General features: G+C 37.0%; 1 protein-coding gene and 2 pseudogenes across 3 annotated transcripts; 2 read left to right on the top strand and 1 right to left on the bottom strand.

Annotated features, from left to right (window-relative positions):
• The first annotated feature begins 33,306 nt into the window (after window positions 1-33,306).
• Window positions 33,307-33,402, top strand: LOC122218800 (annotated as a pseudogene).
• A 30,389-nt stretch (window positions 33,403-63,791) lies between these two features.
• Window positions 63,792-483,322, bottom strand: PCDH7 (protocadherin 7). Of its 3 annotated transcripts, XM_042936675.1 has the most exons (3): window positions 479,063-483,322; window positions 294,611-294,827; window positions 63,792-68,210 (listed from the first exon to the last, which is right to left on the bottom strand). In XM_042936675.1, exons 1-3 carry the CDS (start codon window positions 482,252-482,254, stop codon window positions 67,834-67,836), a joined length of 3,786 nt encoding a protein of 1,261 aa, XP_042792609.1. In that variant the 5' UTR covers window positions 482,255-483,322; the 3' UTR covers window positions 63,792-67,833. The 3 variants fall into 3 exon arrangements, with proteins under 3 accessions (XP_042792609.1, XP_042792610.1, XP_042792611.1); XM_042936676.1 differs by lacking the exons at window positions 63,792-68,210; window positions 294,611-294,827 and adding an exon at window positions 418,731-418,893; XM_042936677.1 differs by lacking the exons at window positions 63,792-68,210; window positions 294,611-294,827 and adding an exon at window positions 472,538-472,800.
• LOC122217226 lies at window positions 401,001-401,686 on the top strand (annotated as a pseudogene).
• Window positions 483,323-540,368: the final 57,046 nt, after the last annotated feature.

Consider the following 540,368-nt stretch of genomic DNA (forward strand, 5'->3'; position numbering starts at 1 on the left):
CATGAGCATGGGAGGGGCAGAGAAGGAGGGAGAGAGAATCACAAGCAGACTCTGTGCCGTCAGCTAAGAGCCCAATGCAGGGCTTAATCCCATGAACCCTGCGATCATGACCTGAGCCAAAACCAAGAGTTGGACCCTCAACCAAATGAACCAACCAGGCACCCCACCCAGCCTCTCTTTTTTATACACAAACACAAACATACATATACATATGCATATAGGCATGTACATATATGATAATCACCTAACAAAAATGGATGATGCTAATGATGATAAAAAAGAATGATTTCAACTAGGATGACTGGTTATTTAAAACATGTATTCATGGACTTCTTCTTCTAGAATCTTATAATTTTAGTGTCCATTCTAAGTTAACTTTACAAGTATAGTGTCCAATTCAAACTAAATATTCACTAATCTCTCTTTGGAGATATGGAGAAAAAACGTTTAAAATGTACTGTCTTTTACACAAATGCTTTATTTTTTTTCTTCAAATTAATCTCCAGGTACTGAAATAATATGTAAATGCATTAGTCTTTAAAAATAAAAATAGTGGAAATAAATCTGTTCTCCTTTGTCTCTTGCTAGTAATCCCAGACTTCTCCCCATTCCCTACCACTACCCTTGTTTGACATGAGTTAAATATTCTTCCTGAGGTTTTTCTCTGCATTTACACACATATCTATGTGTCTACAGATGCATGCTTACTATTTTGGCTTGTGATAGATAGAAAGATGATGATAGATAGATACATAGAAAGTGTTTATATGTATAATTTTTACATAACATTAATAATATCCCTGTTATGTATTTTTCTGAAATTTATTATTTTTACACACTATTTCTTGGAAAGGCTCTATGCTTGTACATACTGATGTACATCTTTTTTTAAGATACCACACATAATATTCCACAGTAGGAAATATTGCAGTGAATGTGCTTAAAGGAGAAATTTAGAATATTTCAAGGACTTCCTTTAGAATAAAAATCAGAAAAATTTTTCTTCTTGAAACTCTCTGAAAAAGTCCCTTATTAGTGAAGTAAGCATTAACAATTCCTTTACCAGTAAGTTGAGCCCTTATATTCCCTAATTATGTCTCAAGGGTTTAATAACCTGGCAGACAGAGGAAAATCAGTTTCATGCTTATTCAATAAATTCTTTAACAGACAAGAACAAAGAGGGGGCATTCAAAAGTGAGTATCTGAGGACTATAGACAAGAGTCCATGTTTTATAAGGTTCTGGTCATCCCTCCCCCTTCCCTCCCACCTTGTACTTTCTCAGGTTCTACCCTTATTTGCTTGAAAGCTCTAGGTGCTGGGTTTTCCATTGCAGATTGGCTTGTTCCCATTGTATGAGGGGGTGGTCTATGGCCATATTTAGGTTATTTTGTCAAATTCCTAAGGGAAACCTGAGGGGGAGTAGGTGGGGTCTGTTACATTCTTAAGAGGAACCTTAGCCTGAAGGGGTTTGCTGTGGTCAGATGCTCCCAGCATTGTTCCAAAGTAGGTGTCTTTCCCCACCCAGCATGCTCTGGCCCTAATATTTCCCTCTCTGCCTACTGAATCCTATCTTCTCCTATCATAAAGGTACATTACACAAAATAATTTCAGATCTGTTTTTTAGGGATAACTTTTCACAACTTAAAATGTTGGGTGACAGAAATCTGAGACCAGGCTTATTTTTTTTATTACTAAATGTTTGTTGACATACAACGTTCTATTAGTTTCAGGTATACAACATGATGATTTAACATTTGTAAACAATGAGAAAAGATCACCACTTTAAGTGTAGTTATCACCCATCACCATGGTTATCTTCTGCTGTATTCATAGTCCTGGGCCACACAACATCACCCATAAAGCACTAAATGAAGAAACCAGTAGATAACGCAAAACATTCACTAAACTTGATATTTCAAGAGACTTATGAAACCAGAGTGACAAAAGTTTTGTCCTGAGAAAATAGCCCAGAAGCCTAGAATGGGGGTCGGATTTGGATAGGTCAAAATGTAGCAAAGTCATCTTAATCAAGAGTTTCAAATTTCTAGCTGAATTTATATCTCAGGATACTGGTTTAGTAACAGAATATTCCTCAACCAATCAAATAAAAAGAAATACAAAGAATGAAAAGCAATGTTAAATAGAAGTTAAAAGGGGCACGTGGGTGGCTCAGTCGGTTAAGCGACTGACTGGCTCAGGTCATGATCTCACGGTTCATAAGTTTGAGCCCCTCATTGGGCTCTGTGCTAATAACTCAAAGCCTAGAGTCTGCTTTGGATTCTGTCTCTTCCTCTCTGCCCCTCCCCCCCTCAAAAATAAGTAAACATTAAAAATAATATATAAATAGAAGTAAAAAAAAATAAAAAAGAGAGATTATTTGGAACATAAATATAAAGCCCTAGATAAATTATAGACCAGATATCATCACTTTTGCTCCCAAAATATGGTGGATAACCCATAATTTAAGAAGATTTTACATCACAAGGGCATCTCAAATATATTTGCCTCAGTGTATAAGTTGTAAATGACACAAACTGGGGAAAAAAAATTAGTTATCTCAGGCAATCCTGTGACAGTGTCACAACACACACATTCAATATAGTTGACATTACATATGGGTAACATGCCTGGTATGTGGTAGATAAAAAGAATAACGGCAAGAGATATTGAATGCTTACTATGTGTTAGGCAACACACTAAGCATTGTGCACAGATTTACTCATTTAATCATCTATGACAACACCCACATGAAAAGATGCTACTAACCCCAATTGAGATGAGAAAATTGTAGCATAGAGGGAAAAACAAAAGAGAAGACAAAGAGAAGAAATAAAGCTAGAGAACCAGAAAATATCTGGACCTAGTTTCAAAGACACATATATTTTTTGGCTCTCCTTCCAAGGTTGCTGCATTCCAAGATGGTTGTCCTTCCAAACTGCTCATAAAATACATCACATCATAAAAATTGGATTAATTTAGTCTCCAAAGACTCTACATAAAGGTGTTTACTGAAAAATGAGACAACTATTGATTTTTGGAAATAACTACTAGCAATTAAATATCCGGATAACGGAAGGAGTAACCAATGATTGATATCAATGTTTTTCAAAACATTCATGAGGATCACTGTGCTTTGTCCAAAGTCTATGCTGCTTTTTGCTGATGAGCACGAAGCTGAGCTCTTCACATTTTTTTCTAATAATATCTAAACTCAGTTTAAAGGGAAAATGACCTAAACCAGAAATATAAGAGCTTCTTAAATGCTGGCATGTTGTAATCTGATATTTATGCTAGATGTACAACTGGACTTCTCTGAAATTAAGGCTTTATATTTAGAAGGAGAAAAAAAGCTTATTTGAAATATTTCCCAATATTCCTCGCTAACAATCACTTTTCTGCCTTTCCTTGTCTTTTACATTTTGTGCAAAGAAAGGCTATAGTTGCACATTCCATTAAAAAAAAGTCACTTTAGGGGTGCGTGGGTGGCTTAGTTGGTTGAGTGACCAACATGGCTCAAGCCATGATCCCAGGGACATGGAACCCAGCCCCACATCGAGCTCTGTGCTGCCTGTGGAGCCTACTTAAGATTCTATCCCTCTGCCTCTCTCCCCTGCTCACCTTCTCTCTCTGTCTCAAAAAAAAAAAAAAAAAAAAAAAAAAAGTCAGTTGAAATCAATAATGGATATTTTACCAATGTAAAGTTTTTGTGAATAATGCAAATATTAGCAAATACCGTAAATTACAAATAGGCATTTAACAATATTTTTGCCAGTAAATTATTCTAAATTCACTAATAGTTCAAAGATATGTTTCTCTATGTCTCTGTGCAATTTGAAAACAACTTTAAGTATAGAAACTCTGCAATCAAAAGACATTAGAAGAAAAACTTGTGTTTGGGGAAAATGAGAATTTTAGACTAAAACATTTGGAAAATTGATTATTTCATTGTGGTGTAAAAATAATTCACGTTTAGGGTGTGATTTTACATTACTCCTTTCTTTCTTCTTAGATTTCTTACTCTAACTTTGGAAGTTCTGTCATGTGCTTTCCTTTTTTATTTTTAAAACTTGCTGCTAGAACATTCTTACTCATAGGAGTGTCCAAATAGCAAGGCAACTATATTATTGTCCAATCATGAAGATACTTAAGTTATTTTGATTTCCGGTATTTTTTTCATTTATAAACAAAATAATTAAAGCCTATTAAAAATAGCTTAAGGTGGCATCTTTACACTTGCTTGAATAAACAATGCTTCATTATTTTGTACATGTCCTATAAAACTTTACTTGATCTTCTTTTTTTTCTTTTTACTCTACATACAAAAGTAAAAATTATTTTATAGATAAGATTAATAGGGTCAGGAGTTGTTTTTTTGTTTTTTGTTTTCCACTGTGGATATCATGTTAATTGCAACTGAGCCCACCTTCTTGTATTTTGTCTAATTAATATTCATTAATGTATGTTCCTCTTGGCTGGTTAGAAGTGACCCTTGTCATAAGTTACTCTCTAAATATTTTTCATTATCTTATTCTACAATGTAGAATAAGTTGAGATCCAAGATTTTCCTCTCTTTTGACTTTCATGAGTAGTGTTAATCAAAGATATACTTCTTTTAGTTTGAGCAACAAATCTCAGAGAATAATTCATTTTTTTCTAAGATATCCCATAAAGTGTCCTGACAGGCAGTAAATTCATGAATAGTCACAAAATAAGAGAGAGTTTCTATGACTCATATTCAGTCACAAGGGAACAGTTTTCCATTTACCCACTTTGTTATATAGTACACATATTGGAAACTCATTTTTACTTAATGTAATGTAAACTGGTCTCACTAGGAAGAAAGTATCTTTACTCAGACAACTCTGCAATCTCGTCTGTCTTCCTAGACAAGCTAATCTGATTGTAATCATGTTACTTATCTTTTAATTTCTTTTGAAGCTGACATACATCAGAAGTGGCATTCAGCTGGGAATCACACAGGTAAAATTGATTTTTAACATGTTTAAATGTTTCAGGGCCTGGGCATGTGTTTTTAGATATGCAATCTTAAACCACCCTGAGTGGGAGTCCAACAGGGAAACTGCAGGCATAAACTTCCTGGCGAAATAGAACAAGACTGTAATAATGCAAACATAATTGTAAGTAAGGTCCTGGTGATTCTGATCTCATTGATTTTTTTTTTTCAAAGCAAATTGAACATAGATAATGATTAACAAATGCTTACACATTTTATTATATAACTGAGTAGCTACAGTTCCAACAATGACTGACTGCCTAATGTTTTAAATAAGTAAGTAAATATTAGGAAAACAACAATAGTATCTTTTACTTCTAAACTGGATTCATGAGAGATATTAATAAGAACAACATTTAATAGCCAGTCTGTTTCAAAACGAGACACACAAACTTAAAATTTTACTAGGATAACCTCTGATCAAACAGCAAAAACTAGAAACCATTGGAAATAATAACAATTTTATTTAATTCATGGTCTTGAACAAACTACCTGTTCTGAGAAAGACCTGAGAAGGTTTCAGTTTCAGGATGTTGAACTCAATAATCTCCCAAAGTTCCTTTGTTAGGAATTGAGTGCTGAGAACATGTACCATGGTGAGTCAGACCCATGAGGAGAGGTCCAGTGAATAGATAATGGGAGAATAGCCAGCCATGCAATTAGAAAGCCAGATCCAGAACCATAATGACAATCATCTGGTGGTAGAAATCACAGCAGATGGCTGAACTTAGGGATGGTGATCAATCACAGCATTGTTTGTGGTAACTAAACGTTGGAAATAACTAACTTCCCATCATTAGAGGAGTAGATGAATAGAATGTGGAACATTAATGGGACAATTATAAAAAATTATATATAATGTATATTATATGTAAAAATTATATATATATATATATATATATATATGAGAGAGAGAGAAAAAGAAACATACATATACATACACACACAGAATAGGAGAGACAGAGAGAGAGAGAGAGAGAGAGAGAGAGGCTTCAAGGGCAAAATAAAAAGTGAAAAAAGCAAATCGCATTAACATCCATACTTTTTAAATCCCACTCTCCAAACTAAAATTGCTGCAAATAAAAATACCTGTATGTAAACGTATAAAAGCAAGCTAGAAGTATATGCACTGACCTCCTGATGGTATTTGCTTCTGGAAATATGGTCAGGGCTTTTTTTAAAAGAAAATAGGATTATAAAAATTGTTATATTATTCTTTGTGGTTTTCTGTGTTTGTACATGTATTTAGGTAATGAAAAAAGAAATGAAAGAAAACATAAGGTACAGTGACATCACCAACATGGCAATGTAGGTTGTTTCTGACTCTGCTCCCTTTCACAAGAAGAAAATTAACAACTATGCAAGAACAAGACACCACTGAGAGAAGCCTAGACCATAGGGGTGAGGCTGAAGTATCTCCCTGCACCATAGACACCAAAATAGAAGGCATTACAAGAGTAAGAGAAGTAGCTACACATTGATTACATTGCCTTTCACCCAGGCCAGCACTTAACCATGTGGAGCGGTCTTTCCTGAGCCTCTGACTCCTTTAATGGAAAAAGAGAATCCAGGAAGAACAGCTACCGCCACAACCATGCACCCCCACCCCCGCCCCTCTACCCACGTTGTGGGTCACTTCTTGGGAGTCCCTACTCTGATCTCACCTTACAAGGATTGCAGGAGAATCTGCATGGCTCACCCATGGGAAGCTGACTGTGATGGAGATGGGAGGAGGGGCTTGCAAAACTAGCACACAGATTTGAGCAGATTGAGTTTATACCTGTAGTACCCAAATGGTAATCCCAACCAGTGGTTTTGCTCATCTGTAGAACCAAGCTGCTGGCACACTTTGAACAGGGAACTCAGTGGGGTACAGATCTTCTTGATTCACACCCTCAAATGAGGAGTTTTTCCAGCCTCAGAGCCTGTTTTGCCCATGATTTGGCAAGAGACTGGGTCACACACAGCCCCATCCACTGTGGAGAATGTCTGCCGGACACATCTTAACAGAAGGGCTGGCAAGGACATTTGGAAGCTATGTGTTTCAGCAATACTTGAGCTGAGATGAGAGGCAGGCAAGTAGAGCTGATCACCTCCAGGTACAAAGCCAGTTCTGGGGATGGACAATTCTTATGCCATGCATAGGGAAGGGGATTAATTGATAGCCAGGACTGTGGGTAGCTCTCAGTTCCTCCCTACTGGAGAACCTGTTTGCAAAATTGAGAGTTGCCTGGAGTGACCCTTCCTCTTCCCACCTAGTAAAGGCAGATGAGACATAGCTCCACCAACCTACTGTGGCTTCTGGTCCCATCTGACCAAAGAAGACTGGAAGCTGTGCATCTGAGGAATGCTTGAGCTGAGACCATGGCAAGTGAGCCAGTAATTTGGAGAGCAAAGTCAGTGTGTGGCCAGGAAACCTGGGGTAAGGGTAGGCTTGAAGTAAGACAACACAGAGTTTTACTGACCTTATAGCTGCTTCTCTTACTGTACGTGGGCAGGAACACAAATTTATAGCCCTACTAACTCATGAATACAGCCTCCAGTCAAACCAACCAGGAAATATAACCAGAGTACACAGGAAATTGCATAGCCCATCCAACAGCACTGCTTACAATGGCATTTGAACAGAGAACAGAATTCATAGATTCCCCCAACTGCCAAGCAAAACTGGTGGTCTCACCTAACCAGGAAATTCAGTACACACTTTTGCTTGGTTCAGGTCATTAAGCAACAAGGTGTACAAACCCTGTGTCCTATTGTGATGCACTTGCAGGGCAGAGAAGCTCATTTATGCCCCCATTTACAACTGAATATAATATCTAGTCTTGACCATCTAGTAAACCTGACCAGAGAATGAGGGTAACCACAGAGCCCATCCTGCAGCTTCACTTTGGTAGGAAATCACTTCAGTAGTTCTATCCATCTGTTTTCAGCTAGTGGCATATCCCTCTCTCCCCTTTTATCAGTGTTCAATTGTCTCATCCCCAAAACAGACCATAATAGTAGGCCCCACCTGCCCAAGGAGATTTTGAGCATACACACCCAGAGACCCAAACTGAGCTGACCAAAGAAGATCTGTCTCCACCAAAGGAAACATGCAAAATCTGAAAGAGGAACCTGATTACTCAAATGCACAGATACCAAGGTAAGGATTCAAAAATCATGAAAAACCAGGTAAATATGACACCATCAAAGGAAACCAATAAAGCTCCAATAACTGATCTTAAAGAAATAGACATCTATGAGTTGTCAAATAATTCAGAATAACTCTCTTAAAGAAGTTTAACGAACTACAAGAAAACACAAACAACTAAATGAAATTAGGAAAACAATGCATGGACAAATGAGATCGACAAGGCAATAGAAACCATCAAAACAAAACAAAACAGAAATCTTAGTGGTGAAAATACAATAACTAAACTGAAATTTCAAGGGACAGTTTCAAAGCAGACTGGATCATACAGAAGAAAGAATCAGCAACCTAGAGGATAGGACATTACAAATTATCCAGTCAGAGGAACAAAATGACAACAAAATGAAAGGGTGAGGAAAACCTAGAGACATATAGGACATAATAAAAAGAGACAATATTCACATTATAGAAAAATAAGAAGAGAAAGAGAAAGGGGCAGAAACTATATTGAAAGCCATGATGGCAGAAAACTTCCTAAATTTGGGGAGAGAAATGGACATATAGATCCATGAAGCCCAGAGGACTCCAAATAGGTTAAACCCAAATAGGGCTAAAATGAAACACATTATAATTACATTGTCAAAAGTCAAAGACAAAAAAAGGATTCTAAAGGCAGTAAGATTAAAAAAAAAAAAAGTTACATACAAGGGAACACCCATAACACTATAGGCAGATGTCTCAAAGGAAACATTCTAGGCCAGGAGAGAATGGGAGTACATATTCAAAATATTGAAAGAGAAAGATTGTCAATTGGGAATACTATACCCAGTAAAGAAGTCCTTCAGAAATAAAGGAGGAATAAAGATTTTCCTGAGCAAAATAAGCTGAAGGAATTCGTTACCAGTCTACTTGCCTTACAAGAAATGATGAAGGGAGTTGTTTGAGTGGAAGTAACAGAACATTAATTAACATGATAAAAACATAAAAAGGTAGTATAAAATTCATTGATAATGGTAAATGTATATTCAAAATTAGATTCTATAATTTGGTAATCATGGTGCATAATTCATTTACAACTCTGTAAGTTAAAAACATGAACATAGTAAATTAGTAAAAATAACCATAATTATAATAATACATTATTAGGTGTATAATATAAAAATATTTAAATTGTAATAGCAATAACAAATATGAGAAAATAAATTTTAGACATTTTTTTGGAATTCTATTGAAATCACATTGTAGTCCACTTGAAATAAGGAATTATAATGTTAATATAAATTTCATAGTAATCACAAGAGAAAAGTCTATAGGAATTACATAAAAGAATATGATAAAGAAGTCAAAGAATACCAAAAAAATATCAAAACATGAAAAAGAACAGCAAGATAAGAGACAAGAAACAATGGATTTATAAAACAACCAGAAAACAGTTAAAATGGCAATAGTAGGTCCTTACCTGTCAATAATTACTTTAAACCTAGATGCATTAAATTCTCCAGTCAAGACAGAGAAAGCCTGAATAAATTAAAATCCAAAAAACAAAGGACACACACACACACACACACACACACACACACCAAGATCCAACCAAACTTGCCTACAAGAGACTTTAGTCTTAAAGACACAAGAGGGCTGAAAGTCAATGAATGGAAGTCACTTCAAGCAAATAGTAACCAACAAAGGCAGGAGTAGCTGTACTTAGACAAAATAGAGTTTAAACTAAAAATGGTAAAAAGAGACAAAAAAAGATCCTTCCATAATGATAAAGGGGTCAATCCATCAAGAAGATATAGCAACTGTAAATACTTACGTACCCAATGTCAGAGTACCTTAGCATACAAAGCAAAAACTAACAGATCTAGTAGGATAAATAAATACTAATACAGTAATATTTGGGGACTTAAATACCCCACTTCAAAAATGGAAGAACCATTAAAGAAATAGCAGATCTGAACAACATTAGAGACCAAATGGACCTAACAGACATATACAGAACACTCTACCTAACAGCAGCAGAAATTTCATTTTTCTCAAGAGTATGCAGAACACTTTCTAAGATAAATCACATGTTAGGCCTCAAAACAAGTCTCAACAAACTCAATAAGATTAAAATCATACCAAGTATCTTCTCTGACCACAATGGCATGAAACTAGAAAGCAAAAACAGAAAAAAACAAGCAAACAAAAAAAAAAAGAAAAACTGGAAAATTCAGAACACATGGAAATGAAACAACACTCTACTGAACAACCAATGGATCAAAGAATAAATTAAAATAAAAAAAATAAAACAGCACCTTGGAATAAACAAAGATGGAAACACAACAAACCAGAATTTATGAGATGGAGCAAAACATTTTTGAGGGGGAAGTTCAAGGCAATAAATACATCAAGAAGCAAGAAAGGTCAGGGGCACCTGTGTGTCTCAGTTGGTTAAGCATGAGACTTCAGCTCAGGTCACGATCTCACAGATCGTGGGTTTGAGCCCCACATCAGGCTCTGTGCTGACAGCTCAGAGCCTGGAGCCTGCTTCCAATTCTGTGCCTCCCGTTCCCTCTATCCCTCCCTTGCTCACGCTCTGTCTCTCTGTCTTTCAAAAATAAATAAACATTAAAATAAATTTAAAAAAAAGAAGCAAGAAAGATCTTAAATAAACAACCTAACTTTTTACTTTAAGGAACTAGGAGAAAAAATACAAACTGAACCAAAAGATAGCAGAAGAAAGTTAACATAATAAAGATTAGAGTGGAAATAAATGACATAGAGAACAGAAAACAATAGAAAAGATTAAACTAAGAGTTGGTTCTTTGAATACATAAACAAAACTGACAAACACTTAGCTAGACTACCAAGTTAAAAAAAAAAAAAAAGAAAAGAAAAAGAGAAAAAAAGACCCAAATGAACAAACTTGTAAATGAAAAAGGAAGATATTCCAATTGATGATCCAGAAATTCAAAGGATCTTAAAAGGCTAGTATAAACTACATGCCAGCACTGAACAACCTAGAAGAAACAAACAAACAAAAAAACCTTTAGAAACATACTGTTTACCAAGACTGAATCAGGAAAAAATAGAAAATCTGAACAGACCAATGAAAAATAAGTATGTTTAAATCAGCAGACAAAAAAATCTCCCAATGAAGAAAAGCCCAGGATCAGATGGTTTCACTGATGAACTTCCAAACATTTAAAGAAGAACATCAATCCTTCTCAAACCCTTCCATAAAAAGAAAGAGGAGGGAACACTCCCAAACTCATTTGGCAAGACCAGAATGTCGTAATTACAAAACTGAAAAAGAAAACTACAGGCCAAATTCCTGATGAATATAGATGAAAAAAATTAACAAAATACTAGCAAACTGAAATCAGCAGCACATTAATGGATCATTCATCATGATCATATAGGATCAATCCCTGAGATGCAAGGACGGTTTAATATATAGAAACCAATCTGTATTAAAATTCATGTTAATAGAATTAAATAAAAGAATCATATAATCATCTCAATAGATACAAAAAATTTGACAAAATTCAACATCCATTCATGATAAAAAGTCTTTTTTTTCAAATTTTTAAATTCTAGTTACTTAACATATACTGGAATATTGGTTTCAGGAGTAGAATTTAGTGATTGATCACTTACTAACACCCAGTGCTCATCCTGACAAGTGTCTTCCTTATTACTCATCACCCATTTAGCCCATCCCCCACCTTCCCTCCAGCAACCCTCAGTTTGTTCTATATCATTAAGAGTCTCATGGTTTGCTTCCCTTGCTCTTTTTTCCCTTCCCATATGTTCATTTGTTTTGTTCTTAAATTCCACATATGGATGAAAACATATATTTGCCTATCACTGACTGAATTATTTTGTTTAGCATAATATACTGTAGCTACATCCATATCATTGCAAATGGTAAGTTTTCATTCTTTGTGATGGCTGAATAATATTCCATTGTATATATATATACAACTTCTTTATCCATTCATCAGTAGATGAACATTTGGGCTCTTTCCATAGTTTAGCTATTGTTGCTAATGCCGCTATAAACATTAGGGTACTTATACCCTTTCAAATCTGTATTTTTGCATCCTTTGGGTAAATACCTAGTAGTGCAATTGCTGGGTCATAGAGTAGTTCTATTTTTAACTTTTGGAGGAAGATCCATACTGTTTTCCAGAATGCCTGTCCAAGTTTGCATCTCCATTAACATTGTAAAAGGGTTCTCCTTTTCCACATCCTCACCCAAACCTGTTGTTTTCTCTGTTGTTAATTTTAGTGATTCTGACAGGTGTGAGGGGGTATCTCATTGTGGTTTTGATTTGTATTTCCCTAATGATGAGTATGTTGAGCATCATTTCATGTGTCTGTTAGCCATTTGGATGTCTTCTTTGGAAAAATGTCTGTTCATGTCTTCTGCCCATTTCATAACTGGATTATTTATTTTTTGGGTGTTGAGTTTGTTAAGTTCTTTATAGATTTTGGATAGTAACCTTTTATTCGATATGTCACTTGCAAATATCTTCTCCCATTCCACAGGCTGTCTTTTAGTTTTGTTGTTTCCTTCACTGTGCAGAAACTTTTTATCTTGATGAAGTCCCAATATTTCATTTTTGCTTTTGTTTCTCTTGACTCCAGAGATGTGTCTAGTAAGAAGTTGCTACAGCCAAGGTCAAAGAGGTTGCTGCCTGTATTCCCCTCTAAGATTTTAATGGTTTCTTGTCTCACAAAGAGGCCTTTCATCCATTTTGAATTTATTTTTGTATATGGGTGTAAGAAAGTGGTCCAATTACATTCTTCTGCATGTTGCTGCCCACATTTTCCAACACCATTTGTTGAAGAGACTAAAGTAAGTGACATAAGTGAAATAAGTCAGACGGAGAAAGACAAATATATTATTTCACTTATATGTGGAAGCTAAAAAAATAATAATAAATAAATAAACACACACTCAAAAACCAGAAACAGACCCATAAATGCAGAGAACAAACTGATGGTTGCCAGAGAGGAGGGAGGTGAAAGGATGGGCAAAATAGGTGAAAGGGGGTGGGAGATACAGGCTTTCTATTAGGGAATAAATAAATCATGGGAATAAAATCACGGCATAGGGAATGTAGCCAGGGGTACTGTAATAGTGCTGTATGGTGACAGGTGGTAGCAACACTTGGGGCGAGCATAGAATACCACGTAGAGCTATTGAATCGTTATGTTGTATACCTGAAATTAATGTAATACCGTGAGTCAACAATGCTTTGTAAAAACAGTAAAAAAAAATCAAAAAGTATTCTTCCATATCTCGTCCCATACCCCAAAATTAAGTTGAGATGAGTCAGAGACTGAAATATCACAGCTAAAATCACAGATCTCCAGGAGATAAAAAGTAGAGGAGAATATCTTTGGAATCTTAAAATAGTTGACAATGTTGTAGCCTAGACAACAAAGGTACTCGAAATAAATAAATAAATGATAAATTGGGCTTCATCAAAATTAAAAATTTCTGCTTATCAAAAAGCACTGTTAAGACTACTAAGCCACAAACTCATAAGAAATATAATTCCAAAAAAAAAACCTGTATCCAGCATTTTAAAAAATAACTCTCACACATTAGCAGTGAAATGTCAAACAATCCAGGAAAAATGGCCTAACTACTTGAACAGACATTTGAAATAGAAGATGTGCAAGTGTCTTGAAAAGATCCTCAACGTTGTTAAACAGTAAAATAACAATTAAAGCAACAATGAGATATCATTACATTCTCTTTATCTCAAATTAAAAAGTCTGACAATACCGAATGCTGGCAGGATGTGGAGCAAATGGAAAACTCCTATATTAGTGCCAGGGCCATAGAGTGGCACGCTTTGGAGCCCAGTTCTGATAATGTTATCAATTCCTGAAAAAGGTAAATAAATATCTCCCCTAACTGGGCAACAGAGAAAGGATATACGGTTTTGTCTTATAATCACGAGATACCGTTAGTAATAAACATTTTGTTGACTGGAAGAACTCAAAAATCGCTTCTTGGAGAATGGGAATTGACTATAGATGCACAAAAAGCTTGGAAATGATGATGAAAAGGTTTTGTATCTTTCTCTGCATGGTGGTTGCGTTGCCATATAAATTTCACAAACTCAGTCAAATGAACACTTAAAACAGGTGCATTTAGTTTTTATGTAAAGCATACTTCAATGGACAAAACAAAGTAAAAGTAAAATTGCAACCAATCTAATCAACAAGCATGACTATCACATAGTGTAGTACAGAACTTTTGGGAAAGTGTGCTAGAGATTCTACTGTGAAACAAATTCCCACAGGCAGTGAGGGAAAAACTTCCATGACCAGCAAAGAGTTTGAAATGAGTATTAAAAAATACTTTGATTCCATCTTTAAAAATTATGCTTACGTTTGCCTTGGCGAAGGAGAGTAAGTATGCGGAAGACTTCATGAAAAATAGAATATTGTTGACATGTAAAGCATGTAAATATTTAAAATAGATCTAAACTGTAGAAAACATTTGCTTCCTGGCTAGTATATAAGAGTCTGAACCAGCATTTATCAACTCTATGTTTACGGGATTAATCTTAGAAAAATGAGCACAGTTTCTAAAGAGTCATTGCAACACAGTTTCCAACACTGCATTGTTAGCATGGGAAGTTAGCCAATATTTAAAAAATCCCCTTGGCTCTAAATTTATCATTATGTAATCGTAACTGAAAAGAAAGTAAGAGGTCATCTAACCTTTTTTTCTAAGCAGAACCGGTGGGGTAGTATTCAAAATAAGTAGATAATTCTTTGGATTTTTGTTCCAAATCCTCCTTTTGCTGGGAGTAACAGTCACCTGTTGTGATACCCTCCAGGCTAATGTCCTTGTATTGTAATAAGTACATTTATTTAGCTTTTGCAAACATTAAGTAAAAACAGGTGATGCATAGCATTGGCAAGCAGAACATGGTTGTTTAATTAAAGAACAATTCTTTGCTTTGCTTCATCTAAAGGCGTATGATCTGATTGTAGCAATGTTCCTTTTCAGAGAAAATAAAAATAATATGGGACAACTGTTGGCATCAGTCAGAAGGTATAAACCTCATAATCCCTGGGTACTCATTCAACAAATATGCACACAGTGCCTATTTTTCCTAATATGGTGCTTGGCACTATGGAGGAAGCCTACAAAATAATACAGTGTCTGTAATCTCAAGGAACTCAATGTGAAGGATCCCGATGCCTGTTGGAGTTTGGAGATGTCCGTTAGTTACTCTCTTTCTCTGCAGGTTCTCCAAAGCAGATCCTGGGCAAAAGGGAGTTAGAAGAGAATAAAAATATCAAGTTTATTTATACTACTCAAAATGCAGATGCCCCAGTAAAGGTGGACGAAAGGACAGCACTGTGATGTATAAACAAAGAAAGGTGGACACTATTTACTACTCTTCTAGCTTTTCCTGTGTCCCCTATCCCTCCCCCAATAATTCACCACTGATTTCTCTCCACTTGCCCACATTTAGGCTGACTCTGACAAAACAGATCCTTATCCAATACAACAGGAAAGACGGTTTTATCCTTAGGGATTAATATGCATTTTATCTCCGTGTCTGAATGTCTCAAGATAAACCTAGTGTTACACAGCAGCTTCTCCCACTGTGACAGGCTCTTAGTGGCCCTAACTAGTCCTGGAATCCATCAGCAATCTGACACCTACAATCTCTTTCATTAACATGTCGAAGCCCTTGGGTCCTGCTAGTGGCATCTATTGTGTTATTTTGCAGTCACTGAAATTTACAGCCAAATTCTCAATCAAATGAGTAGAAAGATTTTAGGGGGTGCCCAACACCTCATTTGGTATGACTTTCTTAATTTGTGTCTAGTTAGAAAAAGAACAGAAATTATGACACAGAGCTCCAGAGAAACCTTTAAAGTGTGAATTAAAAAGTTTCTTTGAAACCCTGGACACATGAAATGGAAATGAATTAAACTGATATCATTTTATTTCATTAATGAACAAATATTTAAAGAGCTTGGTTTGTCATCTGAAAGGCTGACGATTTGAGAGCTCCTTCAATAAAGAGTTGTGATCCACCTGCTTATGGAATTATATTTTAAGCATATCGGTTCTTTTGCAGGATCCTGGTGAAAATCACAAGTACATTAAAATAAGGTCAGAGGTCAAACAACTTTAAAATATTTTAGGTTACCTTACGGGCATATGGATTAATTAGATTAGCATAAATATTGAAGCCCACGTTAATATGTGGAGGGAAGATGACCTAGGAAAAAGGAAGCTGAAATTTTCTAAATACTTCACAGACATGATTATGCAATAACACAGGTTCTAGTAAGTGAGGGAACCAACAGACCTAGATAATAATTCCCTCACTTGTAGCAAGATGCCCTTTGCTTCTAGTATTATCATTGCCAACTCTTAACCAAAACACAGAATTTGATGGTAAATGTATAAACTTTCGTAGACACACCAACACAAACACACACACGCGCAATAGGAATTACTGTTTTTGGCAATCATTCATCTTGCATTTTATATTCTGTGATTAATGTCTATGGAAAGAATAGATACTTGTAAACCGTGTATACTTAGGGCTTCCAAAAAAGAAGAAGAAAGGGTATCAAAGGTTAAGAAACAAGTGTTAAAATGAAGTCACGCTTTTCGATTCCAGGGGTTAAGCTATTTTGGTCAAATAGAGTAGTTACTACAAAGAGCAGACACATCGTGGCTTCCCTGTTAGCAATGGCTAAATATTATTACTTTGCTATTTCAATAGCAAACTTCAGGACTTTGGAGCCAGCAGGCTCTCCTCAAGGACTTGCTGATGTGTAGCAAAAATATTTTAGTGTGAAAAAAAAAAAAAAACTACTCCCTAGTGCTCTTGTTTGCAAACTGCTGAATTTCTAGATAACTCTGTGTTCGAGGACTATTTTTGATAGTGCAGATCTGGTGCTGAAATGCCTCTTAAGAATCAATGTTTCTTTTATTTTCTTTCTTTTTCTTTTTCTTTCTTTTTTACTCACAGCATGACAGACCCAGTGGAAACCCAAAGCTGCTTGAGTAGCAATTTTTTATTTTGTACAGTAATTTGTTGTGTTGAACCCAGACCTCTCTGTTTCATGCTTACACAACAGTAAAAAGCAGTCAAGTGAAATGCAAATTATTATGAAACTCAAATACTCTGCTTAACAGCTTTCAACTTAGTAGACCCAATTGCCAAAAGAATGTAAAGCAAAGCTTTAACACTGCTGTTAATTACGCTTCCTTGCCAGAAACACTTTTGCCATTACCTAGAAACTGTAAAGAATTGTTTTATTTCATCCAGAAATTTCTGTGTGATTTGATTAATGTGTATTTGTGTTTTCTCTTCATCCTCTTTAACTTCACATAAAATCTAGCAATGAATCAAATCCTTTTCTTTAATGTTTCTGTTGAGATGTACACAAAACTGAAGTCCATTTAATTTCCATGATAAAGTCTAGTTAAAGTAAAACTGAATTTATTTTTCAATTGTTGTAATTTATATAGATTAAATGAACGTTTATTTTTGTGTTCCCTACTCCTGGGAATATGCTCTTGCATATCGAATTTAATCGATTTATGCTAGTAAACTTCTAACACACCAGAATTTAAATACATTTCTGAAAGTAAAATTAATATTATGGATAATTGAGACTGTTATACAATCTTGTGCTTACCCTATGGCCTTACAAAAACTTTCACTATTTATGGATGGGGTGCCATATTTCATCTTATGTTCTAGTATTGAAAAGATGAACAAGACATTTTGTTTCCTTTGTGGAATTCAATATCTACTAAAGGAATACACATTTAAGCAAATAATTACAATACAAATACTAAGTATTATGAGCGGTTTTCATGAAATCAATATATTTTGTTCTACCATCGTGTACATAAGACTCATCCACCATGTGACTGTTTTTATTTCTCTGGGTAACAGGCCCAAAGAAGTCAGGAGTCTGGTGAATGAACTTTTGTTTAGATATTTTCCTATCCTGTTAAGTGAAGCATTTAATTACTCCATTCACCACCATTCTACCACTCCATTATTGTCACATGGAAAGCCAGAGTATCTCTTTCCTCACCAAAGACATTAAGATTGAGACCTCTGGAGCTGTCCTGCCTTTAGTAAATCGCACAGACCCTCATGTTGACCGTATAAACAAAACTCCATTGGAATTCTAGCTGAAATACTCAGTTACAATTGGATAACTGAAAAATTTCCACTTCATTTTTCAATATGAGAACACATGTCACCCTTCATACGCTAACGTGACATCACTGACCTGCCATCTGCCTTGAGAATTTTTCCTAGTGGTGAGAGTAGACTTTCTCTGACCCATATACACCTGGTCTCTTTTTGACAAAGAGCACGCATTTGGAGACAGCTGGCCAAAGTTAGGGGCATGCTGTGTGCCTATGAAACAGAGCACAGTTAACTGGCCCACATGGGGACTGAACCTTGGCCTCATTAGTAATATACTGTAATCAGTTGAACTCAATAGTCACTAACAACTCTATTGAAAATCAACAATATGGTCAGCTATCCACTATGACCATGGTCTTTCTTAAGTGTGTTGGACCAGACACTCTTTATACAAATATTAAATTTTCTCTTCTGTTCTCTCTCATTTCTTGTGAGAGAAAGTCTTGCTGCTTACCTTTTCCTCTAATAATGTTTTTCTCCTTCAGCTTGCTTTATGATGCCCATACTTCTCTGGGACCTTCTCTATTGCAACCACACATACTGTGTAGGAGCAATCAGTAGTCATGACCTGAAGTACGCTAATGTCACATAGTTTCAAAGAATGGGTCTTAGGCGATATAAATCATTCAAAGAGAGGTAGACTTTGAAACGAAAATTTTCTTACCAAGGAATACTTGGACAATTATTTCACTAAATTAATTTGACCCTTCAGGTATTGTGAGGCTGAGGTGGTTGTGGTGAGAAATACCAATGATTTTCTACAATTGCATAGCCACTTACTTACAACTTTAGATTCATGGACTTCAGAGCTGGACAAAAATCTCCAGAGTACATGTAGCCCACTGAAATGCAAAGAGACTAAATAATTTCTCAATATTACCAAAGCTGGGTAATGACAGAGTTGAGTTTTTAGTTAAAGCATGACCGAAGCTATTGTAACAAAAGACCAATAGAGTTGAGTTTGTTTTTCTCTTCCAAAACGGACTAGGAAAACAATGGATATTATTGGACAAGTAGCAGTTTCTGGTACAGTAGAATTCTAATGGGTTGATTAAAAGTTAGGAATCCGTATAGGATCATAGCCTAACAATTTGGGCAACATGTCGTATTGTTAAAAATACTACATTACTAAAATTTCATATCAGAAAACCACCTTTGTGGTCCCCTTAGATGACCTTTTCTCATATCTTTTGTGATCTCTTCATATAAAGATGAAAAAAGTGAAAATTTTAATGTATACCTAGTATACTAAAGATAGAGTAAGTATTCAAGAGTCTAATGCCTAATTGAGAAAATTAAATGGTGATAAAGACTCATTGACATGATTCTTAAACCTTTATTGAATCAAAATTACGGTATTATGACATTTAATCCACGGAAAGGAATTTGCGTATTTATTTCAAAATTAACTTATACCACTGAATAGCATTCAAAAGGACTTTATATGTTTTATTGGACAAGATCTAGTGCCTTGAATATTTGAAACAATTTACTCAAGTAAATTTTTAAATAAATGGTTGAATAAAAAACAAGTGAATGAATGAACCATTTCCCCAAGAACAATTTTGATTATGTCATAACCATAATGGTCTGTACAGATTAAATATTTTAAAACTGCTTGATGAATTAAATTTGTAAGCTCTTCATGAGATGATTACTGATTGATTTTTGTCTCTTAGATAATTAAAAACATCATTCATCCTCTTTGACTTTAAGGATTAAGAATTTGGCAATCAGAATATGTGTGAACCTACACTAGGTTCAAAGCTTGCCTGGTCTCTTTAAATGCCCCTATTTTTCATATCAGAACATTAGAAGGTGAGTGATATAAATGTCCTTCTAAACATATCAGTGAAATATCCTAAGACACCTGCTATCTTTACATTCAGGAATATCAGAAGGATCCGGTAGCTTTTTTGTCCTCTGGTTCTATACTTACATAACACAATGTCATACATTTGCTGCGTTTTCTCAAGTGTCCCCAAGCCATCTCTTTCCCTTCCCTTCCCTTCCTTTATGTTTCCTTTTGTCCCCCTTGAGTTTCCTGTCATCTGTCTCCCCGGCTTATAAAAACATATCTCAAAGATTTTCCAATAATATGCTCTAAGAGGTCTTTTGAAGGGTTCTCACACTCTTTCTTAGTTCTTGGTTGGGAGTTGAAAAATTAAAAAAGGCCACTGGAAAGAGTGGGATGTACTGTACGGTTGGCCTGACTATAAGCTGGAGTACTCTCTGTTTCCTTTTCTCTTTGAAAAGTTCTGGCTTAGAGCCACCACCCATTCTTTTGCTTCATGCTTCCAGACCAGCTGACTAGCTGGTACCACACCCTTAGGGACAAGGAATTCTTCCCTTTGTAGGGGTTAGCTGCCGTTGCTTGGTCATTTCATCCAGTATGATAACTTCTCTGCTTCCCATAAATACAATCTACTTTTAGAAGGACTGTGCTTAGTGTGTTCAAGCTGGTGACAACCATTTGACATCATATGCAGAGGTTTCAAAATACAGAATTGATTTTTGAAAACGCATACCATGTCACATAGTGGCAGAAAATATGAAGATATAGAACAGATGATTTTATTGTAATATTTTGACATCTAATAACTTATTCCCTCTCCTTTACCAATTCCATTTTAAGAGCATTTCCAACGTCTGGTTATAATAAAGTACCTTTTCATTAGTGTTTGTTTCTACTAGCTATAAGCTAATGACATTAGTACTTCTGTCTCTTGAGTTTATATTTTAAAGCAATTTTAGAACTCTAGGGTTATTTTGCTTTCTATTTTGTTAACTGGCTGCAAATTTCAGCATCTAAGTGAATAAACTAGAGAGTGATGGCACTTTTATGGGTCTGTTCTTTGACGTATATTTAAAGCATACGAATTGAAATTCAGTTTATTAGGAAGGCATGCATAATAGCATCAACATTTTTTTCATATTAAGCAATTTTTCAAGGCTCTATGAAATGTCTATATGAGTTTTCTCTGAAGCCAGATTAGCCAAGATAGAACCAATCAAATTCCACAAGTTAAATTTAAGAATATAGAGACTCAGAAATTTGCAAAAAATAGTGAAACTCACTTTTCTGAAATGTAAAGGAACAAGAAAAGGAAAACAGAGAAAAAAAAGAAGGACAGGATACTAGTTCCTTGAAATATTTGAAAAGCTTTGCTGTGGAGGGATGTCTTATTTTGAAAGCCAAAGAGTAGACCAAGGAGTATTAAACAAAAATCATGGGAAAATTGATTATATTTTATTACATGGGCTTTCAATAAGACTTGCTGAGCAAGGAATCACTGCCTTGTGAGGTTGTGAGAATCCCATCAGGGCCAGTCCTGAGACTAACTGACAGAATGCCATTGCATCGAGGGTTATGGTGAACAAGGTTAACTGTATGCTCCTCCCCCCGCCCCCAAAAAGCAGTGGCCACATAAAGAAGTTTAATTTGACATTCATCCCAAGATTATATCTGCTGTTTATTAAATTCTCTTCCCATCTGGTTTGAAATCCTCCTTTTTAGTAATCTCTTTAAAAAAAAGCTAGAATATAAGGACATTGTGTCCCAAAAATCCTCATCAAAATAAACGTAAATAACCTAGGTATGCCCTTCTAGACCTATCCTGTTATCATATCAGAATACCTTAGGTTATCAGAGCAACTTGTTGACATAGATACAGGCGATTTTCAATGGGGATTCTGCTGAGTACACAGCAGCAAGCACTAGGAATAAGAAATAAACCCCATGGATGAGAACACAGACCTGGAGAGATGTTGTTAACAGAAAGAGGAGAAGATTGGCTAAAAAGGAAACAGACATTCGCGTTTGCCTGTTTTCCCCAGGACATCAAAGGGTCCTTGTTTATTAACTCCCACATGAATTCATTCTTTTATCAAGTGTATGTTAAGCCCCTAGAATGTGCCAGACACTCTTCCAGGAAATGTATGAGCATGATAGGAAATGCTTCTGCCCATGAGGTGCTCATAGTCTACTAGCGAATTCCTAAGAATGTAATCTAAAGGGAAACAATGAAGTGCTATCCAGAGAATCCAAAGAAAAAGTATCTCATCAAACTCTTAAAAAAGGACAAAGACAAAAAACAAAACTATATAAATATATTTACTGAAGTGTGTCTTATCTTGCTTTACCAAAAAACTTGGCAGACAGATAACAATTTTCAGTATTAAACTATATTTATTGATCTTAGCAAATAGTATCTGAAACAGCATTATCTTTCCATACTATTTGAATAGGTAATTTATTCTGAGTCGATAAATTTTGAAAACTACATAAAATAATTAGTGTAGAATTAAAAGTATCTCTCATCTCTGTCCCATGTTCACTCATTTCCTTGCTACCTCTCCTAAAAGTACAGTGACCATTATTAACAATTCTTGTGTTTATGCAGACTATTAGTATAAAATTCTATATATTTATGCAAAATATAGAGTAATCATGCTATTCTGTATTTAGTTTTTCCCCACATAATGTTTCTAGTAATCCTTCTATATTAGCACATAAAGAGCTTTCTGATTCATTTTTATAGTTGTATAGTATTCCATTCTGTGACTGAACCACATTTATCTAAATAGTCCTAATTTGGTAGACATCTATTTTCTTTTCTTTTTTTTAAATTTTTTTGTAATGTTTATTTATTTTTGAGAGAGACAGAGATAAAGTGCAAGTAGGGGAGGGCAGAGAGAAAGGGAGACACAGAATCTGAGGCAGGCTCCAGGATCTGAGCTGTTAGCACAGAGCCCGACCCCGACGTGGGGCTCGAACTCACAGACCGTGAGATCATGACCTGAGTCGAAGTCGGGCACTTAACCAACTGAGCCACCCAGGCACCCCCTACATCTATTTTATTTTCCATCATTAGTTATGACAAATATTGTTCAATAAATAACATTTTCATGCATCATTTCTCTGGTGCAGTGCTATCTGTAGAATGTATTCTTAAAAATAGAATTGTTTGATTAAAGTGGATATGTAAAGGCAGTTTTGATTAATTTTGCTAATATGACCTCCACAAAATCTGTACCATTTATCCTCCTATATTTAGCATATAAAAATTATCTCTTTATTTAACAGATTATATCGATACACTTTTGGATTTTTGCCAATATAAAAGGGAAAAATGTTATCTAGATGTGATTTAGTTTGGATTCTTACGTAGTCAAAACAGTTTGCAGAGTCTTTATTCCAGAAAGGTGCTTTGGTATAAACAAAATCTGGGTTCACAGTTGTCTCCACTATCATGGAGGTTGCTTCTGTCTTCATTGTTTGAAGTTTGCTCTAGGAAAATAAGGCTAACCTCAGCTTTTCCCCTTGAAGAGATTCTGCCTTTAAATTGTTTATTTTATTCTGATGCATCTTGATGTTGACCATTTCTGGACAATTTTTTGTCACACTTGACCTAAAAACATAGTTTTTATACTCTGACTATATAGTCTTAAATTTTTATTTTATTTTTCTTGAAATGTATTGTTTTACCTTCAAATAGACTTTTACACTTTAAATACTCTTAATGAAACAGTATTTTTTCTGGCTTTCTTCACTGGGTACCACACATGTGTTTGTATGTTGGGCCTCCTGTGTTCATCTCCTATAGTTACTATCTTTTTTAAAAATGTTTAATGTTTATTTATTTTTGAGAGACAGAGATAGAGTGCGAGTGGGGGAAGGGCAGAGAGAGAAGGAGACACAGAACCCCAAGCAGGCTCCAGGCTCTGAGCTGTCAGCACAAAGCCTGCCGTGGTGCCCAAACCCACTGACCACAAGATCATGACCTGAGCTGAAGTCAGACGCTTAACCGACTGAGCCGCCCAGTCACCCCATAAATGTTTGTTTTTTTATTTTGAGAGAGTTGGGGGAAGGGCAGACAGAAAGAGGGAGACAGAGAATCCCAAGTGACACTGGGCTTGATCCCACTACCAAGAGATCATGACCTGAGATGAAATCAAGAGTTGGAGGCTTAACCGACTGAGCCACCCACATACCCCTTCTCTGATGATTTTCTTCTCTCTCTTTCTTACCACTTTTCTTGTTTCTACTCTTTTTACCTATATTGTGATTGTCCTTCCTGCTTCTAAATCCTTCTGCATTTTATTTTGATAATGATGTTGTTTATTTCTTCTCTTCCATTCTGATTTCAGCATTTTTGTTCCATCTCATTACCTCTCATCACTTTCCTGAGGCTTTTCATCTCTGCTGCTTGGTTTTCCTTCAAAGAGATGATCAAGGAGGCTTCATTCTTTTCTTAAAAGTTCCTGGTATAATGTTAGTTTATAATTTCCATCTGCTTTCTCAAAATAAGAAATTCTGGGTGCACTTGTTTTGTCTTTTTAAAAATTCTGCATCTATTTTTCGAACTGCTTATTATATCTTGGCTTTGATGCTGTGCTTGCTACTTTTCTTATCACCCCTCATTGAACAGTTTGCCTTTTCTGTGACTGGCCCCCTTTCAGAAGGATTACATGGGGTTTATGGTAAGTAGGACACCAGGGTCACCTTGCAGGCTTCACAAAACAAAGCTCTTTTCCCTTTGATTTGTGACGGAATCATCTTGCAAATGCAACTTTGTTAAACTCTGTGTAGCTCTCTGCATCCTCTTTTCCTATTATTTAGCGCCCAGAAGCTTCTTCCTGTTGGCCCTCCTCACCCCAATTTCCACTTCTCTTATTGTCTACAAGAGATTCCGTTTTTTCACTTCATGATGATCCCCTTGCTTTCAGGAAATGTGTTTTACTGGTCTTGTCTGAGATCAGTCACCAATTGGCCCTTTCCCTACTCTTTATTTTTTTTAGTTCGCTTTACTTCCTCCAGTTCCATTTTTTTGCCCTATTTTAGATGTTTTTAGTAGGACTTGTTCTTATTTTAAAGCCTGTGAATTGTATCTTTCTTCTAGTTTTTCTTAAAATAATTTTTTTCTTGTTCTTTTGAGTTCCTGGAAGGGAAGGAAATAGATGATAATTTACACAGTTACACTCTTTCTGGTGGTTATTCCGTTTCAAAAAGAAATAACTCTGGAATATTGGGAAGAGGGAAGAAATGGATTTTGTCTACTGGATCTTAAGTCTTCAAAGTGGTAGTAAGCACTGATTCAGATACCAGACTTTTTTTTTTCTTTTTTCAACTTTGTTACAACCAAATATAGAGGAACCTAGTTCTTGAGGAGTTACGAGCGTTTTTTGACAGAGACATTAAATGAAAACCCTATAGTTTTCCTCAATAAAGTGTTTGCTTTTCTTTGTCACCATAAAATAGACAGATGCTATTAAAGCCAAATGTTAGCAAGTTTAATTGTTGACACTTTTAACTTGATTGCAATGTATTTTGAAAACTCATACAACTTGAAATTAAGTTTTCAACAAGATTCCACCATCCTTCTTTTTTTCTGTTTCACTAATTGCACCTGCAATCAACCAATTGCTTGCTCAAGAGGTTAATTATTTACACCTGCATTTTTGCACCTGCAATTTTGGTGACCTTTTGAAGTTAATACGCATGCCTTTATTCACATTTCTAACTTGCTAAGCTAAGTAGTAATTTTTTGCTTTAACTGCTCAAAGACATTTTCAGTGCTTCCAAGGTAAATATGGAGGCAAGCAATAGATAAGCTGACAGCGATTTAATAAAAAAGTTTTTTTTTTATTGCAATATGAACAAATAATGATATTTTCCAAGGAAACAAGACTTACAAATAAATAAAAGAAACAAAAGAAACTTAGGGATCAAGTTTTAAGTGTTAGATACACTATAATGTGAAAATAAAGCTCTTTTGAAAAACAATAGCATAACTCATAAGTCTTCTACATTGTCTGTTTTTTTGTCTTTACATGTGTTGTGGAAGGTTCAAAAGTTACACTGAAAAGATGCTCTTTATGCAGCCTGAATAGTCACCTCCATAAGAGAAATTAATTATTGGGGCTCCTGGACCCTTGAGATTTTTATCTTTTGCCAAATGATGTCTAAGTTCAGGTCCTGGTAATTTGAAATTAAGTCAAACAGACAAACCACTTAACCTGAGATGAAAATTAATGGTTGGAAATGAATTAACTCCTTAAATATTTAATTACTTATAGATATAAAAGTCAGTGGTCAGGATCAAAGGTAAACTTTTGACACACTATTGCTCAGCAGAGTTTTTCATGGCTAAAATCTTTGATTTATCTTTAGGAAATATTTATAAGAAAGTAAATTAAAAAAATAAGTGAAATGGTTTGTTCTGAGACTGCTTGAAGCTTTCAGTCTCTGTTCTATCTCAAAAATTTTTAATGTGCTGTTTAATAGATGATAAAATCCAACCAACACAAACCCAAGAAAACTATTAGCTTGTTGAGACCTTGAGAACTTTAGAAATAATAAACCAACTCAAACTGACCACAGTTATATTGCCAACTGTGAGGCCGGATAGATTTGTTTGTACATTTCCTGTCCTGTTACTCTCATTTATGAAGATGAATTTGCAAAGGAGAGAGGGGAAGACGGATTTTTTTACACGTTGTTCTATTATCCTTCCTGTTCCAGGATTTGCCAGGTCTATGGCCCCTGACCAAGAACTGTGTTTACTAAATTACACTTAGGTGGTTTGCTATTGTTCAAGTTGAAGGGACTCATAAGAAATTGCACCTGAGAAATGCAGCCCTGTGTTTGCTGTAAGGATGTTAGTGAAACCACGATTCACTGGGTTATACATTATTCTTTTTATCAGAACCTTGGGGAAATGCCTTTGGATGTTTCCAGAGTATCTGGGTTTCCTGTGAATCAGGAGTTCATGTTTGTCTTCTGGAGAATATGAATGTCTTGACTTGATAGATTTTCCTTTTCCTCTTGGTTGCCAAGAAGCTTAAAGCCAATATCGTGATCAACCTTTAAGAGATTGGTATGCTTGACATGTATTTTGTATTCATCATCTAGTTCCCTGTGTGTATTTTTCCTTTTTGCTCTTTATTTTCCTTATTTGTTTATGGGAAGTGGAGGGATATAACAATTACCTCAAGAAACCAGGTATGTATTCAAAATTGAATATGCAAAGCCTTCATCTCCAATAGAACCTGTTTTAGAAGAACTTGGATTAAAGAAGTATTAACTGTAATTTATTACCACTCTAATATTTATTAACAATTTCTAACATTTTCAGAGCCAAATGAAAAAATAAGAATTAGGAAGTTAGTGTGAAGGGAGATGATGTTTCTTTGTAAACATTATGCTATGTTGTATAGAGTTAAATTGTGTGTTGTGTGTATGTGTGTGTATGTGTGTGTGTGTTGTGTGTGTGTGTAGCCCTATGTGACAGGCATAATATTTGCTCACACACCACTTGCCTGCTAACAGAGACCTGATTTTCTTAAGGCATCTGGAGAAATCCCTTGATCTTGGAGACAGTAGGCCTAAAACCTCTTGTTTAGGGAGTGGTTACCACCCTTTATCATGAAAGGGATGAAGGAAAATTCTGCTAAGGGTCTTTGTGCAAAAGTAATTTCACGAAGAGGAAAATCGCATGAGAAATTGACTTATTGCACTCTTCTTTAGAACTAGGTCTTGATATCTGGAGCTTCAGCATCCTTCTTGTAACCATGAAGGAATAAATTTAAAACTAAAAGACCAAAAATATGAGAACCATAGAGAGTAGAAAGAAGGAAAAATCCTAGGTTCTGCTTGATATGACTGCATAGTTGAACCAGCACTATCAACTTTTTACTTCTAAACTTGGGTAGACAAAGGTTAGGAAATGTTTGTAAGTCTAGCCAATTTCTCCTAGTGATTGATAACAGAAAGAAGGATAATCTCGTCTACAGTCACGATGCAGAAGCTTAATCAAACTTCCTGTATGGTTAGTAGTCGGACAACTTTCTTTCTATGACTTTATTGTTAATGATCACAGAAGGTATCTGATTATCAGAAAACTTAAGCCAACAGGTAGTTTTACTTTCCTAACTGTGTTTACAGTTTTTGAATTGAATATATATATATAAAATGAATATACATATAAATTTTAGCTGTCAGTAATGAACTGCATTAGCTATCTTCCCAAAATTGGGGGGTTTTGTTTGTTTTTTTAGAGAGAGCACATGCAGGGGAGAGGGGCAGAGAGAGAGAGAGAGAGAGAGAGAGAGAGAGAGAGAGACTCAAGCAGGCTCGAGCGCAGAGACTGACATGGGGTTCAATTCCACAACTCTAGTATCCTGACCGGAGCCAAAATCAAGAGTCAGATGCTCAACCACCTGAGCCACCCAGGCACCCCTCAAAATTGATGTTTTTATTGAAATATGACTGACATACAATATCCTATTACTTTTATGTGAACATCATTGTGATGTGCACACATTGTATAATGTGTACAATATTTCTATACATTAAAAAATGATCCCCAAGATCAGTCTTGTTATCATGTGTCCCAAATTTAATATTTTGGATGTGGATATCCTTTGTGTTTTGAGGTAGAGTTATCCAATTTAAACTGGTGTGAAATCCAGAAACAGTGCAAACAGCGAAAGCTATTAGTGGAAGGAATATGAAATAAAATGCAGATTTGTGAACACAAATATGACCTTAAGGGATGAAACAGAAAAAGAAGTCAGAGAAGTGATATACCATAGATAATATTTAGGAAACATTTATCATTTGTCTAACATTATGCCAAAAAACTTGCATTTATAATTACATTTAAGGCTTGCAACCACCCTACTGAGTAAATTATATTAATATACCATTTTACAAGCAGGAAGACTGAGCCTTGGAGGAAGACAGTAACTTACAATTACTCAGCTACCAATTAAGGCTAGGATTGACTCACGTCTTAGCATAATTATAAAGTCTATAGTACCATTAATATTACAGTCCCTCCCAGTTAAATATATTAGTACAGTAATGTATATTCTGTATAGATCACATCTGTGTTTTTGTCTAGCCTACATTTGTATATTCATCTATGCCCTAAATTCTATTCTCCCACTAATGCTTTAGAGATTTTAGAACTAAAGTCAAATGTTATAATTTGAGTATTCATGCAATACAAAATTTTACCATTGTACATATCATCCAAACTGCTTTCGGCAACCATTTTCATTTCTGTTCCTCAATTAATGTTAATCACAGTGATTATGCTAATCTAGGTTGTATACAGTATACAAGAAATAACAAGGGGAACCATTTTAGACTAAACAGCCAAAACAAGATCCACAGTAGACACAAATACTTGAATTGTAAATAATTTGAATTAGGTCATATGCTGAATAAACAGCAAACTTATTTAAATATTGAAGAACAGACAGAATTTTCTATTTAGAATGGTACCCCATGGTATTTACCTCTTGGTATTTGTGCTTTCCCATTATTTCTGTTCTCGGATACTTTCACATTATTCTGAAACAATATGTCTACCTAAAAAAACCACAATAAACTGCCACTAAACTGGCATTTGAGTTGATTTCTACCAAAATTACTCTGTGGACTCTTCATAATATAACACAGGATGATGGTGCACACCATACACATAACCTTTGGGAAGCTAAAATGTTATCCCTCTAGCAGTGCTTGTTAGCAAGAGGCAGCTGTGAAAAAATTTGGAATGTGAGGAAAACATGTTTCCTTGTATACACATATCAAAATATTCTCCCGTGTTTAGAACCAATTGGAAAAAGCTAATGAAACTTCTACAATAATTAAAAAAAAAACATGTTACTATATATCAGAGTTGATATTATCCAATCTGTTCCCACACAGACATGTTAACCTTCATAAAGCCATCCAGCTAAAACGTAACATCTACATAGACCAGGAACTTTAGGTTGATTATAAAGGAGTATTTCCTTGTGCAATATGATAGTGTGACAAAACAAATAAATAAGCCAATGTTTATTTAAAGATTTGAAAATGTGTACATTATTGGCTTTTTTCATTAAATTTGATTTAACAATTTGCTTAAAATATTATATGATAAAATTCAAATAGAGATTTATAAATTTATAAGATACAAATACATAATATACACTTATAAAATATAAATGTTGTCATATCTATTTTTATATATTATAGCTATAATGCATAAATATTATTTATGTTGGTTACCAAATGTTTTGAACTCCTTAAACTTTGTGCCCAAAGTAAGTGCCCCACTCACTTCAACTACTCCCAGTCCTACTTTTTATGAAACTGTTCTGATTTTATAGTCCAAGATTCAAAGAAAAATAAGGGCATACCCGGTGTACATTCTCTATAAAGCTGATACATGAGGACATATTGTGGTCTTTCTTTTGGAGAATTGCAGAAGATGAAACCATAATAGGGTGCCTGGGTGGCTCAGTCCGTTAAGTGTTTGACTTTTTGGGTTCAGCTCAGGTCATGATCTCACGGTTTGTGAGTTTGAGCCCCACGTCAGGCTCTGTGCTGACAACTTGGAGCCTCCTTGGGATTCTCTTTCTCTCTCTCTCTCTCTCTCTCTCTGCCCTTCCCCCATTCATGCTCACTTTCTCTCAAAATAGATAAACTTTTAAAATATTGAAAAAATGAAAATAAATCATAAGAAACAATTACCTGCATGAAAGTTTTTCTTAGATGGAATAGGAGTGAGGGAGAAAGTTTTTCTTAGATGGAACAGGATTGAGGTGGGGAGGAAAATTGCCTTATTTTCGTGAGTTTAGAAACATCATGCAGATGAAGGTGTATAGCTATTTCATACTGCTCATTTACAAAAAGCTAAGATATTTTTTTAAAATAAAGTAGAAGGTATTTGGCTACCAGAGAGTGAAGATTTAAGCAAATGTATTAGAACTATTACATCCAATATGTGTTGTCTTCTTTACAACGGTCGTGATATTTATTGACTAATTCCAGCGAAGGACCCATCAGCACTTTGAAATTTATTCCTGTGACTTGTTCTCAGAACTAGATTATGAGCCATAAGAATGAAGCAAGTCTTGTTAATTTAGAGGCACCACACATTTTGTCTTAAAATAATTTTGTCAATTTTAAGTGCCTAACACTTACATGAGACGAATTTCTACTATTACTAGAAACCAAGCCTACTTGCTAAGAATGGCCACCTGCCAAGATTAATTGAATTTAAATGATTTGAGCAAGCTTCAAAGGATATTCCAAAAAGAGAAATTAGAAAATATCTTAATATATATAGATTTTGAGATAAGAAAACAAGTGCTAATTCACACTTGTTTATCAATAGGTTTGGCCAAAACTAAGTTGAATTATTTTATCATCATACCTTACATATTATTTATAGCTGATATCCATCAGCGGGCTATAGATTAGTAGTTATGCTGGTTTGCTACAGTAAAATCATAAAGTCAAATACACACACATATTATATATAATATAAATATACAATTATATATACAATTTATATATATACATATATATATATAATATAATGTGTGTGTGAGAAGGAGAGTCAATAATAGCCTTGAAAGCCCCAAACATTTCCTCTCGTTAAGTTCAAATCAGCATGAAGTTGTAGATACATTTCCCATCTTATTCCTTAGAATAAGTTGCAGTTTCTTCAAGTTGAACACTAAAGGAAGTAGTTGGATTATATTCAGGAGCCATATTTTCAAAAATACATATATCTAAATACTAGAAACCCACTCAGTATGGTGATTAGTTCACACTGTGGGACATATGTAGGAACCGAGGCCAAGTAATGGAAAAGCAATTTTCCATTCTAGTTCTTCACAATTCTGAGACATTTATTTATTGAGTCGAATGTTGGGGAATATATCCTACACCATTTAAAAGGATGTTTTTCTCTGGGACACATGGGTGGCTCAGTTGGTTGAACATCCAACTCTTGACTTCGGTTCCAGTCATGATCTCACAGTTCCTGGGTTCTAGCCCTGCTATGGGCTCTGCACTGATGTGCAGAGTCTGCTTGGGATTCTCTCTGTCTCCCTCTCTCTGCCCCTCCCCTGCTTGCTCTCTCTCTCTCTCTCTCTCTCTCTCTCTCAAAATAAATAAATAATCTTTAAAATAAATAAATACATAATGAATAAAATAATTTTTGTCTCTATCTCTTGTGTTTATTAGTGTGTTCCATTTATAATTTAATTTTGTAAGTAAAAGGCAACTGTGATGCAACTTGACTGTATTTAATTGAAGACAGATGACTTTTTTTAGAGATACCTGGTAATTATACTAGAATTTATTCCTTTTTAAAGAAGAAAAATGGTTGTTTTGTTTGAATCGTTATTTTTGTTTAGAAATAGTGTTCTAGGCCCATTCTACTGGGAGAAAAGTTAAGTTGAGCTAGGATTAGTTACATATTTGTATGTTAGAAAACCTGGCTTAAAACAGTTGGTCTACCCACAAGTTTGAAGACCTAGGTGAAATGGGCCAATCCCTAAAAAAAACATAATTTGCCAAAGAAGATACAGATAATTGAAACAGGCATATACCTATTAAAGAAATTGAATCAACAATTAATAACCTTATGAAAATAGAAAGAACAAGGCCAGGTGGGTTCACTGGTGAATACTACCAAGCATTAAAGGATGAAATTTTGCCAATTCTCCACAATTTCTTTCAGAGGATAAAAGCAGAAGACATGCCTCCTAACTCCTTCTGAGGCCAACATTACCCTGCTGCAAAAACCGTGCAATCAGAAAAAAACTACAGCTCTCTCATGAACATAGATGCAGAATCTTTAGTGAAATATTAAACAATTGAAACCCACCATGTATAAAAATAATTACATACTAAGACCAAGTGGAATGTCCACCAGGCACACAAAGCTTGTTCGGCATTCATAATCAGTTAATGTTATTTGTCACATCAACAGCTAGAAGAGAAAAATTGCATGGTCAAAGCACTAGATGCAAAAAAAAAAAAAAAAAAAAAAGGATTTGATGAAATCTAGTACCCATTCATGATAAATATTCTCAGTAAGCTAGAAAAAGGGGGGATTTCCCTGAACTTGGTAAAGAATATCTAGTGCTCGCTTCTGCAGCACATATACTAAAATTGGAATGATTCACATGGCCCCTGCACAAAGGTGATACGCAAATTTGTGAAGAGTTTCATTTTTTTTTTGGCTAACAGACCCATGAAAAAATGCTCAGCATCACTCATTATCAGGGAAATACAACTCAAAACCCCAGTGAGATACCATCTCACACCTGCCAGAATGGCTAAAAGGATCAACTCAGGAAACAATAGATGTCAGTGACAATGCAGAGAAAGGGGAACGCTTTTGCACTGTTGGTGGGAATGCAAATTGATGCAGTCACTCTGGAAAACAGTATGGAGGGTCTTCAAAACATCCAAAAGAGAGCTACCCTATGACCCAGCACATGCACTACTAGATATTTATCCAAAGGATGTAAAAATGCTGATTCAAAAGGGAACATGCACCTCAATGTTTATAGCAGTGCTATCAATAACAGCCAAATTATGGAAAGAGCCCAAATGCCCATAGACTGATGAATGTATAAAGAAGTGGTACGTGTGTGTGTATGTATATGTGTATATATATATATATATATATATATATATATATATATATCTGCCATCAAGCAAAATGAAATTGTGCCATTTGCAATAATGTGGATGGAACTAGAGTATATTATGCTAAGTGAAATAAGTCAGTCAGAGAAAGACATATGCCATATGATTTCTCTCATATACAGAGTTTAAGAAACAAAATAGATGAACATAGGGGAAGGGAATGAAAACTAAAATAAGATAAAAACAGAGGGGGACACACCATAAGAGACTCTTAACTATAGAGAACAAACTGAGGGCTACTGGCGTTAGGTGGGGGGGGGGGGTGGGCTACATAGGGGATGGGCATTAAGGAGGGCACTTGTTGTGATGAGCCCTGGGTGTTATAGGTAAGTGATAAATCACTAAATTCTACTCTTGAAACCAGTACTACACTCTAATTTAAGTAAAATATTGTGGGGGGGAAAAACCCCAAAAACAAAGAATATCTAAAGATACTTATAGCTACCATCATACTTCATGATGAAAAACTTAAAGTTTTCCCACAAGATGAGGTAGAAGACAAAGATGTGCCCTCTCATCACTCCTTGTAAATATCATACTAGATATTCTAGTCAATGCAATAAAACAAGAAAAAGAAATAAAAGGTGTCTTGAATAGGAAGGAAAAATATAAACTGGCTTAGTGTGAAGATGATATGTGATCATCTATGTAGAAAATCTGAAAAACACACAAAACTCCTGAAACTAGAAAGCAATTATTAGCAAGTTTACAGAAGAAAAATTCATATACTAAAGTCAATCACATTTCTAGATAGCAGCAAGAAATGAGTAGAATTTAAAATAAAAGCATAATAGCATTTAAATTAGATTTGAAAATATGAAATACTGAGGTGTAAGTCTAACAAAACGGGTACAAGACCTTTATGAACAAAAGTACAAAAATCAATGATAAATGAAGCCAAAGAAAACCTAACTAAATGGAGAGATATTCCATGTTTATAGATGGGAAAACTCAATAGTTTCAAGATGTCACTTCCTCCCCAATTGGTCTATACATTCAATGCAATCCCAATCAAATCCTGGAAGGTTATTTTGTGGATATTGACAAACTGATTCTAAAGTTTATATGAAGAGGCTAAAGACCCAAATTAGACAACACAATACTGAAGGAGAAGAACGAAATTGGAAGATTGACATTACCCACCTGCGAGGCTTGTAAAGCTACAGAAATCAAAACAGTGAGGTACTGGTGAAAGATTAGGCAAATGATTCAATGCAAAAGAATAGCAGCTCAGAAATAGACCATCGTTAATATAGTCAAATAATCACTGACAAAGGAGAAAGGGCAATGACATTGAACAAACACTGGAACAAATGGACATCTATACACAAAAATTAATCTACACACAGACCTTATACCTTTCACAAAAGGTAACTCAAAGTGGATCACAGACCTAAATGTAAAACACAAAACTATGCAACTTCTAGAAAATAACATAGGAGTAAACCTAGATGACCTTGAGTAATGCAATGACTTTTTAGATACAGCACTGAAGATACAAACCATGAAAGAAATAATGGGTAAGCTGAACGTCATTAAAATTAAAAGCAGTTCTGAGAAAGACAAAGTCAAGAGGGCTGTGAACCTAAAACTGCTCTATTTTTTTTTAATCAAAGGCTCAGGAAGCAGAATGAAAATTCTTAATAAAAAATGAAAAAAATATGAATGCACAATAAATAAAAGAAGAAAAGAAACCCTTGTTCTACCACTTTTTAGTTGAGACACTCAGTAATTAGATAACATTCTAAATTTTTGCATACTCATCTGGTAAATAAAACAGTGTAAAATTAAAATGAAATTAGTATGTATTTGTTAGAGTGCATTTTTGAAGCATTAAAGTCACTATTTTCATTTAAAATCAATAATGGATAAAGAAATTGTGGTTTATATACACAATGGAATACTATGTGGCAATGAGAAAGAACGAAATATGGCCCTTTGTAGCAACGTGGATGGAACTGGAGAGTGTGATGCTAAGTGAAATAAGCCATACAGAGAAAGACAGATACCATATGGTTTCACTCTTATGTGGGTCCTGAGAAACTTAACAGAAACCCATGGGGGAGGGGAAGGGAAAAAAAAAAAAAAGAGGTTAGAGTGGGAGAGAGCCAAAGTATAAGAGACTCTTAAAAACTGAGAACAAACTGAGGGTTGATGGGGGGTGGGAGGGAGGGGAGGGTGGGTGATGGGTATTGAGGAGGGCACCTTTTGGGATGAGCACTGGGTGTTGTATGGAAACCAATTTGACAATAAAATTCATATATTGAAAAAAAAATCAATATACATACAATATGTTGTATATATATGTATATATATATATATATATATATATATATATATATATTTTAAAAGTCTTTAAACGTTCTTTGTAAATAATTTATTGTAATATAAGAAAAACACATATATGTGTAATTTTTAAAGTTTATTTTTAAGTTTGGGCGCCTGGGTGCCTCAGTCGGTTAAGCGTCTGACATCAGCTCGGGTCATGATCTCACCCTTTGTGAGTTTGAGCCCTGCGTTGCGCTCTATGCTGACAGCTCGGAGCCTGGAGCCTGCTTCAGATTCCATGTCTCCCTCTCTCTCTGTCTCTCCCCTGCTCCCGCTCTGTGTCTCTATCTCAAGAAAATAAATAAACATTTAAAAAAAGTTTAAAGTTTTTTTTTTTAAGTTTATTTATTTATTTATTTAGAGAGACAGTGTGTGTCAGAGTATGCACGTGTGGAAAAGGGACAGAGAGAGGGACACAGAGAATCCCAAGCAGGCTCTACAATGACAGCATGGAGCCCCATGCAGGCTCAATCCCACAAACCATGAGATCATGACCTGAGCTAAAATCCAGAGTCAGATACTTAATTGGCTGAACTGCCCAGGTGTCCCTTATACGTGTAATTTTTCATCCTTCAAAAATTTCACTGGATACGTGGAATGTATCTGCATTGTAGTTAGCATATAATCCGAGGTACATGAACACGAACACACAAAAATGAAGTCAGGAAATCTAGCATGTATTTCGCCTTACAAATTACTTTCTCCCTGATATTTTTATTTTTATTTTTCTTCCTCTCTTCCTTTCCACATATATTCTGTCCTGTGCAATATTTTATGGAGCTGAATCCAGAACGGAAGAGCTACAATTTATTAGTAATTATTGATTGTTTTAATGGTAGACAAAGGCCTACGTCTGCCACAAGTTCCAGTTCTGACTACTCACTTTGGCAATTTGGGCATTGTTTACCAGTTGTATTTACAAGTAAAGGATATAATACAATTATTCAACGTTCAAGGGCTCTGCCAGCTTATCAGTCAATTAAGCACTAGTAAGTTCCATACTCACCACACACTCACGTGGACGCTGTGAGGAAAGATAAAGTCTCTGTTGATGATAGTCTCTATTTTCAGGTGCTTTTAATATTTCTTGTGTAAAAGGGTCCTTTCTGACCTACAGTTTTCCCGTATTTAATACCTGTAAATGCTTTTAATTCCCACTCCAAATACCTAGAATTGTTTCTATGATCTGGTGAAATTCTGACTCTCCAGATTGGTCTCTAGAAGTCAAGTCTGTACTTGAGGACTTGACCTCTGGGGCAGCAGGCACGTGACGCAAGTGGAGCCCATCAGAAGCCCTTTCTCTGGGATTTAGAATTGAGAATAAGAGACCCCAGTCTCAGCGGGAGTTAGTCTCTTAAACAGAAGACATGTTAAGACACACTATGAGCCACATGACTCCCTACGGACTAAGCAGCAGAAAAGCTAATGTACCCTGACTGCAAGGAAAGAAGGAAACATGTGTCTAGGAAGGAAGGAAAGAGGGGTTATGGGGGAGAGACAGGGAGGGACAGAGGGAATTTCCCAATTTCAGAAGGCTCCAATTTTCTTTTGCAGTACCTACCCTGCCTTCCCTTGAGTTCTAAAAAACATACCTATGACCTTGGAACAAATCCTCCTTTGTGGCTGAATCTAGCTCAAGTACATTTTTACTATTTGCAACAAAAATATTCTAACTTATGTGAATAGCTATCTTTGAGTTTATCATTTTTATCAAGTAAGTGAATGTGTCCAAAATATGGAAGACACTTAAGTAAATGATTAAAAACATGTGTCTACTCATATATCAGCTCTCATCAATATCCAGATATGTCTGGGATTAAGGGGCACATTCCAGTCCATAACCCTTGGGGAGCATGGCACATTCTCCAAACTGATTCTGGGTTAGAGATATCAGGGTCAGGAGGCTTCTTGGGGCTATAGATATGCTGGGTGATTTTTATAAAACTCAAGATTATTGGTCTGTTTATAAGCATTTCTTGAACTTTCTTGCCCCTTCAGGGTATGTCTAATATAATAAATCAAAAACAATCCCTTGTTCCATGAACAGAGTTGGGGGAATGTCTTTTTATTAAATTCCAATCCTGGGTGAGCTAAGAAAAAACTTCAGATCAAAATTAAAAGCTGAATAAGTTTCATAAGCTTTGTTATTAGCTATTTTATCAATTGGAAATCTAAAAAATGCTGCATTCCTGACATACCCCATGCACATCTGGTCTCTAATAATCAGAGAGATCGACAGTAGTGTTAAGATATTTTGAAGGATGCCTGACAAAAAGGCAAAGTTAAATTGACGTCTGGTTGCTCAACCTAAGTAGCTAAATCTAGAGAGGAAAATAAATTCCTCTAGGAAATGCCACCTATTTGAAGGCAGAGCACTTCAAAAGTCCTGAGGAAAGGATAGGGGTTTTTAATATAGAGGTTGATTGAAAATGTAAGAACTCATAAGTGTTTCTAAGAGGGGTAAGAATGAATAAATTTACACAGAAATCATTTGTAATCAGGGTAGAGGCCTCGTGAATGGAGTGCTGGCTCACCCAGAAGCCTTGGAGATTCTAGCCATTAGTTTGAAACTAGGGATCACCTGTTCGGCCTTTATGGTGACTTCATCTCAAACATGTCAGTATCAAGAGAGGAAAGAACAAAGTGGCTTCACCAAAGTGATGACAGAGGAAGGAGATTGGATTCTGAACCTTCATTATGGCTTCTATTCACCCTTTCTGGAAGAATCAGGAGCAGGAAGCAAAGAGTCGGTATTCTATGAACTTGTAAACCTCTTTGTTAATTTTGTTATTACCTTTATTTTTCTCATGTGAAGAATATTTGTGGCTTCTTCAGAGAAAAAGGTCTCCACAGTTGTGTTCAAGCATGGGTGCTGTGGCTCGGGAGGTTGAATTCTTCAATGAGGGAATTCAGCTAAAATTCAAAGGACGACATATCTAGATGGGAGGAGAGAAGAACAAGGTGAATCCCTACAACTGAAAGATAAGAGTTTGGAGCCTGTACTAATCAAAGAGCAACCATAATTAAGAGAAACCCATGTGTACTGGAGGAAAGTGGATATTAAGACCAGAAAACTGTAATATGTGCCCTTCTATTCCTTTAAATCAACACCTAGCATAGTCTCTGGAACTTACTGGCATCTGGCCAATTTGGTTGAACAAATGCAGGAAGATATGTACTAATTATCAAGGTAATACCAATCTGAAGTGATAAATTATGCTTGGAAATTCAGGAAAGATTTTATAAAATCATAACGAGTAATTTACCAGAGGAATTGTTATGAGTAACGTATACTCCAGAAAGAGTAGAGAACATAATAAAACCATGCATATTCTTTATCTCTTCCCATTTTAAAATGACATCATGGCACGTTAACAGTTAACTCTCTCACTTTGTCTCAAACTTAACCATTTGCTATTACTATGGTCCAGACATAATGGTCCTCAACAAAATGTGTTTCTTTTCTTAATTTTTTTTTTTTTTTTACCATTTATTTATTTTTAAGAGGGCGAGGGGCAGAGAGAGGGAGACACAGAATTTGAAGCAGGCTCCAGGCTCTGAGCTGTCAGCACAGAGCCCAATGCGGGGCTCGAACTCAGGAGCCATGAGATCATGACCTGAGCCGAAGACGGACTCTTAATCGAATGAGCCACCCAGGAGCCCCCTAAATTTGTTAAATTTAACAAATGGACCAATTCCTTTCTTGCTTCAAGATCTCAAGCCATTATATCCCCCATCTCCTTCCTTTTCCCCTCTCACCCTTACCTGATCAGATTAATCTCTGATTGACTGCCATTGTGTTTCCCTGCCTTCTTAAAGCAGGCTAGGTTTTTACTGTTGTTGTTTGTTGTACATCACCCTCTATTTCCTTTCTTGCTCTATCTCTTAACATTATTGCAAAAACACCCCCACCTACACACACACATTTGATGGCTGCAAATTTTACAAAAACAGGGATTACATTAGCTTTGTTCACCTTTGTATCTCCTGTGCATCTAGCATGACACATGGGACACGGGAGGACGCAATATACACGTGTTATATGAGTTAATGAATGAAAAATGTTATTAACTGAACACAAATTGAAAGTTTTAAAATTTTTGGAGAAATGGCAGACAAATGAGTATCAACTCAGCTCCTGTACAACCCCCAAAAGCATCACATTCCTCATCAATAGTCCTTTCCTTAACTCTTTTCCTGCCTTTTTACTGTAACTTCAGATCTTCCTGTCATTCAGTGTACTCCAAATTAACGTACCCTTGCAATAGCTTCCTGGTCATACCTTTCTCTATATAATGTGCTATCGGTCCTTAAGTTGTTTAATATAAGAAAGTTATTACAGGGTACATGTGATAATCCTTTATGTGAACTAGAAATCACATACACAAAGAAGGAAATACAAAGGAAATATTCTCTACTCACCTTGCAGACTACTTCAAATTTATTTCGATTTAAGGGACTCCATGAAACATAAAAGCTGTGTTTTTCAGCTCTATGTGGATATACTGCAGTGTATGAAATATTTGGCTTAGTTCAGTGTCTGAATCCAAAAATATCTCCTTATGTTATGGCTGCTGCCATCTCTTACAAAATTAGCCGAGCCATGGAGATAAGAATGTTCTCATGTTTCACACAAGACGTGCACGCCATATATACATACACATGGGGGAATCAGGGGAGAGAGGAGCAGACAAAAACAGAGGCTTTCCTAACATGGAGCACAAAAGTAATTCTAATCGTAAATATTCCACTGTTGATCTTCAGAGCAGTGGGACCCAGTCACAGGATCCTATAGAAATTTACCCAGTGTGGGCCACCTGGGTGGCTCAGTCAAGCGATCAACTCTAGGTTTCGCCTCAGGTCATGATCTCCTGGTTTGTGAGTTGATGTCCTGCATCGGGTTCTGCAATGACAGTGTGGAGCCTGTTTAGGATTCTCTCTCTCTCCCTCTCTCTCTGCCCCTCCTCACCTCTCTTCCCCCCCCCCCCCCAAAATAAATAAATAAACCTCAAACACTTGTTTTCAAAAAGAAATCTACCCAGTGCTAATTAAATTGATTTATCCTTAGGAAAAGTATTTTTAAAAAAGTGCCTCTATCAAATATCCAAGTTGAGACTATGTATTAACATTTTTGGCTTTTTTAATCATTAAAATATCAAACATTTCACTTTGCAGAATATCTTTAGTTCTGTGAGAAAATAGGGTTTGGGAAACTCAGTTTTTGAAGGCATCAAGAGAGGATATATATATATATATATATATATATATATATATATATACCATGTAGTTAGAGACCCCTTTCAATTTAATCTAATTGCCTCAGCTATTAAGAAGGGCTTGTGTACTCTTAGGAGTAATCCTATAGAACATTAAAAAGCCCCTAAAATCAGATATGTTTAGTTTATTTACAACTCAAGGGCTGCTAGAAAAATGCCAACAACCTGTGGTTTTACCTGGAAAAGTAACTCAGGGAAGAGACCAGAGGACATCTGGGAAACTGTCTTCTCTGTTTCCCAGATATCAATACTCATTCTGCAACTAAGAGAGAAATTAAGACAACAGACTTTAGTTCAGGAATTTGAATTAAATAGCTCTATTTGCATGCATAATATATTGGACTATTTAAGGTGGCAAAAGATTAGAGAACAGGAAGATATGTAAATACAATGAGCTTACAATTTCATCCTAGTAAAATAATTCTTAAATCCCTAATTCATGCCAATCTATGAAATCCTGGATAAATTTTCACTTGTTGCAAAATGTTCCACAAAGGTTGCTTATAGAATTGTATTCTGAGAACAGGTTACATATCAATTTTTAAGAGAAACAAGACATCTATTTCTATAATGTCAACGAGACAAATATTCTAGGCTGGATATCCTCCTGGGACAGGAAAAGAAAAAAAAAAAACACCTACCTATAGGAAATTAAATCTTGTAAGGCAGACACGTGTATCCAATCACCAAAATGTAATGCAATTTCAGTATTTTAACAAAAAATATGTATACTGTAATATAGGAACTCAGATGAAAGAGCAATTAATTCTTCACCACCAAGGCTAGTTTCAGAGAGATGCCTCTTGAATTGGGCTGTGAGAAAAAGGAAAGATACTTTTAAAAAGTAGTTTGTAAAATACATAATGTTTATTCCCAGAAGATGTCCAGAGTTTATTTAGGCCCTTCAAATCATATTCTTGTCAATTCCTTGTATACAAGGGAATTCATTCATTCATTCATTCATTCATTCGTTTACTTATATATTTATTGGATATAAGTGACATATAACAGAGATTAGAGGTTGAGTCAATTGAAATACATACAAGAGAAAGAAGACAAAGAGAAATAAATGGTTGTAGAGCCACGGTGATAAAATGATAGTGACTACAATTAATCGGTACTCATCTGATGCCAGATGCCTCTACATTCTCTACAACCTGCAATGCATCCGCAAAGTAGATACAATCTGCATTTTGTGGAGGAGAAAAGTGACTTTTCAATGGGTTGAATAACTTGTCTCAGGTCCCCCTGCCGGTGAGTAGAAGAGCTGAAGAGCTGGACTTCACACCGGTGTTTGTCACCTCCTGTCATTACCCTCAGGTAGAAGACAGGGTCTGCTGTGTGTACTGCCGTGTCGTCCGGGCTTTAATGTCCATGGAAAGAAACCAAGGGTTATGAGCAGTATCACAGAAAATTTTAGTAGGTTGAGTCCAATGAGAAATATGTGACAGCTCCACAATTAGGATATGTTCAAGACATTCTGAAAACTGCAGTGTCTAGAAGGTCCAATTTCTTATGGTTAAAGATATTTCTCCTAGCCCCATGTCCTAATTTTATAGTTAAATGCATACATAGTGACAGAGAAGAGAGGATCAGATGTATTCCAGTGGCATGACATGATACTGTTCCTCATTTCATCTCATATAAAACACACACACACACACACACATTCACACACAGAGTTAGACTTTTATATTAAATTTAAGAAGCAAGATAGCAAAGTAGGCTCTAATTCAAGGCTTCAGTATTAACTCTTCCTTTGTCGTGTTAGAAAACTGCACTACGCTTAACAAGTTGTGGCTTGACTTCATTACTTTCATACACTTCATTAGTTTAGAGAAATTTAAGAGGAAATAATCTGTGCATGTATTATAGTTCGACGGAAAAGATCTCAATCTCTTGAGCTGAAAATCTATTCATAAGATTTTACTGCCCTTATATTTAATGAGGAAGAAATCAAATTACTTTTATTTCTGAGAGGAAAAATCTCAGATGATGTATTTGGATATCTAATTAAAATGCTTATGTACCTTGCCTAATTAAAACTAGATACTTATTCAAAATAACAGGACATCTAATGTGTCTATTTATAAATTACTCAAATGAAATGCCTGGAAACGAGGAGAAGCAGAGTAACTGAACTCTGTTCATGTATTAACCTTCTAGCCTCTCCACCCACTGCCTTTTCACAGGAAAACACTGTGTGAAACAAGCCCTGTTCTGAGCAAGCCTTTAAAAGGATCTGCAATGGTGGTATAGCATAAAGCAAAAATATCTAAAACTAAGAATTTGATTTTCCCCCCAATGTTGTGACCACAACACAGAAATACATCGGTCATGCTGGGATTAGAAGATGGCTTTTTTTTCTTTCTTTTCTTTCTTTCTTTCTTTCTTTTTTTTTTTTTTTTTTTTTTTTTTTGTAAGGACTTGAAGGATCTCATGAATGCAAAATGGACCCAAAGAGCCTGTTTATTCTCTATTTGCTTAAATGTCTTTAATCATAGAAAGAGCCTCTATCTTAGGAGACAGAAACTATTTGTAAAAACCCTGAACAAATCTTGGATGAGCATCTGGGGCATGCTATAACATTTCTGAATAGTTAAATGAATGGGTTAGGATAATGGAATTTTGCCTGGAATATATAAGAACTCAAACTTGGTTTTATGACTGTTAACAAGAACTTTCCCAGAGCTTAGATCAAAATCCATTAAGTTGCAATCTGCTGTATTCATTGTCTTTACAAACTCTCAGAGATGATTCATGTTTATCTCCTCTTTTTTTTTAATATTAAAAGTTACAATTTTAGAGCCAATCAAAAAAGAGAGAAGGTATTGTACTTAACTGCAATAATTTTGTATGTCTCCCATGGATATTATAGATGTCTATAGATGTTTGTGAGAAAATTGTATTCTCTACAAAATAATAGGACAAAGTTTAAAATAGAGAAGTTATTTTGTGAATTTGCTCTTCTAAAACAAGCTAAAATTTCTGAACATATTCACAGGGAAAATTTGAAGACCATTCCTTAGGATGAAGATTTCATTAGAGAATAGACTATTAAGAATATTTCCAATAATGTTTTCTGTAAGTTACTTAAAAGGCTGTCTTCCTCCATTTCTCCTTTACTCCCTCCCATTCTCCCTCCTTCCCTCTCTGTCTACCTTTCTTCCTTTATTTGTTACATATGATTGGGCATCAACTATGTTCCATGAACTGGGTTAGTTTCCAGTGACATTATCCTAAATAGTATAGACAAGTTATCTATCCTCTGGAAACTTGAACTCAAGGTGAGAAGTCTGTCCATTTTGTTGGTCTGAATGGCCAACTGAATCCATCTTGGAGACTACAGAAATAAAAATTACACCTCCCTCTTCAAATTAGTGAACATTTTGGTTAGTAAGTGAACATCACCCATGACCAAATTTAATTCCATTTATAAATCATGACATCATTTCTATTTCACCTCAAAGATCGTTTATCCACCAGTAGGCCAATACCAGATTCCCTCCCGGGTTTTCTTTAGGAGTCAGAAAAAAGAAGAAGAAGAAGAAGAAGAAGAAGAAGAAGAAAAGAAGAAGAAGAAGAAGAAGAAGAAGAAGAAGAAGAAGAAGAAAAGAAGAAGAAGAAGAAGAAGAAGAAAAGAAGAAGAAGAAGAAGAAGAAGAAGAAGAAGAAAAGAAGAAGAAGAAGAAGAAGAAGAAAAGAAGAAGAAGAAGAAGAAGAAGAAGAAGAAGAAGAAGAAAAGAAGAAGAAGAAGAAGAAGAAGAAGAAGAAGAAGAAGAAGAAAAGAAGAAGAAGAAGAAGAAGAAGAAAAGAAGAAGAAGAAGAAGAAGAAGAAGAAGAAGAAGAAGAAGAACCTTTGAAAGAACATAACAACAATTTAATTAGCTTAAATTTGCTTCAGATTTTCTTATGTTTAAGTGGGATCCTTATAATTCCAAAGTTGACCATCTGACATACATATCTAACATCTGAACATTCATATTGATTGACTTGGGCTTATTTTCTTGCAAACCCTATATCTTGAATCCTTTTTAATCTCAGCTCTGAAGTTTGAGCTATGTCAATTATAAACAAACAGACATAGAAATTATAGTTCACAGAAATTCAATGGTCTTAAGTAGGCCAAGAACTGTGCTTACAGAATCTCCAGAATTATTTAAGTCTCCTTGCAAAGATTCCATGAAGCTGTGCACTCTATTCACCTGGGACACCTTCTGAAGTTACTTTCTCTCTAGCCCTCGAAGTGTTACTAGATTATTCAAGATACTGAGATGTCTCAGATTTATAGAAGACATTTTCTGAAGGAGACATTCATCCAGAACATTAGAAAGCCTCTACTCCACTTTCTGAGAGGGTATGTACAAATAGCCAACTATTCTATATCTGAAGGACTAGAATAAAAGTGACTTCATTTGTCAATGAGGTGATTGAGCATAGTGGTGATGGGCATAGACTCTAAATCCCATGGCCTTATTTTGAATTTGTAATTCACTGTTGGGTGACCTTGGGTAACTTGCTGAAACTTTCTTTGTCTTGGTTTCTCTACCTGAAAAGATGATGATCATTACTTTTCTCATAGAGTTGTTGTCAAGGTGAAATAACTTAAAGTTAGTAAAGCTCTTGAAACAGAGTCAGACATACAGTAAGTTGTGTGTATGTGCATGTGTGTGTATACCTGTATGTGTATGTATGTATACACTCAATTACTTTATGCTAATTTTAAAATTAGCAATCATTGAATTGAACGGAAAGATCCATGAATAATCAAATGATCACATGTCTAAACCTCGGCTTTCTTTTATTACAGACAGATATATCTTCTGAATAAATGGAAACTTTAAGAAAAACAGCCTAAATATAATGATGAAAGCAATGTGCCAGTGGCACAAAAATAGATACATAGATCGATGGAACAGAATAGAGAGCCCAGAAATAAACCAATGTTTACATAGTCGATTAATGGACAAAAAAGGAGGTAAGAATATAAATGGGGAAGAGAGAGTTTCTTCTGGTGCTGGAAGCCGAGCTATCCCAGGCTGATGGCAAGGCCCAGGCTGTGGATGGATTGGTGACTATAAGGCGGCCTACCGACAGGGAAGCTTCTTGTACTCCTGCTTTTAGGTAATTTGGCGTTAATAAAACTACCTGGGGTATTGGCTGTTGGGGAATGGCCCTCGACAGGCCCCCTGGGAAAAGAACCATTAGGGAAGAAAATAAGTTTCCGCAAGAAATTGTGCAGCCCTACATTTAGCCCTTGGCATCCCCTATGGAGACTCCTTTACTTGCAGGAAGGATAGTCTCATACGTTTGCCAGCAAAGGAGACCAACTAAGGAGAGGCATGGATTTGAGAGCCCCGCTCCGGCAACTAAGGAGTGTATCTCTGGGCACAGGTGACTTCAACCCCTAGGCCCACTTGGCCCCCCGGAGGCATTCCAGATAATGACTGAACCTAGTCGGTTTCAGTACAGAATGGTTCATTAATTCCTAGGTGCATTGTCTCTCTGAGAATGTGTGAGGCATGTGTTTCTAAGGTCCTTTCGGCCCCTTCCTGGCACCTTGGAATGAGGCAAACACATTGTTCTTCTGGCCTCATGTGGTTAGGAGGTCATGTCCCTGTAACTGTTCCACTTGAGGTGTTGAGAAATGGAGGGCCTTTCATGAGAACAGCAAAGCAAATGCTTTATAGACTATAGATAATTATAGATAAAGGCAGGTGCATAATGGAATAATGTAAGAAATTAATCAATAATCAAAGGGTATGCAGGAACATTACGAGAAAATCGTCATGTTACTTCTTAAAGGTTGATTACACATAGGAACATTTTCAAAATTAGGTAATGTTATGGGGCGCCTGGGTGGCTCAGTCGGTTGAGCGCCCGACTTCGGCTCAGGTCATGATCTCACAGTTCGTGAGTTCGAGCTCCGCGTCGGGCTCTATGCTGACAGCTAAAACCTGGAGCCTGCTTCGGATTCTGCATCTCCCCCTCTCTCTGCCCCTTCCCCGCTCATGCTCTGTCTCTCTCTGTCTCTCAAAAATGAATAAACATTAAAAAAATTATAAAAAAAAATTAAGTAATGTTAGAAAAACTTAGATGACATATGCTACTAGGAAATCATTAGCATATGTAATGCTACGTTTGCTACAATAAAGCGGCCAGATCAACGCACTCCTGTTGTCTGTGCCCATTTTTTGTTTGTTTCAGTTTTTTTTAGTTTTTTATTTTAGATTTTTTTAATCATAGTTTTGTATGTTAGTTGTTTTATTTTAATTTTGTTTCATTTTCACTTTTTCGCCGACACCAATCATCCTTCGGGAACCCCTGGACCTGCTGGACCTGGACTCCAGCATTCTGGTACAGAATTCTGGTACAGAATTTCCGGCATTCTGTCAAGAAAACTGGACAGCTACATGCAAAAGAATAAAACTGGGACACTTCCTTATACCGTATACAAAGAATAAATTCAAAATGGACTAAAGACCTAAATGTGAGAAATGAGGGACACTAGGGTGGCTCAGTCATTTAAGTGTCTGACTTGAGCTCAGATCATGATCTTGTGGTCCTTGAGTTTGAGCCCCACATCCAGCTTTGTGCTGACAGTTCAGAGCCTGGAGCCTGCTTCAAATTCTGTGTCTACCTCTCTCTCTACCCCTTCCTTGCTCATGCTCTGTCTCTCTCTCAAAAATAAATAAACATTTTAAAAAATTTTAAATGTGAGAACCGAATCATAAAACTCCTAGAAGAAACCATAGGCGGTAGTCTTCTGCACATTGGCCTTTGCAACATTTTCTAGATATGTCTTCCGAGGCAAGGAAAAGAAAAGAAAAATATACATTATCAGGACTACATCAAAGTACAAAGCTTTTGCACAGTGAACAAAGCCATCAACAAAATGAAAAGACAACCTATTGAATGGGAGGAAATATTTGTAAATCCGATAAGGGATTCATATACAAAATATGTAAAGAACTGACACAACTTAACACCAAACCAAACCAAGAAAATAGTCTGATTAAAAATGGGCAGATGAAAAGAAAATGGACAGAGGACCTGAATAAACAGATTTCCCAAAGAAGACATACAAATGGCCAACAGATATATGAGAAGATGCCCACTATCCCCAACTAATTATCAAGGAAATTCAAATCAAAACCACAATGACATGTCACCTTACACCTGTCAGAATGACTAGACTGAAAAAGACAAGAAATATAACAAGTTTCAATGAGGATATGGAGAAAAAGGAACCCTCATGAACGGTTGGTGGGTATGTAAATTGGTGCACCCACTGTGAAAAACTGTATGGAGTTTCCTCAAAATATTAAAAGTAGAAATACCATATGATGCAATAATTTTGACTACCGAATATTTACCAAAGAAAACAAAACACTATTTCAAAAAGATATATGTTTCCTTATATTTACCACAGCATTCTTTACAATACCTCAGATAGGAAAGCAACACGTGTCCATTAATAAACGAATAGAAAACCATGTGGTATCTATGCAGTGGAATATTACTCAGGCATAAAAAAGAACAAAATGTTGTCATTTGCAACAACATGGATAAGCCTAGAGGGTATTAGCACATGCTAAGTGAAAAAAGTCAGACAGAGGGTGACAAACACCATGTGATTTCACCTATAGGTGGAATCTAAAAACTAAAACAAATGAACAAACAAAAAATCAGAAACAGACCCATCAATACAGACAACGGACTGATGTTTACCAGAGCGGAGGAGGGTGAGGGGATGAAAAAAAATGGGTGAAGGGAAGTGGGAGATACAGGCTTCCAGTTATCCAATGAATAAGACACAGGAATAAAAGCTACAGCATAGGAAATATCATTGGTATTGGGATAGTGTTTGTATGGTGAAATTTGGTAGCTACACTTGGGTGAACATAGCGCAATGTATAGAGTTGTCTGATCACTATGTTGTGCACCTGAAACCAATGTAAAATTGTGTGTCATCTATACTTCAATAATAAAAAATAATAATAAAATAAGTCGAAGACGTTTAGCACTAAGTGCAAATAGCCAAGAACAACAGATAAGCCATATGAGAACTCCAGTGGAAAAGTAATGAAAAACTCTCCTTTGCAGATCACTTATTGTATTGGCAATAATCGACAGTTCCCACCATGCAGCTCTTCCTGGGAAAACATTTTGAGGATAAAAATTGCTTCTGTTTTATTTTTTTTTTCCAAATGCAGATCAGAGGTGTATTATTCGCTTAGCTATTATCCTAGTTAGCTCTATGTGGAGAAAATCTTTACAAATGTCATCTCTTTACTGGACACTCTTATGACATAGAAGCAGCTAAGCAAAATTCACACACAAAAAATGGGGGCTTCTGGGTGGTTGGTTGGGTGTCTGACTCTTGATTTCGGCTCAGATCATGATCTCACGGTTTCATGAGTTCAAGACCCACGTCGGGCTCTGCACTGACAATGTGGAGCTTGGTTGGGTTTCTTTCTCACCCTCTCTCTGCCCTTCCCCCTTCTCTCTCTCTTAAAATAAATAAATAAACTTAAAAAAAAAAACTTTAAAAAGTTCAAGAGGAGACTACTAGAATAAGGATTTATCTCTGCTTCTCCCCCAGCTCTGAGATGTAAGTAAAATTACCTCTAAACCTAAATTCATTAAAAGATGTAAGAAAGGTAGATTCAAAAAGAATAGAGCTATGTGGTCTTTTTACATGTTTATAAGCAATGTTGGCTTTTTTCCCTTTCAATAACTTGCTAAGAGTTCAAATTATTTCAGGGGATAGAATTGTTTACTAGAATCTATTCATGGATTTTATTACCAGATAGTCACATCTATAGGATTTTTAATAGACTAGGTAAGTAGCTAATGTGATCAAAGTGAACAAAATATCCTCTGACTTTAAATTCTGTTATGTTTGTTGCCTAGGCAGTGTAGGTTGTTGCTCTTTGATTTACTTGTATTTCTTGTGCATGGATTTACCATTTAAAATGATAAATCATTTAAAGGTCTTCAGTTTGGGGGCACCTGGGTGCTCAGTTGGTTAAGTATCTGACTCTCGATTTCTACTCAGGTCAGGATCTCACGGTTGTGAGATCAAGCTCAGAGTAGGGCTCTGTGCTGAGTGTGGAGACTGCTTGGGATTCTCTCCCCCCCCCTCTTTGCCCCACCCCAGGTCTCACGTGTGCTCTTTCTCTCTCTCTATCAAAACAAAAAAAAAAAAATGAAACAAAACAAAACAAAACAAAATCTTAGTTTCTTCATCAAATAAGAAAAGATAGCAAAATGTGAAAGAAAGTAACATTTCCTCTCATCATAACTATCTGATGCTCCCATTGACTCAAAGGAATACAGAGAGAAGAGAATGACTTTTTAAAACAGGTAGTAAATGGTTCCAAATGTCCTTGATTTATTGTGTTTAATAAGTGTCATTTAAATTGTTGGACCTAGCACTCTCTGTTGAATTGAAAAAAAAAACAGTAAAATATTATCTATACAAAATTATCAGCAGTACAGATAGTGTTTTTAAATACAAGCATCATTTGTAGCAACTAGCATTTTTACCTCAATGGCTGTATGTCATTTCCTCTTAAAATAAAATACATTTCCAAACTATTTGTAGAAAATGTAATATAAGTAATTCTGGAGTCTAAAGTTTCACACAAACTCACAACTTCTCAAATATTTTGCTTTTTGTTAATTACCAAAATTGACTAGAACATTCAAGACTAAATTAAAAGCATGTACTGATACAAAGTGTTTTTTTTTTAACCTGCCTCAGCAAGGGAAGGATAAAGGAAGGAATGAGAGAGGGAACACAGGGAGAGGAGCAAGAGTAAGAGTGGAAGGAGGAAAGAAGAAATAAAAGGATGAAAGAAAGAAGGAAAGAGGGAGAGAGAGATCACAATGGAGGGAAGGATGAAAGTAGGAAGGCAGGAAGGAAAAAAAGAAGGGTGTGGAGGGCTCAGAGAGGGGGGATCCAGGGAAGAAGAAAACAGAAAGAAAGGGAGATGGGGAGAGAGAGAAGTTCTAAGAATTCTCTTAAATGTATGCATATAAAATTGACTCTGGGTAAATTGACTCTGGATCAGAACACAAATAACCTCCTGCATTCTTTTTGTTCTTAAATGGCATACTGGATTAGGAAAAAGGTCTCTATATTTTCACACAAAAATTCTACATTGTTGTATACCATGCCAGATGCCACAAAACATGTGTTTCTCAATATCAACACTCCAGCCTAGAATTTTTTCATATTAAAAAGCAAATGAACCTCTAGAGAAGTAGTCTTCAACGAGGGGCAACTTTGACCCCCCTACTCTGGAGGGTGGACATGGGGGCATTTTGCTATGTCTGGAGACATTTATTTTTTTTTTATTAAATGACTGAGGAGGAGGTGCCCCTGGCATTTAGTGAGTGGAAGCCAAGGATGGACCCAAACACCCTAAAATGCTGAGGGCAGCCCCTCACAACACAAATTTATCTAGGCCAAAGTGTTAATAGTGTCACTGTTGAGAAATTTTGCTGAGAAACTCTTGTCCTGTCCTCAATGTGTATGCTAGCTTAATTAAGGAAAATGCTCTCTGCACAAGACACAATTATTGAAACAGATTTGAAAGTCTGCATCGGAAAATGATGCAGGATGATGGTTAAGCATATAAAATATGGACTTGGAAGTCATTCTGATACGGTTTAGGAGTCCTAGATCTTCCACTTAATAGCCAATTTAACGTGCCTGAGACTCAGTTTCCCCATCTGAAAATGGAGGCTCATAAAAGCTAATTTTTATATTTACTTAGATGTAATTACTGGATGATATGATATTCAGGGCCTGGAATATGGATAGTTGATATATTATCATGGCTTGTATTGTTGTTGTTCTTATTGTTACCAATGTGAAAGCATGAAATTAAGCACACATTAAGAAATTTCTAGGCTTCCCACCAGTTTCCCTCCCATCCACCAAGTTAACTAAAATTAAGATCACTTACATCACAGCTAATGAAATGGAAAGCTAAACAGATCTACTTTTCATCACAAGCACAAGGACCTGCCATCATCTCACTCCTTCCGAGTTCTTCACATATTTATAGACTTCTATTGTTTGACTAACACAGGTTCTTCTTTACTATAAACTTCTTAGTCATTGCCTAGGTTTTAAAAAATAGTATAGCTAAGCATGCAGGTGGCTATTTATCTTGAGCAACTCACAACACTGTTAATGTCATCTTATATATGTAGAAACTGAGATGCATAGAAACAGTAAAAAGAGCAGGCAGAGGGTGTGTGTGTTTGTGTGTTACGAATTGTTATATATAAAACTCAGAACATAGAATTCAGTAATGGTTCTAAAGAAAGGTATTATGATCCCCCCCCCTTTTTTTCTGGCTCTTTGCATTACTACAAATCGTAGTACCTTTTCAGAAACAATGAATAAAGAGCTCTATTAATCAGCAACCAGTCACTCAAAACTAGTTCATTAGGGAATGTTGAGACTGTTGAAATAAGCTGAATGATTTGGCAAAAAATGTGTTGTTACTTCCAAGAATATTATTCCATAATGACATGTAATGTCACTCTTGAAAACCTTTATATTATTGGAACATAATTTTCCCTATTAAAAGAAGACTTCAAAAACAAAGACCAGACATTAAGATAAGTGTTTTCCAAATATGGGGAGTGTTGGGATTTTATCAGTCTTGGGAATCTTAAGTGGCACCATTCTCTCAGCATTTGTGTGACAAGAAATCTCGAGAATTTGCCTAAAAACCTTTAAATTCTCTATCTCTATCTCTATCTCTATCTCTATCTCTATCTCTGTGTAACAAGATCTTTGGGATGGGATGTAAATAAATGCAAGAAGTAAATATTCCAGCAAGGTAGTGAAACAAAAAGATAATCCCTCTGGTCAAATAATTCCTTGTGGGCTTTTATTTCTTTATGAAGAGGAAGAAGAAGAAGAAGAAGAAGAAGAAGAAGAAGAAGAAGAAGAAGAAGAAGACGTCTCTGGATTCAAGAAAGAAAATGGGCAAATGGGCAAATATATCTCATCCATAAATCAGTTCATTCTGCTGTGATGAAGAGTGGGATGTGGGGCAAGAAGCCAGGAGTATTTTTGTGAAACTCTCTTCTGTAGGAAATGACAAATGAAGAAATGCTATTTATCTTTCAGGTTAAAGTTTCAAGGAACAGAGAGATGATTCTGAGATGGATAATCGGAGAAAGTGGTCAGGAATCTAAGCTTAATCTACATATGGTACCATGGGCAGGATTCGGACAGGGTTTGGGGAAACACACTTTTGGGGATGGGGGAAAATGACCTAGATGCTGAAATATACAAGGCAAGTTTGGAAATATTGAATACACCTAACTACGGCACAAAGTGGCTGTGAAGAGATCAGGGTTGATACAACTGGAGAGGTAGAAAGATAAAACAGTCTGAAGAGAACATTGAGAATATGCATCTGTTTTCTGTGTTTTCAAGTATTTGATTTTTTTTTTTTTTTCAATCGATGTCATTAGGCACATAGTGCAGGTGTTAGGATTAAAGTGTTCAATAAAAGGCAGGTGGTAAGTAAACTCTTATAGGGCTCTTTGGAAACAACTCTGGTATTCTAGAATGCAGACATGGAATAAACTTTAGGGCACCATAATCAGAATCAATAAGTCGAAACCATTTTCTGACCTTGGGTCCTCCTCTCACTTGGAAAGAGAATCAAATTGGCCCAACATGAGTCATCTGCCCAACATGTGACCACAAGAAAATGAAGACCTTTAGCTGTAGGCAACTGGCAAAGAAATATTGAAGTTATTTTAGTAAAATAAGATAGAAGGGATGCTTGATTGATGAGAAGAGCAGATATCCACCATTGTTGATGTATCAAAACAATGTTAAAAAAAACTAAATCATATACAATGTGGATGTTAAAAAAAAAAAAAAAAGGAAGACGTAGGGAACTTACAAGACTGCCCCTCCTCATTGTACCCTGGGAATACTGAATGGTAGTAGGAACAGCCCCTGATTTCTGTTTTCTACCGTTAGCCTTTAGTATTGCTATTTCCTATGCTTGGAATATTTATTTTCCTCTTATTGTCTGTGTAACTACTCTTCATCCTTCCATGTTAACCTTTATAAACCTTCTTTATAAGTCTCACCATTTGCCCCAGCCAGAGAAATTTATTATTATTTTTTTATATCCTAAGAACAATATGCATTTTTCTACTGTGGTATTTATAATTGCATTTAGTGTTACCAATGTTCCAGTAACAGTCTTCTTGAATTCATGGGGTATATCTTATTCAACTCTGTATCTTCAGCATTAAGCGTAGTTGAAAATATTTCTTGGAATATATGATATCTGACATGATGTCTGTAGCCTCCTTCTGCCACTAAAAGCAGCAGATTTAGGGATTCCCTCATGGTTAGGTTATCACGTTTTGTTTCATCTCTTACTGGACTCATCAGACTGCGGCAAGATGACCTGAAAGCAGCCAATAAGATGACCATCACCCTATGAACTTAATCATTTTGTCTAACTGAGTCAGACCATAAAAGAACTGAGACCAAAGAATGTTAATTGAATTAAATTCATGTTTAAACATGCACGTGTGGGCACACCTGGGTGGCTCAGTCAGCTGAGCATCAGACTCCAGGATCGTGGGATCGAGTCCCGCATCGGGCTCCATGCTGAGCGTGGGACCTACTTGAGATTCTCTCTCTCCCTCTACCCATCTCCCTGGCTTGCTGTCTCTCTGTCTCTAAAATAAATTTTAAGAAAAGAAAAGAAAAGAAAAGAAAAGAAAAGAAAAGAAAAGAAAAGAAGAAAAGAAAGGAAAGGAAAGGAAAGGAAAGGAAAGGAAAAGAAAAGAAAAGAAAAGAAAAGAAAAGAAAAGAAAAGAAAAGAAAAGAAAAAAGAAAATACCCACATGTGGCTAGTGGCTACCATATTGGGAAAAGCCTGTCTAATAACAGCTAACTATTGATCACAACAGCAGGAATGACAGTGGAGGCAGAGATGGGCCAAGTCACAGCTGTAGCCAGGAAGAGATGAAGAGACTCATGGAAGTCAGGATATGAACAGACTGTTGAAAGTAGATGATATAGTGAATAACCTTTCAGTTCCTTGAGGGGCAGTGTTTCAGCTGCTGAGAAAGACCCTGAACATTTTTCTCACAACCACTGAAACAATGTTCAAATGCCTCATTCTTTGAAACATAAAAACAATACAAAATGCAATTAATTAATAATAAAATACTCTGGGGGGTGCCTGGGTGGCTCAGTCAGTTAAGCATCCAACTCCTGGTTTCAACTCAAGTCATGATCTCATGGTTCTTTGGATAGAGGCCCTCATTGCGCTCTGTGCTAACAGCACAGAGCCTGCTTAGGATTTTCTCTCTCTCTCTCCCTCTGTCCCTCCCCTGTTTGTTCTATGTCCCTCTCTTTCAATATAAATAAACATTTAAAAAATAATGAACATAAAATACTCAGGGTTGTGTGTGTGTGTGTGTGTGTGTGTGTGTGTGTGTTGTTTTCTTTTGTTGTGTGGTGGTTTTGTTGTTTTTAAGGAAGGGAGACAGAGAGCAACATTTTGGGGATTCATCCCCTTCTTACCACCATCCCCATTACACTTGCCTCTTACCCTTTCACTTGCCACCCCAAACGCCTGCGTATCTATTCCTTTCTATTTCCCCATCTTGATCCTCTTTGAATTATTCAAATCTTCCTGCTGTCTCAGACCCCCTGGTCTTCAGACACAGTTAACTTTGCCTAAAACCTCCATCCTCATTCCTAATCTTGGATGCCTTTTTAACTGGCTATTCCTACCACTTAAAGTCCATAATTATCTAAACACTTCTATTTTCCCATCATTAAATACACCAAGCACTCAGTACTGTGTGGTTCTTTCTGTCACAATGTGTTTTTCCTCTGGGTGCCTCCCACCTATATTATATAACTCTATAAGAGAAGGAACCAGCCATATCTTGCCAATCACTATTCCCCAGATATCTAGCATATCTCTGTTTGATATATGCTATGTTTGATATATCTCATATATCTCTGTTAAGTAATTATATCCACATTTCCTGGAGGAAATGCACAGTGTTAAAAAGGTTAGAGGGGAAAAGAATTTGTGAGCAACTTTTCTCAAGAACATGATACATTTTAAGAAATTTCACTCCGAATTAAAGTATCTTTATGCATTTGAAAAAAAGGAGAAACACCTTTGAAAGCCAGAATGGAAATGACCATTTTAACATGCAACTTTTTCAGAAGTTGTTTACCTGCCCGACTGGAGAAGACTGAGAAGTGGCATCACATCTTTGAGAAGATGTGATTGAGATACACTTTCTGATTTGAATCTTAGCCTAGAAATTACCACTGTGCCAGATATGATTATGACCACGACTTGCATACTGGTTAAAATTGAATCAGGTTACAGCTTAAAAAAAAAAAAAAAAAAGAGAGAGACCTAATGGGAACATCTAGACATCCCTGGATTGAAGTTGACCATGGTGTGAGTGAAATAAATATGTTCCATCTGATTTCTCTATGCTGGTTATTTTAAATCTTTTTTTAAAAAAATGTTTATTTATTTATTTTGAGAGAGACAGACAGCGTGCAAGCAGGGAAGTGGCAGAGAGAGAGGGAGAGAGAGAGTCCCAAGCAGGCTCCAAGCTGTCAATGCAGATCCCAGCATGGGTCTTGATCTGAGGAACTGCAAGATCATGACCTGAGCCAAAATCAAAAGTGGGATGCTTAACCAACTGAGCCACCTGTGTCCCCTATGCTGGTTATTTTAAATCTTTGTGAAAGGAGTGATACTCTGGGAGTTCTTTGTCATGGAACTGTGGGAGAGTCAGTATGCAGAGATCAAGGCCTTCTATTCATGAGTCCAATGAAAACATGGAATGCAAATGCCATTTCCAATTTACTTCTAATAATTTGGCTCCAGCCCACTACACTGAATCATTTTTTTAAATATCTGTGACACAGGTTGAAACTAAACCCCAGTATATCCTTCTGTTGACATCTCTTCCTGCCCTTCTCGAAAAGTTAAAATATAAACTGGTGCCTTCATCTCCAATGAAACACCAAAGCGATGTACGATTCTTTGTCAGTGTTGGATCTGATTACAATAGAGTGAAGGTTATTTTTCCACCTGTGACACTGTCATTATAATCGTCTGACTTACATTTATAGTCAAGTGGGAGTGTTTCTCTGATGACTTAGAGACTTTAAACCCGAGGATAACAAAATGCTGGCTGTGAAGTACATATAAATCCTAAACAGAGAGAAAAAATCAAATCATCTGTTACACTATTTGTTTTCATCCAATAAAAGATGGAGAAAAATAGAAAAAAAAAAAAATGAGCCTGGAGTATGCCAGGCAATTTAAGGAAAGATGTCAACAGGCAGGATACTAAACATCTCTCTGCATCCCGGTAATTGACATGGCAGGAGCATAGCTCAAGTATTACAAAACAAGATGACTCAGTGAAGGATGAGTTTCTTTGGTAAGAGCTATAATACTGGTCCTGTTCATCCTCTTTGCCAATAACATCTATAGCCTTGAAGCAAGTGTTCCAATATCGTAGCATTCTCAATTGCCCTTTGTATTTCTTAAGCCATCTATGGACTGATAGCCCCTGTCCATGTGGCTGAGAATTTATCACTTCTCTTCTTTAGTTATGTTCCCAAATTATTTTTTAGTCAATGAGAATGTCCAGTATTTCTTAGATTGGCAACTATTTTTATAGCAGTTTTTTCAATAGCTTCATTTCGAGAGGTTTAACAAAATCAACTACCCTTGACGACCGTAGTCAAAATTTACCGTAATTCCCAGATGGATGGTCACAGACAGTCATATTGGAGAACTCACATTGAAATAATCTAATTTGCACACCGAAGCATCCATCCATGTTTTCTCTGGTGATGAAATACTGAATAATAGGTTCACTGTAGTTGTCAGGTTTTTTTTTTTTTTTTTTTTTTTCTGTGTGGTTATATATTATTCTCTTCAAAATCTAAACTTCACATTTAATTTACAGGCTTAGCAGAGTTAAGATTTAGGCTTTACATGAAGATTATTTCCTTTGCATTGTAACAATAATCTCTGAAGTTATGTAGCATATCATATTTACTTTACTGTCATAAGAAATACCTAATGTCAAATATCACACTGGACCGATTATATACATTTTTTACATACAATTTTCTTTGAGAGCATTATCAGGTGAAAAGTGTCCAATGTTTTACAGTTAAATTGTTTCATTTATTACTTTTAAGTTTCTTCACTCAACTGCCCATAATTTTAGAATATTTCAAAATATTCTCTTTTTTTATATTGTTAAATTGTAAAAAGAAGTCACCCATTTCATGAATTCTATGACATTCATCACAGTATTTCTTCTTTTTATTTCATGTATATTCGGCTCTAAATGTGACATTTTATACTACTTTTTACTGAACGTAATATAATGAGCTCTTATTTGTGGCATTTAAGTGGAAGTATGTTTAAAGTTTTTGATCCAAAGAAAAAAACAAATCTCCTAAATGTAAACCAAACTGGGACCTTCCAGAAAAAGACACACTGTAAAATTTTTTTTAATGAAGTGGATGATGATGATTCCTGCATGGAGAAGATTATGAGCTCTTTTCAAGTTGCCTGAGGACTTTATGCGCATTGACCTGCATCTCTTACAAAGTCCACCTTTTGTGATCTAGGGGTGAGATTTTTACATTGCTGGTCAGGAATATCCCTGATAACTAGGGTAACCACATAATCTAATATTGAGGGTAATTGTTGTTAGTGACTTTACTGGACAAAGACGTAAACCAGCACTGTCCTGGTCAAACAGGGACATACTGAAGTAAGGTATAAGAAGAAGAATTTTAGTAATGGACTCTCAAATTGGTATCAATTGAGGTAGTTTTTGATATATAACAAGGTCAGCAAACTATAACTCACTGGTCATGTCCAGCCTACTGTTTGCTTCTGTATGTCTGCTCGGCTAATTAACAATGGTATTTACGCATTTAAATAACTGAAAAAAGTCTGGGATGCCTGGCTCAGCTGGCTGAGCATTCGACTTTGACTCAGGTCATGATCTCCCTGTTTGTGGGTTTGAGTGCCATGTCGGGCTCTGGGCTCACAGCCCAGAGCCTGGAGCCTGCTTTCCATTCTGTGTCTCCCTCTCTCTGCTCCTCCCCCATTCATGCTCTCTCTGTCTCTCAAAAATAAATAAACATGAAAAAAATTTTAATAAATAAATACTTGAAATGTTTTTTTTCTTTTTCATCATATAAATACCTACACAATATCTTTGATTTTGCTTCTTGAATTGCAAAACCTAAAATAGTTGCCATCTAGCCCTCTACAGAAAAAGTTTGCCAACGTTTGTATATGCTTATATCTTTTAGTCTAATCATTCATATTGTTTAATACTTTGCTTCTTATCCAAATCTGTTTTGATGTTTCTCACAACTGAATAAAATATAGACTCCCGTAAAGAAAAAAGACAAAAAGATCCCTCTGAACTCCAGAGAATGCAATTGTCCCCACAAACATGGATAAATATTGATTTACATGGTAAATATTTTATTCTATTAAATTCCTCTTAAACTAAGAATTATCACTGAAAACTATACTGAAAGATAACTTTGATCCTCATTTGGTAATACTCAAATCTGTAAAAATTATCATAGAATACTTGGATCTCTAAAACTCTATAGTCTCTCAGTGAATCATAAACTCCAGCTTAAGAAATACTAATCTAGTATATTCCAGTTGTACTGTAGCTTCTGGACATGTATTCGAATAGTTGTTTCTATCTTAAAGTTGGGTTTAAAACAAAGCAAATGACCTGGCCATCTTATAATCTTATTTCTTTATTTTTTCCAGTTATTATTTTTTTTGCCCTCCTTTCCTTTCCATAAAGGTATTATAAATGGTTTAAATACACAGTAAAATTTTTATAACAATCCATAAAAACTGTAATAAAAATGGTCTGTGTAATATTCTATAAAACACACTTAGAAGAAAACCTGACATTATCTAATCAAGTTACTACTAATTTACCAAGTCTGAGATATTGTAATGTAATTTCAATTAAATTACCAAAATAAAACATCTTGTTTTTATCTTTTCCTTTAGATTGCTTATTCAGGTGTTTCTTTAGTGAACTCTTTTTTTTTTTATTTTTTTTAATTAGGCATATTGATTAACATTTTAATTTTTCAAAGCCCATATTAATTTCTAAGATCATATCTGACATTTATTTGTTGACCTCATACATCTTTCTTATGACCTTTCTGGTAATGGATTACTTGAATCATAACTTTTAATGGAAAAAATAAAACTGAACATCACAAGTGAACTATAATTTTTGTTCAGCATCACCTGAGAGGGTTGGGGGCAAATTTTACATTTATGAATGATTAAGCATCTTCTACATCCTCCCACAGGAGTTTCATTAAATAGGCAAAATTATTTCTGTGCAGGTCACACTTATTAAATTCAACCAATGAATAAAATTTCCATTTAGCAGCCGCACAACAGGAAAAAATAAAGTTAGTGTTAAAGGAGAGCATAAATGTTTAGCATTCCACATTTTACATTCATATCTTTTCCTCACTCCCTGCAGCTTGGAAAATTTATATTATCTTTGTTAATCACCTTCCTCCATGCAGTTTATAAACAAGTATTAGAGTAGGGATGAAGATAAGAGAAAGTAAACAAATGGAAGTTCAGTCTCTATTCACTCTACCTTCTAAGAGCTCAAGTAGTGATATTGTAAATTTCCATTAAAATAAAGCCGATTGGGTTGCAAATCCTCTAGTCCTTTGTGAGCAACCTGCCACCCTACCACCTCCAGGGAAAATTAGGTTTACTTTTGAGAGGAGAAAAACAAAGCAAATAACTTAAAGTATGGCAAAGAGCTTTAAGGTGGGGACACACAAACACACACACACCCCAAGGTAACGTATAAAAAGAGAAAAGGGAGAAGACAAAAACTAATAAATAAATTTCTTTGTGAAATCAGCCTGTTTATTTTTAAAAAAAAAATTTTTTTAACGTTTATTTATTTTTGAGACAGAGAGAGGACAGAGTATGAACGGGGGAGGGTCAGAGAGAGGGAGACACAGAATCGGAAGCAGGCTCCAGGCTCTGAGCTGTCAGCACAGAGCCCGACGCGGGGCTCGAACTCACGGACCGCGAGATCATGACCTGAGCCGAAGTGGCCGCTTAACCGACTGAGCCACCCAGGCGCCCCAGAAATCAGCCTGTTTAAAACCGAAGTAAATCTGAGAATTCTACAATTCTCTGATTGCTTTTGGTAAGGCTGACTGTCGGTTGTGATCATTCATATCCTCACACCTAGGCTATTTATCCAGCCAGTGTCCATCAAAACCTCTTGGCCTGATAGATTAGGCCAGGGGTATTCAGCAGGAAGAAATTAGGCTATGCTGTTTTTAAGATTTACAATTTGCTGTCAGAAATCCCATACAAATTACAATTACTGCTGGGTATGTTGTGCAATGTCAAGTGAAGATAATTACCTGCCAATCTACATAATTAGCGCCCCCATCCCCCAAATTCCCACTTTACAAATGCCTATTTTATTCAGGTAAATGAGGAGAATTCTTTTCTTTGTCATCCTTCTAACTCATGCAAAATGTTTTGATTGGTACCTAAGCAAGCAGGGGGAAAATGTTAGTCTCCGCAGAACTTTACGTTGAAACTTTTTTCAACCTGAGAACAATTGTTAAAGAGTAAAATCCTTCATATATGGCTCATCTAATAGCTTTCTTTCACCTTATACTGCAGGTGTTACGGGAATTTTGAGATGAATCCTATAAAGCATTTGTAAACCATAATGTGTTCTATAAATGCAAGATAATGTTGTGCTAAGTCAAGCTTCTAAGTAACCAGATGAAACTCTTCCAAAGAGCCAGAGATAGTAGAATAATGAGACTTAAGCCTTGGAAGCAATGCACATAACTTTCGTTGGCCTGCTTCTCGGGTCTACCTTCTTTCTAGATGTATCACTGTATTTTTACATTTTTGAGATTTTAAAAAGAATATATTTTTAACCTAAGAATGCAGTTTTAGGGCAAAGAGAAATATATATTGGTCAAATCTAAATAGAAAATGTTAAGCAGGAAAACACGGTGATTTCATTTTATTACTGTTCCACTGACTTCTGCACTGATGTTTGGTTCTCACCATTAGGAATGCAGAAAGCCCCATGAATGCATATATCATCGGGTCACCTCATTACAACTCGCAGCAGACTTTCTCAACATGCTTCACTCTCAATTCCTTCTTCAGAGAAGGAAGGCTGCCAGCCACAATCAATTTACAAAGATATCTTTGACTAAAGAAAGAATATGCCATTCTATATAAAGTATGTTGGATTTTCATCCAAGCAAGGGGGAAAAAAATGGTAGAGAAACTTCCATGCAAGGATCTTGAGAATGACTATTTTCCCACACAGGTAGGTGTTGGCAGTGCGGTGGTGAGATGGGACAAAAATACCATGGAATCTATTAGCATACGTAGAAAGTATTTTCTTTCCCTTTTAAGTCTCTGAGTTGGATTAGAGAAGAGAATTTGCCTGTTTGAATAGACACCAACTAAATCAAGAAGATAACCATTATAGTTAGGGGTATAATCTGATCGCAAAAAGTAAACATAAGAGTTAGATAGATAGATAGATAGATAGATAGATATAGTAGTTGATTGAAAAAAATATACAAAGCTGAGGAAGCTTAACTAAAGAAAAAAATGAGTAAGATAAAAATTCTATTTTTTGCTTCCAGTTTTTTCTCTACATATCACATAATGTAAGACTCTTTAAGTCTCTCATGTATTTGTACTCACCACTGTTTTAGATTAAAACCAAACATTTCCTGAACGGATACATTTGACTTAGAATGTTTTACCTTAAATGTGAAATTTCTCTAGATAACGCCTGAAAAGATCAATCTTCATATTAATGATGAGTTCTTCTACTGTCCACTTAACGTGTAAAAAGCTAGCTAGGTAACTGTCTTAGGGATTATTTTGATGAAACTGAAGAATCCAAGTTCTATTCCGTTATAAAGTGAAGTGATATGACAGCTACGCATGGTGTCCTCTAAATCAACAATTACTGCAGCATTATCTTCTTTACTCCATCTTAATTTAGCAGAACTCAAACCATTTTAAATCAACCTGGTACATGCATCCATTCACTTCTCGTCCAATCAAACTGGAATTACCTGTCAACAGAGAAGTACACTTACGAGTGTGAAACCATTTGACCATGTTATATTTTAATTTGCAGAGACAAAAATGACAAGCAATTTATTTACATAAAACTGTACAAAAGCAAATTAAATTATGTAAAGTATTTCATAAATAGTTGGACGAGTGTTTAATACATTTCGTCATGTTTAGCATAGTTGCGTGCATAGTGACTTATAATAAACGATGATAAATTGTTCTCTGCTTCACTATCAACATCCAAGTAGCAGAACAATAGTCAATGATTAACATTACAAACAGATCGTACCACACTGAATGCAAGTGCTTTAAAATGTAGGAAAAGTTGTCTGAAAGTAAACCCTAGGTAGCTGAAAAAACGATGCCTCCCTCCAGATGTTACTTATACCTCTGCCTGAGTCCCAACTAACCAGCTTTAGAATATTCAGGATCATCTTCACTTTTTTTTCCCTCCTAAGGACACATTGTATATTTATCATTGATACAATATACCTAAAATTACTTGGTCTTTGGATTTCTCAGTCCTGTTTTTAGGATAGCTTGACTCTTGGCGGCTTCTTTGGGTCTCTGTGTTATTTTATTTTCTTATAAGACAGCTTCCTAGGGTAGCCTTTCAGCCAGACCTCTTCAGTACCTTCTTAGTTTTTCTTTCCATAAAAATAATGCCTCCCTTGTTTTCTGAAACTCAGGCAGCAGGCCAGTCAGAAACCATACGGAAATGATATCTGGAGGTTCAGAATGAGCATTAGATTTGAGACTGAAGCTATGGACATACACTTAAATTTTAATATACATAAATTTATAGAGTTACTCATTAATTTATAAATGTGTCCTAATGTATAATGCATGCAAAGTTCACTTGAGATTCTTGTGTACAGAAAACAAGTATGGTTGATATACTGTCCAACCGAAATGAAACAGCAGCTAAAAGAAAAATAACAACGAAAAGGAAATAAAGAACAGAAATTCGAAATCAATATTTGACCTTGCAGAATGGACTGATTTCACCCCTGATAATATCTCTCTGTGTTACTATTACAACAAATGCTTTAGCCTTCTAGTCAGAATTAAGCAGCCCATATTAATTAATGCCTTAGTTTTGTTTTATGAATGAACGGTATTTAAGACTGGTCCATTATCTGAGTTTGTCAGAAGGCAAATTTTTAATATATTATTTATTATGTTCAGAAAATAAACATGGATAAATATACAAGATCAAAAAAGTCGGGAATAGCCCATTTTCCCTCATTGTCCAAACCCAACAACCGTTTTTTTACCATAACGACAGGTATAAAAGGCACAGTTGCTTATTTTGCATTCACTCATTTATTTTTTTTGTGTGTCTTTTTATTGATTTTTTTCAAAAGCACTCTATATATGGAGTGGCACCAGATTTAACCTATTCAAAATAAAAGTCATACAAACACAAAATATATTTCTGTGTCATGCCAGCTCATTATATAATAAACATGTTATGAGAGCTAATTCTACTAGAATTACTGCGAATACTTACAGTACACAGAATTTTATTCTTTCACACCCATTTTAGTTCTAAAGAGAGGATCACGAGTTAAATGACAGTGACATGGCTGTCTTGAGCATGGTGCAAATGTCATTGGGGGATGTGGATCCAATTAATCCGAAGGTCCAGTATGACCCGTATTAGCTTTATAGACGACAGAAGGGTTTCAAAATAGAGTGAAATGAGCTATCTAATGGTTTCAAGTGTCTCATGAAAGAAAGAAAAAAATGCATTAAAAAAAGTTTGTTGAACACCTGTGTTATGCAATTGAGTATTTGCTTTGTAACGTGCAAGAAAAAATATGTATACATTTCATAAGTATCTTTAGAAGTATTTTGTCTTAATAGGTACTTACAGATTATACAAGGCAGAACTGCTTTAATGCAGTTTCCTAACAAAGTACTAGAATTGCATCTTTCCATCATGTAAATAATAATCAAACATAAACATGTTCAATTATTGATATTTTAGTCCAACGTTTTTGTTTCAATTACATATCTTCTTTCATCCTAACTATTATACATAAACTAACATCCAAATGAAAACTCCATTTAAGAAAGAGCAGAAGGAAATGACCCCCCAAAAGTAGCCCACCAAACAGAGAAGTGGTTTTTAAAGATAAACGTTTTGATGACTTAATAGTGAGTTCACAACCTCTAGTCCAGGCTGCTTCACCTTATAGTCTAAGAAATTCTGTAAAGAATAAAACTATCCAAAGCTACACTATTTCTACAGTTTGCTAGAGAGCCATCAGCCTATGTCTTAACCAGGTTGCAAACATTCAGTTTTGGGAACATTTGCTCTCTTCACCTGTTATCCCCTATTCCGTCCCTGGATTGTCACTTTTGTCTGAATGTCCCAGCTCAGTCTCCAATTATGTTAAATCATCTTCTATAGAACAAATGACTCAAAATCTATATATTCTGGTTTGGATTTTTTTTTTTTTACACTGAAAAAAACTGTATATTTTCCCACATTGAGATGTACGTACAAGGAAACATATCATTGCCCAGAACTCCTTTCTTTCGTGTTCAGTCTGGATTTGTTTTAACTCATATTAAATAATGTCCAAAATCACACTTGTGACAAATCAATTAGGGTGTCACCTTGTTTCAATGTTGTGAGTCTTAAAAGAGTGCCATATTGCACAAGATCCAGAATTAATGCACTTGTGTTGTCTGAAAGAGTGTGTTAAACACATGAAAAACTACAATTGGTATTTTGAAATGTAAAGAATAAGACCAGGAAGCACAACCTGGATTCTAAAATGGTTAACAGTGAGTTTAACTTAAAAGACTGTATGCCCGCATATCCTTCTTTCTCTACCTTCCCACAAATATGATTTTTAAAAGTGGACTCTTCCCTGCTAATATTCTTTTTTGAAACTAAACTCGAACCTAAACTAATCACCTACTCTAATACCAAAAATACATCACTTTAGTTTTTCATTTTCTGAGCTTTCAAAGAAAATCCATTTTACAAGAGAATGCCTGTTTCTCGGGTATGGAGACAACATAAAATAAGCTAGTGTTGGAGTATTTCTGTGGGCACATGGGTTCGGTTGCTTTTGTTTCTTAATGAATTTCCATGTCGAGACCAAATCTACCTCATGATTTCCCTGATTTGCCGTGTGATCTTTGGCCTTTTAATGACAATTAATGACAATTGTTCCAGTTCATTGGTAATAGTGGTGCCGTTCGGGAAAAAAAAAAAAAAAAAATATATATATATATATATATATAATTTTTACAAGTTATAATTAGTGTAATTGACTTGTAATTGGCCAAGATTGTGTCCATACAAAAAATATTCAATGGACGTATGGGGTTGAAGTTGATACTCCTGACTTGAAAAGAACAACCTATGCCAATTTGGGACTGCAATCTCCAGCGGGGTATTGTCTAGTTGTCAGTCTCTGTTATTAGAATATGACACCTGTGAGATTCTCAATATGCCTCTTACGGAGTCCCTCTTTATAAGAACTGTACCTCTACAGGGACTCTATCATTTTGGGGGGATTGCCTTTCATGGTGATTAATCATATCCTGATGGTATGTCTGAAATACATCTTACCTGATCTGTTTTTGGTTTTGGTGTTGTTGTTGTTGTCGTTGTCGTTATTATTAGTATTATTTTATTTTCATGTTTATTTTTTTGACCAGCCGGATGGCATTCGAACTAAATCAAAGTGACAAAATCATGCTTCAGCTTAGGGATAATGAGAGTGTGTTGTGTTCTGCTAATCAGGCTTGTTACCATGAAAGAAAACTTGCAACCATCTTTTTTTTTTTTTTCCTCCTTGGAGGGGGATGGGGAAGAGGGATAGCAGGTGTTGGGAATAATCGGTGAAGGGGTTAGACATGCAAGTAACAAGGATGGTTTCTACATTGTACATTACAATCAGGCTAACAGTATCACTAAAGGCCTGATCTGGAGGCAGAAGTGGCAGGCAAAGCTTTGTCTCTTTGGTAGCCCCCTCTTTTTGATTAAACGGTTTTTCTTTGTAAGGTTTTTTTTTGCCCCTTATTCTCCTTCTCATACATGAAAAGAACTTTGTCATTCTCCTTTCGAGCCTACAGGTAAACTTCTCTTCTAGTGAGAGTATTGACAGGAGATGGCTTGTATTCCCCTGTTTTTGTAAGGGGAATATCCTCGGGGTTGGCTTCCTCATTTTTGCTGAAACTAGCTGCACTGAAGGTCTCATAGGACGAGGTCAACTTTTTGTTCAGGAGGTTTCTGTTGCGGTCACCCATGATGGCGGCCTCGCCATTGGCCAGCTTTTCCTGGCTTCCTCGTTCATCAACAGGCATGAAAGTGGAGAGTTTGGGCTGGCTCTTCTTCCTCTCTGGAGAAGTACGGACTGGCATCCAGCAGGAGTCTGAGTGGCCATATTCGTCACACTCACGGGTACACTTCCCAGTCAGGGCTACATCTGGAAGAGGTCTTGAATCTGAAATTCAAGGAGAAGAAAATGTTAAAGTTGGCCACCCTGCAACTGGCTTTCCTGATATGTATGAAATTGGAAGGGGGGGACATATATATATATATATATATATATATATATATATATGTATATATAGATGTATATATAGATGTATATATATATACATCTATATATACACACATATATATATAATATATATAATTTTTCATATTATTTTCCTTTTTTCAACACCTCGTACTTCATCATTACCATAGAGCCGTTTTGATTTCATATCCATTAAAGATAAGGTTTTGCGAAAAGAACAAATACTATGGAAAGAAAGGCATGAACAAACTAATACATTTAAGTCTGTAGGATAGATAGGTACACATGCATTTGTTACAGAACAGGGACATGTGTATATTCTCAAGTAGAAATAAAGTGCATATGTGTATTTGTATGGGTATAAATGTTTCCACACGCAAAAGAAATGTTATTAAACCTAAATAGATAATTTGCTCTATTTATAAATTATCCCAGAAATCGTGTACTTTTGCCAATTGGATATTATCCTGCTAATACATTATTCATGGAATGCAAATAGGCAAAACCTTATATTTAAAATACATTCTAAAACATCAGGGTGACTCAGAAAGCAGAAGCTAAATTGACAGCACATTATTTGGTAAAAAGTAAAAAAAAAAAAAAAAAAAAGCAAAGTACAAGTAGGTTATGGATGTGAACATATTAGCAACATCATCACCTACCCCGCCCTAGCCCACACCCACCTCCCACCCACCATGTCACATGACCTAATATGTGCTGTAGGATAATCCCGTAAGTGTTCACAGAAGAAAACATTTGCCAGTGTGTTTGCTGAATAGAAATATTAGGTGAATTGCAGCGTATTGGGTAAATGCAGTCAAGCTCCTAAAGTTTTGATGAAATAGCATGTATACCTAATGAATGTTAATGCCTCATAGAACTGGAAATGTCTTCTAGTACTGTAAAGCAAAGTCATATCTAGAGAGTTCTTAGGGATCAGGATTAGAGATGGAAATTGAGAATTATCTGAATATGTAAGCAAAATCATTAATATGTGTCTGTCTTTGGAGAATAGGTATGCATTTTCTTACTCTTGACATTTTTTAACAGACTATTTTCCTTTGAAAAAGAGAGAGAGAGAGAGAGAGAGAGAGAAACTGCTCTACCTCAACAGATTCTAAATGAATTGCTTCTAGGGTATTATTTAGTATAAATTTTAGTTTATTTTATTGTCAAACAAAAGAACATAATATGACTGTGCTCCAATTTATATCATACGGCATCATGTTTTCTTTCTTTCTTTCCTTCTTTCTGTCTTTCAACAAGGCTTTGCACTTAAAAGACTGACCTCTGCAAATAATAATAATCTCAACCTCTGCAAATACATTCACATCAATGGAATCAGTGAAATTTGCTTCTACATAACCTTGCGTAGATTTGGTTTAAAATAGACAAAGGGGTTATTTACACTATCCCCGATATATTTATACCGTCTGCTTCTGTCTCCACACACCATCCTCTATAATTTAACATTACATTCCTATCTGGGCTATCATTTGTATAGGCTATTTCAGAAGTTTTACCCTGCCAAATCTCCTAAATCAAAGCAGTCCAATGCATGCCATTTTTTTCCCCTGCAGTGATGGATAACTGAAATATTGACATTTGTCAGCCCATTGATTTTTGAGCCACTATGGCCTGAGATTTTTATGCTGTGTGCTGAGAGTTCAATGAGGAAATGCCAGTGCTTTTCCCAGAAAATCTACAGTGACTTTAATCTTTCCAAAAGGTAAAATGCAAAGATAATTATTTATTGTAGTTGCACATGCTGTGCTATTTGACTTCTAAGGGGGAAGACCCTACTAATTGTATCATCAAAAGATAAAGCACTTTCTTATTCATTTTCTTATGCCAAAAATTCCCTCTGTGTCTCTCAAACACATATTTTAGATGCATTTAGAAAATCAAACTATTGGCAATTTTAGGAATGATTTTTGTAATGTAGTTAGTTTAAATGAACAAAATGTGAGGTCTTTGGGAATATTTCCATCTTGGGATGTTTTGTTTATTTGAAGCTGACTTAAATGCCTTAAGCAGTAAAAATCCTTATAAAAACGACAAGTGTAAGATCAGACCTATTTTATTCTAAATATTCCTTTTTTTTTTTGTCATCGCTTTAACAAGTTCAAATTTTTCTTTTTCTTGTATGATAGTGCCTCTCAAAAAAACAAGAAAGTGATCAGGAATAAAGCTACTAAAATAGGAAAAATCTCTTTGAATGTGGTCATCATTCCCTGTAAAAATGACCCAGAATGCTCTCCAAACATCTAAGTTTACTTAAGTCTCACACAACGTGTCAGTTTACTTGCACAGTGACTTAGACGTCCTCTGCTTTGGGGGGATTAATTCGTGTTTTCAGTTTTAAATTTGTGGCACTTTGTTTTTCTTTTGCTTGAGATACATTTAGAGACAGCTCGGAGTGCTGTGTAATATGCAAACAATTCTTCTTACCTGTTGTTTTACACGTGTACCTGAATGCCCTGTAGTTGATAAGAAATTATATTTATTTAGATTGACTCAATTTCTCATCAAGTAGAAACGAGATACTCTTCAATTTCTTCCCTCAGCCTTTACTTCATAGTCTGGATTATTTCCTGTGAAAATCGATTTCCTCTTATTGCTTTTACCAAAGGCAACTTGTCTTCTCTGCCATCAGCCGCCTGTGGGCTGTCACGTCTCTATCCAAGAGGCATGACTTTTAATAAGGATCTCCCGTCACTTCCAAAGTCAGACACTTGATTGGGGACCACAGTGGAAGTTGACAAGCCTAATTGGCTGAGACATGTTGCAGTGTTTGTCATCACATTTAGAAAATAATCGAGAGAGGCTATAAGAGATTCATCACAAGCAATCAAAACTTCCAGTCTTGATGAGTCAAATGAATCCTCAAAAGCAATGCCAATGGTTAACAAATGCAATTTGTCTTATGATGCTATTTATTAAGGGAAGGCATGAGTGGAATCGTGTTTTCCTGTGTCTCTATATTTTCTTATTTTCATTATGCAAGTCTACTTTTTTTTTTACACAAAAGTTATATAGGGTCTTCAAGAATCATTGAAGGTACTTCTTCTCCCTTTCATAAAACGTACACTCTTAAAATGTCCTGCTTTGTGGAGTTACAGAGGCACACCTTACACAGCCAGTAACCATCTTTCAGTCTTTCATCGAAGGATGTGGTTTTGATATCTAAGAACATTATTTCACTCTTTGGTTTAGTACTACGTCTTTTAATTTGAACCTGAGTGAAGACGGGAAGTAGTTTATCACAACTCTTGTCAGTTGGCGTTGAGTAAATCAATAAAAAGTAAAATATTCTGTATCAAATTAAATGGTATTCACTATCAGCATTTTCCACCACAAAATCGGTTCCTTAGAGCCCCCCTCCACACCCCTGCTTAATCATATCAAATCTTGCAAAGAGTGGATGTAGGAATGATATTCATCAGATCCTATGGCTGCTTTAGCATTGCCTGTGGCATTCCAGTTATGCTATTTACTAGAACCATCACATCAGCTTGGAGAGTTAACGGCCTTTCTTAGGCATTACGTTCATTTGCTTCTTGCAAGTCCAGCTTTAAGCCATCCTAATAGCTGACAATTTATAGCATAGAAAGTACTTTCCCACGCCCACTCTTTTTACTTATCACCTCAGCCCAAGAGCAAGGAGGGTGGCAGCAGTGAGGGGCCCAGTCTCGGGAACAGCGAAGGCCAAAGAATAAGTGTTTTGACTTTCACTTTAGTGTCGCTCATAACACCATAATGCTCCTTCTTAAAATGTAACAGCTGGGTCGTTAGAGGTCAACTGCGGCTACCCATGGCCATAAGGAAAAGCTAGAGTCTCCAAAGGAAGAGGAAAAAAAAAAAGTGTCTGAGCAGCTCAGGACATAGGTTCCACAAAGTCCCCAATCTTACTACTTCATGACAAAAATGGTGAGACCTCCCTAAAACCATACATCTCTTAAAGTAGAAGAAATCATAATGAATTTAAGGACTCGAGCTCTTTCTCAGAAAAGAAGTGCAGGCGTCCTTACTGGGCTCGGTAGATGAGCCGGCATGGGAAAATGCTGGTACAGTGATCTCAACGATAAGTGACCGACAGACGGTATGTGGAATCATCAGAAAGAGCAAGGAAACCCCAGATTTATGCAGGCATTTCATGTTTTCTGACGCTGTCCTATACAGTTCAGAAACCATTACAGGCATCTTTATTACTGAAGAGAACTGTATTGTTCAGACTTCTTGAAGACAGATCTGCACCAGTAGGGATTTTCGTATGCTGAGTTATACATTCTGTCAGAATCCTGGGCACCCCCTTTACTTCAGGCCCTTGGCTTGGGGCTGAAGATACCAGGATATTTTCTGCTCCTAAGAGAAGGCATGAACATGTTGCATTTATAGTTTTAAAATATTTCCAATGAGGTTTTCTTTTAAGCTCAGTTATTTAAAGCTATCTGCATCGTTTGCTTATTTGTTCGATACACAAATTACTTAACTCTCTGATCCTGTGATAAATGAGCTGTTAGTCAAGGTGTTGATGTTCATACCATTCCTACAATTTTTTTTAACTCAAACACTAGAATATTATTAAAATTACTTGAGAAAATTCTGCAAATGAAAAATTGTGTCATTCTCTCCTTTTGGGGAGGGGAAAAACACATAGAGGCACCTTTTGCTTTTCTTTCTTCTTAAAGTGTTTTCTTTTTATACTTCCTGATTTCCTGTTATACAAAGACTTCTTTTTCTAGAGTCACATCTAAATTCTGGTGGAGTTTACTGGACAATGAAAAGGTTTTACAAAAGGATGAACAACAAAAAGTAAGACAATTGGTAATGGTTTTCCAACAAATATTTTAACATTACCTTTATTTTTGTAATCCAAAAGAAAATGTCTCTTTTACTCAAATGATTGAACAAAGGGCTTTATTTTAAAATAGTTGTAAGAAAATGATTCACTTTTGTTTTATATAATACAACTGAGAACATAATTAAATAAACACTTTACTGGAAAATTATTACTGCAGTCAACCAAGAATACGTGTCAAGGGATGAAATCCACAAAGCTCACATGGACTTTGACTTGGCTTTTTAATGTAAATAAACTAAAGATCCCTACCTTTTATCTGTTTGGGGAATTTGGGAAAACTGAAAAGGTAAGCACATAAATAGATAATGGAGAGGGTAGGAACCATTGATGCGGGCAAGCAGTTTGTAATCCTTTAAATGTCTGAATGCTGTCTGGAAGAAGGGGAGATTTACAGTTACCTAAGTGTCACCTAGGGGTACAAAAAAGGGCTTAAGATTTTTAAATAGTGTTCTAATTTGTCACAAAATCACTTGATCCAAGCAAATTAGAAGAGGATATAAGGATGGCCCATCCACCCAACGTTAACTTCAGTCTTACCTATGGACTCCTAAGCATATCCCGATTGGGACAACGAGTTTGTGAAAAGAACAAATTTTTTTTGTCTCAGCATTGTTGAGTGCGATTCTGGGTACAGCAGGCAGAAGCTGTATGACTTCGGATGTAATTTCTCTGAGCCTCAAGATCCTTGTATTTGAGTTAATAATACCTACTCCCTTACCTATTGCAGGGATAAAAGAATAAATGTAGAGAATGCCTATGGTCTCTGGTGCAGTGTAGATGTTCAGTAAACCGTGGGTCATAGCCCCTTTAGATAATTAAGGAGGTATATATATATATATATATATATATATATATACACACACATAAGGAGGTATATATATATACACACACACATACATAAGAATATATATATATATATATATATATATATATATATATATATATATATAAAATCTCTCTAGTCTTCCATAAGTGAAAAGTATATTATTTAGGGAAATAGGAGGTAGGCTCCTTGGATTCAAAATCTTAATTTTGTCACTTTAAGGAGTATGTAATCGTGAACAAGTCACTTGATTTTTTTCTCAAGTTATTTACTTTGAGAGAGACAGAGAGAATGAGTAGGGGAGGGACGGAGAGAGTGGGGGAGAGAATCCCAAGCAGGCTCCATGCTGCCAGCACAGAGCCCGATATGGTGCTCTATCCCACAAACTGTGAGATCGTGACCTGATCCAAAAATCAAGAATAGAATGCTTAACTGACTGAGGCATCCCGACGCCCTACAAGTAACTTGATTTATTTAAATTACCTCATCTATATAACAAGTATAAGAATAAATTAACTTCTTAGGATTATGGTGAGCATTAAGTGTGTTAATATAGGTAAAATATTTGTAATAATTCTTGAACACACAATAAACCCTCAATAAATATTAGCTACTTCAGGCACACCATCCCTCATGCACAATTCTGTCCTCAAAAGAGCTTTGAAAACCAAAGTTTTGTTTTGTTTTCTTTTCCCATAAATTTACACCCCGGACATTCAATCTAAGGCTATTCTTCATCTTTATCTTATGTGGTATAAATATTTATGTTTTGCTCTAGAAATAGTGTGTTTCATTAAGAGCACTGTCTAGGTCTTAGATTTTTTAAGTAATATATGATGCATGCATGATAATACCTTTTTTAGCATATGGAGGACTCTGAGTTTTCAGATGTATTTGGTTAAAAGGTTTTCAGAAAACATTTTGTGGAATTAATACCAACCATCAATCAAAAGGGCATGTATTTTGAGTTACTTTTCCTGTTGTTCTAATGTGTTTATGCTTATAGAGTCTGCGGTATACTAGACTTACCATCTGTTTAGGAAAATACACAGGTTGCCATATCCTGGATACTCTACGTCAGGTGCTTATTTATTAAGACTTTTCCAGAGAACACGTATTCCGTACGTGTCATGATATTTGCTCCAAACGAAAAAGGAAATGCTCTATTATTTGCAGTTACCTTTCCAATCTACCCAGAACAATCTCACAATTAATACTTTTTATCTGAAAGAGATTTGCCCCTTAAGTACTGGGTTGTTACTTGCTACATTGCTTTGCCTGTATGAGTTGTAACATAAGAAGGTGCTCTGAAGAGAGGCCAAAAATTGGCAATAAACTAACCTAAGACTAAGAGGTTGAAATTTAGGAAGGACAATAAATGTAGCAGGGCAAACACCTCAGATTCAGTGCACCCTTCATACACCGGAAATAACGCAACAAAAAGCCATTCAGCAAATAAGCTCTGTAGATCTCATGATGCCTGTACATGACGGTTGTGAATTGTGGCACAAGGCCAGGAATTAATCTCCTATACACATTACTTTGGAATGTGACATCACTGATCTTATGTCAAGATCTGTACCTCTCGAAGACAGGCCAGTTTAGATGATTGGAATGTGGCAGAAGTGAAACCGTGTTATTTCCACACTAAGTTTCAAGAAGTCTAGCAACAACATCTATTGCATTTGCCCGTGGAACCCTGCCATCCCTACCCCAAGAGAACACACAATCTAGCTTCTTTGAAGATGAAACACTGTTAGAGAAAGAGACTCCCTCATAACTGAGCCATGCACAAGTAGCAGGGGAGCCACAGAAATGTGAGAAGTAATATACCTTTGTCGTTTGAAGCCCCTACATTATGCTTGTTTGTTTTTGCTTTTCTGGGAGGGGGAAGAGTTTATCAATACAGTGATGGATCACGGAGATAATGATCATGGGTGTATTTTTATAGGATCTGTTATATATAAACAACAGCGAGATCTGGAAATAACATATGCTACTTATTTTATGTCTTCTTATCATGAGTCACAAACTGACCAATATTACTGAAAGTACAACTCTTGCAAAGAACATTTTCAAAGACGTATGCACATTTTAATTAACAAGTTCAAGCTGAGGGCTACTAGAGAAAGCTCTGGAAATTCTGGGTATGCAATTATAGGATTCCACTGCACTTTCTACCTAGGAGTGTTCTAGTTCAAGCTGACATGCCAAGACAATATTAAAATGTTTAAACATGTTTGAAAGCATCAGCAACTTTTCTCTGTACCTTAGGCTAAACTCAGTTAAACAGCAATTGAATGTATCTCAAGAAGCATTTACTGCCCTGAGGCTTAGACCACTGTCATTCTGAATGTGGCATTATCATATACAGAGGAGACAGCACACACCATGTCTCAAGCAGTCTTGCTGAATCAACTCAAACAAGAATCTGCTGGTTGACACATGAAAACTGCACTACAGCAGAAAAATCTACGGTGACTGCTTGGGAGTGATCAATTTATGCGCATCAGAAATGTGATTTCACTTTGATTTCTCTCTTTATACACGAAAATTACAGGAGGTGCAGGTTACACTGAGTGGAAGGAGAAGAAGGAAAGAACTGGAAATGAGAAGATGCTCCGATATTGATCAAAAGAGTTCATAAAACTGGGGGCATTTATTTCACAAGTTAGCAATTCATTATTCCACTAAAGGCCAATTCTGGTTTTTCAACCACTCGTGCTTATTTTCTACCGCAAAAGTCCTATCTTTCATAAGTTTTTTTCTTATGTTAGAAGTTATTTGTTTTGGGTGTCAAAGTCTTTAATAATCTGATAAAAACTACAAGTATTGCCCCCCCCCAGATGGAGATATATATACCACACAAAATTGCATAAGGTTTCCGTGGGGTTCAAGGTAACCAAGTTAGGATCACAATATACTTGCAGCCTCCTGGTGGATGGGAGAAAGATGGAATATTTTTTATACTTGACATTTTTTCCCCTTTGAGTTTGATTCAAAAGTTAAGAAATATTTCACAATCTGACATGCATCTTCAAAAAATAGAAATTATATGCAGTAAATAAATTATCATTCAAATACTGATGGAAAGATTTAAAACAAACAAAAACAAATTATGAAACAGATTTTGAAGAAAAAAATAACTTAGGTTTGACCATATTATTATTTGAGTTTGGTCACATAAACGTTCCAATCCGAAAGCCCCAATAATCTATAAGGCTTTATGTAAATAGGAAATTAAAGTTTGGGGATAGATTTAACAGATTGCTCATCACCATTTGGAAAATGCATTCTTTCCTAAATGTGATATCCAACATTTGCTTCAAATTGGGGTCTTGGATTGCCAGCGACCAGATCTCCATTCACTTACTAGAAGATGGGAGGTGGATTGTTGTTATTGTGAAAACTTACACAAAAATAATGATAATCCAGATGAAGTTTTCTTTTTTTAAAGTTAATGAAAGGTATTAGCCACTTTATAGTGGTTTTCCTGTTGCTAACACTAAAAGTGTTGCAAACATCAACTTTGAGTCACTTCCAGTAAGTCTCAAATCTTCAGTTTTCTTGTTGACCATAAAGTTGTAGAATATATACCCTACAATAAATATTAATATTACCTTTAGGAATGTATGTTTACTCTAAAACTAGTACATGAAGTCTCGATTAACCGTTAGAATATTATCTTTGGATTGTGTTCTTAAAGGCAGTGTTCAGTTTATCTTTGCCTCCCCACATAACATAATTCTGTACAAATAAAGAGGATAAAAAAATTGAAAAAAAAATCAATTAATATATATTATTTTCTCCAACTTTCTTTCCTCCAACATAAGCCACAATAAAGCATTTAAAAAAATAAGCAAGAAGTTTACAAACAGTTCCTGTACTAAGGATCTGGTATTAAATACCTATATACTGAATGCAAATGTGTTCAATATTAAAACAATTAATTCAATATGTGGGGACGTCTTAAGTAAGAAGAACATCACTACAGTGGCTATGATGAGATAGAAGATATTTCTAAGTATTGTTTTCTATGCATTATTTTGTGTGAAGTCCAGAGTAAAATAAACTATATTAAAGCTCAAATCATGTAGGAAGGAGAACTGTAATGTAATTGTGATTACTCTTTGCACGAGGGCAAATTGCAGCAATTTAGATTTATGGAAGCAATATAATTATTTTTTTTTAATGTGGCAAAAAAGCACAATGCCCATGCATTTTCTTCTTCAACGTAGTGATCTTCAGAAACTATGCAATTATTCTAATGATATGGCCATTTTCAAATATACTCTCAAACTCTTTGTTTGAGATTACCTATTGAAATATTTCATAAGTTGTACAGAAAAGCTTATCTGATTGGAAGTACTTCTGTAATAACAGCTGCGTTGTAACAGAATCCCATTAGTTATTGTGATTTGGGACAAAGACGAGAAGTTCCCCCTTTGTGTTTCTTACTCTCAGGAAGTTTTCATGAAAACTTTGTTTTGCAGTGCTGTTGAGAGATGAGGTCTGGGAAGCTTTTAGTGAGTGGGAGCTGAGAAACCATTTATGGGGAGAGTTTTAAAACTGCTGGAATTCTGGCTCCTTACTCTGGTCAATAAGTTGATCAGTTGAAACTAGGCAATCACAATTAGGACTGAAAGCGTGAAGAGCGTGGGAGTGCAGGGCAGGTAAATAAAAGGAAAAGGAAGGAAAGAAATGTTCTCTGATGATTAGCAAACAGGACTCAAAGAGCAGCTAAAGTGGGGGAAATCAATGAAGTAACACTGGATCAGTCTGCTTGATTGATTTTTGCTGCTCATTGAAATGTTTTCCTTTATTTACTTCCTATTTCTTCAGAGAGTGGCAAAGTCTCACTATTGAACCTCCCTTGGAGCCTCTGATTGGCAGAGAAGCGAGCTCTGGGTATCCTCTCTTGCTTACATTATACTTTCTCATGCTGCATGGATCCAGAGGCACTTCTAATGCTCCATGTGACTCTGCAGAAGCCATCTTGCATATCCTCTCCCTTTTGGTGGTGGGCAGAACAATGGCTCCCTGCAAGGACGCTACCTCATAACCCCCAGAACCTGTGAACATGTTAGGTTACCTGGGATAGGGAGATTAAGGTTTCAGATGGTGTTGAGGTTGCCAACATACTGACCTCAAAATAGGGAGATTTTTAGGGGGTTAGGCTACAAACCAAGGAACGAGGGAAGGCTCTGGAAAAGGCAAGGCAACAGATTCTCTTCAGCCTCCATAAAGGAAAGTAGCCCTTGTGAGACTAATTTCAGCCCAGGAAGACCCATGCCAGACTTCTGACCTACAGAACTTTAAGATAATACATTTTTGTTTTTCTAAGACACTAAATTTGTAGCACTTTGTTACCATTTCGAGAGGAACTAAATACACACTCCCATCAATTTTCTGGTTAGAGTAGGGACAGCATAGACTTGATGAATTTGATCCTTTCTACCCATATTCCATCCATGAAAGGAAATAGAGTAGAACACTTTTGATTTGCAATGTTTTCATTGAGTCATGTTTATCTAATTTTTGAGCATCTGCTCAAGAATTTTTATGTTGCACTTTTGAAAATTTCACTGTATCATAGTATATCATTGTCTAAGTGATTTGTATATGACAAATCAACAAAGTGCAATTTCTTTTTTGTCCAGTAAAGTACTAACAACTCACTTTTCTGAACAATCACCTCCTCCTGCTCCCTCCCATCCCTCCAGTGATAACCCTCTCTGAGATCCTTACCATAGAAATCACTTTAAGCCATTCTATATTTGGGAGGTGTGATTCCCAAAAATAGAAAGAGAGAAGGGCGGGGGGGGGGGAGGGTGGGGAAAGAGAGAGAGATAAAGAGACAGAGAGAGGAAGAGAGAGAGAGGGAGAGAGAAAACTGGGCATTACACAACATGTAAAAAGTAGAGCCAGGAACTGGAACATGGCCCTAAAGAGAGCTTTGTCAGATATATGGGGATTTTGTGACTTCCTGATATCTACTACTTGAGTATCATTTTTGTGTTGGTGTTTGTTTTGTTTTGTTTTAAAATACTTTTTATTTATTTATTTATTTATTTATTTATTTATTTATTTATTTTGAGAGACTGAGAGAGTGCACCCAAGAGAGGGGCAGGGGCAGAGACAGGGAGAAAGAGAGAATCCCAAGCAGGCTCTGAACTGTCGGTGTGGAGCCCGATGCTGGGCTTGAACTCACAAACCGTGAGATCATGATCTGAGCCAGAATCAAGAGTCAGTCACTTAACCAACCGAGCCACCCAGGCACCTCTGTTTTTGTTTTTATTTAGCCTGTTTTGCTCCTAGGAGTTAGCAGTAGCATGTCTACTAAGAAAACACCTGTGTCATTATTTGAAGGACATTAAGTAGAGTAGCAATTCTCTCTCTAGAAGAAAACCTCCTTCTGTAAATTTCAGTATAAATTTCAAATTCCAAGTGTTTGCACAGAAGCCCCTTCAGCTTCTCTATCCTGTCTACCTGTCATCCTTAATCTCTTTCCATTCTTACTTGCTTTCTTTGGCCACTTCAACAGACCTAATGCAGTCGTCATTTCCAGAAAGCCCGTTGCTCTTCTATTTGCTCATGATCTCAACGTGTTGCCTCTTATACTAGTCCTTGCCTTGTCCCACCAAACCCTTCAAAATCCAGTTCCAAAATATCTCCTTTGAGATTTCTTCTAACCAAACTAGTAGTGATTTCTCTTGATTTCTTCTTCATGTAATTGGCCAACCAGAAAAGGTGGTGATTTTTGTTTGTTTGGTATTTGCAGATCTGAGTAAATTTCTCAACTATTCATTTTCCTTATCCCCTTTTAGGACCTGTTTCTCCCATTGGGATTTATTTTCTAACAGAACGATGTAGTTGACTGAAATAATCCATGAATATATGTTATAGAACAAAATGCGGCCTTCACGCTCAGCCTAGGGCAGGGTGGTGGGTTTAGTGGAGACAGTAGTGGGTGCTAAGAATAAGTCTAATTGGAAAATCCTGTATTTAGTGGTCACAAGGTTATACCTATGAACAAATGTGTTAAGCTTCTTTGCTTATGGATAGTGGCTCTTTTAGAGTTGTTTAGTTTTGTTCGTGACCTCTGGTTGGCAGTTATACAAATCTTCCAATAATAAACTTGGGAAATAAAATTTATTTTTGGCTTAGACACAGCTGACATCATAAATGAATATATTCAGAACAAGTCATCATGAAGGAAAGGTATTCTATGTGATAGCAAAAGTGACAAGCAGAAAGTTCTCTTCTCCCATTTTTGTAACGTGGGTATATTTTAACAGGAGCTATTGTGGGCAGTGTACCAGTTCATTTCAACTTAATAAATTTTATTTGCCTTTTCGTAGCAATGTGATGGGCACAAGTTAAAATCATGGTAATTTCGATTTTAGGTAAGTGCTCTTCAAACTGAAGACCATAACTTACGAGTTGGTGGTTGAACTCATTTAGGGAATCATCGTCAGTGCATACCGTGTTCACTTTATTTTGTGAAGATTTTGTCGTAGTTTGTAACATGAGCACATGTATTTATATGTGTGTACTTGGTTCCTCTACAAAAAGGAGTTTTTATTTTAGATCACACTGAAAAAGATTGAAAGTTTCTAATTTAAATCATATCACATGGGAATCTGTGCATTCTCACCTACTTCTGAGTCAGCTATATATTATATGATATCTAACACAAAATATAATGTTAGCATGCACACAATGTCATATGAATTTTAAATTGTACTTTTAACTGTCATTTCAGGTGATACTTCAGAGACTAAAGTTTTATCCTTATTAAAAAAGAATTCAGATAATTCAAAAAATAAGAGTTACGTCTTCAATAATCACTTCAAAAAAGTCTAATGTAAATAGTTTTTTTTTTTTTTACCTTGAGACATTCTGAATTTACAGTTAATTCCCTAGATTCCAATTTTCTAGAATTGTGTGTAATTGTGATGAGCTTTCTCGTAATCCACTTAAATCCTCTGATAGACTTTGATTTATTTCAGTCAGCAAAATGGCAACAGACCCTTTGGAAGAGGAGGACTTACTATGACTTCTTAAAGTCATATAGACATTAAGATGTAGGACACATTTAAGCTGTCTAATTGTGCGGCTGGTCTCATGCCTAAGTATTAATCTGTCACAATGTCAAATTACATACATTTGGGATTTTTTTTTAGTAAAATGTGTCTACACTTAACAAACTCATAGTGTAAAAAATTCAAGAATGCAATTAGAATGTCATGTCTTCTGCAGATGACTTAAGAAAGGCATGAATCGAAGCTTAATAGTCCATCATAATTTCATAATTTCAGCCACTTATCCCCACCATCTGCTATGTATGCTCTTGATTTAAGTCTCTCTCTCTCTCTCTCCCTCTCTCTCTTTTTTCCCCCCAGTGTCTTCAGTGTTGTTTTGCCAGCAGTGGGCATCACTTAGGAAAGCAGGTTTCATGGTGCAAACAGATTTTCCCATGTGTTCAATGAGTTAGCTTCACTGGCTATTCGGTAGATCTCAGGCAGAGAAGACTGGCTGGAGGGAATTAATTTTAGAAAGTCTTTGTGTACTGGCCAGTGTCTTGTACAAATGAATCTTTCTCCATAGCAAACAAAAAAGATAAAACTACAAGTATTAGAACAATAAAAATAATTACTAAAACATATGTTTTGGGAGTTTCCTTTAAATGAATCACTTAAAAATTATGTGTGCTGTTGCGAACCATGTGACTGTATTCTGTAAGTACTTAAGTGAATCATTTGATGGGAACCTTGCTAATTCATCAGCCTTCAGTGTTCTGCAAAAAGCCAAGAACTGGTAGAATTAGGACTTGTTATGGCAGGACACGGGAACTCACTGGAAATTCCACAATGGAGAGAAAGTAAAGACGGGGTTTACTGCACAAAACTGGCGTAAAGGTTATGGGTTCATGAAGATGCTAGGTCCCACTACTGGGATAACATACCCTGCAGAAGTGTATTCATTCATTCAAAAACTATTGACACATCACACACTATTCTGAAACTTTACATATATTACTACCTCATTCAGTTCTCACAGCAACCCTGTGGAAAAGGTTGTGTATTACCCCCATGTTGCAGGTGAGGAAACTAAGGTACAGAGAAGTTAAATGCGTTACCCGAGAGTCTGCATCTAGTGAGTAATACCAGTATGATTGCAATGTGGTTGCAAACCCAGGCCGTCTGACCTCAGAGCTGTGCACTTACCCACTGTACCATATTACCGCTCAGTAATTACACACCAATGTACTAGAAACTCATGTCATGAGTTAGAAAAAAAAATCAGCTTTGTCCAAGCTGAATTAAAACAGAAAAGCACTCTCTGTGTAGAAGAAGAGAGTGAGAAAAAGCAGTGTCCCTGGATGTCCAATTTAGCAGTAATCTCAAGTCTTAACTTGAATTAAGGGGAACAGTTAGTTTGGACAGGTAGAAGGGTAAAAATTTGAGAAGTGTGGGTGGGCGTAGGCTCCAGGGCCAGAATGACATTGGGACAGACTGTTTTCCTTTGGGCTTTTCTCTCACAGCTGTCCCTCAGTGGTCTTTAAGATGAAGAGTTTTATATCCAAGTCGAAACACAGAGACTAAATGACTGTGTTGGAAAAAGCCTCAAACTTCTATTATTAAAACCATATTCAGCTAAGAAAAAGTTCCATCTTCACAATATAGGTCTATTTTGAATTCTGCACCGTAGAAAGACACCTCAATTATGAGGTTTTCGATCACTGCCATTCCAGAGACAGAAAAGCCATGTTTGGAAACCACACTGTGCTGGGCTGAACTTCTGAAAACAGGAGATGGCAAACCACTTCTTGGTGAATTGAATGTGAGAGGTGGAAATAAATGCTTTCAGAATAGAAAAAAAAAAAAAAAAGAAAAAAGAAGAAGAAGTGTGGACAGTTATTTCTGGCAAACAAGGCATCAAAGAGATTATATAGGCCATATTAATCACAATTGGATGGGTTAAACTGGGAAAGAGATACTGGCTGTACTAATTTCTTAAGAGAAAGTGAATACAAGGCAATACTTGAGCCATACGTATCCAACTGGATTCCTTGTACTATTCGGGGAATTGATTAATATCCACATTTTTAGTTTGCTTACGAATATATAACTGCAACTCATGAAGCTGAGATTTGATCCGTTGAAATGGGGAAAAGCCGTGTATATTAGAAAAGAATGTGGTAAAAAAGAAATGGGGACTTTAAGGACACTTCTATACCTTGTACTTTTTCTTAATTGTATGCTGAAACTGAAAAACCAAGCAATCATGCAGCGTGTAAACCTTTATTTTCATTCGGTGAAGACCTTTACTTTCACTTTTCTTCATTGAATAGAACCAATGAATCAGAGTGATTAACACATGGGATGTGAGTGAAGCAAGTCTATGCTCTGTCACTTGCCGGCAATGTGACCTTGAGCAAGTTGCTTAATTCTGAGTTTACCCATTGGGTTGTTTTGATAATTAAATTTTCTAATGCATACTGAATGCCTGGTGTAATGATCTCTATATAAAAGGACTTAATACATTTTTCTACCGGTATCGCTACTATTGGTCTAACTACTTATTCCAGTTTCTTTTCCACACATACATTTAAATGACAGAATACTCATTCTAAATTATTGAAAATTATTATTTTTCCTCAATATCCTCTCTTCTGGGCAGAAACTAAAAATTCAAAACCTTAAATTTTTAGAATATTTACCAATTAAGTACAGGAAAACAATGGTGTTCACCCTTGAATGCTGATAGATTCATGTCTTTGTATTACAAATTATAGTGCCAAATACATGTCTTTTAAATGGAGCCCCGATAATTTTAAAAATTATTTAAGTTAATAAGTATTAAAATGTATATTATAAGCAGCTTAGAAGAAGAAATGCAAAGTAATTTAATTTCAAAGATTAGGTGTACATAAGTTAATGATTTTTTTGACAGCATTGTATTTTATAATTACTAGCTTTTCAAAGTTAACTGAAACTTAATCTATTGTGACTTGCAGATATATAATAATAAAGGCCATAAATAATAATTAGTACTCTGTCATTTACCTAACTAGCTATAATCTCTCATTTCCCCTAAAGAAACAATTTTCACGTAATTACTATTTTGTACAAAATAACATTTTTTTTAATGGCTTAAATCCTTGTTTTCATAAGGGTACATGAGAAAATGGTAAAATTGAGGAATTTAAAAAGAACATGTACCTTCCACACAATATAATATCTAGCCTATTACTTGGGTGGACTTGAAAAGCATTACAAATAATTTAATCTCAAGACTCTTTAAACAGATTAGAAAGTATAAAAGGTGTAGAATCCCAGTTAATGTGCATTAAATTATCTTCAAAAAGAGGGGGAAAAAGTTAAGAAACAGCTTCCTGCTTTGCATGTTAACTAGCCTAAATAATGCAGAGCTTAAGTGCAAAAGCAAGAGAGTTTAAAAGGGAAAACAAATATCTTGAGACAACTTGTCTTTTAAAGTAACTGTCAAGGAGAACTTGCTTCTCTGAATAAAAGAGAGCAATGACTTAGGGATTCATTTATCCTTTAGGGTGTATTAAGGAGTGTCATTTAACTCTTAAAAATGTTGTCCAGTCAAAATAAGGACTAATTATCAGCTCATGATATGCCTATATGGCTTCCAAAGGACACACAGGGATTTGTCATGATTAAATGCATTTCAAATTGCAGTCAGGTTGAGGATTCAGAATAAGTTGATCTGAGAAGTATGACCAGTCATACATTATTCATGAATATGGGAAACCAGTAAAATAGAAAATGCTGCTTACGGTGTGTCCAGATAGTTAGGGCTAAATATTCCAAAATAGTCAACATCAGACTGGAGTTTGCTTCCTTAAAAACAAAACAAAGTAAAACAAAACAAAATAAAACAAAACAAAATGCCTTTCAGACAACTAGTGAAGCAGATGTAATAATGATCATATTGATTATTTACCAACCCAGGGTTACCAACCAAGAAGGAGAAGCCCTATACACTCTTTTTTTTTCTTCTGGGAAAGATATAATTAAATCTGCTATCATTTTGTTTTCCCTTTTTTTCTTCTACCAATGGAAGTTTTTATAGATGAATCACCAAGCTACGATCATTATGCTAGATTAGATTATTTTAAACTAAGTTGGAGTAATTTTTATGAAAGGTATGTTTTCCCCTCCCCTGACACTTGTTATAAAATATTCAATGTGTGGGGGCGCTTGGGTGGCTCAGTCGGTTGAGCGTCCGACTTCGGCTCAGGTCATGATCTCACAGCTCGTGAGTTCAAGCCCCGCGTCGGGCTCTGTGCTGACAGCTCAGAGCCTGGAGCCTGCTTCTGCTTCTGTGTCTCCCTCTCTCTCCGCCCCTAACCCACTCACATTCTGTCTCTGTCTCTCTCAAAAATAAATAAACATTAAAAAAATAAAAATAAATTAAAAAAATATTCAATGTCATTTCTATTTGGAGTTTGGAAGTGTTTTTCTCTCTATATGGAAAGCTAACAACAAACACAAATTCTCAAGTACTAATTACATGTTCTTGATTGTATTGAAAAAGATAGAGGGACACAATAAGACCAGGAGATAAAATATCTCAAATGGCTAAGCATCCACAGAATATTACATCGCTGTTTGCTCCAAACCGAGATGTCAGTATTAAATAAATTATTCCTAAATGAATTATTCTTAAATTTTTAAGCAATTGTTAACATGACAGCCCTTCTAATTTGTTCCTTTACATTTAAGGAAGCAAGTCATAGCCACTGATATGATAGTTCCATCCCACTCTTCCTTCCTTCCTAGTGCCATTCTGGTATGTTAAAAAAATAATCTGCTAATTCATATATGCTGCCTTCTCTCCTCAAAATTTGTCTTGAATGAACATTTTATTCAACCTGAATTGAGCTTGGTTAAAAGGTGTTTTTTCAGGACACCTGCGTGGCTCAGTCGGTTGGGCGTCCGAGTTCACTCAGGTCATGATCTCACGGCTTGTGAGTTCCAACCCCACGTGGGTCTCTGTGCGGACAACAGCTCAGAGCCTGGAGCCTGCTTTAGATTCTGTGTTCCTTTCTTGCTCTGCCCCTCCCCCGCTCGTGCTCTGTCTTTCTCTCTCTCTCAAGAATAAATAAACAATAATTTTTTTAAAGGTCCTTTTTTCTTCTTATAGCACCTGGACATGAAAATAAAGCCAAAAGGTACAAAGGACATGGCAGTCCAAAGACATCTCTTTGCCTTAACATGGTCTTGTGAGTAGTGACCATTTGTGGATTAGACTTAGCACACCAACATTCATTAAGGTAAATAGCTAATAGTAATAATAACATTATGAATGGTAGGTATTTATACATGCAGAGTAGAAGGAGAGCTGTGGACACACGAAGGCCATATAAGTGTAAGCTATCGTCCTCACCATAATCATCATCATAGGAACTGATTATTTAGTTTCTGGCATATTTTAGGGCATCCTTCCTACTGAATGAGAAGAGAAAGATGTGTCCATTTCCCAGATGGTTAAAAGTAAAAACAGCTGCTAAGTGATTTGTCTGGAAAGAAAATATCTAGAAAGTGAAAGAGGTATAAAGAAATTAGTTAAACTAGGGATCATGGAATAAACATACCTGCTTCCTTGTCTTACCACTTATTCTATGAGCTTATACAAGCTTATTTACCTTGCTTAGCCATCTGCCTTCCTACTTACTTGTAAGTACTTACTTCCTACTTACTTCTTCCTACATAAGAAGTTGTCAATAAATGCATGTTTAAGAAAGGAAAAATGAGGAAATAAGGGAAGAAACACTGAATCCTCATTTTGTCTTGTCATCTTTCTGTTATTCCTAACTAGTTTTCAGTGAACACATGGTAAATATAACACAGAGATTGAAAAAACACAAAGAAAGAAAAAAAATAGAATAAAAAGGAGACTGAATAAAGGAAAATCAAAGAAAAGTTAGGAAAGAAAAGACAGAAGCAATTAGAAAAGGAAAAAAAAATGACGGTACACATGGAAGGAGGGAAGAAGGGAGAAAGGAAGAAGAGTAAGGGGACGGGAAGAAAGGATGAGAAAAGGAAAAAAGGAAAAGAGCAGTGTATGAGATAAGGAAGAAGGAAATGGAAGGCAGATAACAGGAAAAATAAAGATAATGAGTCTCAACCTGATGTGTGACTTGTGGAAGAATTTATATTTATCATTAACTTTATATAGATTTCCAGCTCTGTTTTAAAGTATACTGTGAATATTCATTATCAACATTGACTCGTAATGGTCACTGATCTATGACAAATTAATCTAGGTTAGATACATTAGAAGCTGTGTTAGAGCCGGAACCCCCCTTCCTTCCTACGTGTATGGGCAGGCTGTAGCATAAGGCTGAAACAGAATTTTAAAAATGACTCCACAGGATATTAGTACATTGGCATGAAAAATAACAGAGAGTGAGTGAGTTGATCAATCATTTTCCATTATGAGGCAAGAAAATATACAAAAGCCTCTGAGATGAATCTAAAGCTGGAACCTGGTAGACAAGTTAATGAAAAACTATGGGCCCGGCAAGAAACCAAACAAACTAACTAAAAACAAAAAAACAAACAAACAAAACTGTTCTAGGGGGAAAAAAGTGTAGCTCAATGACGCAGAACACTTGAACATTTTGGAATTCCTACCTTCAAAAAGCTTTTAGTAGCCCTTTCACCATTCAAAACGAAGCATAAGCTAACAGGAACTGTCTGTTAAATAAGTATTGAGATTTATATATGTTTTCTTTTATTTCTCTTAGCTTGATTCTTGAGTATCCAGTCTAATGTAGTTTTTTGGATGTCTTAACTAGGTATTTTGTTTTGTTTTTTACTGTGTTAAAGAACATATACTTTAAGGTCTTTCTAATTTTAGTGTTTTAAGTATTTTACGTACATATCACTGTTGGTCAGAAGGTCTTCATGTGGTCCTTCTTTATCTTTAGTTCTTGTTCATTTGCACAATCAGTTCCAAATTATGGCTTTCAGTTGAGGGCAGAACATCCCCAAACAGATTTTAAATTAGATACTACTCAGGTTGATGATATCCTGTTGTTGTTTTTTTTTTTTCTTGTCTTTTCGTTTTTAGGGGTTACTAACCATTAAACCTGTTTCAGTATAAAATCCTTTTTAAACTAGAAATATGATGGATTAGCTTCCCAGGAAGGAAAAACTTCCAAATGACTTGGCTAGGCAGAGGCATATATTTTAGAACAACATTAAAAAATGTTATTTGAGAATTGTTTAATGTTCCAAAAGAAGTACAACTAATGACCTAAAATTAGTAGAGGATTTAGAATGTTCCCAGTGGCTGATTTCAATTCCCTTTCAAAGCAAATCTGAGTGCTATAATGACAGCAGAGCTCTTATCATAATTTACACAAGCTTTGCTACTTTCTTGCAATGCTAGACATGGATTTAAAACAGAATGATGAGTTTTATAAGTTTTGAGGGGTCATCTGATGTAAATGCAGAACTTTGCAGTAATTTATTCAACAAATAGTTTCTTGGTGTTCCCTACCAATGGATTGTGGGGTTATTTTAAACATGGATCCTGTCTTCCCGGTACAGAGAATCTAGGAAAGTAAGGCAAGCGTATAAGTAACTTTCATCCTTTTAGAAAGCCATGACTTTCAAAAAGAAGTACAATAAGTGATGTGAAATGTAAAGGAAGAATAAAATTTAGCTTTTGTCGTGGAGCCTATTAGAAATGGCAATGCTGGTCCACAAAGTCCCGACCCACCCTTCCCAACGGAGGCTGACCTCCACTTCAACATCCTTCCAAACATCATTACCCAGCATTGGATGAAAGATGAAACCTTTTTTTCCATCCCTGAATATGGTTAAAGGGAATTTATTTCTTGTAAATTTCAGCCAATTATCTCCATCTGTCATTCTATTCTATAGAGAGACAGATATAGCCTCATCCAAACTGGAAAATTTGTGTTTTTAGCAATATCATAATGATGCTAATATACTAGCAGGAAAAAAAAAACATATTGGCTTGATAAATGTCCTTCCTAGAAAATCACTTGGCACATTTTAGATACACGGTGAATAATTGTGGAATAAATGAATTACTGAATGCTAAAATATTAACTATGTCTCAGCATCATAATACGTATCGCTCTGTCAAATGCTTCAAATATGTACAAGAATCTTGAATGTTATGCAATGCAAAGTTCAGTGCCTTTAATGGAACCAGAGGAAATGGGACTGGAGCTCACATCCAGCACCCATTGGTGAATTGAGTCAGAACCTGGCAGCATGTGAGTGTTCAACCCCAGTAAATTCATTTACTGAATTTTATTCAAGACAGATTCCAAGGTACCTTTAACTTTTTCCTAGTTTCTTAAGATTTTAAAACACAATCTAGTAAACATTAGGTACAAGTTAGGGATTTTTAACCAGAATGCTCTATGACTATGGTTATCAATGGTACTCACACTTACCTTGGTTTACGTATTTTACAACTGTGTTAACGCTCATTTCCCCCCCCCTTTTATCCTACATAGCCTTCTCTATTCAATTTGCATTTGAAATTTATTGAGAGAAAAGAGTAACCGGCAAGGTTTTTCCAGGGATGACAAAGTCATCAAGACATGTTTGGAGTTCCTAAACCAGTCTCATAAATTGCTTCAGCAAACCATGGCGCCAATGCTGTTGAAATGCCACATAAGGGCTTAAGATGCGAACTTTGTCCCCCTCAGTCCTCTCACATGTATAGTAATGACATCAATGCAGCCTTGCTAAAGCTTTTGATATGTTGGTAGGCTTTCATGATGTTATAAATTTCTATGAAACACGAAATGCTCATAAAGTAATGTTTTGGTTATTACCTATAACAGCCACAAAAGTTTGTGGACAGTGTTTATGGAGCTTTTTATAACAAAACCCACTTTGGATAAACTAAATATGTCTCATGCTTTTCCAGAGAATTACTGTGTCAGATACAACAATGCCTGCAGGGACTCAACACAGATGGAAAGATGCAAGAGATTTTGAGCACAAGGCAGATTTTTCTAGTGTCAGAGGCCCTTACTTACAAAGAGGGTTTAGACCTCGTAAGATCATTCCTCTTTCCTCCACTGACCAGGCCTAGTCTTATACAAACCTTTTAAACTGCATTTAGAGAGGGATTTTTATATCTTCTGTAGCTCCCAGGAACAAGAAAATGAAGAGTTGTCACATCATTATTTTTTCCAGGTTCTTTATAAATAATATTATTTTGGGGAAGAGAAAGAGAGAGAAGCCATTATACCATACCTAAGGCATCTGGATACAATGGAGGTTTTTCTTATGAATTTTGCAAGAAAAGAATAAATGTGAATTCAATGGTGATAACAGACCGAATTCTCTGAGCTGGCAAAATGTATATTTTAAACTGATTTTCTGTTGTGTGAGATCCAATTACTTTTGTTAAACTGCTTTAAAATTCAATATCACTTCCTCCTATCCATGGTTATTAGAAGGAAAGAAAGCATAGAATATGTATTTTTCAAGGATTCTTTTCCTAGTTATGCAAGTCATAATAAAGAATCCATTATTTTATAGTGACGTAATCATTTATCGTAAAATTTAAGAAAACAAGAATCCTACAGTTTTCGATGCAGTGAATGAATATACCTTATATGACATGAGAAACATTTAAAAACAAAATCCTTCAGATAATCGTGCTAGTCCTAGAAAACTAACAAATGAGCTGAAAATAAAGAATTAATATTAAATAGCTGCACATATTTCGCAACAAAACTGTGAAGCTATCATGTCAATCATCTTACCAAACTACTTTTTCTTTCTCAACTGAATATCTTAAAGGGAATAATAAATTAGCCATAACAATAACATAGTAAAATTTCAGAGGATTGATAATAATACTCAGCACTTTTTAAAAAATCATTAGCTACTAGAAAAGCCATCAAATTATACTGTTTGTTCATAAGCTTCTGTGTGTCCTTTGTTCAATACGATCCATTCTGTTAAATTCAAGCTAAACATGACAACTTAATTTGTGATGTGCTCTTTATTTTGTAGTGTATCATACCGTGTATGGTGTTTCTCCTATTTGTAGATTTTTCAGTAAGTGAAAGTGGGGGAGGGAAAGAAAGGGGTCAGAACTGACAGGAAAACTGAATCAGCGCATCCCCTGCCAATGAAGTCATGAAAAACCGCACTGTTCTTACAGTGGCAATAATGAATATAAATAGACAAAGGCGTTGAATAGCTACTGGGAGTAAAAGAATGAAGCCTCCATTTCAAGAAAGAACCTTTTTCTGCCATCACAGATAGCTTTGTGGACTGGCTACATTAGGATGCCATATAACAATTTCATGTTTTAAGAGAAGTCTTTGAAAGACAGCTCTCACATATTTTTATTTAAAGAATCTGATGAATAATAGGAACATTGCTTGTTGTAATAGTTGTACATGTTCAAGTCTCTCTCTCTCTCTCTCCTCCCTCTTTTTCTCCCTATTTCTTCCTCTCATTTTAGCCAGGGGTGAGTGTGTGTGTGTGTGTGTGTGTGTGTGTGTGTGTGTGTATGTGTGTGTGCATGTTGGAGGTTGAATTTGAGATGAACGCTGATAAAGTCGATCCAATACTTTTATGCTTTAATTGTGAAATTTCACGGAAGGCCTAAAAACAAGCCTGATTTTGTACTATCAGAAATGGAGTGCATGTTGAATACAGATTTTGGATGATTTATAAGCCAATATCTGTATTATGATAATTTTACCTAGAAGGCAGTATCTCAGTAGATTCTGGATATTTTAAATGATAGCAATATACTGATTTACCATTTATCCACGGACGCCACACAAATATGTAATAACTCATCAATTACATGTCAGAAGTAGTAGTGTATCTGTAATTATATCAGGTAATTTCTGTTGACTAGAAACATTTTTAGTTGATAAATGAAGACAGAATAATATGAAAATGGTAGGCGTATGTCGTAAAAATTGCTTAACTTGAAAATTTCTAAAATTGTCTATAAACTAACTGACAACATATTAAGAGTATGGCATATTGTTACTAAGAGTTACTTTGTGCTGTTGCAAAATTTCTCATAGCCATGTAGTCAAACTCAACAGGTAAAATGTCCTGTTTTATTTCCCAAAACATATTAAAGATAATTCTAGAAACTACACAGATTAAACTAAACACATTATAAAATTACTTTATTAAAGTAAACCTATTATAAGCTTATTATAAATGTATTAATATGTAATATATTATATGATACCATATGCAGTATGATGCCATATGTGGATAATTTACAGGATTGGCAATATGAAATGCTTACTTTTTAGCTCCCACATGTCACAAAAAATTAAAAAGTTAATTTATGTAGAAGAGGAAGAATCAATATATAACATGTTCCTTGGGATGAGGATTTATCCTGGTGAAGTAAATTTCTAAGATATAATATGCAAGCATCACTACAATTAAAATACAACAAAATATATTTAACCTTAATAATACAAATATTCTGATTGCCTCTTAATAGAAACTCAAATGGAAAGATTCCTTCAATTTGCCACTTGACTTTGCCGAAGTAGAGTTGATTTATTCTGAAAAATGAATATGTATTATATATATACATATTATATATATACATATATACATATTATATATATTATTATATATTATATTATATATATAATATATACATCATATATATAATATGTGTATATTATACATATTATATATAAGATGTATATATGCATGTATATATATAGTTGTCAAATAGTCTATATAAAATTAGAGCTTATAGAAGTTATATCATACATTTTAGACAACAACAGACATGCTAATGAAATACCGGACCAAAAAAAGGCAGTCATAATTTGAAAAAAAAATTTGATCTAAGAGAATCCAAAAATTTTCCGAAAAACCATTTTTAAATAAGGACAAAAGAAGGTTAATTTTAATATTAAATACCATTTTGCTTGCAATGCTAGACCTATTTGCTTAAAAAATAAATAAGAAGAATAAAAAGAGAGCATAAAGGAAAACCTGAACAAAATAAATCCGCTTTCATCTAAACAGGATCTGAGCAATTATACTGAAATTCATGTAGTGTAAAGAATAGCAGTCCTAGACAGTAAATCTGACTATTATCCCAAATAGCATAATTATCTTCTCTCTACTAAATACTCTATGATCTTTTCAAAAGGATGGGCAGAGGGACTAATTCTCTGTAGTTATGCAAATCCCGCCTAGAAAGAACACTATCCATAATAGCCATAGGTCAGTTTATTTCAAGATAATATACCAGGTGCCCACATTGTCAAAATACCTGCATTATAATTCCATTCCAGTTGCTGTTTTTAATTATGAGGCTCTTCTCAACAGGAAACAGTCCCACAGAGAACTGAAACAATTTATTTTAAATACTGTAAACAACAGAGAGTCTCTGCTTCATGGATTTGAGATTCCTGTTCATCCTGAGAGCTCACAGCATGGTAGGCCGACTGAACATACAATATTGATAAAGATAGATTCTCATTTGAAAATGTGTTGCCTCATGAAAGACCTTAAGCAGAGATTCAGATGGCTTTTATTCTCAGTCGTAATTACTAAATATATTTTCTTTGCTCTCCTAATAATAGTTTTTATGGAAATGCAGACCATTGTACCAATCCGATACACCAGTTCTACCTCTGTGGCACATAAAGTCCAAGGAAAATCTCTGGACATGGAAGATTTCTGGACGCAAGCCTTCAAAACCATGAGTAACTAATTTTGACAATAATGAAATGTCTAAGTTTCCCATTATCACATATTAGCACCGAAACCTATCTGCTTAGGTAAAGATATATATAAAGTCACCAAACCTAATCAGTTTAGTCAACTGGGGGAAATTTTCCATTACTGCTTGAAGGATTTAAAGAAACTTAAAACAACAACAACAACAACAACAACAACAACAACAAAAAAAACAGGGGTGCCTGTGTGACTCAGTCGGTTGAGCATCTGACTTCGGCCCAGGTCATGATCTCGCGGTTCGTGGGTTCAGGCCCCGCATGGGGCTCCGTGCGGACAGCTCAGAGCGTGGAGCCTGCTTCTGATTCTGTATTTCCCTCTCTCTCTGCCCCTCCCCCACATGCGCTCTGTCTCTTTCTGCCTCTCAGAAAAAAAAAAAAAAAAAAAAAAACTAAAAAAATTAAACAAAACAAACCACCACCAACAAAAAAAAAAAAAACAAAAAACAAAAAACTCAGTTAATTAGCATCTGTCCCCATTGTGGACTTACAGAATTTATAATCATAGTATTTACCCAATGCTTATTACGTGCCAGTCATCGTTTTAAATGTTTAATTATTAACCCCATTTAATTTTTCATCCTCATTTTAGAGATGAGTCGCTAAAAGGTTAAGTCACTCGCCCAAATCACTCGCCTAGTAAGAGCCCTACCCTGGACTTGAACTCAGTCTATCTCCTGAGACCACAGCACACAAGAACTACAGTTGAAGCCAATAGTCACAGCATAAGAGAAAAGCATAAAAACTATAACTCTTTGCGGGAATGTTGACAAGGATACAGAGAGAGGGGAACACTTTTGCCCTACTGGTAGGACAGAAAACTGGTGTAGCCACTCTGGAGAAGAGTATGGAGGTTTCTCAAAAAATTAAAAATAGAAATGCCCTATTCCCCAGCAATTGCACTGCTAGGTATTTATCCAAAGGATACAAAAGTGCTGATTTGAAAGGGCGCATGCACCCCCAATGTTTATAGCAGTACTATCAACAATAGCATATATATATATATGTAATTCAGTGATCAAACAAAATGAAATCTTGCCATTTGTAACAGAACTAGAATGTATTATGCTAAGTGAAATAAGTCGGTCAGAGAAAGACAAATATATGATGTAACTCTTCTGTGGAATTTAAGAAACAAAAGAGATGAACACAGGGGAAGGGAAGGAAAAATAAGATTAAAACAGAAAGGGAGGCAAACCATAAGAGACTCTTAACTACAGAGAAGAAACTGAGGGTTGCTGGAGGGGTGTTGGCTGAGGGGACGGGCTAAATGAGCATTGGACATTAGGAGGGCACTTGCTGGGATGAGCACTGGGGGTATGTCAGTGATGAATCACTAAATTCTACTCCTGAAACCATTATTACACTATATGTTAGCTAACTTCGATTTAAATAAAATTTTAAAAGTAAATAAAGAAAATAGTAAATTGCTAAAAAATATACTGCAAATTACAAATTATGCTTTAGTCCACACATAAGGTACATTGAGAATATTTGTAACCTCTAAGAATAATTTAATTTTCTAGAATAAATATAAACCATATGTTTTAGGACTGCCTTTTTATGAAATCACAAATATACTAAAACTAAACCTCAGCCACAGTAGAGTAGACTTTATAGAAATTCTATGATATCTGTAATGCAAGTCTCAATATCAAATTCTGTTGATAAATGCAGACTTAAATTTAACAATGACTTTAAACATATCATGGTAACATTTCCTACGTCAATGTAAACTTGACCCTTGGATGTTATAAATTGCTTTTGGTGTTCTAAGCTTTAAGATTTGTTCTCTCATATCCAGAACTCAGAACAACAAATTTCCCTACACAATATCTGTTGTGGTATTCACTTTGTTTATACAAAGTATAGCAAGCTAGTTACACTAGCTAGTATGACAAGCTAGTTTTATATCTTTTGGCTTACTCAGTAAAACCCATTTTATATCTAACCAAGCTTTACATCTTTTAGTTTTCATAATTGAACAAATAAAAGCTTTGCAACTGCTTTTCAGGAAAAGATGAGAAAGCGTAAGGGTTTCTAGCAAGTCATTAACACAATCCAAAACTTGTAAGATACCTATCAGACATATGATTAGCCTTTTCTTCTCTTTCCACTAAATAGCTTAACTGAATAAATACCTTCTATACTCCGTATTTCTTGTTCAATTTTCCAACATGAAGCATGGTAAACTTCAGAGGCAGTAGAGAGTCACTAATTGAACTTAATCTTGGTCACACATAAATATCTGGCATCAGTTTTCTTGGCAGGGAAATACTAAATAATTAACAGCAAACGATGGGTTTCATAAGTGGTTATTTGCATGGGGAGGAAGTATATTGTGGATTGTAGAAGTGTTTTCACTTTTGAGCCAGAGAGTCTGTGTTGGAATCATAGTTCCACCAATAGGATATGTGGCCTTGGAATATTTTTAATACTTTTGTCTCAGTTTCCTCAGCTGCAAACTGTGCTAAAAATAGTATATAGCTCCCATGGTTGCTGTAAATATTAAACAAAGTAAATAATACACAGCACAAATTTAGAACAGACCCAGGTAGCTAGGCATGTTTTGTACATTCAGTAAATAATGCTACTCTTATAGTGATTGTTCTATACATACTTTCCATTTCTAATTAATAATATTGAGACTTTGACTGGACATACCTTTTTGGCACTGGTCAGATTATCCTGAGACTAAAAATTTGAGAACGGTTATCAATGAACACAAGGTAAGAATGTAATGGAATCTGCCTGATTTATAGAGAAATGGGTTTATGGGTATCAGGTAAAACACTGAATAGACAAATGGCAGTATCTGTGTGAAATGGCAGAGTGCTCATATTTGTATTTAGTAACACGTATGTAAGCAAAACAACAACCACACACGTCTTCCTTAGTTTAAACTAAGGAACTATCAATTTGGTTAGGATTGCCAGAGATAAGCCCCTGAAATTGTTATGCTGTGAAAAGCACACAAGAGTAAACATACATTTTTCCTGTCTTCTGCATACAAAAAAAAAAAATAAAATAAATATATATAACATCTGTTCATGATAAAAACTGTCTACAAAGTGGGAGGGAGCATTCTTCAATATAATGAAGGTCACTCGTGACCTACCCAAGCTAATATCATACTGAAGGACAAATACTAAAAACTTTTCCTTTAACATCAGTAACAAAGAAGGATATCCACTCTCACTACTTTAATTCAATAAAGTACTGGTGGTTATAGCCATAGCAATAAGACAAGAAGGAAAATAAATAAAAGACATCCAAACTGGTACAGAAGAAGTAAAACTCTCTATTTGCAGAAAACATAAAATTATATACTGAAAACACTTAAAACTCTACCAAAATACCATTAAAACCAATACATGAATTCAGTAAGGTTGGAGGATACAAAGTCAATATACAGAAACCTGTCACATTTGTATACACCAATAGCAAAGTAGCAGAAAGAGAAATTAAGAAAACAGTCCCATTTATAATTGTACCAAAAAGGATAAAATACCTAGGAATAAATTTAATAAAGAAGGTGAAAGACCTATACTCAGCAAACTATAAAACACTGATGAAAGAATTAAAGAATGCCACAAACAAATGAAAAGATATTCCATGCTCATGAATTGGACAATTAATTACTATGCTTATAATGTCCAATTATTCAAAGCAATTTACAGATTTAATGCAATCCTTATCGAAATACCAATGGCATTTGTCAATGGCATAGAACCAATAATCCTAAAATTTGTATGGAACAACAAAAGGCACTGAATAGCCAAAGAAATACAGGAAAGAATGACAGAGCTGGAGGTATCACAATCCCAGATTTAAGTTATAGTACAAAGCTATAGTAATCAAAAGAGTATGATACTGACACAAAGATAGACACACAGATCAATGGAACATGATAGCTCAAAATTAAATACACACTCATATAGTCAAATTAGAAGAACCATGACAAAAAGAGGCAAGAATATACAGTGGGAAATAGAGTCTCTTCAATAAATGTTGGGAAAACTAGACAGTCATATGCAAAGGAATGAAACCGGACCATTTTCTTACATCATACACAAAAATAAACTCAAAATAAAGACCTTAATGTGAGCCCTGAAACCATAAAATTCCTAAAAGAAAACAGAGGCAGTAATCTCGTGGGCATTGACCTGAGCAATGTAGTTATGGAAAAGTCTCCTCAGGCACAGGAAATGAAAGAAAAAATAAGCTTTTGACAATATGACAAAATAAAAAGCTGTTGCACAGCAAAGAAAATCAGCAAAACAAAAAGACAATCCAGTGAGAGGAAGAAAATATGTGCAAATAATAGATCCAATAAAAGGTTAATATCCCAACTGGATAAAGAACATATAAAAGTCAACACCAAGAAAACAAATTATGTGATTAGAAAATGGACAGAGGAACTGAAGAAACATTTTTCCAAGGAGACATACAGATGGCCAACAGACATATATTAAAAAAAATATCTGCATTGTTAATTATTAAGGAAACACATATCAAAACCACAGGGAGATGTCACCTTACACTTGTCAGAATGGCTAGTAACAAAAAAGACAAGAAACAAGTATGGGTGAGGATGTGGATGAAAGGGAGCCACCTGTACATTTCTGGTGGGAATGTAAATTGGTGCAAACATTGTGGGCAACAGTATGGAGGTTCCTCAAAATATTAAAAATAGAAATGCCATTCTATCCAGTAATTCCACTACTGGGTATTATCCAACGAAAACAAAACACTGATCCAAAAAGATATAGACACCCTTATGTTTATCGCGGCGTTATTTACAACAGCCAAGATGTGGAAGCAACCTGAGCGTCTACTCCTAGATGAATGGATAAAGAAGAAGTGGTGTATAATGCAATGGAATATTGCTCAGCCATAAGACAGAATGAGACATCTTGCCATCTGTGACAACATGGATGGACCCAAAGGGTATTTAAGTGAAATAGTTCAAAGAAAGACAAATACCATGGGATTTCATTTATATGTGGAATGTAAAAAACAAAACAAAACAAAACAGTAGCAAAACAAAAGCACAACAGCAACAAATCAGGAAACAAAACACAGGAATGCAGAGAACAAAATGGTGATTGGCAAAGAAGAGGAGAGTAGGGAACGGGCAAAATGGGTGAAGGGGATCGGGAGGCACAGGCTTCCAGTTATGGGATGAACAAGTCCCACAATAAAAGATAGAGCCTAGGGAATATACTCAATGGGGTTATAAAACACTGCATGGTGACAGATGGTAGCTGCACTACCATATAATGTATAGAGTTATGGAATCACTATGTTTTACACCTAAAGCTAATGTAACATTGTGTGTTAACCATACTTCGATTAACAAAAAAGATAAGGGAGGGATGCCTGGCTGGTTCAGTTGGTTGAGCATCTGAGCATCCAACTCTTGATTTCCTCTCAGGTCATGATTTCACAGTTCATGTGTTCGAGCCCCACATCAGGCTCCTTGCTGGCAGTGAGAAGCCGGCTTGAGATTCTCTCTCCCTTTCTCTCTGACCCTCCCCTGCATGTGCTCTCTCTCTCCTAAACTAAACAAACTTAAAAACAAATGCTCATAAGCATGTGAAGAAACGACAACTCTGTACCCTGTTGGTGGGAATATAAGTTGGTAGAGCAACCGAAAAACGGAATGGATGTTCACATTAAAATTATGGTCCAACAATTCGATTTCCAATATATCCAAAGGAAATGAAATCACCGTCTCAAAGAGAGATCTGCATGCCTGTGTTCATTGCAGCATTATTTACAATAGGCATACATGGAAATCACTTAAGTTCTAATTGACAGATGAATGAATAAATAAATATTTATTTCTAATATTTCAAATATTCTAATTGACAGATGAATGAATAAATAAATAATGTTATATATACACATAGAACACTATTCAGCCATTTCCAAAGAAGGAAATACTGTTATTTGCAACAACATAGATGAAACTTGAAGGCATTGTGCTATGTGAAATAAGTCTGATGGAGAAAGACAAATATTGTACGATCTCATGTGTATAAATGGAGCCTAAAAAATGAACTTATATAAATGATCCTAAAAAAAAACCAACAGAGAACAAATTGGTGGGTGCCAGAGAAGAGGGTGTTGGGGTTGGAGGAAATGGGTGAATGTGGTCAAAAGGTACAAATTTCCAGTCATAAGGTTAATAAGTTATGCGGATGTACTGTACTGTTTGGTGACTATCGTTTATAATACATTTGAAATTTGCTTAAAGAAAGATGCTAAAAGAAAAAATATATATAACTCTGCAAGGTGATGGATATTAGGTAAGCTTATTACAGTAAAAATTTCACATCATACATATATCAGTTGATTATGTTGTACACCTTGAACATATGCAACATTAATATAGCAATTATATCTCAGTAAAATTGGAAAAGAATAAATGCCAATTATGGAAATGAGAAAATTTATTTTTTTAATTTATTCATTCATTCATACATTAATTCATTCATTTAAATCTAGAGGTAGAAATCAGTTGGTATTCATTGCAGTATTTCTACCTTTAAAAAAATAAATTTCCATCAGGTAACACTTTAACAAATTTGACTTATCCTGTCATATGCTTGAACAATTTGTCTGTTTTGTGGCTCATTGTTTTTTGCATTGTTTTGTTTTATGCGGAAAAAGATTGAGACTGACAAACTTACGTCAATAAAAGTGGTTAAAGATACTTCCAAAGTAGATTTACCAATGATTCCCTTAGTATGGTCTTCATGTTAAATTACTAAAGTAGCCATGATTCTCTGACCTCACCTGTTTCCATCCCTATTTTGCAACATGACTTTGCAACTTCTCCCATCACATGGTGGTCTATTTTCCCACACTTTAAATCAGGTCTGACTTTGGAACTTGCTTTGGCCAATGAACAGGGTGAGAGCAATACTCTTCTGGTGTTCCTGGATGTTCCTGCTCTTGATTTATTTTTGCATTGCCACAAAAGGAAGCCTGAGCTAGCCTGTTGGGACAGAGTTGCCCTGTTGTCCTAGCAGAAAAAAAATGAGAGTCCAGCCAAGGTCGGCAAAGCAACCCCCAGACAACCCACAGTGGACCACAGGAGCAGACCGGGTCCCACCAAGAATAGATCATCATGACCCAGATGAGGAGAACCACCCAAATGCTAATCAATGCTGATTATCTTAAGCCACCGAATCTTGGGTTGGTTTGTTGTACAGCAATGGAAAATACCGACTGAGTCTTCTCCGCAGTTTATTCTTTCCCATGAAGTGACTGATGCGTACAATGCCCAACATGCAATTGTGAGAAAAGTGAATGAATCAATCGGTATTTACTAATACATTATATCTACAACGTATTGCAATTATTTTGTGCCAGGAATGTTTCAAACATTTTGCATAAGCTATCTCAGTTAATTTCCTCCCCAATAAATATAGCAATTGTGAGCCCTTTCTGGCTATGAGGCAGGGGTCTATAGAATCACAAAAAAATAGGGTTTGTCTCTTCTTGTGTAATTTTCATTGTGGATGGTGGAGACACATGTGGCACAAACACTGAATCACTGAATTAGCAGTTAACCTAGTTAAGAGGATTATTCAATTACTTGGCACCCTTTCCTGCTCCTCTCTCTCATATAATTAGTGTATTTTTTTACTGGATGCCTTATGTTACAGTCTACTGTGGTTGTAGCTCCATATTTAGAACATCTGTATATATCAACTTAATTCTACATTTTCCTCATTATTAACTTTTCTCAGAAGTCTCTATTACCCCAAATTCAATATGTAAAAAATGAAAGCATAGTTTTTAACAGTATAGGACATAGGAGTGCAGTGAATATTTACTGATTTTGTATTATAAACATGGCCATGGTCTATTTCAGCCTTTCAGATTAAGATAATTTTAAGAAATGTTTTCCTTTAGCTGTCATCAGTAATACAGAAAGTTCCTTTTTTTATAGTTTTATTTGGAAATAGACTAAAAAATGAAATAATATATATATGTATATATATATATATACACTTTTTTTATGTTAGACCTTTACCTAAAGTGCTGGTTCATTTTGCTAGCATAAAAATTTGTGATTTTTTTGGTTATCCCTTAAGTGAATTTAATAGCAGCTACTAATATAAATTCTTTGTTAAGCTCTTCCATGCAAAGGCATTTTACATATATTTAATTATAAATACATATAAAATTCCTATGAGAAAGGTAATTGCATGCCCATTTTAAGGAATATAAATTCCCTATTCAAGTTAACATAGAAAAAAAAAAAAAAACCTAGAAAGCCTTTAATTTTACTGACTTCAAAGACTATATTTTTCCCACTAGATTATAAACTGCTTTTATTTCTCCCAACTAAGAACTGTGAACTTTTAAAAATATATATTGATATGGAATCTATTACCCCAAAGCCCAAAGTAAAACTGAAGCAAAGAAAAAGATTAAAAACTCTAGTCCCAGACGCCTAGCTCAGTGGTACCTGACTCAGAGGAATATTATGCTGACATCTCTTATCATTTTGACTGATGTCCTGTTTCTGTCTCAGAAGAAAAGAACATTTTCCTTCCCCTGTCATCGGTGCAAGCTAAAGCAGGCAGGAGATTGCTTTTGACTCATTCTAATTATCAAAACTGCTTCCTCACTCTCATTACATGGCTTTGGTCTCTCTGCTGAACTACATTGGTTCAGCGATTTTGTACACCAGTTAGTGGGTCTCCTATCATATATATTTGTATTGCTCTTCCCCGATTCATTGTGAACTATGAAAAAAAATGCAAATGAAAAATGCATCTCTATTGCCACTTAGCCTCCAATTTACATTCTATCCCCCATGTATTCACATCATTACCTGTAGACTTTAGGGCTTCTCTATAAAACAAAAAATTGGGTTATTTTATCAGATATACAAAAACTGCTCTGAGAATATATGGAGATTTTTGGTACAGTTAACTTTTTCAATGAGGAATATGATAGAAGCACAGTTTGCGAACCATAAAGAAAAAGGAACTATAGACAATAAGCACATGGTATTAGCTTTGTGTGCTATAACTAGCTATCTTAAGAAAATAATTATCCAAAAGTCCTGAGAAATTATAAGTCCAAGTAGGATGAAGAAGTTGAAGCAGTAATGGTTAGAAAACCTTAATAGATTACTAGGAAAAGGATGGAATGGACATCCTTAGCTGAACGCCTTAATCCAGTGACTGATGTCAAGGCCGAAACCCATGCTCTTTCATAAATGACACTGTGTGCCACTTCTGAAAAGGGAATACTATTCTAAGTGGAGCGTATTTCTGAATCAGTAGGATACACCTACATAAGGTCCCTTAAACACGAGGGGGCCATTTCAACCACTATTTCTCTCTCTCTCTCTCTCTCTCTCTCTCTCTCTTTCTTGTTACAAATAATTTCATGATAATGGATGTGAAACAAATAGTCAAACTCTGGCTTTCTGGGGCCAGGAAGTTTGATTAACAATGTTAAATAGGAAGGATCATAGCATTCATGTTTTAGCCCAAAGGCAGATCCACTTTTAGCACAGAACCCAATCAGGAAGTGGCTCTTCTGTCCAAAGCAGCAGAGTATAAAACCTCCTTTTCATCACCCGAGGACACAGGGAAGTCTCACTTCATCAAACTCAGAAGGCGCCACGCATACCGCAAGAGCAGCTCTCTATTCTTTCTGTGACATGTACCTGGTGGCTAGGACACTGCAGAGAGTAAAGGAAGACCAGCGGATCCTTCACAGAAGCACTATAAAGGTTCTGCATTTTCCGGGAATTTTTTGCACACTCACTGACAAAAGTTCTGAACATTTCTGCAAATAACGTTAAGGGTTCAACTCCAAAAAGCCACTTGCCAGCACAGAACAAGACGGGGGAAGGTGGAACAAGAGGGGAATCGAAAGAACCTCAGGAAGAAAAGGATTCAAAAGCGGACTGGCACACGGACGAGTGCCTTAAACGTGGGCGCTCAAGTTTTTTGTTTGTTTGCTTGGAATAGTTTCTGCCTTAACATAACATTCTATACTCATATGGCTATGTATCATTTAAAGTTTTATTTTTTTAATTTTTTTAAATTTAATGTTTATTTATTTTTGAGAGAGAGAGCACAAGTGGTGGAGGGCCAGAGAGAGGGGGAGACACAGAATCTGAAGCAGGCTCCAGGCTCTGAGCTGTCGGCACACAGTCCGACGTCCGGCTCGAACCCTGAGCTGTGAGATCAGACCTGAACCAAAGTCTGGCGCTTAACCGACTGAGCCACCCAGGCACCCCAACATATCATTAAGTTTTAAAAACAGACAGCCCAGTCTTGTGCTTAAATCCATAGAATGAGCTCTATAATTCTCTGTTAATACTCTTTATAGCCCTGGGTTTAACACAAACACTCGCACGCACCTCCAGGTAGTGTTAGCAAAAGAATTCTGGAATAGTGAACCCCCCTTTGTTTTCATTGCAGTTAAGGTTGCTCTTCTACAGAATGACCAGGACTCTAAGACCAGCTCCTCCAGAGAAGAAAGTCCTAACGGGAATATTCCAGCCAGTCAGTTTCGCATTCTTCTGCCCAATTGCTCTCCTTCCTATTTGAGTGGTTTCTAGGAAATTCTGCTGGCATATCTCTGACTTACATCCAGGCAGAATTTAACATAGGCATCCTCGATTTTGTGAATCATCCACATACACTATTTTAAATACAGTATTTTTACTACAGCCATTCATACGAACCAGATCTAAGATATAACTTTGTTGTGGCAAACCTCATAATGTAATCGTTATAAAACTGGGTTGTCAGCTTTATATTAAAAGTGTCCTTTATACACAAAGCCATACATGAATTATCACAAATTACTCCGCTAGAGCGCACAGTTCCATGCAAAGCTAGGTTTCGACTGGACTTCTTTTCACAAAAACTTCACTTGCCTTCTCACTTTATATTTGAAAGTAGACACCACCCTTTGGGCCAAAGTAAGCCTCTTTTCCATTTTACTAAGTACATATAAACTGCTATCTTTGAAATATTATATACAAATTTGCATGTATCTCTCAAGGAACTCTGGTGTCTTTTTATGAAAGAGCTTGTCTCACCTTCTCACCACCTACCCCGGCCAAGTTTTACCAACCCAGCTCTGCATACAACTCTGACTTCCCTTTAAGTTGGCTCCCTTCTTGTTTGAGCTGGCACTCATCGATCAATACGCTTATACTTCAGCTGTTCGAGCAGCAGCTAACCAAGCAGCCACAACAAACACAATTCTGGCAGGCTCCTAATGTGTGTCTCTGCCTGTAATTCAGATGCTGTTTGCAAAGAGTTTACATGTAGACCACGTCGCTCTTAGAAAGCGCAGTGCTAGGATTTAAACAGAAAGCTTATTAGGCACAGTCCTGCGAATTAAATCATTATAAGCAGTTGCTCAAAATAGTTTGGGAAGGCAGAGTGCATGGTGATGTATTTTTACACATAAAGACTAACATTTTCTTGGACAAGATCACCGCCATAGCAAATGATAACGTTCTGGCGAGAAGCACTGAGTATTGATTCAATTAAATGCTGTATCCTTTACCTATAAGAACAAACTGATTTCTTCCCAACTTCGATCACGGAAGTCGAGGACATAAGATGTGTGTATGAGACAAGTAGATTTTTTTTTCACTTGCTATAAATGTATTTGGTGGAAAGTAAAATTTGGTGCGATTAGGGGTGAATGCATCTTCTGTAAACCTCATGTACAGTTCACCTTGGAGAAAACTCTCTGAGAACGTTCAGTATAGAGTCACTATTCTGGGTCTGCTGAAGGGGGTAGAAAAATACACAGAATTTGATGTTTGCACCGTAAGAGCTTACAATACACCAGATAACACAAATATTGTGAAACTATAAATGCCCAAAGCACTATGCTAGAGTAGCCCATATCTGAGAAGAATTCCACCTGAAGAGTTGACATTTAATCTGGATTTTGAAATAATTGGCTTTGCCTACTAAGGAGTGGATGAGGGATGAGGAAAGCACTCCAGTGAACAGAACAGCCAGAGTCAATGCATGCAGGCATGAAATGATATCATGCATTTGAGGTCCTTAAACCAGTCCAGAATGGATGGTCCAGATTATAGGAAGGGATAGGTTTACCAAAGAGTAAAGGTTCTTTACTTCTATGCTAGTGTTATCACAAATGCTGCAATCAAAATGGTAAACCGTGAATGTTTCTAAATATGTGGTCTGTGGTATGATAGAATATATTTGGGAAGAACGTTCTCACTTCATAGAGAAGAGGTTGGAACCGCTAAGAGGAAACTCTAGTAACTCAGGTAAGAGAGTGTTGGCAGCACAGCTGGAAAGGAACGGGAGATTGGAAAAAAAAAAAAAACATTTTAAAGATAGAAATTGGGAACAGAAAGAGTAAAGTAGAATAAAGAGTCAAAGAAGACTTTCAGTCAGTTTAAAAAAATTTAATGTTTATTTATTTTTGAGAGAGAGAGAGACAGAGACAGAGACAGAGCTTGAGCGGGAGAGGGGCAGAGAGAGAAAGGGAGACACAGAATCCGAAGCGGGCTCCAGGCTCTGAGCTGTCAGCACAGAGCCCAACGCGAGACTCAAACCCACAAGCTGTGAGATCTTCACCCGAGCTGAAGTCAGAGGCTTAACCGACTGAGCCACCCATGCACCCCAAACAGTGTTTTTCTTTTTAAAGTGAAGGAATGGTAACATGTTAATGGTATTTAACTGGCACAGAATTGGAAGGACTATACAAAGTTTTCTCCAAAATAAAAAGGAAAATATCCTTTCACGTTATCTAAACTTTCTAATTATAGGAGCATCATAAAATATATGAGAAAACAGATGTGTAAATAACATGATATCTTTCAAGCAGTGTAACTATCGAAATGTAAAGGACACTGATCTAGCAATTAGTCAGATGCCTACGGAGGACACCTTTATTACAGCTAATGTTAAATGTTTCGCCGTGAAGATAGTACTGTGGACCTTATATATTTTTTTCCCGTCTGCCACATGATGACACTAATGTAAACATCAAATTAAAAAAACAAACACGGTTCCGCAAACATTAACAACCCTTCAGTGATTATACATTATACAAATTAAATCATATTTATATCAGATAATTCTATGTAATACAGAATGGACACATAGTGTGTATTATTGAATGTGACTAATCTAGATCTCATGACGACTAAATTATGTCTCCAAAGGTAGACTGTTATTATTCCTCCTAATATATAAAATCCCCCTCCCACAAAAGCACAGGAAATGGAAATCATATCTTCAAATTATGTATAAAGATACACATGTATCTTTGTGCATGATACTTGACTGTCATTCTAATATCCCTTTCACAAGCTCTTTTCATTTTTCTTTTGATTACAAAACCTTTTCCTCAGCGTTCCACTTTTAGAATAAATCTTCAACATCATGAACACTGATGCTCCCAGGAATGCTGCCTTTTTCTGTTAATCTCAATAGCTCCAGAGAGGCTAGCAAAATAAAGCATTTCATTTCTACATTTTGCACTTGACTTGGCTTAGACTGATACCAGGTGACATTATTACTCTGGGTTTCAGATGTTGTTTAGGGAAGAGGAGAGTAAAATAAAGGATAAAATTATCATTTCAAAAGTGGCTACATTTGGGGCTACGATACCTACCAGTTTTCATTTAAAGCAGCAACTCTTAAGAATGAGGTCTATTGCTAGAATTCTCAATGTCTTGTTCCATTTTTAAATGACTCTCTGTGACTGGCAGATACGAAAACATTAATAGGGCTTGAGAAATGCTCCACAGGGGGTAATATTTAAGTTATTAGGGTCAGAGCCAAGAGAAGTTTTTCATGCATAAAAAGATGAGTTTGTTACCACAAAGTATTCCTACCATGTCCTTTCATTTGTAATATAGAATTATGGCTGGTCCATCCATATTTTACTGGGAGAGTGCACAGATGCGATGTGCACACACAGGGACCATCTCATATATCTTTGAATCGTTCAATATGCTTTGCAGTGCCTTGCGTTTATAAAAAAGTATGCTCAATGCATTTATGTAGTATGCTCAGTTTTTTAAATATTTCACGTGAAGGTGAGATTTAAAGGTCAATGCTTACTTCTGCTAAGATTAGACTTTTCATACTTAGGAATAATAGCCCAACATGCAGAAATTCAACACTCACATATTGCTAGGAATCTAAATGATAATAAAGAGTAGTAGGCTTTCTAGAACCTCTAAATATATAAGGTCTAAGGAACCTGCACTTAAACTAACTTGACAGTTGTTAATTGCTTTTCCCAGGTATACTGACTACAAAGGGAAAGAAAAAAAATGGTTTTAGTTGTGTCACACACACACACACACACACACACACAAACACACACACTCCCTCCAAATCTTCTTACTAAAATGCATGAATACCTAAATTATACTTACAAGTATAATTTAAAGTGATGCCTAGAATAAGTTCTCTAAAAAATCTTTTTTTAAAAAAAATACCGTGTTTTAGATATAGCAGTTCAAAACCCAGTACATAATTAAATACATATGATGGATTTTACTGAGTGCTTAATGCATGTAAAATTTCCTTTGACAATTCAAATTTAAACTCACTTTAGTTCTTATAAATCTTGCAAGAGTATAATTGACTTAACATTTTTTTTTCCCAAACAGCTAACACATTACTTTCATTTCTATCTGGATTTTCATACAAATGAGAATAAGAAATAGAAAAAAAAAAAAAAAGCTACCTGGTAATAATCAGCAGAGAAGCAGCTTGGGAAAACCAAATGCATTTTTTTCGTCTCCTGTGCAGCCTTTTGTATAAGGTTTTGGTGATTTTGAATATGATTCATTACAACCAACCCAGTAAATAGGATAAAATTAATTTTAGAGTTGCAAATATTCTGATAGGAATCTGTAGAGAATGCTCCAGGCAAAAATTAACAATTTTTCTCTGGAGATTATGAAACCAATTTTCCACATGCCAAAGATATAAGTAAATGCATGCGCAGGACTATCTAGATAAAAGACCTTTTTTTTCTGTAACTTTACGTACAAACAATTTATATTAGGCCACGTTCTATTTCCCTGACTCATCCACTCACGACTTGTCCAGAAAATTGGAACTGAAATGAAAGGAGCAGGGTAGAGGGAACCAGGAATCTGGGATTCAGTTCTGTTACTTCTCATAAACTTGAATTAGCCCATGTTAATTTCTCTACAACTCAGTTTCTGTCAGATGCATGGATAAATTGAAGTATTCCTGAAGTATCCAGGAACTCTAAAATTCTGCTTCTGGCTCCCAATACCAACCATGTGAGAAAGGACCAACGTCTTGTCTAATTATAACCTGTTTTCTATCAGCATTTCCCCAGTAGTTATATTTCAGAAATAAAGAGTGAACGTATCATATACTCAAGTAATAAGAATCATATGAGAGCACATTTCATCTGGGATTGATTATCCCATTTCAGTCTAACTGAAGTTCTTTGCCCACAGAAATCCTTAGCCTTTTATTTACATTTTTGTTTGACACTCACTTAACTCACCTTCCACTCCTTCTGTCCAAACCTGTTTCAGCCCACTGATCTCCTTATTGCACTCTATATCAGCCACACTGTTCTTCTTTGACAAATCTACCTATCAAAAACTACTTTCAACCCTCAGCTACAATTTTTATGTTCTCCTTGGGGCCTTTTCTGAACTAAAGAAATCTGAGCTATTATTTGATTAAGCTTCAAACTATGATATGTATGAATTTGTGTGGCAATTGTGGTGGTGTTATGATACATCCACAGCAAAATGGTGAGAATCATAGGCACACATGTTTTCCTTCCTTCCTTCCTTCCTTCCTTCCTTCCTTCCTTCCTTCCTTCCTTTTACCATTGACCTTGACCTCACCATGGCATAGGCACAGCATTAAACACTGTTAGTGTAAAGAAGAATACATCGCATTCCCTTCCCACAAAAAAGACACGCAAATGTACCTAAATTATCACAACACATGACTACAAATGCTAACAGAGACATGTGCCTGACCTTTTCATATTTGGGGTTATCGGTCAGTTTTGTGAGAAAAAGCATGGACTTAGGAATGTAAAAGACCCATCTACCCTACTCACTAGCTATTTAGTCTTGAAGAAGTTTCTTAGCTTCTTTTTTTTTAACTATTATTTTTAACATTTATTTTTAAGAGACGGAGAGAGACAGAGCATGAGCAAGGGAGGGGCAGAGAGAGAGATGGAGACACAGAATCCGAAGCAGGCTCCAGGCTCTGAGCTCCGAGTTGTCAGCACAGAACCTGATGCGGGGCTTGAACTCACAAACCGCGAGTTCATGTGAGTTCATGACCTGAGCTGAAGTCAGACGCTTAACCGAATGAGCCACCCCAGAGTCCCAAAGTTTCTTAGCTTCTTAGGTGCTCAACCTCCCCACACATGAAATAAGGAAAATAATATACTCCTCCTCAGATTTTCATAGGAATCAAACAGATCTTGAGGGCAAAGCCTTTCATCCATTATCAATCACTTTCCCTAACATGTACCTTGCATGTAGTAGACACCTAATAAATAATTTAAAATTTACTACTTAGGATGAGTATATGTCTGCCCAAGTTTCCTTCTGAGTGTCTGATCTGCCTATCGGACCAGGGCAAACCGCTTTAGGCAGATTCCCTCTGCAGACACGTGCTGCTTGTGTAAAAGAAATCCACTTTACCCAGAGAGCAGATTGAGTTAAACTCAGACCCAGAGTACAGGGTAATAGTAACCTCACCGTTGCCTCTTTAGGCTGCATGCCTAATGCGGTATCCTTGCCTGTAATGGAGTAGACCAGCATTACCAAGACTGTATCTATGGCAAATGAAATAATTACCTTTCCCTCTGTGTTACAGACTGAACTGTGTTCTCCCCCAATTCATATACTGCAGCTCTAACTCCCAATGTGACTGTACCTGGAGGTGTTTCCTTTAAAGAGATCATTAAGAGTTAAATGAGTCAAAAAGATTGGGTCTAGGGTGCCTGAGTGGCTTAGTTGGTTAAGCCTCCGACTTCAGCTCAGGTCATGATCTTACAGTTCATGAGTTTGAGCCCCGCGTCAGGCTCTGTGCTGACAGCTCAGAGCCTGGAGCCTGCTTCAGAGTCTGTGTCTCCCTCTCTCTCTGCCCCTCCCCCACTCATGCCCTCTCCCTCTCAAAAGTAAATAAACATTAAAAAAGGAATAAAAGAAAATATTTATTAAAAAAGGGTCTAATCAATAGGGCTGATATTCTTCTAAGAAGGGAAAGAGATGCCTGGAGTGTAGGTCATGTGAGGACATGGGAGAAGGCGGCCATCTGCAAGCGAAAGAAAGAGGCCTCAGGAGAAACCAAATCTTCCAATGGCTTGGTCTGGGACTTCCAGCCTCCAGAACCGTGAGAAAATAAATTTCTGTTGTTTAAACCACTCGGTCTGCGGTATTTTGTACTGGCAGCCCCAGCAAATTAATACACTCCGTTAAAATGCTAGCCAAATATGGGTCAAGTATTTTTGAGGTAGGACAGACGGCTAGAAGTGAGGTTAACTGTCAAAATAACTAAGGCAGGAGACAGAACCAATATTTATATTCTGTGTTTAGCATCTACCTGTGCAATAACTTGGCCACAGTCGTCAAGTTAAAGGGACCAAACTGATGTGAACCTGAGTAGTCTGGTATCAGACCCCAGGCTAAGGCTACAACACCACTCCACGTACCATTTCTTGCAACGTGAGCTTTGGGGGTCTGTAAAAATTGGTTAACCATTCTGATTCGTTGCAAACTGAGTGAAATAACATTTACACTGCAGGGTTATTAGGACGATTAGAAATAATGTATATAAACTGGTAAACACGAGATGCTCCATATAGGATAATTATTATGTTGTGGTGTTTTCTATTTAAATGTTTATTTTTGAGAGAGACAGAGAGACAGAGCACGATCAGGGGAGGGGCAGAGAGAGAGAGAGACAGACAGACAGAATCCGAAGCAGGCTCCAGGCTCTGAGCCGTCAGCACAGAGCTTGACGCGGGGCTTGAACTCACAAACTGTGAGATCATGACCTGAGCTGAGGTCGGACACTTAGCCAACTGAGCCACCCAGGCGCCCCTGTTGTGGTGTTTTCTAAACGCTGAGGCAAGTTGTACTACAAATACATTTCACAAGCATCACCTATGATTAAGCCTGACTTTTGCCAGTGGTCAGCTATGAGAACTAGAAACTAAAACAGGGATGATAATGGAGCTTAACTATGGGAACAGGAACACTAACTGGGATCTCTGGTCTGCCTAGGTGGGCACTGACCAAACTGTGTAGGGGAATTGGCAGCTGCTGTAAGATAAATCCAAGATCTTGATTCCATTTTTATTCACTCTGGGTGAATGGATAAAGAAAAAGTTTAGGGTTGCCTTGATAGAAGTATAGGAAGGGATTCCTGGGTGGCTTTGTCCATTAAATGTCCAAGTCTTGATTTCGGCTCAGGTCATGATCTCATGATCTCATGATCTCAGGGACTGAGCCCTGCATCAGGCTCTGCGCTGACAGCATAGAGCCTGCTTGGGATTTTCTCTCTCCCTCTCTCTCGCTGGCCCTCCCCTGCGTGGACTCTCTCTCTCTCAAAAAAGCTTTGAAAAAAAAGTATATGAAGAATTTGGGGTTACGGTGCTACTCTCACTATAGCACTGTGAGATTCTATTAGGATAATCCATGGACTAGAAGACATTTTCCAGACAATCATTCATTTGGATTAAAAATTGTATTATCTTGAAACATAAAGTTCCCTAGTAAGAAAAAAAAAATTATGGTGCCCCCCACCTTCAGTGGAAAATTTTGTCTCCGTTTAAATGAAATCTCCTATTTCATAATTAAGAAAAGATCAGGTACTTATAGTGAGCATTTGAAAGGGAAAAAATATGAAGGTCACAGAACCTAGCCTGCATTTGAACTAGGCCAGCACTTTTTTTGGTGATACTTTTATTATATTTGTTAGATATAGTAGATACCAACTTGAATTAAAATTCATTAAGCCACACTAGGGAAATTATACAAAAAAGACCGCTTATATATTATTTGGGGGGGGGAAAGCCATATCCACACAAACAGCTCATAGGCATTACTTGAGAAAACAAGCTTGTTTTTTTGTGTGTTTAGTTTTTTGAAGATAGAAATATTTCACTGTGTGGTAGTCTAAAACTTTGGCAGGCACATGCCATCTATTGGTTACAATTTAGTGGATGTCAGAATAAGAGACTTAGGGAAAATTTGCTTTATCTAAAACCAAAGTTATATAATGGTGGTCTAAAATTCTCTCTCTCTCTCTCTCTCTCTCTCTCTCTCTCTCTCTCTCTCTCTCTCTTTCTCTCTTTCCCTCTGTAATGGAAAAGCACATTCATAGACACATCGACAGAAAAACCTATCGACAGAAAAAAAGATAAAGGAATGTACTTAGTGTTTTATTAATATTCTCACAGTGATTGATTGTAGACCTTTAGAGGAAATATATGAATATAATTTTTAGCAGGGAGGGCTTGCACAATAAACTCACTAACAAATTTTATGGCCCAACAGACAGCAAGGATCACAGAATCTACTTAGCTGGATTGCTCTTTTCCTCACATTGACAAATATCTGTTTGAAACAAACAACATGTCTCTGCTTATGTTTTACATTGAGAAAAGGTTTTCCTTGTCTATATGTCATTTTATGCTTGAAAACATGAGATCTGATTACTCTTCCACCATCACCTAAACTTTTGCAGGCATGAAATGATCTGTTTTTAAACTCTAGATAGAGATTTAGCTCACCCTCCCGAGGCTATAAATCCCACAGGTTGTTTATATGCTACAAAAAGAAATTCTAAATCTGCTACCCTTTCATTTAACTGAGAATGTCTACTGTTACCCTGCATTATGGGACAAGGTGAAAAGGAGGTTCTCCTCTAGGTCTTTTTTATATCTCTCAATTACTTCCTATTTATTTTCCTACAGAGGAAGTGACCCAACTTGCTATTTTCATTTAAGCTTGATCACATCCCTTTCTATATTTGAAAGGTGACTCAAATCTTGGAAAAAGGTAAATATAAAATGGATTTTCTTGAGTATGTAAGCTAGATATATTCTAAATACCAGAAATATTTCCATGTGCCTGCCCCAAACTTCTCATGGCAGCAGCCCAATTTTATATAATGCAAATAATTGAGAATATTTTGGGGCCTAGAAAGCATCTTTTGCATGCATGATTGGCCTGTGTTGCATGCTATGTATGTATTCTTAGAGAAGTTACATAATGTTATATTTGAGTACTTATTTGGGGTCTGAAATGTTAGGCAGGTTATTTCCATACAATAGTCTTCTATTTACCCTAGGTCACCAGCACCACGTACAATGCAACATCCGAAAATGGGAGGCAACATGGCAAGACTGCTTCCAACTTAATGAAGTGAGGATTTAAAATATCTTGCTTAAATCTCACAGGGGTGCCTGGGTGGCTCAATAGGTTAAGCATCCAACTTTGGCTCAGGTCATGACCTTGTGGTTCGTGGGTATGGGCCCCACGTCAGGCTCTGTGCTGACAGCTCAGAGCCTGGAGCCTGTTTCAGATTCTGTGTTTCCCTCTCTCTCTGACCCTCCCCCGTTCATGCTGTCTCTCCCTGTCTCAAAAATAAATAAACGTTAAAAAAAAACGTTTAAAGCTAAGAAAGCAACGATATATTGGTAAATGATCAAGTATGAAGCAATCATTCTATAATAATCATCAGGAGAAACACCATACAGAGCAAGATTACAAACTAACAGCAAAGTTCCTAAACACTATAATAGTGTACAGACTTTCTTAATTTTTTTCTGTTTTAAACACATTATTTCTCTTGCAAAAAATCTCAGTTGACTGGTTCACTCCCAAGCCTCAATCCACCAGTACTTGGCTCTTTGTCAAGACTAGGCTTTTTTCACCTTTAGAAGAGTGAGGCATGTTTTTGTTTGTTTGTTTGTTTTTATATTAAAAAATAAGTGTGTTTATTTATTTGGGGGTGGGGAGCAAAGAGAGAGAGGCAGAGAGAGAATCCCAAGCAGAGTCCACACTGTCAGTGCAAGAGCCTGATGTGAGGCTTGAACCCACGAACCATGAGATCATGACCTGAGCTGAAACCAAGAGTCAGACAATCTAGTGAGTCTCCCAGGTGCCCCCTTTTTTGATATTTTTAATAAATGTGTATAGTGAAATCACTTTTAGAAAATCAGAATGAGTGACTTCTTCTAATGCTCTGTCACCTTACAGAAGCCTAGACAAAAGATACCAACAGAAGTCATTTGGAAGACAGAACAAGTATAGAACAAGGGGAGCTATTCTCATTCCCTTTGGCTCATATCCTTAATCATCCTCAGATTCAATACTCAGGGGTAAAGGTGAGGGTAGCAGGTAGGGACTCACTAGACCAAAGAAATGTAATTTAAACTGGGGACAAAATCTACCATGGGACTAATCCTTATAACCATAATTAATAGCCGAAGATAAAAGGAAAGAAAATGGCATCCAGGGATATTTAAAGCTAAGGTTTCAACCATAAAAATACCCTGCCTATTAGATCTATAATTCAGTTCTCTCTTATATCTTTGGCTTTCATACAGGTGAAGGTCTTTCTTGTGTCTGAAAATATGGAACCACTGGATTTGACTCTTCACCTCATAGCTACAGGTTCACTAAAAAGATCACTCGTTTGGCTGTCAATATTTAAGCCCAAGGATCTTGTTTTTCAAGTCATGGAAGAATTATACGGCACATTGATGCTTGATTCTAACCCTGAAGAACTTGTCCCTAAGGCATAATGTTTTTGGTAAAATTGATCACGAAGCTGAGCTTGACTTTTTGGAGGATTTAAAGGAAAATGTGCATTGGCTGCAGACAGTGTTTTGGAGGACCAGCCTTCAGCTGAACCCTACATCGGTAGTTGTTGTTGTTTACGTGTTCCCTGTAGGTGGTATTTGGATGAAGGGCCCGAATTTCGCTAATGCTCTCGGCACAGTTCCGTTTGCCTCTAACAGACTCTGTGAAACCGCCCCCAGTCCCACTGCTGGATGGGACTGGCTGATTGGCTTCTGTTTATCAGAAATGCTTTCTGTTCTCTCAGTATGCCCTGTTTGTGATTCTGCGGTAGAAAGTAAAACATTCTTACCGAGGAAAATACACGTTCCTCCTCATAATCCGGGGTGAAGATTTTTCAGTCTTTAACGCATGTTTTGCCAATTTTGTAGCCTTTCATTGATTTGTTTCAACATGTACTTACATAATAGCTGGCGAACCGACGGTCCTGCAGCTATCTTTGTTTTCAATGCAAAATCTAAATGGACTGGTTCGTCTTTATATCAGGATGCCTGGAAGGCTTCTATGCTAGCGATCACTGTAGCTATCTGCACAGATTCAAATATTTGGTTCTGCAGATCAGATTCGTTTTGATGACTTTATTTACCGAGAATGTTCTACAAAGTGGAACTATCGTCTCCTTTTCGCTTCAGCAACGGTAGTTTACAAATGGTTTTCACATCCAGTATTTCACGCAATCTTTTTGAGAGCATTAAAGAGGCAGGTATTATGATCACTATTTTGAGGATGTGGAAATTGTGCAGGGGGAAGTTACGAATGTCCCCCCAAGTAGGGCAAATATGAGCCTCGAATTCATACCTTCTAAAACCATGACCACTATAAATGAGAAAAAGAGAGAAATGGGAAAATCATTTAAACTTCTAGCTATTAGGTGAAGATAGACTCAAATGACAACTAACGGAAATTTATAAACAGCTTCCCTATAATCTGATGATCTTTTGTTCACAATGGGAACTCCCATATATTGTCTCATTTAATCCTCCCAGCGTTGGAAGGAAGAAGGGACTCTTTGGTTTACATTGTTGCCCTTCAAAGACTTAGAAGTGTAATTTACTCAAGACCACACAGTTATTAAGGATTACAGGAGGAGCCAAAGATGAATCACAATGGAGTGGACGTATCTGTTGTGATGCTTTTAAGAAAAGCCTATGTTTGACGTTTAGAGTAAATGATTTCTCTTCCAACTATTATATACACAGAAATGTCACTATACCTGGCAATTTCATTTCTATAACTTGCAAACAAATCTGGATAAGACAAAAATGTTTGCCATGTTGCTCAGGAAAATCCCAGCTAACATTCTACCACTTCAAGAGAGGAGCTCAGAGATGAATGATTTTAAGGAGCAGAAAGAACTGGAATGAAGCCTGTAATCATTTTCTTCACACAACATTTCACCGAGCATCTTTAAAAAAAAATGAAAGTGATACAAAAAAATAGAACACACCTTTTGACTGTTACTCCCAGTAAGAGGGAAGCAAGTATTGCCATCATGGACACGCTCATAAATTGTAATGAAATGAATATAATGCAAATGGAGTTTCCTGATAGTTTTTAGTTGTCACAAAGTCACTACTCTAGGGGGTTGAAACTAATCCCTTGTTGTTTATAACAAAAGCCCATTCCACCCTGTTTGAAAATCAGGTAATGTCTGTGGGAAATAAGAATACCGCATCCAAATGCCCGTCACTGAGCAACAAATCCCCACTGTACTCTATTCTTTGGCAGAAAGATAGAGAAGCAAGCATTTAAAAGAGAAGTGGGACAGTCTGGTTCAGACAAAGCTTTGAGATGGACACGTGCATGCATGTATATGCACACACGCACACACATACACACATTTGTACAAAAGGAGGACAAGATACTTTTCCCCCTATAAAGGCAAAATTGGGTAGGGCAATTGAACTAGTCTCTGATGGAAAGAGGAAGTTGCTTCCACCCATTACCATTTCCATTAGGTCACAGAAATAGAAAAAAAAAATAGCTCGAGTGGGAATCTGGAACATTATCTGTGTAGATGGTTGGACACTTGCAGAGGTATGGAAAGATCAGCGGAATTGGAATTAAACAGTCGGGTTCCTCTCTGGGTCTCTAGTTTACTCAACTCATTTATAAAATGAAGTGTGCATAATCAGAGGCTCTTAAATTGTGTCTGTGGGCTGGCTGGATTAGCTGGAGTTCCTGGAAATGTATGCAGAATTATGTGCAAAACTGTGACTCTAGATAAACATGTACTTTTCTAGTGAGAAGGTCTTTAGCTCTCATAATAGTCACAAAATGTCTCATAACTCAAATCAGTGAAGAACTATTAAACTACATGATGTGTAAGGGCCCCTTAAGTAGTGATGTTCTATGATTTTAATGTTTTAATGTTTTTTTTAATTATTTTAATGATTTAATGTTTTATGTTTTGAAGAAATAGAACCGAATCTCTCTGGAGAACAGAGATGTTACCACTGCTGACAGATTAGAATCTGATCCAAAGCATATTTTGTTTGCAGTTTTTCTAATTAATTTCTTCTGTCTTCAAGGTCTATCCCTACAAAATTCTTTTAATTTCATTTATTATTACATCCTTATATCCAGCAAAGATAAAGATCTGATGTTTGCCTTCTTATATTTATTTGGAAAAGGATAATCTCATTTCTTAGAGATATAAAAATATGTATATTTTAGAATACGTATCTATGGAAAATATTTGTACATTACTTTTTTTTTTATTCATAAAGAAACCTTATTGCACATCAACATTGTACCAAGCACTTCTGAGAACATGGAATTAGGCAGTTTCTCATAATGTGAAGTATGCAGAAAATCTGAACACGTGCATGAGGAAAGAATAGTAACTCCATCAGGCAAGAGATTACTGAAACGACCACCGGAATGGAAATCATAGTACTTCAGATTGAGCCTGATTATAATTTCACAATTCAACCATTATAAATACTTCTAATTTTTCATTTCCTTTAATCATGCGAGCATTTAGCTACACTCTTTAATTATATACATCCAGAATCTCACTCTCTGTGTTGCTAAATTGTGAAATTCTTCTTGAGTTAAGTGGAAACTTTATTCACGAATGTGTAAGTGGAATTATATATATATATATACATATATATAATATAAACATGTATGCTGTAAGTATTAGATATAATATAAATATATTATATATTATAACCTGGTTGAGTAAACTTCCCTTCAATAACTGTGAGAATCAATGGGAGTTTAACTGGGATATAAAGTTATCTTTTTCATCAAGCCCATTTTTACCTTTTCATTTTAGCAATATTTAATACTAGGATTCATGCAAAACAGACCATCAACCAATTACTGATTAATAAAAGTTTGAAAAATCACTGTGAATCCACATATTAAATCACGTAACAAAAATAAACTTTTCTACATATCTTTTATCTGTTTTCATATAATTAATCTCATAAAGTTGAATTCAAGTTACTTTTTAATTAAAAAAATATTTTTTGTGTTTCTTTTTCTCTGTGCTTTTCTGTATAATCCATAAATAGTTGGACTCTATGAGCATATAAATGAAAGCCAGTTAGAGACTTGACTTTTTTTTTTTTAGGTAGGTAATAAGTAAATTATGCTAAATATGCACACCTTCAATATACTTTAAGTTATGCATTTGATATTCTTTATTGATATTCTTAATATGTTCAAATGCATCTATCAGTGAATGTGGCATTTCGTTATTTCCCATGGGTGGGTCATAACCCATCAGGAAGCTCAGGAAGTTGCCTTCAGACTTTAGTGACAGGATGTAACAATGGCATGTCCAGAATTTTTTTTTCTAGAAAATAAAAGTTTAAAAAATGATCGACGCTAGAAATGAAAAGTTGAAAATTACTACGCATAATCTCACTGAAAATATTCATTATATTATGAGATAGACTCTAATAATGCTACTTGTCAAGTGTATTTTAAAAGATGTTTTTAACTGAACAAGCTTTGTATTCTTAAATATATTGATATGCCACAAACTTTGTGGAGGCATAAAAATGGATCTAGACAACACTTTTCATAGATACTCTGAAAAGGAGACAAAAGCTTTAAATTTTCATTTAAGCATTAATCAATGGATATGGAACAGAAAATTGTAAAGAATGAAATGTAAAAAAAAAAAGTAGGCTTCTCATCTATTTGTCAACCTCGAAGACTACAAAACAGTCTTCTCATATTTGTATACATTCTAGAAGAAACAAAACAAAGCTTCTTTCTTTGCATCCTGAGAGTATATATCCACTTTAGTGTGACTGTAAATATTCTTCCTGTTTGAATTACTTATTTAACTATTTCTTAGCATTTACATTAAAGACACCTTTCAGGAATTCCTTCTTCCCCTTCCCTCATAAAGTTTTTCAGAACAATGCATACATTAAATGCTTGCACGCATCAAGGACCCTCCTCTCATTAGGCACATTTGGCATAAGTGCAATGACCTGAATCAACTGTGAACTGGCAGTTTCCTCCTCCGGGCCAGTTCTCAGCCTGCCCTTGGCGTTTAGCCACTAAAATCAAAGGAGAGAAAGGGTGATGACTCATGGTTTGCATATGTACATGACATCTGAGTCAGGTGTTTCTTAATCACATCTTTAGGGGTAATTATTAGGTCAAATGTAATTTGACAAGCAGCTCTAAAATCTCACTAAGTTATCTTGCGCCTGCAGAAGAAAATTAGCTCACTTTACTCAACAAAAAATGTATGAAAGCTAAAATGCTGAGCTCATTAACATAGCCGATTTTAGGATCTTTCCTTATTGTAAGACCCTGATAGTTCGTTGATGGTTCTCTGAATATAATGTTACTTCTCCATTAGCTAAAATTACTATTCAAAGAGCATCATTAGGTAGAATTATGGGGAAAAATGAAAATTGTTATAGGGAGCTTCTGTAAATTGCTTTAAAGAGATTCTCAAGTAAGAAAACATCTCCAAATATGTCACTATTCTAAATTTAACCTTAATATTTCCATACTGGGAGTTGAAAAATGTGAAAACACAGTTGTGATCTAAGCCGTTTTTTGCTATTTCATACACAACATTCAATAAGCACCTACCAGTACAGAGATTAATTTATAATCTTACTCAACTTCACATGCAAGTAATGCCAAGAAAAGGGAAAATTAAGAAAAAAAACTTTTCTTGGCATTTCATGTTTTGGTAAAGTAGCCAAAAAAATCCTTAAATTGTTAAAATAGCAGGGTGGCCTTTAAAAGACATGTATGTTTTTTCTGTATTTATTACAAATTCTTGTTCTGTTCCTAAAAGGCATTATAATATGTTCCAAATAAAGTATAACATTTTTACAATTTAAATTATAAACATAGCGTTTTGAGGACATAGTCCAACCATAATTACTAGCATAATTTTGCCAACTTTTGCCAACAACATGAGGTCACTATAGTGTGGTCATTTTCAGTGCAAGAGGTGATGAATGACCAGGAACTCATTTATCTAAAGCAAACAAGTGGTGCTCTTAGCGGTTTTCGGGCTGAGTCAGAATTACAAGATAACATGCCTGAAATAGTTCAAAAAATGCACCATATTAGGAAGTAAAGTTAGAACACTTAAAGTGTAAGGTATTTGGGGGTGTTCCAGGTGATAGGGTATCGTGTCACTAAAATACGTATTGGAGCATAAAACCATATTTTCATATTCTAATTGCAAACATTTAAGGCACTTGAAGCTTTCATTACACTCTACTAAGTAGGTGAAAAGAATTATGATTAATTATTTTCAAAAGTTGACTTTGTCATAAGTAGATCACATTGAAAAGATGACAGACGTGGGTACCAAGGTTCTAAGGGAGCAGATGCGCTTTTTTCTTTAACTCTCTTTCTCAAATGTGCATTTAAAGGATTCAGCGGTGGGGACGCCTGGGTGGCTCAGTCGGTTAAGCGGCCGACTTCGGCTCAGGTCATGATCTCACGGTCTGTGAGTTCGAGCCCCGTGTCAGGCTCTGTGCTGAGAGCTCAGAGCCTGGAGCCTGTTTCAGATTCTGTGTCTCCCTCTCTCTCTGCCCCTCCCCTGTTCACACTCTGTCTCTCTCTGTCTCAAAAATAAATAAACGTTAAAAAAAAATTAAAAAAAAAAAAAAGGATTCAGCGGTGATGTTTTATGCCAAATTGCAACGTTAAAATATTCTTTATATTGCTAATTTTGGAAATTACCCCTGATATCCTTGACTCATGTATTTTTTAAACTAGCAACAGGTGACATTATAAAGACCATTAACTAATGACTCTTGACCTCAAGACACCTAGAGAGAAAAGGTATAAACATGAAACCCAACAAAATTATGTCAAGTATGAGATAGAGAGAAAGTCTCAGGGAAAATCAAGAGAAAGCCCCTCAGCTTTCTTGAAGTGGGTGTTTTATAAATACGAACTCACCTAAATAACTACACTGCTTTTTCTGTTGCTTGTGATCTGTTGATAGAAAGGTATTAACAGAAATTCTTAAAGTCATATTCATCTCTCAAAATTACAAAGAATATGTGCTTTTCTGTTAAATCTCTTTACGTGGATAATAATAGGCCATTGCTCCAATGGATGTTCTGTCCAAGCTTGAATACAAACAACCTCGTTATGAGTACATAGGAGTGGCCTGCTATGGACCTAAAAGCATGTACATTATAAGGATGCAATGATTCTTTTCATGTACAATATAGCGAAGTGATTATGAACACAGGATCTGAAGAAAGAGGGATGAGTTCAAATCAATTTACTAACTGAATGACTTTGGCATTTTGCCTAAAACTTCTGCCTCAATTTCCTTAACAGAAACAACTGGGATCCCAATGGCATCCACTCCTTAGAATTGTTATAAAAATTACATGAGTTAATAAATATAGCGAGCTTAAAACAGTGCGTTTATTAGACCATCATTCCAGTCCCTCTATTAATTAATTATTGAGCACCTACTATATGTTAATAATAATTGTGTCTTGGGGAGCCTGGGTGGCTCAGTTGGTTAAGCATCTGACTTCAGCTCCGGTCATGATCTCACAGTTCATGAGTTCGAGCCCCCGTCAGGCTCTGTGCTGCCAGCTCAGAGCCTGGAGCCTGCTTCGGATTCTGTGTCTCCCTCTCTCTCTTCCCCTCCCCCCTCATTCTCTCTCTCTCTGTTTCAAAAATAAATAAAATATTAAATATATAATAATAATAATAATAATAATAATAATGTGTCTTAACAGCAATTTATGATGCTCCAGGAATCTGAAGAGAAATACAGAAATTTCCAGGGTAAAAAAAAATTCATGTAATAGTTTGAATGAAAAAGAATGATAAGGAATTCTGAATTCATCAACTTTTTAGTCTCTTTCACATTGACTTTCAACTTTTCTCAATGGGTATGGTTAAGGGAATCAGGGTCCTCTCGTTAACATCTGTACATCTACAATTATTTCTCCCGCTGTGTTTGTCGCGGTTTCTATCTGCCATTCTATGATGCTACTTCTCACTACTCTAGGTCATTTGACATCAATAATTATCTATCCCTGGATGCCAGGACACTTCCCTAAAAACAGATGTAGGCTCATCCTACAAAGGGAAACTCTTTCTATATAGAAAAATATGTGTTTTTTCTAAGAATACCATATCCAAATATAAAGTGCAGAATTGTGTCTGAATTTTACCTTAAGGACAACTATCATTCATCGATCTTTTTTTTATATAAATCTTCCCATTAAATACCACACACCCATCATTCTATTGTCCTTCCAAAACATAATGACTGACAGGGAGCACGATGAATTCGGAGACAGAATAAAGGTGCAGCCACCACACGTGGTAAAAAAGATTTTGATCCAGCCATGGCTAGGAGTTGACCTACTGATTTAGAAATTATCTGAACAGGGCGACTACCTACCGCACATTTATTTACAACCAGCATCGCAAACCATGCCGTGTAATTAATCACACTCTGCACTAGCAGTAAGGAAGTCTGCTCCCCACAATGCAGTGAACAGTTATTTGCTTCTCTCACGCTTGGCGTTTCTGCAACCCTATTGTGATTTTGTTTCCAGAAAGACTTCTGTCCCTGCTGTTTGGGGGAATGTATCTGTAATGTCTTGATCCAAGAATTTCATATTCAACAGATGGTATTCTTGGCTATATATTCATTGTGCTTTCTCTGAGCAGAGCTGAGTGCTTAATATTGCTTGTTTCTGCCAATCATCTCTTAGCCTACAAATAAATCTTGATCAAATATGCATTATTCCTTGTGCTTTTGCTCTGACCCTTCTGGAATTCTGATCTCTAGCATAAACTGGGAAGATAGCAAGCATATTATTGTATGGTCCTGTTAAAAGATGTGCCCAAGATTATATGTTTACATGCGCAGATAACTAAAAATATATGCATACATACAGAGACAGAAACATGTACCTATGAATATTCCTACAAAGATTATTTTTTTTTCTGAAAGTTAAATGTTCTCTACACTATTTGTCTAGATGCACACAATACAATATACACACATACCCGTTTTCAAATCTTGAAAACCAAAGATGTTTACTTTGCATGATGATGTACTTAGGATTAAGGATCTCTTCTTAGCCTACAAATCCCTGTGTGTATACACAATATGTCCATGTATATAATGGGCTGAAGTAATGGTGCACAAAAATGCAAAGATATACACATATACATTGTAAGAGAAAAAGGAACTTCTTAAAAGTACCTGTGTGAGATCACCATCTGAAAAGTCTTTTGAAATGCTCCAGGTCAAGAATGAGTGTTTTGCAGCAATTTTAGTTTTCTTACTTAAAACCAATAAAAGCAATTCTCCTCTGTATTCTTCCTACATAAGTCTGGATGTTAAGAGACAAATGGAAGGAAAAGTGATGGGGACAGTATGGGCTTCACAGAAAGCAGGAACTCAAATCTCATTCATTTTTCTGCCCCATCTAACAAACTTCCACAAGGCTACAAGAGGAAGATTCTATTTTTCCAAACAAAGCAAAACCAAGAGTGAACTAGATGAACTGATTCAAAGCCTTCAGTTTCCTGGTGCTTTCCTCTCTGCCAAAATCCACTATTTCATTTTTTTTTTCCTTTACAACTTTTTTTTTTTTTTTTTTTTTTTTTACTTTCTGGCATTCTTCAAAGAGTGACTTCCTGTTAGGCATTAAATCTGCCATCAACAGATTTGACATGGTCATTTGTAGACAAACGCTTGTGATTTCTTAGGGAAGAGGAAAAGAAGGAAAAACAGAATCAGATATGTAGACTTGTCACAATACATTTTTGATTTTCTAATCAATTTTAGCAGTAGCCAAATCAAGACACTAGCTTAATACCTGTGGCCATCAATTGCATAATTAGAAAAGTTGGTGAAAACGCCCTACACTTGTTGACATGAATCCCAGTGATTATACTCAACCACAGTGTTAACTGCTCTATAACAAAGCACGATGACAATATATTTAACTAATTTCACATCCCCAGCTCTTGATGCAGGGAAATTAAATCCCTGTCCCTAAATTAAATGGATCTACTATATTATTTCTCAATTTTTAAATATTTCCCAGCAATCTGCCTGTTTATTCATTATTGGAAACCAAATGCAGGCTTCTTTTGTATTTAATGTTTTATGTATCCACGATATAGGCAGCTCGGCCACAGTCTTGATATATTCATGTCAGAAAGTGTAGTATTAGGTATTTCCTAATAATCTGAATCAAAACGATATATCAAATCTTTACATAGAATTCCTGGATAATTTTAATTCTTTGAATATAACAAATACAATGAATAGAGTAAACGGCCAAACTATTGGCTCAGCACAGTATATGTAATAAACGATAATAGGTGTTTTGCATTTACTGTTTTTTAGTTTCCACTTAAAATTTTTATTTACAAAAATTTTAATGATTACTTACTTTTGAGAGAGAGAGAGACAGGACAGAGCGCAAGTGAGGGAGGAGCAGAGAGAGAGGGACACACAATTGGAAACAGACTCTGAGGTGTCAGCACAGACCCCTCTGGGGGCTCCAACTCAGGAACAAAAGTCGTGACCTGAGCTGAAGTCAGATGCTTAACTAACTGACCCACCCAGGCACCCCCACTTAAAATTTTTAAAGAAAAATATTTACGACATGAGACATTTCCTATTTATTATTTCAGCATCTCTGAGTAAGGCTGGGGAAGACAATGTTACCAGCAAAAGATGTATTAATTCCTTCTGTCCTACTTAATAAATTAAAGGTAGTCACAGTTTGACACAGCCAACTTCCTTGATCAGGTCAAGGGCTTAGAGATTCTACCCCGCCCTGCCCCACTGCTGAGAAATGAGCATATTGAAGACAGGTTGGAGTGCTCTTAGAGACACTGCAGTCTCTCTCCTTAATCCTGCTGGAACATTTACAGCATCGCGGGATGTCTCCTTTGAATGTCAAGATTAAGAACGTAATCCTTTAAAATTTGGCTCAGACACACACAAAAGGGAAGTTAGGTTTTTCACTTTTTAAAAAGGATGGCAAAAGGATATGCTATAGGTAAGTTTCAAGGAAAAGATAATTTTGAAAGCAAAACAATCCAGGTAGTACGTAGTAAGGATACAAATAACAACTGAAAACATCTTTCTGAATATTGATTATAACAAGTTATATAGATCATACCTATCTTGTACAAAAGATATCACAAGGTAAAGAATAATTTCTAAATACCAACAATATATTCCGATTATAATGTTCTACTGAAACTTCCCCTTAAGCTAGTGTTCATTGTTTTTACAACTCTATGATTGTTGACAATATTAATTTTTTAGCACGGGAAATTTGTTGCAAGATTGGACCATGTTCAGTCTAGAAATAATGTGGACTCATTTAAGACGGCATCTCTAGTCCAAGACTTTCAAAGGCAGTTCAGTTAGTTTTACCTACCACTCTATGTCTGTTCTCCCAGTTTCCATAAATTCATTTTCAATTAGAAATAAGAGGAAAGAAAAAAAGTAAGTTCTTAATTTTTTTATATATAAATAAGAAGTTGGGGAATGGGAAAAATTAACCTTGGTAACATTCTTGAGATAAGCTCACATAATCTCAGCTATCTTGGCCAAAAATCATATAAGGAAACTCAAAATAATAATGTTGCAATATTGAAAGAGACAGCAATATGAGTCATGGTAGAGATGTGTCACTGGGACTTTTGGTGAGGTGTTAAGCAAAACTTAAGGGCCATAGTAAGAAAATGTTGTATAATGCTTCCAATTCTATCACATTTCCACTTATAACATAGTATACCAAAATATCAAAATGCAAATATGCATATCAATCTTTTCAGTATTAATTGGGTAGAAAATCTAAGAAAATAATATCGAGGAAAACCTAAGAAAGTCTAAAAGATAATCTAAAAAAATCTAAGAAAATAATAATTTATAAGATATAAATGCTTAATAGATTAGTTTTTTTGATATGTCGTTGATTAGAGTTTAATAATTTTATAAAGAATGTTACATATTATGAAGTCTGTTTACTATTTAGAAAACATACCAAAATGGAATTTGAAAGCTGCTTTTTCCTCTGGAAATCTGTAGTATGAATGGCTAGTTTAATATCAGAATTCCTCTTCAGGTTCTTCTTTTTTATTCCCAAATACTGCATATTATGCATCATTGTATTTCAGATTGGTACTATTGCTAAGGTCTGTGGCAGGTTTACTCTATTTTATAGCTTTCTCCACCTCTGCCAATAAACTTTGTTAAAGATGAACTTCTTTTATCTTTTATTCTTTTTTTTTTTTATTTTTTTATTGAGATATAACTGACATACCACACTATTAGTTTTAGGTGTACAGTATAATGAGTTGATATATGTATTCCTTGAGAAATGATCACCATAATAAATTTAGTTAACATCCATCAGCCTGCATAGTTCCAAAGAGGTAACTTTTTAAGACAGGCATAAAAGAGGAGAGCCTGGGTGGCTCAGTCGGTTAAAGGTCAGACTTTGTCTTAGTCATGAAATCCCGGTTCACGGGTTTGAGCCCTGCGACTGACTCTTGGCTAACAGCTCAGAGCCTGGAGCCTGCTTCAGATTTTGTGTCTTTCTCACTCTGCCCATCCCCCGCTCACGCTCTGTCTCTCTTTCTCTCTCTCTCTCTCTCTCTCTCTCTCTCTCTCTCTCAAAAATAAACCAAAAAATTTAAAATATATATATAGGGATAAATGAATGGAAGAAGAATTTTGCTTGTTTTCTAAAGAACAGTCTTGTTTCGGGGCGCCTGGGTGGCGCAGTCGGTTGGGCGTCCGACTTCAGCCAGGTCACAATCTCGCGGTCCGTGAGTTCGAGCCCCGCGTCAGGCTCTGGGCTGATGGCTCAGAGCCTGGAGCCTGTTTCTGATTTTGTGTCTCCCTCTCTCTCTGCCCCTCCCCCGTTCATGCTCTGTCTCTCTCTGTCCCAAAAATAAATAAATGTTGAAAAAAAAAATTAAAAAAAAAAAAAAGAACAGTCTTGTTTCGATTATCAACAGCTAGCCATTTAACTCATACTGAGTCCCAGTGTCTTTAATTTAATAAAATGATTAAATAATATGACTTTTAGTAGTACATTCTGAACTCACACTGTCTTCTCACACTGTTTTTTGTAAATTACTGTAAAGATATAATGATGTCTTCATCATACAAATTGCACATACCAGTGTTTTTAAAAATCAAATTAACTAATCAAGGGTGGACCAAAGACGAAGTATTCTAGTGAGATACAACTTTCTAAGCAAGGTAAAAAATATCAGCAGATTTGTGGGAAAAAAAAATGTAAAACCGGATGATACTTTACAACTCAAACATTGAATAGTATTTTTTAAAGTAGATGAGGATTGGGGCGCCTGGGTGGCTCAGTCGGTTAAGCGTCCGACTTCCGCTCAGGTCATGATCTCGCGGTCTGTGAGTTCGAGCCCCGCGTCAGGCTCTGTGCTGACAGCTCAGATCCTGGAGACTGTTTCAGATTCTGTGTCTCCCTCTCTTTCTGGCCCTCCCCCGTTCATGCTCTGTCTCTCTCTGTCTCAAAAATAAATAAATGTTAAAAAAATTAAAAAAAAATAAAGTAGATGAGGATTTATCCATTTATAAGTAAATGTTTCCACATAATTATAGGATTTTTGGAAGGTACTATGAAGGATTTAGTAGCTAAGTTAGGCCTATGTGGAAGGATGCAGCCTCTACACTATAAAGCATTGACTTACGTGGCAAGATGCAATCAGGAGGTTGATTATCTGTAGGGCAAGAAAGCACATGGCACTTCCTTTTTTCTAAATGTTTTGTTTTACTTTTGAGAAAGAGAGACACCATGCATGCGCACGAGCAGGAGAGGGGCAGAGAGAGAGGGAGACACAGGATCAGAAGCAGGCTCCACACTGTCAGCACAAAGCCCTGCGTGGGCCTTGAACTCAGGAACCATGATATCATGACCTGAGCTGAAGTCTGACGCTTAACTGATTGAGCCACCCAGGCGCCCCAAGGACATGGCCCTTCCTACAGTGTTTACTCTTGTAACTGATATTTTCTTTGTACCAGATTATTTCTCCCCATTATTTTGTATACTTTTTATAATTATTCTTCCAATGTGTACCATACTCTCCTCTGTTTCTGAGTTCACTCATTTTAGCCGTAGTAGAATATCACATCGCATGAATCCACCCAAGTGCACTGATCTAAATTTCTGATGATGGACATTCATTCGGGTTGTTTCCAAAGCCGCGTTGCACAGATCTGGGCATGTCTCAATGCATTTAATGCTTAGGAGATTTGCCAGGGTCTATCTAGGATAAGAGTTAGTGTATTTTAGGTATGCATATCTTCAGTTTTACTAGCTATTGTCAAGTTTTTCTCCAATGTGAGTCTCTAAACTTGTACCTCAAACTGTTGTTTGTCAGACAAATAGTACATGAGAATTTCTACTTCTCCACGTCTTACTGTGCTCTTGGTATTTCCTAGATAGTAGTCTTCTTTAGAACGTGATGGTTGTGAAACAGCATTTAAATACAGTTTCAGTCAACCTTTACTTGATCGCTAGTGACACTGAGCATCTTTTCATGTTTATTGGCCATTTAGATATCTTCTCACACCAACTGCTGTTTTTTTTTTTATGTTTCAAAACTTAAACATCCCAAGTTTGAACATCTCTTTTCATATTCGATGGCATTTTTTTTTTTCACTTAGTTTATGGAGAAATTCAGTTGCATTGAAATTTCTAATATCAATGAAGTCAAATTTATTAAAAACGCTCTGTAGTTTGTGCTTTTAGTATCTTCCGTAGAAATATATTCTCATTCTGGGGTCATAATGTTTTCCTGTGTGATCCAGAAGTTCACATGTTCATCTTTAAACGGTAAATCTTTAATCTACTAACAATCTATTTTGTGCATTCTATGAGGAAGAGTTCTAATTTTTTTTTTCCAATTTCCCCAGGATCAATATTAATTAGAGTCAGTAGATCATTGTTTTCCACTGATATCGAATATAGACATACATCAAAAATACTGAAGTTTCGGTTCCAGACCACCACAATAAAGTGACTCAAATGGATGTTTTTGGTTTCTCAGTGCACACAAAAGTTATATTTATACTATACTGCAGTTTATTAAGTGTGAAATAGCATTATGTCTACAAAGACTCCAACATGCATACCTTCATTACAAAATACTTTATTGCTAAAAAATGCTAACCCTCATCTGAGCTTTCAGAGTCATAATCTCCCCCTTGGTGGAGGGTCTTGCCTTGATGTTGATGGCTGCTGACTGTTCAGGGTGATGGCTGCTGAAGGTTGGGGTTACTGTGGCAGTTTCTTAGAGCAACACAACTATGAAATCTGTCACATCAATTGGCTCTTCCTTTCATGAAAAATTTCTCTGTAGCATACTGTTTGGTAGCATTTTACCCATGGTAGAATTTTTTTCATAATTGGACTCAGTCCTCTCAAATCCTGTCCCTGATTTATCAACTAAGTTTATATAATATTCTAAATATTTTTTTTTTGGTCATTCTCACAGTCTTTACAACATCTTCATCAGGTGTAGATTCATTTCAAGAAACTACTTTCTTGGCTCATCCATAGGAAGCAACTCCTCATCCTTTCAATTTCATAATGAGATGGCAACAATTCAGTCACTTCAGCAGGCTCCACTTCTAATTCTAATTCTTTACAGATTTTTATGACATCTGCAGTTACTTCCTCCACTGAAGTCTTGAATTCCTCAAAGTCATCCGTGAGGGTTGGAATCACCTTCTTCCAAACTCGTGTTTGATAATTTGATCTCTTTCCATGAATCATGAATGTTTTTAATGGCATCTAAAATAGTGAATTATTTCCAGAGGGTTTTCAATTTACTTTGCCCAGATCTATCAGACACATCACTATCTATAGCAGCTAGAGCTATGACATTTGTTTCTTAAATTAGAACACTTGAAAGTTAAAATGACTCCTTGATCCATGGGTGGCAGAATGGATACCGTGTTAGTATATGAGCATGAAAACAATAATCCTATTGTACATTTCCATCAGAGTAGATGGCTAGATTCATTGTCAATGAGCAATCATATTTTGAAAGGAATCTATTTTTCCTGAGGAGTAGGTTTCAACAGTGGGCTTAAAATATGCAGTAAACTGTGATGTAACAATGCGCTGTCCTCTAGGTTGTCGTCCATTTAAAGAGCACAGGCAGGCTAGATTTAGCATCATTCTTAAGGTCCCTAGGATTTTCATAATGGTAGATGAACTTTGGCTTCAACCTAAAGTCACCAACTTAGCCCCAAAGAAGAGAGCCAGTCCGTCCTTTGAAGTTTTGAAGCCAGGCACTGACTTCTTTCTAGCTAGGAAAGTCCTAGATGGCATCTTCTAATGTATGACTGGTTTGTCCACAGCCAGTTTTTTACAGCCACCTTCCTGAATGATCTTGGTTAGATCTTGTGCAACTTCTACATAAGCACTTGCTACTTCATCTTGCACTTTTATATTATGGAAGATGGCTTCTTTCTTCAAACCTCATGAACAAATTTCTGCCAGCTTCAAACTTTTCTTCTGCAGCTTTCTCATCTTTCTCAGCTTTCGTGGAATTGAAGAGAGTTAGGGCCTTGCTCTGGATTAGGCTTCGGCTTAAGAGAATGTTGGGACTGGTTTGATCTTCTATCCACTCCCTTAAAGCTTTCTCTGTATCAGCAAAAGGGCTGCTTTGCTTTGTTATCAATTGTGTATTCACTAGGGTAGCACTTTTAATTTCCTTCAAGAACTTTTCTTTTGCATTCACAATTTGATGAACTGTTTGGTATAGAGGGCCTAGCTTTCAACTTATCTTGGTTTTTGACAGCCCTTTCTTACTAAGCTTAATCATTTCTAACTTTTGATTTAAAGCAAGAGACCTGCGACACTTTCTTTCACTTGAACACCTAGAGACCACTGTAGAGTTATTAATTGGCCTAATTTCAAAATTGTTGCATCTCAGGGAATAGGGAGGTCTAATGAGAGGGACAGAGATTGAGGAATGTCCAGTTGGTGGAAGTCAGAATACATACATAATCGATTAAGTTTGCTATCTTATATAGGTGTGGTTCCTCCTATCACTAAATTTGTCTTTAAAATTTGTCTTGGCAACTCTTGGACCTTTTAATACCAACTAAATTGTGGATTGGCTTGTTAAATTGTCTGAAAAATACATACAAGTTTTTTTTTTTTATTTCTTTAAATAAAAAAAAAATTCTCCAAGAAGAATTGGCTTGTGCATGGCAGATACTCAAAGCTGACTGTATTGTAGAATCTTTCATTAGTTCCACATAAGGTCTCTTGCTGGATCCTGTCTTTCTACAGCTACCATGACATGAGTGACACATCATTTCCCTTCTGCTTCTGTATGTGGCCTTATCCCTTAGTTTTCCAGGGTGGTACAGACTCTTACTGTAACATTCCACCATTACGAGCCTTGTTGAACAGAAGTAAAAACAGGTACAAGTCAGTTCTCTCCCCTTTATGGACCACATCTAATTCTTGGGAAATATTTACTGATAAACTCTGGGAAGCAGGAAGTTCCTACATCAGCCCCCTCATTTTCATTTTTCCATCAAAGCAGCTTTTCAGCTCTTCTCTCTTGTTCTGTAAATTTCTGTCTAGGACTCAGCCAGTGGACCAAGTGCCTTCTACCTATCAGAGTCATATATCAAATTATCCAAAGAAGATCATTAAAGGCTTTCTTTAGGGGCATCTTGGCATATAGAATATGCTTTCCTTATCAATCCCACCTTACAGGGCAGATGAGGAGCACATATGTTATCAGGTCTCACCAGAGCAAGCTTGTAACCAAGTCTTTACCACTCCACAATTCCCCTTCAACCCTTTTTCATAAACATGTCATGGCGAGGGATATTCATAGACAAGCAATAAATCATTTCGAGTGTTTCCTTTCAAAATTTACAATTGATTTGGCTGGGGCTCTCTTTGGTATCTGATACCTGTTGTCTCTTCAACTCATTCTAAAGTTCCAATTTAACAGTCTTTGCAAAAGTTTTGTGTACTTGTCATTAGATTTATTTATATATATACATGCATATATACCCCGACTATATGTTACCAGATTAATCTGTATATAGATATAGATAAACATATAGTATTTCCAATCTTTATTTTTTTCTTCTCTTTTTTTTTTCTTTTTGCACTAAAGACCTCTAATAAGATTTGCTGAAGCAGTGATAATGAATAATTTTCAAGTTTTAAAAGAATTATTCTAATGTTTCATCACTAAATATAGCATTTCATAAGGATTACAGAAATTCTTTTTTATTCCAAGTTTGCTAAAACTTTGTTTGACACAAATGAGAGTTGTCTCACCATCTCTTGATATGATCATTATGTTTTTTCCTTCTCTAATCTCTTAACATGGTGAATTACATTAATAGATAATCTGTGTAATAATGTTGCATACTAGATCACCCTTAATGTTTTAGATCATCATAGAATAATAGCTCTAATATTATTAAATGTGTTGAAATGCTGATAAAGTGAAATTGAGGCTTTGTCCTTTGGCACATGACTAGTTTGAGAATATAAGAATAAAATGTACCTTTACTCAGTATTCATCTGTTTGCATAAAATGTAGGTATCTTTATAAACATAAAGATATATAAACCAATTTAGGTATAAAAATGTCAATGACAGCAATATATTTTAGATAGAGCTATTGCTTCAAATTAATGTCTTATTTATGTTTTAAGAAAGCAGAAAGAAATACGTTTCTGTCCTTAGAACATCTCTGCAAGGAAGAAGTGCATTTTTATAGTTTTTTTTTTTTTTTTCAACGTTTTTTATTTATTTTTGGGACAGAGAGAGACAGAGCATGAACGGGGGAGGGGCAGAGAGAGAGGGAGACACAGAATCGGAAACAGGCTCCAGGCTCCGAGCCATCAGCCCAGAGCCTGACGCGGGGCTCGAACTCACGGACCGCGAGATCGTGACCTGGCTGAAGTCGGACGCTTAACCGACTGCGCCACCCAGGCGCCCCAGAAGTGCATTTTTAAAAGTGTTTGTTTTAAAAAGTAATAGGCCACAAGAGGCAATTAGATAAAATATGAATTAAAAGAATCTTTTTTGATAAAGGATGCACCACAGAAGGTTAACATGTTGTACCCTGGATGTAGAATCAATTGACATAATTTAATACATATTGAGAGAGTTTGACATACACTTGTTGATGAGTGCGCCGTAGCTGGTCCCTTGGACATCCTGTGTCACAACAGATACATTCTATTCCATTCTAGGAGCTTCCCGAAGAGCATGGCTTTCAGACTTCAGCTTACACAGAAGCAAGCAAAATAACTGCCTCACTAGCATAAAATACACCTGCCAAGTATTATTTGCATGCCACTTAACCTTATGGAGATTTTGAGAGATACAAATATTCCCATGAAGTCAAAACACACACTGGAACCTGCACACCTGATTTCACACTTACACGTCGACGTCAGGACTTGCTGGAGTATGTTATACCCCTTTACGTTTAAAGCTATTTGAACTTTGCTCCTGGGATATATGGGAGTGAATTGGAAAAACAAAACAAAACAAAACAACAACAACAACAACAGCATCAACCAAAACTTCATAGAGAAAGTAGAATTCTGAAGCTGTAGCTAATTAAAGGAATGATTAAAGGAAGGAAGGAATGGAAGGAGGAAGGAAGAAACGAAGGGAGGAAGGAAGGATGGCAGGAAGGGAGGAAGGAAACTTTGGATTTCAAAAGCTATTGACAAGTCATATTCCTCATTGAATTTAATTTAGTTACAGACGCCACCACCCATGAGACACAATGGGGCACGTATCTGCACAGCCCAAGGCTGACCTTTGCTCACTGTTGTGAAAGACCTACCATTACCTGAAGAGGACCAGAGTTGGCCACCTGCCCTGAGATTCTCCAGGCATAATCCTGATCTCTGGTTCACAACCTTGGTGCCTAACTAAGTTGCCTTGTGAATCTTTAAAAGGGTACACATAACTCATACAAAAGGACTCAGGATCTTCATTTAGGTTATACATGTTTTTCTTTGGTTTGTGAAGGAAGAATCTATCCAGGCAGAAACAAAGACTGTAAGAAACGAGAGTAAGAAACATACATGCCCAAAGTCCAAGCTGACCAGTAGCAGAAGCAGCTGTGGGATCTCAGCCACTTTCTCCTTTTATTTACTCTTAATCTCTAGCTGTTTCTATCCCAGCACATTGCTAATCTATAAACAGCACTATAGCATCACTATAATTAGTATCATACCATGTAAAAGGAGCACTTCCAGGCAAATGCAAAGGTCTTACTCATGATTATAGAACAGAACTGAGTAAATCAAACGAAGGGAACAAGAATAAAAAAAAGCTTGTTGATGGCAACGTATTGTTATAAAGGGATGTACCTAACAAATACGATGCCTTCACTTTTATCCACATCTGTCTCTGTTTGTAAGAAAGGGTGAGGTCCAAACAGTCATATAATTTCTTTTACACAGGCTCCCTTTCAAAGTCTTTTTTGGTCAAGCCTTAATAAGTACTCTGCAGATGAGAAGGACGCGGTTGATTACACGCTAGAGTAGGAGGAGAAGACGAAAGGCTACTAATGTTTCCTCCTGATTCCTGTTAATTTTCCTGGTACAAATGATGAGCAATGCATCAGTAGGAATAAATCTCATATGTAACATGGCATGGTTTAGGCTCCTCAAATAGATGAAACTTTTAACCAAACCACTTTTGCATAGTGTAGTAAGGCATAAGAATTATACGTTGGTCTTTTCAGCCACACCAAAAAGCAGTTTGCACTCATTGCCATTAATACCATTTTTAAAAATAGTGATCTAAATATATGAGGATGCTATATTTTCATTCATTCAACTCATCACCTACTGTCCTAGGCCCTCAGAAAACAATCATGGGCTAAATGGACAAGTTACTGCCTCCATATTTTGCAATCAAGTGTGGATATTGGGGAGGCAACATGGCAGAGGGTGGAATAAATGCTGAAGTAAGGAGATAAATAGAAATATTTATATAATGGGGGTGATATGTTTGAGGATGGCTGTGACTTTGGGATTGGAGACTGGAGCTAATTTAAAATAGATAGTCCGGGTGGTGATCTTTGGGCTAGGATCTTAAAGACAAAACAGCCTTGTGCGTCTTGGGGGAAAAGAATGTGGGCAGTAGGAAAAAGAAGTGCAAAGGGCCTGGGGTGTTGAGCTTAATGTGTGTGAGGAATAGATGGAAAGGCAGGTTGGATGGAATACACACAGCCCAGGCCAGGGTAAGAGAAGGTGCTCTCAGGAGTATTCAGGTAGTTGAATATTTATAAAACCTGGCTAGGAATTTAGATTTTTTAAAAATTTTTTTAGTGTTTATTTATTTTTGAAAGAGAGAGAGAGAGAGAGAGAAAGAGAGAGATAGTATGAGTGAGGGAAAAGCAGAGAGAGGAGACACAGAATCCAAAGCAGGCCCCAGGCTCCGAGCTGTCAACACAGAGCCCAGTGCGGGGCTCAAACTCACAAACCGCGAGATCATGATCTGAGCGGAAGTCGGACGCTCAACAGACACAGCCACCCAGGCGCCCCAGGAATTCAGATTTTATTCTCAAAGAGATGGATTGGAAAAATTTTATACAAAGAATTTAATACAGATGCTAAAAAAGATTACAATTTACATATAGTTACCTAAAACGAATACTATATTTTGTTTTATAAATTTATATATGCAAACGGTGACACCATCCCTTCCATGTAACTGTTGTATATCATTGGTAACTATTGACTTTGATATGAGATGGGACAGAGGTCAGAGACAGTATTATTTTACTATGTATAGCAGATGTGCTTTTTCTTAGGTTATCATATTCAGAGGCATCATGTAGAGCCAGCCATAATCTTGCTCTACAATCTTTCACTTGGCCATTGAGTTGCTTATCACTTATCTCTTCAAATGCTCTGTTCTCCTTGAAATTAAGAGGTTCGCTTCAGACTGAGTAAACAGTGATGAAGCTATTGGGCTAATAGTATATCGGATGAATTCTTCAGTTCTTTTTAATGATTGACACATTATATCTTTCCTTGATCCAAGATATCTGTACAATGTAGAAGGTACTAGATGTCAGTGGGTCGACTATGTTACAACCCGTTTGGTTTGTCTGTGCTATAAATCAGCGCCCACCGATGGTGCTAAAATTCAACTAAGATCTTGCACTTCTCTACTCAAATATTCGCAAAGGGTGTAGGACTATCAAATAAAGCACAATCCCTTAACCACAGCACTCAGACCTTCCATCCGGACCAATTACACGCTTCTATACTTGCTTTCATTTACAAATATTTACTCTATCTGCTTTGTCAATTTTTCTTACATTCTCCCTATCCACCCTAATATTTACCTTCCTTTCAGGATCCAGCCCAAATGTCGGTTTTTCCTAATTCTCTGAAGTAGATTTAGTTGATACATGCATTTTACTCCGACTACATTCTGTGAACACTCCACCTGAACAATTTATGACATCATCTTGTAATTATCTGTTTTCACTTCCATACCCCACAGTAAAGAATTATTCCCTCCTGGACAGCTATTACATTTTCTTCACTTTTTTTCCCTATTTTTTAAAGTTTATATTTAAATTATAACATACAGTATATTAGTTTCAGGTGTGCAATTTAATGAGCCAATACTTGGAACACCCAGTGCTCATCACAAGTGCACTCCTTAATCCCTATCACCTTATCAACTCATCCCCCACCCACCTCTCCTCTGGAAACCATCAGTTTGTTCTCCATAGTTAAGAGTCTGTTTCTCGCTTTGCCTCTCTCTTTCTTTCCCCCATGATCAAAATAAAAAGCTTCTGCGCAGTGACAGAAACAGTAAACAAAACTCAAAGACAACTTACAGAATGGAAGAAGATATCTGCAAATGACATATCTCCTACCTGGTGGTATCAAAAATCAATACGTTATAAAACTCAACACCCCCCAAAAAACAAATAATCCAGATAAAAATGGGCAGAAGACATGAACAAACGTTTTTCCAAAGAAGACATTCAATTGGCCAATAGGCACATGAAAAGATGCTCAACATCACTCATCACTCATCACTCATTTCCCACTCACAGGGAAATACAAATGAAAACTACAATGAGTTACCACCCCACACTAGTCAGAATGGCTGAAATTAACAACCCAAAAAACAATAGATGTTGATGAGAATGTGAAGAAAGGGGAAACCGGTTACACTGTTGGTGGGAATGTAAACTGGTGCAGCCACTCTGGAGAATAGCATGGAGGTTCCTCAAAAAGTTAAAAATAGAACTACCCTGTGATCCAGCGATTGCATTACTGGGTATTTGCTCAAAGAATACCAAAATAGTAACTCGAAGTGATACATGGAACCCATTGTACATAGCAGCATTATCAATAGTAGCCAAATTATGGAAAGAGCCCAAATGTCCACCAACTGATGAATGAATAAAAAAGTTGTGGTATATCACACACACACACACACACACACACACACATATATATATATATATATATATATATATATATATATATATAATGGAGTATTACTCAACTATAAAAAAGAATGAATCTTGCCATTTGCAATGACATAGATGAAACAAGAAAGTTTTGTGCTACGTGAAATCAGTCAGAGAAATATGATTTCACTCATACATGGAATTTAAGAAACAAAACAAACATTTACTTTTCTTCTGAATGTATTGTTAGTGCTATACCAGTGAGTAACCCATTGCAGGAACGTAATGTGCTGAAAAGATGACCGAATGAACAGATGAATGCTCGCCAGCTATTATCCCCTTCTTATATTTGATTCATTCTCCTAATGTAATCCGTGTAATGCAATTAAGATAAAATGACTTGGGAAATGGCTTCAGATTTTAGGCCTTTCTGGTCTTCACTCATGCCTTTCCTTGTGTGGCCTCCTTCCACTAACAACACTACCTGTTAAATCTTACACCTCGTCCAAAACCCTTCGGCAATGATTACGCCTCCATCAAGCCTTTCCTGGCTCCCAGTTCCAGGGCCATCCCTCTCTCTTCTGTATTCCTTCACACATTGTCAGCGCTTCCTTTGTGTTTTCTTATCTTTTCCTCCATTGCGTCTGTTTACGTTGAATTTTCGTTATTTGTGCACGAGTATGTATGCTTGCGTGCAATTCCAAGCTTTTTAATGCGATCATATGTAATTTTCTTTACACCACTCTCTTCCATGCACAGAAGCACATATTTTGGGGCGGTGCAGTCGCAAAGTTCAGCAAAGAATAATCGATGTCATTACAAATTTTATCCTGTTTGCACTTTTTTCCAAATAGATTTCACATATCATTTCTGCCAGCAAAAGCCTTCACCGAATAGGGATTGTATTTGTCCAAAGGACATTCTTTGAATTTTATACCAGTGTTTTTTTTTTTTTTTTTATTTTTTTTTTCAACGTTTTTTATTTATTTTTGGGACAGAGAGAGACAGAGCATGAACGGGGAGGGGCAGAGAGAGAGGGAGACACAGAATCGGAAACAGGCTCCAGGCTCCGAGCCATCAGCCCAGAGCCTGACGCGGGGCTCGAACTCACGGACCACGAGATCGTGACCTGGCTGAAGTCGGACGCTTAACGGACTGCGCCACCCAGGCGCCCCCCAGTTTTGTTTTTAATCGAGAGGTGTGCTAATGTGCATCCATAGGTGTGTCTTCCAAAGAAAAGAAGCTTTGTTACATTTCCAAACTTAGACAAACCGAGATAGTAAAAGTGAGTCACCGCTCTGACACTAGTTTAGAATGAAAAGTAGTTATTTATATGAGCTAATCTAAAAGTAATAACAAGAAAGTGTTCTTCCTCTTTTTGGAATACACGGGACTACAGATATCCTGTTATTGGCATCCACTATTTAATTACAGAATCTGCTTAACACTGCGGGGGAAAAAAAAAAAAAAAAAAAAAAACCTTCCTAAACTCTGCATTATTGTGTATTTTTAAAAGAACAAAGGGAAAAAAGAACAGCTCACTTAATATTACAATCTTAAGTGAGAGGTGAGGGATTCATGCCTGGGAGGGTGATGGAAAAATGTTCTTACAAAATCGGAGCAAAGACTCTTTAGATGAACTGAAGTGGGTGAGATAAATGCAATGAATTGAGCCCTGTCTGCAGACTTACCCCATTATTTTCTCACTAATGAATTGATTTGTCAGACGTCAAAAGCCGAAAGAATAGAACTAAAATTTACCTGCATTTGCTAAAACTTCCACTCTTTTCTGTAATTCTAAACTGTCATACGGATAGTGTGCCCTAGTAAAAAGATGTGTTCAACACTCACTCACTGCTCAGTGTCTGGAAGTTTGCCTCTGAGAAAAACACAAAACACTTTCTACCATTTTGTTTTCCTGGTGAATAATTGACTTTCTCTCATATGTATACAAACGATCTTGTTTGTAAATAAACAGACACATACGTACACAGTAGGCATGGTAGAATGTAAAACGTAGCTTCAGAGAGATGATGAATTTCCAGCTTTGGGGAGGATAGCAGCCTCATCGTGAATTAATACTATGCAATTTCTCTCTATATTTTTCCTCCACCAGAGACATTTAAAAAGGAATCTATTAAAGACTATTCTACCTGTGAATGAGCTTTGAATTACCTTTGCTTCTGTCAAAGCCCATTTATCAACCTGACAGTGTGAGTCTCTAAAAGCAAATAAGGGCAAGAAGGGGCCCTGCACTCTTGCCTTGGCAGAATTAAGCTTCTTTTCCACAAGGGAAAGGCATCCTAGAGACAGCTTTAGTATTTTACACAAACTCAGCAAAATACTACATAACGTCTTCTTTTAGAGAGCTCTATATAAATTGTGTCTGATAGGATTCTGAATCGTCCTACCTTGCAAGAGTGCTTTCACAATACATATATTTGCTCATCTCTGTGAATCTAACATACTCAGTTTTAAAATGCAAAGGTCAGAAGAAAAATAAGTAAAACTTACTCTGTTTTCTACATGGTAACTTCTGATTATGATCATCAAAATATCTTTTGATATTTTTATGCATGTTCTTCTAACCTTTGTAGGGAAACTCAAAATGACATGATTTGATATCGTTCGAGAAGTATTTTCTACAGGCTATAGTGATTTTAAGTATCTGACTGGGCCAATGGAAGCCTAAGTTTAACACAGTGATCGTTTTGTTAATAAAAAATGGTTTGCTTGAGGAAATGCTTACATATAAACATTCAATATCCACACACAGATGTCTGTGTTTTATTAGCCAATGTCCTTGAGAACATATCTATGTAACTCGAGCAACTCCCTTTTCACTAATGGAGTGGAACATTGTAGAGAGAATTCTATTAAACAAAAAGTCAGTCTTATTATTGGATCTTGCTGGATCAATGATGCTAAAAACATTACCCAACCAGTTTGAAAAGTATTCGTTGTCAGATGTCTGCCTAAATAATTATGACCATGTTGTTTAAATGAAATAACTCAAAAATTATACTGTTAAATGATTTTGTGAGTTGGCCCACGGATAAATCATACTACAGGTCAAATGAACTCTTGAGAACACCCAGAGGGGAAATTGGTGGCAGATAAAAAGCATTCATTCTTACACATGTGTTCATATTTCACACTTTTCCTAGAAGTCTCTTTGTATCATTTTTGTCTTCGATGAAAAGGAAAATTCACTGCAGGCTTGGGCCACCTTTGCCTTTTAAATTAAAGTCTGACTAGAGCAGCTCAGTTTCAGACTGAAAACCAGATCAGTTATGTTAAACATTTCAATAATACAGTCTGGTGTTGGGGCTGTGAAAGACTATTGTATAATGTTTCAGTTTTTAAGATGGCCAAACCTCAGAAATTCAGCTAAGGGCCGATTTGTTGAGACCACTCTCAAGGAAAATACACAAAATGGGGTACCTGGGTGGTTCAGTCAGTTAAGCTTCTGACTCTTGATTTCAGTTCAAGTCATGATCTCACGGTGTTGTGAGATCGAGCCCAACATGGGGCTCTGTGCTGTCAGCACAACTTGGGATTCTCTGTCTCTTCCTCTCTTTCTGCCCCTCCCCCAGTTGCACAAGTGCTCACACTCTCTCTTGAAATAAACAAACTTAAAAAAAAAAAGAAAATACACAAAATGGTTGAGGGAGGTCAAAAGTTGCACACTTCTAATTATAAATTAAATAACTTATGGGGGTGTAATGTACTGTATGATGACTATATTAATAATACTGTATTGCATATTTGAAAGATGTTAAGTGAATAATCTTAAAAGTCCTCATCACAAGGAAAAAAATCTGTAACTGTGTTTGGTGATGGATGTTAATTAGCCGTATTGTGGTGATCATTTTACGATATATCCAAATATCTAATCACTGTGTTGTACACCTGAAACTCATAGGTCATTTATACATCAAAAAAGAGAAAAAAAAATGACAGAAAAACAAATATCCAACCCCGCCAAATAACTAAAGCTATCTCATTGATGAATATAAAGAGTTAACATAAATATAACCATGATAAAAATAATAGAAACAAAATTATGCTTATTTGACAGGCGGCCCAATGAGAATAATTTCCTTGCCTTTTATTCGTATAATGTTTTCAATTTTTAAGAAAACTTTGTATAATTACAACTAAATTTTATTATCATTTGCTCAGCAAACTATGCCAAAACTAAAGGTTCTTCTAAAAGAATTCAAATCTTTAAAGTATCTTCTTAAAGGATATATTTTGCAATATATATATATATATTTTTTTGTTTTGTTTTGTTTTGTTTTCCTTATACATTTTTAATGATATGTAAGGTGATGTACATTTCTTCTGAGATTTCTCTGCCACTTTTTGGTTTAAAAATTCTTCCAATTATCCATGAGAATACCCTAAATTCCAAGAGAAGGAAAGATGTTTTCACCAAGGAACTTGCGGCCTGAGGTACCATGGAGACTTTACTCATTTCACCACATTTAATGAATAGGGGGAAGTTTTGAAGGTCAGGTTGGACAAAAGGAAGCAAGTCCTGCATTGATAAGTGTTTCTGAGTCAGAAGGGCTCCTTTTGCAACAATTGGCAGTTGGTTGCCTTATGGTTAAAGTAAACACCTTTTTAAAAGAACTTCCATTTATCCCTAACAATTAAGACACAGAGGAGGAAACAGTAGAATATTCTAAAAAGCATTTCTATTGTCTATCAGTTCAGCATTCATCACAGCCATAACAGCTATTTCAATATGTGACAACACACTATATTAAGAAGTTACACGTATTTAACAAAGAAGTCATCTTTTCTGTTGCCCCAACATTTCTAGGACTAAGTCAAGGGAGTATCTGGCACCATATTTTAAAACAAATGTTATGCTCTGAATTATAGGCCTTATGTCTGTTCTGGAAATAGTTGCATGGCCAGTGTAATTATGGCTTATATGAGTCATGGAGGCTGCTCTAGGCACTGTTCATCCTATTTATACTCTAGCCTTGGGACATATATTCAAAAGTTAAGGAAACAATGACAAAGAACTATGTCAGGTCGAGTTCAATGGCCACAGCCTGCTTTCTTATAACTACAACTAAACTTAAGGATCCCAACAGACAGGTTAGGGAGAACTCTTGCCTCCCTGGAAGTCCTCAGTAGTTATGAAGGGACATGCAGGTAGGTCACAGATTCGTCTGAGGTATGACCTTGCTGGGCTATTATAGAGAATTGGATCCTACTGAAAAATTTGGCCATAGCAATTTTCTCTACAGCAGAATAATTCACTTCACAAGAGAAGTGTCAGATTATTGAATTCTTTGTGCTGAAATGTGCTTTGTGCCAGGCTGTATATATTGGACCCTACAAGCCAAACACAGTTTCTATACATTCTGTCTGCCTTCAGCTTATAAGTCATCTTGCTCTGTGAAAATTTTATACAGCAACAATGTGTTAGTAGAATGTCACTTAGTATTTTTTTTATTTTTTCTTCAGTTAGCAAAGGAAAGCAAGAAAGCCAAAATTATGAGAATTGTAGTTTCAAAAATAGAAAAAAAAAATAAGTTCCATTTGCCCATAAGACAAAACTACCAATACATTTGACATGTCCTGTCTCCATATTTAACCTTTCTATAAGTAAGTGTACGTGGCCTGTACCAAACTGTAAGCTCATGGACAGAAAAGACTATTATATTTTTAACTTTTTAACTTTTTATTTTTTATAAGGTTTATTTATTCCTAAGCAGACTCAGTGCTGTCAGCAGAGAGCCCAATGCAAGCCTGCATTTCACAAATCCTGAGCTCATGACCTGAGCTGAAATCAAGTCAGACATTTAACCAACTGAGCCACCCAGGTGCCCAGAAGAGACTATTATTAAAACTGTCATGAACAGTTAGATCATTAAAGAGTTTATAACACATACTGAAGAGCTTTTTGGGGGCATAAGAGAGACTGTGAGCCTTAAAATATTGTTTCTTCCAGAATGGAAGAGTATTTTTGCTGTTCTTATTATTTCATTGTATGTATTATTTATTTCCAACAACTTAATATCTCTTGCTGTGGACAATCTTCTATTCTATCTTAGAATGGACTTATCAAGATTCCCTACAGATCTTAAAAGGAAGAAGCTTGTTTGTTCTATTGAATTTTTTAAAAAAGGCATTGTAAGCTCATCAAAGAATGAATTAACCTGGTGAGGTAATGAAAGCTTAGCAAACAATATTTTACTCCACGCTCATTTCATATGCTTATATACCTTTCTGGTCCCCTGATAGTGTTTCATTTGTGGTCTGGTCACTATCTCTCTGTCACTGCCCATGTCCCTCCAGCTAGTATTTGCTAACACTATGGAAAGTACTATACACCTTCAACAAGCTCATGGTGACCCTACTAACACCATCCTCATTTTTCAGAGAAAGAAATGGAGTCTCAACAATCAAAAAGTCCTGCCTCACAAGGCAGGTATACGGCAGAGCCCAGACTCAAATCCTGGTTCTTTCCATCCCAATTATGCACATTTGTATCCCAGTGATGCCCTTTCTCTGAATCAGACCCCCAGAGTCCTGTCTGTCAAACTGAAGTCGATCTTAGACATTACTGGAAAAGTGATTCTCAAACCTTGTTGTGCATCTCAGTCACTGTGGAGTAAGTCAAAACCACAGATTCTTGGGCACTGGTCCTGAATTCAGATTCCTCTGGACTGCGGTGGACCTATGGTGTTTGACTCAATGCACAGTGGATTTGGAAAGCATGAATCTCCTCCAGGTCTTTATTTATAGATAATGTAACTGATACTAGTGTCTGTGATGATAAGAAAAGAGCCCAGGCTTCTATTCCTCGTATCAATCCTCTATTCCACTGTGAGCGGCAATAGTCCCTATGCTTATTGACTGTTCTAGGGATTGCGTAGTTACTATTTTATTTCTAGTCATTTTTCTTTAGGAGATTGTGAATGAAATTAATGCATTTATTGGGAGATGCCTGCCTAAAATTTTCATACAACGCTGTGCTTTTTTTGCTCTTACTTTTTAAAAAAAGAAACAGAGGGAGCGATTGAACCTTGGTGAAAAAGTGAATCCCACAGATGGTGCCCTCCATATGGGAAAGCATATTTGGGATGTTAAGTCTGGTGTCAGCGGCCTGACCAGAACATATTAAACTCCATCTTAAATCAAATTTTATGTCAAAGCACCTTGAAAGAGCAACACCATAGTCAAATTCCAAAGGGGGAGTGTACAGAACAGGTTAATAGAGGCCATTAGAAGGTGTTTGAGATGCTGTTAGATTTTGAGAGCTCAGCTTTAGTGAGTGGAAATGGCTAATAATGATACCCAAACTAGTTTCCTGCTACAATTCTCCTTCTGTTTATATTCCTATATTAAATATGAAGAGAAAAGTTAAAGGAATGTGAATTTTCTGAAGGCTCTTTAGTGTTTGGGCAAAGGAAACCAGACTGTAGGTCTTTTTCTTTGGGGGGGGGCATATATGAATACATTTTCCTTATGGAAAACATCATTAATATTACATTGTAGGACTCATCATATTAAACGACATTCAAGACAGACTGGTTCTAAGCCCTTCCTTTAACATGGAAGAAAGGGAACATGTCCTTCTAATTATTTGCAGGTGTTATCTCCTAAGTTGGATGGTGAATCTTAAGAAAAAATAGCCTTCTTTCACATTGCACTGTCGTATTACAACCCCATCAGTGGTACCTTACCTGCATTAGATGTAAATGTTCTTTGAATGAATGATGTGGCTGATGTAGAACTCGATAGTGGCCACTGGTTAGCATGATTTTTCTGGGGACAGGAGGAACACTAACATATGAGATACAGCTTCCAAAAATGCCTAAAGAAAACTGTGGCGCTGCTAACTACCTCTAAGTCTTAATTACCTTCTATCACGAATCTCCCACGTTCACCTCGATTATCAGCAGAACGCTGTTTTTAACCCTGCAATTGTGTTGCACAATTAAAAGTGTCCTGAGATAAAGTAATTTTTGTGTTCCCCATTTCAATAGATTTAAGAGCCATAGGAGATTTCTGTTAATATTAGGATGAATCCTAGTGGGGAATAATAACTGTTAATTATACCTCGATAGAACACTTTTCAATGTTCTTAACCGTTAAAAAGCCAAAGAAACAGAAACAGAGAAGGTAAGGTAAATTGTGTGTGGTTACAATGACAGACCTTCAAAGGCCTGCTACGCTGTATCCATGGATTCATTTAATAATCATTTATTACATCCCTATTGTAGGCATGACTTTGCTTCTAATGCCGCATACTGTCTAACGTCCTAAGCCACACATTATGTGTCACGCTGTCTCTCCCACTGCTAGACTGCTTGCTCTGTGATTGGAGATGCATGCATTTTACCTTGAATGTGATCTCTTAGCAACAGGTAAGCGAAGGGAAAGAAAGTTGGAAATTGCAGCCCTGATTCGAAACTACAAAGTGAAGACAATTTTCCGTAAAGTCCATTTAATTTAAAATCTCTTTTCTGCCTCTCAGACAGCCTTACCACTAAGCACTGCTGTTAAAGTACTGCTCATTCCACCTCACCAAGAATTGCTCTCCTGGTTGTTATAATGACTCAAAGCCAAGTACACTAGACTGAAGCTGCCACATGGATCTTATATTTATTGCCACTATGCAGGGGAAAGGATAAGAATAAGTCAGATGTCTAGCATTCGTGCATCACCAGAGGAAAATAACATACCAGGTTTACACAACATCCTTCCGAGGGGTGTCCTACTTCCTCACGAAAGCACCATGGGGTGATAAAATACATGCCCACACTATTTAACAAATGAAATTCTAAATTAAAAAATCTTTGACGACCGTATTCAAAATCAGACTTAAGTCACCTTGAGAACTGTAATCAAAAGGTAATGATCTTAATGAATGACAATGTGAGTTCACAATATACTGGTTGGGGAAAGCTATGAAATAATACGGAAACTGACTCTAATTGTGTTAGTATCAGTGTCTGTGTGGGTTTTTTTTTTATGGATTTAATTGTATCCCCAAAAAACATATGGAGAAACCCTAACCACTCCTCCCCTTACAGGATGTGAATTTATTTGGAAATTAGGTCTTTGTGGACGCCCTTAAGAGGAGGTCCTACTGGAGGAGGATGGGCCTTTTGTTCTTTCAATCATTTTTTTAAGCTTATTTATTTATTTTGAGAAAGACAGAGAGAACAAGTAGCAGAAGGACAGAGAGAGGGATAGAGAGAGAATCCCAAGCAGGCTGTGCACTGTCAGTGTGGAGCCCAACATGGGGCTTGAACCCACAAACCATGAGCTCATGACCTGAACTGAAACCAAGAGTTGGACGCTTAATGGACTGAGCAACCCAGGTACCCCAGGATGAGACCTTAATCCAATATGACTGGTGTCCTTATAAGAAAAGGGAAAACAAGGCAAAGACTGGCACACAGGAGAAACATGGGAGATGTGGCTGGTGTCAGAGGCAGAGTTAAGCAGTGCATCTGTAAGCCAAAGAGGGTCAAGGATTTCCACCTTCAGTAGAAGCTACCAAGACACAAGGAAGTCTTCTACTTAGAGGATTTGGAGGTATTGGGGCCCTGCTAACACCTTGATTTTGGACTTCTAGCACCCAGAATGTGAAAGAATAAATTTCTGTTGTTTGAAGCCACCCAGTTTGTGGTACTTTATGGCAACCCTTAGAAACTAACACAGTCTTTATATGTATACACCAAGACATGTATCCTCACCACCCCCCACCCCTGCCCCAGAGCATCCTTAACACCCTCATACCTACAGAGCAAAGGGAGACTACAAGGATATGTGTCAACATTTGAAAAGTTGGTATTTCTGTGTGGAAAGGTGACTTTTTAAACACATATTGTTTCCAAATTGTCTATACGAAATATATAATTCTGTTGTGATAAAGTAAGAAGTAACAAATAACCATAGAAGGGCTTCTCTTCTACACGGACAAGTGGATAGAAGCATGACTTCATGTGATTTTCTTCTATTGATAATTGACATTTCTTTGTTCCTAAAATTACAATTTTTCATTTTGAAACAGTACCAATACTTACTACATGGCCTAAACTATACTGTTGGGTCTTTTTACCTGCTGTTTGATACACAGTGTACTAGAGTAGTCATGTAAAACCAAACCAAAAAAAAACACATAAATTGCTTTGATCTTTCAATACATTTTTATAGACTTTGTGTCAGTACAGTATCAATCTTGAAAGTCATACATACTGTGCAGCTGGAACTGGGTTGAATCTTCTCCCCAATTACTACCAGCTCTTTGATTTGAGGCCAATTTCTAAGTCTTTCTGAATCTCAATTTCTTCATCTATAAAATGTAGACATTTATAAAAAAATCAGACAAACAAACAAACAAACAAACAATCTTGCATTCCCTGAGATGTTATGATATATAAGAGAGATAGCATATGGGAACTACTTAGTTCAGTGTCTCACACATACATGCTCACTCAATAGTAGATATCATTATACTCTACAGACTGGGACAGACAAGTTAAATAATGAACATATTACTTTAAATAGCTATCCCCTTGTCATGAAGGAGATAGCATCATTCTTTAAAATCAGTTACCCGTCACTTGGAATGGAAGCACGGCCACGTAATTTGTCCTTTCCCTTTTAGCAGTTACTTAACCTGAGAATAAATCTGCTCTACTCTGAAATGAAAAACAAACAAACAAACAAACAAACATACCTATCTCATTTGAATAGTTTTGGAATAATATTAATAATGCTAATAGCTACTATTATATTTTGAGTCTTTATGGTGTGTTAGGCCCTAGATTAAACACGGTACGCGTAGTAGCATATTCAATTCTTGCAAAATCTTTGTGAATTGCTTTGAAGAATCGATCCTAAGGGGTTAAGTGTAGGAGAGCCACATAAATCTGGTGGAGTAATTAGTTGGTATTAGAAAACAGATAATTGTCTTCCTGCTTGTATTATACTACCTTTTAAGTGTCTAAATAAACTTTTTGAAAGAAAAGGTAAATATATATATTTTTTCCTGCCATTACAGTAATCTAAATCTATCACAGCTGTGATAGATGCTTTGAATAAGTGAATACATGAATGAGTGAGAAAACTAATAAGTGAATAATAACCTGTTTGGTGGTATTCTGAATTTTCAGTTATGTTTAAGATTTGTAGACTTAACACAGTCTTTCTTTTCAAACTGCATTTTAATCTTTATTCTCTCAGTGTCTTTTTAGGCATTCATTAAGGATTAATTCAACAAATATGCACATATATAATTATACACAAATATATATTCTGTATATGAACATGCTACACACAGTAGTGTGTTATAACTAACATATAAGTTATACGCACAATACATGCAGTTATGTTATTTTCTACAAAATAACAACAACAAAGCTTGATGGTTCCCTCGATGTTTTCAAAACTATGAAAACATGATTTAAAAAAAATTGTTTAAAAGCCTCTCCTGCCCTTCATACCAATCGAAAGTGCACCCACAATAAATCAGTTTTCATGGGACATACACACAGAAACACAAAATTACATTTTGTATGGGCCTGTGGCATTTTGACAAAATAGTCCTGAAAAGGATATAAAGAAAGAGTATGAGAAGAGAATCATGAATGTAGAAAGAAATTGTTTTTATTGATTTTCATTGGCAGTACAGTTCATAACATGAGGACTAAATTTATGAAATCACTTGATTTGGCAGTGAGAAGCAGGATACCTTTACACCTCTGAAGGTTGGTTCTCATATCCTTGTGATTATTAATTTCTGATATTCAGGCCTGTGTCTGATGTCCAAATGATAAGATCCAGGATAAAATAAAGGAAAATAGATATTTTAAATGAATAAGAAACTATTATTTTTAGAAACATCCTGTACCAAGATCTTAGAATCTATAGTGGGTCTTTTATATATTATGTAATTTTTTTGCACACAATGCTACCCTGTTACAAAAATAAAAATTTGACTTGGGAACACAGAGATAAAATGCAATATCCTTAGTGCATTCAGATTTATCCTATTGCTCTAGGATACACTCCATTGAAAAAAATGTTATAAATCATACAGTTATAATAGATGGTTATCATACTGCCAATGGCTTTTGGTTTTCTGATAACTTTACAAAAGCCAAATTTCAGATACCATCTTTAATAAGGCAAATAAAACTTACACAAACTATATGAGAATCTGAAACAATTTGTAAGGATTGTTTCTTTGGATGTTAAACAGTTGCAGAATCCACTGTTACTCTCCCTTGTGTATGGTTCTATTTCCATTTGCTTTCTGACACATTATTAAATGCAATCATAAAGCAGAGCATTTCCTGGAGCAGAAGAGAAGCAGAGGGAAATTATGTTACTCAGAATATCCTAAATTCAATAAACAAACTCTCTGTGTATATGCACAACCAATTTAACTATGTTGACTCAATTGGTCAATCAATTCTGATTTAAAGCAAAGGTCAGCTCAGTCAAACCAGCAATCAATTCAAAGATAATCAGTAAAAACTTTCACTTTCAATCTGTGTGCTTTGAATATTACAGGTGAAGCAATTACTGCAGGAAAGATGAAAAAAAAAAACATCAATTATGTAATGCTGAGTTTAATATTAGTGAGTTTTAGGTTTCTTTAATAAAATTTTCTTTTTTACTTTCTTTCCTCAGGGTATATATATATATATATATATAATATTTATTTTTACTGTGATATTATATATATTTTACTGCAAAAGAAATAAATTAATATTCAAGTGCAAAGGAATATATTTTTCCTTGAGAAAAATCTAGATAAATTTTATAATGAAAGAAAACAAGTATGATTTTATACTCTTTTTTTAAATGTTTATTTACTTTTGAGAGAGAAAAACAGAGTATGAGTGGAGGAAGGGCAGAGAGAGAGAGGAGACACAGAATCCAAAGAAGGCTCCAGGCTTTGAGCTGTCTGCACAGAGCCCACTGCGGGGCTCCAACCCATGAGCCGTGAGATCATGACCGGAGCCGAAGTCGGATGCTTAACTGACTGAGTCACCTAGGTACCCCAGGATTTTATATTTTCTAATAGTTACTGTCTTGGACAAAGAAAGATAGGATCTTTTAGAAAAAAAAAGTAACCCACTGGAATAAAATTAAAAAAAAAACTAGAATCTTTGGATTTTGCTTCATCATATCACTATCTGAACATTGTTATACATTATGATTTTAAAAATAATCAAACAAGGAAGTGAAAAAGATTTCATAGACCACGCACTGGTCAGAGACAAACCTAACGCACCTGTTCTCACCAGACAGCTTCTGCTAAAATAGATTTTAACATGAAATCACAGATATTCAATCTAGAGGACACCACAAATGCAGAAAACACAAACTTGTAAGAAAACACAAAAACTGTAATTTAAAGCTTTCTTGTAAACTATGCATGTCTTAGAATTTTATATTCCATAGAAACCAACCTGACAATAAATGGATGTCAGTGGAGAGCAAACACCTGCTCTTTCAAAGAGAAGTTTGCATTGTGACATGGTTACTGCCCAGGTTCAGAAAGGTCTGGACAGAAACCAAGATTTCCTCTTATAAGTGTCATAAACTTGAGGGACATACTTAACAACCTGCTTTGTGTTTTTGAGAATCATGAAAACTTTCCCTAAATTTGTAGTGATCTTTAAGCAGAGTAATGTGCTTATTTCAGAGAAGGTTGAAAAATAAGCATTCATTGAAGGATGGCTATTATTGTTATGGAGACATTATGTAAGTTAGATAAAGCAACGATCCATCAACATGATGGAGGGTCCTTGTTCTTCTATGAAAACCATAATGAAAAATTACTAATTTAAAAATATTGTAATCAGATTGCAGGAAGAAATTACACATTAACCTTCAAATACACTGAGATTGAATATTTTTAGGTTTTGGAGATGATATGACATGCTTGGCCCTTGGGGAGTATTTAAAACTTAAGGCATATGGACAGTATTAAAAATATGCACAGAATTAGCCTAAGTAGATGGCAAGGACCTGGTAAAACGAGCTTTGGCAGATATCCAATAGCAAATCATAAAAACTGCCCTCTCAAGGGACTTTAATTAAATGTTTGGCCACTAAGGGCCATCCAAACAATATGGCATTACACAAGACAAAACCATTTAAGAGCCTAATAGTACTGGGAGCTCTTTGGAGATTCGAGAAGTACGGGTTTCTTTGAAAATTAAATGTTAGCAAAAGTATAATTAAGTGACCTTAAATAAATTAACTCTCTGTGGGTGGGCTCTTGGTTATTTACATATTAAAGGAAATCATTTGTTATCATAGGAAGATATCTAGTCCCATAACCAAGATCGGTGATTATGCATCCGCAAAAAGTCTGCATTTTATCTGTATATATGAACAAAGGTAAATTGAACTTACTACCAGATGCAGCTGACTTATTCTGGATACAATTTAGCCAAACTAGTATGAACCTTAGTGTAAAGATAAAAACTCCTCTTAATGGAAATTAATGCAATCCCTACATTGTTTTTTCCAATATGCCTGACCAAGCACATACACGGTTATGACCACAGAAAGGCAGGCTGTTTCTAGCTTTCATTGTGCCTGAAGCTTTCTTCAGGCTTTCTCACTTTCTAATTTATTTTGCCTTACTATTGTTCAATCACTTCAATTTGTAGAAGAAACCTAGTGTAGATGATCTCGAAGGTTTTATCCAGCTTGATATGTTATATATGTAAGAAAATAAGAGTTTCAAAAATGCAGAACATTTCACTTATGTGTCTATAAATCCATGAGGATTGTATTATTTTATGATATATTCAAAACTGTGTAATTTGTATTATTTGGGGGGCAAAGAAAACAGCATTAAAATGGCATGGAGCTTGATCATTAGAAGAAAAACATTTACATAAGTAATAATGGAGATTATAAATAAATATGACAAGTATTCTCATTTTATACAATTCTGTCATGTTCTTAATGGGTGTTGAAATAAGGCTGAGGACAACATCCAAAATGAGTTTTGGGTAAAATGTTATTGGGTAAAAAAAGTAATTTGACTTATATTCTTTTAAGAACATGCTGCTTAAGAAGTTTTGAAAATCATACAGATGCTCACTGTCGTCAGTGAGTCATGGAACACTTGTTCTCAGAAGGAGGATTTCTATCAGAATTGACTGTCATTTCAAGTCAATTCCAATATAAATGACCATAGACTTCTAAAATAAAAACAAATGCAAGCAAATGCAAAAATGATCTGAAGGAATAATGGTATGATGTATAAAATCAAGACAAATATCACAGTTATGGAGAGTGAATTCCAAGAGAGAAATTTGAATTGTTCTTATTTTCTGTAGAAGGGGAGAAGAAGCTGCTTCCCTTTCAATCAGCTCTTGTACTAGGGCCTACGTTTTTTGCCCAGTAAAAATGGAACAAAAGTTTTCAGTCTGCAGCCAGTTATATACACATGGCAGTGACTGTAGACCGTCGGTGGTTTCACAATTCTGTGCATCACTGCCTCTGTGGATTCTTCTGCTTGGCTTTGCTTCTTCTATTGTTCCCCTTTGAAATGACTGCCTCTAGAGCCCTCTACTCAAAGACTCTATCATTATCTGAAGCACATTTGTCTATATGAGAGAGTATTTATTAGGCTTGCTGCTAGATTGCCAGCACAGTTGGTGTCAAAGCCTGCCAGGCAATTAACTTCATTCAGTAATTTTCAAAAATATGACCTAGATTATAAGAAGGTCTTTTACCTCCTTAATTAAATCACTTGTCAGATTATATTTATTGTCCTCAGGAAGGTCATTAAAATAAAAGCAATAAAAATTTAGAAAATCATCTTTGTCACTAAATGTCATATATATATCATTCACTTCTCAAGTAAATGCATCCTGCCTAACTAGATGATTATTATCCACTTCTAAGTTGGATCTGTAAGTTTTTGGTTACGCTGATGGACGGCATAGATAAATAAATGCTTGACCAAATAAAATGATATGACTTATGCAACCATCAATAATATTTAAGATGGATTCCAAAGAGCCTTACTGTTGGGAATACTCTATTCAATAGAATAGATTAGAAGAAAGAATATAGTAGTAACTCTAAGCAAGAATGTGTATTATGTAATTTCTAAGTGCAGAAAAATGTCTGTCTGGAATTAATGAGTAGAAATGTTTTATGTTTGTTTTTGTTTCCTGTATGTGTGTCAGAGGGGAGGGGGTTGCTGGCTGTCATAGCAAGTCAAAATTCCCCCTCGTGCTCCTATACCAGAATGTTCAATGCTGCAAATTCTTGTTTGCTAACAGATTCTTGTTCATAATCTTATTGCTTTCAGTTGTCAAAGGCCATTTCAACTTAATTAGGTATTTAAATCCTGAGAATCTCCTATGAGTATCTACTAGAAGATTTCTGTCTTCTTCTTTGACTCCTATCATGCTTTCTATGATTCTTAGGACATTTAGAAAATGTAATTTTGTGGGGGCGGAGGCACATCTCCCTTTTGAGAGTGTAAACACCCTTCTGACTGTGTTCATAGAGTTCACCATTCTGATTGTGTTTTGTGTATTCAGTACGTGCTAAATAGATGCTTCCTGAATGCCTGGAGAAAGGATTGGTAGCAGTGATGGGTATATATAGAAATGAACTTACAAATGTGACTTTTTCATAAAATAATTCTTCTACACCAAGCAAAATGTTTACTTGATGGATTTTTTTTTCTGATTGTCTTAGCTCTTTCAGAGCATGTAGTGATACTTTGGTAGTTGAATTCAGTGACAGAATCAAATTCCTACAGCACTAAACGGCATGGGGCCTTCGCATCAGAGGTGAAGGTGTATCATCGCCTTCAGAGCTGAACTCACAGACACATCAGCCGTTTTATTTTCTTCTCTAATCGCGAATACGGAAAAGTTAATATATGTCTATGAGTAGAAAGTCATGCAATTAACCCCTGAATGCCTGGGTTGTTCCCTCTGAATCGGTACTGTGAAAAATAACAATGTTGATTAATATTTGGGTGTGTTTTTATGAGTGGACTTCACTGGAGGCCAAACATTTTTTTTTTTTTCTCTTGGAAACACGAAATTTTCTAAAACTAAGCAAATTCTTAATATATAAATAGGGAAATTGAGATTGTATTTGATAAACACATACATATCTATAAGGTTTGCCTCATTTGGTTATTTAGTTAGTGGACAGAAACTTAAGAAAATGTCAGAGACATTGAATAGAAAGCACCGAATGATTGCAAAAATACAGGTGACATCTGGATTCTGGGCATAAAACGCACATCTCCTCTTTATACTGGAGCTCAGCTATGTTCCAAGTGGGTAGAGCATCTCCAGAAAGAGTCCTAAATGATCAATGATATTAACAGTTAAGTGGCAATCTAATTTTCCTTTATAAACAAGATCTATAAACAGCAAAGACACTAGATGCCTGGCTTCTACTCCTGAAACAAATACTACACTGCACGTTAACTAACTTGAATTTAAATAAATAAATGTTATTTAAAAATTTTTTTATGTTTATTTATGAGAGAGAGAGAGAGAGAGAGAGAGAGAGAGAGAGAGAGCACGAGCAGGGGAGGGTCAGAGAGAGAGGGAGATACAGAATCTGATGTAGGCTCCAGGCTCTGAGCTGTCAACACAGAGCCTGATGCGGGGCTTGAACTCACTAACCCTGATATCATGACCTGAGCCAAAGTCGGACACTTAACTGACTGAGCCACCCAGGTACCCCTAAATAAATATTTTTTTAAAAAAATTGGATGTTCTCTCTATCTCAGATTCATATACCTTAAAAATAATGTGAAATTTGCAATTAACTGATTAAACACATCCTTTTGATTATGATTTCATTAGTTCATTTCTAAGACACATTCTTATCTTCAAAGGAAAAACATTTTAACTACAACTGACTTAGTTCTAAATGTGAGAATTATATTACAATGCTGTGCCAGTAATTTTTATAGTGTTTCCTCTTTGACAAAGATGAGGAGGTGTCTCCTGTGAGAGTCCTTAAAGAAGATTATATTAATGTCATAAAGGCTCAACTCTAGAACCTAGTTATGGAGACTTTTGTGTACTGAGGCGAATGAAATAGTTGTCATTTGAGATTTTTTTAAAATGTGCTACTGTTCAAAGCGATTACAGCTCATAATTAGATCTTTAAAAACCTATTATCACCCAGAGATTTTTTAGGCTTCAAAATATATTACTCTACATGGGAGATCTTAAAAACTAGTATTGTAAATTTTGAATTTATTATGACCATTAGGATACATTTAATTTCTCTGAAATTCAAAAACTTTGACAAAGAAAATGCTTTATAAACCTGAAAATATTGTGATTAAAAACAAAAATAACACTTCTTTTTCAGTGGGAGGAACGTATAAAAACAATATTTTACTTGAAGATGAATCACATATAAGAAATAAAAATATCAGTTAAAGAGAGTAGCATCAAAGGTGTTTGTGATATTAAAACTAGGGGGTTTCCATGTCAAACCCAGATCTGCTACTGTGAAACATAAATGTTTTGTTATTCATAAATTCCTATGATACCTAAGGGCAAACCATGTAGAGACAATGCCACACGATAATAGTAAGAAACAAAGCCAAAATAAGACATTGACAGCAGTCAGAAAATAACATAAAATGGGTTCGACAGAACTAAAATTATGGCAGGTTGATACAAACATTTGATAAATACCCTATACTCCACATTTTAAAAAAAGAATAGAAAATTGTTAAATAATAAACCTAACAGAGAAAATATTCAAACAAATTGCCGATGTAAAGAGAAATCTGCAGTTAAATTAGCTTTATTGGAATCAACAAAAAGCACTGAGGATGTATCAGACCAGATGCACCCATCTGGTACCTTTAACCATTCTGCTTTGCCCATATAATGGCAACATGAAGAGGAAATAGAATCTTTAGTCCTGTTGATCTAATGGCATTCAGATTACTTCCTTTTTGTCAATAAAGCTTCATTTTTCAGTTACTTTCTTATCTCCTTACACAGAACAGAGGTGCTGAACACTTTCAAACTATGTTAGAAGCATTGGACCTCAGTATTTATAAAGCAGGACACTCCTTACAAAGTTGATGTAGTTTAAACTAGGGGTATCTCTCACTCTTGCAATTTTCTACCCATTTTCACCTTGCTTCTGGTAACCCTAAGATGTTAAATTCTCTGTAGCTATTTTCATTTTACATGTTGCTCCCAAGAAATTCTGTTTTGATTGTTGGATCAAAGATTGTTCTAGGGTCCAGGTGTTCTACCTGTTCCAAGTGAATACTTTTTATTACTACTGAGAGTCATTCCAAATAACCAGGAAATTTTAGTTGAATAACTTATTATTTTTTTAAAATTATAGTTTGCTTAATGGTGGTGGGGAGGAAATCAACAAAATTATAAAATGTATCTACCAACGCCTAGGAAATGGAATTTAGCTAAAGGGACAGAAATTTACCTATGGGGACACCTACACATGATAAGGTATGGAACAATAATAGTTGGTAGGTGACAAATGGCAAGTGAGTTAAAATACAGAGTGTTATAAAATTACACTAAAAAAGAGAGTGCAGTGGCATGAAAAATAAAACTAGGAAAATCTCACCAGAAGATGAAGAAGTCAAACTGGGTTTTGGGATATACAAAGGATCCAAGAAGGATGATGTAGGATGGAGACACATCAGGAAGAAATGCATGGAAGGATAAGAAAAGTTACCTTTGGAGAACAGGAAAGAGTTTGGAAAGATAGGCTGGGAAAATCTGAATGACTATGTTGCCAGATGGGAATTGTACAGGACCAATGATCGAAGGTCTTTAGTAGGGTTCATGCTAGCAAAATGGCGATTGGTAAGCTGAGTTGTGGAAGTAGGAAGTGGGGAGCTAGTGAGGCTGGCTGGGGGGACTCTGAAGTAATGTGGCATTGAGGAGCATGAGGATACAATGGAACGTGTCACTTCCTTTTGGCTCTTGCAAACCATATCTAATTTTTAGCATCGATAAAGCAAACCATAAATTGCCCACAGAAAACATATCCTATCTATTGCCAAGAGAGAGATTTGGAAAATGATTTCTCAAAAAAGAAAAAAAAAAAGCCGTGAGAGCTCTGGTAAAAGTGCAACTCGATTCCTGAACAGTAGCAATCAAAACTAGTATTTGACTACTTAAAAGGAAAGAAAAAAAGTTGAGAAGAGGAAAAAAAGTCATTACATAAAAAAAAAAAAAAAATTATGAAAAATAGATCTTTATTCTGAAGGGACATGGCTTCCTTATATTATTTTCATCTTGTCTTTTCTTTAGAAGAGTCTGAAATCCAATCTAACATGAGGGATTAGCCCTCATGTTAAGCCGAAGAGTCAGATGCTAGCATCAGCAGCAGCTCAGCCTGCTCGACAATGCTTAGAGTGTGTCAGAAACAAAGGTGCTATTGTAATTGCGCTGCACACGGATTGTTCAGAATCGCTCACGCTTGTGATTTTCTGGTTCCTGGTCACTTATATATTTTTGTTTCTTGAAGAGCCTTTTATATTTGAGAGAGTGATTTGAGGCAAAAAGTGGACAGTCGGGACCCTACAGCCTTCAGGAAAAAGAATATGTATATTTTAAGTGTTTCAATAACAAAATGTTTTTTAGATTGAATGCATTGCGTTGTTATCGACCATCTCTCAATGAAGGTAAAAACCAACCAACCAACCAACCAACAAACAAGAAACCCTGCTGCGTTTTAAACCCCAAGTCAAGAGTCTGTAAGTTCTTGATGTTCAGGAGTACAGTGATAAATTCCTTTGTGTAGTCCTGAAATGTTTAGTGGTGAGGACGATATTATTACTGAAAGCCTGATGTTACCGAGAGTAGAAGGAATTCTCTATCAGTTTGACAAAAGCTCAAAACATTGGTCCTGGGGTCACGGTGAGGAAAAGACACTACTGGTAAGCCAACGTTGATAAGTGAGTGGCCTGAGAGCCCTTTCCCTCCTAGACCGATTCAACATTTCTCCAATGTCTTAAACACAAAAAAATGGCAGTTATATTCAATGCTAAGACACACCATTCCATTAACCTCCTATTAGGATATAAAGCAATAACCTTCACACTTAGTTTAGATACTTGCTGAATTAACAATCGTCTCTTTATAGGGAACCATAGAAAATAGTTTATTAGAATGCCACTGATAACCAAATTAATGTCATCATATTCAAATACAAGCTTCACAAAACTAGGGGTCATCTATTTTCTGTTGAAAATACATTAAACAGATGAAATTTCATGAACTAAATATCCAAGCGCCCCCCCCCCACACACACACCAATACTATAGTTTTAAAATGATCAAATCTGCTCCTATTTAAGACAGTGTGTAAGACTCTCCTTCAGAAGATTGTATTCCTAATGAGGTGTCAACAAAAGACTGCTGTTTTTATGCGGTGAAGGTCTATGTCCTGCAGCTGAGCAGGAAAAACATGTGATTTCGTGCTGTTTCATTGTACTTGTTGGGAATTAAATTTAAAACAAAGGGCATTATTTAAGAGCTTTAATGCCTAGATTAAGAAATGGAATCACACTCTAATGTAATTCTAGGATGGCATCTTAACAATATGAGAAAAAAATTGGGAAGAGACCACATATATAATCCAAGGATTATTACACTATGGCTAGAAATTAGATTACTCATCTCTAACTTCAATACGCTCCAGCAAGGTACTCTATTCATACAGCTTTGGGGCTCTGTTTTCGGTATCTATGGTTCATTCACTACCTCATCAAAGAGTGATTATTTAATTCTTAGGTCCCAAACTCCTGGAGTACTAGTAACTGGGGATGCATAGACTCATGAGACGCAATCCTCAAGAAGCCCATAGTTCAGTGGGAGGGGCAGTCATGTAAACAAATCATTATAATAGAGTCAGACATGCTAACAAACAAACAAGAAACCCTGCTGCGTTGTGAACTCCCCAAGTCAAGAGTCTGTAAGTTCTTGATGTTCAAGAGTACAGTGATAAATTCCTTTGTGTTCACACAAAGGTGCTTGTACAATGGGGCTCTGATGACAGACAAGGCATATTTGCTTGGAGATTCAAGAAGGCCTTAAATAGAAAGTGGCGTGGGAGCCATATTTTGAAGAAAGAATTGGAGTTTCCAAGGGAGGTTCAATAAAAATCAAGGAAAGACAATGGTAAAGAGTTATGTGAACTAAGTGACGGAGATTCAGGTGCTAGTCACAAAAAAAATACCCAGCTTGAAATGCAATAATATGGTGGAGGAAGATGATGTGAAGGCAGAAGACTTAGCTATAAATGCAAGACAGTGAAATGGCTCTGGAAAATTCGTGTAGACCCATTTTCATTCTTCATAAAATACAGGTTAAAAATACAGATTCGCAGCATTCTTGAGAAAAGTGTATGAATCTGTTCCGTGTGTTCTGAAGCACCTCACAATTGTTACTTGTCTAATTATACTTAATTTTGTCTTGGGAGTGTAGATAGAAGCAGTGGTCACTTAATTATGAAGATGGGCTTCTCAGAAACAGCAAGGCCAAGAGGCAAATTTCACAATTCCCTTTAATATAAATATTATTTCAGTAAAACACGAGGGTCACAAAGTAATGTCTCTTCATATTACATTATTGTCATTAATGTCCATGAAGCTAATTAAATCTCGAACAAGGGCATTCATGATAAAGCATGGATCATATTTAGAAGACATCATTTACAGCCAAGTAGCACTTGAGCAGATTATGTCTCTGCAATCTCATTTGGTGCAGATATTTTCATTTCCCCAAACTTTTCTTTGATTTATGACCTCATATCATGGCAAGTACAATTATTATTATATCATATGAAAATTATTTTTCATACTTACCCCTATCCCGTATATGACGATACAGTCAGTATAACGAATAATAATATTGTAGTCTATCTAGCAGAGAGCAAGAGTGACAGAATCAACATCGAATTCCAAAATAGAATTCTATTCCAAAATAGAATTTCTATAAGGTGTATCTTGAAATTGATGTGCAACGAATCTGACACCAACCCAGCATTTGGCAAGCCTGCCCGAGGGTGCTTTTCTCTGTGTCTATGTTGCTGAAACATATTCTTGAAGCCAAACAAGAGATAGAACAAGAGAACTTCAAAAGGAAGTATTGAGTACCTACTGTCACACCAGAGGTGGTCCATAACTGTAAGTATAGACTTATTGACCTATGTAGTAGTCATTTGCTTTTCATTTTTGTTTTTATTTTTGTTTTTGCCGCCAGCAACCATTTCCCCTATTTTTGAAGGCAAATACACTGTCTTGTTTTGGAAACTATCCCCTTTCAGGGCTTAGCTCATGCTGTTTCTGTGGGGCTAGTTCCATCCCTAGTTCTAAAGCGGACACATGATTCAGTCCTAAACCACTCAGAATATCCCTTTCTGCCGTTCACGTGATTGGTAACTGTATATCCATCTGACCCTATTGGAGAGAGTGAGACTGTGGTGGGATGGCTGACAGTGACTGTATTTTAATTACAGAAGGAAAGATCTGTCTGAGGATGGAAACAGATCAAAAGATGGAGAGAGTCAAGCAGGACCCTGCTGACCGTATCTGACTTTGTGTCCAGCTGAGAGAAGTCAAATTCCAAACTTTTCAGCTACCTAAGGTGACCAAGTTCCCCGTGATTGAAGCTAATTTACGTCAAGTTTTCTGTCACTTACAATGCAATTAACAGATATAATCAATATTGACCCTTTAGGGTTTTTTCCCTGTTAGGGAGCAAGAACAAAATGCAAGCTTGTTCTTTTTTGTTTTTTTGTTTTGTTTTGTTTTGTTTTGTTTTGTTTTTGTTTTTTTGTTTTTCCTTGACTGTGGCTTCCCTGGCTACCCTTCATTATCGGAGTTCCTCTCGCATATCCACACCTGGTCCCTCCTCGCTAGAAGCCTGTTTACCACCATCTCCCAACTGCTCTGTCACATGCTGTCAGTGACCATGTAGGGAACGAGTTATGCTTATCCATAAGTAAATGGTCTTTCTTGTGACCTGACACTCATAGTTACTCCATTCTCATTTTAGCTGGCTTCTCTTGAAGCCCCTTTCAAGTGACAATAGAAAACTCGGCTTGTAAATTATACCCACGGCATGCTTTTCTATTTCTAGTTTATGGACGAATGACACCAGGTCATCATAATTGTCTTTTTTCCTCACTAGTACCTTTATTTTCAAAGGGTATTTTGTCCTTTTATATCACGGAGCTCTGTTAGGACAACATTCTGATATGACGTTTTTACTAGATCCTTTGGAAGAAAAGCTTCCACTGCACTGGGTTAAGTGCATTTCCTTTGTTGGATGTCAACAGAAGTCTTACATAAGGAAGTAAAGCTTATCCCTTTTTTCTCAACAGCACCGGTGGGATGCTTTCTTCTGAAAAACTGAGTGTCTGGCATATGAAAAAATCAACTTTGTGTAGTAAAAGCTTGAGGCCTCTGACAATTTTTGTGGGCATCCCATACAAGTTCACTGGGTTGGAATTAACAGGTCTTTTCCTTGCATAAATGAACAGAAACTCTACAAAGTAATTCTCTGCTAATCAGAGAAAATTAGTCTTAGATTCTACTGACATGGAAAGATTCTAACTGGCATCAAGCCTAAGGACTAGTAATAATTATATTACTATGGATTAAAAAGTGTCATATGTCTATCCCTTCAGAAGATGTAATCTTTATTAAAAAAAGAATAACTGTGTTTTACCCAATATTGAAACACTTTGATTATCAGTATGCTTTTGGACTTAATAAACATACACCTTCCTGTCTGGATACTGCTGACAGCCATAGTTAAAAAATCTAGAAACATCTTCCATTAATCTCCCTATTTTCAAAATTCCTGAGATATTCTTTTACCTGACACTAAATAGTGTTTAGTAATTAACAACAGTTTTTTTATACATCTATTTTTAAAAACTATTTATGAATACCCATTACTGCACCAATATTGAACTGAATAGTACAAATACAATTATGTGAAAGGAAAAAATGGGGTCGCTTTCCTTACGGAAGGTATATTCTAACAAATGCTCACACAGATAATTGCTTGAAGTTTAGAGGCATTTAAATACTATGCAACTATATTTTTTATTGTAAAAATACACAGCCAAACCCCAAGCCACCTATGCAGGTGAACCTTGAAAATGTTAACCGGAACAGTGAAAGTCTCTTTTAGGTGTGTTAATCGTATCTCAAAACACCTTAGTGGGAGGAGTTCATCTGAATGCTTTTTTAGTGAGATAAAATAAATGATGCTTCCCGTCACATTAGGCATAATGGAATAGTGCTATTCAAGCATCAGAGTAAATCATCAGAGAGATGGGTAGAAGCAGAAAAAAAAAAAAGCCTTATTTTCCTTTCTTTCAAAGTGTTGAAGATCCCTGAGACTTTAGAAACCCTGGAAGAAAATGCAAAACAAATGTGCATTTGTGGTGTCATTTCTTTACAAGATTCTTCTAAAATATACAGACTGCTGAAATGTAAAACATGGAACAGATTCAAACACTGAAATATTCAAAATATTAAAATTAAATAAAATAATTAAAATGTTAATTGAAGAAGTCACCACACATTGAAGAAGTCAAACAGAGTTTCTATCAAATGAGAACCAACCATTTTTCTCAATCTCTCAGGCTGGCTGTGAATGCAGAAATAAATACCAGCCTCAAGGAGAGAAATAATCAAAATGGATGAAGTGTGGGAAAAGACATCTGACATACTTGCCTTTGCAAATATGAGACATTCAATTAAATAAGGCTGTGTAGAACTCGATAAAGCAACATTGTTTTCAAAATGTAGAAATGATGAACTCATAAAAGAAGGTCTGAAATCAATCAGCCATCCAATCAATCAATACATTAACTGAGCAGTCTCTCTCCTCACTTGTACGGTATTTCTCTTTCGATATGGATGAGTGCATTTTGAGAAGTAAATTTTGAGCAGGGAGAAATGACAACTGTTTGACTCGTTTGGAGCGATAGTAATTAGATAATCGGGGAAAGGCAGAGACAGTGGCTCCTATTACAGTGAGCATTGTCAGAAAGATGCAGCTGTATATGCCTTACTGTTTGTAATCCCGGGGGTTGGGGGCAGGGGGAAAGTAAGCAATGACCAAGTTTTGAGAGCACTGGCTTGAATTTCTAAGCTTATAAATTGGCAATCATGTTAAAGGGTAGTGCACAAATGCAGGGGAAATTGGCTTTTGAACATTTGTCCTCCACAACAGCTGAGGAGAAATCCATGTGAAGTTATTCATTAGTTTAATCTTCAAGAACACTTCAAGTCCAAGTCATCTGATTTTGAAAACTACTGTGATGTAATATTTGTATAATAGAGAAAAAAAGAAAGTTTCGATGCTTTAAAGACTAAGCCCATCTTTTTTAATTGTACGTATTTTAGTTAACTTTAGACCATTACAATTTAACTGCCCACATACTTTCAAAATCTAGTATAGATCAGCATTGTTGTGGACAGAAAGTTACAGCAGCAGCTGTGATCCTTTCATTCCTTTTTTTTATCTCTTTGTAAGAATTATTAAATAAACAATCTAGGTCTGTGCTTATAAATTTGTTGGATTTATAATGTATAAATTTATAGCTATTTCTGTGCAAAGCTAAAAGTTATGTAAGAACTTTCCCCTCTTATATACCATTTGCAGAGGAAATATTTTATTGTTTAATTTTTTTTAAAAAAATTAATGTTATTATTTATTTATTTATTTTGAGAGAGAGCGGGGGGAGGGGCAGAGAGAAACAGAGAGAGAGAATCCCAAACAGGTTCCGTGTTGTCAGCCTAGAGCCCAATGAAGGCCTGATCCCACGAACTGCAAGATCATGACCTGAGCTGACATTCAAGACTCAGACACTGAACCGAGCCACCCAGGTGCCCCTAAAAGGAAATACTTTGATGTGATGGATACAAGTACCATCTAAACAAAAATAATTACAAAATGATTAACTTGTTTTGCTTTGGATTACTTAATTCAAAAGGGTTTGCCTCTTGAATAATTAAATCTTAGTCACTTTAGAAGATTGCCACATAAACATATGTGTGTGTGTACATATATGCGCGATTATATAGCTATAGTATATAGCGATATGTACTTCTGGAAATGTCTTCAGAACTTGAGGATGTTTAAGTGTATGCCTAACCAATTAAAAGCATTGTGTAATAGCTTGAAAAAATTAATTAAACATTTTTAATCATCAGAGACCAACTGCACTTTACACAAACTATAAGCTTGATGATCTGAGCATAGCAGGTGCAGTGGAGAACGTTTTGAAATATATAGCACTAATGAAATGAGCTTAATATTATACATATATAACTCATATAATCCTCATAACACCCAAGGATGAGGCGTCGTGTGTCTATATTCATATTCTCTCAACAAGGGTGCTACTATTTAAACCCAAGAAGTCTGACTCCAGATTCTAGCATGGTATGCACACACATTATGAAAAAGTAAGTCATTTACAAGCTGTATCTTACTGGAAAAGTGAAAAAAAAATCAATGTTAAGTGGGAATGGTCCAAAAGTACCTGACGAAGCAAGCCTGCTTACACTGAACTGTTTATTCTAGCAAACCCTCAAATTTCCTAACCGAAACTTAACTACTGACCTATATCAATTTTACAAATAAAATACATAAAAAAGGTGCTCAGAAACACTTTTTTGATTAGCTGACAGCTAACATTTAAATAGTCTTAGCTATCTTGATAAGTAGAACAATTTACAAAGTGTTGCTGATATAAACCAGTCAAAAGGGTGTAACTTACCAAAATACATGTCAACCTATGATATGTAATAATGGATAGATGACTGGGGTGGCTCTAGATGACAGGATTGTGTCTGGTGTAGAGACTACAACATTGCATTTCGGATAGAAATAGATTAAAATCAGTCATCAGGTATTGCAAGGGGTCCTATCAATAAAAGATACAAATTATAAACTATATAAAACAGGTGACAGTGCCCTCTTGAGGACGCTATTGAAATCTGACACCAGCTACCTATCCAAGAATTGTCCAAATAAATTGATATTCTTTTCTATATCGTGGAATCACTGCCTTTCATTTTTACAATTTTAAGATTATACAGTGCAAGGAAAGAAGTGTTCACACTGACTGTTCAAACTCTTCCCCAAAAGGCAGACTTTTTAATACTCACTATCAAATTTAATGCCAGGATACAGATGGTGAGGTTTGGTTTCCATAACTGTAGGAACCCATATTGCAATAATTGAACATATAGAGAGCATCATGCATTGGTACTGAGGATGAGGATTTCAAGCCAAACTGTTTCACTAAACATCCACACTAAACTATAGCATCAGGAATTGTACTCAACCAAAGATTCTAAACATGGCGTCATTTGCACCTGCTTGCCATTCGGCCTATCGTGCCGTGATTCCGAACAGAAAGAACGTGATAGCCAGCCCGAATGTTTTATGAAACTCTGATTTAGTTCTTTGGTCTAGATCCTCTATGTTTCCTACAGAAGTGAGGGTGCCCTCTGCTCTTCATATTATCACCTGGACCACACATACACACACACACACACACACACACACACACACACATACACACTCACACTACAGTTCCTCCTTAAATCTGTCAACATAAAAGATTTCCAATCAAAAATCGGAGTAATCTAAAAGAAAACTGCAAAGAAAAAAAAGAAGATAAAAGATAAAAATCAGTCTCCGTTGTATGAGAAGGACAGAGATTCAGAGATTCCACTTGGGAAAAAGTGTCGGAAATTAAGAAAGCAAGAAAACAGACTCTAGAGTTCAAATGATTTTCTTCCTTAAAGTCACCGGGATTCCACTGGGTCACTTGTGCCAGAACAAATTCATAAAGTGCCTGGAAATTACAAGTCAGTCATTTGTAGGCTGGCTTACTTCCTGAAAAATCTAGATCTTTATCCAGATTTCTTCTATGGAAGATATATGAAAGAGGTGAAAGCTAAAATAATATGCCCAGGAGGGAGTCTCCAAACCTTGGTAGCTGGATATCAAACCTGAGGCAAAGAAGCACGAGGCCAAAAAGCCACTGCATTTTCTTTGTTCATTTGAATTTCAGCTCTGGAAAACTGCTCTAAGCTCATTTAAAAAAAAAAAAAAAGCCAATAAATTATCTTGGAGATTCTTTTATCATCACTTGTTAAAACAGCAAAATTATATTAGTAAGAACACTAACATATTTTTGTTTTCACCATTTAGTGTTAGGAATTACTCAGTAGTTTACAAACATGGTAATAACTTATCATCTTGAGCACAATAAATGATTATTATCTTTTAAAATCCAAATAAAGACATAACATTGAGAGTCTGTGGGCCCCCAGCATGAAGAAACATAGAAATATCAATCTGCAGAATAGGAAACCAGTATCTTGTTAGTTTTTTTTTTTTTTCCAGTTTGTTAAATATGTTTGGGCTGCTGCTAATTAAATTAAGAAAGAAAATGAGAAAGGAGGAAGCATGATAGATATTTCTCACAGTATTCCTATTTTTTGCGGAAATATGAGGTGTGAAATTACAGCACATTGATGTAAAAAAAAGTGCAGTTCTCAAATATTTCTCAGTAGAGTTATACCTTTTGGCTTTTCTCTGCACAACCTTGAACAAAAACTCTGGAATCCACTTTGCTAATGCTGAGAACACCTGGCCTTCTGTACAACATGCTCATTTCTTGCCACCCCTAAAATGTGGAATCTGCCATATTCCATGAAACTTCTCATTGTTTTGTCTCAATGACAGGCCCACTATTATTATTTACTTATTTATTTCTTTAAGTAGGCAGAAATTGTCGATTAACAAAACTGCTACTTTCAGGTATGGGGTTCATTTGAAACTGCCTCTTCTTTCCTTTCTAATCAGTAGATATCTGTAAAAACTGTGAACTCCATCCCACAATCGCCATTTTCCCGTGTTTCGTACACTATTTAGCTCCTTACACTTTGACCTTTGCCTTATCGTGCCAAAAATGTTCCTTTGGAATTTTACAAGGTGTACTTTACAAATTCAGTAGCCTTCTCAGGTCTCATCCACTCTTAATCTCCTGAAAACTTTGAGAGAGGTGAAAAATCCTTGGCCTTCAGGACATCGTGTTGTGTCAGGTCTTACCTCCACCCCTCCCCCATATACACTCGAAGCGTCATCCTTCTCTGTAATATTTCTTCTGCTCTCCTCTAGAAGAGTTGTTCCACGGCTTAAAACATCACTTGCATAAGGAGGGTTTGCGTACCTGTATTTCTAAAGGTATCTGTCTTAGATTTTAATTTTTTTATTCCCCATCCTCTCTCTATTCTCCTGATCATCTGCATATACTTAAAATATGCTTAAATACCTCCAATATTATAGCAAAAGTAAAATACATCAAATGCCTCCATAAATCATTCCTCTATTTTCTGTTCTTTAAATGTTTTAACGGCCATCAAATCACCAAGAATTTTCTTGGGAACTTCCCTTTAATTTGTCTTTCTTAAATTCGCTATCGTATTTCATACATTTTATTTCTTTACTACCTTTCTCATATGTAAGTTCCTCTTACATTGTTACTGCTACCTGTTTCATACTCTTCATATCTTTCTTATAGAAATATTGTGATACCTTCTACAGAGCCTTCCTCCTGTCTTTCCTCACTCCACTTTATTCTGTGTATTGCTGTCAGATTAGTCTTTCTAAAGCTGAGAAATGTACAACAACCTGCCACTGCATATAAGTTAAAGTCCAGTTGTCTTAAGCTGACATATGAGACCTTGTATAATCTGGCCCCATTTTACCTTTCCAATAGTTTGTGTGTCCTGTGATCACTCAATTGTAATATTCCTTGACAGAAGTTTGGTTGGCTTTTTTTCCCACCTTTGTCCACCTTTCCAAGCTATTCCTGCCAATTGCAATGCCCTTCTCAATGTTCATGTATCCAAATTCTGTTTTTCTTTTCCTGCATGTGAATGGCATTTACTCGATGAAAACGTGTTTAACCCTCAGCCATAAAAGACAATGCAAGTTATACTACTCTAAGCTTTGTGTGCTGTTTTCTCTCTGCATTATTTTATTGAAAGCAATCTCTTTTTTTCTATTGTCCACAACTGAATGTTATCTGTGCTCTTCTTATGGTAGTTATTATACTTTGCTGAACATCACATTTATTTTTGTGTCATTTTCTCCCCCCAAAGAGTAAAATCCTTAAACTTAACAGCCATATATTTGCCTTCTGCAATGCTTAGTTTAGTGCTCCGAAGAAAATAGACTTGGGTTAATTTACAAGTGTCTGTTTACTTGAAACAAACTGCATAAACTATTCATAACTAGGATACATACATACATATATGCGTGTATATATATACATACATATACATATATATACATATATATACATACATATACACATATATATACATATATATATATATATGCACACCTATATATACATATATGTGATGGTTTTGATGATTTACTGAAACACTATTCACCAAAAAAAGTCAAGTACCCTCCACGTTAATGTAATTAACAATCATCAATGCAACATGCAAAGATCCAAAGGAAATTAGACACTTCTGCTGGGAAAAGTCTCTGGAATGAGAATATCTGACTTATTGCTGTTACTGTAATAATTTGATGACTACCAGGGAAAACATTACTAGGCTTTGCTATCTTCTGTTCTTACCTAAAAACAGAGAAGAAAGAAATGGCAATTGCTCAAATATATGAGTATAAATGGAGACTTGAAACACTTACGTATATTCAATGATAGGAATAACTGAGTGCTCTACATTTCTACATTATTGAGAGAGGTTGCACACTCAGCTGATGGAAACCTCGGAGCCCTAACTCACTAAACACTCTGTCGGTCAGCAACACTAGTATCTAGTTGCAGCGAGAATGCTGCCTGGATGCACATGGTCACCTTTTTGATTAACTTTCTTATATTCCCATTGCTACCATTTGTCCTCTGTTGCACATAACTCTCTTGAAGGAAAAAACAAATAGTTCCGTGAAAAGAAAGCTCATTTTATTCTTGGTTTGGTTTTAGGCCCTTTAGCTAGCTTTTATTTATTTCTTAGAAATATTTAAAAAGTGCTTTCATAAAGCAGAATTACCTGTTAAAAATAGCTCAGATCTCTCCATGGCATTTCTACATCTTCAACATGAGGAACCATATTGATTGGGCTAAAAAGCCACAGAAGCAAACTGGAAGTGCTTGTTGAGGGGAAATTTTCCTGCCCTAATGAAAATGCAAGTAACTAACAAAGTAATGCCAACTGAAACAATGGTCCGCTTGGGGGCAATTCCCTTCTTTGTAGGACTGCTCAATGCAAGACTTTAGTTGGAGAGCAATGCTATGCTTCTTCAGGGCTCTTCCTAGAATTGCATGGCTTTGCCAGCACTCAAGACTCCATGCTTTGATTTTCATTAGCGAGGTTAAAATTTGTAGCTGTGATAATTAACGGTGACTGGATTTCAACGTGTTAAACAAGGAGCTTCCTCTTAAAATGGACTGAGCAGAAGAAAGGGAGGTGAAGAAAAATAAAGTACCAGCATCTGGATATTAAGTCAATGTTCTGCTAGAACATTTTCATCCCTCCTGGAGCATACCCAGAGGAATAACCAAACAAACCATTACAATAGTAGGTAGAGAGTACCACACACTAGATAATCCCCTTGTAAAGAAGCAAATTTCAGAAGAAAATGTATATTTCATCTTATTTCAATAGGATTTGGTTGTAGCGTTTCATCCTAACAGTCATATAAATGGATGAACAAACACAAAACAAAATCCCTATGGAGTTACTGTTCTAAACTTGTTTAGCATTACGGAATTTTAAAGTTTAATCATGAATATTACAATGCAAGCCCTGATAAATGGAAGCTTATACTACCAAAAATCTCTTGAACTGTTCCTTTATCAGAATGTCATGAAATTTTTCCTGGCCTCTCTCCTCAACTCTATCCCAGTGTGCTTTTCTGGTCTAGGGATGTTCTTATCACATATGTTATTTGAATGATGCCTCAGGAAAAATACTTTTTAATTTTTTTTTAACGTTTATTTATTTTTGACACAGAGAGAGACAGAGCATGAACCGGGGAGGGTCAGAGAGAGGGAGACACAGAATTGAAACAGGCTCCAGGCTCTGAGCTGTTAGCACAGAGCCCGACGCGGGGCTCGAACTCACAGACCGCGAGATCATGACCTGAGCCGAAGTCGGCCGCTTAACCAACTGAGCCACCCAGGCGCCCCGAAAAACACTTTTTAAAACTAAGTGACATATGATGTAGTTTTTCTTAATTTGACTTTTTGTTTCCAAACTGAAAAGTATACAAGAAGCGATTTACCGGGGCAATTTCGGTCTTTAATGACAGTATTTTAGCTTAAATGATCCAGAATATGAGAACATTACTAAATTTTGAGGATGATTGATCCTGCAGTGGTGAAACCTACCTGATGAATTGATAAAGGACTACACTTTTGCCTTGTTTTGATTTAGCCAACCTAACCTAAACTCAAGAAGCATTTCCATTTTCTGACTGATAGTGGATATGCTCTATGCACTCAAGTCCATTCTTTCAATTAATTCAATATGCCAAAGTGATTTAAGTCATGGTATATGTACAAATTTTAAGTGAATCTATTTTTATAGCAAAAAAAAAAAATTAAATGCATTCTTTCTTTTTTATGAATGTCATACACAATTACTTCAGTGAAAAAAAGAGACAAAAGTTTGCCTCCGTTTACATGAAGTTCTACAACACAATAGGTAGGTACAACTCAGGAGACAGTAATATAACTCACAACAGTGATTGCTGAGATGAGTCAGGGACCGGTGGGGTGGGAGGGAGGCTGGAGGAGAGACTGCAAAAAGGCAGTGGGAGATTTCCTGAGATGATGGAAATATTCTATAACTTGATTCGCATGGAGGTTGTAAGGGTATATGTTTATAAGAACTCACCAAAATATACAACGAAAAAAAACCTTCACTGTATGTTAGTTATACCAATTATATCTTAAAAAGGCTGATTTATTTTAAAAACAGACACCCAGCTCTAGCCATTTGTTTTCCTGACACTGAAGGCAGAACCACATAACACCAGAACACTTTGGAAGCTCTGCTTATATCAAGCCAATGATTTTTAAACTGAGTGCAGATTCTAGGTTAGGGGAGCATGACCTCAGTCTCAGCCCCTCGCAGTTCTGTCTGTTGGTTAGGCATTAATGTATGTACTTATCTTGCTTTGACAATAATCATTGGACTGTCACTTCTAATTTACTCTCCCTTCTTAAAAGGAAATGTGGCTGATTTTTTTTTTTTTTTTTTAGCTATGAAGTGTGCTTATATACACACACACTCTGTTCCAGAGATTAGAATAAGGGTCAGAAAATGGGAGGCATTAGGAGGTAAATTTGGGTCTGTAGCGAAGACGCATCAGAGCTATAAACTGTGGACAACAGATTGTCCTCCTTTAAGACATGTTCCTTCTTCTGGAGGAGGAAGAGTCTTCAAGAGGCCTTCAGCCTTTTGAATGGTCTTAGGTTCACATCCCCATGACAGAGGAAGTAGTCATGAAGAACACTCAAAGAGCCTCATACTTTCACAAAATATAGTGACCTCTAAAATATTAAAGGCAAATGCTAAATTGACTCTATGACTTTGCTGTTTCAAATCACAGAGTACAATAGCAAGTATCTTGTGATTTTTAGGGTCAAGGATGCACAGGGAAATGGAATCACAACTCTGAGGTGTTACTACTCATGATAGTTAACATTTCCTTTGCACTTATGAATAGGTGCTGTTCTAAGTACTCGGGGTACATTATCTTTACAAAAGCTGTATGTAGTGATTTACTATGGTCATTCCTGTGTAACACACAAGAAGTCTGTAACTCAAAAAAATTACGTAGCTTATCCTGGCTTTAGCAGTAGATCTGAGGCTGAGCTGGAATTTTAAAATGCATAGGCCCTAGAATCCTGAATAAGAGTACACACAGGGACACTGTTAGTTATAGCAAAGAAGTGGGAATAATTCTAATCTCCATCAGTAGAAGACCTGATAAGTAAACTCTCATATAGACCTTTAATGATATACTACATACAACTGAAAATCAATTAACCACAGCTATCCATGATAACATGGATTAATCTCATAAGCAAAATTTCTGGTAAGGAAATCAAGTCACAGAAGAATATATAAAGCACATAACATCTATATGCAATTCATTAATGGAAAATGTAAAACAGTATGTTTTTTTTGAAATATGTATTTGTTAAAATTATAATGAAAATGTCAACAAACTCTATTTATTTTCCATGTTATTTCTTATTGCATCTCAAATAGAGTTTCAACTACTTTTGCGTTCATTTTGCTTATACTGATGCTTTTCATCACTAAGGAAGAAGTAATATTCATTATTTTCATCTCATATTTTGTAATTCAAATAGTATATTTTAATGAATGTTTAGGTTTATAATGAGTAATGTAAGTAGTAATTACACTAAAGTTTTAACAAACTATCAAAAATTAAGCATATAGGACCATGGTTTAAAAAGGTATGTTTCAAGTTCCTTTGCTAGTAATAAATATCTATAAAGCCCGATATAGAATGATTTACTAGACCTCAGTTTGCTCTAAATTTGTCCCCAGGGTCAAGTAGTTTGGCTAAATCCTTGAGAACACCCTTCTTTTCCATATCTTTTAATTTAGTCTCGACAACTAGATCTCTGCTTCGACCAGATTTCTATAATTGCAGGCCAGGCTTGCTCTCAGAAGTCTTGGCCTGGGCCCCAACCATCTGCTCCCAGACACGATTGAATCCATTTACTTGCTTGCCTGAGTTCTGAATATAACTTGTTGCTATCTTCCTTTGTGAATGGAATCAGATCATCAGCTAGGAAACCCATGTACTCATCATCTACCTGTCTGATTGGGCCATTGTCTTCTTCCATCAATATACCATCATGATATTACAGTTCATCTGAATTTCCACCATTGAAAGTAAAATCCACACTGCACATGCTGGCCACATGGCCCAGAAGTGGTAGGAAAAGTAACAACTACCTACATATTCTCTGGAGAGCGCTATTTAGCATTTCTTCCAGAAACAAAGCAATAGGTAAGAGAGAATGATTGCATTCAGTATGAGAAAGCAGAAATATTCCCAAATGATGTCAGCTATAGCTTTTTTTTAAAAAAAAAAGCATTTCTTCAGTCATTTCATTGAGCAGCATTTAGAGACTCTTGGATGTTTTAATCATTAAAAAATACAGAGATGAATAACACATGGCCCATCATGGAACTTGGCTAGAAATGCCATAGAAATATGGAACCAGAGCAGTAGGACCAGGGGAACCCAGTTCTAGGAGATCTCATGATATCTAACTTGAATCATGAATAATATCAACAGTGTCAATAAAATTAGCAAATAATTGCTGTCCCATTACTATTTGCCAATAATTCAGTGAAATTATTTCTAACTATTATTTAATTTAATTCCCAAAAGATTGTTAGGTTACCCTGTTATTCCCAATATACAGGCAAAGAAACTGAGTTTCAGAGAGATCAGGTAAGAGGTTGCAAGGATAGAGAACAGGGCATAGAATGGGGCTGAGTTGGGCTTGCGAAATGCAGAAAATGACACAAGATAATTAAGGACTAACTAAAGTTAATTCAAAATGAAAGAGATCAAAAGTAAAGATAGCCATAAATATGGAATTTTATTTTTTTAATGTTTATTTTTGAGAGAGAGAGAGAGAGAGAGAGAGAGAGAATCTGAAAGAGGCTCCAGGCTCTGAGCTTTCCTCTGAGCTGTAAGCACAGAGCCAGACGCGGGGCTTGAACCTCCAAGCACAAGATCATGATCTGAGCCAAAGTCGGACGTGTAACAAACAGAATGAGCCACGCAGGCGCCCCAAGATGGAATTTTAAAGGTTTAATTTAGAGTTGTTACTGCAGTAGAGTGTTCTGCATGTGATTCATTATGGAGAAATATTTTTAATGAAAGAATGAGTATTACAGGGTTTGCTCCCTAACTCAATTTTCTTCTTTGTAATTTAACAAATTTAATATATATTAAAATATTAGTTTCAAAGTCTTTTGGAGATGGAATCTACTATTATTGCACATTTTAAGTACTATTATTTCTCAGCTTCCATATTAAGTGAAAAAGACCAAATAGTATGGAGGAAAATTCTGATTAAGCAACTGTTTTAATTAAAACTATATGATGCAAAAGGCATTTGTAATACCTTATAAATTGTCTTATCTTAGTGCTTCCTAAGGTTTTGTTCAACTTCAAGGAATGAAAAGCATATGAATCCAGAGAGCATTTTCCCTAACAGGAAAAAAAATCAAAGATGAAAGTCCACTTACAATTTTTATGCATGTATGCCAAAGAGACACTTCCCATTATCATAAACATTTTACTAAATATGTCCCAAATAGTTACACATAAACATTTTAAGATCATTCGTATGCCAAAAAGAAAAACCCTTCCACATCCTGAAGGAACTTTAAAGAAAATATATTTTAAAATAATAAACTGCCTCCCATTTTCCTCTATTACATGATTATCTGATGTCAGATACTTGTCACTTAGTTGTAGACTAATTACATGGCGGCACCATCATCTGGAGAATTATATTCTAACGCCATGCTTACCTACAAGTAATTTGCATGCCACCTGCTCTTTGGCTCTGTGGATGACATCAGCCACTGCAGAAACGGAGAGGGAAGGTGTTATTAAGAAGCATAGATGTTCTCTGAGGTCATATTGAATTGATGCTACAGAATAAGCTAAGGACAAGCACATCTCTTACTGGAAGGGATGCCATCACCATGTTTTCTGCCACAAGAGACACGGATTCCTAAAGAACCTCATCGATCACTTAAGGAAAAGTGACTTGAATTCTAATTTTCTTCTCCAAGTATCTGCTTTGAAATATCAGAAAAGCTGCTGATTCTCTATGCCCCAGTCTCCCTGTCTGAGTTGAGGATGTGATCTCCCACACTGGAAGGGTGTAATTAATTAAGGTATAAGCATTTTTCAACCTGTGGATGAAGGTAACAGGTGCAAATTACCATTTGAAAGAGTGATTCATGTCACTAAGACTAAATGCTGACTAGGGAGGCTTAAATCAACCCTATTTGAAGTTCTATTATTTTTTCAATGCTGACAGAGAATTCATACTTACATACAGCACTGCACAGATAAGATAGGCTCCCTGCCCTCTGGGTCTGCCATTTCAGTGAAACAGATGGCGAGATTACAGAATGAATGTGGAAGCAATGGGCAGGGAAATGACGATAGATTTTTACAACCCTAAAAAAGTTCCCGAATAGCATTACCAGTAGGTAAATGAGACTTAGATAATGGCAATTTCTAAATTCAGATGTTTCTCTGAATTTCTGAAAAGGCATTGAGCAGCAAGGCTCTGGTGGTCCTCAGTCTAAAAATGTGTTTTTAAAATAAGCATCACACTCATGCTGATATTTAGAATCCAAGGTGAAAGTCAAATGTTGAAATGTTTTAATGCACACAATTGTTGTTTACATCATAATTGGTGTTAACATATATTACTAATGGTGAGCAATTATTTCCCTTTTTAATTAAGCAACTTTGCTGTGTCCCTGAAGTTGATTATGAGGGGAGGTAATTTTCTGTGAAGAGAAGCATTTTAATGCAGTGCCTTTGAAGCCCAGGTCCAGTTCAGTGTGGAGTGGGGGAACAGATGGATAGGAGGGAAGGGAAGGTGATGGAACATTATGGGAAATTGGGCTAATGGGAATGTGGGGCAACTGATGAAAAAGAATGGAATATTCTCTTAAACAGTAAAGATGTCATGGACAAAAAAAGGAAAGTACATGCAATAGTCTTCTAAGAGGAAGACTTGAAAACCCAACTGAAGTCAGACTTTGAAGAGAGAAAAATTGATCACGATGAATATGATCAGGGCAAGACAGTTGAGTTGAGTTTTGGCTGAATGGGATCAATCTAGATAGGTTCGGAAATAAAAGAACCAGAACTACAGAAAAGCTGACAACTGAAGAGGAGAGGGAATGTAAAAAAGGAGGTGAGAGCTTTAGGAAGCATAGGCAGTGGGAACAAAGGATTGGGTAAAAAAAAAATGTAAAAACAAACGGCAGACATTAATGCCTGCAACTGTTACACTGGCTAGGCACATAAGGGGCAATGTGTGAGTCAAAAGAATTGTAGACAGCTTAATATCTTGTATTGAGTTTTTGAAGCCGATGTGGATTCCAGCTGTGTAACCTCACGAAATTGGAGTTAGCACACAGAAGCAAATTCTACAGCAAAAATAATCCTCTCTGCCACGTCTCCCCATCCCTTGTTCCTTTTTTACTATGTAGTTCTTTTCTTTTAAGTTTATTTATTTTGAGGGGGGGGGGAAGTACACGTGCATGTGGGGGAGGAGCAGAGAGAAGGAGAGACAGATTCTCAAGAAGGGTCCATGCTGTCAGCACAGAGCCCGATGTGGGGCTTGAACTCACAAACGATGAGATCATGACCAGAGCGGAGATCAAGAGTCAGCTGCTTAAAAGACTGAACCACCCAGGTGCCCCATATATTTTTTATTTTTAAACAAAATATACTGAAATACTACTTTTATTATCAAGGTAAAGATATTTCTTTCTCAGCACTGTTGTAAAAGACATTTTATAACTGTAAGCAGTATATTATTAGGTTGCTGCAGACGGTCTGATAATGTCTGCTCAAATGCCTGCTATTTGAGTTATCGCTTGTGAGGCCCATCACCAAAGGACTCATACAAACACCTTTCTATTGGCTTTACATAGCATCAAATTAAAAAATAAATAAATAAGAGGAACTTTAAACTTAAATATCATTATTATTTCGCATTTAATGTTTACACTGCATTTTTGGGAACCCACCTTTTGAAAAAAAAAGATAATATCACTTTAAAATCATTTGTTCTGTAAACATTTTCTGAATGCCTACACACACACTAAGTATTGAATTAACCATGTTTCCTATCCAAAGGTAGCCTTCAAGAGAAGACAAGAGAGAGGAATTTCAAAGGAAAATAATAAACATTATTAACCTAAAATCTATTTGCTATTTGTTACTGTCTATTAAATAGACTCTAACATAAAACGCTATTTTACAGCAAAACTCAGATCTTTCGATCTCATATAAAAAGCAGGTTCAACATTTAAATTTTAGTTTTAAAATAACTCATGTTGACTTGACAACATGTGTAAAGATTGAATGTTCAAAATGAGAGATGTATTATTTCCTAAATCCAATCGCATTCATATGTTGCTCAAGGTTCATTTGCTTTTTGAAAGAGAATATGGGCCATTTGAGAACTCGCCAGATACATGGTATTATATATAATATACACATGCATAATTCTATAATTAGAAGCCAAGCCTTTTAAGAGGAGTGTACATCTGATAAAAAGTTTCTCTGATCTTCAGAAGTTGTTTATATTAAGTTGATACAGATAATCACAGAAAAATAATTTTACTGAGGCAGATACAGTACAACTTTTTTAAAACTTAATTGAGAATGAAACAAGTAACTACATTTTATCTTGACTCTTTCTGAGGTTGAGCAACAAAACTAGTTAGCCCTATACAGATACTATACTCTGCTTATGTGTAATTAAAATAATCATGAAAATGTCATAAAAATAATTAAATACTTAGTAGAAGAAAGTCATGCCACAATCATGAAAGTCTTCTAGTATGTATCTGAGGAAACAATCTCTTCTTCTTTGTAAATAATTTTGAAGGAAGCTGGAACATAATATTATGTTTCCAAGGAGATATATGACCATGTTTTCAAATGCCTTGTTAATTTCTTTACACTAAGAAAGGAAGAAATATTTCAGAAGAATGAAGCCTCTTGAATATTTGAAATAATATTTTTAAAATAATTACAGATATATTCTGTATTCTATCAGATGTGAAACGTTTTTATTAGTGGAATTGGAAGGCCAACGAGTAAGAGATTGAAATGTTGTAATCTGGCTTCAAGTTTGTTCACATCTGGTAGTAACTTATCTTTCCAGACTTCACTTACCTTACGCTTATAGGCACAGTCTATACCTCAGGCAAACTAGACCTTTTGTGATATCCCAAAGATCCCAGTCCTACCATTTGGAATGTTCTTTTTTCTAGGGTTCTCAAACTTTGGATACTGAGAATTTGGGCCTGGCATTTCTTTGTTGTCGAGGGGGCTGTCTTGTGAATTACGGGAAGTTTAGTAACATTCTTGACCTGGACTCATTAAATGCCAGTTGCATTTCCCCCCAGTTGTCACAAACAAACATATCTCCAGACACTGCCAAATATCCCTTGGGGAAAGGGAGAATATGGATCAAAATTGGGCTCTAATAGGAATTACTGTTTAATCCCTTGGTATCTAACTTGATTAAATCTTAACTATTCGCCTTCTAGATCAAGATCGAATATGATCTTCACCTTCACATCCTCTTATACTAACCTTTTTCTAACAATCCCAGTCTTCCTTATATTAGAAGTACTTATGTACAAATCTTATCTATATCATTAGAACAAAACCTGGCTAAATGTTGGGATCATGCATTTTCTTCCTTGGTACCTCTAAAAAAGCTTTCTTGGAACAATGCCCTATACCTTTTAACTGCTCAGAATTTGTTGAGCATTTATTCTATAGCAGTCAATAGTACTATCACTAACATATTCTGAGCCTTTATGTCACTGTCTGTACTACAGATTTTTGAAAAAGCAAAACATGGTTGGGGCACCCAGGTGGCTCATTAGGTTAAAATGTCTGACTTGGGCTCAGGTCATATCTCACAGTTTGTGAGATAGAGCCCCACATAGGGCTCGTTGCTGTCAGCCCAGAGCCTGCTTTGGATCCTCTGTCCCCCTTGCTCTCAGCGCCTCTCTCTCTCTCTCTCTCTCTCTCTCTCTCTCAAAAATAAATAAATGAAACTTTAAAAAAGGAAAAAAGAAAAACGTGATTAATATTAACCAATCTGAAGAACGGTACAAATTTTATTCCTATTTATTTATTTATTTATTTATTTTTCCTTAAAACTGGTAAGTCATTGCTGCTGAATTCAGTAATGGTAATGCTGTCTTTTTTTCTCTGCAGATAAAGTTCATTACTAAACAAATTAGCTTTTCAATTACTGCTGCTAAGCCATAAGTAATTGGAATTCACTGAAAATTTCATAGTCTTTTTTTTCCAGTTGTTCTTTTCTAAGCACCAACAATTTAAAATAAGATGAAGTTAGGCTGCTCATGATTAAAAATACATATATGAATAAAAAAATGAAACGTGACTCTCAGCCTGGAGACAAACAATTTAGATAACAAATTTCAACTTTTTTTTCCTATTTTTCTCCCTTTTTTCTTTCTAAGTCTATGGCTAAGCCTTGTTAGTGTTTGCGTAAGATTCTTTTTTTTTAAATTTTTTAAATGTTATTTATTTTTGAGAGAGACAGAGACAGAATGCGAGTGGGTTGGGGCAGAGAGAGAGGGAGGCACAGAATCTGAAGCAGGCTCCAGGCTCCGAGCTGTCAGCACAGACCCTGATGCAGGGCTCGAACTCACTAGCTGTGAGGTCATGACCTGAGCCAAAGTCAGATGCTCAACCGAATGAGCCACCCAGGAACCCCTTGGGTAAGATTCTTAAAGCAGAACTTTGGTTTGTTACATGTAGTAGAGCAAATAACTAAATGTCTGGCTCTATCATATGAGAGAAAGCATAATGTTTTAGGGCTAAGCACTAACTAATTGCTGAAATAAGATCTGAAAGGGAAGACAAACAGAATGAGTGAAGTTTTGAATCACATGTAAAATTAATGGCTAGGGAAGTCTTTAAAAAACAAAGTGAGTGAACTGGTAGAGGGATGTCATCAGCCCCCTCCCTCTACTAACATTGACGGGTGTGAAGGATGAGTCCTCCTGGGTTCTGTAGCTCCAGGTGGGGGCCCCAAGGAAGACAAAGCAATTTGAAGATACAGCGAAGAATTTCTGAGATAATGGGACAAATCTGGAGTTTAACAGAACAAGTGAGTGCGGTCAGGAGTCTTGCCCCAAAACACCCCACCACAACCACGCCCAAGGCAGACTCAGTTCATCTTCACAGTCCTAGCCTTGGGTACTAAATTCACAGTGTGCAGCCCAGTTTGGCTTCTTTGGGAGAGTTGATTCATTCATGATTAGACAGCTAGGCATTTTGTCAAGAGCTAGTAGAACCTACCTCCAATAATAGTACTTTTGTTTGCACTGTTTGGTTTGATTTGGTTTGGGAACTACTTTTGCATTAGCCTTTGTTTCTTTTTCTTTATTCTCTTAAACAAACCTGGATACCAAAGTCTGACCTACACCAAGATGTGTCCCTGAAGGACTAAGTTCTTGTGCTTGAATCCCAGCCCAGTCGTTATTTGATATCAGACCTATCTGTCTTCGTGGGGTTTCCAAATTTTGCCCAGGTTCCCCATCCCAGCACTATCTTGACTTGTTGGAATTCTGGACCACTTCATCTGGAATATAATATAAATTGAGAGTGGCATATCTGAATTCAAATTTCTCCGTAAATGTCCTTGCTAGAGCTAGGAGCCAAGGCCCACGCTACACCAAGATGCTACTCTGTTCTCCCAGGAATGCTGGAGTAGTGCGCCTGCAAGAGCCCCAGTTATGCCTGCAGATATCATGTTCGCACACACCGCTCAGCTCCGAATTCACCCTAATCAAAGGACCTTGCTATAGATTTCATCGGCTCCTGTCTGTGGAGACTTCTCTAGATGTCTGGATACCTAGGACATTTCTGACCCTGTTTTCATATTTGAGACATGCTGTCTTCAGAAGCCTACCATTTGTACTTTATGATTAGTTAATAGCATGTTAATTAAAATAGACATAGCATTTCCACCACCACCGCTCCCCCCCCCCCAAAAAAAAATAGACTCACAGGCTTTTACTGTGGGTAGAGTTGTTTTTTCCTGGTCACAAAAACACCAGTGATTAAAAGCAAAATGAATTAGCCAGGCCTTCAAAATCAAAGATATATTTAATATTTGCTACATTTCAGAGGGTAGAAGATAAAATTTTGTAATCATCTATGAAAATTACTGCCACCTGTACCAAATTACAACATTTCTGCAGACTTGCTTAATTAGCTGTTCTGGGCATAGTCAATTATCAAAATAAATCAAAGCCACACAGCCAGTTTGGGGTTGCTTCTGATCACTGGGGTAGTTATGTTTTGTGACATAAGGATTTTTTCTATTTTTTCCACACCCATTACACTTCCCAAATCTTCAGATTATTCTAGAATAAGCTGCCTTAGCTTCTTTTTTGCAAGATTAGCACATTTCTCAATGTTATTCATCTCATGTCTTATTTATTACAAAGAACTGTGGTTTAAATAAGGCTGACATTTAAACATGCTAGTTAATAACTTTGTTATTAATCCTAAATTTGGGGTAATTTTGAAATGAAATATTTATTTTCCTCTCTTCTGTTTTAAAGGAGATTTTCACATTTAAATAATGAAATTTGAATGCGATGTACTGCATGAGCATCGAAACAAAGAAATAAACAGGGCCTTTAAAGACTAAAACTCTTACTCTAAGAATACTCCTATGCATAACACTACATATCATATCAAGTTTTATATATTCTAATATACTCACCATGTTAGTGGACATTAGGTTAAGCTACTCCAAGTTAGTATCACGCAAAAATAATTTGGCTGGACTAAGGATATTTTCTAGAGTACTTCTCTTATACTTTTAAAGAAAAAATATTAAGACTAGAAGTTATAAAACGCATAAAGTAACCATGGCCATTAATAAATCATCTAAATATAAAAAGAGTTGCCATACCTAAAATTCAATTGGGTAATATAATTTCCACAGGAAATTCAAGCATTTCTACAGTTAAATTGAATCAAGTTGATGAAATACCAATAAAGAATAATCAGGATTGATGAAAAGCAGATTTGGTCACAATGTGAAATGTTACATACAGTAATGGAGCTTGCAGTCAGAGCTATGCTTACCTTAATAACACATTTTAATGAATGAATGAATGAATATATATATATATATATATGAATATTACCATTTATAAATGAACACATATATACATTCATACATGTAAATGTAAACCTAGGGAATTTTGGGTAGAATTTTTAAAAAGAATAATGTAGAATACAATAAAGAATGGTGTAGAATACCATTTCAACACTCAAACTACCAAGGTGTTTGATCAAGTGCAAAGCAAAATTTACTTCACACAGAATATAATGCCTATTTGTGAGACGGCTCCAAAGAAACTCAGCTGGCAATTTAAAGAGTCCTTGGGGGGATTAATTTAGTTACTTCAAGACTTAGCAAAGAGGTACTGAGAGCTGAATCTAGAAAAGATAGATGTTTCTTAATGGTCCGCAAAGCTGGGGCTGGGCGTCCATAAGGCAAATCATGCAAGTCCGTGTGACTTGAATAGAGGATTTTCCTGCAATCCTTACATTAGATCAGCCTTTCAAAAAGCTTAGAAATAGATGTTAGCTGCTTACTCTCAGTTTTATTTAATATTTAGTAATTTGAAGCTCTTGTGAGAAAGCGATCAAGCAGATTACTTTTATGAGTTAACCAAATGACAGATCAACCTAACCCAATCAGCTCTGGGACATCACTGAATGTATTTCTTTCAGCGTTGTGGGCAAGTGATGGCGAGCCAGGAAGCGAGATCACAGATCCACAGGTGTGTGTGGATGTGTGTGTGTGTGTGTGTGTGTGTGTGTGTGTGCATGTGTGTGTTCTACTTTTTATTCCCCCCCAAAAAAGCCAACTAATGCAGCATATTTTTATGGTGAAAATAAGAAGGTGTTACAAGTATCAGTAATGTGTAGAAACGTTTTAATTCTGTGGGATGCCAAGGTGGCAGAATGTTGTGTCCCAAAGAAAGAAAACGAGGCAGGCAGAACGGCACGTATGCTAATACATATTTGCTCACAGACAACATACACTTACAGCTTTAAAGGGAATACATAAAAATTATGCTGCAGACAATGTCTTTATACAAATTTATCATAGCATCTGTCAGCTCCATAATATGTTCATAAAACGAGGAACACGTGTCTTAACAGCATGCTCACTTTGGTATGCCCACTGCTGTTATCTCAACTTCTCTGGCTGCTGATCTGGCTGTTGTCTCTCGGATCATAGCCTCAGGAATTCTTGGGACTGCACTTCCACATCAACATGAGAAGTTTAAATTTAAACATATCAGAGGTACAATTTGGATAAAAGTAGAGGGGAAGAAAACTGTGATGGGCAAGAGAATTCAAATAAAATGTCTACCATTGGGGGAAACTCAGGAATAATCCCCTCCCTGGCTAGACATAAAGGGAAAAGAATACGGAAGGCTAATGAGATATGAATACAAGTCTAATCCTAGCAAATATTTGGGTACGGCAAAGTCAATGCTATTTGGAGTTTCAGTAATGGCAGCGGACGGCATGTCACGGAACAGAGCTTGAGAAATTCATGTCTACTGGTTACTATACTTGTATGAAATCCTAGAAACATGTATGCCTCATAAGTGGTTGTCGAAGACTATCTGTAGCTTACCTGTTAAACACCATTACTTTTTTTTTGGTCTGTATGGCCTGGAAACTTTTAGCGTTTTTCCCAAAGATTTTAGCATATAAAAGATTTTTGGGGCCGCCTGGGCGGTTCAGTCAGTTAAGCGTCTGACTTCAGCTCAGGTCCTGATCTCGGGGCTCATGAGTTCAAGCCCCGTGTTGGGCTCTGTGCTGACAGCTCAGAGCCTAGAGCCTGCTTCAGATTCTGTGTCTCCCTCTCTCTGCCTTCCCCCACTCATGCTCTGTTTCTCTCTGACTCTTAAAAATGAATAAATGTTAAAAAATTTTAAAAAAGATTTTTGCAATATTCATATTTTCAGTGGACACCATGACATGTGTATTGTTTTACTTTACAAAGACTGACTTTCCAGAGGCCCTTGGGTGGCTCAGTCAGTTAAGCATCCGACTTTGGCTCAGGGTTCCTGAGTCCGAGCCCTGCATCGGGCTCTTTGCTCCCAGCACAGAGCCTGCTTTGGTTCGTCTGTCTCCCTCTCTCTTTGCCCTTCCCTTGCTCGCATGCCCTCTCTCTCTCTCACAAATAAATAAACATTAAGAAATAAAAATTAAATAAAGACAGAGCTTCCCAAAATCGAACTGTAATTAAAATTCATTGGGCTTACAATCTATGATATAATGGGGAAACTGTATCTAGGTTTACTTAGGAAAGAATGAGTTAAAAAATACAGAGAAACAAGTCACTCTCCTAATGTTGTTTATACACTGATAGTAAATTTCATTTAGCCGCTCACAGCTGAAAACTAAGGGCAGATGCTATGCAAGATGTTAAACACAATGTGTCCTGTATGTGAGGCATTTTCTCTGAAAATTCCTGTGATATTTATGTTATTCTTTTCCTTTCCTTGGTTACCTCTTGAGAGAAAAATGAGGTGGAATTGTGTATTCCATTAAGCCGCCCTCCCGAAAGGAACAAGATATTATCAGCATTATAAATAACTTTTTAGCAAAATTGTTTATTATATAGCTTGAGATTTAAAATCACAGAACGCTAAAGTAACTACTAGAATTTTCTTCTCTTTTCTTTTTTTTTTCTTTTTTTCATTTATTTGAGAGAAACAGAGCCGGCACAAGGGAGGAAGGGGCAGAGAGAGAGGGAGAGAGAATCCCAAGTAGGCTCGAGTTCACAAAACCATGAGATTGTGACCTGAGCCGAAACCAAAAGTCAGGCCCTCATCCAACTGAGCCACCCAGGTGTCCCCTTATCAGAATTTTCTTAATAATTATTAAGTAAGGAAGAATAAATGTTCTTTCTCTGAGTAGTACTGCTATAGTGTATAGTCTCAGGACTTAAATGCTTTTAAGAGAGTCAAGAAAGTAAGAAATAAGTGCGGTAAGATGGAAAGGGTACCCATATTTTACTCAGACAGGTTTGGATTCTGGTACTGACTCTGACGTTTATTGATGTCATGATCTTGGACGATACAATTCTCCTGAGCCTCAGATTTTGTTTCTTAAATAATAAGAATAATTTAAAAAGCTACAATTTATTGAGGAGCGCCTAATATGTTTCAGGCACTCTATTAGATCCTGTGTATAAAAGACTCTGAGGTTTTTTTCAATAATCCTGTTAAATAGGTATTATTATCCTATTTTTTTTTAACAGAGTTAGAAACGGAAGCTATGGCATAAAAGAAAACTATAAGATAAACTATCTACCTTTCAGGGCTTTTTTTCAAACATTAAAGGAAATTATGTAGTAGTAGTGTTGCTCTCCCCGCAAAAAATGCATGCTCTGCCAATATTACTTTCCACAATTCTCCAACCCATTTCAATTTTCTGCAGTTTATCTTCCCTAAACCATAGAACTCTCTTCACCCATCCACATTGCAGAAATTATCATTTCAAAGTTTTAATGCTCTTCTTACTGACAAGCATCAATCCAGGCTTCTGTCCAAATGGACATCAAGGTCCACAAAGCCACCGACAGGGCTTCTCTTAAGCCATGCCTCATTACATTCTGTGACCTTGGTTTCTATGACATTATCCTTGCCGGGTTTAGAACTCTCTTTCATATGTCTCTGAGCAGTGCTTCTGTCTCTAACTCCTGCTAAATCCCATATGTGATTCCTAGAGCTTTGCTTTGGATTCACAGTCTTTTGTTCCTGTAATCTAAGCCAGAGAAATCCTGTAGCATGTATTTTACACATAATAATTCTTCTGTAATTCAAAAAAAAAAAAGGAGAAGAAGAAAAGAAGAAGAAGAAGAAGAAGAAGAAGAAGAAGAAGAAGAAGAAGAAGAAGAAGAAGAAAGAAGGAGAGAAGGATGGAAGGAAGGAGGGAAGGGAGGGAGGGAGGAAAAAATTGACCCTTATGTGAAAGCAGTCAAGCAAGAGAATGCATAATTATGCCAGAACTCCTTTGTGCTTATATTGTTTTAGTTTCTTTCTGGCACACACACATATTTCACTTACTCCAAACAATAGGTCTATAAATTAGGAATTCTCCCCAGTTTTATTTAATAGTAATCTTAGGCTGAGAAAAAGAAATGTCAAAATATATTGTTAATTTACGAGAGAGCTGGAATTTGATCCCGGTCTGACTGTCGAAGCATTATTCTTTTTGCCGGTTCCCTCACAAGTGGGAAGGTTAGACGTTAGGATAAGAATAGGGACAATGAAACATATAATACATGCAAAAGCCTCATCTGAGTACCATGGTCTGTTTTCACAACCTTCAGAGGATTTTTTTTAAACCATTTTTACTGTTTATTTATTTTTGACAGAGAGAGAGAGAGAGAGAGAGAGAGAGGCAGAGTATGAGCAGGGGAGGGGCAGAGAGAGAGGGAGACACAGAATCCGAAGCAGGCTCCAGGCTCTGAGGCATCAGCACAGAGCCCGACGTGGGGCTTGAACTCACAGACCTCAGGATCATGACCTGAGCTGAAGTCAGACGCTCAACCCGCTGAGCCACCCAGGCGCCCCCACAACCTTCAGAGCATTTTGAACCATGGCCAGCTTCCATGCAAACAGTGATTCTGGCCTTGGCGATAATCAAGTCTAAATATGAGAGTCAGACTCTGCTGCTTCCAGCCACATCAGCCTGTTCAGTTCATTCTCTCGTGTTAGACCTAGATCTCATCACCAAGGCCACAGTTTCCTGAAATTCAGAAGAGTCATACTAATATTTCCTAAATCTTGTGACAACATGCATTGCCAACAGTCTCCAGTTTCCTGTTTCTCGTTTGCTTCGCCTCACTAATTGCAGCTACTTGTTCTAAGCGAAGATGTTTGACATTATTTCCTTGATTATTTTACTTCCATTTCCCTGTGACCTCAGACTTACATTTTCTCTTGAATGTTTTTCCTGTCTCTTCCCAATCCCTTTCTTCTTAAATCCTGATTGAGTATCTTCTTTTTCCTTAACACATTCATCATATCTACTGTGCACTACCCCTTCCTTGTATATTATTTCTATTACGACATGTAAGCTTTTTGAAAGGCAGGGTCCAAGCTTGATTCCACACTGTATTTCTCTCATGGCGTAACATGATCGCTTATGCCTAACAGCTCGTAATCAATTCTCATCAAAAGAGATAAATTAAATATTTACAACTGACATTCTATGGAAAAATTAAGCCTACAAACAGAGGCTTACTTACTTCTCAAGCTGATAAGCTGTAGATCAGTCTCCAGCTGAAATAACTGGGTTGAAATCACTTTAAACGGCTAGGTGGTCTACCTTTGATCAAAGACTGTGTTGTTATGAAATAAACATACAAGAAACATACAAAATATTCACTCATGCATGATTCTTAATGTATTCTTCTACTTTCCCACCATGTTTCAGAAAATGTTTTGCTTCATTACCTAAATAGATTTAATTATACAGTAAGCAAAATTATGTACAATAAAACTAAACACTAGGAATTTTAGAGCTTATAGGGTGAATTTTCAAAGTCATTACATACTCTACCATTAGAAATAATCAGACATCAACTGTGCAAAATCACAAAATCTCTGCAGTGCCAAGAATACCTTTAACAGTAAACCTAGGAGTTATTTTCCACGTGGAATACATGAGATTTGTAAAAATTATTGTTAATATCCAAAGGGCACCTGACACAATCAGCTCTAAGAAGAGTCCGTTGCTACAGACAAGCAAAGACTCATTACTGTGAATAAGAAGCCTTCCCAATTTAAATGCGGGTTTCATAAAAGGCAACTCAAAGGGAATGTTGTGTATTTCACATCTATACAGGAATAATTCCCCCCAGAACATCAATTACACAAAATAATTTGTTTCCCAATCCAAGGCACATGAACTTTAAATTTTTAAAACAACTAAAGATATATTTCACTGAAAGTTAAAGTTGTTTTGCTATTTAAATGTTGGGTTTTTTTTTGGTTTTTTATGTTTCTTTATCTATTTTGAGAAGGGGAGGGACAGAGGGAGAAGGCACAGCGCACAGCCTGATAACGGAGCTCAAAACCACACATCCTGAGCTCATGACCTGAGCCGACCAGAGCCTGAGGCTTAACCCACTGAGCCACTCAGGCGCCCCGAAGTTGTTTCCTTTTTATTTTGTGTTTCTTTATTTCCTAAAGAAAGTGAATAACTTTCTCAGAGAATTTTCTTCTGTGATAGCAACTAGTTAGAAGCTGATCCAATCTTTTTTTTTTTTTTGTCTTTTTTTTGCCCCCTCTTCCAGGGCTCCAGACTAGATGATATATCTCCGCCTCCCTTGAAATTAGACAGGGCGCATGGCTGACTGGCTAAAGCGATGCGAGGCCTAGGGATGCGTGCCATTTCTGGAACCGACCCATTCAAAACATAAGCGTAGGGGCTGCTTCTCTTCGCTTTTCTTAGCTCCTTGAAGAATAAAAAAGACTCTGAGTTCTCTGAGGAGGTGGGGACTACATGACGGAAAGAACCTTGGTCTCTAAACCCAAAGGAAAACCACTCCCAGGACATCAGCAATTATTATGTAAACAACAACAAAAAAAATCAATCTGCATTGGGTTAAATCCTTAAATTCTGGGGCTGTTTCATCCAACAGTTAACCTATGATGACTAACAAAACATCGGAAATGCTTTTCCAAAGCATTTCCTTTTATTTGATTAGGATTTTTTTTTTTTTTTTCCGAGTCCATTTTGATTAGAGATCATTCCCCTGAAGAATGTCTGGAAGGGGGTTGGGGAAATTACAGGTTTTTGGTGGAGCTGTAATGGATCTAGTGTATGTTAGTCATGCATTTCCCTGGAGGGTGCATCGGTCCACTTAGGAAAACAATTGAAAGTGTCTTAATGAATTAGAAGCTATGACAGCTAATTCTCTGGGCCTTATGCCATTGGAGACCCCTTGTTCATGCCCATCACTTGTCAGACAAAACTGGCAAATTTGCATTGAGTTTTTTTGTTTGTTTGTTTTTGTTTTAGTTTTTGTTTTCTTCAGCTTTCCCAAGCATGGTGTCGTCAGTACACCTTGATTAAATACGTTTGAAATATTTGTTGTTCCCTACATTTCTCAGAATCCTTTTCCAATGAGTGATTTTCTTTTCCCACGGAGCAAAGACAAAGCACGCTTCCAAGGAACGCAAATATCATCCTTGAATTCTATCATTCAGAACGCAAAGGGAAGGAGGGGGAGGAAAATAAAACCATTTGGATGAGAATATTTGCACCCTATCAGTGGGTGAAAACCAATACGAATCCTAGTCGAACATGGATTGCACAGTGGGAGTATATACAGCCGTGCATCACCCAAACAAATGGTTCGCGCGGCCGTGAGCGATCGTAAGGACACCTGGATTACATTTGTATGAAGGCTGACAGAATCCCACTGTTCATTTACTAAACCAAGACTGCTGGGGTCTCCTAGCTTGTGCCACTTCATAGCAAAACACTTAGCTTCTGATTCCCCACGTCTCCTGCCATCTTGAAGTATTTCTCCGCGCAATGATTGTTTTCTTTGTTCTGAAAGGTAGCACTCGATGCTGGAGAGAGCCTTAGGTGTTTTAACAACTGCAGGGCCTCCCGGGTTGACTGGGAAACTATGAAAGGGAGTTTGATTTGCCCGTAAGTTTTTAGAGGCTACCTTAACATCCATAGACTTTGTGGTCCCTGAGCGGCAGGATCTGCAACAAGAGATTCCATTCATTCTGATATGTGTGTGGACCTTCTGAGGAATGTCTCTGTTTACGTTGACATGCGGTCAGCTTTTACAATGTTGAAATAAAAACGTCGATTAGAAATGAACTTGCTTCTCGTTTTCTGTCCACGGGATGCACGGTATTAAGGGGGCTTTGGGGCCATTTATAGAGTTTTTACATGTAGATAACATTTGCCTTTCTTCTTCGTAAATGAACACCAAGCTACAGTTATCTCTGATTGTAATAACAGGTTATGCCAGATTGTTCACCAAATTGTTTTCAAGATGAACAATTTCCTTCTGGTTATAAATGCGATCTGTTCTCACTATTGAAACATCAAACACCACTGGAAGTATTTTCAAAAGTGAAAATTACCAGAAATCCAGCTCCCCAAAGCGAGCTACTAGTAAAATTTAGTACGTAGCCTTCCAGAATTCCTCCTGAGACTCCTCTAATTTGCCTTCCCTCTTGCTGCACATCCAGCTTCTTCTTTCCTTCTCTCCCCAGAACTTCAAGCTCCCTGTTCCTAGAACATCACTCCAGGTGCTTTTCTTGCAGGCACTTATCAAAGCTTTACTCTTAACTTATGTTGTGGTATGTGTGTGTGTGTCTGTAAAATTCATGTTCCATTCAGATAACTACGCCCTCTACAAGAGCAGAAGCCCTCATTTTATCCTCTGGCACAGAACACATTGTCTTATACAAAGCAGAATTCAATAAACAGCTTTATGGACTAAATCACTGAAATGAAATTAGTCATGCTTTTAAAATATTACTTTAGGGGCGCCTGGATAGCTCAGTCGGTTAAGCATCCGACATCAGCTCAGGTCATGAGCTCACAGTCCGTGAGTTCGAGCCCCACATCAGGCGCTGTGCTGACAGCTCAGAGCCTGGAGCCTGTTTCAGATTCTGTGTCTCCCTCTCTCTCTGCCCCTCCTCTGCTCATGCTCTGTCTAGAGAGCATAGACATATGTGGGTTCTCACATATATAAGTAAACCTACAGTAAGCCATTTACCACAGGCTTTATTGTTCTTTTCCAGGCTTTCACCAAGTTACTGTCTGAAAAATAAATTAAAAAAATTTTTTAAATTAAAATATTATTTTAGAGAACAAGAGAAAGCCCTAGTGGGGGAGAGGGACAGAGGGAGAGAGAGAGAGCCCCAAGTCATGATTTTTGAATTGTTTTAAAACTTATGTCGGGGCACCTGGGTGGCTCTGGAGGTTATGTGCTGGGCTCTTGATTTCGTCTCAGGTCATGATCTCACAGTTCTTGGGATCAAGCCCTGCATGGGACTCTGTGCTGACTGAGTGGAGCCTGCTTGGGATTCTCCCTCTCTCTCTCTCTCTCTCTGCCCCTACCCTAGTTGCATTCTCTCTCTTTCTCAAAATAAATAAAGTTTTAAAAAAACCTTCTTCTTATGTCAATAAATACAATTCCATAAAATTTTATGATTGTATATTTCATTTATGGATATATTGTGATTTATTTAATAATGCTCTCCCATATATACATATTTTTTTCTCAGTTGCTAACAACTGGAAACCAATATCTATGCTCTTGAATACTTATCTTCTTCTTAGGATACGTGACTCAAACTGGAGTGTTGTGTTAATAGTCACATATATCTACTTGTGATACATATTTTTGAATTGACTCATTAAAGGTTGTACAGACTTAATACATTTTTACCAACTATAAATGAAAGTGCCTATTTCTCTTTAGTTTGGCCATAACTGGGTACTATATCTATATTTGTACCTTTGTTAGATAGGAAAAAAAATCAAGACTGAAGATATTCAAGTATTTTCCTACACTTGGGGGCATTTTCTGAGGCGTGTGTGTATGTATGTGTTATGGAATATATTAGCCTCAAAATATATCCTTGTCTTTTTATAAATTGGATAGGAGATATAAGAAAACCATGGAGAGACAAGTTGAGAAAACAAATCCACAAGGAAACAAGTGCCTCAACTCATGTCAGGTAATATACATGAGACACTAAGTTCTCAGTGGATCTGGAACCTTCTTGTAAGAGTACTGAGTGGTTGCACATATTGGCTCAAATTTCTAATTCTACCAAAACATACTTAACTTTTAAAACCTCTAGCTCAAATCTTATGGCCATGCAGAATACAATGGGCACAGTTTCAAGACTTTGCCTTTATATTTGTGAGACTGCAAAGCAACAGAAGAGAAAACTAGATATCATCTCTAGGTCCTAGATTGAAAGCTGCTAGGTCGAGTCATGGTATGGAGACGGGTGGACAGTGAGACTGTCACTGAAAGATACGAGGTAAAATGTTGGTCGTAAGGGGAAAAAAATGTCGAGCAGAATCAAAAACGTTACCTTGAACAAACTTAGTTCACCTATACTTGTGATTTGATCTAGGTTCAGTGATCTTTGTTTTCTAAACAGAATCTTTTTTTTTTTTTTTTTCACAAATTACATTGGCAAGTATTTTTCCTTTTATTGATTCAGCTGAACTAAAAATAAACTGAAATGACTGATGATACAAGAAGAAACCAAGTCAGGCTAAATATATCAGCATTTTGCAGAAGAAAATTTTCATTATTCTGTCAATCACCACATGCTGATAATCTTCTTTTCCAGGCTTTCACCAAGTTAATTAAGATTTCCAAATATTCACAAATGCCAAAGGTTTAAAAAACAAAGTTTCATGCTTTGATGTTACAAATCTGGGAATTATTACAACTGTCTAATTTCTAATTAAAACAAGGCTAAACTGGCTTTAAGTTACTCAGGTAAATGAAAAGTTCTATCGCTGTAACATTATTGGGGAGAAACTTCATTGTAGTTATTGTGGGTGAAAGATAAAGTCTCTAGTATTAGGAATTAAACTTTTTTACTGCCATGATTACAAGCTTCTTCTGTAGAGATGAACATTGAACCTATATTCAAGGACAAAAGGAAAGTAAATTCAACTCTAGAAGAGTTCTTATTTGTTCCCTCTTTGATCTAGGTATTACTTTAATTTTTTCTGTTCTATATTGTTTTTACCACAGCAATTAATGCAACAGATTACACTATATTTGTTGTATAATTGTTGCTTGATGGTGATGGTGGATGATGAAGATGTATGTGCATAGTGTTGTGTTTTGATGAATCCATGTGTGTGTGTGTGTGTGTGTGTGTGTGTGTGTGTACATGAGTTCACACTAGGGTGTCCGGTGACATTCATTACATAGACATCCTTCCCCACATCTAATAGAGTCAATCAATCAATCAATCCATGTGTGTCCATATACATAGGTATTACATGTACGTATTTGTTAAGTGAATCCTTGTACCATAAGCTTCAGAAAATCAAAGATGTTCTCCTTAATTTCTTCCATTCTGGACAACTTCATTCAGTCAATAAGTGATTCTTCATGCCTGCTATGCAGTAGGTCCTGGGAACTGTTTATATGTCCCTGTATATATGGGACCTGTGAATATATGAATGAGCACAGCTAATAAGGTCCCTACCCTCATTGAGCTTACATCATAGCCTTTACAATCCCATGTACACAATGTATTTAAATAATTTAAAAATAATAACTGTCACAATTAAAATTTTCATTAGCCACATAAATAATTTCTCATGGTAAATATAATTCAAAAGGTAGAATGAAAAGTAGAATTTTGGAGGATAGCAAGATCTAAATTATCCCTAGAAGGAGCAGGGGCACAATAACTTTTTTCTTGGTAGCTTTTACAGTTTGTTCTCCAGCTGGCCCTGCTCCCTTATACTTTATGTCCACATTTCTAACCACTTTTATTAGATGGGTTCTCACATATATAAGTAAACCTACAAGCCATGTATGGTATAGAAGAGCTCCATGTTGTAAACCAAAGGAATATAAAACACACACACACATACACACACACACACACAGTCCCCATACACCACAAAACAAACCTTATACTCAACTATCTGCATTGAGACACTGCATTGGGATAGTTCATGTAAGAGTTTTTTCATCTAAATTATCCCATATATTGATTCCAATAATTTCTTAACATTTATTTGTATTTTTGAGAGAGACAAAGCATCAGTGGGAGAGTGGCAGAGACAGAGAGAGAGAGAGAGAGAGAGAGAGAGAGAGAGACTGAATCTGAAGCAGGCTCCAGGCTCTGAGCTGTCAGCACAGAGCCCAATGTGGGGCGCGAACCCACAAACTGCGAGATCATGACTTGAACCAAAGTCAGACTCTTAACTGACTCGGCCACCCAAGTGAGCCTTGATTCTAAGATTTTTTAAATTTGATTTTATACAGAGACCACAAAGTAATAATTTCCTCTACAAATTCTCCCACCTTATTATAATACACTTCATGATAGTTGCTCACTTCCTACCCAAGCCGCTGCACTGTATGCATCCAAGGGGACCTGTGGCCTACATAAGTGGCACCCCCTGGAGTTGTTCAATGCACAACCTATAGCTGAAACCTAGGTTCAAGTGATGGCCACTGCTCTTGGGCCCCAATTCAGTAATGGTGTTCTATCCGCAAAATCTGTCTTTTCAGTTACTTGTTTCGCAAGCTCCTATAGTAAATCATATGCGTATAAAAATACCAGGGGTCAGTTTTTAGAAAGAATTATTTAAAAACACCCAAAAGAATGTTTCAAAACCCACTTCTTATTTCAAGCACTCTCACTATAAAGTGGCTTTAAAGATCCATATTACCTTTGCAACATAATATTCATGAATGTGTAGATATTGCATTACCAATTATAGATATACAAGTATATATTTTCACTGGGTCATTTGGGAATTTAAACACGTTTTGAATATTAACTTGAAACTATAAGAAGATCTTGAACATTAGGCTCTACTAGGTGTTGCTTTAATATCCTTGGACATTTGAAAACCACTTCATTACATTTTTGTAATAATTGGTTGGAATTGGCACATGCAATGCTGGCCTGGAGTAGTTTAATTGCACAAAATATAGTGGATTATATTACACCCACCATCCCAGATCCATTCTTTCTATTGCCATAAACTATGTATCTTGGTAACCAAAACCACACCACAGAATTAATCTAGGAAAATTAATGAATGCACATATGAACAAAATTAATATATTTTATTATACAACGCATTTAAATTAAATTTTGATGTTTTATGTAGTAACTGAAGCCTATTCTTACACATGTGATCCATAATTCTATTGACTATTTCTAGAGATCCTCCTATGGGTAAGGAATTATGCTGGGTAGCTTTAGAAAGGCAAAGATAAAACACTTTTAAGTCACTACTTTTAAGGATTTATAATATGGGGGGAGGGCTAGTTTTACAAAAATCCCATGTATTAATAGTTTTACCTTACCAGAAAAGAATGTGGTAAGTGATATAATACAGACATAGAGGAAGGTTTATGTGGGAGCTGAGAGACAGATTCTGGGCAGTGTGAGGTTTTAGAAGAATTAATGGAAGAGGGTGAAATTTATACCAGGTCTTTATGGATGCACAAGGATTTTCTACGTCAAGCTTGAAATATGTGTTGTCCTATATGCATTTCCATGACAATTCTTTTTTTTTTAACATTTACTTATTTTTGAGAGACAGAGGGAGACAGAACACAAGCAGGGGAGGGGTATAAAGAGAGGGAGACACAGAATACCTGTTTGGGATTCTAGACTCTGAGCTGTCAGAACAGAGCCCAAGGTGGCACTCGAGTCCATGAACTTTGAGATCACGACCTGAACCAAAGTTGGATGCTTAATGGACTGAGCCACCTAGGTACCTCCATGTCAATTCTTCATCGATAGGGACAAAGTATTGCATGGTTTGTGTTATGTGTTTCCGTTTGATAGGCAGATCACTTATTATGCCAATAAAATCTATAAAACACTTTGAACAGCATCACCTGGGTATTCACAGTACACTTCTCTAAGATTGTATCACACAACTGTCATGGATTTGGTATTTCATCATAAAGGGAAGATGTGAGTCCAGAAGAGCCAGATTGTATTTGTTTGCACAAGAAAGCAACTGGTAGTTTGCTGAGTTTATGCATTCTGATTTTCTGGCATTAGAAGACAGGGCATGAAGCAGAGCTGTTGCCGTTATGAGAAAGAACAGACAAGACATCTAAAAGAACTTTCTCCATGCACATCGGGAGAGTCAGCCATCAGTGTGTATTCAGGTACACAAAGGACCTAATGGTGCCAAGGTACTGTCATCAATGACATGGCAAAATATGTCTTCATTAGAAAGGAAGTGGGTCAAATTTCAAAATATGTATTGTTTTTTTTATTCATTCAATAAATATCAATTGCCTTAAATGGGCCATACAATACAATTTATCTCCTCTCATTTGCCTACCTGTTAGCATTGGGCACATAAAGAAACACACACAAGGGGCGCCTGGGTGGCTCAGTCTGTTGAGTGTCTGACTTCAACTCAGATCATGAGGTCATGATTTGTGGGTTCGAGCGTCACATCAGATTTTGTGCTGACAACGTGGAACCTGTTTGGGATTCTTTGCCTCCCTCTCTCTCTTCCCCTCCCCTGATCGTGGTCTCATCTTCTCTCTCTCTCTCTCTCTCTCTCTCTCAAAAATAGATAAATGTTAAACACACACACACACACACACACACACACACACATACACACACACACACACACAAATAAGCAACTATTAATCACGTAGGGATAAATCCTGTGTTGGAAGTTAAAATAGGGTAACAGGATGGAAAATGAACCAGGGCCAGAGAAGCTTCTTTATAGTGGCATTTACTCACCAACTAAACCATGTATCAGTTTTGTCTAATAGGACATTTTCCTGTGAGATCATTCAAGGAAAGTATATGACTGTCTTTTTAAGGAATGTGTTACATATCTCAAATTTTACAAACTTTCTGTGCATCATGGGGAAGGGATAGAAAAAAATGTATTCTCACTTAATATTTTGGCTCTAAATTTTTAAAGATAAATTGAATGTGGGATTGCAAAAGAAATGTGTGATTCTTCACCTGGGTTATATGCTATTATAGCTTCCCTTCCCTTCCCCTTCTGTCAGCTAGCGCCTCCCTACCTCTCTCCCACCCCATTTCTATTCTTTTATCTTTGGGTATATTCTTCTTTTTTTCCCATTATTTTCCTCTCTAAAACTTCACTAGGTGTAATTCAAGCTGCTTAAAATAGATTTGATATAGAAATACGAAAATTCAAAGTACATTCGTAGAAAGACTTTTTGGGAATTGGTACAGAAATGATTTCAGGTAGCTTCTGAATAAAAGTCAAGTATATACTACTAATTTTTTGAAGTTTATTTATTTATTTTGAGAGAGAGAGAGAGAGGGAGGGAGAGAATCCCAAGCAGGCTCTGCGCTGTCATCTAGGAGCCCAAGAGGGGCTCGATCTCACCAACTGTGAGATCATGACTTGAGCTAAAATCAAGCGTTGAGCTTTCCTGATTGAGCCACCCAGGCGCCTCAAGAGTCAAGTATATATCACTACGAAATGTCCCTGTTTTATGATTCACAAATTCAATTTACCTAGATGTATTTTACTCTTTAATAGTAAATCCAAACAATTTTGTAATTATGCTTTATTATTCTTTTATTTTCTTGCTGTTTCTCCCCTCGCTCCCCCACGAGATGTTTGTTCTAAAATTTAAATAGGCCACTTCCTCTTTTCTACAACAATACACGTTTCTGTGTCAAAGAGGATTTCAAATGGATTTAAACTTTATTATATATTTTAGCCCTGAAAACAAACTTACCATCCCCCAAATCATAATTTAAAGGATCCATTTTTTTTAGAATTTCTTATAAGTTTTCTTTGCTCTATTACTCCTTTACAAGTCTTGGTTTAGAGTCCTGCAATAATTTGTTGCAAATCATAGCCTAAACTGGAAAAACTCAGAAAAGAAGTTGTTCCACTTAAAAGAGTTCATAACGACATGAAAGCCAATGTAACAGAATGAAATTTTATGTGACAGGAACGTTTTTTTATTTAAATATTATTAAAAAAATATTTTTTTGTTTGTTTATTATGAGAGAGACAGAGAGTGAGAGTGGGGGAGGGGCAGAGCGAGGTGAAGAATCTCAAGCTGTGAGCCCAGACCCTGATGTAGGGCTCAAAGCCATGTAACTGTGATATCATGACCTGAGCTGAAATCAAGAGTCAGACAATCAACCGACCAAGCCACACAGGTGCCCCAGGAACATTTTTCAAATCTCATTTATTCTATATGTAACTTTTTAAATTCCAAAATTATTTGATCTTTTTTCTGCAGGACAGGGTCTTCCCTTACCATATACCCATGGTAGTTATAAAAAACAAATAACCTACACGTGAAATTTATGTGCCAAATAAGCCATAATACCTTTCTGTGTGTTTTTAGTGTCTTTCCCCAGTGAAAGATCATGCACGAATTAAGAGAAAGAAGGGAATTAAGAGAAAGAAGAAAGCCTGACAAAAGACTATGTTTTCCAGCTTTTAATCCACTTTTTGAAACTCCAAATAAAAACTTTGAGGTTAAAGTGTAAACTACATTTCCCACCAAGATGGTTGGGTGATGGTTGAAATTTTGCTACTTCACTTCATGCACAAATAAATTATAGGCTATTTTCAGTAAGTGTCTATATAATTAAAATATTTAACTAAAGGCCAAGGATGTCACAATAAAAATAATACTTCCTTTGTATGAATTTAAATGACAGTATCGTTGGAGAAGTGGACCTCAAGAAATAATTACATAGTAGGGATATTACCTTCAAACATTTAGAAAACATGTTCCATTTTTTCCACATAATCTTTATAAATTTCCTTCACTAGAATAGTTTCAATTATTGATTTTAGGTAAACGAATCATGCTTATAATTTGAAATGTAGTTATTTGATAGCTAATTGCTTTCAAGTTGAGAGTTGACTAAACTGTACCTGATTATTCATTTTTTTTTAAAGTTTCAAACAATCCATTTATGCCCTAGTCTTCTCTGTGGTTATCATTTCATGGTTCCCACCTCCATCTGCTATAGAGTTACTGATTGAAAATGTAACCCAACATTAGAAAATGTCTTTTTTGAGCAGAAGGGAGAGGAGAGGAAAGAAGAAGAGGAGGGAAAGGGTCCTAAAGCTTAGGACTCTATTAAAAGTATCAGTTATTAGCTTGTAATTCAAGACACTTCACCATACACTTTCATTTTTGGAAAGGAGCCAAATATTAGGAATAAAGGATCCCTGTTGAATTTTACAAACAGACCAAGTTCCAAGAATAGTGTCCATATTTCAACTGACATACTGAATGAAAAAGCAATTTGATACAATTTCTCATAACACACGGTTCTTTAATACTTTCTTACAAAATGGATTAATGCATTTTTATCTTCCTATTTTATTTCCTCGATGAAGAATCCATCAATATCTTCCACACTTGCTTCAAAACTGTGACCTTATGGTTGCCCTTGTCTACAGAACCTGCCATCTGCTATTTACCTTGACTTATCTTGACCCCAATGGTTAAGAGAAAGATATGATATATTTTGTAAGAACCTACAAAAAAGATAATGGGCTCAATATTCGTGTAGCCCAGGAGAGGAAAGACGTCAGCTAGATAGATATAGAGAAAAAAATTTTTTTCCATATATTTATCAGGGAAAGAGAAGGAGATCAGCATTTATTTTCTCTCGTGTCCATAATTTATTTATTTACAAATTACTCTAAAAGTCGGAATTATCATCCTAATCTTTTCATTTTTTAAATACAATGAGAAAAACGAGGCTCAAAAGTATCAAATTATTTTTGCCCCCATTTTCATTATTTTTCCTATAGATGAAAGTGTCATTAAATATGCTTCTAAGCTTCTTTGTTTTGAAACTGTTACGTCTGTTTAAAGCATGTGACAAGAGTGAAAATTAGACAAGTTCTGATATGGTCAAATTTTCTTCCAGAGTGCTTAGGAATATTGCTTTACACTTAGTGAAATGCAAATATGTTTTTAATATGAAACCACAAGTTCTTAGAGCACTTCTAAAAATGTACTTTGACTTCTAACTCACTGTATCAAACAGTAGGGATAATCAAGTGAAGTTCAAATTGATTCTTATTGATAAACCTTCCATAGCCTTAAATATTCCAAATTATTTAGAGCTGTTGCAATCATTAATTGCAATATTGATTTAATTTACTTAGTTTAACTTTAAAAAATAGAGAAGAAAAGGGTAAAGATTTACAGAAAGGACAACACAAACAAATAAATTAAAAAAAAAAAAAAGAAAAGAAAAACATTAGGTTGGGACAAAAGAGGGTTTGCACAAATGTTCCTTACATTTGAACCTGTGATTTTCCTGAAGTTTCTAACTCTTAATACAGTCCCATTGTAGAAATATCGGTTTGAGAAGTCAGGAAAAAATGCTTATATGGTGTTCATCCAGGCATGAATTTCAAACCCCTCACAGCTTTATAAATGTGAATGTGGATGGCTTTTGCTTTCAATACATTTTTCTCAATACAATAAGGAGGACAATATTCCAAGTTTGAGGTTTATACCACAAGGCGTTTTTGAATTTTGCAGGCAAAAGAGTCTTATGGTTCAGTAGGGAACACATTTCCCCCCTCCTCCTTTCTAGCATATAATTCAAAAATGGCAAAGCTAGCTTTATCTAAGCTCCTAAAAATATTCACCTGTGGCCTTATGTCAATAAAAAAGTTTTACCTCCTAAGAATTGCTCTCTGGAGTTTTACTGGGAAATTCATCTTTACCTCAAAAGTCAATGAATATCAACTATTCAGCTCTGCCTTTGCCATTTGCAGCAATATACTTCAGGCAAAACTAAAGGTGGGCTTTGTTTGAGCTCAGAGAACATCTTTATGGCTAGTTGTTAGGGAAGTCAGTCCAAAACAAATTTTCTGCTAATATCCTAACACATATTTGCTATGTAGACCAGGGATGGAGTTGGTGACTATACAGGAAAGCACTTCCCAATAATAATATAATTTATAACAATTAGTGACAAATCTCAAATCCTCAAAATATATCTAATGTTAGTGATGGAATTTTGCTCAATTACAAGTTGTCAAAACTCGCTACCACGTGGACAGTGGTTTTCTGCGATGTCTCCGGCCAGGGCTTTGTGCAGAATTTGTGTTTTCTTTATACTTACAAAAATATAGCGTGTGTGTGTGTGTGTGTGTGTGCGCGTGTGTGTGAGTGTGCACGCACACGCGTGTGCCTGTGCGCCTTTAAACTTCATTTGAATCAGTTACTTGATTTCAACAAAAATAAAAATATTTCTCTATTGACATTGCACACAGCTGCTTCACAGTTTCTACTAATTGGAGTGAGGTTTCCAACATCAAAATTGGAAACAAGTGGAATCAATGGCCTAAAAGAAATGTTGTCTTGTTAAAGTATGGTATGTTTGACCATTTACCGCTTAAGTAAAGCTGATCTGCTATTTTATTATTTTATTTTATTTTATTTTATTTTATTTTATTTTATTTTATTTTATTTTATTTTATTTTATTTTATTTTATTAATTTTTAAAATGATTTTTTTTAACGTTTCTTTATTTTTGAGACAGGGAGAGACAGAGCATGAACGGGGGAGGGTCAGAGAGAGGGAGACACAGAATCTGAAACAGGCTCCAGGCTCTGAGCTGTCAGCACAGAGCCCGACGCGGGGCTCAAACTCACGGACCGTGAGATCATGACCTGAGCCAAAGTCGGCCACTTAACTGACTGAGCCACCCAGGCGCCCCATTTTATTAGTTTTTAAATTTGAGAGGGTGAAAGCAAGCAGGGTAGAGGCAGAGAGAGAGGGGAGAGAAAGAATCCCAAGCAAGCTCTACCGTATTAGTGCAGAGCCTGATGAGGGACTCAAACACAAACCATAAGATCATGACTTGAGCTGAAATCAAGACCTGGACGCTTAACTGAGTCACCCACGTGTCCCATGATCTGCCATTTTAAATCTATACGATATGAGACATGGCACAACATTTCAATGTAAATGCTATTTATATTTTAATTACAAGAAGGAATGTCATAGAAAACCGATTCCTTTACAATGCCTCTCACTTATATGTCAATGATTTTCTAAAATACCTCTTTATTTTGATCATTAAAGCACTAAGATGGAACTGTGTCATAAATGGAAAATAATTTAGTGTATTGCTTGATGCAATGTAAAATGTGGCACAGTAGGTAATGGCCAATAGACTTATCTAAAATTATATAACTCTCCAAACTTGAGAATGTGGTGGAAAGAAGTTAACAGCTGTCGTTGAAAATAGAAGAAATAAGAACCATGTTAGCGGAAGGGAATCTTTTTCCTTAAAATTACTTTGTGAAAGGATTTCCCTTAATAGAAACTTTACTGAACTGCAGAAAATAAAGAGAAGGATGGGCCAAATAACATGACAATCCATGGGTGTAGGAGTTACAGTAATAAAACGTCGTCCATGCGGTTGTAGGAAAGAGGACAAGTAGGTTAAATTGGAGCTTCAAAGGATATTTTACAGCTGTTATTCTTTAAGAGGAAACCCTGTAAATTAACAAGGGAAAGTCCGGAAGGAAAAGAATTTTCACATATTGCCCTGGAAATCTAGCTTACACTGTAAGAAAACCCACCCTGAGGTTTAATTTATGGATTTATAAAACAAACACTTGGACATGATTTGTGAGAATGTGACTTTTAAAAGTAAGTCATCTGGGTTAACCAAGTTAAAATCAGTCTGTGTTTTATGAAACATGAGGTCATTTCCTAAATTCATCACTTGAGTTCTACATTCTTCCCCAAAAGCTAAAATTCCAATCGCCTTCTTTGTTTAAGTAACACACTGACCCAAACAAAACAGAAGGACCCACGAATGAATACATCTCAACGTCTGAAAAAAACCTAATAGTGTGAAGAAGATGTTGGCACCTCTCTGGAATTCGATTTCATTTTTTTTTTCTTTCTAATGCATTTGACTAATGCACCTTTTCTGCTCTCCAGCTGCTGCGCGGAGTGCCTGCCTTCTGTCTTAATATCTCCTCACCTGCCGTCTCCCACAGGTCATTTTCTGGCTGTTTCTGTTTATTGTCAACTTTTCATGACATTCCTCTTCCCCCGCCCCATAACGCCCCCCCCTGTCACACCGCAGACGAAGTAGTGTGCCAAAGTTGCAACAGGACAAGTTTCTTTTACAATGAGGTTTCAAGGTAAAGCATGTTCAGGCAGTAAAAGAGAAGAAAGCTGATTCTGTAATTCACTTTTCAGAGAAGCTTCAAGGGTAATCATGATGAGGTTGCCTTTGAATCCTGAGGTCATATACTAAAGCTATTACAAATGATTTAATAAATACATATTTAATTATTGAATCACTTTAAGTGCACTATTTAATTTCCTTACCACAGATGGCATGCAATTACTAGATTTACTCAGGTTTCTCTAAGTAATTTCCATTAGCATATATTTTTGCTCTTTTCCTTATTCCCTGAAGTTGAAAAACTCGTTAGACAATTATGTTAAAGTGTGCCCACATATTAAAACATAGAAACAAGACAACAGCGAAAGCACATAAAAGTGTACCCTCTAGAAACCGCATCAAAACACCTGAAACACTTTATCACATTTTTAGGAAAATGCAAAAATTAAATCTGAACTTAAGTGTCTAAATTTTATATTCGAATTTCATCACGTATTCTTGCGTACGGTGATCATTTTTGCAAGGCAGGCAACTGGCAAGACTGCTTCTACATCAAATTTTCAGGAGGAAAATGAAAGAAGAGAGGAATTAAGAGGTATCACCAAAATGACAAGTCAGTTGTGCAACGCTTTCGTTAATACCCAGTAATGCATGTATTGTTTTTGTACCAGCAGGTCGTCTGTTTGATAGGCACCAGTTAACTTAGTCTCCACAAAAGCGCATGACAGTGTTACAGTGACTATCTCCATTCCACACACAGGAAACTGAGGCACCGAGAGAGGAAGCAGTTTTCTAAATCTCTCAGCTAGGAATGGAGGAGAGTAGAAGGACAGGAATGGGGTCCAAGCAGACTCTACTTCCAATGCTGTGACCACTCTGTTCTCCTAGTGCCCCACCTCTAAGCTAATATTTCAGACCTTCCCAAACTATGTTCTGGTAGCTTTCCCTACACGATTAGCAGGGCCTATTTATTATATCTGCTTTCAAAAGAAATCTGCAAACAATACTAGGCTACTAAAAAGCTATGTGTACTTGGGCATTTTGTACCCATTCCATAAGGTTTTGTTACTGACGAATAAGTCAGATTCACCTTGTACACGAATGCAACTTTGAAACTATTCTTATATCTACCTGGATCTCATCTCAATTAAAAGAATAAATTAGGGGCACCTGGAAGGCTCAGTCCATTAAGCGTCCGACTTCAGCGCAGGTCATGATTTCATGGTTTGTGGGTTCCAGCCCCACATGGGACTCTGTGCTGACAGAGCTGAGCCTGCTTGGGATTCTCTCTCTCTCCCTTTCTCTCTGCCCCCCCCCCCCCACTTGTTCTCTCTCAAAATAAATAAATAAACTTGTAAGAATAAAAAAAATTAAAAATTAAAAAAAAAATTAAACTAAGACCGTGCCTAAACAGCTGTCTCTCTTTTGCCCCCGCCCCCACCCCCCAGACTCAGCTAAGGTTTGTTGTTGTTCAATTACAATAGCTGCCATTAACCCCGGTCTTTCATATGATCCCGCCCTCATCACTGACACTTTTTTCTTGCTAAAATTAGGTTATTCATTTCTGTTGTATTTGTCCTTCAAAAATTTGTTAGCCTCAAGTATCTTTTGAAAATGGGCAAAAAATTCTCCGAATAAATGGAGTGACATGTGTTACCACTAAACTTTACAGGGGTCTGCTATCTTATTGATCTTGATCCTAAATAAATACCAATTAATGATATTTAATGTAATGGCTCTAAGCACATGATTGGTCCCTAACAATAATAACCTAACATTTATTAGGCCTTTTTTTTGTGCCAGACGTTGATACCTGCATACTGTACATGTCATCTAATTTAATTCTCATGACAACTATATGAGATGGGTGTCACCATTTTGCAGATTAAGAATGAGGCTCCAGATGAACTTGACCATGAAGCTTCACTAGAGCCTAGGGAATTAGATTCCAACTTGACCTGTTCACCTTTACGCTATACCAGAGCCATGCACTAGAACATTCTGCAGTGATGAATGTGTGCTACAAAATTACTGGCTAGTGGGGCTGAGGAAATGAATTTTTAATCGGATTTAATTCATTTAAAAATAATAGCAGCATGGGGGCTCGTGTTTACCATACTGAACAGTGCTGCCACACTGTTTGTTGTTTTATTTTATACAAATATATACACTGGGCCTGTTTCTGCATCTACTAGTAAAATGGTTAAAGTTCTTCATCTGATTCGCAACAAAACAATGTTAAAAAACATAGTGAGGAAACACTTATGTCTTTGAAATCATGCTATGCTGATAACCCAACAGACTGTGTTACTAGTGAGGAAATCCTTAAAAATCATCGCTTCCCTAACTTTTTTTACATATAAAACTTATTTTGACCCTGATGTTTCCCTTCCTTTTCAAAGCGGATCCCTTCTTGAAGAAAGGGCGGAGATATAATCGTGGAGGAAGTTTCCTTATGGATTTACGGAAAGGTGGCAATCACTCTCCCGCAAAAGTGTCTTTGCTTATGACACCTTCCTTCCTGTGCATTTTCTCTGTTCCTTCCACATCACTTTCACTGTTAAACCCTGTGACTGGGGAGAGGTTCAGAGCAAATAAACGCAAAAGAGTGTGGCTTCCAGCTTCCCCAATCTTCTCGTTATAAATAGCCCAAGCAACACTTAGTTCCTCATTAAGAAAAATTTCAACAACAGATAAAACAACTAACATCTGCAGAGCAGTTTTACTGAGTACTTTAACAAGATAAATCATCTCAGAGTCAAGAAACCCTGCAATCTGTAGGCCAAATATGAAATGGGAGTCAAACTCAGAAATCTGAGTTGCCCAATCTTCACAAAAATACCATTTCACACAGCACACCGCGAAGTTACCAGTGACGATTTCAGGGATTTTTGTTTTGTTTTGCTTTTTTGTGTTTCAGTTTGACCCCTTCTTACACTAGGTCATCCTGTGTGCTCCGAAGCTAGACTGTCTGATCTTAATTGTTTCAGCCATTTAAGGGCATGACCTTGGCCAATTAATTAATCACTTGGAGCTTCTGTTTTTTAATCTTAAAAAAAAAATGATACAGGCCTTAACTCAGAAAACTGCTAAAAATATTGAGTAGAAAGTATAGTAGAAAGTATATCCAACAGAGCCTTATATATAGTAAATGCTCCACAAATATTGGATATCGCTATTACTGTTATTATTCTTATTAGTTAATTTCACTCCTTGTTAACTGCCTATACCTCATGGTCTAGGTAAAAAAAAAAAAAAAATATTCTGCCTTGCATTGGGAATTAGTTATCACATGCATGTATGACTTCTGTTTATTTTAGGCCAGAGTTCTGTCATTCATTATTTATATACTACAAAACTTAGTATAATGCAGCACATAGGTTGTGACCAATTGCACACAGAATGAAATTAAATGTGTACAATGTGCCATTTTTTTAATTGATGGAAGAAATTTTCCCCAGCCGTTAGATAATAGGAAATGTGATCTCAGTAATTCTGAAATAAATCGTTAAGGTTAAAAAAGAAGCTCTCCTTATTCAAACCATAGTAGGATTTATATATTCACCCTTCTGGGTCTTGAACGATTTTGAGAAGAATGATATTATTTTGCCTATACAACCCAAAATGCTAGTGCTGAACAAAAAAAGAGGAAAAAAAGAAAGAGATAGGGGGGTAGGGAGAGGGAGGGAGGGAGGAAGGAAGGAGAAAGAAGGAAGAGAAGGGAAGGAAAGGAAACCTACTTCATTTAATGTTAATTAAAGTGAAAAAATTGGCTTAACATAGTTTATGGCAGTAAGAAAATGAAGGTGAGAATGAACAAAAAAACAATTGCAATTTCTAAAGAAAAAAATTAGCATTTTTGGTGGTGAAATGTTTATAGTGTGGAAGCTTCTTTCAGGTACTGTTCTCCCTTTAGACAAAAACGTTTCTCAGTGAGGCAGATACTACTATTTAAGATTCACTTTGCACATGTTCATTGTCCTTATAAGTAAAATCTTTCAGCTGGAAAGTTTTCCAAGAAGAAAAAGAATCTAAAAGTAACACATTTAAATGAAAGTATGCTTCTGGTGGGGAGGTCAGGAGGTGATGCAGAGGCTTAACACACGTAAATACTGGGTATGTATTGTAAAAGACATTTTAAACAAGCATGATTTATTTCTTCTAGAACCACTATGACTTTCCAAAATGTTACACGTGAATGAATAATATGAAAATAGTTATTACTTCTAAAAGGGTGCATTTATCTATGGAAGTGTTATAGTTTAAGATAAAGTCATCTACTCAGAACTAAAGTTTAGACTAATTAAAATATATAAATTACTTTTCTTGTGACCTCAAGGAGAGAGACACGGGCTGGCATCAGCACAACCTGTGGTCTCAGCAGGAGAATTATGATTATAAATGGAACAGAGCTTCAGATATTACAGGAATACTCATGTCAAAATATTTGGGGCTACAACTATAGACAGAATCAATATAACAGACACAAGCATCATTCACCCCCTTGATTTTTCTATTAAGCTGAGCTCAGAATACCTCAAGGAGTAATTATTTCATGCCAAAATTGCAATAAAATTTGCATTAATTAGCAGAACATAGTGTCATTTAAAGAAATATTCTACTTCAATAAAATTTTGTTATTGGCTTAAGTAGTGTATATTCTAGTTTTCTTGGATTGTATCTCTGTTTCTATTCCAGTCATGCATCAGAAACTATTTTTTTTAGCATCATTGCAAACCTTCGCCTCTATCCTCAAGACCTATCTAAATAAAGCTTATTACTGGAGCAAGCTTATTTATGCCAATTTACTTAAAAAAAAACAGGTCTACATTAAATATTGGAGCATTTTCAAAGAGGCAGTGAAATTGGGTGGCTTTTAATGATATTAAACCATGCGCATTGTTTCTAGTAGGAATAATGTGTCTGATTTGGAACTGTGTGAGTATGTTTTGCTGGTGAAATGCACCTGGTGCCTGGGTGCTTATCACCTTTCTTTCCTGCGACGTGAAGAAACCCCCTGCATTAAATTTAGACCCAAATTATGTCTGTTCTCTGTACCTGTATAGATTAAATAAAGACCACCCTATTTATTTTTTCAGTTAATATATATATATATTTTTAATTTAATTTAATTTTTTTAAATTTACATCCAAATTAGTGAGCATATAGTGAAACAGTGATTTCAGGAGTAGATTCCTTAATGCCCCTTGCCCATTGAGCCCATCCCCCCTCCCACACCCCCTCCAGTAACCCTCTGTTTATTCTCCATATTTAAAAATCTCTTCTGTTTTGTCCCATTCCCTGTTTTTATATTATTTTTGCTTCCCTTCCCTTGTGTTCATCTGTTCTGTGTCTTAAAGTCCTCATATGAGTGAAGTCATATGATATTTGTCTTTCTCTGACTAATTTTCAGTTAATATTTTAAAAAGTATGTGTATTTTTCAGTATGTTGGTTATTTTCTGTCAGGTGACAAAAAGTCAGATGAACAAAAGTTTCAGGAGTGGGGGAGGAGTGATTTGCTATGGTTGTTGATAATAGCAAAGCAGCGTGCTCTAAATATTACAGGAAGCTTTACTCTATCACATTGGATCAGCATACTTGATTTTTATTTTTGAAATTTATAATTACTTTAAGTAGTACAATCTAAATGATGCTTTTGTTGTTTTATTGTTGTGTACAACTGGTTAATTATACTTCAATATCACACTTGCTAAGAAAATAATTACTGTGTTGATCATAGAAGCAGGGGGAAATATTTCTGTTCCTAACATCAAATATGAACGTATTACTGGATTTTCCCCTTCACTTATGTAACTATTCTCCACAATAAAAATACTAACAAAAAGTACTATTCTAAACAGCTTCTCTACAATCAAAAGACTCACTCTTTCTTCACTTCATGATGTACGACTGCTTTTTAACTTCCTTTAAAAATGTAAATCCAGGGGTGCCTGGGTGGCTCAGTAGTTAAGGGTCCCACTTCGGCTCAGGTCATGGTCACCATCTTGCAGTTCATGAGTTCGATCCCCGCATCTGGCTCTGTGCTGACAGCTGGAAGCCTGGAGCCTGTTTCGGATTCTGTGTCTCCCTCTCTCTCTGCCCCTCCCCCGCTCGCGCTCTGTCTCCCTCTGTCTCAGGAATGAATAAACATTAAAAAATTTTTTTTTGTAAATCTAAACTGATAAATACATGTGTCAACTGTGTTTGAATAGAAATGTGAGTACATAATATATTTGAGATATATATATATGATGATCATCAAACACATTAGGTTGGTATCTGTATACATAAAGCATCATACAATTTGAGGTATATATATATATATATATATATATATATATATAGGGTGCTTTCAATGAATCAGACCTAAAATAATTATACATTGACTATATGTATACATTGACTATATATTTATGTATATATATATATACATATAAGTAAAACCTTGGATTGGAAGTAATTTATTCTGTGACTGTTTTGCAAGACGAGCAAGCATTTCTAATAAACTGTAATTGACAAATGGGTGAGGTCTTGCAATGTGAGTAGGATGTGACACCAAATGTCACATGATCACAACTAAGCCAATGGCTCTTGAAATTCACTTTGATGGGGCACCTGGGTGGTTCAGTCGGTTAAGCGTCCGACTTCGGCTCAGGTCATGATCTCTCAGTTCATGAGTTCAAGCCCCACGTCGGGCTCTGTGCTGACAGCTCAGAGCCTGGAGCCTGTTTCAGATTCTGTGTCTCCCTCTCTCCCTCTGACCCTCCCCCATTCATGCTCTGTCTCTCTCTGTCTCAAAAATAAATAAACGTTAAAAAAAAATTAAAAAAAAAGAAATTCACTTTGATATACAAGTGCTTTGGAATACAACCATGTTTTTGGAATGAATTGTGTTTGCAAACCAAAGTTTTACTGTATATGTGTATGTATAAAATATGTTCTTGTTAATCTTAATATGTACATACAAGTATATGTTAAATGTTTTGGTATGAAAAATTAAACTAATATTTAAACCAACTTTAAAATATATTCTAAAGAAAAGATCTATAAATATATAATATTTATCTTATTATTTCATTTTTATAATAAAAATATATTCCTTGACGTTACTTAATTTAATATTTTTTAATGCTTATCTATTCATTTTGAGAAAGAGACAGTGAGAGACAGAGAGGATGCACGAGCAGAAGAGAGGCAGAGGGGGAGAGAGAGAGAGAGAGAGAGAGAGAGAATGCCAAGCCAGCTACTTGCTGTTAGCATGAAGGCCTATATAGGACTCGAACCTATGAACGGTGACATCATGACCTGATCTGATACCAAAGTTGGATGCTCAACCAACAGAGCCACCCAGGTGTCCATTAATATTTTTCAATGAGGGCATATGAATCAAGCTGTGGGATATTTCATGGACTTTTTTTTCTATCCACAGGCTTTTTTTATAAGTGGTTTTATATCTAGTCAGTTTGTCTTTACTGTAATTCTTGCTATGGTTGTTGATAATAGTAGCTTATATTGGGTTTAACGTAATTATTAGACACACATTTTTACCATCAAAGTGCTTTTGTCCACACTACCACCGCTCACACCCCTAGCTTTACCATCAGATTACTTTCTGAAGTTTCGCCCTCTTCATAAAAGTGTGTATACGTGTGTGTACATGGATCCCAAAATACCTAAAATCCACCATCACAGTATAAACACTAGTTAAGACCAAAGACAGTAACAGCGCTTCCATTTTGTTACCATTTTGCTGGATATAATGAAGAATCATCTTTTTATGATACACTCTTCTTACGCCAAATTCTGTTTTATGGATTTTATGTAGATGGCCTTTGTGCTGTTCCTTTTGTTTTGTGTCACATGTTTAAAAAATTTTTTTAATGTTTATTTTTGAGAGAGAGACACAGAGCGTGAGCGGGGAGGGGCAGAGAAATAGGGAGACACAGAAGCCCAAGGAGGCTCCAGGCTCTGAGCTGTCAGCACAGAGCCCGACGCAGGGCTCGAACCCAGAAACCATGAGATCATGTCCTGAGTCATAGTTGAACACTTAACCAACGGAGCCACCCAGGTACCCCTCACATGTTTTGTCTGGGAGGATGGGAAGAGGGAGGCGAGGGGAGTGGGAAGACAGAAAGGAATAAACATAAGGTGAAAAGTATTAGAAGAAAGCAACGAATGGCTGTATATTGCCATTTTATCTAACTCATACTTATTTTAGCCTTTTCCTCTTTTTCCCTGCAAAAACCAAAGTGAAGAATTAAGTCGTAGACGATGCTGGCCAAGTTGAAGTCTTCAGTAAATAATTTTCCAGGAGCATAGATGTTTTAACTTCCTATTTTGGTGAAATACAAACATCAACTGGTTGGTTTGATACTATCGTGTTTACGATACAAGATGTTAGGGGCATTGTAAGTGAAGGCCAGTGCAGTCAGATATGAACTAGATATCTGTCTATATTTGAGGACCCTCATAGAAAGTACCCTTGTTCCATATCGAGACTCCCCTTTCAGTATGAAAAATGCGTTCCTCCAGCTTGAACACCCACTAAGCTTTATTTTCTAAGTGTTAACATTGACAGCAGAAATCTACTGCTGTCTTCTGGAATTCCATAAACTCTGTGCCCACTTCAGCCTTCTCCATTGCAAAGTGAGTCCAGATGGGACCATGAAGTTTTTGCAGCAAGCTGTACAGCACATAATTTTGTTCAATAAAGTTATTATGCCACACACAGCTGTATGCTGCCATATAAATGAGCACATGTGCAATCGAATTCTTGTATTATAAGTTTTATAAGACTAAAATTGAGATTATACAGCCAGACACAATAATTTATTTGAAACATCAACATGTGCGTTGCTCTAGGGTTACACAAATGGGGCCATTCCTTTTCTGAGAGAAAACGTTTGTCTTTTAATATTCAGTATTAACGCAAATGTTTTCCTCAGAATTATAATCTAAATTAGGTGCTTTAAAATGCATCAATATATCATTAACTTCTTACTTTAACATATTAGATCTATAGAAGAATCAATTCTCCCTAACAATGGTGAGAGAACCTAATCACTCTCTAAATTTACTTTTAATTAGCATCATCTGCATTAATTGGTGTAGCTGAGAGCAAAACATTACAGTGCTTTGCTATTTCATATTTGAAATGTAATACATCTTTTGGTCTCATGTCTCTCCAAAAGAACCTTAGCCATTTTTTTTCTGCAGCCCCTTAGTAAATATTTTCAGATGTACTGCTCGAGAATTTTTTTTTAGGAAACTAACTACGTGAGGCTATATTAAGGATGTACTATTCAAATAAATTACTGAGTAACGATTTGGTCTTGATTTCCTGTGCATGTTTGAGAATATCCTTAAAAACATGTTTGTCTCTCTCGTCCATCCTTTCCTCCAAATTCACGAACTCTTGGCTACATTTTGGGGTGATGCAAAGGAAATGGTATGTAATCACCAAGCAGCCAAGAAAGAAGAAAGGAACCTACCATTTAAATGTCTGCTATTGCCAGCCACTGTGCTGTTTTTGTACACATTATATTTTTACAATAATTGTGAAAGACAGGCACTATTTCCATTGTCCTGATAGGAAGAAAAATGAAAACAAAAACGAAAAACACACAAACAAAAAACAAATAAAAACTTAGAGCCCTGAGAAATTGACTTCCCAAAGGTAACAGAACTAGTGTTCACAACCAGGAAGGGTTATAGATGTTCTAGGTCACAGCCATGGTTCCGGTCCTCTGACCCCTGGTCCAAGGCTCTTTTCCTCTATATCACACATTCCGTTGGTGTTCCAGCCCCCCCCCCCCCCATCGAGCCTCATCCTTTGTAGAGAAAAACTACAAACAAATTAAGAACAAACTTTTTGATCCAATGAAAGACCACAAATTGGTCTAATCAAGATCAGTTATGACATTTGACCAGAGACATATATATATATAATATATATGTGTGTGTGTGTGTGTGTAGTAACAACAGCTTCCTTACCAATTAAATATTTTCAAAAGTACCCTTTTTGGTCTAGCCTAATTCTCCTCTCATATATCTGATCTCATTTAATGATACCACTTTCCACTTGGTTGCCTATAATAGAAATGTTAGCTGTTCCTAAATCCTCTATCTTCCTTATCCCCAAATCCAATCAATTCCTCAATGGGGGTTCAACTCTGGAAATACATCTTTCAGGCAGTTATCTTCAAATATTAGGAATCCTCAGATTCCCTGGGGAACTTGTTAAAACACAAATTGCTGGATGTAATGGAGATGTTTAGTACCTTGTTTCTGGTGCTGATATCACAGGTATGTATGCATATGTCTAAGCTTAATAAGATGGATACATTGAACGTGTACAATTTTTGTGTATATCAATTATAGCTAAAAAGATAGGTTGCTGGACCCCACATCAGAAATTAGATTCAATAGATATAGGATGGGACGCCAGAAAATTGGCATTTTTGGTAAGTTGCCAGGCAATGTCCATTCTTCTGATCTGAGCACCACATTTTGAGAAGCACTGTTCTAGAACATCCTTTCACACCCTGTCCATGGCTATCACATCATACTCTCGTCATGTCTTGGGCAGACAACCATGAAAAACCATCATCATCTTTCCCGTCCCCATCTCCTGTCTAGCCTGTACAATTTCATTTCTTTTTACCCTGTACAGTTTTAATAAGCAAAAACACGATCTGATAGTTAGCCAACTAATTTACATCTCTTTAATCTTTCCAATGGTGTGCCACTTCCCAGAAAGCAAGATTATCCCCTCATTTTATAGTTTTCATCTATCATGCTCTTCTGTTTGTCCAGGCTGTTTCCCTTGCATAAATTGCTTACCTTATTTTCAATCTGTCCAACTCCTACTTAACTTTCAAAGTCTATTTGAAAGGTCATATTTCTTGAGAAATATATCCATGCTCCCCTATAAAGTTCATAATGCTTTATTCTGATTTCCTATCGTGCTTAGTACTAGCTCAACTTAATTGCTCGTTTTATTGTGTTTGATGACTACTTTTGGTCCCTGTAGTTTTTGTTTTGTTTTGTTTTGTTTTGTTTTGTTTTTTTTAATGTGCCTAATTTTCCACTAAAAAAATACATTTTAAATATCTTTGAGTACTTTATGATTACTTCTGTCTCTCATCACTCAATAAAAGTAAGAAGAAAATGCAGAGCATTTGTTTGGCCTGCTGACTCTCCTTATTAAGTGTTCTTTAAAAATGTCTTGATTACAAATATATCATTTAGCATATATTATCACCTCCAACACTCTGTGTTAATGCAGAACTGTACTGAGGAAAGAGTTCAACATTATCTGCGTGATTTTAGAAAAACAACTTGTGTAGGCATGTGTCTCTGTGACACAAATATCTAAATCAATAGATGGTTATTTTTGTGTAATTTAAGTCACTGTTTAAATATATACAAATTTTATCTTGATCAGTGCCTCAAGATTTGGCCTGTCTTCACCCTCAGTTTCAAGATTCTTACCTGATACATGAATATTTTGAATATACAACCGTCCACATTTGTACTTTGGATAATATAGACATAGTCTGAACTCTAAATCTATTAAAATCTCTCCCACATCTCCTCTACTAAATGCATTTTAAAACGTAATTAAAGCTTCATCTAACCAGGGATTGAAATTATTAGGGACTAAATTTATAGGAAAAAGCATTTCTTTCTATAGCACGACTTATTAATATCACTTTTATAATTTTAAAAAATATTTATAAAATGATAAAAATAATGAAATGTTACAAAGAATTACAAAATAAATTTATTTGCCTTTCTCAATCATTTAATTTTATTATATCTATCTTTAGCTGGTACGTTTTCCAATAAAAATTATCTACATGGAAATAATATACATATAAAGCTTTCAAAAATAAAGTTTCTGAAAAATTACTCCTTTAATTGCTTTGGTTTGAAGAAAAATAAAAAAAAAAAAGGAAGAAAGAAAATGCCCAGCATGCGTTTATATCATCATGTTTAAGGTTCACTAATTTTATTGTTATACATCTGTGGCAATTAGCAGCCATTTTAGCTATGTCCAATAGATAGGGTAAATTAAAGTTTTTAAATCCAGTTTCATTACTGAAATGATTCATTAAATCATTTTCATTACTGAAAGAAAAGAAGAAAACGATTTAAATATTGCAAGTCAGAGTATATCTTCAGAGATGGGTTTACATTAAAATAATGAATTTAAAATCTTTGAAAAAGTCTTTGTTTTGTTTAAAACTACAACCAGCCAGGGGCACCTGGGTGGCTCAGGTGGTTAAGCATCTGACTCCGACTCAGGTCATGACCTCACGGTTTGTGGGTTCACGCCCCGCGTCAGGCTCTGTGCTGACAGCTCGGAGCCTGGAGCCTGCTTGGGATTCTGTGCCTCCCTCTCTCTCTGCCCCTTCCCTGCTCATGCTCTGTCTCTCTGTGTCTCTCCGTCTCTTAAAAATAAAATAAAATAAAATTAAATTAAATTAAAATAAAATATAATATAATAAAAATAAAACTGCAATCAGCCAAATTCTAACCCTTAATCACTATACTCATCACTTAGAATTAAGCTTTGTTCTCCCCCAGGATTACAAAAGCAATGGTGAAAATAATCCCTTATCAACTATACTTGAAGATTGAATTTTTCCAGTATTTGACAAGGTGAAAAGATGTTACCCAATCTCTGCTGTGTTTCTGGAGGTACTCTTCAACTAACAGCAGCATGTCCCAAGATATGTCAAAAGGCCCGAGCAGGTGTGGTAAGCTAACAAAGTCTCTTGGAGAGGCAGAGAATTGCTTTTCCTCTTTCCTTTATTTGGTTTTGTTTCAAAGCCTTTTCTTTTTCACGAGAGTTCTACTCTTTCGATCGATGCTGAAAACAATGTGGTCGCCCACTGGAATCCCATTCCTTTCTTTTTTGTATGGCTGCTGTGTCAGCTATTAATTTACAAGAGGAACAAACCCAGCAGACGATTCCAAATTCTGAGGGGTTTTCTATAACCACCAAGTTTAAATGAAAAACTTTGTTTTTTCTGTGTTATCATGCACTGGCCTTTGACTATGACTATTTGGGTGGGGGATTAAAGTGGCAGATCATTTGCCTTTAAGATGGGGAGATTATCCTGGGTTATCCAGATGAACTCAATGTAGTAATAAGGTCTTAGAAGTGGACGAAAGCGGCAGACAGAGAATTGGAGGATGGCCGACTTAGACGTATTCGAAAACGGAGACAGGGACCATTGGCAAAGGAATGTGGGAAGTGGCCGCTAGCAGCTGCAAAAGACAAGAAAAAGGACTCTTCCTTAGGGTTTAAAGGAAGACAACTTCAGGGGCGCCTGGGTGGCGCAGTCGGTTAAGCGTCCGACTTCAGCCGGGTCATGATCTCGCGGTCCGTGAGTTCGAGCCCCGCGTCAGGCTCTGGGCTGATGGCTCGGAGCCTGGAGCCTGTTTCCGATTCTGTGTCTCCCTCTCTCTCTGACCCTCCCCCGTTCATGCTCTGTCTCTCTCTGTCCGAAAAATAAATAAAAAACGTTGAAAAAAAAAAATTAAAAAAAAAAAAAAAAAAAAAAAGGAAGACAACTTTGTTGATACTTGAATTTTAGCCCAGTGAGATCCGCTTTGGGCTTCGGAACTCCAGGAAGTATAAAATAATACATTTTTGTTGTTTTAAGCCATTAAGTTTGTAGTAAAATTTGTTAGAGTTAACCGTGAGAAGTTGAACATACACATGCCTACCCTTGCCTCATTGTTTATCTGTAAGTCACCCATTCTTTTGCGCTTACACACTTTCTCGATGTTGACCAATGGAAACATAACGCAGATTGCACATAAAAGCCACAAACATAATTTAAAACTTCCTTGTAGCAAATTTTAAAAAGTAAAACAAGCAACGTTCATTCTAATGTTTTATTCAACCCAATATATACAATATATTATATCAACATGTAATCGTGATGGGATTATTAATGAGACGTTCTACATTCTTTTTATCTGTATTAAGTTTTGAATCTGAAGTGTATGTGGTACTCACATCACATCTAAGTTTGAACTAGCCACATTATCAATTGCTTAACTGTCAAAATTAGCTAACTGCTGCTCTATCGGACAGCACAGATATATATATTGAGATGTTTTAGCTTTCTGAACCCAATTTTGCTGATGGTTTTGAATATATCAGTATAATTAAAAACTATGATTTTAATAATGTATCCGCTTTTAATGAAGAATAGTGATTTTTTTATACACTTCAAAGTATATGCACTTTGACTTTTGTCAAGATATTGACAAAATGCTAACAGGACCATCTCCAGCTATGAATTATTTTAAAATAACTAAGTAGAAATTTATGGTATTTACCTAGCTTCCATGAATTTAGGTGAGCATTTTGGAAAGCTGATCTTTGGGTTCCATACAAATTTGTTTTTCATCACTTATCTTTTCCTATTTGAATTTCTGTTTACCTACTCTATTTTTACTCTGAAATGCTAGAAATCATATTTTTGTGGCACAAAACAAACTAAAATAAGATGAACTGGCTTCTTCACATCTATTCCTGAATGACTGCTTACTCATGCCACAGCATAGCTGCCACAAAGCCATCATGGGTCATTGTATCTGTTCAGCTATATGACGATGAAGTGGCCAGAGTGTCACAGGTGAAAACAAAGGTACTTCAGAGCATCCTCTCCTGTGGCCAGCGAAATTCTACAGGTGCCAATTCTTACAACCTGGGATACTTTATATCAAGACTAAATGCATAGTTTATTCTTAGTGAGATTTTAAACGGATGTTTTACAAAAAGATAGTAATTACAGATTATGAGACTCGATAATCCTTCTGAAGGTTTTTATTTCAACCTATACAGGTGGTAGGACTTCATTAGGCTTGTTTTTCGAAATAGAGCCGATACTCCTCTAGCATTTGATTTTACTATTTATTTATTTATTTATTTATTTATTTATTTATTTATATTTTGGAGAGAGAAAGAGAGAGAGTGTGATTGGGGGAGAGGGGGAGAGGGGCAGAGGGAGAGAGACAGAATCATAAGCAGGCTCCACGCTCAGGGCACTATGGGACTCTGTGAGATCATGACCTGAGCCGAAATCAAGAGTCTGGCACTTAATCGACAGAACCACCCGGATACCCCCTACCGGGATCTTAAATAACTCTACTGATATTTGAAAATATCATATAAGCCACGCAATGTTTTTCACTGACTATGTCTCCATTCTGTCCCAGTATCTAACAACCTAGCATTTTCTTTGTCTAGTTTCCATACTTAAACATTTTGGGGATGTTATAAACTGTGAACATACACCCACACAGGAGCACCGTCTTCTACACATTTGGTGGGCATAGAAGCTGTTTGTTTGTTTGTTTTTGGTGTTGTTTTGTTTCAAGTTTATCTCAATCTTATATTTAATTTACAATGAAGTAAATATGTCAACCTCAGATTTGTTTTAAGAATCCTCACTATTTGACAAAAATCTTAAAATGAGGGTATTCTTTAGAACTCTTTTTTTTTTTTTTAATGTTTATCTATTTTTGAGAGTGACAGACAGGCAGAATATGAGCAGGGGAGGGGCAGAGAGAGAGAGGGAGACACAGAATTGGGAACAGGCTCCAGGCTCCGAGCTGTCAGCACAGAGCCCGACGTGGGGCTCAAACCCACGAACCGTGAGATCATGAGCTGAGCCAAAGTCGGACGTTTAACCGACTGAGCCACCCAGGCGCCGCATCTTTAAAACTCTTAACATATTTTCTTCCCTCTAAAAATATTAAAATAAATACCTACATATGTTGGTTTATTTTTCCCCCTGACCTGGCTTTAATCTGTTTCTATTGTAGAGCTGTAACAGAATCTTAAGACAGTGGATCTGATCCCCAGATATGGACATTTTTTTTTTTTTTGACAATTGTCTAATGAGTGTGTCAGGAGCAGGTTTTCCCTACGGTTAGCAATGTATTATACTTTATGAATGATGTCCTTCATCATCATTACCGGTCTCCATAGTATCTTGCCAATTTGATGGTTCCTTCTCTACGTATTTTAATTCGGTCTAGGTTATAGATTCATTGAACCCACTGAGCACCGTGACTCACTTTGGAAAGGCAAAAACATCATAACCTGATGTCAAAGCAGATGAACACCTTATTTCTTACATTTACATACAAGCATGTCAAGTATAGTTTTCCATCCATGGGAAATGTAGAAAATAGGATCAGAAGAAGCATAGGCTGGTGCACACCGCGCTACTTCCATCTTTACGTACAGCTGAAGTGAGCTGAAGAGAACATCTTAGGAGGGTCTGAATAGCAGTTTGATGTCTGGAAATTGTTCAAAAAGAGTGGGACAACTGCCCTCATTGGCCATTGACATTAATGATAGTAGTTGGAAGACTGGGAATGGAGCACATAGTATATGTATTTTAGCGTCAGTCATTTTTTTTTTTTTCCTTTTTTCTGTTGCAGTTAGTAACATCACATCCTTCTCTTTCAGCTGATGTGATTTGTAAGAGTACAGACTGAAGTCCTCTCATGTTACAAGGACCATTCCCTACGTTTGGCTATAATAAAGAAATTGGTCCTATCTGAAAGCCAACAGGTACATGGCTCAACAATTTTACTGTTAAAAGTTAACACCAGAAGCTCAAGAGGAAGCATCATTGTTATTACATTTATTTCTCTTTCTTTGGGACAGTTCTTTAAACCCTTGGAAATAGTATCATTTTCCCCAAACTGTAGAAGATTGTTATTACACTGAGGCATCCTTCAAGATCACCCCATATCTTTGTGTAGCCAGTGGAGAAGGAAATGCTAAAACCTACTGGCACTGTTTTCAGCCGGGTTAGGAATTATCCATTTTTAGCCACCTAAAAAAAAAAAAAATGTTCTCTTTGAGGATATGCTGTACTCATATGACCCTTTTTGTAGCATTTAGAATGAGACCAGCTAGAATTTCCAAAATAAACACTATGCTCCATGCTTTCTGTCATTTAATCTCCACCACCATTCTACAATGTATAAAACATTATTATTTCTAGTAATATAAAAAATGGAGGACTTAAGAAGCTTAATTATTTGGCCAGGCTCACTCAGCTGGTCAGGAACCTAGAACTTGGTCCCATGTCTATTGGACTCCAAAGCCATGGCCTTACCCATCACACCAGAGAAATGTTAAGGACAGCTTCATGGCTAATATCACATAAAATCTTTATATATTTTTTTATCAAAATTCCCTAATAAAGAAAAAAAACTATATATATATATATATATATATATATCCCCCTATATCTTTATTCCCTAATAAATAAATATATATATATACACACATATATATATACATTTATATACATATACACATTGATATATATATAAATAATTACACACATATACATGGATATAATCCTAATTTGCAAAATATATTTTAATTATGTTCTCTCAGGGAGGAGATTAAAAATACAAGAGCCAAGATAAGTCATCCGGAATCATCAGAAGGGACACTGAATCTCCAAAGGAATGATGACCAGTTTTATTCTTTGGGGCGATTTCAAACTGACTAAATTTAAACTATTTAATCTTTGCCTTTTACAATTAAATAAGAACGTGAGTTATCTGAATCCGCACTAATATGGCATCCACTGGCCAAATGTGGCTATTTCAACTTAAATTAAGACAGAGTAAAATTTTTAAGCGTTACTTCCTCAGTCACCGAGCCCCGATCTAACTGGAACGAAGGACGAAGTAAATAATGCTTTTATCAAGGATATTCCACCCTAACCCTCTCCCCCATGTACAATCTCCGTCCTAGTTCCACCTCTCACAACTATGCACTTTGGATGAAGAGAAACTGTTTGTTATTTTCACATTATGTTTAACAGGATCCAGTCACCAAGTTGCCTGTTCAAATGAAGAGGAAGGCTGAAAGAAATAGGAACTGACCTGGGGGTGGGGCCTGGGGGTGGGGCCTGGGGGTGGGGCCTGGGGCTCTTGTGACATCTGCCCACAGCATATTTCAGGAGACCTCACTGAGGACATACATTTCATTGGTGACTTGAGTGCTTCCAGATTACATGGGAAGAGGAAGAGTTTCAAACCAGAATTTGAAAAGCATGACATCTAAACTGAAAGAAATAGCGTGAGGTGAGAACAAGGTGGAAAGATGAACAAAGCCCTGAGCAATCACATCTATAAAATCTCTCTTTGTAAAGTGAGATAAATAAGATGCCTTCTTTCCTTACTCCACCCAGCCCAAATTTCCATTATATATGTAAAGAATTTTAGATAATTATTTTATACCCATTATGAGACAAGTGGGTGGGGGTATTATACTTAACAATTTCTATAAATGACTTTTAAAAGAATTTGCATTTCTAAAATGGGAGGTTGAAAGAGATGGTAATTTAGATTGTGAACCCATTAAGCAGAAATAGGCTCATGTTATGCTTTGTCCCATTTCTAGCTGTTGAAAATGGTTTCAGTGATAAAGACAAGTATCTGTGGCATCATTATGTTGAATAGCATTAATGATTTTGATAATAACAATAACATTTGTCAATTCTAATAAGGCTTTTGGAATTTACAAGTGGTTTGCTCAAGTCTATGTAATACCTATTTAATAAGGCTTTTACACAAGGTGTTTGACTTAAATTCTTTAAAAACGTTGTATAGTCTATAAAAAACACATTTGTAAAATAAATTTCAAAAAAAGAATTTGTGTCTATTTCAAAAAGAGAAAATTGTTTTTTTTAGAGACACTGGTTAGAATGAGTGAGAATCTTTCTTTTTCTTTTACACATGGAGGTTAAGAATATTTATATCAAAACCATAGTATTCTGGAAGAGATTCTCTGTTATTATGTTTGTTATGTTGAGAACATTTCTATAGTGTGTGTGTGTGTGTGTGTGTGTGTGTGTGCATGTATGTGTGTATCAACATCGCGCTGCTACTTTGAGGTTATCACTGTATACATTTTTCTTCCCTGGGTATACAGATTGTGAATTTCCACAAGTGTAGAATAATGCCTAATGCTGGCACTTATTTAATTGACTGCGTTACATAAAAATTCTATTAAAATTATAAGCAGAACGAGCCAAATAACATTCAATATTTAATCCTTAATGTAATTAATTTTATTTATGATCTGTTAGCTTATTAATCTCTATCCATCAATATTATAGTACAATTAATCCCTGCATTACATTTTCATATACTGCTGACACTTTTGAGAATCTTTTTAAAAAGTCACATAGCATTTGCATACATTCTAAACTTTTTCTCTAGCCACACCTTGAGGAAACATTTTTGATGATTAGTTAAAGTAATGATTGATCGGTATCGCTCAATCTCTCTCCTCTCTTTTCACATCGAATCGTTTTTTGCAAGTCGATTGGTAATACGGTGGAAGTATGTAACATAGGCCTCATTCAAATATCAGATACTCCTCTGTTTTGCTTCCTTAACTGGGTCACGGACGTCTAACTCATTAACATTGTCAGAGGCCAGGCCTGAGGAGAGTTTGGAGCTGATGCATGAGCTGTGCCTGGCCTGTGTTAAGTATTGCCCATTCTTTTAGTACCTGCAGTTCCTTGGAATGGTGCGGCACCTGTAAAAGGTTAATGAGCATAGAGACTTTTCAGCCATAATGCGCGTTACAGACAGACACTATACAGACACGGATAAACAGACAAGCAACATGCACGCTGCAGGCACACCTACAGGTAGCAATTATTACTGCAGCTCCAGCACTCGGCTATCTTGCAGAAAACGTATATATATTTTTTCTGACTTGAGACACCATTTCTAAGTTCTATTTTAAAAAGCGGGAGAAAATTGTTTCTCAACAGTTTTTAGGTGTATATATATATATATATGTATATATATATGTATATATATATATATACTTTTATATATATATAATATATATATATATAATATATAAAATATATATATTTTAGGTGTATATATATATATATGTATATATATACATATATATATACATATATATATATATACTTGGCTTGAGTTGCAACCAGATATTTATATCATCCTTTTCATTACAAGTCATTAGCAATCCCCTAAACTTTATTAGATAAATAGATCAATCAATCAATCAATCTCAGTTGATCCTTTCCTTTTCAAAAAGCTTGATTTGCTTCCACCCCAAAAGCACTGATTTCACATTTCAGGCACCTTGCCTTCACTGTATTAGATAACATCTTTACTGCTAAAAATAAATCATGGTCCAAATCATCTGCAATAAATATTTTAAATAGATGCAAACTCTCTGAGCTGTTAAAAGGTAAAGTGAAGACTTTTTGATGAACTCAAGTTTAAAAAAAAAAAAAGAAATCGGGCTGTCAGGTTTTCTAAAAATCCTAAATTATTTGCCTTCAAGTTCGCATTCATTGCTCTATGAGACTCATCAAGCATTAATGTACATGCATTAATACTACCAAAATTGCAGAGGGCCTGCAGATAAAGAGTTCTTCCATTCCCAGTTTCATTTTTTAAACAACATCTTGCTATTTTTGCAGCACTCAACACTAATACAGAAGTAATCAAATTAGCATTAGTGGTTCATGTTGCAAACTTCAATTTGTATTGCTACAACATCAAAGTAAAAATATTTGCATATCATAAGTAAAAGAGGTGGGGTTTAAATTAATTTAGGGTCTCAAACAAAATTAAGTAGGCCTGGATGGTAAATTAAATGATAAATTGTTCACAAATATCAAAATTAAATATATTCATACTTTCAAAAAAATCCCAAGGCCTGTGTACTAAATGCTAATGAAATATGAATATTAGAAAAAGAATGGAATATGACAGTGCATATGGAAAATGTTGGGTTTCTCATATTCTGAGAATTCTGTTTTAATTGAATTCAGACTATTGTGTTTACAGCTATTTATAAATCAGAGTATGTAGGTGATAACTCAGAGTGTGTAGGTGATCATTTTCTTTCTATCTATCTGTCTATCTATTATCTTTTTATCTAGCATGATATTCTGAGTCTAATTATTCTCAATATTTCACCATGTAGGGAAATACAGTGACTTTGATATACTTGTCGGCATAAACATGCCAAATTAATGTGATTTCCAAAAATATACATTCCTCCTTTTATCACATGGTATTTTCATGAAGTTTCCCTGCTTATCACAATGACTAATGTTTTAATACTCCCTTCTTATGTGGTAATTCATTATGGCCAAATTAGTAGAAACACAAAATTTTTATGTATGGGTATTTTTGTGCAACCCACATCTATATGCTTTCCAAGGAAGTAACATGTTTTCAAAGCTGCAAATCTGTCCTTTAAAAATAATTCACATTCCTGCTTTAGCTCAGTCTCACCCTGACAATGACTTAGTGAATGACCAACACTCTCAATATAATGCCTTCCCTAGAAATTAAATATTCCCTAATGTTTCCAGGAGGCATTATGTTCTTTCTTCCCTGGCACACACTCCTAAATTGCCTTAATATGAGAAGTATTCTCTAGGTGATCAGTATATAACTATGCACTGATTATTTATTTTGTTGTTTCATGTTCTAACATTTAAACCAAAACATGTTCCTGTGGTACTACTTTGCTTTGAAATATTTCTAAAAAAATAAAATAATTAAATGTACTCAAATCTATTTTATCTTTTAATCTGATGTGTGTATTGGAAAAGAAAGAAAATGCTATTTTATGAGCCATTGTCATGATTTTAAACAACGTAACATAATTTGAGAAATGCTAATGACAAAAATTTCCCAGAGATACTATAAATAGTATCCACCACATTTTATAGCTACTAAATAAGGTTCATGAAGATAATTTGACATCTATACTTGGAAACATTTGAGGTGTTAGCCGGGTGTCCTTACAGAAAGGACATATAAATAAGTAAACAAGGAAAAGAAAGGATTTTCAAGTGGAAACTTGGAACAAAATATAGTTTATCATCTTCTTCTAACTTTTAACTTTCAAGCAATCTGTAAGTTAATTGTATAATATTCAGGTGGGTAAATAAGCAAAATAATGAGTATCACGTTCAGTTATCGATGGAAGAATTTTTATCCTTGGATTGAGTTTTGTTATTGTTGCTATTGTTTTTTGTTTGTTTGTTTGCTTTTCCCTGTGAGTTGGGATAGAGGAAGATTTTGGAGTATAGTCAACAACATTGATTAGCGTTTTCCATGACAAAATCAGAAAGAAATGGACTGAAGAGTCAGTCTCTCTAATCTACAACCTATGAAACTGTATTTTCTATGTAGGTGTAAAGTATCATAATGTAGGAGTGTAGAATATTATGCCCAAAGACAAAGATATTTTCAAGGGCATTCTAATAATTTTACATTTTAGATAATAGAAATTGAATTGTTCAAAGATCACCTTTGTCATTGTTCAACCATTTCTTCATAATGACATTATAAAGTTATTTATTTGTTTGTTTATTGGCAGGGGGCAAGCGAAATAAGGATTGTCTATACACTTCTCAAAGGTTTTGATTTGCTACAATATCAATATAACAATGAATCATTTGATGATCTGAGTAGAAATAGCTTTTGTTTGTTTGTATGCTTTACCTGAGACCCTCGTAGCTACCAACCATTTTTGTGAGATAATAATAATTCTATTCTCAGAAATATGAAGACAATTAAAAAAAAGACTAAATTGACCTTTTGAGAAGACAGGATGGAGATCTGAATATTAATGTAATCAGTAGCTGTCATTTAGAAGACAAGGAGAAATCCACTGCAGGCCAAACAAAACTGAAACTTAGATGTCTACAACTCAATAGAAATTATTAATAATAGAAGGGAGAATTCAACTTTAAAGAACTCAATATGGGAATTAAATCTTCTTTGTTTTTAGAAAGATTAAAAATACCCATCTCATATCTCTTAATTATTCCAGGTGGAAATTATGAAATTTTCCAAGATGATTCTCACATAGGACTAAGCTCTTGTTTAAGCAGGTCACAATAATTAGCACATCCTTGGATGATGACATTTTGCATTGAAAACCATTGTAGTTTGTTGCAGGATAGGAAGATGGTAGTACATCGATTTGTTGTAGTTTTAAAACTACACAGGCTAGAAGAAATAAAGTGAGATGAAACGTAGTGGGCTGTTCAAGATTCGATAGCTCAAACTTTCCTTCTGCAAATGAGAACACTGCAGACAAAAGGGTTAATGCTTTGCTCAGGGTCACACATCCTGCAGCAGCGCTGGGATTCGATCTCAGGTGTACTAATTCCAAGAATTGGGAATTATGTTTACTTCAATGTGAGAACTGAGTAAGCCAAAGGATATTCAACTGAGATGGATGAAGGTCTAGTCTCTGATAGGCACTGTGTATCATACTTTATAGACATTTGCAAGAAATGGAAGATTCAAGACCAAATCTAGAATTCCTAATCCAGCACTCCTTTTGTATGTATTCACAGTGGCAATGGCAGACAAACACTCCACTTGCAAAGATTCCTGGATGTTTGAAAGAGAGAATCCAGGAACCCAAGAATGACATTTTGAAGATTTTGTTTCAGTGTAGTCTCTAGTGATAACGCATGACTTTGTGTTAAAACTAACCTTTGCATATTGATCCCTCAAAGAATGGTCATGCAATTATTTTTTGTATTTTCTATACTTTTATTAACTGATGTATTTGAACTTTTTAAAAAACAATTAACGTCTATTTATTTGAGAGAGAGAGAAAGTAGGGGAGGGGCAGAGAAAGAGGCAGACACAGAATCCAAAGCAGGCTCCAAGCCTACAGCACAGAGCCCAATGCGGAGCTCCACAAACTGTGAGATCATGACTTGAGTCAAAGTCGGATGTTTAACTGAGCCACTCAGGCACCCCAATGTATTTCAACTTCAAGTGTGTTTTACCGATTCCCTTAACCCTCAGCTCTGTAAACAACGAACATAATTGTTTTCTCGAGTGCGTCAATCTTAGCACAATAGATACTACTGTGAGATCACTACTTCCTACTGCAAGAACCCCCAGTCTAGGCAGTCTCATGAATTTACCATAGAGCCAGTGGAATGCTCTGTAAACCTACACAAAGACTTTCTTCGACTCAGTGGCGTGGGGCACTCCGACAGCACTGAATATCAACAGACAAACGGAAATATACTGTTACAATGCTATTATTAGCATTTATAACAGCTCCAGTGCTCTTGATAAATGAAGCCACATTAATTAGTTTCAAGATCTTATTCTCACTTTGGCATATCCAGTAGCACTTCTGAACATGCAATTAAAATATTTCAAAATGTCACTTATGTTTCCATTCTACAAGAAATGCATACTGATGATGGCCCCTCGATTTGGACTAGGTCACATAGATACATACATTTAGAAACAAAAATCTGTCAACATTCTAAGGGTTAAGAAATCTCACCTGCGTTGCTTGTGATACAAACTGATGAGACATAAAACCATCAGTGATCGTGCAAATGTACAACAGCAGTCGTTTTCTGAGTCAGAAATGTTTGCTGTTACATAATCTGGTTACAGGTTTAATCCTGGTAAGTTTGCTTTCCTGTTTATTTTGGAAAATGTAAATTCAGTGAGGAGTTTTGATGGCAATCAGTGAAAACAGAACTTTTTTGACATTCCATAAGTTAAGTTAGCTCTTTATGAAACAAATAGCATAGTTGATTTCGAGGTTAGATGGTAGTCCATGCAGTGACTTTAAGACAAATTATCACTGTCCCTTAAATATTTGGAGATTATTTTTCATCTTGGTCCAATGAATATGTAACATACTTTGGTTCATACTAAACATAGCTTAATTCTTTTAATGTTTATTTATTTTGGGGGGGGGAGGGGCAGAGAGAGGGAGATACAGAATCTGAAGCAGGCTCCAGGCTCTGAGCTGTCAGCACAGAGCCCGATGTGGGGCTTGAACCTATGAACCTTGAGATTATGACCTGAGCCAAAGTTGGATGCTTAACGGACTAAGCCACCCAGATGTCCCATACTAAGCATAGTTGAAAATAAAATAGTGACTTTTTTTTTCCTTTTCCATTGAAAAGAAAGCTAAATTACAGATTAGAGGGGATGAATCTAGAGGTTAGTAAATACATGCATACATATAGATATGTGTTCATATAAAATAAATGGTATAATCTTTTTTTTCCAAGTTGTCTGGCCAGTGTAGGTCCACCTTGACTTCTTGTGTAGAAGTAGTCAGGGACCAAAGTAAAGCTACAAAAGAAGCCCCTGCAGCTACCCTCGTGATCCTAGCAAGAGCCTACAGATGTCTGGATAGCTGTAAAGGCAGGAATGTTCCAGGTGCTATGAGAACTAGACCCAAGGGTTCGTCCTATCCTGGAGATGCGAAAGACAGCAGAAGAGGTGGCGGAAGGAGAAGAACAGATGGAAACATTACTGTCAAATGTGCGTGAGGTCAGTAAAGTAGCTGGAAAAAAAGAAAAAAACAAACAGAAATTCTGACATCCTCGATGGCGTCTTAACGCATAACGTAGAACAGGTCATAAAAATTACGCAAAGGGTTTGGAGTGATTTTGCTAATTAATTTGATGAGGGATTTCAGAAGTGGAAGTCTGGGTGGCAATGATAGCTTTGGTCAGAAAATCAAATCAGTCCTCGGTGTCAGGCTTTAATGGCACCAGGGTTCTGTCTCCTCTCGGCGAGAACGTACTGTGGGCTTTCCTGAGAGAAGACTCCAGAATGTAAGGAAACTCCTTACATAGACTAAATATAATTTCTAGCAGAATATGCATTTACCTATTATTTTGTTTGCTTATAATCAGACTCCAGATCTGCCAGGAAAAGGGAGGTGAAGGCTTGATGTGAGCAGAAACTGAGAGGGAAGTTGTAGGTGGGAGAATGTGCTGGAAAGGCTTGTGAAGTTCTTCTAAGGAGACATGTTCAGGAAAGCGAGAACAAACTAGAGCATGACTCAACCTTCCTCCCCCTTCTTCCTCTGCACACTGCCCTTTGCTCTGCTGCCCCTGCAGCCCTCCGTCCATGCACCACCAATAGAAACAGAACTGAGCCTGGCCCACAAAGGTGAATGGTACTCAAAAGTGTAAGAGAGATGAATTCTGACTGCCTCTATGCTGGGAGAAAAAAAAAAGAAGAAGAAGAAGAAGAGAGCTAACATTTGAAAGAAAGAAAACCTCGGTGACATAGAGCGCAAAGCATTTTCCGTATCAGATCGGCATTGGCATCAGAAGTCTTCATATACAGGATCAAGGTTAAGAAGGGTGAAGACCGAATCTTTTATTATTCTTGGATGCTGTATTATAATACATAAACTGATATATTCTATTAATTTAAAAGAGGATCTTCAAGGAGCTTGTACTTTATTCAGCGATAGAAGAGGGGCTTTTTATTGTCTAAAATTGATTTGATTTCTAATAAAATATTTGCTTCAACCTTGGGCAGCAAGGCAGCAGATAGTTCAATGTGAGACAGTAATATTATGAAAAATTGTGATATTTTTTTCATGCAGCTCAAAGCCTCCTGTGTTATCCATCAAATTCATTTCCCTTGTAACTAAATCTGTCATAAATCTAGGCATCCAAAAATGAAATATGTTTCCTAACAATAATCTACTGTCAATAAACTTAATAAAGCCTTTAAATGATACAACACTTTCTGGTGGTTTTAAAATGCTTCACAAATAAATTATTGATCCTGGTACTTAATGGTGATATTAATAGTAATTATATTAACAGCAAATACGAAAATTAGGTATGGGCGAGGGTTAATTTGTTCCAGCCATTGGAGCTCTATTTTTCTTTTAATCTTTCATGATTATAAGCAAACAAAATAATGGGTAAATGCATATTCTGCTAGAAATTATATTTAGTCTATGTGAAATAAACCAAAATTGATTCCATTTTTAAAAATTTAAGAATTGCTGAAAAATTTGAGGTTGCTTTTAGGAATTAAAAGAATAAACAGTTTTCAGGGGCGCCTGTGTGGCTCAGTCGGTTGAGCGTCCGACTTCAGCTCAGGCCATGATCTCACAGCTCGTGGGTTCAAGCCCCGTGCCTGCCTCGGTGCTGACAGCTCCGAGCCTGGAGCCTGCTTCGGATTCTGTGTCTCCCTCCCTCTCTGACCCTAACCCACTTGCATTCTGTCTCTGTCTCTCTCAAAAATAAATAAACATTTTTAAATTTTTTTAAAAAGAATAAACAGTTTTAATTACAATTGCTAGAATTCCCTTATTCAACAATGAATCGATCACTTGTATCTGGGTGAGTAGGATACCCTACATTCACTTTTTCTTTATAAGGCTTGTGTTTTCTTCTTTTCAGAAAAGAGAAAACATAATATGAATATTGAAATTAGAAATAGTTCTTACTGTTCATGTTTGGCTTCATCTTATATCTTACATTATCTATTGCTTAGATACATTGCGTTAAGCATGTAAAGAGAACCCATGTTTGTCCCTAGTAGCTGAATACACTCTCTCCAAAAAAACAAAAAACAAACAAACAAAAAACCCTACACTACTTATAACATCTCAGTTTTAATATTGATCTTGTAAGTTTCAGATTAGTGCGTTTGAATTATTGGTCTGATATTTAGGAAAATGTGTATTTTGTTACCAGAAAGCTCTCATGTAAATAGTCATGTTGAATACTTTTATGCCTAATGTTATTTTACTTGAGACTCATAAGGTGTTAAGTGAATATTAACACCCTACGTTATCTTAAAGAAAGCAGCATATTTAGCCTTTATATGAGGAAACAAAGAAATCAGAAGGTCACTTATTCCTGAAAACTATTAACACTGCTGGTCTAATAGTCCAAACAAAGGAGGTAAAGTTGTTGAAACTGTTCCTATCACTGTGGCAACAATTCTCCGTTATAGCAATGTCTCAACCTATTCTCAGGGTGGGGGCTATGACGCTATACCTGTGTATAGGAAAATAAACATCATCAGACTGAGGGTTGTGAATAAAAACTCACTGTAAGGTAACAGATGAAACGGTCTGTGTGGAATGACCATTCACTATTGAAAACTCTGGTCCAATAAGCACTAAAGAACGTAATTCATTTTATGCATGCTTGTGATCAGATACTGGAAGAGAAACAAAGGTAACAAAATAGTGCCTGGCTTCAAGGGCCCTTGCATCTAATTGGACATCAAAACATATGGAAGTGAGAAGTAACAATATTAGGCAAGGAGAATAAAATAAAGACTGGAATTACAGATCAGATGGTATTGCCTGCCTTACGTGCATGCCAGAAGAGTATTGTTTCAGAGTGAGAGAAGATTCTGGTGTGGTTTGGAAGGGAACATACTTTCTGTTTTCGTATCACTGTATATTACAAATGTCAAACCACGTTTGACCTATGAGTGAGAGTCAATCGGTACTGAAGCTTGTAACATTGATCATCTCATTGTTTATTATCAACTCTAACATTTTCTTATTTAGCAAAAGGATTAAACAAATTATCAGTCAAAGGTTAAGCTTTAATTTCGGGTCGTGCCAAAATACTTTTTAAGGGAGCATTCCTTCAAAGTATTTGATGATGCACTAATCTTTCCTCACCCATAAAAATTGTTATTAGCTAGAAGTGTCCCAAATATGATTTGTTTTGTGGTTTTGTTTAATAATGACATTATTTGGATTAATGTCCAGAGATAATAATTTCTCTTGCCATATTTAAGATACCTGTCTATTCCTTTATTTAATTTCAGTGAAAACTGAGTATTATTTACCAAAGAGTGAAAAAAATCTTTAATTTTTGACAAACATTCATAGGTAGTATATTAATTATGAATGTATTTTATGATAGATATTACTAAAGCAACAAAGCATATGGACTCTTATTAAGTGCCAGATATTACTGCATAATGTAATTCGTACTTTTAACCCTCATAAAAACTTTGAACATACTATTATTCCAATTTTTATTGCAAATAATGAAATCAAAGCTCACAAAGTTTAACTTGCCTGAGATCACATAGCTAAGTAAAGATTTGAACATAGGTGAATTTGAACCAAATCATAATTTCCCACTAAATCACAGCACTTTTCAATACAAAAATATTTTCATCAATGAAAGTGTTTATATCCTGCTGACGGCAGCGTTGTGTGGATTGTCAAACTAATGCTAAGATTCTACTGTTGGAGGTTTGAAATAATTCTTACCTGGAATGTAGCACAGAAACAGTATTTGGAAAATAATCAGTGGTCTATAATCATTTCATTTTATAGATGAGAAAATTAAGGCTCAAAAAGGAAAAGTCTATTGCCCAAGTTCACAGGCATTCTGAAGATTGAGCCAGAATTGAAAAAACAGTTCTCCTGAGTAGTAACAGCTGCCGATAAATTTAAACGATGTTTTCTTGGGGCGTCTGGGTGGCTCAGTCAGTTAAGCGTTGGACTTTGGCTCAGGTCATGATTTCACAGTTCGTGGGTTCGAGCCCCTCATTGGACTCTGGCTGACAGTTCAGAGCCTGGAGCCTGCTTCAGATTCTCTCTCTTTCTCTCTCAAAAATAAATAAACATTAGATTTTTTTTTTTTAAGATTTTTTTCTTATGTATTCGTAAGATAAGAAAGTCCGGACCTGTGAACTCAGGTTTTTAAACAAATGTCCCTAATGTAAATTGGGCCCTACATATAATGACCTTTTGGATGATGCTCATAAAATATGGCCAAGCAACAAAGAAAATTCAGAGTTCGCAAGAAAAATAAAGAGCTAGAACATTTCCGATTTCTATGAAGACGTGGCACCATGCTGACCACCATATTATTTAACTACCAAATAATATTCATTTCAAAATGGCCTACAGGGGTCTTTAAGAGGCAAAAGACAATTGTTCAAAGTTCTTCACTCATTAAAAGCACCTGATTAGGTGACTTGCCAGAGTTACCCAGGGAGCAGGGAAGGAAGAAAGGCCCAGAATTTAGGCTGCATGATAAAGAGCCACAGGCCTCCATGGAACCTCCCGGCCTCTCACTGTCATGAGGAAAAGACAGAATGAGTAACTGGAATCCTGAAGTGGAATTTAGATAGATAATTTCTGAGAACAACACAGTGCCAGAAGATTTACCCTTGCTGATATCGCTTAATACACCACCATATTCCAAAGCTGGCTGAGATAGAAGTCATATTCTCCACAGGCATGCACCCCACCCAGATATGGGAGGCAAGGGGAGAGGGGGAAAAAAAAAAAACAAATCTTATCTTGTCTCCAGAAGTCTTCCATTGATAGATAAGGCAGGTCCTACCCTGACTTCAAAACGCCTAACTGAGGACTCCGCAGACAGAAGTGGGCCCAATTCTCTGGGGAATGAGGTAAGGGGACAGAAGAAAATGGGGAGAGGGGCTGAGAAGATTTAGGACATATGCAAAGGTGACAAAACTAAAATAATCTAGTGTTGGAAGAATCTGGATGTTAGTTCTAACTTTTACAAATATGAAAACAGACCTAAATATCGCTAGGACATTTTGTCGTATCTGTGTATACAGGAGGCTTTTAAAGAAAAATATAAGTGCCTGCTTATGTACCAATATTGCGTATTTACTACAGATAGAAGTATTTAAAATAAAAATTTATCTAGACAAGTAAAATAATCAACCACACATTTTCATTGGCAATGGCTATTTACAAATAAGCACAGCGTGGATTTAAATAATCTGCTATTACTTATGAAACTAAATTTACTAAATTAGTTTGGTTTAGTTTAGTAATTATACAGTTTCCAGATGAGCTACTGATGATTTTTAATGAAATAAAACAATTCTCACTTCCTGCCCTTGAAAATCAAGACGTATAATTGTTTTCTCTTATTAAACAGTGACTTTTGTTCTAATTCTTGGCAAGAACGAGATTAGAAATAGGCAATAAGATCTTGTCAATGGCAACCAAACATTTTCCCAGAGAGTTGCATTTTCTGGCTTTTCTTTAAGCATTTTATATCGAAAGTAGAAATAAATCCTCCTGAAGGTGCTAAAAATCAGTTTGAGATTTAAGAGATTAATTTTTGGAAACTTTAGCGATGAAACCCACTGATATTGTGATTTGTAGTTGTTAACCAGAGAAATCCTAACAGTGAAGAGATGAGCATTTACGAATGACCACACTATGAGGACTGTATATTCTTTCAGTGTAAGACAAATGTTCACCTGCAAAGGTAGGGATTTATCAGGGCCAAAAGGCATTGAAAGACATAATGGAAAAGCTGCAGGGGGTCTGTGGCCAGAGACCAAAGGAAGGCCTGGGAAACACTGAAATTTCTATCTGGTTTAAAAACACTCAGTGAGGTGTAGGGTGGGGCAGCTTTAACATTCACAGACCATGAGTGTCGATAAATTTTAAAATCACTGCAGTTTCTGAAAAGTCAAAAGGTGTTTTCACTATTGTAATATGAAAAAGCAAATCAACATGGATGGAACTGGAGAGTGTTATGCTAAGTGAAATAAGTCATACAGAGAAAGACAGATACCATATGTTTTCACTCTTATGTGGATCCTGAGAAACTTAACAGAAGAACATGGTGGAGGGGGAGGGAGAAAATAAAAAAAATTAGAGAGGGAGGGAGCCAAACCATAAGAGACTCTTAAAAACTAAGAATAAACTGAGGATTGATGGGGGGTGGGAGGGCAGGGAGGGTGGGTGAAGGGCATTGAGGAGGGCACCTGTTGGGATGAGCACTCAGTGTTGTATGGAAACCAATTTGACAATAAATTTCATATTAAAAAAAAAAAAAGCAAATCAAGGCTAAGCTGCTATCAGAATATCAAAAGTGTTCAGTAGTTAAAAATGAATGAATGGATGAATGAATGAATGAAACAAATTGGGAAAACTAACATCCTGTTTTGTAAAATGCACGTACCTTAAAAACATAAGAAAACTGGGCACAGGTAATATCTCTGAAGAACGTCTGCTGATGATCATTTGAACATTTAGTGTTAGTCTTCCTGGGATACAGAAGACCATGGAGAATATCCGGTGGTTTTCGTATGACTAGAAGTAGTTTAGGATGACAATGATCTTCTCTTTGTAAAGGAGGGGCATATATTTGTGGAGAAAAATGATTCTGATGATTCTGAATAGGTAGTATTACTCAATTTTTAGGACATTCCAAAGTGATATGTTCTCTCTGGGAATCTTTTTCATGGCTGTTTGGTAGGCCAACCTATGAGTGGTTTGAGGCAGTCAGCATTGAATATAATTTAAGACTTCCCCAGTTCTCCCTTCCCATACAGGGGAGGGGAGACAGCAAGAGGGAGAGAGAGAGAGACAGAGACAGAGACGGAGACAGAGAGAATGAAAGGCAAAGAGCAGAAAGAATTTGAAAAGTACTGCTGGTCTCTATTTCTCCGAGGATTGTCTGAACTCGAATTAGAATTAGAACTAGAACTAGTTAGAACGAGAACAAGAACTAGAATTAGAAGTGGCGCCTGAAGACAGAACTGAATGGTTCCATCTCGTCCCAAAACTTGAATGGATGAAACTTGAGCTGCCTCGTGGGGATGAACAAAGAGAGTTGTTGAGACAGAAACTACTCTTGGTGAAGAAAATGCTGTAAAGATTACTGAAATGACAGCAAAATATTTAGAATATTACATAAACTTAGTTGATAAAGCAGGGATAGGTTTGGAGAGGACTGATTTCTCTGAGGATTGTCTGCCCCTCGAAATCTCTCTGCTGACAGAGGGCTAACGGCACCAAAGTCAGCCAGTCACAGGCTACCCAAGTGCAGTGTGGCTGCCTTCTTGAGCTGATGGTTCTTTCCAGAGACATATAATCTATGTACTGAACTTAAGTTATTTATTTATTTATTTTAAAGAGATAGACAGTGAGCACAAACAGGGGAGTGAGGGGCAGAGGAAGAGGGAGAGAGAAAATCCCAGGCAGGCTCCACTCTCAGCGCAGAGCCTGATGCACGGCTCCATCCCACGACCCTGGGATCATGACCTGAACTGAAATCAAGAGTAGGACGGTCAACCTCGACCGACTGAGCCACCCAGGCGCCCCTGAACTTAAGCTATTAAGAGTGAGCAAGACGGTGAGAGAAATATAAGCTAACTAAATAAGGAGGCTCTTTCTTTTGTAGTTGTTACTAATTCCTCTCAGCTTACTGCCTGCCTCCCTCAACAGCTCTGCCTCCAAAGCAGCCACCATAAGATAGCTTCAAAAAAGGAGTGATACTCTAGCATTTTTGAAATATTTGCTTACCTTAAATATGGCCCGACTTTAGAGACTTCTGAGTGGGGCTATCCTTTCCAAAGGAGATTGTAAAATACTAACTCACATTCTTAATTTGTCTTGGCACTCCTGGATATTTTGGTTAATTATCAGAAATTAGCTTGAGGGAAAGATTAATCTTTGTACCTAGCCAACACACAACTGGTAGTTTCTAGTTAGTGAAGCCCCATGACAGCTTCCACCACGTCTTATCTTTATCAAGAAAAATGGGACGCTTATGTGGTGAAAGCACCTGTAAGCCAATTTAGTTCATTAAATATCTAACTTTGGTTATGAAGTGAAGAAGTCTTGAATTTAGAAAAAAAAAATCTTTCATATTTAGTGAGAAAGGATTAAGTTTTTATGGAAAATTTCTGTGTTGTTTTCCTCCCCAGATGACCAGAAGTATTATTTCTAGTAATCAAAGAGAGAAATTCATATTTAAATAACAAAGAAAAGGGCACCTGGGTGACTCAGCCTGTTAAGCATTGGACTTGGGCTCAGGTCATGAGCTCACGGTTCATGGGTTCCAGCCCTCATCGGGCTCTGTGCTGCCAGCTCAGAGCCTGGAGCCTGCTTCAGATTCTGTGTCTCTCTCTCTGCCCCTCTCACGTTCATTCTCTGTCTTTCTCTCAAAGATACATAATAAATATTTAAAAAATAAGAAAGAAAGAAAGAAAGAAAGAAAGAAAGAAAGAAAGAAAGAAAGACGGAAAGAAAGAAAGAAAGAAAGAAAGAAAGAAAGAGAGAAAGAAAGAAAGAAAAAGGAAAAGTGCAATCATCAGATTTCACCTACTGACACCAGAATTTAGGACTTGGCAAGAGAAACAGGAAGGTATCTAGGAGCACTTTTCCTTCAATGCAATTCTGGAGCACAGCTGGGCTAAGTGACAGGGGTACTGCACCTGTCCAAGTCTGCACCTTCCACCCCCACGAACACCCTGTGCCATTGCTGTTGTGCTAGAGATTGAACGAGCCTTGCTTTTTCTAGAAGTCAGAAGGTGAATTCACATAAATGCAAGAGGCAACATTTTCCAGCAAATTTCGGGTTGTATTTTTTTTTTTTTCTTAGAAGGAAAGCAACTCAATCCATTTGGGTAATTTTTCCAAGGCAAAATTGAGAGGTATTATAATAGAAACTACTAAAATTTCTACCCTCAAGTACACTCTGGATAAAAAAGGGATCTGAACTAAGTTTAAAAAAAAAAGGGAAGAGGAGGAAGAATTAGAATCTGTCCTCTAGTACCACAGTGGTGCTGGTACATCTTCTCCAGGGCCGTTTTGCTCCATACTTTCCTCCTTTCACCCACTACCCTCCTGCCCACTACCCGCCATTACCACCATCATTCTCTCTTCCTTTAGCGCGTTCAATTTTTTGTCTCCTGCCTCAAGTCTCAATTGCTATTTTCTTTTTCTTTTGGCATGCTACTAAACCAATCCGCCTAAAAATTCCAACAAGGTATTTTTCTATCCAAGAACTGCAGGCAATCCTTCGTCATACTCAAAGTTAAACCTCAAGGGGTCTGTGTTTTAATCCTAACACATTTATCCAAATTCATCTCCCCAAATAATGTTCTCTCCAAACTAATCTCCCCTCTGATTCCAAGCATGTCGCAGAATTTCTCAAACTGTTCCTATGCTCACTCTTTGAGTGCCTACCATTTCCCCCCTTTACCCATCCAAAATCCATTGAGTTTGGAGTTCCAGGCTGCTTGTGGTGTTTCCCATAATCTCTCCCTACTCTTCCCATTATTTTTAATTTTGATTTTTATCTGTACCATACCCTTGGCCACTTAAAAGCAAATTTACTATGAGTTTAATTAGAGTCCAAAAATATACTCCCGTATATCTTAGGGAATTTGTTTCTGGATGTCTTATTTCTTCAATCGTGTTATCTTTTGAGAGGTCAGCAAAGACATCTACCATTTGCTCAAATCTCTTAGTAACTCTGAGTATTCATCTCTTATCTAGTAAGTGTTCGAGAGATTTTTTTTTAATTTTATTTATATATATATATATATATATATTTTAATGTTTATTTGAGAGAAAGAGAGAGAGCGAGCGGGTGAGGGCAGAGAGGGAGACGCAGAATCCAAGGCAGACTCTAGGCTGTGAGCTGTCTGCACAGAGCCCAATGCGGGGCTCGAACACGAACCACCATGACCTGAGCCCAAGTCGGATGTTTAACTTTCTGAGTCACCCGGGAGCCCCTCAAGAAACACTTGTAAGAGTGAAACTGTCTATGCTAGTAGGAAATAAACATGATGGCAAACAAGTTGGCGAGAGATATATTTTAGAATTTGTTCAATTTGAAGACGAGTGTGAGTTTGTGCTGACAAGTGAGTTCAAGTCTGCGGGGTGGGGTGGGTGGAGCACAGATGAGATGGACCAGGCTTGATTGTGCCTAAGTAATTATATATCATGCTGGTAGGTAGAAAGCTTTGGGCGTGGGATGATGTGGGTGAGACCAGCGATTTTATGAGCAAAATAAGATCTGTGAGGTGTAACTGAGTTTGAAAGATTATTTGTGCCGCGGAGGACAACAGCCTTAAAAATAGGTTGGGCGTTATAATAGTTTTAATGACCTCAATCTTCCTAAGAGTGATATGCTCCTTGGAAGCCCTGTGACACATACCTACATCATAAACTGAGTCCCTGAATTTTACTGTAGTAAGGGACTTTGATGGGTCACACGAAACTTCTTTATTTTCTAGATGACAGTGGCCTCCTGATCTTTCCCTCTTAGAGTCACTGCCTTCACTGTAGGAGAGACTTAGGATAAGCGATAGTGTTTGTGGGGGTGGGAAACTACACACAAAGCATAAAACAACAAAACAAAACAAAACAAAACGAAAAAAAAAAAAAAAAAAACCAGGCATACCTTGCTTTGTTGTGCTTTGCTTTATTGCACTTCACAGGTACTGCATTTTTTTTTTTTTTTTTACAAATTGAGGGTTTATAGCAACCCTGCACTAAGCTAGTTTATGGGCACCATATTTGAGCAAGATCGGTTGCTCCCTTTGTGTCTCTGTGCCATATTTTGGTAATTCTTGCAATATTTCAAAGTTTTTCATTATGACCAAACTTGGCATGCTGATTTTGATGTTACTACTGTAATTGTTTTGGGGGGCCATGAACCATGCCCGTATAAGATGGTGGACAGAATCCACAGATGTGTGTGGTGGGACACTTGGGTGGCTCAGTCGGTTGGGCGTCCGACTCCAGCTCTGGCCATGACCTCACGGTCCGTGAGTTCCAGCCTCGCGTCGGGCTCTGTGTGGACAGCTCAGAGCCTGGAGCCTGTTTCAGGTTGTGTGTCTCCCTCTCTCGCTGCCCTACCCCCTCTCACACTCTGTCTCTATCTCCTCAAAAATAAATACATATTACAAAAATTTTTTAAAAATAGATGTGTGTGTTCTGACTGCTCCATCAGTCAGCCGTTTGCCTCTCTCTCTCCCTCTCCTCAGGACTCCCTATTCCCTGAGAGGCAATGATATTGCAAATGGGCCGTTTAAGAACCCTACAATGGCCTCTAAGTGTTCAAGTGAAAGGAAGAGTCACAGGTTCTAACTTTAAGTCAAAAGCTAGAAATGATTAAGCTTAGTGAGGAAGACACATTGACAGCCACGACACGTCAAAACTAGGCCTCTTGTACCAGTTAGCCAAGCTGTGGAGGCAAAGGAAGAGTTCTTGAGGGAAAATGAATGTGCCACTCCGGGGAACACACAAATGATAAGAAAGGGCAACAGCCTTATTGTTGATTTGGAGAAAGTCTGAGTGGTCTGGATAGAAGATTAAAGCAGCCATAACATTCCCTTCAGCCAAAGCCCAATCCAGAACAAGACGCTGACTCTCTTCAATTCTGTGAAGGCTGAGAAAGGTGAAGAAGCTGCAGAAGAAAAGTCTGAAGCTAACAGAGGTTGGTTCGTGAGGTTTAAGTAAAGGAGCCGTCTCTATAATACAAAAGTGCACGGTGAAGTGAGGGAACGCCAATGTAAAAACTGCAGCAAGTTATACAGAAAATCTCACTAAGATCATTAACGAAGGCGACTAAACAACAGATTTTCAACGTCGATAAAACAACCTTCTTTTAGAAGAAGGTGTCGGGGCGCCTGGGTGGCTCAGTCGGTTAAGCGGCCGACTTCAGCTCGGGTCATGATCTCGTGGTCCGTGTGTTCGAGCCCCGTGTCGGGCTCTGTGCTGACAGCTCAGAGCCTGGAGCCTGTTTCGGATTCTGTGTCTCCCTCTCTCTGACCCTCCCCTGTTCATGCTCTGTCTCTCCCTGTCTCAAAAATAAATAAAAACGTTAAAAATTAAAAAAAAAAAAAAGAAGAAGGTGTCATGTAAGACTCACATAGCTAAGGAAGAGGAATCAATGCTTGCCTTCAAAAGACAGGCTGACTCTCTTTTAGGGGCTAATGTTGCTGAGGACTTTCCGTTGAAGGCAATGTTCATTTACCATTCCAAAAATCTTAAAGCCCTTAAGAATGATGCTAAATCTACCCTGCCTGTGCTCTATAAACAGAACAACAAAGCCTGCCTGACAGCACATTTGTTTACAACATGGTTTACTGAATATTTTAAACCCACTGTTGAAATGTACTGCTCAGGAAAAAAAAAAAAAAAAAAGATTCTTTTCTAAATATTGCTGCTCATTGACAATGCATCTGGTCACCTAAGCGCTCTGATGGAAATGGATGAGATTAACATAGTTTTCATGCCTGATAACATAAAATCCATCCTGTATCCCATGGATTGAGGAATAATTTTGAGTTTCAAGTCTTATTGTTTAAGAAATACCTTTTTTTGTAGCTACAGCTGCTGCAGATAGTGATTCGCCTGATGGATCTGGGCAAAGTAAATTGCAAACCTTCTGGAAAGAATTCATCATTTTAGATGCCATGAAGAACATTCATGATTCATGGGAAGAGATCAAAATATCAACATTCACAGGAGTTTGGAGGGAGTTGATTCCAACCCTCATGGATGCCTCTGAGGGGTTCAAGACTCCAGTGGAGGAAGTAACTGCAGATGTGGTAGAAACAGCAAGAACTAGAATGGGTAGTGGAGCCTGAAGATGGAACCGAATGGTTCCATCTCGTGATAAGACCTGAACGGATCAAACCTGAGCTGCCTCTTAGGGAGGAACAAAGAGAGTTGTTGAGACGGAAGCTACTCTCAGTGGAGACACTGTAAAGATTATTGCAATGACAACAAAATATTTAGGACACCACATAAACTGAGTTGATAAAGAAGGCAGGGACGGGGTTGGAGACGACTGATTTCAATTATGACAAAAAGTTCTACCGCGGGCAAAATGCTATCAGAAGCATCGCATGCTACAGAGTCATTTTTCATGAAAGGAAGAGTCAACGGATGTGCCAGATTTCACAATTGTCCTCCTTTCAGAAGTTGCCACAGCCACCCCAACCTTCAGCAACTACCACCCTGATCGGTCAGTGGCCATCAACACCCATGACCCTCCAAGAGCCTCCACCAGCAAAAAGACTGACTCGCTGAAAGCTCACATAATGCTTAGCATTTATAACAGTATTTTTAAGTTAAGGTATTTACAGGGTATTTTTCTTTTTTAGTCATCGTGCTACTACACATTTAAAAGACTACAGTATGGTGTAAACATATGTACTCAGAAACCTAAAATATCCATTTAATTCACTCGACTTGCTTTATTGCAGTGGTCTGGAAAGCAAACCACACTATCTCTGAAGTCTGCCTGTAAAATTAAAAGTTAACTGTACCAAACCAGCTGACTGACTCACATCAAAAGAAACACTGTGTTAAATTACCATCATAGCCCACAGATTTTAGCCACTGCAAACGTAACATTGGTATTCAGATAAAGAAAAGTTGGCACACTTTTCATTTCCATAATAAGATTTCTGACAAAGAAAGAATGATTTTAGTTATAGAGAGATTTTTTTCTTTTGTCTTAAAATGAGTCATATGACTAACATGTATTATCACCGAGGCCGGGACTTCTTAGATTTTCCGTAAATGTTAGGCAAATTATAAATAAAGCCTCTTCAATATTTTACTATTCAGATGAACTTTGTAGCTTACCATTTTAATCAGCATTGACTTTTTTAGGGAGAACTAATCTTTCACATGGCGGCCACCAGCCCCTCGCTGAAAGGAGATATTGACATAAAGTTTACCAGTGATTGTGCGTCTTGGTCAAAAATGTTTGAAAACCACTGACAAGGATGCTGGTTTCAACAAAGAAAGGCAGAGGGAGAGAAAGAGAGAGAGACAGAGACAGAGACAGAGACAGAGAGATAGGCAAAGTGAGACAGAGAGAGACAAAAACAGAGAGATTGATTCTGATTCAAAATTGGGAGGTGGAGGGGGCAGGGATCTACAATTTTAATAAGGTGATTCTGATGCAGATGGCCTGAGGACTACATTTTAAGAAACACTGGTCAATGGGGCGCCTGGGTGGCTCAGTCAGTTGAGCGGCTGACTTCGGCTCAGGTCACGATCTCACAGTCCGTGAGTTCGAGCCCCACGTCGGGCTCTGTGCTGACAGCTCAGAGCCTGGAGCCTGTTTCGGATTCTGTGTCTCCCTCTCTCTCTGACCCTCCCCCGTTCATGCTCTGTCTCTCTCTGTCTCAAAAATAAATAAACATTAAAAAAAAAAGAAAAGAAACACTGGTCAAGTTGACAGTCACCAATAAAGCTGGAATTACCGAGTCACAATTACTTGGGATTTTTTAGAGAAATAATCCTGCCTAAACTTGATTTACATAAACACACAGCAGGTGTTTAGGTTTATTTTTTTATTGCTTTGCTGCCAGAATTTGCAGTGTAATTGGAGCCTTGGTTTCAGTCTACTTGGGGATGTTGTTTTGTTTCGTTTCGATTTGTTTCCCCAGATTGAGAAACCAGAATATAACCTCTGTTAGTTCTTTCTTAAGGCTTCTCTGACTATATAGGCATTTGGTTTATACAAGAAAGTTAAGAAACTCAGAAGCAAACTTTCCTTAAGAGCTATGATGGTTTACCTTTCAACTCAACACAGCTCTACCTTCTAAATCAGCTCTCGCAGGGAATTCTTTTGAGTATTTCTAATAATGTAGATCTGATAACTTCAAAAAGTAGACGATTCTATATTTGGATTACCTGAATTTTGCTAATGAGGTGCACATAATATTCCTTCCCAGGACTTTACCCACCAAACCACGGGACCACTGACCTTAGAGGCGGAAGTGTCATTTGTGTTTGAAACTACCTTACACGTTGCAAATAAGGAGCCTGAAGCTTAGCAACATGAAGTGACCTTCACTACTTCACAAAAAAAAGCATCTGAAAACCTGGACTCTTAATACTTTATACTACAACGACGCCTTTTTATCTATTGTTCTGTAGCTGTAGAAAATATTCGAAACCCGTCTTCCACCCGACAAATCTAGTTAACAGTTGGCAATATGTTTTGTAAACCAGTATTGATTGTCTGGGGTACTTAGAATTAGTAAAGAAAACAGTGCTTTCTCTTCATCTTCTGAGAAGTAAGAGGAGAAAAAAAAAAGTGTCTGGTACTTAAAATGCATCATTCAACTCCTATAAAGTATTATCTGTGCCAGGAAGAAAGTGGAGCTACCATTTCGTCACACTTCTGTGCTGTGTAATTTACAACAAAATGCCTGGAGCATAAGTCTATTTCAAAATTGTTATTAATAAAAGCCCATTGGTATAGCACTTACTATGTGCCTAAGTCACTTCGTGAAGGAAAGGTGTGCAACACAATGCACGGGGTTCCGACTGTGTGGTCTGACCACCTGGGTGAAAATATTTGGATGAATTTTGGAAATTTTGAAACCATGTGGCTGAATTTTGGAAAATTCGGGTGAAGTAATGATCCTGAACCTCGATTTCCTCAGGTGTAAAATGAGGACAATATCACTGTGGTGATGATTAAGTTAACATAATTCAGAGAGCAGAGTCTAGCACACGGGAGGTGATTGATGATCAGCAGTTAGTTTTTTAATTCAGGCAAAAGCTCTGTGAAAAGAGATGCTCAGTGAGGTCACTTAAGCGTCTAATGACGCTCAGCTCGGAAGCATAATAGATGAGGTCTGAGCAGGAGTCTGTTTGAGTCTAATGTCTATAATTTTATTCCCTATGGATATTTATTTGTTTGTTTGTTTTACGTATTTAATAAAGTTTATTTTTGAGAGAGATAGAGATAGCGTGAGTGGGGAAAGGCAGAGAGAGAGAATCCCAAACAGCCTCTGCACTGTCCGCGCAGAGCCTGATGTAGGGCTCGAACACACAGAACCATGAGATCATGACCTGAGCTGAAAAACAAGAGTCAGACGCTTAACTGACTCAGCCACCCAGGCGCCCCTTCACTATTGGTATTTAAAACCAAAGAATAAAAGACTTTGAATTTTGTTCCACACACATTGGTGAGAGATAGGATACATTAAAATCATGTATTTCAGGGCTTTTAGCTATAATATTTCCTCTCTCTCTCTCTGTCCTCCTCCCCTCCCTTACTATAACTTTCTCTCTTCTCTTTTCTTCCCAAGCAGTCTTGGAACTATGAGACTCAAAAATCACAAGTGCTCTTAAAGACAAGGCTTAGGAAATGGCTTGCAAATCTGGATGAGATTCTCCATCACTCCATTTTTCAATTTGTCGGTCTTCCCTGAATAGGTAGAGGCATCCCTCGGCTTCCTTTGGGTTTCTCCGTGTATTTCCTGAATTGCTTTTTCAAAGTGTCCTTCAGGTCCTGAAGGATTCACAGAATGGGCATTGACACTCCTCTGGGAAATCTTTGAGGGGAAAAAAAAAAAAAAGACAAGAAACAAAACCAAACTTCTTTCTTCTCTAGGAATTTGCCAGGTAAGTGCTGCGGTATAGCTTCAAGGGAAGAAGCAGGAACGGTGTGTCTGAAAGGGTTCAGGTACTATTCATGCATTCCATAGGGGCGACATTCAAAATAGTTAACAAACTGGTAAAGCGAGGGCATGGGGCATTCAGAGTGGACACCGGCCGTAAATAACCAGCAAGTCTAGGCTCTGCATTCTGACCTAAAACAGCCCTGTCTGTAGAGCTGAAATGACTCTTTGTTCCTGGCACAGTGCTTTAAACAAAAGAGGCTCTCAGTAAATATTCTCTGACCGAGATGAATACCAAATGCTATAAAGAGACGGAGAGATTATCATTTTATGCAGGATCCTGGAGCTGTTACATAAGTTCATGAGAAGAGATAATATTTGTGGACATTAATGTATGACTAGGAATTATCCAAAAGGGAAAAAAAGAGAGAGAGAGAGAGAGAGAAACACTGTCACAGGGCAAAGAAAACACAGAAGTATGCAGGCACATGCAGGCTTGAGAAATTTGGAGTTGTCTTGTGTCTCTGTGGACTCTTACATGCCATTTTTGGTTTTACAACATTTAAGGAAAATTATTTTAACCCAGGTGATATTCCTGTTCGCACAGAGACATAAACATGAATAATTGTTAAGCAACTCTGTATTAAAGCTTGAACTCAAAATGACTAGTGTACAAACTTAACTATCCTTTCAAAATCCCTGATTAAAAAAAATAAATGATTCTTTGTGGAAAAAAAAAAGTATGCACAATTCTGTGAATAGAATATTCATGGTGAGAAGCTTGGAGTTTAGGGTTATTTTAGGAGATTAAAGTAGGAAAAAAGCTAAAGGCTTCTGCTCATGTGTTCCCCCCATCAAAAAGTCTCCAGGGTGCCTGGCCAGCTCAGTCAGTTAAGCATCCGACTCTTGATTTCTGCTCAGGTCATGATCACAGAGTTCTTGGGACCGAGCCCCGCACAGGGCTTTCTGCTGACAAGTGCGGAGCATGCTTGGGATTCTCTCTCTCCTCTCTCTGCCCTTCCCCCACTTACACTCTTTCTTCTCTCTTCTCTTCTCTCTCAAAATAAATTTAAAACAGATTAAAAAATAGTCTCCAACCCCATTGCTTTTTCACTCTGCCATAATATCCTTTCTTTACATTTATGGTCACATTTTAATTCCTATTAACAGTGTTTCTGTTCTTTCCACTGAATCCTGGGAATTTACACAAGGCAAAGGCTCTGCATAATTAATCCTTTTTTTTTTTTTTTCCTGGAAGCTAAAAGATACTTGGAACACAGTGTCCCCTCAACAAATATTTGCAAAATAAATAAAGCCAAAGAGAAACAGTGAAGACTGTATACAGAATAGTGTTCTTTGTGTCTTACGTTTGATTTTTAAAGGCATGTTTTTAATAAAATCCAAGAAATGCGTTTATTCCTCAAAAGTATATTGAAAACTTTCGGGGCCCGCTAAGTATGAGACTGAGTTGTTTATGAAGGAGACAGGATCTCTTTACTCACAAGATTCTCATTCTAGTGCAAAAGTCAGACACACAGACCAAGGCTCTTCTGAGCTGTTCTCTGGGTTTCGTGAGAACTATGTATAAAATGTAACTGTGTGGTTCAGTTTACTAGATTCCAGGACAAAAGTCTGCAATAATAGGCTTTCAGTGGTAAAGGTCCTACAGATTGGACGCTAGAGGTTTGAACTCAGAGAGTACTGATGCTTCATTTGTTGTATTCTTTGATTCTTGGGTTTAGGGAAATGCTACTCAAAACAGTTTGTTCTGAAGGCTAACATTTATTAGTATGTTTATTTTCAATGTCATTGTTAAATAGTTCAGTCTGAATACACACACACACACACACACACACACACACACACACACATATATATATGAATGTTTCTAAGATCTTATGGGCTTCTATAAGACAAACTGTTTTCTACAGTTGAAAGTATACTTTGGTTTATACAATTGTCTGTATTTTCTGCCAGTCACAGTCGGTATATTTTTTTTACAAAAGCATAAACTATAATTTTAAACACAGAGAGAGCAAAGTCAAAAAGACATCATATGCAGACTGTCCACTGAAAAGCATAATATAAACTATAAGAATTGTTTGATTGTAAATGTGCAGGAAATTGTATTTGGCCCAATTTTAGAAAATATCTATTGCCAGCTATTAGGCTCTTTTATGATTAGTTTTGAAAGCACAGTCTGAAATTACAATTCAAACAAAACCAAAAAAAATGCAAGACGGTAAAAACCAATTGTGTTTATGACTTAGATGTTTTTTTCTTTTTGTTATGTCAGTCATTGCTTTTTCGCAGTTCAACATCCTTCTTAGCCACAATTCTTATATGGATTTATGACAGCTTTAAAACTATTATAATTTTATGACAAGTTGTTTCTACTTTAAATAACCACACTTTATTTAATTGGTTAATTTAAAAATATCCAGCACATAGAATAATATCAAATTTAAAACTAGATGGCTTTTACAAGTCTTTAGCCCAATTCCATAATTTCACAATATGGAAATTGAGGGATAGAAAGGATGATAGATTGCCTGGTTTATTTCTTAAGAAGGATTAAAATCAGGTTCTTAGTTCCCATTTTGGTGCTCTTCTTACTAAATTATGTTCTCTCACAAGAATAATAGGATTTTGTCCTTGAAAGCAATTTTGATAACCTGGACTTTTAGTTCAGCTTTCACAGTCATCTGATGCATGATCTCAGAAGACCTTTCGCTCCCTATTTGCAACATGGTCAAGTCCCAACGGAGGGAACTGCCCCTTCTTTTTCAGCTACTAATAATATGGAGCCTTTGGGAGAAAGTGGATGAGGAATCTATATGTGATTTCTTACTTCTAGCTTCTTTTGAAAAGTTGGAGGCAAAAAACAAAACAAAAACAAAAACAAACAAAAAACAACAAACGAAGCCTTCTTACTCAATCCACATCCAACTCTCCTCAAAAAAATAAAAACAATGGACCAGACCAAACCAAAATGCGAAGTGTGTTTCTCTTCTTTTACTCTCATATCCAAAGAGGCATCCAAGTTCCCCTGTCCTTTAAGAGTTACTGCCCTGCATTTGAGGGCTAACATTACAACAGTCATAAAACACTTTATGGATATGAAATCCTGTCACAAAAGCAATGGCAGCTATCCCCATTGAGTAACTAACCAACCCAAAAGAGTGCATTTTTTGTCCTAAACACCTTTATAAAAGGGGAAGGATGTAACATGCTTTTAATCCGGTAAAGGATGTATGAGTCAAAGTTCAAATGACCAAGGTATAACTTCAATAGAAATTCTGACGGTGTCACTGTAGCTCTGCAATAATATATGCTGATTGAGAACAGTGCTTTACAATTACTCAGAGAGTATCTTCCAAGCTCTGACATCTAGCCAGCAGCAGTCAGGGATCTGCAATGAAAACCCTTTGATTAAAATAGCTCTTGCTTTGGAAAGTCTGATGAGTTATACTGTTGATGGTCAGAAACAGGGTACACGTTTAACACAGCCAGGTTATCCACCTAAATCATCTGTGTGCACTGAAAATTAATTGTCTTGAAAGATTCCAAGAGAAAAAAATGCACTTCACTCCACGGAAATACTTTTGGATGAAAGCGGCCATCTTGTCGGGATATGGCTTGACGATTATTTGTAATAATTTGGCTGCGGCTGCTGCTCAACTTAGCGTTAAGATCGCTTTTGTCTCTTTTTAAAAATGATCTTCTGGAAGTTCCACAAAACTTCAAGGATCGTTTTGCTTCTGACGGAAGGATACAGATGAAAGAGCACAAAAGGGCAAAATATTTAACATGACTATCTCCAGCTGGCAAGTTCTGCATTTTCTTTTCTGTAATTTCCTTCAGTGCTGATGTGAGCTGAGGAAGGATACCTAATCTGCATAGGAAGATTCAACAGCGTGAGGTAACATCTCTTGCGAGGGATTGATGCTTAGAATTTTAAAGATCTTGTTTTGCGGGAGTGGTGAAAGGTGATTTGATATCTTACCATGTGATCTATAGAGGTAATAGCTTCAGGAGAAAGGAGGGGATTGATAAAACCCTCAAACATACTTTAAACAAAATTGTTTTCATGGCAGCAATTCATTACCCTTTAAAAAGGCTAAAAAAAATTAACTTCCATGTTTTTCCCCCAAATCAGCCCTTAATGTTAAAGATGTCATCTTATATCATTAGAATTATGGAAATGCCGATTATTGAATGTATCCATACCTCTGTGTGCTTTGGTTGATCCAAATTATTTACTTCATCTCCCAGTGTAAGTCAGGATCATCAAACATAAATTTATATTGCAGAAAATATCTATCATATTTTATTATTCTACATGTACTCATATATAATTAAAATATACATGGCTATACCTTAAAGACCACCCTACTAAATATACGACAGAAGTAAGTTGTACGAGAATACAAACCAAGAGAAACTAAGAGTGGCTGAATTTAAAATAACTGAATATAAGCTAATTAACATATACTCATTTCTTATGGATTCTAAAGAATGCCTCAAGTGCTTTGTGTGGAAAAAAAAAACATGGCATAAATATGAATTAGAAAATAAGCACTCGAGCAAAACTTAAAGCAATAACTCTATCTCCCACTTTCCCTGAAAGGGAATTTTAGGCAATGGGATGGAAAGTGCCCCTTTATGCTCCATAACTGGGAATAGCATTAAGAAACGCAAGAAACCAAAACAAACCCTCAGCAGTTCATTTAAAATGTGGAAAAGGGAAGGCTTCCCTAGTTTCTGCCTGAATTGCCTGAATAAGTAGAAATGCAGGTGAAAGAATGCCACTTGAGTCTATTCTAGCTTGGAGTTCCCTTGTAAGGCCCCTTCCGTTGTCCAAAGCTCTCAAATGACGCTTCTTCCGCTGTTTTTTCTGCCTACCCCAGGGAGGTAAGAAAAAAAGTGCATTTGAGGTTCTCATATGCAAAGACATGGAAAGTGAAATGCAGTAAGTCCCCGAATAAATAGAACGATTGCCACTGAAGGCGCTTAATACACCCTGTCATTTCCCCTATGGCAAACTAAAGCAGTGAATGAGACGTTCCCCCAAGAAAATGAACTCCGAAGTACAGAATAGACCCTGTTTTATACCATTATCGGGATCAGATAATGTGCAGACAATTTAATGTTAGTTGAAAATGGAATACTTCTTACAAAGCCAAAATACACGCCTTTACTGAAGATACAACAAGGGAGCATCTAAGGCATATGTGTCTGAGATGCAAAGGTAATATGTTTGTGCCTAATATATTTCAGGAATTGTCCTGGAGTGCTTCATCCATGTAAAAATATGGCCCCTCCGATACTGTCACAATCCATAAGACTCAGAGTGATCTTCTGAATTAAGTCTGGTTTGCAGAGTTGAGAAAGGTTTTCCCTCATGTCAAAATTTCCCTAGACCTAAAAAATGACTTGGAAACGAGAAAAAGGGGTAACTTGCTTGGTTGTGCTGTTTCCTCTTTTTTCTCATTTCTGACATTCCACTCAGATTTGGCAAGTATCATACATTCTAAAATGCACTGTATATACCATTTTACCATCTATGGTCTCTGAAAAATGTCCAACCACTCCATTTGCAAGAAAGAGAAAAAAAAAAAAAAAAGGAAGGAAGGAAACAATATAAGAAATAGAGTGAATTCCAGGAATTCAGTCTAGCACCTTGCACAGATTGGACACGAAGGAGATACCTTGTACTATTATTAATTGTTTGATGAAATTAATTGCCACTGTTTTTGTAAAGGCTTATTATATTGTAACAGTGCAAATGTGGTAGTTGGTGTTAAATGATCAAGAACTGGGAAAACAGCTTCACCATTTAGGGATTTCAAATGTTGATAGGTAGTTTATGTACAAAAACTGACAAAAGAAAGTAATCTTATTCAGGAAAAGAAACTCCGCAAAGTTAGAAAGGAATAGGATATCACCGATGACTTTTAAGCCTCAAAACGTATGCTTAGTCAACATATGGCATGATATTTTATACTTGGAAGTCTTATTTTTGATTGACTAGATTTAGATCGAAAGCCAGAGGAATCTGTGAGTCAGCCCCTATCAGATTTTCTTGATTATAGCTACCATTAGCCACAGTTTGAGTTTCATATGATGGTTTCAATAGTGGACCAATGGCTGACGTCTTTTGTGTTTCTCACCCTGACAGCAGCAGTAATATATCCTACTTCCCCACTTCGCATGATTGGTAAATACCTGACATGTGGGCGGTCAGAGTACCTTTGCTGATTAGAACACTGACGATAATACAACTTGGTCTGCAGGCTTATTACCTTCAAGGTGGAAGCCCAACTAAGCTATTGTCACTTCAGCAGAAATAATGAACAGGTGGGACAGCCACTGAGAAAAATACTGATATCAAGCCAAGAGTCTCAATGCAATCTCAAGACTCTTACTCCCTCTTACAGAGAATGACTTAACCACTTTTCTACCTCAGCTGGAAACATGTACATGCATACATGCACACACACACACACACACACACACACACACACATCCTGTAGGTTTTTCAGTAACCTGAAGACTAATAATTTAAGAAAATGATGACTTGGGCTGTATAACCTGAACAAGTCTAGCTGATGTGACTTGGCACACATCTTTGGTGCTATAATTAATCCAGTGTCAGAAATCTCCCCTTCATTTTGTCATACTTCTTCCATTTCTACCAATTGGAGAGACATGTGTTTACTAAACATTTATTTAAACTGCAGATATCCCTGTTTTAGAGTCCCAATAGCCTTTCATATGTAAGAAGGAACTCAAATAATTTGTTTCCTCTAAGACCAACTTGATTTGTTCATAAACCAATGTGCATTTGTTCAACTGAATTGTTTTCCCTGGCACTGAATAAATGAGAGTGTTGACTGAGGAAAGGAAGAAGCAGATTACCAACCCTGAAAAACAGATTACTTTGTGGGTAGAGAGGTGAGTGAGGGAGATTAGTTAGGTCAGAGGAAATGCTTTAAAGCCACTGAGACAAATTTTGCAACAGCACCCTCCAGGCATGTTCTGTTTGGCCAAAGTAGCAGCAGACATCTTACATATATCCACTACGACAGGTGAGTTGGTTTGAATCTTTCTGCAATAGAAAGATGGCAGTAAAACCAATGAGATAGTATCTTAGTATCTGCTAAGGAGACCAACAGATAAGTTTTATTTTATTTTTTTATTTTTTAATATGAAATTTATTGTCAAATTGGTTTCCATACAACACCCAGTGCTCATCCCAAAAGGTGCCCTCCTCAATACCCATCGCCCACCCTCCCCTCCCTCCTACCCCCCATCAACCCTCAGTCTGTTCTGTTTTTAAGAGTCTCTTATGCTTTGGCTCTCTCCCTCTCTAACCTCTTTTTTTTTCTTCCCCTCCCCCATGGACTTCTGTTAACAGATAAGTTTTATAGACGTGCAGCACATATCAGTGGCCACACTCTTTGGCGGGGAGCAAATACCATGATGACATTTTCAAAGAAGAAATATACATTGGGGGGAAAGAGGGCTGTGCTTTTGGTAGACTTAGATATGTTTAAATCATAATGAAACTATGACTAGTTGTTAAGATTGTGCAATTCTATAAGGCCCTTTAAATCATTTTTGAGTAAGAGAGAGTATGAATGAAAACACATTAATTTAAAAGTGCCATTAAGATTATAGTAAATATTTTATAAATAGTCCCATAAAAGAAATAAGTGACTATTCAGTTGGCAAGAGAAGATCTGTTGAAAGATAAAATAGTCCACCTAGAAGACCTATAAACCCATATATTTTCATTTCAATGTCAAATCACAACTTGCCTTCTTTTTTCTTAATTCCTATATTTGAATCGCCTCTTTAATGGAATCAACTCTAGCTTTAAAAAATTTATACCTAAAAAGAGAGCGAACTCAGTTTACTCAGATTAATATATTTTAAACATATTTTTCCTCTTTTCCTCCACTCAGAAGAGATATTTTCAGTTTTATTTATGGTCCGACTGTGATTTTCTCATTTTATATTGTGTAAAATCACGTGAATATAACTGAGACCCCCTTAGCCGCCAAAGTTGGTTTGCGTCAAAAACATCAACAAATCCAAGGATAGAAAACGAGATGAAAGAAAGATAAATGCCATTTTGATTAATGGCTATTTGAGAATTAACTGTTCTCATCTAATTTTCTGTCTCATGCTTGCATTTTTTTCTGTTTATCTATATTTGCAAATTATTTGCAGCCCACCACTTTCTACACATGATTCATTTTCTTTTACCCAGAAATAAGCAATCATGTGTGTAAGGATTGTTCTTGTAACATTTACAATGAAATTCGTCCTCTGATTTTTTCATCTAGAGAACTCTAGATGTTCTCTAGAAGATCATCCAAAAGAGGTGGCCATGCCAAAGAAGGTCCACCTACAGTTAGCAATAGGAAGTAATGCTACAGGGCAGCAGTTTGCTTATTCATGAACTGCCTGGCTTAGAATTGTGCACAGGGCCTTGTCACGTGACCTAGCCACAGTCAATTCTCACTCTTCACGTCATTCTTAAAAGCATGTCTTCAAGCCCACCTATATAGAGATTCATTTGTTAACTGAAAAATATTCCATTATATGCATTTTCTATGCCCTTTCTACTTGATGCAGCATCTCCAAATTGCCTTGGGGGATTGACCCTTTTTGGGTCAATTTCACTAGGAAATTTTTCCCCCTTCCCCCTTCTCTTTCCTTCCCTCCCCCACCTTCCTTTTCCTTCCTTCCTTCCTTCCTTCCTTCCTTCCTTCCTTCCTTCCTTCCTCCTTCCCTTCCTTCCTCTCTTTCCCCTTCTTATCTATCCCCTCCCTCCCCCTCTTCCTTTCTATCTCAAGCCATCTGTATGATGCCCACATGAACTATTGGGAGCTTAATGTATGTTGCTAGGTTATCACTTTACAAGCAGGGAAATAGAACATGGAGAGTGACTGTCCACCAAAATTCAGTAGACGACAATTCAGTGCAAGGGTTTTGCTCTGCCCGCCACATACTCATTGATTACGTCTATGTCTCCTTTCACTGAAAACTTGCACTAAATAAAATGGAAGCTCTCAAGTATGAATTCAAAGTAAATGAGATAAATAAACACTTACTAAAATAGATGCAGGCACACACTTTTAGCACCGTAAGCTATTTCAGATAAAACAAAAACAAAAACAAAAACTAAACTTTCATTTGGAGCTCAAGTGTCTAAGAGTTTCATTGTCAACAAAGTAAACCCTCAGGTGCCAGGGTCATAGGCACTAAAGTAACCCACAAACACTTGAAAATTTATTTAACGCCATCAGACTTCTGGAAGAATAAATATATACATTTTCCTTATAAATACAATATTCATACAACTACAGGACACGTGCTTTCATATAAACTATATCAATGGCATAACATAAACTCCATAACACTTAACAGTAATAAACGTATGTTTTTTTTTTCTTTTCCCCAAACTTTCAGGCAATGATCAGTTATAATATCTAATTCAACTTTCTTTTAAAGATGTAACTCGTGCAATAAAACAAAATAATTTATATCTGTGACATTTGGACTGTATGAGAGCCCTGAAAATAGTTCATCATTTTAATTACTAATGGTGCTGTATATATCACATATTTCCTTAGAGAAAACCACTTTGAAACCTCACAGTTATTTATAATAAACCCTTGGCATAAAAAAATAACTTCATGTTACTGAATTTCTCCTCCTAGTGCCCTTCGATTTACAAGTAAAATTCAAAAACATAGCCCTTCTTATTATCAAATCTCATAAATAAACTGCAATTGGAGGTAAAAGCGAAATGTATATTAAAGCATCACTGCAATGCCTGAATAATGGCCTCTTTGGAAAATGTCAGTGATATTTATACCATATTGTGGATGACTTCTTACTTTCCCAAACTTACTGAACCATCTAACCTTCGTAATCTAATGCTCACACTAGAGCCCTACACTCTTGAAATAATAAGCAGGCTTTTTTTTACCTCCTAAAAAGCCCTACTCAGCATTTAAATCATTGAAATCTTTTGGAAGCAGTGTTCACTCTTAAGGGTTACATTAAAATAAAATGGCCAGCAAATATAGCTATGTTTGGAAAAGTACATTGTTATATATTTAGTAAAATATTTGCATGGTTTATCTGTTCATTGTCCTTTTTTCTTTCTTAAAAATCCATCCTTAAATTGGTAGTAAGATAATTGATTATTACCTTTTGCCAGTCACTTAGTTAATGATAGCAACCATTTGTTATATAAAATTATCGTTAAACTTTCTCTTGATTAAATTAGATAAATGTAAAATTCGGGTTTAAAAAACATACAAAAATGCTATATTCTTTAAAAGTCCTATGAAATCCCGTAATCATTTATTCAGTTGTAAACGATTTCACTTCCGGATTGAACTAATTTATTGTGTTAAAATAATATTAGAACTTTAAAGTGCTTGGCCAAAAATACATGAAAATATTTTGCCTCACAGCTTATAACCAATTCTTCTGAAAACGCAAAGAAGCTTATTAAATGGAATATTACTCAGCCCTAAAAAAGAATGACATCTTGCCATTTGCAGGGACATGAATGGAGCTAGAAACTCCTATGTGAAGCGAAGTCAGTCAGTCGGGGAAGGACAAATACCATATGATTTCACTCATATGTAGTATTTAAGAAGCAAAACAAATGAGCAAAGGAAATAAAAGAGAGAGAGGGGGACAAACAAGAAATAAACTCTTAACTAGAGAGAACAAACCGATGGTTATAAGAGAGGAGAGGGGAGAAAGGTGGGTAAAATAGGCAATGGAGATTGAGGAGTACCCTTGTGATGAGCACTGTGTGTTTTAAGAAAGCATCCAACCACTATGTTGTACATTGGAAACCACTATTACACTGTATGTTAACTAATTGGAGTTTAAATACAAATATATAAAATAAAAGAAGTTTGTTAAAAAAAGACTTTTGTTACATGAAATACATTTCCTTTTCTAAATTTTCATTACTCTTTAAATCTAAAATAATGAACTGTAGTTTTAAATATCCATGGATGTATTTCTTTTGTGATGTATACTATCCTGATACCCCTATTAAGGCAACCTGGATTGTCATAAAGATTCTATATTATATAGATATAGATGATATAGATATAGATATAGATATAGATATAGATATAGATATAGATATAGATTGATATGATGTTATGTTCACATAACACTCACATATTCTGGAAATGTAAAAATGAGCCTATCTGCCCAGTTAACCAGGGAGCCATCAAAGAAGGCTGGCAGGTTACCAGGAGTTTCCTTCCTCCTTCACTTACGATTCTTTCCACGCACATGTAGCTTGTTCTGCTGAATTTTAATCTATTTCCTTCTCTCTTTACTTTCTATTGAAATACCTTCTACCTATCACAGCGCAGCATATGATTTCAGTATCTGAGGCATAATCACGATTTTTTTTAAGTTCTTCAAGTGTTGCAAAACACAACCAAATTATTTGATTCCTGCTTCTCTTCTCACTCCCGCTGAAGCCAAAAATATTTGGATATTCTCCCATAACCTATTGCAACCCAGCAGACTTTGCAGAAAAGCAAATTAGTGAGCTGAAAGTTACGATTCTGATGATTTCCATGATACAATTAGAACGTGAGTCTCCTGGAAAAAAATGTCTTATGGATATCCTAAAATATACTTACTAAGCAGGACCTGTTTAATTCACAAATTTGAAGCCTTTTTGATAGCCAGTTCGGAAATAAGAAAAAAAGCCACTGATAATATGATCCTTATTGTAAATAAACATTGAATTAAATAATCCAAAACACGTCTGTAAAACCATTAGCCCTCCCAATCTCATTTTTTGCTTTCATTATAAACACAGAAATCTGTAAAACTTTAGCATAACGATTAAGGTTTCTATGACCTCACAAAATTGGCACAATTTCAAAATTAGATCTACATGGTTTTTGTTGTTTTGAAAATATTTGTCTGCATTTTCTTCATTACTCAAACACTTTTGCTTATCATGTTGCTATGCTCAACAAAGTTCGCAAAGAATTAAAATCCCGAGCAGTAGGCACTATGGCGTCTAAGGACATCCCCCTGCCCCTGCCCCTGCCAATTAGCTAATATCCTATTACGACCAGCTAATGTGCTTGTGTTAACAATTCTCTTTATAATCAGATGTTCTATTTATTTAATTGATGCCTGTTGTCCTGATTAGAGTGGACAGGCAAGCTTAAATAATGATGGTTGAGTCATTAATGCTTATGATTGGAAATCTTTGGTTAACTCGATCTGCTTTATTGACTATAAACTCTGGTGATGTTGCATACTGTGGTGTCTCCAGCCACAAAATAGTGGTGATAAGATCATATTATGCCGCTCCTGACTTTAAGCTGGAATATAGTTTTGACTGGTTTCACTTCTGGCCAAAGTTGTTAGTCGATTACAAAGAATGTTTGTAATGTCAAGCTTTACAAAAGGATGCCAACTTCCATGTCCCTCCAGGAACACAGCAGGCTACACTACCTAGTGTTTTTCTGTATCTTATAAATAAAATTGTGTGTTTGCTTTCCTATTTCATCCTGCTGATTCGAGATAAGTAGTGCATCTAAGGACACAAAAGAAAGTGTCAACTCACCAAGATCTATACTTTTAAGCAAGCTACTGCAATAAATTTTGTTGCCTCCATACTGGGATTCGGGGAAATCTGGATCATAGCTCGCTCACTAACCGTATGACCTTGAGAAGTTACGCATTTTTTTTTTCTTAACCGGATTTCAAAACGAGGAATTTTCATAATCTCTTGCAGATAAAATAATTCAGGTTTCTATATGAATGCTTTATGTTCCACGCCTTAATAAAATTGAAGACAATCAATCATGAAGTTACTTTTTCTATTCGTCTTTATCACAATGGCTCTCATAGTCAGTTACATTGCAATAGAGAAAGAGCATTTGCAGTGAGGATAGAAGGTAAAGTCTCCAGATACAAAAGAAGCGATGGCTCCACAAATAAAAAATTAGTGACTTTTTCTCCAGAACAATAGCATCGGTAGGATAAAAGCACTTTAGAGCACTACAGCATTGTCTCAAAATTACAATGACTTGTATTAAAAATTCTCAATCACAAATTCCAATGAAATCTTTGAGACTTATGTTACCAAATTCCAGTCAGAATTATCACTATTATTATGTCTGACAATTACCATGTAATCACAGACCATTAGCATTGGAATTCATTTTGTCTAACTTGCTGTCTTATGAATGAGTTCCTTTAATAATGCTTTGAGAAGTTAACCATGCAACCTGAGTTTCAACATCTTTAGTGATACAGATTTCAGAACACAGACTATTCTATGAAGCAGATTTTATTAACATTTCATAAGGCAATAAATTTCACCTTTATGGAAGCAATTTTCTCCTAGTTAAGTCAACTGGCATTCTTTCTGCCCTCAATAATCACAAGATTGAGTTCAACCTTTTGTGTCTCTTTTGCATTAAAGTCCTCCAAATATCTCAGATGGCGGTCCTTTCCTCAACCTATCTTCCTTAGAGCACCAAGCATTTTCTTGGATTCACCTTTTTTTTTTTTTTTAATTTTATACAGAAAGGGAATGCGAGCAAGGGAGAGGGCAGAGGGAGATAGAGAGAGAGAGAGAGGAAGAGAATTTAAGTAGGCTCCACTCTCAGTAAGGAGCCTCACGCAGGGCTCCCCCCTATGACCCTGAGATCATGACTTGAGCCGAAATCAAGAGTTGGACGCTCAACTGACTGAGGCACCCAGGCACCTTGGATTCATCGATTTTTAAAAGCACAATTCTCAGAATCATTTTCAAGACAAAGCTCCAGAAAGAAAAGTAAGTCAACACATATTATCTCTAAAGATTATATCCCTGATATCACTGGCTGTTGTATTTTAAAGATGAGGACACTGTGTCTTGGGGAAATGAAATATAGCTTACTGGCAAATCTAGAACAAAACCCTAATTTCTAAAGTTCCCAGTCTTCCATGTTCTGTAAAAAGTTGGAAGTTACTTTTAAAATGAGCTAGTCAAATTCCACATTTTAGTGAAATACATGAGGTCTTGAGATGTTAAGTGATTAATCCAAGTATCCTGCATTTTACTCTCCTCTTTCTAAGATACTAAAAGACAGAGTGAAAGATATTAAATTGGGTATGTTGCAAATAGAACACATCTTCAATAGCAGTGAGAAACAAAGCAGATAGAGGTCATCTGTTCTTGAGAATATTGCTTAAGAACCTTACATATAATCAAATAACTGAAGGATATTGCTTTCAGAATTGAATCTAAGAAAAGCAGAATGAGGGACATATATTCACACAATTGACAAAGCAACATTTAGTATTAAAGAGAAAGAATTTATGTAGGCATTGGAGCTTTCAAGAATATAAAGTCAAACATTACAATTACCATATGGAAAATGTTCATTAAGATTATATAGGTTCATAATATATGAAGCACATTTGAAAATGGAAATCTTGGGTAGGGTCAGGGAAAAGCCATGTGGCATAAAAAAGTATTCCCTGCCAGCAAATTAATTAAATTTCCAGGTTCTAGAAAAGGCCATATATTCTATGTAGGCACTCATTGAAAGTCAGATGTGCAGGGCCTCTGAGAGAGTGCCATAATCTATTCATAAATAGAACTCACCAAGGGACATTGACAGCAATTTGGCATTAAGGAACACTTCACATAAATGAAATTTTACTTTGCTGTAACTTTTATTAGGGAAAGTCCATATCTGACAGAGAATCCTTTAAATAACTTTCAATCTTATTTTTTTTCTACTTTGACCTCTGTGTAACATATTATTACATGTTAGCACATATTATTAGTCATTAAAGTCAGTAATTTCATCGAGAAAAATGGGTTTTGTTTTGTCTTGATTTTGTTTTGTTTGTCTTTTACTTCCACTGATCCGCTAATATCATTATCCACTTAAGGATATTCTTTTTTAGTGCCAAATTTGTTAGAATGGTGAATGGGCTTTTAGGGAAAGATCCATCTCAGGCATCAACCAAACCAAAATAGGTATTCAATTAAAAATAAAACGTTAAGACTGAAAATTCTTTTACCTTCATCAAATGTTATTTTTTACGTATTAATTCATTTCTTTATCTTTTTGCAGCCCTTTTATACATGGTGATATTTATGTTATTTTTTACTGTACAATATAGTATCCAAACCGCACCTTTATTAATGTAAAAATTCAGATCAAAGCCCTATGCAGTTTTAAACCTCCTGTTTTTCTCCTGAAGGTATTCAAATGGATTTTCTAAATTCTTCCAATCGACCAAATATGAGAATATAAACTGTGGGAACCCATCCTGCATTCCTTCTTTTATAAAAGAGCATTTGTGCAGTAAATGAATGCTAAAAGGATTTACAACCAAACGGCACAAGGCAATTACAAAACTTGGGCTGTAACCTAGCAAATAATATATACAGACACACTATACATGTGGACATTATGATGGAGGGTCTGTCTGAATTTACGTCTTGGAAGTACTTTCATTTGGAAAAGGAACCGAACTTATTATGTGTTTTCCCAAGGAGAAAACCCAGGATAAATGGATTCAAGTTACAGGAAGACAGATTTTGGCTCAATATAAGAAGAAAGTCAAGAATTAAAGATGCACCAAAACAGAGTGAGTTACCTCTGGATTTTGTGTCGCCGAAATTATTCAAGCAGAAATGAGTCTTTCTTGTAATGGTGTTATGGGAGGCATGCATGATTTAAGTCTAGATTGGTTGACCATAATCTCTCTCAAAATTCCATGACTAATTCAACAAACACTGATTGTGTGTTGGGCACTCCACGAAAGAAGGAAGGAAGGAAGGAAGGAAGGAAGGAAGGAAGAAAGAACAAAAGAAAGAGAAAAAAAGAAAGTGGGAGGGAGAAAGAATGAAGGAACAAAGGAAGGAAGGAAATTATGCCTATATTCAAAGAGCTAATATATTGATTAATTCTAGAGTTATCTTGACAGATAGTATGGTGAGGAGGGATATTTTGATTTGTATTCTAATTTTTCCTTCAAGCCTTGGCTCAAGTGTATTCTCCAGGCACAATCTTTTTAGTTCTAAATACTCCAAGTTAATGCTTAAACCCTTATCTTGCTCTCAAAACACTATTCCCACAGAAAAAGCCCTAGAAATATACAGTGTTCACAAATCAACATGTCTTAACTTGTTCTTTTTCTTTCCAGCACTGTTACCTCAAAGGATTTTCTAAGAATAAAGGAAACACAAATTCATAAATAAAGTTCTTTTTTCTTCCTGCATTGATTTTGTTTTCCCTCCAAGTTTTATTTCATATATTTTTTTAAAGTCCTCTCAATGTCTGTGGTTTTCAATGATATGTTTCCTTCAATTTTTTTATTGCTTTTCCATTTTTTTCATTTTTCCAGAATCTTTTGGTTTCTTTTTTCTCAAAAAAGTTGTTGTTTTTTTGTTTTTTGTTTTTTTTTCCCTTTTTGGTTAATCCTGTTAATCTCATCTATATTTTAATCTCCACTTTTTCTTTTCTTTTCTTTTCTTTTCTTTTCTTTTCTTTTCCTTTCTTTTCTTGTAAACTGATAAGACTCTTTCCTATATGGTGTACATTTCCTTTATTTCCTATAATGTAAAAAAGAATTTCTCTGGTTAGTTTTCCTCAAAACCTTAGAATATGTTACTTGAATGTTCTTCTTTCTATATGAGATACAAGTATACCTGCACTTCTTTTCTTAACATTAGAATTGGGAAATTTTATAAAATTTAAATTAGCCTTTTTCTGCATTTGTAATTGTTTTACAATTATTTAGTTTTTAATTATAGGTCCCATATTTAGAAGAAAACAATGAATTATTTTGTATGCTATATTACTCGTATATTGACTAATCTGTGAAGTTAGTAATGGTCAAGAAGCAAACACTAAGGGGAACAAAAAAAAAAGTGGAGGGAAGTATGGATGTGGGGAAGGGTCCATATGCAGGTTAAAAAAAAATAGATGACTGTTTTGTAAACATTCACTCATTTGCCCGATACATTTTGGGTATCAAACACTGGGACATAGAAGAATTCTTGAAACATAAGATGAAATCATTGTCCTCCAGTAACTCAGAGGTGAGCATAACTCAGAGTCCCAACTTTGCTTAGGAAGAATCAGGAGAAATTACAGAAGGCAAATCCCTCTTTAGCCAATTCTGAGTGACCAGTGACCCTGCCACCTTAGATTTCTCCAAGTCTCATTTTTTTTTTTCCCACTGAATTTGGATGATGATAATAATGTCTGAATCTATGCTCGTTTGTATTAAGAAAATGGAGATTAAGCTCATTAATGTGGTTCCTGACACCTATTAAACTCTCATTACGTGTCTGCTATTATTGTTGGAGCTTTCCAAACAAAGCTGGGCTTGAAGGGCCCTCCAGATGGAGAGACCCAGTTATGTGAAGGCTGGTGGACATGAGAGATAACATCCATGTGCAGAAATAAGATCACAAAAGACAACCAATGATTTCAGAGTTTTGTCAGATAAGAGGCCGTATGTTCCTGAATGAAGATTAATGGTTCAGCCTTCAATGACTAATGGTTGCATCGGCGAAAATGCATGTAAATCAAAATGGTTTACTCTGTTTACTGACACAAACAAGTCTTAACTATGCTACCACTTTAAAGAATATCACAAATAAGGCTGCCACCCACATGCACACCTATAGACACACTTACTGTTTTAAAGCATCTGCCAATAATTTTCCTACCCTCGGGGTAGTGTTCTAGTCACATCCCCATAGAGTCAGGGTGTAATGCAGCACCTGACACATCCTCAAAACAAGCCCCTGCAGGAGCTAGAAGGACCAGTTCTTCCAGTGAAAAAGGAAATCAAGAAGGTGGGTGTTTTCCTGTGATGACTAAGGGTTTATGTTTTATAGGTTATGACTCTGCTGGAGTTTGAGCCCTAAGGGACCTAGCTCCTTTCAAAATGTAGCAGCCTGAACAGAGGCGATCTTGGGACTGGTGAAGGAAACAGTCCCCTTCAGCTCCCTCAAATGCCACCAGCTGAGTTGACAAAAAAAAAAAAAAAAAAAAAAAAAAAGTTCTGCGGAAAGCAGTGAGAATACATTTGGCTCTCACATCTGAATACCAAAGCTTTGTGGGTCATTTAGATTTGTTTCAACTAGTTTATACCTAATTTTCTAGAACCACGTGAGTAAGCATAATTAATGTGCATACAATTTGTGCCATGCTTTTGAAAATCCAAATGTGAAAATAATTGAATTATGAGTAAAAATTCACCAAAGCATTCTCATTGTATAGTATAGTTTTCAGAGGTATGCTATATATATGTGTGTGTGTATATATATATATATGTGTGTGTGTGTGTGTGTGTATATATTGTTCGTGTAAGGCTGAAAGTGGCATAAACATACAAGTTCCATTTCTTTCCTACATAACGAGCTGAGGAACCCGCATCACACGTTTTTCCAACAATTGTATCATTAATTCTTCCATAGTCTTTTCATTAAAAAACGAAACAAAACAAAACCTCTAACTGCGCAGGGAATTCTGAAATGCATAGCATGCCGAAATGTGCAAATACAGAGTTAGGGCGAACAACTCTCCCACATCAGTAGACTCGGTGTGGTGTATACTTGCGTCTTCTAAATGTAAGAGAGACACTATGAATGGAGAACGCAGAGAGGGGCAGCTTCACTGCTTCATGAGAACCGCCATACCTGTTGCTTAATGGAGAGGCCTTAACAGCACTCTTCTTCCATGCGTCTTGCCATGAGGAAAGGGGAGGAAGGGAAAGGTAGTGATGGCAGCAACACCTGGGGAAGGGAGATGGGGAAATATGTAAAGGGAAAATCAGCAGTCCCTACACAATGGTGTCCATCCATAGACCTGGCCAATAAAACAATTTCCAAAAACTCTGATTTCGTTTTCTTTCTCTCCTTTCTTAAAATCTAGACAAATTTCAAGAATCACTTGTGCAAATTAGGTATATTGAACGTTGTCAATGGGCACATTCTTACGACCAAAATCTTCCAAGTCTAGGGACACGGGGAGCTACTACCCATAATAGTACTATCTTATTCTCACTTTGATATTTGGGTATAGATTTTCTTTACACCAGGTTTAAGAAAAAAAAAACTATATAAGATAAACAATATCAAACATATACGTATTTTTCCAACACACAGTAGGGTCATTATCATCTCCTCATTCTGCCTCTACCCAATTGGTACATAACTGGCTCCCAACCAACTTTCTTTCTTACATTCTCCTAAGGGGATGTAGTTCTGATATCAAAACAACTTCAATTGGTTAAGTTAATAAAAAAGAATTTAATAAAAAAGAATTAAACTTAGAATTCCTATGCACTGCAAGAGGTGTAACTAATAAAACTTATTAAAAAAAGGCTTACGTTCTAATTATATGTTGTAGACATGATTTAATCTTGATCATATGTACATTTTGAAAAGTAAATATATGAGTTATATAAAAAGAAGCAAAATGGAAATGTTTAAAAACAGTTGATAATGGTAAACAAGTTGGGTTTTAATAGTGATTGTTTTCATATACCAATATATGAGATCATACCACACCTGAAAACCAAACACTGCTACTCGATTTTGTTCTTTGTATTTATTTTTAATCTTTAGTTTTGTAGGTTTGTATTTAGATACACGCTACCTATGAAAAGTAATTGTTTTATGCTATTTAGAGACATTTTTATACAAAGTGGAAATCAACTTGTAAAAAGATATGCACAGTTTTATGAAGAAAATAAGGGGTATTCCACTGTGGTGGGGTTGTTGATAACAGAGGAAGCTGTGCATGTGTGGAAGGGGGGTGGTATCTGGGAAATCTCTGTACCTTTTTCTCAGTTTTGTGGCGAATCAAGGCTCCTCTAAAATTTGAATTCCAAATTAAAAAAAAAATAGTAAAACAGAAAAGAAAAATATTGTAGAAAATGAAAAATAGGAGGGAATTAATTTTTTTTTGTGAAAAAAAACAATTGACTCCTCACCCCAATACGTTTCTTAGTGTATTATGGACGGGTTGGGACATTCTTGAATTTTTGTTTAAAGACAGGGATTGTCATGAATACATGTCTGCACTCTGAATGTGATTCTATCCTTTAATCCTGACATTTAGGAATGCAGCTATCACAAAGATCTGAGGGGTTAGAAGCATGATAATCCTTTTGGTTTTATCTTAATCTTGTTTAGACAGGGTGTCTCCAAATTTTCCAATTTCTCAATTCCTCTGATTCTTGACACACTGCTTACTATTAGCCATCATCTCTTTTTAAAGTAACATGACCCACCTAATGATTAGGCAACAGTATTAGTCAGCCCTTGAATTGAGAAATTTAGAAACTAATTGGTTATCATGAGAGATTAGCATCAAAGAATTCTGAAGGCATATGCAGTCTAGGCCTGTTGAAATAAAAAAAAAAAAGAAGAAAAGAAAACCTCAAAGTAGGCAATTTAATTTGTATCTGATAGGTTTACACATATTTTATAGCTTTGTTTTTTCTCATAATCTTCAAATTTTGTATTTAATTTTAAAAATATTGTTATTTCACATAATATTTTAAACCTTAAATTCCCTCTTAAAATTAAAACCTACATATTCCAGTAATATCAAAGTAAGGAAAAAAAAATAAACCTAATTATTCCTCTATTTAAATATTCCTGAAAGAGTATTTTGGACTCATCATTTTGTCTTTGGAAGAACCAAATGCGGGAATTTCGCAAGCCAGAAGAAAAAGGATCCACATGCTCTTAATTTGTTATAAGGTTCTTGCATGCAGCATAAAGTACAGTATTTTTTTTTTTTTGCCGCTTCCTAATACCCTAAGGATTTTGTATATAGTAAATTCTTCCTTAGACCTTGGGAAGGATAGGTTATTATGATGTAATAGATTTGAAAACTAGCACTATACTGTGGAAGATACAAAAATAACCAAAGATATACTTATGAGAAATTTTGGAAAATAAATACACACACATAAAATACAAAATAACACTAATAGTACAACTTTTCAAGATGTAACAAGCAATATAAAATGATTTTATAAATAGCTGAGTTTATAAATAACTGTAACCACACAGAATAGTGACTAAAAAGATTAAACTGGAATTTTAAAGAGTCATGAATTCGTGGACTGGAGAAGGGAACATTATGGATTAAATAATGCAAAATTAAGAGCTATTTTTTCGTTATATGTAAGAGGTAGAAGCCAGGGGAATAAAATGATCTCTGGCACTAAAAGGGTATTTGGTAGGAATCTGCTTATGGACAACGATACAAGCTAGATTTTCACCTGAATAAAAAATGAAAATAAAAAGTGGACAGAGAGATGGTGTGTAATTATTACTGAGCAGAATTGACATTAGAGGGTTTTAATGAGACCGCTCTTCCTAAAGGACAGGGATTCTCTGTCACATACATGGAACAACAATGACGTCAGAGAGAATACCATGGGTCGGCCCATTGCAAAGTCGGCCTCTCCTAATTTCTATTTTTGGACAAATATATAATCAAGGTAGAAATACTGATATTAAGATACAAACACTCATGGGCGTGTGACTGAGTGAAGTAAGCACAGAGAGCACAATGTTGAACTGTCACACGGAAGAATAAGGCACGAGGCTTGGTTCATACACATAAGGATTCCAGTCTTCAGGTGGGGATCAAAACTAAGGGTCAAACTTTGTAGGGCTTGGAAGTTACAAGAGAAGAGGTAAGGGGAGCAAACTTTGACAAGACAGATGCTGAGCTTCTTCTCAAAGACTGAGTAGGATAAGGGTAAAGGATAGAAGAAAGAAGCAGCTTGCAGGAAGGAAAGCTGATGCAACCAAAGGCATTATGTGGAAAGGAGGGTGTTGAGTGCTGGCAGGTCTGAAGTGACTCCAACCAGAATAGACAGTGCAATGGAAGGACGCGTAGATCGCACCTTGATGGGGGCACCTGGGTGGCTCAGTTGGTTAAGTGTCTGACTCTTGAATTCAGATCAGGTCATAATCTCATGGTTAGTGAGCTTGAGCCCCAAGCTGGGCTCTTCACTGGCAGTGCGGAGTCTGCTTGGAATTCTCTCTCTCCCTCTCTTTCTGCCCCTCCTGTCTCTCTCTCTCTCAAAATAAACAAATAAACTTAAAAAGAAGAAGAAGAAGAAGAAGAAGAAGAAGAAGAAGAAGAAGAAGAAGAAGACAACTTGATATGTTGAAGAGACGCATCTATCAATATAAGATTAATTTGGCCCGTGAGACTGCTGTTCTCTATTTAATATCTTAAGCTTTTCTCAAAACCCCAGTGTGTCTGGTACAAGGACATATGAGAAAACACTATTTACCACACTGCGTAAACATTCCTGATAACACTATTGCTTTCCTTATCCTCTTTGTAAGGTCCATCTTAAAAACAATTTTTTTTTCTAACAATTAGAAAACATATTTCAGCTCTGGGTCTAACTCTAAAACTTCCCCATAGTCTCGCACATTCCTACCCAAAGTCTCTACTGAAGATGAGCAGTCTAGTGTATTACACTGTGGAAACCATGCTCTGGGCAACGAGATGGTTCTGATTTTCTTTCATCCTCCTTCTTGCTAATAGAGGCTAAATAATGATCAAAAAGGGTATTTTAATAAATATAATGTTAGTGTCCGTAGTGTATATGGGCAGGGCTGGCGTGTGGACAGGCCAGCCCGGTTGTCTGTGCTCACTTTGGCATGACAGGATTAAGATCTCCCATGCGGGCAATGGAGAGAGGCGGAACCTGAAAACTTTTGCAGAAGGAACACTACCTGTTCTTGTAGCATTCGTAACATGGTGCTATTGCAGGGGTGTCTGGGTGGCTCCGTCGGTTAAGCATCCAACTCTTGATATTGGATCTCAGGGTTTGTGGGTTTGAGCCCCACGTACAGCTCTGCTCTGACATCATGGAGCATGCTTGGGATTCTCTCTCTCTCTCTCTCTCTCTCTCTCTCTTCCCCTCCTCCGTTCACTTACTCTCTCTCTTTCAAAATAAATACATTAAAAAAAAAGCATGCTTTGCAAACATGACATCATCCAATGAACTCCTTGCAAAATGCATCTTATTTTGTACTTATTTTATAAATCCATTACTTATTATGTATATCTTATACATATAAACCTTGAATAAGGTTATTAGTCAAACTTAACTACTGAGAGCACAAGGAAGGAAAAGCCAGAAAATGCAAAGGGAGAAATAGTATTGTGTAGGCAGCACCTGATGTTTTATTTTAATCAGTAAAAATCATAACGATTTAAGATAAAAGAATAGCTGTTAATCTTTTATTCAGCTCTTATTAGTAAGTGTTAAGAATGGGTTTCTAGATTCCTGTATTATATTTTGTACTCCTAAGATTTAAAAGCATAGCCTGCATAGCTTAAGGGCAATATAAATCAGCTAAGTAAAAATGTTTGCTATTACCAGAATCCAGCTTTGGTAAATGACTGTACAATGAAGAAATTAGGAAATAGTATAGAAAGCATTTAAGTGTAAACCTCAGCTACTAATACTGAATTGCATTTTAAATGAGTTTGATATATATGCATTCAAAATAGGGTGTATTAATGCTAGCATATGATGTTTAAGTTTCTTTAACTCTAAAGCAAAAACATGAAATATCCTTTTGCTCTTTTCTCTTTAACTGAAGATGCTCATTAATTTTATTTTACATTACACACTCTTTCCTAAAAATTTACTCTCATAGTGACAATGGGAGTTTTGCCATATACAGATCTGGAGTTATGATACATTTTTTGACAATTTTATTAAAATTTCAAAATTTAGTTGCATTAAAATATTATATAAAGCTTCTAGCAAATCTATGATATTTTGCTTATTTTCAAATTCCTAATGTTTTACAAATCTGCTCTCCCTATAAATTTCACCATTTATAGCTATAATAGTATTACTCACTTGGGTGCTTGGGTGGCTTAGTCATTTGGGAGTCCGATTCTTGGTTTTGGCTCGGATCATGAAATCTCATGGTCATGGGATCGAACACCACATTGGGCTCTGTGGTGAGAGTGGAGTCAACTTGGGATTCTCTCTCCCTTTCTCTCCGCTCCTCTCCCCTACCCATGCGCTCTCTCGTTCTCTCTCAAAATAACAAAATATACATAAAAAAATAGTATGGGCCTCTCTGTCCATTATGCAAACCAGCAGTCTAACTGTTAGTTGTTGATTAATGCACTGAATAATGTTCATTTACAATTTTAAATTTAATTAATGCATGATTTCACTCAATTGATATAATTAATATTTGAAGTTTACTTTAAAATGTAAAAGTATTTTAAGTCATTCAGAGAAGGACAGATATCCTATGTTTTCACTCATATGTGGCTCTTAAGAAACTTAACAGAAGACCATGGGGGAACAGAAGGGAAAAAAATTTTACAGAGAGGGAGGGAGGCAAACCACAAGAGGCTCTTAAATACAGAGAACAAACTGAGAGTGGATGGGGGTGTGGGGGGAGAGGGGAAAGTGGGTGATGGGCATTGAGGAGGGCACTTGTTGGGATGAGCACTGGGTGTTGCATGTAAGCCAGTTTGACAACAAATTATATTAAAAAGAAATAAAGAAATCAAAATAAAATGTGAAAATACATTTTAATTTTTAATTATTTTTAATGTTTATTTACTTTTAGGAGAGAGGGAAAGACAGAGAGAGGTTGACAGAGCATGAGTGGGGGAGGGGCAGAAAGAGAGAGGGCGACCCAGAATCCTAACAGGCTCCAGGCTCTGAGCTGTCAGCACAGAGCCTGATGCTAGACTCCAACTCACAAACCACGAGATCATGACCTGAGATGAAGCTGGATGCTTAAAGGACTGAGCCACCCAGGAGCCCCTGTAAAATTGCATTATAGTGTGAATTTTGCTCATTCTTTTCCTAACTTATAATTGTTTGGTTCAGCTTGTAAAATTATAGAAAGCCTAAGTCCTCAGGTAAGACATTAATCATTTCTGCAAATGAATGTTGTTATATCAATTTGATAATTCAATTTTGCTCATCAAATATTTAATGAGTGTTCAATCTGTGCTAGTTACTGATTCAGTCAGAGGAACTTAAACATTTGGGTTTCAGGACTTCTCTAAACTCTTGAAAGCTGTAGAGGACCCAAAATGCTTTTGTTTTTATGTGGAATATATCATCATTGATTTTCATCATATTCAAAACTTAGACTAAGACACTTGAAAAATAATCAATTGTAAACATCTCTGAAAATAGCCACAATAGGTTCATTTCATGGTGACATAAATAAAATATTTTTATGACAAATTATTACCATATTTTTTTCAAACCAAAAAAATCACCCATGATGATTTTGTTATGGGATATATGTTTGGGATATATGTTCATATGGATATGTGACACACAAAATGCTAAGGACAAGAGCATCAACAAGGCCTCACAGAAGAGGTCATAACTGCAGTGGGCTTTGGTCAGCAGGGGAGGGATGCAGAAGAAAGAGGTTAAGACCATTTCAGTAAAAAAAAAAGGGGGGGTGGGCACGACGAGACACAGCAGGTTGTAATAATTAGAAAGAACATGGTGCTTTTGTTTGACAGATTGTCTTCAAACTCCATCTCAGCCACTCATGACTCAGTCAGTCATGGCTGCATGACTTTGAGCAAATCACCTAAGATCTGTGAGCCACAATTTGCTCTCCTGTGAACAAATAAAATCTACAAATTAAGGATTTATAGCTATAATAGTATGACCCACTTGGGGTATCTGAGTGACTCAGTCAGTTGGGTGCCCAACTCTTGATGTCGGCTCAGGTCATTATCTCACAATTCGTGGGTTCGAGCGCCATGTCAGCTTGTGCTGCCAGTGTGGAGCCTGCTTGGGATTCTCTCTCTCCATCTCTGTCTGCCCCTCCCTGTTTGCTCTCTCTCTGTCTCTCAAAATAAAGAAACAGTAAAAAAAAAATGTCCCAAGGATTAAGTGAGATGAAATATGTACAGTATATTCACGTGTGGCAGTTAATTATCACATTCAGTAACATACCATTTTTGGTCACAAATGGAAGGGTAATGAACTGGTTACCACGCTAAGACTATAGAGTGAGGTGAGGGAGAGAGGATAGAAGTTATAAACAAGAGTCGAAGGGGCAGTAATGAAGTAGAATTGTTACACAAGCTCAAGGTGAATATGAGTGATTAAAAAAACAGAAATACAGGGGCATCTGGGTGGCTCAGTCCATTAAGTGTCCAACGTTGGCTAGGTTATGATCTCAAAGTTCATGAGTTTGAGCCCCACGTAAGGCTCACTGCTGTCAGCATGGAGGTTACTTTGGATGCTCTGTCCCCCTCTCTCTCTACCTCTCTATCTCTTTCTCTCTCAAAAATAAATATTTAAAAAATGTAAAAAATAAAAAAATGCAATAGTATAAGTAGAACTACCTTGGAAAATTCAGAGAATCACTTCTCATGCAGACCTTAGTTAGCAAACCCATCGATCTTGATTTCCACCCAGTGTCGTTCTATCTTCTCTCAGGGGGTGGAAAGTAAATCAAACTGCCATTTTAGAAAAAAAAAACACAACAACAACAACAACATATTCCAGGATCTTCATAAATATAGAATGAAATGTGTCAAGAATAACATAGATGGTGGAAAATTTACTTAAGACAGAAATTTAACCAGTCTCTTCCATGGCATATAGGGGACTCCTTGATCTGAACCTTATAATTAGTTGTCTTTGAAGTCAGATTTCAATTATATTTTAGTAGTAAATGAATGAATGAATATATAAATAAATATATAGTCAATCCCATATGGGAAATGTATGAATAATTTGAACTAGCAATTGTGATGTTCTTAACCTGTAGCTGATAATTAGTAGATTCATAAAGTCCAGTAGTCAATGCCAATTTATCTAGAAAATACTTTTATTGAGAGCATGGCATACTAAGAATATTATAATTTTTCCCTATGTTAGGTGTGTACCATCCAGATGCTATCTTTGATGTTCAAGGTCCTTGAAATAGACTGCTAAAAAGAATAATATCTCAACTACAAAAGTAAATATTTCTGTTGATACGTCTTAGTTCTATCAACTAGGACACAGGAGAAAAATATACATTGACATACAGCATTTACTCTTCACCATGTCCCAGGTTTAGACCTTTATGAAACATGATAAATATCTCATTTCATGTATAATCATTAACTGTAGTACACACTATTGATCACCAATGTGGATTTTAAGTAAGAATGTTTGCAAGACTCTACAAAGACTTTATGATTAGCCTGTCCCTCTTCTGATGTGGTATGTTTTACACCAATCATTTTGACTAATCTCTCCACCACTGTAGTTCAACACAGACTGTTATCAGAAGAACAAGCAAAGAAAATAAAGCAAAAGAACCAAGGTAACAATGGAAATCATGGGTGGAGCTTGGCTGAGAGAAGACTGATTTACTCTTTAATTAATTCAGCATATATTTACTGAACCTCTACTCTATGCCAGGCACTGCCTTAGTAGCTGGAGATATAATAAACATGAAAACATGGTCTTTGTCTTCATGTAGCATGAAGTCTAGCAGGTAAGATATTAAATAAATAAATGAATGAATGAATAAATGCTTCTACTTTGTACACATACACATAATTCTAGAGTTTATTTTCAAGAGAATTTTCTCGTGAAAAATTACATATCATAAAAATCAAACCATGCTCTTTATAACCTCTCAAATCCTGACTGTAAATATAGACATAGCAAAACTCCATGTCTGAATGGACAGGTAACTAACTCCACCTAGCTCTAATCATCTCGGACTTACAAATGACCGTCCTAACAGCTGAAATTAAATATTAGATGATAATTTTTACTTCCATTTTTCCGGTCACCATTTGCATGCCTGTATGGGAGGGGTTGATGTAACCAACCTTCAGTGATTACTGGGGGATAAAATCTCCTTACTCAACCATCCTTCCCTACAGCATGATTTGCTTATAGTTTCCTCATTGAAATATTTCTTTTTTTTTTACAACTTTTTTTGCTACTTCTCTCCTTTTAGTACCAACTACCATATTCTAACTTTGCCAAGTCAAACAACAGTTGTCAATTCTGAGTGAATTTAGCCACATAAATGTAATAATCTACTAACAATTGGCAACATGTTTTTGGTCAAAAATGTTTCCGTCTTGAATAAAATTAGCAGAAGCTATGCAAAGCCATTTTGAGTTTACTAATATGAAAAAGAAAAAAAATGGATGATTTACTTTGTAAAGTTGAAATAACTCCACTCTGTACTGTTATTTATAATTTTAAACCTCAAGGAACGATTATTCATAGATATGGAAGGAAAATGGAAGGAAAATAAAACAGTCTGTTCACCCTATCCTTTATTTGAAATACTTGCACACTGCTCTTAATGTATTTTAATTTATTTTTAAAACATAAGTTGTTCTTTGACTATAAAACATTTCAGATGCTTAGAAAAAAAAATTGGGTATTATTTTCTTCTCAACACATTTATGTACAACCAAAAAGATAAGACGCATGCTCTAAGTTAGTATTCAGTTAATACACAAAACCCCTTTTTTAATACTGTCATTTAATTACATGAACAAAAATGTCAACTTTGGGCAATGCTATTCCCTCAAAGCATATATTTTGTTTCATTATATATGTATGAATTCATAATGTTTTATTTCAAGCCTACAAAAATATGGTATACTCCTGAGGAATCTGACAGATGATAAACTGCGTGAGTAGTACACGTGCACATGTTTTCATACTTCTGCAAATTTGCTGATTTCCTTTTATTTCAATCAGCTCTCTGAATTGGTTGACTAGCATCGAATTTAATAAACAGCATATGGGTCTGCTAATATATGTGAAAAAGCTGTTCTTTCACTACCACCCCCAACATATATGTTCTTTTATATTTCAGTTAAGTAATACATTTCCTGGATGGGAAGGGGACTTGAAAATAAACCATACGCCACATGGATTTTATTGTAAAAACGATAACTATCTATTTTAAGAATATTGCATAAGGAGAAACTAAATATTTGTCTTGGTATATTCTATTTGTATAAAAAGCACAAAATATTCTTTTGTATTTAGCTGTTGTTTTTTTTTTCTATTTATAAAAAGATAATTTCATAAACTCTTCTACTGTGTGGCTAAACTTTTTTGAGTCTTTCAAATATTCTGCTAACATTTCCGTTAATGGGGGTTTATTATAAAAAGAATCCTGAAATCCCCTTTTCCAAAGTAAAAATTTTATGGGCCAAATACACTAAATTTCTCAAGAGAGTTTCAATCAAAATCAATTCAGAAAATGTGATGATAAAAACTTTTTTTTAAGTTTATGCAAATATATATATATATATATATATATATATATATATAAATATTTTGGTCCACATTTCAAAGAGGAGATATATATATATATCTCCTCTTTGAAATGTGGACCAAAACATTTAAAGTAATTCCTAGGAAATGAAGAAAGTTAAAGATATTTCACTATGACAAATGTACTTCCAGGACATTCGTTATGGCCCTGAGTTCCTCTGCCTACAGGCCAATATTCCTCATTCTGGGGTGACCACTGGTCTAAATTCTAGGCTTGTGTTCATCAACCTTGGTCTGTTTTCCTTCTAACATAAATCCAGTTAACTTCCTACTCTTAACTGACCCTCATATTCCTTGCCAATAAACGAAACAGGTAAGGGAATAGCGTACATCAAAAGAGATAAACACATGAATGCATTCCAAACTAAACGCACATCCTAAATTTCCTACATCAAATTTAGATTTGCAACGTCAGGTCGCGCAAACTTAGAAATGCTGAAGGCATACCTCTACAGCGGTTCCTGCTTTTGAGATTTCAAATTACAACGGCATCCCATTTTTACAAGGCATTGCTAGAATATTCTCCAATGTGTATCTTCGATGTCTTTATAGAGACAGTCATGTTCCAACAAGTCATAAATTTAATAAATCACCAGATATATAACTTTCATTCTCACATTTACATTACCAAGTATTTTATGGAGCAATTTTCTTAGCCGTAGCAGTGAGACTGTTCAATAATATAAATAAATAAATACTATTTCAACATAAAACCCTTAACTCTGAAAGAAAATCACTCTGCTGAGTCTCACAAGAATACAATTCACTGTTAAAGAGAATTCGGTTATCGGTCGGGTCTATCTTGCATTGCCTCCTTGAGGGTACATTACGAGTGGTATCAGAAGGACTTTCTTATAACAAGCATTACAGAAGCAGGGGACAGTTATGGCCGTGTGCTACTGCAGAGAGAAAGAGCACGAAGGGTTTCACAGGCCACCATGCTGAAGTTGCTATTGTAAATAACTGGTCCATTTACATCAGATTATCCTACATCTCCAACAGAAACTCGAAATACCAACTCCGGCAGTTTTGGTCTCAGGCACGGTGCCTTGTTGAGACCTGTTGCTGTATATTAGTAGTTCCAGGCCTAAGTGCTCCCGAGGATTTTTAGGCTGATATTAAAAAACAAAACCTCTTGAAAGGAGAACCGAGCCTTTAGGCGTCAAGGATATTTTGAAATGAGGAAACATTGGAGCAATCCTGTGAAATAACCTTGAGGCGATATTTGAGAATGCTCTAAATTAACATACAGCTGTTTTAACTTAATCACTACAGTCCAAAAATCTGTATAGTGAAAAGATAGAAATACACCTTATTCTCGAGGGAGGAAAAGCAGTAGAAGGCATTAGAAAACTCTAGGCATAAGTTAGCCTTATGGTCTTTTGGTTGCTGTTTTATTTAAAGAATTATATTGAATTCCAGGTTGGCGTGATAAAGAATGAGAGAAGATTATCCAAAATTACAGAAACATGTGCAACCAGTTTTCTATTTGCAATTTAATAAAATTTACTTTACTAAAGAACATATTACTCATTTTAAAATATAAAGTCTCAATACTGTAGGAGGCTTTCATGTTTACAGCTGATGAAACTACTGACTGTAATCTAATAGAACATTTCCAAAAGAAAATCTTTCTGAAGACCTAATTTATTACTCAAACTTTTTCCAAGATAGGCTTCAGTCTTCTCAACCCAGCTTGTCAGGGATGGTGCGTGTATACGCACGAGTGTGTTTCTGCGTGTTTCCCAAGTGAACAAGCAGAGATTCCTTCGCTTGCTTATAAGTTTCAAAATGAAAATCTAAAATTCGCAGCAACTGCGAAGTCAAATTTTCCTCATGGTGAGCCATAAAATAAATTATTTGTCCTCAAAATTGTTTAGGAAGGTGCATCAAGTAGAAGGTAGTTCATGAAGTCCAATCAATCAGGAGACTAGCTAAATGAAGTGCAAAAAATATTATAATGGATCCTCTTGCTCTTTGAAATCAATGGCAGTAACCTTCGTTTAGAAAGAATATGTGTCTGAGCCATAATATGCAGCAATATTTCTCAACCTGCTAAAATGAAAAGAGCTCAGAGGCAGGCATCTCTCCATGTAGCTATATTACATTTCTGTTCTTGTTTTCCCCTTTCAAGGCGAGAGAACTGCCTTAATCATTTCAGAAATGTCCTGCCTCCTTCCCATAGAAGGAAATAAAGACCATGGCACTAATGTTAAAACATATATGATAATTAAAAATAAACAGCAGGGGCAGATGGGGTTTTTCACTTGCTTAAGGACTAGGTCAATCATTAGCGAATTAAATATGCCAGCTTCTACAGGTATTTTTACTTAATCTCACACTGAAATATGCAGCATCTTTTGTGTCTGTATATTTCTAAATACATGAAGCGATTCCATATGTCAAATTAAAAATATATGTTCTTATTTTAGCATGAAAAACAAATTACAATATTGTAAATGCTGCCACCAATCGAATCATCGATCTACCTTTGTAAGCCATTTCTTCTCGCTACTACTGAAAGATTTAGCAAGATATAATACTTGAGTGAAAGGGATTTGGAAATTCCTTTTTGTGGATGATATATATGCCCTTTAACTTGTTATGCCAGTGAATCCAAAATTCTTTTCCAATTTATCTTAATTTGTCACGTATCTAAGTAAGCTTCTTATTCTAAAGCAAGTTTAAGCAAGTTCAATAATTTAGATCAAAAGATAGGCATATTTAAGATAAATATTTCCTAGGGGGTCAGGGGCCTTGTGTTGCAGTTAAAAATATGTGTTCCCAAGTCTTTAAATAGCAAAGATATTTTCTAGTTTCATTATAAATTATAAAAATCATATTATTTAACACAATTTAATAGTTCTGAAGCTAGCAAAACGGGTATGAAAGTATTTTCCTATATTTGTCTTACAAAGAGTACATTCGCAAAAACTAATAAGAGTTTATACACTTAGCCTGTTTTGAGCTTATTTTGAAATTTTCAACATTATTGAGGCAATATTAACAGTATGAAGCAAACTGTTGAAGCATCTTTTTAGTGCTTACTTTACTGAATGGTTTGCATAATTAAAAAGTTAATTGCTTTGTTTCTACAGTCTTTGGGAGTCATGGGACCAACCCCAGAAGCAGGCTTCCAATGCTGTATTTTACGACACATTTTCATTATCCCAACGAGCGAAGCACCTTCCCTACCTTGGCAGAGGGTGCAGTGAAGGGGTGTGTGTGTGTGCGTGTGTGTGTGTGTGTGTGTAGAATGCACTACCAATGAGATACAGGCATAAGGAATATAACTATCAAGTTTAACCAGTGAATAAAGCACCTGGTATTAATCCTTACCCTATCTTGAGTACTGTATTTCTTTAAGCAGCTCATGACATTGAGTCTATTATTCTGTTATTCTAAAGAGAAAAAAACACTCTATTAGCCTCTTCCTGATTTTTATGATATAAACACTTGACTGTGTTACTTAGGATCCCAGGTCTCAACAATTATGTCAAACCACAATTTAGAGTGATTTTTAATGATGAAATACAATATTGCTTTTACAAAATTACAAAAAAAGTGCATTGTGTTTTATAAATCGCACAAATAAAAAGAAAGATTCTTTTAATGTCCCTGAAAAAATAGGTAAGGAATGGATTTACTGCCTTCCTTAAACAATGACCCAAGAAGATCAATGATTTGTTCAAAACTACATAAAAAAAAAATGAGTGCTTCTACTAAATATAAAAGAAAACGAATTTTCTACTTAAAGATGTTTTTAAAATAGAAATAATTGTACTAGCTGCAATAAGTTTCATGAACTTTGAATGCAGTAATGCAAAAATAGACCTGTGGAGCTAATAGCAAAAAGCAAGAAAGATAAATAATAACAGCTACTATGTATTGAACACCTAGTGTTATCAGTTATTAACCATAATTTTACATATCTTCTGCCCAGTTTCATCATCTATAAAATGCAGATAATATTACCTTCCTCAGTGATTCTACAAAGCAAATGAATATGCAGAACAGTCAGGTTAGCACTAATGTACCATAAAAGTAGTAGTTTATTATTTCAATTTCCCTTACCCTTTTTTATCATTTATTTTTAGATACTTAATAAGAATACTACTTCAGCATTCCAATAAACCTTAAAATAAGTAGATTACCCACTTTATGGCATATTGTTCTTTTCTGGTGTTTCTCTCCTTGGGTGTTAAATTGTGACAAGGAGTGAATAAGTCTATAATTCATTTGTCTCTGACATGGGAGATACTTCATGAGGACCTCCCTTTAAAATATTTTCAGCCCTGGGCACCTGGGTGTCTCAGTCGGCTGAGCGTCTGACTTTGACTCAGGTCATGATATCACAGTTCGTGCGCTCGAGCCCAGCATCGGGCTCTGTGCTGACAGCTCCGAGCGGGGAGCCTGCTTCGGATTCTGTGTCTCCCTCCCTCTCTGCCCCTCTCCCGCTCCTGCTCTGTCTCTCTCGGCCTCTCAAAAATAAAGAAACGTAATAAAATCTTTTCAGCCCTTTATGCTTGACTTGTATTGTGATTGGGATGTTTTGCATTATATTCTGAAAATAATCTTAAATACCCCATAAAAGTTGATTCCTACATTTATAAATATATTTGCCTTAATTAGCAGTTTAAGTGGAGAAGTGAATAAGCGTTACGAGTCAGTGCCTAATTAGCAGAGTCTATCCCTACTCTGTGATTGGCGATCCTCTTTACAAGGCTTTTCTTACTGCCATGAATATTTGAGAGTTGTCTGTAATCTCAGCGCTTTAAGAACTGTTCTGCTGCTGGGCACTGAATGATCTTTAATAATTATTTGATGAATATCTTTGTGAGTTACTGGTTTCTGTCATTTACTACTCTTTCACAATAAATCCAGGAAAATATATGCAGGCTTCTTAAAGAGAGAAGCCATCTAGCTGTAGAAAATAAATTTGAAACTATTAATATTTTTTTGTCTATGGTTTTTGCAGAATCATATTATAAATACTGGCACTTATTCACAGTACATAGAGAGCCATGTGCTTCTAACCTTGAAAACCAATACTGATTTCCAAAGGAACCAAGAAACAACTGATCTTTATGCCAAAATATAAGTGAGGCCAGTGAACATTTTCTGTAGGCAAGAAAACAATCATGTACTTACTGAATATTATGAACATTACAAGTTTGATTTCATGTGAAAAAAAAGCTGTAGAAGCAGAAAAAAACTGCAAAGGTAAACTAGTGAAGATAGTAAAGTAGTAATTTGATATAATTTTATTAAATGCTAACTACCTAAAAATATGTATTCAGAACAGCGACCTTTGAGGAAGACTGGACAGTAATTATTATAATTATTGTCCACATTTTATAAGTGAATGAGATATTATGTGAATTGATCCAGGTTCCTTCCCTGCAGATGTAATGGAGCTTGAACAAAGACTCAAACTCTCGAACTTCTACTCTCAAAATATACGGTAGAACATTGACGTGTTGAATTATTACACAGAAGAATTAAGTTAGATTTAAGAAGGAAATTTTCAATTTGAAAATTTATAAGACAGACAGACTCTTCTAAAAACCATCCCAAAAGGAATATAGAAACTTGATAGTCTGAAAGGACTCAAAATATAATGACTTTTGGTATAGAAAATGAATTATTTGATCCTCAAAATGTTATAGATGAGGTATTGCAAGAGAGAAAATGTGCATGGAATGGTGAAGTTGGGAGAGGCAAAGAAGTAAGGTTATTAGAATGCATAAAATAATAAAAAAAAAATGAAACCTCAGAGTCAATCTGTAGGAAAGTCCTCTAATCCTCCTTCAGGAATGAAATGTCAGAGAAATTCAGAACTTTTCATTTGGGTAAAGAAGAGTAATGTATTTCCTTTAGTATTTTCAAAAACTTAAAAAAAAAAAAAAGAAAAAGCAAAGGCTAAGTAATCAAGTCAAAAGTCCTATACTTTGTGCTCTGAAATAAAATGTGGTTACTTAAGAAAAACACACATGGGGACCTCTAAACCCATGGACAATTGATAGAACTAATTTAATAGCTACTTGATCCTGAGGACATAGGTAATCCTCAGACATGGGCTACAAAAGAAAAGGATGTGGGTCTGATTTCACGAAAGAGGATGAAAACAGTCTGGGGCTGAAATAGGCAGGAATTAGATTTTAGATCTTCATTATTCTGGAAGAAAGAGATGAACCAATGTTGTCCGGGAAACTAGAAGTGCCTCTCAAAATTGAATTCTCAAAGAACTAGGGAAGGCTGAACACAATTGATCACACCGAATAAAGGGGAGGAAGTTTAAGGCAAAGAACTCTGATAAAACACAGTTCTGTGTGAACATGTTGCTTCCAATCACCTATTTAAAGATGATGATGTATGGTTAACATTGCCCTGACCAAAGTAAAGGGAAAAAATAAGGATTGGGTCTTAAAACTTAATTTCCTCAAGTATTTATATATTTGAAGGTTGAATTTTTTTAGGTGGAGTCATCCAAGAAATTATGACTATAGAAACAACAATTTAAAAAATTACGTATATGTCTAGAAGATATTTTTGATATACCGTTGTGAGTGTTAGATATCACACGCTCAAGAGGAACTGTTAGTAACTATGCAGGTAAACAATAGCTCTGATGAATAATTGGTTAAATGTTTAGGTAATGCAAAGACACCTTACAGAATAGACCAGAAGCAAGGAATGAAAAGAAGTCTGGTTATATAAGCATGCTTAAAGCTGATATTGAAAAAATCATTTACATATTTTAAGAAAGAATATGCAAAATCGTTAAGAGATGACCTTAAAGAGAACAGAAAGCAAGAAAACAACAAAAGCAACAAACACAAGTTAGGACACAGCATCTTGCTTGGCACCTAGTACTAAAAGATGCCCTGAATCTAGGGAGCCAATGCAATCTATTTTTCAGGAGATGATCCATTCAATGGTGGATGTGTTTCAGTAAACGTCATCTAGCCTCAGTGGGTCTGGATGACAAAGTCCCTCTTTGTCACCAGGCAATCTTTCAAGAGATAATGCTGCTGATTTTCCTTGGGTCTCTTTAGAGATAAAGGGTACTGTCTTGAAGAGGAAGCAGGGATTTTCCAATTTCTTGAATAGGATACGCTCCTCAAAATTTAATAAACTAATGCTCAAGTTCAACATCAGGATCTTGTGATATTGTTGAGAACTGGCCTTGACTTTGTACAATTCTGTGCACTGGTAAAATGTGCACTGATAAAAATTGGATTTTTAGATTAAGAAAAAAATTCCAGGTACCACCTAGAGGCCACCTGGTAATCAGACAGATAGCCTTCTCTTGGCACACACACCTTACATTTTCATACGATCTGTTGAAAGTTTCAGGACAACGGCGAATGCATATACCAGGCTACAAATTGATATTTCTAGAGATTTCTGATGAGCCAAGTAGACATATGTGTCATTAAATAGAGGTGGCATTTTTATTTAGAAATTATTATGCAGCAATTGGTTAGATTACCTTGGGCTGGAAGACAAGTTTTATCAATAAAGTCCCTATTCACAATTCCTACTAAGCAACAATGAACACAGAGAAAGGAGAATAAATTTATGTGACATTGATGGCTGACCTTCCTTAGATAAAAACAACATCAAAAGTGACATCTGCCCGGAAAATTGTTATTAGTAAGTCTTTGCACATAATATATTTGGAGGCATTTCTTCCTTTGCATGGTGTACTAGCTATGGTAAGCATCTTTAACATGCATTTCTGTAGTGTTGTTTACATATAAAATAGACTGAATTTGGACAGTCCTTGTACTATGTTGCTTGAATTTATTTCTCAACCAAATTCTATTTTCATTATTTTCTGTGTTGAAGCATATCTATTTGCACAGTATTACCAACAATTAATGGCACTTTTATAGTGTCAGGAATCCCATAATCACAAAATAAAATTTTTGATGATGACCAGGAAAATGTTAGCAATTATTAGATCTCACAAACAATGCAATTAGTCAGGCACTATTTGAATTTCAAGCCAGTGAGATGGACAAATGATGGCCTAGGATAAAGCAAAATATAAAAGTAAGAGGCCAAAACTCATTTAAAAGAGTAGCTAATATATTACTCAAGGAAATATAATGGAAGCTACTATACGGAAATTTCAGACTCTGTAGTACTTTCAGTAAATTTCATAAAAATTAAATAACAATTCTGAACAATGGGAGCATAAGATGATAAGAAATTAATTGAGATTACTGTCAAGGGATGCAACCCTGCCCCCACCTTTGATAATGACATTATAATTGTCTAGTTTGACCTAAAAAGAAATTCTCAAGTGTATTTTTATACTACATTTCCTGGTCTTCAGTCCTCTTAGTTGTTTCACTTCTGCTGAATCTCCATCAGAAACATTGGGCCCTTAGTCCATACAACTAAGTTCAACAATTTTTTTGGATAACTGTGTGTAGGGATTATTCCAGTTATATCTAGGCCAAGGTGAAGGTCCTGTCCTCAAACAGCTTACAGCACAGCGGAAGAGAAGAATGTAGAGAACAGTATGTCTCTCAGTTGGGTTTACTAGTTCCTTTCATTATCAAGGTCCTCATGATCACGTGTCTACTTCTTCATCTCTGCAACACTGGACATTTGATAACCACTACTTTCCTAATTCTAAATATCCCCTCAGCCTGCCATATTTTGTTTTTGCTTTTAAAAAATATCATTCTCAGGAACCTTCACTGAAACCTACTTCTCCATTACTTTTTTATATTTCATCATTTTTTTCAGATTCCATGTTGGGTATCATCTCTTCCCAGTGTCAAATGTTTAAGAGATGGTCTCGTTATTCCCAAGATTTCATAATCACCAGGGTGATACTAACTCCTAAGGCTATATTTCTATCTGTGTATACTCCCTAATTTCAGATGTACATTTCCAATGGTCTGCTAGGTATTGTCTGAATTTTGCAAAGGTACTTTAAAGTTCACATGTCTTAATCAGATGAATTCTCCTGGAAATGGGCTATTCTTTGCATTTTTGCCCGTTTGGCAAAGTAGCACCCCAGTTTTGCCACCCTCTCAGATTGGTCTCCTTGGCATCACTCACTATTCTTTATAACTTTGCCCATATTTCTACTTATCAAATCTCTACTTACCTATCCTTCAAAGCTTGGCTGTGGGTTTTCATATCCTTAACTCATATCATCCTATGGTTTGGGTAGCATGCATTTTAAAATCTGCATAGAGCCTCTCATGACTTTATTTTTAATCATCTAAGTTGGTACATGCCATTCTCCATCACAATATGCAAATGATTAGAAGTTAGAGAGCATGTCTCATTCACCTTTGGATCCCTCATGGGAATGGGCACGGAGTAAATGCTCAAGAAATGGTTATTGAAGTCGATGAATTCTCCTAATATCCTAAATTCCCTGTTTATTGTATAAAATTTTCAGCTATGACTGCTATGACCTTTTGCTACAATTGCTGAGTTGGTGAAATGCAGCCTCATACTGAATAAAAACAATGGGCATAATTCAGTCTAGGCACTATGGCTGACAGGAATGCAACCTTGGGGAAGCATACCACTTCTCAGACCACATGTGGGTCCCCTGGTGACTTCATCAATGTAGATGATGAGCATTTCAGAGTGGAAATAAAATTGTAAAAGATTTATTTTGCAACAAAAATGAATGAGTCGACAGTTTTTAAGCAGCAGGACACTGCTCTACTATCTTTTATTACCAAAACACTATATAACACCCATCATAGTTTCATTTGAGGATACAGTTTCAAAAATTAGTGGGTTTTGAGATTATCATATTTTGGCGGTTGAAAATCTATTTAAAGGAAGCATTTAAATTTGCATGTGTTTAAAACATATCCTCATTTTGTAATAAACTTATAATTCTCCTTTTTGGACAGTAATGAGAAGGCATGCAAAATGATGAGACTCATGTCAAAAAAAAAATCAACCTGCATTTAAGTAAAAATGTATCCGAAATAAGATTTAGAAACAAGGCAACCTTTTGTCCATATTTCAGATTGAAAGGGAATATGACATAAAGACTAACCTCCATGAACTTAGCTTGAAACTTAAGATAGCAATCACAAAAACAATATGCAACCACAGCACAAGGAATGCATTAGTTTTTAAAAAAGAAAACAAATCTAATCCAATCTTTAATCTAATCATCTACTTGAGTAATATAATTGGTCTTCTGAAAAGACAATAACTTCAAAAAATTATTTACAGGCCATTATTAAGATTGAAAGAACTTTATATAAAGCACACATTTTATTATTAATTATCCATATTTATAAGTGGAGCGAGAACAGACATAAATTTAATCTGTTTTGTAGTTTAGACCTGGATTTAGTGTTCTGCCAATTTCATCCCAGATAAATTCTAGAGTTTTCTAAGTAATTACGTTTAGCAACAAGAACAAAAGGAAGATAAAGAAAGGGAAAAAAAAACCCAATAATTTGATTAGAAAAATTAAACAAATTATTTGACTTTTTTGGCTTCACATGAAGCCTCCAGGCCAATTTAATAATTATTTTTAAGTGATGTAGAAATGGGTAGGGAGAAAGAGAGGGTACAATGCAGATAACATTTTAAGGCCTTCTCCCAGCCCAAGAAGTTATTTATAATGTAAACATTCCAATAAGTGCATTTGAAATCATTCCATCTGTATATTTTTCCTCTCCCTTCTCTGTACTTCCCTGCTCTGAACTCCTCTAATGAGTTTCCTCCTCTCACATTATAGTGAAGTTATTGAAATCGAGGTTGTATCGCCCCAACATAAGGACTTGTACCATGAAGTCAGAGATTCTTTCTCATTCATTTCAACTTCCTCAGAGAACCTTGGTCATATTTTATTTTCAACACATTTGTTGAATCAAACGAATAACCACAGATTTGTCAGTATATAATTACCTCATTAAACAAGAGACAGGGATAATATTCCACTTTGCTTTACTTAAAAAGATAATGTTTTTCATAAATTAAAAAAAAAATAGGGGCGCCTGGGTGGCTCAGTTGGTTGAGCATCCGACTTCGGCTCAGGTCATAATCTCTCGATCTGTGAGTTCGAGCCCCGCGCCGGGCTCTGTGCTGACAGCTCGGAGCCTGGAGCCTGCTTCAGATTCTGTGTCTCCCTCTCTCTCTGACCCTCCCCTGATCATACTCTGTCTCTTTCTCTGTCAAAAATAAATAAACATTATTTTTTTTAAATAGCTGCAATAGAAGAGATAACAACAGAGTGTGTTTTATCCTCAAAGAAGAATACTCAAGTGAAGCAGTTTCTCAATAAGTGGACTAACTTCTGAGGTTGAGGGTTAACTACACTTTACAGACAAATTCTACCATTTCTTTGACACATAAAAGATGCTTAAGAGTGTTGTCATATGTCAGCAACATCAAATTTTTTATACATAACTCTAGAGAAAAATCAGAAAAGTCTATCTGCAAAAAAAAAGGATGCAAAAAATATGGAGATAATACCCTGACTAAATAAGGAGCTACGCGTCGAATGCATTATCTAACAAGTGTGCTGGAATTCAGATAAGCAAATTGATTTGAGAGTCTGAAGGCAACAAAGACACTAACTGACCTCTAAAGTCACTTTGAGATTTGATGAGAGCTCATTCTGTCCTCAAATGTCATAAGGGCTCAATAGAGTGATCCAGTTTTAAAGGACCAAATTAGAATAAAAAGGGTAATATGGCCACACATTTTATCAGTGTTAATTATTAATACTGAGATTAAAAAAGAAAGGGCTGAGAGTTCGGTAAGCATACTAATTGGTCACTTTTTTCAGCTTGTTTTCCCTGTCAGTGTGAATATTTTAGAGCAGTTCAAAGGGAAATACACACCTGAAGAATACGCATTCAACAGGAACCCTGAGCATAAATGTAAAAAGATTTTAAAAGTGAGAAAGGAATATAGGAAGTAATGATGACTTATCCCCACCTTGAAAGGTGAAGAGCACAGAGAGTGGGCTTGATTTGATGCCAGAGGATAGAATCCTCCCTTCCTTTCATTTCAGATCCTTGATATACTTAAACATATCTGATGCTTTCATGATTAAGCTATTGTGTTATGTAAAATCTGCCTAAAGTCAATAATCAAAATTACTTCCCGTTACTATTTGAATCATAGTAAATAATTCTATCATCAGTTCATATGCTGAAACTATTGCTACCCATTATTTAAGTATAAATTATTAGGTGCTATTACTTCATTTAGTTTCTCCCACAATAGTATGATTTACTATTGAAGGAAGCAGGGCTAAGAGAGGTCAGAAAACTGCACTGTTACTAAGAGGACAAACCAGAATTCAAACCGATGTCATCTGGTTGCAAAGCCTATTTTTTAAACCACTATATTCTACAGACAACGCTGCTTCTTGTCTAGGACAGTATCTTCTTTGGATTCTTTTGGATTGTGCTGCTCATTTACTGGAAAGCTTCCGCAGCCCACATCTTGATTGGAGACAACGTCTGTAATTACTTGCTGTCTCTAATCACCACGAAAAAGCACAACTGAGTAAAGCCCTACAAAAGTGGGGGCATGGTGGACTTGGGGATACTCGAGAGGCGCAAAGCCATTTCACAGATGACTAGACAAGGAGAAAATGCAATCCAACTCTGGCAACAAGAGTGCCACACTGAAAAACAGAACCATGGAAATGCATCCTTTCCAGGGTATGTGAGTGTCTTCCTGAAGGGAAAAAAAAAAAAAAAAATAGGGGGGGCATTTGTTTTGAGAGATTACGCTCCTGCCATTAACAAGTATTTGGGCATCTTTGGAAAGATGGGAGACTGACTTGTTATTTAATTTAGTCTAAATGAAAACAGTACAAACCAACAGTGACTAGATGGGGGTACCCGAAAAGTGACCCCCATTGGGTAGGTGAATTGGAAATTGGGTAGATGGGAGAAAAGCAGAGAAGTTATGAGGTTAGTCTCCATCCTCATTATCCTTGTTCATATAAAAATGGTACTTCATTTCCAATTGGTATTTCACATATACTGTCATTTATTTCTGAAATCAAAGGACAAGCACATAGCATATACAAAATGGCTTTGTGATGGACTGTACCATGTTCTAACCATCAAAAACAATGTATTCTAAACCCTATTGAACACATGTGGAGTGAGGGGAATGACTGAAACAATGATTAAGCCTAACATATAATTCTGAAAATGAAAAAGAGCTTGGAAGTGGGGGTACGCTCAAAAATATTAGTGTATAAATATCAAAATGATCTTTTAAAAATCTGAGAACATAAAGTGGCAGAAAATTAATTAGGCATTTAGCGTGGTCAATTTTTTTTTTTTTACTTTATTTAAGTTTGTGAAATCTGCCTTACAGACCAACTGCTATTTTCCAGTTTTAATTTACGTCTATGTTATACTATTCGGAGGTCTACCTAGAGGAAAATAAATACAATTTTCTACCTTTTGTTCATTCTTACTCTGATCAAAGTACGTTGTCAAGCAAGAAAGTAAACGTGTTCATTCTATTGTGAGATCACTTAATTACAATTAATGTTTTGAAGGGCATTACACCCGGGGCCAGATCAAATCTACAGATGGCTCTTGCATGGTGCGATTTGAGGGAGGCTCTAAAATTGTCTCCCACTTGACCTGCTAGGTACCAACGTTTCTACTCACCTAGTCAGAAATCACACGATTTCATTCACTTGACTTCTTTATCTCATACATGCATTACTACTATTAAAATGCACGTTTTGTAGGTTGCAAGGAAGGCCCTAGAATTCTTCCCTGCTCACATTAGCACAAATTTTCAAATTCATTTGCCATCTCACTAAGAGACCCAAAGTACTTTTTCTGACTTGGAAAGTAAAACATATAAGAAAAATGGGATGTAAGAAAAAAATCACAGATTGTTGGATCTGACTAAGATTTTAGAGTTAATTCTGTTAACTGCCTTACAAATGATTAGTAGCAGATCCAGAAGGAGTTTGTGACCTACCCATTCATAATGGCAAAATTGGGATTGGAGGTCAAATATTTCTTATATTTGAATTGTTGAACACTATATATGGTTGCATGATATATAACAAAGCCAAATTAACTTGCAAAGGTAATTCTGGGGGCGACTGGGAAGAAAAAGATGACTATGGCATTAATTCAAAAGTCAAGATAAATAGTGACAATAGAGCTAAAGCGAAGGTTAAATACCACTCTGTGAGAAAGTCTGACGACAACTGCCTAATGTAGAAAACGGCAAGTTCTTGCATAGTCAACGTATGCTCCTAATGTGATGATGGTTTTAAGCTTACTATTTGGGTTTCACTTGAATTATGAATTTATTGCAGTAGGTTTCCAATTGTTTTAACATGTCATTATCAAGTATTTTATCATTACTAAACTTCCTATCATGAGCTCCCTATTCTAAAATACCTTATCCCGTTAGGAATATTTTATTGAAATAATAAATAACCAATTTCCCCAATCTTATCGAAAGACCAACATGAAATAACCATACTATTGATAATAATAAAGAGAAAAGAAAATATATTAGTGATCTTTTTCATAAATTAATGTATAATTCATAAACAATCCTTAAAATACTTTTTAATGATACCGTTTTCATTACAGCTTTCCAGAGACCCAAGGATATAAGTACCCTGGGTCTGAAATTATTAAAATGGTGGGACTCATTCTAATTATTAGATTCAGGTTTCACGAAATTATGTTTATTCTTACAGTGTATTCTTTTTCCTAAGCTAATAAGAGAATAAAACCTCATTCATCATTTGACAGTAAGGTGGGTTGGAATGTAGGCTAAAGCTTATTATAAAAGTTATTAATCCACAAGCCCTTTTTATAAAATTGTGTTTATTACGCTAAAGTATAGGAAGCAAATAAAAGCTTTTGTAAAACATAAGTGCATTTCACTACTTATCTACTTAAATTTTCCTTTTAGTTATTTCAGTTACTTTTAGTTATTTCCTTACTAAATCATCTGTGACAACTTATTTTTATCATTAGCTTTTCTAGCGTATACCCAGGTCACGTCGTGCCATTGGAATGTTGTTTTTGCACTGGAAAATTATCTTCTAAACTTTACAATGAAAGTTAATCCAAAAATCAGTTATAACTACATTATTTCACACGGGTTAAAATTCAAGGAAAACATTTGAGGTAATAATAATTAGGAACTAGGACAGCATCCAAAATGGTATTTTCATAGAAAATCCAATACAAATCCTGATTAAAACCTAACCAAGCAAAACGTTGCAGATTACCTGGATTCCAATTAAAGGTGACAAATGAATACTTGACAGGTTTCAATTCCAATTCTATTTATGTCAGAATGATCCATTAATATTGAAGATGAAATTACCAGAATTCAAGCAATACTATTGTACTTTATGACTAGATAGTAGACTGAAAACTTGGTCCCAACAAAACTTATTCAAATGCCAACTGCTACATTTGGATCACCCAAAGTGAATCACATCTCCTTCTGTCATTACCTATAGATCAAGACTAACATGAATCACGGCTGGCAGATGACAAATGATTACATAAAACTGAATTTCAAGTGTCAGTTACATACAAAATCAGAAAAATCAGTTCTATTGTGATGGTCTTTGCTGATGACAAGACTAAAAACATGGTTACAAAAAATAACTAAACACCTTATGTGGGAAATGTTTGTCAGTAAACTTTCTAGTTTCTTAACAAGCTCACCTGTTAAGTTTTCCATGACATGTATGTTTCCTAAAAAGTAACTGATAATGTGTTTGTCATATATAATTATGTTTCTTACTCATCATTTCTTTCTTATTTTAAAGGTCAAATCCCCTTAAACTCAAAAAAACAGAAAAATAACATTAAAATGTGATTATAATGCCAATGATGCAAAATCCTTTCTGTTAATATAGCTGACATCCAAAAATAAAGACTTCCTTATACATATGGTTGCTGAGAGTGAGATAAATACTTTTTTAAACACAAATAAAATGATAACATCAAAAGGCAATCACAGATATAGGAATGTCCTTAAAATAAATCAATCCTTCCTTCCTTCTTAGGTGTGTGTATGTGTAATATTATTATAGTATCTTAGCTTAATTTTTAATTTGTGCAAAGCATTTCAAACATATTTGCCTTAGAAATATATTCATCTGCAATGTAATTTATACCAAAATTTGGTAGTCATTTAAAATGATGCTGAAAATAGTTAATTCTTAAAAAGCACATCAAACTCCCATCCACATAAGCATACACCCCCATACACACAGATAAGCATGCCTTTATAGCCATAAGGCAAATGCCATATAACTCTGGATTGTTCATCAAGAGGGATATCCATCAACAGATCCTGATATCATATCTTCTCACCCAGATAACAATGTAGAAAACTAATTATTTAACATGATTTAGTTTAGCCATAATTTCACTTGGGCTCACTTGTCATCTATTACGCTCTCAGGTTGGATTTTAATATTCATAGGTAAACTTCCAGAAAAAAAAAATCAGATTCCCCTGAATTAATACGCTCTATTTGCATACCATCACTAAAGAAACCAGTGTGTAACAAAAGTTAGAATGTCTTATTTCACTTGGGGGATGGGATGGTGAAAGGCAAATCCATTTCAAGTGTTCACCAGAGATATAATGTGTGTGATCCCCCTTCCTTCACTTACATATAACCAAATCTCTTTTTACATTTGAAATAATCATAAAATTAGTATGAACTTTCCCGTTCCATCATTTGACACAAAGCTATTCCTAAGACATGTACTTATAACCTGAAATCCAAAAAATAAATCACCCGTTTGGGGGAAACATAAACAGATGTGAAAAGTTTATAAGAACTATCTGCAGTCTAACTTTATAACATAAAGAAAGTGTAGAGAAGGCCAATTGTGGTAGTTATGAGAATCATCTCACAAAAGGGTAAGAATATGGAGTCCTAAAATTTGCTTTCTTCTCTTTCCCTTGCACAAAAATGAGAAGAAAAAAAAAAACCTTATAATTAAATGACAAGGAGTTCTAATAGTATTTACAATCTGTTTTTTGAGAATAAGATATCATCGTTCTTGTTTGACTCCATTTCAGCTATCACTCAAAAGGAGAGGTTCCAAAATGCTTTACTGAATACGTCAGAAAAGAAAGAGTTGAGCCAAGTGTGTTTATTGTCATTTCCTTTCACTGAGGCTGGACAATTGCAGTTGAAGAAATAGTTGCATGACAAAAATGAATAGAAGAAAACAATAACACAAGACCTTTCTCAGTTTCTATAGTTTAGGTATTATGAGTTAATTTAGTTTAGTTTTTTGTTTTTTTTTTTTCATAGAAGGTAGTAGTCTGATTTATTTGTAAATGTGTTTACTTCTGACAGGTTGTTTGAAAATGATGGTGCAAGTTTGGTGAATTTTATCTATACAGTTATGTTCCTTTATTTGGTATTTCTGGACTTTAGCAAATATTTATTTTTTTTTAGGTACAATAGTTTTAGTGTCAGCTATTTTGTTTTGGATTTAGACTGAGCCTCATGAGTCTACTTATTATGGCTCACTAGCGTGATTATGTGTGTGGATGCTGTGTTTGCCCCTACCATTTTCCATATGCTCTGCCTCACCAACACTGCCATCCGGCGTGGTCCTTTCGTAGCTGTCCTCTGGGAGTGGAAGGGCACCCAGCCTTGGCCCTGATGAACTCTTACTGCTTGGTGTCTCTGACTCCTCCAGCCCGCTGTCATAGCAACTCTGCAGTGACCCCTGATGTGGGTCCTGAGGCTGACTCACAACAGAAAACGTCACTCTACGAAATGGCTGCAAAAGAAAAGATTCTGAATGTCACTAAAGTGTAAGATTGTAAACGATCTTATTACAAAACACATAAACGACATACATCAAGGACTACTGGTGACTCATTCAATACAAAATGGTTAGAGATGTTCAAATCTATTTGGTTAACTGTGTTATCTGAGGCAGTGCCTAGAATTTCATTTTCATTGTGGAAAAAAAAAAACCCTGAAAATTCCCTTTCTGCAACAGAGATAAGAAAACAGCAATTTCACTAAAATACACATTGAACTCTATGTTAGTACCATGTATTCAACCTTCTTCTATTCTGTAGTCTTCACTTCAAATAGACTTTTCACAAATAGACTCTATCACAAGTGTCACTGATTTGGGAAGGCGATACACATTGAAATAATCATTGTAGGCATTCATTTTTAAAAACTCTGTCTGTATGATACAATGGTTTTAAAATGAGTGTTCTGGCAGTTGACTCAAACTATTAAAGGGATAACTAATAAATAGGAATTTAGGTACACTGTTAGGAGATAGGAATACATTTTCTGTTTTTCTTCTTATTAAAAATATTACCTATTGACCCTGAGATTGTAAGGGTAGCATTGAACTAATAGATAAAAGTTCCTTTAACCAGGGAACAGAAAATAAACCCCCAAGCTTAATTGTATGTGCTTACAATGACCGTTTATAGTTTGTTCAAAAGTAGTTACCGCACGCACAGCCTTTACATTGTAATTTTAAAGTGTTGTAAATTTTTATCCAGTTGGGTCCCACAAGTTACTATGACACCAAAGTTGGCTGCACTGAAGATTTACTATGTACAGAATTTACAGATTATTGTAACTACAAAACAAAACAAAAAAAATTAGGCTCATTAAGGGAACAAACTAATGCCATGCATTGATAGTATTCTGCACATAACAGTTGAGGGAAAAAAGAAAAACAATATAAAAAGGTTCTGTGATATCTCTCTGAGATTATTCTTGGCAATAGCTGTAGCCATTGAAAACTTGTGTGTGACTCAAAAACGGCATAAATGTATTTTTTAAACTTACAGCTCAGACTGGTGCTTTTTAATATAAGGTATAAAAATAATAACGTTGCCAGAAAATAGTGAGAAAGGTCAAAAGCCTTTTTTTTTTGCACTCTTATAACTTGAATACGAATGGTTCAAATCATGAGTCATGATTGGACCAATCTACACATGTAGGTTATTCAAGGGAAAGCTAAGAAGAATTACAGTATTTCCCCCAAATTTATAAAGTGGTTTCACTAGAGACAAATGCATGCTTCCACAAATCTTCCCTTCACTTTATCTCAGAACACTGGCCAGGAATATTGTCCATTATTAGCTTTTCTAACCCAGTACCTTGCCCTTCATATACTTATTTGGAGAGGACAGTCTTTATAAAATCCTATCTTTCATTCTAATTCAAAATCAAACGTTTAGAACTGCTGAATCCTATTATGAAGGGAAAACATTTCTCTTCTTTATAATGTTTCACCGAATTGGAACTACAGTATTTTTAAAACAATTATGAAATACTTCTAGTACAAATAGCATATATATAGATATAGATATAGATATAGATATAGATATAGATGATATAGATATAGATATATATAATGACCCAAAATTTACTGGCAATAAACTCTAAAATCATTACTCTTATTTCATTAATAATACTTCTATTTCTTCACAATAATACAATTGTGATGTTTTAACTTACATTTTAAGTAAATATAGAAGTCGATATGTATTTACCAGGCTTTATCTTATGTGCACAAAGTTTTTTACTTTTTTTTTCTACTTATCACTCCCAGATGACTGCTAATTATCTGAATTTCCTCAGTCTCACCTCAGAAATAAGGCCACTTACCGTTTCCTAAAACCACACTGTTCTGCACAAAGAAAATATTCAGTAAATACTATTGAACAATAAGCTTTAAATGGCAATGTTGAATTTAGAAAAGGACAGTAATGGTCATTCAGACATATCACTTCAAGACATAGCAATGGGTCACACACACACACACACACACACAGATAAAGGACTGTCCAATGCTATTCTTGATTCTCAAATCTTTAAAAAAAATTTTTATGTTTATTTATTTTTGACAGAGAGAGAGACAGAGCATGAGTGGAGGAGGGGCGGAGAGAGAGAGGGAGGCACAGAATCTGAAACAGGCTCCAGGTTCTGAGCTGTCAGTACAGAGCCTGACGCGGGGCTGGAACTCACAGATGGCGAGATCATGACCTGAGCCGAAGTCGGACGCTCAACCGACTGAGCCACCCAGGTACCCCTCAAACCTTTTAGAAACAGTCTTCATTAACCCAAGAAGAAAGACCAAAATGAAATAGAAACACTAATACATACTAATAAATTGACAAAGGAAAGTATATCATAAATTATGAGAAATGTTATTCCATCTCTATATAAAAATAGAAAAAACGGTGATGTTTACGTGATGGAAGTAAACTCAGAATCTGTAATTAAATGCTGGTTTCACCAAAGTAGTAGTAGGACAGCACAGGGGTGATAGGTTATGTTTGTAACAAAAAATGTCAAAAATAAGATAATTATTTTTCTATCATGTACCGTTTAACAGGTTCTATGAATCTGTGTATTTTCTGTGACTATTTTAATTTCCATGAATTATTTTAGGTTACATATTAAATTTAATGATGAAAAGAAAGCTGTTTTAAATTTAAAATACTAAGATCTATTTATATAATAAAAAATGTCTAGATTCATGAATGCTTTTTGTATGTGTAGAAAACTAAAATAAATAAATAAATAAATAAATAACACCTAATGGATGAAACAAATAAAATCCAAAATAGAGAGTATCATACAATGAATCATGAAAAATCCCATCCATCATTTTTTTAATGCTTATTTATTTTTGAGAGAGCGAGACAGAGCACGAGCGGAGGAGGGGCAGAGGCAGAGGGAGTCACAGAATCCGAAGCTCTGAGCTGTCAGCACAGAGCCTGATACAGGGCTCGAAATCACAGACCATGAGATTATGACCTGAGCCAAAGTTGGACGCTTAACCGACTGAGCCACCCAGGCGTGCCCCCCCCCATCCATCATTTTTAACCACATTTTAAAATATTCCATTACAATTCAGCAATATCAACAATATCAGTATTACATTACTATTTCAAGGTCTATTTTGATGTTTTTTTAAAACAAAATTCTTCTGGCAAAGTATTTAAGTTGGCTATGTGAACAAATTAGTGCAGAATCCTAAATTCTGAAGGAAAACCCATTAATGCAAGGGTTAAGGTTTTGTTCCAATGGTAAATCAGACACACAGATTAGATGGATAGACAGATGATAGATAAATAGTAGATAGATAGATAGATAGATAGATACAAGATAGAGATAGAGAGACAAATAAATGGGCAGATAGACAAGTATTTACATACCATCATTCATCACCAGTTTGGGTCTATTGAGAAGATAGGTTTTACAGCAGAAGCTAAGATAAAGAAATCACATTTTTTATAGATTCTCGAAATGCCAACTCAATAAAAAATGGAAAGCACTGTGTTGACTGTGTGGCATGACACAGAGAATGAATTTGCATTATATATATATATATATGTATATAATATATATACATATATGTATATGTATATATATTATATACATATACATATATATATATATATATATATATATATATATATATATATAAAACTATCACTTAGTTAATTATTGATACTCTGGAGTAGCGTGGTTTACATGGGGATTCTTGAACCTAGACGTGCCTTAGAATGGCCCAGAGAACTTGTCAAAAAGCACCAAGCCAGTACAGGACTTCGACTTAAACCCAATGAATCAGTGTTCAGAGTGTGAATGGATATCAGTAGTTTATAGAGTCCCTCTGGGTAATGAAGAGGCACAGAGAGGAAGGAGAAACCCTGCAACTGAAAGCAGTCAAAAAGACAAACTGCCTAGGAAGCCAGGTGGTCCTTTAAGTATCCCTTGATAAAGTTTCTCTGGAGATTGAGTAGAACCATGGCTTCATCTTGGGGTGCAAAAGTATGGACATGAAGACATCTGGTGACCTGAAGTGTCTGAGCTTTGTATTATTCTGTCCAGAGTGGTAAATGATTTCTTGTCTTGCAAAGACAAGCTGGTCTTTCTAAAACAGGAAAAAGCACAAGAAGAGGAGAAAAAACTGTCAGCCTTCTAGCATTTTGAAATTGTGAAGATGTGTTCAAAAATTAAATAAGTAATGCAAGAAAAAGGTCTTCAAGAAAAGCATTCCAAAAATTTTGAGTGGAAAATGCACGACAATTACACACAAGAGGGAGTGGTAATCGGAGATTTTATGGAGGCAAATGAATGCTCTAATTGAATAAGTGAGATTGAAGATGTGTTTAGACCATTTCATGCAAAGGAGTAGGAAGGAGAAATGTTGGCGGCAGAGAATTATGCCAAGAAAAAGTGAACTATGAAAAAAACATCAATGGCAATGGGCAGCAAGGCGTTAGAATGTCTGGATGCTTGGACTTACTCACTATTTCACTATACGTACATTTGCTTTATATTCATTATCTCTCAGGGTTTTAAGGATGTCCCAATATTGCTTTTACAAATTAAAAAAACTCAAAATCGTATAGGTGTGTATATAAAAACAGATCAAGTATAATATAATTAGGTTTCCAATGAAATGGAGATACAAAAAATATGCCATGAAACTTGCTTAGGATTTAGGGCAGGCATTGCAAAGGAACGGTTTGTAGGTTGAGCCTTCTAAGGAAAAATTGAGAAAGTGGGGATAGGCTATTAATTTTCAAAATAGGACATAAGAGGATTACAGTTAGAAGAAAAAGGTTTGTGCAAAGAGTTTTGTTTATTTATGCACAGTTCTATCTTTCTTCATTTTTTTCTGAAAACATTTGCTTTAAGGTCAATGTTTGAAGGCACAGCTAAAAGCCCCGTAATATAAGGTACAATAGGAATGAATGAAATCAGAGAAATAAGTAAACTAAGAATTAAAAAAAGAAATTAAAAATAAAATTACAAAGGCAAGGTAAACAGTAAAACATGTTGAGTAACAGGATGTATGGTATGCGTGTGTGTAATGAGAAAAAAAAAATGTTATATTGGAAATAACAGAAAAAGGAAAGGATTTTATTCCAAACACCTCTATAGTTTCACTATTGACCTCAATCAAGTTAGCTGACCTTTTGGTTCTTTTGCCTTAGGCTCAGGGTCTAAAATGGAGATAACGATACCTGCCCCTTACTAACTTAAATTCTCTGAGAAATAATCAGATGGTTTACAAAATAAAAACCTTAAGCTCCCTCAAAGAGGGAACTATAAACGGTATCATAGCTGAGGCCAAAGCTGTATAACTAGAGTGTTATCTTTTCTTACGTTTTAGGTTTTTGCTTTTTTCTTTTCTTGTCTGTTTGGTTTTTTGTATTGTTTTGTTGTTGTTGTTGTTGTTGTTGTTGTTGTTTTAATATAGAACTTGTTCAGTAATCCACAAAGTTTCTAAATAGAATTTTAAAAATTCATATGAAATTTCAAATCTAATTCTCCTGTTAATGTGGTGCTTTTATTGTTCAAACGCAAGCTGCTTATAAAATAAATATGTGCATACAAGGGTGCCATTTTTTCAAAAGGTGTTTGAATCTAATCATCTATTGGGCATGAATGTCTCTGCAGTCACTTCTTTTGGAATGTCATTTATCAACTAATTGTTCCTCCAATTATGACACAGAGGAGAATTTCACTGGAAGACACATCCTACTACAGGGACTTTTCAGATATTTTAGAGGTCGTTGCAAATATATTCAAAGGTAACTCCAGATAACATGCAATCCCTAAGGCATTAGATGTATCTTCCTCCTCATCCCAGGCCCCAGTTGATGGAAATGCATCAGAGTTGGCATTGATTTAAAGTCCTAAAGACTTAGAAGAAGCATTCTCCATTCTTTATATAATTTTATTCACTTCATTTTCTGAAAATCTAGAGGTCCAATGGGAAATGGGCAGAAATGTAATGGAGAGGTCTTCTACCTTCTATACGCAGGCTGTGGGGAGCCCAAGGTGGTTGCCTTTTTCTTCCCTCCCCTATTTTTTGGAAATGCTCATGAGTCCTGGGGTAAGAGGTGTGTGAATGCAGTAAACATTTCCCTATAAGATTAATCTCACAGACTGGAAAGGACAAACACAGAAAATAAGGATTTAAACTCGGTGCTGTGGGGTACACAATGTAACGTATTCAATAAATGCATTTGCTCTTTAATATTTTTGATACTCTTTTTTTCCTGGAAAATGTGAACAGATGTTAGAACTGATATATCAGTAAACTTGGGATTAGGAGAAATATAACCTGCTTGATGAGGAAGGGAGTTAGACTGTATTTTTATCTTTATCTTTATCTTTTTTCCTTTTTTTTTTTTTTTTTTTTTTTTTTTTTTTTGAGAGGAAGGGAATTTAAGAAGGGTAGGGGCAGAAAGAGAGAGAGAATCCCAAGCAGGATCCACACCCAGTACAGAACCCAATGCAGGGCTCGATCTCACAGACATGAGAGCATGATCTGAGCCCCAATCAAGAGTCAGAAGTTCAACCATGAGCCACCCAGGAGCCCCTAGACTATATCTTGATTACAGAAATAAAGCTTGCATTCTAATGACATTATGGCAATGGGCATAAAGCATTCATGAAGGGAAAATGTGATGAACATTAGATTCATTATTTTTCTCTAAAATTGCATCTCTATAGCTGATAACGCAAATTGCCAAACAGTAAACCTAAATCTAGGCAATATAACAGGTTTACAGGTCACACGAGATGTTACCAGAATTTCTACTTCAAATATGAGCTGGGACCAGATATCACCCTACTCTTCTTCAGAAGGTTCAAAGGAGGTCAGGTCAATACATTTCACATTCATAAGATGATTGAAGGAATTTTCTTAAAAAAAGTTTTGTTTTGGGACACCTGGGTGGCTCAGTCAGTTAAGTGTCCGACTTCGGCTCAGGTTGTGGTCTCACAGCTCCTGAGTTCGAGCCCCACGTTGGGCTCTGTGCTGACAGCTCAGAGCCCGGAGCCTGCTTCAGATTCTGTGTCTCCCTCTCTCTGTGTCCCTCCTCTGCTCATGTTCTATCTCCTCTCTCTTTCTTAAAAATAAATAAACATTAAAAAAATTTTTTTAAGTTTTGTTTTGTTTTGTTTTTACTATCTAGAAAGCTGATGTCAAGTTTTACTAAAGGTATGATAACTACCACAATTTCTATTTCATCTTGCAGATTCATTAATTTTTTTTAAATTTTAGAGACTCATAAAACCACTCCCTTTTTGAAAGCACTGGCATAATAACATGTAGCATTTATAACTTGAAACATTGAGAAAATTAACTTTGAAACGAATATGCTATTTTGTTTTCAGAATTCAATAATTGCCAAATATATGTGACATTACGAGGTGCTACCCATTAAAAAAATCATGAAGTCCACTGACAGTTCCCAAGAAAAGCAATAGAGACCACATTCACAAGTAGATGGATATTTATTATTCATTCTTAATTGTTAATTGATTTAAAAAGTGACTATCATAGAATCAAAGCACATTTTATGGCCCATAATCAGACATTCTCAAAGGTATTTGCCTTCTACCTGCATTAGCAAAATCTTCTGAGTTACAGCCTGCACAGTAAAAACTTGTTTTCTTTGATAGGACAGTGGCCAATTTAGAAAATGGTAAACAACTGAGGTGAACTTCAGAAATATCCTGCTGTACACACTACTTGCAGTAAAGAGAAAACATAACCTCGGGGAAGAGTGCAGGAACTGTCCCCCTCGAAGGCCACTTCTGATAACCTAGTGACTCCATGTTTATGGGGATTTCGTTTGCAAGAGGATAAGACCCTAAGGATGCCGCGGAAAGAACTTCAGGGTAAATCTCTTTCCTTATTGAATACTGCTCTGCGTCTTACAGACAACTTTATTGAGAACTTTAAATCTGCACCTTCCTTTTTAGCTTCAATAGTTTTTCATAAATTGTCTCCTTATCTGGAACTCACATACAGCTGTCTTAGTCATATCAATTATTTCTGAATGGGCTGAAAAGGCTTTTTTATTTTTTCCAATTCACTTAGTTACGTCCATCAAACAGACTTCTAATGACTCTCTTTGTCAGTCGTAAAGCATTGAAACAGGCATGGAGCAGAACATTGCAGCATTCATAAGGAACACTACATTTTATTTTTAAAGAGGATCTAGCTAAGTCTGTGAGATCTTTCTTGCAACGGCACAGGTACTTGATTAATCTGCAAACATTTTCAACTGACGTCAATGGTCACCGCACAAACATATCTAGGATTCCATAGTGCCTTAAATGGAATACGTCTGGCAGGACCTTCAAACGAACTTTAACCAGGTCTTTTAAACTTTTTAGGGGCATCTTCTCTGGCTCACATCTCAGTATTTTTCCATACTTCAAACAGTTTTTCTTTCTTTCAAGTCAATAGCAGGTGAAAGGATATTAAAAAGTAGCATGTTGAAACATTTGGACTAGTTAATTAAAATGCTCATTGGGGAAGAAATAAAATAACTGTATTTATTTCTTTTGACTTGCATGTAATTACATATTTGACATTATTGTTTATGTTTGTCCTACACAGGTTGAGGATGCAGATGATACTTTATAATTCTTAGTCCAGTAGATAATAAACTACCTAATATTGCAAAGAAACAGTGATATCAATATTAAAATAGTGGCCACTACGTACTGTAAAGGTACTATTTATTTTACTCCTGCTATCACTTCTCCTCGTTTCATCCCTACATGGGTCATATTATATTCTGATTTTGCAAATGAGAAAAAAAAGTTAGTGACTTTCAGTATTTACTCAAGAACTACTCTAGTCTAAAAATACAAATGGATCTCCTATTCCCCACCCCCTCATGAAAAATGGCAGGAAACAGAACAGCCAAAGCCTAAAATTCTTAGCAAATGAATGCAAACTTTTTTTTCTAAAACTTTTAAAATAGGTAGTATGCTCTCAAACACAAATTGTGGGTCCTCTACACTGTGGACACGATTGTTTGATCTATCTTTTGCTCTATTTACTGTCTATAGACACCTGGTCCAGGATTAGCAAACTTTTTCTGTTAAGAGACAGAAAGTAAATATTTTAGGCTTTGCAGGTCACAGGTCTCTGCCCCCACCACTCAATGCTGCTGTTGTTGTGCAAAAAGAGCCACTGAACATACATAAATGAATGCGTATGGCCATGTTCCAATGATACTTTATTTATGGAAATAGAAATTTGAATTTCATATAATTTCCACATTCTGTGAAGTGTTATTTTTAAATTTTTTTCAACCATATAAAAATGTAAAAACTTAAATGTAAAAAGTACAACTTTTCTGTTGTATTAACATTTTTAAATATTATCGTGAACTTTTCAAGTAGTGTGTAAAATCCTCATAAGCAATGTTTATCCATTATACCTCCGTTTCAACGATAGTGCCTTGAAAATAGTTTATATTCAATTGTCATTTATTGACATGTTTCAATATTTCTTGTCCTTTTTGGAAATAACTCTTTTTTAAAAAAAATTTTAATGTTTACTTATTTTTGAGAGATACAGAGAGACAGAGAGCAGGGGAGAGGCAGAGACAGAGAGGGAGACACAGAATCTGAAGCAGGCTCCAGGCTCTGAGCGGTCAGTACAGAGCCCGATGCAGGGCTTGAACCCACAGACCATGAGATCATGACCTGAGCCAAAGTCAGACGTTTAACCGACTAAGCCACCCAGGCGCCCCTGGAAATAACTCGTACCTGGGGAATCAGAACTGGATTCAAGTGCTGGCTCTGGTATTAAGTGTGAAATATGGGGAAAAGACTAATCTTTCAACTTTAGTATGTTTGACTTTACAATGAAGAAGTTATAGCAGAAGATATTTAATATCTTTTCCCGTTTCTTAATTCTCTGAAACTGTAGAAGCTGGGGGTGTTGGATTAGGGAATCAATGGCTGAAATCAGGGATTGTAAAGTAGACTTTGCTCACCCATTAAGAAATTCCTTAGAACACTGCCTGCAAATACGAATGCATCTTGGAATGCATTTCCTCACCAAATCAAGATCATGAACAAATATATGCATAATAATCCAACATCTTAGTCAATTACCTTACTGAAAAGTTACAAAAATGGGAAGGTTCCTTCAGGCTTACCACTTTTCATGAAAAGGTAAAGACATTCATCTGAAATGTCAGCTCCTTGGAATATGTTTGCCTAAAATCTCACCTATCCTCTGAAACCGCCTCTTTTGTGATTCCCTTTTCACTGAACCACATGAAAATGCTGAGTCCCTACTGTGTGCTGAAAACTGTGACATCTCATTCATTTCTCAAAGGTGTGAGTCAAATAGCAGGGGTTGGCAAGGTTGGTATGGAACAGAATGGCGAAAGCATCCTGGGCCACGCTTGGGTTGCACCTCCTACTTCCTACTTTATTTGAAACTCGGCACAGTCCCTTGTAAGTTTCTATGTTTACACTCACAGAGAAGCAGGAAGGCAGGAGGGGGGAAGTCCTACTTAGAAAAAGAGAATATTGACAAGCAACTAATGAGAAAAATACTGTCTTCACAAAGACATTCAATGCAACAAAGACTTACTAAGCACTTGCTTTGTGCCCACCACTGTGCTGAAAAATCTACATACTGCAAATCCAGCCATTAGGCTCAGTTGGGCACGCGTAGATTAATCACGCAAAAGCACTCAGAATGCAAGCCGAGGTTTCTTTTCCTTTTTCGTTTTCCTTTCTTTTGCTATTGTGATAAGCATCAAAAGCTCAGTTCACATGCCGCTCGGTTGCTTTGCATGACTACTCTACACACCCATGGGGTTCCAGAAGCAGCTGAATGAAGTCGATAAACCTATGTCTTATGCTACGCAGTTGGAGTTAGTCTGTAGCAGTTCAAGGGAGCAATGCTGAAGAACCAAGTGGAACCGCAGGAAAACTGCTCAGGTTTCCAGCTACTAAAACATAAATGAACAAATAGACAATAATAACAGAGCTGAAAAATAGCCTTTCAGAAGCTACCTCCTAAAATACATAGAAGCTTAGGCGCACAGATAGAAGCCTGCCTCACGAGCGCCCGACTCAGTTCTCCCGTACTGAAGTGAATGAAAATGAAATGTTCATTTTAAGATGCACTCAAACAGATGCTCCGGAATTTTCGTCTCCTTTTTCCTTTTCCATCTTAGACACTTCATCCAAACTGCACCTGGTCAATCTGTTTAGGAGACTATATACGTTTAAAAACATTTACTTTTCCCATCCTATGGAATGAAGTTTTGTGCCCTTAAATAGCATCCCTTGGTCTGGATGGATTACAATGTCTAACAGGAATCAAGAGAGACACACGGAGTAAGGCTCTGAAGTGTTACTTAAACGTTTAATTATTAAACTCAGTTGAAACCTCATTCTTGAGCCAGAACAGTCTCTACACAGGTGAACCTTCTGCTACCCTGGTGAACTCATTTTCTCTGCCATTCCTGCCAGCTTACTTGTTTTATCTCACTTACCTGCACTTCGTTCAAAAGACAGGCTACCGGTGTCCATAAAACGTCCAAGGAAAAAATGTATTCAAAGCCCGTATGCTAATTTTGATCTCTCAGTGCAAGTCATATGACTGCAAAAAAATCAGTGGATATGGGTGTTGGTAGACAGAAAAATGGACCCTGATGATGTCCACATTCTCATCCCTGGAAACTGTGAAGAGGCAACCTGACGTGCAAAGGGGGATTTAAGATTTTAGATAGAATTAAGGTTGCTAATCAACTGACCTTAAGACAGGGAGACTATATTGAACTACCTGGGTGGGTCTGATGTAATCTCAAGGATTTTTTAAAAATAGGAAAGGCAGAAAAAGAGATCAGAACGATGCAATGTGAGAACTGTCCTCACCCTTGATAGCTTGGAACAGAGAAGAAAGGGGCACAGGCCAGGTCATACAGGTGGCCTCTAGAAGCTATTAAAGGCTGAGAAGGGAACAGATTTTCTTCTAGGGCCTCCAGAATAAACACTACCCACCAACACCCTTATTTTTGGCCCAGAGGGACCTATTTTCGATTTCTGACCTCAAAAAGTATATGACAAATTAGCATAGTTTTAAGCCACTAAATTTTCGGTAATTTGTCATAGCCCACAATAGGAAACTTAGAGGGTGAACCATGAACCTGAGGTGTAGTGGGGAGGAAATAGAAGTGAAGCATTTGGGCTTTGGTTTCACATTTACGAAAGGGGTTAGAATCATCAGTCAAATGCACATTAGTGTTGCATTCCTAGATCACCCCACCTATAGGATATTGAGAATTAGCATGCCATTCTATTTTTTTTTTTTTTTGAATGTTTATTTACTTTCGAAGGAGAGAGAGAGAGAGGGCGTGAGCAGGGGAGGAGCAGAGAGAAAGGGAGACACAGAATCCAAAGTGGGCTCTCGGCTCTGAGCTGCCAGCACAGAGCCCGAAGCAGGGCTCGAACTCACAAACTGTGACATCATGACCAGAGCCAAAGTCGGAGGCTTAACCGACGGAGCCACCCAGGAGCTCCTCCATTCTATTTTTTTTTTAAGTTTATTTATTTAGAATCAGTGAGAAAGAGGTGGGGGTGGGATGCAAGTGGGAGATGGGGAGAGAGAGAGAAAAGGAGAGGAAGAGAATCTCAAGCAGGCTCTGCATTGTCTGTGCAGAACCCAGTGCAGGGCTCAAACTCACGAACTGGGAGATCATGAGCTGAGCCGAAATCAGACATTTAACCAACTGAGCCACCCAAATGCACCAGCATGTCATTCCAATAATTATACTTATTTTATAAAACAGTCAAATACACTATGTTACATATATTATGTTGAAAGTGTTCAGCAAGCGTAAAAATGTTAAAATCATCTTTATAACCCTATTTTCACATTTATCATTCTTTTAATACAGTGAAAACACCAATACACAGGATAAAAAAGGAAGCAAACTACGTCTCTGTCCACTTATACAATTGAGGAAAAAACACTTCAAATTTATATTTTGGTCCTCTCTTATTGGATAGCTAATTGGATATCATATTTGGGGAAGTCCACAGACTTTTAAAGCAGAATATCACAATTTCTTTTCCTGATTTCAACTCCAAGTTGAACAACTTTGGGCCACTGACTTAATTCTTCTGAGCCACCATTCGTGTTTTATAAATTTATTTTTTTAACGTTTATTTATTTTTGAGACAGAGAGAGACAGAGCATGAACAGGGGAGGGGCAGAGAGAGAGGGAGACACAGAATCTGAAACAGGCTCCAGGCTCTGAGCTGTCAGCACAGAGCCTGACGCGGGGCTCGAACTCACGGACCGTGAGATCATGACCTGAGCCCAAGTCGGGCGCTTAACCGACCAAGCCACCCAGGCGCCCCTAAATTTAAATGATAATCTCTCCATTTTAAAGATGCAAGCAAGATCCAAGTCCATCTCAGATATGTAATAGATAAAATCTATAAAATAGATTTTACATTGTAGAGTGTTCTATGGATGACAATTGTGACTTGAGTCCAAAATTGTGTCCATGGGCCAAAGATTTAGGGAGCTGATAAAAGTACAAAAGAAATCCATGAACTTGGAAGAAATAAATGTCTCCCACCACGCTAGCATGAAAAAACAAACAAACAAACAAGCAAACCTGATAACGAGTGTCTTGATTTTCAAGAATAGTCTAATCTACACTGGGAGAGTTAATAAATCCTAATTGGTACCAAACTGTAGTTACCATATTTGTAGACATTGCCTCTTGTCTGCTACCTTCTTTCTTGTTTCCTCTTTGGTTTATATAGGTGCACTAAAGAAACTTTTTAGGAAGATGAATTATTTGTGTAATAACTTGAGCTTTTCAAAGGAAAAAAAGAGAAATAAATTCACCAATAAATAATAAGTAAGCTTGTTGGCATTTCATGATTCCTTAGGGAAATGAGAAGCCTCACAACTTGACCCTAATGTAAAGCCTCAAAAGTAATTCATATATAGTATGACAGGTAGTCGGAAACACTGACGAGAGTTTAATTTTCGGTCATAATTTTAAAATGCAACCTAGATGTCCAATATTTGTCATATATAATTTCAATATTAAATGCCATAAGAACAACTTACTTCATTTACCACTTCCTTGAGAGAAATGATTAAATTCTTAAACTTACAGATAAGGGGCATTTTTAAGCAAGACAGAAAAACAAGCCAGGTCCATGAGAAATAATGTCGTAAGACGATCATATTTTATTACTACTACTAATTTGGCTTTCTCAGTATTTTTACATTTCACCTTTAGAAGACACTTAGTGAGTATAAAAATATTTTTATTGCTTTTTTTTTAACTTTATGGCTTCCTCAGGGCTCTGACTTTTTTCTTCCGCCACAAGTTCATACACATTGCCATTTGTACACATTATTTCAGTGATTTCTTAATTTTCACTTTAGAAGTGCCAAAACGATAACACTTTTGGGCACTCATAGTTTGTAAAATTCATTATAGCATATTAAACCGTTCAACGTAGCGATGCTCCTGCCCCTTGGATCTCATTATATGCATCCGATGTGTTAAGAAATAACATTAATAATAAGCTATGTAATTAAGTTAACTCCTATTCTGGGGGAAGCAACATAGTTTTGACATCTCTCTCTCTTTCTCTCTCTCTCACTCTCAGTCTCTCTTTAGTGTTTAACTTCTGTTTTTTTAATGACCACTATTTATCTGCAAAGATTATGAATTACCTAGGGATGGCATATGTCATCATTGACCAGTCTGACAGAGAACCCTGAAGTAAAACACAGCTAAGCAAGAGACTAACACACTCCAACAACTGATCAATAGAAAGAGAAACACTTTAGGGGGTAATCAGTAATTGGTAGCAGACATCACCTGGAACATATTGAAAGAAGACAAAGCCTCCTTAATGATAAAGTTGACAAAGAGTCTGCACTTAAAATGCATAGTGATATTCCCTAACACTCATTGATTGCTTACTATGTGTCCATTGAAGCTTATTTAATTGTCACAATAGCACTACGGAGTAAATGAGGAAACCGATGCCCATGGAGGTAAGTGGCCCACAGTCACACAGTTGCTAAGTGATCCACAGTCTGGTTCTTACTCACCAAGCAGTAGCTTGGCTTTCATTGAACCCTGAGAAATTGATAAACAGAGAATTAGACTTCCACATATATTGATAAGAGCACTGGTATAACTAAACCATAATCTAACACAGATGAGCTAAAAGAAAAGTAAACCTGGGGTGCCTGGGTGGCTCAGTCGGTTAGACTTCCGACTTCGGCTCAGGTCATGATCTCACGGTTTATTAGTTCGAGCCCCGCGTCGGGCTCTGTGCTGACAACTCAGAGCCTAGAGGCTGCTTCAGATTCTGTGTCTCCGTCTCTCTCTGCCCCTCCTCCACTCATATTCTGTCTCTCTCTCTTTCAAAAATAAATACACATTAAGAAAAAAAAATTAAAAAAAGAAAGAAAAGTAAAGCTGGATTACAAAAAACAAAAACAAAACAAACAAACAAACAAAAAAAAAACAAGTCCTTAGCAGAAAAAAGTCAATTATTTTAGCCGCTTCTGATAAGTGTATTTCATGGGTTCCTTGGGCTTAATAATTAGACATTCAGATTTGAACTCCATTGGAAATCATCTGTAGTTTATGGTTACGTTTAAGCCCCTTGTAAAGAAAAAGATATGTACTTTCGCCATATGAGGTTAAGTAATTTTTAATTTTTTTTTAGAGAGACAGAGATAGCATGAGTGAGGGAGAGGCAGAGAGGCAAGGGAGAGAGAGCGAATCCTAAGCAGGCTCCATGCTGCCAGGGCAGAGCCCAACATGGGGCTTGAACTCAGGAAACCGGGAGATAGTGACTTGAGCCGAAACCAAGAGTAGGCCACTTAACCGAATGAGCCACTCAGGCACCTCCCTTAAGTAATTTTTTACAAGTCCAATAAACCTTCCTACCTTGTCCTACACAAGTCAGCTATTCTCTATTCTTGCTGCATATTTGAATTACCTGGGAAACTTAAAGAATAGTTATGCTTGGACTACATCCCACACTACTTTGTAATAGGGCTCAGTATCTATGTCAGCAAGGTTGACAATTCACTTTGATCTTAAAATAAAATGGGAAATCAACCTAATTTCAATCTACCTTGGCTATCAAGAATCTCAGCACTCAATTACCATATATTTGTAGGCCCAAGTAGGGTAGGTGTATTTTCTTATTCTCTCTATGTGGTTTTTGAGGTACTATTTCTATTTTAATAGTCTCATTATGTATTTTGTCATAAAATATCTCAAATCCTTTTGGAAGCAGATAACCTACATTTTGAAAATGATTATAGAAAAACTTAAAATGAGTGCTTCTTATCATTCACTTTATCTACTTTGGGAAAAATTGGCTTGGGTGTTATTTTTGTAAAGCCATAATATATTCTAGAGAAAGTAATTTGTAATTAAAATCAGCCATACTTGGGGTTTTATTCAGAAACAAGATGACTAATGGAGTTTATTTATTAGTTAGTATGGGAATGACCAATGTGTCATTAGAGATACAAGAAAATTCATCTTTAAGAAGTTCTCTAATATGTACCATGAGATATGTAAGACCTATTTTGCTCCTCAATTAGCAATTAGTCTTGTATGGCTGATGATAGCTCTATTTTTCATGTTTCAAATGCATATTGCTGTCTCTGACTTTATTTCCATATGATTATATTTTAGTTCCTCCTTTAGGACTAGGAAATCCCCATAAATAATGCCATCACATTATGAAGCATTCCTAAAACCATGGCTTTACCACCTTTTCCTTCTTTGAACATTTCTTGTGCCATTTTTTTCACATTCTTTTTCTCCCATATAATCTCGAATCATTCCGCTGATATACTGCATCAGCCATCTAGAACAAATCACCCTTCCTCTGTTCTGTGATTTCCATGCACTGATTTGTGAATACCTATGTCAATGGTAACCAGACTATTTATGTATTGCCTTATAAATGGTATGTTGCTCCCTTCAGATAACACAGTGTCTTAACCTAATTAAAATCCTTTGTGCCTTAAGAAGATCTTTTGTAAGCGGTGTAAATTTCAAGAATGGTGTATCTGAGGATTGAGAGAATTTGAGGAAGGAGATTGAATTCCTCAAATCATAATTATTTCACCTATTCTCTTAGTGGGAAAATAACCCTGGACTGGTAGTTGATACCTAAACATTCTCATTCCAATAGCAATTCAGAAACGTTTCTTGGATCACTTCTTTGTTCACACTGGCTTTACTATTCACGAGCTCTATGATACAAGGCAAGATTCTTAATTCCTCTAAGTCTAAACTACTAATCTCTAGTGTGGGAGAAAACTGGGAACACTTACATCCTAGAACATAGCCAAGAGACTTAAGTTAGACAATCCAGTAAATCCTAATATTTGTGTGTATGTGTGACCTAACTCAATCCCATGCCTGGCATCATATTTAACAGATGAATAAACTGAGCCCCTGAGAGGGTAAGTGCTAGGCATAAATTTACAACTACCTTCAGATTCCACTGATTTTTAAATTCCCTCGCAGGTCTCAATAAAAAACCCAAACAAAACAAAACCAAAACCAAAAACCTTCTCAAATGCAATTTATGGTTCACTTCATGTAGAGTTTCTCCCATGAGGCTACTTTTATGGTTAGAAAATAGAAACATGTTAAGCCAATTTGACCGAACTCTACTTTTAATGTATATTTATCTCACCACAAATTGGGACACTTAACTTCTCAATTTTCTTATTAAGGTTGAACTACAAATGTACCTTTGGGGAGAAAGAGAGAACATTTCCAATATACTCTGGAGTTGGATCAGTAAAGGCGACCATTACAGGACTGAGGGCTGATTGTACCAAGCTGAAAAGATATTTCCCATTACGGCCTAACCAGCACATATAGTGAACTAATTGGCTAAACTTTGAAGTGATTTCTCAAATAAAAACACTTCAGGGCAGATATAGAAAATACTAGAAGTTACTGAATGACTGTTTTGATTTAGTAGGCTGTAACACAAAGTATTGGTGACTAAATGAAGCAACAAATGAGAAAAATGATTTTTCAATCACACGTTTTCCCGCCCTTTAAATATTTGCAGTATCCATTAAAAAGGAGTGTGAAAGGCAAGTTAGTAGGGCAAACAAAAGGACTGGTGGAGAGCAGAAGTGGGAAGTGTTTGCGCTAACTGCTCAAAAGCATGCCGCTGTCCATGCGTGTTCAAAGAGAAGTGCAAGTTGCAAATAATTCACTTTTTTGTTTTAAAAAGTAGGATATGAACTCAGTATTGTGACACCTACTTAACTATGACTATAAGATATAGTAACTATTTTGAAGAACTAAAACTTTATTTAAAAGTTCTCTATCAAATTTTTCACATTTTCATTAAAATTATCCACACAATTAGTCTGAATTAGTGTGCTTTTACTATACGTAATTTGTTAAATTACTGTCTAAATCATTCATCTGTAAGACTAAAAAGGAAAAAAAAAATCATTCCTTGCTCCAGCGATAAGGTTTGCATGACATTCAAAGTACAAGATAGTTCATAACACTTATAAAAATAGATTTTGGGGGTGTCTGGGTGGCTCAGTCGGTGTAGCAGCTGATTTAGGCTTGGGTCATGATCCGATCATAGTCCGTGAGTTCCAGTCCCTCGTAGGGCTCTGTGCTGACAGCTCAGAACCTGAAGCCTGCTTCAGATTCTGTGTCCCTCTCTCTCTCTGCCCTTCCCTCACTCATGCTCTGTCTCAGTCTCTCTCTCTCTCAAGAATAAACATTTAAATTTTTTAAAAAAAATAGAATTTTGTTATTTTTATCATTATGGTGGTTAGAGCCCAGGAGGAAAAAAAAAAAAAAAAAAAAAGAACAATTACAGAAACAAACACATTGAGAGTCAGTTCAGCATTGGAATAGCTGTCCAAATCAACAAAAGCAATTAAGTTGCGTTGGAAAAAATAAAAATTTCAACAAATAACATTGCATATTTTGTTTAGTTTCCAATTTCACAGTAGGGACTCAGTTCTTGTTTAAACCCATATAACTAAATTGTAAATTAAATGCTCTCTAGACATATCAAATTTACAGTCCAAAATGCAGATATAACTGGATATAGCCAGAAGTTGTTTATGATGTAGTGAAGGGGAAAAATGCCACTAGAATACTTAGAATTATGTCATGGAGTTCAGAAAGAAATGATAACCCTTGCAGCTCATTATCGCTTATGTAGTGAAAATTATTCTTGCTTACAAGATTGGATGGAACCCTATGAATACCTCTCACATTGAGCCAGAGATTTATGTAAGGTGCATTAGATGAAATGGGAAAAAAAAAATAAAGCATCAATAGGGTTTTTAATTATTGATATGTTCATTGCACAAAGCAGATATCTTCATTGCCCACACCCCTTTATGTGCACAGTTTGACTTTGAATGGGTTTACTGTATTTGTTCGCCATATAAAGTCAATCTGAGTGAAGTGACATCTAAATAGGTGCCAGAGCCTGTCCTTAGGGTGACTGGCATCAGTGGTCTTACATCTTTTTGTTGTTGGTGAGGGGGTTGTGTGTTCCACACCCTGGGATGGTCTACAAGGTAGCAGGATAGAAAATGACCTCCTCAAAACTTGACCACTGGTTATGTACCAAAAAAAAAAAAGTGTTGTTCTTCCTCCTCTTGGGAGCAAAATTATTAGGGAAAAATAGCATTTTGTGATGGGAAAGCAGGTGGGAGATTGGTGAGATTGACACTATTGTGAACCACAGCTATACTCTACCGTTCGTTAGAAATGCATCACATGTTCCTATAGCCAAAAGGTTTCAGAGCACTATACTAAGCTTATGTTTAAAACATCACTTGCATTTTCTGATTATTTTCCCTATGACGCAGAAGTACTTCTGTTGTTGTTTACAGCTAAGATCATGTTATGGACACTATCGATCCCTGCAAAAGAAGGTATAGGAAAAAACATACACGTGGTAATGTAGTGTATGTCTTCCTGAATAGACTAAAAGAGTCTCCAGAACACAAAATTCTGTCTTCCTTCGCATCCTCCACCGCCACTGGCACAAAGTTGACATACTCATTGTTTTTGCTGAAAGTTTCATGTTCCTATTGAAAATCTGCTCAAATGTAAAAATATACAAAGATTTAAAATTCTGTAAAGCGAATATATATCACCCTTAGTATAAGAAGATAAAATCGATGCATGACATAATACAATGGTAAAAATAAAATAACAATATAATAAAAATAAGTATAATTTATTTAGCACCTGCAAACTTGCTAAGTAGAATGTTAGAGGTTTTACATATGTTGCTTCATTTATTTCTCACAAGAACCATATGGCATATGAATTACTACCTCCATTTTAGAAAACGAATCTGTCTCAGAGAGGTTGAATAGTCTCCCAACACTAACACAGAAAGGGGCAGAGTCAAAATGTAAAGCCAGGTTCTGGATCATTCCACTCTTGGAGTTACTCTCTAATCTAGTAGTAGTTGTGTGGTCCATACTAAGACATCTGTGTTTTTTCATCAAGTATTTCTAGTCGAGCAATGCTTACATCAGCAAGATCCTATACCTGGACTAAGCGATGAGACTATGGCCCCAAAACACAGACTATTCTTTTCCCAAGGCAACTGGTCTCTTTGTCATGGACTTGACCTCACTGATACCACACTCCAATCAATGAGGTTTCTCCGGAAGCTGAAACTTCAGGGAGACTGGTAAATATAATTCACTAGTGCATGCTTTGCCACATCGCAAGTGTTTTCTCCTGACAACTTCTCACTTGGTAGGACTTTAGCGGAGTTGCTCTTCAAGGTCAGAGTTCACTCTCGTGTGCTATTTTCTGCTTTGACGTCACGCCAAAGCCTGGCTCAACTGGTTTGCAAAGTAAACTTCAAATATCCCACCCTTTCATTGGAGACAATGCTTTAGAATATGAGGCTCATTTTCCTGGAGGAATGATTTCTTTTACACAAAATAAAATAGTCCAGGCAGTTAATAAGTCATTATCAAGATTGAGAGACTCCAGATCTCATTCTCCCGGGGAGCATACAGACACCTAGTTGGTACCCTGCACTGTCACACAGAGAAATATGACTGGCGTTAGCCATCAGTGGCCCTCTTCTACCAGTACATTTATTACACAAATCCTTAGTTGCTGTGACCTAAAATTGACCACTCTCTGGATCCTTAATCTAGCACATTCAACCAAGGTGACTCATGCAGGTATGTGTAAGCACTGGAGTCCAGTTTTCATATGGAAGCCAATTTTTCCTATTTCTCTGCAATGAGAAATAAAATATTGAGGACCGGTTAGTGGAATAAATAGCACATTTTCTTGCTAATGAAATTCACCTCAGGTTTAATCCCCAAATGGGATTATAGTTTCTGGAAACATGGCAACAGATATCTTTGCTAGATATTCATAATCAGCTAAATGAGCCTTATCGCCAGGAGATGAACCTTCCAGATTACACATATAGCAAGGCACATTTCTTCAGGCTATTAGCTCACATCTCTGCAAGACCGAGTATATGCTAAATTGCTAACTTTAAATTGAAAACTGGAAATAGCCATACGTGATCAAGAAATCAGAAGGCAGACATTGTTACTTCCATTGTAGCATTGTAGTCTCCTGAGTACTGATATTTGGTGGTACTCTGAAATGTAGTAGTAAATAAAGTAACTCAAATATATATATATATATATGTGTGTGTGTGTGTGTGTGTGTGTGTGTGTGTGTATGTATATATATTCCTCAGGACAGATGAATGCCAATTCATGCACATTTAACTTAGGTCATATCTTTTTTGGAAAGTAAAGATAACCCTACTTAGTAAGTTACCACATACTTTGGGGAAAAAATAACACTAGCAGCTTGGAAAATTTTAAATTAATTTTTAGACAAGTGTATTGTCTGATCCTTGTGTAATGGAAAGCAATCTAGTTGAAGTTTCCAATTTTAAGATTATATAAGATGTGGCATTGAACATATAAAATGTAACAGAAAGTAATTTCTTATGAAGAACATATAAAATGTATTCAGAAATTTCTAATACTTTTTATTTGTTCAGATTCTCTAATACTCATATTACATTTTAAACAGTGATAACCACACTTCAATAGACTAGTCAGATTTGATGAGTAGGCAGCTACCATATGGGTCAGAGTGATTACTTGTGGGAAGAAGAGTGTGTTTGTGTGTGTGTGTGTGTGTGTGTGTGTGTGTGTGTGTGCGTTTTAACTGTGGCAAGAAGAAATGGCTGAGGTAAACAAGAAATGATAAATTGGTGGGATTTATCCATGACCATACTACAGTACGGTCAGCACATACTATTTAATTGCTAACTGTCCACGGTCTTAATCTATGAAAGGGCCCATCAGATATATTTCCTTCATTTTGGGAAACAGAATACAAACAATCAATCAATTCTTTGTTATGTAATTTCCTCTATGCATTATATTCAATAGGAAGAGAGAAAACATATGAATAACATTCTAGGATGTGATTATTCATCTCACAAAATAGATACTTCATTTAGCAATGATTCATTATTTAAATTCATGAGAGAAAAGTAGTAGTGCACTTAAAATATATAATTTCTCACAAACCAATGCGGTATAATTTATTGCATAAAAAAGTCTCCACTTCAGAGTTCTGCCTGGAGTGACTATTTTTCCCTGTTAGCATTATTTGATTTGGTTTCTAATTCACTGTGAAACATTCCAATAAGTTTTAATACCTTCTCAATTAATTTGGGAATAGTTGGGTGTGGGATCAGTCTTCTGAATTTCCTTCCCTTTTCATGCATACCACATCAATATGCAGTTCAGGGAGCCTGTCTCTCCACATAGCCTATTTTACAACCAACAGATAATACTTTCTATATTTTATCTAATAAGATGTTTAGGGTAATGTCATGTAAAAAGCCATTAACTTATTCAATATTCATACTCATTTGACAGACTCTCTCTCTTTTCCCTGTGTATTCTATGTTAAATGCATGTCAGTTCACGTAAATTCTTGAGAAAATTTTCCCAGAACGAATCAGTTGAAGGTCTGACACTGCACATAGTGCAAAAAAAAAAAAAAAAAAAAAAAAAATCACCCGCAGTGTTTTTTCTGAAGTAATTTATGTGCTGGAAACTCTGGAAAGTGTAGTTTAATTCTTAATAAAAAATGTCAATGATAAACTAGGTTGGGGGGGCAAGCGATCAACTAACTGGTTACAACACTGTAATTAAGTTAAGAGTTTCATGTTAATCGGTAAGTGACCTTTGGTCATCTTTCCCCCTTCCCTTTGTAAAGTTTGTTGCTGCTGCTGTTTTATTTGGTTAAAGTTTCAAACTCCATGGATTTGGATCACGACACTATGGTAGTTTCACTCACAGGGAGTAATCATTTCTTCATTACGGGGGAGAGGAAGTCTTCAGATGCCAAGATCCTAACCAATCATCCACTTGATCCACATGTAACTTGCTGTTTTTAATTATATAAATTATTCCACATGTTTATCTGCAGGAAATGGCTCTCCGGCTTAGGTCAAAAGCAGGCTTAATATTTCTACACCACAATGCATATTAAAAAATGAAAGACTGAAATTACAGCACCAGAATTCAGATCCTTTCACAGAGAAGCAACACTTTCAGTCCATTTAGTAAAGAGCCTGCTTCCATTTCCTGAGTGGCTCAAAGTGGTCAGTGCACCCCCCAAATGTAATCAATGTGTTCTCCTATCCCTGGTAGGATAGAGATAATTGTTTACTATAGCATGAGATTAAACTAAGTTAGAAACCCAATTAACTATTTTAATGACTGGAGAGGGGTTAATAGATGATTCAAAATGACAGTAGGTAATTGCGGGCTTCTCCCTCATTTAAATAGAGCTAGTGAAAGCAGTTTTAAAAATGCAGGCAGATAACATACCAAGTATGCCTTAGTATGGCCACCAAGCAAGCTTTCATTTTTCATCAGGCATTTGTAGAGCAACTACTGTGAGCCTATGCCCACCCGTGGGGAACTTTCCCCCCATGTTGCTTCAGCAGGACTAATACCAAAAAGAGACTTCCACTTTACTGGGTTTCTACAATGATTGCAAAGAAAATAGTCCCTATTTTAGTGGTGTTGGTTACTTCACTTGGATAGGGCTAACACATTATCGTTATCATTCATTTTACTAGGTAAATATAAGGTTTTAAATCTACCTTTAGAAGTGAATGACATGATTTCTTTTCAAAAAAGGTTTGGTACCATGCACTGCTACGTAAATATCTTGTGCATGCCATTTTTCCAAGAAACCTATCAGACTGTTGAGTCTTTTTTTCTCTCTGACCTTGAAAAGCATTAAGATAAACTAGTGACTTGAACTCCATTAATGTGCATCAGAAGAGATTATCTCTTTTAGAAGATTCTCAGTGTACAGGAACAGAGTTGATCGTATATTTAGGTTTAAGTATTCAAAACGTTTGATTTTCAGCAGTCGATATTGACTACACAATGATTAAGAAAAATAACAAATGATGAAATCTAATGCAATTCCGTCTTTTAGCAGACAAATAAAACAAAGTGCATTATAAATCATGTAGTAGTCTAAAGTATCTATGTTAAGCATGCAATTAAAATGAAAGTATATTAAGTGTGTAGAACATTTTTTTTCTATCACCTCGGCTTCAGAATCCTTCAAATTAAATGAGTATGAATTGCATTAAATGAAAATCAGACACACTTGGCATGCAAATTATAGCTCTCTTTGACAGTGATTTTTATTTTGTATGTTTTAAAGGATATCTCTATCAATACTGGTCAATAGCAAATTTTACTCTAAAGTTTTTATTTCTGAAAGGCTGCTTGAAACGTCTCCTTAGTTTATGGCTTAAATCACCACAAAGAACTGCTGCGTATATGACACAGCAAAAACATACAACATTTTCTTTGATGTCTATCCTGATGCCCAAACTGAACTGATCTTGATTCTTCTATGTTCAATACACAGCTCTATTGCTCACCTCGTCCCTTTGTCTTGCAATTATTTATTCATAATTTATTCTGCCTACCCCAACTTCTTATTTAATAAAATCAGGGCTGATTTTTTATCTGCTGCTGAATGAGAACAAAGCAGCTTTTCCACATTTTTTGTACTATAACTTTGTGAAGTTTATTAAGATACTATCTTTTAAGTTTCTGGCTATTGAGGATCATTCTGAAAGTTCTCTTAGTAGTTTTGTTTTGTTTCCTTTTATTTTTAGAGAAAGAGAGGGAATGCACACATGAGCAAGAGAGGGGCAGAGGGAGAGGGACAGAAAGAATCATTTTTCTTTTTGTTTTTGCAGTTCATTTATTTTGAGAGAGAGAGGGCATGCATATTCATGCAAGACGGGGAGGGGCAGAGAGAGAGAGAGAGAAAGAGAGCATCCCAAGCAAGCAGCCTAACTGACTGTGCCACCCATGTGCCCCGTTTTTTATTTTAGATTCCCAAATCTTTGTAACGTGGTCTAAGATCAATTTACCATAGTTTGTACACTGTCTTTAAGTTTTTAAAATATATTTGTCTTTAAATATGTTGTCTTTATTGAACGTTAATCTATGATATTCTCAAACTCGCTTCACTATGGATAGTTTCAAACACACACAAAAATTTAGGAACACTGTAAGATATGTCCCCATGCACACATTGGCCAGTCCCTACACTGTAATCGCGAGAGGACACCTGCCTTAGCCTCTCTTCTGTGCACCTCCCTTCCTCTCAAACCACTGGAAGCAAATCTCAGATATCACTTCATTTCATCCATATTGTACTCCTAATATCTATAAAATATGCACTATTTTAACCTAACCACAACAGCATTATCACTTTTAAATAATTAATTCCTTAATACCATCAAACTTCTAGTGTTTGTATGTCCAATTGTTTAATATATATAATTATTTGTCCTATGTTTTTGAAACAGAATCTAAAAAATTCCATATGTGATAACATGGTAATTGATTGCTATGTCTCTTTTAATAATAGGAATTCTATCTCACTCTATTTTTTACCTTGCCACTTATTTTTTTAAGAGAAACAGAGATCTGTCTCTCTATCTATCTACCTATATGTTGGTTGCTGTATTATTTCACAATCCAGATTTTGCTGATTGCATTATCACGGTCAAGTTCAACATTCACCTCCATCCTATGGATATATAGCCATATCAGATCCTGTGTGTGTTTTATAAGACTACCTCAGAGAAAGTATCTACAATATTCTCAATGTCTGATTTTTTAAATTGTGGCAGATCCATTACATAAATTCATTTAGAAAGCTTCATTGTTACTTCTATTATTAAAATTGAATGAGTGCCACATGAATGCAGACATCAATTTTATTGAATGCAAGTTAATGTTTCTACACATTCTAGCAAACAAATTTTCACGTGCAAGATGGAATTTGCACAAAAAGTGTTGAATATAAAATTAATAAAATTATTTAGGCCAAATTATAATAGCATTTTTCAATTTTTTTGTGATCAAAATGTTCCCCAAAATGGAAGAAAGGCCTCTTCTTATGTCTTTCATGAAGAACTATGGCAAAACATGTTATACTTTGGATAATGAATATGTGTCTACCTTCTGACATAGCCCTCAGTTGCATTTAGCACTCGACAATGTTGTCCATTGTGTTAGAGACAGCACAATAACCATTCATTGATAGCCTATTAGATATTCTACTGTTCTGGGCTCTTAGGATATAAAGATGAATTAAAGAAGTATTCAGTAGAATATGAAGAGAGACACATACACTTGAATGATTGCTGCAGACTTACTATGGTATAAATGTGCCTACAACAACCTCAGCTTTGACAATTCAAGTTGAAGAGAAACAATGGTTATTTCAAGAAATCTGATATTCTTACTATCTACAGAGGATTATTATTTAATCATAACGACCTTAGCATACCACTGCTTTATTTGCCAAGAATAAGATTTTAACCATATTCACAGCTCTTAAATCTCTCTCTCCCTCTCTCTCTCTCTCTCATACACACACACACACACACACACACACACACACCTCAAAAAAGGATTAAAGTTCCTTGAAAAAGACTGAGGAAATAATAATGCAGTTTCATATTGCTTGTTATGGTCCATGTGCTATTTTGTTTGGCCCCTATTAACTCATCTAATTGACTCAACACAATACGTAGAATAATACAAAATACTGTATATGAGAAAACAGTTTCAACAACTTGCCTAATGTCTCACACTAATAAGGGACAGAGCCAAGAGTCACATTTCAGCAATGTGACTGCAGAGTCTGTGATTTAACCACTATGGCGCACTGCTCCTTAATCAAACCATGAAAGTGAGAAAACACAAGGGAAACAACTAATTGCATCATCTAGACCGGAATCAAATTGGTTGGCCTTGGATTCTGCCTTGTGACGTTGTGCAGTGTACGTCATGCTTCCTTCTGTCCATAAAATGTAAATGCTGACAGTGCTTGCCTCACATGAATTCTGTAAGGATCTATGAAAATGATGTGTGTAGTATTTGGCAGGTAGTGAGGTGTTCAAAAATGTTAGCTATTATATTTATCACTATATGCCCCAAACATAGGTCATGGTATTTAGAATTTGTTCTGAAAGAAGGAGGCCCCCGTATGTACTATATAATATTAAAATAAATAGAAAATGAGGTACTCATGGAGAAATATTTCTTCACCTGCCTTCCACAGAAATAAAAAGTTATAAAAGGAGAGCAAAAACGGTAAAGAAAAACAACTTGCCAAGAAAGAGTAAAGAATACTGGCACCTTTCACAGGTACCTCACTTGCTATTCAGTTCAAACTTACCACAAAACTGTTCTTATTCCCATATTACAGTCAGGGAAACTGAGTCTTGTTGGTTATTCAAAATCACACAGCCAGGAAATGGCAACACCAGGCAGATTTGAAATCTCATCACCCTGACATCACAGATTTTATTTCCTCACTACCCCCGTGCTTTTCACGACAATGTAGAGGGTCATAGAATCATTTTCACAGATTGCAACAGGGATTTAAAAAAGAATAGAAGACAGGAAAAAACATTAGTGCACATCACATGAAGTGCAAGCAATTACTGGTTGATGGAAGTGTTAATCTTATGTGCATGGGTATATCCATGGGTCTACTGAGTTGCCATGGAAATTGTATTTCTTAATGTCTGCAGCGTTCAAAAAACTTAGAAACACATAGTCCTGTGTCACATTCCTCATGTTGGTGTAACAGTCAGACAAATATTTCCTGATGCCCAGATACTGAGGCAATCCTGTAATTGCTTAAACCTATACATTTTCTGAAAGTATCTCAAGAACAAGACACATAAAAGAAAAATACATACAGATGCACACGTAGACACACACTTGCATGCCTATAGGTAGTGTGAAGCTTTCTGCCCTGTCTCACACTCCCGTGAAATACGAGGAAAATTTGGCTTGATGGTTATAACGTCACCAACAAGCTGAGTGAGTTGATACATCTATTAAATTTTATGCTCCTTGGGTTTTTCCTCTATAAAAAAGAAGATAACAATTCCTTCTCTCTAATTACCTCCGTGGGACTCTGAGCTATTTAGGCAAAAGTCGGTGCAGTGATTTAGAGAAATAGTCAAGGGAAAGGTATGAGCGTGGGCGTGTGTGTGTGTGTGTGTGCGCGCGTGCGCGTGTCTATGTGCGTGCTTAATAGGAAGACACCAAGGCTGACCAAAAGAATGGCAAAGTGTAAGGTAACAAGGCAAGTGTCTGTCACAGTGAAAGAGTAATCACAGCTTTGTGAGATCATAGGACATCCCTATGGTCTGGCTGGGCTTGTGGACAAGAAGAGTCACTGGTGATAAAATGGAAAATACGAAGTGCTTGAGAAATGGGGTGGTCTCCACAGATACGGAAAATATCGGTGTGCCAGCTAAGAGCAGTGCCTAGTAACCTCTGGCATGGCTTTACTTCCCAGTAACTGCAGCTATTGCTAAGGCATTGACTTCCATAAGCAAAAGTCTTACTTTGCTTTTGCCTTATTTCAGCTCTTCAAAGACTAAGATGTGCAACGAAAGATTGATTTCCCCACATGACCGAAGCTCGGAGATGGGACAGTCACCAAGTGCAATATTTTATTTATTTTACCGACTGGTACAAAGAAAAATGGTTTCTTGCTAACATCTTCTGAAGCAATGGAGAATGTAGGCATTCTCGATATTCTGACCTCCCATTGTGGCCTCCAGAATAAGACTTCTGTTCCCACTTGGTGGCCTGTAAGTCTGTCCTTCTTTTTGGGTGTTTTAGCGTTAAAAAGTTTTTGTCAGTTACTTTATACATGACTCATATTTATATCTCGGGCCTGTTAAAATAAAAATAAGTAAATAAATGAGGGAAACCACCATAACTTTCGCTTCAAGACAATGCATAAAAACCCAATCCTATCAATTAAGGACTATTTCGAAGGAGCTTCAAACAACACTGCTAAAAAAAATGTGAAGGTGAAAAGTACAAGTCACATAAATGAAGATTCAATTTTAGCCAGTTTTAACTTAATATGAGAACAGCAGATGGTGTGACTTATTGAAAGCACTTTTCAATTTTCTGGGCAAAGTAATTTCTTAAATGAAAGGGCTCCTTTAGGCACACAAAAACCTCCTTCCAAAGCTGTTAAGAGACCTAACTGCAGTCACAAAGCTAAAAATGGTGGCAGAAGACAGCTAGAACTCAGAGAAATTGCCTCCTAATTTGTGCAAGAGTTCACACAAATTCTTCAATGATCTCTAGTTGTTGTAAATGCGGATGTTTATTTCTACCCAAGTGCGGATAGTTGTTCTTTTGACTTGTAACACGGCCATCCTTCTTCTTCTGTTACTAGAACTATACCACTCCTTTCCTACTCCCCGGATCTGCGGTGATGTGCTGAGCCTCCAAACAACTCCAGGATGTATAACAGCACCTGGTCATTTTTTTTTCCCCATCCACCTTGCCACAATGATCGGTCTAGTCTGAGAAGATATTCTGTTAATCCATACTGATCCTATTCAAATACATTGATTCAGAAAAGGTATGTGATCTGAGTTGGTTCAATGAAAGCTAATCTGGTGGTCTGGGAGTTGAGAAGGTGTAAGTCTGCACTTATGGAGACTACAATGGAAGAGAGACAGTGAGGCCAACACAGAAGAGAGCAAGGAGAACCAAGAAGCTGTCAAGACTTAATGGCATTGTTTGAGTCCCTCGATCTAACCATCCTTGTGGCAAGATGGCCTCCAGACGTTCACTTAAATTTGTCAATCAATTCACTTTGGTCACCTCTATGTTCGTTTTATACTGTTTCACTTCTAGGGTGCCCGGGTGGCTCAGTTGATTAAGTGTCCGACTTTGGCTCAGGTCATGATCTTGTGGTTTGTGAGTTCAAGCCCTGCATCAGGCTCTGTGCTGACAGCTTGGAGCCTGGAGCCTTCCTCAGATTCTGTATCTCTCTCTCTCTCTGAACCTCCCCTGCTCACATTCTGTCTCTCTTTCCCTCAACATAAATAAACATTAAAAACAAATTATATTGTTTCACTTCTCCCTGTTCTGACTGTTGTTACTCTGTAGTACCCTTTGTACTCAAAGAGGAAACTATTTGCTCCCATCTTTGCTAGAAAAGATTGGTTGGCCTATGAGGCTTCAGGGAACTTAAATAAGTAGGACAATAAGGAAAAAATACAAAACAAACTTCTCAAGAGAGAAAAGAACTCCTGTTCTTATGTTTGTTTTGTTTTGTTTGCTTCAAGTTGTATGACAAAAAGCAAATGATACCTCAGTGGATACAGAACTTTATTAGGGATTCAATGCAGAGGTGTTTATATTGAGCAATGATAATACTGATTTCACTGGTTTTCCATGAATCATAACTATGATACCTCTGTGTCCTATAACCGTTACACAAATTCCACATATTGCTTTAAAACTGTACACGAAGATTTGGTTATTCAGACTATTTTAATTAAGCTGTTGGTATGAAAAGTCCTTTGCAATATAAACTTTCTATAGAGCAATTAAAAGCTCTTTTTTTTCTTACACAGTTGTATTTTTCTCTACTACGGAAGATAACAATTTACACATCAGAGACCCTTACAGTAAACAACATATATACCATCTGTTTTCACTACTTTACCATAGTCAGTTAAGATCTCAGCTTTCTTTAACTATGCCTAGGTATTATCTTTTGCCAAGAATTTAAAATTCATCCTCAATTGTCCTTTACCTAAAAGGCATTCAAATATTCCATGAGTCAACCTAATATACTAATGAAGAGTGAAGATTGAAAACTTTAGGTTGTGAAATAGAAATTATGAATGGAGTTTAAGCACTGAGGTTTAATGCAAAATATTTCAGAACTGTATGTCTGGTCCCCCTCCCCCCACCCCACCCTGCCAGCAAAAGCATCCCAGCTTGTTTTTATTTATTTTTTATTTTTTTTAATGTTTATTTATTTTTGAGAGAGAGACAGAATGTGAGTGGGTTAGGGGCAGAGAGAAAGGGAGACACAGAATCTGAAGCAGGCTCCAGGCTCTGAGCTGTCAGCACACAGCCCGACATGGGGCTCGAACTCACAGACTGTGAGATCATGACCTGAGCTGAAGTTGGACACCCAACTGACTGAGCCACCCAGGCACCCCTCAGCTTGTTTTTAAACTCTCAAGGAGGTCTATAATCCCCCCCAAAAAGTTATTAAATAGGAGTAAGCAGAGGAATTTTGATCTTCAAAGAGAAAATCAAGGGAAAAGGGATGATACTGTTGCAGAATTGCCATTTTCTACTTATCTTACTGAAAACCAGCTTCAGTATAATGTCAGTATCTGCAGGTGACAGGGTTATGAATACGTAAAATTAACCATGACATAATCTGCTCAATATTGCATATCATCATGGTAATAATTGCTTTATTGTTCAGTGGTCAGGGTCCCTGCCAGGAAGCATAATCCAAATGAGAATTAAATGCAAGAAGCCTATCTCCATGATATCACAATTAAGCTCAGTATAGATAGACTCGAACCTTTAGGGCCAATTTATAAACTTTCAAGGATATCGTCACATAAATGGTAAGGATTCAGGGTTCAGGGATGAAATTTTGCAAAATACAATAGTATGACTTAGGTGATTATGGTGCCCAACTTTAAAATTACCTCATATAAAGATTTTCTTCTTTGTTAACATTCTGTTATATTAATCCTGGAAAATAATCCCTCTTGGTGTTTTTATGTCCGGAAATCAGGGTCAGATCATTTATTGAAGAACAAAAGGAAGGAACCATATAGGAAGGAAGGAAGGAAGGGAGTAAGGAAGGAAGAAAGGAAGAAGGAAGGAGAGGAAAAAGGAGGAGGAGAGGGAAGGAGGAAAAATGGAAGAGAGTATGTTTTATATTAACTGGAAATTTGCAGAAAAACCCCCATCAGCCTTTAAGTTTAGCTGTTTTAATGTTGCCCCGTTCCCTAATTGTCTTATAATATTTAATATATATTTTCTCTGAATATTATTAAGGGACATACTTCTGATGTTTCCACATCTAGCTATAGGTAGTTAGGACACTGGTGACCAGGACACTGAAACAAAGACCCAAACAAAAAAGAAAAAAACGAGCAACTTGAAATATCAAAAATCTCTTTGTTTTATATCACCTTCTGGAGGTAAGTGATCCAAGCTGGTAGGTCAGCTCTAGTTCAGCTGGTCACTGGGGTGCCCAGATTCCTTCCATCTTGTTCTACTATACTTTCTAAAAGTTTGATTTGGGCCAGGGCCACTGGCTGTCCTTCAAAATCCATTCTATCCTCTTCCTCTACACGTCTACCCAGTAGAAGGTCAGAAAGACCACATTTCCTTACCTCCCTTGAAGGCAGGTATGATCATGATTAATTTGTGGGCAATAGCACATGCACAGAAGAGATACATGAAAATCGGATCACGGCTTCTAAAGGATCCTTTGCTTTTTACTCTCTTACCACTGGTTGAAATACAGACATCAGGAAGAGCCATGAATACCGCAGCAAGCCAGTATGGGGGATGAAACATGAAAACAGGAGCCCACTACCCAACATCATAGAACCAAGCAACTGTACCAGTATGTGGCGTGCGAAAGACAAACGGCATTCTGCTTTTGTTTAAGCTGACATTATTTACGCGTGTGTCACAACAAATGAGCCTATATCTTATCGTATCGATATAGTATTTGTGGCTCTTCCTCCAACTTTTTTCCTCCTAATGCAAACATACTTATCAGCTCCTGCCATACCTTCTTTTCGTGGTAGATTATCTTTGCTATCAGCAAAATAAAGTAAAGCATCCTAGAGATCTGAATTTCCATTTTAAAATAAGTAATTGTCTTCCAAACATGTCACATATCTAACCAACTGAATTTTCATATCCAGAAAGAAAGCGGTGACGCATTACCATTCCCATCTATTGATTCCTATATAAATTGTCCAGGAATGGAAAATTTCTGCCTAAGGTGGGACACATTGAGTTTTCCAATGAATTCTGTAGGACAACCAATATAAAAATGGGAAGAATTCAATCTTAAAAAAAATAGACTACGAGAAAGGTAAGAGGATAGAATTTAAAGTAATATTCCTGAGCACTGGTGTCCGAGATTTACTTTATGTGTGTGCAGCTACCGTAGAGGAGAGGGTGGGCCCTGAAGAGGCAGCGAGATCACTGATCTGTCTTCATCATTGGCTGGCTGCCTCGTTTCTTTCAGGTCAAGACTTATTTTATTTTATTTTATTTTTATTAAGCACAAGCATTGTTGCCTAAGGCATATTTTTCTTTGATGCCTACAACTTCCTCTTCTTACCACTCGTTTCTCACTAATCAATACACAATGAGGGTGCCAGAATAATTTCCTTTTTATAAGACTCTTACCTCTTCCTGACACTTTTCACATTTCTTCCCTAATTATTTTCTGATTTTGACACCAGATAGAGAGTTCTTATCCTCGCTAACAGGCATTTGCTCTCCACACATCGGTCCAACTTCTTCTGCTCAGCCTTGGCCTGTCAAGCTTTTCTTCTCCTTTCTTTACTTTTTTTTTTTCTTTTTTCCCCTTTTGCCTCTATTCCTGTCACCCTCCCCAAACTACATGCTTTAGTCTGTGTCCTCACAAAAAAAAATTTCTTAGACCTTTCAAATACCCATCAGTCATTACTAAGGAGATTTTATGAAGGCCATAAATTGAAAGCAAGAAAACATTTATATCCATCAAGGGGGTGCAGAAACCTGTTATGAAATATGCCTCACAGGAAAATGACTTACATCTCTACCTTATGTTTTGCAAGTAAATACCTGTTCTCTGGGGTCTAAACCATTTTCAAAGTAAAGCTCTTAACAAATGTAGCTTAAAATTTACATGCGATATTATAACGCAAATGTACTGTATTATCATAAATTATCCTTCTGATTGTGTTAAGCCTAATGGGGACATCTACACTATTATCATCTACACAATCTCTAATACACGTTTGGATCTTAAATACAAAAAGGTAATAATGAGAACAGTTGTTTTGACGTCTCACATCCTATGTACATTAAGCCTGAGATAAATATACATTTAATATATCACACACCTGACATATGTTTACTGCAACTTTGCCTATAAGTGATTTCCATTCTGATGTGATTCCCTCTTATTCCCTAGATGATAAAAGATGAGCATATTAATACTACCAGTCGATGTTAATGCACATTGCAATCTGTTACCTTCTCTGACTGATAAACATGTGAATGACCAAGGATGAGGTGAAGGGAAGGTGATTTGAATTTCATATGGCAGACACTCTTCACGGACAGCACAGAAACACCTTCAGTACTTAGTAATGTTACAGACATTGTTGGTTAGAAGTCGCAAATGCCCTTTGGAGAACAATACAACCTCAGAAACTACTTACATAACTGTTCAACAGCACACTACTTAAAACCAGTGAAACTAATTTTCACCCTACCTCATATGACAGAAGAGAACATTCACAGTCCCTGTTGAAATTAACAGCCTAAAGTCTAGCCAGCACCAGGACCACTGCTTTCTTAATAAATCTCTGCCGAATGAAGACATGGTAACTATATATAGAAGGTACACAGAAAATTGGATTAATGAATTCTTCAAGTAAGAATCTTAAGCTGAGAGCCAACAAAGCAAGTATAGACTCAACGGACCCTCAATCACTTTCGCGTAAATTCAGAGTCACCTGAGTGAGTTCAATGCTGAGACGCTTTCAGTCTATTTGGGGTAGAATAGACGGATGCATTAAGCTGTGAGAAGGCTAATAGGATACTCTGGAAAATGTGCAAAAAAATAGAAATGAAGATTCTTATTCTGACTGCCACAAACAGAATGTCTAAGTTTAGACTAGTAAATTAATTTCCCTCATCTCATCTTTAACATGAAAAAGGTAGTTCTTGAGAGAGTCTTGTTTAGGAATTGAACTATGTCTCCCTTAAATATATGTGTTCAAGTCCTAACGCCCCGCACCTCAGAACATGACCTTACTTGGAGATAGGGCCTTTACAGGGGTAATCGAGTTGAAATGAGCTCATGAGGGTGAACTGTAATTAAATATGACTGGCATTCTTATAAAAGAGAGAAATGTGGGCACGGAGAAATAGGTATCCAGGAAGAACACAGCATGTACATGAAGATGGCCACACAAGCGAAGGAAAGAACGCTGAAATAGCCCTTCCCTCACAGCCTTCAGAAAAGAATGAACCCTTCATTTCAGACGTCCAGCCTCCAGAACTGTGAGAGAATAAATGTCTGTTGTTGAAAACACCCATTCTGGGGGCACCTGACTGGCTCAGTCAGTGGAATATGCGATTTTGGATCTTGGCATATGGATTTGAGCCACAGGTTGGATGTAGCCATACCTTAAAAATAAAATCTTTAAAAAAAGTAGAATGCCCTGTCTATAGCACTTTGTTGTAGCGGCCCTAGAAAATGAATACGTTCTCCAACTCTAAAATACTATGGTTTAGGAGGAGCTGAGAGTTCAACAAACTCTGGGGAAAAAAAATGAATGCAGACTGGGAATAAAAAAAGAATGGATGAAGATGGGGGTATTTGTATGATATACTAAGTCTGAGAGTTAATACAAGCAATAATATATATTCAGGAGCCACAGTCAACAAGCAAGCAAATAAGCAAATGATATAAATTAATTAATATAAAGCTCCAATAACCATAACTGAAGAATAAATGTTAAGTGGCCTAATGAGGCCAAAGTAGTCTCTGCTGTGATAGAAAGTGGGGAGCAGACGAAAAAATCAATGTGAGAAGATAAAGAGTCACAAAGTCTCCAAATAAGGTAAACAATAGACCTTTAGTCCAAGTTCAATATTTTAAAATTTATGTAGTACAACTGGAACAACTAGGCACTTTCTGAGCCATTAATTTACAGAAAGCTTTCAAGTATTATTAAAGCTCTTCAAACTTTTATTCCTTAAAATTAAAAAAAAAAAGTCTGCAAATATAAACAAGTAACAAAAACACAAGACTTATTTCCACGGATATGAATTTATCCAAACCCGTGCCGGGTGGTATTTACATTATGAGCATGGGTCATATTACGTGTCATTTTCAACAAATAAAACTAGAAACACTTAATTTTAAACTGAACCTCATGACCCTATGAATACACTGTGAGATCACCAATTGAACAACAGAGAATACATCTAACAATTCCTTTCACTTTAAGGAAAGCGGGAACCTAGCTGAATGATGATCACAATTAGTTCTCTGCAGGTACTTGTCATTATTTAGAAATGCACTTAGAAAATAGTACAGAGGTAGCTCAAAAATTAAAAATAGAAATACCACACTATCCAGTAATTCCACTACTGATTACTTACCCAAAGAAAACAACGTGAAACTAATTCAAAGGGATCTAGGCACCATTGCATTTATCACAGCATTATTTACAATAATCAAGATATGGAAGCAACCTAAGTGTCCATCAATAGATGAATGGATAAAGAAGATGCAGAATTATAATATTATATATATATTATATATATAATATTATATATATATATAATATTATATATATATTATATATATATATTACATTATATATCTATATAATTACATTACACATTATATTATATTAGAGAGAGAAAAACAAATAGCAAATGATTTCACTTATCTGTGGAATTTAAAAACAAAACAAAACAAAACAAATGACCAAAGAAAGAAAAACAGAAGCAGGCCCATAAATACAGAGAACAAACTGGTGGCTACTGGAGGGGAAGGGGGTGAGGGATGGGTAAAATAGGTAAAGAGAATTAAGAAGCATATAATTTCAGTTATAAAATAGGGGCACCTGGGTGGCTTAGTCGGTTAAGCGGCCAACTTTGGTTCAGATCATGATTTCATGGTTTGTGAGTTCAAGCCCCGCATTGGGCTCTGTGCTGACAGCTCAGAGCCTGGAACCCGCTTCAGATTCTGGGTCTCCCTCTCTCTCTGCACTCTGCTGCTCACGCTGTCTCTCTCTGCCTCTCAAAACTGAATAAATGTTAAATATATATACATATATATATATATATATATATATATATATATATATAAAATAAATCACAGGAGTGAAAATTACAGCATAGAGAATATAGTCAATCATACGGAGATAATGGTATATGGTGAACTACACTTGGCTTGATAAGCACTGTGTAATGTATAGAATTATCAAATCACTGTGCTGCACACCCGAAAACAAAGTACTATTGCATGTCAACTGTATTTCAGTACTAAAATGTTAATTAAATTAAATACAATTAAAAATATACATATCTCTATATCACATTTATATTTTTAAGTTACTAACACCAAAAGTTTACATTTTTTATTAGCAATTTTCTGATTTACTACTCTAATTCCAATTCTAGGTTACACTCTAATTCTTCTGATAAGTCTTCATCCTTATTTGTTTCCAATAGAATGAGGCAAGTTTCTAAAGATCATTAAGTCAATGTAACCAAGGAAAGTATAGCGCCCAAGAACTAAATCTCTGCCATATATTCCTGAAAAGTTCTCAAGTATACATTAGGAAATTTTACCCAATTTTATACATTTGTTTTGCTTGAAAGGATTTTAAAATGGCATCAAAATTCTCAGATATAATAGATAAATATTATTTCAAAAAATTTACTTAGAGCAAACTTCAATTCATTGAAGTCCATTTTCCTTTAAATGCTTATTGTAACATGAGTGAAACACTTTAGGCATAATGTAGCTGGAACACGAAGTGGTTTCCTGAACAATCGAATGCCTTTATCCTCCTTCCTTGTGCAGAAGTAGGATACACAATAAAAGAGAAACTATTCTTTTATCCTAATATAACTGATAAATCAGAAAAAGAAATTACTTAGGCCCAAACAATCATCATGTATTCATTGAGTTCGCTCTTTGACATAAATTCAGCAAAAATAAAATTCAATAATGCATCCTATTGCTGAGTAACAAGGGAAACCAATTATAACAATGATGGCCAATATGAGTAGGTAACATTTACTGAGTGCTTATTAACTGCCAGGCACTGGTCTAATTGCTTTACATGTATTAACGAACTGAATTCTCATAAGCAAGATGAAAGATAGGCTCTATCATTATCTCCATTTTAATAATGAGAAAAATGAAGCACAGTGATATAAAAGAACCCACCCAAGATCAAACACTGAAAAGGGTCATTCTGGCTTCATAGTTCTTGCTTGCATTCATTTTGTTATGCTGCCTTTACAGAAGATCTATATAGACAGCTACATGTGAATGCCTCCAAAGAGCTGGGCATTATGTAGATGATTTATGTGAATTGTCCACATTTTGTTGATGAGGGATTACTATTTACCAAGGTTAAGCCATTCAAGGTCACAGCTACTCGAGGACGGCTGGAATTTGAATGTACGTGTGTCTGAATTCAGAGCTGGAATTCATATCACAGTGTTCAAAACCAGGTTATAATGGACCTGAGTCTGGCAGAGGGGTCCAAACACTACTTCCCACATGCCAAATCCAGCCTATCACCATTTTTTTAATAAATAAAGTCTTATTGGAGCTTATATAGGCCATGCTCACTTAGCAATCTATGGCTTTCATGCTATAATGACAGAAGGGAGTAATTGTGAGAGAGACACACAGAGGGAATGTCATGTAATGATGGAGGGACAGATTGGAGTAATATAGCTACAAGTCAAGGAACTCCAAGGACTTAACCACTGGAAGTTAGGAAACATCCTATCCAGAGTCTCAGAGTCACAGACTCTGAGTCGCAGACACCCTGATTTCAGACTTTTGTCCCCCAGAACTGTATGATAATAAATTTCTGTTGCTTTAAGTGACCATTTTGTGGTGATTCATTATGATAGCCCTAAGAAACTAATATAAATTCCTTTCTTGATATGTAGAGACAGAGGGTAGTGCTACGTTACTTAAACAGTGCATCAGAGGATTGCCAGCTAACCATCAACAATTTGTATTTTTTAGGAGACTTATAAGCAGGAGGTGACTGCCCAGCCAGGGACTACATTTGCCTACCCCAATGGTTTCATTTGGGGCCATATAACTTGTACCCATCAATAGAGTATTAACGGGAACAATATGGCCAAAGTGGCAGGAAAGAAAGCAATCTGCTTTCTTCAGACTGCATCCAGAAGATCTAGCCAATGGCTCAGCAGCCCGGTTGCGGGGCGGGGAGGCGGGTCACAAGATGGAAAGAGCCTGGGCCCTGAAAATGTGCCTGGACAAAACCTTACTCTCTGCCACCTGGTCTCTATGTGAGAGAAAAGCAACTTCCATTAGTTTAAGCCCCTGAAATGGTTTGTTGTTGTTGTTGTTGTTGTTGTTGTTGTTATATCAGCTAGCCTTACATCAACCACATGAGCTGTCAAACACAAAATCAAGTTTCTCACCATTTCTAGAACTCTAACACCCTATAGGTATGGTATTATGATTGCCCTATAAATATTTGTAAAACAAATGAGGAAAAACATCACCAATGTAAGTTCAGGAGCATAGCAGCCCAAATTCAAGCAACACCTGCCATCAGTATAAACTCCAAAACGAAGCCAAATAAAATATATGGCAGGAGAACATCCAAACTGCTGCTCTGTGGTGAACAAAAAATGAGAACTCTCAGACTTTTGGCCATCGGAGAAGTTTCCCAGTAACATGAAGTACAAAATCTAGTGATAAGACTCAGTTCTGGACAACTGGGAAAGAAAAGCACCCCAAAGACTAAAGTGATGCACCACCAAGACTGCCTGAAACCATTGCCAGACAAGAGGTTAGGACAAATGAGTCATGGACATCTTTCCCTTCTGCAAGCGATGGCCTCCAAACGATGCCACTGAAATGCGATCTTTCCACGTGCACCACAGGGAAATGGATGGGTGCTATTTTTGTACTTCCTAGATGGAACATCACACTTAGACAGCAGTGTTTGTCAAAGATGGGTCTTTAGTCCTGCAACTCCACAAAAGCTATCCAGGATCAGAAGGAACAGTCACCCGCCTTGAATAAAAGAAGATGAGATACCAAATGAGAACATTTCCAAATGAGATATTCTAAGTTTTGTTCTTTTTTTTGAGTAAGTCAACTTGATTCTTTCCTGAATTTGCATAGGCTAAATTACACTTTACCTACTGATTTTTGATAATATTTCCCTTGCCCTTTTTTATAAGAAGTCCTAACGAGATGGCAGATCTGTTCCTGGGGAGGTTGCTGCTACAGAATCAGTGGTTCTATCACCCTGGAACTGGCGATATATCTTATAATATTTCTGTGCTATCTGACAGAAGGAATCCGAGATGATAATGTTCTCCGTGACTAGCTGGAGGAAAAAAAAAAAAAAGTTGGTAACATCTTCGGCTTTCGTTTGATTTGGTATATTTTTAATCCACTCTTTTTCATTTTACTAATTCTTTTTCATATGGGGGAACTATTTCTGCAGATAAAACCGAAAAAAGTAAAGAAAAACATCTTAGAGCGGAAGTCACACTATACGTGAGAGAAGCTAGAGTTACGGACAAAAACATCTGTCCACATATGGCTATGCAGATGCACTGCAACACTTTGGGGTTTGACAGCTTTACATTGGATGTGCTCATAAGTAAAAGAACAAATTGCTTTTGTTTTCCTGATTCTAAGACAACAAGCTTATGCTAGGGATCAAGAATTTTCAATATGAGATCCTGGCTTTCATCAGTCTCGCTTACATAAGCATAGATTTTTCTTTTTTTTTTTTTTTTTTCCATCAGAGGGTTTATCATTCAGTTTTATGGTTTAAATGCACATAGGACATAAAAGAATAGGGGAAAAATTAACCACAAGGAATTCTCATTAGACAAACAGAAATATTTGAATAAGCATCATAAAATGGAAGGCACTGACGGTAACTCGTCGAAGTGGCTAAATCAGAAAATCTACAGTGCCTGTTCCTAAGTGCTTAGGAAAAGGTGGACAATTCAGCAAGAAATGTAAGTCAACAGGGCAATGGTTAAAATTGGGGTTTTGCAAACTGTAACGGTCTGTGTGATCCTAACATGCAAATGAACCTAAATCACCATTTCTTCATCTTAAAATAGCATTATAATAGATATTAAATGAGGTGATGTATGTAAAAACACTTAGCACCATGCCTGGCATATAGAATTTCCCCAGAAATGATAGTTTTAAAAAGTGAATATTCATAACAGTTGGTATCATTAACTGAAGTCTTAGTTAGTAGTGCATGAATTTTTATTTCTGTCAGAATACATTTCTGACAGCACTACTGAAAAGTAGTGAAAATGATGGATTTTACAAGACACGTAATGATGGATAATAACTATTAATAATAACTAATGTGGCTTCAAATTTGAGCCTCTTTTAGGGAAAGATTTTGTGACATCCTCTTATAGAAACACCAGCCTGACTGACAGCCCTAAATTTTAACATATATTAAAAATACCATGCAATTTTTAAACTGTGTCCTAATCTGGGACTATACGTTACTTCCTCAAAATGAGAACTCCATCCCCGATAAAATTCAAACAGCTTTTTTCAGTAGCCTTACAATCAGACTGAAAAATGAATGTTATTTTCCCCTCAGGTGATCCATATGGGTGACAGGGAAAAATAGGCATATTCGACATCACTCGTGCATTCTGTCTTCTCCTTTCCCACAAGGAAAGTGGCAATACCAATGAATCACCAACCCTTCTGCGTGCTCCCACCAAGTGAAAGGCATTGTGCCAGTCTCTCAGATGGATACACGGATGTATAAACCATGCCTTCCTTCCCCCACGGAGCTTAGGTGATGAGAGCCAGAGAAAAACATGAAAAGTATGAATGCAAAAGTTATTGTACCATATCAACAGAGACCATTCCATTGCTCTTGATAAACAACTATTTTATTGTTAGATGCCCTAGATTGTATGACAAATGTTCCAGATAATCACAAAGCATACCACAAACCTTATATATTTTCTCCCTGCTTGGACTGTATTCTTAAAAATTGAAATGATTTACTGGGGAGGGGGGGCGCGTTTGGAGAAAAATTAAATTGGCCCCTCACCTCCAGCCCCACCTTTTTGTACCTTAACACAAACAGGCTAATAATACATGGGATAAATGAATCAAATCAGAACTGAAAGTTCAAACCAGCAATAATTCTCACTCTATGGCCGTGTTTCTGGAAAGCTGCAGAGCTCTGATCTAGGACCTGCATAGATAGCCTGGGCTGACATATCAATTTGATCTCATCACCCTAGGCAAACAGAAGCTTCAACTCCATCTGAATAGTAGCAAGGGAAGGTGTTGAAAAGAAATTTCCTGTTTCTACCCCATGGATTTTAGTGTTAACTCATACTTAAGGGCAAAGCTGTATTTCATTTCTTTCTTGTTCCTCTTTTTTGTCTAGCTCTATATTCGATGGTGGGGTGGGGTGCGGTGGGGGCAGGCAAGGAACAACAGCAAGTTTGCTGCCCTATCAAATGAAGGTCGCATGCAGAAACTTCTTCACTGGCCACGGGAGGGCTTTATCTGTCTTTTTTCAAGCCCTATTTTTCTGGAAATTATTGTCTTATTCCAGTTTACCATGTAAGGATTTCAGAGAAAGGAGTTAAAACACATCAAAAGGAACAATACTTTTTTGCTCAAGATACTATTTGTGGAAAGTGTTTTCCTTTTATGGTCATGGCTAGAAAGCAAATTATTGCTTAGCAAAGCTGTGTAAGCAAAATATTCATTCGCTTCATTTCACAAAAATGCAACCTGAAAAATTGAGCAGAAATGGTAGAAACTGCAGTAAATTTGCTCTAAAGTTATAGCAATCAGCCTAAAAATGCCTCTATTAAAAAATCCCTAAGTCAAATAAGGAAGGCAGGAGTTTGTAATGGAAAGCACGTGGACTTTGGGATCAAACAAATCTCAGTTTTTCTTTCAATCTTAGATACACAAACTAGATAAGCATCTAGTACTTTAAATTTACAATGTTAATAATAATTGTACTTCTTTCTTGGGGAGGTTCAAAGAATTTAATGAAATTATTTAGGTTTGTTAGGTAGTAAGTAAACCTGTTATGTAATAAGTGAAATTAAATTTCTCAAACCACCCCTCATTACCAACATATAAATAGAGTTAAGCTTCCTAATATAGCCCTTTAGGTTGGAAATAGCAGCATCATTCATTTTGCCCAGTGAAGCAATGAGGCAAATGGTAGGCAAATGGTGAGGCAAACTGGAAGGAGACATGTGGTACCAAGCAGAAATAGCTCAAGAATAAGAACTAATAAGAGAACTTTTAAAAGACAAAAATGGAGGCGTATCATGTTCACTTAACAAATGGGAATTTAGCTATATGAGATCAGAAAAAAAAAGAGAGAGAAGAGACTGTGTCAAAGATTTTGTCCAATTTTCCACTATGTGACTATATAACCCGACACATGAGTGAGATGATAGGAATGACTCTGCTTTTCCCTTGGTCACCTTGGTGCCAACCTTCTCCCAGCACATGAGACTCTTTCCATGACAACTGTAATTCAAGGGTCCAATAACACATAGTTTTCATGCAATGTATTCTACATGTATGACAATTACTTCGGCTGGTACCTAACCCAAGAGTCAGTTACTCATCACCACAGAAAATAGTGACTATATTGGAAAGATAGAAGGCATATGCATTTCTATCAGTTCTTTTCTAAGGTAATTTTCCTCAAAATATAATGTCTTATAAATCATTAAGAATATTTATAAATGATGACTTGTCTTCAATTGCTGTCTCATGGCCTAATTTCATGAGCTCTTAGAACTCTATAAGATTACTAGTTGATGTTTAATATCATTAAAGGAATCGTTGCTTAGACGTTCAAGTCCTCTTTATGAAATTCATTGAGCCATCTACCAAATGATAGTCCAGTCTCTGATTAAAATCCCTAAGAGATGGGCACTCAGTATTTGCCAGTATTCCTATTTTATTTTGGATATGTCCCATTTAAAGGTTCTAATACTGATCGGAAGGCAGTTGTCTTCTAACTTCTGTTACTATCCTAGGTACTACAAGCTAATGACTCCTGAATATGACAGATCTTCAAATATTTGAAATTAAATAAATGACACCTTATAAATATCCCAAGTCTTATATTCTCCAAGTCCAACATTATTAATATCTTCAACCTTTCTTTGCATGGCCCTTTTACCACCCTGATTTCCTACCTCTTAAAAATAATTCCAATTTTTGAGTGTATTATGTAATTTGTGACATGAGATGGATAAAATTAAGCACAGCTGTTAGTCTGAAACCTTGAGAACTTTCCAGCTGAAATTTGCAACTGGCCCCCATACATAAGGGCAGGAAGAGATGGAAGAAATGGAAGAAAGAGGCAGATCCCTCCCCCACCCCAAAATGGTAAGTGGTGGGTTTAATAAGCAGGGGGACTTACATATGAGTCTTGTCTTGGGCAGATGCAAGACAAGTAGACTTCTGCCCGAGACATCACAATCTTAACAGTGTATACAGAGGCCCTACTTGGGTTCAGTCCCATGTATCACCCAGATGGTCTCAAACACACATGGCTCTTTCAAGGCTACGTCCTTGAAGATGGCTTTTACTATGGGCACAGTGGGCAGAACTTGCATTCCAAGGACAGGAGAGGGGGTTATAAGCCTCATTTCCAGGGTCCAGCTTGCGGGTCAACCAGTGGTCATGCCTTCGCGATGACCTCCTCTAATAACAATACAACTACTGGGGTGTGACCAGTGTGAGACCATCTATCAGCTCCTTTTTCTCATACGCTATAATCTTAATCAGGCAGACAAAAATCACATGAACTCATTTTGTTGTGAAAGCTACACTCAGTGCTAACTTATGTTAAACTTATAATCACACAAAGTTCTGAAGATTTTTTTTTATCCATGTTGCTTTCAAAGTTTATCTCCCTTAATCTGCATTTAAACATGGCCTTCTTAAACATTTCCTCTTATCTCTATCAAGTAGCATCTTGTCGGACTCCATCCCGGATCCGGCCTGCAAGGACTTTGGCACGTATTCGCTTTGGGATGTTCTGGACCAGGTCACAGGATTCAGGCAATATGGAATATGGAAAAGCATCAGGAGTTTCCTCAGCTGAACTTTGAAAATGCAAACTTTTTCATTAACAGTGTTAGACAACTTGTTTAAAGAGAATAACACAAAGGCATCTAATTTTTGTGGACTGATTGTCTTGTACAATAGATAGCCTGTCATCTGTTTTAAATTTCGTATATGTAGTCACAGATTCAGGAATAAAACAAATAAATAAATCTCACTATTTTCTCTAGTAAACTAAGCTGGTATCCTTGACAACTAAGCGATGTGGTGAGTGTGTGTGTGTGTGTGTGTGTGTGTGTGTGTTTTCCAATAATTTGTTTTTCTAATACAGAATTAAAGGACTGCCTCAGCATAGCTGTTTATTAATTTTGAGCCTACCGCTTCTTTTTTTCAAGGAAGGAAGAAAGGGAAGTAATATTGCACGTATGGGTTTGCTTACATGTCTGTCTCTCATTACGAGCCTGAAAATACTGTGAAGTGAGGGGACATGTTATATTGGTTTTTGTGTCTAGTGTAATTAATATGCTCCTAATGTAATTAACACATTCCACTGAATGAATAAGTATATAAATAAATGAATGGAAAGGTCATATAATTCAAAATCAATGTGAAAACAAAGAAATGGTCTTGGAATAATTAACCAACTTCCTCTCTGGTTGCAGAATTCCTCTGCCAGTCTTTGGTGCACTGCGTTGAGCCGATTACAGATTAAAGTAATTACGGTGAATTCTTGATTACTGGCATGCGGTCTAGCTATTTTGTGGATTACCTATCACAACTAATTCCAAACTTATCTGCTGCCACCCAGCATATGTCTGAGTTACACTCAGCCTCAGTGATAGCAGCTGCACGCTTCAGGAAAGCACATTTTATGTTGATATTTCTGTACGGAATATATAATTATGAAATTCATTCTGGTGGGGGTTGAAGAGAACCAACAAGCATTCCAAAATAAACTGCAGAGTTTGTTTGTTTTTTTAATTCCAAAAGAATATGGGATGACTTGGATAGAAAGTTTCAAACATTTCAACTGGGTCTCTCCATAATAGCTTGGAGACGAATAAGTATCCAGTCTATTCCCACCCTAAGACTTGTGACCTACCTCTGGAATCATTGATAACCAATAATAATTGGACTATAGTAATTCTTTCTTTCACCCAACAAATATTTTTGAAGTGTTACACCATACTGGGGAACGTGCAAAGGTCAAAACTACAGCCTCCAGAAAGAAACACGGTGCTGCCGACATCTTGATTTCAGCCCTGTGAGGCATACTTAGGATTTCTGACCTGCAGAGCGCTACAAAACAGTAAGTCTGTGTTGTTTTAAGCCACTACATTTGTAGTAATTTGATACAGCAGCTATAGGAGACTAACACAAATCTTAAATAAATAATCAATCAGATTAGACTTTAATCGAAATTGTGTCAAATAAAGACTGCAAGAAAATGATATGTGTATGTACTGGAGAAAACTCACCTAAGTTGGGGTGTCAGGAAAAGTTTCCCTGACGTTGAAGCTGCGAGTTCAAAGAGAAGGAAGAGATTTCGAACTAAATGACATAAACGTGGAAGAGGTTTGCAGAGAGGAAGGGAGAGAGGCATGTATGAATGATCTGAGGAGAAAAGAAAGCTGGTATATCTCAAAAGCTGAACAAGCCAGTGGGGATGATGCCAAGTGATGATGCCCAGTGAAGAGGCCTAAGGCAATTCTAGGGAAATAGCTGGAGATCAGACTAAATATGGCATTGTAGACCATTTCACACATTTTCACCTTTATCCTCTGGCAAGTGGTGCGCTTGTGAGGGCTTTATATAGGACAGAGATGGAGCTAGATTTGTATTTTAAGATCATCTAGGTTCATTTTTGGTGTATGAATCGAATTGGGAAACAGCAGGTGAATATAGGAAGATCACAATGGACACTCTCAGAGCAATACAGATAAGACGTACTGGAGACTGGTACTGGGGTGGATATAGAAAAATGTAGAGAAAGGGATTCAGTCAGGATCTTTGGAGAGACGGACTGTATAGGAGTTGGTGATTATTTAACGGTAAGATGACAAGAGCCGACAGCCGTGACTCCTAGTTACTGGTGTGGACAACGACAGGGACAGTTGTCTCACACACATACTGAGATAAAAATATATATAAACATATATATTTATGTTTACATTATGTTTACATGTATATGTACACACACATACACACACACACACACACACACGTGTGTGTGTGTGTGTGTTGGTGAAGCAGCCTAGGGAAAAAGACTAAAGGTTCCTTTTTGGATCTGCTCTGATTGAGATGTCTATGAGAATGTCATACAGATGTGGTCAGAACGAAACAGAGACACTGGGCTTTTAGTCTCCAGCGAGAAGGCACCTACGTAACATGTTTGCCTCCACTCCCTAACAAATCTGCAGCTGGCCTCAGAAATCTTTTCAACGTAGTGTTCCCCGTAACAATCACAAAGTGAGGGAAGTTGGCAATGGAAAAGAAACCTACTTTCTATGTTCTAGACTATGAGCAGTGGCAAATATTAAGCTGTTAGCGGAACTGCTAGTCAAAGGAAACATGCGAGTAGTACTCACATTACGGGAAATTTTAAAGGGCTTTTTGTGCTGCTTCCCACTTTTTTACTTGAATTTGATTTTTCTGGTTCTCATCAAAGACTCCCTCACAATGGGGAACCGATTTGTTTAAACAGACATGTGCCAACATCACTCATTTAAAAAACAAAACAAAACAAAACAACCTCTCAGTATGTAATTCTGGGTTATTTTACCATCACCACTACCCACCCCCTACATACAGGTACACACACACACACACACACACACACACACACATACACACACGCTAAAACAGAAAAAATCAGTTCTGTTTCTCTTTTAGAATTTATTCTTCTGGTAACAATAAATTGTGTGTGTGTGTGTGTGTGTGTGTGTGTTTTAAACCTGAAGATGTTTCATACCTACAATTGTGCAAGGCAGTTAAGAATGTCTGCTTATATGCTTCTATGTGGAAGAAAAGCATATTTCCTATGTGGGTTTTTTCTGGCTACTGGAGATTATGGTCCCGTACATACTCTAAAAAATTTCACAATTCAATCCCTTTAATGTCATGTCCATCTTTATTTATTCATCATGTGATTCGCTATTGGAAGAGCCTGTGATGGTAAGCCCAGATCCCAGAGCTCTGGTCTCAGCCCCACTACTAAGTAAGTAGCCATTTCCTTTGTGGCAAACCACTTTTAATTGTCCCATGGATTTCCCCAATAAAATTAGAGTATTGTACTAATTTATTCGTAAATTTTTATGAAGCCTTAAAATTCTATAATGTTATTATAAGATTATAATGTTTTAGGTAGTCATTATGAAATTACACACTACATAGTAAACAAGACTCCCCTCCCCATGCACACATGGCTATCACATGTTATTACTATATGACTGTAGAAGCACAATGTTCAACTGGAAAAGAAAATTAACTACCATCTGAGGTGAAATAAAGATGATCTGAATAAGGAAAATAAAGAAAAAAGCAATAGTCTACACATATGGTTGACAGGCTCAAAATAAAAGGTCAGTAGGTAAATTGAGCATAGAAGCGCTGTGTGTGCTGGGGGTGGGGAGAAGTAGTTGATGTAAATCAAGCCCCTATTTAACATTAGCTGTTGTGAAATTAAGTCACAGTGACTAACTAACGTTATCAGAGCAGAATCAGAAAGGTTTAAAACAAGGGGAGCCTATGAAGATAATAAAATAAAACACAAGTCCCTTTTGCCATTAAAATTTTACCTAAGTCACTGACATTAGCGTTTTTCGGATGTCTTTTAAAATCACAAATAGCAGCAGATTTCTTGTAAACTATATCTACGCTGGAGTAGGAAAAAGGACTATTTTGCACATCTTTGACTATGATCACGTCTCCTATAGTTCAAGTTTAAGGCAATGGATAGACAACTCACAGCTAAGCTACATACAAGTAGGATGAGTCTCATAGACACGCTGTGATTTTGAACCAGAAAACAATTTTAATTTTTTCATTTTTTTAACATTTATTCATTTTTGAGAGACAGAGGGTAAGCAGGGGAGGGGCAGAGAGAGAGGGAGACATAGAATCCAAAGCAGGCTGCAGGCTCTGAGCTGTCAGCACAGCTCGAACCCACGAATTGTGCGATCATGGCCTGAGGCAATGTCGGACACTCAACTGACTGAGCCACCCAGGCACCCTGGAAACAATTTTAAAACAGGAACACCGGCGGTGGAAATCAAGATGGCAATTACCAGTGGAGCGGAGGTAAGAAGTGGTATTTGGGAAATGTTATTTATGGGAGGATGGCCTCATTTATATGTTGGTCTGTGAAGTAGTTAGATCGATGTGCTCCTTTTCTAATGACTTATTGACCTGTACACTTAAGGCTTGTGCAATTTTTTTGCGTGCAAATGTCAATATAAAAGTATCGCAAACATCTCCAATAAGTATATGGAGAAAAAGTATTAATACATAACAATGAGTCAGACTCACCTTTGAGAGTCTCTCAGTGTTCAATATTCATGGAACGTCTATCACGCTGAGGATATCTCCAGAGGCAGCCGACTACCCCTCACGCACTAAAACTCTTACAAGCCAATAGAAGTGAGACACCTTATAAACAAATGGTTACAATGCAGTGCGGTAAACATTAGATGGAGGTTCTCAACCTCCACACTGCTGACATGTTGGCCTGGATAATTCTTTATTGTGGGAGTTTGGCTTGTGCATCGTAGGAGGCTGAACAGCATTCCCCTCGCTCGATGCAAATAGCACCGCCCCTGGTGGTGCCAGCTAAAAATGACTCCAGAGATTGCCCCGTGTTCCCGTGTGGGTACAATAACCAGCAGTTGAGAATCATTGAATTAAAGCCACATATGACAATCTGGGGTTACCAAATAGGGAATAGCGAACTGCATAATCGGAGAATGAGGCATCATGTTCTGGGCAGAAGACCAATACAATACCTTCTTCATTCCATAATATTTTGGAGCAAAAGGAAGTTATTCCATAACCACCAGGCAAAAGTCCAATTTCTCTTAGTGGCACTGTGATCCCAGAAAACAGAGAAACTAGAAAAAAAAAAAAGCTTTGAAACTGCAAAAGGGAGATATGTATCGATAATGCTACAGCTTTCAAGCCAAAAAAAAAAAAAAATCTCCCTTAATTGGTTTTAATAAATATGGAATAATTTATTTTACGTTAGTATTTGCCTTTTGCATAAGGCCAGAAAACCATTTTTTTTTATTTTCCTTCATTCCCTTAACTCACTTTGGACAGTAAATTCTTATGATGAGAATTATGTTTCCACAATCATGTGGTTCAGAGCTATACTAAATCAGCTTCATGGTACTATATTAAACCTTTAAAAATGTAGTGTTGCAGACACCAGGATGTCCGGGAAAACAAGTGTTTTCATTTCAAATAGGAAAGACTAAATCATGCGACGCTCCACTTGATGTCACTTATGACCCTTTTGTTGTTTAGCTGAGAAAAACAAACTACTGAGGAAAGACAGCGAAAGGCAAGATTTTTCTCAGTGATTTTGTTTAAAACCTGCAGCAACTAAAGAGTCAGCACAGGCAGCACACCCTAAAAGGATATCTGCAATTGGCATAAGTTGTTATCTTGGTAAAAACACGAGACAAAATACACTCTCAATTCGGAACTATAATTCTGTGATATCTCAATACACACACACTTGAGGACAGGCCTATTTCAGAGACAAACGTTCACAATTCACAATGGCCAAGCCATCGGGATGTAAATCTCTGCCTATATAAAAAGGAGGCCCTCGGCATGATTTTATACATTGTGATGGATAGGTTGCTAATGGCAAGGGAGTTTTCGGTGGGGGGACCAACATGATTCTGAGGGAAGTATGTTAAGCTACAGAGAATTTCACACTGTTGGCATTTCTCTCTGAAATTCTTGGAGAGCACAGAACAGCTTCTGGCTTGCATCACTGCTAGGCATTTCCACAGGGTTTGTACACTAATCATAAGGAACACCTAATTATGAATTATTTTCCAATTTAAAGAAATGTATCATGGGTAAGCTGAAAAACTAAAGATTAGAATTCAGAGGACCCAGGAAGCTAACTAGCAGTACAATATTAATGCTGAAACCTCAGTTTCTCTGATCATAAAGTGAAGGGTTAAAGGCTATCTATCAATTCCATGAAACTTTTCCATCCTACTAGCAGATAGAAGAGAGAAGACTCTACTTTTTCATGTATGCTTAATACAATTATGTATTTCCATGCTTAGAATTTATACATAGTTTATCATTTAAACTAACAAGAGCAAAAGTGAATCTGAAGTTTAACTTTGAAAAAAAAAAAAAGAAAGATTCAAATAGAAATGAAAAAAAAAAACACACTATATTTTCATGCTACTTACACATAACCTCTGGCTAAGCAAAATATGGTTATGTTCTACCACTTAAAATGTACCAACTGCCAATAATTGAGGAAATATTATTTTGACAAGTACATCCAAAGGTATTTATAGCACCATTTTCTAAGCAAGAACAAAATTGAAAAGTTTCTCAAAATATCAAATAATATAGTATGATACGAGAAATTGATGAGTGGAAATTAATCCATTAATTTAACTCCACTGGATTTATGAATCATAATTTTTTTTAGACCTTTAGTATAGCTGAAAATCATCTTACTTAAATCCCTCAACTGATAGGTAATTATATAAGAGCTACCCAACAGAAAATAAGGATTTGGGGGTCTTTGACATGTTACTGCTCTTTCAACATCACATGTGTATACAGCTACTTTCCTCAGTGGTTATTATAACATAATAACATACACACATTAATTGCACAGATGCGCTGTTAGGAGAATCTAACAATCACCTGGCCAGTGATGTTATACAGCTTGCAGTGTATCACTAGGGAATCAGAACCAAGAGAGTGGTGATGAATCAGAGAACAGTAATTACCTCTACCGGAAAAACAACTCAAGATCGTGTAATGCTGATGTTGAATCATTAGAAGCATCATCCTCACATTCAAAGAACAGCACTTTAAGTATATAAGGTGAAGCTGTGGTGTAATACAACTGATTCAGTAGACAGCCCATGAATCTCTATGTCTCTCTCTTTTGCCGCTCTGCAATCACCTTTTCTTGATATCAGGAAGTCAGATCTTTTGGCCACAAACCCCAAAGGTCTATCCAAACCCAGTGTATGTAATATACTGTAAAATATGTAGATCACAAGAGATTTTATTGTAATGATTTTGATACAGAAAAGTGTTCGATTTAAACAGCATCAAAACAATTCAATTCAAAAGCAGAGGGCCACAGGCTGGATGCTAGAGAATCAAACAAGTATAAAATGTTTGCTTTCTTCCATGAGCCTAATACCTACTAATCAAAAGTGCAATTAGCCTGCATACTCTACTGTGAGTCACATGTTAGACTTTGAAAGATGAAAAGAAAAGCTAATACATCCGTATTTATTTTTACATGCAAATTTTTAATACAGTTTTAGCACCTCAAAATTTGAACATTATAAAATAGAGCGGATAATGCTGGTCTAGGGCCTGGGGTAGATTGAGCAAGAGGGCATGTACTTGGGAAGAGAAGTTTCTGAGCAGATAAGCAGAACATCCTAGCAGTTGGTGTTTGTTCACATAGACGCCAAAATATGTAAAGGATGAGGCATGATCTGAAAATTACAATGAACAGACAAGCCGTATTTGGGGAATTTAGCCTGACACCTTCCAATTTGAAGTGCAGGTGATACTTTACAAGTAAATGCTAGGTAACCATTTGTTTATACCTATCAGTGTCCCCTCTGCTCTATTTCCTGGGAGTATCCTGAAGAGATTTTTTTTTCCTGTTCAATAGTATGTGCTTTAACAATCAGAGAATTCACCAACCATTTTTCCCCTGGGAAATTTTGTTCTTTCCAAGACCCTCACTGGAGACAGAAAGGTCATGCTTTTGAAACCGGAGAAGCCTGGTGTTCCACTATTAACTAAACACATTGCAAAGTATTTGACCTCCTTGACCTCAGATTTGACCTCAGATTTCCCCATCTGCAAAATGGAATTAGTGAGAGCCACCTTTTAGAACTCTGAGAATCTAATCCCTGATTTATGTTTGTGCTTGAAAAGAACCTAATACATGTTAGATGCTACAACCAATGCTACTTCTCATGTTGTTTACTAATTTTCGTCTTTACCATCCCAGAAAACATCAAAGATTCCCAGCTTCAAGCATATCTTCATAAAAAGGTCACTTTTAGTCTTTCTTCTGAACTAATGTCCAAAGTACCAACGCATGGAGAAGACTTCTTTCTCTTCTCCATGAGCTTTACGCAATCTTTACACTTTTCTGTATCAGGTAGAAACAAAATCTGGCTGGCTTTTACTTTCCTTTCCATCAACTACACTCTTTGCTTCCCTCACCAGAAATGATTTTGCCCTCTAACGAACCCTCTCCCCTGCATATACAGGGGAACAAAATTAACAGTTATTGTTTTTGAAATACGGCGCACTGAAAGGGCAGTTGACAAGTACTAAAACACATTTACTGGCTTAGTCAGATGTCACTGCGATCTACTCATTGTAACCAAAAGGTTGATGAAATCTTTAAATGCTGAATCGTTATTACACATTGACCCTTCGTGTCTTTGTTACCTAGCATTCAACTTTATATCACTGGTATTGGAAGGAGCCCAGGATGAAAACAACGTCTTGGATAGGCAAATAGAACGTTCTTAAAAAAAAAAAAAAAAAAAAGAATTCACTGTAATAAAAACAAAATGAACAGCTTCATTACAACAAGAGTAGCAATAATAAAGAACAAAAGAGGGGCGCCTGGGTGGCTCAGTCGGTTGAGCCCAGATCCTGCTTCGGATTCTGTGTCTCCCTCGCTCTCTGCCCCTCCCCCGCTCATGCTCTGTCTCTCTCACTCTCAGAAATGAATCAATGTTGAAAAAAATTGTTTTAAAAGAACAAAAGAGAAAAGGAGAAAAACGATTTGTAGGAAGCAACATGGCTGTAAGATGTAGGGTTTAGTGTGAAAGGTACAGAGCGTTAACACTGTTGATCAAACACATTTGCGTAACCATCCTTCAGACCAGGCAAAATTCCTCTGGGCGAATGATGTTTCTTCCAGTCTTCAATGATAAAATTGCACATAGTAAGTTGAAAGAATTCAAGACAGGAATTTAATATATTCAGCTCAGAAATTACTCTCATATAGGACAGCTTAAAGTAAAAAACAAAACAAAACAAAAGCTTTATGTGGCGTAGCAGCATAATAACAAGATAAAGAACTAAATGCCCGAGGGATCTAAACCCAGTGGTAAGAAATCAGTAAACAGCTAATTAGCGTGGTTACAGATACTAGGGCATTTGCCACTCTTGCCTAATAAAAGACCCTCTCCTTCTTACACGGATATTAGCAATATTACTTACTTATGCAGATATTTTAAAAATAATTTATGGTATCATTTACTATTAACCTATTTATCCATAGGCCTACCTTTGAATGTAATTCCAGGAATTAGTTACTTGCATGGTTTAGAACACTAAGTGTCTTCTCACTGGAAAGGAAAACTTACAACAGCAGCAAAACGACAAAAATAGAAGACCAAAAAAAAAAAAAAAAAAAAAAAAAAAAAAGCAGAAGATGTAACTGGTTGGAGTGTTTCATAAAAAAAAATAAGAAAAATATCACATATGGAAAGTAAATAGCCTAACAAATGAGAGATCTGGCAAATCAATAATGACTAAAATCAGGACAGGTTTGTGCCAATAAAAATAAGAACAAACGACATGAAGAGGGGATTTAAAGGCTTCTGCTGAGGTAGAATTTAAAAATACATTCATATGTATGTTATATATATATATATATATGTACATATATATGTACATATATATATGTATATGTATATATATATATATATTATGTGGATCAGAATGGTTAAATTTTTAAATATTGACAAAAATCTATATTAGCCACGTTAAAGGGAAAGGCTACCTCAGGCATTATTGGCACTATATTATGGTATGAACCAATGCAGGGAAAATTTCATATGTACAGGAATAAATAAACCTCTGCTCAGAGATGTGACTGACAGTATGTTTGCCAAAATACTAACCGTGGGTTGGGGTGGCTGGTGTAAATTTCTACTTCTTTTTTAGAATTTTCTTCATTTAATTTTGTAACATTTAAAACCTATCCCCAAGTATGCATCATTTTCACAAAAGCAATAATGCTACTTTGTGGTGAAATGCAATTGCTCTTGTTAAGAGTTCAGCCCAAAGGAATCAGGGCACAAAGCAGAAGGCGGAGATCTCTGCTGTGATTCAACATAAACAAAGGAACAATGGTCCAAGGACAAAAGGGCTAACGTGTGACCTGGTTTTCCGGGGTCTCAAAATATAGTTCTAACGAAGCTAAGGCTGGTGCAAAGGGGCAGGTTGTGGGAGAGGCGAAGCACCACATGAAGTGTCAAGATATTCATAACAGACCTTGTTATGTTGATGGTCCTCAGCAGGACCCGTGTGAATTTCAGTTCCTGCATCTCTAAAGCGAGGAGTCTGGGCTCCAGTTCTGATGTGCTAAGGAGCTAAGGTCCCAAGAACACCTATTCATACCCCAGCCATGCTTTACTGATGCGAAAAAAGCCTTGTAAGTTTTGCAGGAAGCACTGCAGACAGAAATAAACTGAAATTATAGTGGAAAACAGTTAGCTCCGCATAAAAAGTTAACTTGGTGAAACCACATCCTTCATAAAGGTTAAGAGGTTGTGGTCTTTAACAAATAAGACGTTCTGAGTGAGGGGAGATAACTTCCCTGTGTCACCCTCAATAATAACGTTAATGACTTGATGAAAACAGCATCCAGACGGTCTAAAATGGTTAGGTTGCCACAGCATCGCTGCACTGAAGCAGACAGCGAAATTAGATTTCTAAAATATGCCTATTAAATGAAAGGCATTCAGAAAACACACCCCAGAAGGGAAGTCACTGTGAAAGGTAACAAGGTTGCCAGGAGATTCAAACAAAAGGGGAAAAGAAGTTGTGTTTTGACAGTGGGTTTGAAAAGGTTTCATTCAAACATCACCATTAAACTTGTTTTCTAATTTCAGAAAGTATTTCATTACCTCTCCATTTCAACCTTCACGTTGACTCACCTCCACCACCGCTGTTCTCTGGTATTTGGAATATCTGACATCAGGGAGGCATTTGAAAATTAAAAAAAAAAAAGCTTCCAAAATTATTCTAAGAGTTAGATATACAATTCCACCGTCAAATCTTGCAGGATTTTGTGTTTAGAATTTAAATCGAATTACCTTTCTTCTTAGCGGCAAAAATATGGGTTTTGAGGGTCATTAAGCTCGTATTTTCAGTAATTCACATATATATCAGCCTCTGTTTATTCTTATTATGTGAACAAATCATAGTCCTGGTTTACACTGATTTAAAACATACAAGTCAGAATATAGTAGGGAGTCGTAAAATGACCTAAAATTCATTTCAGTTACTTTCTTAAGCATTAACAGAATTCATATACATATATGTCAAGTTGTGATTTTATATTTTATAAATATAAAAATGTGTTATCTACTTTCTACTGGTCTATGGCAACTGCAGAATATGGTTTCTGTTTTTAATATCTGACTTCCAAGCTTTAGTAACATCTTGTAATCTTGAATTATTTACGAAGCTCAAAGTTTAATCTATATCTCTTCTTTTACCTGCCTAAATTCTCAGCCTAAAAAGAAAAGAGAACATATTCTATTATGAAGAGTTGCTCCAAGCAATACCCAGGATTAATACAACTGCTCTCCATCCATGGAGGGGGAAGATCTCTGCTCTGTTCAAAAACAAAATGTAAAGACTCCAGAGGATTACTCTAAAATAGTGACTTACCAAAAAACAGAAAAATAGAGTGCTTTAAATCTCGTAAAATTACTTTCTTCTTTTTTTTCTTTTTGCAATCTATTAATTTTTCTTGGCATAACTTCTTAGATGAACTAAATTTAGGTGTTAAGAGTGAGGAACACTTTGTTCAGAACTAACAAAGAAGTCACTGTATTTCCTAAAAATGTCCTCATTCCATCAAAAGTAAGAAAATGGGTTCAAGCAAAAAAAAAAAAATATCAAGAGGGTTAAGTTCGTACCTGGTCCTTCCATAAAATTACTGTCACCGCATTCAGCTGATGATTACCCAGAGAGTGCCCCTTGCATTAACAATGCCGACAGATCCGACATTTTACTGATGGCAATGGCCATCCGGCAGATTAAAGCACAATGTAGATTTAATCTCCCCAATGACTTGATAGCCTCAAATGAAGGATTCTCAAATTTCATGGTTCTGACCTATTCAGGGTGAATAAGTGAATAATAAATTACCTGTCCCTAGCTCTGTAACAAGACAAAGAGCCGGATTAGGCCAGCCCTGTGCTAACTCTCATGTATTACTAAGTTTACCAACATAATCTGCATGCCACCGAGCAAAAGATCATCCTACTTAACAGATTTCAAGAAATTAACTTGCACTGATATATGACCCTATCTGATGCCAATCCAGTAAGGTGGTAGCAGCAGGTTACAGAGAAGCCAGATTTCAAGAGAGGCTCATTTGACTGGTGATTAAGGATAACTTCCAGCGAAAGTGATTTCTCATCAGGGAGGCAGGATGTGTTTGCTGCAAAGAGCAAAAGTGCCCACCGGCCAGCCAGACCGTTAGTCACAGCCACACCAAATGTGCGGGTCATGGCCATGCTGGAGAGTCTGGCTAAACAGACAATAGACAAGTGATGTCTTGGGAAAAAGACAAAAGCCGAGAAACACATACACAAAGCACAACCGTAAAAGAAAAAGCAGCAGGTGTAGCCACCTTGATGTTGTGTTCCGAGTATGACAAACTAAGCGTCTTTAGAAAGCTTTAAGGTATGTTGTGCTTTCCCTAACTCACTCCAACCACAGTGCTGCCGACACATAGGCACCTGACCAACGTGCAACTTCCAGTCTGTGTGGGCAGACCCACAAGTCACCCAGCAGCAGATCTGGTGGACACTGAAAATTAGCAATGAGCCTTCTGGCTGCTTGAAGAGAAGAAAAGAAGCCCGAAACACGGTAATGGCTAGATCGTGATGGTAGGTGAGTCACTTACCTCAGAACCACAAAGCTCCTAATCAGAAAGGCATAGATAATAGCGCTTGCTTTGCCTGAAAATAGGTATAAAAATTATAAACACTACATAAAAGGTAATTCTTGTTTTTCTTGAATGCTCCTAGAAGTTTATTATTGCCCTCCCCCTCCGAAACCTCCCACCCTCCCCTTGTACTACTTTTTCAGAGGCCTTCAAACCAGAGTTTCATGGTAAATAAGAACTATAAAAATTCAGACTTCTGGGGCGCCTGGGTGGCTCAGTCGGTTAAGCGTCCAACTTTGGCTCAGGTCATGATATTGCAGTTGGTGGGTTTGAATCTCGTGTCCGGCTCTGTGCTGGCAGATCAGAGCCTGGAGCCTGCTTCAGATTCTGTGCCTCTCTCTCTCTCTCTCTGCCCCTCCCCGGTTTGCTCTCTCTCTCAAAAATAAATACAGATTTAGAACACAATTCAGACTCCTGGGTGACACCATAAAAACCCTGCATGGCTCCAGTCGTTTTGCTGTTCCTTACCAAAGTTGCTTCATAATCTTTTCTGCGTAACCCCCAAGGACTTTCTGCCTCTGGAACGTTGTCCTTTTCACGTAAGAAAGTGGCAGGAGGTTCAAACTAGTGAATTTTAGAACTGGATAAGAAATTCAAAACCCTCACTTATTTCGGTTGAAATCTGGCCCAGAGAGAATAGGTAACCACAAAAAAATTATACAGTTAGTAGGTGTTAAAGCTACTGAGTGGTAACACAGTTCTCTTAATTTCTAACAGTGCTCGGTATCCGGAGACATTTTTGGGAAGAGAGAGCAAGTTCTTCCCGGCATCTAGTGCACAGAGTCCAGGAATGCTGTTAAACATCCTATATGCCCCACAAGAAAGAAATACACAGTCAAAAATGTCAAGATTCAGAAACTTTTATCTAGAGCATGAGGTGGGGAAATTGAGATTTTTTTTTTAAATAGAAATTGTAATCAAGTTTAAATTGTATCTTGAAATGTCAAAGCTGGTGTGTTAATAATGGTTTTCCTTTCAAATTTCCATTCTCTGCCCAAATACACCATGAAACAGAATATGTTTCCAATTCTGCATAGAACTGGTATTTACTATCATCACATTTCATTTACCTTGAAATGTTAATTGCAGTACAGCAGGGCTCCATGGTTGATTTAAATTTACATTTGCTTTTAAATTTGATTAATCTAGTCTCTTAGGAGTCCATTCTTCCATAGCTACTCAGAGGGAAAATAGGCTTTTGAGTACACAACAATGTAAAAAAAAAAAAAATCCTGGCTGATTTGGTGGTTACATTTCACATCTAAAGTGACTTTAAGTAGAAAAAAAAATAAATAAGGGTTTCTTGCTAACAGAAGAATAAAATGTATCATCATTTATACTGGATATCTGTCCTGAATATCTTAGGCATGCCTTGACACAGTAGTAAATATCAGAGAAAATATAGCTTCAACTTACTTTCCATATTTCAGAAAATGTGCCACCTCTTATGAGTATCCATGTTTGATTAAAAAACAAATGTAAATATATGAAACTTGAGCTAGTCCTCTTAAGAGCCAATATGGCGGCTTACATAGCACCAGTTCCTATGTCTAGCCTCTGGCTCAATTTTCGACTATGCCTTCTGAGACTCACAGCTTGGACACTGCTGAACGTGGGTCAGCTGCCTGCCGTGAGAAGGTTCTCATGGCTACGCCCACAAGAGGTGGTCAATGATAAATGGAAGAGATGTTTTAAATATGTTTTAAATATCTAATACGTACAAAGTATTCTCTGAGACGTTGTATTCCTAACCCAGAAATGGCAAATACCAGAAGGACCTTTCCCCTCCCAGGTTTCTCTAATCAATAATGTCAATTTCCCAATAATATGGATCCATCATAAAGTTTTTCCCAATTTAGACTCCAAGAAGCCATGATGAATCAATCCTTATGAAGGAAGAGTGTGAATGAATCCCATTTGCCATCCCTGATAAACATTAAGAGCATAAGTAAGAAACACTTTGCTGTTAAGAGAGGCTGAATCCACATTTTTAAATAGATTTTTTTTTTTTTTTTCCTGAGACTGGTAGACCTGAGTTTAAACTCTGGTTCTGTTGTTTCCATGTTAATTTCTATGAATTACTCCACCTTAGCCTCCCACCCCAGGCAGAACAACTGGAAGCTTGTGAGGAAGGTTTTGGAATTTGGAGCGTGTAGTATTAAATAAGTGTTTCATGCGCAAAGCTTTAAAGTCCTTCTTCCTTTGGGGATTTTTCAGAAGAATTATTATGATTCAGTAAAGATCATCAAGTAGTGCTGTTCGATTTGATCGCCAAGAGGTTTTCTACTCTACCACTGTTTGGGCTAACATATTAATAACTTGAGACTCCTCTAAGGAGTCTCACGAGATTAGGATTCTGGCTGATTAGAGAAAGCAGTATTACTGAAGCACAGAGTCTCCCCTGACATATTTGAAGCTCTTAGTAGCCTGAGCTACAGCCTGGGGTCTCAAATAATTATTTTCCCCATCTCCTATCCAGCACCCGCCCCCCCAACACACCCCCATGCCTTTCACTCCCCTGACTTTGACACAATTGTTAAACTGCATAGTATATGGAACCGCAGGTATCTACATACAAGCGAATAGCCTTAATTGAATCTGATATGACTCTACGACTTGGTAAGTCTTGCCTTCTCATGCATTTTATCATAGCCTCTTAAATATAAAACATGAAAGTGGCACAAAGTCACTCATCTCTCGCCAGAAATAGAGATGCTTACATCACGATCCTTTTTCGATAGGCAAACACTATTCTTAGGTGTTCTGTTGAAGTAAACAAATTAAAATAGCAGAGCCTAAGTGGCAGTTTCCACCTATTTTCTCTACTTTCCTTATTTCATTTACTTTCCATCAACAAATTTCTTTTCCTAGGTTATAACTTAGGGTTTTTTTTTTTTTTTGTTTGTTTTGTTTTTTTTTTTTTTTTTTTTTCCTGAGGGAAAAACACCAAGTTTCATTACTTCTATGTAGCCATAGAATGCAAGCTGATTTTTATGTGTATATGGGTGTTAGTTTTCAGGAGTAAAGTATTGTAATTTACTATCCCTCTCTAAATATATCTCAGGAGTGATGTATTTGATGTCAGTGGCTATCAAATTTATCACCTCAACAATACACTCTGAAGACAAATGAATGATAGCCAGCTATGATCTGAATGTTTGTGTCTCCCTCAAAATTCACACATTGGAATCCTAACGCCCACAGTGATGGTGTTAGGAAGTGGGGCCTTTGAGAAGCGAATGGGTCATATGGGTGGCACCTTCATGAATGGAATTAGTGGCCTTGTAAAAGAGACCCCATGGAGCTTCCTCACCTCTTCTACCATTGGAGGATACAAGGAGAAATCTGTTGTATACAACCAGGAGAAGATCCCCATCAAACCATGAACTCAGACTTCCAGCCTTCTAGAACTGGGAGGAATAAATCTCCACTGTTTGTAAGCTGCCCATTCTGTGGCACTTTGTTATATAGCAGCCTTCATAGACTAAGACATCATCATTACTTAACAGAAACCATACCCTACTCAGTTTGCAAAGGTGGAGAAAAGGCAGAATGATAGTTCTAGTGCTATTTCGAAATCAAAGGTTTCACAGACATGATCTTACAGATAGCCACACAACTATCTTTATCTCAATGTTACAGTGAGGCAACTGGAGCTTAGAGATGTTGAATAATTTGACCACTCATTTCGTCTTCAATCATTTACCTTCAGGTAAGATGAATTCCATTTGCCCTTCCTGCTACAGGCAGAAAACTGTGAATATTCTTCTAGTCAATAATGTTAAATGAGCATTCTCAAGCAGAAGCATCTTATGTATGGTGTGTAAAACACACACATGTTTAGAGCTAGGTAAATTTGTGTTTTAATTCTGGGATTTAACCTATAATTTTTCCCAAGGTCAGATATATCTAGTAATTATAGGAACTGATTTCCAAATGAGGTGAATCTGATTCCTAGGGCCAGATGTATTCCATTATACCATAATTCAGCCTTTAGAGGAATCTCACCAATGGAATAATTTCTTGTTTAAATCAGATGTGCTGTACTTCAACATAAACACACACACACACACACACACACACACACACACACACACAGTTACTTACTCAGTCTCATAAGAACTGAAGGAACCTTGCAAGGTTTTGAAAAATATGTTCTTCACCCTAAATAAAACTACACATTCCAAAAACAATCTTGGAGTCACTTTACAAAACAAATTTCCAGAGAATTCTTTTGGTTTCCTTCAGTTCTTCCATCAGTTAGAGTAAGAAATAAGTCAAAAGTGGAGGCCAAACATACACAATATTTCTCTTGGGTAGCAGAATGTCAAGGAAAAGAAGCATGGTATCTGAAGTCCATTGGCTGGTGATACTTGGAGAAAACCAAGAGGGTTTCATGGAGCCCACATAGAATTACCAGGTGGCCAGTCAATCAGGAAGGCAAAGTCTATATACTGGAGGTAAGGAGGCAGTAGGCATGAGGTTAGTGTGATGTCTGGCGGTGAGTATTCAACCACCGGGTAGAGCCCTGCCATAGACTCTCAGTCCCTTTGAAGTTTAGAAAGAGAAAAGCCATTCAGTAAACACATATACCAAATATAGCAACCTAGTTAAATAACTGGATACAGAGAATGCAGAGTGAGAAAGGGTCAAGTATAGAAATGCTAGCAATTGAAAACAAAAGAAAACAAAACAAAAAAAAACAAAAAAAAACAAAAAAAAAACACCCTGATTTCTTGACCTGACTCTGAATGGATTCAGGACAGATCACTTAGGCTCGCTGAAGTCTGTTTTCTCATATATAATATGAGATGAAGGTAAATTATCCCAAAAGCTATTTCTAGCACAAATAGTCAATGGCTTGGTCAGGGAAATGAGGAGAAGAACAGTTATTAAAATTGAAGGTAGAGTGTAGGAAAAATCAATATCAAAGTAGACTCAGTGCTTAGCCATCAAGTTGAAGTTTAAAAGGCCAATCCTATTTCTTCCATGAAGACTGAACACACGGTAAAGCTGTGCCCCCAACCACAAATAGTACATTGTGAATATCCTCTCTGTTGAAGTCTCCCCCCCGCAAAAGTTTAACTCAATTGTACTTGTAATGATATGGGATTATGTAAGAGGAAATAATAGCTGGTGTCTATAAAGAAAGACTGTTTGAAACTGTATGAAGGCACAGAAAGGAAGCCGAGGAGGAAGAGGAAGAAAGAAAGGAGAAGAGACTGGTCCTTTCGCACAAAAACAGATTATGCTACAGGTAGAGTAATATTGTAGACAAGACTAGGAACCTCACAAAATTTTAGCTTTCAAGACAATTTTGACTGGAGCTACAGGGTACAGACTAGGTCCCAGACTAACACAGACACATCTGTACCCACAGAGAATGGAGAACCTATTCTGCCTTGGATTCAGGGAGTAGAAGTTAAAGGAGAAATAGCCGGAAAGAACAGTGACCTCAAGTGGTTTGGGGCTTGAGGAGGAGGAGGCCAATGTTGGGGGGGGTTATGGTTAGTGGAAGAAAAAGATCAACGCTTTGAATTTAGTAAATTCTATCTCTCAGAACAAGCAGCAGGGATACATTTTGCACACAAAGGAAATGTAACCAAAAAGGTAAAATAAGGTAACAAAAGTATGTCACCAGTTAATTTTGAGTAAGCAGAAGTTATGCATCTGGAACTAATCTAATTCGCATTCATGCACCCACACGAGCACATATTAATTAGTCTAAGTCTATCCCTACCATTAATAAAACAGAGTTCTTTAGATGCTGAAAATCTGTCCTATGATACCTTCAGCAGTCAGAGGGAAGAAGGCTGAAAGTAACATGAAAGGGAAAAAAGCCCTGTAGCATCGGACTCTACTTGTATTGAGGGTCAGGAAACCCACGTTGTGATCTGACAGACACCATTATCTGTGTGACATGTAGCAAATTGCCTCAACTTTAAAATAAGAAACTTGAACTAATGTGATTTTTTCATATAAGCACCTATGATTTCCCCAAGCAGGGTCTTCAGAGGGTGAGTCCTCTCTGGTACACGAGCAAATGACGGCCAAAAGGCCAAGTCCCGTCTAGTGGAAAACTCTCCTGGATGGCAGTTTTTCATGTGTCCACTTGAGTTATAAAAACATAGGCATCCCCATGCCATTTTTCTCCACCCACAAACTACAAATAAACGAGTGGTTTTAGTTTAAAAGGAATGTTAAAGGCCAATAAGTGCCATTAACAATGCAAAAGAATGTTAAAACAGCTTCATTTTTGAATCGGTAAAGAACCTAATGTGATTTCTCAAAAGAATTCAACCTCTGTGGTGTGCTTTTCCATTTTATAATGAGTAATAAGAAGAGGGCTTGGAAAAAAGATAGTATTTCCAAAGCCCAAGAGTGAGGGCCAGTTTATCACCTAGCTAGGCTCCTACAATTTTAATTGCATATTTAGGTCATTGGCTGTAACGGCCGATGAGCTGTTACCATGAAACATCCTACAATCATTAAAGAAAATGTTAGAAGGAGAGGGAAGTTGTAAATGGAAATGTTAAGAGATTCTTAACTATGCTGTCTTAAATGCTACTGTTGAAATACAAACTGAACTTTGAGCATGATTTAACAGAACTATGAAAAGAAAGACCTCTGAGCCCCCACGCTTACTTTCAATTGTACTGAAAGCTATCAGTGTTGTGTTTATGCCAGACTAATTTAGTCAAGAGTAAAAGCATTCATTTAGACACACAGCCCTCACTGCATCTGTCCTCATCTGAAAAGAAGAAAAACTATGTAAAAAAGGAAGGAATGCTCTTTGTTATAGAAATGTTTAAAATGCTCAAAAATCACCAGTTAGTATGCTAGCACTGTGGTAAATTCACATTAGAAACATAATTATGCAGAGAATTACCTGATGATATATTACTTTTACCATTTATATTTTCCAGTTGGGTCACATACTTGTTTATACAGAACACTTAAAATTTTTAAATGCCTTTAAAGTTGCTATCCAAAGGTTAGTTCCCTCCAAAGTTTTTATGTTCTACGAAAGATTTCGGATCACCACTGTTACACCCACTGAAACTATTTTAGAAGGTAACTGATGTGAAGAAGGTAATATGAATACACAAGTTTGTATGTGTAGTGTAGGTAAAGAATCCACTTATATACAATCGATCGGATGTATATTTTATGGGACTGAAATTAGTATTGCTCATTAAAGACAGAGCAAGGCAATTCATTAAATATATATTAATAGGAGCAAAATGGAAACAGATCTGCATTTTTCTCTTGAAAATTACTTTAAATAATACACTACCTTTATTGATGTCAGTGCTGAATTTCGACTTTATATTGATATATTACTAGATTTAAGTGCAATGGTAGAAATATGAGTAAAGTAATACAGAAAAGGTGGGAGACAGGAAAGAATAAGAAGATGGGATAAAAATTCAAGAACTCTGTAAAACACGTAATGCAATTCTCCAACAGAAAATAAAAATCATACTGTAGTTTATTTATAAAACTCCTTCCCATTATTAAAATTCACTCTAAGATTAACTTAGAATTATGATTTGTAGCAAATGTTAGCTAATAATTTCCATCATTCTCTTTAAAAAAGGGGGGGCGCCTGGGTGGCTCATGGGGCGCCTGGGTGGATCAGTCAGTTAAGCGGCCGACTTCGGCTCAGATCATGATCTCGTGGTCCGTGAGTTCGAGCCCCGCGTCAGGCTCTGTGCTGACAGCCCAGAGCCTGGAGCCTGTTTCAGATTCTGTGTCTCCCTCTCTCTGACCCTCCCCCGTTCATGCTCTGTCTCTCTCTGTCTCAAAAATAAATAAACGTTAAAAAAAATTAATAAAAGTGGGGGTAGCCAGCCATCTATCTTATATAGGAAAAATTCCAAGTTCACTTGGTTGGCTAAAGAAGTGATCATTTCATAGTGTACTCTTCACATTTGCCTGCTGCCTTTGTCTACGTGAAGGCAAACAAGCATTTTGGCAAGTCAGACATTAATGCGTGTGAGTGTGGGCAACAATTCTTTCACAGGACAGCTGGATGAGTCCTACAAAGACTTTTCAGCCAAATGTTGATTCTAAAGCCTTCTGGTGTGAAACACACGGAGAGGCCTGCAGCACAACCAGCTTGAAGCAGCCCCTGATACAGGAAGCAAAAACTATCAACAAGGAATTCTCAGCGGTACACCCATACTTTGTGAATTTACCACATGGAAAAGAGAGGTAAAAAGCATAAAATCTGAACAGTAGCATTACAAGCAGTTGTTTTGTTTTGTTTTGTGTTTTGCTTTGCTTTGCTTCGTTTTGTTTTGGTTTTGATTTGTTTTGTTTTGTTTTAAGTAAGTTCAGGGCGCCTGGGTGGCTCAGCCGGTTGAGCCTCGGACTTCAGCTCAGGTCATGATCTCAAGGTTCATGAGTTCGAGCCCCACATGGGGCTCTGTGCTGACAGCTCAGAGCCTGGAGCCTACTCTGGATTCTGTGTGTCCCTCTCTCTCTGCCCTCCCCCCCCACCTTGCACTCTGTCTCTCTCTCTCTCTCTCTCTCTATCTCTGTCTCTGTCTCTCAAAAAGAAATAACTGTTAAAAAAAAAAAAAGTAAGCTCTATGCCCAATGTGGGACTTGAACTCGTGACTTCGTGATCAAGAAATCATATGTTCTACCACTTAGCCAGTCAGGCGCCATTGAACTGTAGCATTATGAACCATGAACAAAGTTGACGAATTTTCTTTGCATCTCTACACTCTTGGTTTTTCAAAACCTGATTTCTACACTCAGACTAAGAGTCCAAATACACGCACGCACATACATACCTACACACCACATATTTGACACAGTAATAAATACAGTTGTGCACATTTACCTCATGAACAAGGGTTCTTAACAGAAGGCACTTTGCCCTCAGGTGACATGGGGTAATGTCTGGAGGCATTTTTGATTTTCACAACTTGGGTGGCGCTATTCGCATCTCATAAATAGATACCAAGGACGCTGTTAAACATCCTACAACACGCAGGTCAGCCACTTACAAAGAAAAGAATCATCCGGCCCAAAATGTCAACAGTGCCCAGGTTGAGAAACTGCAGTCAATATATTCAGATGTGTAAGTGTCACTACGTACATTTTTGTCTTGATAAATGTTAACTATCACTTAAGAGATAACTTCAAGATGAAAGTAAAAATCTAAAAACACAGCATTTTTAAAGCAGCGCTGAGTCAATCAATTTCCATGTTGAGTCAGTTTCTAGTTTTATAGTATTCAAATAAGAAGAGATGATAAATCACTCCTTCCATCTTAACTTTACATAGACCTGTTTTTTTTTTCTTTTTAAAAAACAGATTTTTTTAGAGGAGCATCAGTTTCACTGAAAAACTGAGCAGAAAGTACGAGATGTCCATGTACCCCCTGCCCCCCACCACACAACTTCCCCCATTATCGACATCCTCCCCCATTATCGACATCCTCCACTTATATTTGTTATAATCAATGAGCCTACACCCACACATCGTTATCACCTAAAGTCCATGGTTTACCTTAGAGTTCCCCTTGAGGCTGTGCATTCATTCTATGGATTCTGGCAAATGTGTAATGCCATGTATCCACCATTAAAGTATCACACATATTAGTTAACCAGCCCTAAAAATCCCCTCGGCTCTGTTGACACAGAATTATTTCCTTTTGAGTGCACAGACCTGTGTTTTCAAGTTTTAAACACACCACAACCTAAGCAGTATAATTCCACAATGAATTAATATATTAATCAGAGGAATCTGGAGGTTGGATTAGTTTTGCCAAAACAACTATAATTTCGACTCCACAAATGATAAACAAATTAATAAATATTAAACACGGATCCCACAAATTTTCCAAGTTACATTTCTGTGTCAAAATAAACATCTTACACTAACATTCACAGTAAATGTGAGAGACGGTATTTCCATCAAATACAGCATCTGAAAAGGCTTAACCTCCTATTAAAAGAACCAATATGCTTTTAATGTGTTTCACCTTTTGAGACCAATGTGTAATAAAACCCTCAAATTAAGTAGATTGCATTTTAGCTTAGATAAACTAATAGCACAATTAGAGCACCACATAATTCACCATTACTGCTCCAAGGGAAATCACTTAAGTATTTAAGCTCTTTAGAAGGACTTCTCTGATAAAGTAATGACTATCTACAAAACTCTCCTGAAGATTAGTAGTATTGGTGTCCATGGTAGGTGAAAAGAAGGAGAGGGGGGCACTTAACACTCTAAGATGCACTTTTAGTGGCCAAAAGTACACAGATTATTTTTTTCTTGAGGACATTTGTGGCGCTTCTCGCCTCCATCAAGACGTGGTTAGGATTGTTCTATCTGATTTTAACCATGTGGAGCACAGCTGGAATGACTGAATCTGAGTTGTTTTATGTGTTAATTTTCACTTTTTAAATACTTTCCACCATTATGAACAAGTTGGCTTGTTTCATGAGATGCAAATTGAACCATGCCCAAATTCTTTTTGAAACAAGGGATATTTTGCACATCTATAGAGATAGAGAGAGAGACAGAGAGAGAGAGAGAGAGAGAGATACATATATGTAAGTAATGTGAATTATATCAATACTTGATTTGGGGAAAGAAATTTATAATTATGTTTCCAGAACTGCTTTCCAGTTAGGTTTAAAAATTTTTAGGAAAGGTTGAGTATGAAATAAAAATATATATGTTTATGTATCTGCAAAGTTCACAGAGTTCATAGATGATATATTAAAATGCAACTATTTTAAAGCTTATTTTTCTTATGTAGTGGGCTAACTATATAAGTAAGTATATAAGAAAAAACTAATTTGTTATTAAACTTTTCAATTACTCCTACAGTGGCAATTTTGCAATGATAAGTTGAAGGGTTTTGTTTTTTTTTCCTTCATTTTTTGGTAACACCGCAAGACTCAGGAAAACTCTACACAAATTATTAGTTTTTGGGGGTGCTTTGCTGGTTCAGTGGGTGGTAACTCTTGATCCCAGCGTCGTGAGTTCAAGCCCCACGTTGGGCATGGAGCCTACTTAGAAAAATATATTAATATTTCAGATCGTATTGTCCATGCTTAATGCAGATATATTTCTTTGGAAAGACCTAATAAACATGACTATGCACTACACAGAAGAATCTAGTGCTTGGGAACCACCCACAATGTGGACTCAAAATGCGCTACAAGTGAAAATAAACTGGAGGTGCCTGGGGGCTCAGTTGGTTAAGCATACAACTTCGGCATGGGTCATGAGCTTGGGGTTTGGGTGCCCCGTGTGGGGCTCTGTGCTGACAACACAGAGACTGAAGCCCGCTTAGGATTCTGTGTCTCCCCCTCTCTCTGCCCCTCCCCTGTTAATGCTCTCTTTCTTAAAGATAAATGAACATTAAATCGTTTGAAAAAATAAAGAAAAGAAACTGATTTTCCCAACTTTCCAGCTAAGGAGATGCCTAGACATTGAACACAAGAGAACCATACAGTGCATTAATTTTTAATAGGAAATAGAATTTGGTCGTCAAGATCATTTATTTCCTCCTGGACACCATGACTCCTTTCACCACAGAGAGCTGCCAGAAAATCATTACTGAATTTCTGCGTGAGGTTTAAAAATACTTAATTTTTTTAAATGCTTATTTATTATTTTCGAGAGAAAGGCAGAATGTGAGCGGGGAAGGCGCAGAGAATCTGCGCACACACAGAATCTGAAACAGGCTGGAGGCTCTGAGCTGTCAGCACAGAGCCCCACGCGGGGCTTGAAGCCAGAACCAGGAGCTCACGACCTGAGGGAAGTCGGACACCCAACCGACTGAGCCACCTAGGCGCCCCTTAAAAGCAATTTAAATGCCTAAGCACAGAGAAGTATTTTTGTTTTCCACTAGAAGAGTATACGGTTCATGTAAACTTGTTTAAAGAGATTTTTGTACTGGCAAGAAGAAGCTATTCTAATCTTGATGAACAGGTAAATTGCAATCTCAGCCCAAATGTACCACAAATCTCGAAAGAACAAACTCCAGGAGGCTACAGGGGCAAGTTTGTTCTTTACGTTACATGTTAAAATTAGCTCAGGGAGCTAATTTGTCTGTTTGCCTCGTGTTTAACAGAACACAGGCTAAGAAAGGTGAAGACAGAAATTAAAAAAAAAAGTGACAGTCTTTGAAAATAATGGCTATATCCTCAACAGAAAAAAAAAAAAATGTCTATTTTATGTAAAGTGCCAGACCCTCCCCTCAAAACAAACAAACAAACAAAAAAAAAAAAAATTGGGAGGTAGATTAAAAAGGTGAATGTCCAGGAAAAGGATAGGTAGAAATAAGATAGGATCTACAGCTTCGCTGGCATTTACGAACTGCTCCCTAGCTATGCTCAAGTTCTCAAAAATGTATTCACTTATCAAGAAACATTAATTGGCACTATGTAATGCCAGTAGCTGCCACTGCTGAGGCTACAGCCTTGAATGAGACAGACACTATCTCTTCTCTCTTGGATGGATAAATAGGGGTGGGTGGATTCACAGATGTGTAAGTAAGCAAGTATCAGGAAGCAGTAAGTACTAGGGAAAAAAATAAACCGGTAATTACGGTAATTACTGCAGGTCCCCTATTCAGAGTGTTTCATGCTGCTAGGGTTCTCTCAAGTCTTCCTCCATGTAACCTTCGGGGCGGCCCGCTATATCATCGATCTCATTGTGTCCCATTTCTGCATCGTCTCCTACGGACCATAAACTGATACCTGGGGTATTCCGGATCCTCCATAAACTGCTTTCCCTCCAACCATGTCTTCCAACCATATCTTCCATACAAAGTGTACCATGTCCCATCATGCGTTCATTCACTCACTCATTCATTCACCTCTTCGAAAAGGTATTGATGGGGACGCCTACCTGTGCTGCAGACACAACCTTGAATATAAATATTCATGATCCCTTCCGTTACAAAAATGTACAATCTGTTAGAGAACACTCACCTTAATCAAACCCCAGAAAGAAACGACCAATTGCAAATGTGAAAAGTGCTTCAGAAGTAAAAAACGGTATCACCAGAAGGAAGAAAAAGGGATATGACCCTGGAAGAAATGACAATTGGGTCCCTGTTTGCATGTACAGTATTTTAAAATGTTTTAATGTTGAGTTTTAAGTTTATTTACTTATTCCGAAAGAAAGAGAGAGCGCACGCGAGTGGGGGAGGGACAGCGAGAGAGGAGAGGAAGAATTCCAAGCCAACTCCACGCTGCCATTGCAAAGAGCCCGATGTGGGGCTCGAACCCATGAAGCGTGACATCATGACCTGAGCTGAGATCAAGAGTCGGACACTTAACCAACTGAGCCACCCAGGCGCCCTTCTATGTTTTAATTATGTGTTTCTATGTGTTCAACGTTCAATAAATTTTGGCACCCAAGGGCAGATTATTTCTGGTTTCCCACGCTAGTATATACAGCTGTATATAAAATATTACAAGTGATAAAGAAATCATTTCCAATAGATTTCTATTATCCCTAACATATTATGGATACCTGAGATTACTGCTAAAAGCAGAGGCAAAAAAGAAAAGAAAAAAAAAAAGCAAAAACCAGTGTTGTGTTTTGTTTTCTTTGTTTTTGAGAGGTTTTTTGGGTTTTTTTTTTGTCTTTTTGTTTTGTTTTGTTTTGTTTTGTTTTTAACTATTGCCATGTTTGTTTTCCACAGGAAGCTCTCCCTTGATTCTCACAGCAACTCATGTGCCCAGTTGTCTTTATGTTCTCCTTCCAATACTCTGTGAAATTCTTTCTCAGACTCTGCATTCCTAAAGGATATATATCTACCTGCTGACACCTCTTCTAAGGTTAGGAAAATTTTCTGTCTGGCAAAAGAAAACTCTGGAGAATATTAAACTCACTGCACCCTTTTTTCTGTGGGCAGTAACATCTTTGTATATATATTACTCATCCCTAGATATTAACTAAGATCCACCGGAAATTATAAGGAGACAAGGAGAATTTGGTTTCAGATTAGGAGTTAGATAATCCTGACCTGGCTTAGTATGACATTTGTTTATATTCTTATATTCCTGGGTATATGTATCATTGTACACTTTTGCATATTCAGAAGGGTAATGCCAAACCCACGTTTAGAGGTCAAATGATCAAGCTATCCCCTATTTCCATCTATTTGTGTTTAATGCTTACGGCTGAGAATGTTTCAAAGAGATCATAAAATCACATCATGTCAGAAAACTTTCTTAGAATGTCTGGAGGGTAATGTTTTGGATAGATTAAACTAAAACATCATATCGGGGAAGTTGCTGGCCTGCAAAACATAATGTTCTTTTTAACTGGAAAGATAGAGCACAGAACTGCAAGAACAAGAATGGCAGATACATTTAATTTTTTAAGGTATAAACAATTTAGGTCCTTGAACTCATTATATCATGATGAAATCTGAGAAACCATTTTTCCCTATAAAAACGTCTGGAAATATCTCACTGGGAAGCAAATTGTGAAGTCTTAAGGTAAAATATATAGCTTCTTTCACTGTCTTCTTTGTGCCTGTCTTAATCGAAGATTGTTATCTTGAAAAGAACCAAATTATAGCAGAAAATTAATGTTTCTATCTTCAATTTAATTCTGTTTCTTTTCAGGAGTACATTAGAGCTATTCTGAAGTATTCTTGGCAGGTGCAGTATTTCACTGTGTACATATCCAGATCAGTTGCATTAATTTAAATTCTATCCTCATGTTTTCAGTATTTTTTATTTGTCTTTTTAAAATGTTTTAGCAAAGAAATTCGAATTCCCCCAAACGGGTCCTTATGCATAGCAGCGCTTTCCTGCATATGAGAAAGCAAACTCTTGATTTTGCAGAAAAAAAGGGGGGCCAAATAAATTATATGAGAGCAACTGTATGTCCTTTTACAGCTAGAAGTTGGCTTTACACATTCCACGACTCATAAATAAACAGAAGAGTTCTGTGAACTATATGCAGATGGCTGGGTCTACACTGGGAGCCTTTTGTGATGACTTTGGTTTGCTTCCCTGTTTTGCCATCTCTTAAAATATCTGCAAAAATTTTTTTGTTTTGTTTTTTGCTTTGCTGCCCCCGAAATAGGACAAGCAGAATCCTGTAACTTGAGAATGTATCCTCTGCCTCCTTGGGGCTTTATCAACCTTGGAGAAATTCGGGTTTTTTTCTCCTCATTTTCTGTTCACATAAAAATATCTGCCCCCACAACTGAAGCTAAAAAAAGGCTTTATGTTTTAAATATTTAGTGTTTTATTTTTAAAAGAAAACACAATAATGGAAACACAAGGAGAGAGGTGAATCTGCAAGGTGGTAGAAAGAAGTCATAAGCCTACGCGGGGAAAAAATCCCACAAACCACATAAAGGAAGAGATGAGATCAGCCACTTAAGCAAGCGAGTTTAAGGTTACCACACTGGCACCGAGCAAAAGTGTTCCTGCCAAGCCCAAATGAGGAAAGGAGTGGGAGGAATAAGGGCATCTGACAGAGCAAGGCAGGGAGACAGACACCAAAGTCAAGTGGAAATGCTAAGACAGCAGTTTTTGTGTGTGTGTGTTTTTTTTTTTCACCTGATTATGGCACAGAAATTTTAGCACACTGGTAAGAACATTGGATATAAAAAAAGAACTGAAATAATATGCATACCAGTATTTATAATCATTTCAATGTTGCAAACCCTTTTATTCAACTACCTCTGCTACTCCACATACACAGGCAAAACCAGGCACACTCACACACACACACACACACACACACACACACACACAAATACACACACACACCCTCGTGACCATTTACCACTACATCAACAATCATTTGCTTAGCTAATCATAAAGCATCTTTCTCAACAGCAAAAGCCTAAGGGATTTGGCAATGTAAAAAGTATTGATGTTTCTCTGATGTATATTCAAAAATCCATATTACAATTCGTTATTCCTCATGCATGAGTCAGCAAAGATATACTGTATCGTTAAAAAGGCATGAAGGTTTCCAGTCAAGCCTTTTAAGATTTTACAAATAACATTTCAAGAGGGTTGAGAATGTGGACCAAGATAGCAGATGGCTTTTAGTACACTACTGCTCCAGGATCCTTTGATTTTATTACTTTTGCTTTGTGATGGTGCTCTTTTCTGGTTTGTTTTGATGACTTTGTGGCCTAATGGACTGAAATTAGACAGCGGAGCTGAAAACCCTTAAGTCCTAATGACAGAGAGTGACTTATTGGGTGACCTTGAGGAAGTGTTACATTTCTCTTATTGCCATTTCTATGGCAAAAAATAAAAGTTACCCTGACCCGTACCCCTAAAGATGGTCTGAGGAGACTAGTAATTATCACTCAATTTGCATAATATTAAATAATAATATTATCTGCCATTTATTAGGTATTCCCATGAGTCACACACTATGTCAGGTACTTAGCCTATTTTGTGGCTTTGTAAAATTATTTTCATTTATTTATTTTTTAATGTATACTTATTTTTGAGAGGGAGAGAGGGAGCATGAGTGGGGGAAGGGCAGAGAGAGAGGGAGACAGAATCTGAAGCAGGCTCCAGGCTCTGAACTGTCAGCACAGAGCCCCATGCGGGGCTCAAACCCACAATCCACGCGACCATGACGTGAGCTGAGGTCAGACGCTTAACCAGCTGAGCCACCCAGGGACTTTTTTTGTGGCTTTTATTCCTCACAATAGCCATACAAAATGATGAACAGTTAACTTCATTTTACGGATGAAGAAATGAGGCTCGGGAAGTTTGAGGACTTGAACTTGAGTTGGCCTGACCACAAGTCTCCCTCTTTTTCCTCTAGGCGACCTGATCTCTGCTAATGAATAGTAATAATTAAGATCAAGATGCTTATTAATTCATTTGTTATATTATATATAGTAACTATATATACCACATAACATACAGCAGGTACTGCATGTAAAGTGATTATATCATCTTATTGTAATATATATATATATATATATATATATATATATGTGCACTGGCATTCCATCGTTTTTTTCCCTTTTTTCAATCTATGTCTCTTACTGTTTTACTTGAAAACAAATACCAAGAAGAAGGATGCTTTGCTCCTACAGTCTGTAAATTGCTATTAGATATCTAAAGGTATGATATGGTAACTGATTTGCAAGAAGAGTTGGCCCCTGATTTGAGAGTGAACTTCTGGATGCCAGAGCTTTATTTGGTGGTCCTTCGTTGAATTATTTTCCCTGTAACTCACTGTTCTGCAACAGAAGATAAGATCCACCATGCTTTACAGTTTCGGGGAGCATATAAAGTGAAGGAATCTGAATCTTCACTAAAGATAAAAAAGAATGAGGGAAGGGGGAGAGGGTGGCACTTCTTGGGTTGCCCTACAAAAGCCAGGAACTGATTTGTTAAATAAATGCTTCTTTTTCCAAATGAGTCTTCTAATGGATCATTTCCATGTAGCTGAATGCATTTTTTTTATTTAAAACTACAAAGGAAAAATACCTTTCAAATGTGTTTGAAAAACAGTGATAAGGACAAGGCAAAGAGTTTGACTAGAATGAAAGTGAAAGTAGCAAGAACCTGTCTCCTTTCTGTACATCTCCCAAGAATTAATTCCAGAAAAGGAAGGATCTAGTTCTTGAGTCTCTTCAAACTCCTAATTCACATGCCTATGGTTTCTTCAAAAAAAAAAAAAAAAAAAAAGAAAAAGAAAAAAGAAAGAAAGAAAAACGTTTTTCTTTTTCTTTTTCCTTTTGCCTTCCATTCACCTACCAAGAGCTTCAAAGCACATTAGAACATTAATTTATAATAGTTATGCTTATGTAGTGGGATCCCCTAAGATTTTAAGGACTAACTTGCCAATGGAAAATAGGCCATATGGAGCGCCCAGGCATTCAGAACACAAGTGAAGTCGATGATCTCCCCTAGCCCCCAGCCCCAGCATGACAAAGAGGATACTTGGCTACGATATTTTGGAACCTACGATGCTCTTGTGGATTGTGGATGCCAAATTGGAACAGAATTGGTCTCATATAAGACAGTAATAGATTTAAACACTACAATGCTTTACATATTTCTAATCAATTATTTGTATTAAAGTATGCGCTTTGTTTCGTGCCTTACATTACAGTTTCATTTACAGAGACATTGACAATAGAGCGAGACTTCACTTGTGGAAATTAGAGAAAATAAGTTGTCTGCTGGCAAGTATATTAGATTCAACTTATAAAGCAGTGCTTTTTCAGAGAACTCATGCAAGTTTGCCAGAATGTGAAGGAGAAACTGCATAAAACTTTTGAGTTTATCAATCTGAAAAACTGACATACATTGGTAAAGTGAACTCCACCCACCCTCAGAGACTCTACAGAATCACATACATTCTTTTATACCCTCCATTTTCCATCTTGTTTCTGATTTCCTTTCTTGTGTAAGACCAAGCTCTTTTGTGTCACAGTTTGCCATATTTCTTTCTTTCTTTTTTTTTAATGTCTTAACACTTTCCTAGATAAAATGGTGGGCAATTATCTCTGGAATGCTGTAGAAAAGAATTCCTTAAGCCTCTGGCTAGTTGCAGAAGGGCTTACATTAATCACTCTCTCTGCATGCTTGTCTCCTCGTAGTAGTGTCCAATGTCAAGTCAGACAGTCCATGCAGGGCCCTTGATAGAACGTTAAAAGGGCATTACCACACACTGCAGGTAGCCAGTAAGAACAAAGCCCTTGGCCCTGAGTAATTTCAATAATTTCTGCACAGGTCTAATCCACTGCTTTGGGGACTATTTGTTCCTGAAATCTTTGTTCCACTACTTGCCATACAGTTGCTGATTCAACATTAAAAAAAAAAAAAGGTGCAGTTCGTATATTCCAGACGATTCTACACTTGATGTGTCTGCCACTGGGTACTTTCTTTTTGAAAATACTGACAACCAAAAGCTAGCTTCTCCTTGTTAAATGTTTTGTGTCTCAAAGAGGAGCCTAGAATGCCCTACTGTGGTAGTCAGTGTGGTTTAAAGTGAGTCAGCTCTATGAACCCTAAGGCACTCAACTCAGCTAACGCAGTTAAACCGTGAGTAATTTTGACAGGCATTCAAGGCCACAATAAGGTAAATGGGTGTATTCTTTATGGGATTTTATTGCTGGTGTTTGAAATCTGCAGGTATTGTAATACCATCTTGAAATGATCTGAATCAGCTAGAGACAGACATTCCTCACTCCCCCCCCCCATTATCATAACCTCCAGTCCACACATTTTTATCATAATATTATTTTATTCCTGGATCTACTGATCACATTTTCAAAACTATTACTCTTCACAATAAAACTTTCAGGAGAGAAATTCAGCTTTTTATAAATCCCTGTAAAGGTTGCTATGAAAAACTTCACCCATACATGCAATCTCCTGGGCAGCATTGGTTCTTCCATATAAAATAACAGGACTTTTCAATCCAGTGATAATACAGTCACCTACACTTTCTACTTCTTCCATACTGCTTGATTTTAAACTGTGCTTTTTCTTGCCATAAATACATACGTGTGTGTATATATATATATATATATATATATATATACACACACACATACACACACATATATGTAATATACAAATATATATATGTGTGTGTATGTGTGTGTATATACACACACACATATATGTGTGTATATATATATATGTGTGTATATATATATATATATGTGTATATATATATATATATATATATATATATATTCCAGATATATACTTTCCTTTATTCAGATGTTCACTTCCTCCTGTGAATCTTTTTACCACTTAATACTTCTGCTCTTGCGTGCATGCATTTTGTCTCTGTTATCACTAGTAAACTGTGCTCTCTGTCAAAGCATAGACCACATCTTATTCATTTCTGCCTTACCTGCATTACCTTATAAAAAAAAAAAAGATACCCAATAAAGTGATAAAATGAATCAAATAAGTTGGCTTCATGTTCTGGCTTCTCTATTAACTATATGAGTCAACCAAATATGGGTTACATAAAATAGTAAATGAAGGATTAAAATAAATTGCACTGCTAACATCTTCAATCTTTCTGTTTTGGTCCAATAGCTATCTGAGTCAACTAAATATAGAGTATATAAAGCAGCAAAGTATGCAGTAAAATAATGTGGCTATGCGTAATGTGAAATAAGGTGCTTTTTTTTTTTCATATTTTGTGATTTTATTGCCCGTGTCTTGTTTGGAACTATACCTAGTACAAGAAAAACACCTTAGTTTAATACCTACCTCCTCCTCCCTTTAAAAACAAAAATTCAAGATGTCTTCATATGCTTCATATTCTGAAGGTGATATCCTGACATCACCTTGTGAAGTAGGTAGAACAGATATCATGAGCCCCACTTTACAGAGGGTGAAACAGAGATACAGAATAGCTGTGCACTGCCCAAGTTTACATGTGTTCTCAGTTGGTAGAATAAACCCTAAAACGTCCAAGTCCTGGTCTATGAGTCTTACTACATCCTTTCTTCCAGCCCTAGTGTAGACTCTGCGATGAGACCTCTCTAGAATGGAATTTCTCAGCCCATGGGAGTCCATGTTCCCTGAGGATGGATTTTTATTGTTATTACTAACAAAATTATTACTAAATTTCCCTCATGCAGCCTAGCGCGTGGCACATAACAGACCCCAGAAGATGAATATTAAATACACTGGAAGCCTAACAAGCAACCAACTCTCTCAGCTGCACCTCCCACCTACTGGTTTATTATTATATATGTCTTTCCTTTGTTTCACTCTATTGAATGTACATGTAATTACACTTCTTAAAGTAATTTGATTGGTGGATTTATATAAAACCACTGTTTCTAACATCTAAATGAATATTTTTACCAAAGCCCATCAAATATAATTCAATTCAACAGGCACTTGGTGAAAGGGAACCACGTAGCAGACAATGGGTCACAGTTGAGAAGAAGACACATGGAAGAAGATGTTATCTCCGCTTTCAAAAAAGCAGGAGACTGGAGTGGTTGAGAACTCCTTTCCCTTGGGTTCCAATCCTGGCTCTCCTACAGACCAGCAGTCAAACCTTGGCAAGGTAAACCTGTGCCTCAATGTCTCTTCTACAAAATGTTGGTAATAATTTCATCTAGCACACTGCTTTGGTGCAAATGAGCAGGACCGGTTACATAATTTATGGGACCTAGTACCAAATGCAAATGAAGGACGCCTTGTTCAAAACTGATTAAGAATTTTAGGATGGTGGGACACCTGGGTGGCTCAGGGGGTCAAGGGTCAGTCTCTTGATTTTGGCTCCGGTCAGGATCTTATGTTTCTTGAGATCGAGACCAAGTTGGGCTGTGAATTAACAGCCTGGTGCCTGCTTGGGATCCTCTCTCTCTTACTTTCTGCCCTTCCCCCGCTCTCTTTCTCTCTCAAAATACGTAAATAAATAAATATTTTTTTTAAAAAAAGAATTTCAAGATGGTGACAAGAGAGAATTAAACCAAGCGGGGACCCTTTTCAGTGTGGGGCCCTGCGTCACTACATAGATCAATGCCTAAGAAGCCAACCCTGGTGATAAATGATTAATACACATAAAACAGTTAGAAGAGTGGCACATGGTAAATGTAACGTAGTGTCAGTTTATTAATATTGAAGAGCTTATAACTCCACTGAACATGTAAAACATATAAAGAAAAGTGGTAATTTTTAAGATGCTGTATAGATCTCAGTTTTTTAATATTTTAAATTTATTTTTTTTTATTTTAGAGAGAGAGAGAGAGTGCAAGTGGGGGAGAGATGCAGAGGGAGAGAGAGAGAAAGAGGGAGCGAGTCTTAAGCAGGGTCCACGCTCAGTGTGGAACCCAATGCAGGGGTCGATCCCAGGAGCCCCAGATCATGATCTGACCTGAAATCAAGAATCATGCTCAGGGCGCCTGGGTGGCTCAGTCGGTTAAGCGTCCGACTTCGGTTCAGGTCATGATCTCACGGTCCGTGAGTTCTAGCCCCGTGTCGGGCTCTGTGCTGACAACTGGAGCCTGCTTCGGATTCTGTGTCTCCCTTTCTCTCTGCCCCTCTCTCTCTCTCTCTCTCTCTCTCTCTCTCTGTCAAAAATAAATAAACATTAAAAAACTTAAAAAAAAAAAAAGAATCGTGCTCAACTGACTGAGCCACCCCTGGATAGATGTCAGTTTTAAATGAACTCTAAAGTCTGTAACAATGTTTTCATTCGCCCTGGATTTGGGGTCCCGTCACCAAAATGCACGACCACCTCCTATTTATTTCACAAAGACCATTCGTGTGCCTGTCTTTCACATAACATGTGCACGATGTGAGTTCCACCCTTTTATATGACATTTACACGACACTTTCCATTTGTTTACCTGTATAAATTTTGTCCAAATATAACACAGTATATGTAACAGGGAAGTTTCTTAACAAGAGATTCAAGTCCTGGCCTCTCTTGTGTCGATGGTAAGTATTTTCAGCTTATTGCTTAATGTTTTACATTCCCTCCCTAATATCCAATCCTTAACTGTAAAAAACTTTACACTTCTGTGGTATCAAAATACCACATGGTTTTAGGATGTCCACATCCTACTCCCTGGAATCCACAAATATGTCATATAATCTGGCGGTTGGGGGTGAGTTAACATTTAGAATGCAGGCAGAATTATGGATGCCACGCAGCCGACTATAAGATAGGAAATTATCCTGGATTACTCAGGTGGACTAATGTAACCACACAGTCTCTTCAGTGTGGAAAAGGGAGGCAGAATACTTCAGTGCCGCTGTTGTGCATTGTCCATTGCTGATTTTGAAAATGGAGGAAGAGGCTCTGAGCCAAGAAATGTGGCCAGGTGCCAGAAGGTGCTAGAAGCTGGAAAAGCAAGAACAGATCCTCCCCTAGAGCCTTCAGCAAGGAATGCAATGATTCTGGTGCCTTGATTTTAGCCCTTGAGACCCATTTCAGACTTCGGACTTCCAGAATTGTAAAATAATAAATTTAGGATTTTTTTTAATGTAACTTATTGTCAAATTGATTTACATACAAGACGCAGTGCTCACCCCAACAAGTGCCCTCCTCAATGCCCATCACCCATTTTCCCCTCTCCCCCACCAGCCCCCATCCACCCTCAGTTTTTTCTCTGTATTTAAGAGTCTCTTGTGGTTTGCCTCCCTCCCTCTCTGTTTGCAGCTATTTTTTCCCCTTCCTTTCCCCCATGGTCTTCTGTGAAGTTTCTCAAGATCCACGTATGAGTGAAACCATATGATATCTGTCCTTCTCTGACGGACTTATTTCACTCAGCATAATACCTTCCAGTTCCATCTACGTTGCTGCTAGGATGTTTTAAGACACTCAATTTGTGATAATTGTTACAGCAGCAACAGGAGAGCAATATAACATCTATCTCTGTACACGTGTGCGCACACACACACACACACACGCACACGTACTCCAGATACACTTTTGAGCATTGGGCATTGCTGTCCTTAAGGTCCAGTAAATACCCTCACATAACTGGGCTGCTCCTGCTTGAAACAGTGACAGATCGCCTTCCATATTGGATGCCAAACAAACTTCTACCTTTTTGCTGCAGATACATTGTCATAGAAAACGCAGAGTCTGCTTTTCTTGACCGAGACTGAGAATGTTGACCCTCTACACCGGTCCTACTGCACTGAAACAACTCCGCCATTACTGTGCTGATCACATTAGCTGATGGTTAATATTCTTATCTGTCTTACTCATTAGACAGGGACAGCCTCCAGGGCAGGGGCTGCACCCTTATTCATATCTTCATAGCCACAGCATGACAGTGCCTGGTGCATGGCAGACTCATCGATATTTCTTGATTCGCATTAACGAATGGATGGCTAGAAATTTCTTTAAGCCTGCACACGTGTGCACATGTGCACATGGGGTAAATTTATATTTTGATTTTATTTACTGCTAACAACAGCATTAAGAGATAAGCACTACATTAGTTAATGATGGGAGGGATGGGTAGTAAGGTCAGATTCAAGAATATAGGCTTGGGACCAGAATTCATCAAAGCCTTCTAATCATGGTTTGAACACCGATCAATGAAAGAGAAACAGGCTTCATTACTATCAGTTAATATGACTTCACATTAACCAAGAATCAGCCGATACTCACAAGATATCTGATGGCAGGATACACGGACATATCCAGTAGTGTAAACAAAAGAAAGAAAGAAAGAAAGAAAGAAAGAAAGAAAGAAAGAAAGACACTTTCAGGGGCCTAAAAGTTAGACACTTGCTCCTGCTGCATGTGGATGGACAAGGGAGATAAAATTCTTCAATAGTGGAGTTGCAGAATCTATTTTTATGTTATTATATGTTTTATCATTTTTAGCCAAAACCCAGTTTCATCCAGCCACAGCAAAAACAAAAGCTCACAATTCTGCCACAACTTGTGAGGCAAGAGGGGGGCAAGAGGAGATGCAGAGCTCCCCTCTAGGTGTGAACAATTTTTTTTTCAAAAGACATTTAACAAATCCCATTTGTCAAAAGACATTTAACAAATCTCATGTGTGAGTTACTGTGCTTTTTTGAAGTGCCACTTTTGCGTGTTTACTAAAATGATAAATCACTTAGGTACGGATTCATATGCGGTCAGATCTCAATGAAGGAGCACACATTAAATTTGTTTTTAATTTTCCTAATGTTTATTTTTGCGAGAGAGCATGAGCGGGGAAGAAGAGAGAGGAGGGGATAGAGGATCTGAAGCCATCTCTGCGCTGATAGCAGCAAGCCCCAGGTGGGGCTCGAACTCACAAACTCTGAGATCATGACCTGAGCCAAAGTCAGATGCTCAACCAACCGAGCCACCCAGGTGCCCCATTAATTTTTTTTTTGAAGTATGACAATTATAAGGCATCTGAAATATGAACCATCTGTACAACTTTAATTTTAGGGACAGAATTCATTATAGGAAAGAACACTGCCTAGTAAAGTAGGACAAACATGTTTTGTTGATGGTTGTATACACATCAGTAATAACCCTATGGATAGGGGTTTCACATCTATTTTACACAGATGACACTTGTCCCCATAGGTAGAAAGGAAAAATAGGCCTTCCATCAGCCTACTATTTACTGGATAAACTGCAGGTGAGCTTAACTCTAATTCATCTTTTCTTGGTTCAGAGTCAACTGGAGGGGGGGAAGGTATTCAGAATGAGTAGAGGCCCTTCTGTCTTTTGTGTTTGTTTTTCTTTTGTTTCAATTTTAATCAATCAATTAAGAATAATCAAACGTTGAAATAATGGGTGAAACTTTAAAAAAAAATCTTTTGGCATACTCATATCCATGACCTTATTGTACGCCAGGAACTTGTGCCCAGAATTTTACAAAAGTTATTTAGCTTCCTCAGTGTAAAACTGACATTACTCTTTGCAAAACTGTTATGCCCATTTTACAGAGGAGATGTTTATCCCATAGTTGCTAAACGCTACGATCAAAATTTGAACTGAGTTCTTTTTTTTTTTTCTTGTAATTTCTTTTAATGTTATTCATTTTTGAGAGAGAGAGCCAGAGCATGAGCAGGGGAGGGGCAGAGAGAGAGGGAGACACAGAATGTGAAGCAGGCTCCAGGCTCTGAGCTGTCAGCACAGAGCCCCACGCGGGGCTCGAACTCACAAACCGCGAGATCATAACCCAAGCCGAAGTTGGACGCTCAACCGACTGAGCCACCCAGGTGCCCTCAAACTCAGTTCTTTATATTAATCAAGTCCATGCAGCTTTTCCTTTCTGGATTAGTTTTAAGATGGCAGCGTAGAGCAGAAACATATCTCCCATGAATAAATTCTGATTATGATTCTCTTTGTCTTTTTAGCTGTCCAGGCATGAATGGAGGAAGCTTATGAGGGATAAAATCTGGTCAGCCAGACAGGAAGTTGAAACATCGCAGGTAGCAGGATGCAGGCAATCTAGCCATGCAAATGAGAGCAAAAAAAAAAAAAAAAAAAAAAAAAAGTGTAGTTTAACATAAGGCCACTTGTAGGAAAATGCTAGAGTGGGATGCCTGAACAAGTATAATTTCAGAAAGGAGATTTTGATGAAATGCTCTCATTTTACTAGAAGTGATTAGACTTTTCCTACATCCAACAAAATCCAACAATCTAGTAAAGAGAGACAGAGTGAAACGAGTTGAAGCAGAAGCAAGGAGTGAAAATTTAGAGGCATTATGAGGAAATAAGAATGAGAAAGGAATGTTTTAGCTGGAGAAATTTATGCCAGAATACATACAACATTTAGAAAAAATAAGGACAAACACGATTTGAGAACTACAAGAAATTCATAGGGATGTTGAGAACAGCATAAATAATTCTCATTCTGGGATGTCTAGCAAGCTAATGAAAAGCAGAGAAATAACCTCAATGACCTGTGAAATCTCCCCAGATTCAGGCCCAAGATTTCTGTTGTTATTATTTAGTATTAGGGCTGCAGCCTAGGAAATAGCAAAGAGAAATGAAGAAAAACAAATCCTACTCAAACTGGGGACATGAGAGCCAGACATGGAAGGAAAGCAAAAAAAGCATGAAGGATGATTAAAAAAGGAACTAAAATAAAGAAAACATGTTATTTTATTTTTATCTTTTTTTAGCCCAAAATAATGAAATAGAAAATGTGCAAAATGTGGTACCTAAATCCATCAACAGCAGGATGTGCAAAATTATGTCTCTATTACATCACCATATGTAGTACTTTTGATTGCTAATTACACTATCAGATGTATAGACGTATGTGATATGAATAATTTATTTCCTGGGTTTTTTTAAACCTAACTTTGGGTCTTGAATACATTGACAAGATTCAAGTCTACAACATACATAATGTGGAAATGTAGTTTTAAGCAATTATGGTATAAGTATACACTTTTCAAAGCATTCATGTTTAATTTAAATAACATGCATTTAGGTATCTTAGTTGAATTGGATTTGACATGTGGTGCATTTTAAAATATCTCAAGATGAGAGTCTATTAAAGAAAAGATTGCTATAAAATAGAGACTGATAAAGAACAAAAGGAAGCAGAATAAATAAGTAAAAAAAAAAAATTTAGCACGCTACAAAACCAGGGCAGATTCCGATTGGCTAGACATGCAACCATGATTTACTAGCCTATTTGCTCTGCTATCCAATAAATAACATGTGTCAATAGAGCAAGTGTCATATCATAAAGAATGCAGGCCATAAAGTGGCCCATGTGACAATATATCATCAAGGTGTTTCCATCCCCCTTCTATTTTAGACCAAACTGTGTGCAATAAGATGATAAAGTTTCCTACATTTTAGTAGCCATATTTCTAAAAACTGTGGATCATGCAAAATTTTTGGTTCCTTTTTTTCTCCCAGTTTATTAAAAGCTAAGATCGGTGGTATTGTAATATGCTTATTTAAAAGTATGACACGTGGTAAGATTTCAATCTAGACACCTGATTGTTAGAAGAATTACCATTTATCGCTGTTAAGAGAGTTCTGAGCCTATTTCGGAACAGGTGGCATTTGTAGAAGTACTTCGCGGATATCAATTAGTTACTGCTGACAATTGCTTCATGAAATAAAGCTGGATCTGTGGGTTCAGGTTGTTCCTTCTAAATACAGATACACTGATACTCGATCCACCAACCACTTTACTTTTAAAGAGCAAAATCTGATTTAATAATAGAAATTTTACCCTCCAGATTTGCTTACAATTTGGAAAATTTTAAAACCACCCCTGAACTTCCTTTCTGCCATCCCATCCCATTTGCTTTCTCAATCTATTGTATACATCTGGATTTTACTTGTTTGGGAGCTAGGAGAACAAAGGGACAATTTTCCATAGCCGTATATATTTATATGTATTTAATTTACATCACACATTTAATTAATGCTTGTGGGATGAAGTGTTGAATTAAACATCCATTCTTCCTGCCTATAATTTGGTTCCCTGGGTAGAGTCCTCTGTGTTTCATCACATACAAACCCCAATATCACTACCTCAAAACCCCCTTTCCCTCCAGAACTAAACAAAACAAAATGGCAGCTGGAGAGATCACTCCAGTTTGAAAGATGAAGTAACAAAGAAAGAGAAGATACACGCACACCTGAACATATGTGAGGAAGGTCTGAATGAAACTCAAGCATCAACCTTTGTGTCCAAGTTAGTAAACTCAAACAAACAAACAAACGAAAACCCCACAAACCATAGCAGCAACATTCACAAAGCTCTCATAAGGCTTAGAGACCATTAGTAACTTACATAAAATATAGTCAAATGACTATTACAAATGAATAAGAAACGTATTGATTAAATGTTGCTATTAATATCTGTGGTATTTAAAGCAATTACCTCAAAGTTAAGGTAAAGGTACACTGTATACAGAACCTTGCAAATCCTAGGCAAACCAGAAAATATCTTGGGTACGCCTCGTTTGATACATGCATGATATTGTGGGTAGAGTAGAACGAAAAGCCGCTTGAAAAGAATCACTCTAAACCAGACAATCTTGTTCTTGGAACTTTGGTTACTGGTTGTTGTTGTTTTTTTTTTTTTTTTTTCCACTAGTCAATTCAGAAAAATACACACATTTATGAGCCATATCCTTTTTTATTAAGTTATTTTCTGCACATAACTATAAAACTCCATGATGAATACACGTGTTTTCAAAACGTAGATTAGCTACTAAGCTGAAAAGAAAAATGTACATGAGATCATTGGTACTGCTTACAAGCCACTAAAATGTAAATAACTAGGCCTGTCTCAAATATCGACAATGGAAATTAAGAAAGTCGTTGAGCCACATTCCACTTGAAAGTTTCTCTTGATTGGTCACCAGGACCATACCCACGATTGTGGCTTCAGCAAGGACAGATTATGTATTTACTCTTGTCTCTGTCACTTAGGCACATGGCATTTCCTCTGCTTCCAATACCTTTTCCTGCTTCTTTGCTTCAGATAATATTTACTGAGCTGCTGTTTACTGAGTACTTACTATGGGCCAGCCATTGCTCTGAATACTTTATACAGATCAACTCCTTTTATTGCCTTGATACTAACAATAATAATACCTACCCGGTTCTTTTGAGAACTCATTAACTTAATATTTGGAGAGTGCTTAGGACACTGCACGGCACATAGAAATTGTTATGTAAGTGTTTATCAAGCAATCGTATGAAATAGGTTGTATTTGTGATTCTCATTTTACAGATAAAGCAATGAAAGCAAAATTTGATTAAGGAACTCCCAGGGATTGTGAGCTAATACGTGATAGGACTAGACCTTAAACACCAGCAGTGTAACTCCAAAACCTATATTCATTTAATGTTTATTTTTTAGACAGACAGAGAGAGAGAGAGAGAGAGAGAGAGAGAGAGAGCAGGGAAGGGGAGAGAGAGAGAGAGGAAGACAGAGAATACGAAGCAGGCTCCATGTTGCCAGTACAATGTCCAACGTGGGACTCGAACCCACTGCACCGTGAGATCATGACCCGAGGCAAAGTGAAAAGCTAAACCCACTGAGCCACCCAGGCACCCCCACAACCTTCATTCTTGACCATGCTTAACAACTAGGCTCTGCCACATGACAAAGGTGTATAGGCTTTACTCCTTCAACAACTTGATCCTAAACACCTCCTCCAAGACTTTTCCAGAATTTATACCTATACACACACCGGACTGTAGTCCTCTTGAGCATATAAACCTTAATCTGTCACATAGTCTTCTCCTCCAGGGTACTGACCGGCATTGAACTGCGCACAACAGAGGGACAGGACACGCAACAAGGCCCACACAGATTGATGTTCTTGGGGGTACAATGTAAAGATAGAAATATCCACTCAGTTTCATGATCCTTTTATCTCCTTATTTTTATTTCGGAGCAGATAACACCTAGATACCAATGACCCCTCTTTCCGCACTGATTATTCCCAAAACTATCCTTTAAAAACATGCACTGACAGCCCTACATTCATATATTTTTTGGTACTTTTTGAAAAATAAATACTGCCATCTTTATGGACTCGGGTTTGTGCTCCAGTTCTATCCACGTCAGTGGTCCTAGCTGAGGGTCCTGGAAAAGTGATTTCACCTCCACGAGCTTCAATAACCTTAGCTTTCAGATGTGAATTCCAGTACCCGCTTATTAAGTAGTGGGGAGGAGTAAATAAAGCAAGATAATCATGGGCACAAGGTAAACATTGTATACTAAGCATGTAAACTCCTGTACCGGCTTTTACAAAGAAGTGAGATATAAATTTAAAACCAATAAACACAAAAAAAACGAAGTTTAGCTCTAATGGTATTTGGGCTGCATACGTGAATTTTCTTTGTAGTTTTATCTTCCTAATACTAAAGTGGAAATGTATTTGCATTGCTTATATGTACGTTGACAGTTAGAGGTGGGACATATAAGAGAAAAGTCTTGAGTAGCACAAGGCAGTCACGTTGAAAATGAATATTTCTGGAGAATGATCCATAGTCAGATAACAGTGCTTCTAAGTTTTCACTAACGACTGCCTCTTCTAAGTGGCATGGTCTGCAGTGTTTGGTGATTTGGAAATCTCTAGATGTTCTTGGATGGGATGTATCCACTTCTGGGTACAGGTCCAAAAAAAGAAACTTTCCGGTTCTTACTTCCAAGAGTGATGCTACAGGTCAATATCGTCTAAAGTGGAGCATGCCGGGAATGAGCTCCGGAGTGGCTTTTAATATACTAGAGATGCTGGAGGCTCAATTGCACTAATGATGGATTATTGACAAACTGTATTACTGTGATGCATTTTTTAAAAGCATATGTTTGCTCCTATAAGGTGCTGTTCCAGTTTGTCTTGGTAGTCAGTGCATTTGTTTTATCTGCGTCTATTATCCTCATCCCAGAGAATCCTAACCCCACTATGACACGATACACTGACTTCCTAGGAGTCCTACTTTCCTTCCAAAAAATCCACAATCAATATTTATGATTCTCATCTCAATAGAGGTCCTCGAAATAAATAAACAAATACCTAATAGTGCCCCCACGGCTTTAATGAGGTGATCAAATGGAGTAGAACTTAAGATTTGCCATTAGGTTTTAAAGAATGGCCAGGCCAGAGTGAAGCCTTCTGCGGGACATGAACAATGACAAGGATATAGCAATAATGCTCGAAGGGAAAGAAGGAAGAAAGAGGGGAGAGAGAGACACACACACAGAAAAAGAAAATGATGGAAGACAGAAGAAAATAATAGCTTTTCTAGCCAGATACACACCAGAAGTCAAATTTGAGGAAAAGTCTACATTTGCCCAAGTCATGTTCCCTATTATTTTAAGGTACTGGCAGTCCCTTCATCTTATTAAACATTAACTCAAAAAGCCCGTCAATGCTTGGCTTAGTCTGACCTGACATTTTAGAATTTTTAAAAAAGGAAAAAAAAAAGAGCCACGCAAAAGCACATTAATATTGTTTGATATGTTTGAAATGATCCAAGGGCTTAAGTACTTAAACCACTGTAGTTCATTCTCAAAACCCCCAAAGAAGTTTTAATATTTTCCCTGTTGCCACACGTGTTCTTTGGGCATCTACAGAAGAGCAGCTACTCAGAACCATCATAATGGCAAAACAGCAGTTCAGAAAGAAGCACCAGTTGGGGTGCCTGGATGTCTCCGTCGGTTAGGCGTCCGACTTTGGCTCAGGTCATGATCTCACGGTTCATGGGTTCGAGTCCCGCATTGGGCTCTGTGCTGACAGTTCGGAACCTGGAGCCGGCTTCTAATTCTGGGTCTCCCTCTTTCTCTCTGCCCCTCCCCTGCTCGTGCTCTGTGTCTCTCTGTCTCTATCTCTCAAAAATAAATAAACATTTAAAAAATTTTTAAAAAAAGAAAGAAGCACCAATAACAGCAATACAGATCTGACATGTTATCTTTTCCCTGGCTTCCTGCCAATCCTCAGGAAATGAAAAATGTGGTTCTGAGGAAGTAGTCCCTTAAATCTTAATGTGACATTGGTCTGTCTTAGAGTTCCTCAATATTCACGGGCAACGCACTAAAAAGAAACTGATAGCTGAAAAGGAGAAACAGATTGAAAGTTTAGTTATATACAAACAGTCAGTAAGTGCAAATGAGAAATGGTGCCACAGTACACGGAGATATAATACCCTTGGTAGTCTTTGGGCTCATATCACAGATTCCCCAAGATGCACCAATGAATTGCCAGATTCATTGAACATGAATCACATAAATAATATGCCTGGTCCATAAACCAAGACATGACTCAACAATGTCGAATCTGTAGAGGGAGAAAGCAATACATTGGTAATATTGCCAGAATCTAATGCGGTAGTTTTCTTGGTTATTGGCATCACCGTCCACTTCATTGTCTACGATAGGAACAACACAATAATCTTTAGGCTTTCACCTTCGTGAACACAACATATCCCCATCTGTTCACCAAACTCTATCAATTCACCTGTACTTAGGCCTTATTGCGTCTCCCTTCACTTGTCCCTCCTTAAATTACTGCTACTTGGCTTGTTAGGTTACTCGTCATCTGTCTCCTGTCTTACTCCAATCTCTTTGCCACCAATTTCGGTCCTCCTAATTCATCTGCTGCCAGAATTATCTTCCTATAACACACATTTCAAATAATTACTCTTTCTCAGCTCTGATGGCTTCTTGTTTCCTACAGGATAAAGTCAAAACAACTTTTCATGGTATTCAGATGGCTCCAACCTACCTGTCATGCCAACATCAGCCCTCAATATTCTTCCTTATGTTTCAGCTTCCTTAACCACAAGTGAACAGAGTTTGAAGCCGTTTCCATGCTCCTAAACTGTTTCTATTTCTTCTTCTTCCTCTGCCTGATAAAATTTTTCTCATGGTCATGGTCAAATATCTCCCCTCTGGAGCAGATCCCTCCCCCAAAGCGAGGCAATATCTCAAACTTCGTCCTTGAGTAACTTGTTGCATATCTCTATCAACAGGTTGTGCTAGATTTGGGGAGCTTCATCTCTGAATTGCAAAGTCAAGGTACACCATACTTACACAGAACAAAATGCAACAATTTTGTTTATTCATTTTTTTCAAGGAAAAAACATGTCTTTGAATTGCCTTCATTGTATCTCTGCAAAATACCAGAACCACAAAGCTGAAGTTTCCCGGGAGATCGTTAAGTCATATTTCAAAGCATGTGGTGTCATTTTGTCCCCCCCTTTGGAGTGGACAGAGTGCACACACAGGCTTAGTGGGAAAAGATTCTGTTGCCCGGAGAACACTTGGTGGGCAATGACCCAGAGAAAAGATAACGAGGGCGTCTAATGCTATCACCAAGAAGAGCTAAATGAGAAAGATTTCGCAGATGGTGAAGGAGGAAACATGTATATGAGGGAAGAAAAAAGAAACCTCATTTTAATCACACACTACCAGACAGACAGCCATCAAGAGGAGTTCTGCCTTTGCTATGATTGATATTTCTCAAAAATTCTCCTCACTTATGGGCCTCTCCAGATTCTGGGTTCTTTACTCCAAATTTGCCGGAGAATAAAAGGAAACTGCTTTTGCTGAGCAAAACAAGAAAAAAGCACTTTTGGAGTGAGATGTAAATGATAACCCTAAAATTAGAGAAATTGGAAATTCTCATTTTTAGTTGGGTGCTTTTCATTCTGCAGAGGCAGCACTCTCAGACCTGTTCTGAGTTCGCCTATCCCGTTCTAGGATCATTTGAGTATGTTAGGTTTTCAACTACTCTAAACTCCAAGATTCTAGCTCCTGATAGTCTCAATCTCATAGGAACCAGGAGTTTCCACAGTATGATTTCATGGAGTGTCTATCCTATTCTATTCTCTGGAAGTCGTTTCTTCAAATGGTTCTCGTTATCAAAGACCCCCGTACACCTACGTGGCATCATATTTAAATTTTGCAGGGACTTCATTGTAATCTCAGCAGTATCTGGCTGTCAGCAAGAAGGTGGTATAAGGGACTATAATCATTTTGCACAGAGTAAGGACAGGTCTAGCAGAAAATGTCTAATTCTAGGTGATGGCTCCTGCAGAGTCGGTAAAGGGCACGTATAATAAGGTACTGCAAAAAAGTACCAGTGACGACATACTCGTTGGAAAAAGCAAGCTCAGCAGATTCGCTGCAGCTAATAGACCCATTACTGCCACATGTCAAGCTATGAAAAATACCAAAGGACAGGAGCATCACAGTGAAAAGGATAAGAAGATGGCGACCACCATAAAAAAAAAGAGATACATTGGAATACCTGAATCATGCCTCCATATTTTTATTGGCTGAAAGTTAAGGTAACCGTGTCATCAAATCTAACATGGAGAACTAGGTGAACCGTCTATCAAATCTATCACACAGAAAAGTGTGCCAAAAAGCTTGTCCAGGACAATCGCTGCATTTTAATTTGCTACAGATATCACACTCTGTCACCAAATGCTTCACTCTGTTACTATCAGTCCAAAGCTCATTTCTAGTCATGCCTGTATTGTTATCACTGTCATCTGCTACTACATTCAGCCTCTAGGGCTTGGATCTTTGTTATTTAATGCTTATGTGTCTTTTCTCTTCTTACTTAGAAAATGTAAAGCCAGGCAAATGAAGAGAATGATAATGCGTGAAAATATTCTATTGCTTTTAAAGGGGAATTAATTCTCCACGTTCTTTCTAAAGCCTTCTGCTACCACCTGAAGACTGAGGGTCACGGTTTCTCTAGAAAACTGTGAGCTATACCAGGAGTAATGCCAGGGCCCGGAAGCCTCTGGTAAGTTACCTTCGAGCAGGTGCTCACCAGCGTGCCCCAGGGCTGCGCTCAGGAATAAAGCACCGTCCCTGTGCAATGACCACAAGAAGCACCGATGCTTAAAAGCCACGTACTTGAAATGTCTCACTGAAAATATAAATTTTTAATATAAAGAGGTGGAGGCACCACATAAGTAAACCAAGATGGATTCATAAAAATGCACACAGTATCCCCATAGGAATGCAAAATAGCTATTTAAGGCTTACAGTACCATTTATCATCCAGGAAAATAATAACACAAACAAAAGATGAAAACACAACACCTGACCTTTTACACAGCTCGCTGTTAGTCTGGGCCAGGCTGTGGCTGTTCAATGCAACAATGAGAAAATGTTTCTGGATGTGGCAGGTGACATTCCAAACTTAGCATTCACTGGCCTGTGCTGCAAAACATTTATAGCACCCAGCCCTCCGTTAGGCATGGCTTCAAATTTACTGATTATTTTGAGTAAAAACGGAATTAAATAATAGAAGATTCCTGCAAATAAATGTAAAAGCAGGTGCTCTTTGAAAACGGATTTGCTTAGGTTGGGAGTGAGGGTGAGGGGGACGCACTCCCATGACCTCACTACCAAGGAGTTTAATTAATCATGCATGGAAGAGAGAGGATACTCTCGGGTTACTGGCTTGCCCCTTAAGAACTTACTCTACGTTATCACCCAGTATCTAAGATACTGATCCTTTGCTATCATCAGTTTCTATGCTGTTCTGTGATGGGGCTTAACTCGATTTATCTAACTCTTAATTTCACCGTTAATAAAAACTGAGCATCAAGGAACATAGCTCACAAGGTTCTGAATAGTGCCTCTGGGATACACATTTTATCCTTCCCACTGTTTCTATTCTGGTGACATCAGTATGCAGAAGCCATTTCAACTGAATATTCCTAGACACAATAAAACTGTACATAGAAGGATAGGTTTGAGTTTCAATTCTGGCAATTCATACATGCGGATAGCACCAGCACAGGGGAAATCCTGGGCATTCGGGAACATAGGCCATTTGTCACTGGAGATTATGAAGGAAATCCTGGAAGAAGCACAGGTGTCTCTTCGTTGAAGTCTGTGAAGACAAGTGGGTCGGCAAGCAGAGCACTGTTCCCTCGCATCTATTTCAGGCTAACCCAAGTGGTGAGAAACCTTGCAAAGACAGGGCTATCTATGCCCAGCATCTGACTTAGACCTTGAGAAGGCCACAGTCCTTTGCTTTATCTCAAAACCAGTTTAGCTACATTCGTATGTTCGGGATTTTGGGTCAAGCTGGAGACTCACTAAACACTATGACACAAATGTCCATGTGGAACTGAACATCGCCTTTTCCCCTGATACCTAAATTAGGCTGATCTCTTTCCTCTGCATGACATCCGTCCTTCCAGAAGCCCAGAACTGCAAGGAAAGGGATGACCGTCATTTTGTACCGGTGCTTGGCTGGGAATCAGAGAACTCACTTTTGGTGATTCCCCAGTATCTGCAGAGGGAATGATAAAAACCTGGTCTTTGGAATCAGACAGACCTGAGTTTGAACCCAGGGCAGTCATTTACCAGTTCCAAGGCTGCAGGGCAAGTTATTTAACCGCATCTGTGAAATGGGTCAAACAGCGCCTGTCTTCCGTTGTGACAATTCATGGAGCCTCAGCTCAAATGCCTGCTCGAGAAATGTGGATGGACATGAGGATGTTATAATATCAAAACTTAAGCATTGGTCCATGTTTTTTTTTTAAATGAGGCACAGAAAAATATTGAGAGTAGAGGTGGGACCATGTGCTAAAAATACCCTGCACAAGTCTGTAACGACCTCCCAAGTTTTCTCCACGGGTGTTCCTTTTTATAAATATTGTATTTTCTTCATGTGTCATCCCCTGCAAAACCCTGTAGTCTGCTGTGTTTTTGCCAATGTGCCAGATAATCAGCAGATCACATTTAAAACAAAATGTTCACATTTGTATTAAAATGTGTCACTCTCCCAACCTCATTTGCTCCTAAATGAACTGTATATTTGGTATTTTGGCAGTCATTTTACATAAGATGTGTTGGTGTGTTGGCTATTACTAACATAACCTCAAAACTTCTTCACTCCTTAAAAAAAAAAGCTAGTGTTGTTTACTTAGCATAAGCTTTATTTTCCCACAGTAATGTGCTCAGTTCCTCATTAGAATAATATATTACTATTTTTAAGTCAATTTGAATATGATTTACCATATTTTCCGTGTTGCTGTACATATGGTTCTTCATAGGCAAGTGCTGGTCAAATATACTACTCCTTGTAGAACAGACTTTTTTTTTTTTTTAACGTTTATTGATTTTTGAGACAGAGACAGAGCATGAACAGGGGAGGGCCAGAGAGAGAGAGGGAGACACAGAATCCGAAACAGGCTCCAGGCTCTGAGCTGTCAGCACAGAGCCTGATGCAGGGCTCGAACCCACAAACCGCGAGATCATGACCTGAGCTGGTCGGACGCTTAACCGACTGAGCCACCCAGGCGCCCCAACAGACTCTTTTCTCAAGGGTCAAACATAAACAATATGAGGAATCATTCAAATTAATATGTCACTTTTTAGATATTCCTCAAGGATCCAAAAAAAAAAAAAAAATGCCCGAGTCAGAAGTATGAAAACAAAGATAAACTAGGGACTCATGGTCCTTCTGGGGCTTTTTATCTATGAAGACATTTCTTTCAACAAAAAACGTACTCTATTTTATTATTTCTTTTGCCATCTTGGGCCTGTTTTGAAAGTGTTCATATCATCTTTTTCTCTTGTTCTCCATTCTGTGTGATTTTATTTGCTGGTATGCCATTGTTGTTTTAATAGCAGATGTTCCCATTATCAAGCGACCCAAAATTGTTAGTTGAAAAAAATTCAAGAGCACCATTTTAAATGTTAACTTTTCACCTGTTAGAACTCTTACCATCTTAATTGTTCTGGTGAATGCTTTTAGGAGAAGTCAAGATGCAGTTAACATATTTGGAGCACCTTTAAAACATGGGGCATGCTTCGTATCTATTCTGTGCCTCCATCCAGGCTTTATTCAGAACTTGTTTACAATAAACTATCTATGGTAAGTCATCTTCAAGACAGAAAAAGCCCCATTTTCCATATTAAACCCCAACCCCTTCAAAAATCTTTAAAATAATTTTCTGGAGGATTTACTTTCCAAAAAGAGATGAGCTCTTTGGTCAACCCCGGTTATAGGAATTTATTCATCGTATCTTAGTAGAGAAAAGTTTTATTTGAGCAAATTAATTTGAGAAAATTCACCAAATAAATGATTTCATAAGCAACTTTAACTTCATTATTCAAGCAACTATCACAACATAACACCCCCATCAAATTAATGGCAGGGATAGACAATCTGAAGATGAATCATTTAACATGTCCTTCGCAAAACAGCAATGGAGTCTATTTTTACTTTATCTATTCAATTTCCCCCTAACAATGTGAAATTCCTGTACAAGCACAAAGCCATCTGCACTTAATTAATCACACAATCCACCCAAACATCATCAGATCCCAAGAGAATGAAAACGTGTGTGTGTGTGTGTGTGTGTGTGTGTGTGTGTAGTTAAATAGAATCTTTATGTAATACATTTAAATCTGGGCATATCTAAATGATCTAGAAAAAGAAGCATGGCCCTGCCAATCAATTAAATCTCTAATTTTAGAAACAGCCAGCCAGCTATAGGGTCCCCATCACTACCTTTTACCTTCCTGATACTGATTCTGCTCCCTAGAAAACATTATATTTAAGGTCTTGGTATGTATGATGGGAAATTTCTAAAAGAGCTCATACATTAGGAGGCATGCCTTCTCTATCTTCCTAAAGATCAAGAAATGCATCACCTTCAGAAAAAAACCACTCATTAGTGTTCTGTGTTCTGTGGGCCATAGTTCATCCAGCTCTGTCCCATCCTGTGACAACAGGAATGATGTACTCTGAAAAGTGCCCTTCCTTTTCCAGTCAGCAGATAAAAACCCAACATGGTTAGGAATAGAAATAATTACAGTAAAAATCAATAAGATTAAGTTTTACAACTATAGGTGTAGGGGGAAAAGGAGAGGCTATAAATCTCGCTGTTGCACTCTATTTTGCAATCTTTCCTGCCAGTAATTCTTTGGTTTCCAGGTGTTGTCATGTTTATTTGTTAGCCATGCTATTCCTTCAGGGTTGGTTGGTTCCCTGGGATCACTAAGCCACGAATACTGAAAAGAACATTACCCGGGAACCTGGTGTTCTAGATTCTAATTTCAACTCTCCCAGGATGAGTGGGCATATCTGAGACAGAGGCTTTAGATACATGCCCCCTTAAATATTTATCAGTAAAGAAGTCCTGACTAGCCAGTTCTGTGGAGCAAACTGAAGCTTACTATGGTTATCTGCTGATATATACATATATATGAAATTAATTATGACAACTGGAATTGTTGGGTTCTTCTCAAAGGGAAAGAACTGCTCTCTCATTGCAGAAAGAAATCATCTGGTGTTGGAGAATTAACAACAGCCAATCTCATACTATGGAGAAAAAAAAAAAAAAAAAGAAGCTCACGTTGTGAGTCCTAGAGCCTTCCTTCGAGTTAATCTGAAAAGTGGTGATATGGAGACTTCAAAACATTAACTAATTTTCATTTTCAGCATGACACATATTAATGAGTACCTATTCTTGCCTGGGCACTGCGAGGTATATGAAGGCTACCGCACTGAAAAAAAAAACACACAAAAATTCTTAAACTCCTTGAACTTACATTCTAATGAGCGAGAGAGAAATAAGTCAAATATATTTTGTAAGTAGTCTACACACACACACACACACACACACACACACTACATATATACATACTTGTGTACATGCATACATACATTGCACACATGCGTAAATATCTTTTTAACAAAGTTAAAAAGAAGAGGAGAAAAGCGGGGTGTGTGGGATCCAGTAGGAAAGTGCTACTTGGAATAGGGTGGTCAGGAGGTTCTCACTGCTCACCTGACCAGAAGGAGGAAAAATGCTGAGCTAAGTGGGAATTTGGAAGAAACACCCCAAAAGCAGAGCAAATTTAAGGCTTTGGAGCGGGGAATGAAGCTGGCCTTGTCGCCAGAACAGGGAAGATGTAAGTGTGGCTGAAGCTGAGTGAGAAGAATGTGGACAGAGATGTCTTACGTGGTCTTGTAGCTTTTGGTTTTAACTTGAAGTGGGATGTGTAACCACTGGAGGGCTTTAAACAGGAGGAATCTGAATCATATTTTGCAAGAATTACTCTGACTACAGTTTTAAAAATAGATTTCAGTAGGGGTCAGGGTTAGAAGCAGAGAGACTAATTAAGAGTCTTTAGACACTCTTTGCCACGCAGACGAGATAGCAGGAAATTAAACAAAACAATGCAATAGCATGCATGCCCCTGTATGAAAACAAAACAAAACAAAACAAAAGCTTTTTAACAAAAATCCACAGCATCCTGAAAAAAATTGTAATCACCAAACAGTTAATTGAAAGGAAAAGCCAACGGGATTTTAAAAATGCAAGTTCTTTGGGGCGCCTGGGTGGTTCAGTTGGTTAAGTGTCCGATTTGGGCTCAGGACATGATCTCATGGTTCGTGGGTTCGAGCCCCGCATCGGGCTCTGTGCTGAAAGCTCTGAGCCTAGAGCCTGCTTTGGATTCTGTATCTCCCTCTCTCTCTGCCCCTCCCTCATTCATTCCCCCCCCTTTCTGTCTCTCAAAACTAAATAAGACATTAATTTTTTTAAATGCAAGTTCTTTAACAAATTATATAAGTCCCTAATCCTTTATTTGTCTTATATTATTCTTTTATGTATTTTTCTATACCTACTTAGTGAAATTTATAAAACAGATATATGCAGACAAAAGGAAAAATTGAAATCCAAATATTTTTTATGTATATTGCAGTCTCCTTTATGTTAGAACACACTAATAATTAAGGCCTAAAAACTAAATTTTAAATATGAAAATAATATAACAACTCAGTATGCTGAAACATAAAGAAAGGATGTCAAATTATGAGCACTGTGATAAAAGTCTCAGACACTATTTTGCTTTGAGCCCTCACAAAATCCCATAAAACAAATGGAAATGAAAAATCCAAAGCTTTGAGATGTTAGATAACCTATCCAAGGTCCCAGAGCAAGTAAATATCAGGCATCAGTTCAGATCCAAGTGTCTAATTCTAGATCTTGTTTTCTTCTCTTATACCACAGCTGCCATGGTCTTACTTGAGGAATTTTTTTTTTTTTCTACAACGTTTCTCAAAATAGAGATTGCACAGCCAAATAACCTAATATCTAAAAATGGTCCGTACTGTCAATAACTTGCCTTGATTTGGCCAATCTGTACTCTGTTGGTCTGTACATCGCATTTCTGGCAAAGGGATGCAGGAATCTAGAGCTCTGGTAAGTCAGGATGAAGAGGACTCATGAGGTTCTTCTGTGTTTGGATGCAAGTAAAAAGCCTTTAAAGAAAACACTGAAGAGAAACTCCAAAAATGTCTGCTTCCCCATTTTGGTGGGGGGGTGGGGGGTGGATGAATGCCTATCCATTAGTATCTTTTTTCTCTTCTCTTTACAGTAAAATCCTGATTTAAATTCACTTAATAAATCTTATCTTGAAAGGCAGGTACACATTTTTGTAAATTTTCACAGTTTGGAGAATGTTTTGTTTTCCACTACCTAAATGAAGAGATGAAAAACTGTTTCACAAATAAAGCTGAATTCCATGGTAAAAAATATGCACTTCCCACTCCCAAAATCTAAGAGAGGTAAAATAAATCTCATTCTAAAATTTTACTTCATTTTGTAAAGAATTGCAGCATAGATTTAATTTAAAATAAGCAACGCAATTAAAGTGGAAAGTCCCTGCTTACACATTTTAAAAGGTCAGTGTCAAAACTTGACACAAGAAAATGTGTTTCAAATTGCACCTTTTAAATTTAAATTCCTCTTTAACTATTCTCTACAAAGTCAGTCACTGCAGGAGAGGAGTACTTCAGGGAATTTTAGAAATTTAAAGCAAAATATGCCACTAGCAACATTATACAAAAACCCAAGAGAGATCCTGACATCATCTGAATTTCTTTAAATGTGTACAATATATCTTAAAATACATTTTAAGCCTATTTGGCAACATTTAACTGGAAGTATTTTTGAGTTTACTCTAAAGAAAGACAATAATTAAGAGGATAAACAAAACAACTGATTGTCTACAGAACATTGCAAATGAATAAGTAATAATTAATCAGGACACTCATTGGATGAGTGTCCCTATGTAATTGAGAGATTGTTTAGTGATATATTAAATGAATTCATTTACATTGTTTTAATAGTTTTGCTCAAAATTCTACCTGTAGTGAGATCCTGCATACATTTGCTTGATTTTTTCATTATATTTTATATACACATGCACAGGCACATATATATACATACACACACTCTATTCCTATGTGTTTCCTATATATGTGTATGAATATATACATATACATGTATATGTGTATATATATATATATATATATATATTATGTATATAGGAAATATATAGGAATATAGAGAGTGTGTGTGTGTATATGTATATAAATATACATGTATATGTATATATACATATATATACATACATATATATATATACACACACACATAATCTGTACTAACAAATAAAAATGCACACATATATTTATAGTTCTCATATAAGTTACAAGTTAGATTTATTCTCTTTATTACACTTGTGCTATTTATTTCATGCTTGAATTCTCTAAGCCCACCTAGTACAGGGATAGAGTCTTATCATATCTTTTACATTCCCATCACGCCAAACACAATACAGGAAAACAGATGCTAAATTCATGAGTCTTAATTAACACATTTGTTTTAATGAAAATTATGGAAAAAAATAGACGCCAATCTACTCTTTTACCCTTACATTGGGAATTAAATGTGAGGAGCTAGTGACTTATTCCAAAAGCTAAAGAATATATTTAGTTAATAAATTTACATAAAGTTTATGTCATTTTTCTAGCCTTACACATCTCTAAGGAGATAGGGCCCACGTGATTTGTTTCCATATGTCTTTGTACCAGCTATTAATTACAGTGCAATGAATCCTGAACAAGAGTCAAAGGAGATCTTTAATACAAAGAGGCTTCCTCATATAAAAAGAAAATCAAGTAGGTAAAGGAAATAGTTTTTGTAGGCCAGAACAAGGTAAAAGTACAACTAATAATGATGTTCAGAGAAGAAAGGATAAATAAAACAGAGTGAATACTGTATTTCATACAGTTTCAAAGCAATTCATCGAAGAGTCCAATAAACTAAAGGAAATCATAACTAAGTGAGTCAACTATTGATATGATGAATGAAATTTTTACTGTGAATTTTGTATGAAATTAAATCTTACAGAAAAATTTGGAAAAGCCTAGTGAAAAAACTTTTCAAAGTATATTTCAAATGGCATCTGCTGTCCTCTTTTATATATAAATGTGTATGTGTTACATATTTAATATATGTAAATATAATATAAATGTTATATATGTAATATGTGTAGTAATAAATAATAAATATATTATAGATATATATGTAAATATAGGTATATGAGTTTGAAAAATTTACCCAATTCATTAAAACGAAATGTAAGCAAGGTGAAATTGACTTCATGACGGTACACGGGAGTTCAGTGTCTCTTCTCTACACTCTAGGATGGATACTAGTCATATCGTACTTTTCCACTGTGTTCCTAGTTCCTCTATAAACTCCCTGAAGACGGGGACTGCACCTCATACAGCCCTCCACTCGCTGTCCTTAGCATACTTTCTTTTAAAGATTTTTTAACGTTTATTATTTTTGAGAGAGAGACACAGGGTGAGTGGGGGAGGGGAAGAGAGGGAGACACAGAATCCGAAGCAGGCTCCAGGCTCTGAGCTGTCAGCACAGAGCCCGATGCAGGGCTTGAACCCAGGAACTGTGAGATCATGACCTGAGCCGAAGTCTGATGCTTAACCGACTGAGCCACCCCGCGCCCCTAGCATATTTCCTTGAGTGACCAAGTGACATTTATTTGGAGAGATCCAAAGACTGATGGAATTCTTGCAAACTTAGTAAGTAACATTCCAAAACGAATAGTTCACTTTTTACTCATGCCTCGGTCTGCCTCCCTTTTAAAAATTTCAGAGTTGCAAATAAATATGCAACAACTGCAAAAAAATTGTTTTAAGAACTGGATTTTTCTCCATATTTAAAAACATCATGTCAATAGCTGACAGTCCAACTAATTTTTCACAGGAGAGGTTAGTATCCCTTATGTTTGAAGATGATGCCATCACCTACCAGAAAGATGGCACAGCCTTTTTTTTGCCTCTCCTACATGCTCAGGGTGACAGATCAGTAAAAGTGTTAATCAGGATAGAGCTAGACTATGGTATTCTGATTGAGTTACCTCCTCTTAGATGCGTTAACCACCAGAAACCCAATATATCTTCATAATGCTTAGAATTATATTTCCTTCATTTTCTAATTAAAGGCCTGATTATATTTATGACAGTTAGAGAATTTAATATGTGCATGTTTACTTAGTTGAAAAATTAAATTCAGCAGCTCACCTACTATTCACTACCGCTTTTATAATAAGAAGAAAAATGTAAGTAGCCTTAATGTTATTGTCTCAAAATAAATTAGATGAATAATGTTTTCCCTTCATTATATGAGAGGGGAAAGAAAAAAGAGTACTGAGAAACAGTTTTAGAAAATAAAGGGAGGGGTGCCTGGGTGTTAAGTCGGTTAAGCGGCCAATTCTTGCTTTCGGCTCGGGTAATAATCTCACCGATTCACGAGTTCAAGCCCTGTGTCGGGCTCTGGGCTGAGATTCTCTCTCTGCCCCTCCCTGCCTTCTCAAAATAAATAAATAGAACTTAAAAAAGGCGGGGGGGGGGGGGGTATACCCTTCAAGGAAGTGATTAAAGCTAGAACAGAATAAAAATGATACTATATGCTAGACTGAAATTTTACTTTATGCTCTAAAATTTTGAAAATAGTTTAACAGAATTCACCAGTATGAACTATAATACGACTCACTTATCAAGTTTGGATTTTGAATTTGTCCTAAAAAAAAATTTATTGACTTATTAGCAAACATTTGTATACAACGTACAGAATTAATATTTTGACTAGAGTATTCAAGTAATCGTAAGTGAATTTCTGAGGGAAAAATGATTCCATTATTTTAAATGTAATTTTGAGATGCTATATTGTTGGCAATATTTCCAAAATGTATAGAAAGAATAATAAAACAAAAGGGCTTGAAGACAGTCTCCAAACCATACTGTCACCCACCCTACTCCCAAAGAGATGTCACATACCAGAAAATGGAGAATTTTACAATGCTAGATGTTTAAAACAGTTGTATTTGTTAAACCGTCTAGTTGTAAAGCTTTAATGCTTAGGAATCTTAGATTCAAGAGCAGGTGTCTCATTCTCCATTCTTGAAATAAGCATATATGTCCTCGTATGTCACTTGTCCTTTGCATATACTTACCTCTGTCCCCTGAACTGAAAACTTTAAATTTGGGGACCATGATTTGTGCACCTCTGAATTCTCTCACTCCACTAGCACTAGTCTGGGCCTTGGCTTTGTCTAATAATTCTCCTCTCCTCTACCTAGTGAAATGGTGCTGTTATTTCAAGGCCCATTTCAGGTGCTCTGGATCATCTCCTGACTCCCTTCTGACTTCCACTTGCCTCCACAGAGAGCCACAGTGTGACTTTCATGGACCCTACGTTCTTTTGCCTTTGTGTAGCACTTTCATTATTAGAAAATCTTACAAATTCTATGTTATGACCCTTGGAAAAAGATGAAGACATTAATATTACACACTAAAACATTTTATTTGACCTAAAAGGTCCTTGTTGCATCTGATTTTAAAAGAAGTTAAGACTTTGTCATTGGTTCCTAAGAGTATTTTGAGGCCAAAGTATTGTACCTACCATGCCCAAGGAAAGACAAATCTACCTTAGTGCCCCCATACCGCTCCAATGCCAGAGTTAAAGATTTTATACCTACTTATTCCCCAAAGCACTTTATTAATACTCAGCTCAGTGCAAAGAGCAGCCCCGAAGAAATGTTTGTTGAATGTCACTGATCAAGATTTCGCCTTTCCTTAGTAGGCAATTGATTATGTTTTACCTCTCTAAAACTTGTGATTTCTTTCAAAGAATGGGGCAAGGTCTTATGCACTTTTGTATATCCACGGACTCATAAATTCATTGGTATATAGTAAATATCTGTTGATTCAAACTGAATGAAATTGGTGCTTATCTTTGCCAACGCGTACCAGATGCTACTGACGGCCAGTGTGAAACGTTTTTTCAAGGAGAGGGGACAGCATCCTGCCCAAGGAGAGAAATGCGTGAAGCTTCATTCAAATATTTGTCATTCAAATATATTCAGCTGTCCCAACCTCAGGTTTGATGCTCGGAATGGCCAAATCACTGGAAATTAACCCTAGTTGTAATCCATTACCAAGAATCACCATTGGATTTTATGAGTCGTGTCCTTATATTATCACAGTGCCTTTACCTTGACTGCTAAGGGTTGGCCACAAGTCTCAGAATGAAAATCAAAAAATAAATGAGAAAATGAGCAGTTGTCTTAAAAATTATAATTTACAAGGGCTTGCACCAATTATTTATTACACATTTATTTATTCATTATACCAATACAATTCCTTGTTATATTTTATTTCTAATGAGTATAAAAGTACAAAAATAAGAACTTGTATGTAAGATATTATAGTAAAAACAGATCCAGTTAATTATTAGCTATTTAATATTGTCCTATCTCTACTTACTACATTAAAATAAACTACCTACATAAACTATTTGTATACTCATCCACTCAACTGACATGTAAGAAATGTCTCTTACAGATATTGTACCAGATACGAAGAACTATATGTTACCAAAGATCTCAGTCTAGTGAGACAAACAGTCCATTATATTACATTTAGATAAGTATTAAGAGAAGTAAACATTTGTGCCAGAAAAACACATGAGGGCTCCTAACTCTGGTTCAGGTTGCAAGTGAGGCACTTGAGATTTCTGTTAATAAAATCATGAAAAGAGAACTAAAAAAGCCACGTATAAAATAGAAGAAAAAAAATTACGTCACCTATAATCCTACCACACACGCTTGAGCTACGTGTTGAAAAACAGTGACAATGTAGCTGGAAGAAAAAGAGAATTTGCATTTGAGGCAGGCAAAAGGCAAACAGGGGTGAGATAGCATCACAAAATCAGAAAAGGTGCTAGAACGCTGGGGCCGGGGGGAAAGGGATGTGTCATATATGATGTGAGTCCAGCCCTCCTCTCTGCCTCTATGGAGGGGGCAGGGGTGGAGGGGGGATCAAAGGCAGACGGCAAAAGAAGGAGAACACCCCATACAACAGGAGGGGTGAAGTTAGCGAATACTCACACACCTCCAAGGGGCCAAAGGCCAGGATGAAGCCGAGCTGAAGAAATTCTACTAGTCTCCCTCCTCAGTGATAAGATGTTTCAGTCTAGGTGGACGATGACGATTGTCCTATTTCAGAAGCCTGCGTGTACTATCCTGCAAGGGACCGACTTTGACCAAACATGTTCACAGTTTTCATTTCTTCAGTTCCTCGTACCAGCACTAAAGACCAGCAGGGAGGTCATTTCCGGGCGGCGCCTGGAACCAAGTGGCCAACAGCCTGCAGAGCAGACTGCCTGAGTGTCATCGCGACTCCTGCGACACATACCTCACCCGTGACTCTCCCTCTGTGAGAAAGACACATCGCGATGGTAGGAAACACAAAGAAACGGATAGAAGTAACAACCACCACTGCATTTCAACGAGGAAGGCTACCTCCTACTCCATTCTCCGCCCCTCCTCCTGCAGGGGCCACGATCCTGCCTCCCCCCCAGTCTCCAGGTCCTCCTCACCCTGGTATGATGCCAGCACCCCATAAGGGTGCCATGATGCCATGATGCCAATGATGGGCCCTCTTCTTCCTGGGATGATGCCAGTGAGACCTGCTGTTGGAATGAGGCTGCCTATGGGAGGCCACATGCCAATGAGGCCTGGGCCCCCGTTGATGAGACTTCCTGCTTGTTCCCATTATGGTTCCCACTTGGCCAGGAATGACTCAACCAATAGATAAGGAGACACAAGAATCTCTTTATACCCATTTTATCTTACTTGGTCTACTTCAACAGGAGATCATGGTGCTGTGACTTTGGTTGTTTTGTAACAGCATGACAAGGAAGACTGGCTCCCCCTTCCTATCAAATAGGGAATCATTTCTGCAGAGGACATAGTAGGACACACACACACACACACACACACACACACAAAAGCAATTCTCATTTTTATTGAGAAATGTGAAAATAAAATTGTCAATTGTTTTAGTTAAAAAATAAAAATAAATGAAGACGAGCACAGAAATGGCTCCCACTTGACCACCACAAAAACGAAGTCTCAGAGAAGTGCAGAGTTTCCCTCCAGGTCAGAGTTACAAATTAACAGGATCAGAACTAGCATTTCTGTCCCCCTCTTTTCAGTGGAGTTTTCAAGGCCTATGAGTTCTACAGTGGAAAACACAGAGAATTAGGGGCTGGAAGGTAGCTGATACTGCTACCCAAATCATTAATTCTGAACTTTTTAATCTTAATTTATTTAGATAATTCCTTTAATTTTCCATTTTGTTGAGTCTATGTAGTCATATCATTAATACGACCTAATTTCTTAAAAGATTAGAGGCTTAACAGAGAAAGAGAAAAGAAATGATAAACTCTGTTTTTGCAGATCCATTTGTAAGCTTTTCAATAGTGAGTCAACTATGAATATTTCATAATTGCATATTTTCTTTTTGGGGACCAGTAGCCATTTTAATATAGAAACCATTAATAGAATTACCAGATGGGCGCTTTATTTGCTTTTAAAGTGGTTACAAATAGTAGCAATTAGTCATTGATGAGACCTCTAAGTCAAGAGGTTTTGCAGAATTCAGCACCATGATAATTTTTTGGTATCATCTGCAAAACAATAAATACAAAAACGTTTGTAAAAAACAACATATGTCTTGACAATTTTCTAATTATCTGTGTGTAAAACAGTCAATTCTTCTGCACAGACGGAACTTTTCACATGACACATTTGGACTCCACAGCCTACAAAAGAGGACTAGAAATTAGTGAGCCCATATTTCTACAATTTGTTTGTATCTGATTCTACCCCAAGTCCAGAGTTATGTTTATTTTTCCCACAAAAAGAGGTAACTAATTGCTTTTATGAGAAACAGGGTGGGGGGGGGGAATGGGTGTTGAACTGAAAGCCTGAATTTATTCAGAAATAGCATTAAAAACCAGTCTCCACACTTTTCAGTGAAAATAAGAGGGGAAGGATGCCAGATGGAAATCGGCCAAATGGTGTTCTTTTAGGAATTGCACCTAAGTTATCCTGAAGGCGGAAAAAAAAAGAAGAAGAATGAGAGGGAGATTCCAACAGGATGCCCTGAAAAAGTTGCCTGCTTTACTTGTCACAAAAGGAGCACAAAAACAGTCATTATTCAAACATCATAACAAATCTGTAAAAACAAAACAAAACAAAACAAAAAACCTACTGAATATTTTAGACCAGGAAATAACAATTTATAGTGACTTTTTGTGACATTTGGAATCGATCTATTATACTCTCTCTATATAATCAATGCTTGATGATTGCATTTAACTCCTTCCCAATGTATTTGTTTATGTAGTCGGTATTGGCATCTCTTATATCCATCCCACAGCCTTTGTACATGTTTGGAACTCACTCATCGTCTGCAGATCCCAACACAGAGACGTGCCTACATGCCTGCCCACCTCTCCCTCCTACACCAGCTGAGAAAAGCAACCGCCCATGTCACTGTATGCTCCCCAGAGAGTCTACTGTCACTGCACCTGTTTTTGTCCCTTCAGGAAAAAAAAAAAAAAAAAGAAAAAAGAAAAAAAAAAAAAAAGAACCAGGGTTGAGACTTCTCTTACTTGAAAGTCTCCAAAAATTTAGGCTCGAATTAAGGGTCTCGCTTTGGAATTTACAAAATATTTAAGATCAGAAAGCCTCTCACAGATTGGGATTTTGAAAGTGTTCCAAGAATCACCAAGTTGCCTTTTTTACAAATAGATAAAGACTGTGACGATATGCGCTGGGTTAGGTCTAGGAACGTAGTACATATTTAGTCAGAACACTTCGCTTCATCAAATTTTTAAATAAGCAACCGGAATCCAGATATATAGCATGTGTGGTTTCAGATTACATTTCAAAAGGCTAACTTCGCATTCACAGGCTTTGAAAAGGGGAATCCTTGAAAGGGGTATTTGAGTGACAAAAAAGGGGGGGGGTGTCCTAGTGGTTTTGGTTTAGTGAATAAAGCTGAGAACGGAAGTGTTGAGCTCCCAGAGTCACAGAAGCTCACTGGAACTTCATTTTGCAACTTGGAAGAATCCTCATTATTTTATCCATTTGACCTTTTGATTCCACTCCTTCCTGCCTCTGACAAGATCTTATTTCATCGATGTCCTTTCCCGTTTCTGTTCAACCTCTTCCTTTCACCCTATGAACCTACCTGAATTTCCTTATATTGTAAAAAAAGATCTTTCCTCATTTCTTCCATCACCAAATTGCTGTTTCCTTTCCCCTCCTGCAAAATCCATGGCAGAGTGCATGGCATTCAATGGTTCCGCTTACTTAAAACTCTCTCCATGAAACCTGATGTACTCTTACCGGGCCACCATGCTGATGAATCTATTAGAAATGTGACGTAAAGCAGTCTTTCGTCACTCTTTAATTTTGTTGATCTGAGTTCTGGGAATTGGGCTTTAATATCAACTTGTGCACCTATGAACTGCTTAAACTGGGGCAGCTATTTAACTTCTCTAAGACTTAGCTCTCTTACATTTAAATTGGGGGTGCATGGGTCTTATTTATTTATTTATTTATTTATGGCCTGGGTCACTTTTAAGGACAGCCAAGTTTCCTTTGAGCAAATTACTTTTCATCCACTGAATTCAGTCTGGTAAGTCTGTTATTCAAAGTGTGTTGCCTTTCCTTAACCAAAAGGTTGACAAGCCGCCCCCCAAGGACATTTTGGCATTCCAATGGAGTTTGACCAGTGAGCACAGTGATGAAATACATTTTAACATAAGTGGATTTAAGACATCCTGAAAGAGAGTTGACCAATTCCTACTAACCCCTGAATTTACCCCTACCGTCTGGAGCTGGAATAGACTTTTCTTTTTCCTGACCATGTTCCTTCTTTCACCACTAGCTTCTCTCAAGCCCTACCTCATGGCTCCCAAAGCTATCTTTGGTTTAAAATATTAAGTTATAAATTTGGTTTATATAGCTTGAAAACAAATTGTGTTATTAGTATTAAATGAGCTAAGCTGTGTAATATTTTAATTAAAATGTTCAAGATTAAATTCTGAAATTAGCTTCTTTTCCAAGTCTATTGGTCTTCTCCTTTCTCCTCCAGCCTCCAATCATGTATATTTTACATCGTTTTCTCCATACACGTCGTTATCTGTCTCCACATCATGCGTCAGAATCACACGATAAGGCTTTATCAGACTGTACTTGTCCCCTGACAAGTCTCTTTTTCTCCAGCACTTTTACTGCCAACTGCCCTCCATTTCACCAGTAGAGCCATCATTTTAAACACTTACTGACTTATACCCTTGCTTCAAAGCTTTCAGTGACTTTCAAATACTTACAGAATAAACCCAAGTTGCTAGACATAAAATTCAAGGCTCTTCTGGAGCTGAATTTACTTGCTCTTTCCAGTTCATATTGAGTCGCTCATCCCATATTTCCTACACTCTAACCACACTGGATTATGCAACTTGTACCAAGTATGCAACGAAATTTGAGACTTTCATTACTTTGCTCATGATTTCTTCTCCAGCTGAAATGTCTTTCTTCCTTCCTAAGTGTAAGTGGACTTAATTTGTTACAAGGGCCAACTAAAAAATTTCTTGTTTCATTAAGCATTTCCCAAATGTCTTCACTTTCTTCCTTTATCTCTGTCTTCTTATAGCATTTATAACACATCTGGCTGTCTTGGTTTGTTGAGAGCAAAATTGGTTTCTTTCCCATATTTACATCCCTCGCCTTAAGCACAGTTTCTGGGCTAAAGCATGTATTCCATAGTCATTACCAAGTAATTGGTTCCCTCTGATGATCTTCAGAATACAAAAATATATTCTGAATTATATATTTTATATAATTATATGTATATGTATATGTATATGTATATGTATATGTATATGTATATGTATATATATTGGAATATATGGAAAGTATATGAGAAGAAAATATATATTTCAAAATACTTTATATGGATAGATAGATAGATAGATAGAGTGTGCATCCAAAATAATCTAGCACTTTTATACCTTTATACTCCTTTGGTTAATGCGTCAGCATGTCAGTACATGACTCAATGCAGACATCAGTATTCTTGATATATGTTACTTATCGGTATCAATAAAAGTTATATTCTGAATTTGCAAACCAAACATTGAGAAAATCCTAAATTATATCCAATGATGTGATATTCTGACAATATGTTATATCTGAGGCTGTACCCTTTCATAATAATATTAGCTGGAAAATTTTAAATTGTCACACCATAGGTAACAGCAGCATTAAAGGCATGATGGCATTCCTTCTGAAACCTATCGAAAACAATAAAAATTTCAAACAAAAATACAATCTCTTATAAAAATTAGACGATAACACATACTGAATATGATTTATACAGGATTTTACAGACATTTCATGGTAAAGCATAAAGCAGGTATTTTGAAAATTGTGCATTATGAGTGTGGATATTTATATATAGAATCGTGGGTTAAACGCTTTGCATAGATACGGGATATGCAACCTCCGCATTATGTGGAGAATATGAGTGGCTTCAGCACCAGAGAATAACTTTGCAAGACATTTTTCTTGAAAGATTTAACAATATAAGCACCACACATTGATCATTATTCATAGACCAGGGGTTCTAAATGCTTGAAACACTAGACAGCCCCTGGCATGCTATAAGCCCTTTCAGCTCTAACAGACGGAAGCTGAATTTCCTTGATTGCCAGCCAAAGATCAGACAGAAAACACCCAGGCAGAAAGCATCTAGTCTAATAGAATATTGTTTAATTGGAATTAAAGGTGAAAAAAGAAAGAGAGAGAAAAAAAAAGGAGCAACTCCACAGCCTGTGCCCTTCAATATTGATGATCCTTAAAATTTCACTGTCACGGAACTGTCAGAACTGTCTCACTACAAATGAAATCTTATGAGTTATTTTACTTTATTTTTTTTTCCAAAGAAAACAGCAAATCCTAGAAACTACAGGGCAGTGAAAATCATATCTGTACTATTTGTGGTATTAATTCTCTTTTTTTTTTAACCATAAAACACAAAGAGGAAACAGAAATCATTGAAAATACTTTAATAATATGTGGCAAAATAAAAAAAAAAAATAAGTACAAATACTTCTGGATAAGGTCTGAGATACAAATCAGCTTATAGCTGGAACATGAGTTCAGGCAATGATAGAGGTAAAAATGGGATTCCATAGATTTGATGAGTGAAGATGCTTTAAGCGTTCAGCCTCAAGATAGCCTCCAAGGCATGACTTCATTTGAGATCAGAGCTTAACATCAAGGAAAGCCTCTTTTGACAGCATTAGAGCAAAGGAAGTTTGTTAAAATCATGTTTGTATTTCTCCCCAAACATCATACAGAGTTGCAATATTATCACACAGAAATAGTTCCAGTTGACCTGACTCCATCTTCAAAGAATGGTTTTGTGTCTATTGATTTTAGAAACCATGCATTAAATTGTATTCCTTTTGGTATTAATTATACTAATTCCTCTACTAAAGAATTAGGGCTCTGGGGCAGAACACTCTTTCGGTGCCAAGAAATGACCAAAGAGACCAGTTGTCTCTACGACTTTGTATTCTACATAAAGTATGGCAGCTGATAGCTCTGAATTCCAAGTCCAAGAAAGATATATTTTCAGTTAAAGCGCAACTCCTATCCTGTGAGGGTTGCTTCTTCCTCTCTGGTGCTCCCTCCACCCTGCTTTGAAAGTTATTCCCCTCACAAATCGGGGTCACCACTCCTCTGTCTTTGAAGACCTCTGCTGTGTCACTCCCATCTCTCCCAGCGTCAAGTTGTACCTCCATAACATGAATCTAATGCCTTCTACATTTTGAGCTACTTTCCAGACTTTGTTCACTGCTTCCTGCCTTGGCACCCACTTGTTGCCCACCAGAGCTCTCCCTCGTGGCAACATGTAGTCCTCACATCTGGGAAACACATATTTGTCTTGCTAACAACAGAGCGCCCAGAGTAGAGTAGATCCTGAGTGACACAGGGGAATGAGAGCCCTAACAGGGCTCATATGATTTGTGACGTATGTGTACATAAATATGTGTAAATCCCCTCACCTGTGTCACCCAGCATTTCATATTTTACAAGAATGCAAAATCTCCAGTACCTAATCTAGGGGAGAAACTCAACAAATGCTTATCGAATGACTAATACCTATACACTTTATTGCACGTCTTCGAATCACCCAAGACTTCCATTTATAGCATCAAATGAATTCAGTCAAGCAATTGCTAATCTACTGTAAGCAAAGTACTTGGCTAAAAACAAGAAGGAGATGGTAAATATGAGTCAGGCTTGGATGTTCCCAGTGAAGAGATTCTAGGGTAGAAATGATACGCATATACACTTTCAAATTATTCCATCAAAATATTCCATCATTAAAGACTGGAAGATTCAGGTAGCATAAAACCACACAGATAAAATGCCTTAAAATTAGCACGAATGACTTGGTAACCAGAAAAAGAGGGAAGGCAGGATTCCCTCATGTAAAGTTAGGAAGACAAAGGATTGTTGGAGGACGTAGCACTATAGCTTATGATAAACTAGTAGCAAAGTGTAAAGCAGGTAAAGTCACCTGAAAGTCACCAGGCTGAGCCGGAACACTGAGCTCACAAAAAGGAAGAATGGAAAGGACAAATATGAGAGGAGCATTAGAGGTAGAGGAATAGAATTCTAAAGTAAGGAATCTGAAGTCTACTTATGAGAAATGACTAGGACTACGTGTTCCTGAAGACAGTAGTACGTTGACAACACTAAGACGCAGTACGTCGTCCTGTCCTCGCAACACTCTGGGCAGCAAGGTACGCAATCCTGCAGCCTTCAGTGTAATATCTCAATCCACTACATGTAATTTGTACACAAATATTAATAGCAGCTCGACTATACTTTCCATGCCTGATCATGTTCTATGTTATAAGTCTTGAACAGTCACCAGCAGCACAAAGAGAAAGAGAGAGAGAAAGCTTTTCTTTTTAAAGCACATATTGTTACGATCCAATATTACTAGATGGCACAGTGAGTGGAACACTTGTAATAACAGTCATTAAGGCCTATCAGTTTCAAATTCGACTAAACAATAGGTAATGGCAACTTCTGCAGGACAGGGGTGGACCATACAACCAGCTCCATGAAAAGAAGTCAATTTAAAGATCCAACGGTAGCCTATCTTTTAAAACAAGCTAATAGGAAACAATTACAGCAAAATATTTGAGGAAAACGGAAATAAAAACATTCCCAAATCTCAGAGTTAAACAAACTGAATGGCAGCACAAAGGATATGGCAATGACTGAAAAGCTCACTGCACAGAAGATGCTCCCTAAAACAGCCAGAAACCTCCAATTAATAGAATTCCAAATATTCAAAGAAAGGGGAAGGGGAGGTGGGCTTATGAGCTTACCTAAACAGCTGGCTGAAGTCCACTAAAAAAAATAAATACACCTGTTACATATTTCTCAGTGTTTGTTTGAAGAAATAATGTCTAAATCCAGAGATAGACTCCTAGAAACAGCTCAAAGTATGCATTGAAAGTTGACCATTTTTTATTTGATTCTCATGTTTGCATTTTCTAAATTATTCCAAAAACATCTTTCATTTCTAAATAATTCTGAAAACAGAAAGCTTATTCATAAAGGTGGTGAAGTGTCTACCAATAAACAAGTTTAGATTCCTACCATCAAGTTTAGATTCCTGTCAAGGTTTGAGGAAATCAGGGTTTAAATTCAGATACACCTGCGGTTTGGATCCTAGCCTACTTGTGACTAGTATAAGACTTTTGGAAAACCTATTGGTCTGTTTTGGGGAGCGGATTACACTTAGACACACCCACCATGCTGCATTGCATTAAGACTGCTTCTGGAATCTTAGCTCAACTGGTGAATAGCTATGTGACCTGTGTCAGTCACATTTTTGAGCCTTTCTTTAATAATACTGTTATTTATACTCGCTCACTTTATGCTAGACAGTTGCAATCAATGTATATATTAATTTCTTTCTGACCTTAATTACATAGCTTAGTAATTCATCCTCATTGCCTAACAATGCTATGAGACTATTACCCCCATTTAAATACAGCACGAAAGGTTAAGTAGGTTGTCCCAAGCCTCCAACACTAGTCCATAATTGGTGTTCATTTAATTCATGATTATAGGGGCACCTGGGTCGCTCAATTGGTTGGGCATCTGACTTCGATTCAGGTCATGATCTCACGGTTCGTGGGTTCGAGCCCCATGTCGGGCTCTGCACGGACAGCTCAAAGCCTAGAGCCTGCTTCAGATTCTGTGTGTGTGTGTGTGTGTGTGTGTGTGTGTGTGTGTCTTCCCTGCTTATGTTCTTCTTCCCTCCCTCTCTCTCTCTCTCTCTCAAAAATAAATAAACATTTAATTTATGAATTATATACAGGTAAACTATATATTTTTATAGGAAATCCAAGAGAGGACAAATATAGTAATTCAAATTCCTACTAAATACATTTAAACTGAAAGATCACTTAAATCAGATCATTATCAGTTAACTATCAGAGCAAAACTAAATTGCAATTTTCTGATAGTCTGAAGACAGAATACCATGCAACTAAAAAGAAAAGAAGCTTAGGAACATCTTAGGAACATTTTGGCACAAATGTTTACTGAATTATTTTGTATCACAATTTCAAATTTGTCCTTATTTTATTTATTTTTTTTTAATTTTTTTAACGTTTTATTTATTTTTGAGACAGAGAGAGACAGAGCATGAATGGGGGAGGGGCAGAGAGAGAGGGAGACACAGAATCGGAAGCAGGCTCCAGGCTCTGAGCCATCAGCCCAGAGCCCGACGCGGGGCTCAAACTCACGGACTCACAGACCGTGAGATCGTGACCTGAGCTGAAGTCGGACGCTTAACCGACTGAGCCACCCAGGCGCCCCTCAAATTTGTCCTTATTTTAGAAAATAGAAGTTACAATTAATTACAGATTACTAATTACAACTTCATAATGTGTATATGCTTTCTCTTCCATATGCTAAAAATTTCTACTAAATGAAAAAGAAGCAATTGAAGTTGACGTGTTAGACGAGGGAAAGAGAGGGAGAAAAAAAAAGTGAAAGTTTAACAGCGTTCTCTTTATAAGATTTTGCATAACAGAGACTTTAGACTTCCATAAATACTCACTTCTGTGTACAATAAAATATCTGTGAGTAACATAATAACCAGCAATGTTCCAAATGGCATCCATACATTAACTGCCGAAAGAGGTTATGGAACAGTTTCCGAAAAGAAAAAAGGAGCCCTCTGGACCTACTGTAGTATGCAAACTCACAGGAAATGAACAGCCTAATTATGTGGCCATGAAGTAAGTCCAGCAGATACCAGTGATTGGGAATGAAGGCTTGACAAAATCTGGGGATATTTGTCAGCTCCTTAAATCATTATTATATTTCTTCGCATGCTCCGAATTGTCCGCGGTGTAAAATGAAGAGAAAAGCACTTCCACACGGTTTGTTGTATTTTATAGCTCAATATTCATAACAACTGTGCCCATTCTTTATGCTGTTGTGAAAAGGCAGAACCAATCTTTTGGCAGATGACTGTCTTTGGCTCAGCAGAACCTTCCATTTTATGCAATAAAGACTAACACATACAATCTCAATATGTTCTCACTGGGGAGGGAAGAAAAGGACGAGAGACCCCTTTCATGTCACACACTTGATAAATTATTTCTAAGATGCATAGTTTTTTTCCTAGGGCCTGTCCAAAGGCAGAGTTCCATTGTGGCTTTCCAAAATGCAACCCTTTGTAAGTCATTTCAATGGCTCTTAATAGAATCCTATGAATCACATTACATATTCAAAAATATGATCACCCTAATACATATCTTTTATGTTTGCTCTCAAAATTATGAGAAGTACTTCTGTTTTATCTGAGGGAAGCCTTGAAGCATTTATTTGTGGTCACTTGCTGCTTAAAATGTACTTCATTTAATATGATCGCACATTTAGATATTTAATATGCTTTTAATTCATGGGAGTATTTCATATCATAAAACTGCCTTTTAAAAAAAATCTGTTCTGAGTTCAGGGAAAAAAAAGCATATGCAAGTTCTTTTATTTTTAAATGAAGAATTATTTTTTAAAGCATTAAAAAATGTTTTGGGGGTGGCCCAGCCAGTTAAGCATCAGACTCTTGATTTCCGCTCAGGTCATGATCTCATGGGTTGGTGAGTTCAGGCTCCTTTCACTGGCAGTGTAAAGTCGGCCTGGGATTCTCTCTCCATCCTTCTCTCTCTGCCCTTCCCATGCACACTTTCTCTCTCTCAAAATAAATAAATAAACTTAAAAAACATTTATTGAGTAAACTCTACCCCCATGGTGGGGCTTGAACTCATGACACCAAGATCAAGGGTTGCATGCTCTACTGACTGAGCCAACCAGGCAACCCTAAATGAAATATTATTTTTAATTCTGGTGCCATGTGACACAACCATCAACAATTCTGAAGCTTTCTTTTCCTTTTTTTCATTGTCTCCATTAGACCCCTTGGGAGTCCAATGGCTTAGGTCACAACATGAAACATCACGCTAATTAAACTGCTAATTAATTGGCATAAGAAATATATTGCATGAAATAGATTGCTGTATTGTACTGTCTCAATGTTTGCACTATTTCAACTTGGTAACCACTAATTTAGAACCCTTTAATCATATTCTTTAATCCAAATGTTAATCTCACATGACAAGAGCACATGAATTACTAGAGAAGCTTGGTACAAAACATGTGTTTCATTTCTTCCTAATATTGAAAATATTGAAAAGATAAAAAGATCCTGTGTTTACAGATTCTTAATATTCATTTGAATGTAACCTTTCCTCATAAACATTTTCACAAACTTCTCCATGTGAATATTGAGTCATTTATGTGACTAGCCATCATAGAATTTTTATTAAAAAGGCCCATGGGATAACTTAATTGTTTCCTTAACATTATCAGGGTCTTTCTGAACACAGATTTTTTTCAATTGCATGACTTTTAACAATCAAGTGTCAATTTGGGGTTCAGAAAAGGGCAGATTTTATGTAATAAATATGCAAGGGTCTTAAAAAGTCAACCAGCAGAAAGTTAGAAGGCACTATATCCACTTGAAATGTATTATCAGGAGGTAGCCGTTTCTGATCTTTCTAGAATGCATCTACCAAATGTCTGCTTCTTTCATGAGCCTGACATATAGGGGAGAAAAAAAAAATCATCCTGACCTGCCTTTTAACAGCTAGACACAGAGAAAAGAAAAAAAATGAGAGACCTAGGTCCCCCTCACCTGCTACTGAGACAGAATTTCCACGGAAGCAATTGGGCAGTTACAAAACAGGCTGAGCTGTACTTGGTCTCAAAATTCCAATCTCTTAAAACAGGACATGTTCATTTCCCCCCTAACATCTAAGGATACAATCTAGGAAGATACTCATTTTTAATTACATCAATCTTAACTCCTCCTTAGAAATTCACAAAAAGAAGCATAAGATAGTTATTATGGTGGTATTAACATCCATAAAAATATAGAGTAGCCAGCTCTTTCGTGAAAACAAAGTAAAAATTATTGAAATGGAGAGCCTAATAAAAATCTGTAATTGGCCCTGTTTCTTTTCAGATGCTTAGTTGCTAAACTGTGAAATGAAGTTAGAATATTATAACTTCTTCATGTTTTCACAAGCAATACTATGGGGTCCCAAGAACACAGGGGCATTTCTGAAGTCTAGATTTTCTAGCCACAATTAATATTCACTATATATTATCCAAAACATGGTTTCAAATAGGAAAGACAACATTTTCAATAATAGTTTATTTGTTTTATCCCCTCCAATATAATTAGCCAATTGCAATGTTTAAAATGAAAGCCACTGACTTTCCAGGCATTAAATATTACCCACTTCAATCCAGCCAGTATTTATTTTGTTTGTATTTCACACATTCAAATCTCATAGTTATTATAGATTACAAAGCACATTTTCTGCTTAATAAAGGACTTTGAAAATGAAGCCCTATCATATATCATAGAAAATTACTAAATATCTGCAAAGCATAGTAGCTACTTATTCATGGATGGGTTATCATAATCAACATTATCCTTAGTTTTTATGATAATCTGACAAATAATTTATCATTCTTACATTTCACAATGCTTAAGTCACTACTAATTGGGGAAAATTAACTCCCTTATAATTACAGATAAAGTGATCTTTCAAAAATTATTCTTTGACCGTTTAAAAACTTTCATCATTGGATGGTGACAGGTCTGATTTCAGCTTTCACAGTTTCCGTTCACTTGTCAATGTTTGAAGAAATGATGGCTCACAGAGCTCTAAGATTTGAGTTGTAGCAGACCAGAAACTCATGAATTCCCCCGGAGAACCTGTACCCACACTCTTTTGCTCAGTTTCATGCCATAGTATATGAAGTATATCCAGGCTTGGAGTTATCTGTTCTGTGAGGTGCATTTTGTGTCACTTCTGACAGTGGCATTGAGTTTATTTTAGCCCGTGAACATCTCAATCAGCAACAACTACACTCTATTCATATGTTGATTATAAAACAACAATAAGGAAATCAAGAGTTGCCGGCATTTACGGAGGTCTTGTCATGCCATACTCCCATCACCTGGCTAAATCTCACTTAATAATCACAACTAACTTACAATGTAGATGCTGTTACTAACTTTCAGTCACATCTGAAGAAGTGGAGGCAGAGAGATGCTTGTTCAAAGGCCATTCAATTTGTAAAGTGTGCGATCCACGTTTCGAACCCAGGCAACCTGGATTCCAGATGCTGCACTCTTAAGGCACTCTGAGCGCCCTTCACTTAGTACATGACATTGTAATAATTAGCCTGTGTGTCTGGAATTCCCATTAGCCTGCGCGCGAGCTCTCCTTGTTCAAAGAATGCACTTGTCTTTTGCCTCCGTCCACAGGGAAGTCTCCATTTTCCAATGATGTTTGATGCAAATATTACCTAGTAACATATTTTAAGCCTGCAAAGCAAAGTAAGTTAGAAAAGAATTCCTTCTTCCCTGTCTCCAATATGTGAAGCAGACGTCCTATCACAGATTCTACCGTTGTCCAACACTTTGCGAGAACGTCTGGACGCCTTTCACATTGAAGCCATGCATGCTGAATCTGCTTCACTCATGTTAACAGATGTGTGATCCGAAGAACCAAAAACTCCACCCCTGTCCCCCTGAGCAGTTCCAGAGCCTAACCTGGACCCTAAAGTTTTGGCACGAAGGATCTGTGACCTGCTGAGTGTATGTAGCCTCTGAAACCAGGCTGGCGAGACTCAGAGCCCTGCTCTATCTCCTGGTGGTCTGTACTTTTGCAAATTTGCCCAAATTCTCTGTGCCTACTCTTCCTTATCTGTGAAATGGGTGATATGACAATAATGGCATCTGCTTCATGAGGCTGGCATAAATATTAAATTGAGCAATTAACATATCTTTATAGAGTTGACTGTTGGTAACTCAACTAATTTATATTTATCAAAACCAGGAAATGGAATAATAAATAAATATTATACTTCAATCCTCAATAATATTTTCAAGCCTTTTTTTTTTTTTGTATTTTAGTGAAATTTTTACTTCTGTGCATCCAATTGGCTGATGCATTCTGAACATAACATTTCAGTTGGCAATTTCATTCACAGTTGCCCCACTGCTGCTCTTTATAATCATTTTCTTTCTTTGAACCACCTCCACCCTCCACCGCCCCTCCCCCCCCTTTTTTTTCAGACGTTAAGAATCAAAAGCTAATGGTAAACATTTTACTTGGAGATAATGGGTCATGGGAGAGGCTTGGTAGGTGGTCTCCCATCTTTATTCTAATCTTGTAGAATAAAGAATAAACTGACAGAATTAAATTTTATTACCTAAATCAGTCCCATAAATGACCAGAAGTTCACTGAAACAAACAAACAAACAAAAAAAAATGTTCAGTGTAATAAATTCTCTAAGGATCCCTGAAGATTACCCATACCACCTTTGTGATTTTGAAAGTGACACCACTTTGCAAGTTAGTATGAGCCCTCCGCCCCAAAATTGACATGTATATGCTTTCATTTTGCCTCATACTGCTTCTCTGACCTTTCCCAGTTGGAGTAGTAGCAGGAAACTAAAATAAAAGCACTGCTTTTCTGTGTGAGACACTTTGTGACTAAACATTAATCCTGAAATTATAACAGTTGCAAGACTCCTCTGCTCCTTGCTTCTCCTAAGCAGAGAACGACTGTGAGATGAAACAGCCCTACCGCCGTAAACATCAGGGGCTAGTGTTTCCTTCTCCTCTGAACCCAACCAGGCTGATCTGAGTCCAGAAATGCCTTTGAAGTCACAGAGACCTTCATGTGCTGATCAATCCTTGGGGGGTAAAGAGCAAGGAAAACTGGTTCTGGCACTTTAATATTCGGCCAGGGAAGGCATTCAACTCAGTGCAGAACAAACAGGTTTCCTCTGTTACAAATTGAGTGATTTTGTACTTGGGTGCCTCTTGGATCAATTAACTTAGGGAGTCCTATTGATCCCAGAACATGATTATTTATACTTCAGTACATATTTCCATTAAAGTCAGACTAAGGATGGAACAGAAACAAGTGTGAATTCGCATTTCTCCTTACTCTTAAGGCATGCGGTCAGCTTTGGGTCAATTTAAGTGGAAAACAGCATGTGATTCTCTTAATACCAATGATCACTACTGAGTATTAATAGAATCAGTATTAAGTGTCTGCTGTACTGTTTCCAAGTTATCAAAACCTTAGAAGTTAAGAACTAAAATGATCTTAAAATTGTGCAATCTGAACCCATCCTTTATAGTTAAGAAACCTGAGCACCTAAAAGCTAATATATATATATATGTATATATATATATATATATACATATATATATATATATACATTTATATATATATATGTATACATATATATATATATATATATATATATACATATATATATATATATAGAGCTGTTTAGTGGCAAAGCAAAATTTGACATCAAAACTCCTGAATCTGTTTCAGGGTATTTTTCTCCTTACACCCTCGAAATTATCTCTGTCAAACTTTTTCTCTTTATCTAAAGTTGCTAAGCTCTTCACTATTTTAGGTCCCTTTATGTTTTAAGAGATTACTAAAATAGGAAATATTGTCATTTTATAAAGCAGTTACATTTTATTATTTTGGTCACAGAAAAATATTCGATACAATAGAATTATAGAGTTTGTAGACTTATAATTTATTATAATAGCATAAATAAAGACAAAAATCCCTGTAATAGTATAGATAGGATACCAACTTCAGTTGATTGTCACATAGAAAGAAGAGGTAAAAATTTCTACTATAAAGTTAATCAGCAAGATAAAGAGACATGAATACAAATACCAGAGAACAAGAGTTTCAAAATTATTATGGCACATGGTGACTACAAAAAATATGTCTATCTGTTTTAAATATTTACTATCTTATCTATGTTAATATATGATTATTTGTAATTAATTTAGACCGAAGAAAATGGAAAAAAAAAAACTATAACTTATAGGCATATTAAAAAGTTATAGTTAAAACAGAAATATTTCCCGAGTCTCTTCTATAAAAACAGCCATGATTCACATCCTCTGTCACTGAGTAAAAGTAACCTGAAGGAGTATAATAGGACTTTCCAACTGTCCTCAAACTGATTTCACAGGAGCCTACTCTCATTATTTTGAGACATTGGTACTATCTTAATTTAAATGGCTCAATGGCAATAAATATTATACTTAATTGGAGAGCCTTTGCAGTCAGTCTATATTCGAATTGCTTCATTTGTGAATAATTATCTTTAGTAATGACAACACGTATGAAATGGCTTAAGACAGTTTCCGCTACCTCTTTACATTCTAGGTAACAAACTAAAGTGCAAACGTTAACCATTGAATTTTACCTGCCTCCATTTATATACGCATACACACAAATGCATCCAAATACACCCATACTCATACAAAAAAGAGACTTTATACAGTATCTTCAACTGAGCAAATAACTATAATGCAAAGAGGTTCTTCCTGCATGCAATTCATTCTTAACAAAATAAAAAAGCCCTCCTCTGCATACACGAATGCATAAGAACACAAATTTTAAAGGCCAGTTTGCTATTGATATAATGGCCACACATTCCTTGAACATTTACGTGGTTTACCCTAAATTCAATCAGAAATTGTGTGAAATGTCTGTGAGATACATTGCAAACTATCCTCTGCTTTTACGCCATAATGAATTATATTTCATCAAGTATCAGAATGACCTAAATTTTATTTTCTTTCCTGTCCACTCCTTTTCTCACTTTACCTGACTGGCAGTAGTATTTCTTCTTAACGCCTTATTAAATAGCACTGAACAGTCTAATTTTCCCAGAATTCAGTCCTGAGGTATACATTTCCATTTTCTTTGTTGATCTAGCACAGGCTCAGGTGATTTCTACATAATGCATCCAATTAGTTCAAGCAAGGCAAATGAAATCACATCTATACTAATCTCCACATTATTAACTATAAACAGGAACAGGATGTGTCTCCACTCTTTGCTTCAGTCCATTCAAGTGCAAACCAAAAGAAAAAGGATTTCCTGTTCTTCTTTTCACACTCCTGAGTATGACGATATTTGATTCTGTTTCTCCACAGTAATTGATAAGAGTGCAAAACCTCTCTCACATCCCTCCTTTATTCCATATTGAGAGCTTGAGTTTTTTTCAGTTTGTTTGCTAAGTATAGTTTGATTCCTTTTTGCAGAGATTTTATTTTAAGTCCATTTTGCATTTTCTTCACAATCAGAGCTTCATTTTAATCAGATAGTGGTCCTGCCCCTTGGGAATCGATTTCTTTTTGCACAAGACAATTCAGGTCTATTAAGATCCAACACACTGAGTTGGAACATTACATGTATTTCACTTACGAGCACATACATTCATTTTACACGATTCCTCAATGTGGCCAGGGGGGTTCGTGGTCTGCACTGTATCCACCTACAAAAAATACAAAAATATATGTCTGCTTTACAGCAATGTGAGTAGGGTTTTGCCAGCCTAGTTCCAAAGCTTGGGTGCACATCTTGGCTGATAGTATTCTCTTCTTCCTTAAGATGTATTTGCAGTGGCCATAACCTCTTTCAGAAGTCATAGAGATATAACAGTTCCCTACAATTAACAACCCTGGGGCATCTAAATCAATACTGCTGGTTAATCTCAAGGATGCTATCTCTGACAAGAGATATTTGCATGGTAAAAGAAACATTGAATTAATTGTGTTTCAGGCTTCAAGCTTTTCAAGGCTATGAAATGTCACCAGAAGAGGGGTGGGGGGGGGGGGATGCTGGCTTTGTTTATACTACAAATACAAAGAATGAAATGGTAATTTTGTTGTCACAGTTTTTACAATTTACAAGTCCCTAAGATCTCAGAGATGTGCTCTTGATCTGAGTGTTCACACCATTCAAAGTAGCTCTCTTGTCTTTAAAAACAATCCTTAGATAGCTGTCTCTTTACAGAAATCTGAGCAATTTACATGCTATCAACAAATGGCCTGCTGATCTCAGGTCAGGGATGGATAACTCTCCCCTTCAAAGTCATGACCCTAAAAGGACAATGTTTTCCAACTTTGTATCTACTTTGCACAAATAAAGTGATGGTAATATCCCTTCAAAATATTTTGCTAATGTCAGTTTTAAATAGTGTTAATTTTTTCTCTGAACTTGCTACTGACCAAGTGGCTGATTTCTGCTCTCAGTGCCAGAAGGTACACAGAGTATCGTCTTCTAGTTTGATAGCACAATTGATGTTAGTAAAACATTTAGTAAGTTTGAACATTGCCAATAAATCACCTCCATAGAATAGAATGCTACAGTTCACTACCAGAAGTATTTATCTTTAAGAATTAGAATCAGAAAAGAGAAACAAATATTCCACTCAATTTCCAAAGTAACGATGCATCAGCACACGAGAATCGAAGTTAGAAAAGAAGTAAATGATTTATACCACTGAATAATTGACCAATTCATTTTTGAAAGTAATTGGTGTAAAAAAAAAAAAAACAAAAAACAAGTAATGTCTAATGTTGAAATTAATTATTCATATTCAAGGACAGAAAATGTTTAAGCATTGCTCTAATCACAGATTATCAATATTAGCTGTATAAATTTAAGCAGCTTTAAAATGTCTTAATTTTTGAATCAGTTGTTATCTTTTCCTAGAAATAAAAAGAATATTTTTTTTTTCTTTCTGAAGCAGCTCTAACCATTACCATAACTTGGGAAATTCTGTCCAATTACACAAGCAGCTTGCATCTATGAAGGCATCAGTGACAAGTGCATCTTCCTAATTTAAATTGTACGTTTAAGATGAACATAGTTTGTCTTATTTTACACAAACTATATGACTGCACATTTCATTTCAAAACTGCCTGGACACAAGTGAAAGCTCAACATTTGCAAGTTTCAGATATTGTTTTTCTATTCCCAAATCAACTGCAACAATATAGCTGTAATGCATGCCAAGACATTAGACCTTCCTGTTATGGGCTCTTACTGTATGTGATATGTTGCCATAGACTTTATCAAATATTTAACTACTCTTGTGAAGTTACTCATTTAAGCCTTACATCCCGTACGAGGCTACAATGAGCTCCCTGAAGGCAAATGTCATGTCCATTCTGTTTATTGGTGCAGTCTCCGTGTTGGCACCTGGTCGGCCTTCAGTGAAAATTGATTTAATGAATGAACGCATGTTTGAGAATAACCAATGAAGGAAATCATATTATTTGTCATAGCACAGTATTACTATTGCCTAATCCAGATATTTTGAAGACATATGGCTATCTTTGACTTTCGATTATTTGTCGTATGATAGATTATGGCACAGATCTTTCTTGAATTGCAGTAAATGCTTTTTTATTTTAATAGCATATTATTTCTCCCCCTTTTCTCCCCTCTGTAATTCTGTCTTAAATTATGTGTCTAAAATTTCTAAAATTTCACTACCATCTCTTTTTAATCTATCCCATATAATAGTCATTCTTTTCTCTAAGGAAATACACTATGCAAAATTGCCCACAAGGTTTTTAATAAATGAGTAAACAATTAAAATAATCACAAGAAATATAGGAAATCAGAGGTGTCAAATGTTTCATTTTCTATTTACAAGACCTGACATACTTTTAACTTAAAAGCACACCCAAGAAATAAAATGCATCGAAGTAATAAATTAACCATACTGCCATGGAGCCCAATGAAATCTCCATATTAAAATGATATTGCAGAATGACACTCCATTCCTAAATTTCATTTCATAAATTAACTATGGATGAGCAGGTTTCGTGTTTTTGTGGTTTTAAGTTTTGAGCCCCTGCACAAATGCATCTGTGCACTAACATTCACCTGTCACTGAAGCCAAGAAAAATGGATTCTTCCCTTAGCATTAAAGATTAATGTTTAAAAGCAAAAGTGCATACCTCAGATAGCTTATTGAGTTCATGGAGAACTACTTAGGAATCACCGTTTTGAAAACTGTCATTGGCTAGGGCCAGGGTAAAAATGGAGGTCACCAGGAAGTGTTTGCTTTGATTTGAATCAGCTAATTAAAATGGCCCTGGAAGCAATTTTCAGATCACTGCCACTGAGGAGATAGGCTCTGGTAAATCCAACCAAACCAATCTTTCAGTCAGGTCCAATTCAGTTGAAGTTGTATAGACAAGCCTTTGTCTCTGCCTCTCAGCCTTGCTCCTCAATTTGTTCTAAATCTCAGTCAATATGTCTCTCTCTGGCTCTCTGTATCTTTCTCTCTGTCTCTCTGTCTGTCTCTCTCTCTCTCTCTCTCTCTCACACACACACACACACACACACATACACACACACACACACACACACACACAGAACGAGATGATACCAAGTCATTCTGGAACACGTTCTACAAGACCATCTCTATATCTCACTCAGTTTCCATTTCCTGACCAAAGAGACTGAAATAGGCTGGGAATTTAATTAATGAAATTTATCCATAAAAAGTTAACTTCTAAAACCTAAGTTCTTCTTTTCCAGACTTCCCAATAGCTGGTGAGTCGTGCTAAGAGAAAGAAAGTGAATGATGGAGACAGTAAGAATAGGATTCAGATTCAGGTACAAGAATACGCTGAACATTCACACATAGGAACAGAGATGTCCTTATACTGGTTGGGGTACCTGGGTAACTCAGTCAGTTAAGCATCCAACTTCAGCTCAGGTCATGATCTCCTGGTCCTCGAGTTTGAGCCCCGTGTCAGCCTCTGTGCTGACAGCTCGGAGCCTGGACCCTGCTTTGGATTCTGTGTCTCCCTCTCTCTTTCTGCCCTTTCCCCGCTCATACTCTGTCTTTCTTTCTCTCTCAAAAATAAATGTTAAAGAATTTTTTTTTTAAGAAATGTCCTTATTAAGTCTAAAAACAACAACAAACACTTTAAAACCATAAATAAAGAAATGTATATCTGGGGGGCACCTGGGTGGCTCAGTCAGTTAAGCGTCCGACTCTTGGTTTCAGCTCAGGTCATGATCTCACGGTTCCTGGGATCGAGTCCCACATCAGGCTCTGTGCTGACAGTGTGGAGCCTGCTTGAGATTCTCTCTCTCCCTCTCTCTGCACTCCACCCCCACTCTCTCTCTCTCTCTTGAAATAAATAAAATTAATTTTTTTTAAAAAGAAATATTTATTTTGAAAGGAATATGTGTCTATTTTTCTACTTATTTTTATTAGGTATGCTTCAAACCTAAATCATGCACCTATGGAATTGGTGTAGATTAGGTACAAGTATCTGTTGAATGTGTTTTCATATAATTGGCAATATGTAAAAGATCTATGAATATTCATTATTTTGTCCTTCACTGACACTCCAATCTAGAGAAAAGGAAAAGGTGTCATATGAAAAGCACATATTTTTCCATAGCATAGAAAATTAAATTGATGGCAATTTCTACAATCCAGGAACAGGAAATTGATGTTCATATTTTAGAGCATACACGTATAATACAGAAGCTAAACCAGGGCAGAGTCACCTATCAATACTGAAAGTTTATCTGTTACTTTTTTAAAAATATTGGAAAATCATCTGAAGTGTAAAATGAGACATCAGGCAAACATGGGGTTTGGTGAATGCAAGACTATAAGGAGGGCAATTCTGGGTGGTATTTTCATCTTTTACTTCTTTTTTATTTTTATTTTTTTTATTTACTTTTTAAAAATGCTTATTTATTTTTAAGAGAAAGAGACAGAAAGAGCCTGCAAGCAGGGGAGGGACAGAGAGAGAGAGAGAGAGAGAGAGGAGAGAGAGAATCCCAAGCAGATTCTGCACTGTCAGCACAGAGCCCGTCATGGGGCTCGAACTCACAAACTGTGAGATCACAACCTGAGCCAAAATCAAGAGTCAGATGCTCCACGAACTGAGCCACCCTACTTCCTTTTTTTAAGTGATGCATCCCAAACCATAAATTATAATAATTATTAGTTACTGCCACACCTGTATAGGTGTTTATTACAAAATAACACTTTAATGATTTTACCTCGCAAATCCCTTGTGAAGTGGAAACTACAATTTTGTTCATTTTACATATGAAAGAGCTGAAGCTCAGAGAGCTTAATCTTCTTACAGAACATCACACAAAAAAGAATCAGGGTCCCAAAACAAGACTTTTGGCTTCTAGCCAAATGTTTTTTCCCTGCATTATCTTTTTTCATGATTATTTTTTATCTGACTTTGAATCTTTTAAAAATAAACAGAGAAGTTATAACTGCAAATGTCTCCATTTCTGCCATGTTTTAAGGCATAATAAACAAACTTAGGCAAGTTTCCTAAAGTATGTATTTATCATACTCAGGATTCTATCATAATTGTTTAAATTTCTGAACACATAACAAAGTTCAACATACACAAAAGTTGTCTACGTTGCCAACGACAGAAAAAGACAAATAAGGCAAATTCTATCCAATCAAAGACAGGGAGGCCTCATTTACATGTGAAAGTGCACACTCACACACACACAGACCATTTGCTAGCACTGTTTGAACTAGGTGCTTAAGAAAAGAAGCCTTTTAGATTCTAAGTCAACCACTGAACTGGCCATGGAAGGAAAGGAAATAGATAATATCATACCAATTCCTCATCATAAGTACTGTGCCCTGACTTCAAAAAAAAAAAAAAAAAATGAATGATTTAGGCCCTAACAAAAGAATGCCTTAGGTTGGACAGCCAAGCAATCAATATTTATTGACAGACTGTTACAATCATGGAATCTCAGAGTTAGGAAGAATGACAAAGGTGATAGAGCCCCATCATGTAAGAAGCATTGCAGAAGACATGGAGAGAAATACAAAGCAAATCAACCAGTCTTGGTTCTGGGGAAGTTTTTATTTATCTTTTGAAGAGATATACAAACACACACATATAAAAGACTACTAACAGTGGGGAGGAAAGGAGAAGAACCAAGTAGGTGAAACTATGAGAGCTCCAAAGAGTGAGAAGAGACTATGGTGAGGGTAGTGGGCTGTGTGCTTGCTGACTAATGGGATCTAAGTTGAGTCTTAGAAGAAGGGTAAGCTTAAGATCTAAGGAAATGAGGGGAAACTGCACAAGAAGAGGCAAAACCATGAGGCAGATACAAAGTGAGGTCGGGAGACGGTGAGCTGATTCCCCTACCTAAACCAGACATTTCTATAATTCCACTCAACTCAATCATGACGTACTTTCTGTACTTTCTCTCCTTAGAGCAAGTCTTCATGTAGAAAGAACCAATAGAATAATTACAAAAACCATAACAAAACCCTCTGGCCCATCCTAAATTAGAAATACACAGACAAAAGAAAATTGTAAGGAAGAGAAAATACATTTATCCTGCTGTCCTGCAAAACTCGCCTGTAAGTGAATCCACACGGTTTAAACCCCTGTTGTTCACGGGTCGATTGTATTAACATTGTCTAAAACCAATATAGCAATATACTTATTTTTTAAAACACTGATTGTCTTTTGGGGGTGGAGTTTATAGCAGACTTCTACATTCTAAGACACCCATTTCTATACTTAAATTGCTATAACAATGGTGTACTACTTCAGTAATCAAAAAAGAAAAAACGTAATTAAAAAATATATAAACAGGGGTGCCTGGGTGATTCAGTCAATTAAACGTCCAACTCTTGATTTCAGCTCAGGTCGTAATCTCACAGTTTGTGGGTTTGAGCCCCAAACTGGGCTCCATGCTGGCAGTGCTGAGCCTGCTTGGAATTCTCTCTCTCTGCCCCTCCCCCACTTGCACTTGCTCTCACTCTCTCAAAATAAAATAAATTTTAAATGAATAAATAAATAAATAGAAATTAGGGTGAATTGTGAGTGGCAAAAGGTCTCAGGGAGGAAAAGCCAATGTATATCGCCTGCAAAGATGTCTTCTTTATAAAAGCCTCATGCTAGCATTTTAGAAATAGTTATACCATCTGATAAAAGAATGAAGACTATGCTTGACTTTACCCACTAAAGAAAATGACAATTCAGGTAATTTTTAACTCAATAACTAAACCTCTGACTGTAAATGCAAATTAACTGCATTAAAATAAATATAATTTATGTATTCCAAACTTTAGATGAAAGGTTCATTCATAGGATCAAATGTAAAAAAGGAAATACAATCCCTTAGTTCATTGAAAAGAAAAAAAAAAAAAGAAATACACAAATTAAGTTACCTGTCAAAAGCCAGAGTATGAAATGAAAACAACTGTTTGTTAAAACTCATTAAGTATTTGCGGATTCTTGTTCTAGAACAGCGTATTCTTAAATGTTAAATCACACGTGCCTTAATTCATAATTTTATTTTTTCTTGTTTTTCTTCCAGATAAATATTTTAAAGAAACATTTTTTTTTTCTAAATCAGGGAGTGACAGAACTCAATTTACAAGCAAAAGCACTAAAATGGATCCCAGCTCTACAGTTCCAGCTACACCTGGCCAAAGCTGAGCACTAATGCATTTCCATTCTTAAAGCTCAATAAAAATATAAACTGATGCAAACTTAACTATCCTCATTATTGTCTTCAGACGGCAATTGGCCGCCTTGGGAAACAAAAGCGGTAGTGGCTACTATTCATGTGCCAAAGCACGAAGCTGCCCGGACAGGGACTAGATGTTAAAGAGAAGATGAAGTGAATAATAGCAAGCTTGGCTGTTGTTTAATGCCACTGAAATTGCAATCGTGTGCCTGAAAAATTGAGAGCTACTTGGGAGATCTTTAAACACCCATAGAAAGGGGTAGAAAGGAGTCAAAATGTTTCCAGGTGATGTATAAACTCACTAAGAGTTTGATCCACTAACAAGGGAATGAAGCAAAATGTCCAGGGAGTCAATTGAGTCTTGAAACAAGTAAATGTGAGATAGGACAAACTTACAAAGTCCAGCCATCCAGTTTCCTGCTTATGAAAGCGATGTTGGAAGTGTTAAGAATTGGTACAGTGATTGTGTGGTCCTTTCGTTAATAACAGAGGAATTTCTAAGTTGCATATAATTATCTTTCAATGTTACTTCTGGTTGACCAGCTTCAAAAATGTATGCTTTCCGATAGTGAGGAATTTCCAGAAATGTTTTCATAAATACTTTTGTAACTACTGTGGCACCAATGTAAGGATTGCCATGATCATGATCAAACACTGACTTTGAGTACACAGAAAGACATTGCATTAATAATTATTGACGAAATGTAATTGCAGAGATAAGGAAGTCACCTAGAATCACCTCCTACCAAACTGCATTTTGCCAGTGATCATACGGATGCCCTGAGGGGTGACAACACATATTCAGTATCACGCTGCAGGCCTAGGATTAAACTAAATGCCCCCACTCCCAATTCAGTGGTTTATTTCTATTTAAATTATGGAAATTACAACTCAAAAAAAAAGTCAAAGATTTTGGGATGAGATTATTTAACGAAGACACAGTAGCTCTAATTCCACTACACACGCCAGTTGTGAAATGCAGAGAATATCCATCAACTACAAAAGACAACCTTTTTAATTTACGGTACACTTCACATTCGTAACGACAGTGGGTTCATCAAAGAAAGAATGGACGGCAATGCAAAACATACAACAAAATATTTTCAATACCAAAACAAAATTCTTTGTAATATAAACATGTCTCCATGCACTAAATTTGCAGAATCTCTTTTTATTTTGAAGAATTTGGAAAATCCTCCGAAATTAATAAAAATCGAGCCAAGCTGGTTTTATAGCTACCTTTCAGAATTTTTTTTTGGAGGGGAGGGTGGTCCCAATTCATATCATATAGAACTTTTCTAATATGCCTTGTATGAAAAGGACAGTAAATCTTACTCTTTAAAATAGGTCACAAGTCTTAAAGCACTTAATCAAAAACCAATATGGTGTTTCTTAACAGAATAAAAAAAAAAAAGATTATTTGCTTCTCTTTTGCTCCTTTGTCTTATACGTGCAGTGTGATGTATTAGTTTAATTAAAGTCTACCAAATTATCATAAGGATTTTATGTGCTGCAAATAATTGGCTTTTTGTTCTCTGCTCACTTTTTGTTAATGGAAGCAGAACATTTTTTTTATGATACTTAGTGTAAGATACCAGAAAACTACAGGGAAGAAAGGCAAACGGAGTGCCTAATGAAGTGACCTTTGTCATCTTGGACATGAAATAAAATGAAGCCTGCACTAATGCAATGAAAATAAGTCAACGTTTCCAAAGAGTTAAGAGGATAGGTAATATTCTGGCTCAGAGCCAAACCTTACCAAGAATCCTACCATATATAAAAATGACAATCCCATTAACATGAAAAACTGATAGGCCCTAAAATGAAGTAAAATGTATAAATAGATCATGTTGTAAGATTTTTTTTTCTTTTTTTAGTGTAAAGCATAATGAATCAATCTTTTTTATGGGACAGATTTAGGTGAAATAATCCAGACAAAGTACACTACTAGTTATCTCCTTGATAAGGGACAAATTAAGCACACAATGAACAGGAATTAATGAATATGTCATATTAAGTGAAAGTGGTTTCAGGACATAACAGTCCTAACATAACCCCTTTTGCCAAAAGTGAGTTGAAACAAATTATAACTGAAATATACATTCATTTACATAGCAGAACAAAAACAGAACAACCTGTGAACGTTCAATCAGTTCACTGAGTAGTTGTGGAATGTGAAAGACAGAAATTACCAGCGATTTTCTTACTATATAAACCCCAAAGCATATTACAGACTGTGCATAGGACATATGAGAAAAGGAACAGTGCTTCTTTGGTTAAATAAGAATTTAAAATGTGATCGCTATTCATTTAAGACTGTCCTAAAAGAAACATAATCTATATAGTGTAGACTTCTGGAAAATTTGAGCTTAACTATCTGAATCACTTTTTTTTAAGTTTATTTATCTTGGAAGGGGAGAGGAGGGGCAGAGAGAGAGAGAGAGAGAGAGAGAGAGGGAGAATCCTGAGCATACTCTGAATTGTCAGCTCAGAGCCTGATGCAGGGCTTGAACTCACAAACTGCGAGATCATGACCTGACCCAAAACCAAGAGCCGGACACTTAAAGGGACTGAGCCACCCAGGTGCCCCAGTGATAACACTGTTCTCAAAAATAGGTCTTGTCAAACTTGCTATACCTTTTCAAATATGCCCACCATTTTTTAGTTAGAGAATATTATCATATTTTTTATATATCCATAAAAAGTTAAGCATCTAATCTTAGGTTTATTGAAACCCTTCCTCTGTTTTACTTGCTTGCTCTCTATTACACACACACACATGCACACACACACACACACACACATCCCAAAATAATAATTATATCATTACATTTCTGAAGAACCTCCAATAGTGTAAGTAACGCTATACTCAGTGTTAAGCCTGTAAATTTTCCTCTCTTCTTAAAGGCAGTCCTTGTGAAATCTCATTGATTGCAAAACATGCCAAACTCATCATTAGGCCAAGAAAATGAGTCTTCCCAACTCATGATACATTTTTTGAAGATACTTCTCTCATTGGTTCTCTCTAAAGAAATAACTCCCAGGAAGGGCTTCCTCCGCGAGTGCACATGTATGTTTCGAACAGATACACTTGATTTACTCCATTTGTTTTAAGCCAAAGAGTGAAAGGGAATCTTTGACAAAACTGTCATCTTTAAACCACGGTGATATTTCATTTTCCCCTCTGCACTATTTAGATTGCCTGGAACTGAAATGTTTCCAGCCGCTCCTATGTCCAATTTTTCAAAGCTGTCACTTCCTAGCAAATCTGCTTAAGCAAAATACTTATGTTGTTAGAAAACAGAACAAACATGCATCATAAAATGCATTTCATTCTTTTTTTGCAGGTCAAAGTCTTCCTCAAGAATGGGAACTTGGAAGAACATGTGGAAATAAATTAAAAAATGACTGTGATGGATTGGCTTAAGTCAATGAATCTGGTGCACTTCTGATTAGTTTCCACAGATACACTTGGACTTAACTCAGTAGAGTTTTCCACACAATAATCTTATAATCAAAATGTTATTTTCAATGCACTCACTAAAGGTCATTAAATTGAAAAAGAAAAAAAATCCAGAGGAAAATGAGACATTGAAAGATGACCATGGTTACTCTTCCTCAGTCCATGTCTGTAGCACCTATTATAATGTACTTGTCAACATTCTCTGTCCCGGAGGGGAACAAAAAATCACCAAGTGTTACACTTATAGACCTCTAGCTTTTCTGAATTATGAGCGTCATATCCCACAGTACCTGACTAAATAAAAGCATAGCGGAAACAAAATGCCAAATAATGATTAAGCAGCTTCCAAAATGTGAGAAGAAATATGTTTTTAAAAGATTCAGCCATACTGACTTGAAGTATTCCTCAATATTCTCAACAGAGAGCAGACTTTCTGGATATACACATATACACATCCTCTTAATTGTGTATCTGTAGATATGCAGCGTATATATGTATCACACGTGAAACTTATTTTTTTTCCCATGTGTGCATGATTACACAATTCTGGCTTAAATCTCTCCAAGTTTCTGCAATAAAAATTACCTAAGAGTTACAATTCCTTCCATTACTTTAAGAAGCTAGTCGTGTCTCAGCAAAAGCCAAGACTGCTTATGGTCTACAATCTGAAACCCAGTTCTCTCTTGTCACCTTAACACTATATCTGACACCCTTTAACACCACAAAATCAATACCCTGGAATGTCATGGTTCTCTGATGGCCCACAAAGTCAAGGCATAATCAATTTCAACTTCCTTACTGGACAGAAATAGACTTAGACAAATAAAAAAAAAGATTTCATTCAAGTTAAATTCAATAAAACAAAGGACTAAAGGTACAGAGAGTCAAAGTTGTTAGAATTCAGTCCGATGCATTTAAACTGAGATCTAGATCCAGTTTTAAATCCAACTAAATTTCACATTCAGCCAAAAGGTATCTATGAAAAATTCAAACAAGCCTAGAATCTGCTCCAATCCCCGGATTAAGATACTGTCAATTAATTATCTGTGCGTATGTGTGTGCCTTTACTTCATTGCATTAATAAGCCGTAGCGAGAGGATGATATCTGAGTTATTGTGTTTCCCTACAAAAGAGGATAATTTTTGGCTTCACTGTTCAGGAAGAGCAGGAATCTTGTCTTTCTTACCATAAGCTATGTATCATGTCCCTAGAACAGACCATTTAGGGTTTTCAAAGAGTACGCCCTTACTATATATTGAATTAGTGTATGGAAATCAATGCATGCATTAAATATAATCTGGTACCTAAACTCTACTGAGGGCAAAACGTTCTTCTTTCTTGTTCACAGCTGAAGCCATGGCTTCTATATTGCCCAGCACATAGCAGGGACTCAGTAAACATCTGCTGATTTGAATGAATAAAGAATGCCTCCTCTTTTATTAGTCACTTTCTAGTACTCTGTGGAATTGCAAGTATAGAGTGTGGACTTCAAAAGTTTTTTTCCTGTAATGAATGAATGAATGAATGAATGAATAAATAAATAATTGTAATTTAAATATATATTTAAATAATTTATTAAATAAATCTTTAATTAAAAAATATATATATGGTTTTATTTTGTTCCCAAATTTTGATTTAAATACAAACATTTATTATTCAGTCATGCTTAGGAAAGCCAGGCCTGAGAGTCAGGAGACATGGAGTGCAGTTCAGGTTCGCTAAGTTCCTATGGAACTTTGCCTCTCCAGACCTCTCTAGTCACATCTATAAAATGTAAAGGAGGGATATGGAGAGAACACGGTGGTCCTCAGGTGTCCTCTTGGGAATATGTAGGTATATACCCTCTTGGGTATGTGCAGAGATACGAGTTCAAAAGAAATCAATGAAAGAGGCTCTACAGGTCAGAGAAAAGCTGGAAAGCAATCTTATTAAGAGAGTTAAAAGAAACTGGAGTTATTCAATTGAGCAAAGAAAGTGCTGAAATGCCTAAGTGAAGTAAACCTTTGTCGGAGGTCTTACAGGCATGTGGTCCCAAGGCCTGAGTTACTCCTTCCAGTCCCACTAAGGCAGACAGCAGACGTTAGCTCACTCCCTTGTCTTCCTAGGCTATTGCTACCAAAAGTAAAAAGAAAAACACGCCCCCATCTGGCTTTCTCCCAAGGGAAGGGGTGTGACAAAATTCTGGCCAATAAGATACAGCGAAAAGTCTTTGTGGAGGGAACCTCTCAGGATAAAAAAGAAAGGTGGTCACGGAAAGTTTCTCCTTTTTCTTTTTGTTCCTCTTCCTTCTCCCTGCCTGAAACAGGGACAGAGGGGCTTAGAGGGGCAGCATCCAATTTGGGAATAGGAGAAGGAATATCCAAACCTGAGGACAGTGGAGCAGGAGGGAAGCTCACTAAAACTTGCTGCCTGATGACGTCCTGAATCTTATTACAAGGAAAAAATAAGCCCCTCGTTTAACTATGGGTAATGTTTTACCAATTACTTGCAGCTAAATGCATTAATACGTGACATATCTGCTAAGGGAGAAAACGGAGAGAAGGATTAGAAAAAACGAATAAAGGGGTGCCTGGGTGGCTCAGTTGGGTAAGCGTCTGACTTCAGCTCAGGTCATGATCTCAGGGTTTGTGAGCTTGAGCCCCACATCGGGCTCTATGCTGACAGCTCGGAGCCCGGAGCCTGCTTCCGATTCTGTGTCTCCCTCTCTCTCTGTCCCTTCCCCGCTCACGCTCTGTCTCTCTCTCTCTCTCAAAACTAATAAAAAGTAAACATGAAAGAATTGAAAAAAAAAACAGAATAAAAATAAGAAAAAAAGTATGATTGCAAGGTTCCTTGTACTTGTAAGATCCTTGATACTATTAGGTATCTAATACAGGGCTGTGGGTATCCTTGGTCTGATCACCCACCATGGTTCACAAAATTTTATATCACTGACACCATGCAGAAGAGAGGCAGTTTCTCAGTGTAAGAAGCTCTAAATCAAGAATCAGAAGACATGAATCTTAATTCTGGCTCTGTCACTTAATAATGCACTTAACTTTCAACAACAGTTTCTTCAATATGAAATCAAAATCATAACATTTAGTGATAGGGAGGTTGTTAGGATTAACAATATAATGTGTACAGAAACAGTCTTTAAGTGTCCAGTGCTTTACCAGTAGCTATTTATACGAAATAACGTTGGTAAAACACTTAGGTTTAGGTTCTGGAACACAGTAAATGCTTATTTATTATTATCACTGTTGTTATTATTTGACAGCGTCTGCCCATATTATCTTCTTTTCTAGAATATCATGCGACAGAGGTCGACCCTAAGCATACTCCTTTTGCCTCATGACCCATGTCTCAGGATCATGGCTGATTAAAATAAGATTCAAATCTTAACCCTGATGGAGTTAGATTTTCTCTCTCTGGCATTTGAAACTGGTACCCAGAAAAAGTACCAGTCTTGCAGGCAGATGGAAATGTAGTTAGGTGCACTCAGGAAGTATGGAGTTATCCGCCATAATTGACCTTGGAGAGCAGAAAAAGTAAAAAGATCATCTCCAAAGCAGGAAGAAAAAGCGGACGCACAGATATAAGAGATGCAGGGTCGGTGAGAGAAAGCAGGTGCTGGTGAAGTTTAATGTCCAATCCAGCTCTGAAGACTGAGTTCCATGCTAACATAATACATCTTGAGCTAATTTCTTTTGCAGGCAAAGAGTTGCTAACTAAATAAATATATTTGTTTTGGTTTTAGCGTTGAAATGTGTTACTTAGTTATAAAAAATCTGAACCTGTGAAAGTTTTATCAGGTCATAGATAATTCCTTTCTGTTTTATGTTACCTCTAAGATTTTGACTTAACAAGACATAGAGAATCCAAAACAAAGAGTACTTCCCGATTTGTTTATGATTCCTAATGGCTGCAACCATTAAAGAAAATATGAAATTAGTTAAAGTCCTGAAGCTACAAAATATTTTTTAAGCCGTGTGTCTTCTTGCAAGGTAAATCAAATGAAAATCATAGTTATATATACAACTTTCCACTTTTCTCTCCTGTGAATAGCAAAGAGCCTGAGGAAGAAAATACAGATTTCAGGCACCAGGAAATGGAACTGACCCATTTCTAAACTTCCCTGATTATTTAGTGAATGCTAAGATCCTCCGAGTACATCATGGTACCCAAACTCTAGAATCGAAGTATGGGTTTTCTGAAGGTGGGTACAGCCAAATTGCCAAAAGCTTCTGGATGGAGTCCCAGAATGTGAGGGTTTACGTGAACGGTCTTGTTTTGTTTCGTTGACAATGAAGAGAAACTCTTGAGTTTCACTCTAATCCTGGTTTCGCAATCACCCTTTTTCAGACGTAAGACTGTTCCAATATGGTCAGTTTTATGTAGGACAAAATTATAAATTGGTTCAAAATGAGATTTACAGATTAATATAAGAAATGTAGGGGAATATTTCTATCTGGTGAGAATAAACAGATCAAATAACGCATGTGTCCTGTTTAAGACGTTTGGGTAACTTATTTTGCCAATGAAACATAAGCTTCCAGTGGAAAGAAGATTTATGACATGACCTTCCAGAACAGAGAAGACCCATATTTAGAATGTTTACACCCAGTTTAAATTGTCACAGCTTAGATCTAAGCCACCTGATCATTTTTGGGATTCAGTGGCAAAAAAAAAAAAAAAAAAAAATAGCGATATAGGGGTGCCTGGGTGGCTCAGGTCATGATTTCACAGTCTGTGGGTTCGAGCCCGGTGTCAGCCTCTGTGCTGACAGCTCAGAGCCTGGAGCCCGCTTTGAATTCTGTGTCTCCCTGTCTCTTTGCCCCTCCCTTGCTTGTGCTCTATGTCTCTGTCTCAAAAATAAATAAACATTAAAAAAATTTAAAAGTGGTGATAGAAAGTAAGTTTATAAGCTTATATCTTGCATAGCTTCTTTAACAATCAGTCTTGAAGTGTACACGGATTGTTTTTTAAAGACGAATGATAAATTATGTTTGTTTGTTTTTTTCCCTCAAAATTGGCTTCATTGTATCATTTCAGCAATAACCGATGGAATCTTGTCATAATTATTAAATAAATTGTCTTCAATTTTCCATTTTCATTCTTAAGCATTTAATTTTGACAGGCTTCTAATTTCCAATGATCTGAAGCACAGATTATAACTGTAATTATAACTTCTATGCTAGAAAGGTAGTTAACATGATGCAGACAATTAGTATTCGTGTGGAGGATGCATCTATAAAGACAGAAAAGTGGTATATGTGATCACTTAGCCCTATATTCCCACCTGAGTTTCATATTTTCCCTCCGATTTTACTTTATCCCAGTTTCCCTAACAAAACATGGGTAACAAGGCTAAGACGGTCAGTGCTATTTCTAATCGTTAAGAAGCAGAAGTCATAAACCAGTCTCAAATCATAATCCCCTAATGAAAGAAATCTGCCAAAATACATGAAAACAAGAATGATTTATTTCTTGAAAGAAAAGAAAACCCAATGGGCTATTTCAAGCAAGGCCAGGTGGAATTTCGTGCATTAGCAGTATCTGTGGGACCTACTTTTGGAACAGAGACTCATCGTTTGAAAACAGCGTGGAAAGATACTCATCCGCAAGAGGAGGAAGCCGTCCATGGTCCTCTAATCAGAACATCGTGCCCTTGTATCATCTGCCCTTTCATCTTTCAACTCAGAATATCTCCCAAGCCTACTCCAGTGACCGACCACTATCTGTGCAGCACTCTTCATAAATTCAATGGGTGTTTTGCAGAAACAAAGCCTGCAGGATTGGCCCTTTCGGACTAAATTTTACCTGCGTAATCAAGAGTACAGCTGAAAATGCCCATTAATGGTACAAAGCACAAATGATAAAACATCAGCTATAGAAAAGCCCTTTATGGACTAAAAATATCCCCTATGTAATCTATTCCTGACTTTGCAGGATAGCTTACCAGAATATTAACAATCAAAGCCATCCAAATAAATTCTTGCCGAAAAGTAAATGCTGCGTGAAAAGTGACCTCTTGGCTGAAGAGGAGTAGGGAAGAAGAAAGCAAAGAAAAAAAAAAGTCATTAGATATTTAAGTAATCTCATTTTATAGTTATTAAACTTTAAAGCACACAAAACCCGCAACATGGTAGATGGCAATGCGTTAAGATCCTCAAAATGGGACAGACAGCAGATAAAAGGGCTCTAATGAGCATGATGGAGTATGTCTCAAAACAGAAACGTCTCAAAATTAAGAATTAAGAAATAACAGCAAGCACAACTAATGGGAAAACACACCCAGGGAGAAATTTCATTGTGAGTCGAGACCTGGGAAGGCAAGTCTTAAAGCCAAACGGAGGCTTATGAGGCAAATACACGCATGCCAGGCAGGCAGTGAAAAAAAAAAAAAAAAAAAAAAAAAAACCTTGAAAGAAGATCAACACAGATGGGAACGAGCTAGCTGACTTGCAGGAAGCCATGCGGAGTGACAGCTCCGCAGTGTCTCCACACCTGATCTGGCAGCGGGGGCCTAAGGGGCAATGCTGCAGCCAAGTCAGCGGGGGTCCTCGGGCAGATGTGGCTCCGCACTGGAGGCTGTGGGCAGGGGCGGGGGCGGGGGCGGGGGCGGGGGTTGGGGGCCCGGTGCCCAGGAGCCCGCAACCCTGCACGTGGGGTCTCAAAACTACATAAAAATTAAAACTCGCTACTGGACTCACAGTTACTTAACTGGATGCAAATTCTACTTCAATTTCGGGGGAAATTTATCAGGAAGGAAATGTCTGCCAATAATCGCCGTGAAAACATTCACTTGCCCCCCATTCCATGTCGCTCACGAGATTCAATTACTTTAAATAATATATGAGCGTGGAAATAAAATCATTGCCCATATTAGATTCATTCGGTCATAAAAAAAATCTACCTTTTTAAAGCTACCTGAAACTATCGTCACCTCCTAAATTTGCTCCCCAATATTTGATTGAAGAAATTTGGTTTAAAGTGATGTTTTATATCAATTTGTGGTCACAGCACATATCATCACCTGTTGGTCCAAAACTTGTCGAGTTGTTAAACACAAGTCCCTCTAAGAGAGGTTTCTAGGTGCTTCTGAAGACACATGAGAAAGAGCAGAATAACAGAAATTGAAAATCAAGTCATGGATAGGATGGTATATATAACCCACCAGCATCTGGTTAAATAAATTCATTGACATCGTAAAAAGCAAAAGAGTGTCTGTAAAACACTTTTCTCTTACTTGAAAACTTCCCACTCGGAATCTTTCACTTAGTTGCAATATTTATTGAGCCCAATTTCCTGCTTTAGTGTGACTGAATTGCAGGGAGTTAATCTCAGATTCAGACTGACTGAGGTCTTTTCCTATCTCCTTTGCAAACGGAGCTTCCTGGGGAAGCTGAAAAAGAACCAAATGTTTCACAGCTGAGGCTCTGCACCTGACCTTCTTTTGGTGACAAAATTTTACTCACTTTTTTAAAGGTCTGGCCTTTCCAGTATTAAGCAAATAGGAGATTAAGATGTAAAGCCTACAACTTGTAACAGCCGGTGAATTTAGTAAATGTATATTCATTCACGGAATTAAACAACACATCCGGAAATCAAATAAAACAGAATTGCCAGGTCTTTAAACCTCATCAATGGATGCATAGCGGTAGACTTATGGTGCTGGCAGTCACATATCCATAGCTACTAAGAATAATCTATCCAAAAATAAGATAAAAACTTGCTGTTTTTTTAAAAATTGTTCTGTCTAGTCTTTCTGATTCTGAGTATCCTATTGCCACCGTACTGTTATTAAACAGCCATCTCCAACAAAGCGGAAATAAAGATCGGTTTCAATTGATGAAACTAGTAAGAATAAAGGATGAGAGGGGAGTTGCCCACATTGGAATTTTGCCAGCTCTTCTAATGGTTTTAGTGTATTATGGCTTGAATTTTCCTTTCTGTTGATGTTTCTTTCAGTAAATTGTCAATAAGAAGATATTTCTGAGAAGTTTAATTTTCTCAAGTTTCCAGTTCAATGTTCTACGTTGCACAACAAATAATGAATTCTGTCTTACTAGTAAGATCTGATTTTGCTGTTTTACTTAAATTCACAAACGCTTTTTTCCCTCAGTACCTCTGGGAGACTAAGGGTCTCCTGACTGTTGGCAGAGCGACTAAAGATCTGTGGTTTCAATGAAAGGAAGATTTTCATCGGGGGCTGACTTTTTAAGAGCAAACCTTCACAGTTCTTGTTACCAGCTCTTTCCTTTTTAAACATGTACCTTGGACTTCTGTAGCAAAAGGTTTCAGATTGGCTGGAATATCCAACAGACACTACCCTGTGCTGTGAAGTTCCCGGCTCAGTATTTTCTCAGAGGCAAGTCTGACACTTGATAAATCATTAGCATCACTTCCTGTAGCACTGAAGTTTTCCCCTAGGGGCTCCGACTAACTAAAGGCTAATCACCCGTGTTTTTATTTAGCTCTTGAGTTCCGATTAGATCATAGTTTAAAGTGGATAACTGTAGTTGGCTAATTCTTGCCTGCCAACCTAGTGAACAAAGACTACCTACTCAGGAAATATGTTTTATCTTCCTTTTTAACAAATCTATACCTTGCTATTGGTATCATTAAATGTGAAACCATGCTGAGTTTAGCTGTTCAGGGGAAAGATACTAAAAAGATTTCAGTGGCCATATACTATCACTATGGGAATTCATACTGGCTAAGTTATTAGCGGCCCATTACTAATTTTAAAACTTGATGTGACAGTATAAAAATGCATCAGAAGCAGGTTATGTCAATAACAATGTAGTATAGGTCAAACACACCCAACAAACATTTAAAAACAATTTATTGAATATTTGAGATTACTAAACATTGTCACAGGCGTTTCTTTCCTACTTGTAAACCCATCCTTTAAAATCTTTTTGGTCGACAGTACATTTTTACGCATCTTTGTGAACTGAAATAGAATTGCATTGCTTAATTCCAAACTATTGCAACTGGAAGAGAATGTGACAAATATGGCAAAAACTATAATACAAACAAAATCAGACAACGCTCTAGAAAATGCCCTTTTTGGTATTTTTGTATAGAAAATATTACTAAAATATGGAAGACATTGTCTGCCTGCTTTTTCTTATATAAATGGGTCCTTGTTTTACTAGTTTACATATAGATGCATATATATATATATATACATATATATATAATTTTCATCTGTATATATAAAATTTGTCCCCTGAGATCTTATATAATACTTCTACAAATTTCACATTATTATGATATTTATAAATACAGACGTATCTCGGTTGAGTGGATTTAAAAAACGTGTTTGCCCTCCACACACTCATGCAGTTATATAATTAAAATTCCAAATCATGTATTGTTGTCATTTAGCACATCACAGCTCTTGTTAGATCAAATCGTTTTGCAAGTGAATTCTTACAAAGGAAAACAAAATAGCGACCAAAGTTTGAATTTTAGTTGCCTATTTTTAAATTGTATGTATACTCTCCCAAGTTTCTGACAGTTGTAACATTAGGGCAAACATCATACAGTCACATTTTACAATTAAGCTGAGGTTCATGGAAACTCCTTTCTTTCTTTTTGTTTTTTCTACATGTAAAGGAAAAGATCCCACTGGTATGGAGTCCCCAGCTACTCTTTCTGGTGACGTCTTTTCCAAGCCCACTAGTGTCTTTTAACAGGCGTCATTCGGTTCTCTTCTCTGTCTCAAAGGAGTTTGGCTCCTCCCCACTCCCTCCCGATTATAAATATGCAGGTTAGATAATTGACCCACGGCATTGACTGACACAGGGACTAAATGGAACAGGCTATCTTCCAGTAAACCACTAACAACAGGTGAGAAAGGAAGTGCTAATTAATCAACCTTAATATCTGAAGTCATTATTGACTCAAATCCTCTGATACCTTCTTCAACTCTCTCATCTATTAAAACACCCTCACCTTCTTACCCACGCGCACACCTCACACTCTCATCAGAGAACGCAGTGAAAGGTTTAAAAATTGCATAGAATTTTCAAATAAAACACATGGGCACACATGCATATATAACCTACTTTTTTTTTTTTCTTCTCCTTGGCATCCTAGATTTTACAATTGGGTCCTCAATTTTAAACAACTGTAAAGTCTAGAAAATACAACTGTGAACACAAATTGATGAAGAGTGTATTCCCTTGGTCCATAGAGTATCTGCTCACTCCCAAAGGCAAAATCAGAAAAAAACAAAAACAAAAACAAAAACAAAACAGAACCAGGTATGGGAAGTTCTTTAGGGTCCCTAAAGTTATCAGAGGTTACCAAGACCTAAAGATCACTTTCAGAATATAAACAAATGCATACACACATGCATGCATATTTCAGAATATTAATAATGATAGAGAAAAATCTGTCAGACAACTGCTAGTCTCTATTCCAGACCAGAAGGCTGTGATGGTTATATATCAAGCCATCGGCTGCCATTGGTAATAGGCCATTTACTCTTTAATTTAAGGTGGCAAAATGGGATTTGGATATCAAGGTAGGAGGGTTTCTCAAGTTGTCATTCCAGACAGTCTGCAGGAACAATGGGCAAGAAAGGAGAAACCTTAATATGTAAATACTACTTTCCTATGTTTCTCACTGGACTTTGGTACCTGAGTCTAGCGTAAGCGCCTGCAGGCCACTCTTCTTTCCCTTATGTGACCTCTTCTTGAATACAAAAGAAATCCCTCGAGCTGATCATCTATGAAAGTGTATAGATGAGCTACAAGACCAAACATTCAATCAGGTCAACTGTATGCATTTAAGTATAATTAGGATTATAGCCTTCACCTCACATAACAATAAACATGTGGCGATTCCTCACCTAAGGCCAGTATCTCAAGGTTAACACATTTCATCTACATGCTTCATTTCTTTCAGTGCCATGTACAGATTTAATGGCAACATTTACTTTTACATCTTTGAAAAATCTTCAGTCCCCAATTGATTGGGCACTGTTGCGCAGATAAACATGTTAGGGTAAATTATAAAATACAAACACTTTGTGATACTAAATTCTTGAGTCATTACTTAAAATTAGACACCAGGATGGCTCATTGAGCCTCACGAAAATTAAATCTATATAGTAACATAGCCGTTGAACACATATCTAATTATTTTGGGTGAAAATTTTCTAAAATGTGTTCCCTACTGACCTGAATTCCTAAACGATACTTGAAGATTCCAAGATCATCATAAATCCTAACTAAACTACCTGAGTTAGTGTCACTGGGTGTCAATGACATATGTGTAACTTTCCTTTCCGGACCCAGGTAAAGATTCCCTCTTAAATACCATATATTTTCTTTACATTTGAGTATCATTTACTACTGATATCACAGTACATGTACGTATTACTAACGCCTCTTCATTTGGGTTCAAACTGGCTGCTTTAACCAAGTTAGGAGTAGGAAAGTAAATAAGCATGTGAGGTACAAGTATGGATTAAATACGTAGTTTCTGAGTGAGGACTTGGCAGTGAATTATGTGAGGTTTCCCAAATACACTTGGTAGTACCTATTTCTAGTTACTCCGTGCTCCTTCTTGCTTTTTTCCTAACTTTTATGTTTATTCCGAATAGAAAGGTTATACAGGGAGTTAATGTTTAAAATGTGTAAATTTACCAAAAGGCAAGTGTGTGTTTATAGTAAAGTAAGAAGAAACTTAGATACCAAACAACTGGGATGTAAGCAGCATAATCTTCCTTTTTCTCTTTCCAAATGGCAGCCTAGGATATTGAGACTCTATTTCATCATTAATGAGAAGGGATTTGAGAAATACTGGGATCAAAACCACAACTGATCCTGCAATCCCAGGCTAACAGAGCACTCTGGGATTATATTTCCTACTGACTAGACAGCTATACCCAGGAGGTAACAGCTGCACTTGATGTAACACTGTGGTTTACTGACTTGGTAATGAACGTAGCCTCAACAGTAAGAAGTTTCTAGACCTCCACATCCATATCAGATATGGGTAGATTGTTTTATATGAACAATTTAAGCAAGCCATTTGTATTCACTGAATTGTCTACATGTGAAAGATCTCCATGGTGAATCATCTGAAAAAATGTTTAACTCGAGTTTGACTTTCTTTATATTAGTATGTTCCTAAGAAATCTTACTCATTTGGCCAATGATTATACTGTCAGGATTAAAAAAGTTAACATTTTAATGGGGCACCTGGATGGCTCAGTCGGTTGGTTAAGCGTCTGACTTAGGCTCGGGTCATGATCTCACTGCTCGTGGGTTCGAGCCCCGTGTTGGGTTCGAGCTCTGTGCTGACAGCTCAGGGCCTGGAGTCTGCTTCAGATTCTGTGCCTTCCTCACTCTCTGCCCCACCCCGCTTGCTCTCTGCCTCTCAAAAATGAATAAATGTAAAAAGAAAAAAAAAAAACTAACAAAAAAGAAAAGAAATATTTTAAGAGAATACACCCATTTTAGGCCAAATATAATATATTTAAATTGCAGTTTGTATGTATGTAAATTCATTAATGATAACAAAAATAAACGGAGCTACTAAGTTGATTCGTATTGAAATGACTAAGAAAAATAACATATTTGTTTGATTTTGTATTTGCTTTAATTTCACATTTTGTAAGTGGTTTTAAATTTTCAAAGTACTTGCTGCCTTAATCTGAAGATCTAATGCAATCCAGTCCAAGGCAATAATAATAGAAGACTAATGTTTTCCATTTAAGATAATATTTTCTTTGGTCTTTGAAACTCCTCGAGGGGTAAACTATTTTAGTTTAATAGCTTCAACTGATCTTCAAATATTCAGCAGTATTAAAAGCAAAGAGAGCCTTTTTTTTTTTAATCAACCAAGTTAGAATTAAAATAAATGAAGATGTTCATGAGTTCAAGAAGCAAGGGAAAAGAAGAGTAAATAACTTTTGACAAATAAACTTCTTTGAACAAATGATGATAGGATGTTGCCCTTTAAAAGCTGCAGCTCTTACAGTTTTATTACACATTGGCCCAGTCTAGCTATTTATTTGTTCATTCACATATTTAAGATAATGAATAATTGTCGGCAAATGGCCTTTGACTATAACATTTCTTGACTATGATGTCTCTTATTACCCCGGAAGAAAAACACGCTAATCTTAAAAAATGTGAAATTTGTTTTTTTAAATTTTTTTTAACGTTTATTTATTTTTGAGACAGAGAGAGACAAAGCATGAATGGGGGAGGGTCAGAGAGAGGGAGACACAGAATCCGAAACAGGCTCCAGGCTCTGAGCTGTCAGCACAGAGCCCGACGCGGGGCTCGAACTCACGGACTGCGAGATCATGACCTGAGCCGAAGTCGGCGGCTTAACCGACTGAGCCACCCAGGCCCCCCAAAAATGTGAAATTCTTAAGAAAAAGCCACTCACGTCAAGTTTTGGCATTTTCATAATGCTTAGTTTTTGTGTCCAGTTCTCCTTACCATCCCACGCCAAGAATGTTTATTCCAATTCTGGGAAGTTAAGTGACATAAAAGATTAACATATAAATATACTCTAGTAACCTCTGAAATCAATTTTATGATGTATGTATACCACACAACATCTTGAACATGTATATCTAAGACTTTAATGTTAGGAAGAAAAGCCTGCATTTCATTTAATTGTGTAAGAAATCAGCACATGCTCAAAGGCGATTGGCAGGTGTGCTGAGAACACGTCAGACTGGTTCTGTCTCCCACTAGATTCACGATTTTGGACGCACCAGCCTCTGAAGCCCGAGTGCATTCTAGCAAATAGGTAAAACAGCATACCTAGCTCACATTCCTGATGCATGGATTTTATAATGTGATGCATTTTAAGAACTTAGCTTAGTGCCAACTATCTGATAAGCACAAAATTAAACCATATGCTTATTTAGCATCACAAGCTTATTTACTGATTTGAAAGCAATTCTCTAAAGCTGTGTTGTCCGATGTGGCAGTCATTAGCTCCACGTGCTTACTGAGCATTTCCGTGAGGCTGGTCTGAAAAGCGATGATGCATTGTCACTGTGAAATACACACCAGATTTCAAAGACTTCATTTTTTACAAAAAGAATTAATAATTTTGTATTTATTAAATATTGAATGCTAAGATTTGACGTAGGGGGTTCAGTCAAATACATAAGTACAATTAACTTCATCTGCTTCCTTTTTACTGTATTAACCTGACTAGTAGAAAACATAACATTGCGTGTTTGGTTTGCATTCTATTTATATTGGACGATGCCGCTGTAAAGTATTTTCCATAAAAATGATGCAGGGTTTGTTTTCTTTGGTTTGGTTTTGTTTTGTTTTTATTGTAGGCACATGGCCTATTCCTGAGGTGAACAAAAATGGAGTTGCACTTCCTAAAAGCTCCCCAGGGAATCTTTCGCAGTCAAAAATTTGAAAACCATTTCCCTAGGTTTTCGCACATGAGATGTTACCAAGAATCCAGCCTCATCTAAACCCTTCTATCTAAAAGTCTTGAAAGATTTGACCATCCCTACTTACTGTCTAATGAGTTTACAGTAAGATGTGAATAAGCGGTGTCCATTAAATAAATAACGGTTCTTTTAGGCAAGCACCCAATCAAATGGTCAGCCTCAGGGTTAAGAGAACTTGGAGACATCCCCTTTCACAAGTAGAGTTGAAGTATGTGGGTCGTTCTTAATTTAGGGCACAAAGAGAACTACAAAGAGCATGACAGGGAAGAAAGCACTCTGTATGATCCGATATGTTTCCGAATAAGACGCACAGTTGAGCTATAAAAGGATAGGTAAGAAGTGTCAAAACAAAAAGATGCTTTAATGAGTTGTGGTTCTTACATGTGCTGGGTTGGGAGGGCTCATTGCTGTCGTTGCCCCTTGAGGAATATCCTGCTATAGTGAAGTCTTTTAAAAGTTAATCTGATTAAGAATAAAACACAGTTTTACGTGTAAAAAATTAACATATTAAACTTGTGCAGTATAAAATCATATGACAAGCATATGTGACTACCAAGAAAAAAGGCTTCAATTATTCCATTAATATTATAATAAAAGTTCACTGGTTGTTTATTCAATTTGTGTGCTCTAGTCTCTCGTGACAGAAACAGCAAAGAAGTGATAACAGGCAGCATAAGCATAAGCAAAATGTAGAGAAGAAAAATAAAAGTTTTAGAAAAAAATACACGCATTAATTATTTTTCCTGTAAATGGGAAGAAAATACTATTAATATTTTATTTTAGATACACAACAGCTCAGTCTAGTTCCACCTACTATCAGAACCACGAGCCATCAGCAAAAAGAGACACAATCACTGACCAAGAGAGAAACCAGGGCATTCGCTCTGATACAGTCTAACGGTAGCCAACAACTTCTTACATCCCTGGAAAGTGGAAAGAAGACTGGGGACAGGGAGATAAGAATTCTGGGAGAAGGAAAGATATAGCCAAGGGAAGGAGGATAGACAGGGCGATGTTAACATTGACATGTGTCTTGATCAGTAGAAATCCCCTTCGTCCATCTGTCTCTCCGTCCTCTTTAACGTCTCACCCTTTCAGTAAGAGCGGTAAGACAGACTTTGTGAGAGGAATTTTGGCAAAGGAAGAGCCACAAATATGTATAAATCCTGGGGAATACTGACCCTGAGAAGGGAACAATGGATCCTGACGCCTAACTACCATACTTGAGGTTTTTTTCAGACATTATAATGCATATACTCTGACCATCTATTTCTCCTGTAGAGATGTGATGTCAACGTTTTGAAGGAAGAGCTTAATTAACTAGGTTTCATTATGTAGGATTTAGAGAGTGGGATCAAACCAAGAGAAATATAACGTTAGCCTTTCTGGCCACATTAGTCTATGACCGGGGCAACTGAGTGGCTCAGTCAGTTAAGCGTCCAACTTAAGGTTAGGTCATGATCTCATGGTTTGTGAGGTCAAGCCTGGCATCGGGCTCTGGTTGTCAGTGCAGAGCCGGCTTCAGAGCCTTGGTCTCCCTCCTTCTCTCTCTCTGCCCCTCCTCCACTCATGCTCTCTCTCTTTCTCTCTCTCTCTCTGCCTCAAAAATAAATAAACATAAATGATTACTTATAGTCTATGCCCAAAAAGTAATATGTAGGATAAATCTGTTCTTAGAATGCAGATTCAGGAGGGCCTGCCTGGCTCAGTCAGTGTGTGACTCTTGATCATGGGGTTGTAGGTTCAAGTCCCACATTAGGTGTAGAGATGACCTAAAAATAAAATCTTGAAAAAAATGCAGTTATGTATAACATACACAATGATGGTACTTTCTTTTTTTAAATTTTTAAATGTTTATTATTTATTTTAGTGGGAGAGATACAGAGTGTGAGCAGGGGAGAGGCAGAGAGAGAGAGAGAGAGAGAGAGAGAGAGAGAGAGAGAGAGAGAGAAACGCAGAATCGGAAGCAGCTCCAGGCTCCGAGCTGCAAGCACAGAGCCCGATGCGGGGCTTGAACGCATGAACCGCAAGATCATGACCTGAGCCGAAGCTGGAAGCTTAACCAACTGAGCCACCCAGACACCTCAATGATGGTACTTTCTTAAATAATCTAGCATTTACTTATTAACTCATATAAAAACATATCATTTAAGTTAGATCATACCATTTTAGAAAATCGTTTCAAATGTGCTCTTTCTATATATATGTATGTATATATATGTACCTATGACTATATTTTATATATTTTAACACATTTATTTATATTTCCATAAGGTTATACTTAAGATAACAAAAAAATTTAGTTTATATTTTTTTTCTCTTCACATAAAGATAAACCTCTGGTACTCAATAATTTCCCATTCAAGTTCCATCTTTTGACTCTTCCCAGGAAACAGAAGCTTTATCTTTCTCTATAGAACACATATTAGCATAAATTGCCTGTTTGATTGGGTATCTTTTGTCTTTCAAAGAACCTTTACTTTCAGAATTTCCTAAAAGCTGATCCATCCAATTCTAGGAAACTCAATACCGTCTGCTTTATCATAAAAATGTATGACCTCAAAGTAACTATAAAATTGCAACAAGGAATCAGGATAGAGAATAAATGGAATGATTTCTATCCATAAAGAAGAATGCTGACATCCTTGATCTGATCACCTCGAAAGCTTCCGCCAAAGAAATAAAACAAAAGGAAAGCGACACAGATACAAAAACTTTATCTGAATGTGCTAGACTAAAGTTTCTAAGATCGACATCTACTAAACTAATTAGAATAACTGCATCAGTAACTTCTCAGATAACATACTCTCTTCGCTGCAAGTTAAACAGCATATGAAAGAGCAATAACCAATCCACAGTTGCTAAGTTACCCCAGTGCAGTGTCACACATTCCCAGCCATGTTTTTCTCCCTTCCTGTCCATAGAAGCAGACAGGTGCGTTTATCCTATCTGCCCTTTACTGCTCACACAACTGTCATGCTATTGTAGATGGAGATGTGCTTTTTATCTTTGTGAATATCGGCTTTCTTCAAATATGTACGTGTGGGATAATAACTGCAATATCAAGAGCCTTCCAGGCAATTTTCACAACCAACGTCACAAATTTACTAGCAGTAACAGCTCACAATGGCACTGTAAGATAAATGTTTTAAATTCTTATAAGGTATCCCACTTGTTTGCCCGTCTTCCAGTGGCTTCCTATGCATTCAGAGTAAAACCATCTAACCTCTGGTTCTCTCTCCACGTATCTCTAATACTGTTCCCCACCTCACCCCGCCACTCCCCTTCTCCTACTATTCTGGTCTCTAGTACTATGCCTCAAGTATCCAAATGCATGTTTCTAAACTACCCTCGATGTTCCCTCCGCCTGGAGAGATCTTCAGTTCCCAAATGGTTTCCTTTCTTTTCTGCGTTATGCCTTTCTCAAACAGAGCCTTCTTTAAGGCTTTCATTGACAGTCATATTTAAAATGGCAGCCCTTCTTCGCTGTCCCCTGGCATTTCCTATCTCTTGCCTCTGCATTTTTTTCATAGTACTTGCCACCATCTAGTCTTATACTTTGTTTATTTGCATCTTATTAATTGTCTACATCCCTCCAGTAGGCTGTAAGTTCCACGTGAATGCTTTGTATCAGCGATGTTGTTCGCCATAGCTCAGTGCCTTGAGTACTGCCCGGCACAGAGCACGTTAAATATGCATTAAATAAAAATGTGTCGTTTGCATTAATTTTTTTGATCAGCCAAACTATTCTACAAGCTTTCATTCAGAGCCTACTATGTATTGGACATTGTATAGTCAATAATAAATTGGATATAATCCTTTTTCCCACAAAGCTCACATTAGTGTGGGAAAAGGTATTAAAAATAATTTGCAAGGCAAAATGATTAGTTATGTTGAACACAGACCAAAGAAGAACAACTCATGAAGTGTGGGAGGTAGGGAAAGCATTGCATAGGAAGTGACATTTGAGCTGAGTCATTGAGTCATGAAATACAAGTGTTTCTGAGGAGTGGAGAAGGATCAAAGGACGTTGTGGATGGAGAAAAAGGAATGTATCAAGGCACAGAGCTGATAAAAGGAAAATAGGGACAAGTGGCAAAGAGCAAATAGTTTGCTGTGGCTAGAGCAGAGAGTGCTTGGGAAATAAGCACTGTTCTTAATAAGCAGAGAGTGCTTGGGGAATAAGATGGATTAATTCATTTGCTAAAAATCTTTTTCTTGCTCAGCTCATTGGAAGCCAGAAGGAGGAACAGAGGTGATGTCCTGGCAAAGGGAGATAGTGAGTTCAATTTTGCCCATTTTACATCACGACCTGAGACACAGAAACACAGAAACCAACTGTCATTTGAAATCAGCTCTTCTGGTAGGTAGTGACTCCTAAAATAAAGAATATAACCCTTGATAGAGGCTTTGGGGATAACACAAGACAAGAGCAAGAAATTTGGGGAAACGTTCAGAGATATAGGGGTGCACCTTGTATGTAGTGACAGCTGTTTTTGTAAGCCCTAGGGGTAGAACTTCATAAAAATTGTGGTCCAGCAAAGCCGAAAGGTACAAACTTCTCAGGCAGAGGTGGCTTAGCAAGAACAGTTGTAGGAAGGGCTTGGGGCACAAACCAGAGAGTAGGGAGCTGACAGCTAAAAGGAAAAAGATGAAAAGAATATAGTGTGTTAAAGATTCTATCTTATGATTAGAAGGATGTGAAGAAGTTGATACTTTTTAAGATGTTAGACATCTGATCAAATTTATAAGTAGAAGAAAAAGAACTAATGGGGAGAGAAAGTGAATATAACTCAGGTAGGGAATGATTTGTGAAGCATTATTGGAGGGAAAATATAGGGGATGGAATGACATATGGATAAAGACGTTAGCCTCAGCAAAAGTAAATAAATAAATAAATAAATAAATAAATAAATGTGTGACTTGATATACGGACTTTATATCCATAGGTAGGAAGTGGCTGTAATATCATTTGGGATTTCTGCACAACGGAATGGTTAAGATCAAGGTCTCTAGCCTCAGGTGATCTAGGTTCGAGTTCCATTTTTACCACTTGCTGGCTATGACATTGGCAAGTGACCGACCTCCATATGCCTGAGTCTCCTCCTTTGCTCAGTGGGGATGCTAATGATTCCTGACTGACTGGGCTGTTATAGAGAATCTACAAATCAATCTCTCCTTGTCAAGGTCTTAAGATAGCCTCTGGCACTGCTTGGTCACTATATAAGCCCTTCTTGAGAATATAACTTAGGAGGGCAAAGGTGTTTCAAGGGTTCAGATCCAGAGGTTTCTTTCTTTCTTTCTTTCTTTCTTTCTTTCTTTCTTTCTTTCTTTCTTTCTTTTTTTTTTTTTCTGTAAGGAGCTTTGAGGCAGGAGTGTGGGGAGGTGAAAGCACCATTCAGGGTCTAACAAGAAGCTTATTTATAACACGCTTTCATGTGTAAATTCCTCTAGATATAAACAATTATAGAGAGAAGCAAAAAATGGTACCATCACCTCCAGCCCCCAGCAACAGATAGGGAGAACAGTAGCTAGTTATAAAATTAATAAAAATAAATTTTACTTTATACACACACACACACACAGGGCTTTCAGAATTTTACCAGCTTAAAAATAAGAGATACATCTGCAATTTCAAACACTTGGGTCATTTAAACTTCGGAGACCACCTACATTTGAGTTTCACTGCCCCATTGGTATTATAGAAGAATACAAATACCGTGAAATGCTATGTGAGGCCAGTCACTGATTTTAAACAGAGAGAAGCTGTGAAGTCAGAGCCCTGGGCTCCCACTGAGTTCTATTCCTTAGATGGTAAGCTAGTTATTAAGCATTGAGTCTCAGTTTTTCACCCAAGAAAATGGCACACAAATAATATTCATCAGCACCCAAAAAATGAGATGACCCACTCAGCCTAAATATACTTGGCGTAATGTCTGGTATATAATAGATGCTTCCTCAGTGTGGATTTCCTTAAGCCTTCATTGTAAATAAAATTATTGAAGCCATCTGAACACTGCCAGACAATTATGGACACTCATCAGAAATCCTGACCACCCATCTACTTGTTAAACCAGGCAATTAGATCATGTAAAAAAAAATAATAATACATATGGGTTTCTAAAGGGTTGACTTAAAATATTTAAATACCAAATCAAATCAGAGATAAAATACTGAAATCCTTTAAAAGGGTATCTGTATGTCATATGAAAAATGATGAATCTCCTTAAATGTCTTACATACTTCCCTGAATAGTATTATCTTGTGACCTTCATTTTTTTTACAGTAATAAAAGTACCTTGATCCTGACAAGATTTATTGTTTCCAACTAATATCTCCTGCATTGCGTGTGAATTTCATTCCCATTAACACCTTACCATTTAGGACCTTTTAATTAATAACTTTTGCAAGCATAAAACACCTTAGACCCTAAACAATCTAAAATAAATCAATATATCATATTTTCTGCAAAAGAAAGGGAAAATAATAAAGCGATATATTTCTGCTCACATTGCTGGGGCTGCTTGAATATGACAACCTCCTTCCTTTTCACCTGATAAACCACTAAGGAATGCTTAGTCCTTGTCTGATATGGAGTTAAACATATTTCAGGACGTGTCCTAATGAGTCGTGGTAAAGGCTAATAGTAACCCCTTCTGCTACTACCTGCTCTCTCTTCCCAGTCTTTACAGCAAATCTTGATGGTTTTAAGGAATTCCGAAGGGCTGACAGCTTGAAGAGATTTAAGTTTAAGTTACCACTGACTGCCCAACCTGAGTCTGATTTAACAAGCCTGTGTATAGAATGTGTATGGGAATGTATTTCAGAAACACAGAGGGCTGTTATGTTTATGTGTCTCTTATCAGAAACACGTTTAGGTGAAATCAAGGTTTTAATCAGTAAATTTCATAGTCGTCAAATTTAATTCATACTTTATTATAAATTATAGATACAGTGATTTAGCTTTTCCAAAAAAAAAAAAAAATTACTGATTTACATGTTCAATCAAGTCAGAACTGGTAATTACTCCTTTGTGAAGGGTATTTGAAAGAGGCTACCCTGCAATTTTTTTTTAATTTATCCCATATGTAATTTTTTTATGTCTTCATTCTAAATTAGAATATAAGGAACGAGCCCCAAAGAGCGTAGGTGTTTAATAAATACTTGCTGAATGTTGGAAGAATCCATTTGTCCTCTAACAGGGACAAAAAGGTCATTGCTGTGGAAGCCCAGCTCAAACTTGGCCTGAGCCCTGTGTCAAAAATCCACAGGTCACATAAGAAATGTCTGTTTGCCTCCAGTGCACTTTCACCCATTAAGGTAGCAAAATTTGTAATTTATGTGCAAACATACCTCTTACGGGACTCCCCATCACTTAACCATATGACCGCTCAGAAAAATATGCTGTTCATAGATTACATCAACTATGTATAAACTGAGGGACTTTCATTCTGTGTCCTTACCAATAAGAGCGAGAGTTATAAAGGTTATCTCCCTCCTTACAGTTAAAGATACTTGAAAGGAAATGAGATATGTACCAGAAATAAAACGAATGTGTATGGAAGAGTTAAGAGAAATGTTCTGACCTTGTCTTTTGTAGCGCCCATTATTGTTTATAATGACTTACAGAGTTGCCCAGGCATGATGCTGACATTTATGGTATTTTATCTTCCATACCAGCCAGCTGAGAACTCTCCCACTTTCATTAATATATTTTAATCAAAGATTCCTGGAATCTAAACGCTTCTCATTCCTTTCAGAACTTCCCAAAATCCATGACACCAAGTTCAAACGCTCCCATCCTGAAGCCCCGATATTTTTAACTGACTTACAGTAATAATAACATCACTTGTTTACCCCTTGGAGAATTAATTACCATTTACTTAAATATCAACCATCTATGTGGGGCCAAACATCTTTTTCACAAAATGTGTCCCATTTATTTCCAGGTATTTTCACCCCTAAACAAGAAAGCTAAAGTCTCTGGTTTCAGAAGCATCTGGGTTGAAGTTCTGCAGTCACCAAGAATCCAAAGATTCTGACCGTCAGCAACCAAGGAACGTTTGCAAAAAGTGTTAACCGCAAAGGACGCGTCCACATCTAGTATTTATTTGTATGTTAAACATTCCTTGCTTTCAGATCACAAGGTCGTTTTGAACATGTATTATTCTGAAAAGTGGACATATTGAAGCTAATTACTCAATTCAAATGATTTTTGTTTTTCAAGTTGCAGGTTTAAAACTAAAGAGGAGAAAGCAGATGGCTGCTGCTACCCCCTCACTCGTGGCATCAACCCTTGGTTTGGCGATGTGTTGAAAAACCTGATGGCCCTGCTCTATCAGGCCAAGGAAGCCAACCAATGCCACACACAAGATGGCAGCTGGAGAAGAGTGGAAGGGTAGGAACTATCTAAACATACTCTTTGTCTTCGAAGACAATCATGTTACTTCAGTTTCCTCTCTAACATGAACTACAGAACAAACCGTATTCTACCCTCTAAAACCCTGAGAGCCACAGGTTAACGATTATCAAACAGCGAAAAATTGCATTTTAAAGACAGTAGTGGGTAGGAAGAAAACCACGTGACCAAAATATTTTCCTCGGGGTGCCTGGGTGGCTGAGTCGGTTGGGTGACCAACTTCCGCTCGGTCATGATCTCACTGTTCATGGGTTTGAGCCCTGCATTGGGCTCTGCGTTGATGGCTCAGAGCCTGGAGCCTGCTTTGGATTCTGTGTCTCCCTCTCCCTCTCTGCCCCTCTCGGGCTCGCATTCCATTTTTCAAAAGTAAATAAACATTAAAAAGTTTTTTAAAAAATTCCTCAATTTGACTCCCCAGATGTTTGCCAGGGCAAATGGGACATACATAAGTAAATGTCCTGGGGGGTGGAGGGGGTGGGGGGGAGAATGTGTAGTGGTACCTAAAGAGACTTTCTAAATGGAAGATTCTTCAAAATCTGATTGTCTAGTTGAAAGTGAAGTCTATAATGCCAACTCAAAAATATTATTTAGCACCAACATAGCATGGCGCTTAGTTCTGTCAGGGGACACAATGATTAATGAATTTAATACGGACCAAACAAAATACTCACATGTAAACAGCATCAAATTTAGAAGCATCCACATAATATAAAACTAGGGTTCCAATTCTATAGTTTACAAACTTTCTTTAAATCTATCCCCCCCCCCACTGTGATTATTTCACAACTTCCTAAAAGACTATGATAAAAGAAATATTTCCCAGTGTGTGTGTGAGGACTGAAGGGATGTTAATAGTTGAAAAACAGGAGAGGGACTCTCATTCTCAACATATTTCTGAGATCTTTGATCCTCTAACACTCTAATCAGAATCGTCCAGCAAAGGACATTTGTTAAGTGCTATCGCTTTTGAACATCAAAATGCCTCAGTAAAATCTCCGCTAAATTAAGCTTCCTCAAAAGTAATTGAATCTGTACAGCATCAATTTTCGGATATTATTTTAAAAAGATTTTAATTTAAGGACAAAATTCTGAATGGCTTATATCACACAAGGGTATAGAAGTTGGATTTTTTTTTTTAATTAAGCCAGTTTGCACTAGCATTACCCATATATCCAGTGACTCTTGACTCCTTTGAAGCTACGGCTCCAATATCTTAGCACGACACATGAAGTCCTTAGAAACAGAAACGCCACCTTATTTAATCACCCGCGGTTTCTACTCTATCACAAAGAACAGCTCTAGGTCTTGTACTGACTCTTCTTGTTTCCCTGTCCAGAAACCACCTTCTTACCCTTGAAGACTCTGTCAAGGTCACTCATTCTGCGAGGCTTTTCCACATCCCAGGGGGAAAAAAAAAAAAATTAGTACCTCCCTTCTCTCCCATGCTAATTTATACATAAATGTCCCAAGGGCTTCAGCAGTTTGTTTATATGGCTGTCTCTTCTGCTGCATCCAAAGTTGCTTCCAGAGTGGGCACCATTTCATACCTACTTTTTGTATCTTTTGTACTTGAACCAATACTTGGCCTGCAGCACACTCTCAGTAACCTGGTCAGTTAATGAATGGACATAAATAGAGAGAGGCACATAGTAGAAAAAGACAAAAGGAGATGCTTACTATGTTTTTAGTATGGTGACCAAACACGAACTATCTCTGGGGAAGAACTTGATTGCAGATGTATTTTTGAGTTCTCCTTCTCTCCAAATTTGTACCCAGGGTTGCTATGCCCCTCTGCATACAGATGAACTTATTCACAGACATCATTTTCTCACGGACTCACAGATGTGTATACTAATTTGAGACAGCAATTTATGGTTGGGGTTAGACATTTTCTATGTTTTGCCCCTCCCCCCAACACCTGTTCTGTCCACTCTTGTCTTTATTCACTATGATCATGTTCTATACCCAGGAGGTTGAGCGATACACAATACATTCACAGGATACCTTTTGCTTTGGCTTATAGCAGGTTTGGCCAATGGGTATCCCTGGCCCGGACTTAAGAAGAGGAGAAAGAGGTCAGAGTATTTATTCTCCCAGCCTACGGAGCCACTTTAGGCAGCACTCTCCAAATCCTTCCCCTTCCTTATTCTACTCATTTCACTTTCTCCTGTCCCTTTCAGGAACTCTGTTGCACCTATTACCCACCATAGGGCAGGGTCTCTCTACCGTGGCATTATCGACATTTCGGGCACCATATTTCAATGTTGTGTGAAGCAAGCCTGTGCCCTGTAGGATGTCTAGCAGCATCCATGGTATCAACTCAATAGATATAAAGAAACTTCATATAGCAATTTACAATTTATAAATTACTTTCACCTAATTAATGCCACTTGAGCTCTGTAATTCAATAAATAAAATATTATCAGAATATTTATTTTTATGAATGAGAGAATGAAATGCATTGATACAGTAACTTCTAAACCTGCACCTAAAAACCCTATAGAGCAATAATAATAATATATACAGAATTTCTTATATCCAAGTCATAATCTCATTTCATCTGGCTTTGAGCTAAACTTCCTTATATTACTATTCACCTAAATTCCAGGCATACCAAGGCCACTGAGTTTCTTATGAAATGCAAAAGTCATAATGGAGTTCTCTGGGCATTATGTTAAGTATGACTGATATAGTTAGTCATCTATTATCTCTTTCTCTTCCCCTGAGAAGAATAATGTTGCAGTCACGTTGTATTGACAATTGGAATCTTCTTCAAAGATAATGTATTCTGAAACTCTTCTACAAATATGCCCACCAGGATTGTAATAGAAAAATAGAATAACTCCAGGCATGCTCACGTATTTGATCATTTTGTGTTAAATCAACAAAGATGCTTAATGCATTTCAGAGTTTCAGAGACTGCTTCTATCTTTCCTCTCCTCTGCCTGCTACCACAGTTATTGTAGAAAACTTGGGCCCATTGACATTTGCTCACTGGGACAAAGACACAAAAACTGCTATTGGACTTTAAGAAACTTAAGTGATTTTAGCATATTTGTGCTGTGAGAGGTTCAGATGTCAACGAAGCAACAGGTAGTATCTCCATTAGGATCTGCAGGAGCATCGATTGATGAGAATTGGTGATACCAAATCTTTTCTCCAGAGTCAATGTTTCTTTTCTTCTCTTTTTCTTTCTTTCTTTTTTCCTTTAGAGGGGACACTATCTTGGATTCACTGTCTCCAAAGAAAATACATACAGAGTAAACTGAATGCATTTCAGTAAGCTATGACTGAGTGGTCTTTTCTCAATCGAAACATATCATTTCCTCTGTTGACAACTACTCGTTCAATCATAGTTGGTATGGGTTCTGCAATCAAAAAGATCATAAGCCAGAGAGAGAAAGGAATTGTGACGAATGCCAGATATAATTACATCCTCCTGCCCTCAAGATAGCCCTGTCGTCATGTGTCATGTTGTCCCTCTAGCAGCCTCACTGTCAGGCCAAATCCCAGGGAGTGAATTCGCTAGCCTTTGTTGAGTTCCTATACGTCCCGGGATCTGCATGCCCATCGTCTCATTCAACCCTCACAACGCCTTTACGAGGCAGACATTGGGACCCTCCAATCTCAGGTTAAGATATTGAAGTCCAAAGAGGCATCAGATCTACTGTCCCTCAAGGCTAGTCTCACCTCTTCACTGCCTCTGGCTGAGCAAGTCAGACCCTATCTGTCAACAATCATAACATTTGTCCATAACAGACACTTCATATGTTAAATAAATAGTTTGAAAAGTGGCTCCAGTCTTGTGATCCTTTTAAAATAAAGAATGAAAACATAAACTGGCAATCAAATTTCTGGCCACGTCTCAAATATTTGATGGCTTTACTCATGAAAGTAAACTTTTAATCTTACAGACAAAAAAGAAAACTGTTCACTTCAGCTTTTGCTGTTGTTATTTTTTTTTTCAAATCCAAATAAGTTGGAGGGAAATTTAAGATAGAGTAGGGGAAATAATAAAATATCTCTCTGGTAAAAAATTAAAATGTGGAGGTTACACAAGAAAAAAAAAAGTCAAACTAGAGACTGACCAAAGAATATTTTGTGTTTTATAAAATGTGGTCATCAAGTTTTTGGAATGCTTGCCTAGCAGAACTTCAGTGAGCAGAATAAGGCCTCCCCACCTCCTGCCAAAATGTCTACATCTTAATCTTGTGAATGTATGAATATGTAACCTTATGTGGCAAAGGGGAATTAAAATTGTAAATGGCATTAATGTTTTAATCAACTGACCTTAAAATAAGGAGATTTTCCGGGATTATCCAAGTGGCCCAATGTCATCACAGTGTCCTTAAATATGTAAGAGAGGCAGCAGAGAGGCAGAATGGTATGGACATGAAAGGGACTACTAGCTATTGTTGGCTGTGAAGATAGAAGGTGGTCAAGAGCCAAAGAGTGCAGGCAGCCTCTGAAAGCTGGAAAGAAATCAAGAAAACAGATTCTCCCCTCCAACCTCCAGAAAAGAAACAGAGCCCTGCCAACACATTGATTATAACCTAGTGAGACCCATTTCAGACTTCTGACCTTCAGAGCTGCAAGAAATAAATGTTTGTTGTTTAAGCCACTATGTTCACCATAATTTGTTACAAGGGCAGTAGGAAACTAATATAACACTAAAGTAAGGTCTAGAAGACACCTGGAAAGTTATGGGCAGATGCATCAGCCAACATTCCGTAGGACATAAAGTTTCTTGGTTAAACGGTACCGGGGTGTCTCTGTTTTCTTACACATAGTTCAACATTAACTATATAAAGTATATTAAAACATTTTATCTTTACTTGGATGGTTTTAGCCAATACCTTTTGAAAAACCATAATAGCGATTGCCATAATGGAGAAACACTCAAAAATGCATTGAAATACTTAAAGTATTAAGACACATCATATATCTTATTCCAATGATTAATTATACTGCTCTATTATGATTCAGGAAAGAATCCACCATGATACCAGTGGTATAAATGATCCAGGGATAAAAATAACCTGGATTATTAAATACTCAAAAGACAACTGTAACTAACATCTACGTATGGTTTACTAGACTCTACTCAATTAAAAACTGGAAAAAGAAAGGAGAGGAGGGGAAAAAAGAAAATGAAGGGGAAAAAAGAAAGGAAGGAAAAAAAAAAGCTTCTCTTCCATCAGCCAGACTTAGTTAAAATGGCCATCAGTAACTGGAATGTTTTTACAAGTCAATTTCCAATTCCTACAAAGACTTGCTAGTGATATTAACATCTTAAACCACAAATATCCACCAATGTAAATGTACTCTTAATAGAATATTTCAACCATTACCTTGAGAGAATTACAGAGATGCAGCAAGGTTTTATAGAAAGTAAATGAGGTAGATTTTAGTAACAGTTACTGAAAATAAGGCCTCAGGAGACTGGAAGAGTGAGTGGTATAAAATTATAAAACACAAGGGAACCGAGATGCCAAAATGTTAAAGGAAGGATTACAGCCAAGGCCAGCTGTACTGTGTCGCCCTTTCCAGAACATCTACTCCTCTGTTCTGCCTTCATGCTGCAGGCCTTAGAACTGGAGCTATTCCCTCAAATCAATCTTGTTGTCCTTCCAATAAGTAGCCTCCTCTTAGGGTCTTTTACCATGAGGTTGGACAAGGACATTTTACAAATGTGGCCCTTCTGCTGCTTCTTCCTAAGACTTTTTAGAAATGATAGAAATATAATTGGGAATTTCTTTATTATCATCGAGGTTAGGGTTATCAGCCTCTGTTATCTCCTGGGGGGGGAAGTGCTTCCAGACCAAAGTGTACCCTAGGATTTTAGAGAAGACTAATATCTTTTTAAAGGAAGAAATATTATGTATGTATACATGTGTGTTTATATGTATATGACCTAAGTAAATATGTACCTATGTGTGTGTTGTGTACCATATATATGTATGCGTGTGTGTATGTATATACAGTAACCGGCCCTGAGTAGCTGAGTGGCAACAAAACTAAACAAGAGATACCTTACTGCCACATGGACACAAAAACAGATGCAAAAGTCTGTCGTGAAGTGACATCTTTCAGAGATCAAGAGACCAAGAATGATAGGAGAAAATTCAACCAGGGTCATTTTGTCTCCAAGTGCCTTCTTCTGTATTCGGGATAGTGTCTCATAAATTTTTTCACTGAAAGCCTCCCATCAGGCTTTTTGTTCATCCAGAGCTCACCATGAATAGAAATGTAACTTGGAGAGGAAATATCTTAAAAGCTGTCATCAACCAGTCACTTAAACAGGACTATCTGAAAGCCAGTTGGTAACAAGTACCAGTGTTAATAGAAGACATGATAGGTGTTTGGATGAAAAGGAGAGCACTAGAAGAAACAAAAAGCACCTAATGATAATTAAAAACTGAAAAAAAAAATCCTTAAGATTTTTCTTGGGAAATCTCAAGGCTATAACATCTTCAATATCAATACATAAAATAAATACAAGGTATAAAAATCTAAGCTTACATGACTATTTTTAGCAAAATATAACTTATGACTCAGATGCATTGCTGTATTTTTCAAAGTTGCCTGGAGAGGGTGTAAATATTCCAGCAACGTGGCCATGATTAAAAGCATCTATATAACTCCTATTTTGGAAATCGCTTAGCGGCATGCGTCTCTTTTCTTTCGATCTCCTCAATGATAGTAATAGTTCCCATTTGAAGGTGATTTGACATGAGCAAATTACTAAAAGTCATTCAGAGCCAAGTGTGAAGATTTCAGAGTGAACAGTTACAGTGAATAAATTCAGTTGTTGGTCCAAATCACAGAATGACTAAAAAGCAGTGAGGCTAACTGAATTGCTCATTAAGTGGTTCTAATTTTAACAATCAAAGAAAAAATCCATTAGAAATGCATAAAAAGCAAAAACTTGTTGAAATGTAAAGGAGGATGGGGTGTGGAGAAAATACATTCCAATTTAGCTTCAATGAGAATAGTTAATGCCCTATGACCAAGGTTGCAAGACTAATGCAGGAGAAATAAATTCAAGCCATATTTTAAGTTCCTTGTGAGGTAATTGTCAATTGCCAACCCCCCTGGGAATCAGTCAGTCCTTCCCTGTGTCCATATAGCTCCTCTTAAGACCCGTTGCTATACTACAGTATTATTATTCCTTTGTAACTCTGTCTCCTCCACAAGACTCTGAGCCCCTGCCTATAGCCCCCATACCATGGGACGTCAATAATCGGGCATTAAATAAATGAATGAATAGGACTCATCTGGACATGTAACTTCAGTTGTCTTACTTAAGGCCCCTCCTTATTTAGGACATACAGGTGGGAACACATCTTAGGCAGACTTCAAGTTCAAACTTTGCTTTTCATAATTTTAGTTACGCCATCAAAAACTATTGGGAATCACAAACTTGTTAGTCCTTTATACCTTTCACAACGCAGCTGAGATACAAAAACTTAAAAAAATATATTCAGTGTTTAAAATATTCTTATCACTCCTTGGTACTTACTGACATCTGACTTCCTCTGAGACCGTGAGAAAACTGAGCCTGCTTGGCGGGAAAAATGAAGATAGAGCAAGTGTAAAAGCTTACAGCATGCCCCTAGGGAAAGGAAACCGCAACACCTCACATATCACAAACTGACTCCACTGCAGCGGGTGTTGAAGGGTGGGGGGGGGGGGGCACGGATTTCGTACAGTCCAGTGTCTTTCAGGAAGACGGCCAAGTGCACAATATCCACTCTGTTCGTCATTAGTCTAGCAATCTCCCTCCACAACTTGAAACCTAGTGAGATGGTTAATAATTTTTCTAAAGGCAGCTTTCGAAATGCCACTACACCCCCAAAATTTCAATGTTCACTGAGCTCGTTCTTTTTTGTTTAGTTTGCAAACATACACATGTGACTAATTTAAAACAAACTAGTTTGAAAACTTACTGAGGGTATGAACGTTTGCACTCCTCTGTGTGTGTGTGTGTGTGTGTGTGTGTGTGAGAGAGAGAGAGAGGGAGAAGGAGGGAGGGGGATTGAAAGAGAAATAGAGACAGTAGGGGACTGAAGAAGCACAGAATGCTATCTTTTAGTCTCTAGCACTTTTCTCAAAGCTTGATATTTTTTTCAGAGCTTTTCAAGTACAAGCTTAGGGGGGCAATGTAGACAATCATGAAAGTACAGAAAGATACAACTTCCTATCTATAGTCCCTTAGTACTTTTATTTTTTACTCTCTTTGGCCTTTGATGAAAAACTTCCTCCCCACCCATTTTTTTTTTCAATTATTCAATAAAAAGGCCCAGGAAGAAACCGGCCTAAATGAGGAAGAAGAAAAAAAGCCAAATATGTTTTTGGACCCGTGAACAAAAACCCTCCTTCTATTTTTCCTTTTGTAACTTGAGATTTTCCTCTCCAGTTCTGAAGTATACTTTTTTTCCTGCCGTTAATACGAAATTTCTGCTTTTACTAAAAGTGATAAAATAGTACGTCTTCAAGTCTCCTACACAGATGAGGGCTAGGAATAAAATGACAACATAACACTTACTTTTGATAGCAAGATATTCTTTTTTTTTTAAAAACGAATTCAGCTAAAAAGATGACTTGGTTTCAGCTTTTAGTATTATCATTACTTTCTTTTTGCTAAATCTCCCTCCATCCTTCCCAAAGACCAAAGATCTTTGTTTCCTGTCGTATGGAATAAAAATTACATTCATCCAATATCCAATGATTCACTGTTTGATTTTTACAGTTTTTTAATTTTCCGTGGAGTGATAAATAAGTTGGAAACACGAGATAAAAGTTGAGTGATCTGCTCAACATCAGAGATCGAGACCAAAATAAATCTTATAAAATCTGCATCTGCCTCTCAGCCGGATTGTATCCACTAACGCAGAGGCATATTATATGGTAAGTCATGCTTTTAGATGTGAGGATCTTTCTGCATTTCAATGTCTTTTTATAGGAAGCAGAATGTGATGAATGCTTTCTTTCTTTCCGACCCTTGACAAAAGCAAGACTAAATTCACAGCTCAAATGGCAGTACTCTTACTAATGCTGCAAACCCAAAAAGTACCACACAGGTCAACTCTGAACACAAGGTGACTTGTACAAGCATGCAGGACACAACAACTGAGGATTAGAAAGGTTGCTGGCCTTCCTTTGTTTAGGTTTCACACAAATCATTCTCATTTTCTTTGCACGGCATCTCTGTGGCCCGAAATGCAGAGCTGAGCATCTCTGGTGTAGAGAAGAAAAAGGTATACAGGCATATTTATGTAGATGATAAAAGTACTATCTATGAGTTAATTTATTTAATAAGCCATATGTGTTCTTCCTTCACATTGTGCATCCACTATAGACTGTGACGTGACACAGTGGGGACATAAAACGCTTTACAACATCATCTAATGATTAGCAAACAATATTGCACACAATACTTGAAAGCAAAAACATACAGGAAAACAAAGTTCTGCATTAAACCATTCCTTAGGCTTAAACACAGCAGTTACATGATTATAAATGCTTATTTGCCATTAGGAGTCCCTGCCTTGTGCTATGACAACTCTTCTTGTATTACAAAAAAATAATCAAAAGTTCAAAATTAATAGCGGTGAATTCTCAGACACATACGCATGCATTATTATTACTTGCTTACTATTTAAAGTAGGTATTCACACTATTTCATTACTGGAGACTCAAAACAAACCCCACTTGTCTACGTGAATAGAAAACAAAACAAAACGAAACTCACAAGATGTATCCAGGAAGCATTTTTTTTTAGAATGATAATAATATATACAGTATTTCACCCAGTTCTCATAACGTGGTTACGCAAAACACAGAGTTGTGTTTTCTTCTCTCATTCCCTCTCTGAAAGTGCACCCAGATCTACACTGATGTTTCTAGATGCATAACTGATTGTTCAATTCCAGAAACCAAATTTGAAACAGCTTTCCAACTCAAACTAAACTGCACCTACTTTACTTACACTACTGATGTAGCCATTTTAGAATGTATTAATGATGCCCGCATTTAGTAACCCAATAATAAATGGTGACTAATTTCCAGGGTAGTTTGTCTTTAAGTCGGTTGTTTCTAAATGGGAGTAGAACTTTTAAGAGAAGGTTGAAGAGGCGGTCTCTTGGGTTCCATAAGAATTCAAGTAAGTCTAGGGGAGATGAGGTGGATTCCTTACCATTTTATCCTACTTTCTTTCCATTATTCAGAAAGAACAACGATGCTGGCAATATTTTTAATACCTATTGTGAACGAAACAAAATTCTACAAATTTTTTAATGGACTGTGGAAACAACACCTCAAATGATTTGATTCAGTAGTTTTGAAGCTTAAAAAGTTTAAATCATTGTGGGGCACCTGGGTGGCTCAGTCGGTTGAGCGTCCAATTTTGGCTCAGGTCATGATCTCACATTTCGGTTCTTGAGTTCCAGATCTGCATGGGGCTCACCGCTGTCAGCGCAGAGCCTGATTCGGTTCCTCTGGCTCCCTCCCTCTCTCCCTCTGACCCTCCCGGTCCCTTCCCCACTCACGCTCTCTCTCTTAAAAATAAATAAAACATTTGAAAATAAAGTTTAAATCATTCTGATAGTATACAAAGATCAATTCAGATCATAAGATACAGAGTTACTATATACCTGAACCCAGAGTTATATTATAAAGATACATATTCAGAGACATCTGTTCAGTTGAATAAATGACCTATAATAAAAAGTGTCATCAACACATTATGAAAACACTGTCATAGCAAACATGAGTAAATCATTATTTTCATAAAAAATGTATCAAATAGGCTTTGGTTGGGCTCATTTGCATTTTACAGGAATGAAAACATGTCTCATAAAGAAATAGAATAACAGTATGTTTTAAGAGGAAAACTATGACTTGATATAAGTCACATTGTAATTGAACGTTTAATAATGAACAGCTCTTAGGAAAACCAGAATAAATTGCAAAACATATTTTATAAGGAATTCCCCTCTACTCTGCTTTCTTTAAAATATTGTGAATGTTCAGAAAACAAAAAACAACCCCCCCCCCAAAAAATATATATATATTTTATTTCTGGTATAGGGTAAATAAAATGTATATTTAAAATTTTTCCTAGGTAAAATTTTATTACCTATAAAAAGGCATTTCCAATCCTAAATAAAATGGCAACTTATAAAAAAAATGAATTTATGTTTCCTGGTTGTATTAATAATACACGTAACAGACTACGTGAATAATGAACAAAATAAAGAATACTAAAGTAAACAACAAAAAAGGAAAACATGTATTTATGAAGCGTTGGCCAAAACAGAAAGTGGCGAGAAGGAAGAAGTGCCTACTGGTCTAAAATCTACTTTCTCATCTTTTGATTTTACCTTTGATTAAGGTCTAAGATGGTACTATTAAAAAAAATTGGTCTGAGTGACCTAATTTCAAGAACGTAGTATAAAAAGCATTAAAATAGGGGGGCGCCTGGGTGGCGCAGTCGGTTGGGCGTCCAACTTCAGCCAGGTCACGATCTCGCGGTCCGTGAGTTCGAGCCCCGCGTCAGGCTCTGGGCTGATGGCTCAGAGCCTGGAGCCTGTTTCCGATTCTGTGTCTCCCTCTCTCTCTGCCCCTCCCCCGTTCATGCTCTGTCTCTCTCTGTCCCAAAAATAAATAAATGTTGAAAAAAAAAAAAAAAATTAAAAAAAAAAAAAAAAAAAAAAAAAAAAAAAAAGCATTAAAATAGGAAGGCTGAAATATCACTGAGGCCTTGAGGAGCAGCATGTGAATCCAATTTCATCCTCCTAGGATTTGTTGACTAGAAACTAGACGTGTTCTCTCTACTCCACACATACACAGTGGTTGAGGGTGTGGCCTTCGTAGCCAGACTGCCTGTATTTGACCCTCAGCTCAGTCACCTGACAAACTGTTGTCCGTGAGCAATTACTCAACCCTGCTGGGCATCACTTTCCACGCCTACAGAATAAAAAGATAACTCACTCTATTTCACAGGGTAGTTGCACTTATTTAATGAGTCAAAATACACGACGCATGTTGCCCCGTGCATGGGATATGGCACGCAATGTAAGTTGAGTTTAAGCCTTTATGTATTATCCCACTGAAACTGAATCTCAATGGGGAAAGACTTTGTTCCTTTTCGTGACTGTTGCTTCTCCAGGGTCTAGAACAATGCTTTGCAAATAATCACATCATTGGCGTACAATAATCACTCACTAAGCATTTGCTCTGAACCGTTAACCGCATTACCTCTGTGTATGCACATGTATAAATGCATAAACATATGATACGTACATGTACATGTACACAGAAAGTAGTTTCTTGTTAAAGGTAAAACATTAGAGAAAAAGGCAAGAAGTTTTAGTAATAGAGTAAATTCAATGTCCCTGACCTAACATTATGTGCACTGGTTTGGAAAAAAATTAGGTATTACTGTCTCCTATTCCTAATGCCCTATAGAAATGACATCTCTATCTAGAATTGACCCCTGCGTTCAACAGTTAAATACAATCAGAAGCAGATTTAGATGCAATAAAAAATAAAAAAAATAAAAAAAATAAACCCTTTCAGTTCATGCCATAATTATTGCCATTTCCCTGAAAAAAAAAAAAAAAAAAAGAAGAACTGATTAATCTGCCATTTTGAATACAGGAGGTCAAATGTAAAATTAGCTCTAGAAGCTTAGAAAGGTAATTCTTTGAAAAAGTCTCTTCAGCTGTTATGGTCCACTGCCTAGAAATTCTGGCCAAAGGGGAGGAAAGAAGGAGTTCCTCTTCCTGACTTTGATGAGTTTACCCTGTATTATCCTAACAAAATCGCCACTTCCTACATCCCGTTGGACACATGTATAGTTCCCAGGCAGCTCATTATATATTCTATCATGTGAATTTTTAACTTGAATAGGAAAATAAAAAGGCACCATAAAAAATATCCTCAATGCGTCCATGGATTAATGTTATGAAGCACAGTGTATCGCATATATACTATACTTATCAATAGGTGGTCAAGAGTCAGAGCGTGGTAGCAGCCTCAGTACATGCTTGGCAGTCTCCATATGCCAACAGAAATCAGACTCACTGGAACTTTGTCAGACCAATTATGCCACTGTGCATGAAAATCCACTGAGACTGTCCTTAGAAAAGAGGGATTACTAAACCTACGTTATTATAGTTTCAACTGACTCCCTCGCCACTTAAGTCCTACTGCTTTTCATTTGGATCTTAATACTGAAAATATACTGGAAATTTAAGGCTAAATATTACTATTATCGCTTAAAAAGACCTCCTACATTTGTGGAACAATTCTTGACTATTTCACATAAATATTGATTTTACATTAATTAATACACCTAGATGCACTGATCTGTCGGCAAAATTAAAATAACTAAGATGCTATTTTATATCACAAATCCCTGTGAAGCTGAAAGTTGCAGAAAGCACTCAGTGATGTGCATAAAAAGCTGGAGGTAATAAGCTAAGAAAATGAACTTTGTGTCCCCTCAAAATTCATATGCAGAAGCCCCACACCCCAATGTGACTGACTTAGTTATGGCCTTTATGGAGGTAATTATGGTTGAATGAAGTCAGAAGGTGAGGGCCTAATCTCATAGAACTGATGTCTTTGGAAAAAGAGGAAGAGACAGAAAGAAGGCCATCTGAGGACACAGTGAGCAAGTAGCTGCCCACAGCCAGGAAGAGAATCTTCATCAGAAACTGAATTTACCGTCACCTTGATCTGGTAATTCTCGTGTTCAGAATTGTGAGAAAATGCATTTCAGTTATTTAAGCCACCCATCTATGGTAGTTTGCTATGGTGGCCCTAGCGAACTGATCCTGAATCTCTCTTTTAAATCTGCTAAGCATACATAGCAGGTATTGTGGACTAGAATAAAATGCATACCACAGTCTAAATATGTAAATATGTAAATTAAAATCTACCATAGATACTATGCTAATAAAAATTCTCAAGTTTGGAGAGAGAGGTATGTTGGAGGCGAGTTGGCCATAGGCAGCTACTGGACCCTGTTGTATATAGAAAGGGATGGGATCTAGGAGAGATTCTGTTTTGTTTTTCCCCAGTTAGATATGTCACATGGAGATACTAATAGGACCTGCCTCTTGAAATTATTAGAAATGAGTAAATGATACATAGTATACCCGTTGGCAGAGTGATTACCAAAGAATAAAAGCGCAGGGCACCTGAGTGGCCCGGTAGGTTAAGCCTCCAACTTCTACTCAGGTCATGATCTCGCGGTTCGTGGGTTCGAGCCCCACGTCCGGTTCTGTGCTGACAGCTCAGAGCCTGGAGCCTGCTTCAGATTCTGTGTTTCCCACTCTCTCTGCCCTCCCTGGCTCACGCTCTGTCTCTCTTTCTCAAAGTAAACATTAAACAATTAAAAAAAAAAAAGAATAAAAGCTCAATAACTGACAGCCCTTCATGTTAGAGATTGGCCATGATGTATGAAACAAAAATTCCCAGGAAAGCTTGCATAGAAGAAGAAATAACTGTTAAAAAGTGATGGAATGTTTTCTTAAGTGTCAAAATGGATAATATCAAAGTGTTACAAGCCTTTGCTAAACTATTTGCTTTACAGCAATAAGGCTATTTCTTCTCCTCCTTCACCATCGAGACGCCAACAGGTACTGAAATTCTGATAACCAGGACCTATTCAACTATGCAAAGGCACACACACTTCTTGCACTTTGATCAGGGATCAGTGGAGATTTGATGGAATTCATCAGGGTAAGAGAATATCAGATGCTTCCGACAAGCAGCAGGACAAATTAAAGCAACCAACCCACCGACCAAACAAAGAAAACCAAAATCAAAACCAAACAACCTTTTAACATAAGGGACGGTAAAAATATTCCAATAGTGTACACGCATCCCACGAAGGCTTAGAGAGATTCACGGATCATTAGAAACATTATCTTGAGGGGCGCCTGGGTGGCTCAGTCGGTTGGGCGGCCGACTTTGGCTCAGGTCATGATCTCGCGGTCCGTGAGTTCGAGCCCCGCGTCGGGCTCTGTGCTGACAGCTCGGAGCCTGGAGCCTGTTTCCGATTCTGTGTCTCCCTCTCTCTGACCCTCCCCCGTTCATGCTCTGTCTCTCTCTGTCTCAAAAATAAATAAACATTAAAAAAAAATTTTAAAAAAGAAACATTATCTTGAGTTGTGGTAATTCTTTTCAAAGCCCCAAATGTTTTATGTGACCCCCCCCCCCCATAAACCCTATCGTGTAATCAGAGCAGGGTTGTTATGTAAAATGACAGAGGACAGTTTCAACAGGCTTCCGGAGTTGAAAGGACTTACATAAGGTCACACTGGCCATCCAGTGACAGAACCAGGACAAGGAGGCAGATGTTCAGATTGCCCTACCCAGATAGGAACTCATTTTCCATTTTGCCGGAGACCTTCGAGAAGTGAGCTACCAAATGGAAGTTAGAAATTTCAGGGACTCTAACCCAGAGTTCTTGTAACCTGACCTACCATCTGCAATCAGAATTCAGAAGGGGGAAGGGCTAAAAATGCAGGTTTCTGGGCTAGAGTACAGGCTTGCTAGAATTCAGTTTCTGAGAATTGAATGAAACTGGGACAAGAATCCACGACAATAATATGGCCACTATGTTTATGACAATAGTCTGGTAATAATATTAAGGAGAAGGTGAGTATGTTGCTATGCATTGGTTGTGTCCCCCCCACCCCCCCCACCCCCCACCTTTTTACTTCTTGGTTCTATCTTTCTCTCAACAATATGGGAGCAGAAAACGAATGGAAACAGCGCAGCGGGACATAATATTTTAGACTGAAAAGGAAAACGAAACCACACCAAAACATCGGGTCTAAATGGGAGCAAGTGAAGGTTTACTACTTCTTGACGCTAATCTCGCAACCCAATCAAGCCCTGATGTTTAACACCATTCTTACGATTACCAGCGTCCTGGGCCAAAATTCACGACCACAAATATTTGTCCTCGTCAGGCCTGGAATTCCCTTTCTGACATAGACTTCTTACTTCCCAGATGTCTAGCAGGTGTTGGAGACGCTCGGTGCCTTAACACAGTCCTGGTCTTCGAAGCTGCTGAAGCTTGCTCATCCTCCTTCCTCAAGGCCCTAAGCAGAAGCCTCACTTCCCCAGGACTGTAGATCTTGGTGAGGTGCTGAGCTGCTTAAAGTTGTCTGCATAAAGCAAGTTACACCAGAGCGTGCCAAAGACGAAACTCAACTCCTTCAGCGGTCATTTGCAATTTAAGAGTGCTCTTTCATATGTGAGCTAGTAAGGAGTATTTTTATTTTTTTGAGTAGAGCTGACACACAATGTTATATCAGTTTCCTGTGTCCAACATAGTGATTTCACGCTATGGAGTGCTTTCGAGTTGCAAGGCATTTCTAAGCAACCGCCTCACTGGCCGTCACTCCCAAGACCATATTCTTCTCTCTTCTGGACCTCTCTCCTTACTGAACTAAGTGCATGTTTCTCTTTAGAGAATTCCAGGCTCTCACCTTTAAAAATAACTGTTCACTACAGGCTTTCAAAATAAAAATGGAAACTTATTCTTTATCAGTGAGCATGGGCTGGTACCGTGAATGGATAATATCTGCTAGAACATGCAAACTGAGGAATACAAGACACTCATGCCTATGTTTGGGCATAAAGGTACCTATTTTTTTTTCCACCAAGAAAGGGATAAGGATAAAGCTGAGAATCCGTATCGGGTAAGAATAAGGATCCCAAGAAAAGTACTGAAAACCTGCATGCTTGCATGCTTCTTCATGCTTCTTCAAAATACACGGGAACTCTACTGGGTGGCCAGTGCCTCCCTTACTTGCCTCGCATACCTCTAGTTTAATTTTTATCTGTTTTTAAGGGTTTGGTGTTGACACCACCACCAAGGAGAAGGAAGGAGAGGACAGGAGGGAATTGCTCATTTGCTACTGAAATGAGAGTTACACCCACACAGAGAGGGCAGGGACTCTAGCCAACATGGCAGGTAGCCTTTTATCATGGAGACATCCTCCCAGCAGGGAAAGAAAATAGCAATTAGGACACTTACAGTCTGATATAAAAGTGGACCTACCATAGCCCAGCTATTCCATATGAAGGGATCTTCAGGATACCTAGCACCAAAGCCCAGGCCCTTTGTTTGTTGTTCAACAAATATAACGAGTGTCTTCTATGGGCTCGGCACTCGACTAGGCACCGGGAATCAATGATGGATGAGACAGACTTGGAGGTGGTTCCTCTGAGTTTCCCATATATACCTGGCCTATGGATATTATTTTTGTGCTAGTTTTGTGTCCTATCTCTGAATAGACTTGGTCTAGCCATCGTTTCAATTACACCCCAAAACCTCGCACTGTGTATTAAAGATATAGCAAATCAATACAATCTCTATAAAATGAATGGGGGAAAAAATCACACACATTCAAGAAAACGGTTTTGCAAACCTGTAGACTGAAAATTATTCCCAGAGACATATTTCAAACTGTGGAATTACTTCGTAAGTTCCTTGAGTTTTTCTAGAGATAGCCTCAAAAAATATAGGGTTAAAGGGACTTACTCAGTTCTTAAGGTGATTGTTTCTTTGCTTAAAAGCACACATGGGGTTGTTTACAAATCTGGTTAATTAATTAGATCTCTACTTTCTAGCCACAGCCTTTTTGTTTGTTTGTTTTTGTTTTGTTGTTAGTAGTAGCAACTGTAGTTTGTGACTACAAAAAGTTTGAAAACCTGGGTCATGTTCTAAGGGGTTCCTTTGAAACGATTTCACCCAGATCAGTCAGAAAATAGATTATATTCAAAAGCACAAATTTCACAAATTTCCCCAAATGCTTTCAGTACGCATGAATTCTGACCTGGTATTTCTTCAAAGACTTCATAAAGTTTTTAAGCTAGTTCCATCAGAGTCATGAATAGGTTGTTCATTATTTCAGCTTCCTCACCTCAGATATAATAATGGTGCTTTTCCTCACAGATTGCTCTGAGGAGTAAATAAGCAAACATGCATTCGACACATTGAAACTTAAGGGACATGATGCAAATATAATCTATCCTTTTCTGCTCCATAATCTTTTTTTTTTTATAATATGTTAGTTCCATGAGGACAAAGACTCTATCTTACTATTTTTTGGCATATCCAGTGCCATTGCTGATATTGGATGTATTAGAAGGTATTAAACTGGACTCCAACATTTCCATATGCCTCTTTAGATGTTGTAATGGGGAATAAATTATTATCTTGTCATTTAAAACAAAATGTCCCAGTGCTAAAATTTATAGGGTAATGGGTAGTTTGTCCTGAGTCTCTCTCCCATCTGTCCACAGGCATCTCCCTAAATGGTAAATTCCAGTAATCACATAGGAGACTGGCCAAGAGTCCTGAGGTGGATGGCAATTGTCAGGAAGGGCGGTAGAGAAAGAGGGGGAGTCTGTGCAAGATAGGAACCAACTGGTGACATGTTCGAAGATTAAAACACACACACACACACACACACACACACACACACAGGAATGATAATAGACTTCTCCAAGCTTTTTGCTGTTGATGATTGCTATTGTAATAGTATGCTGTTGATCATTCTGATTCAGCGGAATAGTACGTTAAAATCTTTGGAAGTGTTATTTTTTTTGCTTCCATTTATTATGTTTTTCCACTAATAGCCATAGTTTCCCACCTGAAACAAACTACAGTCGTGGTCCTGAACCCTTTTCAACCGCTTACACAATAAAACACTTTTTTTCCCACGGCGACCAAGAACAGAAACACACACACCACGGCTGAAACAAGGCTCGCACGCAGCACACTTGGAATGGTTCTGTTTCGCTTCAGGTCTTTCCAACTGTGGTAGAGATGCGCTAAATTGATTCTTGCCTCGATAAGGTATTCCAACCCAAGTTTTCAAAATGTTGCCTTCGAATGTTCTTCTTTGTGAAAGTATGTATGTATTTCCCCTCTGTGTGGCTGTAATTAGATTATCCCAAAATTCTGGACCTTTTTTGGTCTATAATTTGTTTTTGAATTGATATGATTTATTACAGGACTCACACATTACACATCTAGGGAAGTTAAGTATGATGAGGGAACATGACATTTTCAAGAAGCAGAAAGTGGCAAGGGTCTTTCGCCAGCCTCTTACGCCGGTCTTTGTGCTCAAAACAAATTGAGAAGTTGAGGATAATTAGGTTTTATTTGGGAATTTCCCTACAGTTTCATTAATACTTCTGAAAATGTCATTTTTGCAAAATTAAATAAACAGCTAATAGAATAAAAAGCCTGAAATAGATACACTAGAGATTTTCATAGGTCAGGGTACATTTCCTACCACTCTACATTTTAGTCTTCTTCCAATATTCATTTATTTTTATTAAAAGGCTGTCATATTGAAAATAACTCACCAAAAATATCCCAAGAATCCGGGATTCTTAGTCTTCCAAAACTTGGACAAAAATTAGGGGGGCAAATAATGTGGTAAATATATTATAAAATTATGAAACTTCACACTTGAACACTTATTTTTAGGCACATAAACACATACAACAACAGACACATAAATATATAACCATAAAGAATTGGAGGGACTATCCAGAGGATTCCCTGACTTGCCTAGAATATTACTTACGCAACTAAAATTCAGCCACTTTCTCAACTATATCTAAATGTTGCATTCTCAGAAGCAGCTTGGATTTATGTTATCAGACATCAAATAGAATAGCCTTCAGATAAATGTACCACGAAAATAGGAAGCCACAAATTCCTTCTGAATGTGACTACAGTGACTTTAGTAAATCTAACGGAAAGATTCCAAATTTTCTTAAGGGATTTAACAACAACAAACATACTTAAAAATTCCATAGATAATTCAGATTCCGTGGTCAATATTTCAAGATTAAGGAAGAAACAATCTATTGGCAGTAACTGCTCAATACAAAATTTGACTCTCAAATTTATTTTATATACCAATATTTTTATAAGTGTTGTTCAAAGTCCTTGAGACAGATGTGTAGACATTATATTTTGTTCTAACACAACTATCTCACTGGCCTGGAAAAGGCTGTAATTCCATAACCCTTTAAAAATGTTGATCGACTTAGGATTTTACCAAAAGTCAGTGTTTAATGTATTATAGACAAAGACTAAGTAGACTTAATTTTCCTTGGTTCACACAAAGCTAGAATCTTAAAATTATTGTTGAAATGTGCCTTGGGATTTTTTTTACAGCCTTCGCTATTCATTTCTTCTGCTAACCACCTCTTTGAGAATGGAATTCTCAGTGACTCAGATGTCCATTTGTAGCACATTTCTTTATTAATACTGTTTCTTTTCTAAGTTTATTTATTTCAACACTCTTTTTCCTTAAACGAGGGGAAAAACTTGAAAATCAAATGCACAACAAGCAAAACAAGCAGTGATTGGCTGACACCCCACGGCCAAGGGCAGGCTCCAGCAGGTTTCGGAGTAGCAAGGACATCAGAGTATGGAGCATAATGGAGCATCATATTAGAGTGGAATTCAGCCAAACACAGTAATGTATGGATGTAGACGCATCTGAAAGAAGGAAAACAAAGATTTATGCAGGTAAAAAAAAAAAAAGTGCGATGAAGGATTTTTCCCCAATACCTTATACCCAATCAGAATGCTGTGGCAGAGGTTTTGGTCACAGAGAATTTTTATTTACAAATTATGTGTCTGTAAATAATAAATATGCTCGGGGGAAAAACAGTTAACTTGTCAGATGAATCCTACTCAGAAGGTTTAATAGTTTTTTGGTTTGTTTGTTTGTTTGTTTGTACACAGCATTAGAGTTCAATACAAACATCATCACATTCCTGAACATAAACCTTTATTCCGCCTTTAAAACATTAATTCACCAGACGTGATAATTAAGATTAGTTTTAGTGGTTTCAGCTCCATTCTTCTTGGAATGTGATTTCTCCCACAACACTAATGCTAAATAAAGCACTGTGTAATGTTCCGAAACAGAGTCCCTGCTTTAGAAAAGATTCTACGGGTTTTTAAAATAAATAAGAGAGAAAACTAAAGCTGACTCAAGATCTATGTGAACAGCTCCTACTATTTCTATAGAGTCATGGTAAATAAATGGATGAGGAACCTTGCTCTAGCCTAGAAATTGGTTATATACAACTTAAACATAAAGCTCTAAACAAGTATTGTACTAAGTTTCCATTATAACCTTCACCACCATTGTCTCCCAGGAGTAGAAATGACAGTAAAATTTCTAATAGCACTGGCAGCTATGGCGAAGCAAGGATTTTGTCACACTACATTTAGTTTGAAAAACAGTTCAAATTTCATTTTTGAAATTGACAAAATCATTAGCATTTTATCACTAGGTAAATTTAAAATATGATACACTAGATTGGTTAATTGCCTAACAAAGGAGAAAATCTAACTGAACATTTTTAAAATGTCACCTTGCTTTAAAAATTTGCTACAAAACCAATTTAGATGAAAAATTCATTTACAATTATGTGTTAAGGTCAATATGAAGGTTGTGTTCCCCACAAAGCTGGCAAAATGCAAAGGAGCATAGAAACCAAAAAAGGATCATCGATATAAATGAAAACAGGCAAAAGATTATTCCAATTAGGGTGCATATAAACTTTTATACACAATGTATAGAAAGCTTGTATTAATTTCCACAAAAATTATGTTCTCATTGAGAATATATTAATCCCACCTGTTGTCAGGCTTCTGCTGAAATTAAAAATTCTGTCAATTAACCTGCTGAATATATGCTGTAAACAATGTTACTTCAGTGTATGTCATCAATTGCTATTTTACAGAGAGGGAAAGAGCCATTAATTTCTTTTGAAAGTCTAGAAAATGTGAATTGTAACTCCCCCGATAATTTACAGATAAAAACTGGAGCCTAAAGCAGCATTATATTCTATTGTAAAAAAGTCAGTTTTCATAGCTCAATATGTAGTTATACATAGACAGGTAAATCTCAACAGATTTCTGTTGCTATTGAAATGTATACAGAAGAAGGGATGTAAATTCAATTTTATTCCTCGGGGGAGTACGATAAAAAACAAAAACACTGGTCTCTGCATTCCGTGACTTGTATCCACACTGTATCCTTGATAATCTTGTGATCTCAATCAAATTACTTTCTCCTAAAGGCCTCAACTTAAGTTGCATTGCCCCGTTCAAGGTACCAACAGGAAACAGAACTCGCACCCCAATGGTACAGATAAAGACCTTAGCCTCTTCATAGAAAATGAAGGAACTGGTTTGGTTGATATTTCTTAATTCTAAACTGTGATGACTCTAGTAATTTTAGATCCAGACACTAAATGATTGACTAGGATATATTTTATTTCAATGTTGTAGGTGTTTAAAGTTCAAATATGCTCCACATGTTAATGTATGAATATCACAATGAAATAAAAGTCTAATGGCACCATCGTTGGTTTATGTGAATATATCCGCACGAGTTTGTGTGTTAGAAAGAAAGAGAGATACCGTGTATACGCTTTTCCACATATAAGATACGTAATTACTCAAAGATAGAAAAAAAAATAACAAGAAAGAAGGATTTTGCTGTATTCATCCAGCTGCATGATTTACTTACAACCTATAAACGGACTTTGTGGCATTGCGTCTAAGTTACTAATTGACTTGGGGTAAGTTTGAGAGAAGTTTCAAATTGCCATACTTGGACTTCCATAAAAACGTACATATTCGATGCAGATCAGACCAGCGGATGACCTTTTCCTTATTCAGAGACATCCAGAGGTCTAAGGTAATGTTGCTTTAGTAGATATCTCCTGACTAAAAACATCACCTAACTTTGATCAGTTATTAGCCTGCGCTCTGCTCTATCAGGCCAAATGTAACAGAAACTCTACCATATGCACAATTCATGGTACTTCTTGAAAGTGCTTTTGGCTATAGACAGACACATCATATTGTAGAAACATGCTTATCAAATTGAAACTAGAAGCCGTGGTTGGCATCACTCCACAGATGCTTCTATAGTAAGTATGGTGTCATATCCATACACCAACAAATTAATATTTAGTTTTCTCAGGGCCGAAAACCCTAATAGGCCATGGCAAGTTATCCATTCGCTTCCAGACCGGAAGTAATTTAAAAAAATAATTTCTGCCACATTTTTTTACTAAGCATACAACGAATATATTGAACACAGCTCGGTAATTAAAGAGAACATTATTTAGACAACATTCAGCAGTTCCTTAGGCAAGGGAAACCATCATTGGACTTATTAAGAATTTTTCTTGAGTATTTCTGAAGCAGCTGTAAATGGATTTTTAAATTAATGTTTATTCAAGCTGTATCTACTCTACTCTTGCCAAAAATACTTTATTTTTCATTTACTAGATACGATAAAATTTTTCCTTGCCAGTGCATTAGGTAATTAATGGCATGACATGTATAAACACAACCGGACTTAAAAATAACTTAAAAAATAGTCACTATGCTTTCATATTGTGTATTAATCTCTTTCGGAATTATATTATTCTTTAAGAGAATTGAAAAATATTTAACACATAGTAAAACTCTGAAGATTTAAAAATTAATAGAAAACATAGAATGTCTCTGCCTTTATTTCACAAAGCAAAAAAAGCACAATTGTCCTTCCAGGTCACAAAATTTGAAGAAGCCCTAAAACCAGGTTTACCAAGCAAAGGAATAATGAAATGGAGAGGTAGAGGCTTAAGCTCAATAATGCTGTCAATGATCCACATTCTGCTCGGCTAGACACATTATTTAGTTGAGAGCAAAGGCTTTTGTTTTGACTGCAAAGGTCTGAACTATGAATACCTGGGCTTCGTCATCAGTTTTGCTAAGGTATGAGTTTCAGGAATATATACATAGATAGATAGATAGATAGATAGATAGATAGATAGATACATAGATACATAGATAGATAGATAGACAGATAGATAGATAGATAGCAACTCTGCAACACACATCTCATAGATGCTGCCAGAGAGTAACTATAGAAGACTGATTTGAAAGTTTCCAGACCCTGTGAAAACACACCAAAAAAGGGGGAGGGGCATTATTTTCAAAGTTTGATTTCCACAAAGCTGCTTAATTTATTGCAATATAACCATTAACAGGATTTAGGAGCAGCACTTGGAAACGTCTAATTCTCATGAGGATAAGAACACTGTAAACAGATCTCACTTCCATTCTACCACAAGTTAAGAACTATGATAAGGCAATTCGGGAAATTTATAAATAAAGTGAAGCCTTTATGTCAGATGAAATCTCAGATTTTTAATTAATCCCTACCATAAGGAATTAAAAGACGGCATCCCTCAGGGTTTTCCTTAGATAGATTCAGTATCAACGGAGAAAATTATAACAAAACCTCGTGCTCTTTATTTTATTTTATCTTACATCACATTTAATTACAGAAAATACATTTTGGCAGTTGTATAAAAAATTAAAGGTAATATCTTTTTGGGAAAAAAAATAGAAAATCATCTACTATGGTACAAAAATCAGAACAAAAAAGATCTTGTTTATTGTGTCAGATGTCTTAACAGAATGTAACTTTGTAAATGGATCCCTTGTCCCCTGACAGCAATATTGAAGAGATGAAGAGTATCAATTACTATTACTAATTACATTAAGAGGAATGTGTTTCATTCTCCCTTATTTCATTTTAGTTCAGCTATTTATTGTGGTCAAAACTTTACACATCTTTTGAATACCTAACAACATATAAGTTTTCCAGTCACTTCTGGCAAACTGCATGATTGAGACCGATGGCTTTGTAGGCTTTCTATTTTGGTATATGGACTTCTTTGCTCTGTTAAGAGCCTAGCACCATACATTAGTTTATTTATAAGCATATCACTTTGCCTTTTAAACAGGATGCCATAACAGTCTTGATATTGGCTGTCTTAAATATTCAAGAATCCAGAGCCAACCTCATTTGATGAGCCAAATAAAGCTTAAGTGACAGCACAGAACATATGAGGCGGTTGTATAAAATATCTATAAATCTGCCACTTGATATGTCCCCTCCAAAGTTTCAGATTACACAATTTAGAATGCAAATGCCATTCAGCCACAAGATAAAAAGTCCTATTAGGATGACAGCGAAGAAGTAAACATTCTGCAGAAAAGACCTCTTCACACACTTCTGCACTACAAGTTATCATTTTCCAAGGGAATTTCTATAGATCTAAGTTTATTTGTGGGCTTTTTATAAGTCACCTTTGTACTATTATTTTAACTAGAATTGTCCGATAAAAGTACCCCAAACAAAACAAAAATCTCCTTCTAACTCCAGGTGAAGCAATAACACAACAGATATAAACTCTCCAGTTATCAAATTTCAGGTTAAAAGAAAGAAAGGCTTTCACATGCATCACATATTTTCGAAAGCAATTTAACGTAATGTGGTTCGGACCTGTATTTTCATGGATTGCTTTGATTATTGGATATAAAAGCTATGTTCTCCTTATCCAAATAGCTACAGTAGAGTACTATGAGTAGAAGATATCTCTTTAGGAAACTAATTTTTAAGATTGTGAAAGCAATAAGGAATTAATATCTCTTTTCTATAGCATCTTTGATGACCCCATCAATAACATCTTTAATGAGGCCATAAAACAAGTTCTTGTGCCTTCATTCTTCTCCGACTGTACATTGCACATGCAAAGCATATTTAATAGAGAAGCTATTATTCGATGTTATTTGACAGTCATAAATGTGTTTTCTGAAATGAGTTCTGATGATAAGAAATATAGGATATTTTATTAATGGGGTTGCTACAGCCCTAGACACGGCAGTTTCCAAAAGGTTTACCTTGCTGAGTGTCAGACCTTGGCAGGTGTGAAAAGTAAACTTTGTGAGTGTTACATATATCACACAAGCAAAACTTTCAAAAACAGATTTTCTATTTTCTGAAGTCCATCTCAAAATATGTTTTTAAGATCTGTTTCCACATTTCACTGGGAAACAACCGTATTCTATACCACCTTAATAGTCTCAGATATCATCATGCATACCAAAATTTTCTTGCACACAGTGCATCCGACATGAACATTTCTGTTGCTTGGCTTAAATAAAAAGTGGGTCATGCAATTTTACTTTTGCTTGTAAACCCTTACACCAAACATGAAGAATACAAATGCTCCCTGCATATCCTCACGGAAGTTTAACTGTTACAGATATCGAGGTATTAAAAAGGCAGTTTCGCATGACATTTGTGTATCCTTAGATATTTTTAAACCAACATTTTTGTCAAAGCAGCCAGTTTTTAAGTATCTCAGACTTGGTACCACATTGGCACGAATCGGCCTCCATTACCTGTAAAAGCTTGCATAATACATAGCATGGCTAAAACTTTTATACTGTGCAATTTGCATAGGCACCAGTAGTAACTTCAGAAATTTTCTCTCTGGATGTAATTATCCACTTCATAGCCACAAAACAAAACAATTTCAGGTCTAAGCTAACCAGCCAACCAATATTTACCTATTTATCCTGAAAACAGAAAATGTAGGATGAATTAGTGCCCTCAAGTTCAAAGAGATGGGCAAAACGCTGCCTACTTCCATGTCTGTTAGTAACTTTGTAAACACTGGGTGGGTAACTTGCAAAATACAGTGGTCCACCTCGTGTAGATGGCCCATGCTCACTCAACCGATGACATATGAATTAACAATAAATTACTGCTGTTAAATTTTCAAATCATAGCTTTAAAAGAGAGAAAGCAAAACTTCACAGAAGGTGCTCTCTGCCTCAGAGTTATTTCACCTCTTCTGGGATATTTAAATATACTTGGAATACATCTTACCTGTTTGCTGTACTTGTTATTGGTTTGACAGCTGTATTCAGAGCAGTGATCTGATCCAATTGAAATGTTGTCTCCTGCTCCCACAAATGTGTTGGCTGGTGGTAGATCTTGTACGGCCTGGTGTTTTTTTCCTGCAGTTGGTGACTGGGGATGAAGCTGGACAGTAGGCAATGGAGAACTAGATTTGTAATGCCTGGCCAGGTCAGGACTGCCAGGCCCACCGTTAACGGATCGGTATCGCCCCATGTTTGGGCTGTCTGACAGCTTCTCATTGACACTATCATACCTCTGTCCATTTGGTTTAGAAGCTTCTACAGTGACAATGCTGCTGTAGAGAGGCTGCTTAGATTTTTTGTTTTTCTTGTCTTTTTTAGGCTTTTTAGATTTGTCATGCTGCTGGGGTGTAAAAAAGTCTTCATGATCTTTTTTGCCAGCTTCATAGCCATTTTTGCTTTTGGACCGGCAGTACCTTGCCATCACTACAATTAAGATGATTAGAATCACGGTCATAATCCCGGCCACCACCCCAATGACAATACTGAGTCTCTGCTTGCTAATTTCGTAACTTGGGTCACCAGCTATATCCTGCGTGAGTGGGGTGTGCAAACTTCTGGCTATCTGTGAGTCAATCACAGTTGCATTAGAAACACTTTCATTGACAAACACATGCACCAGGGTCGTGGTGGACTGGGAAGGCTGTCCACTGTCATTCACTTGCACCACCAACCTGTGCAAGCCATAATGCTTTTGGGTGAGTTTCCCCACTAAGGAAACCACACCGCTGGTGGAATCAATTTCAAACAGCTTGAAGGGATTCCCTCCCACAATGCTGTAGTTAAGGTCTGCATTGATGCCATCGTCACTGTCTGTTGCCAGCACTGTAGCTACTACTGTCCTGACATTACTTGAAGGTGGCAGTAAAGTGTAGGAAATGTTTCTGGGAAGGGTAACTGTGGGAGCGTTGTCATTCTCATCCATGACAAAGAGAGAGACCGTGGCTGTGGCTGATCTGGGAGGATCTCCCCCATCCACAGCCTTGACTCTGAACGTGTATGTGGTCTGATGTTCCCGGTCAAAAGACATTGTGGAATAAATGGTCCCCGTGTCATTTTCAATGGAGAAAATGTTACTGTTTTCCTCTATGTAGAGGCTCATCTCTGCATTGCGTCCCTTGTCAGCATCCATCACCGTGACCATCCCCACAGGGCTGTTGGGCTGCAAGTTTTCTTTCACATAAAACGTAAAGACGTCCTGCATAAACTTAGGGTCATTGTCATTCTTGTCAGCCACCTGCACAATCACCGTGGTGCTGCCCTGTAACACTGGGATGCCTTTGTCTTTGGCGTTAACTTTAAACTCATACCTGTCAGTCTGCTCGCGGTCCAGTACCGTATTGACGAGGATGTCCCCGGAATCAGGATCGATGGCAAAGATCCCCATCACAGAGGAATCCAGCGAGTAGGCGATCTCTGCATTTTTCCCGCTGTCGGCGTCTGTCGCCAGCACCGTGGCCACCCTCTCTCCAGGGATGTTGTTCTCGGGAAAGTAAACCTCCACTACTGACTGGCCGAAGACAGGCGGGTTGTCATTAGTGTCTCCTACCTTGACAACCAGGGAGTTGTTGCTGGAGAGGCTGGGGCTGCCCGAGTCCACCGCCACGATGACCACGTTGAACTCCCGGGTGGTCTCATAGTCCAAAGGGGCCGAGGTGTGCAGAAAGTACTTTTTCTTGTTCTGGTCGCCCTCTGTGTCGCTGGCCGGCTTGAGCTGGAAGGGCACGTCGCCCACCACGGTGCAGGTGACCACGCCGTTCTCGCCTTGGTCTCGGTCGGACACCTGCACCAGAGCAATGGGGGTGTCGACAAGAACATCCTCCGCCACGTTGGCCACCCCGTCCTTGAGCGGGATACGCCCGATCTTGCGGATTTCAATGGACGGCACATTGTCGTTCTCGTCCTTGATGTTGAGGACCACCGTGGCCTTGTCGGTCTTGGGGGGCTGCCCGCGGTCCCGGGCCATGACCGTGAAGCGCAGCTGGTTCACCTCCTCCCGGTCGATACGGTGCAGGACACTGAGCCAGCCGGACGTCTCGTCGAGGCGCAGCAGCCGCCGCACGGACTCGGTAGCGGCTCCGAACACGTACTCGATCTGCCCGTTGACCCCCACGTCCAGGTCGGCTGCGCGCAACTGCAGGATGGGAGTCCCCGGGGCGCTGTTCTCGGCGAGGTCCGCCTCGTACACGCTCTTCTCGAAGCGGGGGCTGTTGTCGTTCACGTCGGTGATGAGCACCCGCAAGATGGCCTGAGAGGAGCGCGGCGGGTCGCCACCGTCGCGCACCCGCAGGGTCAGCTCGTAGGAGTCGCGTTGTTCCCGGTCCAGCGCCCCCTTCACGATCAGCTGTGGCTGCTTCTCGCCATCCGGGGTGTCGGCCACCTGCAGTTCGAACACGCTGCTGCGGCCGCCGGGGTTGGTCCCGCCGCCGCCCTCCGGCGCGTCCGGCCGCCTCTTGGAGCCGCCTGGGCCGCCGCCGCTCGCGCCGTTCCCGCCGCCCCCGGGGTAGGGGGCGCTGTCGGCAGGCCCGGCGCGCCGGCCCTCGCCGCCGCCGCCGCCGCCGCCGCCGCCGCCGCCGCCCCCGGGCTCCTGAAGCAGCTCGTAGCGCTCGATGCCGTTGCGGCCGAAGTCACGGTCCGTGGCGGTGGGCAGCAGGTAGAGAGTGCCCACCGGCCGGTTCTCCTCCACCGTGAGGGTGAGCACGGGTGACGGGAAGGTGGGCGTGTTGTCGTTGATGTCGAGCACGATGACCCGGCCCTCGAACAGGTCCACCCAGCTCTGCGAGGGCCCGATCACCGACACCTCGAAGTCCAGAAAGCACTCGTTCTCGTCGAAGATCATCTGACACTGGGGCAGCTTCTCGCGGTCGATGCGCCGCTCGCTGGTGCTCAGCTCGCCGGTGAGGTTGTCGATCTTCAGGTACTCCGAGCCCGACTCGAGGCTGAAAGTCACCTCACCCGAGCCGGTCACGATGCCCAGGTCCGAGGCGACGTTGCCGATGCGGACGTCCGCCGGGCCCTCCTCGGCCAGTCGATACCGGAGGAGTTGCTTGGCGGCCGCCAGGCTGAGCGAGAGCGGCAAGAGGAGGCAGCAGCCCAGGCACCAGCCGCGCGCCCATCCCGCGGTCCGCATCCTCAGCATCTTCTCCTGCTGCTGCTGCTACTGCTCGTTCTAGTCACAGCCCCCTCGGCGCCCCCCTCCTCCGGGGCCGGCCGCCGGCCCTCCTCCCAGTCCTCTTCTCTCTCCGGGAAAGGAGGAAGGGAGAGGAGGGAGGGGGCGAGAAGAGCAGCGTGCGGAGTCGGCCAGGGGGACCAGCGAGGTGTCCTTCTTTTTTCTTTTTTCTTTTCCTTCTGCTTCTTCCGAAAGTTATTGTTTCATAATTCATGCAATGGGTGCTAATCGCCCGCTCGCCGGCCGCCGTTCAGTCGCAGTACTCACAGTTCACGGGACACTGCGCGCCGCGGGCTCGGCGCCCCCCCAGAGTCATCCCCGCAGCGGGCGGAGAATCCCGGGCTCCCGTCCCCGCTCTGTCGGATGGGGCCGGAACCGCTCCGGCGGGCGGGCGGTGGAGCCGGGAAGCGGCGGGGAACACGCCTGCAGCTTCCCCCGCCTGCCAACCCCGTTGGTCTTTGCTGCTACTCGAGTTGAGTCCAATTCACGTTCCAGCCACACACTCCAGACCCAGCTTCTGCTCCGGCTGCCCAGGCAAACGTGAGTTGCTTCCTGCACGAGGCGCTGGGGCCAGCAACAAGCCAGTCTGAACTCTGACTCTGCTCTGGCAGCGGGGGAGCCAGTCAACAGATCGAGAATGAAAAAGCCCTGGCAGGTCGCTTCGGGCACCGTGCAGTGGAGACCACTCGCGTCACACGGCGGTCCGCGTCCGGGTCCCCCCCGCGCGCCGAAGAGCAGCCCGAGCCATCTTCAGAGACACCCAGAGAGTCAGTCCCTTTTCACCCCCAAGAGCTCGGGTTTCTCTTTTTTTCTTAACAACTCTGCGCAAGGTCATTAGTCACGAAGCCGCCGCCTGAAACCGCAGCAGCCGTTCGCCCGCGGGGGCGAAGGCTGAACCGTGCGCACCGCGCGGTGCCCAAGTTTGGGTTCGCAGCCGCAGAGTCCGTGCCTTCCCTCACCTGCATTCGGCCCGCATGTCGGAGCACTGGGATCTGCAGCGCTGTGCGCGATTCAGGGAGGAGATTGCAGCCTCTCTCTCTCCCCGCTCTCTCTCGATCCCTCCCCTCCCTCCCTCTCTCTCCTCCCTCCTCCTCCTCTCTCCTCCCTCCTCTCCTTTCCCCTTTCCCCTTCTCCCACTCTCTCTACTGCACGCTCCCTCGCCTTCCTCCCAGTCCCAATGCTGGCAACTCGAGCTGAACTTGATCCCTTTGCAGTTCAAAGGTGAGCAAACCAAGCTCGGTGCTCAGGCGACGCTGGCCTGGCGAGAGCCCCCGGCCGGGCTCCCCCAGTGGCAATTAACAAAGATGCCCAATTCTGTCCGGATTTCCGAAGAAAAGCCAAAGGCACTGGGGAGGGGGTTGGGGGGGGGGGAGGTGGAGTCAGAGACAGCTGCCAAGTAGCTTAAAAAAAAATATCCAGTTTGCCAAGGGGAGAAAAAGTGCCAGTCGGTTGTTTCCTCGGAAGTGCCCTGGCACGGCGGGTGAATTCCGCAGTTGTCTCGTACCCTTTCGCGTCTGGGAGAGTCTGGTGCGGGCGCGCTCGCTGCCCCTAGGGCTGCCAAGGCTCAAAGACACTGAATGGCAAGTAGGAAGCTCCCGCTCGCTAGCCGAGAGCCGGAAACCCGCAAGTTTGCCCAAAGTGGTGGTTGCTGCTGGGAGCTCGCTTGCTCGCTTGCGGCTCAAGCTTGTCCCTGACGCGACTGCCGCTGCGGCGGCGGCGGCGGCGGCGGAGGTGGCAGCCGAGCCGCCGAAACTACACATTCGCAGAGAGGGAGGGTGAAGAGCTGAAGGGAGGAAGGCAGGAGGGAGTACTAACCAGCCACCCGGCTCCGGAAAGCCCAGCTTCAGCGCCGGGGGCCACTCCTTACGTGCACAATCCCAGTCAGTCCCGTCCCCTTTAAGCCAAAGCCTCTCCCCCTCTTCCCGACGAGCGCAGCCACTGTCTTCGCGGGGGACTTGCTTTCCCTCCCCGGGGCTGGTAAATTTCCTCCTCTCTGACTAATGCCGTGTGCGAGTGTGAGAGCGCTGGAGCGGGTGTCAGGAAAGGTTTCTTCTTCTCCCCCTTCTCAGACGTTGTTCCCCACCCCCTCAAGTGTCTCCGTTTCGCGATTTCGCATCTTGGTTTGGGCATTGGCTTAACAGTGGCTTGGGGGATCCCGCGTGCGCGCCCAGGGAGCCACGTTGGTGTTCTGAGAAACCATGATGGGCTGCAGTGGTTAAGCGAGAACATCAAACTCCAGAGAGAGCTAGAGAGGGATCCTTTTTTGGGAGTGCAGACTTCGGAGGGCTGGCGTTGGGGGGGGGGGGTGGGGTGGTGCCTGTCTTTGTTTAAATGCTTGGCATTCCTGTCGTCGTGCTTGCTTACGGGGGTAGACCGTGTGTGTGCGCGCGCCTGGGGAATAAACACATGTTGGAAGCCTCGATGTTATTTTCTGAGCTGAAACCTGCAGCCTTTAGTAACTGGCAAAGTGTAGCGTCACCTATCTGGATAAAAGGGAAATAAACTTTAATGGCAACTTTGTGTACCGAAGTGTCCCTAGTTCCGTTTCTCTCCTTCTTTTGACTTTGTGCCACTTGATCGTACATGGTATTCCCCCACGCGAGGCTTCCCCAGTTTTCAATCACAGCCACCGCAGCCTGCCTCATCAGATCCTCAGCTCCGGTTGTGTTTTAAAAACTGTAGCCATTCGCTCTTCATTTATTTCAGGGGCTAAGGGAGAGGGGGCGCCAGGATTAAGGGGGTTCAGGCTGGCAGGAGATGTTTGGAGAGAATCTTACCATCTCAAAAGGGAAAAGAAGCTGCTGGTGGGATTTGGTTGGTCCTCAGCTAGTCTGCCCAATCTATAGGCATCGAAGGGCCTCCCCTTACAGGAAAATTTAAGTCGAAAAGAAGAAAACAGAAAGAAATCCGTCCAGAGTGGGTACTCAGCCTTTACGAGACCCGTGTGAGGAGGCAAGATGATTTAAACAAGACAAACACCAATAAAGTCTACGAGCAAATGTAGCGCGCCGTTGTTTGGGCGGGCGCAGGCAGCAGGAATGGGGGGAGAGGCGGCAGAGATCTCCAAGGTCTCCCTATGGGAGACCGTGGAGGCGCGGAGGTTGAAAGTGCCAGGGAGCTGGCGACTATTTTCCAGTCTGCTAAAGCATTAGCACTCGGAGTGTAGTGGCTTCTCCTCCGGGGCCAGGCCGGGAACCCGGCCACCCCCACATTCCCCAAGCCCGCCGCCTCCCGAGCCACTCCGCTCTATATCTGCAGCATCAGCGAGAAAAACCCCGCGCGCAGACTCAGTGTGCACCGCCGCAGTCTGGAGCCGGGGGGGGGGGGGGGGGGGGGGCGGGGGCGGGCGTCGCAGCGTTTCCGAGGCCCGCTAAGTGGCTGTAATGCCAAATCCCCTCATATGTGGAAAACTCTGGTTTATCAGAATTCTTGTCTCCCACGACTGCCGGTCGCTTTTTTCCTAGGATCCTAGGCGAAACAGGAAAGCTTGTTCTCTTCCGCGGCCTTGCACCGGTGCATTCCGATGCGCGGCAATATGGTGCAGTGCACGCACTCCCCTAACCGCTTTACTAAGATTTTGCAAACTTCAGGCAGCCGCGTGGGCAGAGACGTTGTACACTCCCGCTTCCCTCGCCAGACCATAAACTTGAACAAGCCCGTGAGCATCTTGAAACATTCGCCCACCGCTCCGGCGCGCAATCTCCAGGCGCACACTAGTGAGGGGCGAAGGAGTGGGAGGCTTTTCCCCAGAGCGCTGCATTTTTTTCCCCCCCAAATGATGGTGTGTGTGTGTGGGGGGGGGGGGGGTCGTGCAGCGCGTCCTTCACAGTGGAGTGGTTTTCTCATTGCGAGCTGGAGGTGGTCTCCAGTCCGCCCTCCCTACGCATCCCTACCAACTCCACCGCCGAGCCAAGCCAGCGTGGGAAATGGGTCCGACGTGTGCGGCATGGAGAACAGCGCGCCAGACTGCCCTGGCCACGAAGCCTCCCGGCTTTCCTCCCTCCCCCATCGGTCCCCGCCTCCGACCTTCCTGCCGGAGCGGCCGAGGAGCGGCTGCTTTGCCCCGCGGCGCGGTTCTGGGGAAAGGGAACCGAATGGGCGGGGCGCGGGTGTGGGCGAGGTGAGAGGAGCCCTCGGGGCGCCCTTGCCGCGGTCGGAGCTCCCAATCCTCTTCCGCCCCCTGTCTGGGGACTGACACTCCAACTCCAGCCTCCCGCCGGCGCGGAGGATGAATGGAGGCGAGAAGCCGTTTCCCCCACCCCCGCCCCATTTCCGCAGTCTTAGAGCCAGTGTCACAAGTGCTCAGCAGTTTCATTAAATGGAACTGGGGGACTTAATCCCCCCCGGTACCAGACCTCACCACGGGAATATGATATCCGGATTCGCTCCCACCCACAAACCCCGCCCGGCTTTTCAGACTCGAGGCTGCATTTATCTTCTCAACCTGAGAGGAAAGGGTTCAGAAGGAAATGGGATCGAAAGTGTAACCGGCTGCAATAAATTAAAGAGCCCGTTGCTGCCGTGCTGCTGTTGCTGCTGCTTTGGCGGCCAGAACTGAAGAGAGAAAACGAGATCAGTTTCCCAAAGCCTGAGTTGCTCAGAGGGCGAGGACGTCATCGCTTGCAGGAGGCAAAATATTTGAGAGCATGTTGAAATGTTGGGGATTTGTGGTTCGTCTGGTTTTATTTTTAAAGGCATATTTTTTTTAAATGACCACTTGAAACCAAGATATGAAAAAAAAATGAAATTCACTAAAATAGAAATGTTGTCCCCTTTTCATAGACATTTAATCAAAGCTTGGCCAACGATTGCTTTTTTTCTTTGCCAAATATCCTACCCTATGCTTATCATATTCGGTAGTTTTGTTGTTATTGTTGTTTTAAATTTACCTGCTAACCCTGCCATCTTAAAGCTGCGTTGCCGTTAAGAAATTTCAGTGACTGAGCTGAAAAATAGCATTCAGGGTCCGTGATGTAGTTTCAGCCTCAAAAAGACAGGAAGGGAAGTCACAATGACAGCAAAAGTTTATGGGTAAGAATACAAAGAAGTAGGTGCCGAAGATATGATCTCAGGGGGGCTTTCATTTATTATAGACGCTGTATTCACAATAGTACAAGAAAAAGGTTAAATACAGTAAACATGATAGCCAGTTCTGGAAAGAAATATAAAGCAGTTTGACGGGAAGGGAGAAAGTGACTCAAGAACTCCACCAAGGGACAAACAGAGGAAATGACACTCCTACATCTCCAAATCCATTGACCTTTTAGTCTTTTTAGAAAGGGTCCTCTATATCCACTTATGTGTGCATATACAGGTTTTTGAGGCCTTTATGATCAATCCTTTCTCCAGCTACTTTTGATAAATCTGAAACTGCAGCCTTCCTTTCCCAAGTAATTATTATGAATTATTGTTCTTTAAACATATATCATTTTGGTATCATTTCGAACGGTGAATAGAACTACGTAACTATTGTCTTATAGCAAGTATGATTCTGATTCTTGGGACTGGGAGAAACTTTGGGCAGATTTTGTATCCTTAAACCCATGCTTGTAGTATGAAAATGAGTAGCAGACTGAAAAAGCTAAATTATTCATTGCAATAACAGACTTTTTGATGGACATTAAAACTCAGCAGTTTAAATAAGGAAACCACAGATTTCCTTTTAAGCAGCTAATAACTGCTTGCCTCAGTGGTTATTTAACTGGTCTCAGGCCAAGAAATAGAGTCAGTTTTGCTGTTTAAATCATGAAGTCATCTTATGAAAAGCGATGTACAATGTATTGATAAAAAAAACAACACAAGATAAGAAGTAAACTTACTTGATTTATACTTATCTATTGGATAACTATAACACATTTCTACAAGGCCAGTATAAAAATTCAGTTCACTGAGAAAAAGAAACTGAAAAAAGTAATTTTAAGTGTTTATCCAAGTATTAATTCATAAGCTATATGATTTGCCTATTAAATAGAATGTTTTAGTTTGTTTGTTTATTTGTTTGTTTATTTATTTATTTTGAGAGAGAGAGAAAGCGCAAGCAAGGGAGGGTCAGAGAGAGAGGGAAAGAGAATCCCAAGTAGGCTGTCAGCACAGAGCCCCACGTGGGGCTCGATCCCACCAACCTGGAGATGATTAAGCCGAAATCAAGAGTCCATGGCTTAACCAACTGAACCACCTGGGCGCCCCTAGAATCTTTTAATTTTTAAAATGCCATTTAACAGAAATGGTTTTCACTTTTCAAGCACAGATTAATGGTTGATTTTTTTCAGTTTCTTAAGTTTTACATGCCAAAACATATGGAAGATAGCATAGAGGTATAGTTGGTTATATATAAATAAAGATCTAGTCAATTACTATAACTGACACATTGTCTTTTACAAGACAATTTATGACTTTTTCAAAATTTACATTAATTTTAATACATTCACAAAAATCTAAGCTTGGGAAGAAAATACAGTGTTTTGCAAACTCTGGGTGAGTTTTTGGGGAAAAAAGAAACGTTGGTAGGTCAGAACAGTACACCCTCTTATTTGTGGTCATCTGAAGCTGTTCTCTGTCACTATCAAAGGTAAAATTGAACATGTCAATGCCCTTTACAGCATAAACTTGAGACATTTGGCATTTCTTTACTGCCGTGGCAGGGTGTGTCAAATGCTGCTGTGAATCAATGACCTCTTAGCTAGATAGTATATTGAGGATTTTGGGGGGTGGGGGGGATCTCATTATAATGGCTTGTATGAATATAATACTCAAATGACCTTGCTTGTACTAAGAACGGTTGAAAATTATGAATTATCTTTATAAGTTTTAGCCCCTGACTATATTCACCCAGGCTAACTAAATCATTTCTCATGTTAATTACCAATAGCAGGTGGTACAAAATGTTGTTTGATCAAATTTAACCCGTTGCACTTAAAATTCAAAATATGGAATGTATCTAGAGTAGGTAATTTAGTAAATTTGACTACTTTAACAGCAATGAATTTTCCAATGATAGATACTGATCCTTACATGGCAATCACTGGACCTTTCCCCAATATTTCTGACTTCTGGACCTAGAGTAGGATTACGCTCTTGGCCCCCTTGTGGCTCGATGAGGCCACTGACTAAATCTGGGCAATTGTGAATAGAAGTTAAGTTCACTTCCAAAGGGAAAATGGATGCCTGAGATGAAATTATTGTTTAGCTTTATCAAACTGATTATTAACATGAGCTAGGACCAATACCTAGAAACTGTCAATAAACTTCAGACTAACATTGCCTTTAGGTAGTAGTGGTGTTTTCAATGCCGTTTGAGTACTTATTTGATGAATTATTTAAGTAAATCTGATTTAAAAAGTCTTACAAAGCAGACACTATGTTTTTCAACTGTAAACCCTATAATCAGCAGTTGTGCTATTTAGCCACAAGTGGAAATGTCATTTCATCAGCATGGCAAGTTTTTCATAAAGCTGTATAAATTTGTATCTGGTGATTTTTAACATTAGCAAACATATTTTTATAGTTTATTTTCTTTGTAGTAACTGGTGTAGAGTTTAACACCTTGAACGGGACTTTTGACAAAGTACTGTTGATTTTCAGTGAGATGGAGAGATAATAACTATCATGTATTTATGGTTATTATATCCTGTTTCGCTGCATAACTGATTATCATTACTGTCTCCAAAATGACTGGATAAAAACCCACCATAAGGATGTGAATAGAAGCTTTAAATTCAGTTAACGTATGTATAAAATATTAAATGTTTTGGTGCATTATTAAGCTAACAGCCATGATTAGTAACCAACGGTATATGTCATCAATAGTATATATCTGAAGTGGGCACTGAAAGGTTTACTAGATCATTCTGTTTCTGAGTGTTTTCTTGTTTCTCTCTCCAGGTGTTAGCTGCAGCCTGATCGCGTCTGCCTATTTGGAGAGAAGAGATAGTACCTACCCCTGCCTTTTTGGTGACATCTGATATGAAACTTGCTTTTGCGACCAACAAAGGGGAATCTTTGCTTCTAGCTTCCTCGTCAAACAGATTTGCTTAAAACATAGGAGAGAGGGTGAGCGAAAAACATGGTAAACTTAAAAAGGTATGACTGAAACTAAGGCAGTGCCCCAGTTTGTTTTATGTTGTCCTATAAAGTAGGACTTTCCAAAGGTCTCTAAGCCAGTATCACCTTCAACTACCAGAAGTTACTCTCTTTAGGTGTCCTGGTCAGTGATCTTCAGTTTCTGAATTACTTTCATGGGCATATTTAATGTGATGCTAATGAAGCTTAAGCTTTCAGGGTCTCTCGCTTGACCTTGGGGGGTGAGGGGAAAGCAGCAATGTGTTTGCATAATCACACGGCTTCGAAATTTGCAATAGTAAGAATTTTAAGGGCAAAAAGTTAAGAGCACTGCTCCCCTCCACTCCAATTTCCTCCATCACACGTTTTGTTTCAATAGTGTTACAGAGTCCAGGGCATGTTGGGGATCTAGTTAAGGGAAGATTCAGGTGGGGATACATACTAGTTGAGGGAAAGTTAAGTTGGGGATACGTTTAATTTGGGTGTGTTCAGATGTACTTTTGTGGATTCAGTCTCTCTCATTCGTAGTGAAGTTATTGCTGACAACCAAGGCTTCCAGAAATTTGCTCAGCATCCACTGTATTGGCACAAAGGTGTAGTGCCAGAGGCTCTCGGGTGATGGACTATCCCACAGCGCGGGATGCAGGAAGCCTCCGGGTTGTGGACCGGAATCCAGCCTCCAGTGTGTGGAACCGGAAGCAAGTCTGTAGGAAGTTCTGCCAATTGCAGTTATCCCTGCTTTTCGAAAGTTCCAGCCAGTCGCACCACTAGGCTTTTAGGAAAAACCTACCTTAGCACTCGTTTTCGATAACCGAAAGAAATCCGAAGAGGATCTTTGCCTTGACAAAAGAAGGCGAAAAGAGAAAATAGAGTTCGGTGTTTGTTTTGCCGCAAGCTGTTGTAGAGGCAGCATGTGAGAGTGGCCCTGCCATACTCCTTCCCCGGGAACTACACTCAGCACCTCAGCATGAGGCTGCCACAGCTTTGAACGGTGTCGGTGAGCATCTGCGCTTTATCTCAATGTATTTTGTGCACCCATTAGCAGGATAGGTCCTAAAGTATCAGAAAAACCCAAGAGAGTTTATTTTTTGAGGCTAGGACCGCTCAAAAACATTTCCATATAAATTAATGGTAATTCTTTCTTTGCTTTCTGCCATTCCAGCTTGGGAAGAATTTCATAGGATCACGCTGCTCCCAGACAGCAGGGGTAGCTTGTGTTAGTCATGTAAACTTCTGCGTGCAGAATATGCTTCTCACTCCCGTCTCATCAGAACAAAAATACTCTCTATCAGGAATTAATCGATGAACCAGGGGCCACACGTGAAAACACAGTATTCTTCGGAGTTGTGTGTGTACAATTTCTGAACAGATTGTGTAAATACAGAATTTATCAGCATACCTGTGTTTGAGGGGACACATACATAGTATCGCAGAGCCCGTGTGTGTGTGTGTGTGTGTGTGTGTGTGTCTGTGTGTGTAGTTGGGTGACTTTTGTAACCCTGTGTATTGGTGTTAGCACATTTAACACATCTTTTTCTGACAGTCTGGCACTTCGACATAAAGTGACACCCTGTATCCACCAATACAGTAAAGATATCAAAAAAAAAAAAAAAAAGAGAGAGAGAGAAGAAAAGAAAACCTAGTGTTTCAGTCACAGACTTACTATTCGTTAATAAATCGAAGTATGTTGTATTTACTCAATGATGGAGCTTGATATGGTGCAATGCTTTAAAAAATTAATCTAATTGCTTTTCTGTCTTAATTTCAGATTGATTCTATATATCTTTATTTTCAGACGTATTATTCATGCTAAAGTTCAAAAAACAAGAATTATAGAGATGTGTCAGTATATTAATTAGTTAATTGGGAATTGGGAGACACATTGTGATACTTGGGTATTTTTTTAATCAGATTTTTAAAATATGAAGTTGCTTATAATTTATTTTATGATTAAGTATTTTGTAGCTGTTTTTCTATCATATTTTATATTTTTTTCTTATAAAAGGCTGCCAAAATTATATATACTTTAGGCCATATAAAACCTGATTCTGTCCTTGTGTGTAATAATGAAGAACATAGAAAGTAGTTATAATGAGCAAAACATGGACATCAAAGATACCCCAAAATCACAAAATAAATTCTGCAGAATATAATAAATATTAAGACTCTATGTGACATACTTTATAAACAAATAACTGCTGAACATCACAGTTGACATCATATGGAGCCAATGACTCACTCACCTAAGCCCTGCCCAAATTCCTGACCCACTAAATATAGGTTAGACATAATAATATATCGTTATTTTAAGCCACTATATTTCTGGGTGGTTTGTTACACAGCAGTAGCTGGAGTAGCTGAAGCATGAGCTTCCGTTTGCAAATTTAATGGATGCTGAACGTCAGTTCTAGATTTAATAGTAATAATTGTTATTTATTGTGGCTCGTCTATGTGCCAGATAACCATTCTCAATGCATTTCATAAGGTTATCATTTAATCTTTGAAGATGATCATTTAATAACCCATGAAGTTATTTCATTATGGAGATTATTTTGTATTACAGAGATTACAGAGGAGGAGATGGAGGCTTAAGGAGGTTAAGTTTCCTAATAGCCCTATGAAGTTATTAGATTATGAGGCTTATTTTTATCTGTAGTCCGATGAGGACAGTGAGATGTAAGGAGGTTGAAAAGGTCAAGGAATAAAGAGATATCACAGCTACCACGTATCTGAGGCTGGAGGATCCAGTTTAATTCATTTGTAATGAAAGCCTTGGGTCTGATTTATTATAAATAAAACCTGACATTATAATGGGGAACTGATCTAATTAGTTTATGCAGTTTTACCCACAAGCAGACACACCAAACATCTTTCTCGTTTATATTACTTTATTTAATTAATCTTATGTGTTTCTCCCTTATAATCTTCTGTCTTTAGTGTAGCTGACTTAAACTGACAATCTGCTCAGAGTTCTCTGGAAAGAAACACAGAGTAGGGCTGTATTTAAATGTACCTATCTCCTTTATGTCAGATCAAAGAAAACGTGCCATTTGTCCCTAACTTTTAAGGGCACTATATTTAATTCAAAATGTTTTAAAGGAAATATTTAATCCAAGGAGTTTCATTTCCAAAGGAGACACACAATCAATTTTTAGGGAAAAATCCCATTCATTGGTATATTTCATTTCTGCTTTACTACAGTGTTTTCTTTATCTTTGTGATCCATGCTACATAAATAGTGTTATAGTGACTTCTCTTGGTATTTTCAGAAAAGAGCCTCCCTTTAAGAAGGTTATTGATAACCTCACTTTTGTCTCTAGAGCACCATTTTGTGACAAGGATAAGAGCAACTGATAATATTGATGGGACACGTATGATATACCAGGGAAGATTCTAAGTTCTTTACATATATTAAACTATTTAATAAAGAGCCCAGGAAATTAATATTCATAAGACCTCAAATTTGTATGCACCTTTCTACTTTTTGGCCTCCTCGTGATTCCATATCCTCTGTTCCGGCTTTGACCTTCATTATATGCCTGATAGACAAGTAATGTGACAGGAACAGTTGTCTACTTCAAACTCGGAGTATCTTATTCATAAGTGGCCTAAATTTCTGTGCTAGTCATTATTCATTATTCAACAAAGTGCATTCCTGACTATATTCAAGCGTAAGAAGAAATATAGTTGCGTGATATCTACAAGTCAGTGACCATGTGAATTGCTCTAGTCAAAGCTAATCTGAGCAGAAGAGATGTGGGTCTCTTCCTAGTGGAGGTACTTAAGAGCCAGCATGCAGTCCCCCTTTCCTTACCACCCCAGCAGCTGAAGCAGGGCGATTTACCTACATGCCCACCCTGACCCCTCCTCTGTGGAATCTGAATTACTAAAATGTGGGGCCTGGGGCACCTGGGTGGCTCAGTCGGTTGAGCGTCAGACTTCGGCTCAGGTCATGATCTAGCGGCCCGTGAGTTCGAGCCCCACGTCGGGCTCTGTGCTGACAGCTCAGAGCCTGGAGCCTGTTTCAGATTCTGTGTCTCCTTCTCTCTCTGACCCTCCCGCATTCATGCTGTGTCTCTCTCTGTCTCAAAAATAAATAAACGTTAATTTTTTTTTTTTTTTTTAATGTGGGGCCTGCCCCAGGGCCATTGATGTACATGTTGAAGCAGAACAAAGGAACTCTTAGGGAGGCAGAAACAGAGAAGGATATTCTCACACAAGGTGATAAGTCTGGCAGGGCTGTGTGGGCTCTTTATCTCTCTTTGTAAGAAGCGTTCCAGGCCCAAGGCCCGTTATTATGTTGCAGAGCAGATATAGGTACCCTGCACGCATGAAATTGCCTTTCCAAATAGGTACCATGAGAAGACCGGTGAATTGCTTGAGCATATACTAGTTACTGTACTTCATTTGCTGTGAAGTGAGTTCCTGGATAAAAAACATTGCTGAGTGGAATCCTATGATGATGGATAAACACCTTTAAGTTGATGGGCCATAGTTTTGGCAGAGGCACTGTATGCAGGGAAAGCAAATATGTATCCAGAGTAATTGTTTATTCAGGTAAGAACAAAACATTGCCCTTTCCGTGATGGAAGCAGTCCGAGGTAATCCACCTGCCACAAGGTAGTTGGCTGATCACCGTGGGGAATATTGTTATATTGGGTACTCAGTGTTGTTCTTTGCTGCTGTCACTTTGGGCACTCAGCAGTGACTGTGACCATATTAACCTTAGTGAGTTGAAGTCCATGTTGCTAAACCCACGCATAATCTCTGCCACCGGGGCCGCTTTGGTTACAAATCCATTGGGCAGTAACAGTGGTGATTGGCAAAAGAGGCCAACTGGTATCCAGAGAACAGGTCTTCTTACCTACTTGACTATTAAAATCATCCTCTGCTGAGATCACTCTTCGGCAAGGATTCGTATGAGACACAAATATCTTCTTCCACTTCCCCCTCGTCGTTGTCGTCGTCCTCCTCCGCCTCTACCTCTTCTTTTTCCTCTTCTTATTCCCCTTGTTCTTCTTCCCCATCCCCATCCTCCCATCTCACTCTTCCTTCTTCCCTCCTCCCTCCTCCTCCTCTTTCTTCTTCTTCTTCTTCTTCTTCTTCTTCTTCTTCTTCTTCTTCTTCTCCGTCTCCTTCCTCCTCCTCCTCCTCCTTCTTCTTTTTCTTCTTCACTGTCTTTTCTTATTCAGAGCTATCTATCAACATGTGTCTCCCCCAGATTTTCTTATTACGGTTTTCAGTCATATTTCAGTCAGTTTACAGTCAAATTTCATCTAAGTCTTTGACGATCCAGCCAAACCTTTGGCCATAGCTCATGAATCATTATAATCATACACCTGGCTATTTCTTCTTCTATGCCACAAGAACAACAGGTGCGTTTTTTGACATTCTGACCACAGGAAGGATTTCTTTCCACCACTGTCCTTCAGGAATGTCCCATAAGGGGCTGTACGTAGTGCTGTAACCACCCACTCTCAGGTGGTGCCTGCATATTGTGCAGAACAATCTATAAAAGTCCAAGTGTTGTCTTCCTCCGTCATCTGACTGTAGGGAGTCGCTTATGAGGCTAGAGATGTAGACTGGAAGAGAGAAGGCAAGTGTGTAGCAGGCGGGAGTGCGGACCACGGGCATTTGGGCTACTGCCTTCTGTAACTTATCTATGCCATCAGGGCGGTTTGGGCTTGATTACATATATACCACTTCATGTGATGATGGAGTGTTCGTGTACACACCCAGCTTTATGGCTTAGCAGGTCAGATAACACCTGGTCCATTCTGGGCAGGTTACAGGGTAACATGGTAGCCCCAGGTCGATTCTTCGGTCTCTACTAAAGCCCAATATCAGGCCCAGTAAAAGGACTGCAGCTACCTTCAAAGAATGGCAGGGCTCTGCTCCAACAGCCTGAGGGTCTGTGCTGTTGTTCCTCTATAGGGCTCTGCTACGGACTCCAAACAGCATCCTTATCTGCCCCTGCCACTTTAATTACCACTGGAGCTGCTAGATCACGTGGCCTAAGTGGCAAAGCAGCTTGCACAGCAGTCTGGCTCTGTTGCACAGCCTTCTTTTACTCTGGGCTCCACTTAGAACTAGCAGCATATTGGGTCAGGCGGTAAGCGAGCAGGAGTAACGCACTGAAATTAGGAACACATTGCCTCAGAAGTCCTAAGAGGCCCACGAGGCCTTTCTTGGCTGCAGTAGGAGCAGGTGGAAAGGTCAGGGAAGCCATGTGGGGGTTCTGCCAATTGTTGAGTACTTTATCGTATCCTTATCCTTCACCTTAAGAGGGATGTCGTAACATGCTCCAAACCGCGAGATGCCTAGAAATCTCACTGAGGTAGAAGACATGATCTTTGTCGGGCTTCTTTCCTACTCTCTGACGCACAAGTGTCTTAATGATAAGTCCAGAGGACTCGCTACCTCTTAGTCACTAGGTCCAATCAGCATAACAGTATCCATGTAATGTACCAGTGTAACATCACTGATCGAGAGATCAGTGGTCTCTGTGAACTAACTTACAGCATAGGCCTGGAGAGTGGTTATACCTCTGAGGTAGGAGAGTAAAGGTGTAATTCAGCCTCGCCAGCTGTAAGCAACCTGCTTAGGGTCCTCCTTATTGACAGAGATGGAGCAAAAGGTATTTACTAAATCGGTGGCCGATAGTAAGTACCAGAGGATGTGTGAATTCGCTTGAACAACGAAGGAACACCTGAACATCATTTGCAATTGGATTCACCGCCTGGTTAAGCTAACAATAATCCGCTGTCAGTCTCCAAGATCCATCCGTCTTCTGCACCACCCAAACAGGTAAGTTGAAGGGAGACATGATGGAAATCATTGCACTTGTATCTTTGAAGTCATTGATAATGATGCTTATCTTTGCAATCTTTCCAGGAATGAGACATGGCTTTTTGTTTACTATTTTCCTAAGCAGAGGAACTTCTAGTGGCTTTCACTTGGCCTTTGCCAGCATAAGAGCCCCCACTGCAAGGGTCAGGGAACCAATGTGGGGATTTTGCCAATTGTTGAGTACTTTATCTGTTCCAATGGTGCATTCTGGAACTGTAGAAATAACCACAGGACGGGTTGGTAGACACACTGGGCTCACTGTAAGAGAGAACTGAGCTAAAACTCCGTGGATCACCTGACCTCTAAAATCCCCAGTTCTGACTGTGAACTGCAAGGATGTTTTGGGTTTCTTGGAAATAGTGTCATTTCAGAGCCAGTGCCCAGTAATCCCCCAAAGTTCCAATTATTTCCTTTTCCCCAATACAGAGATGCCCTGGTAAAGGCCATAGATCCCTTTGGGAAAGGCTGGAGGAAAAATTAACAGTTATACATTGTTGGTGATGTACCGGGTCCTTCCTCAAAGGGACCAGGCTGCCTGCCCTATAATTCAAAGGCTTCTGGATTTATAAACTAGTTGATGTCTGGGAAGTGATTGAGGGGCTGCTACTCTCTGTTTTTATGATTCAGGTTAGGCTTTTTTTTTGCTCACTTGACTTAGAACTTTTCTGTTTATACAAAACAAGTAAGACTTTAGTAGGTTTCCTGTTTCATTTCTAGGAATGTCAAAATCAATTAGTATCCTAGGTCCGGGTGAGTCAAACTATTCTGATTGCTGTTTGTTTGTTAGCTTGTTTGTTATTGAGAGAGAATGAGCACCTGAGAGAGTGTGATCGGGGGGAGGGGCAGAGGGGCAGGGAGAGAGAGAGACAGTGGGGGGCGGGAATCTCAAGCAGGTTCCATGCTCAGCACGGAGCCAGACACTGGGCTCGATCCCATAACCCTGGGATCGTGACCTGAGCCAAAACCAAAAGTTGAATTTTCAACTGACTGAGCCACCCAGGTGCCCCCCATTGCTATTTTGAGTCTGCTGTCCATTACCATCAATACTCCCACCTTGCTTTTGAGAGTTGTGTGTCACCACTAAGCCCCTGTCACTGGAAGATCCAATTCTTCTATTTGAATTTAGGATTCCCAATCCAGTGACCACAGGCCCAATTGTAAGGTCTGGTCTACAGAAAAGAGTGATCCCAGAGCCCCACAATGATACTACCCTCCCCTAACTCAAAATGTATTTTCCCTTACAACATTAATGAAAAATATGTTCTTCGGGTCTTTCCAGGGTGGTTGAATAGGTCTTAAATGACAAATCCACTCTAATATTCTAATTTCCCTAAACTTTTCAGTTTCTTTTTTTTTTTTTTTCCTTTACATCAACTGATCATGGGAGTTAGAGATGAAAGACAAAAAAAAAAAAAAAAATCCTACATGAATGGGGTTTTAGTAGTACCTAGTTAATTAGGACCTTAAGTTATTTAATATGGTCCTTGGATAGTCACCCAAACCTTGAATACTCTTTGTGGAAATGAAAAATAAACCCTTGCTGCTTTATGTTCCTGAGATTTAGGAAGTATTTGTTTCATGGCATGATTTAACCTGTTCTTAAGGCTACAGTCTCTTGATCTGTAAGATGTGGGATTTTAACTACATGTTTCTAAGATCACTTACAGAATTCACATTCTATGATTTTCAGTTTCCCAATTTCAAATACAGAAACTCAACCATGTGAAAATAAATCAACTATATCCAAGGCCACTCAGTTCAGTAGATGAAATTCTGGGGCTAGAATTGTGGTTTTCTAATTATCTACCCACTACTTTTTCCATTAGACTGACTCATACTCTTCTAAATTCAGTCATTCTTCAAAATACACATTAACATGTAAAGCTTATTTGGGAGTGATTTTGAATTTTGGAAGTAATTGTTATGGCAATGTTTAGGATGTGTCATTTGAAAATGCCAGAGTAGCTTATCAATACTCAAGTTTCACACATAAAATTCAGTCTAATTCATGTTATTTACCTGCTTTGCACTTAGAAATTAGCAATAAACTATGGGGAATATGGAAGCATATGATGTGATTTAGGTATTTTTATGAATTTTAACTTAACTAGCATGGGATATAATCGCACAGAAATTGCACATTTTATTTGGTTTTCTCAATGGAGAACAGCGCTCCTCTAGGGTAGGATTAACCACGATGTAAATTATTAAAGACTGATTCCTAAAAACTAGCAAATCAGAGTCCGTTATCTATTAAGTCAACCATTCAAATTTGTCATTTGAGAAGCTATCCAATTACTCCTATGACGCTGTGAGTGCTCTGAGCATTCTTGGATTTCTTCTTCAGAGTACGTGAAGCTTTTTGGTGACTATTCCTTTTATCTTTGAAGGTGCTATTGATTACTAGAAATTGTCATTCAGAGTCTTTTGATGTGAATTAAAAATGTTATAGAACTAGACAATATTGCATTTATTCAAGTAATAAGTTGAAATATCTTGTTTTGAGTCTTTTGCGTTTTGTAGAAGTGACTTTGAAGTTAATTATTGAAACGGTATCCCTTAGAGGTATGCCTGGGTGGCTCAGTCAGTTGAGCATCTGACTCTTGATCTCAGCTCAGGTCTTGATCGCAGGGACATGAGTTCAGACCCTGCATTGGACTCCATGCTGGATGGGAAGCCAACTTAAAAAAAAAAAATGGTATCCCTTAAGAATGTCAGTTTATATCAGAATCATTGGAATTAGCCATAGTATCCAAACAGACCAAATTAAGGTTAATCATCTAAAGATTGATTTAACTCTATGCACCTGAGTGTATATGGCATGTATGTTGTGTGCAAGTATGCGTGCATATGAGAAAAAGCAACAGATTCATTATTTCATATTTTATGAAAGGTGTTATATCTATTTTTGAAGCATTTTGATTTAACTTGAAGAGCCAAGACATAAATATATACAAAGCAAAATATAAGGAAGATAACTGCAGGCACTGAACCAATGTGGTATGACATGTCAAACAAGCAGGTTTCTTTCTCTAGAGATTTTAAAGAGAACAATAGATGGATATTTGTGGGATTTTTTTGGGCTATAGAATGGCCTGAAGGTAAAAAAAATGAACAAGATTAATACGAGGTAATTTCTACAATCTCTAAAACGTTCTGAATGGGGCAAAATGAAAGACAGTATTATGGACTTGCTTTGGAGGACTAGTGAAGGAGAAAAATAGACTCTGTGTGATCAGTAACTTTACTCCTTCCTTAAGAGCCAGCGTGCTGGAGAAGGAATAGAGGGGCCGCCCCCTAAGAGTGTAATTACAAGGATTTAATGAGATCATGTGTAGAAAATGTCCAGCGCAGAAATCAACGTATGACTTATGCTCCATAAATATTAGTTTTATTTCCACCGGCCATTTCACATGTTTGCTGATTATTTGCATAGCTACGGATATAAGATGAAAATGAATAATTTAGCATTGATGTGCAGTATAATGAGGAAAGAAATAGAGAAGAGATATGATCTAATCAAAATGAGTTAGTCATAATCCCTTGTCTTTGAAAAATAATAATATAGTAAAGTCATATTTATATCAAGCTCTTAACTTTTCATCTCTGTGATTTTCCTTTTATCCCTTGAATAGCCCCAAGACTTTGGTCAGGCAGGTTATTATCATCGTGTACTTGATGAGAAAATTAGCGGCTGTGACTTGCTGAAGTCATAAAACTATTAGGAACCAGAGTCTGAATCAAAATGGAGATCCCACCATTGGTGGACTGCCTCTAAGGTAATACCCAATTATCCTTGCCTCTTGGTATTTACGCCCTTCTGCAGTGTCTTCTTGTGTGAGCTGAACCTAGTGACTCACGTTTAATAATCAGATTATGGCGAAAGTAGTTGGGGTCCCTTGCAAAAATTGGTTAAAAAGAGACTGTGGCTTCGATCGTGGACCCTCCCTTGGTCTCTCCCTTGCTTTCTCTGAGGAAACCTGCCACATTGTGAGTAAAGCTCTGGAGAGGCCCAAATGAACAGGAACTATTATGTCTGGCCAATATCCAGCAAGAGCCTTCAGTCTGCCAACAGTCACATGGGTGAGCTTGGATCTCCTGAGCCCAGCAGTTGCCGGTGCGAGTGAGCTTAGAAGAAGATTAAAGAAAAAAAAAAAAAGAAGATTCTCTCCCAGCCACACCTCCAACCTGAGACCACAAGACTCAGTAGAAACCTTGATTACATTGTTATGATAGATCTACAGCCAGAGGCATCAGAGCAAGCCACTCCAATATTCCTGACTCGGAGAAACTTAAAAAAAAAAAAAAAAATGTTGATCTTAGCCATTAAGTTTTCGGGTATCATGTGATACAGAATGATATATTTGATACACATAAATTCCAAACTCTTGACATTTCAAACGTCTAGTCTATGTACTAGATCTTAGTGATTATCCAATTGTTGAAACTTTGGTGTTAGAGTCTTTTGACACTTAACTCTGACTTTGGCCAATTTGCTCAACCTCTCTATGCCTCAGATTTCTTGTCAACGAAATGGAAATAATAAAAACAGAAACTGCCTACGGGAAGAACAGAAAATAATATTTCCATGAAGTGCATAGAATTGTGCTGGTCCATAGACAGTGCCCATACCTTTTAGTATTATCATTCCATCATTAATGTAGGAAGCATATCTGATATCAGAAATAAACGAAGAGAGAAAACTAATCAAGTATTCAAAACTGCAGTTGTAAATATGAATCAGCGATATTAACAATATACACCAACAGAAGAATAAATACACAGGATAATGTGGCAAGTAAAAAGACTGTGAACGAGAAGTTATAAACCACTGAGGTTCTGGCATATTTTAGTGTGTTTTAATTTCTCTTTTAGAAGACAGTATTATTCTATTGACTTGTATTATTTGCCAGGTATCTTAAATTAGAAATCTCTTTTTGTGCCAGATTATAGGCAATATGTCTTCTGATTATGTAAATGTTAATATTTTTATAAAGGCATTTGTTAAATTTGTTGTCTTTAGATATACCTGAATATATATACACATGTTTACTCATGAATATATTTCAGTGTAAGTGAAAACATGTTAAAAGTATTAAATACATATATTTGGAGGAAATTATGTCTAGAAGCAGCTGTGCTGTATGCTATCCCAAACAAGGAACAGAGTAAAAACAGTTGATGAGGCTCCATAACATCATCTAAGAGATATTACCCAAAACAGAAAGAGCCCTTAGTCATAATAGCAACGCTCTGAGAAGGACAGACAGGGAGTATTGGGAGTAAAATATTGAGATACAAGATAAGACTTAAAATATATTAGAAGGATGATTTGATTTAGAAACTAAATCACACACGAAAAATAGTACAACAGTAAATACTACTACCGCCATTTTCATTTCTTAGAGCATTTTTAAAAGTGAATATGAGTCACAAGCATTTTTATGCAAATATACGATGTGAAAATCTGAAGAGTTATAATACAGTGAACAAATGGCATTTACTAGAATTGTCTTTCAATGTTTTCTAGCCTGCATCAGACCTCTCGATTCCAAAACAATCTATAAGATTTATAAGAACAATATTTTTTTTTCATTAAGGGGAAAGCTCCTAAGGACTTTTTATGGAAAGGATGAAAATAAAAATCACTATTATCAAACTTATGAAAGAACACTGTATGTTAATATCTGTAAAAAATGGTATTTCTATTTATGACAAAGATAAGGTATTCTTTTTGTGCACATAGTATCTAAAATCACTTTCCAGATATAGACTCTTTTAAACATTAACACTAAAATGACACACTATGGTTAATCCTCAAAATCTACAAAGGCATATTCTCTAGCTTGTTTTTTTGTAAATATTATTTGTGTGCATGCGTGTGTGTGTGTGTTGATTTGATAAATAATAAGTCAATTGTTAGTGTAGGGATGCTTCATAGAAAATGAAAACATATTAAACCTATCCATTGTTACTTTCCTTTACTGCCTTTGCCATTTTTAAGTGCAAGAGACAGAATAATATTTCATGATTTTTAAATATCTTCTAGGGATGAACATATCTAATGGGATTGAGATTTATGACCAGCTACCAAATTAACTTCCATGATGGTCCCCTCTTATGGAAACCTATTGATTGATTTTAAAACCAAATGCTCATGTGCTTAATTTCCAGGAGAAAGCTTGATTGAAATTTGATGTCTCTGATGCCATGAGTGTCTTTCTTCAAGGGCAGTGTAAATTCAGAATGGCGGTTGCCACAGAAAACGGAAGTACCTTTTGACAGGTAAGAGCAGAGTAAAAATGCAATATCACAGATATGGAAAGGTATCCATAGTTGCTGAAGCAATTCTTTCCAAAGCGAAGAAATGAGACTGGTCAGTTGCTCCTCTCTTCTCCTTTGACAAGTGACTCAAAGTATGTGATCCAGTGCTGAGTTTTTTGGATTTCACACCTATTCTGTTTCAGACGTATCCTGTGATATTTATCCTATCATCTTCTCTTGCTGTTCTTTATCCCTTTGCCTTCATCTTTTTTTCTCCTCTTCTCTTGTTTCTTTAACAATATATTGGATTTTTTTATTATAATACCTGTTTCTTGTCAAAGTCAAAGAATACAAAAGTATAATATAAAAAAATAAAGAATGTTGTCTTCTTTTTCTAGTGTCATTCCTTGAGGTAGCAAATGCTAACACGTTGAAGGTGTAGCTTTCCTCATTTTATTCTAATTTCATACAAATATACAACTTATATGCATATAGACATGTGTATGTATTGTGTGTATATATACATATATAATGTATTAAATTTTTGTTCTTTAAAAATTACATTATACAGAACACAGTCCTCTATAAATCCCCTTTTCACTTACACATGAAACTCCCTCCTAGTCAATATGAGCAGGTGTAACTTAGGGTTTTTTTTTTTTTTTTTTTTTATAGCTCTATAATATTCTATAGTCTGAATGTATGACATTTTATTCAGTCATTCTCCATACAAAAAGAATTCAATACATTGGTAGGATTTCAACACCAGAAAAATGTTTACTGCCATACCAACTTATAGCTGGTGCTTTTATTTGTATAGAAACGGTTTCAAAAGTGAGAGTGGCTAAAATATATTAGCAATTTAAATTTTAATAGATATGCCAGATTACTTTTCAAAAAGCTTTAAACAATACATGTTTCCTCCATAAAAGTCTAAGAATTCCCATTTCTCTACATTCTGTATTGTATAGTCTACATATCTTTAATTGTTTGCTAGTCTATTATATGAATATGATATTTCATTTTAAAAAACTAGAATATTTTCTTCATGACGTTGAATATTTCCTTCTGTGAAACCCCTGCTTATACTTTCCTCCAGTTTTTATTTTTAGTAGTTTGAATTTTGGTTTGGATTCTAGGATTTTTGAGGAAATACACTGAAAACCATATTTTCCCCAGAAATTCTTTGCCTTTTAATTTTACTTATTCTATTCTTTTCACAAGTCAATACGTATCTGATCAAATCTCCGTGTATTCTTCAATTGATTTTTCTATCTTGCCTATATCACTTTCCTTTTTTTTTCTTAACTTGAAGTAAATTTTTAAAAATTAGAATTATTAACCCAGATAAGAAAAACATGTCAAGGACACTAATAGTTTATAAATTATGACATTCAAATTACTTTGATAAATTATGTATCTTACATACATTATTTCATAGAGCTTTCATAAGAACTTTAAGAAGGAAAATTTTTTCTTCTGTGTTATACATGAGGGAATGAAGAGATCACTAAATTGAGAAATGGAATGGGCATCCAAGCCTGTATGATTCTAAAGCGCCTACATTTCAACTGCAACCAATTTCTTCCCAAGAGCCTTACATTGATGTCAGATATTTAGGCTCTCACCAAATGACTTGGGGTCAGAAACAAAGTGGGAGCAATATAAATAATTAGCCCAATCGTAATACTGATTTTCTTTTCTAAGTGCTAAACACTAGGCAAGCAACTTAGCTTCTATGAAAAATATTAAATTGGAGTGTTAAAATGAAACTTACCAATGCACCATATGTCAGAATGTAGCTTTAGGCCGGGAGTACATTTTCGAAGGAGATATTCAAAGATGAACATTGCAGAATTTATAGATGGGTCAATCCATCCAGAAGATTAATACTTAAAAACGCACGGGAACATAGGAAAGTTCCCAAACACACAGTGTGAAATGACAGAATTAAAAAAAAAGAGAGAGACAAGTCAATAATAATTGTTGGAGATGTCAATACCTCATTTTCAATAAGGAATTTAACTACTATGGAGATAGTATAAATAAACCAATAGAATAAACCAACAGAAGACTCCAACAAGACTAGAAACCAACTACACCTAACAGATATATGTAGAATGTCTATAGAATACTATATCTCAAAACAGCAAAACACTTTTCCTTCTAAGTACACATGGAACATTCTCCAGGATAGACCCTAGAGAATATTTTTATGGCTAGGCCATAGAAAAGAGCCTTAATAAATTTAATTTTTTTTAACATTTATTTATTTTTGAGACAGAGACAGAGCATGAATGGGGGAGGGGCGGAGAGAGAGGGAGACACAGAATCTGAAACACGCTCCAGGCTCTGAGCTGTCAGCACAGAGCCCGATGTGGAGCTCAAACTCACAGGCCGCGAGATCATGACCTGAGCCAAAGTCGGACGCGTAACCGACTGAGCCACCCAGGCGCCCAGAAAAAAGCCTTAATAAATTTAAAAGGAATAGAATCATATAAAATATGTTAGAAAAATTGAGAAAATCACAAATCTATGAAAATTATATAACACAACTTTAAATGAATCAACAAAGAAATAAGAAAATACTTTGAGACAAGTGAAAATGAAAACACAACCTAATAGAACTTAGGAAATTCAGTGAAAGGAATTCTTTGAGAGAAATTTGTATCTACAAATATCTGTATTAAAAAAAGTATCTCAAATAATAATTCTACCATAAGACACTGGAAAAAAAGAATAAAAATAAAATCCTAAGCAAATGGAAGAAAGAAAATAATATAGCTTTGAGTGAAAATGAAGAGAACAGAGTACAGAAAAGTAACAGAAAAAATCAATCAAAATAAAACTTGTTTCTTTGGAAAGATCAAAAAAACTGACAAAACTCTAGGTATACTAAGAAAGAAGAGAACACTTCAAATTACTAAAATCAGAAGTTAAAGAGCGGCATCACTACCCACCTTACAGGAATAAAAATCAGTATTAGGGAATATTATAAGGAATTGTATGCCAAAAAAAGAGATAACCTAGATGTAATGGATAAATTCTTAGAGGGGCATAAACTACCAAAATCAATGTATGAAGAAGGAGAAAATATGAGTAGTCTTGTAACAAGTAAGGAAATTGAAAATTTTTAAACTTTTCATAAAATATTCTAGGTCCAGATGGTTTCATTGGTGAGTTTTTAAAGAAAAAGTTTAAAGAGCAATTAATATGATCTCAACAAACTTTCAAAAAATATAGAAGAGGAGGAAACACTGCTAAAATCATTTTGTAAGATCAGTATTATTCTGCTCCCAAAACCAGACCAAAAAAAAAAAAAAAAAAAAACCCGCAAAAAAACTCACTAATATCCTTATTAACATATATGCAGAAATCCTGAGAAAAACACTAGCAAATCAAATTTAGCAAAATATAAAAAAATTACACTCTGTAAGAAACTAGGATTTATCCCAAGAATATAAGGTTATTTATCTTCTGAAAATCAATTAATGTAATATATTAACAGAATAAAGGAAAAAGAACACATGATTATTTCCATAGAAACAAAAAAATGCTTGGCAAAATCTGACACTGTTTATGAATAAAAGGAAGCATTCTCAACTAGATAAAAGTCATATATTTAAAAAAAAGAACAAAGAATATAGTGAGCATTAATACATACTGAGGAAAGTCTGTATGCTTTCCCCCAAGATCAGTAACAAGGCAAAGTAGTCTGCTCTTGCAACTTCTATTTAACATTATGCTAAGGTTCCAGCAAGTACAATTCAGCTGAATGAATGAATGAATGAATCTATCCATCTACCCATCAATCCATCCATCCATCCATCCATCCATCCATCCATCCATCTATCCATCCATTCATCCATCCAGGTATGAAAGGAGGAAGGAAAACTATTCTATTTGTAAATGACATGATCTTGGATATAGAAAAATTTTAAGTGGGAGCACCTGGGTGGCTTAGTCAGTTAAGCATCCGACTCTGAACTTCGGCTCAGGACATCATCTCATGGTTGTGAGATCAAGCCTGCCATAGGGCTCTGCGCTGTCCATGGAGCCTGCCTGAGATTCTCTACCTCCTCCCTCTGCCCCTTCCCTCCTTGCACTCTCTGTCTCTCTAAAAGAAAGAAAAAGAAAAAGAAAAAGAAAAAGAAAATCCTTAAGAATGTACAAAAAAAACATTTAAATAATCAAGGAGTTCTGAAAAGTTGAAGAATGCAAGAGCAGTATACAAAAACTATTTGTTTTTTTTTTTTTTTTTTTTTTTTTTGGTACACTAGAAAAAAACAACCAGAATATGAAGTTAAAAAATAATTTCTTATATTATAAAATAACATCAAAAAATAAAATGCTTAGGAAAAAAATTAGCAAAAAATAAACATATGTACTCTGAAAACTGTAAAACATTGTGAAGATAAATAAAAGAAGACCTGAATAAATGGAAAGACTTTGCATATCCCTGGAGCAGAAGAATTAATATTATTAAGAGGGCAATATTCTTCCAAATGATCTACAGAACCAATGCATCCCTATCAAAATTCCAGTTTCCTTTTCTGTAGAAATTGACAAGCCCTTCCTAAAATTCACATGGAAATGAATAGTCAATGTCATCTTTAAAAAGAAGAACAAAGTAGGAGGACTCACACTTCCTGATTTCAAAACTTCTTACAGAGTTACAGCAATTAAGACAGTATGGTACTGGCATACGTACAGGCATATAGATCAATGAAACAGGATTGAGGGTCCAGAAATAAACTTTTATATTTATGGTCAAATGATTTTCAACAAGGGTGCTATGACAATTCAATATGGTAAAAAAAATAGTCTTTTTGACACATGGTAGTGGGACAACTGGATATCCATATGCAGGAGAATGAAGTTGGACCCCTTCTCTAAATCATATACAAAAATACCTCAAGATGGATCAAAGACCTAAATATAAGGGCTGAAAATACCAAATTCTTACAAAAATTATGAGTTTCCCCTTGTGGCCCGGGTTAAGCAAACCTTGGGTATGACACCAAAAGCATATGCAACAGAAGAAAAAAAAAAAAAAAAAGATAAATCGGACTTTGTCAAAACCCAAAGCTTTGTGCTACAAACAATATCATCAAAAAAGTAAAATGACAACACACACCATGGAATAAAATATTGGCGAATCATATATCTGATAAAGGGTTGATATCCAGAATGTATAAGTAAAACTATAATTCATTTTAAGAAGATAGATAACGGAATTAAAAAAAAAATGGCTAAGGGATGTGAATAGACATTGCTTCAAAGAAGATATGCAAATGTTCAATAAGCAAATGAAAAGACACTCAACATCACTAGCTAACAGGGAAATGCAAATCAAAACCACATGGGGTACTACTTCACATTCACTAGGGTGACTATAATAAAGACAGATAATAAGTGCTGACAAGAATATAGAGAAATAAAAATTTTCATACACAGCTGATCAGAATGTGAAATGATATAGATCCTTTAGAAAACACTTTGGCAATTCCTCAAAATATTAAGCATAGAGTTACTATGTGACCCAGCAACTCAACGTCTCTCTATATTCACCAGAGAAGTGAAAACCTATGTCCACACAAAAACCTTTATACCAATGTTCATAGCAGCATTATTCATTATAGGCAAAATGTGGAAACAACCTAAATGTCCGTTAACTGATGAAGGGGTAAACAAAATGTGATATGTCCATACAATGCAGTATTATTTGACGATGAAAAAGAATAGACTATTTAAACACCTTAACACATGGATAAATCTGGAAAACAGATTAAAAGAAAGAAGCCAGTTACCAATGACAACATATTGTATAATTTTATTTAAATGAAATATCCAGAATAAGCGTATCTATAGAGACAAAAAGTAGATTAGTTGTTGCCTGGGGCTGAAGCGATTAGGAGTGATGGGGAATGACTGCCAATGTATACAGTATTTCTTTGTGTGTGTGTGTGTGTGTGTGTGGTTGGGGGGGGATGAAATGTCTTAGAATTTAATACGGTGATGGCTGCACAATTCTATGACTATACTAAAAATTATTGACGTGTATTCTTTGAAAAATGGAGGAAATACTAAAAAATTCTGTTAAGTGGCTTATAAACTATTCAGCCACATTGGGAGTATGAAAAAAAAAAAATTCTAGAGCTAGAGATTGGGGAAATATCTTTTGTGAGAATTACACCGTGAGTCCCAGCCCTCTCAATTACAAAGTAGTAGCTTGAAGGTGACTATCCTGAAGGCTTATTAACAAATATCTCCAGGACTTTGGAGGACACAGTGGGCTTGGTAGCTGCAACATTTGTTTAATCTAAAGGATGAAAAACTGGCTGGCTAAACACTCTGATGGTGGAAATAGGAGAGTTTGCTGCTCTATCTATTAATTGAAATCTCCAGAGTTTATTCAGGAAAGAGGATGTGTGAATGTTTCCCATGGATCAGAGGTTATTTCACAAGCATGGAGAAGATGTGATATAGAGTACTCACTGGCCTTTTCCCAGTGATCTGGAAAGGCAAACAGACCTCCACGGAAGAAATGGAAGCCTAGTCAGGTTCCTGGGACTGAAAATGAAGGAAGTTCTATCCCATCCCCTCAACCCACAACATAGATACGTTTTGGACCTTGCTTGACCAAGGAAGTGTAGAAATGTCCTGAGCAATGGCGAAACCGCTGGAACACCTGTAGAAATGCCAATGAAAGTACTCTTAGTTCAGTCTGTAATAACAAAAATATCATAAACTGGGTGGCTTATAAACAACAAACATTTATTTCTCAGTTTTGGAGGCTGGGAAGTCTGAGACCATGGCAGCATCCAATGAGAGGCCTCTTCTTGGTTCATCACCGTGCTTCTAGCTGTAAGTTCACATAGTGGATGGGTGGCAGGGATGAGGGAGATTCCCTGGGCTTCTTTTATAAGGGCACTAATCCCATTCATGAGGGCTCCACCCTCACAACCTGCCTAATCACTTCCCAAAGTTTCCTCCTTCTAATGCAATAACACTGAGTATTAGCTTGCAGTGTATGAATTTCAGGGGACACAAACATTCAGACCATAATAAACGTGTTATCTTAAAACCAGCTGTGCTTTTCAAGCTGAAAGAGGAGGAAAAGTTGTGCTAAGCAGAGAAACGAAAGAAGCCAGGCAAACTTCCCTTATCACATGACGTCTTTCTGCCAACTATGGGCTCAGACGGCAAAAGGGGAGAAGCCTCAGTTTTAAGCCAGCTTCAGACCTTTGATAATTACTTGGGACCAGAAATTCTAAGTATTGAAATGATACTGTGTTTTCTGACTTAAAGTCATTGTAGAATTTCCTTAGAGTGACCAGAAAAAAATGAGTCTAAGTTTTCACATAGGAGTAGGGAAGAATAAAAACAGCCCCATCCCATTGAGTGAATCTACAAGAAAGTGGGAGACACAATTTAAATTGTTTATAATTATACCCCACTAGTCATGCTTGCTCAAATTCTAAAATGAGGATAATAATAGTATCTAATCCACAGAATTGCTTGATAAATTTCTCAACTGCCTAACAAATGAGTACTTTTAATTAATGCTATTACTATCACTTTGCTTTTGCAATTGTTCACATGTCTTCTAGAACAATGTTGTTGAACGTGTTTTCTCCTGTAGATAGGAATGTTCTCTGTATTGTCCAATTAAGTTAGCCACTAGCCTCATTCAGCTGTTGAGCACGTGAAATGTGGTTGGTGCAACTGAGGCACTTACTTTTAATTTCGTTTTAATTAATCTAAATCAAAACATAAATAGCTACATGTGGCTGTGGCTCCTGCATTGGACATCTCAGATCTAGACGTGTAACAAAGAAAAAAGATATGGGTCAGAAAAGTTGATTGTAAATCCAAGCCTAAGTCCAGCCAACGAGGGAGATTGTTCCAGACCAAATTATTGTTTCATTAGTGTAAGTGGCGTTGCCAGAAAAACCTCAGAATGAATCGGATACAAGTAGAGCTGTAATTTATACACAGATTACGGGGGTGGGCAACAAGAATAGCAAATATATATACACTGAAATTTGCCAGTGCTAAACTATATTCAGACTAACTTCTGACATCTAGTCTGGTACATTAGTATTGATCACAAATTGCAGGTGGAATTTGAACTAGCTATTTTCTAATGATGCAAATCACTAAATAAAGCATCTTACTAAGAGAAGCCCTACCATCTTATTCTTTGGTTTTTGTAAATTTTTTAATGTTTATTTATTTTAGAGACAGAGAGACAAGCGGGGGAAGGGCAGAGAGAGCCAGAGACAAATTCTGAAACAGGCTGCAGGCTCTGAGCTGTCAGCACAGAGCCTGACGCGGGGCTGGAACCCACGAACCGTGAGATCATGACCTGAGCTGAAGTTGGACACTTAACTGACTGAGCCACCCAGGCGCCCCCCATCTTATTCTTTATGAATAAGATGTGTGTCCATCTGACCAGAACATGCCAGCACAGACCTCTGAAAGAAAGGTTCAGTGATGTTCGTCTGTACTGTTAGAGGAGGTTACAGCCTGGTGAAGGGAAGGACATTTACTTCCCTTTAGTAACCTTCCTGACCTACTCTAACCTACTCTTTTCTAAAGCCAAGAGGAAAGTTCACTTTGGAAAGGAAAGTAAAAAGCTCTGGAGTAAGAAGGCAGAGTCAGCAGGGCTCCACATTGAAGTCTGCAGACTGGAAGAAAAGACTAGAGCACATTAAACATTATATTCAAGCCATGTCAGATGTGGAGGGAAGTCTTACCTAAATTCGGCAATTACAGCCTTATTCTAACTCAATATAGAGCCAAGCAGCTGCGTGCAGGGGTGTTTACTGCTGCTGTCACATTAAAGATTTATGCCCGACGGTGGCATCTTCGGTGTAATGGATCGAAGAACTTAAACTTATTTTTTGTGAGTAATGTTTGAAATTGCTGTTGCCCTCCCCTCTCCCCCTCCCGCCCCCCTGCACCCACTGTGTACCCGCTGTTTCTCTGTACAGAGCTGGCAATGTGACCTCTGCTTGGGAATAGGACGGCAGTAGAGGATTTATACGATCCTAGATATATCCTAAGCTACAGACCACCGACTCTATGTAGCCTGAACTTGACCAGATGCTGTGGCAGCAGATCATAGAATCAGGAGCCTTCTAAAAACATCAGGAGATTAGAACTGCTTAAGAAGGTAAATGGCTGTTATAAATATATATTTGTGCAGCACATCTAGCATTGGTCAAGTGCTTACTCTCTATGTGGCACTGTATATGAAGTGCTTCTTATAAATATCTTTATGAGATAAGTGATATTTTAGCCCCAATTTACAAGGAAAGAAACCAAGGCTTGCAGAAGACTAGGTAATAACATACTCAAGGGGACATAATTAATTATTGATAGAGGTCCTGAACCATTTGTTACGCACGATGCAATGTGTTCTCTCGGATATAGAATAGAATTCTCCCTATCAATCAAGGTGAAAGGTGGTGCCATCATGTCCCTGGGGTTGTAGTGACCTACTGATATATGAAAACAGTGTGCTGCTCTCTATAAATATAGCTTATATCTAACCTGAATGCTCTTCTCATCTCCTCTTTTTATTATAATGAATATAAAGGCAACTGAAGGAGAAGGGATGAAGTTGCTAATGTTGCAATTTCGTGAAGTCCTTATTGGACCCTGATCAAGGGAGCAGGAAACAACATCCATGAGCATTAATCATACACTCTGACTTCTGTACCACTGGGCGAGTGGACCTCAGGACTGGGACATTCCACAGTTGGGCTAGCAGAGACATGTTTATTTCCTTTTCCCTGTTACATAGGATGGTTTGTGGCACCCAACACCTGGATGCCAGCATCTAGAGAATATCTCCTCTCCAATGTCCCACCCGGTAGGAGCTGTCATGGACCTTTAGATACAACTACACACATTCGTACAAAGGACGATCAATAAGGATCAACAAGATGACACATCCAAACATCTTGAATGTGTGTAGAATTGAATCTAAATAAACTAGAATGCAGAAATTTACCTTTTACTATAAGAAAAAAAAATCCCTAGTTTCCTCATTGCCCACATTTTTTTGTCTTCCCATTCTTTTTTACCCATTTTTTTTTTCAATCACAGAAAGCCATCAGGTAATTTGGGATCAATAGGAGAAATCAGACAGTTTCCCCTGGCGCCCAGTTTGCTCCAGATTGAGTTTACCTCAATGAAGGAACTTGGAGACATGCTTCTTACCCAGCCTTGGACCTGAACAAGGCCAGAGCGAACCTGTGTCCAAGAGAACCTGTGGGGAGCCAAACGAACACACTGAACACAAGTCACAGAACTGCTTTTCGTTCCTGCTTAGTGTTTAATCAGTAGAGGTGCCTCTGGCCAAGTCATTTAATCTCTTTGACTTGCAGTCCTTTTAGTCCATAAAACAAGGGTATAAAAACTAAGACAAGCACTTAAATCTTTTAAAACCCCAACTTCCTATGAGTTCAAAATCTTAAGATAAAACGTTCTCTCACTATATGTCCAGAAGTCGTATTTTCACTAAACCAGTGTCCTTCTTCAAGATACCAGCGCTTCAAAAGCTAGTTCAACAGCACCTCTTTTATGAGGCTGTGTTTGAATGCATGTCAGGGTTCTTTGCTGTAAACAACAGACTGTATGCTGGCTAGATCAGGCAGACGAGTGTATTAGGTTTAAGCAGACAAGTGTATCAGGTTAGAATTTCCTGGAGGGCTACAGCCAGACTAGGAAGTTATTCCTCCATGACTGTTGACAAACTACGAAAGGAGAGGGCATTGGTGACAATGGGTCGAAGCAAGGCAAGTGGAGGTGGAGACATCCTTAGTCAGGAATCTGCTGCCACGGCTTCTAGAAACCTAGGATGTGGACACTGGTCCCCGGGGCCCTGAGAGCTCCATGCCTGCCCCTGCCGTTGCGGAACATGGGGTCTGCATGCAATGCGTGGCACTTTTCTTGCGTTGCTCTCCTCCAAATCCACGTCTCCATGGGTCCTTCTAATCGTTAGTGGCTTGGTCATGTGCCTGCACCCAGCTGCAGAGGAGACTGAAAATGTGAGTGTTCTGACTTGTGCCTTGGAAAGGCAAGGAATTGTAATGTCAGCAAATGGACCAAAAGTAAGGAGGTATAAGATAACAGCCACAGTTAAGGACTGTGGAAAAAAAAAAAAAATGTATTGCCCTTGATTTCCTCCTCCAGACTGAAGCTTGCTTTGAAAAGGGTCAATATTGGGGTGCCTGGGTGGCTCAGTCAGTTAAGCGTCCGACTTCGGCTCAGGTCATGATCTCACAGTTCATGGGTTCCAGCCCCACATCGGGCTCTGCGCGGATGGCTCAGAGCCTGGGGCCTGTTTCAGATTCTGTATGTGTGTGTGTGTCTCTCTCTCTCTGCAGTTCCCTGTTCGTGCTCTCTCTCTCTCTCTGTCTCTCTCTCAATAAATAAATAAACATTAAAAAATAAACAATTAAAAGTATCAGTATTAAGTAAATATAAATAAACACATAAACCTTTCTTAGATACATTAGATGAACCTCTGCCTTTTGAAAGAGAAGATGGCTAAACAAAGTGCAAGCTTTTCTTTGTGACACAAGATTTTTAATATAAATTCAAATATTATGAACATGATTACGTAGTATGAGGAAACTGATTCCTCATTATCTGTATCCTTAAAGGTACCAGTCATAGAAGAACTTATCATTTCTAAATCTGATTTCATTTAGTGGACCTTCTTCCATTTCTAATTATCGTGGGGGTTATGAAATATCCTGGAATCAGATATATCTAAGTTCAGATCCTAGCAGAGGAATCTTGGACATTCTCATAACATTTCTGATGGTTATAGGAGATGATGAAAGGTAAGTATGGTTCATGGAGCCTAATGAATTGTAAGTACTCATTGAATGAAAGCCGGTGGTGTCACACCTGCTTTATTTTCCCTGACTTTTCCCTTTGTCTGTTACCGTGTTTGATCATGCCTGCCTCTTACTCTGTTGGTTCAAACTCTTCCTCTTTGCTGCTTCCTCCCATTATGAGCTTTCTTTTTTAAGAACATTAGGTTAATAGCTCTTTAGTTGATTGATTACTCAGTCGCAAGCTCTGCATCGGTCCGGTCCTGTATGTCTTTATGCCGTGAAGGAACCTCACACCCTACCAATCAGCGCTCATCGTGTTTGACTTCTTGATTTCAAACCTTAGTTGCTCATCACTTCTGTTTGGGGTTTCGGGAAAAGCTAGCCTGCCTTTTAATGCATCAGAGGTAGATTCCAATATATAAGTAAACATCTTACTAGGCAAAGGTTAAAGTGAAGACAGCGACAACAGCAAATAATCTTCTCTCCTCATTAGCATGTAAGGAAGGGTTTGGAGCCAGAGAAATTTTTGATTCCTAGCCAATCCACTTATTATTCAAGTTCCTTGCACAAGACAGTTAACTTCTTTGAGAGACTTTCCTGATCTGTAAAACGGGAGTTCAGTTGTTGACTTGCCGGGTTGCTGTGAGAGTTAGAAATGCACCGCTTTCCTAGGGCGATGCCTCGCATATAGTTGATGTCCCATGAATGCTGGCTGTCCCGGTCATTGCAGCTAGGAGCAAACCAGCAGATTGCAGTGGCCTCCTGAGAAGTGGGTACTGATTAGAATTAAGGGGGGGGGGGGGAAAGACACCCCAGAGAAAATACTGTCTGCTTCTGCTCAAGGTCAGCCCTGTCAGGCTGCCAAGAGGCGAAGACCTTTAATTTCATGGTGTCATTTTCTCTTCCTAAAAGTACAGTCTGACATATATTTGCTTTTTAAATTGAAGTGAACTAAAATTAATCTCATTATGGGAATCTGATAGTCCTCAAGGTACTTGGAGACTCCTGAGTGTCACAAAACTAGGATCAAAAACGCTGGTAAACTGCCAACGGAAAAAGCAAAGGCGGCTAAGTGGACGGAAGCCCGTGGGGCTGGGGGTGAGGGGGCAGGGGATGCTTATGTATAATTTGACTCCTTTGACACTTTGTCAAAATAGTGTGGCTCAAACAGACACTTCAAGCCTGAATATCTTTGAGAAATCCTTAAAGACCTTCCTTGCTGTTTCTTAGTGGACAGCTTATATTTTTGAGAGCCATTTGAATATTATTTAAATTTTATTTGAATATTCAGTAGAGGGCCATTATTAAGCATTGATTTGCACACATACTTTTGGGCAACCATGGATTCTGGAGCTGTTCGTGGAGCTTGATGTGTACGAGAACAGCTTTAAAGAGGAGGAGATATGCCTAAAGTATAACCTGGGTTTGCTGTGCTCTCCAGATAAAAAAGTCTATATTTTCCATAGGAGCAGGAGTTGAGGTCTAGCCCCCTATCATGATGAATCCTGGAAATCTATTTTTTCTGATGAGGTCTTCAAGTCGCTGCTGGAAGGTCTTCCAGCAGATAAGGCCCTCTATCTTCCCCTGGGTTTCCTGGCTTTTTGATTTTCAGTTGATGGTCTGTTGTCAGCTCTGATATCCTGAATCTCTGTACCTTAAGTCCGTGAATACAAGACACTATCTTCCTCGTATCTCGAGGGTTCTAGAGCATCCTGGAGAGAAAGCCTTTAAGAATGACAGTTATCACATACTTTAAAATATGTATGAAGCGATTTTGCTTAAAAATGTCTGTAACTGTTGCTCTAAACTTAAGCTTTTAAGTTTTGTCATTTTCAGTTTTTTGATTTTGAGAGCCATTATAACATCATGACACTATATATATATATATATATATATATATATATATATATATATGTATATATATACACACACACACACACACACACACACACACACACACACGGAGAGAGAGAGAGAGAGAGAGGGAGAGAGTTCTTCCCCAAAATGAGTTAGGTTCTTCTTTTCTGTACTGACCCTAAAAATTCTTTGTGGATCTTGCCTCTCTTGTCCATGACATTTTGTGGTACCAGTTTTCCAGATGTCGCTTCCTCTTTCGAAACAGTAGAATTCACCACCCACGTCTATTCCTTCTATTAGAAGACAAAAGAGCATAATCTTTAAGAACATGGCTCCTTAGGGAAGATTCCCTAAGTTTGTTCACTTTTTATTAGTGGTGTGGTCTTTGACAAGCCACTCTGACTGAGCCTTAATATTGTCATCTATAAAAATTACTATCTAAATAGCACCCACCCTAAAGATCGTGGTGATTAAATGGCCATCATCCATAAGAAGCAGATGCAGCCAAGAGAGAACCTAATCTGGCCTGAGTATATGGAGAAGAGGGTGGAAGCATCAGCAGATAAAGCTCTACACTGATTCTTCCGTATTTGAGGAGTTTCCCCCTTTAACATGACTACTTAGGGTTCAGCGTATGCTGCCCACCAGGAAAAGTACTTTCTTTAGAGACTTGCATGACTTTCTTTAAAGGTCCGCCTGACTTCACACATTCTTAACTTCTATGTTAATCACCTGTGTCCGGGGTAGATATATAGGTGGAAATTTAGAGGTACGTTTACCGATGTCTATTCACTCTACTTCCTGTTGGGTGTTCTGACAGGCTGTCTGTGCCCTGCCCCATCGCCTAGAGCTCTTTAATTACACAGGGACTGCCAACCACCAGAGAGCTTTCATTGACTTGAGATCGTTCTGCTTGTCCAGGGCAAGCTCGAATTGCTGCAGAATTGATAAATGACCTGCCACTTCCCTGGAGCCTTCGATTCGAGGCTGACAAGAGTTGGTGTGCACATTCCCTCGTTCTCTTCCACTTGTCGGAGTTATGTGGGATAGCCCTGAAGCAGGATCCTCGCTAACCCAGAATTCCTCAGTGGGGTCATGCTCCAGTTACCCATCGTGGTAACCGAACTGGTAACACACGCTTCGTTTCTTGTATTCCCTTGCCTGTCTCACCAACCCACTCCACTGTGGGTTTTTCCTGAGGCCACTTTCCGAATGAACTACTTGCCCTCAAATCCTTGTTTCAGGGTCTGCCTCTGGGGAAAGCTGAACTAACAATGATCCCATGAGACCACGACTCATTGTGAAAAGGTCGTAGAGTGTCAGATCCTGGCACATGGTATACATTTGTGCATTTCTTGGTTTTCCTCATTCACCGATTCATTTTTTTAATTTCTTATTTTATTGAAAAATTAATGTGTATTTATTTTGAGAGAGAGAGAGAGGGAGAGAGAGAGAATCCCAAGCAGGCTCTGCACTCAGTGCAGAGTCCAACTTGAGGCTCGAGCTCACAAGCTGTGAGATCATGACCCGAGCCAAAATCAAGAGTCGAAGGCTTACGCGACTGCGCCACCCAGGCGCCCCTCATTTTTGAGGAGGCTCTATGCCCAGGGTGGAATCTAATGTGGGGCTCGAACTCATGACCCTGAGATCAAGACCTGAGCTGAAATTAAGAGTCGCAGCCTTAACCGGCTGAGCCACCCAGGCGCTCCTCACGGAGTCGTTTTTTTGAAGTTAGTGTATTACTTCAGAGATCCACAGGGTTGCAAACAGCAGCCAAGCAGGCTGGCTGAGAGAAGCAGAGCGCCGAAAGCCGCAACATTTGATGAGAAAGGAAGCTTTCTGGCGGCCTTACACGCTCTGGCTATTCACTGCCACAGAATAGGAAATACAAGTTTGGTTTTTTTTTCTTTTTTACGATTTTTTTTTTAATTCTAATAATGGCCTATCTTTTCATAGTTTGCTGAACTTGCTTTCTCCTTCATACCTTCGTATGAGTGGCATCATGACGTGGATCTCAAGTAGGAATGACTTTGGTCCCCAGAGGATATCTGGCAATTTCTGGGGGAATTCAGTTGATTTGCAGCACTGATCCGGGGGACTTGACGCAAAGAGAGAAATCTGTATCTCCGTCTTCCAATATGGCAGCCCCTAAACCCACGTGGTTCTTGAGCATTTCAAACCGAAGAACTGAAGTTTTCATTTTATGAAGCTTTCGTTAGTTTAAATGTAAAGAGTCACACACAGCTAGTGAGTACCACGTTTGACAGTGCAGGAGTCAGAGAGACCTAAATGCAGATTGCGACTCTGTCATTTATTTGGTAGCTCTATGACCCTGAGCAAGGTCTGTTTCATCATCTGTACAATGGGGATAAAATCAGTGCATCCCTCACGATACTATTGTTAAGGATTAAGGAAAACATAGCATAGTATTTGCATTGATACACGTTCGGTGAACTATTATTAATTTTATGTGAACTGTAAATATTCACCTAGTGAAGCTTCTTTCCACAACTCAGCCTGCCTTAGCAACAGGAATTGGAAACCGGTTTGCAAGAGCACACTCCCTTCCCAGAGTCCTGAAGTCTCAATCCTATTTATGTCTGTCGTTGGATTTAATTGGGTCCATTTCTCCATGTTTATATGAATATATCTATTTACCTATTCACCTATCTATCTAATCTTTCATATTTAAATTATAAATTGTCTATCCCTAACCCATCCACACACAAACCTCCCTTCTATTTTATTTTGACTTCATGTTTGAACCACATTGCCAATCTGCACTCCACTTTAATTAGGATTCTGCCTCTTCCAACACTGTGAACCTGGCATGCATTTTGAGACCTTGGGTAAAGCTCTTCCCTTTCCCTCCTCCTGACGCCTGCCTCCCATGGAACAAAGCCATTTGTAAATGTTTTCACGCAACTGACCATGGCATTTATAGATAGGGCTTTAGAAAGGCTGTTGGAGAGTTGCATTTATAAAGAAGAATTCAAATAAAACTTTGTCCAGAGTTTCTCAACAATGCCTGATGCTTGCTACTTGAGAAGAAAAAGGTCACCCTAGTTAATTTGAAATATACCTACTTTGTGTGGGTTTTATGTAGCTCATATAGTGTTCCCATTATTCAGAAAGCAAAGGGAACACATGATCATTCAGAAGCCACCATAAAAAAGTATTTTAAACGTATGTAATAGTTTAGCTTTATGGGCACATTTATTAGCTTGTCCGTGAATGAGTATGCGAGAGAGAAAGAAATCAAGATGAAGAGAATGTTTTTTTGCTTTTGGGGGGTTGGGGGAGAGTATAAACCAATGGAGTAACAGTACATCAGTTCATTTAATTCAACAATCATCAATAACACCATGACTTCCCCAGAATAAGGCATCTTGTAAGAATGATGCCTTGAACACTGGAGTCATAATAAAAGAGGATGCCTCCATGGTGCACACTCACACACGTAAACACACACAGATACACACAAACACATACACATACACTGACACACAGACACATACATGTATATTTGAATAAACAATAAAAGAGAAGAAAGAATATAGGATTGAAAGAAGCATAGACGTTTTTAAAAGTCAGCGCTAGATAGGTTTCCACCACCTTTTCTCACAAATTTCCAAAAGGTTTGTTTTAGTTTTAATATTTGTGATAAGTTAGATATTGTCTTTTAAAAAGTGAACACTTAAAAATTATGTTCTTGTCACTGAAGACATGCCAGGGGCCTCCTGGTCATGCTGGGACATTGTGGGTGTCAGTATGCTCGATAGTTGCTTCAAGAAAAGGAAAATGTTTAGCATGTAATGCACAAAATCAAAGCTATTGAGTAAAAGGCAACATTTGCTATTCTTTAGGAAAATTGGCAACATCAAAAGTACATACTGTGCGTAATTAAAACCAAGGAAGTAGGTTATTGGTTCCATTAAGTTTATTCAAGAACCAAAAGAACAAGTATGGAATTAACTGCATTTGTAAATACCATTTCATAATGAATACGGCAATTTAGAAAGATGGCCCTTTAGCCAATTTTTACTTTTGAATCATTGCCATTGTTAACCAATTGCCCAAATTGTGATAAAAAACAAAACATTTTTATTATTTATATAACAATGTGGACATACTACTGAACATATATTCTTTAAGTTTGGATGTTCCTATTTTTACTTTCTAGCTTCCCTTTCCTATAGTAATACTTTAATAAGAAATATTTATTGGGTACTTATGGTCTACCAGTACTCTCCGAGGCGCTAGGAAGTGTTGATTTGAAAGAAAAACAAAAATATATATGCTAAACATATGTGTGCGTGTGTGTGTTGAGTAGATTTTGAGGACATTGAATTGAGTAAGTTTTTATTCAAACATCTCAAGCGGTCACATGGGATATGGTTTCTTTGGAGACGATTGTTCATGTTTTATAGATTTCTATTTACTTTTCCTTATCTGTTGAATGACCAACCATATTTTGATTGCAATGAAATTTCACTACTATAAAAAGTTCCTGAATTAGAGTGCAAACATAAGTGAATAAATAAATTAAATAAATAACATAAATACTATATATTATTTAAGAAATATAAATCAAAATGTGATTGCAGATAAACTTTCATTTGGTATAATGACTAGGAACAGAGACATTGGCATTTTAAATATAAATTAAAGTAGTATCTATTTAAAATTTTTTTATCAATACTTAACAAATCTTTACTGTCACATCAAATATTTTTAGTAGAATTTCTATTGATGAATTTAGTAGAATTTCTATCGATGGCTCTTTAAATGACATGACTGGTGAAAAATGTAAAGTATCTCGTTTCGTTAAATTTTCATGGGAAATAAGTATTTTCACATTTATGTAAGGAAACTGTCTAGACCAAGGGTGCTGCATGGTGATTGTTAAGATGTGTGCCTTTGAACTCTTTCATACATGTGAAGGTATCTTGATTTTTCGTCGTTATAAACCTATCATCTTCTACGACATAAACTCTTTAAACAGTATCGTACACTTCCATTAATAGTCATGATGATGTTTTAACAAGGACTGGACTTAAGTTCGTATTAAATAAACTAGAAGCTAGGGCAAAATACATGTAACTGCTATTTTCAGGGCTGTCCTTGAATGAAGGGAACAGATAAGGTGTGTCCTATTATACATTGGCTTTCTACTTAATAGCTTTTTGAAATGCAGGATGAGGGGGAGGAATCTGAAAGGCCAGTGGATTTATGGAATTGAGGAGATGAGGATCAGAGCACAGGGAGGCTGCGATCACTCTGCAAGCTGTAAGCCAGAGTTCTGGAAGGGAGGGGGCTGCACGGCACATTGGTGGACACTTAGGGCAAGGCACGTCGGTATTGATCACTTGCTTGGGAAGGAGCACAAGGGAATATTGTAGGAGTGATGATATTTTTCTAATCTTGATAGTGATTACATGGGTGTACACATTTTCAAAACCCATCAAAACACACAATCAAAGATGATACAGTTCACTGTATATACATTATACCTTGATAAATTTGGTTCTTAAAAAACACTCATAAAATTGACAAGAAACAATTGGAGGAGGAAAAACATGCCATATTAGACTCTAGAAAGATGTCATTCAATTTTTAAAAAATAATTGATATCCAAATTGTATAGGATAATCATTTTAATTAAAAAAATCTACATTTACTGACTTCTTACCATTTTAGACGCTTTGATTTAAATATTTGGTATGCATGAACTCATTTAATCTTCAGAAGAAACCTATGAGGCAAGGAATAGTATGATCCCCATTCTATAAGTGAGGAAACAAAGCATAGGAAGTAAGCCTAGGAAGTAACTCAAGATTTCACTGCCATTAGGTGATGGAATCAGCAGTCATTCCTACGTGTTTTGACTGTTCTAACCACTGTATGAGCGCATAAAATGTGTTGCCTTATTGGTGCTGAGAAGACAATACTGGGCAGACACAGATGTAATATGGTGAAGAAGTCAGAGATTAACTGAAGAGTGAAAAAATATACAGGGAAATGTCATCTAGGTGGTGAAAAATTCACTTTAAAGCAAATTTAAGATACAATTTTGTAAATACGGAAACATAATGACAGCAATGCAATTTGGGCCAAAATAACTGTGTTAATCACTGCCAGTGACATTACTAATTAGCAGACCTGTTTTTCAGAAAGCATTTTTGGCAATGCGTATTAAAATCTTAATTTTTAAATCAATTTATACCCAGTTATTCCACTGTAGGGAACTCAGCCTAAGAAAATATCAACTGGGGTGGGGGGGGAAAGACTCCTAGGAGAAAGTGCTAATTGTGGTTTTCCTATGACAGTGAACAATACGTATTGTTTTACTCTGCCCAGAAGTAGAATACATTGCAAATCCATTAGAATCATAGTTATAGGGGCGCCTGGGTGGCGCAGTCGGTTAAGCGCCTGACTTCAGCCAGGTCACGATCTCGCAGTCTGTGAGTTCGAGCCCCGTGTCAGGCTCTGGGCTGATGGCTCGGAGCCTGGAGCCTGTTTCCGATTCTGTGTCTCCCTCTCTCTCTGCCCCTCCCCCGTTCATGCTCTGTCTCTCTCTGTCCCAAAAATAAAATAAAAAACGTTGAAAAAAAAATTTAAAAAAGAATCATAGTTATAAAGATTACATTGCGAAATGAGAACAGACATGATTTAGTCACCAATCCAAGAAAGATATTACATGTGCCAGAGACGTTATTTTACATACTGTGATGGATTGAATTGTGCCCACCTCCAAATTTATATGGTGAAGCCCTAACCCCCAAGGCCTCAGAATGTGCCTTTACTTGGAGATAGGATCTTTACAGAGGTAATGGAGGTAAAATGAGATTAAAATGGATTAGTATAGGCTCTAATCCAATAGGACTGGTGTACTTCTAAAAAGGACAATAAAGTTCAGTTTAAACCACTAGTCTGTGGTACTCTGTTGTGGCTGTCTTAGCAAATTAATACACATGCTTGGTTGATCGTCATTAGTGCTATTCACCCAATATACATAGCCCTCTCCTTCTGGCACAGGTAGGATTTGACTTCCTTTCCTTCTGAGACTGGGGTCGACCATGCACTTTCTGTGGCAACGGAAGATGAAAAGACAGAACATGTGTGTCACTTCGGGGAGATATTTTATGAGTCCCATACTTTGCAATGGTCTTTCTTTTCCTCCGCCATGACAACTGGTAACCTTAAAGACAATGGTGACTTTGTCAGTAAAAAGTGCAGGAAACAGAGCCTCTAGCTGACCTACGATGCACGTGTAGTGTGAAGATGAGATAAACCGATGTTGTCCTAACTCACTGATATATGGAAATTAGTTAATTGCAGCCAAGCCTAACTCATCCCAAGTAAAATGACTAGGAAGGCACAGGCTTTATTCACAAGAATTTTAGTCTGGGTGAGAGTTGTAGAAGTAATCAGATGTTTAAAATTGAATATTTTGGGGCGTCTGGGTGGCTCCGTCGGTTGAGTGTCTGACTTCGGCTCAGGTCATGATCTCACGGTTCGTGAGTTCGAGCACTGCGCTGGGCTCTTGCTGACATCTCGGAGCCTGGAGGCCGCTTTGGATTCTGTGTCTCCCTCTCTCTCTGCCCCTCCCCTGCTCATGCTCTGTCTCTCTCTGTCTCAAAAATAAATAAAAACATTAAAAAAATAAAAAAAATAAATAAAATTGGATATTTAAAAATGCCCTGATGAAAGTATGCAACGAATTTTAAGGATGCACAGAAGAGAGGCACTTAACCTGGACTAGGAATATTTCCTGAAGGGAAGTGACACGTTAGCTTGGTCTTGAAAGGCAAATAAGAGCTAGTCAGCAGAAGAAAATGAAGCCAGAGAGATGACGTGTGTACAAAGGTGAGAATTGCAAATTTCTCATTATGCCGGAATGTAATATGTGAGGGTCAAATGAGTAGACGTGATGTTTGGGGAGGATAAGTTGACAGGACCCGGGTCCAGGGGCTGTCTTTACCCATGCTTTGAAGGTTATAAATTCCTTTCTCAGGTACTTTCCCTGTCAATGGCAAGTTCCCAAAGGAGTGAAATAATCAGTTTCAAATTACAGTTTGAAGTTGAAAAAAAAGAAGGTATTGTATACATTTGATTGCAGGTATGTAAAATATAAACATGGAGAATGGCAAGTAATATGCAAAAGTCGTTATGTGAGAAAGGCGTGAACATAGGTAAAGAATGTTGTCAGTTTAAAATGTTACCATATACAGGGCACCTGGGTGGGTAGGTTGGTTGAGCACCCAGCATCAGGCTCTGTGCTAAGAGCTCCGAGCCCGGAGCCTGCTTCACATTCTGTGTCTCCCCCTCTCTCTGCCCCTTCCCTGCTCATGCTCAGTGTCTCTCTGTCGCTCAATAATAAATAAATGTTTAAAAAATTAAAAAAAAAAGATGTTACTATACAGTTTGTTCAATTAAAAGGAAATTTAATGTGAGGGTCTGACTAGGTAAGCAAAATAAGCTAAAAATATTTTTCTCTAAATCTTTAAAACCTATGGGAAATGAAAATATATGTTTACAAAATACAGGTAAAATCAGGTGGGAAAGGACTTATTAAGATAAGCAGCACAAATGGGGATGAAATGAGTTTTCTGTAGCTCTCTTGCTAGGAAAATTAACTTATACCAAAGGCAGAATTAATATTTTAAAAGGCTGTATTTCCAGATTGGAAACCTAGAGAGGGAAAGTAAAGAGAAACGAAAAAGAAAGACCAGTAAACAGAATTCTAAGAGGTATCTTCAAGTTTCCTGTTTTCTAGTTATCTGATCCAACATTCATTCAGATTCTTCTATTGGAAAGGAGTTTTCCAATAGAATTAAGGTCCCTAATCAACTGATTAAAATATGGAGATTGTCCAGGTGGATCCAATGTAGTCACTCAAGCTCTGAAAAGTAGAGAGGAACCAGAAAAGAGAGAGATGGAGTGAAAGGGATGTGGGGATCAGATCTGAAGCAGGAGGAAGATTCAACTCTTTACTCCTAGCCCTTGAAGATGCATGGGGGAGATCAAAAATTGTGGGCAGTCGCTAGACATTGAGCATAATGACCGGCCAACAGCTCACTAGGAAAAGGGCACGTTAGTCCCACATCTACACGAAATTCTGCCAACCACCTGAATGAACTTAGAAGTAGATTTATCCTAGAGCCTCCAGGAAGCTATACAGTGTTGTCATATTTTGATATCAGCTTTGCAAGACCCGAAGAAAATAGCCCCATTGAACTCACCGGATTTCTCAACCAAAGAAATGCGAGGTCGTAAATTTGTGTTGTTTAAAGCCACTAAGATTGTGGCACTTCACTACATTAGCAATATAAAACTAATCACTTATTTAACAAAATGTGAAATAAGATGGTAGGGTGATGGTGAAACACATGCTTTGGTTGTTAATCAATTAGCAGTCATATACTTAATCAATTAGTAGTAATAGACTGTAGTGATCAAAGCTGAAGATTCTGGAACCGGAGGGCTTGGGATCAAGTCACAGCCTCATCTCTGGTTGTGTGAGACCTTGAGCAAGCCTCTGTCCTTCAGTTTCCTCAACTGTATAAGGGGAATCATGATAGTCCTTAACCATTAATTACTAATGAATTGTATGCAAGTCACTTAGAGCAGTGTTTAGCATATGGAAAGTTCTGTAAAGTGTTGGCTACAATTGTTTCATTTGAGTGGGTTACACTGTAACCCATGTGTGGGCAAGTCCATAGGCTGTTTTTTGTGGGTTAAGACCAAGGAATGGTTTTAAAAAAGAAAGGGTTTCAGACTCACGGATTAAGTTCACCTATTAATAGAAAGACTTTCAGAGTGTGTACACAAAAACAAAACTTTAACTTTAAAAAACATCTAAAACAAAATGACAGGATTGTTGTCAAAGGATGAAAGAATTAGCAGAGGTGCCTGACTGGCTCCATCAGAAGAACTTGGTCTTGTTGTGTGCTCCAGGCCCACGTTGGGTAGAGCAATTACTAAAAATAATAATAATAATAATAATAATAATAATAATAATAAATAAACAAATAAAAAGCTTAAAAAGAAAAGAGACAAGTGAAACAAGAAAGCACATGAAGCCATAATATTAGAAATAGAAGATAATGTTAACGGTATTGAAATGGGTAAAGAATGACTTAAAATACAACTTGTTTTAAATATGATTTTGTTTATCGAATAAAATTTCATTGGCAACATTGCTATAATTTACTTATGTGTCTATTGTTGAACATGTAGTATCTTTTTCATGTTTTTAGGGTTTTTTGGTTGTTGTTTTTGTTTCTGTTTTGTTTTTGTTGTTGTGTTTTTTTTTTTTTTTGGTTTCGTTTTGTTTTTTTGCTATTTTAGATACAGCTATTTTCGAACATCTTTGTACATAAAGCTTTTTCCATTTCATTGGATTCTTTCTTCAGGAAACATTTCCAGAAGTGTAGTTATTTGGTATGAGAGCAACTGTTTTAAGATTCCTGATACTATTACCAAGTCAAAGGGATTGGACCAATTAGCAGTCCAACCTCATAAATTAAACGTTAACTTTTTTTTTTTTTTTTCTGAAATGATTGTTACTGGAAGATTCTTTATGAGAAGTGGAATATATTTTAACTTCCTCTTAACGTTTTATAAAAGTGCTGCTAAGTATGTATAAAAACTACCCTGGACCTTGTTAAAATGTAGAGCCTGATGGCACTATTTTGGGGTGGAGCCTAAAAGCCTGTGTTCTAACAAGCTCCCAAGTCCTTCTCCTGCTGCTTATCTGCTCCCATTGTGAATACTGAGGCTTGAGGTTTAAGAAGCCTTGAGTAGGATGTAGGAAAGCCTTTGCTGAGTTTTAAAAAAATGAAGCGTTTGGAAAAAAAAAAATCTCACTTGATTTATTAAAAAATATTTTTTTAATGTTTATTTATTTTTGAGATAGAGACAGAGCTTGAGCAGGGGATGGGCAGAGAGAGAGGGAGACACAGAATCGGAAACAGGCTCCATGCTCTGAGCTGTCAGCACAGAGCCCGACTCGGGGCTGGAACTCACAGATGGTGAGATCATGACCTGAGCCGAAGTTGGATGCCCAACCAGCTGAGCCATCCAGGCGCCCCCCAGAAAATCTCACTTTAAACAAATGTTTCAAACCAAGTAATCTCTCAATATTGTCTAATCATTAAAAGGGTTGAGCAATCAGGAAAACAAAGCTTGTTTAGCCTTAAGACAAAGTTGTATTTGCCTGAGGTCTTACACTGGCTCCAGTCCTATCATGGACCCAGTCCAACGCTGGCCAGTTTCTAGATCCTTTCTGGATAAAGAAATGCTCAAAGTCTGAAAGTCATCATGAAAGCACCATGGAACTAGGATCTGAGAGGGACTCACCCACCACTTCCAGAGGCAGTGAGAAAGCAGAGAACTCCAGGGGTGATCAGACACCTATACCTGGTCACTCATGTCTGCTGGGGGTCACCAGGATCTCCTATGTTACTTCTGATACCAGAACTGGTGAAATAAACTGAGGCACATTAAAATTTCTGAAAGTTTATTTGTGCAAAAATTGCCTCTCCTCAGGCAATGCCGAAGCAGAGGTGGTTAGGAGTGCTCCCAGTTGTGACTTTATTTTGTCCTTCATTTACTTTTGGTAAGTTTGTATATTATCAGTACTGATGAGTCATTTATAACACTAATTAATGAATCAGTCATCTATCTTGCTTTGGAATATTTTCCTCTCAAGCTATATGCTTTTTCTTATTGATTAATGAGAATTTACTTCATAGTAATCACATTAGGTCTCTGTCCAGAATGTTGCAAGTATCTTTTCATGGATTAGGATTGTCTTTTCTTACTTTGTTTCTGGTAGTATTTGACCTAGAATGTTTCACATTTCCTAGAGATTAAAAATCTATTCATCTTTTATACTATAGCTTCTCCCTTTGCCTTTATGTGTAGACACACCTTCCTTTTCATCCAAGCAAACAAGTATAGTATCTATTCTTTCAGGGAGGTGATGACTTTACTTCTTAGCATTTCACATTTTCTATAAAGAAGGTGATGTTTTGGGGCACCTGGGTGGCTCAGTTGGTTGAGCGTCTGACTTCGGCTCAGGTCATGATCTCGCGGTCTGTGAGTTCGAGCCCCGCGTCGGGCGCTGTGCGGACAGCTGGGAGCCTGCAGCCCGATTCACATTCTGTGTCTCCCTCTCTCTCTGCCCCTCCCCCACTCATGCTCGGTCTCTCTCTCTCTCTGTCAAAAATAAATAAAACATTAAAAAAATGTTTTTTAAAAAGGTGATGTTTTTACCTTTCAGAAGTTAACCAGTTTTCTAAGCACCTTTTGTATTTGAAAATTCGTCCAATTCCTATTGATTTCAAAATTTTGTATTCTCTTCAGATAAAACACTGAACTTTGAAATATTTTCTCTAATTCAACAAAATATATGTATAGTATTTAATTTTTAGTTAAAGGGTAGAAACTGAGGTTTCTTAATCTCTCCAAAATAGGACTTTTTAGTTAAAAATAGCTTCTCCATCAGCTTAAGAAATTGAATAGGATCTTGAATACTGAATCATTTTGCAACTGGTTATAAAAATAATCTCACTATTTGAGTTATATTTCATATCCTAGCTCCTGTCCTTACATGAATTTCTGTGGTCTTAAGACAAATGTACAGTCTTAGTTTCCAGACGTACTATTTTTATTAAGGACAAATTATATGAAGTTCACATGCAAGGTCAAGAGAAATTTTTTTGTTTTGTTTCCTATAATAAAATTCACTATTTTTCTTCCCAAAACAAAGGATTTAAATATAGCAAAGTTTTGGAGCACCTGGGTGGCTCAATTGGTTGAGTGTTGATGTCAGGTCAAGTCATGATCTCACAGTTTGTGGGCTCGAGCCCTGGGTTGGGCTCTGTGCTGACAGCTTGGAGCCTGAAGCCTGCTTCAGATTCTGTGTCTCTTTTCTCTCTTCCCCTTCCCTGCTTGTGCTCTCTTGCTCTCAAAAATAAATAAAGAAACATTAACAAAATTAAATAAATAAATAAACAAATAGATAAATAAATAAATAAGTAAATAAATAAATAATAAATATAGCAAAGTTTTCTCCCAAGGCCAAAATGTCTACTTAATTTGTACAGGAAAAGATGTTTCAATTAAAATACAATGAGATGTGTAGCAAATATTGCAGTATAGAGAAAAATTGAATTTTTTGTTATATAAAAAATGATTCTTCTATTAATATCAAGTGTTATAGATTAAGATAGATATATACTTAAAATCCATTTCTAATAAAAACAAATCAGGTTTCCTTTTCTACTGGTACCCTTTTCATCCCAAAGAAATACATCTGAATTTGATACATTGATTGGTTCATTGAAATTGAGCTCTTCAGGAGATGATGTTTAAATATCAATCACCTTATGAATATTTAAATTCAAGAAATGTCAAATTAAAGGTTTGCTCATCTTATTTACTTTTAAGAGTTCTTCAGAAATATCAGATAAAATGAGGTCATGGTTGGTAACAGTTTAAAACTTTTAAAAGGCTGATCTTTGCAGACTAATACTCCCAAATGTTCAGAAGGAAAATACCCAAATATAATATAACCTTTAGATTTTTTAAAAAGCTTCTTGGATCTCAGCAAAACTTATTATATTTAACTTCAACGCTTTCCACTTAACTCTTGATTTAATGCAGCGGTCTTACCTGTAAACTGATACATTGGAATGAAACATCAATTACATTAAGCAATTTTATTGTGTTATTAAAGTAAGTACCAATATAGTGGGTAGTTTTATTGCATTGTTTCTCACTGATTGCATTTAACTTTCTAAAGAAAACCAAAGGCATATATATATATATATATATATATATATATATATGTATATTACATATATATACTTTTTCTAGATAAATATTTAATACTTGAAATTTTGAGCTACATTAAATCTGCAAATTAAATAATACCCACATGCACACTCTAACTTAATGGATAAAATTTTATTTCATAGATGTATACTCTCCTAAGAAGGGATTCAACAGAGTTCTCAGAAAAGCAACTTCTCCTTTTGTATTTAAATATAATATAATTCACCAAGATGTTATGTACATGCCTAAAGCCATTTGTTTACAAAGTTCATCCATTAACTATACAAGCTACACAAACATCATACACTGAATAGTGTATACTGAACACCTTGTACTTTTTGAACTTAGATTAAGAGGGGTAATCTAAGCAATTACTTAATCTGAGTAATGACTTCAAAGGAGCTTATTGAAAATCCATATTTGTAACTTGTTCTTTATAGATAAAGAAACTTACTAAAAAATTACCAGAAGCAGTCTGACTAAATTCAGAGAAATACTTAGGGTCATTGGCCTAAGTATGCATGGTCATACTTGCAAGTATGCATGGTCAGATGCAATTGGCTTTGTGTTGGAAGTGTGGGTGGAGGGTTAACTTGTTCAGGGTCATGTTAGTTGTCGAGGAGAGTTTATCTGTCCAATACTAACATCTCCTACATCTTCTCTACCTGCTACTCCCCCCTCCTTCTTCCATACAGTCTGGAATTACCTTCAACTTTTGACTGTTAATCTATTTGACTCTCCTTTTGATTTCTAACATTATATCTCCTGACACTCCCAGGTAATTTATTTCATCACAGGTCTTCAACCCCAGACTTCATAAAGGATATGCATATCATCTATCTTGCTTGGCTCCTTTCTACCTCTCATCTTTAAAAATCTCAATCCATCCTTCAACTTTGTCCCAGGACTCGGGTTCCCCCCATAGCTATACTTAGTTTGTACAGATTTTTGACGAAGGAAGAGATCATCATCATAAGTCAGTCTTTGCCAAATTAAAATAGTTTCCCTCTCTTTATATGGTTTTCGAAGCAGTCATCAGATTCCTAAAGTTTGAATTTAAGTCTTTTATGAAGGACTCATTGTCATTGTTTTACCTTTTTTTTCTTTCAAATAAAAAGTATCAAGCTTACTGCAAACCACCTAGGTGTCATTTCGCTGAAACTAACAATTGTTAGAATATTGTTCTCAATGTTTATGAAAGAGTAAAGCATTTTGTATGAAGTTGAAATCTGCTATGAAACTTTTCTCAGGCCCATTCCATTCTCTCCCAGACATATTATCTATTTTTGATGTTTCCATTCTTTTGTTCTTCCTTAAACTGCTCCTGTTAGGTTTCAGCCCCAGATCATACACACAGCTCCTTTTCAAGGTCACCCTAACTTCTAAATCACTAAGACCAGTGAACAAATCTTATTTTTTTCCTAAAGGAATCCAGTAGCATCATTTGATACATTTGATCACACCTGCCACCTTGAACACATTAATTGCTTGGCTCTCAGCACATCACACATTATTCGCTTTCCTCCTGTAAACTAAATCTTGCTTCCTTATTCATTTCCTTCTCCCGAATCTCTAAAAATTGGCATGACTTTATCATCTTTTCTAATTAATCTCACCAAGTTAGTGATTTCATTCAGTCCTATGTTTTAAATAAAATTACAGGCTATTAAGCTCCTACGTTGGAACATTTTCCTTCTTTCCCCCAAACTTCTACATGTGGGTATCTAATTGTCATCACAAAGTTGTATGTGAGTGGAACTCCTAATCTTCTCCCTAAACCTCTTGTGCCCACCATCTCCCCATCTCAGTTAATGACAGCTTCTTTCCATTTGCAAGTGAGAAGCTAGATCTTGAATCTAACTTTGACTTTTCTTTCTCTCACATCCCATATCAAGCTCACTTGGAGACATTGTGACACATCTTCCAAACATCTGACCATATCTCAGTACCTGCCTCTCTATTACTATGGTCTGAGGCATCACTTTATCACTCTGATAGAATATCCTTGTACTTTGTCTCCTCCTACTCCCTTTGTCCATTTCCATCTAGTCATAACAACCATGCTGATTCTTTCAAAAGGAAAGGTGATGTAACTTCTCTGCTCAAAACTCTCCCTTCACTCTAAAAGCCAAAGTCATTACAGCGCCTACAAAACCCTACAACATTTTGCTCCTTCTTTCCCCTTTGAGTTTTACTGCTTTTCAGCTGGCCCACTCTTTGCCATTCATGCTGTCCTCCTTTGGTCTTCCTTGGATATGGCAGGCACAGTCACACGTTTTGTACCGGCTGCTCATTTTGCCTGAAATTCTCTTGCCCCAGATGTCTGGATTGCTCTCTCTCTCTGTGGCAGACTGTTATAGTTGCCAAGCATTTCCTGCTTTAATAAGAAGGTATTTTGCTACTGCACTTGGATACATGACTTGCGTTGGTTAATGAAATGAACAGAGCGCTATATGCCTCTCCCAAACACAAGCTTGAAGAGCTGTTGTATAATTTATCTTGGATCTTTTCCGTCTGCTCTGAGATCTGCATGATCCAGACAGGGGCTGCTCCTTCAGCCTGAGGCCTGGTATTAAACAACAGAGAGCAGAAAAACAGTTGACACATGAGGTACTTGTAACACAAGAGAGAAGAATTTGTTGTTTGTTGTTGGAAGCCCTTGAAATTGGGACTTTTGTTACTGTATTACACTTAATGAAAGTTAGGATAGAAAGTGTTACCAAGAATTGGGGCACTGATTAAACAAACACAGTAACCCTTCAGATTGACTTTTCCTGTTGCTAGTGGGCACCCAGGAGACTATTATTGGAGTCTCAACAAGTAATTACGGTGTTATATAGTGGTAAAGCATTTGGTAAGAAACAGGGCGTTGCCTTGGTTGATACTGGATGCTTTTATCTGGCACTATAAGAAAAAAAAGATGAAATCAGAAAATAATTGGCTACCTTGCAAGTACAACTGAAAGGGAATATAGGAAACTCAGAAATTCCCAAAGTTTCTCGGTATAGAAGCTTGCACTGTCCCTCATTTCCATCAGATAAAAAATAAAACTGAGATAGCCTTTGAAAACAAAGGTTAATGTAAACTCCATCTCTTCTGCAAGAACTAAATTAGAATCCTAGCCCTCAAACACTTTGTTAAAATCTCCAAAATGATTAAGGTAGTGCCTAATAAAAAGTTTAAGTTAGACAAAATGGCTCAAGGGAAAAAAAAAAAAAAAGATTAAGGCATGGCTTTCCCAACAAATCTTGGTAAGTTCAAGTAACCTACAGTTAAGTCTGGAAAAGAATAATTGCTGCTAAGCTACTAACATATAAAGCTGAGTAATAGAAGAAAGGCTAACTAAGCTTTTGGAAGAGTTGTGCTGCCAAAGAAGTCATTAGTTTGGATTTAAAATACATTGGGGCGCCTGGGTGCCTCAGTCGGTTGAGCGTCCGACTTCGGCTCAGGTCATGATCTCGCGGTCCGTGAGTTCGAGCCCCGCGTCGGGCTCTGTGCTGGCAGCTCAGAGCCTGGAGCCTGTTTCAGATTCTGGGTCTCCCTCTCTCTCTGACCCTCCCCTGTTCATGCTCTGTCTCTCTCTCAAAAATAAATAAACGTTAAAAAAATTAAAAAAAATACATTATGGGGTACCTGGGTGGCTCCATCAGTTAAGCATCTGACTTCGGCTCAGGTCATGATTTCGCCGTCTGTGAGTTCGAGCCCCGCGTTATGCTCTGTGCTGACACCTTGGAGCCTGGAGCCTGCTTCGGATTCCGTGTCTCCTTCTCTCTGCCCCTCCCCTTGCTCACGCTGTCTCTCTCTCTCTCTCTCTCTCTCTCTCTCTCAAAAATAAATAAACATTAAAAAAAAAGTTTTAACATACGTTGTGACTCCTTGAGACTTAAACTTTGGGCTTCTAATCTTCACAGACAGAAAGAGAAAGCTGTGTGGTCCTTAGGGAGAACATCCTCTCCAATATCCTCCTCAGATAAGCCTGAGGAGGAAAATAGAAAAGGAAAAAAATCTCCCAGAGGGAGACAGACTTTCAATAGAACAATGGACTGAGGATCTACTTCAAGGCAACAGAAACAGGGTCTAATTGATGAACATTCTCTTTCTTCAGGGTGAAGGTCATTTGCCGTTTCTCCCTGGGGAGATTTCTATGTTACTACAGGTCAGTGAGGACTGTGTGTTTCTCCTCCTCACCCTGTTCCAGTGGGAATATTTACTGTGGTTAGCCTGTCTACATTGAACCATTGCAATATAGTGTCATGGACAGCGAACTTGACTTTTCGGTTCTTAGATCTCTGCATCAAGAAAGCCGTGTATGGCCCCGATCTGAAGACTATTCATCATTAGGTTGTTTTCCTTTGTGTGGGTGAGGGAAGTATATTTTATGTGAGGAAGGGAGGGAAACAAGATGATATTATTGTTCTCAAACACACTCTGATATTCCTCTTGAGATAGATACTCTTAGCCCACTGCTGTTGGGTTTGATCAGATCATATGCTTTGGCCAATGACAAGTGAATGGAAATGACACATGTCAGTCCAAGAAGGAGGATATATAAGGGCATTTTGTGATTCCACTTTCCCCCCCCCCCCCCCTCTGGGACATGGGAATGACATGCTCCAGATAGAGGTGGCTGCTTCAATCTGTTTCCTGGATTTAGAATGACTTAAAGCAGTGCCACAGCTGATCCACAGAGGTCTTGAGGGACACACAGTCGTTTTTCTAAATGGTGACTTGGGGGTTAACACAACATCACTCAGTGAAAGCTGAATAATGAACCACAATATTCCTTGAAGCCTTTGCTCAAATGTCACCTCAGGGATGTCTATTGTGTCTATGTAAGACCATTTCAAGCACAATTCCACCACTTTCAGTCTCCCTTATCTTGCTCTATTTTTTTCCGTATCACCTATCCTCTACAACACTAACAAATTATTTTTTTATGGTCTGCCTCCAACCATAGACTCCCCTAGGGCCAGGAATTTTTGTCTGTTTGATCAGTGATGTTCCTGGCCCACAGCAGCCCCTCAAAATATGTTTTTTTTTTTGGATAAGTGAATGATGAGTTGTTTTGTATCCAATATTATGCATGTAGATGTTATGGTATTATTCTAAGTGATGGTGAATTTTATATGTCGACTTGGCTAGGCTATGGTGTTCAGTTGTCGGTTGAACACCGGTCTAGGTGTTTCTGTGAAGGTATTTTGTAGATATAATTAACACTTACAATCAGTTGGCTTTAAACGGAAAATACCCTCAATAATGTGGGTAGGTCTCCAATCAGTTGTAGGCCTTAAGAGCAAAAACAAGTTTCCTAGAGATGAAGAAATTCTTCCTCAAGACTATAAAATAAAAATACAGCCTGCCAGCCAGGTCTACAAATTCTAGCCTCGGGACTATAACGTCAACTTGCCTGAGTTTCTAACCTGCCAACCTTTCCCTGCAGATTTTGGATTTGCCAGCTCCCATGATCACATGGACTAATTCATTAAAATAAATCTATCTATATCTATCTAGATCTATAGTTATAGCTATACCTATCTCTATAACTCCTATTGTTTCTGTTTCTTGAAGAACTCTGTATATAACTTTACATAACTGTGTGTAATTTCTATATATAACTATAAATTATGTTTATTATTTTCAGCATTTATTCAAAGTATAGATCTGTATACATTCACTGTATTTCCTTTTTGCTCCAGAATATAGGAATATATCATAATTTATATTCATATAGGAATATATTATAATTTATATTCATTCTCCTCTTGATAGATATTTGTGTTATTTCCAGTTTTACTGGGATGATGATGTAATGATCAGTTTTACACTTTTTTTTTATACATGTAGAATAAACGCTTTAGCGTATTTCTCTCGAAATCGAATTTCTCATACAGTGTCTATTCTTTGTTAACACAAATGAGAGCTATAACATTTTACTATTTATAATTTCACAAACCTATTTTTGAAAAATGTTTTATCAATAAACATTTTATATATAATAAACCTAATACATGTTATTAAAAATATTAAAATATAAAAAATTAGGAAAGTAAAAAGAATTCCTAATTCCTCATTACCTAATTGAACCATAACAAGCATCTTGGTGCATTTTTTTCCATTAAATTTTAATGGGGTTTTAAAAATTTATTTTTGGTTACATAGATGATAATATATTATCATCTATGGGTAACTTTTCAGCCAATTTTCAATTGATAGAAATATTTCCCATGTAATGAACTTTTTCTAAACTTAATTTTTTGTAGCCTGGTTTTTGATGAATTAGATGAACTAAAATTCACCCACTGATTTCCATATTTCTACATGCTTTTTATCTCTTTTTTTCAATTTCAGTAAGAATGCTCTAAAAGCACCTGCTTAGAATACTTTTTCTGTATTTAGAATTTTTTTGGGGGGGAGCTAAAATGTATGAATGTTTTAATGTTCTTCAATATAGTCAGTCTGGTTGCTTTCCAAAGGTATTCTACAAATTCACCCTCCAACCAACAATATACTTTATACACTTGGAATTGCTATGTCTCTTTAGATATAGTTTGGTTCGAGTAGGTACTTTTTATATTAGGTCTTGCTATATTATATATATTAGGTCTTGCTATGAGTTGAATTGTGTCTCTCCTAAAAAATGATATATTTAAGTTCTCATCCTCTGGACCTTAGAAAAGGAACTTATTGGTAAATAGGGTCTTTGTAGAAATAACGAGTTAAGGTGAAGTATACTGGGGTAGAGTGGACCATAAAGCAACATGATTGCTCTTATAAGATGGCCTTATGAAGACAGAAACATGGAGAATGCCACATGGTGACAACGACAGAGATCAGTTAGGCGAGAAGAGCAAACCAAGAAATGCCAAGAGTTGCTGGCAGACAAGCAGAAGGTAAGAAGAGGAAGGTAGGATTCTCCGTGAGCTTCAGAGGACCTGGGGGAAAGTAGCTCAGGCTCTACCTTTACCTGAAATTTCCTCCCCTTTCTCTTTCTACTCGTCTGAATGAAACGGTTTTGATTCTCCACATAGATATGATCAGGCATCCTTCTCGCCCCTACTGGTTCACAATTATATCAGTCATTCCCCTTCCTTTACCATATCATCTCCTGATATCACGAGGGTTTTATTTATTTCTTAATTAATTTATTTATTCATGTATTTAGTCACAGTGCCATTGTTTTTGCTAGTTTGCAGACCTTGGGAAGGCAGAGACCATTTTGCTTTGTATTGTTAAATGGCGTAACAAAGTGTAGTGTGCATGGGAATAGCTTATTACATTTGTTGCATTACGTAGGTCAAATACGTTCAAAGGAGTAGAAGCGGTATTAATGTCAGCTAGTATTTGCTGTAATAGTGAAATGATCTGACATCCTTGTGTGGGTCTTATATGGACCCTGTAGTCAAGTAATAGCAGGGCTCTGTCAGATTCTCTGCTATAATCTCAATACCCGTCGTAGTGGCTGCTGCTTAATTGGTACCCTGAGAATATAGGTTGAATAAAAGAAGTATCAAAGTAAGGGTAAAGCATTCTCATAAACCATGTTATATTTTTTCGCAGCTCACTTATATACTTTATTTCCATACTTTACAGGAAGTCGCTTAACTAAATTTGCCTATTTAAGTAAAAAAAAAACAACTGACTCAGAACAAACAAAAAAAATGCATTACCTTTATTTCGGGAAGGAGAACATATCACATTATCCTTGTCGTAATTAACCCTCATTAATACAGTTTCCATCACCATGGAGTCTGTAATAAATTTCGTAAGTTAGTTTGCTATTGTTTATGTAACTCTTTTTCCCTTTCCTATGTATTTGTGTAATGTTAAGACTCTACCATTTAAAAAAATAATAAAGTTTTATGTATTTTGAAAGAGAGAGACAGCAGGAGTGGGGAAGGGGCAGAGAGATAGAAGGAGACACAGAATCCTAAGCAGACTCCGTGCTACCAGCACAGAACCCCACACGGGTGGAACTTACAAAACCTGCAAGTCATGACCTGAGCTAAAATCAAGAGTTAGATGCTTAACTGACTAAGCCACCCAGGTGCCCCAATACTCCACAGTTTTGTAGAGAATCTCTATTTAAATATATATATATATATTATATATATAAATAATATATATACTATATATAAATAATATATAGTATATATATAATATATAATATATATAATATATATAATATATAATATATATTATATAATAATTATATATATTTTTATATTTTTTATATTTTTTATATTTATATATTTTTATTTATATTTATATTTATATATAATATATATATTTATATTTATATTTTTATATTTTTATATTTTTTATATTTTTATATATTTATTTTATTTATATATATTTAAATATATTTATATAAATATAAAAAATAAATATAAATAATATATATAAATATATATATATATAATAATGTTTATTTATTTTTAAGAGAGAGAGACAGAGACAGAGAGGCAGAGTGAGTCGGGGAGGGGCAGAGAGAGAGACACAGAATCTGAAGCAGCCTCCAGTCTCTGAGCTGTCAGCACAGAGCACGATGGTGGCTGGAACTTACAACTGCAAAATCATAACTAGAGCTGAAGTCAGATGGTTAGCTGACTGAGCCCCCCAGCTTCCCGGAGAATCTCTATTTTATAATCTCTAAAACAAGAAGTTGTTGAATATCCCCCTTCATGATGACAGAAATAATTCATCCATCCATAAGATGAACAACTAATAGTTGATTCCTAATAATTTTATCTATGCCGAAGTTTTAGTATTTGTAAACATTAAAGTACTTAATAATTGTTACTGAATAATACATAGGTAGCATTGCTTCTCATTTTAAAAGGGGGTAACTGTTACATTTTTAAAAACAAGGTTATAATTCAGATTTTGTAAATTTAGGTTAATCTGTGCCAATTGACATGAGTGAGATAATATAGCTCTAATGGGGTTTCTTAGAATCAGATCAGAATCGTAGGATGAAACGAGATGTTGGAATTAGGAATAATGAATTTCTGTCTCTGTCTCTGAGTACACATGTGCTTGTTACACAAAACATGCACATATGTATGCATATAGCGATGTGCATGGATATGTATGCATTTCCTTGGAAAGTGAAAATCTAACAAAACATGAGTAAGTCACGTAGGGTTTTTATATAAGCTGTGTGTGTCTAATAAGTATATATCTGCAAAATGTATACAAAATATATCGAAATGTGTTAGCCTAAAGGCAATATCTACTACAGCTGTATCAAATACTACTGCAAGTACTAGCTAATAGTTAGTGGGCATTTTTCTATGTATCTGGCACTGTGCTAAGTGCATCACATATATCATCACATTTAATCCTTACAA

This window comes from Panthera leo, chromosome B1 (genome assembly GCF_018350215.1).
Source record: "Panthera leo isolate Ple1 chromosome B1, P.leo_Ple1_pat1.1, whole genome shotgun sequence".
NCBI classification, from domain to species: Eukaryota; Metazoa; Chordata; class Mammalia; order Carnivora; family Felidae; genus Panthera; species Panthera leo.

Bases quoted from the DNA above. Each gene is read 5' to 3' on its own strand.
- PCDH7 (XM_042936675.1), bottom strand. From the start codon at position 482,254: ATGCTGAGGATGCGGACCGCGGGATGGGCGCGCGGCTGGTGCCTGGGC. The intron at 294,828-479,062 runs GTAAGATGTATT...TTTCTTTTGCAG, and splicing joins ATAACAAGTACAGCAAACAG to CCATTTCGTAGAGTGACGTT. The intron at 68,211-294,610 runs GTAGGGGCAAAC...CTTGAATTTCAG, and splicing joins GGCAGAGCATATGGAAAATG to ATTCAAGACCTCTTCCAGAT.